Genomic DNA, 415,227 nt, shown 5'->3' with positions numbered 1-415,227 from the left:
ACATGCATAGTATATATGCATTTATATAAGACATGCATAGTATATATTATAAACAGTTTCGTGATTGTTCCAGTTTTCCCTACCACAAGCACTGTGAGAGAGTTTTTGTCATTACACAGCCTTGAAACCATAGTATTGTCTTTTCAATTTTAGCCTTTCATAGCATTTCATTATGATTATAATTTTTCATTTCCCTGATGACTAAAGAAATTGAGCATCTTCTCATATGGTTATTGGCCATCTGAATATCCAGAGTTTCCCTTTTCTTTAAATTTGTAGAATTTTTATTTTTTATATATCCTGGATATGAGGGTTTTTGTTAGATATGTGTATTGCATATATCTCATACACCACTTTTAAGTTACGAAGAGAAAGTACGAAATATCTTTGACTTTTAATTTTTTTTGAGTGAAATTTGCTTTTTTGCTTCATTCTGAGAAGTTAAAGTATTTCAAGTAATATTTAGCATTTAAATTTTTTTTATTTGTATATTTTCACTTACTGAAAATTTACTTGTATAATTGAAGGAATACCCATATGTTTATCCAAATTCTATAATTAATTGTTAATATTTAGCTCTACCTTTTTCTGTAAATTATGTTATTTTACATATCTCTTATAAAGTATTTGATAGTAATTTGTACATATCATGCCCTTTTATCCATAAATACTTGAAGTATGTAGTGTATCTCCTTAGAATAAGGACTTGGTCTTGCAGAGTCACAACTTGATAAAAAATCAGGAAGTTTACATGGACACAATATCATTTTCCTTTTAGAAAATTACTTTTCGCTGTGCTGAGTCTTCATTGGTGCATGCAGGCATTCTCTAGTTGCAGTGAGTGGGGAGCTGCTCCTCATTGCAGTGCGCTGGCTTCTCACTGCAGTGGGTTCTCTTGTTGTGGAGCGTGGGCTTCCGTAGTTGCAGCACACCAGCTCAGTACTCGTGGCTCCCGAGCTCTAAAGCACAGGCTCAGTAGTTGCAGTGCACGGGCTCTAGTTGTTCCACAACGTGGGATTTTCCTGGACCAGGGATTGAACCCATGTCCCCTGCATGGACAGGTGGATTCTTATCCACTACCACCAAGGAAGTCCAACACAATACCATTTTCTAGTCACAGTCCATATCCAGATTTCACCAATTATCCCCCAGAGCAGCCTTTATAACTTAATTTTTTCCTGGCCAGCGATCCAATTTAGGATCACATACTGTGTTTAGTTGGTATGAACCTTTCTTTGTTCTTCATGACCTGCTGGGCACAGTTTTTTTTTTTTTTTTTTTTTAAGATTATTTATTTGTTTATATTTGGCTGGCTGGGTCTTTTATGCTGCGTGGGCTTTCCCTGTTTGCACCGAGTGAGAGCTATGTTCTAGTTGGAGTACACAGGCTTCTCATTGTGGTGGCTTTTCTTATTGAAGCTCCTGGGCTCTAAGGTGCTGGGCTTCGGTATTGCAGAGCGCAGGCTCAGTAGTTGTGGGGCTTAGTTGCTCTGTTGCATGTGGAATCTTCCCAGACCAGGGATTGAACCAGTGTCCGCTGCATTGGCAGGGGGATTCTTTATCACTGGACCACCAGAGAAGTCCGACCTGCACCTTTTAAAAAATATTTTTTTATTTTATTGGAGCATAATTGATTTACAATGTTGTATTAGTTTCAGGTATACAGCAAAGTAATTCAGTTATACATATACATATATTCATTCTGTTTTAGATTCTTTTTTCATATAGGTTGTTGGAATTTTGAGTAGAGTTTCCTGTCCTATACAGTAGGTCATTGTTGGTTATCTTTCTATATAGTGGTATGTAGTGATCTAGACGCTTTTAAAGAAGACAGGCTGGTTATTCTGTAGAAAGGCCTTCCGTTTATGTTTGTCTAATGTTTCTTCATGTTTAGGGCCATTCTGTGAATATATGTCAGAAATATCACAGAAATAATACTGTGAATCTTTAGGGAATTTTATCAGGAGCCATATCATGTCCCTTTAACCATTAGTTATTGTGTTAACCTTGATTACCTTGTTTAATACATGGCAGAATTACTATTTTTCCTTTTGTTATTAAAAATTCATTTATAGGGAAGTACTTTGAGACCATCTAAATATCTTGTTTCACCTCAAACTTTTACCCACTACGATATTTTAGCATTCTTACTCTTTTTTGTTGTTGTTTTTAAGAATTAATCTAAGCATACCTTTTTTTTTACCCATCATTTAAATCAACCTCATAGATATGTTTTCTCAGAATTACTTTTGAAAAGCTAGATGACTTTTTGTTGTTAGTCAGAAATCATCAAAAATGTGTATGGTGTGTGGCAATGATACTTCATTTTAACTAGATTTATTTGGAGTCAAGAGCTTTTCTTTTAAACATAAAATATACAGAGCAATAAGTTTGGATTTGAACACTGTTTATTGTAAGACAGAAATTTTTGAAATGGAAATTTAATTGTAAGTAAAATTACAGTTCATAAGAGTGCTGAATTTTCACTTGTTTTCCACTCCATATTTGTAAGTCTATCATAGAGCTAAGTATGCCTCCATAACTTGATTGTTGTACCAGATATACTAATATGATACTTACTTCTAACTGGCATGAGTCATTGATAAGACTGAGGTTTCTAAATTACATATACTTGGAGGAAAATATTTCATAAGTCATAAATTAAAATATTTTTTTGTTTTTATATTGCAGATTGGTTTTTCAGCAGCAGATGCAGTAACAGGACTGAAATTGGTAGAAGAGGGAGTACCCAAAGAACATTTAGCCTTACTGGCAGTTCCAATGGTTCCTTTGCAAATAATATTGCCTCTGATTATCAGCAGATACACTGCAGGTCCCCAGCCACTAAACATATTTTACAAAGCCATGCCCTACAGGTAAAAATGAAATGAAACCTTACTAAATAAGAGAGGTTAAATGAGGAACAGTCATCAGTATCACTAATGTCTATGTATAGAGTATATATGGTAAAAGGCTTGCAAAGCATCTTAACTTCTGTATCATTTATATGCACTTTTATCTCTTTTAAACTTCCTAACAGGTTTTAGATTCAGGCTTCTTTCATATGGTAGGCACACAGATTTCTGTTTCTGTTATTCTTAACCTAAAATAGAAGTCAACTCCACCTTCTTTCTTATTCTGTAGATTATTGTTTGGATTAGAATATGCTCTACTGGTCTGGTGGACTCCTAAAGTAGAACATCAAGGGGGATTCCCTATATATTACTATGTCGTAGTGCTGCTGAGTTATGCGTTACATCAGGTAAGCTTGCTGTGGTTTTTCCCAGGAAGTAAACTGTCCTGTGTAAAATAAAGATGTTTTTCTACAGTTGCCTTAAAATAATGATAATAAATTTTAAGATTTATGCATGAATCGGATACTGAGGAAATTAGTGAACTTTAAACCTTGTGGATTTAAATATATACACACACACACATATATATATTTATTTGGCTGTCTTGGATCTTAGTTGTGGCACTTGGGATCTTCTCTAGTTGTGGCATGGGCTGCAGAGTGTGCAAGCTCAGCAGTAGTGGCACACAGACTTAGTTGCTCCACGGCATATGGGATCTTAGTTCCCTGAACAAGGACCGAACCTATGTTTTCATGTTCCTGAATGGAGGGTTAATTCTTGCTGCTTAAGCACTTTTTGCCTCTCAAGGATATTTTCCTCTTCAGTTTGTCATGTAAATTTTTAATTATATATAAGAAAATTATTTACATATAATTATATATTCATACTACCTTTGAATATTTGAGTGCTTCCATGTATAATACATATATACACACACGATATATTTAGGTATAGTATAAATGTGAAGTTTTGCTTATTACTGTATGCATCCTTCATGCCACCTCACTTGTCATTCTCAATTGAGCCTTCCTTGAATACATGAGATAGAATTAATCTCCTATTTATTTAGGCCGTGATAGCATGATGTATGCGCTTCCTCTGTTTACAGTATTTACTGCATTTAATTGTATTTATTTATTCCTGTTTTCCCAGCTTTAGAATAAATTCTTCTAGGGCACAGAGGGACTGTATCTTATTCATCTCTGTGTTACTGTGACCAGACTTAAAGCCTGGCCTGTAGCAGGGGCTCAATAAATATTTGTTGGTTTGAGTTTAATAAGAGTCAATTAATTTTCAGATTTATGCTTTTAATGTTCTTAATTTAGACCATATCTTTCTAAAGTTTAGTTGTCCTGAAGATGTTTTGTGTTTTCCTTGTAGGTTACATTGTACAGCATGTATGTTTCCATAATGGCTTTCAATGCGAAGGTTAGTGATCCACTTATTGGCGGAACATATATGACCCTTTTAAATACCGTGTCCAACCTGGGAGGAAACTGGCCTTCTACGGTAGCTCTTTGGCTGGTAGATCCCCTCACAGTAAAAGAGTGTGTAGGAGCATCAAACCAGAATTGCCGAACACCTGATGCTGTTGAGGTAAGTTAAGTTGCAGTTTTAGATAATAGTAAGTGAATATTAAGATACTAATTTCCTCATTTTGCCTCTAGAGGTACTTCATCTTTTAAAAATCATATCTGCCCAGAGTCTCTAATGGTTTTTTTCTTTCCCATCATAACTGAGGGTATAACACTCAAATCAGTAAAAGTAGCTCACTTGGAGTTGCTTCTCAGCAGGGAAGGAACATCTCCTCTACCTTGTGTATTATTGTCCTATACAATAGGAATTTAATATCAGTACATGATTAATAGCTAAGTTTTATAGTAATAGAAGGGAAATTCCATTGGCTTTCATGGTACAAATGGAGCTAAAACTGAGTGGTTAGTAGTTGGTTGGTAAATTATTTCAAAGTAACATTAACCCACTTCTAGAGTAAACTCATTGGAAATTTCTGCACACTTCCAAATATGAAAAGCTGTATCTTGAAAATGAATATTGTTTACAGCAAGAGCTGAAAATTGTTTTTAATACTGTTAGTAGCACTAGACAGATTAAGATACATTAACTTCGGAGAAGGAAATGGCAACCCACTGCAGTATTCTTGCCTGGGAAATCCCATGGGCAGAGGGGCCTGGCAGGCTACCATCTGTGGGTCCAAGAGTTGGACACAACTTAGCAACTGAACAACAGCAACAAAATTTTACTTAACATTGTGACATGAGCATGACCCTGTATCCTTAAATACTTCTTGAGTGCATACCTTTTTTCTTTTTATAGTTGTTTTATTTAAATTAGGGTCCATATAAGTTCCCTTTACTGTGTTTTATTATTTTGCCTGTTACATCTCTTTAATTCTATAACAGTTCCCTGTCCCCCTCTTTTTCGGGGGTAGTAATAAAAAAATATATCTAACATTTAAAAAAAGATACATTAACTAGTTTTGTCACTTGAATGAAATGTTTGAGCACAAAAATGTTTTGATTAATCCTTTAAATCACAAAGTAGAAATGTATAAAGTGCTGAATACTTCCATTTTGAAATTGTGGAGTATTTATTATAATTTTATTTTTACAGCTTTGCAAAAAACTTGGTGGCTCGTGTGTTACTGCACTGGATGGTTATTATGTGGAATCTGTTATTTGTGTTTTGATTGGATTTGGTTGGTGGTTCTTTCTTGGTCCAAAACTTAAAAAATTACAGGATGAAGGACCATCTTCATGGAAATGCAAAAGAGACAAGTAATGCATTCACTACTGGACATTCTAGGAAGGTAACTCTAATTTAGTTTTAACTCAGAGAGTTATGATAATCAGTGTACAGGAGTATAAAATGTTATTTTAAACAGGAAATTAATATAAAATGCCAAATGGTTAAAAATATAGAAACCTCTCTGTATATTTAAATATACTTTTTCCTTACCTTGTCAATGTATTTAAAGTTTACTTAAGTTCAGGGAATTGGTACTAAAATAACTTTTCTGGTCTTGTTATTTGATTTATAGATTTTTTTAATTTACTGACCAAAGCATGTTTTAAGCTGCAGTGCAGTAGTCATGGGTGATAACCATGCAGTCAAGTATTGTTATCAGTACCTATCATTGAGCTATGTTAAAATTTTTGGTAAAATATGATAAGTGGAACATAGCTTGATATTCATGTACTATCCACAACTAGTCTGGCCTTGTCAGTTAAATCTTATTTTGAATTGCAAATTGGTTAAATTTTATGTGGAATTTGCTGAGATGAGAATGTAAACTACTGAAATACCATTTTAGTTGTTATTTTCTGACTGTAACCACATTGTGCTAATGAATCTGTGTTAAAGACTATTTTAAATGTATTTCCTGCTTTTGTAAACATTAAAGATTTATAAGAAGATTATTCAAACTATTTTTTATAAAATGAAAGCTATGACTTCTAATTTATTGATTCCCCTTCTCCTCCCCCTTTTTGGAAGCTATCTTGATTCCTTTTTAACTCTTATCCTAAAGCATACATATGTTTTTTGTCATAAGTACTTCATGGCACATGGACAGCTCACAAGGGCATCGAATTAATGTTGTATGTATGTTTGTGGCAAAGTTTTGAAAATAAAAATTAAATGTTTTTCTTCAAGTAGTTTGTTTTTGTTATTGATAGGAAAAAAAAACAGTAAAACTTACTGATTAAGTAAAATTTAAATTAATAATACTGTAGTTTTAAAAACTAATGTTTTGAAGAGAGAAACAAAGACATTTTATGCCTTTGAGAGGTTATGTATTGGAAAAGGTTACTTAATTAAGCATTTTACCAATGAGAAAAGATGTCACAATTGCTTTATACCTAATCAGGTACTATTTTTCCACTTATTAAAGCACAGCCTTCTGTTTGTAAACTGTAGTTTCCAATGGAGAATTGCTTTCCCAGGAGAATTAAGGTTTTGAGTACTTTCTAAATTTCCAGCATGTTATGTGTACCTGGTGATAAGGTTCTGTGCGTGTTTTTTGTTGTATGGTACTTTGACTCTTTAGAGAGTACATAAATGTTTCAAAAGTTTGAGAAATGGAGATAGTAAGTTGACTCTTATTTAATAACTATTATCTTTGTGGGAAAATGCATACTAATGTTTGATTTTGTTAATTTAATGACATAGATTGAGTTTTAGGGTGGGATTTTTGTAAGTAATGGAGGAGAATATGGTTGGGAGAAAATGGCATCTGAAGCATCTGAAGAAACATAGAGGCATTGGCTTCTAGAACTCATGCATTGCCATTGGAAAGCCTGTGTTGGGCATTGATGTCAGATCCTGAAGAATCACCTGAAAAATCATCCTAGAAATACACCAAATGATAGACTACAATACTTTATCTCATGGGTTTTCCATTGTCATGTATTATAATCAAAATATTTACTTGAATAAAGAAAACCCACTTAATCCTCATGTGAAATTAATTTTGATTTTTAACTTTTGGATTAAGACACATCCCCATAATTACCTTTATTTTTTCCCCATATTGTTACAAATTATACGTAAATGTACTTAAGTTTATAGATTGTTAGGACTTAAAGATTTAAAGTGTATTTTAAGCCTTAGCTATACGGTGAAAGCCATTCTTTGCATTTGCTCAATAAATGAATTCATGCTTTGAGTTAGTCATTTGGGTATTTGGATACATGCTTGTAATATATGTTAGAAATGACTTGTTAATATCAATGTTTATACACTGATCACTGATGGCATCTTTCAAATGATCGACCTGAATGTGAGGATCTGTTTGTTGTAAATCTACTAGAAAATACTGCCTATTTTGGGGTGTGTTTTTCTTCATATTAATAGATATATACTAATAGATTAATATATTAATAGATCCTGATAAACTCTATCATCAAGTATGAACATTAACTCCTCCAGTTAATGAATTATGTATTTCAGTTCAGTTCAGTTGCTCAGGTGTGTCCGACTCTTTGCGACCTTGTGGACTGCAGCACTCCAGGCTTCCGTATCACCAACTCGCAGAGCTTACTCAAACTCCTATCTTGAATTGGTGATGCCATCCAACCATCTTATCCTCTGTCGTCCCCTTCTCCTCCCACCTTCAGTGTTTCCCAGCATCAGGGTCTTTTCTTGTGAGTCAGTTCTTCACATCAGGTGGCCAAAGTATTGGAGTTTCAGCTTCAGCATTAATCCTTCCAATGAATTATATATTTACTGGCTAATATTGGATATCAATATCAGTATCAGTTCAGTTGCTCAGTCGTGTCTAACTCTTTGCAACCCCATGAACTGCAGTATATCAGGCATCCCTATCCATCACTAACTCCCGGAGTCCACCCAAACCCATGTCCATTGAGTCAGTGATGCTATCCAACCATCTCATCCTCTGTCGTCCCCTTCTTCTCCTGCCGCCAATCTTTCCCAGCAACAGGGTCTTTTCAAATGAGTCATCTCTTCACATCAGGTGGCCAAAGTATTGGAGCTTCAGCTCCAACAACAGTCCTTCCAGTGAACACCCAGGACTTATCTCCTTTAGGATGGACTGGTTGGATCTCCTTGCTCTCTGAGGGACTCTCAAGAGTCTTCTCCAACACCACAGTTCAAAAGCATCAGTTCTTCGGCGCTCAGCTTTCTTTATAGTCCAACTCTCATATCCATACATGACCACTGGAAAAACCACAGCTGTGACTAGATGAACCTTTGTTGACAGAGTAATGTCTCTGCTTTTTAATATGCTATCTAGGTCATAACTTTCCTTCCAAGGAGTAAGCGTCTTTTAATTTCTTGGCTGCAATCATCATCTGCAGTGATTTTGGAGCCTGCAAAAATAAAGTCAGCCACTGTTTCCACTGTTTCCCCATCTATTTGCCATGAAGTGATGGGACCAGATGCCATGATCTTTGTTTTCTGAATGTTGAGCTTTAAGCCAACTTTTTCACTTTCTTCTTTCACTTGGATATAAATGTATATCCATGTATATAAATGTATAATGTATATAAATGTATATAAATGTATAAATGTATATATGTATATAGATACATACTATATACACATCCATTTGCACATTGGTTGCAACATGTTTGAATCAAAGATAAGTTAAAAAGTTATTATAAGATTAGCTAAGACTAAAACTAGAAACTTCCTCCTTTGTAAATATTTTAATTTTACCTCATTAATCATAAGAATTTGTTTAATACCTAAAACAGATTTCTCTATTTAAAAAAATATTAAACCTTTGAGAGAACTCCCTGGTGGTCCAGTAGTTAGGTCTCCACACTTTCCCTACTGAGGCCCTGAGCACAATCCATGGTCAGGGACTAAGATTCTGCCAGCTGCTCAGCTATCAAAAAAAAAGTTAAACTTTTGAGAGCCAAGCCTGTTGTTTGATTTCATCCTTTTATGACAAGGGTTTTTATCCTAAATAGATGACAGTGGGATCTTGAAACTCCGTACTGCTTTCAAAACTCTGGATATGTAATTTTTAATTTTTCTAGAGAGAATTCTTATTAAAATTGTAAATGGTCTGTTATCCAAAAAAATGTTAAAACCATGGCCTTATTGAATATGGGCTATACTATGAATCTTAAACAAATATTTGAGATAATAGTTGTAAAACTAATTGTGTAAAGCATTCTGAAAGTGAAAGAAAGTGAAAGTGAAGTCACTCAGTCGTGTCCGGCTCTTTGCAACCCCGTGGACTGTAGCCCACCAGGTTCCTCTGTCCATGGGATTTCCCAAGCAAGAATACTGGAGTGGGTTGCCATTTCCTTCTCCAGGGGATTTTCCCGACCCAGGGATCAAACCTGGGTCTCTCACATTGCGGGCAGACGCTTTACCGTCTGAGCTACCAGGGAATCCCAAAGCATTCTGAAGATATTGTTAATAGAAAAATCTGTGATGAAAATGTCAGCTACAAATTGGCACTTACCAAGAGCATTGCCAGTGACGAAACAACAAGGGCATATTTGCCATCTGCCTGTGCAGAGGTTGAACCTCCTGCTGCTATAGCCATTGACCTTCAACAACCCCTGAGGGAGTTCAGGGTGCAATGAGGCACTGTGTGCTCCAGGGAATCTGACGAGAGGGGTCTTTAAATAGTTGGATGTTTTTAGGGACAGATTTTATGATCTCAATCCTTTCATCTCCCCATAACTAGAGAAGCGGTAAATCCCTTCAGGGTGTCAACAGATCCTCATAACTGAAAAACATTTTGTAAAATGAGTGTTTAATGGTATTGAACTCCCCCTTCACCATAACCTTATAGATTGACCTCCCGCCACGGCGGCTTTGGAGTAGTCTCTCAGATTTATCTGAGATGCTGCCTCCTGAGCCGCAGTCCTCATTTTGCCCCAAATAAAACTCAACTCTCAAGTTGAGTATCTTTTTTCGATGCACAAAAACTAGAAAGTCTTGCATAGTAGTGAACTGCAATCTTGACAGGATTAGAGCAGACCAGATATTACTGGTAGAAGAAGGACATAAGAGTGGATGGCATTCCACAAAAGACATGTGGAATTAATCATGTAATCCTTTTTTTCCCATAAACAAACAATTTTTCCTTGTTAACAGAAATCCCAAAGAATTATGTTATTTTATATTAAATCGTTGAGATCTTTTAATATAAGACTAGAATTGTCTTTGTGTTTTCGGGGATCATGTCTTTTCACATATTTGAAAAAATGAGTAATATATGTCAGACCTTGATAAAAAAAGATAAACCAACGTGTTGAACATTCTATGCAGATTTCCAAAATGTGTTTCAGTTCAGTTCAATCGCTCAGTCGTGCCCGACTCTGCGACTCCATGGACTGCCTGGTTACCCTGTACTTCACCAACTCCTAGAGCTTGTTCAGACTTATGTCCATGAGTCAGTGATGCCATCTAGCCGTCTCATTCTCTGTTGTCCCCTCTCCTTCTCTCTTCCATCTTTCCCAGCATCAGGGTCTTTTCCAGTGAGTCAGTTCTTTGTATCAGGTGGCCAGAGTATTGGAGTTTCAGCTTCAAAATCAGTCCTACCAATGAACACTCAGGACTGATCTCCTTTAGGATGGACTGGTTGGATCTCCTTGCTATCCGAGGGACTCTCAAGAATCTTCTTCAACACCACAGTTCAAAAACATCAGTTTTTCAGTGCTCAGCTTACTTTATAGTCCAACTCTCACATCCATACATGACTACTGGAAAAACCATAGCCTTGACTAGACAGACCTTTGTTGGCAAAGTTATGTCTCTACTTTTTAATATGCTGTCTAGGTTGGTCATAGCTTTTCTACCAAGCAGTAAGCATCTTTTAATTTCGTGTCTGCAGACACCATCTGCAGTGATTTTGGAGCCCAAGAAAATAAAGTCTGACGCTGTTTCCCTTGTTTCCCCATCTATTGGCCATGAAGTGATGCAACCGGATGCCATGATCTTTGTTTTTTGAATGTTGAGTTTTAAGCCAACTTTTTCACTCTCCTCCTTCACTTTCATCAAGAGGCTCTTCAGTTCAGTTCAATTCAGTCACTCAGTTGTGTCTGATTCTTTGCGACCCCATGAATTGCAGGACACCAGGCTCCCTGTCCATCACCATCTCCGGAGTTCACTCAGACTCACGTCCATTGATTCAGTGATGCCATCCAGCCATCTCATCCTCTGTCGTCCCTTTCTCCTCCTGCCCCCAATCCCTCCCAGCATCAGAGTCTTTTCCAATGAGTCAACTCTTCACATGAGGTGGCCAAACTACCGGAGTTTCAGCTTTAGCATCATTCCTTCCAAAGAAATCCCAGGGTTGATCTCCTTCAGAATGGACTGGTTGGATCTCCTTGCAGTCCAAAGGACACTCAAGAGTCTTCTCCAACACCACAGTTCAAAAGCATCAATTCTTCGGTGCTCAGCCTTCTTCACAGTCCAACTCTCACATCCATACATGACCACAGGAAAAACCATAGCCTTGACTAGATGGACCTTAGTCGACAAAGTAATGTCTCTGCTTTTGAATATGCTATCTAGGTTGATCATAACTTTTTTCCAAGGAGTAAGCGTCTTTTAATTTCATGGCTGCAGTCACCATCTGCAGTGATTTGGGAGCCCCAAAAGGTTTCCACTGTTTCCGCATCTGTTTCCCATGAAGTGATGGGACTGGATGCCATGATCTTCGTTTTCTAAATGTTGAGCTTTAAGCCAACTTTTTCACTCTCCTCATTCACTTTCATCAAGAGGCTTTTTAGTTCCTCTTCACGTTCTGCCATAAGGGTGGTGTCATCTGCATATCTGAGGTTATTGATATTTCTCCCGGCAGTCTTGATTCCAGCTTGTGCTTCTTCCAGTCCAGCATTTCTCATGATATACTCTGCATATAAGTTAAATAAGCAGGGTGACAATATACAGCCTTAACATACTCCTTTTCCTATTTGGAACCAGTCTGTTGTTCCATGTCCAGTTCTAACTGCTGCTTCCTGACCTGCATACAGATTTCTCAAGAGGCAGGTCAGGTGGTCTGGTATTCCCATCTCTTGAAGACTTTTCCACAGTTTATTGTGATCCACACAGTCAAAGGCTTTGGCATAGTCAATAAAGCAGAAATAGATGTTTTTCTGGAACTATCTTGCTTTTTCCATGATCCAGCGGATGTTGGCAATTTATCTCTGGTTCCTCTAGCTTTTTACCAGCTTGAACATCTGGAAGTTCACAGTTCACTTATTGCTGAAGCCTGGCTTGGAGAATTTTGAGCATTACTTTACTAGCGTGTGAGATGAGTGCAATTGTGTGGTAGTTTGAGTGTTCTTTTGCATTGCCTTTCTTTGAGATTGGAATGAAAACTGACCTTTTCCAGTCCTGTGGCCACTACTGAGTTTTCCAAATTTGCTGGCATATTGAGTGCAGCACTTCCACAGCATCATCTTTCAGGATTTGAAATAGCTCAACTGGAATCCCATCACCTCCACTAGCTTCGTTCCTAGTGATGCTTTCTAAGGCCCACTTGACTCTGCATTCCAGAATGGCTCTAGGTGAGTGATCACACCTTTGTGATTATCCGGGTCATGAACATCTTTTTTGTATAGTTCTTCATGTACTCACCTCTTCTTAATATCTTCTGCTTCTGTTAGGTCCATACCATTTCTGTCCTTTATCTAGCCCATCTTTGCATGAAATGTTCCCTTGGTATCTCTAATTTTCTTGAAGAGATCTCTAGTCTTTCCCATTCTGTTGTTTTCCTCTATTTCTTTTCATTGATCGCTAAGGCAGGCTTTCTTATCTCTCCTTGCTATTCTTTGGAACTCTGAATTCAGATGATTATATCTTTCCTTTTCTCCTTTGCTTTTCACTTCTTTTCACAGCTATTTGTAAGGCCTCCTCAGACAGCCATTTTGCTTTTTTGCATTTCTTTTCCATGGGGATGGTCTTGATCCCTGTCTCCTGTACAATGTCACAAACCTCTGTCCATAGTTCATCAGGCACTCTACCAGATCTAGTCCCTTAAATCTATTTCTCACTTCCACTGTATAGTCATAAGGGATTTGATTTAGGTCATACCTGAATGGTCTAATGGTTTTCCCCAGTTTCTGCAATTTAAGTCTGAATTTGACAATAAGGAGTTCATGATCTGAGCCATAGTCAACTCCTGGTATTGTTTTTGCTGACTCTATAGAGCTTCTCCATCTTTGGCTGCAAAGAATATAATCAATCTGATTTCGGTGTTGACCATCTGGTGATGTCCATGTGTAGAGTCTTCTCTTGTGTTGTTGGAAGAGGGTCTTTGCTATAACCAGTGCTTTCTCTTGGCAAAATTCTATTAGTCTTTGTCGTGCTTCATTCGGTACTCCAAGGCCAAATTTGCCTGTTACCAGCTGTTTCTTCGAAGGCAGTGGCATCCCACTCCAGTACTCTTGCCTGGAAAATCCCATGGATTGAGGAGCCTGGAAGGCTGCAGTCCATGTGGTTGCTGAGGGTCGGACATGACTGAGGGACTTAACTTTCACTTTTCACTTTCATGCATTGGAGAAGGAAATGGCAACCCACTCCAGTGTTCTTGCCTGGAGAATCCCAGGGACGGGGGAGACTGGTGGGCTGCCGTCTGTGGGGTCACACAGAGTGACACGACTGAAGTGACTTAGCAGCAGTAGCAGCCAGTTATTTCTTGACTTCCTACTTTTGCATTCCAGTCCCCTATAATGAAAAGGACATCTTTTTTGGGTGTTAGTTCTAAAAGGTCTTGTAGGTCTTCATAGAACCGTTCAACTTCAGCTTCTTCAGCGTTACTGGTTGGGGCATAGGTTTGGATTACCGTGATATTGGTTTGCCTTGGAGATGAACAGAGATCATTCTGTCATTTTTGAGATTGCATCCAAGTACTGCATTTCAGACTCTTTTGTTGACCATGATGGCTACTCCATTTCTTCTGAGGGATTCCTGCCCGCAGTAGTAGATATAATGGTCATCTGAGTTAAATTCACCCATTCCAGTCCATTTTAGTTCGCTGATTCTTAGAATGTCGACGTTCACTCTTGCCATCTCCTGTGTAACCACTTCCAATTTGCCTTAATTCATGGACCTGACATTCCAGGTTCCTATGCAATATTGCTCTTTACAGCATCGAGCCTTGCTTCTATCACCAGTCCTATCCACAATTGGGTGTTGTTTTTGCTTTGGTTCCATCCCGTCATTCTTTCTGGGATTATTTCTCCACTGATCTCCAGTAGCATATTGGAGGGGTGGCCATGAGGAGATACCCGTCATCCAAGGTAAGGAGCAGCGGCTGCGCTTTGCTGGAGCAGCCATGAAGAGATAACCCACGTCCAAGGAGAGAAACCCAAGTAAGACGATAGGTGTTGCGAGAGGGCATCAGAGGGCAGACACACTGAAACCATAATCACAGAAAACTAGCAATCTGATCGCACGGACCACAGCCTTGTCTAACTCAATGAAACTAAGCCATGCCATGTGGGGCCACCCAAGACAGATGGGTCATGGTGGAGAGGTCTGACAGAATGTGGTCCACTGGAGAAGGGAATGGCAAACCACCTCAGTATTCTTGCCTTGAGAACTCCATGAACAATATGAAAAGGCAAAAAAGGTAGGACTCTTAAAAATGAACTCCCCAGGTCAGTAGGTGCCCAATATGCAACTGGAGATCAGTGGAGAAATAACTCCAGAAAGAATGAAGGGATGGAACCAAAGCTATCCTTTTAGGGCCCCAAATTAATATTTTGACATTCCTCTATAGTACTAAGCCTGTTATATGTCGGCTTTTATAACTGTTATCAATCTGGCTCTTATCAGTCACTCCACAGGTGAGAATTGAGAATTGGATATGGGCAACCTGTGTGGTTATTAAAAGTAATAATTAAGTCCTACTCCAGAAACTTTGTGTGTACATTCAGTACAATGTGGATAAATATAACTTAACAGACATGTAAGTTTCTTGAAATTGAAATTTACAAGTTTCAATTGAAATTGAATTCTGCTTAATTCACATTTTTTGGTTATATTATGGTCAGAGGCCTGGGGTTATGAAAACCTGTGTCTTAGAAGCAAGGGTTCAGTCTCAAGTGATTAGACGTTTCCTTTTATGTTTTCTTCTAGCCTAAATTGGGCAAATTATCTAATTTGATTTAAGGTTATAATATATATATTTTAAAAAAGCCCAGTCCTTTGGAGGAAAGGAAATTGTAAATTTATAAAAGTATTTCAGTAGTGAAATATGAGTTGAGGCAAAAATTGTAAGGTTTATGTGATAGAAATTAGACCCTGTAAGTTGGAAAATGAAAACTACTACAAAAGCAGAAACAACTGACTGTGAGTTGAAAAAAAAAAAAAAAAAAAAAAAAAGAAGCTGATGCTGAGCAGGGCCTTGGGGGCCTCCTGGGCACAGAGGCCTTTTTGTCCCTCATTTCTTAGAGGCAAGAGTCCATCCTCCATGACCTTCTCTCCATTCCAAATGGCAGAACAGTTGCTAATGCCAATCAAAGGAGGGATAGCAAGGAAACCACCTGAGGCAAGATTCAGTTCAGTTCAGTTCAGTTCAGTCACTCAGTCGTGTCTGACTCTTTGCAACCCCATGAATCGCAGCACGCCAGGCTTCCCTGTCCATCACCAACTCCCGGAGTTCACTCAGACTCAAGTCCATTGAGTCAGTGATGCCATCCAGCCATCTCATCCTCTGTTGACCCCTTCTCCTCCTGCCCTCAATCCCTCCCAGCATCAAAGTCTTTTCCAATGAGTCAACTCTTTGCATGAGGTGGCCAAAGTACTGGAGTTTCAGCTTTAGCATCATTCCTTCCAAAGAAATCCCAGGGCTGATCTCCTTCAGCATGGACTGGTTGGATCTCCTTGCAGTCCAAGGGACTCTCAAGAGTCTTCTCCAACACCACAGTTCAAAAGCATCAATTCTTCGGCGCTCAGCCTTCTTCACTGTCCAACTCTCACATCCATATATGACTACTGGAAAAACCATAGCCTTGCCTAGATGGACCTTTGTTGGCAAAGGAATGTCTCTGCTTTTGAATATGCTATCTAGGTTGGTCATAACTTTTTTTCCAAGGAGTAAGCATCTTTTAATTTCATGGCTGCAGTCACCATCTGCAGTGATTTTGGAGACCAAAAAAATAAAAGTCTGACACTGTTTCCACTGTTTCCCCATCTATTTCCCATGAAGAGTTGGGACCGGATGCCATGATCTTTGTTTTCTGAATGTTGAGCTTTAAGCCAACTTTTTTGCTCTCCTTTTTCACTTTCATCAGGAGGCTTTTTAGTTCCTCTTCACTTTCTGCCATAAGAGTGGTGTCATTTGCATATCTGAGATTATTGATATTTCTCCTGGCAATCTTGATTCCAGCTTGTGTTTCTTCCAGTCCAGCGTTTCTCATGGTGTACTCTGCATAGAAGTTAAATAAGCAGGGTGACAATATACAGCCTTGACGTACTCCTTTTCCTCTTTGGAACCAGTCTGTTGTTCCATGTCCAGTTCTAACTGCTGCTTCCTGACCTGCATACAGATTTCTCAAGAGGCAGGTCAGGTGGTCTGGTATTCCCATCTCTTGAAGACTTTTCCACAGTTTATTGTGATCCACACAGTCAAAGGCTTTGGCATAGTCAATAAAGCAGAAATAGGTGTTTTTCTGGAATTCTCTTGCTTTTTCCATGATCCAGCAGATGTTGGCTATTTGATCTCTGGTTCCTCTGCCTTTTCTAAAACCAGCTTGAACATCAGAAGTTCACGGTTCACATATTGCTGAAGCCTAGCTTGGAGAATTTTGATACTAGCATGTGGGAGATGAGTGCAATTGTGCGGTAGTTTGAGCATTCTTTGGCATCACCTTTCTTTGGGATTGGAATGAAAACTGACCTTTTCCAGTCCTGTGGCCACTGCTGAGTTTTCCAAATTTGCTGGCATACTGAGTGCAGCACTTTCATAGTATCATCTTTCAGGATTTGAAATAGCGAGACAAGATTAAAGGACCAGATTAGGAGACCACCTAGGACCTTGCACACACCTTAATGTTGACAGCAAACTGCCCACCCTTTTAAAACTTTGCAGAAGAAAAAATACAAGACTTACTGCCTTGATCGTTAGCACATACTCCTACCTGACTGTTTTGGTGGCACTAGTGGTAAAGAATCCAGTGCAGGAGACATAAGAAATCTGGGAAGATTCCTTGTAGGAGGAGCTGGTAATCCACTCCAGTATTCTTCGCTAGAGAATCTCATGAACAGAGCCTGGCAGGCTACGGTCCATAGGGTGGCAAAGATCAGACAGGACTGAAGTGACTTAGCATGCCACCCCTGACTATTTAACATTTCCCTGCTCAGCAGAGAGGGGGGCACAGTTCTGGAGCCACTAGCGTACTGTGTTCCTCCTTTGCCCAGCAGAGTAATAAAGCCCCTTTTTCCTTCTCCTCCATAACCATCTCTGTATTTCTGTTTGGCGTTGGTACATAGCCAAGATTTTGGCAGCAAATTGAAGCGATTTCAGAATTGCACTTTTAACTTTTTTTGTACAATTTTGTTTACTAGGCTTCTGATAAAAGAAAAAATAAGAGTTTAAAAAAATTTTATTTTATATTGTCGTGTAGTTGATTTACAGTGTTGTGTTAGTTTCAGGTGTACAGCAAAGTGATATACTAAGTAGAGTTCCCTGTGCTACTTCATAGGTCCTTGTTGATTATTTATTTTATGTATAGTAGTTTGTAGATATTAATCTCAACCTCCTATCTTATCCCTCCCTGCCACCTGCCTTTCCTCTTTGATAACTGTAAGTTTATTTTCTAAGTTTGTGAGCCTGTGTCTGTTTTTGTAAACAAATTCATCACTATAATTTTTAAAGATTCCACATGTAAGTGATAGACTTGTTTTTCTTTGTCTGACTTAATATATCTCTAGGTCCATCCCTGTTGCTGCAAATGGCATCATTTCACTCTTTTTAATGGCTGAGTAATGTTCCATTGTATATGTGTACCGCATCTTCTTTACCCATTCATCTGTCGATGGACAGTTAGGTTGCTTCCATGTCTTGGCTACTGTAAGTAGTGCTGCAGTGATCACTGGGGTGGATGTATCTTTTTGAAGTATGTTTTTTTCTGGACATATGCCCAGGAATGCGATTACTTGATTGTATGGTAATTCTGTTTTTAGCTTTTTTAAGGAAACTCCATACCATTCTCGATAGTGACTGGACCAGTTTACATTCCCACCAACATGTAGAAAAGTTCCCTTTTCTCCACACCAAAAGTGGAGTGGTTTTTAAAAATTCATTTCTCTTTCAGTCCTCAAAATTTTTTAAAATTGCCAATCAGATACTGCCTACACTGAGACTGACTTATACATGGATCATTAGGTATATACCGTCAGAGAATACAAAAGCTAAGATTTTACAGACTATAAGCATTGGTTTATTGTGTTACTTTTTCTTTTTTTTTTTTTTTGCCAAGTTCTAGTAATGAAATTGGAGGAGAGATCGGTTAAAGGCCTTCATGATAGACAGTCTAAACTAGACTAGTAGCATTGGAAAAGAGGAAATGGATTCCAGAGACTATGAGGGTGAATTGCAAGGACAGTTGGATGCCATTGGAAGCAAGGACATGAGATTTTGAGTTTAGATGATATAGGAAATGTGGATGGGGGAGCAGCTTTGAAAGAGAAGGCAGTTTTAGTCAGAAGATGATTGTATGAGTGTAAATAAGCACTTGTTTTGAATTTTTCTCCTAAGGAATTGAGACTTGAACATTCTCTTGAGAAAAAAGGGCGGAAGTTTGTAGGACAAAGTTCTGGAGAAGTCAGGATGAAGATAACGTAGTACTCTTTTTAAAAATTAACATTTATTACTGTAAAGAAATCTAATGGTACATCTTCATCATTCCAGTCCCAATAAAAATAAGAAAAGTTAAGAGTTGGAATTTTGTTATTAAAGCTCGTACTCCTCATGGTGAATATCAGAAGTATTTTTTGAAGGGCTCACCATCTATTAGCCTAGGATTGGGCTATAGCCTTCTGATGGTTCTTACTCTCAGTTCTATTATATCTATATTTGTCACTACAGATATTATAGAGTTCTTCCAAAAGGCAATCAGAACTTATGGGGGGGAGGGGGAGAAATCACTAACACTTTTCTTTAGAATAGTTGCTTCCCTTAAAGTAATAAAATCCATAATTTTCATGATCTTGTTGCATTTTCCAACAGTCTCTGTTCATTGCATAATTTACATACCAGCCACAGTAGGAGAATTCCTGGTTTTTAGAACACTGTATACTCACTCTTCAAGGCAAGCCCCAATGTATTCTTCCTCTAAAATTAGCAGTGGGCTTTCATTCACTCCCTTTTCCCCAGGACCTCAGCTCATTTAATCTCCATAAAAATATATAATCTTAAAAGGTAGGTATCATTGTAATTCCTATTTTATACAACAGCAAATGGAGACATGGAGAAGGTAAGTGATTCATTCTAGGTGAGACTGCTAGGAAATGGCAGAGTCAGATTCCAACTGTGGTAATCCAGCTGAATTTACACTCTTAAATAATTTACGTGCCAAAGCTGTGCTACCAATACAAGCTCACCCAGCCCACCTCACAGCTTAACATTATTCTATGCTGAACTTTCGGAGAAGGCAGTGGCACCCCACTCCAGTACTCTTGCCTGGAGAATCCCATGGATGGAGGAGCCTGGTGGGCTGCAGTCTGTGGAGTCGCTAAGAGTCAGACACGATTGAACGACTTCACTTTCATTTTTCACTTTCATGCATTGGAGAAGGAAACAGCAACCCACTCCAGTGTTCTTGCCTGGAGAATCCCAGGGACAGAGGAGCTTGGTGGGCTGCCATCTACGGGATCGCACAGAGTCGGACATGACTGAAGCGACTTAGTAGCAGCAGCAGCATGCTGAACTTTGCCTCTCAGATGATAACTCAATTCCTCATGAAAGAGAGCTCCTCATTCTTGAGCCAATATTCCATTTTCCTTTTTATATTTTTTGGTTCATGCCATTTCTTATTCTTTAAATAGTTTTCCTCTTAAAAGTGACCTTTAATGAGGATAATTATTTGACAGGGATAAGAGTTGTAGCCAGATGAGACATATCATTCTCTGAACTTGGAGAAAAGAATATGAGACAAAATTTAGAATCTGTCAGAGTTGGGACAGAAGTTGAACTTTTTCCAGGTATTTTGGTATCGTTGACTAAAAAAGATGCACAAGTTGAGAGTTGGGAGTTAAGTTTTATTTGGGGTAAAATGAGACTGCAGCCTGGGAGATAGCACCTCAGATAGCTGCTCCAAATAGGCAGTCAGGAAAGGTCAAAATGTAAGATTTCAGTGAAGGGGGAGTTCAGTGCAATCAAATACTTTACCAAAGATTTTCTGCTAGTCACAAGGAGCTGATGTCACCATCAAGGCTTTTAGTGATTTTCCAGATATGAAAGGCTTCCCTGGTGGCTCAGATAGTAAAGAATCTGCCTGCAATGTGAGAGACCCGGGTTCGATCCCTGAGTTGGGAAGATCCCCTGGAGAAGGAAATGGCAACCGACTCCAGTATTCTTGCCTGGGGAATTCCATGGACAGAGGAGCCTGACAGGCTACAGTCCATGGAATTGCAAACAACTGGACACAACTGCGTGACTAACATATAAGGAGATGCAAGGATTAGGATCATGAAATCAGTTCCTGAAAATATCTAGCTATCTAAAGACCTGTTAGAGATACCATGGGAATATTTCATGCAAAAATGGGCACAATAAAGGACAGAAATGGTATGGACCTAACAAGCAGAAGAATAGAAGGTGGCAGGAATACACAGAAGAACTATATGAAAAAGGTCTTACTGACCCAGATAACAGCAATGGTGTGAACATTCACCTAAAACCAGACATTCTGGAGTGTGAAATAAAGTGGGCCTTAGAAAGCATCACAACAAGCAAAGCTAGTGGAGGTGATGGAATTCCAGCTGAGCTATTTCAAATCCTAAAAGATGATGCTGTGAAAGTGCTGCACTCAGTATGCCAGCAAATTTGGAAAACTCAGCAGTGGCCACAGGACTGGGAAAGGTCAGTTTTCATTCCAATCCCAAAGAAAGACAATGCCAAAGAATGTTCAAACTACCTCACAGTTGCACTCATTTCACCTGCTAGCAAAGTAATGCTCAGAATTCTCCAGGCTAGGCTTCAACAGTACATGAACGAAGAACTTCCAGATGTTCAAGCTGGATTTAGGAAAGGCAGAGGAACCAGAGATCAAATTGTCAACATCTGTTGGATCATCAAAAAAGCAAGAGGGTTCCAGAAAAACATTTACTTCTGCTTTATTGACTTTGCCAAGGCCTTTGACTGTGTGGATCACAACAAACTGGAAAATTCTGAAAGAGACGGGAATACCAGAAAAATAGTCTGTCACTGTTTCCCCAGCTATTTGCCATGAAGTGATGAGACCAGATGCCATGATCTTTGTTTTCTGAATGTTGAGTTTTTTAAGCCACCTTTTTCACTCCTCTTTTACCTTCATCGAGAGACTGTTCACCTCCTCTTCACTTTCTGCCATAAGGGTGTGTCATCTGCATATCTGAGGTTATTGGTATTTCTCCCGGCAGTCTTGATTCCAGCTAGTGATTCATCCAGCCCAGCATTTCACATGCTATACCCTGCATACGAGTTAAATAAGCAGGGTAACAATACACAGCTTTGATGTACTCTTTTCCCAGTTTGGAACCAGTCCGTTCTGTGTCCGGTTCTAACTGTTGCTTCTTGACCTGCAAACAGATTTCTCAGGAGGCAGGTAAGGTGGTCTAGTATTCCCATCTCTTTCTACATTTTTCCATAGTTTGTTGTGATCTACACAGTCAACATTCAGAAAACTAAGATCATGGCATCTGGTCCAGTCACTTCATGGCAAGTAGATGGGGAAACAGTGGAAACAGTGGCACACTTCATTTTGGGGGGCTCCAAAATCACTGCAGATGGTGACTGCAGCCACGAAATTAACAGATGTATGCTCCTTGGAAGAAAAGTTATGACCAACCCAGACAGCTTATTAAAAAGCAGAGATATTACTTTGCCAGCAAAGGTCTGTCTAGTCAAAACTATGTTTTTTTCCAGTAGTCATGTATGGATGTGACAATTGGACCATAAAAAATGCTGAGCACCGAAGAATTGATGCTTTTGAACTGTGTTGTTGGAGAAGACTCTTGAGAGTCCCTTGGATAGCAAGGAGATCCAACCAGTCCATCCTAAAGGAAATCAGTCCTGAATATTCATTGGAAGGACTGATGCTGAAACTCCAATACTTTGGCCACCTGATGCAAAGAGCTGACTCATTTGAAAAGACTCTGATGCTGGGAAAAATTGAAGGCAGGAGGAGAAGTGGACGACAGAGGATGAGATGGTTGGGTGGCATCACGGACTCAATGGACATGAGTCTAAGTAAACTCTGGGGGTTGGTGACGGACAGGGAGGCCTGGCCTGTTGAAGTCCAGTTGTTGGACACAACTGAGCTACTGAAGTGAACTGAACACAGTCAAAGGCTTTGGCATAGTCAGTAAAGCAGAAGTAAATGTTTTTCTGTAACTCTTGCTTTTTTTATGATCCAATGCATGTTGGCAATTTGATCTCTGGTTCCTCTGCCTTTTCTAATTCCTGAAGGGACAGCTGTTTAACTGTCTATTTTCCACTTAACATAGTAGCATGTAAGAATAATAAGTGACTTCAATTTGAAATTATGTCCCTGTTCTTTTTGTTTGTTGCAATTCATGTATATATAGGTGTAACACATGTGCACACACAGAGTATTTGGATGTGTGTAATTTTGGACAACAAGCTCTTGTGGTTTAATTTGCATTTCCCTAATGACTAGTGATGTTTAGCATCTGTATTTCTTCCAAGTAGTATCCAGAAAACATACTCAGATTGTAGATTCTCTGCTTTTGTGTAGTAACTCCATTCTAACATTTCAGTCCTTTTTTGAATTCATTCTTCTGCACTCTGCCGAGGCAGTTTAGCATCTCTGCTTCTTTTACTAGAGGCTGCTTTAAAGATAAGTGTCCTTGCTTTGAAGATCCATCCCACTTGTGTCATAGAATTGGCTCTAGGATCTTCCCTGGTGGCTCAGAGGTAAAAATTTTCATGCCAATGTAGGCCCTATGGATTAGATCCCTGGTCCAGGAAGATCCCATATGCCGAGGAGCAATTAAGCCCATGTATCACAATTACAGCTGGTGCTCAAGAGCCCGGGGAGCCAAAACTGCTGAACCCATGTACCACAGCTCCTGATTGCCCGTGCTCTGCAGCAGGAGAAATCAGCACAATGAGAGGCCCTCGCACCGCAATTGGAGAGTGGCTCCTGCTCTTTGCAACTAGAGGAAAAGTCTGCATTGCAATGAAGACCTGCTGCTGCTGCTGCTGCTAAGTCGCTTCAGTCGTATCTGACTCTCTGCTACCCCAGAGACGGCAGCCTACCAGGCTCCCCTGTCCCTGGGATTCTCCAGGCAAGAACACTGGAGTGGGTTGCCATTTCCTTCTCCAATGCATGGGAGTGAAAAGTGAAAATGAAGTCGCTCAGTCGTGTCTGACTCCTAGAGACCCCATGGACTGCAGCCTACCAGGCTCCTCCATCCATGGGATTTTCCAGGCAAGAGTACTGGAGTGGGGTGCCATTGCCTTCTCTGGCAATGAAGACCTAGCACAGCTAAAAATATATCTAAGAAAAATAATAATAACCTGGCTCTAGATTTCTTTCCCAGGAAGCTCATTAACCTTATATTCTGCTTTCCTGGTTCCACACCTGTAAGATTCACTCTCACAAGTGTTTTCCCTTCCCCTACTGGTACACTAAAGCCTAAGTTATCTAATTTTCTCTGTGAATAACATCTTTCCACCCTGAGGAGGTTTGGTATATTTCCACTCAGATTGTGCTCAGATTGGCCTTGTTATTGACCTGGAGGCATTGAGTGGAGGCTGTGCAGATCCCAGGGACTTGCTGTAGCAAGTAAGCTATAGATGCAAGGATACAGAGACTATATTAGGTATAAACTGTGAGGCAGATGATAAGGTTACTTAATTTCCTGTGTTTGTATAGCAATACAAGTTTATGCTTGCTGTCCCAGCAAAATTTATTTTTTTATAATTTTATTTATTTTTGACTGCGCTGGATCTTCTTTGTTGCATGCAGGCTTTCTCTAGTTGTGGCAAGTGGGAGCTACACTCTAGCTGCGTGCATGGGCTTCTCTTGTTGTGATCATGGGCTCTAGGTGCTTGGCCTTCAGTAGTTGTGGCTCCTGGGCTCTAGAGCACAGGCTCACTAGTTGTGGCACACGGGCTTAGTTGCGCCTTGAGATGTGGGATCTTTCGAGACTAAGGATCGAACCTGTGTCTCTTCATTGGCAGGTGGATTCTTTAGGACTGAGCCACTGAGGAAGCTGCTGGCAAAATTATTCCTAGAAATTTGTTTTAATACTGAAAAATGTCATGGTTTTGATTGTAAATTGTATGGTCATCCTAGTGATAGAAAAGAGGGTAAGGAAGTTAATTTCATGATGAGAAGGAAAGTGTAAATGGAAGAAGAGAAAACCAAGGTCAGGTCAGTATAGAAGTACTAGCAAAGTCACAAACCCCTGATGATGTGATTCTTAAAACTTCACTGGGGCTATTTTCCAGTGTCTGAGATTCCTAGTATGATAATTTTGTGAGGTTCCTTTCCCTCTCATTTCTACCTCAAACATTTACACTGGGAAGACTGTTTCTCTTATTCGAAGTAGAGAAAGTAAATCTCTTCTTAAACAAGAAGTCAATAAAATAAGTATGGTCCTACCCCAAAGGCTAAACTTGGGGCTATATATTAATATAATAAAAATTTCATCTGTATATAGTTTGCAGTGATCTGCCAGAAATTCCTTCCATAGACGTGATTGCCAGATTAATGCCCAGAAGTGAAAGTAAACAGTGCAAGTAAATTTAATAAGAGCTAAGGACTGCAGTGATAACCCCAGGAGGCAGACACTTCAGAGTTTTACTATCTCATTTTCTAAATTGAGCTTATTACATGATGGAGTGGGATGGCAGAACACTGTTCTATAAATAGGAAAATACTATAAGAATATTTAATTCTTGAACTTGACGTAATATAAAGATTACAAGTGACGTTGCAGAAACGTATTCATACAGTGTCCTTGTCGAGTTGGTTGTAGCCTTTAATTCTTATTTATTTTAAAATAATTTTATTTAGTTATTTATTGACTGTACTGGGTCTTCATTTCTGCACGGGCTTTTTTCTAGTGGTGGCGAGCGAGGGCTGCTCTAGCTGTGGTTCGAGGACTTCTAATTGAGGTAGCCTCTCATGTGGAGCATGGGCTCTAAAGTGTTCTGCCTTCAGGAGTTTCAGCACAACGTCTCAGTAGCTGTGGCTCCCGGTCCCTAGAGCACAGGCTGACTAGCTGAGGCCCACGGGCTTAGTTGCTGTGCCGCATGTGCGGTCTTCAAGGACCAAGGATCAAACCTGTGTCTCCTGCACTGGAGGCAGGTTCTTTACCATGGAGCCATCAAGGAAGCCCTGATTCTTATTTTGACTCTTACTTTGATTCAGCAAAGTTACTATCTTTTCTTCAAAATGTACACTGTGGAAAGAATAGAAATATCTTGACATGTCTTTTCCTTTAGAGGATCATAATTTACTGAGCAAAAAAGGGCTATGAAAAAATTGAGCAGACAGTAATTTTGTTTACAGGAGAATGCTCTGGAGAGGAGGTTTTATCTTTTATATGCTTCCCACTTCCCCTTCGGAGGGCGAATGCTATGCCAAGAGCCCCAGGCATAGCAAAGCAACTCTGGCTTTTTTCTTAAGCTTAAGTGGCCATGTTTTTAACCACTAAACTTTGTCATACAGACTCCAGCTGATTGTGCTAGAGAAGTGAGCCTCTGACTGAAAGCCACTTTATAGAGCAGCTATCAGTCTATTAGGTGGCTTGGCCTGAAAACTTTTCTTGATAGGAATGATAATGCTTGGACCAATTACAGTTGGAGGTTATGTGGGAGAGGTACTAAGTGTGTGTTATATTGTTAAGAGAAATACACAGTGAGACAGAAACTGAGTTACTAGGGATAGGTTAAACATTCATAGAGACTAATGAACTTCTGATCCTGAGAAGAGAACCATGTTGGTGGCTGACTCAGTAGAGCTGTATAAGTTCTTCAACAACTTTTTGGTTCCCAAACTACATCCCAAACATAAGACCTAGCTAGACTGCAGTTACTGATCACTGCCTAATAACTGAATTGAGGTTCCAGGGTTCCTAATTTCTACAAGTATTATTATACTATTCATACTCCTTCCTCCTACCCTATTTTTTAAAAAATCAAGTTATAATTTCCCTGTAGTAAAGTGCACAGTTCAGTCACTATTCTACAAAAACTTTGCTCCAATATAATTCTGTTCCTTCTCCCCTCCTTTGTGCTATTTTTTTGTCATAGAAATATCTTTATATATTATAGGCCCTCAATACAGTTTGTATTACTGCTTTATCCAGTTGTATTTTGAATCATACAGGAGAAGGAAAGAATTAGAAACAAAAATATATTTGTACAGTATCTTATATTTATCTATGTAATTACCTTTCAGTTCAGTTCTGTTCAGTTCAGTTGCTCAGTCGTGTCCGACTCTTTGCGACCCCATGAATCGCAGCACACCAGGCCTCCCTGTCCATCACCAACTCCTGGAGTTCACTCAGACTCACATCCATTGAGTCAGTGATGCCATCCAGCCATCTCATCCTCTGTCATCCCCTTCTCCTCCTGCCCCCAATCCCTCCCAGCATCAGAGTCCTTTCCAATGAGTCAACTCTTCGCATGAGGTGGCCAAAGTACTGGAGTTTCAGCTTTAGCATCATTCCTTCCAAAGAAATCCCAGGGCTGATCTCCTTCAGAATGGACTGGTTGGATCTCCTTGTAGTCCAAGGGACCCTCAAGAGTCTTCTCCAACACCACAGTTCAAAAGCATCAATTCTTCGGTGCTCAGCCTTCTTCACAGTCCAACTGTCACATCCATACATTACTGGTCTTTAATTCTTCAAGTTACTAGTTCTGCACTCCCTAATGACTGTAGTACTGAATTGGTCTGAAAGAGAATGGGAGGGAATGGAAGGAAGGAAGATGAGGACAAAATAGAAGTGGAGAGAAGAGAGGTAGAGATTTGGCTGTGCAGAAAATGGAAGAGATTCTCTCTTATGCAGTTAATACTTGGAAGATTCTTCTCTGTATCAAGAAATACACTAAGCACTGGCTATTCAGTTGTAGACACACACTAGTAAATAGATATAGGCCCTGACCTGCAGGCTAATGGGGAAGGAAGAGAAGAAAAAGGGAAGTCTTACCAGTGCATCAAATTACACATTAAATTTTATCTTGTGGATGATATGGGCCCATCTGAGGTAGTGTTTAGAAAAGACCTCTTTGTGGATATGATATTTAAACTGAGACCTGAAGGATAAGAAGCCAGCTTGGTGGTAGTGATGGGCCAGGGAGGTGAAGAGGGAAGAGGGATCAGTACATTCTAGACAGAGGAGCAGTATTTGCAGAGGCTCTAAGACAGGGATGAACTTGATGTGTGTGAAGACAGATGGTCAGAGAGGGGAGACTCCGTGCTCCCAATGCAGGGGGCCGTGGTTCAATTTCTGATCAGGGAACTAGATCCCACATGCCACAACAAAGATCAAAGCTCCTTTGTGCCGCAACTAAGACCCTGAACAGCTAAATAAATAAATATTAAAAGGCAGCTAGGAAGCTGACTGTGCTTGAGGCACAGTGAGTGAAGTGGGGAGTAAGAAAAAATAGGCAGGGCCTTGATTATGTAGCACCTTGTATGTGATCCCAAGGAGTTCTGACATTACTTGAAGCATAAGGGAAAGGCATTAAAGCAGAGGTAATAAACTGAAGGTCTGTAGTCTCTGTCTCAAGACATATCTTGTACCCAGCGCAGTGCATTGCCAACACTTATTCTTTAAATTTATTTATTTATTTATTTTTTATGGCTGCACTGGGTGGTTGTTACTGCTCTTGGGCTTTTCGCTAGTTGTGGTGAGCATGAGCTCCTCTCTAGTTGAGGAGTGCAGGCTTCTCATTTGATGCCTTCCCTTGTTGCAGAGCACAGGCTCTAGGGCGCTCACAGGCTCAGTAGTTGCGGTGCATGGGCTTAGCTTCCCCAAGGCACGTGGAATTTTCCTGGACCAGAGATTGAACCCATATCCCCTGCATTGGCAGGCAGATTCTTAACCATTGGACCACCAGGGAAGCCTGCCAACACTTAATTTTAATTTCAAAGTAGGGTGATTTCGTATAAATGGTTAGATTTGCAGCTCCTCTTTAAAAAAATAAAATAAAATTTGAAGACCTCCCTATACCAAACCCCAAGTGTTTGCTGAAGGTTCAGTATCATCCAATGTTGGAGTTTTGCTGACAAGTATAATAAAGTAGTCAGAGGGGGATTGGAGTTGAGCCTATCTTTAAGAAAATGATTATAATGCTAAATCATATAGTCTAAGCTGGATAAGATGGGAACTGAGGTCTCGAGGGGGCTGATGAATAGGACATGGTGCTTCAGTGGATTGCTCAAAGAATTATTGCTTTAAGAAGTAGTTTCACAAGTTAACCAGAAGAACAGGAGGTTGTATGGGAGAGTGAGGTGTTAAAGGCTATGATGGCGGGCATGGTAATTTCTGGTGAAAATAAGATCCAGGGTATAATTATGGGAGTGGATGACTGACATAGGATAGAAGGAAAAGTCATCAGGCATGAGACAGTCAGCCACCTGAGAGATCAGGATAATGACAGGAATTGAGATGAAGAGAAAGACTTTAAATTAGATGCTGAAGTTTTCAGTGAATAGGAGAACGTGACAAGGAATCAGAGGATGACAGCCTTGATCACTCCTGACAGTCGTGAAGGGGGGTGGGAGGCTGATAGTTTAGGTAGCAAGGAAGTTAGGAGCCCCTTTCTGATCCTGAGGCACACAGGTGCTTTAGTTATCTCAGGCCACTAAGACAAATTACCATAAACCGGGTGATGTAGTCAACAGACATTTATCACAATTTCCGAGGGGGCAAAGTCCAAGATCAAGATGCTGCCAGATATGATTCCTGATGAGGGCCCTCTTCCTGGCTGGCAGACTGCCACCTTCTCTGTGTGCTCACATGGCAGGGAGAGAGGGAACTCTGTCCTGTCTTTTCTTCCTCTTCCTATAAAGACATTAATCCCATCAGAATTCCACTTTCATGACCTTATCTAAACCTAATTACCTCCCAAAGATCTCATCTCCTAATACCATTGTATTGAGGGTTAGAATTTCAACAAAGAATTTTGGGGAGACGCAAACAGTCCATAACAATGAGTGTGTTAGGAAAATGGGATGAGTGAATTTAAAATCAGAAACCAAGGCTAGAAAATGGGATATTTTTATGAGTTCAGTTCAGTTCAGTTGCTCAGTCCTGTCCGACTCTTTGCGACCTCATGAATTGCAGCACGCCAGGCCTCCCTGTCCATCACCAACTCCCGGAGTTCACTCAAACTCACGTCCATCGAGTCAGTGATGCCATCCAGCCATCTCATCCTCTGTCATCCCCTTCTCCTCCTGCCCCCAATCCCTCCCAGCATCACAGTCTTTTCCAATGAGTCAACTCTTCGCATGAGGTGGCCAAAGTACTGGAGCTTCAGCTTTAGCATCATTCCTTCCAAAGAAATCCCAGGGCTGATCTCCTTCAGAATGGACTGGTTGGATCTCCTTGCAGTCCAAGGGGCTCTCATCGAGAGTCTTCTCCAACACCACAGTTCAAAAGCATCAATTCTTTGGCGCTAAGCCTTCTTCACAGTCCAACTCTCACATCCATACATGACCACTGGAAAAACCATAGCCTTGACTAGACAGACCTTTGTTGGCAAAGGAATGTCTCTGCTTTTGAATATGCTGCCTAGGTTGGTCATAACTTTTTTTCCAAGGAGTAAGCGTCTTTTAATTTCATGGCTGCAGTCACCATCTGCAGTGATTTTGGAGCCCCCAAAAATAAAGTCTGACACTGTTTCCACTGTTTCCCCATCTACTGATCTTCGTGAGGTTTGTGAGTGGTCCGACTCAATTTGTTTTCCTTTTACTTTGGATTCTAGGAACATTCACTTTAATATCTAGTTATTTTTTAAAAAACATGTAATTGCACCTCATTAATATCCAACTTCCCCCAAACTTCTATTGTAGACACAGTCTTTGTGTCTATGATATTGTGGGAAATTGAGGGATGGGCAGAGAATCTAAGTATGCTTTTCTGTTCCTACTGCTACTGGCATAAGCAACATATCCAGTGAGTTCTTAGAGGTCATCAGCAGCAAAATAAGCAAGGTTCCTTTGTGGAGCTACTCCAGAAGAATGTTAAATTTTGGTTAATCTGCAGAAATCCTGGGGCATGCACTATACTTCTCACACCAATGGTTAGTGGGATGATGCTAAAATATTACTGAAAAGACATTTTCAGAAATCTAGAGAAGTTAGAGACACCCAGGTGACTGATATCTGGGATACAGAAAAAAGACTTTGGGGTGGAAACTAGGAAGAATGGACTCGTTATCTTCAACTAGGACAGCTAGAGCGGGAGCAGAAAGGAGGTAAGAGGACATTTAGAAAAGCAAAGGAAGCAGAATTAGGCACATAATTGCCCATTGTCTTTCTTTTTTTTCATTTATTAAATAAAGCTATTCAAAATCTAATATGCAGAGCTTCTGTTTTTACATGACAGAGTGATTAAAGATTTTGGTGTAGTGTATCTTTTTTTTTCCCCTATTATCATTTGTATTTTTCATTCACTGGAAATGTATAGGGATTTAGGTGATTTAGCTGATTGTCTTTGTGGGAGAGTCAGTATTGTGGTTAAGTGCACAGACTGAGCTAGCTGGCTGAGTTGAATCCCAGCACTACAGCTCAGCTCACCACTTCTTGGCTTGGTGACCTTGGCTGCTGGCTTAACACTTTCTAAGTTCTTCCTCTTTAAAACTGGGGTTAATAATAGTGCCTGTCTCAAAAAGTTGCTATGAGGATCAAAAGAGTTAATATATGAAATAAAGTATTTAGGACAGGGCCTGGCACATAGTAAGCAAGATCTAAGTGTTAGCCATTGTATTTACTATTGGCTACAGTATTCAGACAATATATTCCTTGCAGGCAATCCTTATAATATGTGTTATTAGGGAATACTCTAGTTAATGATATATATGCATAAGTTAAAAAAACCTGTCCAATATGGTAGCCACTAGCTAGTTGTGACCATTTAAACAAATTAAAATTAATAAAATTAAAAATTCAGTTCCTCTGTTGCACTAGCTACATCTCAAGCACACAATAGCCACATGTGGCTATTTATGAAATTGGATGGTGCGATACAGAACATTTCTGTCATTGCAAAATGTGCTGTTAGAGCTGGTAGATAGTGAAACCTCCCTCCCATTCCCACAACCCCTCCACCCAGGGGCCATCCCTGTTACAGATTTCTTGCACAACTTTTCATGGCTCAGACACAACTTTTTTACACAAATATAATTTGCACTGTCCTGTGACTTTTTTGTATTTGTAAAATACATTAACTGTACTGATTTTTTACGGCTATATAATTGACATGGCATTTCTTAGTTGTAAGTGTACACTGTAATGCTTTAATATATTCATACTATATTGCAAAACGATTACCACAGTAAGTTTAGTATGTCAGCTCCCTACATTTAATCATAGATTTAGAGCATCTGATATTCAGCTTAGGAAGCAACTGTGACAACTTGGAAACACAATTCAAATATAAGGAATACACATTTTAATGTGTTCGGGAGCAGGTGTAAGAATGGTCTACTTCCATTCTCTTTCTTGTGACTGCTCTGAGTTAAGGGAGTTGAACTGATCATCTTCCATCAGCATGCCCTGTAATCCTGCAGCTCGCATCCGCTAACGACAGAGATCTCTTGCGCTGTGGGAAAACCTCGTGTAAATACTGGAGGATCACTGTAAAGACGTCTCCTAACGGGTCGGGAGAACCGCCCCCGGACATTTCTTGCTTGCTGAGAACCCGACCCGGAGGTCGGCTCGCGCGGCGCCCCCTCTAGCCGCAGGAGCTTGGATCTCGCCGTCCGCCCGCCCGCGGAGAGCGGCGCCCCCTGTCGTCCGGTCGAGGAGGCGGCGCCCGCTCCCCGGAGGCCGGGAACATGGCGGGGCAGCCCGCGGCCCCGGCCACACCGCCGCCCAACCGGGACGGAGCAGCGCCCAACGTGGTGGCGCGGATCTCGCAGTGGGCCGACGACCACCTGCGCCTCGTCCAGGTACTGCGGGCCGGGCGGTGGTGGGCGCGGGCCGCGCAGCGCCAGGCTGACGGAGACGCGTCCTGGGGGAGGCCCGGGCAGCGGCGGAGGGCCGCCGGGTCGGGGCAGCGTGTGCGGGGCGGCGGGTGCGCGAGGCCTGGCGGGGCTGCGCGGCCTGGCGGGGCTGCCTCGGCCCCATCACTGCCTTGACTGTGCTGAGCCCTGGGATGCTTCCGAGGGGAAGCTGCAGCCCAGCGCCGGGCGCCCGCGGGGCCATTGGAGCGGTTGGGGAGGGGCGGGCAGTTTGAAAAAGGAGGGGCATCGCAGGCGACCAGGGGAGAGAAGATTGTGACCAAGCCTTGGTGGTGATTTCTTTCTTTGTAACAAAGAATCAAAGGAGCTGCCTGCTTCGTGGATGGTGTAGAAATTGCTGAAATGGAGGAGTTGGGATAAATGATTTGTTGGGGAAATCTACAGAGCTTTTTGCAAGGTGAAATTGAAGATGCCTATTAGACTTCTGATGGAGATATGTGAACTTGAAGGTGGTCATTCGACTTCCCAACGTAGCTTAGGTGTTCTAGGCAACTGGATGCAGGAGACGTGTCTTGAAGGGAGATCAGAACGGGAATCTGGGAGTGGGCTGCATAGTACCTTAAGTATTTAAAGTGTAAATAAACCTTATAGTATTTAAGTATTATTATAGAAAACTTATAGTATTCAAAGCTTGGATGACGTTTTCGAGCGAGTCAGAAAAGCTCCTGAAAAAGCTCTAGGACTGAGACCTGAGGGCCTCTCTAACATTTAGAATTTGGAGAGTGAAAAGGACATCAGCAAAGACTCGGAGGGAACAGACAGAGGGGAAGAGGAATATCAGGAAAACCAAGTGTGCTAGAAGCCAAGTGAAGAGAATGTTTTCAGATGGAAGAATTCTGCTGGGAAGTTGAGTAGGCTCATTAGGTTTGCAAATACTTTGCAACCGAAGTGCCAGGACCATGTCTATTTTCATTCACCAGGACTGCAGCTCAGTGCTGAGACTGCAGCTCACTCACCTTCTGCTCAGTCCTGAGAACAGTGCCTGCCACTTAGTGCTACATAAATATGTTTAACATTAATAAATTGTATACATATATGTGTGTGTATGTGTGCACAGAAACACGGATATTAACTGACAAGGCCTTGGTTCTTCTAATTAAGCAGGAAGAGATGCATTGGTTAATTTCAAATAAAAAAATAACCTCATCAGGATTGGGAGAGGAAACAGTATTTAAATTAGTGCATGGATGTTTTATTCCAAATAACCCAATAACAGAAGGTACTGTTGTATATATTTTCATCTCTTACATGCTTAGTTGTATTTATTGAAGGAAAACACGTTAGATTACCACTGTTGGTGAGGGAGTTGCAGGATCCTTATTAATTAAACTCCTTTAGATCAATTTCAGTTTAAATGAAACACTTTAAAAACATTGCTATGATTTCCCTGACTGTTTGCCGCATCTGTTTCCCAAGTGCTGTGTTTTATGGTATCGGTAATAAAGTTTTCTACTAAATACTTTAATTCCACCTGCAGACTTAGGGTTATGGAGTTCCTATGGGCCTTGCACAAAAAGTATTAATATTAGACTGATTCATTCAAGGGACTCATGGTTAAAGCAATACAATCAATAGAAAACCGTACAGTATTATATATATAATTACTGTGTGTACCAGATTGTCTGGGAGAAAAAGGGGAAGATTAATGAGCTGGTGGGCGGTTGGTTTTTTGGAAGAAGTGGGCCTTTAGTTGAAGGATATGCCTTATTTGAGAAGTTAGGTATAAGGGGTGACTTTTTTTCCTGCCTTCTATTTAGTACTTTCAGTATTGTGAATAATAATTAGAATTAATCATAAAATCTCTTTCTAAAGAACATCAGCACTGTAATGGCCATAGCTGGAGTAATGTTACTTCTAAGAAGTGTTCGACTGGTAAGTTAAAAAATTAAGACATTATGATAAGCACAAGACGGTTAATTTCTCTCACTTCAGGTGATTTTTATCTCAACATGGGTGTCATTTTGTTGTTCATATTAGAAGCTTTTAAATAACATTTTAGAACAGTGAACATACTTTAAGATGTTGGTTTAAAAGTAACACATCCACAGGGTTTTATGGAAAGAATTGCACAACCTGTCTTTCCATAATGACTTTTCTTCATGCTTGAAATAAATAATCACTAAATTTGCATTTCAGAGGTTGAAGAATATCTCAAAAATGTTTTCTGTAGTGGTTTTAGGTTTAAATTGAAATTGAATTATGTCCCTTTGAACTAAATAATTTATGCTTATTTAGTGTGTTGTTTTGCCCTTTCAAAAGTATTTTAATAACAGACATTTTGGAAATTTATTTGATAATTCAGGATTTACAAGTACCTTTTAATATACCTGATTGTTGTCATAGGATGTCATTTCAGTGTCATGTTATGAACTGGAATAGATGTATTGCTTCTGTATATATTTATTTCCTATACTTATCTCTATATTTTGTATTATCATTGACTACACCTTGTTACCATACTACATTTTTTCCAACTGTTGCATTTACACCCAGACTCCAATTTTAGAACTCTTGTCTTTTTTTCCTTCTTTTTTTTTTAATGCCATGAACTCACTTTTTTAAAGCTGAAATGTAATTGTCCTACAGCGCTGCCTAGGCTTAAGGTGTCCAGTATAATGATTTGACTTATACACCTCAGGAAATGATTACCACAGTAAGTTCAATGAACATCCATCATCTCATATAGATACAAAACTAAATAAATAGAAAACAATTTTCTTCCTTGTGATGAGAACTCTTAGGATTTACTTTCATGTATAACATACAGTATTGTTGATTATATTATTCACGTTGTACATTGCTGCTACTGCTGCTAAGTCGCTTCAGTCGTGTCCGACTCTGTGCGACCCCATAGACGGCAGCCCACCAGGCTCCGCCATCCCTGGGATTCTCTAGGCAAGAATACTGGAGTGGGTTGCCATTTCCTTCTCCAATAATTGTTAATTATATTACTCATGTTGTACATTACACCCCTAGTATTTATCTTATAACTGGAAGTTTGTACCTTCCAAGTTCTCCCTCCTTCCATCTCCTACCTCTCATAACTGCAAATCTGATCTGTTTTTTTATGAGTTTGTTTTTGAAGTAAAATTGACCTATAACACTGTGTTACTTCTTGTTACACAACATAGTGATTTGATGTTTGTATACATTTCAAAATGATCACACGTCTGTCACTCTACAGAGATCCTGCATAATTACTGACTGTATTCCCCATGCTGTACGCTTCCTACCTGTGACTCACTTATTTTATAACTAGTCCCATAAAGACTTTGTCATGTACTTGCTAAGAGCAGGAATACTTTCCTTCATAATCACATTAATATTTTTACATCTAATAAATTTAACATTTTTGTAGTAATTTCTGAAACCCAGTTAACATTCATATTTATCTCCTGAACATATCCTTTGTAGCTGTTTTTTCTCCCAGTCTGAGTTTCATTCAGGGATCGTGCACTGTATTTAGTTGTCATGTCTTGTTGGTCTCCTTCAATCTAGACTTTTACGCCCACTTTCATTTTCGTCTCTCATGACACTGTGATTTTGAAGAGGCCGCGTTAGTCTTAGAGAATCTCCCACAGCCTGGATTTGTGTTTCCTCCTTAGATTTAGTGTGAACAAGAAGGTGATGGAGTATGCTGCTTCCTGTTACGCTGCGTCAGGAGACTGACAGTGTCTGTCTGTCCTAGAACATTATCACATCTAACATAATTAATAACCTCTTAGCATCATCTAATATCCAGACAATATTAAGAATTCTTTGATTGTCTCAATGGTGTCTTTTTTTTAAAAAAAAATAGGTGATCTGTTTATAGCAGGGTTCGAGTGGTCCATATATTATATTTGTTTGTTATATCTGTCTCATTTATTTTATAAGTCTATACCCCCACTCCCTTTTTTCCCCCGTAAGCCATTTATTTTTTAGAATAACCAAGTCATTTATCCCATTATTAATGTTCCACATTCTGTATTTGTCTGCTATAATGTTTTTCTTATTTGGAAAAAAAATTTTTTTAATGTTTAGACCAACTTTACTGTCTTAGGAAGTTGGTTACTAATTTATCCTTCTGCCTGTTATGAGGCTGTCACCCAGCCATGCTTATGAATTAAGCTTGTTTCTATAGTACTGTTAATATGAAAGACACAGGTATAAAATGTTGAGTAACTCCAAGGTGTTAGGTATTTAAATGAATTCCTAATGTTGGCCTTTTTGGAGGGGCGTTTTTCTCCTATGAAATTGAAAAATATGGGAAAAAAACTTGTTGATTAGTAGTCTTAACTTAAATTGCCTCAATTTTGGCTAGGTTCTCCCAGCAGTTACTGCTGTTGCTGTTTAGTTGCTAAATTGTGTCCAACTGTTGGCGACCCCATGGACTATAGCCTGCAAGGCTCCTGTGTCTGTGGCATTTCCCAGGCAAGAATATTGGAGTGGGTTGCTATTTCTTTCTCCATCTCCCAGAGTAACTGTATGAATAAATAGTACATTTATAGAATGAGACAGTAATTTAACCAGTAAGATAGTAAGTTTAACCAAATTTTGTAGTGCCAGACTCAGCTGTATACTCACTGCTTCTTGATAAATTGTGTCACATTTTAAGGATGTAAGCTTTTTTAAAAGTGAGGAATCTGTTTAATGTTCTCTATATAGTAGTCTCAAATAGTAATCATCTCAATGATTAAAGGTTTCTAAATCATGTGCTTATAAACACTTCTGTTAAGTCTTTTTAAAATATTAATGTAAAATTAAGAACCAAATTAAAAATGTTCAGTGGTTATTATATCTTCTTTGAAATGTTTAGAGAATATAACATGCTTAATTTTAAAATGAAAATAGTAATAAAATCTTATACTTTTCTCCTTGTAAATCAACAGACATCAAAATTCACATGTTCTTCAGATATTCCAGTAGAATTTATAAGAAAGAATGTTAAACTACGAGGACGACTACGCCGAATAACTGAGAATGGTTTAGAGATTGAACATATTCCCATTACTTTACCTGTTATATCTTCATGGAGAAGTAAGTAAGGCACAAAAATAATAGCACTAAATAACTCAAGTTCCTTTATTAGAAGTTATTTTTAAAAAGCACAAAAAGTCATTTTAATTTTTAATAACTTTCCATTGTCTATGAGAGAATGTCTAAACTCTTGACTTACACAAGCAAAGTATTTATTTATTTATTTATTTTAATGGGAGGCTAATTACTTTAAAATATTGTAGTGGTTTTTGCCATATATTCACATGAATCAGCCATGGGTGTACATGTGTTCCCCATCCTGAACCTCCCTCCCCATCCCATCCCTCAGGGTCATCCCAGTGCACCAGCCCTGAGCACTCTGTCTCATGTATTGGACCTGGACTGGTGATCTGTTCATATGATAATATATTTGTTTCAATGCTATTATCTCAAATCATCCCACCCTTGCTTATTCCCACAGATTCTAAAAGTCTGTTCTGTACATCTGTGTCTCTTTTACTGTCTCACATATAGGGTCATTGTTACCATCTTTCTAAATTCAATACAGTATTCAATACAGTATTGAATTGGTATATTGGTGTTTTTCTTTCTGACTTACTTCGCTCTGTATAATAGGCTCCAGTTTCATCCACCTTGTCAGAACTGATTCAAATGCATTCTTTTTAATAGCTGAGTAATATTCCATGAAATTAAAAGATGCTTGCTCCTTGGAAGGAAAGTTATAACCAACCTTGAGAGCATATTAAAGAGTAGAGACATTACTTTGCCAACAAAGGTGCATCTAGTCAAGGCTACGGTTTTTCCAGTAGTCATTATGGATGTGAGAGCTGGACTATAAAGAAAGCTGAGCGCCGAAGAATTGATGCTTTTGAACTGTGGTGTTGGAGAAGACTCTTGAGAGTCCCTTGGACTGCAAGGAGATCCAACCAGTCCATTCTGAAGGAGGTCAGCCCTGGGTGTTCATTGGAGGGACTGATGTTGAAGCTGAAACTCCAATACTTTGACCACCTGATGTGGAGAGCTGACTTATTTGAAAAGACCCTGATGTTGGGAAAGATTGAGGGCAGGAGGAGAAGGGATCGACAGAGGATGAGATGGCTGGATGGCATCACTGACACAATGGACGTGGGTTTGGGTGGATTCCGGGAGTTGGTGATGGACAGGGAGGCCTGGTGTGCTGCGATTCATGGGGTCTCAAAGAGTCAGACACGACTGAGCAACTGAACTGAACTGAATATTCCATTGTGTATATGTACCACAGCTTTCTTATCCATTCGTCTGCCGGTGGACATCTAGGTTGCTTCCATGTCCTGGCTATTGTAAACAGTGCTGCAATGAACATTGGGGTACAAGTGTTTCTTTCAATTCTGGTTTCCTCGGTGTGTATGCCCAGCAGTGGGATTGCTGGGTTGTATGACAGTTCTATTTCCAGTGTTTTAAGGAATCTCCACACTGTTCTCCATAGTGGCTGTACTAATTTTCATTCCTACCAACAGTGTAAGAGGGTTCCTTTTTCTCCACACCCTCCCCAGCATTTATTGTTTGTAGACTTTTTGATAGCAGCCATCCTGACAGGTGTGAGATGGTACCTCATTGTGGTTTTGATTTGCATTTCTCTGATAATGAGTGATGTTGAGCATCTTTTCATGTCTTTGTTAGCCATCTGTATGTCTTCTTTGGAGAAATGTCTGTTTAGTTCTTTGGCCCATTTTTTGATAAAGTCAGTTATTTTTCTGGAATTGAGCTGCAGGAGTTGCTAGAATTTTGCTAAGGATTTTTGCATCTATGTTCATCAGTGATATTGGCCTGTAGTTTTCTTTTTTGTGTGGATTTTTGACGTTAATTCTTTGTTAGTTGCTTCATTTTGTTATTATTTTCTCCCATTCTGAAGGCTGTCTTTTTACCTTGCTTATGGTTTCCTTCGTTGTGCAAAAGCTTTTAAATTTAATTAAGTCCCATTTGTTTATTTTTGCTTTTATTTCCATTACTCTGGGAGGTGGGAGCATCCTGCTGTGATTTATGTCGGAGAGTGTTTTGCCTATGTTCTCCTCTAGGAGTTTTATAGTTTCTGGTCTTACATTTAGGTCTTTAATCCATTTTGAGTTTATTTTTGTGTATGGTGTTAGAAAGTGTTCTAGGTTCATTCTTTTACCAGTGGTTGACCAGTTTTCCCAGCACCACTTCTTAAAGAGATTGTCTTTTCTCCATTGTATATTCTTGCCTTCTTTGTCAAAGATAAGGTGTCCATAGGTTTGTGGATTTATCTCTGGGCTTTCTATTTTGTTCCATTGATCTATGTTTCTGTCTTTGTGCCGGTGCCATACTGTCTTGATGTCTGTAGCTTTGTAGTATAGCCTGAAGTCAACCAGGTTGATTCCTCCAGTTCCATTCTTCTTTCTCAAGATTGCTTTGGCTATTCCAGGTTTTTTTTTTTGTATTTCCATACAAATTGTGAAATTATTTGTTCTAGTTCTCTGAAAAACACTTTTGGTAGCTTGATAGGGATTGCACTGAATCTATAGATTGCTTTTGGTAGTATACTAATTTTCACTATATTGATTCTTCTCATCCATGAACATGGTATATTTCTCCATCTATATGTGTCATCTTTGGTTTCTTTCAGCAGTGTTTTATATTTTTCTAAATATAGGTCTTTTGTGTCTTTAGGTAGATTTATTCCTAAGTATTTTATTCTTTTCATTGCAATGGTGAATGGAATTGTTTCCTTAATTTCTCATTCTGTTTTCTCATTGTTACTGTATAGGAATGCAAGGGATTTCTGTGTGTTAATTTTATATCCTGCAACTTTACTATATTCATTGAATAGCTCTAGTAATTTTCTGGTGGAGTCTTTAGGGTTTTCTATGTAGAGGATCATGTCACCTGAAAACAGTGAGAGTTTTACTTCTTCTTTTCCAATCTGGATTCCTTTTATTTCTTTTTCTTCTCTGATTGCTGTGGCTAAAACTTCCAAAACTATGTTGAATAGTAGTGGTGAGAGTGGGCATCCTTGTCTTGTTCTTGACTTTAGGGGAAATGCTTTCAGTTTGTCGCCATTGAGGATAATGTTTGCTGTAGGTTTATTATATATGGCTTTTATTATGTTGAGGTATGTTCCTTCTATGCCTGCTTTCTGGAGGGTTTTTATCATAAATGGATGTTGAATTTTGTCAAAGGCTTTCTCTACATCTATTGAGATAGTCATATGGTTTTTATCTTTCAATTTGTTAATGTGGTGTATCACATTGATTTGTGAGTATTGAAGAATCCTTGCATCCCTGGGATAAAGCCCACTTGGTTATGATGTATGAACTTTTTAATATGTTGTTGGATTCTCTTTGCTAGAATTTTGCTAAGGATTTTTGCATCTATGTTCATCAGTGATATTGGCCTGTAGTTTTCTTTTTTTTGTGGCTTCTTTGTCTGGTTTTGGTATTAGGGTGATGGTGGCCTTATAGAATGAGTTTGGAAGTTTACCTTCCTCTGCAATTTTCTGCAAGAGTTTGAGTAGGATAGGTGTTAGCTCTTCTCTAAATTTTTGGTAGAATTCAGCTGTGAAGCCATCTGGTCCTGGGCTTTTGTTTGTTGGAAGATTTCTGATTACAGTTTGGATTTCTGTGCCTGTGTTGGGTCTGTTAAGATTTTCTATTTCTTCCTGGTTCAGTTTTGGAAAGTTATACTTTTCTAAGAATTTGTCCATTTCTTCCAAGTTGTCCATTTTATTGGCATATAGTTGCTGATAGTAGTCTCTTATGATCCTTTGTATTTCTGTGTTGTCTGTTGTGATTTCTCCATTTTCATTTCTAAGTTTGTAGATTTGATTATTCTCCATTTATTTATTTATTTTTAATTTAAATTTATTTAGTCTGGCTAATGGTTTATCTATCTTATTCATCTTCGCGAAGAACCAGCTTTTAGCTTTGTTGATTTTGGCTATGGTCTCCTTTGTTTATTTTGCATTTATTTCTCTCCTAATTTTTATGATTTCTTTCCTTTCCCTAACCCTGGAGTGCTTCATTTCTTCTTTTTCTAGTTGCTTTAGGTGTAGAGTTAGGTTATTTATTTGATTTTTCTCCTATTTCTTGAGGTAGGCTTGTATTGCTGTGAACCTTCACCTTAGCACTGCTTTTACTAAATCCCATAGGTTTTGGATTGTTGTGTTTTCATTTGCATTCATTTCTATGCATATTTTGATTTGTTTTTTTATTTCTTCTGTGATTTGTTGGTTATTCAGAAGTGTGTTATTTAGCCTCCATATGTTTGTGTTTTTAATAGTTTTTTTCCTGTTCAGTTCAGTCACTCAGTCGTGTCCGACTCTTAGCGACCCCATGAATTGCAGCACACCAGGCTTCCCTGCCCATCACCAACTCCTGTATTTCAACCAAACTCACGTCCATTGGGTTGGTCATGCCATCCAGCCATTTCATCCTCTGTCATCCCCTTCTTCTACTGCCCCCAATCCCTCCCAGCATCAAAGTCTTTTCCAATGAGTCAACTCTTCACATGAGGTGGCCAAAGTACTGGAGTTTCAGCTTTAGCATCAATCCTTCCAAAGAACACCCAGGACTGATCTCCTTTAGAATGGACTGACTGTATCTCCTTGCAGTCCAAGGGACTCTCAAGAGTCTTCTCCAACACCACAGTTCAAAAGCATCAATTCTTCGGCACTCAGCTTTCTTCACAGTCCAACTCTCACATCCATACATGACCACTGGAAAAACCATAGCCTTGAGTAGATGGACTTTTGCGTGATCAGAAAAGATTTTTGAGATGATTTCAATTTTTTTGAATTTACCAAGGCTAGATTTATGGCCCAGGATGTGATCTATCCTGGAGAATGTTCCGTGTGCACTTGAGAAGAAGGTGAAATTCATTGTTTTAGGGTGAATTGTACTGTAGATATCAATTAGGTCTAACTGGTCCATTATATCATTTAAAGTTTGTGTTTCCTTGCTAATTTACTGTTTAGTTGATCTATCCGTAGGTGTGAGTGGGGTATTAAAGTCTCCCACTATTATTGTGTTGCTGTTAATTTCCCCTTTCATACTTGTTAGCATTTGCCTTACATTCTGTGGTGCTCCTATGTTGGGTGATATGTTTTTATAATTGTTATATCTTCTTCTTGGATTGATCCTTTGATCATTATGTAGTGTCCTTCTTTGTCTCTTTTCACATGCTTTATTTCAAAGTCTATTTTATCTGATATGAGTATTGCTATTCCTGCTTTCTTTTGGTTTCCATTTGCATGAAGTATCTTTTTCCAGCCCTTCACTTTCAGTCTGTATGTGTCCTTTGTTTTGAGGTGGGTCTCTTGTAGACAATATATATAAAAGGCCTTGTTTTTGTATCCATTCAGCCAGTCTTTGTCTTTTGGTTGGGGCATTCAACCCATTACACTTAAGGTAATTATTGATAAGTATGATCCCGTTGTCATTTACTTTGTTGTTTGGGGTTTGAGATTATAAACCTTTTCTCTGTTTCTTGTCTAGAGAAGATCCTTTAGCATTTATTGAAGAGCTGGTTTGGTGGTGCTGAATTCTCTGAGCTTTTGTTTGTCTGTAAAGCTTTTGATTTCTCCTTCATATTTGAATGAGATCCTTGCTGGGTACAGTAATCTGGGTTGAGTATGGAGGCTTTTGGATGAGCTGTTGTCGATTAATGTTCCCTGGAGTCAGGAGTTTTCTGGTGTTCTCAAGTTTTGGATTTAAACCTCCTGCCTCTGGCTTTCAGTCTTATTCTTACAATAGCCTCAAGACTTCTCCATCCATACAGCACTGATGATAAAACATCTAGGTTAATGCTGAAAAGATTCTCCACAACAAAAAAATGAAAAATTGTCCTAAGGGCTATGAAGAAAAGGATCAGGGTGTAGGATGAGCATTACTGGAGCTTGTATGAAGAGGGAATCCACATATATGGTGGTCAGAGAAGGCCTCATTAGAGGCCTGGAGAATGGGAAGGAGCTGGCTAGGAAGAATATGCGTGGGGATGAGCCCGGCTCTTTTGGTAAGGCACATGAAGGCTCATGTGGCTGGAGCAGAGGGAAGAAGGGGACAAGAGACACCAAAGAGGTTGGAGAATTGGGCAGAGTCCAGAGCTTGCTGCTGCAATTCCCTTTTCTCCCTGCTTCTCAGCAAAGACCACAGCCACACAGACCTTCCTGCTGCTTCCATGTGTTCTCATGCCCTGGGCATAGATCTTTTCCAAGTGCCTGAGCGTCTGTGGATTCTTTTTGTTTTTCTCTTTTTCTTTACTATGTGGCATGTGTCATCTTAGTTCCTCAACCAGGGATTGAACCTATAACCCCTCCACTGCAAGCATGGAGTCTTAACCACTGGACCACCAGGGAAGTCCCAATCTGTGGATTCTTTAGGATCTGGCTCAAATGTCAGCTCTTTTGTGAAGCTCTCCTTAACTGCCAAGCAGATCTGGCCTCTTTCTTTCCTACGCCCCAAGCAATTTATACATGCTGCAATTACAGTACTAAAACACATTTTCCTGTAATTATGTATCTAGGTTTATATCCATCTATTGAACTATGAGCCCCTAGTGGGCAGGGAACTTTTTTTTTTTTTTTTAAATTTATTTATTTTAGGGAACTTTTCTTATCCAATTATTCACAGTCCCTAGAAAAATAATTTTTAGCCAACAGAGACTTGGCAAAATTGTCAAATGATTTAATTGAGTCATATTTAAAGATCTCCTTAATATTATTTTAATGTTTCAAAGAAAGTTCTTATTTCTTTATCCTGAGATGAATGAATATCACTCTTCAATTGACGTATGGCTATAAAGGAATAAGATTGATTTTTTTTCCCCTCAAGCACACCTGACATGATTGATTTTATTTCTTAACAAATCAAGCAGGACTTACACAATTTGAATGACTGTTGTTCCCTAAAGAAAGATTACTTGGGATGTTTATTTGTCGGCCATTTCAGTTCTAAGCATGGTTTATACTTCTCAGTTGTTGTAATAATGCAATAGTAATTTAAATCTCTCCTGTCAGAAATAGTGATGATTTTTTAGTGCTTAGACAGCAAGGCCATCACTTGTGATTGTCCAGGTGGTACATTGCACAGCTCCAGGGTTGGTATTCACTGGGTATCTGTCCTGAAAGGTGTACAATGCCACAGCACTCTAATTGCTATATATACATATTATTATTAGTGTATTATTAGTATATACATCAAATAATAATGTTTATCAATTTGGTACAATCAAAATTTTAAAGCTAAAAGGAAACTTACTTCCCCTACCTATTTTAATATTTTCTATAGAAGTTAAAGGCCATGTATGCAGCCATCTCCCTAACAGTTGATGGAACTAAAGATAGAAAATAGATTCTTTGCTACCCAGTCCACAACTTTGTGTATAGAGTTGCAAAAATTAAAGAAACAGACACACCGACAGATGCTAACCAGTACAAATGTAATGATAGTGTTAATACTTTTTGTAACTGACATAAATTGTTCATCTAAAAAAATATTTATTTATTTGGCTACGTCAAGTCTTAGTTGCAGCATGTGGACTCTAGTTGAGGCATGCAGGCTTAGTTTGTCCCATTTGGTCATGTGGGATCTTAGTTCCCTGACCAGGGATCGAACCCATGTCCCCTGCATTGCAAGGCAGGTTCTTACCAGACAAGTCCCCAAATTGTGTGTGTTAAAGAGATGAAATTGCATTTACATTGGTTAAACCTGTTTACCTATAAAACAGTTACAGAATCTAGAAGTTGCTTTCCAAGCACTATTTTGAATGACATAATAAGATGTTAGAGCATAATCTTGTTCATTTAAGAATAGCTATTAATTGAAAGCTCCTTATGTTCCTTTTACTGTTTTTACTACCTGGTCTATAGGATAGAGATGGATTTCTGATTTTATTATAAGGAGGGCTAAGATTCAGGCCCCCCAAATTGAGGCCATTCTAACCAAATGGTTCGGCTCAGATAACTACATCAGAGTAGAGTCTGTGTGGTGTAGTCAAACGTGTTTGGTGTAGAGACCTTGTGTTCTGTTTCCAGTTCAGCCAATGGTTTCCACCACTATCAAACAAGAGAATCATAACATTTCCAAGACTCCTTCCTCATGACTATTCTGTGATATCCTTGCCTTCCATGATCTTATCTTTGAGGTATATAATGAGGCAAACACACACAGAGCTGAAAATTTTTATGAAGTGAAACTCTTAGAACACTTCATTTCTTCAGTAGATCGTTACTGAACACTTGCTCCTTTGCTGTAGTTTCAGTATGCAGTGGCAAACAATGGATGTGAGCCTACAGTAGTCAGGAAACCTGCAGTCTAGTGGTATTATTTCAAAGCTTCTCCTATTCCTAAAGGTAAAAAAATAATCTTTTTGATATATGTGATATACCTATCTCATGAAATTGTCCACTGTCATGAATCTAATTATAATATTTATTTATTCAGTCATTTATTATTTCTGTTGTGAGGTTGTGGAATCTGAGTTCCCAGACCAGAGGCTGAACCCAGGCTTCCATAATGAAAGTACAGAATCCTAGCCACTAAACCCCCAGGGAACTTCCTGATTTTTAATATTCTATAAATCTTGGGGATGAATCAGTTGTTTGGGGATCAAGTACTATCTTTCTAAAAACCTTAGGAATATTACGTTGTGAAGTTTCCTACCCATCTGATAGAACATAAATGTAACAAAGTCCTTAGTGGTGGTTTACGTCAGTATTCACTTTATGTCTGCAGTTTTCTCCAGGTGCTGATGGTCTTTCCCTTACTTGACATGCTCACTTCCTGTGCCTGTGCCTCTCTCTGTTCATTCTGCAAAACCCAAGCCGTACACTTTTCATGGAGTGCTGTTGGGCTCCTCCACTGGAGCCCGTTTTGCTGTACCCTTATAATCCTTGGCATTGTGTCATCCTTATCCAGTATGAATTAGGCTTTTTAAAAGTATATATGTAAAAGATTTACTGAAGAGCTGGAAAGACAGGGATTCACACAAAGCTAAAATTAGAAATTATAAATATTAAAAGTAACCTCCTTTTTCAAGAAAACATCAACTGTTTGGGCAAAAATATTTGATGGATATAACTTACCTTATTCAGTAGATTAGCTTCTGGAAAATTTATGTTTACATTGGTATTGACCATATCATATTTTAAATGCTTAATGGGGACTTTGCTAATTTTAAAGGAATCCCATGACCTTTGTTGAAGTGAAGAATTAGGACATTAATACTCAAGGTTGATAGTGTTGATTAGTTTCATGATTTTGGCCCTAAAGATTTGGTCTTAAAAACTAGAGGATATTTTATTGAAAGACAGTTGGTGTTGATGGTAGCATTAAAGGACTGAAGAGAGGCCTCAGAATCTTTAGACTTTAGGTACCAGTGATTTGATATCATCTAAGAATGGGTAAACAGTGGAAACAGTGTCAGACTTTATTTTTGGGGGGCTCTAAAATCACTGCAGATGGTGACTGCAGCCATGAAATTAAAAGACGCTTACTCCTTGGAAGAAAAGTTATGACCAACCTAGATAGCATATTGAAAAGCAGAGACATTACTTTGACAACAAAGAGTCCGTCTAGTCAAGGCTGTGGTTTTTCCAGTGGTCATGTATGGATGTGAGAGTTGGACTGTGAAGAAAGCTGAGTGCTGAAGAATTGATGCTTTTGAACTGTGGTGTTGGAGAAGACTCTTGAGAGTCCCTTGGACTGCAGGGAGATCCAACCAGTCCATTCTAAAGGAGATCAGCCCTGGGATTTCTTTGGAGGGAATGATGCTGAAGCTGAAACTTCAGTACCTTGGCCACCTCATATGAAGAGTTTACTCATTGGAAAAGACTCTGATTCTGGGAGGGATAGAGGGCAGGAGGAGAAGGGGACGGCAGAGGATGAGATGGCTGGATGGCATCACTGACTTGATGGACGTGAGTTTGAGTGAACTCCGGGAGCTGGTGATGGACAGGGAGGCCTGGTGTGCTGCGATTCATGGGGTCGCAAAGAGTCGGACACGACTGAGTGACTGAACTGAACTGAATCTTTATTATGTGTGTTCTCCCTTAATCTAATTTGTGAATATACTGTATCACAGAGTTTTCTAAGGACATAATCCTCCTACTTATACCTTTTGAAACTTCTCTAACTGAAACTCTTGGACAAGTTTCAGGAAACCCAAGCCTTAAAGAAAATGGTTTTCTATCATCAAATAATATCATGAGAAACTTCTAGGATATCTTTCTGAACTCAAGTGATACTTTTTCCCTAGCAATTAAATGGGCAAACTTTATACTTTCAACTATCAATACTTCTATAAGAGTTTAATATATGTTAAATGTATAATTTCTTTTTAAAAAAAGCATTAATTTTTTTTTTTTTTGCCAGCCATTTTCCCTTTTTGGAAAGTTGTAAACTTTTTCTAAAATAAGATCTTATTTTTAAAGTTTAATTGGTAAAAATTTTATCCAGAGTTTGCACAAACAAACTTTCTTAATGCTATGTTGTTGTTCAGTCATGTCTGACTCTGTGACCCTAATGGACTGTAGTACGCCAGGCTCCTCTCAGTTCAGTTCAGTTCAGTTGCTCAGTCATGTCTGGCTCTTCGCGACCCCTGAAGTCCAGGCTTCAGTCTGTCAGGCTCCTCTGTCCTCCACTAGCTCCCAGAATTTGCTCAAATTCATGTTCATTGAGTCAGTGCTGCTATCTAACCATCTCATCCTCTGCTGACCCATTCTGTTGCCCTCAATCTTTCCCAACATCAGGGTCTTTTCCACTGAGTCGGCTTTTCTTATCAGGTGGCCAAAGTATTGGAGCTTCAGCTTCAGCATCAGTCCTTCCAATGAATATTCAGGGTTGATTTCCTTTAGGATTGACTGGTTTGATCTCCTTGCTATCCAAGAGACTCTTCTCCAGTGCTACAATTTGAAAGCACTCAGCACTTCAGCACTCAGCTGTCTTTATGGTCCAACTCTCACATACATACATGACTACTAGAAAAACCATAGCTTTGACTACATAGACCTTATTACTTGGAATATAAATTGATAAAATCCTATCTGGAAGTCAGTTTTATAAACTGTATAAAAATAATGTTGATATTAATATTTATTGAGTTGGGAAAACAGCCTCAGTAAATTAAGTGAAAAAGCAGTTTATACGGTTTTATTGATAGTAGGAGCCTATATTACCCACTTGTGTGCTTGCCTGGAGAACCCAGGGATAGGGGAGTCTGGTCGGCTTCTGTCTATGGGGTCGCACAGAGTCAGACACAACTGAAGTGACTTAGCAGCAGCAGGAGCCTAGATTATTGAACGACATGACTTGTAGCATTATGTGTATGTGTACATAGAAATAAATCTGGACTTTTTTTTAAAAAAGGTAAATTGGTTAAACCCCACATCCTATTCTGGATCTTACTGAAGTGAGTTTTTAAAATTATTCCATCTATTACCTACTTGTATTGTTTTAAAAGACAAGTTGACTATAGAAATAAATGGGTCTACATCTAGAGAGTCTGGGTATTTATAAGTAACATATCCAGTTATGTTTTGGAGCACAAATGACTTTGGAATTTGCTTTGCAATTGTGGTATTAAAGGTAAATTCTTTTCTACCTAACCTTTTTAGAAGAGCCATGCGGTGTTTTGCTGATTAAGTTGGCTGGAGTAGAACTTACTGAAACTGGGAAGGGGTGGTTACAAAAGGAGCTAAAACCTTCCCAAGTACTATGGTTCCAACTTCTTGGAAAGGAGAATTCAGCACTCTTTTGCTACCTTTTAGTGAATAAGGTAAGTAGTGTAAAGAAATAACTAGCAATATTTTATTCTTATTATTTATGCATAAGTGAAAAGTGAAACTGTTAGTCATTCAGTCGTGTCTCTTTGTGACCCCATGGACTGTAGCCCAATATATAAACACATCATTAATTAGAACCTTGATTATATAATGAAACTGGTTTTCTTTTGTCTTGTGTAACTACTACTGCTAGTGATTATGTTTAAGGAACCATGTTTCATATATAAATTTTTCCATAACATTTATTATAGAAAATGTTTATATGTTTATTACAGAAAAATAGAAAATTAAGAAAAAGTAAAAAACTTCAAATTATTAATGACTGGCTATTGCTTATTTAAGGGGTATCATATATTTATTTATGGACAAGTGTATTATATCACACTTGTTATAAACCACTTGTTGAGTGTGGTGTCAACTGGTAATTGCAAAGAGCAAGAATGTTTTCTGAAGGTAAATATTGCTCATTCTAGTCCAATACCTTGTAGAAAAGTATGACTTAACATGTAAGTATTTGAGCTCTAAAAGCATTGAGCATATTTAATATTACTGGACATATTTAAATGGAACCTATTTAAGTACTATTTACTTTAAAAAAAAATACTATTTATGATCAGTAGTTAGTCATTGCTTCCGAATTTCCTTACTTTTGTGATTGACCATAGCCATTCTGTAACTGGGAATGCCACAGAGCCTCACTGCTGTTGCTCTGTTGCTGTCTTGAGTTCTTCGATGTGCCTTCCTCCAAACTTCTTTTGGTGGATGATTACTGAAAAAAGGACATGGAAAAATGAAACGTAAACATGAAAGAATTAAGAATTGTTTTTTTTTATTAACATTATTATGACAGCATTAAGGGTAGTTTTTCTTTTAAAGTTCTTTATTATACTACAAGTGAGAATAATCTGAAGAAAAATAATAATCTCACATTAAAGTGATTAGAATGGTAACCATTTTAATTATTAAAAGCTCTCTGAATTAATAGAACACCTAATGAAATCCATTAATTTTTGCATGTCCAGGTCATATTCAGTTCTTTCAAAATAAGAATTATCCAACCTTGATTGGTTGAAGCATCTGTATTTAACTAAGTTGATAATACAAAATTATATAAAAGATCCCAAAGGCCTTATTCAAATATTAACTTCTCTTTTAAATTGAGGAGTATGTATTATTTATCCTTGAACCCCGCTATGGAATCATTTTATTCCCATATAAAGGTGAGACTCTGAGTAACCAAGTGGAAGAGCTGGTATTGAAGTCCAGCTCCTTGGGGCTCCTGAGCCCGAACTTTACCTTTTCTGTCTTTACCTTATACCAGACTATACTTTATGCATATTTCAGTATTTACTTCTCCTGTTGAACTTTTCTGTAGTGTGGGGTTGAATTTTAATTATTCTCATTTTGGTTCAGCTCATTAAATTTAAAAGATTGAGACAAATACGATATACCCTTTAAAACTGTATTTATTAGCTGCTTATCATCATGTACCAAAAGTTACTGCATTTAAAGGAACAAAAGTTTCCTTTATTCTTTTAGATAATCTTAGAAAATGTTTCCTACTTTAAACCTTTAGTTTTCACATTAAAAAATTTTAACTGTGAATTACTTGTCTAATGAAGCTATAAAATTACTAACACCTGTTAAAATTAATCTTGTTAAATTAAAATCCCAGAGGGACTGTGGAAATAGCTAAGCAGAATCTCTTTTACAGTGTAAATTAGTAAAGGGAAAAAAGTTCCCATTTATATGGTTTCACTAGGCAGTGAGGTATAACTAAAATTTCTTGAAGTTTGAAGATTCAAGGGCCAGGGCTATTTTTATGTTCATTATTTTATGGGCCATCTTTTAAAAACATTCTTACATGCCAGGCCTTGCTAAACACTGAAATTCTGAACATAATTTAACAGTTCTGTGATGCTTCAGTCCATTTTGCATTTGTCTACTTTTTAGTTTTGTTAATTTCTTTTGCTGTGGCCTCCTGTCATTTTCCCTAACTGGTGTGTGCTCCATTCTCTATTCAAACATCAACCAAAAAATCAAAAATCTCTTTTCATACTTTATTGCTTCTACAGACTTTTGAGTTAGGTGACCAGTGAGCCTGTGGAGAGCTATGTGTTTGTTATAAAAGAGTCAGTTGTCTTTGAGCAAAGGTCTCATCTAGTAATGAAATTCTTGGATTTAACATTAGCTGTTTTAAGCTCTTAAGGACCCCTTTGCATATATATGTATATGTATGTGTGTGTGTGTAAATATATATATATATATACCTACATATATATGTATGTTTGATCCCTACCAGGGATCAAACCTATGCCCCCTGCAGTGGAAGTACGGATTCTTAACCTTTGTACCACCATGGAAGTCCCATCATTTATATTTTTGACTTTTCTCTGGAGGACTCAAATTGCAGATTGACTGATTTTGAAGTAAATAAGGTATTATGGGTATATTAGTAATTTTATTAAATAATTGGTTTGTGTTATTTTTTATTCAAGGGTAGATTTTTTAGTGTGAGTCTGAATGAAGAAATCCTGAGAAGAGGTCTTGGCAAAACTGTTCTTGTTAAGGGGTTAAGTCATGATTCTAAAATCTATTGGAGAATTCACAGAAATTTACTTAAAGCTGAATTAACAGCCTTAAAAAAAGGAGAAGGAATATGGAAGGAAGACTCTGAAAAAGAAAGTTATTTGGAAAAACTGAAAGGCTCCTGGAGAGAAATATGGAAAAAAGACAGTTATTTTAAAAAAAATGGATCAGATTTCAACTTGAAAAAAGAAAGTTATTATGACAGATTTAAAAGGTCTTATGAAACATGGAAAGAGAAAATGAAGAACTACTCCTTAATACTGAAGTTCAGAGAACTTATGAGTCGCATACACTTTCATAGAAAAGAATGAAATATTCCAAGAGGTCTGGAGGTGACCAACTCCAAAAAGAATAAAACGTGTAATTATAATGGATATTTTTCATTGAGTTGAAATGGGAAATTTCCCCAGAAGATCAAAGTTGCATTCTAATGGTATTTAAATATTTAAGAGATGATTCTTTGTACATGTAATATCAGAGTAATGTAAGTAAATTGTGGTTAATATAGTATGGTTTTAAGAAGAATGAAATACTCCATAAAAGTTACAGGTTGGGCTTCCCTGCTGGCTCAGTGATAAAGAATCCACCTATCAACGCAGAAGACAACTAAGCCTGTCCAGCACAACTACTGAGCCTGTACTCTAAAGCCCAGGAGCTGCAACTACTGAATCCCTGCGCCCTAGAGCCTGTGCTCCACAACAGGAGAAGCTACCACAATGAGAATCCCACGAACTACAAATAGAGAAAAGCCTGAGCAGCAATGATGACCCAATGGAGTCCAAAAAAAAAATTTTTGTCAGGTTGAAGAAGGTATACATATAATGATAGTATATGAAGAGAAAGTGTAACTATTGGCTGTTGTATTATTTTAGTCATTTGGGGCAGCCATATTTAGCTTTTGTTGAAAGACATATTTGTTTATTTTGCCAGTTTTATCAACTTTGATTACTTATAATAAAGGAACTCTTTAGGCAGCATGTCTGAGGCTGCTCTTTCTTCTCCACTGCTCTCTAATTGCTTGTGAATTTGGGGCAGAGCCACAAGAGAAGCTCACTTAGACCATTTCTAGTAATAAAGAGTGGCTTATTTCCACCTGTTGTTAGATGAGGGGGCCAATCCTGAGAACAAAAGCACAAATGTGCTGAGGATGGCGGCACAGAGACGGGAAGGAACAAGGATGCCTTCTGACATTGTTGAGACCCCGAGGACTTGAATTCTCTTGCCTCCCAATTTCTCATTATGCAAGGTAATACATTTCTTTATTTTTTAGAGTCAGTTTGAGTGGCTTTGAGGATGTGACATACAAAAATATGTACTTGCTGCTAAAATCACCTGACATTATAAGCTTCTTTCAAAACACCAGCAATAATCCCCTCACAGGGTCTCCAGAAGTTTTTCCTAATGGGTTGCAAAGTAACTGACCAAAGTCAGAGGAGTCATCTGGTCCTCTTCATGCTGACTCCTATCAGAATCAGTGGTTTAGAATGGGAAGTTTACTGCTGCAACCTGATTAAAGCAGGAAACTGCTGCTTCCAGATAAAACATAGCAAAGTAGCATTTTTCTGGTGGTCCAGTGGTTAAGAATCTGCCCGCCAATGTGGGGAACGTGGGTTCCATCTCTGGTCTGGGAAGATTTCCCATGCTGAGGGGCAGCTAAGCCCCTGTGCCAGAACTGCTGAACTTGTGCTCTACAGCCCTGGAGCTGCAACTACTGAAGCCTGCACCCAAAACAAGAGAAGAGCCCTCCCACAGCAGTGAAGACCCAGCACAGCCAAAATGAATAAATAAATACAGTTTTTTAAAAAATAAATGTAACCTAAAAAAAATACAGCAAAGTAGATTTCCCAACATTTTCTAATTAACCAACATTAATTTTTAGTGAGGTCTCAAATCTTACAAAGTTCTTTTTGTGTGTGTGACTTTATTTCATCATCTTTGGGGTAGATTAGGAAGTTCTGTGGTAGATTTTGTTCCCTGGCTCTAACGCCTCAATAGCTTTCTATTTTGTTTTAAGGGGATGTGTTATTTTTGTTTACAGAGATGTTTAAATTTTTATTTACAGAGATGTTAAACTAGTTTTGTGGCAAGCTCCTGAGCCCTTTTCCCCGCTCAGTTTGCCTCCAAGTGATGTCAGATCTCATTACAGTTATCACTGGAATTAGTTCTGATGACCTCTGCCAGCTCAGCCAGTGAACTGTTATCTTTCCAGTTGAACTGTTTGAAGGCGGGGCTGATGAAGCCCTTCCTGGGGACTGTGTAACCTGGTCTAATCTGTTCCTTAAAGAGATAGTTCAGTTCAGTCCCTCATCCGACTCTTTGTGACCTCATGAATGCAGCATGTCAGGCCTCCCTGTCCATCACCAACTCCCAGATTCACTCAGATTCACGTCCATCGAGTCAGTGATGCCATCCAGCTGTCTCATCCTCTGTCGCCCCCTTCTTCTCCTGCTCCCAATCCCTCCCAGCATCAGAGTCTTTTCCAATGAGTCAGCTTTTCACATGAGGTGGCCAAAGTACTGGAGTTTCAGCTTTAGCATCATTCCTTCCAAAGAAATCCCAGGGTTGATCTCCTTCAGAATGGACTGGTTGGATCTCCTTGCAGTCCAAAGGACTCTCAAGAGTCTTCTCCAACACCACAGTTCAAAAGCATCAATTCTTCGGCACTCAGCCTTCTTCACAATTCAACTCTCACATCCATACATGAACACAGGAAAAACCATAGCCTTGACTAGATGGACCTTTGTTGGCAAAGTAATGTCTCTGCTTTTGAATATACTATCAAGGTTGGTTATAACTTTTCTTCCAAGGAGTAAGCGTCTTTTAATTTCATGGCTGCAGTCACCAGCTGCAGTGATTTTGGAGACCAAGAAAATAAAAGTCTGACACTGTTTCCACTGTTTCCCCATCTATTTCCCATGAAGAGATGGAACCGGATGCCATGATCTTCGTTTTCTGAATGTTGAGCTTTAAGCCAACTTTTTCACTCTCCTCTTTCATTTTCATCAAGAGGCTTTTTAGTTCCTCTTCACTTTCTGCCATAAGGGTGGTGTCATCTACATATCTGAGGTTATTGATATTTCTCCCGGCAATCTTGGTTCCAGCTTGTGCTTCTTCCAGTCCAGCGTTTCTCATGATGTACTCTGTGTATAAGTTAAATAAGCAGGATGACAATATACAGCCTTGACGTACTCCTTTTCCTCTTTGGAACCAGTCTGTTGTTCCATGTCCAGTTCTAACTGTTGCTTCTTGGCCTGCATACAGATTTCTCAAGAGGCAGGTTAGGTGGTCTGGTATTCCCATCTCTCTCAGAATTTTCCACAGTTTATTGTGATCCACACAGTCAAAGGCTTTGGCATAGTCAATAAAGCAGAAATAGATGTTTTTCTGGAACTCTCTGGCTTTTTCCATGATCCAGCAGATGTTGGCAATTTGATCTCTGGTTCCTCTGCCTTTTCTAAAACCAACTTGAACATCAGGGAGTTCACGGTTCACGTATTGCTGAAGCCTGGCTTGGAGAATTTTGAGCATTACTTTACTAGTGTGTGAGATGAGTGCAATTGTGTGGTAGTTTGAGCATTCTTTGGCATTGCCTTTCTTTGGGATTAGAATGAAAACTGACCTTTTCCAGTCCTGTGGCCACTGCTGAGTTTTCCAAATTTGCTGACATATTGAGTGCAGCACTTCCACAGCATCATCTTTCAGGATTTGAAAAAGCTCCACTGGAATTCCATCACCTCCACTAGCTTTGTTCGTAGTGATGCTTTCTAAGGCCCACTTGACTTCACTTTCCAGGATGTCTGGCTCTAGATGAGTGATCACGCCATCATGATTATCTGGGTCATGAAGATCTTTTTTGTACAGTTCTTCTGTGTATTCTTGCCATCTCTTCTTAATATCTTCTGCTTCTGTTAGGTCCATACCATTTCTGTCCTTTATCGAGCCCATCTTTGCATGAAATGTTCCCTTGGTATCTCTAATTTTCTTGAAGAAATCTCTAGTCTTTCCCATTCTGTTGTTTTCCTCTATTTCTTTGCTTTGATCACTGAAGAAGGCTTTCTTATTTCTCCTTGCTCTTCTTTGGAACTCTGCATTCAGATGGTTATATCTTTCCTTTTCTCCTTGGCTTTTCGCTTCTCTTCTTTTCACAGCTATTTGTAAGGCCTCCCCAGACAGCCATTTTGCTTTTTTGCATTTCTTTTCCATGGGGATGGTCTTGATCCCTGTCTCCTGTACAATTTCACAAACCTCATTCCATAGTTCATCAGGCACTCTATCTCTCAGATCTAGGCCCTTAAATCTATTTCTCACTTCCACTGTATAGTCATAAGGGATTTGATATAGGTCATACCTGAATGGTCTAGTGGTTTTCCCTACTTTCTTCAATTTAAGTCTGAATTTTGCAAGAAGGAGTTCATGATCTGAGCCACAGTCAGCTCCTGGTCTTGTTTTTGTTGACTATATAGAGCTTTTCCATCTTTGGCTGCAAAGAATAGAATCAATCTGATTTCGGTGTTGACCATCTGGTGATGTCCACGTGTAGAGTCTTCTCTTGTGTTGTTGGAAGAGGGTGTTTGCTATGACCAGTGCGTTCTCTTGGCAAAACTGCATTAGTCTTTGCCCTGCTCCATTCTGCATTCCAAGGCCAAATTTGCCTGTTACTCCAGGTGTTTCTTGACATCCTACTTTTGCATTCCAGTCCCCTATAATGAAAAGGACATCTTTTTGGGTGTTAGTTCTAAAAGGTCTTGTAGGTCTTCATCGAACTGTTCAGCTTCTTCAGCGTTACTGGTTGGGGCATAGACTTGGATTACTGTGTTATTGAATGGTTTGCCTTGGAGATGAACAGAGATCATTCTGTCATTTTTGAGATTGCATCCAAGTACTGCATTTCAGACTCTTTTGTTGACCATGATGGCTACTCCATTTCTTCAGAGGGATTCCTGCCCTCAGTAGTAGATATAATGGTCATCTGAGTTAAATTCACCCATTCCAGTCCATTTTAGTTCGCTGATTCCTAGAATGTTGAAGTTCATTCTTGCCATCTTTTGTTTGACCACTTCCAATTTTCCTTGATTCATGGACCTGACATTCCAGGTTCCTATGCAATATTGCTCTTTACAGCATCGGACCTTGCTTCTATCACCAGTCACATCCACAGCTGGGTATTGTTTTTTGTGTTGGCTCCATCCCTTCATTCTTTCTAGAGTTATTTCTCCACTGATCTCCAGTAGTGTGTTGGGTACCTACTGACCTGGGGAGTTCCTCTTTCAGTATCCTATCATTTTGCCTTTTCATACTGTTCATGGGGTTCTCAAGGCAAGAATACTGAAGTGGTTTGCCATTCCCTTCTCCAGTGGACCACATTCTGTCAGACCTCTCCACCATGACCCACTCATCTTGGGTTGCCCCGCAGGCATGGCTTGGTTTCATTGAGTTAGACAAGGCTGTGGTTCTGGTGTGATTAGAGTCACTAGTTTTCTGTGAGTATGGTTTCAGTGTGTCTGCCTTGTGATGCCCTCTTGCAACACCTACCATCTTACTTGGGTTTCTCTTATCTTGGGCCTGGGGTATCTCTTCACGGCTGCTCCAGCAAATTGCAGCTGCTGCTCCTTATCTTGGGTGTGGGGTATCTCTTCACAGCTGCTCCAGCAAAGCACAGCCACTGCTCCTTACCTTGGATGAGGGGTATCTCCTCACCACCACCCTTCCTGACCTTCAACGTGGGATGGCTCCTAGGGAACACTAATTACACCAGCTTGTTTGGTCCAAGCTAGATTGTTTGGACTGGATAACTGCAGAGAGGCTAGATCTTTGTCATTGGGGATGGTTATAACAGGACTATCTAAAATTGTGAAAAAGTCCATTTAGGTTAAATTTCTGACCAAAGTCCAGGTCTTTACCTTAGTCTCTCAGTCGTGTCCGACTCTTTGTGACCCCATGGACTATAGCCTACCAGGCTCCTCCATCCATTGGATTTTCCAGGCAATAGTACTGGAGTGGATTGCCATTTCCTTCTCCATTGGATCTTCCCAACCCAGGGATCAAACCTGGGTCTCCCACGTTGTAGACAGACGCTTAACTGTCTGAGCCACCAGGGAAGTAATAGAGGATTTACTACTAATTTTTAAAATAGTTAGTTAGTTTTTGATTGTGCTGAGTCTTCGTTGCTGCGTTTGGGCTTTCTATAGTTGCAGAAAGCGTGGGCCACTCTCTAGTTGTGGTGCGAGAGCTTCTCACGGCCGTGCTTCCCTTGTCGTGCACACAGGCTCTGGAGCATGTGGGCTTTTGATACTTGGGGCATGTGGACTCAGTGGTTGTAGCTCCTGGGTTCTAGAGCACAGGCTCAGTACTTGTGGCACACAGACTTAGTTGTTCCTTGGCATGTGAGATCTTCCTGGACCAGGGATCGAACCTTTGTCTCCTGCATTGGCAGGTGGATTCTTTACCTCTGAACCACCAGGGAAGCCCAAGGATTTACTACTTCTTGGTCTCTTGCCTTCAAAATGACAGGGTCCATGACCACCTTTCCCCTTGGCTTTCTTTTTTTGGTATTTTGGGTATTTAGGTTCCTTTACTTTTTAAATATATTTCTATGACATGAATTCAGTTCTTACAGTATTTCTAAAGGATTGGATTTTTATGGTCCTTTTCTATCTATTTTGTCTTAGATTCACATTTCCTTTTGGGGGTTTATTTATTTTTCATTTTTCAATCATACTTTCTAAAAAATATTTATTTATTTATTTGGCTGCATCAGGTCATAGTCGCAGTGCACAGGTTTAGTGGCTCTGTGGCATGTGGCATATGGGATCTTAGTTCCCCAGCCAGGGATTGAACCTGCATTGTGGATTCTTAAACACTAGACCACCAGGGAAGTCCCCATATTTTTTATATATGAAATGCTGGTAGCATTACTAGCTTTATCATAATTAACAGTAAACAAAACTTGAGAAAAGAGTGAAAGCTAGTCCCATATATATCATTCAGCACTGGTCATTTTTGGCAGCTAAAAGTATATTCCACCAACATCCAGAGGAAGAAAACAGATATCCAAGGGCTCCTTACACGTGGCTTTCTGTTGTGGTGCTAGTTTTCTGTTAGTTCCATCCATGAGACAGACAAGTTCTGGCTCTTCTCTAGCACATTGGGTCACAGTTACTGTTCAGTGAGGGGTCTGTAGGGCTTTCTGTCGTTGTCCCCAGGCTTGGGAGATTCTTAGCTCTTCTTTTCCCACTTGCTTGACTCCCAGTGCAATCTAGTTCACAGCCTTTAACTGCCGGATTCCTACCATCTAGGATGGGAAGTGCCCTCTCTATAGCTGAAGGAAAGAAGCATCCTTACCTCCAAACACAAAGGGATGCCAAGAGGAATCCTAACAAACAGGCCTGCTAAATTTCCCCCAGTCGATGTACTACAATTACCTCACTCCTTTCCTATCATATTCCTCCACAACTACATACTTTTCCATCAAGCCTACCATAAAGTACGCAGGTCTATTTCTTTGGGTCTTTATTTCCTTATGAAGTCTCTTGTGTCACATAAAACTTGTATTAAATAAATTTGTGTGCTTTTCTCTTGTAAATCTTTGTCAGTTTAATTTTCAACCCCAGCCTCAGAAAGTCAAGGAAAACTTCTCCCTCCTCGCACCACAAAGAGCCGGAAAAGCCATCTCTACCCCAGCTATCACAGCAGCAGGTGCACCTCCTTGGTGTGTCTGCCATCTCTTTTAATGGTGACTGAAGCAATAATCGTTCTGTTGGTGCCCTGAACTTTTGAAATGCTGTTTCTTGGCTTCTTGAAATATGCCCTGTTCCAGGGAAGAAGGAGGATAGGAGGTCAAGTGAACCTATGCTTTTGCTGCTTTTTCAAACTCCTTCAGCTTAAAATATTCAGTATACTAAGGTGCCATACACTGGGTGTGTGTGTGTGTGTGTGTGTGTGTGTGTGTGTCTGTATGCTCAGTCATGGCTGATTCTTTGTGACCCCATGGACTATAGCCTGCCAGGCTTCTCTGTCCATGGGATTTCCCAGGCAAGAATACTGGACTGGGTTGCCATTTCCTTCTCCAGGGGATCTTCCCGACCCAGGGATCGAACCTGTGTTTGTTGCATCTTCTGCACTGGCAGGCAAATTCTTTACCGCTGTAGCACCTGGGAAGCCCATATTTTGGGGGTAGCATGTCTTGAACCCCAGCAGTGGTTTGGAACTTTTCTAATGTTACCAAGGTAGCTGTTTCAAGAAAGGCAAACCACAGGAAGAAAGTAATGCAAATTTATGAGAAGAGAAGACAGAAGAAAATAAAATGCCCAGGATTAAAAATTAAAATGTCAATAGATATCTAAAAATAAAATAGTAAAAAAAACTTAAGACACGAACCATATTTCTATTCCAAAATGGTTCTTGAGCTCACTCATTTACCGTCTTTTCAAATTATGTCAAAATATCAAACAAAGAATGGAGAAAAATGGTATAAAAGTTGGAAAACTATATTAATAAGGCCTTTAATTAGCTAGATATTTTGAAGTTTTGCAAACTAGGATGAAAAGAGTTTGACTGAGATAATGATGATTCTAGGGTTCATTATTCCTCGGGAAAGAAGGTGAGTTCCCTCTAGGAAGTAAGTCCCTGCACCAGTTTGGGATCTCTGAGTGATGTGAATTCCTTTTGCTCAGGTCTTGAGGTGGGCTTCCCACGTGGCTCAGCTGGTTAAGAATCCACATGCAATGTGGGAAACCTGGGTTAGATCCCTGAGTTGGGAAGATTCCCCTGGAGAAGGAAATGGTTACCCACTCCAGTATTCTAGCCTGGAGAATTCCATGGACCGTATAGTCCATGGGGTCGCAGAGTTAGACACGATTGAGCGACTTTCACTGAGGAAGTTCCTCATGATCTGGAAGCCTAAGGCCACATGTCAGTTCATCCAGTTTAATGTATAGCATAGAGGGAAAATAGGATGTCAATAGTTTCTAGAATATGTTCCAACCTGCTGGACAGGGATAACAATGCCTCCCAGTCTTGGCAGCGTGCACATTTCTTAGTCAATCTGGGTGCCCAGTTCTGCTCTCTGGAAGATTACCTTTACCTTTCATAGCCTCTTCAAAGGGGGAGGATCTACCCTTTGAGGGCTGGGCAACTTCAGAAGCTCTGGGTTCATGGTCAAAGGGTTGAGCAATCACATGCATTTTTTTTTCTCCCACAGGTTTAAATCTTTATGATTTTGAGATCTATCAATGTACTGAAAACTACTGCTTTTCCTTATTTTCATTTAAAAGAAAATTATTTATTTGGCTGCTCTGGGTCTTAGTTGCGACCTGCGGGATCTAGTTCCCTGACCAAGGGTTGAACCTAGTCTTCCTGCATTGGGAGTGCAGAGTCTTAACCACTGGAAGGCTAGGGAAGTCCCTTCTTTTCACTTTTAAAGAACATTGTGGAACCACGTTTTTCAGCTGCAGGTCATGAACTGTAATTAGTGAGATGGACATCAATTTAATGTGTTGTTGCTGCTGCTGCTGCTGCTGCTACTAAGTCGCTTCAGTTGTGTCCCACTCTGTGTGACCCCATAGACGGCAGCCCACCAGGCTCCCCCATCCCTGGGATTCTCCACGCAAGAACATTGGAGTGGGTTGCCATTTCCTTCTCCAGTGCATGAAAATGAAAAGTGAAAGTGAAGCCACTCAGTCGTGTCCGCCTCTTTGCGACCCCGTGAACTGCAGCCCACTAGGCTTCTCCATCCATGGGGTTTTCCAGGCAAGGGTACTGGAGTGGGGTGCCATCACCTTCTCTGTAATGTTTTGTTACTAGCAATTAAAAAAAAGATAAAGAAAAAAACAGAACAGAATATATAAGTGCATGGCACATGGCAAAAATAAGTGTTGTGTTTTTTGAAAAAAATTTTTTTACAAATATGTTTGAATGTGTGTACTGGCTTGGAATGCAAAAATATATGGATTACTAAAAGCCACGAGAGAAGCTCTTGTTCTCCAACAAGCTCTTCTGAAGAATCCTAATCTGTAGATTTATATAACTAAGTTAGGACTACAACTAATTCAGGCAGAAGTGAGATTTTTAGAAACTGAGGTACTGGAATCATTACTTCTATTTTCTGTTCTGTTATTAAAATAGCTTGTAGAGACTTTATCCATGAAATTAAGTCATTAGCGCCCTCTTCTGTTCTTCAACACCACTGTTGCTTCTGCTAAGTCACTTCAGTCGTCTCCGACTCTGTGTGACCCCATAGACGGCAAGCCCACCAGGCTCCCCTGTCCCCGGGATTCTCCAGGCAAGAACACTGGAGTGGGTTGCCATTTCCTTCTCCAATGCATGAAAGTGAAAAGTGAAAGGGAAGTTGCTCAGTCGTGTCCGACTCTTCGCAACCCCATGGACTGCAGCCTGCCAGGCTCCTCTGTCCATGGGATTTTCCAGGCAAGAGTACTGGAGTGGGGTGCCATCGCCTTCTCCGACAACACCACTACACATATCTATTTCAAAGAATCCCTGGTGGCTCAGATGGTAAAGAATCTGCCTGTGATGCGGGAGACTCAGGTTTGATCCCTGGGTAGGGAAGATCTCCTGGAGAAGGGAATGGCTACTCACTCCAGCATTTTTGCCTGGAAAATTTCATGGACAGAGGAGCCTGCTGGGTTACGGTCCATGGGATCACAAAAAGTTGGACACGGCTGGACGACTAACACTTTTGCACATACTTATTTTAGCACTTGGCACATTGTATTAATATGTAGGCGATCTACTGGGTCTTCTTTCACGTCTGAAGTATAGGCATCCTGTTACTCTACTACTACTGAGTCACTTCAGTTGTGTCCAACTCTGTGCGACCCCATAGACAGCAGCCCACCAGGCTCCCCCATCTCTGGGATTCTCCAGGCAAGAACACCAGAGTGGGTTGCCGTTTCCTCCTCCAAGGCATGAAAGTGAAAAGTCAAAGTGAAGTCGCTCAGTCGTGTCTGACTCTTAGCGACCCCATGGACCGCAGCCCACCAGGCTCCTCTGTCCATGGGATTTTCCAGGCAAGAGTACTGGAGTGGGGTGCCATCGCCTTCTCCATCCTGTTTCTCTAACCATCCCTTATACATTTTAGATCATTTCTGCTCCTTCCACTGCATTTAGCTTAGTTGCTTGCTTATTGGGAACTCTATAAATATTCATTTAAAATAAAGGAACCAAATAAGGAATGAAGTGGACCATTACAGCATTGCCTTCTCATTTTGACCAAAATTTTATTTTTCCAGTCTAATTTCCCCTTGTACCTCTCATGATCTTACACCAAGAAAATTGATTTGCCTTAAATAGTCTGAAGGAAAATTTTTTAAGCTATTCAAATTTGAACATGATATTTTGAACAGATCAAGCCCCCAAGTACATATTTAGTTTAAATATGCAAGTAAATGAAACAAAAACTAACATATGGTTTTTAAAACACAGTTTTTCCTTTCACTATGTTTGTGTGGGAAAACCTAACCATTTGTTGTCTGGTTTAAAAAAAACAACTGTTACTAATAGAGATTGCATGCTTCATTAGGATTCCAAGTAGTCCTGGAAATAGAATTTTCCTCATGGTGTAAATTGCCTTCCCAGCCCCCAGCTTTCAAAGTTTTGGAATTTGTATTGTCTTACTAGTTTCTTCATTTTTCACTCTGCAGTATGATTTGCCCATGTGCCTAAACTTTTGTTCAATGACTATAAAAATAATTCCTGTATTAGATGACTGGTCAGCAATTAGATTTTGATTATATTATGGGATTCTGCAGGAATTTGTACTAGTATGGGAGGGGGAAATCCCAGTATATTCCCTAAGGGAAATATGTAATGTCAAAGTTTCAATATTATTTCTTAGGCTGTAGGAAGTACTTCAGTTATATGTCTGTCCTGCCCATCAGGCTCTGGCCATCTTGAAAGCTGTAGATATTGGCTCTGTGGGAGGTCTTTCTGGAAACAAAACACGTAGAAGCTGAGTTGTGAAGCTTTTAGGAGGAAGGAGAGGGGACTCTCCTTCTCTGACACTATTGTTTCCTCCAAAATACTTCATTCTGTTCCCCAATTCCCAATAACAACACAAGTTGGGAAGAAACAGAAGATGGGGAAAGTTCACATTAATTAGCATGCTTTCTTCCGTTTACAAAGTATTCATTCTATGCTGGGAACTGAAACTTGAGATGTGTAACTGGTTATAAGAAAATCTTAGTTGAATTGAAGGACTTAGGCAGGCATAACTCAGTTATTTTACCTTCATCCAGCATTCACAGGATAAATCTCTTTCCTGAGGTATTAAAATAGGGAACCTAGAGTTTAGAATTCGGATATCTAGTCCCCACTCATTCTTGAACTTGACAATTTAACCTATATTTTTTCCTTATTTGTAAGGTGAAAATTGCATTTGCTTGTAATATTTTTGACATTTCCATATAAAAGGGGATACAATTATATAGGCTTGTTATAGAAAAAGCATATGAATAGCCTATTTAAAAATGTTATTTATTGTCTATTGGTAAGGAGTTTGGGGGCTTCCCTCATGGTTCAGACAGTAAAGAATCTGCCTGCAATGCAGGAGATCTGGGTTCTATCCCTGGGTTGGGAAGATCCCCTGGAGAAGGGAATGGCAACCCATTCTAGTACTCTTGCCTGGAGAATTCCATTGACAGAGGAGCTTGGCAGGTTACAGTCCATGGGGTTGCAAAGACTTGGACATAACTGAGCGACTGAACAATAACAACAAGAAGGAGTTTACCCTTAAAACATTTTTTTCTTTTGTAGGCAAAATTTGTTTCAGTGTGTAGTTTCTTAGTATTTAAAAGCTTGAAATGGGTTGCCAATAATAACAGTAAACATAACTGACATTTTTGAGAGCTAATTTTGTACTAGACACTTTGCTAAGAGCTTCACATGTATTGGTCTTCTGTTTAGTTATTTTGGAGGCATGCATTTCTTTCATTAACTGACATTGTAGAACTGCAGAAATGTGTTTATTATCAATGTAAGTATTCCAGTGAATTTTCCACATTCCTGAATAGATAAAAGATTACCAAAATAGTAATAATTGTTGAACCTGGATAATACAATACCTAGAGTGTCCTTATACTAATCTACTTTTGGGTACGTATAAAATTTTCCAAAGTAAAAAGTGAAAAACAAACTGAAACCCATAATACAATCCCATCATCCAAGATCATCCATCCTGCTTATGTTCCTTTTTTTTCCATCTCCTGCTCCACATGACAGTTGGCCACATATGTGGATACGTGTCTCTCAAGCTGGGGAGGGAAAAACCAGTGAGACTTACCCTGGTCTACCCACTCCCCCCTACGCCATCCTTCTTGATGGACTTAGCAAGTTTCTCTTCTCATTTTTCTCCCTCTCATACGGGTATGAATCTGTACAAAACATATGCTGTCTTTCTTTGGTGGCACATTCAGGAGAGGGTACTTAGGGGACACCTGCTCTTTTCATCTGCCAGATTCTCCTCCTACCCTTATTTGGGAAGAGCAACCCCTTTCCTATGGTGAGCAAATCCTCCCCCAAGTTCTGGTGGGGCTGTTCCTCATAATATTCCACCCAGCCCTGGGGAGGCATGGGTATCTTCAGGAGTGGGACACATATATATTCTGTTGATGACCAAAATAATTGATCTATATAGATGGACACATGACTTGAAGCAGATCAGTTAGAATACTTTCAATCTTGTTTACAGATGGTAAAAGCAGGAAGGACTCCCTTCCTACCTACCGCCCCCCCCCCAACCCTCCAGGGTGTTAGCTGAGATGGTTGAAGCCTGGAGCTGTCTCTAGCCATGCTCCATCCCCACCAGCCTATAGAGGATGCTCATGTGTAGTAGGAGAGAATACAATCAAAACTTTGGAAAAAAGCAGAGAAAGAGTAGGAACAAAAGTGAGAATGAGCGTAATGATGACTGAACTCCAGGATCCAGTCATTACTGCAGCCCTTATCCTTTCTCCTGTCTTAAGTTAGGAGTCAGCACATTGCCTTTTGCCCTCAAGCTAATTTGAGTTGGGATTTTTATCTAAAAGTCTTCATCATTACAGGGAGCAGATCTGTGACAGCTACTGCTCTGTATTTCAGGAGTACTATCTATATTCCAGCTAAGACTTCAGCAATGCCTGGTACATGGCAAGTGCTTCAGACATAAGTGTTGAAAGATCAGTAGGTCCTCCTTGATAATTGTTAAGCTCCTCGGTCATCCTCTTGATTTCTTGGTGCATGTATTAGAGAGAATGTTCATCTCCTTCACTCTCTTGTTTCATGCTGGTAACTTAAAGATTTGATTTGAGTCTCTCAAACACAGCTATTTTTGCAACTGAAAGCATGATTTTTTTGCACAGCTAGAGAAAGCTATTTCCAACCCAGATTTCTAGTTCAGTTTTCTAAGAACTCCGTAAGATTTGCAGCACAGCGGGCCCACCGCCAGGCACATCAATCATCTCCCGTTTATCGGGTACCTTTTACAGGATTTTCTGTGATCCTGGTGTCAGTGAGCTCTATGTATCAAGGCAGAGGTGATATGGAGGAGTCTGGCAGCTATTTAGAAGGGAGGCCAGGCAGTGCCGTGCCAGTATAATTAATGAGAGTCATCGCTCTGAAAGCCAGAGGAGAGTGGGGGTTGGGAAGGATGTCTTTCACCATCAATGGCATTTAAGAAAAATCGGTGCTTTCATAGCCCTTTTACTGCTGTGAGGAGGTTAAGTCAAAGGACTGCTGTAAAGGGCTTTCTGTAACTCCCTGCGAGGATGGAGGTCCCTCTGTATGGGGAAGCAGGGAGAATTCAACCCCAGATTTTTCAGCAAGGCTGATTTCAACCTTGAATTGAGCTCCCAGCAGGAGTTCCTTATGCTTGGAAATCCTTACTAAAAGATTATAGCTTACGTGACCAAGAGACCAGTCAAAAAATGTACTTTATTACCATTTAGGACTTACGTTTCACCTGCTCAAAGAAGTGTTAACCTAGGTCCCATTTTCTCCAATTCCCTTGTAACCAGTGAAGGAAGAATGGGATGTTATTTGGTTTGTTTTCCTATGGACTGTTCGGTAACCATGGAAGGGTTTGTGTAACCTAGAGGGGCTGTTTACTACCCACTGTCTAATCCCTTTGTTATTGTTCTCCTTGATTGTCACAAGCAGGGGAAAATAGTTCTGTCCTGCTTCTAAAAATTTAGTATAACAACCACATTTTCTTGGTTTTAGTTAGTAATTTTTCTCTGATTAATGGTGAAAGAAAGACTCAGAGGGAAAAGCTACATTAAAAGATTTATGGATATATACACTTAAGACCATGATGAAGTATGATTCACACCAACTTCAGAATGATTGCCTTTGAGGAGAAAGGGAGGGAGAAGGGCCATGAGATGGGGTTTTAGCTGTATCTGGAATGCTTTATTTAAAAAATGAAGGGATGAAGGAATGAGAGTATGATTTGGGTTGTTTGCCTTGTTTTTGGTAAGTTTGAAATATTGTATAATTTAAAAAAGTAGTGTTCTCAAAATTATGGTAATTGATTAAAACTATCAAAATAAAGGATGCATAGCAAACATGTGCCCTTGTTATGAACATTTTTATGCATTTATTTCACCATTTGTCTTTTTCCTATCTGAAAAATTGCAGATGCAAACACAGTAGGTTGGGAGGACATGGATAACTTCTAGGGTTGTGTGAGGGGTTGTCTTGAATATCTTTCTCCCCGTTTCTTTTTCTTGGGGGAGGGTGCTTCCTAATCACCAGGGAGATTAACAGTCAAACAACTCTTCAAAAAGTAACCCGGGGGGGGGGAGGACCTGCTTAATTTCTCCTAAGCTGAGAATTTGCAGCTGGGCCAGAAAATTTGGGACAGTGTCTTTCTATGGAGCCAAAGGACCTTCTATATCTTTCCCCAAACTGATTTCTTCTTGTTACTCCCGGCAGGGAAAAAAATCCAAGTAACTATTCAGGTGGCTTTTTCCTTTTTTCTGAGAGTCCAGGATCGCCTTCTGGGATAAAGTTTCTTCTTGCCCATGGTGCTTTGCTGTGACATTGTAATTGCCTCTGTTGAATTGAATAATACAAATGGGTTGTTTCTATGGTATCGGCTAAGTGGGATGAAAAGGCGAAACCCTAGATCTTGCGCTGGGAGGTCACGGTGCTACCACCCCCTCCCACACTAACTGTCCGTCAAAGCTGACCGGCAGCCAGGTTCCCCGTTCTCCGAGCTCTGGCGCTCATTTGTAACTTCCTGAGCAAATTCACGCTTGACAAAGAAAATGACTTTAGTTTATGTTGTCACTAAGCCCAGAAAATCCCTGCCAACCCCCAGCTGCCAGCTTTCCTAGGACCTTCTTATTGGTGGAGAATTTTAAACTGAAGGTGAGTGAGGAGCCGCGTCTCCCAGTCCCTCCCAGCCAGGCTTTGAACTAACAATAGGGCAGGTTGAATGAAGGCTGATAAATGCAAATCCCGGAATGCCGACGCCGGATCACCACGCGACCGCCTCGGTGCGCGCTCCAGCAGCCGCAGCGACCTAGTCACTCGGGATGCTCAGTAGATTGCATAGTTTTAGCACCGCTGGAGTGCCTACTGCTTCCCGCCGCAGGCCTGTGCTCTCATTCACCGCTTGTGGGCCGCTCGAGTTCCCCTGCCACTAAATTGATCTGATTGAATAACTGGCATGTTAACTCAGGAGAAGCACCTGGGAGAGGGGGCAGGGAAATAAAAGTGGGCTTAACTACCCTCTCTCGCTCAGTTTTAGCTCCATTTTGCTCAAAACAGGTTTTCTTGGTTGTAACAGCATAAGAGATGCTGTTTTCTTAGAATGGTAAAACAACAACAACAACAACAACAAAACAAGAGGAGAGATAAGATGAGCAGGTGGGAATTTTCCTTAAGATGTACTTCTGGCAGTTTTTACTTCGGTGCAAACTGCCCATAGTTTCTGCTCCCTTCCTTCCCAGCTTCATTTCGCCAGACTCCTTTACTGTCCCACCGCGGACGTTCTTGAGTATCTCAGCCCCGAACTGAGTATCGAGGGGTTTCCCTAGGTTTGGGACCCTTTGAAACTTGAGGGAGAAAACAAAACAACAAAAAGAGTTCATCTCCAGTGCTCCTGACCCTTGCCTGCCGGGGAACCCCTCAAGGAGGTGTAAGCCTTGGGGTCCCGGCCTAGCGCTCGGACCCTCGCACCCAGTCGCTGGGTCCTCTGGCGGCGGCGCCAGCTCCAGTCCGCTCTCTGCGGCTCCAGTTCCTGATTTCCGCGGGAGCTGCGGGACTGGCAGGGAGGGGGCTCCGGAGTGAGTGTGAGGATTTGAATGAGAAAGCAGGTTGTGGCGGCGGCGACCCATTCTGTCCTGCCCGTCTCTGGGGATCTACAGGCTAGTGTGCAGACGTGTCCTTTTGGGGGGCTTTTCTACTCCTCCACAGGGTTTTGGAGTTGGAGTCACAGGGACCAATAACTCATCAAGCCAGCACTTCGGAGGACTCAGGAATCCATCTCTCGAGCACCCAAAGTTGAGCAGGTCAGTGCTCTGGGAGGGAGTCGGGGTGGCGGACGCGAAAGAAGAGGACTGGTACTGCGGTCCAGGTGTGCAAGTGAGCAGGTGGCTCGAGTTCCCCTCTCTGCAGTTCCGGCCGGGACACGCTCTTTAGGACAGTGAGGTGTGGTGCGAGTGGGGATCCCTCAAACCCCCTGGCGGAGAACTGGACCACAACTGGTCTTGGGGTCCCGTAATTTAGAAGGATGGGTGTGTGAGCCCGCGCCAGGATTTAACTCTCAGGTCTCTTGTGGTGGTGAGTGGGGGTTTATGCATGGTGAGGGGTGAAGCACCGCTCACTGCAGGGTGCTTCACCTCTAGGCGGGCCGCCTGTCTGACCCGCAGTCGTCGCAAAGAGCAGGTCCGCTTTTCCCAGCAAGGGGAGTGCGGTGTCCATTACATTTGGAGTCTCACGAGCTCTTCCTGCGCCCAGTGACCCCACTCAGGACCCTTTGAGAGAAGACCGGGTGCTCTCAATGCTGGGAGGATTTACTCCATTGCCCTTTCCTGGAATAAACCCGGGGCACCCGAGCGGCGCGGGGCAGGGCACTGGAGGCTAGTCCCGGACACACAGCCGCGCACTCTGCGCTTGCGCGGGGTTCCCATAGCGACGGCGCCGCGAGTCCGCAAAGCCACCCCCCGTGCCCCAAGCCCTGCTCCCTGTTGAGCGTCTGCGGCGCTCTCTCCCTCTCCCCCAGACTTTTTCTTTGTTATTTGTAACTCGGAATAAGTTTATGATCTCATTTTGACGTTAGGACTTCAGCATTAGAACAATAACCAGGTAAAATTTTAAAGGCCCCCCCTCCCACGTCCTAGGGCAATACCGCTTTGATCATCGACGGAAGAAGAGCTGAGAAATTGCTTATTGGGACGGTGTTTTGAGATTCCCCCCCTTTCTTTTAGCCCATGAAAATGGACCCGAATAAAATATTCTTACTAGTTAAGCAGTTAAAAAAAAAAAATCGGTCAGGTGTTCTTGCGCGTTACGGGGACAGACCTGTGCCGCTTTTCCGCAGGTGTAGAGGCGGGCGTGTACAAACTAGCAGCACCTGTGTCCTCCTTTTGGCTTGTTTATGAGAACTAAAGGCGATCCGAAATGGACCAACGTAAAATGGCAATGAAAAGAAACAAAGGCTTTCCCAGAAGAGATTGTTTTTCCAGTTGCTCAGGCGTTTTGATCACTTCTGGGGTTAATCATCTGCAGGGAATGTTTCAAGAAACTTTGACACGAACCAGTCAGATCCCTCAAGCTTTCTGTTGAGAGTCGCTTTTTCTTAAAATTGAGTCTTGACAACTCCATTGCCCTTTAAGAGTTTCACTTGTTTACGTATAGGTTAGCATTTGGCAAGGGTACACATCTTAAGGGTTATGTAGAAGGAGCTGTAGCTTCTTGTAGTATACATCTTAAGTTACATCAGTATTTGGCAGCGTGATTGGTATACTTAGTTGCTATTAAATAAACATTGGTAAGAATTAACTGCTAATAAAAGTATAAAATGGAATTACTCTTTCTGGGATAAAGTGCGGCATAAAAAATACCGTAAGTGTAGTAATACATGAGCACTGTCTTGCTATATCCTATTTTTAAGTAATTTGCCTTCAAGAATAGCAAATGTTTATTAGTGGCAGTATTCAGACAATATCCTTCCACCATCAGCAAATGAAGTCAACGGTAATATGACTTTTCAGATGATTAACACATAACATGCTGTTAAAGTTCTCTTTCGCATCCCTTTCATTATGAATGCCGAGACATTATGCAATCCATCTGGCTCAAACGTTTAGAAGTGTCCAATTAAGTTTTTTATCGTTAAAAATATAAAAACTCTTAATTTTCAGGTTCAGATACTTTGTGACCCTATTTGGTGGCTTGTAACTGCCTCCAATTCCCTAATTCTCAGTGACATGTGTTTCTGCTGGTTCCAGGAGGTAAACTGCAGTTTAGCAGATCATGGGATAATGAGACTGGGAGTGCTTGGGGGAAGGCTGGGGAGAGGCCATGGGATGAGACAAAGGGAGGGAAGGTTGATGGGCAGAGCCAGGATTTATAGCTGCACCAGATTATTCATAAAAGCTGTCACAGTCATTGCTTCTGTTTGATACATTTCCCCACATCATCAACATCAATTAAACTTATTTTTAGAATCAGTCTTCTAAATAATTATAAAGACAGTTACAGAAATAGAATATGATAAAGGTGGTTTATATTAGGGTGCTATAATATACTAGGAAAACTCTTAAATCCTTCCTATTTAATTTTTCATTTAGTCAACAGTATTTATTGAAAACCAGTTATATATAAGATATACAACAAAGTGATATATAAGATAAGTAAACCTAGATTTCTGTTCTCAATGAACTAAGAATTGTGACTTCTGAAATAATTTTAATCCTGTTTCAGGTTTTCAGGGAAAAGATGCTATCTGTGGCACTCTTAAGGAGAGCGCTTAAATAAGTGCCAAGCAATCAGACATCTAGATTCCGAAACAAAGGCTTAAACTTTGATTAAAAATATCCTGAACCTTGTTTCTGAGCATTTTAGATGAGTCATATATACAGTAAGAAACACTATGTGCATCTATCTTTTTACATTTTTGTAATACAGTCTCAACCATAAAACCTGCAGTCTTGGCAAGTGCAGCTCTTGAGTTTGGGAGGAAAAAAGAAACCCTGTAATTCTCAGGTTTCTTAGATGAAGATAAGGTGAGTGATTCAGTAGCCCTTTGTTCTGGCTCTGTGTTTCATGACATAATTAACCTCCTGCAGCTCCCTTCTAAGAATAGTTCTGGTCTGCATGCTTGAAGGATCATGACTATTATTTGTCTGAAAAAAAAAGATATAAAATTATGGTAGAAGTTTAAAAGGAATACAATACGGCATGTGAACATTTTAACTTTTGAACTGGAATAATTTCTCTCTAGGCATTTTTCATGCATTTAGACTCCACTGAAATCCATTATAGTCATGACAAACCTCTGGCATAATAATTACCAAGGTTGACAAGCGTTTCCTCTGGTCACTCTTGGGACACAGAAGATGAGGGAGACTGTAGTCTCCTTTTCTTCATCCTCATGAGTCTGCTCAACATTAGCAGCTCAGAGAAGCTTGCTGAAGAGCATCGCCATTTGGTTATTGGTCTTTGTTACAGAAAATCAGACTCAGCTGTGAATTGTGGCCCAAGTGGTGCAGAACTCATTTCTTTGAACAATGCCTCCTCGGCCTGGGAAGCGTGTTCTCTCTCCTCACTAGTAGGGGCTTATTCCAGGCTGGCTTTGCTCACAAGGAAAATCATTTAGACACAGTTCAGTGGACACTCACATTTCTTTGATACCCGTGACCATTTTTGTTTAAGGAGAAATCCAGGACTGCTGTGGTAGGGTGTGCCGAATTAGAAGTGCATTTTAAGAAGCCATGAAGAAGTTTACACAGCTTTGTGTTGTTATCCTCATGGTCTCTGTCTTCTGTGCTTCAAAGTAAAAGAGCGCAGGATGGACACAGAAGGGACAGCTAAGAAAACATTCGTGGCAAAGTTAAAGTCTCATCAAGTTCTGCATTTTCGATGCGTTAAACCAAATGCTTGTGCCTCGTGATCTGTCATATTACCGAGCAGAAAAATACGTCTACTGTTTTTATTATATGACTTGGGAAGGCAGAGCCCACAGTTGCCAAAGGATTTCTTAAAGTCCTACAGCTAATAAATGAAAAAACTGAGGTGAAAATGTTATGCTTACTGATGATGCTGCTGTTTCTAGGAAATCTAGGGAGGGCAGGTATGAAATCCTTTCTCTGGACTTTGGTGTTTGTAACCATATAAACTTGTAGTTATGAAGCGGTCAAACATCAAGAGTGTTTTATGATTTAGTCTAATTTCACTGAGTGGAATTGACAGTGGGCACCTTCTGATTTAAATATTTGGTTATAAGCAAATGTATGTCATGAGAATGTGTATGGTTCATGTGTATAAACAAGAAAGAGATCTTTTGTAGTATGTATTTTGGCCTGAAGAATTCTGCCATGATGAACACAATGTAAGGCAGAGCAGCGTTTCTGGTTATTATCCAATAAATATCTTAAGGAGTTCTAGAAGAAAAGGAGGAAATGAACATTGATATAGTCCAATCATGTGCCTGTTCATTTACTTTAGTTCAACTTTAAAATTCATAAAGAGATTCAGGAATTATTATCCCATACTCCTTAATGAAACAGTGAGACTTGGAGATTAGTTTCTTGCCCCAAATCTAAGTGAGTATGAAAGTGTCTTGGAATTAGAACCCAGGTCTGTCTGCCTCCATGTTCTGTTATGTCATGTTGTCATTCAGAAAAGCAAGGCTAAATTATGAAAAATACTGAGTTTTCATTCAAACTCAGCATGCCATCCAAAATACAGACATTTAGAAGTTTCTCTGATAAGCTTTCTGGTGAGTGGAGACGCTGCATTCCCTGTATGGTGTTTAGGAGGTTATAAATCCAGGTCTGTTTCCAGAAAAACATTCAAGGCTTTGTTTATAAACTGTGTTTGCTATTTGTTTAGAAGTGAGTGGTGTTTAGATTCTCTTGTGCAAATGCTCTTCCACATCAAAGTGGCCCACTTATCACTTTGAGATTGTTGTCAAATTATGCTGGGTCTAAGAGGACCCCTCATGATTTTAATGTGTGTTTTCTGGCATCCCAAGACTTAGATGTTGATTTTTATCTTGTGTAAGCTTTGCTCACTTATTTTTCTTGAAATAATGACTTACAGCTGGATGGAATCAGATGGCATGTTTCCGTAATGTTTTTAAATTGGAGACCTGAATCACCTCGGACAGTTGCTGAAAATTTCTAAACTTTGACCAAAAGCTGGAGTTTTGATACTCCTGAAACTACTCTGGCCATGGTGTTGAGACTATACTCAGCTGGTTTCAGATTCACAGTGTTTTTGAGAGGTACCCAGGAAGAAACTGAGGCTCAGGGATGTCCACCTCAAACAGTTGGGAATTGAACCTTGACTTGCCAGCAGATGCCTGGTCTAGTGACCTAATTAGCACACCTCGCCTTAAATGCACCCCTTTCTCTCCTGGGCCTTCTTTTTCTCCCTGTTATCTCTGGCTCCAGGGGAGAAGAAAAGGTTGAGGATTTCGGAAGCCTAGATGCCGGACTTCACTTTGGAATTCAGCCCAGCCTCGCTTCAGGCAATGCAAAGGACCCTGGGGTGTGTTCTGTGTTTCCCTCTGTTTCTCTCTGTCTTACCCTCCTAGAGGCCTCTTTTCTCTGTGGCTCCATCTTCAGAATCTAGCAAGGGGCTTAAGAACCTGTCCAACCATTCATGTGCCCATGCATTAGCTATTCTGTTGCCACTGGAAGGCAGAAAGATCTAGTTTGGTGCTCTCACTTGTGAGTTACTGATTAACTGAACTAAGGCAATCATGGTTTCTCTTTCATCTGCCTTCGCTCTGCCTTCGCTTCCTTGTTGCTAGCGCACAAGAACCAAACATTTGAATTCAGCTTCCTACTTCCCTCTTCTTTCCCTCTTCAGTTTAATTAAAGGAGCCACTGGATCTTGAAACAGGTCTCTGTGGAGCACTAGTGGAACCTCTGGTGGGAACTTTGAAGACCTATTTGTTTTTTCCAGGGGTCAAAATCCTGGACCAGAAGTTAAGTGAGTGGATTTGCTGTTTGATTGCATGTAATTTAGTTCTCTAGACTTTCTATTTCTTTTTGCCAAACAACTCTTTCTTAACTTTGAGTGATATGGGATTGAAAAGAATTTTTTTTTTAAATGATTTCTTTATTAAAAAAAGGAGTTAGGGTTATGAAAAGATCCTTTGATTTTTATTTCAATTCAGACTGTTGGTTCCAGACAACCATTTGTGTAAAAAGAAAGAAAGGGAGGGATGGGAAAAGAAAGTTTTCTTCTATGCATATAGAATACCTCTGGAAGGGTACACTAGAAATTAATCATGTTGGTTGCTGGGAGACATACCAGAGGTAAACTCTTCACCGTATACCTTCTTATGCCCTTGGATTTTGAAACTTAATGAGTAAAATTAAAGTAAAAAAAAACAAACAAACTTGGGTTTCAGTATTAAAGAAACCAGTAACTATCTCCTGGGACCTATGTGATAGAAGTAGGAAACTGGGAAGCGATATTAAAGAAAAGAAATTATTTTTTTAGCTATCTTTTTAAGGCTCACCAGAGTTCACATTTAGTAATTTCTTTTGTATTTAGTAATTTTTAAAAGCAGCGTTTTTCAACACGATTTAAATAACAAAGCTTGGGGAGTTGTTTTTTTTTTTTTTAATTTTCATAGTTTTCTTCCCTCTCATAAAGCATCAGCTATTGGCTGCTCCCAGACTGAGTGGGCCAATGAGAATCTGTTCTTTTCCTGAGTCACTAAACCTGTCTTCTGCTGGCAGTGTGTTTATGGAATGAAGCCCAGAAAGCCCTCTCCCCAACCCATTCAGCCCCCTGCCCTGTTTTTTTCCCCCATGGAGAAATCCCTGTAATGTGATTATTTTATTTTCCTAATCAGTGTCTAACTGCAAATGTTAGAGGAATCTTTTCTTCTCAAATTGAAAAGGGGGGGGGGAAGCTTATACAACTGTTTTATTCTGAACCACAGCTTTTCTTTTTGAAATAGGTTGTGAATTGGAAGTAGTTTTCTGTTTACTGGGTAAATCTTGAAAGTACAATCTTGGAAGAGAGAGAACACAAAACTGTGTACCAACTTCTTTTTCACTCGTCCAGAGAGAAGTGTGAAATGTATTATTTAGTGTCCAAGTTTCAATCAAAAGCAAAAAACTCAAGTCAGGGTCAGTTCTCAACTTTTTGAAAATTCCTCATTGAAAACTGAAGTTAATAAGGCATTCTTTCATCACAGAATTCTTATTACTCTGTTACTTTTGTTAGAAAAGAATAACTGAATAGATAGTACTTTCTCATGTTTAAATTTTTTAAACCTAAAAGGGCATTTAGTGAAAATTCTCTAACCTCTGTCCTTCAGCCATCCAGTTATTTCTTTAATAGACCAATAGTTATTAGTTTCTTCTGTATTTTTTAAAAATATATAAGCAAATGCATATGGATGCTTTTGGCCTTCTTTCAAAAATCAAATGGTAATGCACCATCCATAAGAATCTGCTTTTTTTTTTTTTTACTGTAATAATATATATTGTATGTCATTCCATATCAGCATATAGGGCTTCTTAATTTTTTTTCTTTTTACTTAATTTTAATTACCTTTTTGGCCACACCATATAACATGTGAGATCTTAGTTTCTCCAACCAGGGGTGGAACCCACACACCTGGTGTTGAGAGTGTGGAATCTTAACCGCTGGACCACCAGGGAAGTCCCCTTTTTTATTAATAGCATACTTTAAAATAGCAGTTTTAGGGTCACAGCAAAATTGAAAGGAAGGTATAGACTTTCCCATGTATTCCCTACCCCCACCTAGTACATAGACTCCCCATTACCAACATCCCCTACCAGAGTGGGACATCTGTTATGATTGATGACACCCCGCTCCAGTACTCTTGCCTGGAAAATCCCATGGACGGAGGAGCCTGGTGGACTGTAGTCCATGGGGTCACTAAGAGTCGGACACGACTGAGGGACTTCACTTTCACTTTTCACTTTCACGCATTGGAGAAGGAAATGGCAACCCACTCCAGTGTCCTTGCCTGGAGAATCCCAGGGACGGGGGAGCCTGGTGGGCTGCCGTCTGTGGGGTCACACAGAGTCGGACACGACTGATTTGACTTAGCAGCAGCAGTATGATTGATGAACCTACATTGAGACATCATAGTCATCTAGAGTACATGGTTTACATTATAGTTAGCTCTTGGTGTTGTGCATTCTGTGGGTTTGGACAAATGTGTAATGACCTGTATCCATCACTGTGATATCATACACTGTGTTTTCACTGCCCTCTAAGTTTCGTGCTCTGCCTGTTCAGCTCTCTCACCCTTCAGCCCCTACCAGTCACTGATCTTTTCATTGTCTTGCTAGTTTTGCCTTTATCAGAATGTCCTATAGTTGATATCACAGTATGTAACCTTTTCAGATTGGCCTTTTTTCACTTAGTAATGTGAAAGGATTCCTCCAAGGCTTGATAGCTCATTTCTTTTTACTGCCAAATAATATTCCATTGTCTGCATGTATCAGTTTATCCATCCATCTGTTGCAGAATATCTTGATTACAAGTTTTGGCAATTATGAATAAAGTTGCTCTACGCACTCATGTGCAGGTTTTTGTGTGGACATAAGTTGTCAACTCCTTTGAGAGTTGACAATACCAAAGAGCACAATTGCTGGATTGTATGTAAGAATATGTTTTGTAAGAAACTGCCAAACTGTCTTCCAGGGTGGCTGTACCATTTTTCATTCCCACCAGCAGTGAAGGCAGCCTTCTCTGTTGCTCCACATGCTCACCAACATTTGATGTGTTAGCTGGATTTTGGCCATTCTCGTAGGGGTGTGGTGGTATCTCATTGTTTTAATTTGCATTTCCTGATGACATATGATGAAAAGAATATCTTTTCATATGCTTCTTTGCCATCTCTGTATCTTTGGTGAGGTGTCTAGGTTTCTGGTCCGTTTTTTAATTCCATTTGTATGTGTGTGTGTGTTTTAAGCATTCTGTGTATATTTTGAATAAATCTTTTATTAAATGTCTTACAAATATTCTCTCCCCATCTGTGGCTTGTCTTCTAGTTCATTTGGGATTGTTTTAAATTTTAATGAAGATATGCTTATCAGTTCTTTGTTTGGTGTATCATCCCTTTGGTGTTGTATCTAAAAAATCACCACCATGCCCAAGGTCATATAGATTTTTTCCCCCTATGTTATCTATCTAGTATTTGTGTTTTAAATTTAGGTTTGTGATTCATTTTGAGTTAAATTCTGTGAAGGGTATGGTTAAATTCTTTTTTTTTTTTTTTTTTTTTGCATAGGGGTGTTCAGTTGTTCCAGCACCATTTGTGGAAAACTGTTGTTCCAGCACCATTTGTTGAAAATTGTTTCATGGTATTGCCTTTGTTTGTAAAGATTGTTGAGTTCCATTTATGTGGGTCTGTTTCTGGGCTATCTGTTCTGTTCCACTGATTTATTCATTTACTCTTCCTTCAATACCACAGTCTTGATTACTGTAGATTTAGAGTAAGTCTTGAGTTGGATTGTTTTAGTCTTCCAACTTTGTTGAATATTGTGTTGGCTATTCTGGATATTTTTTTAATGGCTACATATTTTCCAGTGTATGGATATATTAAATTTAACCAGATTAATGCACAACTAGTTGTTTCTGAACTTTTGAAAACAATGATGTAGTAAATAACCCTGTACTTACTCTACATGCTCAAGTATGGCTATAGAATATATTTTTGGAAGTGGGATTGCTAAGCCAAAGGTATTATACACATTTGTAACTTTGAATAATGTCAAATCAACTTTGATGAAATTTGTACAGTTTTTATTCTTATCAGAAATGTATCACATGATGATTTTTCCACATGTTCACCAACACAGTTTGTCATCACACTTTTTGATTTTTGCTAATCTGATCGGTAAAAAATTACCGTCTTGGTATAGATAAAACTTGCTTTTCTCATATTCACTTCTGGGTGACTTTGCAAATTTCCATTTTGAGTAGAGTCTCAGAGTAGAAAGTGTCACTTCATTCTCTCTTTTATAGATGGAAAAAAATCAGTTTTGAAGAAGCAAATGAATAGGTTTCTGATCATTGCCTGATAGAGGATCAGATTCAGCACACTTACTTTTCTTAAATGATAAGCATTTAGTTGCTTTTCACACTTCCTTCCAAGCCTCAATATTTTACTCCTCTCCCCAGGTCTGGGAGAGTTGATATCTTTGACATCTAAGAGCATCTCCAGTCCTGGCAGGATGGTGTCAGCAATGGGCTCGGCTGTGGCACTGCTTGTTACGACTCCCTGGTTTGGAAGCTAACTTGAATTCCTTATTGTCGTTTGTGGCTGCATAGGTTCTTGTGTCCTAGCATTACTGAAGGAAAGAAGTAGTAGTGAGCGTTCAGACTTAAGTGGGTTCAGCTGCTGTTTGTTTGGACACTCAAGAGATCCCTGCTCTTCCCTGAGCATGGATGAGATGCTTAGGAAAAATGGAGAATTCTGAGGGTGGTAGGGAACCAAGCCCTGGCTGCAAGCATATTGTGCCTCACCCTGGTTCCCATGATTTTAGTGTGAACATATTAGATATTCAAGGTGAGGAAACTGTGCAGGAGAATATAATAGGAAAAGACCCACAGGCCAGGGACAACCAGGGGTTAGCTGCTGTGTCTAAAATCTTGTTTGTACTAATTTAAGGAAAAAACACCACACTATAAATTTCATTTGAGGAATTTGTAACACTGTTTGGTTTTATTTCCCTATTTTGTCTTGTTAATGCTTTCTATGACACCTTTTTTCAGGTGGCAACTTTGGACAAGCTATTTATTAGTTAGATTTAAAGAATCAAATACTTATAAACTTGACCAGGAAGTATGTTAGATGCATTTAACTTGGGCTAACTGCATCAGCTTCAGATTTTTTTCCTCAGAGCTTCTTAATAATTAAGAATTCAGCACATGAAAAAGCTGAGTTTTCAAAATTTAAAACATTTGGCTAGATTTTTTGATGTTCTTTTGAGCTTGAAAATTTTTATAATCAAATTAGGTTTACTATCCCATCTTGTTCTTTACTGCTTTGAGGACCTCTCAGTTCAGTTCAGTTCAGTTCAGTCACTCAGTCGTGTCCGACTCTTTGCGACCCCATGAATCGCAGCACACCAGGCCTCTCTGTCCATCACCAGCTCCCGGGGTTCACTCAGACTCACGTCCATTGATTCAGTGATGCCATCCAGCCATCTCATCCTCTGTTGTCCCCTTCTCCTCCTGCCCCTAATCCCTCCCAGCATCAGAGTCTTTTCCAATGAGTCAACTCTTCGCATGAGGTGGCCAAAGTACTGGAGTTGCAGCTTTAGCATCATTCCTTCCAAAGAAATCCCAGGGCTGATCTCCTTCAGAATGGACTGGTTGGATCTCCTTGCAGTACAGGGGACTCTCAAGAATCTTCTCCAACACCACAGTTCAAAAGCATCAGTTCTTCGGCGCTCAGCCGCCTTCACAGTCTAACTCTCACATCCATACATGACCACAGGAAAAACCATAGCCTTGACTAGACGGACCTTAGTCGGCAAAGTAATGTCTCTGCTTTTGAATATACTATCTAGGCTGGTCAAACTTTTCTTCCAAGGAGTAAACATATTTTAATTTCATGGCTGCAATCACCATCTGCAGTGATAACCTTTCCTTTTACAATTTCTGATGTCCTAAGGTCAGGAAGCAACAGTTAGAACCGGACATGGAACAACAGACTGGTTCCAAATAGGAAAAGGAGTACGTCAAGGCTGTATATTGTCACCCTGCTTATTTAACTTCTATGCAGAGTACATCATGAGAAACACTGGACTGGAAGAAACACAAGCTGGAATCAAGATTGCCGGGAGAAATATCAATAACCTCAGATATGCAAATGACACCACCCTTATGGCAGAAAGTGAAGAGGAACTCAAAAGCCTCTTGATGAAAGTGAAAGTGGAGAGTGAAAAAGTTGGCTTAAAGCTCAACATTCAGAAAACAAAGATCATGGCATCTGGTCCCATCACTTCATGGGAAATAGATGGGGAAACAGTGGAAACAGTGTCAGACTTTATTTTTTGTGGGCTCCAAAATCACTGCAGATGGTGACTGCAGCCATGAAATTAAAAGACACTTACTCCTTGGAAGAAAAGTTATGACCAACCTAGATAGCATATTCAAAAGCAGAGACATTACTTTGCTGACTAAGTTCCGTCTGTTCAAGGCAATGGTTTTTCTGTGGTCATGTATGGATGTGAGAATTGGACTGTGAAGAAGGCTGAGCTCCGAAGAATTGATGCTTTTGAACTGTGGTGTTGGAGAAGACTCCTGAGAGTCCCTTGGACTGCAAGGAGATCCAACCAGTCCATTCTGAAGGAGATCAGTCCTGGGATTTCCTTGGAAGGAATGATGCTAAAGCTGAAACTCCAGTACTTTGGCCACCTCATGCGAAGAGTTGACTCATTGGAAAAGACTCTGATGCTGGGAGGGATAGGGGGCAGGAGGAGAAGGGGACGACCGAGGATGAGATGGCTGGATGGCATCACTGACTCGATGGACGTGAGTCTGAGTGAGCTCTGGGTGTTGGTGATGGACAGAGAGGCCTGGTGTGCTGCAATTCATGAGGTCGCAAAGAGTCGGACAGGACTGAGCAACTGAACTGAATATTTGCATTGATATAAGTTCTCTATTGAACATCTAGATGGTTAACATCTCTGCTGGCTTTATAGAAATTAAACTCTAAGTCTTTACCCCCATTTTCTTAGGCTAAAATCTTTGTAAAATTAGTCTTTATGATCACTGATGTCCTATTGCTTAGTCACTAAGTCTTGTCTGACTCTTTTGCAACCCTGTGGACTGTAGCCCACTGGATGCCTCTATCCATGGGATTTTCTAGGCAAGAACACTGGAGTGGGTTGCCATTTCCTTCTCCAGGGGATCTTCCTCACTCAGGAATCAAATGGCGTTTGCTGAATTTTAGGTGGATTCTTTACCACTGAGCCACGAGGAGGGCCCTTTATGATCACTGCTGCTGCTGCTGCTAAGTCACTTCGGTCGTGTCTGACTCTGTGCGACCCCATAGACAGCAGCCCACCAGGCTCCCCTGTCCTGGGATTCTCCAGGCAAGAACACTGGAGTGGGTTGCCATTTCTTTCCCCAGTGCGTGAAAGTGAAGTCGCTCAGTCGTGTCCAACTCTTAGCGACCCCATGGACTGCAGCCCACCAGGCTCCTCTGTCAATGGGATTTTCCAGGCAAGAGTACTGGAGCGGAGTGCCATTGCCTTCTCCATTATGATCACTACTATCCTTTGAAAGAGAGGTGAGATCAATCTCAGGATTTAGATTCTGAATAAGTTACGTTTAAGCATTCTTGATGATATGTTATTTTTGCCAGTATCCTTATATGTACTTTGTTATATCACATTATATTTAAACAGCATGTTAACAATGTACTTTAGTCACTTTTGCTTTGATAACTGAGAGTGGTATTTGGGACATCTACAGTGCCTTCCCACTAAACTACTCTTCCCACTCCCCTCCCTTCTCATCTTTCCTCTTTTAAACCTACTGATCTTTTGACATCTAGCTCTATCCTCCCACCCTACAGGAACTCTTTCCTGACACCTTTGGTTTCTTTTCTTTGAACCATTACAGGATGCTTCATTTGACAAGTATCATGTATTCTGCTTTTTTCTGTGCAAGTTTTGTATAAACTTTTTGGGTTTATCCAGGCATTATTCTCCCATCTTCATCATTAGTTTCTTGAAGACTGGGACACTGTTTAGCCATCTCTCCATCCCCTCAATATATATAGCACCTGTAGTACAACTCAGAGCATACTTGTGGGTTATTTGACTCATAAATTGGTTTGACTGTAGCTTTCTGCACCTTCAGGGGTCCTGAACTCCTGTTTTTGAGCACAGATCAGGGGCCACTTCCCCTACTTACCCTGCTGTGTGGTCAGGAAGGAGAGAAGGTATTAACTGGAGGTTTAATTGCCCAATTAAAGGCAGATCTCTTTTAAAAATTTTTAAAATTTTAAATTTATTTATTTTAATTGGAGGCTAATTACTTTACAATATTGTATTGGTTTTGCCATACATCAACATGAATCCGCCATGGGTGTACACGTGTTCCCCATACTGAACCCCCTCCCACCTCCCTCCCTGTACCATCCCTCTGATTCATCCCAGTGCACCAGCCCCAATAAAGATCTCTTGTTGGAGCTGGACATTATTGCTGAGTGGAAGGGGTAGGGAAAGCAGGCAAAGATGAGAATCCAATACATCCTCTGTGATAAGCTCTCTTTCTCACTGGTGGGTGGGCAAGTGGATAGGAGAAAGGGTGAGATGAACTTGGGAAAGCTGGGAGATCTGCTCTTCTCCGGGGGTTGCCATTTCTGAGACTGAATTTTGGACATCCTTATATATGAAGGAATTAGGAGTAGAGCTATTCTGAAGTCCTTCTCTAGTTTTTAAAAACTATGGAAATCACTGGTTTAGAGATAACCAGTATAAATCAAAGGGGTTTTTTTGATGTTAGACCTGGACAGAAGTAGATGAAATTAGAATTGTGACTAAAAATATGTTTGCTGTTAGTGTGTCATCAGGAACAGTCTTCAAATATGATCAAAGGTGTTAATATTGGGCTGGATTTTGTGACTGGTGGCCACTGAGAGTTGAAATCTAATTACCTAACAGTCATTCCTTTGGGGCTTTTTTTTTAAATGTTTTAATTTTCAGTCTGTACTTTCTGTCTACTTTTAAAATTAAAGAATATACTTTTCAAAAGATTAAAATAAAAAAATAAAAAGATTAAAATATCTCAACCGTGACATGAGCATAAGGAATTAGAAACAATTGCACATTGAGAAGTCTGGATCCTTTTACTGACTGTGCCATACCTAGTAGTTTGTTCTCTCCCTCTCTCTTACTGTCTTTTTCTCTCTTCCTCTTCATTATTTATTAAGTAAAATTACATAGATCTTAAGAGTGTAATCATTGAAGTTTTAATTTAGGCCACATACTAGTGCTGTCACTTAACTCTGGGCAATTACCTAAGGGTAATTACTTAACTTCTCTGTGCTTCAGGTTCTCTATCTGTAAAATGGGGCAGTAATTTTACCTAGCCCTTAGGATCATTGTAAAGATGAAAAATAATACTTGTGAAATATTTATCAATATACTTGGCTCATAGAAAGTGCTCAAAGTATCAGCAGATATTACAAAATAGCAGGTCCTGAGCTAATATGCTTTGGGGTTAGATCAGGTTCTGATTTGGCCATCAGACTGCAAGGTTCTGTGGCTTTGAATGTGAATCTCCAGGGTTGAATTCTGTTTCTAACAATATAATTCATCAGTACTCCTGATGAAACAATTTGAAAATGTTGGGTACAATAGAAAGATTATTTTCTTAAGTGCAATACTCTATAAGAAAGTAATGAGTACTCAGGCCAAATGCTAAGTGAAGAGGGGTCTACTGAGCACTGAAGCTGGCTTTTTGTCTTGAGGACAATTGCCAAACCAGGTTAACCTTAACTTCTCCTTTCATGGCCTGAGGGCACAGGGGACAAGAAATATAGTAAGACATCTGGGAGGGACCCTTTGGTCTTAAACCTAGGACTTCAAAGGCTTCTCACTCTTTGGAAATATGAATGAGAATTTTTAAAAAATTAAAAATTATCTACTTTCTTTTTTGGTCTTCCCAGATGGCTCAGTGTTAAAGAACCCGTCTGCTAATGCAGGAAACGTGGGTTTGATCCCTGGGTCAGAAAGATCCCCTGGAGAAGGAAACGGCAACACACTCCAGTATTCTTGCCTGGGCAATCCCATGGACAGAGGAGCCTAGTGGGCTATAGTTCATGGGGTTGCAAAGAGCTGGACATGACTTAGTGAGTAAACAACAAACCTTTCTAACCCTATGTCTGTAAGGAAAATCACTTATCAATAATTTTGGTTCTGAGCAGATACTGATTACTTGGTCCTGAGAAATTGTGATTCTGAGTCAGCTCTGAAACAGATTTGCATCCAGAATCACAATAACTAAGTGGTCAGAAAAACCTCAAGATGAAAACTTTTAAGGAATTCCTACATTGCAAGTGTCCCTGGTACCAAAGGACCAGTTTCTCCTTTCTTTTGGAGGAATCTATTTTTACCCTAAACTTCAAAGAATCCCCATCAATGAAATTAGAAGGAAAATAGGCATCTCATAGTTTGGGGGGGGGGAATTGCTAAACACAAGGTATGAGATGAGAAACAGAAACTCTAACCAAATTGATTTGAGAAAGGACCAAACAGAACTTGGGGAAAGAAAAGAGGAGACCTCCCCGGTGGCTCAATGGTAAAGAATCTGCCTGCCAATGCAGGAGACACAGATTTGATCCCTAATCTGGGAAGATTCCACATGCTGTGGGGCAACTAATCCTGTGTGCCACAACTACTGAGCCTGTGCTATAGAGCAACTACTGAGCCCACGTGTCACAACTGCTGAAACCCATACACCCTAGAGCCCATGCTCCACAGCTAGAGAAGTCACCGCAGTGAGAAGCCTGCACGCTGCAACTAGAGAATAGCCCTTGCTCGCTGCAACACTGCAACAAGCCTATGCAGCAGTGAAGACCCAGCACAGCCAAAAATAAATAAAATTATTAAAGAGAAAGAACTCAGTGAATGGATTTAACAACAGATTCATCCAATCTGAACAGGGAAATTGTCAGCTGAATGATAGATCTGAAGATAATTTTCTAGTGGCAACAGAGAGGCAAAGCAATGTAAAACCCAAAAGAAAGGTTAGTCAATGTGGAAGATACTGAATTCAGACTCCAGGTAAGTTTAATTATAATTTCAGAAGCAGAAAGACAATGAGGAGAGGCTACATTTAAACAGGTAATGACTGAGTATTCTCAAGGACCCATAAGAAGCATTACTTTAACATATTCATGAAGTCATCTGAATTCCATTCAGGATAAGGAAAAAGAAATCCACACAGAAATAAAATATAATTAAATTGCAGAACACAAAAGATAAAGAGAAGATCTTAAGCAAGGTCAGAGAGAAGAGGCAGCTTAGTTTTAAAGACATGACAAACTATCCTGACAGTGCGGCAGTAGAAGCCAGAAGACCAGTAGATTTAAATTTTATGCCCCAATAGATGTTAATTATCAGCCTAGGATTCAGTTTTCATTAAAGATATCTTTAAAAAGCAGAGACAAAGACTTTCAGACTTAAAAAAAATCCCTAGAGTTCTAGCTGCTGCTGCTGCTGCTAAGTCGCGTCAGTTGTGTCCGACTCTGTGTGACCCCATAGACAGCAGCCCACCAGGCTCCCCCGTCCCTGGGATTCTCCAGGCAAGGACACTGGAGTGGGTTGCCATTTCCTTCTCCAATGCATGAAGGTGAAGAGAGAAAGTGAAGTCGCTCAGTTGTGTCTGACTCTTAGTGACCCCATGGACTGCAGCCCACCAGGCTCCTCCGTCCATGGGATTCTCCAGGCAAGAGTACTGGAGTGGGGTGCCATTGCCTTCTCTGAGAGTTCTAGCAGATCCTCACAAAAAGTATACATTTCAGGCAGAAGAAAATTATTACCAGATGGAAGGTCTCAGAAACAAGAAGTGAAAAACAAAGAAAAGGAAAATTTTAAGTAAAACACACATTGACTATATGTAAGGTGATAATGATGTCTTTAGTGGAAACTAGATAAAGGAAGTGACTTAAGCTGAAGAAACAAAAGGAGTCATTGTTTTCCAAAGCTTCTGTATAGTTTGGGAGGAGGTTAAAGATAGATTAAATTTGTACTTTGATAGATCAAGTGTACGTGTTAAAATTTCTAAGGCAACCACTAAAATTTAGTAAAAGAATGAATAACTTTCTAACTAAAGGGGAAATTGAAATGAGAAAACTATTAAATATAAAGGCAAGAAAGTTGAGAGAAGACATATAGAATAGGCAAGACAAGTAGCAAACACAAAATAAGTAAAATGAAGTAAAATGAAATGTATTAGCAGCTATAAAGAAATCAAAGATTATTAGACTAGATGACAATTTAGCTATTTGCTATTTATAAAAGACGTGTCTAAAACATAAGGGTACAGAAAGGTAAACAGGTAATTATAAAGTCAAAGTTGGCAATTCTGACATCTGATGAAACAGACTGTCAAAAAAAGCATTTTTAGAGATAAGAATGTGATATTGGTTCAAAAGTTTGAACTCATCAGAAAAAACTTTTCTGCATCTCATAATGTCTCAATGTACATTATGCATGTTATAGAAAAACTGAGAGAACTGCAATGGGAAACACATATATTCCCAGTGATATTGTAATGTACTTCATCAGTACTTGATAAAGAGGGGAAAAGATCAGCTACCACATACAATATTTGAGCTATACAGTTAGTAAGTTTGAGCTGATAGACATGTGGAGGCATTGCATCTCAAAACCACAGAATGCACATTTTCAAGCACACGAAGAACACTTATTAAAAAGTGACCTCAAACTTGGTCATCAAGCAAGCCTTAACAGTGAACAACGATTGGTTTCATCTAGACCAGATCTGTGACCACAATGTAGTTAAGCTAGAAACTGATAATAAACAATGACTATGAATAATTATAGGAATATATTTCAAAATGACCCTTGGATCAAAGAAATTGCAATGGAAATCAGAACCTATTTTTAACTGGATGATGACAAAAATATAATGGGTCAAGACTTGGGGTAGGGGTAAGCAGCTAAAGCATAAAATGTTAAAATTAGAAAAAAAGAAAGTCTGAAAATAAGCTAGACACTGAAGAGTTAAAAAAGATGCAAAATAGAGAAAACAGATGGAAGGAAATAATAATTCCGTTATTCAGTGGAGAGGATCAAGAATGATACAATTCGGTTCTTGGTAAAATCTAGTAATGTTGATTAACTGAACTGGTGAGATCAATTTCAAAAGGAAAGAGAGGCACAGTATTCCTAAGCAATATTAGGAGTGGAAAAGCAGATGTTGTAGATATTAAAAAATATTATGAACTACATGATGCTGAAACATTTGAAAGCTTAGAGGAAATGAATGTATTTTTAGACAAATATAACTTACCAAAACTAGAAAAAATAGGCTGAATAGTTAATTTTTAAATTAAATAAGCCATTCATCAAATATTTCTCCAGCCATGAAGAGATAACCCACACCAAGGTAAGAGAAAACCAAGTAAGATGGTAGGTGTTGCAAGAGGGCATCACAAGGCAGACACACTGAAACCATACTCACAGAAAACTAGTCAATCCAATCACGCTAGGACCACAGCCTTGTCTAACTCAATGAAACTAAGCCATGCCTGCGGGGCAACCCAGGGCGGGCAGGTCATGGTAGAGAGGTTTGACAGAATGTGGTCCACTGGAGAAGGGAATGGCAAACCACTTCAGTATTCTTGCCTTGAGAACCCCATGAACAATACGAAAAGGCAAAATGATAGGATACTGAAAGAGGAACTCCCCAGGTCAGTAGGGGCCCAATATGCTACTGGAGATCAGTGGAGAAATAACTCTAGAAAGAATGAAGGGATGGAGTCAAAGCAAAAACAATACCCAGCTGTGGGTGTGACTGGTGATAGAAGCAAGGTCTGATGCTGTAAAGAGCAATATTACATAGGAACCTGGAATGTCAGGTCCATGAATCAAGGAAAATTGGAAGTGGTCAAACAAAAGATGGCAAGAATGAACTTCAACATTCTAGGAATCAGCGGACTAAAATGGACTGGAATGGGTGAATTTAACTCAGATGACCATTATATCTACTACTGAGGGCAGGAATCCCTCTGAAGAAATGGAGTAGCCATCATGGTCAACAAGAGAGTCCGAAATGTGGTACTTGGATGCAATCTCAAAAACAACAGAATGATCTCTGTTCATCTCCAAGGCAAACCATTCAATATCACAGTAATCCAAGTCTATGCCCCAACCAGTAACGCTGAAGAAGCTGAAGTTGAACAGTTCTATGAAGACCTACAAGACCTTTTAGAACTAACACCTAAAAAAGATGTCCTTTTCATTATAGGGGACTGGAATGCAAAAGTAGGAAGTCAAGAAACACCTGGAGTAACAGGCAAATTTGGCCATGGAATGTGGAATGAAGCAGGGCAAAGACTAATAGAGTTTTGCCAAGAAAATGCACTGGTCATAGCAAACACCCTCTTCCAACAACACAAGAGAAGACTCTACACGTGGACATCACCAGATGGTCAACACCGAAATCAGATTGATTCTATTCTTTGCAGCCAAACATGGAAAAGCTCTATAGAGTCAACAAAAACCAGACCAGGAGCTGACTGTGGCTCAGATCATGAACTCCTTCTTGCAAAATTCAGACTTAAATTGAAGAAAGTAGGGAAAACTGCTAGACCATTCAGGTGTGACCTAAATCAAATCCCTTAAGATTATACAGTGGAAGTGAGAAATAGATTTAAGGGCCTAGATCTGATAGAGTGCCTGGTGAACTATGGAATGAGGTTCGTGACATTGTATAGGAGACAGGGATCAAGACCATCTCCATGGAAAAGAAATGAAAAAAAGCAAAATAGCTGTCTGAGGAGGCCTTACAAATAGCTGTGAAAAGAAGAGAAGCGAAAAGCAAAGGAGAAAAGGAAAGATATAAGCATCTGAATGCAGAGTTCCAAAGAATAGCAAGAAGAGATAAGAAAGCCTTCTTCACTGATCAATGCAAAGAAAGAGAGGAAAACAACAGAATGGGAAAGACTAGAGATCTCTTCAAGAAGATTAGAGATACCAAGGGAACATTTCATACAAAGATGGGCTCGATAAAGGACAGAAATGGTATGGACCTAACAGAAGCAGAAGATATTAAGAAGAGGTGGCAAGAAAAAAGAAGAACTGTACAAAAAAGATCTTCACGACCCAGATAATCACGATGGTGTGATCACTCATCTAGAGCCAGACATCCTGGAATGTGAAGTCAAGTGGGCCTTAGAAAGCATCACTACTAACAAAGCTAGTGGAGGTGATGGAATTCCAGTGGAGCTATTTCAAATCCTGAAAGATGATGCTGTCAAAGTGCTGCACTCAGTATGCCAGCAAATTTGGAAAACTCAGCAGTGGCCACAGGACTGGAAAAGGTCAGTTTTCATTCCAATCCCAAAGAAAGGCAATGCCAAAGAACTACTGCACAATTGCACTCATCTCACATGCTAGTAAAGTAATGCTCAAAATTCTCCAAGCCAGGCTTCAGCAATATGTGAACCGTGAACTTCCTGATGTTCCAGCTGGTTTTAGAAAAGGCAGAGGAACCAGAGATCAAATTGCCAACATCTGCTGGATCATGGAAAAAGCAAGAGAATTCCAGAAAAACATCTATTTCTGTTTTATTGACTATGCTAAAGCCTTTGACTGTGTGGATCACAATAAACTGTGGAAAATTCTGAGAGAGATGGGAATACCAGACCACCTGACCTGCCTATTGAGAAATCTGTATGCAGGTCAGGAAGCAACAGTTAGAACTGGATATGGAACAACAAACTGGTTCCAAATAGGAAAAGGAGTACATCAAGGCTGTATATTGTCACCCTGCTTATTGAACTTCTATGCAGAGTACATCATGAGAAACGCTGGACTGGAAGAAACACAAGCTGGAATCAAGATTGCCGGGAGAAATATCAATAACCTCAGATATGCAGATGACACCACTCTTATGGCAGAAAGTGAAGAGGAACTAAAAAGCCTCTTGATGAAAGAGAAAGAGGAGAGTGAAAAAGTTGGCTTAAAGCTCAACATTCAGAAAATGAAGATCATGGCATCTGGTCCCATCACTTCATGGAAAATAGATGAGGAAACCGTGGAAACAGTGTCAGACTTTATTTTTGTGGGCTCCAAAATCACTGCAGATGGTGACTGCAGCCATGAAATTAAAAGACACTTACTCCTTGGAAGAAAAGTTATGACCAACCTAGATAGCATATTCAAAAGCAGAGACATTACTTTGCTGACTAAGTTCCGTCTGTTCAAGGCAATGGTTTTTCTGTGGTCATGTATGGATGTGAGAATTGGACTGTGAAGAAGGCTGAGCTCCGAAGAATTGATGCTTTTGAACTGTGGTGTTGGAGAAGACTCTTGAGAGTCCCTTGGACTGCAAGGAGATCCAACCAGTCCATGCTGAAGGAGATCAGCCCTGGGATTTCTTTGGAAGGAATGATGCTAAAGCTGAAACTCCAGTACTTTGGCCACCTCATGTGAAGAGTTGAGTCATTGGAAAAGACTCTGATGCTGGGAGGGATAGGGGGCAGGAGGAGAAGGGGACGACCGAGGATGAGATGGCTGGATGGCATCACTGACTTGATGGACGTGAATCTGAGTGAACTCTGGGAGTTGGTGATGGACAGGGAGGCCTGGCGTGCTGCAATTCATGGGGTCTCAAAAAGTTGGACACGACTGAGCGACTGAATTGAACTGAACTGATCTGATGATCAAGTTCTACCAAGCACTCAAATAATTTCAAACTTGCATAAACCGTTCCAGGGAATAGAAATGCATTTTTCAAGCTATATTAACCTCAATGTAAAAATTTGTCAAGAACAAGAGTAGAAATGGAAATTATAGTACAAACTTACTTAGAAATATACATGTAACAATCATAAAACCTGAGCAGGTGAAATCCAGCAATGTGTTAAAAAAAGTAATAAATGGTAAACAATTTGGCTTTATCTTGGAATTACGGAGTTGATATAATATTGGAAAATTCATATTAACAGATTAATGGAGACTTCCCTGATGGCTCAGATGGTAAATAATATGCCTGCAACGCAGGAGACACAGGGTTGATCCCTGTGTTGGGAATTTCCCCTGTAGAAGAGAATGGCTATGCACTCCAGTATTCTTACCTGGAGGATTCCATGGACAGAGGAGCCTGTTGTGCTACAGTCCATGGGGTTGCAAAGAGTCGGACACGAAACATGATATTAAATAGATAGAAAATGTCTTAAAATGTTTCATATCAATTTATGCAAAAACTGTTCAGAAAATCAGAATAGAGGGAGTTTTCTTAACATAATAAAGAATATTTACAAATAACATATGGCAAACATTACACTTAATGGTAAAATATTAAATGTACCTTGTTTCTTGTTAAGATCCATTATTGTATGCAATATTGCTTTTGATGGCTTTATATCATACTGTATCTAATTTTTTTACATAGCATCATGAGCATTTTCCAAGCTCCCTTACAAAGTTTTTTGCAAACAGAATTGTTAATATCTATCCTATATTGACGCTACCCTAATAGCTGGCTATTTAGTGTTCTATCTTTCCTGCATCATGAAAAATGATGCAATGAATATTTTCTCATGTATACATTTTTGTCTGTATTTTTAGTGACTTCTTTTTGATATATTTCCAGCAGCTGAATTACTGAACCAAAAGGTATGAACTCTTTGAAGCACTGGATACATATTATATACTTGAAACCAGTCCTTTCAAATGAAGCATGGCCATGTCTTTGGAGAGTGATTGTATCTCACTGCTCAACTTGGCTCACAGCATTTGCGGCTCCTGATTGCTTTAAAGAAAAGAAAACAGAGGGAGAACTTGGGGTTTAGTGATGTCCCCTGTGAGCCTTACAAAATGAACAAAGTACTCTTTTATTTCTTTCCCTGTGTGTACATAGCTGGGAGGGGGCTAGCTATGGAATTAGGCTGTTTGCAGAGCCCTGTGACAACCAGTTTGGCGGGGCTTGGAAACCCGTGGAAAGCGGGGGACGGCGCTTACGAGGGGGGAGGGGAGGACAGTGAGATGCCCTTTGTGGAGTGGGGCCGCTTTGGCCTCGTCCCTCTGAGCCAGGCGTCTGAGCTGCTTTAGAACCTCTTAGTCTAGGTCTGGCCAGGGGACAGGAGCTGTGGCCCCTCCCACTCCATCCCTGCACTATTTAATTCTTTTGATTTTTTATTTATTTACTTTTTTGGTCTCAAAATTAGTGGAGAAATGAGAGAAGCAGCACCTGTCTCTGAAATCGTAGCTTTGAACTGGACTGAGTTTGAATTCTCAACCTTTAGGGAGACCTTGGTGTGGAAATTCCCAAAAGTGTTGTGTCAGAGGCTCTGAGGTGCAGGACCCAGTTTGGGGACCTTTTCCCTGCTGCCTTCCTGTTTCTCAGGGCTTCTCGTTTCATGAATATTACTGTCAGAGCCGATTAATTATGTCTTTTGTCCCTCAGCAAGGCTTAAGGAGAAGGAAATCATTCCTCCATATGAGTTAAAGGCTATACTAATGGGAATTAACTCTGTGGTTTCTCAGGGCTATTTTAATTTATAATTAAAGCTGTATGGCTGGGGATATTAGTGGGGGTTGGGAGTTGCCGACAGCTCTTATTAAGTAGAATATTAAGTCTGGAAGCTCGGAGGGAGCATCTCACTCATCACCACCCCTGTTTTGTTCCATAGATGAGGCAGCCTGAGCTCAGGGGAGTGAAGATTTACCTGACACTGTTTAGTCAGAGGATCAACTGGGTTGGAACCCTGGCCTCTTGACAGCCAGTCAGACATTTTCCCATTGTTTCTCATGTCTTACTACCTCTCATGAACTAGTTCCTCCTTTTCCAACAACAGGGTGTGTTTACACATTTTAATTTCTGGCTGTAGCCTTCTTCCCTGTTGTGAGCAATTTGGAAAACACATGAGCCCCTCAGACAGTTTTCACAATGCTTTCTGGCTCAAAAATTTGGCCTTGGTGTTTCTGAACTTGGTCCAAGTAGCTCACTCAGATTTCATTGCAGTGAAACCTCCCACTATTTGATTCTCAAAGGACTGATACTTTGCACTGATCCCCTCCAATCTGTATACTCAAAAGGCTCCTGGATGGAGGGACAAGGTAGGTATTTTTTTAGTAAGTAATGTTTCATTTAGTCATCTCCTCCCTTTCTCCTGGCTCTTCTCCTTCACTGGCTGGCCCATAGTAGAGTTGGATTGAATGGTGGAGGTGGGAAGAATTAATCTTATTAATCATGAGTAATACAACTCTAGGCTTTTTCATAGGGAAGCAGAGATCGGGGAGGAAACACAGCTGGATACAGTGTAACCTTGCGATTAGGTCAGTGGCTTTGGGAGTCAGAAGGCATGTATTTGCAACCTATTGTTTCCTATTAAGCTCTTTGAACTCATGCTTAATAATATATGACTTACAGGGCTGCCATAAAGATCATTTTTTAAAAAGATAAGATATAAATGGAATATTGTATAAACCATAAAATGATTTACAAATAATATATTTTTAAGAAAGAAAGGATATAAAAGAATGGGATTAGAAGTGTTGGTTTTTATGAAAGAGGGGTGCCAGAGGAGAATGGGCTGTGATGTAGCAGTCACAGGAGATGAAGAGGTGGAGATAGTCAGTATATAGTAAACAAATCCCTGTACTTAAAATATAAGTATACATAGAAACGTAAATATATTCCCTTTCCCTAAAGTTCTCTTTTAACGTTCTCCTCTTCCTTCTTTTCCTTTGGCACAGTGTTAGAACTCTGTTTACCATAGATGAACTTGAATGGTTTGCTTTTTATTAAGCCATTTAGTGGCTTGAACATGTTTGTTGAGTTCCATAAAACTCATGTTAAAGCAGTAGTATAGATTTGCCTCACATGTAAAAATAGGTAAGGAAATTCTAAAGAAAAGATTTCAGGGTGTGCTCTGCTTAAATACACTTCAAGGGGATTGACGGAATCCTTTACTACCGGAAAAAAGAACTTGAATACAGCATATCCTTAGGGAAAGCCCAAGTAAATACGGAGTCATATTTTTGAAACTTAGAGGACCAGCTAAAAAAACTTGCGAAGGTCGCCACCACCACCCCTCCCCCGCCCCCTGCCTGTGATTCAATTGTTAGAGGTGAAACCAGAATAGTGAGCTCATGACTGCCAGCCAGGTGTCTCTTGATACTTTGCTTTGCTGACATATTTCATCAGTCAGAACTCTTTGGATGCAAGTGACAGAAAACCAATGTGGCTTAAATAAAAGTAAACATAACATAGAAAAGAATGTACTGGCTCATTTACCTAAAAAGTACAGGAAGAGATCTGACTTCAGGTGTGCCTTAAATGATATCAGTAGCACCAAGTTTCTCTTCATTCCTCTTGGTTGGATCCCGTCTCATAGGGTTTTTTTTTTTTTTTTTTACCCTTGTAGTGGCAAGGAGTTCTAGGTTTCCAGGCTTCACAACTTCATAACCTCACAACTTTGAGTCCAGCAGACAAAGTTTCTCTTCAACAGTTCAAACAGACTTCCATGACTGACTCTCAGTGGTCCAAGGAGTTCTAGGTTTCCAGGCTTCACAACTTCTTAACCTCACAACTTTGAGTCCAACAGACAAGAAAGTTTCTCTTCAACAGTTCAAACAGACTTCCGTGACTGACTCTCAGTGGTCCAGATTGGGTGATGAGCACCTCCTGCTTTATGGCCTGAGGGAGGTGGTATTCTGAGTTGCCAGGCTTAGCCAGGCCCCCACCTGACTTGAGATGGAGCTGATACCAGCTGCATCTCATGGACAGAACTTGGGAGAAGGCGTTTCTTAGAGGACGTCAGAGGAAGCAGAGGGGCAACCAGTGGATGGCTGTCATGTGAGCTTTTTCTTAGGGCCTTTCTTTAAAATGAATGGGTGTTGGTGTGAAAACTTTCTCTCTCTCTCTCTCTCTTTTTTTTTTTGTGGAGTTTTAAAAGCATTGACAGATGCTTCATAATCAAAATAGTTTCTACTTTTCTTAATGAAAAATGTCCTTGAATTTCTAATGTTTCCTTGGGCTTCCTTGCTGGCTTCAACATTAAAAGAAGTCTGCCTGCAGTGCAGGAGACACAGGGTTGATCCCTGGGTTGGGAAGATCCCCTGAAGAAGGGAATGGCTACCCATCTAGGATTCTTGCCTGGAAAATTATCATGGACAGAGGAGCCTGATGGGCTACAGTCCATGAGGTTGCAAAAGAGTTGGATATGACTGAATGACTAATATTTACATACCTTCTTGGTGGTGTTCTGCTTTCATAATTTTATGTTTGGCCTGTAGTTTGACACTGGCAACTTTGGTCATGTACCTACACAGAAGATGTCAAAAATAAAAGTATTAATAGAATGATTATAAAAGTTACTAATCACTTAGAAAATGAATTTAGGAACATTTTAACTTATTAGATACTTTTAATCCATCTCATGAATCCTGTGATTGTGGGTTCAGTCTGTCTGCCCTCTGATGCCCTCTCAGCACCTACCGTCTTACTTGGGTTTCTCTTACCTTGGACGTGGGGTAGCTCTTCACGGCCGCCACTCCTGACCTTGGACGTGGGGTAGTTCCTCTCAGCCGCTACACCTAATCACAGACAACTAGCCAATCTGATCACGTGGACCACAGCCTTGTCTAACTCAGTGCAACTAAGCTATGTCATGTGGGGCCACCCAAGATGGATAGGTCATGGTGGAGAGGTCTGACAGAATGTGGTCCACTGGAGAAGGGAATGAATGGCAAACCACTTGAGTATTCTTGCCTTGAGAACCCCATGAACAGTATGAAGAGGCAAAAAGATAGAACACTGAAAGAGGAACTCCCCAGGTCGATAGGTGCCCAATATGCTACTGGAGATCAGTGGAGAAATAACTCCAGAAAGAATGAAGCAATGGCGCCAAGGCAAAAACAACACCCAGTTGTGGATGTGACTGCTAATAGTAGCAAGGTCTGAAGCTGTAAAGAGCAATATTACATAGGAACCTGGAATGTTAGGTCCATGAATCAAGGCAAATTGGAAGTGGTCAAACAGGAGATGACAAGAGTGAATGTCGACTTTCTAGGAATCAGCGACATTCTAGGAATACAGAACTAAAATGGACTGGAATGGATGAATTTAACTCAGCTGACCATTATATCTACTACTGTGGGCAGGAATCCATTAAAGAAATGGAGTGAGTAGCCATCATAGTCAACAAACGAATCCAAAATGCGGTACTTGGATGCAATCTCAAAAACAACAGAATGATCTCTGTTCCTTTCCAAGGCAAATCATTCAATCTCATGGTAATCCAAGTCTATGCCCTGACCAGTAATGGTGAAGAAGCTGAAGTTGAACGGTTCTATGAAGACCACCATGACCTTCTGGAACTAACACCCCCAAAGATATCCTTTTCATTATAGGGGACTGCAGTCCAAAAGTGGGAAGTCAAGAAACACCTGGAGTAACAAGGGAATTTGGCCTTGGAGTACAGAATGAAGCAGGGCAAAAGCTAATAGAGTTTTGCCAAGAGAATGCACTGGTCATAGCAAACACCCTCTTCCAACAACAGAAGAGAAGAATCTACACAGGAACGTCACCAGATGGCCAACACTGAAATCAGATTGATTATATTCTTTGCAGCCAAAGATGGAGAAGCTGTATACAGTCAGGAAAAACAAGACCAGGAGCTGACTGTGGCTCAGATCACGAACTCCTTATTGCCAAGTCAGTTCAGTTCAGTCACTCAGTTGTGTCCGACTCTTTGCGACCCCATGAATTGCAGCACGCCAGGCCTCCCTGTCCATCACCAACTCCCGGAGTTCACTCAAACTCACGTCCATCGAGTCAGTGATGCCATCCAGCCATCTCATCCTCTGTCATCCCCTTCTCCTCCTGCCCCCAATTCCTCCCAGCATCAGTCTTTTCCAATGAGTAAACTCTTCACATGAGGTGGCCCAAGTACTGGAGTTTCAGCTATAGCATCATTCCTTCCAATGAAAACCCAGGACTGATCTCCTTTAGAATGGACTGGTTGGATCTCCTTGCAGTCCAAGGGACTCTCAAGAGCCTTTTCCAACACCACAGTTCAAAAGCATCAATTCTACAGTGCTCAGCTTTCTTCACAGTCCAACTCTCACATCCATACATGACCATTAGAAAAACCATAGCCTTGACTAGACAGACTTTTGTTGGTAAAGTAATGTCTCTGCTTTTGAATATGCTGTCTAGGTTGGTCATAACTTTCCTTCCATGCAAAGAAATAGAGGAAAACAATAGAATGGGAAATACTAGAGATCTCTTCAAGAAAATTAGAGATACCAAGGGAACATTTCATGCTAAGATGGGCTCAAAAAGAACAGAAATGGTATGGACCTAACAGAAGCAGAAGATATTAAGAGGTGGCAAGAATACACAGAAGAACTGCACAAAAAAGATCTTCACGACCAAGACAATCATGATGGTGTGATCACTCACCTAGAGCCAGACATCCTGGAATGTGAAGTCAAATGGGCCTTAGAAAGCATCACTACAAATAAAGCTAGCAGAGGTTTGGGATTCCAGTTGAGCTACTTCAAATCCTGAAAGATGATGCTGTCAAAGTGCTGCACTCAATATGCCAGCAAATTTGGAAAACTCAGCAGTGGCCACAGGACTGGAAAAGGTCAGTTTTCATTCCAATTCCAAAGAAAGGCAATGCCAAAGAATGCTTAAACTACCGCACAATTGCACTCATCTCACATGCTAGTAAAGTAATGCTCAAAATTCTCCAAGCCAGGCTTCAGCAATACATGAACCACGAACTTGCTGATGTTCAAGCTGGTTTCAGAAAGGCAGAGGAACCAGAGATCAAATCACCAACATCTGCTGGATCATGGAAAAAGCAAGAGAGTTCCAGAAAAACATCTATTTCTGCTTTATTGACTATGCTAAAGCCTTTGACTGTGTGGATCACAATAAACTGTGGAAAATTCAGAAAGAGATGGAAATACTAGACCACCTGACCTGCCTATTGAGAAACCTATATGCAGGTCAGGAAGCAACAGTTAGAACTAGACATGGAACAATAGACTGGTTCCAAATAGGAAAAGGAATACATCAAGGCTGTATATTGTCACCTTGCTTATTGAACTTCTATGCAGAGTACATCATGAGAAACACTGGGCTGGAGGAAGCACAAGCTGGAATCAAGATTGGCGGGAGAAATATCAATAACCTCAGATATGCAGATGACACCACCCTTATGGCAGAAACTGAAGAGGAACTAAAGAGCCTCTTGATGAAAGTGAAAAAGGAGAGTGAAAAAGTTGGCTTAAAGCTCAACATTCAGAAAACTAAGATCATGGCATCTGGTCCCATCACTTCATGGGAAATAGATGGGGAAACAGTGTCAGACTTTATTTTTTTGGGCTTCAAAATCACTGCAGCTGGTGACTGCAGCCATGAAATTAAAAGACGCTTACGACTTGGAAGGTAAGTTATGACCAACCTAGACGGCATATTCAAAAGCAGAGACATTACTTTGTCAACAAAGGTCTGTCTAGTCAAGGCTATGGTTTTTTCATTGGTCATGTATGGATGTGAGAGTTGGACTATAAAGAAAGCTGAGCGCTGAAGAATTGATGCTTTTGAACTGTGGTGTTGGAGAAGACTCTTGAGAGTCCCTCGGAGAGTAAGGAGATCCAACCAGTCTGTCCTAAAGGAGATCAATCCTGAGTGTTCATTGGAAAGACTGATGTCGAAGCTGAAACTCCAATACTTTGGCCATCTATTATGAAGAGCTGGGTCATTTGAAAGACTTTGATGCTGGGAGGTATTGGTGGCAGGAGGAGAAGGGGATGACAGAGGATGAGGTGATTGAATGGCATCACTGAGTCAATGAAAATTAATTTGGGTGAACTCCGGGAGTTGGTGATGGACAGGGAGGCCTCGCGTGCCTGCGATTCATGGGGTCGGGAAGAATCAGACATGACTGAGCAATTGTACTGAACCTGAATCCTGTCTGCATGCTTACTTGGCTTCTTTTATTTCTTGTTGCTGCTTTAGAGTTTTTGGAGTTGAGAGATTCTGAGTAGAGTTGATTACAATTTCTTATTCAAATCACATATGTAATTCTGTAGAAATATGTTTATTCATATGGCTAGAATGTCACAATATATTAGTAAGTTATCAAGTGAAAAAATGCTTCAAAAAATAGAATTTAGTTTTTGTTTTTTTTTAAAAAAAGGACCACAGTGTCCATGGCAGTTGTCTTTGGCTGATAAGTGATACCACTATATAAGTTCATTTTGGGGTTTTCTACTTGCTTTAAGCACTAAAAATGGATAAAAATAAATTGTTAAAGATAAATACATACATATAAACATTTTCTGTGACTTTCCCATCCACTAAAAAAAATTTAGATAAACCGTGTTTCAAAGGCAGAATTTGAAACTAGTTTTAATGAGTTGTTTCCTTAGGTGATAGTCCTTAGTCACTGCCAATTAATAATTTTTTAATAAGGATTGGTGATTTAAATGTTCTATAGAGTTCCAAATGTAATGTATATTAAATAGCAAATATTAGATCAATGAAAGTATATTTTAGTGGCAATTTTCACCCATTATGTTCACACAAATGGGATCACAGAACCCTCAAAAGACTCCTGCTTTGGGACTGCTGAGCCTGGAGTTCCTGCTAGCTTTCTTGAGGAGCTAGCAATGCGGTCTTGCAAGTTACACCTACTTTCTGAGCTACACCTACTTTCCTTCTGGCTACACTGCATGAGATTTGGCTGAGCTGGTTTCTGAGGTCCCTTTCAGTTACTTCTTCCTCAGTGAGCACCCGGCCTCTGGCTCAGCTAATTCTGGTTGTGGTCAAGGTTGGCATTGTTGCATAGCAGTTGTTCCCCCTGCCTCTGCCCTACTGACTCCATTCATTACCTCCGCCTCCATTACCTCTCAATTTTGAAATCATTTGCTCTGACTCTGGAAGCCAGAGCGGGCACTTCCTTCAGTCTCAGACGGGAGGGAATTCAGGAAGTGGGGCGTATGACGAAGGCGTCACTCGTGTTTACTGAGGGCCTGTAGTGTGTGCACAACTCAGAGGCAGCTTACTGTCTGTTCTGCAGCAGCAAACAGATGCCAGGGGAGGTAAGACATGCCAGTAATTAACCAAAATAGGGGACACACACCCTGGTGACCATAGTGTTCAATTACTTATCTTTGTGTTCTTGTTTAATCATTTTAACTGAGTCCCCTCCTCTTAAAAACACCTACCCAGCAGAGCTCGTCATCCAAACATACAACTTTAAGTCCCACTGCTACTCAACCACCCTAGCAGCAGAAGTGAGTCACTCACTCCAAGGTCCTCATCTCTGCCTTCATCTGATTAAAAGGAAGGGCCAAATGAGGGTCAGGTATGTGTATGTTTTAACTATGTACAAATGCGCCTTATTTTTTTCATCTTCCCATCCCACTAATCTTTCTTGGATTAAAAATGTACAGAGAGAGCAAAATAAAGACTGAAATAAAAAATAAAAAAGAATAAAAGAATAAAATAAAAAAAAGAATAAAAACCCAAATCATAAGATCAAGTTAGTAAGGAAAAATTAGCATGAATACAGACAGAGCTCTCCTTAATTCTGGATAACCTAAAATATTTCTAATATAAATCATGAATATACTTTTGTAGGAAGTAGTTACTATTGGTATTACTGAAAAGTATTTCTAGTTTGTAAAAAAAAAAAAGGTATTCTTATTAAAAATATAGTATATACATATATGCAAAATTGAATACATGGATATATATAGAAATGAATATGCTGTGCTTAGTTGCTCAGTCGTGTCCAAAACTTTGTGATCCCCTGAACTGTGTCATGCCAGGCTTCTCTGTCCATGGGGATTCTCCAGGTAAGAATACTGGAGTGGGTTGCCTTGCCCTCCTCCAGTGGACCTTCCCAACTCAGGGATCAAACCCAGGTCACCCTCATAGCAGGTGGATTCTTTACCATCTGAACCACCAGGGAAGCCCCGAAATGAATATATGTATAAATAAATAAATGCATAAAAAGACTGGAATGACGCACACCAAGCCAAAGTTATCATTCCAGGAAAGGGACATGAAATGAGGCAAGTGGGGATTTTTGGATGAAAATATTTTTGATGTATTTCAGTACTGAGTTTAAAAAAAATTGGTGAGTATATCTGACTATATAACTAGAATACTTAAAAATCCTTGTAGTATGGCGTATTGGGTGAGGAGGGGGCAGGGAGGGTTGTCTCCATAATCATTTGTTTTCTGTCCTATTTTACAGGTGGTTGCATGGGTAATTTTATCTTGGTGGGATGGGACTCATCTTCAGCCTGCGGGAGTGGGAGAAGCAGCCAGGTTTAGCCAAGTGTCTGTGTGATTAGTCCGTCAGTTGTGCCCGGCTCTTTGTGACCCTTTGGACTGTAGCCGGCCAAGCTCCTCTGTCCATGGGATTTTTCAGGCAAGAATACTGGAGTGGGTTGCCATTTTTCTCCTCCAGGGGATCTTCCCAACCCAGGAATTGAACTCTTGTCTCCTGTGTCTCCTGCATTACAGGCAGATTCTTTACCCACTGAGTCTCTGCAGAAGTCAGGTGGGGGTGGGGTAAGAGGAGTGGGGAGTTAGGAGGAGAAAATAATTTGCCCTGACTCTGGAAGCCAGAGCGAGCACTTACTCCTGGAGCCAGAGACAAGGTAGGTGAGGTTGTGGTTAGGGGAGGGAGGAAGAATGAACGTCAGGGAGCCAAGGAGAAGTGCTGGCAAGAGCTTTAGGACCCTCTACTAGTTGTGGTTCCATTAATGAATAGGCACAGGTCTGGTCGTTTATTTTCATCAGCACTTACTGACTGCCTTTACAAAAGTCTAGATTGCTTTAATAGGACAGATGACAAATTGTTACCCACCTGTGGGTTTTCTTTCGTGCCAGCCTTGCTTGGTTTCCCCTGGCTTATTTTGTGATCAGAAAAGGAGTTGGAATTCTGAAAAGTTGCTTTCGCCAAATGCTGGAAACAAAGGGAACCTTGTTATGCACATCAGCTTTTGAAGGCGTTTAATTCATCAGCTCAGATCTCTGCCTTTCAAGTCCTTGCTCTGGTTAGCACTCTGTTTCTCTGTCTGTGGAGGGGCAAACCTTCTGGAGAAGCCAGACCCACTGCTTGTGTACTCGGCTCTGATTATACAAGTAAGCTCAGTCTGGTCAGAGGCAGGCCCTAGTGGTCTTAAGTGGCACCCATAGTGAGTCCAGAAGAGGGAGACGAGCTTTGTTACTACGTTTGCCTGACCCCTGGCTACATGGACACGTTACAGTTTCTACGATCTCCATGGACGGATCATAAATGTCGTCCTCCAGAGTGGTGGTGACTTAAAAAGTCGGGAACTGGGAATGACCGTCCCCCTTCTGTTATCACCTTCCCTCCTGCAGTTGAGCTTTCCTGAAAAGCGACCAGCACGGGCTGGTTTGAGTCCTGGCTGAGTGGGTGAGGCCTGGAGCACAGAAACCAGTCTTGAAACTTGTTCCCTGGAGGTGGATTGGTTTTCACCCAGGACAGCGGTAACTTTGAGCCCTGTAAGGTGCTATTAGAAAAAGCTCCAGCGGTGGTGTGTTAAAGGACCTTCTGCAGGCTGGGAAAACTTTGGGGGAATTTCTTGGGGCCTGGGGGGTACCAGCTCCCCGTGTGGAGGAGGCTGGAGCCCTGTGTGCTGTCCCCGAAGCCCTGGGGACTGAAAGCATCGGGCGGCCAGTGTGGGCAGGTGGCTGCCGCTTTCTTCATTTTTTGTCTCCTTCTGTTTCCCTTGACAGGGCAATTTGGTTTTGATGCTGTGCCAGCAGTCTTCTGACAATGAGTTACTGGAACTTGGAGAAAAGGAACTGGGTGCGGTACCGCAGGCATTTTCTGGTGGACAACAGTCCGTTTCATGGTGAGTTGCCTTCTCTGCTCCTGTAGTTGGATCTTTTGTTTCTCACAGCACTTTTATTCCAGCACTCCGGATGCAAATGTGGTATAATTATTGGGTTGAACCGAGAGCTTGAGTTAACTTGCTGATGAAAAATTACCCAAGAAGCCCCACAGGACTCCTTGGCCACAATTGGAATCGGCATGCCTCGCCTCAACAACCATAACTGCGTCGTCACTTTCTACGTTGAACGTTAGTTTATGTCAGGGCCTTTCCTCCTCTTCCATGCTATCAACTCCAGTCATATTCCTTCCTCTCTGATGTTTGAAATTTGAGGGGCTAGACCCACAGGTAGTATTCAGTTAATATTGGTGGATCATCAATCAGCCTGGTGTGTGTGTTCCATCAGGTACCGTACAAAACAGAACAGGTCATGGCACGTAACCGTAACAGGGTGGATGAGTGCAGCTGTAAATCAGGATGGTCAACATTAGTCATTTTCATGTAACAGGGTGGACAAGTGCTGCTGTAAATCAGAATGGTCAACATTAGTCATTTTCATGTAACAGGGTGGACGAGTACGGCTGTAAATCAGAATGGTCAACATTAGTCATTTTCATGACAAACTAAGATGAATTGCCATTACCCTGCTGCTGTATTTGTCTTACGATAGACAGTTAGGGGTAAGCTCTGTCAACCCTGATATCAGGATTCCTTTGGGTGAAATTGACTCAAGAGTCGGACGCGTGTGTTGGTGGGATTTTGGGAGTGATCTCCATCAAGAGCTAGTGGAACTGTAGTGAAAAGAGAGATTTCATGAGTAGAGTGCTGCTGAACAGAATCCTTAACCTAACCTGCCTTCTACTTTGTCAGTTTGGTTTTTCTTCCTCAAGTTAGTGCAGACATAATGTTTTTTTATTGCTTTAGATTAACTTTAAGATAAACTTAACTCTACTTTGTCAAAGCATGCTTTGCCATGTTTTTTTTCACGTTCATTTTCACCTTGCTATGGAACTTTGCTAGATAGCTGCTAAGTCACTTCAGTTGTGTTTGACTCTGTGCGACCCCATAGATGGCAGCCCACGAGGCTCCCCCGTCCCTGGGATTCTCCAGGCTAGAACACTGGAGTGGGTTGCCATTTCCTTCTCCAATGCATGAAAGTGAAAAGTCAAAGTGAAGTTGTTCAGTCGTGTCCAATCCTTAGCGACCCCATGGACTGCAGCCTACAGGCTCCTCCGCCCACGGGATTTTCCAGGCAGGAGTACTGGAGTGGGGTGCCATCGCCTTGGATGCCATCATTTACAGGTCAAGAAAGGGAGGAAGAGAGGAAAAGACCAGCCCAAGTTGGCATAACCAGTTATTAGCAAAGTCAGAGCTAAAATTTTAGCCTCTACCCAAGGCTGACTCTCAGCATGGTATCAGTGAAGACCTCTTAGCAAAGGAGATGAAAATATTGTAACTTAACACTTTGGCACTGAGTTGTTTTGTTTTCCTGTGAGCCTCATCTAAGGACCCTGTTCCTAGCTTCATCTCTCACACAGTGTTTGCTGTTAAAAATTTACAAATTTGTTTGTTGTTACAAAGTGTGGTGTTTTCTGTTACAAATTTACTTGTAATAAAAAAAATGATAATCAAGGAAACACAGGAATTAGAAAAATTGTATTCTTTTTCCAAGTTTTGTGCCAGTTTTGAAAAAGTTCAGGTTTTATTCATTTGTTGTTTTAGAATACCTTTGTCTAGACATCTAAAGGCTATAACAACTTAAAAACAATTTTCTATGTATTTTTATAGTTGTGTTACCAATTAGTGAATTACCGTATTGCTGGTAGTTATGCTGATGGCTTGAGAAACATAGTCCTACAGAATCCTTTTAACACCTTTGCCATAGTTATTATTCATCCCACTTTATGGATGGGGAAAGAGGTTTGTGGACCGTTGCAAAGTGGTGATCTAAAATCAAATTCCTATCTGCTTAACTCCAGAACCCCACTGTTTTCTTCCAGGCTCCATCTCCATTTTAATAGAGCAATTAACACTCTGAGAGGTTGAAGTTCTATTCAGCAGTGTTTGCTCCGCTATTAACTAACCGTATCTGATCTTGACCAAGTTATATAATCCTTCAGATCTCAGTTTTCTCCTCTGTGAAATGAGTGTGCCGTTCTCCATAATTTTTTAGGTTCTTTCCAGTTCTAGGTTCCAAGATTCCATTGAAGTATTTCTGAGGATTACACTTGTATGTGTTTCGTGAGCTGTCTTGTCTCTAAACGTGAGATACACAAGGGGGCAGCAGAATACTTAAAATATGAGTTGGTTCCTTCTTACATTGACGAATTACTCTTGAGAGGATTTAGAGATAGCAAATCTTCTCAAGATTAAAAGGATTAAAACCAATTAGAATTATGTTTTGCTTCATTTATAGTAAAGGAGTAGCCTTAAGTATTTCTGATAGTATAAAGTATCATTTTGGATCTCTGTGCCAAAGGCTGTGTAATTCAGGAAAGTATGATGCTTCTGCTCTTGCTGTACATTTACCTCTGCAGAAAAGAATGCCTGTGAAGACAGAAGTTTATTTAACTTAATGGAGAATTGTGAGGATTCTTAGTATATTTTAAGCCAAGGGAGCACTAGTGATATTATTTTTATAGAGAATGTCTGAACATTTCTGAGAAAAGACAGGGGACAGGACGTGTTGAGTTAGAAAGGTCAGATTTCTTTTAGAGGAGCTTCTCCAGGTCTGCTGGTAACTCTCCTTACAAAACCAAGGCAAACAAAAAGAAACAAAACCCCATTCATTATAAACAGAAAAGAACCATATCCTCTGCAAGATAATAGACTTTTAGAATATGCATACTTTAGTATTCCCAGGAGAAAAGAGCCACTTTAAAATGAGGACTAGGTGGGCTGCCCTGGTGGCTCAGTGATAAAAACTCCACCTTGAATGATGGAGATCTGGGTTGGGAAGACCTCCTGGAGGAGGGCATGGCAACCCACTCCAGTATTCTTGCTAGGAAAATCCCATGGACAGAGAAGCCTAGCAGGCTATGGTTCATGGGGTTGCAAAGAATGGGATATGACTAAAGCCACTCAGTTCAGTTCAGTAGTTCAGTCGTGTCCAACTCTTTGCGACTCCATGGACTGCGGCATGCCAAGGCTTCCCTGTCCATCACCAACTCCTGGAGCTTACTCAGACTCGTATCTATCCGATTAGTGATGCCATCCAACCATCTTATTCTCTGGCATCCCCTTCTCCTCCTGCCCTCAATCTTTCCCAGCATCATGGTCTTTTCCAGTGAGTCAGTTCTTCGCATCAGGCCTTCCAGTGAATATTCAGGACTGATTTCCTTTAGGATTGACTGGTTTGATCTCCTTGCTGTCCAAGGGACTCTCAAGAGTCTTCTCCAACACCACAGTTCAAAAACGTCAGTTCTTTGGCACTCAGCTTTCTTTATGGTTCAACTCTCACATCCATACATGACTACTGCAAAAACCATAGCTTTGACAAGACGGACCTTTGCTGGCAAAGTAATGTCTCTGCTTTTTAATATGCTGTCTAGGTTTGTCATAGCTTTTCTTCCAAGGAGCAAACGTCTTTTAATTTCATGGCTGCAGTCACCATCTCTGATTTTGGAGCCCAAGAAAATAAGGTCTGTCACTGTTTCCATTGTTTTCCCATCTATTTGCCATGAAATGATGGGACTGGATGCCATGATCTTCATTGTTTGAATGTTGAATTTTAAGCCAACTCTTTCACTCTCCTCTTTCACTTTCATCAAGAGGCTCCTCAGTTCCTCTTCACTTTCTGCCATAAGGGTGGTGTCATCTGCATATCTGAGGTTATTGATATTTCTCCCGACAATCTTGATTCTAACTTGAGTTTCATCCAGCCTGGCATTTTGCATGATGTACTCTGCATATAAGTTAAATAAGCAGGGTGACAATATACAGCCTTGACGTACTCCTTTCTCAATTTGGAACCAGTCCATTGTTCCATGTCTGGTTCTAACTGTTGCTTCTTGACCTGCATACAGATTTCTCAGGAGGCAGGTTAGGTAGTCTGGTATTCCCATCTCTTTCACATTTTCCAAAGTTTGCTGTGATCCATACAGTCAAAGGCTTTGGCATAGTCAATAAAACAGAGGTAGATGTTTTCCCGGAACTCTCTAAGGCCACTGAGCACCTGCAAGCTCTCATATAGCTTTGGTTCATTTCAGTTCAGTTGCTCAGTCGTGTCTGACTCTTTGCGACCCCATGAATCGCAGTACGCCAGGCCTCCCTGTCCATCACCAACTCCCGGAGTTCACTCAGATTCACGTCCATCAAGTCAGTGATGCCATCCAGCCATCTCATCCTCTGTCATCCCCTTCTCCTCCTGCCCCCTATCTCTCCCAGCATCAGAGTCTTTTCCAATGAGTCAACTCTTCGCATGAGGTGGGCAGAGTACTGGAGTTTCAGCTTTAGCATCATTCCTTCCAAAGAACACCCAGGGCTGATCTCCTTCAGAATGGACTGGTTGGATCTCCTTGCAGTCCAAGGGACTCTCAAGAGTCTTCTCCAACACCACAGTTCAAAAGCATCAATTCTTCGGAGCTCAGCCTTCTTCACAGTCCAACTCTCACATCTATACATGACCACAGGAAAAACCGTAGCCTTGACTAGACGGACCTTAGTCGGCAAAGTAATGTCTCTGCTTTTGAATATGACATCTAGGTTGGTCACATAGCTTACAGGTGGGTTATAGAGGTCAATAAAGGTAAAAATAAAAATGTAACATTTGTATACTGTTTCACAGTTCATAAAGTGCATTCATAGCCTCCTTTTCTGAATATAGAGGAAATGAGTTCTCATTGGAACAATGTAGAAAATTACCCACAATCCCACAAACCAAAGAGTAACACTAACCTTCAGTTTCTGTCCAGTCTTTTATCTTTTCTCATTTTTGCAACAATCCTGATCTAGGAATAGAATATTTGGAACAGGTAGGAAATGGTGGGTGCTGGCTAACAGTAATGAGCTGGTTGAATTGACTTGATTCTGTGTCAGTGAGGAGAAGACCTCTGGTAGGAATTATGATGAGGTTTTTTTTTTTTTTTTTTTTAATTTCCCACTTGTCTGTCCTTTGCCCCGATTTTTAGTGAATCTATTGAATCCAAAGGGATTATAAGCCTATCAAAGAAGCCAGTTGCTAGAGGCTTTTTCTAGTTGGATTTTGTTTCTAATTTGTTTGATATAGAGAAAAAACTTGGGCAAAGAATAATTTATGTAGTATGAACCTTGCTTTAATGGCTTATATTTTCATAAATTGTTCTCATTTGAAAATGACCTGTATCCTCAGCTCTTTCTCTTGGCTGTTGTGAATTGCTTCATTTTTTTCTGACTTGAGACACAGATTCTTAAACCAATTGTCAGTATATTTGCTATTTAACATATATAATTTCTAATGCACATAAGCTTTTTCAAACATTTGAGTTTCTCCAAGTCACCTTGGAGGTGACTTAATTTTTATTTATAGCATTGTCTGTTATAATTGTGATATTGGAAAAGCAACATAAGTAGGATTCTTATTTGACTGTAAAATTTGTAGTTACCTTTGCACTGGCAAAAAGCAGCATGTCCCTTTGGGTGGAGGGGGTGAGGGGTTGGGGGTGTGTGTGTGTGTGTGTTCCTAAGTCCTTCCTGACCATAGAGAGACCAGTAGCAAGGACTGACAGGACAAATGTCATTTTTAAGACAAATGTCATTTTTAGGACAAATGTCATTTATTCACAGAAGAAGAGTGGAGAGGTTTACCTCACAGGAATTCCATCCTGTCAGATCCTGTCTAGTAAATATGCAAGGAGAATGAAGTTATACAGAAGTGAATCAGGGTTCTTATTTAGGCCAGTTTATTAGCAAGTTATGACTTAAGCAGCCTGCCTGCTTTAGGGGTTTGGGGCATTACTACCTTTTTTCTTTTTTTATTAGAGTGTCATTGCTTAACTGAGTCAAAGCCTAGCTTTTCCAGCCAATGACTGTTATAAACACTCTCTTCTGGGTCCAGAAAAATACCAGTGCATAGAGAATACCTATTAATGCAATGATAGTCAAGATATTGTGGGCATCATTAGGATCAAAAGTATTATTTCTTGGAGAGGAACACTGCTACTGCTACTGCTAAGTTGCTTCAGTCGTGTCCGACTCTGTGCGACCCCAGAGACGGCAGCCCACCAGGCTCCCCCGTCCCTGGGATTCTCCAGGCAAGAACACTGGAGTGGGTTGCCATTTCCTTCTCCAATGCATGAAAGTGAAAAGTGAAAGTGAAGTCGTTCAGTCGTGTCTGGCTCTTCACGACCCCATGGACTGCAGCCCACCAGGCTCCTCCGCCCATGGGATTTTCCAGGCAAGAGTACTGGAATGGGGTGCCATTGTCTTCTCCAGGAGAGGAACACTACATGGAAAAAATTTCGAAGACAAATTGAGACAGAGTTAACAAAGGCCTTAAAGGAGAGAATGTATAATATATATAAATGTTGTAAAATTTAATAGAACTAATTTTGGAAGCAGCTTTGCCCAGTGGATTCCTCTTTAGCCCCATACTCAAGCAGAAAGCATGGAGGACAGGTCTGTGATGTTAAGGGCATCTTGCAAATAGCCAGAGGCAGTGAGGGCTCAGCAAAGAGATAGATGCCTCTTGCAGGGATCACCCTCCCACTGGGTTGCTGTGAACTTCGTGCTTTGGACCAAGTTTCCATGTCAGCAAATGCTGGTATTTAGGACAAATGACCTCTAAACGTCTTCCTAAGTGTTAAAATGTCAAGAAATGCTTGTTTCCCCACCTCCCCTCCTCAGGCCACTTTTAAATAGAGGCTGTTTGAGGAATTTCCTATGAATTAACTGACCATCATCGACTCAAGAGACATGAGTTTCAGCAAACTCCAGGAGATGGTGGGGGACAGGGAAACCTGGCGTGCTGCAGTCCATGGGGTTGCAAAGAGTTGAACATGACTGAACAGCAGCAATCAACCAAATTGGTTTATGTACTTTTTCCTCGCTTGAGACAAGTTAGAGTTTGCCATGCAGGCCTTAACAAAAGTAGACACTTGTGTGTAGTTAGACATAAACTTTATTGTGAGCTGGTGAGGCAGACTTACTTTATAACCTTTGGTCACATGATGTTCTTCCTTCATCTCTTGGAGACAGAGAAAATTCTCAAAACCTCAGTGAAGTGCTTTTTATATCAAAATTCAAAATTCATTATTGTTACACCTCTTCCCCCCCCCTTTTTTCTTTTTTTCTTCATGATGGGCATTCCATTTATAACTTGTTTATTGAGCATTCTCGATTTATTGTAGCATATACACAAAGTTGTTTTATTTTTCACCAATTACTAAAATAGCTTCCCTGGTGGCTCAGATAGTAAAGAACCTGCCTGCAATGCAGGAGACCTGGGTTTGATCCCTGGGTTGGGAAGATCCCCTGGAGAAAGGAATGACAACCCACTCCAGTATTCTTGCCTGGGAAATCCCATGGGTGGAGGAGCCGGATGGGCTACTGACTGTGGAATCACAACGAGCTGGACACGACTGAGCGACTAACACTAACATACACAACATTGTTTTATTTTTCACCAATTACTACTTTGAAAAATAATCTTTGCAACATCTTAGGCAAATTGTATTAATCCTTTTTGGCTACTTTTGGTTATTGAGGTGCTGGGTGCTCATGCGTGCTTAGTTGCTCCCGACTCTATGACCCTATAGACTGTAGCCTACCAGGCTCCTCTGTCCGTGAGTTTCTCCAGGCAAGAATACTGGAGTGGGTTCCATTTCCTACTCCAGGGGATTTTCCTGACCCAGGGATTGAACCCAAGTCTCCTGGGTCTCCTGCATGGGCAGGTGGGTTCTTTACCACTGTGCCGCCTGGGAAGCCTAGTTGAGGTCTAGTCAAGTTTGAAATGTTAAAGTCAAACTCATTTAAATCCTGTCTCCTGCCTTACCCTTGGCTCGGGGCTGAGGGTGGGCATTCTTCTGGCCCTGCTGTAGTTCTTCCGCTTGAAGAAGAATTCAAAATCCTCAGATTTTGGTACTAGGAAGAGAGATGGGGGAAGCAAAGGCCTTTGAGCCACACCCCAGCCCCTGTTTTTTTCTCATTGGTGGTGAGATGATCAAGACTCTGGTTCCATCATCTGTGAATACTTGGTTTCACCCTGACCCCTCTGTCACCTAGGACTCTGCAAAGAGGACCTGCTGTCTCCCTTCAGGCCCACCCAATGTCCATTTCTAATTCCCTCTAGCTGAGGCCTGGCTTCCCTTGCCCTGAGGACTCTTGATGAGGGGCGCGGGTGACTGCCTGGTCCCTGCCCCTTTTCTTATTTCCATGTTTCTGCATGTGGATTTCTGTGGGCCCTGGAGTATGGGCTGGGTATGAAGTTGCTCCTGTCCTTCTCCCAGACCTGCTGACCTCTGTCTCTGTCTCTTCTCACACTGTTATGGGCACTACCCCCACAAGCCTTAGGATGCCTCTCTGAATTATCTGAATTATTCTTTCATAGAGACATTACTTTGCCAACAAAGGTCCGTCTAGTCAAATCTATAGTTTTTCCAGTAGTCATGTATGGATGTGAGAGTTGGACTATAAAAAAAGCTGAGTACCGAAGAATTGATGACTTTGAACTGTGGTTTTGGACTGCAAGGAGATCAAACCACATCCTAAAGGAAATCAGTCCTAAAAATTCATTGGAAGGCCTGATGCTGAAGCTGAAACTCACTCCAATACTTTGGCCGCCTGATGCGAAGAACTGACTCACTGGAAGAGACCCTGATGCTGAGAAAGATTGAGGGCAGGACGAGAGGGGATGCCAGAGAATGAGATGGTTGGATGGCATCACTAACTGGATGGATATGAGTTTGAGCAAGCTCCCGGAGTTGGTGATGGACAGGGAAGCCTGGCGTGCTGCAGCCCATGGGGTAGCAAGGAGTTGGACACAACTGAGTGACTTAACTGAACTGAAATGAGCTCTTCCCCAGCTTGTTTCTGGGAATGACTGGTGCTCTGATTTTAATTCTCAGGGTACTGCCTGTGCTATTCCATGTGCCTTTTGCCTGGAAAATCCCATGGATAGAGGAACCTGGAAGGTTGCAGTCCATGGGGTCGCTGAGAGTCTGACACGACTGAACGACTTCACTTTAATGCATTGCAGAAGGAGATGGCAACCCACTCTAATGTTCTTGCCTGGAGAATCCCAGGGACAGGGGAACCTGGAGGGCTCCCGTCTCTGGGATTGCACAGAGTCGGACACAACTGAAACGACTTAGCAGCAGCAGCAGCAGCAGCAGGCTGTACACGTAATAGGGACTCAGGTCATGTGATTTTGAATAGATGGAATCCCACCCTCCTTACCCCTGGCAGTTCTCCTTGGTCCTCTCTAGAGCCATGTCAGGCCAGTCTGTGTCCACTAACATTTTGGATTCAAGTGATGTCCTTTCCCCAAAGGTACTGGTGGTCTTTATTGTGCTTGCTTCTTGCAAGATTGTGTATCTGGACTAATCAGAACCAAACAACGATCAGATTTATAAAAATCCATGGTGAGATGTCTCAGCCTCTTTTCCCCATTGGGAATCTGATTCAGTGGGCTTCTTGGCGGGTCGGGGGGTGGGGGGGTGTGACTGAACCCACTGTGTTCTCTTTTGTCATGCTTTCTGTGTCAAGGTCATTCACATTCTGTAATGATGGAAGGCATGAAAAGACCCAGGTGGAGTGTGTACGAAAATGGCAAATTGAAGATCTGGACACCTTGGGAAGCCCTGGTAGATGAGAAGTGAACAGTGTTCAGTCTTTGACGCTTTAGTTGTTGTCTGCCATGAGCCTGTTGGGTTAAATGATATCCTTGGCTGGCCTTTCCCGATAATCTCTCAAATTCTCTCAAACCTCTGGTCACTGGGAGTCCAGCCAAGCAGGCAGACTACTGATTGTTTTATTCCTTTATGCTTGGGAATACCAGTTTTCCACTTACTAAGTTAGAAAGACATATCTAATAAACAGTCAACTTTAACTTCTGATTTGCAGACTTCTCACGTTTTAAATGGTTACTTATGAGAATTATGTCCCCTTAGACCTGTGTTACAAATTTGAGCCTTTGTTCTTTCAGTTGCATTTCCATAATTATAATTAATTTTCCTTTGCTCTCTCATCTTCCCCAATATCTTTCCTACTCTGTGCCTAATGTATGCGCAGAGATTGATGTCTTTCCACAAAGACCTCAAACTCTTTCAGGGTTCTTGCCGGGCAGCATAATTATTTAATTTAGTTATGCAAAAGATCCATATTTTTTTTCTTTGACCAAAGTAATAATTATTGTGATTGTATTGATAATCACAAACAAAGATTGAAAATTCCAGTTTGGTCCTTTACTCTGTGTACATGAAAAGTCATCCAATTGACTGGTGATAGTTTATATGTTTTTTAGGGCTCGTTCCTTGAAGCAGGTATGTTTGGGGTTATTATAAGTGCAAACTGTTGATTTCAAAGGGATATTCAGATTTTTTAAAAATTGGAAGCCCATAGCCTAGTGTATTTTTCACGCACTCTTGTAGCTTTTCCCATCTCTACATCCATAGCTCCCATCAGTGTGTCCCTGGCTTAGACGGCTCCTCTTCTGCACCATGCTCAGATGTCTGTCTTCCTACCTGATGGCTCCACTGATGCCTGCTGGTCCTCACACTCAGTATGTCTGGAGCAAAACTGCCTCTTCCCACGGGTACCTGACTGCCTTGCCAGTCTTCTCTTGCTTCCCCTCCTTCTTTGTACCACAGCTATGCTGACTTTTGCATTCCTTGCCTACAAAATTAACTCCTTCTTTGCTTGGCTGGCTGCCACCCATCCTTCAGAGCCCAGATTAAGGGTCCTCTCCAGAAATGTTTATACTGACTTCCCAGACCAGATCACTTCCTCTTTTATGCTACCCTATCACCCCGTATTGCAGTGTTGTGATAACCAGTTTAATTTCTGTCCTCCTTGTATTCTAACTCCTAGGGTAGCAGAGACTGTTGTGACTTGTATCTCCAGTACACATAGAGTGGCATTGTGTGTGCATGCTTGGGTGCTAAGTCACTTCAGTCGTGTCTGACTCTTTGTGACCCTATGGACTGTAGCCTGCTAGGCTCCTCTGTCCATGGGATTCTCCAGGCAAGAATACTGGGGTGGGTTACTGTGCATTCCTCCAGGGGATCTTCCCAACCCAGAATGAATCCTCATCTCCTGCATTGCAGGATTCTTTACCGCTGAGGTGTTTAATAAAATGTTGCTGAATGAATTTACTCGTTTTAATAGGGGAGATAAGAACCACCTGTTTCATTATTTTTTGCACTCTTAAGTTTGGCCTATAATCTTTGTTCCGTGGAATGCATCAGTTCTCCCGCTGCATGCTCTCTTCTCCCCTTCAGCCATGCTTTTGGCTTGGAGAACAAAAGAATCCACTTAATACACCTAAATCATTCCTTCCTGGGACTGGGAAGGAAAAGGCCAGTCTGCTGAGAATCCTAGTATGCTCTAGAAAAGATGATTGCAAATGTGTAATGCCTCAAAGTGGAAAAGGATGAATCCATTTCTTCAAAAGAATTTCTTAGATGTTTTGAATTCATTTAATAATACCCTCCGGAATTTCCCTGTTGGTTATATATACTGTGACAGAAGTTGGTGGACAGCCAAATGGACAGCGATTTAATCTCTCCTTGGCTTCCCAGTTGGCAAAGTGGTAAAGAATCTGCATGCAATACAGGAGACTAGGGTTCAATTCCTGTGTCAGGAAGATCTCCTTACAACCCACCAGAATCTAATTGGTTGTCCCCACTGGAATTATGTGCAGAGTTCTGAAAATTCCCCTAGGCGCACTCCTGTGGGAAGGAAATGGCAACCCACTCCAGTATTCTTGCCTGGAAAATTCCATGGACAGAGGAATCTGGTGGGCTACCGTCCATGGGGTAGCAAAGAGTTGGCCACGACTGAGCACATCAGCACAGTACAACTATGAAAACAGGTTTTGTTCATGTAAAAATAACAGTTAAAAGCTGTTTAATTGCAGTGTTTTGCATACTATTAAAATTCTCTGCTGCTTGGGTCTGGAAAGTCTTCAGACACAGAAGTGAGTGTTATCTGTGGGCTAATTCTTACCCCAGAGAGCAGAGAATAGATCTGCACCAAAACCAAAGCACCAGTTTCCTCAGTAAGGGAGGAGGAAAGGAGGCCTGGGGGTGCGTGGTGAGAATAATCAAGCACGACAGAGCTTCTTTAAAAGTTAAAGAGATGCACTTTTATTTCAGATTTACAAATAAGAAAATGATGAGCATCTAGGCCTTTCATCTGAGAATCTCAGGCAACATGAGAGTACGATTCTGACGTCTAGATAGCAAAGTTATCCCGAGAATAATACCTACTTGGGTAGAATAAACGTAGAATCTGTGAAAACATTTTTTTTTTGTCAAATTTTGTCTTGTCCATATTCCTTTCTTAGTCAGAATGTGTGACTGACATATAACAGTGATTTCAGAACTTCTTGTATTTAAATGTAGAAGATAGTGACTTATTCCCAATTAAAAAGGAGAACAGTGAACTCATTTATTATTTAGTGTGCTGTTTTATTCCTTGGCAACTTGAAATTGAATATCAATGCATATCCACACTGACCGTTTTTTGAAATTATACCAGGGTCAGAATTTCAAGGTATTGTGCTTTCAAGCCAGTAGAAGCTTATCTCTAGAGACATGTATTAATTAATTCTTTAAGTCAACGGTTCCCAGCCTTGGTTGCATGTTGGAATCACCTGGGGATATGAAAAAAAAAAACCAGCAAAAACTGTGGGTCCCAGCCCAGAGGTTCTGATTAATTGTTCCGGGTTATGGCCTGGGCCTGGGGGACTTTTCAGAACTCTGCACATAATTCCAGTGGGGGCAACCAATTAGATTATGGTGGGTTGTAAACCCCAGACTGAAGGTGGCAAATACATATTCTCTCACCGGAACTATAGAATTCATGAATTTGATCATGATAATTTTCTGTGATGATAGCCTGTTTTATACTGACTCTTGAAGGTATGGAAAGAGGGGACGTCTCATAAGATTATGGATTCAAGTGTGTGTTTGAATATAGAAGCAGAAAATATAAAAGTCATGTATGCTTGGCATTTTGTGGTTTTCTATTAATTTTTATTCACAATTTTTTTTTTTTGATAGCAATACTGGTTCACTGTTGAAAAGCTGGAGAGTACAGGAGAGACTAAAGAAATAGGAAGAAGTAGTCTATAATCTCAGTATGTGTTTTAAGTCTGTACTTTCTTAAAGTGATTTAAAAACCAAACGGTGATTCTCCACTCTAGTTACACATTAGAATCTGCTGAGGTGCTTAAAAGATACTGGTGGTTGGGTTCTACCCAATCCTAGTGAAATCATCTCTGGGAGTTGGATGAATCCTCCATCTTCATCCTTTCATTCCTTCTATCTGCATCTTTCTGTCTGTTTAACTTTGGGTGATTTTGATGCATTGTGAGGGGTGATACTCACTGGGCTAAAATTGTTTGTTTTTTTCCTAAAAAAAAAAAAAATTAATTTATTTATTTTTGGCTGTGCTGTTTGTTCCTGGGAGGGCTTTTCTCTTCATTGCACTGGTGGGGGTTACTCTCTAGTTGTGGTGCCTGGGCTCCCCATTGTGGTGGCCTCTGTTGTTGCAGAGCATGGGGTCTAGGCACACTAGCTTCAGTACTTGTGGCTCCCAGTCTCTAGAGCATAGGCACGATAGTTGTGGTGCATGGGCTTAGCTGCTTCGAGGCATGTGGGATCTTCCCAGACCAGAGATAGAACCTGTGTCTCCTGCATGAGCTGGCAGTTTACCAGTGAGCGACCAAGGAAGCCTTAAGATTGCTGATTTACTAAAATATTGATCTAATCAATAAACTAAATTTACTGATTGAGAACAGTAAGTAATTATTTGCTAGTCTGAGCAAAAGTGATGCATGAAACTCTTTTATGCAGAGGAGTGGGAGGGGCAAGTGATATGCTCACCTTCATATGGTCGTTTTTTCCTAACAGATTTATTTCATATTCCTTCTAATATTGTGCTTTCTTAGTGCCCTTTTAGTGTGACTTGTCTTAACTTTACAGCTGAGATATTTGTTGCATGATACACATATATTCCCTTTAGTGTTAGTTGACCTCACAAGGTTATCCATAGCCTCTTGATGGTGAACAGAAATACTTAGGGAAGATTCTTAACAACAGGAAGCAGAATGTATAAATGTTTTGCTTTGATTAATCTATAACGAGGACTGCACAGTTCACAACCGGTTAAAGGATGGATACAGAAATAAATGTGGAGCACAGGAACTGGGAGAACAGTACCGTCGTTTGGAGTACAGCAGATTAATCTTGAGTATTATTAGAACTGTGTTTAGAGATTGAGAGAGGTGCAAACATTTTGTTGTTAGAAGGCAAACTTTTTAGTCCCTGTAGACATTTGTTCTGCCTCACTTCACATGTGAGAAAGCTAATTCTCCAGGTCCCTGTGTTGTTGCTAGAAGTTCAGAGTTGTGAAGGAGAATAAATCTTGTCTTCTCAGATCATTCTTTGCACATTGGCGTCATATGGGGGGACACAAAGAGGATATTAAGATTTAAGTTTAGATCTTGTCAGGAGGAATTGGTGGATTCTATATTCCACTATTCTAGAGGTATTTCTATATCAAGAAATGTTAGGGCTGATGCTGAATCAAGGTTGTCATTAGGACTGGCAATGCTGGTTGCTTTACTAGCATTTTCTTTTTAAAAAAACTTTATTGAAGTATAGTTGATTTATAATGTTGTATTAATTTCTGCAATACAGCAGAATGGCTCCAGTTACACATATATATTCTTTTTCATACTCTTTTCCATTATGGTTATCACAGGATATTGAATATAGTTTCCTGTACTATACAGTAGGACTTTGTTGTTTATCCATCCTATATATAATAATTTCCAACCAGCATTATCTCTTTTAAGTTTTTCAACAGGACAGTTTTAGAGATGAAACTAAGAGAGGTGAACATTGTGTCAAAAACCACATTGTTAGATTATGGCGTTCAAACCCAGGTTTGTCAGCCTAAAATCCAGTTTTTCTACTATAATGACACAATTACATATTCAGTTCAGTTCAGCTCAGTCTCAGTCATGTCCAACTCTTTGCCACCCCATGAATCGCAGCACGCTAGGCCTCCCTGCCCATAATGATGTATTAACACATAGTTTTTTCTTCTAAAGCAGTTGAGGGTTGGGGACAGGTGGCATAGATTTGAATGTTTTAAAAGAACTTCAAACCTTTTAGAAGTCACTTGAGGATTTCACAGAAACACCATGGTGAGCTGCCCTTGGGCTGAGAAGGGTCTTAGGGAACCGGGGTGGGGGTTGAGAGGAGGCATCTACTAGAGTGGTCCCTCGGAGCTTGTCAGAAATGCTGACTCACAGCCCTGCCTGAGCCTGCTGAATGGGAATCTGCGTTTTCCCCCAGATCTACGGGTGGTTTGAGTGCACAGTAAAGAGGGGTGGCACTGCTCTGAGAGATGTCCTGGGCTTGTCCTCACGAGTGAGAGATTAGTCCTTATTCTTCTAGGAACAGGTTAGAAGAATGGGGTTAGAGGAAGAGAACGACCTCTACCAACCAACACACTGAGAGGATGGAAACTTGTGTGTGTAGTTAAGGATATAAGAAATACCCCATACAGCATGCATGGTACAGCAGAGCTAGAAAGGATTTGAGAAGCCATCTCATGGGGAATTCTAAGCAGAACCTGTAACTGGTCTTCAGGATGCTGTAAAATCTCTGAAAACATTATTCCAGACACTCTGTGTTTATATGCATATACATTTGTTCATCGCCCTCCTATGAACAAAGTCCTTGGCTTTCATATTTCAAAGTGATCTGTTACTCCTTGCCCCTTCTGAACACTGTAAACCTTTGACTAAAACCACTCTCCTTCAGAGATGAGAAAGCATATTCATATTCAACCATCCAGTAGAAGGGTTAATTCTAAAAGCCAGCATTCTGCCAATCCAGCTCAGCTGGGCTTTATGATCTGAACTGAGCATTATGAAACTCTAAGTGGATTTTCTGTGAGATAAATCTTGCAAACCTTTGTATTTTCTGATTATTGGAAATGGTTAGATCTTTTTAATAGCATTGGAATATTGTGACATGAAATCAGTTTTACCTGAAAGCATGTTAAAATCTCTGTGTGTTGGCCAGGTGAGTATGAAGTGTTCATTGCAGGGCTGCTGGAGGAGGGCCTGAGCATCGTGCATTGCCCTGGTTCCTCCATCACTGAGGGCAGCCAGGCTCTGTGAGACAGGCCTCTCCTCATCTGGTGACATCCAATTGACATTTTTGTGTCTTCATGGCTAATAAATGGTTAGTAACTCTCTGTGGGGAGCCAGGTGCTGAACTTTACAAATAGTCATATAATCCATGTAGCATTTAGATCAAGTAATGATTTCACTATCTGGTAATTTACTATGTGGTAAAGTGTTGACTCCATGAATCCAAAGGACATTTAGAACATTTTTCATTTCTAGGGATAAAAATTTTCAAACTACCATTTTGTAAAACCGCAGATGAATAGCCTCTAGTTGTGGAAGTTAACTCTTTAAAGTGGTCCCTCTTTAGTACTTCCCTGGTGGCCCCGTGGTTAAGACTTCACCTTCCATTTCAGGGAGTGCTGGCTTGATTCCTGGCAGGGGAGCTAAGATCCTACTTTCCTCAGGGTCAAAGAACCCAAACATAAAACAGAAGCAATATTGTAACAAATCGATAAAGACTTTAAAATAGTACACATAAAAAAATCTCAAAAAAAAAAAAAAAAGGTCCCTCTTTGCATCTACCAAGAAATAGTAAGAGTGTCCAGGTCTTTGTGAATTATGTTACTGGATGGTTGTTTTTCAAGGACAAATACTCAGTCTCAATATCTCAACTTGTAGCCTGTGAGTACAGCCATCTTTTATGGATGTATGTTCCTATGTTAGCTCCTGAGAACCCATCTGGGAAATAATATTCTTATATGTCCCTTACTTTTAGCACTTTGAATCTCATAATTATATTTTTTGATCCCCTGTCCCTTCCCATTTCTCCTAAATTATATAAATCAGTGTGGATGTTTAATATCTGGCAACCGTAGGTACCATGCTTCTGATACTAGTAATATAAAAATTTTTCTTGGCTAGATAACAAGTCTACATAAATCATGGTACTAAGTTATTTCTAAATTAGATTAATTTATATAAAGTGATAAAATGTTATTGCTTTCCTATTTTATCATCTTTAGTATTCATGAAGGAGCAGTTCTTTCCTCTTTTCTCCAAGGTCTTTAACAAAATTAGCCTTTGTAACCATTTTTGTGCTAGTTGACTGTGAATGAGGAGGACTGATGAAGCAGAAAATTAAAATACTTTTGATGTTGTAATTTTAATACTAATCATTAATCTACACTTCAAAGTTATTTTTCTCATTGATAAATTTATTGCTTTTAAAAATGTATTTCTATCTTTATAATGTTTTTTTCTAGCTACCTTGCCCAGTTAGATTTTTGAAATTCTTGCAATTTGTATAACTTGTCAAGGAGTGAGAATTTTGGCAACTAAAATCACCTTGATCATTTGCAGAAGACTTAATTATATATGCTCTCAGGCATTTCCCTGTCTGTGTGTACAGATTTTTGTTATGAAACATAGGATATCTTGGATGTATTTTCACCTTTAAGAGAGCATGGATTCGTTATGAGTTCTTCCGAGAGCGGTTAACTTCATTCCTATTTTTGAAGTAAAAAGCCCCAGAATTTTCGTATAGAATTTTCAGGGTTGGAAAAGACTTCAAGAAATTATTTAGTGTAGTCAGTTGTGAGATTCTTTCCAGAATGAAAGCTCTAGAGAGCAGGGAACATGACTTGAGGGCCTGGCATATGGGAGACATCCAGTAATTACTTGGTGAATGAGTTAGTGACCTCCCACATCTTATCAGTGAGGACCCTGAGGCCTGGGAAGGTTAAATGGTGGGCCCAAGGTGGGTCTAAGTAAACTCTTAGTAAGCCAGTAAGCAGTGAAAACCAATGCCCTGGGCAGTGTAGTGTGGTATACACCATGTCACACCTCGTGCCTGTGGTCTCATTCTAAATAGAGGCAGTTCGCTGATTCCCAAGTGCCGCTGTAAACTGTCAGTCATTTGTCCTTGCTCCAAGCCCTCATTCCCCCATGGGATATTGCCCCTTTCTCCTTCCTGCCTTAAATATTTATTGACCTGGGTTCTGTGCTAGAGATTTAGCAGTGAACAAAGAAGAAATGTGCTGCCATCTAAACAGAGCTTCAGTCTTACCTCTCTTTGCTGTTATTCTCGTTCCCCCAAAGCTCACATGGGACCTTTACTTTTCCTTTGGAAATAATTTATTCTCATAGAAAAGTTGTGGAGAAGGCAATGGCACCCCACTCCAGTACTCTACAGTACTCTTGCCTGGGAAATCCCATGGACGGAGGAGCCTGGTAGGCTGCAGTCCATGGGGTCGCTACGAGTCGGACCTGACTGAGCGACTTCACTTTCACTTTTCACTTTCATGCATTGGAGAAGGAAATGGCAACCCACTCCAGTATTCTTGCCTGGAGAATTCCAGGGATGGTGGAGCCTGGTGGGCTGCCGTCTATGGGGTCGCACAGAGTTGGACACGACTGAAGTGACTTAGCAGCAGCAGCAGCAGCATAGAAAAGTTGCAAGAATAAAAGTGCAACAAAGAGCCTCCATATATCCTTTACCTAGATTTATTTACTGTTAAATTTTACCCTGTTTGCTTCATCATTGTATGCTTGCACATCCCCTCTCTCAAGCAGGGTATAATTATCAACCTAAGTAAATTTAACATTAAGGCCATTTAACTTCTTTCTAAGGTTCTTTATTTTTGAAGAATTTTTTTTTCAACCGTTATCTACAGGGAAACAGATGTGGGAGACGGAGAATAACAAACATGTAGAAAATGTTATAGCATCATAAAACCTTCCAAGCTTCACACGCATGTGATCTGTGCCTTAGAAAGGCCCTGTGCTTAGTTTAAAGCTCTGCTATGACTGTCTTGAAATCCTTTATTTTTGGGGAAAAGCCCCATATTTTCATTTCATACTGAACTTGTAGATTATGTAGCTGGTTGTGCTTAGAGTCCTTCTGTACTGGTCTAGGATCATTTGCATTTGTTCTTGTAGGTCCTGTTGGAGATGAGGGAACTGAGGCTTAGAGGGGCTCAAAATAACTTGGCTCAGATTGCTGAACCACCTGTTGGAACCCAGATTTGACCTCAGGTCTTTTTTTTTCAGTATTTAGTTTTATTTATTTGGCTGTGTCAGACCTTAGTTGTGGCATGTGGGATCTAGTTCCTTGACTAGGGATTGAACCCTGCATTGGGAGTGCAGTCTTTAGCCACTGGACCACCAGGGAAGTTCTTTTTGATCCCATATCCAGTGGTTGTCACATCGCTTCCAGCTACTCCATGCCTGCAACTCTCCCTGTATGGTGATATTTCTAGCTTTGGACTTGACCTGTCCTTTCTGTTTTTCTCCTTAAGTATTCTACTTTCTTTTTGGTACCACTGGCTCGCTCTTTCATGCTAAGTTCCTGGGGTAAAGTGTTAACTAGAAGGCCATTTGGGAAACTTAAATAAGTTGTTAATTTTGTCTCAAAGGAACTGCCTATGAGTAGTTTCTATATTAATCTTCTACCATATTTGTATGAAAAAGGCTGCCTGTGGTCACTTCCTCTTTCACCCTTACTGTGTATCACAATTCTGGCAACTGGTTTCCTTCAAGTTTCCAGCTTTTGGAGTCCCTCTTCGTGGCTCAGATGGTAAAGAATATGCCTGCAATACAGGAGACTCAGTTCTATCTCTGGTTTGGGAAGATCCCCTGCAGAGGGGAATGGCAACCCACTATAGTATTTCTGCCTGGAGAATTCCATGGACAGAGGAGCCTGGCAGGCTACAGTCCATGGGGTTGCAAAGAGTTGGACATGACTGAGAGACTAAGCACACACACTGTCATCCTTTATGGGCCAGGTCCTGCTTTATTCCCAGTCTGTCTGGGAGTTGGAGAGCTGTTTGGAACCTGAGTTCCTATGTTCAGGTGGCTCTTCCTGCTCAGACCTTCTTGGTGTCGTTAGGCCTGATCCATTCTAGGCCCAGGGATATATCAGTGGACAAGGCAGACACCATTCCTGCTCTCAAGGAGCCTGCATTATATAAGTTCCTATCCATGCTGTGTCCTATCTACCTGTCAGGATGGTTATTAGCCAGAAAAATAACATTAGTATCATGGTGAGGAAAACAAGCTAAGTAAAAAGGCTAAAGAAGTGAAGTTATATGACTTGGGGAAGGGAGACAGCAAAATACGTGTGAAAAATGAGTTACTGAAGTGGAGACAACATTCACTTTCTATCTCATCAAGAAGGAGACAAAGGAGTCGAGGTTCATTTCTGTGGCATCATCTAGGTTAGGAATTTAGACTGTTGAGATAGCACTGTGTGTTGTAACATAATTGTTACCAGAGGAGCCAGTGCCATCTCTTACTCTGGTTTTCTTCCAGAAAGAAGGGTGATGTCTCTCTGCTGATAGGTGATATCACATTGTGTTATGAAAATGCCCTCCCCAGCCATTACAGGGTGAGATTTTCAGGGGAGTGCATCTCCTTTCTTGTCCTTCAAGGGGTTTAATGCCCATCTGGCTCTTCCAGAGACTAGCTTCCTGTTCTGTGGAGAGTCTGATCAGTTGCACAAAGGCTGATGGCCCTGAAGCCAGCGTGCTATGCTGAAGGAGCCTTGGCTCTGGCCCCTCCTGAGCCAGGCCTTGGCTTGGGTTGGCCGGTGAGAGACTTTCCAGACATGTGGCTGCTCTCTCTCATGCCTGAGCTTTTGTGGCTACTGACTATGTATTCTGGGCATCTGAGTTGCTCTCAACTCTTTGTGCTGAGAAGAACTTTGTATAGAAGGAGGTGGTTTCTTTTTTTTTTTGCTGATCACATTCTTCTTGTGACAGTGGTCAGTATTTTTTTTTAAGGGTTTGATCTTTTATAAAAACATTTTTATTGGAGTATAGTTGCTTTACAATATTGTGTTAGTGTCTACAGCAAAGTGTACCAGTTATACCTATACATATTTGTTGTTGTTTAGTAGCTAAGGGCCTCTGACTCTTTTTTTAACCCCATGGACTGTAGCCCACCAGGCTCCTCTGTCCATGGGATTCTCCAGGGAAGAATACTGAAGTGGGCTGCCATTTTCTTCTCCAGGGGATCTTTCCGACCCAGGAATCGAACCCGCGTCTTCGGCATTAGCAAGTGGATTCTTTACCACTGAGCCACCAGGGAAGGCCACATATACATATATTCCCTCTTTTTTGGATTTTCTTTCCATTTGGGTCACCAGAGAGCATTGAGTACAGTTTCCCTGTGGTGTATAGTAGGTTCTCATTAGTTATCTATTCTACACATGGTCGTGTATATATGTCAATCCCAATCTTCCAATTCACCCCACCTCCCCTTCCCCCCTGGGTAACTATAAGTTCTCTACATCTATGATTCTATTTCTACTTTATAGATAAATTCATCTCCCCCATTTTTCTAGATTCCACATATAAGCGATATTATACAGTATTTGTTTTTCTCTTTCTGACTTACTTCACTCTGTATGACAGTCTTTAGGTCCATCCACATCTCGACAAATGACCCAGTTTTGTTGAAGGAGGTTGTTTCTTAATCTAAAATCTCCTTCCCCCGCTTTCCCTGCTCCTCTCTCCTCAGAGTTGTCTTTATGTCTGCCTTCCTCATGGGACCAGTCTGCATATGTAGAGTTCAGAGGTTCAGTATCACCGTGTAACGCAGCTGCATGATGGCCACGTGTGCCTCCCATTTGAACACACATATTGTAATCCTTCTTGAACTGGCTGTAAGCCAAGCCAGGCCTGGAAGATAATATTACCTTTTATTAGACCCAAAGATGTCAGGTTGAAGCATGGCAATATTTCCTTTTTTAAAATATCAGATATGCACGAGCATGGTCATCATATAAGAAAACAGTCCTAGGTTAGTTGGAGAGTGTGAGCACCTAGCGTTTCTTCTTCTAGACTTTTATACTCCAGGTGTCCAGCTCTTCCCCACCAAGGGAGAAGGTAAAGGCGCTTCTCTGTTCAAGGTACAAATTCTTTGTGAGTGCTATGGGGGGGTGTTGAATATGTCACTGTTTCAATCTTGAGAATTTAATTAGCGCGTCAGCCTGCAGGGTAGATATTTGTTTTAATATATGTCACTGTCAACAACCATTAGCGATTCCCATGTGCCTACCTATCTCTGGTTATGTTAATGTTATAATTAGCACTGATCAGAACTGATGGTTGATATCTAAACAGTTGATGCTGATTTATAAAGTCTAGGTACCTTTATTTATGTCTGGATATGAGTTCATGAAACCCAAATGTCAGTTGAATTTTCACACTTCCTGAGTCTCTACCTAAAGCAGTTCAAGTGCTGTACACACAATCACCGGCTGCCTTCTTACAGGGCCTGGGAATAAATCCTGCCCATGAGGTCTCAGTTGTTTTCATGGATAGCTCAAGCTCAAATTGAGCTTTGAGCCTACCAGGGATTTTATCCTGAATCATATTGACACTGTCATCAAACTGACAGTGATGTACTTATAAATTTTTATACTAACCTATAAAATTTGAAGTGACATGACCCATAAAGAGTCAAGTCTCTCTCTCTCTCAAAAAAAAAGAGAATTTTCTTTTAAAGCTGAGTCATTAAGAGGAGATCAATAAATCATCAAGGAAGCATCATTTCAAAGAACTGTTGGCTAAAGGGTGGCTTCTTTCTATCCTGTGAAACAAAGCAAAATTAAATATGGGTAATACTGTGTTTTGGAATTCAGATGTTTAAAAATGTGTAACAATTGCTTCTGACTGAGGTATGTCAGGATTTTACTGTAGGGCAAGTCCAAATTGGTTTGTTTGAAAAGCATGTGTGATCTATAGGACATGTTCTATATCATTCTCTCCAATGATGAATAAACAGCTATGTTAATTAAGCCCGATGTCTAAAACCCTTGTTTTGCCATTTTCAGTATTAGTTTAATAGGCACTGAATGGAAACCTCCGGGTCTTTCTCTACTCTTAGCTTAAATTTTTGTTGTATACTGTGTTTGCAGTTTAAGTTTTTGGTTACACTGTGTTGTCTAGCAGCTAAGGATTGCTGGCAATCATCTGTTAAGCACATACCCATGGTGTACAGGAAAAGCTGCTGCTGCTGCTAAGTCGCTTCAGTCATGTCCAACTCTGTGCAACCCCATAGACGGCAGCCCACCAGGCTCCACCGTCCCTGGGATTCTCCAGGCAAGAACACTGGAATGGGTTGCCATTTCCTCTCCAATGCATGAAAGTGAAAAGTGAAAGTGAAGTCACTCAGTCGTGTCCAACTCTTAGTGACCCCATGGACTGCAGCCTACCAGGCTCCTCTGTCCATGGGATTTTCCAACAAGAGTACCGGAGTGGGGTGCCATTGCCTTCTCCGTGCAGGAAGAGCACAATGTTGTTATTGAGCCTATAGGTACTTTGTGTACACCTTCATCTCTGGAGTGCCTTAACTCCTCCCTTGAAAAATGAACTCATGGTAGCATTTCATTTTGTTTGGTGGGACTGGAGGCAAAAGTTCTAGCAATTTTTTCATCTTAGTCCTGACAGCGTTTTCCAAGCCTTTACATAAAGGCGAGTCCCTCAAATGCATGGTGATGAGTAGGCCACAGGCATGTACTGTGCTGGTTTGTTTGAATTGATTTATGATCTCTACTCTTTTAATCCATTTAACTCCAAATTTGCAGTGACTGCATAAGCTTTAATCTAGTGAGTTGAATCCATTGTAAATATAAACTGAGAGCAGGTTTTTCAGTGCCATCCCCTAGATTAATAGACACTCAGAGGCTAAAGTCTCTACCCTTCAGTTGGCTAACGTTTTTTTTTTTTTAAAGTCTCTGTGATTCACGTAAGCCAAGTAATGGGATGGTACTGCTTCTACTTCAAAGCCAGACACTGCTCAGGACACTAGTTGAGTACAGAAGGCCCTGAGTAGTCAGGATTTTGATGAAGTACTGGTACCCAGTGTCCCCAGGATGACTGGGAACAACAGTCTGGGGCCAAGCCAGGGGGCTCAGACAGGATAATGCTGGAGTGGGAGGTATCCTCTGGTTTGTGGAAGCAAATGTGTTTGTTCATCCTGGGAACAGCTCCATAAGACATCTGCTTGGGAGTTTCCCCATGTCTAGCTCTTTTGGTTTGTATGTATGTGTAGAATTCTTGTTTTGAGGTTTCATGTCTTTGTGTGTTTACATATATGACTTTGCCATATGATTTATATTGAGGATTTTAGGTTTCCTGTGTAGTTGAATGCACAGTGAAATTTCCTTAAAGGAATTAGGCTCCAGTAGCTCTATTGCTGTTCCATGAGGCTTCCAGATGAAAAAACAGACAGCAGGATGTAAATGATATGCTCAAGATCTCCATGCTACCTATCTGGAGAATACTGGCTCTAGAGACAGACTGTGGGCATTCAAAGCCTATGTCTATCACTCATCTGTGGAGCCAGCTCAGGAAAGTTGCTTCTCTCTGCCTCTGTCTCCCTGTCTGAAGCTAGAGAAAGGATAATACCAAATTCACTCCTAGGGACATTGTGAGGCTCAAATAAGACACTGCTAGGAGCAGTGTCTGAAAGGTAGTAAGTGCTTCAGAAATGTTAGTAATCCTCAAAGTTCTCCATTGTTTAACACACCAGTGGGAAAGGATTATCTCCCCCCAGTTGAGTGCTACTAAATTGACTGCACTTTAAAAAATGTTATTTTTTTGTCTCAATAAAAGAAAGAAATGCTGGCTCTAAAAAAATCATAGTTAAATTTTAGAAGAAAATAGCACCTAGAAATCTTTTTTTCAATTAATTAATTAATTTTAATTGGAGGCTAATTACTTTACGATATTGTAGTGGTTGTTGCCATACATTGACATGAATCAACCATAGGTATACATGTGTCCCTAATCCTGAACCCCGCCTCCCACCTCCCTTCCCATCTCATGCCTCAGGGTCATCCCAGTGCACTGGCCCTGAGCGCCCTGTCTCATGCATTGAATAACACCTGGAAATCTTACTGTTAGTCTTTTCCACATATTTTTTCTGGTCTTTTATTCTGTATTTCTATACACAAGAATCTTAATCTATAATTAAACTCAGATATCTGGGTCCTTTTACCACATAGATTGTCAAGCATTCTCTAGGTAATAGCAGTGTCTTAAAAGTATTGTTAATGGCTAGATAGTATTCCAAAGCATGAATATATATTTAATCATTCCCCTGTTGATAGGCAGAGCGTCCCTGGTGGCTCAGATGGTAAAGCGCCTGCCTGCAATGCAGGAGACCTGGGTTTGATCTCTGGATTAGGAAGATCCTCTGGAGAAGGCAATGGCAACCCACTCTAGTACTTCTTGCTTGGAAAATCCCATGGATGGAGGAGCCTGGTAGCTGCAGTCCATGGGGTCGTGAAGAGTTGAACATGACTGAGTGACTTCACTTTTCCCTTTCATGCATTAGAGAAGGAAATGGCAACCCACTCAAGTGTTCTTGCCTGGAGAATCCCAGGGACGGCAGGGCCTGGTGGGCTGCTGTCTATGGGGTCACACAGAGTCGGACACGACTGAAGTGACTTGGCAGCAGTAGCAGCAGCAGTGATGCTTTAAGATTGCTTTATAGCTATAATGATTGTTTATTGGCTGTACTGGATCTTTGTTGCTGTGTGGGCTCTCCTCCAGTTGTGGAGAGTAGGGGCTGTTCTCCAGCTGAGGTGTGCGGCCTTCTCACTGGGATGGCTTCTTTTGTTGTGGAGCACGGGCTCTAGGGCACTTGGGCTGTGGTGCACGGGCCTAGTTGCTCCGTGGCCTGTGGGATCTTCCCAGACCAGGGATCGAACCTGTGTCTCCTGCATTGTTGTTGTTCAGTCACTAAATCGTGTCCGACTCTTTGCGACCCCATGAACTGCAGCACGCCAGGCCTCCCTGTCCATCACCAACTCCCGGAGTTCACTCAAACTCACCTCCATCGAGTCGGTGATGCCATCCAGCCATCTCATTCTCTGTCTGGCAGGTAGATTCTTTACCAGTGAGCAACCAGGTAAGCTCTATAATGAATATTGGCTAAATAAGTACAAACATTTTTAGGAATCTTGCTGCATCTTGCCTGGTGACTAACTTCATCAGCAGTGTGTGACAGAAACCCCCTTTTCACCAGGTTACCTAGGTGCTTTGAGGGAAGGGCTAGAGGACAGGGTCTGTGGCAGGTCCAGGCTGGTCACCACCTGGAGCTCTTACACTGTGAAGCCACTTCTGCTCTCCATTTACTTTAGTGCTACTTTGCATCTTGAAGAAAATTGAATAGGCTTTAAAAATTGAATGGTAATTTGGGATTATTTTGGGCTTCTCTGGTGGCTCAGATAGCAAGAATCTGCCTGCAATGCAGGAGACCCAAGTATGATCCCTGGGTTGGAAAGATCCCCTGGTGGAGGGCATGGCAACCCACTCGAGTATTCTTGCCTGGAGAATCTTATGGACAGGGGAGCCTAGCGGGCTCCCTTTTGTTGACTGTACTGGCTTGACTACTGTAGCAGTGTTACTAGAACTGTTTCATTCAACAAATGCTTAAATGGTATCTAAGTCCATGGGGTCGCAAAGAGTCAGACATGACCGAACGACTGACACTTTTCATTTTGGATTTTATAGGCTATTTTTCTTTTTAATGATCTCTGTGTTCTTATGCCAGAGGCCCATACAACTCTGGCATTGTGTGGGAATATTCTCTAGCTGGGAAAAGCAAGATATTCTGGTGGTAGGTCTGAAATCTTGCAGGTGGTTGCCATGATCTGAAGCCTGGAGCTGGTGGGAAGGGCCTGGGTCTAGAGTTGGCTTGGGTTTGAATTTTTGTTCTAACACATCTTGTCCAACCTGTATATGTTTCCAGGGTCTTACTGTATCTCCCTGCAGAAGCTTCATGTAGATTTAGAGAAGGGCATGTTTGTGTCATGGTCTTTGGTGAACAATAGTTTTTATAATCATTGACTCATGAAGCGACGTGGCTCCCATGTTTGTGTCGGAGCTTTTCTAGTTGGACTTGGGAGTCGCAGGGCAAATACTTGCCATGCTTTTGCCCAGAGTTGGTCTAGATTCAGAGTTATATGAACTTGTGAGACTGTGGTATGAGGAGAGTATACCATCTGCATGTGACTCGATTAAATGACATTAGACTAAACCAGTGATTGGAGTGGCCACTTAACTTGTTAACTGTTGAATATGTATTTGTTTAGGCATGGGGACTTGGCCCTTGGCCTCTACTAGCTCATCTACTTCATAGAAACGCCCTGTGAGCTGGGTACTATAGTCATCAGAAGAGAATATTTAGGCTCAGAGGCTTAGAGAGGCCCTCTCAGTGGGATGATCAGACTCTAACAGATAAAATACAGGAAATATTTCATGGGACATACTTATACTAAAAAGTTATTTGTTGTTTATCTGAAATTCAGATTTAACTGGTCATGCCCATAACTTCCCCAGGGTCACACTGTGAGTAGAGGAGAAAGCTTGGACTTCCCTCCACCTGAATTTGGAGCCTGGGCATTAACCTGTTTCTCTGTGATGTTTCTTTAAGAAATCAAAACTCAGATGTGAAGGATGAGGAAAATGCCATCAGATGGGGCTTCAGATCTGTCACTCCTTGTAAATTCAGAAGCTGAACACAGAGATACTTTTCTTTTTGACCAGATTTGTTAGAGATAATTCTATATTCGGTTGAATGATTTTGTACACTGTTGATACTACGTATAAAATAGAAAGCTAGTGAGAATCTGGCTTCGTAGGTGGCACAGTAGTAAAGAATCCATGTGCCGTTGCAGAAGGTGCAAGAGACTTGGGTCTGATCCCTGGGTTGGGAAGATCTGGGATAGGAAATGGCAACTCTCTCCAGTATTCTTGCCTGAAAAATTCCACAGAACAGTCTGATAGGCTGTAGCCCATGGGTTGCATAGAGTCAGGTGTGACTGAGTGCAACACACACACGAGGAGAACCTTCTGTGTAGCACAGGGAACGTTACTCAGTGCTCTGTGGTGGCCTAAATGGGAAGGAAATCCGAAAAAGAGCAAATATATGTATATGTGTAGCTGATTCACTTTGCTGTACAGCAGAAACTAATACAACTGTGTAAAGCAACTACAATAAAAATTAAGTAAACAGGAGAAAGCTAATGAGAATTTATAACATACTTACTATATGCCAAGTATTGTGCTAGAACTAATCTGAAATAACCCTGATCTTTTCAAATGAGGGTTTGAGTTAAGAAGTTAGAGATTCTAAATCTGTCTGATTGTTGAGGCTGTCCATCAGAGGAAGCACCACTTCCCACCCCCAAGGTGTGTTATCCTAGACGTGACATCATCTGTGACCTTCTGCTAGGAAAATACTGGGGGAACTAATCAGGGGTGATGTATTATTCACCCTGCTGACCTTAGAACAGGTGTTTGTTTTATGATTTTTTGAATGGGCAAATAACAGAAGGTTATTTGCTGTTGCTGAAATATTTAATATTTAATAAGGAGTGGATATTTCTGGGCTCTCAAATCCATTAGTGTTCCTTGGTGATCAAATGTTTACTCATGGGCCATGACTGCTTTTTAAAAGTCCATCTACCTGCCTTGTAAAACCTCTGAGCACTCACATTGTGACTGTCTTGGCTCTTGAGGATGCCCCAGAGCCATTCAGGATAAACCCAGGGCCCTGCCCTTTGCTGTGGTGTTAGGCTCCATATTTAACATATACCCAAGCTTCTCTAGGGAAAAGCCTACAGAGCTTTGAGTGTGAGAGGGGCAGAGAACTTGTGGGGAGGAAAAGATTCCTTGTGGATGAGGAGGGTGAGGAACAGTTGGCTCCCTCCCCTCTCCTAACCCACCCTTCTCTTGGCATCACAAAAATGCCATGGGAGATCTTGTAAGGAAGAAAAGAAGAAAGGTTTTCCAAGCCTGCCTTGGGACCACTTTGGTATCCATTTCTTTCCTGGATGGAGTAGAAAATTGACCTGAAGATGCCTTTTGCTTTTCGGATAGCTTTGGTTCTAGGGAGCTAAAGGAATTAGAAATCCATCACATGGCACCAATTTTGTGTTATGTATGGAACCATCACTGTCTTTTTGTATAAGATTATCTAGGAGTATTGTGCATGTGTGTGTGCTAAGTTGCTTTAGTCATGTACGACTCTTAACAACCCTGCCCATGGGATTCTCCAGGCAAGAATGCTGGAGTGGGTTGCCATGCCCTTCTCCAGGGAATCTTCCCGACCCTGGGATTGAACCTGGGTCTCCTGCATTGGCAGCTGGGTTCTTTACCACTGGCACCACCTGGGAAGCCCATCTAGGAGAATTAGTCATTTGAATTATTTGACAGAAGTATTTCTGAGATATCTCAAATTTTGGGGTGGCATTGTGTGTTCAAAGTGCTGGCTAGTTGATATTAAACAATGAAATCCAGTGGTTTACTGGTTGAATGTGAAGGATTTCAAAGACTAATAACAGTAGCATAACAATGATAATATAAAACAGTTGTGAGTCTAAGCATTTTTATGTATGAACATTTTGTAATTAATATTCTATTAATATGTTTATTGAACAAATAAGGAAACCAAGGAGCAGAGAATTTAAGTAACTTGCCCAAGGTCACACAGCTAATTGGTGGCAGAGTCAGGATTTGAGAAGATCATGGCATCTGGTCCCATCACTTCATGGGAAATAGATGGGGAAACAGTGGAAACAGTGTCAGACTTTATTTTGGGGGGCTCCAAAATCACTGCAGATGGTGATTGCAGCCATGAAATTAAAATACGCTTACTCCTTGGAAGAGAAGTTATGAGCAGCCTAGATAGCATATTCAAAAGCAGAGACATTACTTTGCCAACTAAGGTCTGTCTAGTCAAGGCTATAGTTTTTCCTGTGGTCATGTATGGATGTGAGAGTTGGACTGTGAAGAAGGCTGAGCACCGAAGAATTGATGCTTTTGAACTGTGGTGTTGGAGAAGACTCTTGAGAGTCCCTTGGACTGCAAGGAGATCCAACCAATCTATGCTGTAGGAGATCAGCCCTGGGATTTCTTTGGAGGGAATGATGCTAAAGCTGAAACTCCAGTACTTTGGCCACCTCAAGCGAAGAGTTGACTCATTGGAAAAGACTTTGATGCTGGGATGATTGGGGGCAGGAGGAGAAGGGGACGACAGAGGATGAGATGGCTGGATGGCATCACTGACTCGATGGACGTGAGTCTGAGTGAACTCTGGGAGTTGGTGATGGACAGGGAGGCCTGGCGTGCTGCGATTCATGGGGTTGCAAAGAGTCGGACACGACTGAGTGGCTGAGCTGAACTGAAACCTATACTCTTAAACTCTTAACTGCTGTTGTGTATAGTTGTGTATAAATATGTGTCAGATAAAATCTTGCTGGAAGGATATTTGAATCCTGTGTACCCCACACACACCTTTGAAATTCAAATTTCTCAAGAGTATTTAAGAATAAATAGTGTGGGCTTCCCTGGTGGCTCAGATGTAAAGAGTCTGCCTGCAATGTGAGGGAACTGGGTTTGATGCCTGGGTTGGGAAGATCCCCTGGAGTGGAGATCCTTCTCACTCCAGTATCCTTGCCTGGAGAATTCCACAGACAGAGGAGCCTGGTGGGTCGCAAAGAGTCAGACACAACTGAGTGACAGACACTTTCACTTTTAGTGGGGTTTGCAAATTGGCTGAAAGATATGCCAGTTGGGAAACAGGTGACCAGGTACTGGGATAGAGAGTGACATCTTAGAGGAAGGGGGTGACCAGGGTATTCGGATAGAGAGTGGCATCTTAGAGGAGGGGGGTGACTAGGTCCTGGGGTAGAGAGTAGCATCTTAGAGGAGGGAGGGGTAGGTTAGCAATCTGGCTGGGTGGTCCTGATGGGAATGGAGTTAGGGACTGACACTGGCATGGGAGATGCTGGGAATCTCAGGGACCACATCTGAAGCTGGGGAGAAGAAAATGATAAGAGGGGTTGTTATTCGATAGAGAATTCTGAAAGTAAGGGGGTTAATCCTCAGGATGGAGAGACCTAGTTGCAAGTTTAAACACAAGACTGCAGTAACCTGTTTTTGAAACATCTACCTGTCAGTCTACCTATCTCTGTGAAGAAGTTGATTAAAACATGCAAATGATGCTTTTGTATACTTGAGGGAAAATTGTCCTCTGATAACATGCTGTTTCATTCACTAAAAACTGGCCTTTTCAGACCCATTCATGCTACTTACCTTACCCATCGGGATATGCTTTTTACCTGAGAAGTACCCTCATTGCCCCAGTATTTTGTAACTGTAGCCTCATTCAAAGTTGGAAGCATTCCAATTTCTTCTGTGAAATCAGGACAAAAATCAAGGAAAAGCTTCAACACCGTCAGTACATATGTGCTTAACCTGAGCTGCACAAACACAGTGTGTGGTGTAGAGGACCACACGTAGCTTATTGCCAGTGGATTGCTTTTTTTTTTTTTTTTTTGCCTCAAATGGAGTGATGTTTGCTTCTGAGTGTGTGTGTCTGTGTGTGTGCTTCTGTGTGTCTCTGTGTGTTTGCATTCATTTTCTGCATTCAGCCTGCGTCACTACCATGGTAATCAGTGTTTCTCAATGGCCTCTGTAGGTGAGGAGGGTTTCTTTGATGCTTAAAGACCTACACTTCCCAGACATTAAATGTGCATAATGCCTTGAGGGCTTTAAGCGCTGCACTAAGCATGCATATCTCATACCCACAGCGCCTGCATTCCCACAATAGCAGCAGCCCTGAGCAGATGCTTGCAGTGTTCTTATCTGGCTGTGCTTTTCACTTTGGGACAAAGTTCTCTACTCACATCTCATGGATTTATTTTTCCACCTTGTAAAGCCTGAATTGTGAAGATCCCCTCATATCATTAAGGGCTGCATGAGTCAAGTTCTTGGGACTGCTAAGGATTTCTTTGCCTTTTTTTTTCCTCTTTCCTTTTTGGAGATGTGTATCAGGAAAAGGCTTTGCCTTTAGAGAGAAATTTCACTGCTCTTGCCAATAATGTGTAACAGTATTAAATTTAATGGCAGACCTTGAAGTGTATAAAAACTTAAGTCCAGAAAAAGGTAAGTCATACATTTTAAGCGTAATAGTCCTAGTAAAAGATGCTGTACATGTCTTATTTTATTTCATGTTTAAAGATTCATTTGAACTCTTGACAACATATTTGAGATATTATATTTCAATGTGGGATGAAAAGGTAGTATTTTTGAGAAGTCTTTTCTTGACACTGTATACTTTTATAATGGTAGAATTTGCATGCTGACAAATTGGAAGTGTATCATTATAATAAAGTGGTCAATGACAAAATTGTTTGTATTCTTTGGTTATAAGTCAAGGAAACAGACATACTTAAAAATCTCATTTGTTTGATACTTACAAACAATTGGTTTTAATTTAAACATTGTGTAGGCTTCTTCAGTGTGAATAATGATGTATAAAGCTCTATTTTAACTTCCTACAATAATCTGAACAGAATCATTCCCAATTTGTATAAAGAAAGTCATGAGTAGTAAAAATAATTAGCTTTCAGAATGAAATGGCATAAGTATTCAGCATGGGTAAAATGGAGGCAGAATCCATGTATCATGTTTTCAGAGCCTATTTGTCAGCTCCCTGGCTGAAAGAAACATCTTAAAGTACGAGTTAGGAGATCAGGAATTTGAAATACATGGAGATTGTTTTTGAATTATCAGAAATGTCCCTGCCTGGTCAGACAGAATAAATGACATGTCAGGAAATGTCTTCTAAACTTATCTTGAAACTGAAATTTATCTGTCATTTAAGATTATTCATGTGCGGCTACTCAAATATAACTTTATTATGTGGATGCTCCATCTGAGAGCCTGTCTAGAGGCTGTTGCTAGTTGATGGTATCAACTTCAGTGTGCCATGTTCCCAGGGATGCTTGCTTCTTATTCAGAATATGAATTAAACTGTGGCTGAGGTTTTTCTGAGTGGAACTGACTTTTCTAAGACTTAAGAAAGAGCTTTTACACAGAAAAAGGGAATGATTTGGTTTACTCAGTATGCAGTTTATCAGAAGGGCTTTTCATTGAGAGTTTTATCTTTTAATATGTTTAGAAACTTTCATATGCAGAATGTGGGAGTCAGTTGAATGGCATGGATATTGTCAGAACTGTCTTACTTTATACATCATGAAAGTAAGGAGGAAAATGACTTCTATTACTTTTATCACATGAAGTAATCTTTAAGATGAAAGTTAAGCATTAATTCTTAAACATAATGGAAATGTGAATGAATTTTTCTAGTCAGATAAGCTTTTAAAATTGACACATGTAAGGTGTCTGTTTGAAAGTAGATGTAGTCACATATAGATGGTCTTACTAGATATTTTTCTTAATGAGCATATACTTCATATTTTACTTAATAGATTTTCAATTATTCATTTTAATGATTTATTTTACTGAGTGAAAAATTTTCTTTATTGACTGTCTGTCTTGGTATTAAAATAATCTTAGTGGGTAGCAAGACTTTTTAAGAATAAATCTTTTGAATTTCATATCACTATTAAGTGCAACCTTTTAAATTATATAGATCAACTCCATTTCCGAGTGTGTGGAAATTAATAGACTCTGAATTCTCATGAAATCTGAGTTGCATTATTAAACAGTAATGTTAGTGGAAGTGATCTCAACTTATGGGAATACAAAATTGAAAAATATTCATTCAGAGCCAGGAAGACCAAAGAGCAGAAACCTGAGTTTTGATGGTATATCTTTAGTCTAAAAATGTCTATTAAGTGTAAAACTCACATTTGTTCCTACATTGTGCATATCCTCAGGGAATTATTATTATTGTTATCCTTTGCCTCATAATTTAATACCAGGTTCTATAAACCTCCAAACTAGAAGGCATCTTATTGATTCTTGAAATAGTGCTGAATATGTAAGGGACTTGATTTGCTGCATAAAGACAGAAGTCAGAGCAAGCTTTGGGCATGTAAGGCAAGTGTTTTATAGTATTATGTCTAGGAATTCCAATATCCTCTTTAGTAATAAGAGAGAATACTGCTTTCTTGCTTACTTCACAAAATTGTTATAAGAATTATGGGTATAATGTCTCTGAAAGCATTTGAAAGATGGAAAATGATCACAGGTATGGAAAATGAGATAGTTTTGGACATAAGGACAATGCATATTTTGTCTACTTTAGTTGAAAAGCATTTGTATTTGTTCTGGAGTGCAAATCGAAAGCACTTTGACCTAGAACCTTGGTACCATCTGCTACTAATTTTCCCCTTGGCTTGGTGTAACCTACATGCCTGCAGTGTTCATGTATGAATGCCTTATGGAAGGGCTGATGTCAAAGTAGGAGTGAGTCCTAGATTCCTAGAGCAGGAAGAAATTATAGCAATCTTTCTCTTTTTTAAAGAGAAAAAAATAGATTGTGCAGCTTTTTCTAAGACATGGAGCAGAACTGTGTCTAGAATTGGACCCTCCAATTCACAGACGATAATGGCTAGACCCACTCTTTTTAAATACACAAATTTTTGCTTTTAGCAAATGCTAAACACTTAGATATTTATGATCTCTCTCATCTTGTGTCATTTGAATTCTTTGTGTAAGGCCATTTTTAAGGAGGGGAAAATTGAGAGTTTCTTGGGTAATTCTTAACTACTAATAAAGAATAACCAAATATACCAAATATATACTTTATATACAAGGTGTTGATTGTGGATATGAAAGTGAATAAAAGTATTAATCTGTTTTCCAGTAACTCATGATCTAGTGCAAAGACACGCTCATATCACTATAACTAGCTACACAATAGAGAAACATTCCAGTGGTACCTTGAGCTTGGAGAATTCAGCAAAGTATTTCTGGAGGTGACATTTGAACTGAGCCTTGAAGGATAAGAAGGATTATATCAGGTGAATAGGCAAGGATTGAACATGAAGTAGGCACGGGCCAATAAAGACCTCATAATCCAAGTTAAGAAATGTAGGCATTATCCAAGAAAAGAAAAAAGCGATGATTATAAGCTAGCGAGAGATTAATCTGATTTGAATTTCAGATCTCTCTGACAACAGTTTAGAGAAAGCTGGGAGGGATGAGACTAGAGCGAAAGAGACCAGAAGGCTGTTGCAGTAAACAGGTGAGAATACGGTGGACCCTACTCAGGTTTCTTAGCTTAGCTGTTCTTTTAGGAGAACTCTCTGGACTCTGATGTCCACACTGGTGCCTTTGCTCTGGTCGTAGGTGCCCTGGAACTCACACGGCTTCTCCCTCTGCATATGCTGTGTATCTAGTCACTGTCTTGTAGTTGAGCTAAATTAGCTACAAGTAGGTACTTGCCTTATATGAAATCTAACATTTCTGCTCTTGCTGAGTTTACAATCTCTAGTCCATTAGACAGAATTGTGCCTAATGAAATCTCTGCTCTTCTTTTACAGAGAACAAAAAACTGTTTCCCCAAGAATCTCAGAGAACCCCAACTCCACATTTTTTAGGTTGCAAGATATTTGTTTCAGTGTTGCCATGTTGCTTGCATAATCAGTCAAGCTAAAATCAGAGTAGGGAGGTCTTTGGTCATTTCTTGGTACTTAATTTTGTTTTTGGAGAAAAGGGCTATTTCCTTATTTAATGAAGAATTGATGTTCATGATGCTATATACTTTATTGTGATCCACAGATCTGTCAATGTTTCTTGAACTATCTGTTAGGGCAAGTTCTCCATCATTATTCAGATTAAAAAAATGTTGACTCGTAATGTATTTTTCTATTCCCGATAAAGATTAGATGTAGGCTGTCTAGTTCCAAGAGTAATTTTGTTGGGATTTTTTTAAAAGTGGAATTGCATTGCATTTATAAATTAACTGAGCAGAACCATCACTATTAAGACATTGAGTCCCTCCCTTTCAGGAACACAGTAGAAGGCACCGTATTTAGGTCTTTTATGTCAATGAAGATTTAAGGTTTTCTTCATGCAGATTGTCCATGTTTCTTGTTAGGTTTATTCTTGTGGTTTTAGTTAGTATCGTGAATAGATCTTTTTCAGTTACATTATTTTGTTTTTGAAAACAGTTAAAATTTAAACACAATAGTATAGAAGAATTAGTACAAAAAGTGTCGTTCCCTCTTCACCCTCTTTACCTCTTTCTGTTTAACTCCTTTACTATTTTTAGTAGAGTTTTAGTATTAGTTTCATATCTCTAAATTATGTACTGTATTACTACTTACAGATTTTCATTTTTTGATATTGTCTATTGATTTTATTCTACGGTAGATAAGGAATTAACTTACTTTTACCACCCCCATCTCTGAGTTACTCCATTGCTTACCTTTGTGATGTTAGCAATTACATAGACTTTTGTGTTTCCTGCTCTGCCAGATAGAAATACTCCACTCAGTGATCATAGCATTCCCTTTTACCAATCCTTTCTCTTGGTTATCCCTCCTAACTTTTCTCACATAAAGTAATTTTTCCATTCTTTTTCTGTATTTATACTCAGTCCATGCTTTGATAATAGGTTGATTTAAAAAGTTTATTGGGGAAACGGTAGAAACAGTGGCAGACTTTATTTTGGGGGGGCTCCAAAATCACTGCAGATAGTGACTCCAGCCATTAAATTAAAAGATGCTTGCTCCTTGGAAGAAAAGCTATGACCAATCTAGACAGCATATTAAAAAGCAGAGACATTACTTTGCTAACAAAGGTTCGTCTAGTCAAGGCTATGGTTTTTCCAGTAGTCATGTATGGATGTAAGAACTGGACAATAAAGAATGCTGAGTGCCGAAGAATTGATGCTTTTGAACTGTGGTGTTGGAGAAGACTCTTGAGAGTTCCTTGGACTGCAAAGAGATCCAACCAGTCCATCCTAAAGGAAATCAGTCCTGAATATTCACTGGAAGGACTAATGTTGAAGCTGAAACGCCAATACTTTGGCTACCTGATGCGAAGAGCTGACTCATTTGAAAAGACCCTGATACTGGGAAAGATTGAGGGCAGGAGGAGAAGGGGACAACAGAGAATGAGATGGTTGGATGGTATCACTGACTCAATGGATATGAGTTTGGGTAAACTCCGGGAGTTGGTGACAGACAGGGAGGCCTGTCGTGTTATAGTCCATGGGGTTGCAAAGAGTTGGACACAACTGAGTGACTGGACTTAACTGAAAAAAGTTTATTATCAGTAACAAAGTTTGTAAACTCTAGTTACATATATTTACATTATTTTGACTATATAAATGCTCACCAGAGAGAGGTAATTGCTTAAGTTTAAGGGGACTAATTCAGAGGATGAGCTCCCTAGGTGGCGTGGTGGTAAAGAACTTGCCTGCCAGAGTAGGAGACAGAGGAGATGCAGGTGTGGGCCCTGAGTCAGGAAGATCCCCTGTGGGGAGGGCATGACAACCCACTCCAGTATTCTTGCCTGGAGAATTCCATGGACAGAGGGGTATGGTGGTCTACAGTCACAAAGAGTCAGACATGACTGAAGCAACTGAACATACACATCTCAGAGAATGGTACCTGAGGAAAAGGACAGATTCTAGAGATTTCTGTGTCTTTTTTGATGATGGCGTCAAATTTATTAGAGAAAATTGAATGGCTGATAATTTGACAACTAGCTATCTTGATCATAACTCAGGTGAGTATAGGTATCTCCATTTTGGGGGTGAGGAATTTGAGGTTCAGATAGAGGAACATAACTTGCCCTAGGTCACACTGTAATGAGTAGAGCTGATGTTTGAATCCTGTTGGCTGACTTCGGAGCCTGACTTGCAGTCACGTTCTGTCTTACTGGTGATATTATTGTCCTGGAGGTGCTGAGATGCTGCGTAAAAGAGTCGATTTATATCTCTACGAACATTTCAGTTTAACTTGGCTTTCTTCAGATGTCTTCCCCCAGCCATCAGTTTGATCAGACATTCCCTTGAGTAAATGGACCTTCAAATGGGTACTTCCTGAGTAAGAGACAAGGAGAACAATGTGGGGTAGATTACATGGGGTTGGTATAGGGAGGTAGTGGGGTAAGAGTGAGGGCTTCCCAGGGGGCTCAGTGGTAAAGAATCTGCCTGCCAAGCAGGAGATGGGCGTTTGATCCCTGGGTTGGGAAGATCCCCTGGAGAAGGGAATGGCTACCCCTCTAGTATTCTTGCTTGGGAAATCCCATGGACAGAGGAGCCTGGTGGGCTACAGTCCATGGGATCGCAAAGAGTTGGACATGAGTTAGTGACTAAGCAGCAGCAGGGGTAAGAATGGTTAGGGTGGGAGCAAATTACATAAGGTTTTTGATATCCCCATGAGGAGTTTGGGTTGGATTTAATGAAGAAGGGGAGAGGGATGGTAAGATTTGGAGTGAGTGATTGATATAAAAACAGTATCTTAGGAAAAAGGGATGGTATTTTAGTTAAAAATAGGGTATCTAGAGAGAAAAAGAAGTGCTGCAAAGGATGGATTCAACAGGCAAAGGTAAAGAGGCCTTCAAACTGCTTGAGAAATTGGTTCAGGCATATCGAGGCCATGAACCCTAGTCATTGAGGGTTTGACAAATGATCTGTTACTGTCTCTAATTACTTGTCAACAAAACAGAAGCTACCATAAGTGAGCTAGAGTTACTTCAGCAGTCTCTTTGAAGAAAGGTGAATGATTGTTTCTATTGATCTGTTTAAAGAATAAGTCACGGTGGTTGATGTGTGTAACATAAGGTTTTCGTCTAATCCAGTGACCTGTTGCTTCTCACTTTTCTTTAAAATCGTTGTCAGTGTTGTCTGTCTTTTTCCCCAAGGAGGGTATAAAAAGATAAAGTTTGAGAAAATATGCAAGCAGGAGTCTGAGGCATGTCCCCCTCAAATGTACAAATTCAGGAGAAGAGTTAAAAGGGACGATGTAAAAGACAGCTCCAAAGGATGATTTTGTTACTTTCTCTTTTATAGTTGCTCATTGCATATTCTCCTCTCCTGTCTTAGCTTTTCATCATTTGCGCTCTTCTTTATTCTTCGTTTTGAATGTCCGAAGTTATGCTCAATGACTTTAAAAAAGCGAGCAGTGTCGATTTACATTAAGTACCAAGTGAAACCGCGCCTTGCCTTTCTCACTCCTCAGATGTAACTGTGCTTGGCAGTTTGGCATCTGGGTTGCAGGCTTGCGTCCTTCCTGGAGTGTGTGCCATGTGTGTGCACGCATATACAGGAAAGGGTCACATCCACAGGGACGGTCTCCTAGGGAAGTAAATGTTTATTTACTTTTAGTCAACAAGGAGGATGAAAATATAAATTGCATGGACCATTCTGAAAATCACCTTCCCATCTCTACTTGTTGTGTCCCAGTGTAAACATGAGATAGGGCCTCAGCTATTACTTATTCAGCTAGTATTACTTAGTTACTAAGCCAGTACTTAGTAACGAAATTACTCTCATACAGTGAGTATTCTCTCGATATACAGGTTTTATGGTCAATTTAGATGATTTCATCCTTATTCTCTCACTTTTATACTTTTTATTTACTCATTTCTCAGGTTTGTATCAATTATTTGAAAAATGAAAAGTTCAGAAAATTAGGAAAATGAAAGAAGGCAGGCATAAGGAGCATAATTAATAGTAATATACAAATTTTGTTGGTGTGGGGGGAGGGAGAGAATGATGTTCCATATTTCTTTTTTTTTTTTTTGATCTAATAATGATTTTATTTTTTTTTAATTTAAATTTTATTTTTTTACTTTACAATACTGTATTGGTTTTGCCATACATTGACATGAATCCTCCATATTTCTTATTTACCATTTAATTTTCACCTTATTTAAAAATTTTGGTTGACAGGTCTTTTTATCTGATCATGGTCTGTAGTCATTCTGAACTTCGGTTCATTTTCTTTCAGTATTTACTTACCTTTTTTCTGTCTCAAATTTATGCCTATTTTCCCCTGAAGAAGTGGTAGATGGATACAAGACAGGCACAAAGGAAAAAAGGAAGAATACAATGAATGTAGAACAAAGCCACCCCATCCTTCTTAGGCTTGCATTTCTTTTTCTACTCTGGGCACTTACTCTTGGTGATTGTGATCTCTCCTCCACAGCATGTTACTTTTGCTTTTTTAAACATCCCTGTCCTAGTATTCTCATTTTCTTTTTATTTTTTCCATAGAAAAAAATTTAGAATGTATTTGATTTATAAAGTCACATGCAAGTGAAGATAAGGATCAATGGTTGGTATTACTCTGACTCAAACGTGCATCAGCTGGAATGTCTCGGAGCAGTAACCTACGCTGTGTGTGAGGCTAGGAGATCTTTCTAAGACGTTTTCTGTGATTTCTCTCATTCTAAGCTCAGAAGTATTGTTAAGAATAGACAAAGCAGGACAAACATTGGCAGACTGGAAGAAGCCATGAGGATCTTGGAGAGCAGTGAATGAAAGCTCTAAAGTTATCAACTGTTAGTACAAGCAGTGTCAGCCGGCTGTGACTGAGATTCTCCTGTAATTCGCTGGGTGGATGTGGCCCTTATTTGAAAAGAGAGTTCAGTTTCGGTCACTGCATTTAAAAAGGGTGAAAACTGGCATATCATAATGAATACTAACAATGGAAAATGGATTCCTTTAGGAGCAGGTAAAGATTAAAGGGCTGAACATACTGTTTCTTGGTTGAAAAATTCAATTTTGTAATTCTGTCGTTTCTAGCTATTTATCATTTTATACCTTTAAATTCCTTCATTTGACTGATGTGTTTTTTCTTCTTTCTGTAATCTTACTTAAGGTTTTAAACTTAAATTATTGTATATTGCAGTGTGGTTGATTTACAACGTTGTACTAGTTTCAGGTGTAGAGCAAAGTGATTGAGTGAGAAATATACATACATCCATTCTTTTGCAGATTCTGTTCTCATATAGATCATTACAGAATGTTGAGTAGTTTCCTTTGCTGTACAGTAGGTCCTTGTTGAGTGTGTGTGTATGTATGCTGAGTAGGATATATGTGTAAATGTGTGCTTTTTATGCCATTGTTTTGTGCTACTACTTTTATTCCTCTGGACACAATTCCAAGTTTGCACTTTCTTCAGTGTCTGATTTATGCATTACATAACTTATTTTCTTTGTTCTTTTATTCATATTTCTGAGACCGTCCCACATTTTCACATATAGGCTGCTCTCTTTTTAACTTTATCATGTCTTTGTTTCTTTGTACTCCTCAGTGAAACATGAGGGACACTGGTGGCAGGGAGAGCACTGGAAGTTCTAATCCAGGATTTTTCCAGTGCTGTGGAATACTGGGGGAGAACGTGGGATTTGAAACAAAATAGCAGCAAAAACCCAAAAGTTCTTTTTAAAAAAAAAAAAATAATTATTTGTTTCTTTATATGTATTTTGCTGTTCTGGGTGTTAGTTGCAGCATGCAGGATTTAGTGTCCTGACCAGAGATTGAACCTCAGCCCCTCTCATTGGGAGCTTGGAGTCTTAGCCACTGGACTACCAGGAAGTCCCCCAAAGAACCAGAAGTTCTGGTAGAAGTTTACCTTTTCAGGTAATCACCTAGGTCAATTTCTCTGGCACCCTTTTTCTCATTTAACAAATATGAATTCCGTGCATTTTGAAGAGTTGCGAGGATTAAATGAGAAGATGAGTGTCATAAGTTTTGCCCAGTGGTTGGTACCTAGGCCTTCAGTGTAAGTTGCATCCCTCCCCCAGTATTAATAATTCATGTGTGTTCATTGCAGTACCTGTGTTCAGCACACACCCCTCATCTGTGTCCCTTCCTTCCTTTTTCTTAGTGTTAACAACCTGTATCAGTTTCTTTTTTTAAATTAATTTTTATTGGAGTATAGTTGACTTACAATGTTGTGCTAGTTTCTGCTGTACAGCAAAGTGACTCAGTTGCAAATATACATATATCCACTTTCTTTAAGATTATTTTCCCATATAGGTCAGAGTACTGAGTAGAGTTCCTTGTGCTATACAGTAAGTCCTTATTAGTCATCTATTTTATATATAGACTCGATGGACATGAATCTGAGTGAACTCCGGGAGTTGGTGATGGACAGGCAGGCCTGGTGTGCTGCGATTCAGGGGTTGCAAAGAGTCGGACACGACTGAGCGACTGAATTGAACTGAACAGTGTATATATGTCAATCCCAATCTCCCAATTTATCCCTCCTCTCCCCCTTTCTCCCTTGGTAACCGTGTTTGTTTTCTACATCTATAATTCTATTTCTGTTTTATAAATTATTTTATAAATCATTTGTACCATTTTTTAAAGATTCCACATATGTTGTTGTCCAGTTGCTAAGTTGTGTCTTGACTCTTTGCAACCCTATGGACTGCAGCGTACCAGGCTCCTTTGTCCTCCATTATTTCCAGGAGGGTGCTCAAATTCATGTCCATTGAGTCAGTGATGTTATCTAACCATCTCATCCTCTGCTGCCCCCTTCTCCTTTTGACTTCAGTCTTTCCCAGCATCAGGGTCTTTTCCAGTGAGCTGGTTCTTCGCAGATCCCACATGTAAGCAATATCATATAATATTTGTTTTTCCCTGTCTGATTTACTTCACTCAGTATGACAATCTCCGAGTCCTTCCATGTCACTGCAAATGGCGTTATTTTGTTCTTTTAAATGGCAGACTAATATTTTGTTGTGTGTATGCACCACATTTTTATCCATTCATCCGTTGATGGACATTTAGTTTGCTTTCATGTCCCGGCTGTCCCCAGTAGTGCTACAAGGAACATTGGGGTGCACGTATCTTTTGAAATTATGGTTTTCTTGAGATATATGCTAAGGAATAGAATTGCTGGATCATATGGTAGCTCTATTTTTAATTTCTTAGGGAACTTCCATACTGTTCTCCATAGTGGCTGAACCAATTCAGATTTTCGTCAACAATGTAGAAGGGTTCTCTTCTCTCCGCACCCTCTCCAGTATTTACCTCTCAGCACCTATCCAGTATTTAATATTTAAATAACATATTTATATTTTTTTATGCTGGCCATTCTGACTGATGTGAGGTAACACCTTTTTGTAATTTCGATTTGTATTTCTCTAATAATTAGTGATGTTGAACATCTTTTCATGTGCTTTTTGGCCATCTGTATATCTTCTTTGGAGAATTGTCTGTTTAGATCTTCCACCTATTTAGATTGGTTTTTTTTTTTTTTTTTTGGTAGTGAGCTGCATGCAAAAGCTTTTAGTTTAGTTAGGTCCCATTTGTTTATTTTTGTTTATCAGTTTCTATTTGTATTTTCCCTCACGTTTGTGGTATTTACCCTTTTTGTTTGTTTAGTCACTAAGTCATATCTGACTGTTTTATGACCCCATGGACTGTAGCCCATCAGGTTCCTCTGTCCATGGGATTTCCCTGACAAGAAGACTGCGGTGGGTTGCCATTTCCTTCTCCAGGGGAGTCTTCCTGACCCATGGATCAAACCAACAGCACTACAAGTACATTCTTCACTGCTGAGCCATCAGGAAAGTGCACAAACTTACCTTTTTACTGAACTACTATGTAACCAAACTCCCAAATAGGTCAAACATTGATAAAAGTGTAAAAGACAAACCTAAGGAAGCAATAAGTTAAATGCATTCTAGTTGCTTTATGTAGCAAAACAGCTTATTATTTAGAAGCATATTACCCATTCAGTTCTGATAGTCATGGCTCACCTACAGTATGCAGATTACTTGAGAGTATCCTCTAAAAAGAATTAATATTTGATCATCTTTGCTGATTTTTTTCATGCTAAGTCTTTCAAATTCAAAATTTGCTCTGCTTCTAGTCACTTAGACCAATTGTGTAAATTAAGCAGACTGTCAGCTTAAAGGTAACTTCTCAACGTTATGTCCTTAGTATCTCCTACAGATGAAACAGGATTTTTTTTTTAATGCAAGGAAGAGGACTAAAAAAATTATTTAGCTGTGTTCTCAAAAAGTAAATGAGAGGGTTTTTTATTTTTCTAACCTGATTGGCGAAGAATTTTAAGAAAAGATCCAGGTCAGCCCAGGTAGGAAACTGGTCACTTTTATACATGGCTAGTGGGAAACTGAGTTAGTATTTTGGGAGGGCATCTTGCCAGTGGACAAACCTTTTAGCTTATCAGCTTTACTTCCAGGAACTAGTCCTGAAAAACAACTTGCATATTTGCATAAAGATGTATCTATCAATAGGAATGTTTGTTGCAGTAAATTTTTGTAACAGCAAGAAAAGGGGAACAACTTAAATGTACACTAGGGGATAACTAGTTTTCTTTTTTGAAAAATAACATCTATATCGTGGGGGCAATGCAGCTACTCACAACGATGTGAATATAGTTTGATATGAGAAGATCCCCATGGTTATATTCAATGGAAAATAGTATATTTTCGTTTTTCTTAAGGCCTAGTCAAGGCTATGGTTTTCCAGTGGTCATGTATGGATGTGAGAGTTGGACTGTGAAGAAAGCTGAGCGCCAAAGAGTTGATGCTTTTGAACTGTGGTGTTGGAAAAGACTCTTGAGAGTCCCTTGGACTGCAAGGAGATCCAACCAGTCCATTCCAGAGAAGATCAGCCCTGGGATTTCTTTGGAGGGAATGATGGTGAAGTTGAAACTCCAGTACTTTGGCCGCCTCATGCGAAGAGGTGACTCATTGGAGAAGACTCTGATGCTGGGAGGGATTGGGGGCAGGAGGAGAAGGGGACGACAGAGGATAAGATGGCTGGATGGCATCACTGGCACGATGGACATGAGTCTGAGTGAACTCCAGGAGTTGGTGATGGACAGGGAGGCCTGGCGTGCTGCGATTCATGGGGTCCCAAAGAGTCGGACATGACTGAGCGACTGAACTGAACTGAAATATATGTGCATAAAAAGGCAAAATAAGATCAGAAGTTTATGTGTCAGAACTATAATACTAGTTATTTTCAACTATAGGATTCAGTGCAGTTCAGTCGCTCAGTCATGTCTGGCTCTTTGTGACCCCATGGACTGCAGACTGCCAGGCTTCCCTGTCCATCACCAACTCCGGGAGCTTGCTCAAACTCACATCCACTGAGTCAGTGATGCCATCAAACCATCTCATCCTCTGTCATCCCCTTCTCCTCCCACCTTCAATCTTTCCCAGCATCTGGGTCTTTTCCAGTGAGTCAGTTCTTTGCATCAGGTGGCCAAAGTATTGGAGCTTCAGCTTCAGCATCAGTCCTTCCAATGAATATTCAGGACTGATTGTCTTTAGGATGGACTGGTTTGATCTCCTAACAATCCAAGGGACTCTCAAGAATCTTCTCCAACACCACTATTCGAAAGCATCAATTCTTCGGTGCTCAGCTTTATGGTCCAACTCTCACATCCATACATGACTACTGGAGAAACCATAGCTCTGACTTGACGGGCCTTTGTCGGTAAAGTAATGTCTCTGCTTTTTAATATGCTATCTAGGTTGGTCATAGCTTTTCTTCCAAGGAGCAAGCTTCTTTTAATTTCATGGCTTCTGTCACCATCTGCAGTGATTTTGGAGCCCAAAAAATAAAGTCTCTCACTCTTTCTGTTGTTTCCCTATCTATTTGCCATGAAGTTATGGGACTGGATGCCAAGATCTTTGTTTTTTGAATCTTGAATTTTAAGGCAGCTTTTCCATTCTCCTCTTTCACCTTCATTAGGACGCTCTTTAGTTCCTCTTCACTTTCTGCTATTAGGGTGGTGTTGTCTGCATATCTGAGATAATTGATATTTCTCCCAGCAACCTTGATTCCAACTTGAACTTCATCCAGCCTGGCATTTCACATGATGTACTCTGCCTATAAGTTGAATAAGCAGGGTGGTGACAATATACAGCCTTGACGTACTCCTTTCCCTATTGGGAACCAGTCTGTTGTTCCATGTCTGGTTCTAACCATTGCTCTTTGACCTGCATACAGGTTTCTCAGGACACAGGTAAGGTGGTCTGGTATTCCCATCTCTTTCAGAATTTTCCACAGTTTGTTGTGATCCACACAGTCAATGGCATTAGTGTAGTCAATGAAACAGAAGTAGATGTTTTTCTGGAATTCTCTTGCTTTTTCTATGACCCAACTGATGTTGGCAATTTGATCTCTTATACCTCTGCCTTTTTTTTTTTTTTTCTAAATCCAGCTTGAACATCCAGAAGTTCTTGGTTTACATACTGTTGAAGCCTGGCTTGGAGCATTTTGAGCATTACCTTGCTAGCATGTGAGATGAGTGCAGTTGTGCAGTAGTTTGAACATTCTTTGACATTGCCACTCTTGAATGTACCCTTTCCTTATTTTGATATATCTCTTGTCTGAAATCTAGCTGGTAAACACATCCTTTACATCTTTTCTATAGCTGAGTGCAAACAACACCAAATCTGGACACAGGCTGTGTTAGTTAAGGGAGTTGCTGTAACACATGAAGCTCTGCATCTCAGTGGCTTAATGCAAGTTTCTTGCAGTTTTCACAGTCTAATAATGCACATCTTTAGGTTGGGTGACTTTCTTCCAGGCTGTGCTTCATGGACTCAGGCTCTTTCAATCTTGTGGCTCTGCTTTTGTCAACACGTGACTTGCAAGGTTACCCTAGGGATTTCTCCTTTCCAGCCAGCTGAAAGGGGTGAAGAAAATAGAGAATCATGTTTAAGAGTTTTTTATGAGGAAATTTTAAGGGGCAAGGCCCAAAGTCTACTGACCAGAACCCAAGCACATGGCTATGCCCAAAGGCAGAGGAACCTGGGAAATATAGTCTGGTATATGCCCTGGAGGATGAGGAAACTTTGGTGAACACATGGTAATTTCTGCCTATTACACAGAAGCTCATATCTTACCTCCACTCTTAGTTGTATAATGACTTAAAGTTCTTTAATTGAGCTTTAGTTTTCTCATTTATAAAATGAAGATACTAAAACCTATCCACTGTAAAGGGTTGGTGTGAAGATTAAACTTTCAGTCATATATGAAATAGCTTCATTATTTATGAAATGTTTTATGGATACAAGGGGGAAGTTTTCATTAACACAGATATCCTTGTTTTGTATTTTGAAAAACAAATGTATCTGACGTGGGTTAGATTAGGAATAGCAAACTACATCTTGTAGGTTAAACCTAGTTAACTGCCTTTCTTGGTAAATAAGGTGGCTCAGATGGTAAAGCATCTGTCTACAATGCGGGAGACCTGGGTTCGATCCCTGGGTCGGGAAGATCCGCTGGAGAAGGAAATGGCAATCCACTCCAGTGCTATTGCCTGGAAAATCCCATGGACAGAGGAGCCTGATAGGTTACAGTCCATGGGGTCGTAAAGAGTCGGACATGACTGAGCGACTTCACTTTCACTTTCAAAGCTTTATTGGAACATGACCATGTTCAATAGTGTATATAATTTTCTAAGGTTGCTTTTGCACTACATGCCAAGTTGAGTGATTGCCATACAGACTATGTGGCCTGCAAAGCCTAAAACATTTACTATACGGCTGTTTATGAAACCTTGGCTGGCCTGTGGACTAGAGGGGAGTGTCTGAGCTCTTGTTCATTTGCTATTCAGCGTAGCGTCTGAGAGGTAGCAGATGCTCAGCGAATCTTTACTGACGGGCTGAAAATCCCTTTTTAGAGCCCTGTAGCTGAGAAATTATGCAGCTGGAAGGCAATTTCAGGAGGAAAGATGCCTCTCAGTCAGAGTGGATGAGTACCGTAGGCTCCTTTGCACTCTTTGAATAGCCAAATAGCCAAGATAATCAGGCACCCTGACTGCAGGCCCCGCTGAATGCTCTCTCCGGTGCAGCCTCGGCTAGGTTCTTTTCCGAACAGGAGCAAATGCCCCCTCTAGTCATTATAATCGGTTCAATCATCAAACTGTTTATGGTGCATCACTGTTAATCTCATAATCATTGGCAAATACTAAGTGAATGATTATTGCAGGGAGTAAAAGGCAAGAGTAAGGGATAGATGACTGAGGAATGCTTTAATTTCACAAGTGCACAATCTTGTGAATGTTTGCTTCTCCTTGTTATGCAGCCTGACTTTTGCAAGTTTGAAGGCATGACAGCCTGAAGAAGAGTAGCGCAAGTTTGATTTAAACTCTTCTCATGATTGGCTCGGAGAAGGCAATGGCAACCCACTCCATCGTTCTTGCCTGGAGAATCCCCGGGACAGCGGAGCCTGGTGGGCTGCTGTCTATGGGGGTTGCACAGAGTTGGACACGACTGAAGTGACTTAGCAGCAGCATGATTGAGTAATTAAGAGTATATATCAGCCAATCAGTACACATTCAGCACATGGAAATATTAAGCTGGATATTAGAGGAGAAGTTCATTGAGCTAATATTTATTGACTGCCTAGTAGCTGTTATGCACACACATTGGACTAGGTGCCAAGAAATAGGATAAATAAGCCATAGTCCCTGCTTGAGGAACACAGCTTAGTGGGAGAAGATATAAAAAGAATTGGCAGATCCCTCCTTACCTTTGAGAGATAAGGACGGTAAAGAATCTGCCTGCAGTATGGGAGACACGGGTTTGATCCCTGGGTGGGAAGGATCCCTTGGAGAACGGAATGGCTACCTACTTCAGTATTCTTGCCTGGAGAATTCCATGGACAGAGGAGCTTAACAGGCTACAGTCCAAGGGGTTACAAAGAGTTGTACATGACTGAGTGACTAATATTTTCACTTTTTTTCCCTGGGAGATAATATTTTTATAGACATGAATACCTGGAGCAGCAGTCTCTTTGACTAGAATAATCAGGAGGTTGAAATCTTTGGATTATGGAAAGTGAGGGAGAGGGGCAGAAAAGGAAACAGGAAAGTATAAGGTTTCATCTGTTGGTGTTAGAACTAGGTCAAGATTTACTTCTCTAGGCATATTCTTAGTTACCCAAATCTAACCAAAGGCACTTGTCTAAATTAATTAAATCACACATTACAAAAGAGGTGTTTTTACAGCTATGTTTAGTACATACATTTTTTGTAGCTTTCTCTCTTTTTTGTTTTGCACAGTTGTATTTTAAAATATAATCTTTGTAGAACTTAACTGTTAAAAACTACTAGGATATGTTACTCCTAAGAAATTTGCCAAGAAAGGATAGAGTCTTATGTCGCTTGGAACCCTGGAATCTACAATAGTGTCCTACATGGTGTAGTGGGGTGTGCATGTGCTTACTTGTGTCTGATTCTTTGTGACCCCATGGACTGTAACCCTCCAGGGTCCTCTGTCCATGGAATTCTCCAGGCAAGAATACTGGAGTGGGTTGCCTACTCCAGGGGTTCTTCCCAGCTTAGGGATCTAATCGACATCTCTTTTGTCTCCTGCATTGGCAGGCGGATTCTTTACCACTGTGCCCCCTGAGAAACCCTGATATGTGTTGGGGCCTGATAGTTGTTTACTGATAAGATATTAGGAAGTTTAATAATCCTTTTAAAAAGAAATACATAATCACAGAGGCAAAGATCAACCAGTGAATAATTCAGAGTTCTCATTGGGACTGGGGATATTTGTTTGCAATGCATTTTGTGTTCTCTCTGATCTCTTACTTTCTAGTCTCAGTCTTTTGGTTAAAATATATACATGGTAGTTCCTCTAATTACTGTGAATGTCCCCATGATAAGCTTGTACAAAGCAGTAACTTCAAAACGTTTTGTTGAACTATGTGGGTGGTGGGCCCCCAGCCAGGATATGGAGATGATAGCTCCAATTTGGGTCAGTTGTTGGGCTTTCCGTATTGATTCTGCTGACCTACCAAGGGGACAATACTCCCCTGTTCCTCAATATGCCTGTTTTCCACTTGGCATTATATTTGAAAGCCTCAGGTGGGTAGGGATTTGGGCTATATGGAATGTTCTGCAGAGCACAGCAGACCTTTGTTATTTGGTAAATTTCATATGAAATTCAATTACCTGTGAAGTCACCCTAGGGGAGCCACTCATCCTAAGTTACATAGGAAAAGCAAAATTGTCAATTCATTTTCCAACTAGGAATTTCTTTTCAAAAGGGGCATGTTGATTTTCTTTTAATAATGTTAAATCAAAAAGCACAAGAGATGAAGCAAAACTCATGAGACTGATATGGGTAAATGAGTAGAAGAATTATTTGATGCCCTTCTACTCACCACCCCACCATTCCTGCAGTAGTTGAAGTAATTTATCTAAAGTTCAGGTGCAGCTGTAGTTAGATCACTTCTAATATTAAGATATTGAGGATGGAGTATGTTTCCAGGGGCAGAAACAGTGCTGTTTTCCTTTGTGAATCCCTATATTCTTTAGTATAGGGATCATGCACATACTGGGTTTCCAAAGTTTACTAACTGTTGAAATCTTATTCTGCAAGACCAACTGTAGCTGGCTGGAAATAGCCTTGGAGTTGCTCTGCTGCTGCAATCCCAATTTCACCTGCCTTCAGCTTCTGTAGCATTCTTAAGAATTTCAGAATTTGTTCTGAGATCCAGCTTAGAAGAGGCTGGTAAAAGTGGCTGTTGATTTCTGCAAAGAATACAGTTCCTCTGAAGAAGGTGTGCACAGGTGGCCAAGGGCTCTGCACTATTAGAAAGTCTTTAATTGTGTTCAACCTGTTAGACACTGAAAACTGCCACACAGAGGCAACAGTGTCTTTATAGTCTAGGTGTGGATGACTTGACTAAAGATCCTTCCTTTCTAGAAGACATCTGGCTCCCCCATTCATGGGTATTGGTAACAAGTTTGAAGGTAGAAATGCTTTCCATGTGAAGAGAAATCACATAGTAGGCACTTGATATACTAGTGTCAGATGAAGTGGAGAGCCTCATTCTCTGATGATTGACTAATGTTGGAAGAAGATTAAGGGTGAGTGAACATCTCATCTCTGTTGGGTGGTCAGGAGCAATAAAGTATTCTGCAGTTTTGAGTTAGGGAAGTCTCCTTGGTTGTTGAGACATACCCCTTATCCTGATGGACTAGAAACTTAACTGTCCCATGCTGCGTCCTTCAGCTCCATTGCTTCTTGATGCTTCAAAGAAGGTGGGGAGGCTTGGTTTCCAGTGACTGGTAGGTTGTAATGGACTCTTGTTATTGTTGTTGTTCAGTCACTAAGTTGTGTACAAGTCTTTGTGACCTCATGGACTACAGCACACCAGGATTCCCTGTTCTTCACCGTCTCCCAGAGTTTGCTCAGACTCATATCCATTGAGGTGGTGATGCCTTCCAACCATCGCATCCTCTGTCACCCTCTTCTCCTGTTTTCAATCCTTCCCAGCATCAGGATCTTTTCCAATGAGTTGGCTCTTTGCATCAAGGGGGCAAAGTATTGGAGCTTCAGCTTCAGCATTGGTCCTTCCAATGAATATTCAGGATTGATTTCCTTTAGGATTGAATGGTTTGATCTCCTTGCTGTCCAAGGGACTCTCAAGAGTAATGGGCTCTACCCATCTCCAGATGGTGGTGATAGGATAGTTAGAGAGATAGTTTGGGTTCATCTTTGTGAGTGTGGTACTATTACTTTGACAAGTAGATAAGTTAGTTCTATGGTCTGCTGGGTAATTATATTTTTTAAGTAAGATTAACTTCTTAATTACTCCTGAAGGAGAAGCTGTAATAGCAAACTGTGATTGTTTTTGGCAGGCAGCCAGGGAAAAAGAACATAATTGAATGTGTGACTACTTCTTTCCAAATATGAAAGGCATACTTCTCAGTAGGTTTATTTAACCATTAGATAAAAACAGACTTAAAAATGAATAGAGATTAACTATGGAAACAGACTTCTTTAAAAGCAAATTTTATTTTTTAAGCAATAGTCTACTAAATGAATTGTCTTATACTGTACTAATAAAACTTGAGTAAAAATGAAAAATTATGTGAAATATCTTAGATTTTTCTCAAAAGTATAGTTTTAGAAGAATTGATGCTTTTGAACTGTGGTGTTGGAGAAGACTCTTGAGAGTCTCTTGGACAGCAAGGAGTTCCAACCAGTCCATCCTAAAGGAAATCATTCCTAAATATTCATTGGAAGGACTGATGCTGAAGCTGAAGCTCCAATACTTTGGCCACCTGATGTGAAGAACTGACTCATTTGAAACGACCCTGGTGCTGGGAAAGATTGAAGGTGGGAGGAGAAGGGGATGACAGAGGATAAGATGGTTGGATGGCATTACCAACTCGATGGACATGAGTTTGAGTAAGCTCTGGGAGTTGCTCATTGACAGGGAAGTCTGGTGTGTTGCAGTCCATGGGGTCACAAAGAGTCGGACACAACTGAGTGACTGAACTGAACGTGAACTGAGAGACTGAATTGAATCTGTAGACCTTTTTGGGTAATATAGCTATTTAATAATACAAATTATTCTAATCCATGAATATGGGATATCTTTCCATTTGTTTGTTTATTTTTCAGTTTATTTCATCAAGATTTTATAGTATTCAATGTACAGAGTTTTCACTTAAATGGCAATCCACTCCAGCACTCTTGCCTGGAAAATCTCATGGACAGAGGAGCCTGATAGGCTACAGTCCGTGGGGTCGCAAAGAGTGGGACACAACTGAGCGCCTTCACTTTCACTTCGTTAAATTATTCCTGAATATTTTATTGTTTTTAATGATATTGTGAATGGAATTGTTATTAAAATTTCTTTCTCAAAAGTTTTTTCCTGGTGTATAGAAGCACGATTAATTTCTATATGTTGATTTTGTATCCTGCAACTTTACTTAACTAATTGTTTAGTTCTAACCACTTTTTGGTGGCGTCTTTAGGACTTTTTTATGTGTGAGGTCATGTCCTCTGCAAACAGATAGTTTTAGTTCTTCCTTTCTGATTTGGATGTCTTTTATTTCTTGTATGATTGTGCTCACTAGGGTCTATAGAGCTTTTCTGAATAGGGGTAGTGAGAGTGTACATTCTTGTCTTTTTCATGGTCTTAGAATAAAAGCTTTCAATATTTCACCATTGAGTTATGATGTTGGCTGTAGGTTTGTCATATATGGCCTCTATTGTGTTGAGATTCCTTGTATACGCAATTTGTTGAGCTTTTTTTTTTTTAATCATGAAAGGATCTTGTATTTTATGGATTGCTTTTTCTCTATCTATTGGAATGATCATATTATTTTTTTATTATTCATTCTATTAAATGTGGTGTATTACATTTGTGTATGTTAAATCATCCTTGCACTCCATGGATAAATCCCTCTTGATTGTGGTGTATGATCCTTATACTATGCTGTTGAATTTGGTTTCTTAATATTTTGTTGAGAGTTTTTGTGTTTATATTTATTAGGGATATTGGTCTATAGTTTTATTTTTTATAGTGTCTAGCTTTAATATCAGGGTAATGCTGGCCTTTTAAAATGAATTTGAAAGTGTTTCCTAAGAAGGACTTTCTGACCTTCCTCTGAAGCAGGTTAATAAAAATTTTATGTACGAGGCGCCCATATAACCAGAGGAAAAGAGTTGCTTTATTTCTAAAGACAAAGGGGCACAGAAGGATATTGGAACAAGCAGGCTTTGCTAGGTTTCTCCAATTAAATGAATTTACCTCATACTTTGTCCTGTCTTCATATTGCTCCATGACTTTCCATTCTTCACAAGACCTAGCATTAAAAACACTCGGTTTTAACCATTTCTTTTTTTTAATTTTTATTTTATTTTACTTTACAATACTGTATTGGTTTTGCCATACATTGACATGAATCCGCCACTGGTGTACATGAGTTCCCAATCCTGAACCCCCTCCTACCTCCCACCCCATATCATCTCTCTGGATCATCCCTGTGCACCAGCCCCAAGCATCCTATATCCTGTATCTAACATAGACTGGTGATTCATTTCTTACATGATAGTATACATGTTTCAATGCCATTCTCCCAAATCATCCCACCCTCTCCCTCAGAGTCCAAAAGTCCATTCTATACATCTGTGTCTCTTTTGCTGTCTTGCATACATGGTTATTGTTACCATCTTTCTAAATTCCATTTATATTTGTTAGTATACTGTATTGGTGTTTTCCTTTCTGGCTTACTTCACTCTGTATAGTCAGCTCCAGTTTCATCCACCTCATTAGAACTGATTCAAATGTATTCTTTTTAATGGCTGAGTAATACTCCATTGTGTATATGTGCCACTGCTTTCTTATCCATTCATCTGCTGATGGACATCTAGGTTGTTTCCATGTCCTGGCTATTACAAACAGTGCTGCAATGAACATTGGGGTACACATGTCTCTTTCAATTCGGGTTTCCTCGGTGTGTATGCCCAGCTGTGGGATTGCTGGGTCATATGGCAGTTCTATTTGCAATTTTTTAAGGAATCTCCACACTGTTCTCCATAGTGGCTGTGCTAGTTTGCATTCCCACCAACAGTGTAAGAGGGTTCCCTTTTCTCCACACCCTCTCCAGCATTTATTGCTTGTAGACTTTTGGATTGCAGCCATTCTGACTGGTATGAAATGGTACCTCATTGTGGTCTTGATTTGCATTTCTTGTTTTAACCATTTCTTTGAGTCTTCATTTGCTTATGAAGTCTCCTGTGTCATGTAAAATTTACATTAAATAAATGTATATGTTTTTGTCTTGCTAATCTGTCTTTTGATATTGAGTTCCAAGCTGAGAATTTACATAGGTAGAAGAAAAAGATAGTTTTCCTCTTTTATGCTAAAGTCTTGAAAACTATTGTTTCATATATTTTGTTCACTTTCTTTTTTAAGGTAGTTTACTCCATCGTGGTCAGAAGCAGAATTCCTTTTTTCTGAGCTTCAGCTTGTTTATTTCCTTTTGCACTAAGAATCAATTTATTTATCTGCAGAAACACTGAAAAAAGGAGATTTTTAAAATTTTTGCTTATGTATGGGATTTTCTTTCCCATTTTTATCTTCTAACTGATTACTGTATGACTATATGCAGGTTATGCTATTTTATTTCTTAATCTAATAAGTTTCTGTTTTATTAAGTTATTTAAAATTTTCTCTTTGATTGCCTTGGTTTTATAGGTGTGTTGTTGTTTAGTTGCTAAGTCATGTCCAACTCTTTGCAACCTCATGGGCTATAGCATGCCAGGCTTCCCTGTCCTTCACTATCTCCTGGAGTTTGCTCAAATTCATGTCCAACTGCTGCATAATCTACAAATAGAAAGGAAATACAATTATATCTAATTTTCATGTTTTCAGTTGCTTTTCTCTTATCTGATTATGTTGGCTAATGCCTCTTATAATATAATAGTACATAAAGATAATGAACATCCTTGCCTCGTTTCAGACATTAGTCAAATGATTCCAGTGTTTCCCTATTAAATAAGATGCTGACTTTAGGACTGAGGGACACACACATATCCATAATTTCTGAGGTTTTTTTTTTTTTTTTTCTTTTTTGAAATTGGGAATGGTATTGAATTCTATTGGAGGGTCCTTTTAGTGTTTCTAGAGATAATCGTATAGTTTTTCTCCTGAAATCTGTTAAGATGGTGAATTACATTAATGAACGTGTAATATCTAAAAGTGAACCATTTCATGAAGCTATCACAATATTGTTAATTGACTATACTCCAAAATAAATTGGAAAAAAAAAAAAAAGAACCAGTCTTGCATTCCTAGGAAGGAATTCCACTTGTTAAAACAATTTATATTTTTTGTTATTCACTTTCTATATATGATTTTACATCCATATTCATAAGTGAGGTTTATTGGGGTTTTTTTTGCAGTTTTTTTTTTAAAGTTAAATTTAGGTATCAGTATTATATCTTCTTCTTAAAATGAAGTTATTCTTCTTCAAGCAATTTATTCTTCTTTTCGTTTGCTCTTTTGATTAACATAGGAGCAATTTTATTAACATAGGAATTATCCATTCCTTGAAGGTTTGATAGAATTTCCCCCATAAAAACACGTCTCTGTGATGTTTTATTGGCAATAGTTTTTTGAAAATTTATTTATTTTTTAATTGAAGGATAATTGCTTTACAGAATTTTGTTGTTTACTGTCAAACCTCAACATGAATCAGCCATAGGTATACATATATCCCCTCCCTTTTAAACCTCCCTATCTTCTCCCTCCCCATCCCACCCTTCTTGGTTGATATAGAGCCCCTGTTTGAGTTTCCTGAGACATACAGCAAATTCCTCTTGGCTACCTATTTTACATATGGTAATATAAGTTTCCATGTTACTCTCTCCATACATCTCACCCTCAGCAATAGTTTATTTGGGGGAATAATTCTATTTCTTTTATGAAAATTGATGTTTACTATCTGTATCGGGGTCAATATGCAGAAGGTACATTTTTGAAGAAAATTATCACTTTTATCCAGGTTTTCAGATTTATTTGCTTAGAGTTGGTAAAAGATTGTTTTTTTTGGCATTTTAAACATAACCTCTGTTTCAATATTCTTTTCCTTTTATAGTTTTTTTGTTTATTTATGGTTTCTCGTTTTTCTTTTTGTTGAGTGGGTTTTGGTCTATTTTGTTGTCATTTTCTACCATGGCAACTGCATTCTTAAATTTATTTAGTAATCTTACTGAAAATTTTTTTCTTTCCTTTCTCCTCCCTTAGGGTTTGCTAGCCTCTCAGATGGTTCCTTTTCTTTCTGAGAGAGATTTTTGGCTGTTTCCCACCACCTCTAGGCCCCTACTGCTACCCTTTTCTTTTTTTCATGCAATTGACATCTGATTCTGGGACTGGCTGTGCTATATGCTGTGCCATGTATTTGATCACTTACATGTAGATTGAAATTTCTATTATCTTCTCTGACTCCTATCTCTGCTCTGGGATTGGGTTATACATGGTATTATTTGCTCTTCTTTGGATGTGTGGATAGATTCCTTCATCTGCAGAGATTCTGAAAGTACAAGAATGATCCAAGTATCAGAGAGAAAAAGCTACTAAACAGGAATGTTTTAGATATAAGGCTCTAAGAAGGCCTTTATAGTGAGGTGACACTCCTCAAAAAAAGGAGTTGAACTCTATTGGTCGGTCCTTTTAGGGTGTTTGTTTTGTTTTGTTTTTTTTCACACAAGAAGGTGACACTTTAGCAGAATCCTGAATAAGGTGAGAAAGTGACCATCTAAGAGCCAAAGGAATATTAGGACTTGGAGTCAGAGAAGTAGCTGTGGGTCAGACCATGGAGTTTAGATTTTACCCTAAGAGTAACTGGAAGCAATTGGAGGATGTTAAGGGAGAAGTAACAGAGTTCTCTTTAGAGGGACCTTTTGGACTGTACCTCAGAAGATGAATTGAATGAGTTGAGAGAAACTGGGAGACTAATTACAATGTTATTGTATGAGATGATGGTGTCTAAACTGGAGTGATAACTGGACATGTTGTATAAGAAGTGATCAGACTCAGAATATGTTTTAAAGTTTTACTGGATGGGACTTCCTGATTGAGTGGGTATGGGATGTGCAAGAGAACTATCCAGGATAAATAGGGTGAAGGTGATGCCATTTTCTGAGATGGAAAGTCTTGACTGAAGAGCATATAATGGTGGTGGTGGTGGGTGTCAGTAACTCTTCTCTAGACATGTTAAGATTGAGATGTTTGTTAGACCTCTAGGTGGAGATTTTGATAGGTGAGAGGTTGTAGCTTTGTAGATAAATACATTTTTGAAATTGTCAGCAAACTTAAAACCACAGTCACTTTCCAAGCACTGCCAGGAATGAGTGAAAGAAGGGCACAGACTGACCCCTGGGTTTCTCTAGATTTAGAGCTCAGAGAAAGGCGTAACCAAACAACAGACCCCAAGGAGGACTGGCCAGTATGAGATGAAAGATGTTAGGGGAATATGGTTGTGCAGGAACCATGGTGGGGCAGCCTTTCAAGGGGGAGGTGTGGTCAGTGGGTCAGATGCCACTGTGGAGGTGAGTACAATGAATAGTAAGAAACAGCCATTGGGTTTGGCAACATGGAGGTCATGAGCATGCTTGATTAGCATGATTTCCATGGAGAGGTAGAAAAGTCTGGTTGGAACAGTTAAGAAAAAAGTAAGAGAGAAAGAAGTGGAGAGAGAGACAGATGACTGTTTTTTTGAGGAGATTTTTTTTTTTTAACTAAAAATATATAGAGATATGGAGTGGTCACCAGAGAGGAGTGTGAGCTCAGGGGGTGGAATATTTAAGGGACACTTAATGGTACATTTGAAAACTATTACGCGTTATCTGGTACAGAGAAAACAATTGATGCAGGAGCGAGAGGAAGCAGTGTGTGTGGACATTAGATAACGATGGTGGGTGAAATGGGTAATTCCTTTACCTATTTCTTGCATTGGTGAAATTAGGAGCAGAGATACCAGCTGAGAGTGGGAAAGGTGTGGGAGATTTCAAGAGAACAGTTATACAGAAGTCATTTTGGAGTGTGATAGAGTGAACTGAGCAAGGAAGTGAGGGCCCATTTGAAAACTGAGAGTGTTACTTTAAAAATGGACCTTGTTCCTGTATTTCATTCTTGCCAGTCAAGTGCAAGCGCAGAAGTGGAGATAGGGGCTCACCAGGGCAAGGGATAGCGGGGTGAAGGAATTCCGTGTGGATGCAGGACTGTCTAACCAACGCTGGGTAAAGAGGGCCATGAGGAAGACTGTGGACACCTTACAGACAAAAGCTGAAAACTAACGATGGGGTCAAAGAATTGGGATAACAGAGGAAAGGAGGAAACAAAATGAAACAGGACTGTGATGACAGTCTAAGTGGGAATCTCGAAATGGAGGTTTTAGGAATGAAACAGTGGTAATTGTGTAATTAGAAGCCTAGGGTGGGACTATTGAAATGGGAGGCCGAGGTGGTGAAGGACAAGATTTTTGCAAGTGAGGAAGTCCAGGAACAGAAATGCCAGTTTGGGGGGTGTGTTCCAATTTTAAGTCAGTGCCAGCAGGAATGACGACAGAAGTAGAGGTGGAGCTGGATGCAGACATTGTCAACAGAGGAAGTGCCCGAACAGGTGGTATACGTGGCTGCAGCCAGATGATGCGGCAGGTGCTGTAAGGGGAGGTATGTGCTTCGGTTTTAAGTGTGAGAGGGGGCATGGTCTGAAAGCAGCAGTGAGAAGTAAACGGGATCAAGTACTTAAAGAGACCTTCCTGTGTATAATAAGCACTCTACAAATGGCTGATAGTGTCTAGTCCTAAATGTTTGGTGAATACATGATCTTGAAAATGTAGTGCTGTGTATAGAGTGGGCTCAGAAAATGTGAGTGTGTTCAACAGGGTCCCAAACCAAAAACAAAACAGAACTCTCCGTTTGCTAATCTGAAGGGAGATTTTGGCCTCCCGGAATTTTGAGTGTGGATTTGTCTTACTGACCGTGCAGAACTCTGGGAGCTGATAGTCTGTGTCTAGCCATCTAGGCCCGCTTGGCTTCTTTGTGTGCATTGGGTGAATGATGCTGTGCAGATGTAGATTATTAGCAAGCTATAAAATGATGTCATGGAACAAGTTTAATGTGGGGCCTTTTAAACGTTCTAGCTGTTTGAAGGACGGAGCAGCATGAGTGATTAAAGCTCACTGGCTCTCGTGGCCTCAACGCTCCTGGAATGCTTGGAAAAATGAGATCATAGGGTTTGATGTAAAGTCAAATAAATGTGAACATCCCACTTGGACTTTGCTCTGTCTTCCTGCTCGTTTAGAATGATTCGATCATTATGTTTGCAAGAAAGTCAAATTAATAAGCTTGTTCTACTTGGTTAACTGCGTGGATCCATAGGCTCTGAGACATAACTCACATATTTTTAGAGATTCCTGAAGAGAGGAAAGCTTAGGAAGTTGAGCCTTGAAAAATGGAGGCCAACAGATACTCAGATTTCCTTTTAGTTTATCTTAACTAAGAATTGATCATTTCCGAGGACTGATTTAGAAATAGCAGCACTTCAGAGAAGATAATTGGAACAATTTAATCCGCCTGTCTATAAAAGTGGAGGAAGAAAGCAGAGATTTCTTGTTAATGTTTCATGTGAGATCAACAGGTAAGTAATTTCACACTGAAACAGAAAGTGACCCAGCAGTAAAGAGAAATAAGAACAGAGTATATTTACTTGCTGAAGGACATTAAACTCCAGAGGTTCTTTTCATATTTATTCTTACTAGATTAAAAAGTTGGTATATGCTTATCACTGGAAATTTTAGTGATACTGAAGTATATGAAATAAAAGGAAAAGTCATTTTTTGAGCTAGGCTACTTTGCTGCCTGCTGGCTATTCCAGCCTTTGTAGGTTTTCACAGTTGACCGTTTTGTGTACACCTGTGCACATGAGAACGTACTTCATCTTAACAATAAGATGTATGATCCTATACATTGTTTCACTGGTTTTGTTTTACTTCCTTCTCCTCCCCCTCCCCCCACACATACATATATGTTCATGTGGTTGATAACACATCTACCTCATTCTGTGTAACAACTGTGTTTTCAATAATGGGGGCTGTACCATACTTTAAGAAACTAGTTTCCTGGTGATGGATGTTTAACTTTTTTGTTCTTACAAATAGAGCTATGACAAACATTCATTTACACATGCCTTTGTACCCTTGTGCAATGTGTAAACTCTAAGCTTTGAAGTGTCAGGTTTAAAGAACAGGAAAATTTTTAGATGTGGCTAGATTTCCTCAGTTAGAAAGTGCCTGCTTACCCAGTACTTGATACCAGCCAGCAGTGGAATATCATTGTTTTAATGTACATTTCTGGAATTATTAGCATTGTTGAGCATCATTTCATGTTTCTTTGTAATTTCCTCTTCTATATATTGTCTGTCCAGTAACCATTTTTGTATTGGTTTATCTTTTTCTTTTTTAAAATATATTTTATTTAAAATTTATTTTCAATTGAAGGATAATTGCCTTACAATATTGTGTTGGTCTCTGCCACTCATCAACCTGAATCAGCCACGGTATACATATTTCCCCTCCCTCTTGGACCTCCCTTTCCACCCCTTAGGTTGTCACAGAGCCCCAATTTGAGTTCCCCGAGTCTCATGCAGCTAACTCCCACTGGCTATTTTACATATGGTAGTGTATATGTTTTTCTTATTGACTTTCTCATTGAATGAGGCAAATGCAATATCTGTCACATATGTTGAGAATATATTTACCATTTTCTTTTAAATTCTGACTTCAATGTGTTTTGCCATATCTTCTGTAGTTTAAAAGAAACACTCTAGTTTGTTGACTTAGGGGATTCCCTGGTGGCTCAGATGGTAAAGAATCTGCCTGTAATGCAGGAGACCTGGGTTTGATCCCTGGGTTGGGAAGATCCCCTGGAGAAGAAAATGACAATCCACTCCAGTGGTCTTGCCTGGGAAATCCCATGGATAGAAGAGTCTGCCAGGCTACAGTCTGTGGAGTTGCAAAGTATTGGACACGACTGCATAACAAACACACACACACACACTTCAGAGACGGGAGGCTAATTCCAAGCTCCCTAAAGTAGCATTTAATGTGTGAGGGCCCTAGCCTCCTGGCCATAGCAGCCCCCACTGCAGGCTTGCCAGCTTATCTCCTCTGGCAGCCTCTCTGAGATAACCGAAGCCCACCAAGTGCTTGTCTGGGGCACTATTAGATTATTGTATCACTTACAAGCAATGTGCTTTAGTGGCAAGAGGGTGGGTTTGGATTCAGACTCTTGGTTTGGGTTTTTTTTTTTTTAGCTATTGTACCTAATTATGTGATCTTTGAGCTTCACTTTTGAAACAAAGATTAAGCCTGTCATGTCTCACAAGACTGTTATGAGGGTCACATGATATATCCAAAATAAATTGGTTTAAGTTAAGGGCTCTGTGTAAATTTTTATTAGTCATGTGACAGGTTTTTTTTTTTTTTTGGCTAGTAAACAACTGTTTGAGGGGGACCCTCGGAAGCTGTAAAAGTGTGACTCTTCCCTCTCCCGTGCCTCCTTATCCCTGTGTCACACAGTCTTTGATTTCATTGATTTTGCTTCCTGATAGACTTTAGAATTGTTCTCTTTGTCCCCATTCCCATACAGTCATCCTAGTCCAGATCAAATCTGGGTTAAAGGTGGCTCAGCAGGGTAGCCCTGTGATACAGGAGTGATATGACTAGAAACACAAGATGGAGAAAACGGGTTGGACAATATTATGGGGGTAAGAGGTGAGACTTCCGTCTCCACACCCCCCCTCCTCCCGTAGCAGGGCTGCCCTGTACTGTTGCACAGAATGTGCACTGTGCTATACACAGTCTGCATAGCCACGCACCACATGTGCCAGGGCTACCCAAGGGCATGTGCTCGTCAGATGGTCTCCGTCCTCCCTGTAAGGAGGACAAGGCCTGCTCAGTGGCAGGTTTATTCTGTTGATCAGGGTATTATTTGGGGGCTCTGGAAGACAGGCTTCTTTGCGTCGCTTTCCTCAAGCAGTTGCAGACATGTCTCTAAATCAGCTTTGGACAAATATGTGAAGACTGCCGGTTGAAGAAGACCCCAAAGTATGAGCCCCCAGAGCTCAGCTCTGCCCTTGTGTAAGTTACCCCTTGTGTAGCTCTGTTTGTCCTCTCAGCCTCACTCTTTTCCTCCCAAACTGTCCTGATCTTTAGAGAAGAGGAACCTCATCATGTCATCTCCCTACTTAAAAGCCTTTAGTGGATTTCCGTTGCTCTTATTATGAAAACCGAGATCCTTAGTGTGACCTAAGAGTCCCTATGAGGTCACCCCTGCTTCCCTTCCCACCATGTTGTCCGAGGGCTCTGCCCACGTCCATACCTGCACGATTCCCGCCTGCCTGTTCCCTGCTGCTCTGTCTGAGCTCAGATGAAAAGCCATCTCCATAGAGAAGCCTTCCCGCCAGTCCAGGCTCCATCAGGTCCTCTGTTGTTGGCTTTCTCTTTATACCCTGCTCTTTTCATAGCACTTATGACAAATATTTGTTGTCTAATTTGCTGTGTATTGTCAATCACTCTTGCTGAATTCTGTCTGTCGTTTTCATTATTGTATTTTTAGTACCTCACAATACATCTTGTGCACAGTGGACACTGTTTATTTGTTGACAGATAGAATGGATGAATAACTGAGGCACTCTGGGAAATTGACATGTGACCAGGACTTTTTCCCTATTGGAAGCTGACGTTCCCCAGGGAACGGGGGCCTTTGCAAAGGACGAGTCTCCTTTTTCTGGGAAGGCTAGCAAGACCAGAGACCTGTAAACTTACCTAGGCTGTAAGTGGTCCCACCTGCTCTTAAGTTGCCTTTGAGTGACTCCTCTTCCTTTCAAGGTTGCCAGCATCTTATAATGATGGTTCCTCTGCCTCTTCTTTGTTTTTAATCTGACTTGGTGAATGTAAGAGGGATGCAGTTAGATATCAGGGAATCTCCAAGACCACCACCCTTGCTCCTTAGAGTTAAATTCCTGAGCTGTGACCCTCTGTATAAAGTCTCCTGAGCCAGTATAGTAGAGCTGTCCTCTACTCCTAAGACTGGGGGACTTTTAGATGACTGTATTACTGATTTGTTATGCCTTTTCTGTCATTTGACCCAAGAGTAAAATTTTCAAACTTTCTCTTTGAGAACATGTACAAATTCTTCTTTTACTGCCTTTGTGTAAACTTGGTAGATTGAATACACAAACTGCTCCTTCCAAGAACCTTGCCAAAATTCCTCTACTACATATAGTGAGGATGGTCAGTATTAAGGAAATGAAAGAGATCAGGTTAAGTGCCCAGGTTTTAAGACTCTACCTCTGACTTAGGCTCAGAAATTCTTAGTACTTGACTAGCTATTCTGCTGCTACTGCTGCTAAACAGATACTTAAAACTACTTGCTTAGTGAATAAAAGAATTTTTATTCTTCAGACAATCATCTCTTATCTCAGGAGTTTACATTTTTTTTTCTTTTTTCTTTTTTTTTAAAGGCATTCAAAGTTCTCATTAAATCTTAGAGTGCGGGCAAGGGATGAATTAAAGTGTCCATAGGCATCGCTTTAACAGAAGCCTTTGGATTCAGTATTTTTTCCCCTAAATCTTTTTTCTCTCAGATCTCCTAAATTGGCCACTTTATTGATATGTAAAGAAAATGCAATTTCCTGTTAATTGTGTCCTTTGATCTATCTAAAAGATTCTGCAAGTTTGGGAGAAAGCTGTTTAGGAAATGTGCCTTGGTTGATAGTGCTTTCCCCAGGAACATTCTCTTTAGAGTACTTTTGCATGAAGCTGTCAAGCATCTTTCATCCTGGGACTGTTAAAGTGCGAGCGGGGAGTTATTTAAATTGTTAGGAGCACAAATGCTTGTTGTTATGCTGAATGGAAGAGCACATTCATTTTCCTTATTGACTCAGGTTAAGAATACATGCATTTTGTATTAGCTCAGCTTTTATATCTTCAGCCTGCTGAACAGGAAAAGCAAATGGGGTTGGCCATGCATGATACTGCATTTATATAAAATTGTTTCACTCTCTGGAAAGAGTTGTAAATCAAGAATGAAGGTGATGATTAATTTTGCACAGCTGCAGGAGCGTCTTGGTTCCATATCGGTATTTGTTCTGGTGTTGCATTCTAATTGTCAGATATGAATCACTAAGGTGAGGCCATATCCAAGAGGTGGGGAGTTGGACTTGATTTCTCAGTGATAGGAGTGACAAAGAATTTATGGCTATGTCTTAAACCACCATAGATATGTATTGTAATGTCCCCTGTACATCATTGCTTCATTGACCTGTTTTATGAAAAGCCAGCCCAGCAAAATCGGGTTAAAGACTACTAGAGGCAAGATGTGTTCAGGGTTTACATTTTCAGAGTTAGTGGCATGTCAAAGGTGAACTTGGGGCAGGAGGCAGGCTACGTGGGAAATGAGGCTGTCTGCTTAGGAGGCTGCTCCAGGAAGGCCTTGATTTAGGATCTCTGCTTTGGCCTGTGTTTCCTGAATTGTGGCCTTTACCCTCTGGGTAATGAGGTCATGGGGTCGCAAAGAGTTGGACATGACAGAAATGAACACTTTCACCCTCTGGGTCATTTGGGGGAGTGTCAGGGCAAAAGGGGGCTTTTCTGAGAAGGCTTGTTTTACTCAAGGATTCTGTGAAACTTTAATTAGGGAGCTGAGGATACAATTTCACGTGCTTTTAATAAAGATAAAACAAAGGTCTTTGAAGGATTTGAGCATGGGAGTGAGGTGGTTAGAGCTGCACATAGAATTGGTCACTATTGGCAGGACTGAGGAAGGGGTCGGAGAAGGCAATGGCACCCCACTCCAGTACTCTTGCCTGGAAAATGCAATGGATGAAGGAGCCTGGTAGGCTGCAGTCCATGGGGTCGCTAAGAGTCGGACACGACCGAGCGACTTCACTTTCACTTTTCACTTTCCTGCATTGGAGAAGGAAATGGCAACCCACTCCAGTGTTCTTGCCTGGAGAATCCCAGGGACGGGGGAGCCTGGTGGGCTGCCGTCTATGGGGTCACACAGAGTCGGACACGACTGAAGCGACTTAGCAGCAGCAGCAGAGGAAGGGGTGGGTGAGGTAGGACCAGGACACTGGCTAGCTTCCAGGATATCATTCAGAAAGTATGGTGTGACAGCCAGGGTTAGAGATGAAGGACTGAGCAGTGAGGGGACCGAGGAGGGAGAGAGGAGGAGTGTGGTGTAGGAGAGTGGAGGAATCAGTAGTGACCAGGTGTCTGGCTTGGGCCAGTGGGTGGTTGGTGATGCCACCCACTCCTGAGACTGAAATCAGGAGGGGAAACAATGTGTAGGAAGGCATGTTAACCATTTCCTTTTTGTTTTCTGTATTTTAATGCTTCACAGCTGGGACCTTACTGACCCTGGGGGACCATCCCTCCCAGTTCAGTTCAGTTCAGTCGCTCAGTCGTGTCCGACTCTTTGCAACCCCATGAATCGCAGCATGCCAGGCCTCCCTGTTCATCACCATCTCCTGGAGTTCACTCAGACTCATGTCCATCGACTCTGTGATGCCATCCAGCCATCTCATCCTCGGTCGTCCCTTTCTCCTCCTGCCCCCAATCCCTCCCAGCATCAGAGTCTTTTCCAATGAGTCAACTCTTCACATGAGGTGGCCCAAGTACTGGAGTTTCACCTTCAGCATCATTCCTTCCAAAGAAATCCCAGGGTTGATCTCCTTCAGAATGGACTGGTTGGATCTCCTTGCAGTCCAAGGGACTCTCAAGAGTCTTCTCCAACACCACAGTTCAAAAGCATCAATTCTTCGGCGCTCAGCCTTCTTCACAGTCCAACTCTCACATCCATACATGACTACTGGAAAAACCATAGCCTTGACTAGACGGACCTTAGTCGGCAAAGTAATGTCTCTGCTTTTGAATATGCTATCCAGGTTGCTCATAACTTTTCTTCCAAGGAGTAAGCGTCTTTTAATTTCATGGCTGAAGTCACCATCTGCAGTGATTTTGGAGCCCCCCAAAATAAAGTCTGACACTGTTTCCACTGTTTCCCCATCTATTTCCCATGAAGTGATGGGACCGGATGCCATGATCTTCGTTTTCTGAATGTTGAGCTTTAAGCCAACTTTTTCGCTCTCCTCTTTCACTTTCATCAAGAGGCTTTTTAGTTCCTCTTCACTTTCTGCCATAAGGGTGGTGTCATCTGCATATCTGAGGTTATTGATATTTCTCCCAGCAATCTTGATTCCAGCTTGTGTTTCTTCCAGTCCAGCGTTTCTCATGATGTACTCTGCATATAAGTTAAATAAGCAGCTAACCCTCCCAGGGTTAGCTAATTCCTAGAGACAAAATCTCATGTGTGGGCAGTACAGACCAACCAGTTGTCACCCCAACCACCTCCTTTATCAGTCTCTTCTATCCACTATTCACCTGCCTTAATTACTCAACACACAGACACCAGATAACTATGGATAGCCCCTAAACCTCACAGTCTGCTAAATTACTTACATTCATCTACCGTGCCTGACCTGATCCTTCCTGTGAAACCACAGTAAAGGCTCTTGCCTTCATTTCACCATTACCCAACTCCCACCCCATCCCTCTGCCTCCTGACTGACCCTGCCTTATCCTTCCTCTGTGCCCCCTGCCCTACATGGCCTCCTGTTTCTAGGGAGCTGAATGTGTGCAAAACTTATTCCTGTATGACAATATTTCCATATCTATGTGTCTTACCATACATACTAAAATTTTAAAACAAATTCCAGGAACTCTTAAGACCATGGGACTGATGGGGAGTTTGGTGTTATAACCTGTTGAGTTTAAAGTGGTCTGGGGTATTAGAATACTTAGATATGGATATCTAGGAGCTGTTAGACATAGGAATTTTGGGCTTTAGGAAAGAGGTCCCAATATTTCCTCTCCATTATATCTCCTAGGGTTGCTGTGGGATATAGGTGAGATTCATGTAGGAAGAGGCCTTTGAAAATTATGAAGTGCGATGTCAATAAAAAGTACTCTTATTTTATCACTTGCTTTTAGAGTTTGGGGCTATATACCTTGCTAAGAATAAATGGAATTTTGCCTTATCCCTTTTTTGGCCAATCTCTATTCAGACAGAAGCTTTCATAGGAGTTCCCTTTGCAGGATGTTGCTGCCACCATACTGGCTTGGGGTTGATTTTTTTTTTTTTTAAAGAGAAGTCTGACAAAAATAGAAATATAGATCAATGGAATAGGATAGAAACCCCAAAATAAACCCATGCACCTATGGGCAATTAATCTATGACAAAGGAGACAAGACTCACAATGTCAGAAAGACAGTCTGTTCAACAAATGGTGCTGGGAAAACTGGAAAGCTACATGTAAAAAAAATGAAATTAGATCATTCTTTAATACCATACACAAAAATAAGCCCAAAATGTGAGACCAAACACTATAAAACTTCTTGGGGAAAACACAGGCAGGATACTCTCTGACATAAATCACAGCAGTATGTTTTTTGATCTGTACCTAAGAATAATGGAATAAAAACAAAAATAAACAAATGGGCCTACTAACTCAAAAGCTTTTGCACAGCAAAGGAAACAATAAACAAAGTGAAAAGACAGCCCACAGATTGGGAAAATATATTTGCAAATGATGTGACCAATAAGGGATTAGTCTCCAAAATCTACAAACAGCTCATGACGCTAACAGCATCAAAACAAACAGCCCACTCAAAAAATGGGCAGAAGACCTAAATAGACATTTCTCCAAAGAAGACATACAGATGGCCAATAGACATGTGAAAAGGTGCTCAACACTGTTGCTCATTAGAGAAAAGCAAAGCAAAACTACAATGAGGTATCATCTTATACCAGCCAGAATGGATATCATCAAAAAATCCATAAACAATAAATGCTGGTGAGGGCATGGAGAGAAAAGAACATTCTTAAACTGTTGGTGGGAATGTAAATTGGTATAGCCACTATGGAGAACAGTATGGAGGTTCCTTGAAAAACTGAAAATACAGCTACCGTATAATTCTGCAATCCCACTCCTAGGCATATATCCAGAGAAAAACATAATCTGAAAGGATACATGGACCCCTATGTTCATTGCAACACTGTTTACAATAGCCGAGATGTGGAAGCAACCTAAATGTCCATCAACAGAGGAATGGATAAAGAAGATGTGGTACATATATACACTGGAATATTACCTAGCCATCAAAAAGAATGAAATAACACCATTTGCAGCAACATGGATGGACCTAGAGTTTGTCATACTGAGTGAAGGAAGTCAGACAGAAAAGGAGGAATATTGACATCCTTATGACATCCTTCATAAGTAGAATCTAAAAAGAAATGATACAAATGAACTTACAAAACAGACTTACAGACTTAGAGAAGAAACTTATTGTTGGGGGAGAAGGATGGGGAGAAGGGATAGTTAGGGATGGATACACACTCTTATATTAAAAATGTATAACCAACAAGGATTTACTGTATTGCTCATGAACTTTGCTCAATATTGTGTGGCAGCCTGGATGGGAGGGGAGTTTGGGTGAGAATGGATACATGGATATCTATGGCTGAATCCTTTTGCTGTTCACCTGAAATTATTACAACATTGTTAACTGGCTATACCCCAACACATAATAAAAAGTTTAAAAAAAGAGCAGCTGTCCTAGCAACAGAAGAGGGGAATATCTGAAAGTGAATGCAGTTGGTACTTGAACAATATGGGTTTAAGTCTATGTGAATCGACTTATACAAAGGTTTTTTCAATAAACGCTACAAATGATCCTCAGTTAGTTGATTCTGTGGCTGCAGAACCACAGATACAGAAGGTCAGCCAACGATGGTACTTGAGCATCTGCAGATTTTGGTGTCCACTGAGGGCCAACTATATTTTCCTTTATTCTGATCTAAGGATAGTAATTGAAGGTATAAAATAAGAATAAAGTAAATATGATTTAGCATAAAGTCAAGATTTGCATTTCCTTTCTTGGAAATAGTTTTCCTTCTCCTTCAAAAAACTGTTTCTTTTATATCTACTTTTTGGAATTAGTACTTTTAGATTGATTTAATTCACCCCAAGGTTTTCTTAAACTGGAGATTAAATCGCTCTGGGCCCCAGAGATCACAGAGAGTGATTAGAGAGGTCACAGAGACTCTGGGGAGTGGGGCCGTGTAACTCCCCACTTCACATCCCTTCCTCTTTCCATAGCTTTGTGTTTGTTACCTTCTGTGCTACAGGGTACTACCTCTGTGATTATACCTGTCTGTTTACATCACTGCCTCCATCCCAGGGATTCTAGTTTTAACTTGGAATTCAAAACAAAATGGAATGGAAACCAATTCAGGATGTGATCTCAAGTATCTTTTCTGAGCCTGATAACATTCAAGGACTGGACAGGCTCCTTCTTGTACAGCAGGCCACTGGTCAGACAGAACTAGACAACAAAGAGAGAAGAGAATGAAAATCACTCAACTAAATAAACCTTAGTAGCTGACTACACTGTTCCTTCCTTCTGCAGTCACACATTTAATTGTTCACGTATTCAGCAACCACTTACTGAACATGCCAGGTTCTGTGGCATTTGTTGTTGTTCAGTCGCTAAGTTGTGTCTGACTGTTTGTGACCCCATGCGAAGCCCAGAAGCACACCAGGCTTCCCTGTCCTTCACCGTCTCCCAGTTTACTCAAACTCATGTCTGTGGCATATATTGGGGAAATTCAATGATGAGCTATGTCAGACAGATCCCTAATCTCATAGAGCTTATGTTGGTAGGTCTAATAAAATGATAATGCAGAAATACAGTCAGCCCTCAGTACCAGTGGAGTTTGAGTTAGGATTGGTTGAGCCTGCAGATGTGGGACCCACAGATATGGAGGGCTGACTGCACTGCACTATATAAGGGGGACTTGAGCATCCATGGATTTTGGTATCCATCGGGGTCCTGAAACCAGTTCCCTGTGAGTACTGAGTATAACTAATGAAGTAATTTTGAGCAGTTCAAGGTTAATTTCATGAGCACTAGATTACAATACCAGGGTGTTCTGGAGGATTAATGTCAATAGACAAACATTTTATTGTCCATTGCCAATAACAAATTACCCCCAAGTGAATGACCGCTTATTACCCTTCATGGTTTCTTTGAGTCTGGAATTTAGGAATATCTGGTTCTGGCTTGAGGTGTCTCATGAGAATACAGTCATCCGAAGGTTTGACTGAGATGGGATGATACACATTCAGGGTGTTTTCCTTGTGTGATTCTCAAGTTCTTGCTGAGGGAGACCTCACTTTCTTTTCATGTGGGCATCTCCCCTGGGCTGCTTGAGTTGCTTTGTGATGTTGGTACTGGTTAACCCCAGAGTGGAATAATCCATGAAACTAAGTTGGAAGCTGCCAGGCCTTTTATGACCTAGCTTTGGAAATCACAGGTCCCTTTTGCCATATGCTATAGACTGCCTAGTTTAGTGTGGGAAGAGATCACACAACAATATCAGGAGTCATGGTTACTTTGACTGTCTGGCAGGGTAAGCTCCTGTAAGCTGACTCCCATTAAGGCCAGGTATATAACATGAAACTTAAAAAAACAGCACCTTAAAAAAGAATTGATTGTTTTACATGTAAAAATCTTGAGGGGAGGCAGTGTAGAGTTATGGCAACACTGTGCCCTTCCAGGTTTCAGGTTTTTTCTAAGCTTCCCTACATTGTTAGGACTTTTGTAAGATTACACTGCGTGATACAAGGGAGAAGAAGTGGGAAGAGAAGGGAGAAGGGAAAGACCTAGGTTTCTTGTTCAAGAAAGTCTTCTAATTATGACTGCCATAGTTCAAGCTGTCATAATTTATATTCAGATAGCAGGAAGGATCAAGAACAAAAGGGTACCTGTTAACTGAATTTGTCCCCTGTTAGAATACTTTTCATGGAAATCCACTTAGGAACTTGCACTTATATTACATTGGCCAGAAACTAGTAATATGACTGCACAACACTATTTTATATAAGATACTTTAGCATCCATGAGTTTTGGTATCCTGTATGTGCAAAGGAGGCTGGGAAATGTTTTTAAGCCAAGCACATGGCTAAAGTGTGCCTGAATAAGCAATGGGCAGTATCTGCCTGAAGTTGAAAAGAAATCTCATGCTCTTTTGCTTCTTGGGTAGATTGATTGTGGACTATCAAACCCACTTGTTTTCAGTAACAAACAATTTGCAAATGTGTTTCTGATTTCTTGGGCCATTATTTTTAGGAAAATCCCTGACAAAATAAAGCCAAAATGTATATTTTCATGAATGAGGTGATTTCTAGGGCCTCAATGTTTCTAGGACTCTCACATTTTACCAGGAGAGTTTGTTTTCCTAACATGCCCAGGGTGTGTTAGTCCCTCAGTCATGTCCAACTCTTTGCAACACCATGGACTATATAACCCTCCAGGCTCCTCTGTCCATGGAGTTCTCCAGGCAAGATTACTGGAATGGGTTGCCATTCTCTTCTTCAGGAGATCTTCCTGACCCAGGGGTTGAACTTGAGTCTCCCTCATTACAGGCAGAGTCTTTACCATCTGAGACACCAGGGAGGCCCAAATACAAACTCCAGAAAGGAAAGATGTTTCTGCCCAGTTTCGAACTGGGGACCTTTCTTGTGTAAGGCGAGCATGATAACCTTGGATGCTGGTGGTGGTGGTGGTGCTCAGTCATGCCCGACTCTTTGCAACCTCATGGATAGCAGCATGCCAGGCATCACTGTCTTCACCATTTCTCAGAGTTTGCTCAAACTCATGTCCATTGAATCGGTGATGCCATCCAACCATCTCGTTTCTGTCATCCCGCATTCTTCTCCTGCCTTCAATCTTTCCCAGCGACAGGGTCTTTTCTAATGAATTGTCTGTACACATCAGGTGGTCAAAGTATTGGAGCTTCAGCATCAGTCCTGCCAATGAACTTTCAGGACTGATTTTCTTTAGGCTTGACTGGTTTGATCTCCTTGCATTCCAAGGGACTCTCAAGAGTCTTTGACTACAGTTCAAAAACATCAATTTTTGGTGCTCAGCTTTCTTTATGGTTCAACTCTCACATCCATACATGACTACTTGAAAAACCATAGTTGGGACTATATGGTACTTTGTCCGCAAAGTAATGTCTCTGCTTTTTAATTTGCTGTTTAGGTTGGTCATAGCTTTTCTTCCAAGGAGGAAGTGTCTTTTAATTTCATGGCTGCAGTCACCATCTGCAGTGATTTTAGAGCCCAAGAAAATAGTCTGTCACTGTTTCCTTTGTTTCCCCATCTATTTGCCATGAAGTGGTGGGACTGGATGCCATGATCTTCATTTATTGAATGTTGAATTTTAAGCCAACTTTTTAAAAATATAAATTTATTTAATTGGAGGTTAATTACTTTACAATATTGTATTGGTTTTGCCATACATCAACATGAATCTGCCACAGGTATACACGTGTTCCCCATCCTGAACCCCCCTCCCTCCTCCCTCCCCATACCATCCCTCTGGGTCATCTTAGTGCACCAGCCCCAAGCATCCAGCTTTTTCACTCTCCTCTTTCACCTTCATCAAGAGGCTCTTCAGTTCCTCTTTACTTTCTGCCGTAAGGGTGGTGTCATCTGCATATCTGAGGTTATTGATATTTGCGCAAGCAATCTTGATTCCAGTTTGTGCTTCATCCAGCTTGTCATTTCACATGATGTTCTCTGCATATAAGTCAAATAAGCAGAGTGACAATATACAGCCTTGACATACTCCTTTCCCAATTTTGAACCAGTCTGTTGTTCCATGTCTGGTTCCAACTGTTACTTCTTGATCTGCATATAGATTTCTCAGGAGGAGGGTATGGTGGTCTGGTATTCCCATCTTTTCCAGAATTTTCCATGGTTTGTTGTGCTCTACACGGTCAAAGGCATTAGTGTAGTAAATGAAGCAGAAGTAGATGTTTTTCTGGAATTTTCTTGCTTTTTCTATGATCCAATGGATCTTGGCAATTTATCTCTGGTTCCTCTGCCTTTTCTAAATCTAGCTTGAACATCTAGAAGTTTTCAGTTCACGTATAGTTGAATCCTAGCTTGGAGAATTTTGAGCATTGCTTTGCTAGCATGTGCAATGAATGCAACTGTGTGGTAGTCTGAGCATTCTTTGGCATTGCCCTTCTTTGGGACTGGAATGAAAACTGACCTTATCCAGTCCTGTGGCCACTGCTGAGTTTTCCAAATTTGCTGGCATATCGAGGGCAGCACTTTCACAGCATCATCTTTTAGGGTTTGAAATAGCTCAGCTGGAATTCCATCACTTCCACTAGCTTTGTTCATAGTGATGCTTCCTAAGGCCCACTTGACTTCACACTCCAAGATGTCTGGCTCTAGGTGAGTGATGACACCATTGTGGTTATTAGGGTCATTAAGATCTGTTTTGTATAGCTCTTCTGTGTATTCCTGTCACCTCTTCTTAATATCTTCTGCTCCTGTTAGGTGCATACTGTTTCTGTCCTTTATTGTCCATAATTTATTCTGCCCATCTTTGCATGAAGTGTTCCCTTGGTGTCTCTAATTTTCTTGAAGAGATCTCTAGTCTTTCCCATTCTATTGTTTTCCTCTATTTCTTTGCCTTGTTCACTTAGGAAGGACTTCTTTTCTCTCCTTGATATCTTTGGAACGCTGCACTCAGATAGGTATATCTTTCTTTTTCTCCTTTGCCTTTAGCTTCTCTTCTTTTCTCAGCTATTTGTAATGTTTCCTCAGACAACCATTTTGCCTTCTTGCATTTCTTTTTCTTGGGGATGGTTCTGATCTCCACATCCTACACAGTGTTATGAACCTCCATCCATAGTTCTTTAGGCACTCTGTCTATAACATCTAACCCCTTGAATCTATCTCTCACTTCTACTGTATAGTCGTGAGGGATTTGATTTAAGTCATAACTGAAAGGCCTAGTGGTTTTCTCTACTTTCTTCAATTTAAGTCTGAATTTGGCAATAAGGAGTTCATGATCTGAGCCACAGTCAGCTTCCAGTCTTGTTTTTGCTGACTGTATAGAATTTCTCCATCTTTGGCTGCAAAGAATATAATCAGTGTGATTTCAGTGTTGACCATCTGGTGATGTCCATGTGTATGTAGAGTTGTCTCTTGTGTTCTTGGAAGAGGGTGTTTGCTATCACTAGTGCCTGAATTCTCTTGGCAAAACTGTTAGCTTTTGCCCTGCTCATTTTGTACTCTGTGGCCAAGCTTGTCTGTTTATCCAGGTAACTCTCGACTCCCTACTTTTGCATTTTTGTCCCCTGTGATGAAAAAGACATCTTTTTTTTTGGTGTTAGTTCTAGAAAGTCTTATACTTCATAGAACTGTTCAACTTCAGCTTCTTTGGCATTAGTGGTTGGGACATAGACTTGGATTATTGTGATATTGAATGGTTTGCCTTGGAAAGGAACAGACATCATTCTGTCGTTTTTGAGATTTCATCCAAGTACGGCACATTGGACTCTTTTGTTGACTATGAGGGCTACTCCATTTCTTCCGAGGGATTCAGAAGTAGTAGATATAATGGTCATTTGAACTAAATTCACCCATTCCGGTCCATTTTAGTACACTGATTCCTAAAATGTCAATATTCACTCTTGCCATTTCCTGTTTTACCACTTCCGGTACACCTTGATTTATGGACCTAACATTCCAGGTTCCTATGCAATATTGTTCTTTACAGCATCGGACTTGTCTTCCATCACCAAACACATCCACAACTGGCCGTTGTTTCCACTTTGGTTCAGCGTCTTCGTTCCTTCTAGAGCTATTTTTCCTATTGGAGCTCTTCCCCAGTAGCATTTTGGGCACCTACAGACCTGGGGAGTTCATCTTTCAGTGTCATACCTTTTTGCCTTTTCATACTGTTCATGAGGTTCTCAAGGCAAGAATACCGAAGTGGTTTGCCATTCCCTTCTCCAGTGGACCACGTTTTGTCAGGCTCTCCAGCATGACCCGTCTGTCTTGGGTGGCCCTACAAGGCATGGCTCATAGTTTCATTGAGTTAGACAGGCTGTGGTCCATGTGATCAGTTTGGTTAGTTTTCTGTGATTGTAGTTTTCATTCTGTCTACCCTCTGATGGATGATGATAAGACGTGTGGAAGCTTCCTGATGGGAGTTACTGGGTGTGGGGAATATTGGTTTTGCTCTGGTGGGCAAGACCTAACCACTACACTACAGAAACTTTGAAATGCTCATAGAAATTAAATGCTATAGATAAAGGCCCATATATGAATAGCTTTTCATGCAAATTTTTTGCCATTGTTCATTCAAGTGCCTGGCATCATCCAAAACGGACGTAAAATACTTCTGCATTCTGTCTGTATTTTGTAATTGGGTTAGCAAATTATCTTTTTTTTTTTTGCCTGTTTGCCTAAAGCCTTATCTCCCTAAACCAGAAAATAGGACTGTTTGGTCTTTTTTTCTACATTTAGTTCTAGTTCCCTGCTTATTTAAAAAGCTAAACATAAATTTAATGTCTACAAGAGATAAGGGAAAAGTCTAAATTTTCTACTAGATAGCATGGCAGGCAGTTATTTAGAATAAATAGGTTAATCACAAAGGATAAGAAGAGCTTTTTAGATTAGTGATGCTTAAACCACAGTCCCATAAAACAAAAATTTTGGTGAGCTAAATTTCAAGTTAGTTAACATTTGGTTACTGGAGTTTTCCCCAACCTCCACTACACAAACTAGATGAATCTTGTTAGTGGAAGGATATTCTTGTGCATGAAAAAAAATTGGGGGAATTTCATCTGTTTCCACATGAATACAGACCATTGATAAATAATGGTCTAACTTGTTATTCTGAAATGAACAGGAATACTAATGGGGACGATCCAAATAGTTGACCATACTTGATTGATTTCTTTGACATTTTGGCTGTTTGCTGTGTGATTGTCACTGGTATGTGTGATGGAGTTAAGTGTATGGGTATCCTTGAAAAGCCTGGGTCATGTCTTCAGAAGAACTCTGTGACCTGCTATTGACCTCCTGGCTTTGGGGGAGATCCTTACTTGGGAAATGCACTTCACCTCTGGGTGCCCTAGGAATGTTACATTGAATGTAATTTTAATACATAAAGTCTTGAGGTTGCCACTTGTTTATACATTTGTCTCTTTAAAATTGGCTATTTAAAACTGGCTATAGAAACTACTGCCAAGTGGAGTCCCTTAGGCTTTTTTCAGTGAAAGTGATGGTGGAGACAGTGTGGAAAAGTCTGCAATTTATCCTGACTATTTTTTCTTTCTGCTGTCATACTAAAGAATTCAGTGCCTTTTTTTTTTTTTAAAACCCAAGGCAGTATGTGAGTCTTGGAAAGTAGCTCAGTGTGGGTGCTGTAATCCTACCCCACCACTTCTTGGTTGTGTGGCCTCGGGGAAATTACTTGGTTTATTTATGCCTCATATCCTCTGCTGTAATATAGGAATAATGATAGTACTACTCATAGGGTTATTTTGATTATTAAGTGACTGGAAGCCATGCCAAGCTCTGTGAATAGTGCCCTGTGAGTACATGTTAACTGCTCAATAAAGTTTAGCTGTTCTTTTTTATTATTATTGTATTAATATTTTCACTATTCTTAGAACTGGAAAGAACTACTCTTGACCCATTTTTAAATATACCACCCTTGAGTAGCTGGCCTTTGAATTAGTGGTTTTATTAAATTTTTGGCTGATAGTGTTTAATAACTTTTCTGCCAAAATAAAACAGATTTTGGGGGAAGGTTTAGTATGAATTTTCTGTTAGCAGGATTTAGGTGCCCTAAACTTCAGATTTGATGAAGATCGCCCCTGCCCCAAATTTTGACCTCGGAATGGATCAAGTATAGTTAGGGAGTATTTGGGCTTATTAAAAGGTAGAAACATAAGTCAGTATAACATATCTGACCATTTAACTCTAAACAAAATTCTACAATGACAAGTTATGGAAAACATTGACTTGAATCCTCAATATTTTTAATTAAGGATAAATGTTAGTGGCAGTGAAAAAATCTTAAATATTTGTTTTTGTGATTTACTTTTTAGGATGAAAATCAATTTTTAAAATATGTTCCATGAGCTGCACCTGCTGTAGGTCTTGAATTGTAGAAAAAGTGAGGTGAAGGTGAAGTCGCTCAGTCGTGTCCGACTCTTTGTGACCCCACGGACTGTAGCCTGTCAGGCTCCTCCATCCATGGGATTTTCCAGGCAAGAGTGCTGGAGTGGATTGCCATTTCCTTCTCCAGGGGACCTTCCCAACCCAGGAATCGAACCCGGGTCTCCCGCACTGCAGGCAGACACTTTACTGTGGGAGCCATTTATTGCAGAGCCATGATGGTCCCCATTTGAGTATCCCCGCTGTGTTCTCCCTCTCTCTAAGCCATCTTAACAATTGTATATTTAGAAGCATACAAAGCCCCCAATCTTAAGGGATTTAGGAACAACCTGTGAAATTAGTAAGAGTATCTGCCACCAAGTATTACATATATGAATATATGTGTTGAAATTACTTTGAGAGACTTAGGAAAGAGAAGAACAACATCATTCAGGAAGAAATAGTGACTGCTAAAAGCAGTAGAGTGATATTCTTCCTGGGCGATTCCAAAATACAGCGCTATTAAATAATGGAGACTCTGGTGACTTAATCTCTAATCCTAATGATTTAATTACACACTCATAAAGATTTAGACTAACATTCTAATAACTCATTGTGCTGGGGTGACAAAGAACTAGTTTTGTGTTTAGAGAGAGCTTACATAAAACATGTTCCTTTGAAAAGAAGTGGCCTATCTGTTTAAATTATGCCAGCAGGCAGCATTGCACATTAGCAACAGATACTTCCTTGGTACCATGCACTGTTAAACTATCACAAAACCGTCTTCACTGCAGTCTTGCTCCACTGGAACCCATTCTCAGGGTGGTGTTTGTAAAGATGATTCCCAAATATGAGTCACTCTGCTTAGAGCCCTTAGGTGGCTCCCAGAGCCCTCAAAGGAAGTCCAGCCCATCACTGCATCCTTTTCTTTTTAATTCTTATTCTACCCACCATTTTATTACATAGACATCTTGGCTACTGGGGATTCCCTGGTAGCTCAGATGGTAAAGAGTTTGCCTTGTAATGCAGGAGACCTGGGTTCGATCCCTGGGTCAGGAAGATCCCCTGGAGAAGGAAATGGCAACCCACTCCAGTATTCTTGCCTGGAAAATCTCACGGATGAAGGAGCCTAGCAGGTCCATGGGGTCGTGAAAAGTCAGACACGACTGAGCAACTTCACTCACTTGACTACTGAGTCAGCTCAAGGAACCTCACTGATGGCTAGGTGTCATAGGACACTGGAGCTAGGAGTACAGGCAGTCCTGGAGGTCCAATTCTTATCTCTGTGGCTTTCCCTACTCCCTGTCTCATTCTCACAAAATGGCCATCTCACAACTCCTAGTTTAGGTCTTCACTGCAAGTGTTCAGCAGAGATGGAGACTAGTTTCATGGGCCCTACAGCAAGTTCCTGGGAAAGTGAATCTAATGGATGAAAGGAAGATGGGCTCACTGGTGCACTGAGTCTGGGGGATGGTCCCAGGTGTAGTAGTGGCTGTGAAAACAGGCTGCCATTTTACAGGTTGGGAGTGTTCAAAGGGTTCCTGGATAAAAACACAGGGAGCTCTTTGAGATATCCACCTTTGATTCCCTTCTCCAATTATCCTCAGATGTCTCAAATAGACTTGGGCTTTGTCTTTGGTATCGAGGACTGTGATTGCCTTGTATGTAGTTTATTTATGGGAAGCCTAATGCCACCAAGAAGTTGTCTTTTCAACCAGGTGATATATCTTGTGTTTTTGAAAATGTATTCATTTTAATAAATATTTATTAGTTATCTAGATTATTTAAATTGCTATAATATAGAGTTGCATGGAGTATAATTGTGTCTAGTTTAAAGGCTATTTTTTGAGGAAATTAATGGTATATATTTAAGCTGCATTTACTTGCATGTCCAGGGTTATAATCCTTTATTCATTAATGTTTTCTCCCAGATCTTGTTCCAGTGTTGTGGTAGGCAGTCAGACTCTTTAATCATTTGCCTGTACAGATGCCTCTGATATATGGGAAGTTTTTAAAAACTCATTCTGGTATGTGTAAGAGAAAAGACATGTTGGAAAAACAGAAAATTTCCAACAGCTTTATTGCAGGACATTATGAGTTTGAGATTAACTCAATAACAAGAGACTTTGTATAATCTGAGAAGCTGGAGGATTTAAGATTATGAACATGGCAACTTGACCAAATCATTTCTAGAGCTGGAGGTAGTTCACAGTTCAAGACTTCACAAATAAATACTCACACTCAGAGAGAAAAATCAGAAACATCATTGCCTAAGTCCAAGATGAAGTCACAGTCCTACTGGTGGCAGGACTTGTCCATGGTTAAAGATACAAACCTGTATTTTTAAAGTTCAATATGGAAACTGTTGAGGGGTTATATCATGGGACTATTTCTTAGAATGACAGTGGATGAAAAGTAGGAAACCCTTACAAAGACACGTGTTGGTGAACTTATTTGTTAAATATTTGAAATTGCCTTCTCCTGCAGTGAGAGAGGGAGTGTCCTTACTCTTGTGTTCTTAAAATTGAATACCTAAAAAATTATTTGGAGAGCTGTGCCAGGATCACCAGTGGGAAATAAATAAGGAGAAGAAAGTGTAACCCACTAACATGGCACCAGTAGATGTGCTAAAGCTGAGAATGATCTTTACTCTCAGGCTTCAGTCTGAGAATCAGTCTAGAATTCTTTATTTTTTTCCTTCCTTTTTTTTTCTTTTGGCTGCACTTTGTGGCATGCGGGATTTTAAGTTCCCCAACCGGGAATGGAACCCGTGGCCCCTGCAGCAGTAGTATGGAGTCCCAGCCACTGGACTGCCAGGGAAGTTCCAGATTAGAATTCTTAACTCTTGTCCCTTGGTTAGTGCTCTCAAAGATGTTGGGGAGCTTTTCCTACGAAGATGGTATGTTAATAATTTCATAAAGATACCATTCAAGAGTCCAATTTGAAAACATTTTGAGGTGGAATGTTTTCTCAGCAGTTGGTGATTTTAAAGTTTACTTTAAATGTACTGCATAACCATATTCAAGTAGCTGGAAAGGAAAATGTACTATTGATATGTACTAATTATGGCAAAGGTAGTCTCCTAACCTTCAGCATTAACTATAGGTCTGTCCTTCATGGAGTGGTGCAAGAATAAATTAATGTGACTTCTGTTTGAGAAAAATAAATATAAGATGATATATTTATAAAACATTTTCCATAGGAGAGGAGCTAATTGAATGTAGGTGATTTTCTCGTTTGAAGGAAGGAGCAATAGGAGTGATATGAACTTTGAAGCCAGTCCTTACTGACGGTGGCATTTTGCTTATCCTAAGGACTTTTTTTCATCTTGTGTTAGGATGGGCCATAACAGGTTTTTCCAGTAATACTGACCTGCTCAAATTCATACACAGCTCTCTTCTGCTCCCTTTTTACTTGATGTATCCAGGGGCTGGCCAAAGTTAAAGGTCTCATCTCTTCTAGAACTGACTAGCCAACAAAGTAATGGACCTCTGACCTCGAGCTCAACAGTCCTAGCCAGTGTTATTTTTTTAATTCCATTTTTACATTCAAGTATATTTTACAATGTTCAGGTCACAAATTTAGCTCTCAAAGTCTTAGACCTTAATCAGCTTTAGAGGAAAAAGCTGCTGAGACTTGCTATGGCAATTGAAGGTAAAATTTAACTTGTTCTAGGTGTAACACTTAAAGTAAAGTTAGACATGTTGCACAGGTCAATCTCTCTCTGTTGAATGACTATTTTGGTTATTATTATTTTTTTCAGGCCATCATAGACTCAAAATTTCATAGAATACAATGAAAATCAATTATTAAAAATGAAAACCAAGGCATAAAAAAGACAAGTTCCAAATTTTCATTAGGCTTGACAGATATAAAATCTGCCAAATGTTATAAAAGTGCTAAATTCTTTCTGTTTGCACTTATCTCATTTTGGACCCATCACAACCAGTTTACAGACCAGTGTGGGTCCTGGGATTACTTTGAGACATTGAATCTAATTATTTAGTTGAAGTTGAAAAGATTACATCATGGCTAGATGTCCCTGTTTAGGAAATCTCCCAGAATTGTATCCTGACTTAAATTTGTTATATCAATATTGTTGCCTAAAACAACTTCCTTTTTTTTCCGAGAGAGCCTCAATCAGATCAATCTATCCTATTTAAGTGAAATCTGAGCATCTGCCCAGTCTGGGTGAATCTTGATCAGATTGGTTACTCCAGTTTCCTCTGAATAATTGGTTGTAGGCAGGGACATATGACACAATTCTGGCCAATTAGATGTGAAGAAAATCAGGGCACTTTGGAGAAATTTTTCTTTCCTATTCAAATGATAGGGTAAAATAATAGGAGGGCATAATGCCTGGAGCTGCTATTATACATTTGGTAACCTATCAGTTTAGGGAGAAACTTGGATTTTATAGTGAATTATTAAACTGCTAAATGAACTAAACATGTTAGTACCTTTCACAATTACTATGCAGGATTTTTAAAAAATCTTCTTTATTATTTAAGCAATTTGTAGTTGGTCCTTCTCTAGTTTGCAGCCCAAAGCATCTACACAGAGTAATTTAGGAGTAGTTCAATGCATAGATTTTAATAATGAGTTAATTTTTAAGGAAAAACAAAAATTGATTAATGTTTAAAAAATCAGTTTTCCAAGTAGTGCTCTGCCCCTGGGCCTGTTTTCCCATTAGGTGGAAACTCCTAGACTTGCAGGTAAAAAAGTCCCAATGACTAAACAGACCTCTGTCAGATTTGCTCTGAAGTCCAACATTTCAGTGTTGGCACATGTCATAAAAACAAGAGGCACTACAGCTGATGTTTTTGTTTGGTGATATAGGGCATTTCTAATACTTGGGGTCAGATAGGTTAAAAATCAGGGAGAAGGCAGTGGCACCCCAATCCAGGATTCTTGCCTGGAAAATCCCATGGATGGAGGAGCCTGGTGGGCTAGTCCATGAGGTCACTAAGAGTCCGACACGACTGAGCGACTTCACTTTCACTTTTCACTTTCATGCATTGGAGAAGGAAATGGCAACCCACTCCAGTGTTCTTGCCTGGAGAATCCCAGGGATGGGGGGGCCTGGTAGGCTGCTGTCTATGGCGGTCGCACAGAGTTGGACACGACTGAAGCGACTTAGCAGCAGCAGCAGCAGGTTAAAAATCAAGTCTTCATCTTTTGTTTGGAGTGTGAAGGAAAGCACACAGTGTAAGTGGTGCTCTCAGAGTAGGCTGTAGGATCTGGATTATCAATAACTGCTGGAAGCTCTGACTGAAGGCTTGCACATTCCTTTCTTTCCCCCACCCCTGGCCCCGGGCACTCTGCTCTCAGCCTTTAAAGTTTACTGAAATGCCCAGATGGAGGAAGATAGAAGCTTTGCAGCTGGAGAAATACCTTGTGGTGCAAAAAGAACCATTACCAGGCATTTTGGGAGTTGGAGTGTTTGAGAAGTGGTAATAGAGCTGGGAAATTTTAATTTTTAAAATTATGAAATAAATGGCACTGTAAAATCTGACATTATGTGGCAGGCATTAGTCCAAGCACTTATTCATTTAATCCTTGCAAGAAGCCCACAAAACAGATACCATTATTTTTACTCTGTTACAACAAAGGAAGGGATTCCAGAGGTTAGGTCATTTAGAGACGTACAGCCTCTACCATCCATGCTGTTACCGTTCAACCACACTCTCTCCATACGGAATATTTCAGCCGTACAGATAAAGACAGAGAACTGTTTAAGACGCCCCCAGGTATCCAGTGCTCCGCTTTGTCCTTTAGAGAGATTTGACACTATGGATATGGTTGGTCCTTGAGCGTTTCTCCCTGCTCCTACCCCTCCCTCTCTTTCTGTGATCTTTCTTTCTCTGGCATGAAGTTTGGTTCAGTTTTTGGTTAGAGGGGCTGAGTCTACTTTCTCCTACCTCCTGGGTCCTGCTTACTTAATTAAGCAGCAGTTCTGAAGGCGACTGGAAGTCATTTTCTTGAGCCTTCTTTCTGTAGCCCAGAGCGCCATCCTAGACAGGGGGCCCAGCTCTGGACCACAGAGGGTAATCTTTTAGCTTTCATTTAGTCCTCATTTCTCTGCCGGTGTTCAGTAACATCCCACTTCCTGCTGTTGGTCCTGATGACCTGCTGCCCCAACATTTCAGCCCCTCTCACCACTGTGAGCCTTATAGGAAAACAGGGACGATATTAATACCTTTTACAGTGCAGTCCTGACGGGCCTATTGCTCATTTGCCAGTCATCAGTAGGTGGCGCAAACGAGCACCGTTTTCCCTCTACATACAGCGCAGGCGCACCATCCTCGCATTACACACCGCATGTTTCTAGATTAGAGGGGAGATTGGCCAGCCTCTTTGATTTACTATGCATCCGTTTTTTGGTCAAGAATGTCCCATTTTCTCTGAGCTGTTTTTATTCCAAGAAATTAGGTTGATCCTTTCGGGAGGTTGGTGAGATTGGTTTAACAGCTAATTTGATATTGAAAGTTTTCCCGCAACCCTACGGTGATACTTATCAAGCTGTAGTGTTGTCGGTCTGCTTAAGGCTTACTACTGATACCTTAGGCAATTCACAGGAATTTGGAGAAGTCATGGCTTTCAGCCTATAACCCCCTAAATTTACGTTTGCCTTAAGTTAAAAAAAATAAAGTCAGGAATGCACCAGCATGGAGACTTTGCTGTAATTTGTCTTTTGATTTATTATTTATAGGGTGTTTACTGGCAGGTATATGGGCTTCCCAAGTGGCTCAGTGGTAAAGAATTCTCCTGCCAGTGCAGGAGATGCAGATTTGATCCCTGAGCTGGGAAGATCCCCTGGAGAAGGAAATGGCAACCCACTCAAGTATTCTTGCCTGGGAAATCCCATGGATAGAGGAGCTTGGTAGGCTATAGTCCATGGAGTCTCAAGAGTCGAACACTGAATAGCAACTAAACAACAACGACAAATGGAGAACATAGCACTAGTAAAACATAAAAATTCTTGACTTCATGGAACTTACATTCTAGTGGGAGAGACAGACAATAAGAAAACAGGAAGATTATCACATTTAAAATATGTAGCCTCTTAGGTCATTTACGTTTTTGGACTCTGACACATTTGAGAAGGTTGGCATCCAGACAGAAGGAAACTCTTGGTATCACCACCAAACCCCTCTCAACCCTTGAGTTATGTTTTTCACGTTCTACCATTTCTTGCCCTTTCTTTCCTCTAGACCAGTCAGTAGAACTGACCACTGTTTAAAAAAAAACAAAACAAAACAGGGAGTTACTTATGAGCTCTTCACACTCAAGGGAGGGGAGACAAAGAGTCATAAAAAATATTTTATGGTAGCTTGTTGTGCTCACTGGCAGTGTTAACACTAGAAGTGAAAGTGACTTTTCTTTTCCAGGAAAGAATTTTGATGCGTTGTCTTAGGGGCTTAAGGCAAAGAGGTCTGCCTAGAAAGGAGCTTTATATTAAGATCAAACTTTACATTAAAATTCAAATGGGGGCTGCTTCCATGAGGATTCTTAATATTACTATTATAGGTCATCCTCTGACTGTCCTTTTCCATTTACATAAGATTCCCATAAATCAGATAAAACTTTAAGAAAGTCTTCCTTTCCCTCCTTGCTTCCTCTCTCGATTTCTCCCTCCCTCCTTTCCTGTCTTTCTCACTTTAACTAAATTGCATCAGGGGAGTTTATTTTTCTTTTTGTAAGATCTTCCTTTAAGCAGAATCCTTAAAAATCTTTTGTGATCAAGCATTTTAAAGTGCCTACATGGGCATGGCTTTATAGAGACACAGTTAGATTGAATTCAGTCTAGTCATCTCAGAATACAGATGAAAAGCAGAAAATTGTATTATAAAACTGCAGCTTGGACTGGGAACTATCTAGTCACCAGTGATACACACTGCTTTATGGCTGGTTTGTTCATGGGTATGATGATGGCCTTAGAAGGTAATAGATACTTGATTTAGTTGCCCTGAATAATTCTGAATTCTGGACTAGGCCATGGTAGTTGATTTAAAGGAGATCTGACTTTTTTTGTTTGGATAGAGATACAAGGAGGAGTGTGTGCTTCCAGTGGGTTTGAATATGATACTTTATGAATACAAATTAGCTGGTTTCATGGGGTTTCCACTTGTAGCTTTTTCATAACTGGTATGTTTATGCCACCGAAAATAGCTCTTTCAACAAAGAAATTGTCATTTGCTAAGATGGCCCTTGGAAGTCACATCCACCATCTGATAGAGTTGATGATTGCTGTGAAACTACTGAAACCTGCTTTCGATGAGTAAACCTGGCTAGAGTGGCCTTTAAACCTCAAACCCCCAATTTCAAGAACAAAAGGAAGGGTGCACTGGTCGGAAATATGATTCCAGTTAAATGGACCTTGTTGATTATTTTTATGTGGTTGAATAGAATATTGAAAGAAGAGTCCTTCTGGTTATTTTGTTTACCTGGAATGCACTTGTTCAGGTGGTCAGTAGTAGTGGTGGTTCCTAAATACTGACAGATGCTTTTGCATTATTCTTCAAAAGAGTTTTCTATCATTAGAATCACACTGCTTTCACAGTGTTGCAAATGTTTTCTGAGATTTAAAGAAGATGTGGGCCTAGTTGGTGCTTTTTTAGCTTTCAGATCTGGATTGTGGGGATAAACTGATGTTTGAATTGCCCTTGTTCTGCTAGAGGAAAAGGATTTCTGATTACAGCACTTATTAGCAGTGGGAGTGCTGAGTCAGTTGCAAAAATTTTAAATAGCATACAGACTGGGACGTGATTGTCCTGTGAAGAGATCTTTAGGGAAGCAGCCTTACAGGATGAGGGTCTACAGGCTGTTGAATTCCATACTGAATGTTGTTTCCTAGGGTAGGGTGAACAGGTGTCCTGGGGAGGCTTGTGTATATCCTGGGTGTTGACTTACGCTGCTGCCTCAATGCTTTTTTGTGGACTGAAGTCCTGTTGCTTCTGGCGCATGTATTATGTTTAAACATAGCCTTCCTTGAATTTGGCAATGATCTTAGCTTGACTGTACCATAATCTCAGTGTGAGGTGGATGCAGTCATTTATGTGGAAGGGCACCATCCCATTTTTAAGGCTTGTGATTTGTTTGTTGAGTTATTTGGTCTACTACTATGCATTTCTGAATTTACCAAAATTACTCGAATTGTTTTCTATCTTATGATTTGCTATGGCTCTAAGTCAGGCAAATATGACTTAAATATGCCTCAGAAAGTTTTTAGTAATAAATTGTGGATCAAGTTTGAGGGTTGGGATAAATGACTTCTAGGAATAAGGCAGATATTTTTCTCTTCAAAATTAAAAATTAGAAGTAGTTTTTGTGGTAACTGAAAAAGAATATTTTAAAATCTGAAAACTTTCTCCATTATATTAAGGCATTTTAGTATTTGTCTTTTAAGTTTTAAATCTTTTTTTCAATTCTTATTCCATATGGGCAAATAGCATAATAGATATTAAAACAGAAAGTTATTTTTTAATTTGAAAAATACTGTTTAACTGGGGAAAAAAAAGGAAAATCCAGAAGAAAATGAAGACGATTATGAATCATCCATAATTCAGAAACAACTATAGTTGGCATTTTGGTAGTTTTCTAGTTTTTTCTTTTTTCCCTATGATGTGCAATTTACAAATGTAAGGTTGAAGCCTCACTTTTATGTGATTCACTGGAGTGCAGGAGTCAGAAAAAAGCAAGCGTAGATGGTAGATACCAAAGGAGGGGATGAATCACAGAAGAACTGAAAGGGCTTCTAAGAATGCTGCCTCATCTATCATACAGTGAAACCTCACGGACAACTCATGAACAGCTTTAAGAAGCTTACTTATATGAACTTGGAGTTCTGAGAGAATAAAAACTTTGATTAGATGAGTTTTTTGGCCAGCTTGGTGACTCCACTATACTCTGAAAGGTCTAATAAAATCACTTTCAATCATACTGTTCATTATTAGCTTAAATGACAACATATTGATTGCCATTTAACAGTTGTCATTTCTCACCATTCATATTGACTCTTACTCAAACCTTAGTTTTAAATGCTAAAAAAAAATCACTGTTCCTGAGATAAATATCAATACAAATCAATCCCCAGCTTTTATTCATAAAGTTTTTTTTTTTTTTTAATGGCAACAGTTAAGAATTGGATCTCTCTTAGATCTATTCATCGGGAACCACAAAAATCATTAATCCAATGAACAAAAACGTGTGGTGTCACCACTGTGTGCCAGGCACTGTTCTAGGTGCAGGGAACCATGAGTGAATAAAACATTTCTATGTTCATGAAGAGAAACATTTCTATTTTCATTTAGAGGGAAATGACAGAAAATAAAATCAATGGTTGCTGGTGGCTCAGACGGTAAAGTGTCTGCCTACAATGTGGGAGGTCTGAGTTCAGTTCTTGGGTTGGGAAGATCTCCCAGAGAAGGAAATGGCAACTCACTCCAGTATTCTTGCCTGGAAAGTCCCATGGATGGCTAGGCTACAGTCCATGGTCCATGGGGTCCCAAAGAGTCGGACCCGACTGAGCAACTTCACTTTCACTTTCAGGAGGCCTCTCCAGATTGGGTGATTAGTATCTGCTCTTCTGGATTACTTAATCCCAGCCTGAACTGCAAGAAGGAGTCAGTCTTGGAAAAGTCTGGAGAGAAAGCATTTGAGACAGAAGGAACAATGAGTCAGAATGAACTGAGGAACCGTGTGGAGCCCATGATCATAGGAAGAGGGGTAGGAGAGGTAGGCAAGAGGGGGATCATGTAGGCTACAGCAAGGAGTTTGGGATTAATTATACTTATTGTGAGAGGTCATTGGATTGTTCTGAGAAGTCTACTTGACCTTAAAAAGTACCACACTAATAACACAAAAGCAACCCAATCACAAAGTGAACAGAAGACCTAAATAGACATTTCTTTGAAGAAGATATACTGATGGCCAGTAGACATGTGAAAAACAAATGCTTAACATTGCTGCTAAGTCATGTCAGTCGTGTCCGGCTCTGTGCAACACCATAGATGGCAGCCCACCAGGCTCCACCGACCCTGGTATTCTCCAGGCAAGAACACTGGAGTGGGTTGCCATTTCCTTCTCCGATGCATGAGAGTGAAAAGTGAAAGTGAAGTCACTCAGTCGTGTCTTGACTCTTAGTGACCCCATGGACTGCAGCCTGGGCTCCTCCATCCATGGTATTTTCCAGGCAAGAGTACTGGAGTGGGGTGCCATTGCCTTCTCCGTCAACATTGCTACTTATTAGAGAAATGCAAATCAAAACTACAATGAGTTGCCACCTCATACTGGTCAGAATGGCCATCACTACAAATAGTAAATGCTGGAGAACATGGAGAAAAGTAAACCCTTCTACACTATTCATGAGAATGTAAATTGCCACAGCTACTATGGAGAACAGTATGAAAGTTCCTTAAAAAACTAAAAATAGAGCTGCCATATAATCTTGCAAGGGCTTCCCTGGTGGCTCGGTGGTAAAGAACTTGCCCGACAGTGCAGGAGATGTGAGTTCGATTCCTGGGTTAGGAAGATCCTCGGGAGAAGGAAATGGCAACCCACTCCAGTATCCTTGCCTGAGAAATTCCATGGACAGAGGAGCCTGGCAGGCTACAGTCCACAGGGTCACAAGTTGGGCATGATTCTAAACAATAACACCAACATGATATTGGAATCCTACTTCTGGGCATGTATCTGGAGAAAATTCTAATTCAAAAAGATACATCCACCTCAGTGTTCAAAGCAGCACTATTTACAATCACCAAGACATGCAGGCAAGCTAAATGTCCATCAGGAGATGAATGGATAGAGAAGATGTGATATATATGTGCAATGAAATACTGTTGTTGTTCAGTCACTCAGTCATATCTGACTCTTTACAACCTATTAGATTGCAGCACGCTAGGCTTCCCTGTCCTTCACTATCCCAGAGTTTGCTCAAACTCATGTCCATTGAGTCAGTGATGCCATCCAACCATCTCATCCTTTGTCACCCCCTTCTCCTCCTGCCTTTAGTCTTTCCTAGCATCAGGGTCTTTCCCACCGAGTCTGTTCTTCACATCAGGTGGCCAAATATTGGAACTTCAGCTTCCGCATTAGTCATCCAATGAATATTCAGGGTTGATTCCCTTTAGGATTGACTGGTTTGATCTCCTTGCAGTCCAAGGGACTCTCAAGAGTCTTCTCCAACATCACAATTCAAAAGCATCAGTTCTTTGGTGCTCAGACTTCTTTATGGTCCAGTTCTCACAGCCATAAATGACTGCTGGAAAAACCATAGCTTTGACTATACAGACCTTTGTTGGCAAAGTGATGTCTTTGCTTTTTAATACACTGTCTAGTTTGTCATAGCTTTCCTTCCAAGGAGCAGGCATCTTTTAATTTCATGGCTGCAGTGACCATCTGCAGAGATTTTGGAGCCCAAGAAAATAAAATAAGTCACGGTTTCTACTTTTTCCCTTTCTATTTTGCCATGAAGTGACGAGACTGGATGCCATAATCTTAGTTTTTTTGAATGTTGAGGTTTTAAGCCAGCTTTCACTCTCCGCTTTCACCCTCATCAAGACGCTCTTTAGTTCCTCTTCATTTTCTGGCATTAGAGTCGTATCGTCTCAGTTCATGTGCTGCAGAAGCTGAGCTTAATGTATTTTGAGCATTGCCTTACTAGCATGTGAATTGAGTGCAATTGTACAGTAGTTTGAACATTCTTTGGTATTGTCCTTCTTTGGGATTGGAATGAAAACTGAGCTTTTCCAGTCCTATGGCCATTGCTGAGTGAGTTCTCCAGATTTGTGGCATATTGGGTGCAGCACTTTTAACAGCTTCATCTTTTAGAGTTTGAAATAGGTCATCTGGGATTCCATCACCTACACTAGCTTTGTTTTTAGTAATGATTCCTAAGGCCCACTTGACTTCACTCTTCAGGAGATCTGGCTCTAGGTGAGTGGCCACACCATCATGGTTATCTGGGTCATTAAGACCTTTCTTATATAGTTCTTCTGTGTATTCTTGCCACTTCTTCTTAATCTCTTCTGCTTCTGTTATGTTTCAGTAATGAAATATTACTGTCATAAAAAAAGAATAAAATAATGCCCCTCGCAGCAACATGGATGGACCTAGAGATTATCCTACTAAGTGAAGTAAGTCAGGCCGACATAGACAAATACTGTAGGATATCACTTATATGTGCAGTCTAAAATATGACACGGGGGCTTCCCTGGTGGCTCAGTGCTAAAGAATCTGCCTGCCAATGCAGGAGACATGGATTCGATCCCTGGCCTGGGATGCTCCCACATGCTGTGAAGCAGCTAAGCCCATGCACCGTAACTACTGAGCCTGTGCTCTAGAGCCGGGAGGTGCAACTGCTGAAGCCTGTGTGCCTAGAGCCTGTGCTCTGCAACAAGAGCAGCCACAGCGAGAAGCCAGTGTACTGTCAACTGGAGAGTAGTCCCCACTCACCGCAACTAGAGAAAAAGTTTGTGCAGCAACGAAGATTTAGCATAGCCGAAAATAAATAATAAAATTATTTTAAAAGTATAATATAAGTAAACTTACATACAAAACAGAAACAGACTCATAGACATAGAAAACAAGCTTATTACCAAAGAGGAAAAGGGGTAGGGGAGGGATAAATTAGGAGTTTGGCAGATACAAATTACTATAATAAAATAACAACAAACCCCTATTGAAAAAGAAAAAATACCACAGTAACTATGACGTGGAGAACTTTTATGAGGGGAAGCAGAGAAGTCAACTGGAATGCTTAGACATCCAAGAGAGATGATGGTTGGTTTGAATCACAAGGTTGCTATACTGATGGAGAAAAACAGTGAATTTGGGTTGTGCTTTGGATGAAGAGTCGAGGCTTTCTGAAGGATGGAGAAAGGAAACAGGGATGTTTTGGGTTTAAACATTTAGGAGATGGGGGCCCATTTACTGATATGGAGAGGCTAGAGCAAGAGCAGGTGTAAGATTCATGTGATGTTTAAGATTCTGAGATATCACAGTACTGCCGTCTGGCAGTTGTACATAAAACTGGGACTGAAGGCCGAGGATGATACAGGAAATTTACATTTGGAGTCATCTGTGTGTGGATGGGAATCAGTACCCTGGGATTAGGCCACATGACTTAGGGTGACATAGAAACTCAAGTCCCTTCAATATTTGGAAGCATCTGTATTTTCCTGTCAGAATTTTCAGCGATTGAGAGTCTGCTGACAGTACCCTGAGCTGCTGCTTTTTCTGAGCTCTGATATCGTTTAGGAAGAAGGAAAGAAACTAATGTTTGTTCAAGGTGTGACATATGCTGAGAATTGAACATGACACCTTTACTTTATTTCACTGAATCTTTACTATGATTCTTGTCTTTAACATGTGAGGCGACTGGCTCAGAGTCAGCGAAGCTGGCCAGGAGACAGTGTGACTGAGAAATGAACCCAGGATTTCAGTGCAGGTCTTTGGGCTTGTTTTTCTTTTTTTTTTTCTTCTTATTTACTCATGTTTGCAGTTGGCAAAGTTGCAAAGGAGTGGCAATATTCACTTTTGGAAATTGCATGTGATTTAAAAATAAATATAACATGTCGCATGTTAAAATTTTTTTTTTCAAAGCAGTGCTTGCTCATGGCAAAGAAGAAAATTCTTTAACAATACAAAAAACTCTAAGGTGGGAATTGAAGTACCCTTGTCTCTTCCTGTTTAAGTACCATTTCTTTTCCACAAATTATAGAAAATTTCTAAGTCTATATAACATATTTTTCTGTATGTTACAAAACTCAAGTAGAATTGTCATGCTACAAATATTGCTTTGTAACTTTTTATTCACTTAATAATGTATCTTGGACAGCTTTCTGTTTTGGCAGATCTGTGATATTGTTTTTAATGACATCATAATGTTTTATGGTTAGCTCATTTATTTAATCAGGCCTCATAGACATTTAGATGATTTCTGGTTTGTTTTTTAAACAATTGCAAACAAGGTGGTAGTGATCAACCATATAATTTCTATTTCTTGCTTTATTATGCTGGTGTTTATCCAGAATAAATCCCTGGTACAGTAATTGCAAGGTCAAAATGAATATTTATTTATTTATTTCAAAATGAATATTTATTTTAAATTTAGATAAATATTGCTAAGTTGATTCAAATAATATTACCTAATTTATAATCTTACTATTAGCCCCACAACTTCATCCTCAATATCTTTTTTTCACATTAAAATTTGTGCTTATCAGGTGAAATACTATTTCACTTTTGACTTTAAGATTTTAGCCATGGGTACTGTTGAGCATTTTTCTATTTATTAGTCATTTCTTCTGTGAATTGTCTATTCTTATCCTTTTGCTGATTGATTTGCAGGGACCCTTTCAAATCATGGATATTAATCCTTTCTGTTATGTCTCTTTACAAAAGTTTTCTAATTTTTTTGCTTATTTTGAATGATGTTTATGGTTTATATAGATATTTTTACATGTGGTTACATTGCTTCACCATCAAAATTTTTGCTTCCAGTTTCTCCTTTTTTCCCTGCCACCATTGTGTTTAATATTTCCTACTCTCTCAATCCATCCTGACACTCTCCCTGCCCTCCCTGATGTTTTTTCTGTCCCTTGTCAATTTCTGTGTGCTTCCCAAGATTTATTCCAGCAGTCAGAGGGTGATCATGGACACTTCTCAGCCCTGGTTATTCTTGCTTGGTGGACACCCTTGTACTGCTGAAGAAGTGTGCAAATGTTTGTGTCCACATGAATGCACCTATGTGTTAGTGTGTGTAGTTATTTCTGAATGCAGAGGGACTCAAGGAATCTTGTAATCAGATAGTTTGGGTTTTAATGCTGGCCTTCCTTTTTTTTCTGGGATTGGCTATTTAGAAAACTTTGTAGCACATCTGCTCCAATTATATATGCAAATTTTGCTTAAAAGAAGTTTTTGGGTTTTTTCATTTTTCTCCCATTTTTAGATTTTTCTACTTAAAGAATGAGTTTAAGATCTATAGTGCAGTGATTTGAAATATGGACTAATCAAAATGCCACTTATTTGTGACAGTTACTCAACAATGTTTACATGGTATTTTTAAAAAGGGAAGCTTTTGATACCAGGAGCAGAATTTGAATGGGGACAGACAATTGTTGAAAAATCGACTTGCGTGGATACTCCTAGGCTTTTTCTTTACCGCAGGGAGATCTATTTTTATGTTGTTGTTTTTTTTTTTAGCATGGATATTTTCCCCCCACAAAACCACCTGTCACAGAAATAAGGTGCCTGCTTTAAATGCTATACAACTCGATTTCCAACTGGCTGTGGCTGGAAGGTGCCAAGCCTGCTTCAGATCACCAGGCAGTTTCTCTGAGCCCCTCACCCCTCCGGAGATGGAGACTTTGACCCGAAAGCAGCAAAGACTTGGGGGCGGGGAAGTGCTTTGTTTTCTAGAGAAAAATGTGATCTCTTCCTCCATTGTCCTTTCTTTGACTTGTAGCCAGAAAGCCTTACAGGCTCACAGAAGTCGGACTTCTAGGGACAAAATTAGGACAGTTTGCATGAAATCAGTTGCTCTCTCTTGACTTTTTTTTTTTTTTTTTCCTGTTTTTGGCAAAAAATAGCTGCCTCCATAAACCAGTAGTTGGTGAGAGATATAGAGGCTTAAGTGTAAGAATTTGGAAACTGGTGTGGGTTTATGAATTTGTTAGCATACAAAGCAGACTTTCCTTTAAAATGAAATTAAAACAAAACACAGGAGGTAGGTGGCAAGTGTGTATGGTGACTTTAAGAAATGAATGAGACGCTAACAACCTCTACAAATACTTCCTCTAAGTCAGTGTGTATAGCCCACTGTGTAAGTTTCCTGTCAAGGTATCTTTTTAAAGAGGCAACTCTGGATGGGATGTAGGTGAGATCAGATAAAATACAGATGGTCATAAGGCTCCAAATTTAAAAAGTACCTCTTCCCCACTTAGCAGCTAATTACAAGTTAGGAAGAGGGCGTCTCTGGTGGCGCCGAGGTGAAGAATCTGCCTTCAGTGCAGAAGATATGGGAGATGTGGGTTCCATTCCTGTGTCAGGAAGATCCCCTGGAAGAGGAAATGGCAACTCACTCAAGTGTTCTTGCCTAGGAAATCTCATGGACAGAGGAGCCTGGCAGGCTGTAGTCCATGGGGTCTCAAAAGAGTCAGACACAACCAAGCGACTAACATACAAGTTAGAGTGGATCTGAAATTGTCCTGAGCAGCCCCCAAGGGGACAAATGTCATGGAGACATAGTCAGTAATGGTTAGTTGAAAGTCAGAATTTCATATCTTTAAACTCAAACTCTTGCTTTAACTGGGATATTTCATATTTTATCAGTAGGGGATGAGACCTTGTGCTGATATCCTAATATACAACTAAGCCAGCAAGCCTTTGTGTCTTTCACTTACGTGACTGAATTAAGTGCTGTGCCTGCGAAACAGATTGACTTCCACTGACCACATGCTCAACAGGTCTGGTGAGAGGTAATGCTGCCTGGAGCTGTGGTTTCCAAACTTAAATGGGACTCAGAATTACCTGGGAGAGCTTTTAAAATACAGATTCTCAGCAACAAGGATTTCTGGAGACGTGTGTAGCAGTTTGTACAAAGAAAGCCAAGTTTGAGGACCCGTTGCTGCCTTAAGAGAAGCAGGATATGTCTGAGGACCACACTTGACTTCTGACCCCTAACAGCTGTGTACATTTTGACCTATGCATGCATGCATGCTCAGTCGCTTCAGTCGTGTCTGACTCTTTGCAACCCCTGTAGCCTGCCAGGCTCCTCTGTCCATGGGGATTCTCCAGGCAAGAACACTGGAGTGGGTTGCCACGCACTCCTCCAAGGGGATCTTGCCGACCCAGGGATGGAAAGCATGTCTCCTGCATCTACTGTGCTGCAGAGGGTTCTTTACTGATGAGCCAGTGGGGAAGCCCACATTTTAATTTAACCATCAGTCAAATAACAAGCTAGCATTTCGAAGTTAATGTGTAATATAGTCAACTTTTTATTTAACATGCCCAGTAGAGATGCTTTTGTGCTTTGACATGAGTGTTCTTGTAGAACTAAGAGAAAATATTTTACTGTCTTTAGGGAACGTTAAGCCTCACTTAAGTCCCCTTGTCCAGTGTCACCAAGGAAACACCAAGACTAGGAGTAAGCAATAAATGAAACTGGCTTCCCAGTTACTAAGAACAGATGTGCGTGTGTTAGTCATTCAGTCGTGTCCAACTCTTTGCAACCCCACAAACTGTGGCCCGCCGGTCTTCTCTGTCCATGGAATTCTCCAGGCAAGAATACTGGAGTGGATTGCCATTCCCTTCTCCAGAGGATCTTCTTGACCCAAGGATCAAACCCTGGTCTCCTGCATCGCAGGCAGATTCTTTACTCTTTGAGCTACAGGAAAGTCCTACTAAGAACAAATACCAAGGTCTAAATTTTTACTGTGGTAAACAGAGTATTTATAAAGTAATCACAGCTACTGTTTGCATATTCTAAGTAAAAAGAAAAAAAAGTACATGGTCTAGAACAAGAAAAATTTTAAAACTGTATCAAGTGTTCTTACAAATAGCTGTGAAAAGAAGATAAGTGAAAGGCAAGGGAGAAAAGGAAAGATATACCCATTTGAATGCAGAGTTCCAAATAATAGCAAGGAGAGATAAGAAAGCCTTCCTCAGTGATCAATGCAAAGAAATAAAGGAAAACAATAGAAAGGGAAAGGCTAGAGATCTCTTCAAGAAAATTAGAGACACCAAGGGAACATTTCATGCAAAGATGGGCTCGATAAAGGACTGAAATGGTATGCACCTAACAGAAGCAGAGGATATTAAGAAGAGGTGGCAAGAATACACACAAGTGAAGTGAAGTGAAATCGCTCAGTCGTGTCCAACTCTTTGCAACCCCATGGACTGTAGCCTACTAGGCTCCTCCCTCCATGGGATTCTCCAGGAGAATGGAGTGGGTTGCCATTTCCTTCTCCAGGGGATCTTCCCGACCCAGGGATCGAACCCGAGTCTCCCGCATTCCAGGCAGATGCTTTAACCTCTGAGCCACCAGGGAACACAGAAGAACTGTACAAAAAAGATCTTTACCACCCAGATAATCATGATGGTGTGATCACTCACCTAGAGCCAGACATCCTGGAATGTGAAGTCAAGTGGGCCTTAGAAAGCATCACTATGAACAAAGCAAGTGGAGGTGATGGAATTCCAGTGGAGCTCTTTCAAATCCTGAAAGATGATGCTGTGAAAGTGCTGCACTCAACATGCCAGCAAATTTGGAAAACTCAGCAGTGGCCACAGGACTGGAAAAGGTCAGTTTGCATTCCAATCCCAAAGAAAGGCAGTGCCAAAGAATGCTCAAACTACTGCACAATTGCACTCATCTCACACCCTAGTAAAGTAATGCTCAAAATTCTCCAAGCCAGGCTTCAGCAATACGTGAACTGTGAACTTCCAGATGTTCAAGCTGGTTTTAGAAAAGGCAGAGGAACCAGAGATCAAATTGCCAACATCCACTGAATCATCGAAAAAGCAAGGGAGTTCCAGAAAAACATCTATTTGTGCTTTATTGACTATGCCAAAGCCTTTGCCTGTGTGGATCATAATAAACTGTGGAAAATTCTGAAAGAGATGGGAATACCAGACCACCTGACCTGCCTCTTGAGAAACCTGTATGCAGGTCAGGAAACAACAGTTAGAACTGGACATGGAACAACAGACTAATTCCAAATAGAAAAAGGAGTATGTCAAGGCTGTATATTGTCACCCTGCTTATTTAACTTCTATGCAGAGTACATCATGAGAAATGCTGGGCTGAAGGAAGCACAAGCTGGAATCAAGATTGCCAGGAGAAATATCAATAACCTCAGATATGCAGATGACACCACCCTTATGGCAGAAAGTGAAGAAGAACTAAAGAACCTCTTGATGAAAGTGAAATAGGAGAGTGAAAAAGTTGGCTTAAAGCTCAACATTCAGAAAACGAAGATCATGGCATCTGGTCCCATTACTTCATGGCAAATAGATGGGGAAACAGTGGAAACAGTGGTTGACTTTATTTTTCTGGGCTCCAAAGTCAGGCAATGGCACTCCACTCCAGTACTCTTGCCTGGAAAATCCCATGGACGGAGGAGCCTGGTAGGCTGTGGTCCATGGGGTCGCTAAGAGTCGGACAGGACCGAGCGACTTCACTTTCACTTTTCACTTTCATTCATTGGAGAAGGAAATGGCAACCCACTCCGGTGTTCTTGCCTGGAGAATCCCAGGGATGGGGGAGCCTGGTGGGTTGACGTCTGTGGGGACACAGAGTTGGACACGACTGAAGTGACTTAGCAGTAGCAGCAGCAAAGTTACTGCAGATGGTGATTGCAGCCATGAAATCAAAGATGCTTACTCCTTGGAAGGAAAGTTATGACCAACCTAGACAGCATATTAAAAAGCAGAGACGGGGATGATCCAGAGAGATGATATGGGGTGGGAGGTGTGAGGGGGGTTCATGTTTGGGAACTCATGTACAGTCGTGGCGGATTCATGTCAATGTATGGCAAAACCAATACAGTATTGAAAAGTAAAATAAAGTAAAAATAAAAATTAAAAAAAGCATCAACAAAAAAAAGAAATAAAAAGCAGAGACATTACTTTGTCAACAAAGGTCCCATCTACTCAAGGCTATGGTTTTTCCAGTGGTCATGTATGGGTGTGAGAATTGGACTACAAAGAAAGCTGAACACCGAAGAATTGATAGTTCTGAACTGTGGTGTTGAAGAAGACTTTTGAGCGTCCCTTGGACTGCAAGGAGATCCAACTAGTCCATTCTAAAGGAGGTCAGTCCTGGGTGTTCATTGGTAGGAGTGATTTTGAAGCTGAAACTCCAATACTTTGGCCAGCTGATGTGAAGAGCTGACGCATTTGAAAAGACCCTGATGCTGGGAAAGATTGAGGGCGGTAGGAGAAGGGGATGACCATGGATGAGATGATTGGATGGCATCACCGACTCAATGGACATGGGTTTGGATGAACTCTGGGAGTTGGTGATGGACAGGGAGGCCTGGCGTGCTGTGGTTCATGGGGTTGCAAAGAGTCAGACATGACTGAGCAACTGAACTGAACTGGTTAGGTTTTTCAGGGGTCAGGCTTGAACTCTGTGTCTTCTGGTGTTCACTTGATCCATGCCACATCCTCCACCTTCATTCCTTATTGTCCTTATTTTATTGTTATTTTTATATACTACTGACTAGAGTTGTCATTCCTATGTGCTAGATAAAGTTTCCAAAAGCTAGACAGTATTTATAGATTTCTAGTATTTGCTAGAAAGGGTCTAAGGAACCAGAACATAGAGTCCTTGCTTTTATAGATCATAAAACTGGAGGCAAAGCTGTTGGAAAGACTTAGCAGTGATGAGCCAGTTTGTGGTCTAGGTGGGACTTGAAGGCAGACAGTCCATATGATGAAAGAGAATGAGAGTTGTTCTAGGGCCCAGAGCACCTGATTTCAAGCCTGGCTCTGTCATATCCTAGCTTTATGACCTCAGACAGGGTCTTCATTTCTCTTACTCTATAATAAAAGACAATTAATTATCTCTACCTACTTCACAGAAATATTAAGAGGAATAAGTCACATAATGTATGTCAGTACTCTTAACTCTGGATACACAGTAGAATCCTTGGGAAGTTTAAGCAAATCACCAAACAAAACAGATACTCAGTCCAGTCCCATCCTGAGAAATGCTGATTTAACTGATATGTGGTGGGGCTTTGTGATCAGCACTTTTAAGAAGGTCCCCAGGTGCTTTTAATGTGCTACCAGGGTGGAGAACCATGAAAGAGCCTTGCTGGATACCAGTGATCTTTATAAATTCAGGTCAATATTTACTGTGGCTTGGGAATTTTGCTCCCAGATATTCAGTACAATGTCATATCACTAAATAAATGACAGAACCGTATCCATAGTCTTTTATATATATACATATGTGTTACGATAAGCCATATTGTTGAATAGTGACAACAATGTCATTTCTGATCTTATGTTGACATAGAAAACTGTTTACATAGTAGTTGGAACTAAATTTAGAATTTTAAAACTAATTCATATCCCTCTTCCCCATGGGATAACATTGAAACAAAATGAACAAAGCTATATTGTTATGAATTCTTATTTGTATTTCATTTGTTTCCCAGGGCTAACAATTATAGACTATAAAATAGGTCTTATTGAAAAGGCAAGTATCATGTGAAAGGCTTTAATAAAATAGAAACAAGGTTCTGACATTTGAAAAATTGCTGATTAATTCATTTCATCCTTTCTTTGACCTAAATCCTCCCATATGTATTTATCAGCTTTGCAAACAGATTGACTTTGTACATTTAGAGTTTGCAAACAAGTCCCAGAATGTTACTGCTAACCAATTAGTTTCTAAAAGCCTTTCAAATAATCTTATCATCTCCACAGGAGTGATTTAGGCAATGAAAAAAAAAAGTTTGTTCTTCACTGAGAAGAATCATGACTTAATAAGAGTGGAGCTCGCCACAGCCGTTCGTAAGCATACTTATTCATCAGCTGATATTATTTGAGTTTAAGGCCTGATTACTGGAAAGGAAGAGCATTTCCAGTTGAAGCCATTCTCTGTGAGAGCAGTTATATTTTGTATAGAGATCACTTTTGAAAATTCATATCTGTAGTAGGAGATCCGGATGTTAATCAGCTTTTTTTTCTTTCCTCTTTAAAGTTACTCTAATAGGCTTTTGGACTGAATGAGGCTTTCAGCTTATCAAAAGATAAAATAATATTTGTGAAAGCCAGATCAGCTGTTTGTAGACTCATGGAGCTTAGAGGAAAATGCATTTTGAGGGAAGCAGGATAATCAGTGATACTCAGTGACCCTCTGAAGTCCGCACAGCTAGTTAGTGACAGAACCCAAACCAGAGCTCTTTTTGCCAGCCCTCCTTCTGCCCCTAAACCCAGACCAACTATGTCATCCAGCTCAGCAGCAGGGTGTCTCAGGACTCACTGTGTACCAGGTCCTCAAATATATCTTGGGTCTGTACTTCTGCTCTGATGATTTTAGGAAATCTCCCTTTTCCTTCCTTTGACAGAAGCATTACCTGCACCTTTTCCACGTAGAAATGAAATTGTTTTCAGAAACGAATCCCTTTCAGCCACACTGCTTTACTCTGATCTGTGGAAGCTGGCAAGAAATCAATTCACATTTTTTGTGTAGTTTTTGGCTGAAAAGATTCTATTGTAGAGGATCTGATACTTTTTTGTTGTTGTAGGCCCGCTGATGCAGTTTGTTGATCAGTGTCCCAGAATAGATGTGTTTACAAAAGAGAGCAAGTGATATTTTTGTATGTCCTCAACACAGACATGGCCATGAGACTGTGTGAGAGACTGTCTCAAGGTGACCTTTAGAGCAGAGAATGAGCAGGGCTCCTTGTTCTGCTCAGTACTGTTGGAGGGGATTTTGCTTCTTGGCCTTTCAGAGAACAGAGCTAGGAAATACATACAGCTCCACGCACACACAGACATACAAATAGGTACACAAATACCTGTGTCTCTGTGTATATGCTTTTGTTTACATTTTTGTATTTGTTTTGTTTTGCACTCCTCTCATTCTTATTAAGTTTGAACATGTAGGATCCTATAAGAGGTGTCACACCTTTCTTTACCCTCATCACTCAATTCTCTTCCACCCTTATAGGTAACCACCTTCACTGTTTTCTGGGTTATCCTTCCTGTATTTCTTTTTGTGATGATGAACAATATTTATATATTTAAAAATTCATATACTTTTTTATTACACAAGAGTAGCGTACTATTAATTATATATGCTTGTTTATACTTTGCCTTTTTCACTTATAATTTTAATGTATATAAATTATATCTCAAAGCTATTAAAAAGTCACCATCAGGTGGCATGTATGGCATTCCTAACACAATATGATTTTCTCTGATTTGGCCTTGGCTTAAAGATTTAAACCCATTTGGATGCCGTGTAGACTAAGTGGAAAGGTTGGGAATATCCCCTCAAATGACTCTATTATGATTCTTTAAATCGAAAGTGTATTTTTTAACAGCATTTTCTGCTTGAGGGACTTAGTGAACTGATAACCCCTAAAGAAATTTACTTAATATTTTAAACTGACTGTGGCAGAAATGATTGATTTAATCCCTCTAAAGAGTTGAATTCTAAAGGACCTTATAGACCACTTTGCTACGCCTTTTATTTTACAGATGAGACTCAGAGAGCTTTAAAACTCTATGTAATAAAGTTAGAAATGCAGTCCTCGACTCATCTGTTCTACTCTTTAAATATTTATACTATTCTGTTAGGCAGTGATTAAAATGATAATTATTAAGACTCTGTAGAAATATGGAAAGCTGTTTATAATACAAATGAAAAAAAGAGCAGCATGCCAAATGGCTTAAATATCATGATTGTAACCAATATGACAAATTTTTGTTCATATTGAGGTCTGGAACACAAACAAAAACGGTATATGTGTTATGTAATGGGTTAAAGGGCATTTCTCCCTTAATGTTCTTGAACATTGCGGCATTGTATCCAACTAAACTTCTTTTCTAAAAATATTAAGGCTACCACAGGGAGAATGTGAAATCAAAGAGATTGTTGGTAGCTGCCTGAATCTGTCACCTGTATTTGCACTTTGCCCGGATACTTTCCAGCACTGGAAACGTGTGATGAGGTTCTATTATCCTATGCCTCTGACACTCTTCCATTATTTACCCGCCCCTGGAATTTTGCCTTTATTCCCTTGTTTCTCAACCTGTTTTATGGAATCTACTGACCCAGCACAGCTGGCGAATGACTTTTATAGCAGGCAGTAACTACTGTTACCTATCTCAACTGAATGCAGAATATAAAGAAATTATGCTGACCCTTAAGTAATTTAGGGCTTCCCTGGCAGCTCAGATGGTCAAGAATCTGCCTGCAATGTAGGAGACCTGAGTTTGATTCCTGGGTCAGGAAGATCCCCTGGAGGAGGGCATGATGACCCACTCTAATACTCTTGCCTGCAGAATTCCATGGACAGGGGAACCTGGAAGGCTAAATACAGCCCATGGGGTTGCAAATAGTCAGACATGACTGAGCGACTAATACTTAAGTAATTTAGATAACACTGGAATAATATTTTGTTATTATTATTATAAGATGGGTTATCTAATAATTATTAGGGTTAATTAATGGCTTATCTAATTATTATCTAATAATCACCCATTATCTAAGATGGGTGATTATTACCCAGTGGGATGAGTCCCAAAGATTGAGGGTGCTCCTTCTCTGGTTAGCTGTACAACTCCAAAGGACCGTCTACTATAAGGTTTGAAGAATGGAGCAATAGGTTTAGACGACTTCAATCTGGTTAAAAAACAATTTCAGAAATCAGAACACTCATTCGTGGATTTGCCTATCACATGGCTCTGATGCCTGAAAAGTGGCCAGAAAGAAAAGAAAGTACTGTGCCATGATGAGCCTGCCTCAGGTCTTTGTGGGTTTGGACCCTGCCCTCTGTAAGAATTCTATTTCTGGTCAGAGTTGCCACATCAGCTTAAACTTCATCTAAATGCAAGTTCACTAGACTTGTTGTTTTCAAGTTGACTCTGACCATGTGATTTTTTTGTGTGCTAGAGAACATCACAGGGAAAGCATAGAGCAGCTACATAAACAATTTAAGCAGCACGTTGTTTCAGACCCTAGCTCTGCCAAGAACTTTTGGATCATATATACTAGTTCACGGCAGTGGATAATGCTAGGGTTTCAGCCCATGACTGAGCTAGTGCAATAAACATGAAGCTAGTGAATATTTAATAAACTGTTCAACACACTCCCTCTCTAAGGGGTTGGATCTCATTTTCTAAAATGTTCGGGTTTCTTTGGATGATGCTTGCTAAGTGGCACATGGTGTTAGCTCAACTAATTGATTAAACTTTTATGTCACTGTGCATTTCCTGTTAAAAAGTTGAGAATATTATATCCATAATGGTTTTATTTCAGGGAAAAGAAATGGGACTGTGAAAAGTCCAAGGATAGAAGAGGCAGAGTGAATAGGGCAGAGGGTACTGTGTCTGATATATAGACAGTCCTTCCTACAGGTCTACAGTCCTTGCGTTAGGTCTTTGGTGATACAGTTAAATCAACTTTCTGTTCTGGCATAAACAGTTCATTTTATTCTCCTTTCCCAAGCAGACATCTTCCTGAATTATATCTTTTTTGCCCCCTCTCCTTTCCTTAGAAATATCTAGTGAATCTGTTATTGCCATTGTATTTAAATCTTAGGTCAGGCATTCCTACCTCTATGCATCTAGTCTTATCTGACCCCCAAAATCAAATATCCTGTTATAATTGCCTTTTAGGACACTGCACCAAAGACAGCAAGCCGTCCTTCCCTATCCTCTGATTACACCTATGCTCTTTCCTGTCCTCAAGGCTCCACTGACACTGTTTTATTACCACATTCTCCCTACCCCCACACACTGTATTCTCTTTTTGCTATGGACTCCCGTGTATTTTTGTCATGGCATTTATTTTTTGAAATATCAATAGTAAAACTGTGATAATAGTTACCATTTATAGTGTTTATTTTGTGCTAGGCACTGCTTTCGGTATTTTGCATGAATTAACTCATTCAGCCTTCAACAACATTTCAAGGGGTAAGTGGCATTATTCCCATTTTATAGACAAAAACCTGGAGACATGTTCAATTGCTGAACAAGTCATGTTCAACTCTTTTGTGACCCCATGAACTGCAGCCCCTGCCAGGCTCTTCTGTCTTGCACTGTCTCCTGGAGTTTGCTCAAGTTCATGTTCACTGAATCTGTGATGCTATCTAACCATCTCATCTTCTGCTGCTCGCTTCTTCTGCCTTCAATCTTTCCGGTCATCCATTTTTTTCCAATGAGTCGGTTCTTCACATCAGGTGGCCAAAGTATTGGAGCTTCAGCATGAGCCCTTCCAATGATATTCAGGGTTGATTTCCTTTAGGATTGACTGGTTTGATCTCCTTGCAGTCCAAGGGACTCTCAAGAGTCTTCTCTAGCACCACAAAAAAATTGAAAGCATCAGTTCTTCAGTGCTCAGCCTTCTTTGTGGTCCAACTCTCGCATCTGAACATGACTACTGGAAAAACCATAGCTTTGACTAGACAGACCTTTGTCCTCAAAGGGATGTCTTTGCTTTTTAATATGCTGTCTAGGTTTGTCGTAGCTTTCCTTCCAAAAAGCAAGTGTCTTTTAATTTCATGGCTGCAGTTACCATCTGCAGTGATTTTTGGAGCCCAAGAAAAGAAAATCTGTCACTGCGTCCACCTTTTCCCCATCTATTTGCCATGAAGTGATGGGATTGGATGCCATGATCTTAGTTTTTTAAATGTTGAGTTTTAAGCCAGCTTTTTCACTCTCCTCTTTTACCTTCAACAAGAGGCTCTTTAGTTCCTTTTCACTTTGTGCCATTAGGGTGGTGTCATCTGCATATCTGAGGTTGTTGATATTTGTCCTGGCAATCTTCATTCTAGCTTGTGATTCATCTAGCCCAGCATTTCGCATGATGTACTCTGCATACAATTTAAATAAGCAGGTTGATAACACAGCCTTAACATACTCCCTTCCCAATTTGGAACCAATCAGTTGTTTGGTGTCTGGTTCTAACTATTGCTTCTGGATCTGCATATAGGTTTCTCAGGAGACAGGTAAGGTGGTCTGGTATTCCTATCCCTTTCAGAATTTTCCACAGTTTGTTGTGATCCACACAAAGGCTTTAGCATAGTTGATGAAGCAGAAGTAGATGTTTTTTGAGAATTCTCTTGCTTTTTTCTGTGATCCAGCGGATGTTGGCAATTTGATCTCTGGTTCCTCAGCTTCTTTGAAACTCAGCTAACACATCCAGAAGTTCTTGTTTCATGTACTGCTGAAGCTTAGGTTGAAGGATTTTGAGTATAACCTCACTAGCATGTGAAATAAACATCATTGTACAGTAGTTGGAACATTCTTTGGTATTGCCCTTCTTTGGGATTGGAATGAAAACTGACTCTTTCCAGTCCTGGGGCCACTGGTGTGTTTTCCAAATTTGCTGGCATACTGAGTGCAGCACTTTCACAGCATCATCTTTTAAGATTTGAAATAGCTCAGCTGGAATTCCATCACCTCCACTAGCTTTGTTCATAGTAATGCTTCCTAAGGTCCACTTGACTTCACACTCCAGGATGTCCAGCTGTAGGTGGGTTACCACACCATTGTGATTATCCAGGTCATCAAGACCTTTCTTGTACAGTTCTTCTCTGTATTCTTGCCACCTCTTCTTAATATCTTCTGCTTCTTATGGGTCCTTATTGTTTCTGTCCTTTATTGTGCCCATCCTTGCATCAAATGTTCCCTTGGTATCTCTAATTTTCTTGAAGAGATCTCTAGGTCTTTCCCATTCTATTATTTTCCTCTATTTCTTTGTGTTGTTCATGTAAGAAGGCCTTCTTATCTCTTGTTGCTATTCTCTGGAACTCTGCTTTAAGTTGGATATATCTTTCCCTTTCTCCCTTGCCTTTCACTTCTCTTCTTTTCTCACCTATTTGTAAGGCATCCTCAGACAACCACTTTGCCTTGTTGCATTTCTTTTTCTTGAGGATGGTTTTGGTCACCACCTCCTGTGCAAAGTTCTAAACCTTCATCCATAGTTCTTCAGGCACTCTGTCTACCAGATCTCATCCCTTGAATCTATTCACCATCTCTACTATATAATCATAAGGATTTGATTTAGGTTATACCTGAATGGTCTAGTGCTTTTCCCTACTTCAATTTAAGTCTGAATTGTAAAGAGGAGCTCGTGATTTGAGCCACAGTCAGCTCCAGGTCTTGTTTTTACTTATTGTATAGAGCTTCTCTATCTTTGCCTACAAAGAATATTATCAATCTGATTTCAGTACTAACCATCTTGTGATGGCCATGTGTAGAGTTGTCTCTTATGTTGTTGGAAGAGGGTGTTTGCTATGACAAACACTCTTGACAAAACTCTGTTAGCCTTTTCCCTGCTTCATTTTGTACTCCAAGGCTGAACTTACGTGTTATTCCCAGTATCTCTTTGACTTCCTACTTTTGCATTCCAATCTCCTATGCTGAAAAGGACTTTTTTTGGGGGGGCATTCTAGAAGGTGTTGTTGGTCTTCATAGAAATGGTCAATTTCAGCTTCTTCAGCACTAGTGGTTGGGGCATAGACTTGGATTACTGTGATGTTGAATGGTTTGCCTTGGAAACAAACAGATCATTCTCTCATTTTTGAGATTGCACCCAAGTACTGCATTTCGAACTCTTTTTTTGACTATGAAGTCTACTCCATTTCTTTTAAGAATAGTAAATATAATCACATGTGAACTAGATTTGCCCATTCCTGTCCATTTTAGTTTACTGATTCCCAAGATGTTGATATTCACTCTTGTCATCTCCTGCTTGACCACATCCTATTTACCTTGATTCATGGACCTAACATTCTAGGTTCCTATGCGATATTGTTCTTTACAACATTGGACTAGACTTTCACCACCAGACACACCCATAACTGAGAGTCATTCCTGCTTTGGCCCAGCCTCTTCATTCTTTCTGGAGCTATTAGTAATTGCCCTCTGCTGTTTTCCATTAGCATACTGGACACCTTCTGACATGGAGGACCCATCTTCTGTCATGGTATCTTTTGTTTTTCCATACTGTCCATGGGGTTCTCTGTGGCAAGAATGCTGGAGGGTTGCCATTAACTCTTCCAGTGGACCACCGTTTGTCAGAACTTTCCACTATGACTCTTCCATCTTGGGTGGCCCTGCACAGCATGGCTCATAGCTTCATTGAGTTACCCTTGCCCCTTTGCCATGACAAGGCTGCAATTCATGGAGGGGCATGGAGGCATTGAGGGATAAAATAATGAACCTAAGCTCATACAAGCAAGTGGAAGATTTGGAATTCTGTCCCAGGCTGTCTGGATTCAAATTGTGTTCTTAACCACAGTTCTAAACTACTATTTGTAAGTTATCTTTTTAGAGGTTTCATTCTTTTAAAATTTAACTCTTTAAGTCAAAGTTTCCTTGTTCTCTGCTTTACCTCATTATATAACCCTGTGCCTGGAGCAGGGAGTGACTCTGTGAATATTTCTTGATGTGACCTGATGTCAGAGGTCAAAGAAATTCTAATAGATTTTTCTGGGTGTTTTGACTTGCTTGGTTAGACTTAATGATTTTATCTTGATAAACTGACTGTTTTCTGTTCTCCCTCTAACTGTTGGTATGAGATGATCAGGGTGACTGTCAATAATTTAAATCCATGACATTTATTACCTAAATGAATGGTGCTAAGTGGTGGGTAAATTTACTAATGTGTGTGAAATCAAATCTCAAATTTTGTTCTGTGCTTCAAAGTAAACATTTTAAATTTACATGTTTTTTTCTTAAGCAGTATTTTATTACTTGCATATTTGATATGTCAGATCAAAGGAGTAAGAGCAACCTGTACTTCACCTTTCTTACAATATCAAGTCTAGAAATATATTTAATTTTGCACAGTTTTTTCTTGATTTCTTTGGGGGAAGAAAAGGCTCTTCATGGAGGAAATGGTCAAAGTTGGTTATGTTAAAGTTACTTTGAGAACTCTGTGCATACTGTGTTAAGCTCTGGGATCAAATTCTTTCCTGTTTAATATAATGACAAGTTAGCCAAAGAAGCTGAAGTCTAACATTGGAGTTTTGTTCACCACATTTCTTTTATCTAACAGCATGCTGCTTGATAAGGTAGGTGCTCAGAGCTAGTTGTTTCTGGTTCCCTAATGGTTACATCTGTGCTGGTGTGTTAGTGAAACAGAAGCAGTTTCTGGCTGATGCAGTGAGAAAAGGGCATTTGGAAGAGTATTGTATAACTTGGAGAATCAAGGGGAAAAACTGAATAATTTGCCAGCTTTAGGAAGGGTAACTGTGACAATTGTAACATCTTGAGTGTCCAACCAGGTGCATCTCTGAAGTTTTGGCCTTTGAAATGACTCAGTTCCGTTTTCATTCAGTGCTCTACTCAGGATTTCTCTTTCTTGAAAGGGAGCCAGATTTGCTCTCCACTTAGGCCAGGTACCCATTTCTTGCTTGGGATGGTTCACAGGTCACCATAGGCACATAAGATGGGAAAATAAGTATTTCCAAAGGAAATGTGGGTACTATTAACAAAGAAAAGGAAACGGACATCAGCAAAATATGCTCATTGCCATCATGTTTCATCTCAAAGCAGAGAGTTTAAATGAAAGTATTAACTTGGATAATAAGTGAGTTGGATTTTACCTGAGTTTAATCAACAAGTTATTTCTCTACTTAGAAAATACTGGCAGCCAAATTCCTTAACAAATATTTTATATTTGTGCAAACTTGATTTTTTTTTCTGACCACATTTTAAAATGTTTACTTAGCTGTTTTCAAGCATATACAAAATTATAATATGAACTCATATGCAACTTCAATGATTGTTGAAACATTTTGCTATTCATGTTTTTGTTAATTGCATTTGGAAGCATTAACATAAGATGATTTTATAGTTGGCTGGATAAAAGCTCACGAGATTTAACATAAAGTCTGAAACTTGCTTTATGAATGTATATTCAAGTGTCAAATTATCTATTATTGGTTTTATACCAAAAAGCATGTTGCCAGTTAGAAAAAAAAGATACACTGTTCAATGGTTATGCATTGTTTATCTAGAAGTAGAATTTTATTTCCATCAGTGAGGCTTTTCTCTGCCTTAAGCCTGATAAATCAATTCTTTAACAACTCTGTTTTCAGGTTACCTCTTCTAAATTTGTCTTCTGGCCCTTGGAGGCTTGGGGATGTGAATCAGAGGCTTCATTCACAGTGTCTCTGAACAGCAGGATGCATGTGCACTGCGTGAGAATTGACTGTGCTCCAATCTCGTTTGCAGTTGAAAGATGCATGAGCGTAATGCAGTCTGGGACACAGATGATCAAGCTGAAGCGTGGGACCAAGGGGCTCGTCCGGCTCTTTTACCTGGATGAACACCGGACCCGCCTCCGATGGAGACCCTCTAGGAAGAGTGAGAAGGCAAAAAGTAATGCTAGCTTTTGAATTCTTGACTTGACTTGACCCAGTAACACATGGCTTCTATTGGATGGGTTCTGTGGAAGTTGGTAAAACTTTCATATTTTTTCAAGTTTTCGGGGCCAGTGGTTAGAGAATGTGCAGAGACAGAATAAGTGATGAGCATTTTTGCTTTTGTTAATTCATCAGGAAATTTAAATCCATAAAATGTTTTCTTGTCCACTAGTGCTGTTGAAGGTAATATTTATCCTACATTGAAGACATGTTGTATTTAGTTGGGATATGAAGTTTTATAGCTTGAGGCCTTTTATATTCCTGTAAAAAAGTGAAGGAAGTCATAAATCCAATAGGATTAAACTGTTTTGACATGTTCTGTGCACAGTTAACTGACGAATGGATTGACAAAATTGTTTTAATGATATCAAATAAAATAGCTTTGATCTGCCTCCTCCATAAAGCCTCTCTCCCAATCCTACACTCAGTTTCAAGTCCATGCTGAGTCCCCTGGAGCACCTCTCTCATCTGCTCCTTCCTCCTGTTTTCACATGGACCTGCTTCATCCAGGGTCTCTATTTTTCTGGTGGCCTATGCAAAATCTCCTAACCAAGCTCCATTTGCTAGTTTCTTCTGCCCTGACCAGTGAAGATGCTTTCCTCTTCATGTCACAGATGACCTCCACTAAAGTAGGCTTATGTGATATACAAATTTATTCTCACTTAACAAGAAACCCAGAGACTGGCTGGCTCCAGCTTTGGGACGTTGAGCGTCTAGTTCTCTCTCTCTGAGCACTCTTGGCTCTCTCCCTTCTGCACTGACATTGTAATTGAGGCAGCAGCAACATGGCTTCACAACTGACAGGCTTCAAGAAGATGCAGAGAAGGGACCTTCTCTTCCAGTGCTTCCTTTTCAAGAGGGAAGAGCCCCATTCCACGCCCTTCCCTCAAGCAGAATGCATGTCTCCTTGGTTACCAGTGGGTTATGTTCCCACACCTAAAGCCATTATAGGAGGCCAGAGTGGGGCCACTACAGTGGCTTAGCTACACTGGAACTTGCCCTGCAATGGTCAGAGGCTCATTTCCCCAAGAGTGGAAAGAAAGAAAAATTGGGACTTGCCATTAAGGCAGAGCAGAGGCATGGATGGTGTATATGGGCAATCAGTAAGATTACAACTTTCTGATTCATGCCCTGAAACAGGCAAGTGAACAAACAGAACGTAGTGTTTAATCCAAAGTTATCCTCTCTGCAAGTGTTCCTCTGACCCGAACCTGCAGTGTTGCTCCGCCATCTAAATAATGCTAATCTCTGCTCTGTCACTCCAGCTCCTCGTAATCTATCTTCTACCTGCCTTTCCAGCTTTGTCTCCCATTACTCTCCTTCCTGAGCTTTTCAGTCCAGCATCTCTGGAGTGGGGCTAATGTTTCTGTATCTTTATGCCTCTTTTCCCTGATCGGCCATCTTGTATTCCCCTCCACCTCTCAAGCCCCGCTCTGCCTTCACCCTTACAGCTTTCTCTCTATGAATCCAAAACATTTATTTATGCTATTTGGTTGTCATCAAATGTTTTTTCCCTTCAATTTTAACTGCTGTCATATGCATATTGTAAAACATCAGAGTCGGCTCTAGGTCTTTGTATGTTTTCCTTGCATAAATGTATAAACTATACATTTGATATATTCATATCCCCCTTTTCTACCAGTCTTCTTGCCTGCCGGGCTTATCTGTCTTCCTATCATAAATTTTAACACTTCCTGACCCAGTGCCTGGGAGGGTATTGTCTGAGTGCCCAGGAGGGTAAAGTAGTACATGGAGAAGGTTACTAGCAGGAAATGATAAAGCTTGTATTGCACATTTGGACTTTTCACTTGTCTAGACAATTCACAGACAATTAATTTATCTTTAAATCTTAAGATGATTTTACTTTTCTTAATCTGCACACATATATTCACCTGCCAGGTAACTGCACTTTCCTCACTTTCCTCACAGTACTTATTGACTCCATTTACAAAGTCACCGAGGGTCGGCAGTCTGAGATATTCCACAGACAGGCTGAGGGGAACTTTGATCCCAGCTGCTGCTTCACCATCTACCATGGCAACCACATGGAGTCCCTGGACCTCATCACCTCCAACCCCGAGGAGGCCCGCACCTGGATCACAGGCCTCAAGTACCTCATGGCTGGCATCAGTGATGAAGATTCTCTTGCCAAAAGGCAGAGGACCCACGACCAATATCCTCCCTAGAACTTTAATTCTGCACTCTGTATGTGTCTGTGTGTCTGTATGTGGATTAGACTATACTTTTCCCCATAATTTTGAGGCTTAAACCCACTTTCCTTGCTGTCTTTTTTCTTTACCCTTAGCACCTTTCTGCTCCCTCCTTACCCCCACCCCAAGTAAACGAATGTGTAGAACATGTAGAAACTTAAGCTTATGTGAACTCAGGAGCAAACTTCTTTGGAGGAGACTAGATTTAGCTTCATAATCTGCTAGGTCTCCAAATGCAGCGTAAAGTTTCCTAAGAGAGATGAAGTAACCAGCAAAATGTTTATTTGAGTTAGAGGAAATCCCACTTTGTTGTAGAGTCAGTCTAGTTTAACAAACACCTTTTTTTTTCTTTTTCAAATTCATAAATTTCATCACAAACTTCCTAAGTGGTGCAGTGGTAAAAAATCCGCCTGCCAAGGCGGGAGACACAAGAGATGCAGGTTTGATCCCTGGGTCAGGTAGATCCCTTGGAGAAGGATATGGTCACCCACTCCAGTATTCTTGCCTGGAAAATTCCATGGATAGAGAAGCCTGGTGACTACAGTACATGAGGTCATAAAGAGTCGGTCACGACTGAGTGACCGAGCACATACGTATTACAGAATACTTTTCTGAGTTCCAATTATATACCAGCTGTTAAATTCTTTCCTGCTTTTTCTCTCTTCTTAATTTAGAGTTTGGAATCTGAACTGATTGATCCTTAAGGGGAAGTTATTTTTTACTTATATTTACCCTGTCTAAGGAATGATGCTAAAGCTGAAACTCCATTACTTTGGCCACCTCATGCAAAGAGTTGACTCATTGGAAAAGACTTTGATGCTGGGAGGGATTGGGGACAGGAGGAGAAGGGGACGACAGAGGATGAGATGGCTGGATGGCATCACTGACTCCATGGACGTGAGTCTGAGTGAACTCCGGGAGTTGGTGATGGACAGGGAGGCCTGGCGTACTGTGATTCATGGGGTCGCAAAGAGTCGGACACGACTGAGTGACTGAACTGAACTGAACCCTGTCTAAGTTGTTCAAGAAACTGGAGTTTCTTGATTAAAATTCTGATTCTCATTCTTGATTAAACCCAATCTTTGGTCCTGCAGCACTGACAGGATAAATGATTAATGTGCTTAGTCTGCGGGTACCTCTTCTGCTGGGATCACCTGGACACGTGACATGCATGGCCTTTCTGGCCTCAGTTTCCTTATCTGTAAAGTGAGGGTGTTAGACTCATTGACTGCTTTGGCTCCCTTCTTCACATTTTGAATGGTCTTAAAATACATGTTTCTCCCTCCCCCTGTAGGAATTAGTACTACTTTCCTGCTGTCATTGGAATGTCCACCCTAATTTTTTTCCAGAGTAGTGGTAAATTTGTGCTGCTTGAGCTATAATCTTCACCCAGGGTACTGTTGAAGCAGGGTGGAAATAGTTAGCCCATGAAAGGATGTTGACAGTGCAAAGGTCTAAGCTGATGAGCCATGATGTTTTCATCAATATTCACAGCATGCAGGTAAATCCAACTGGGATTCATAAGTGAACAAAACATATAACAATGAACTTTGTATGCTTTTTTTTTTTTTTTGTTAGTTTGGTTCTTAACTCCTTTACATTTGACAAAAAAACAAATAATGAGTGCTTTCTGGTGCAAGCCACAGAACCATACTAACAGTGCCTCAGACAATAAAGAATATTCATTTTCTCATGAACAAGAGACCTGAGGTAGAGTTAATTCAGTGGCTCAGTAATGTCATTAGAAGAGATCTAGGTTCTGCCATTCTCAGAATTTTGGCTTGGTCCATTAACTGGCTACCCTTTGGTCAAAGAGAACTGCAACAGCTCCGAAAAGAGAAACCCTACCCAGAGGGAGCAAAGTTTCTTCTCATAAACCTCCCCCTCCTTATTTTTTAGAAGTAAAGAAAAACTTCCCAGGAGTTTCACAGAAGACTACCTCTCATCATTGGCCAGAAATGCTATTGTGGGCCCATTTCTAAACCAACTCTGACAAGAGAAATTAACATAATTAGACTTTGATCTCGGGACCCTTTTTGTATTTTTGGAAACTGAAGACTCCAAAGTTTTTATGTGGGCTCCATTTACTGATATTTCTCATATTAGAAATTAAATCTGAGAATTAAAAAAAGAGCTCATTAAAAATTATAATAAACTATTACATATAAACATTTTTATGGAAAATAACTTTTTCAAAGCGAAAGTGAAGTTGCTTAGTCATGTCCAACTCTTTGTGATCCCATGGCCTGTGGCCTATCAGGCTTCTCCGTCCATGGGATTTTCCAGGCAAGAGTGCTGGAGTGGATTGCCATTTCCTTCTCCAGGGGATCTTCCCAACCCAGGAATCGAACCCAGGTCTCCCGCATTGCAGGCACATGCTTTACCATCTGAGCCACCAGGGAAGCCCAGTGCAAAGCAAAACAAGTTAGTAAAAATGGAGATATTGCTTTACTCTTCTGCAAGTCTTTAAGATTTTCTACATGTAAGATTGTATCATCTGTAAACACATAATTTTACTTCTTCCCTTCTGATTTGGATGCCTTTTATTTCTTTTTCTTGCCTAGTTGCTCTGGCTAGAACTTCCAGTACTTTGTTGGGCAGAAGTGGTGAAGGCAGGCATTCTTGTCTTGTTCCTAATCTTACAGGAAAAGCTTTCAGTCTCTAACTATTGCGTGTAATATTTGCTGTGTTTTTTTTCATATGTAACTTTTATTATGTTTGGTAGTTTTCTTCTATTCCTATTTTGTTGAGTGTTTTTATCATGAAAGGGTGTTGAATTTTGTCAAATGCTTTTTCTGCATCAACTGAGATGATTGTGGTTTTTCTCTTCATTAAGTTGATGCAGTGTATTACATTGATCAATTCTCATGTGTTGAATAATCCTTGTATTCAGGAATAAATCCCACTTGGTCATGGTGTATAATCCTATTAAAATGCTGCTGAATTGTATTTGCTAGTGTAGCTGACCCTTGCACAGTGTAGGAGTTGGGGTGCAGACCTCTTGAGCAGCTGAAAATCTGAGTATAACTTTATAGTTGGCCCTCTGTACTGAGGTTCTGTATGTGTGCGTGGATTCAACCAGTTGCCGTGCATGTAGTACTGTAGTACTTATTTATTGAAAAAAAATCCATATATAAGTGAACCCACATAGTTCATATCCGTGGTGTTCAAGGGTCAACTGTATTTTGTTGAGGGTTTTTCCACCAGTGTAAATAAGAGATAATGGTCTGTAGTTTTCTTGTAGTGTGTTTCTCTGCCTTTGGTATCAGGGTAATGCTGTCCTCATAGAATGAGATAGAAAGTGTTTCCTCTACTTTAATTTTTTGGGAAAAATTTGACAATTTGGTGTTTGTTGTTCTTTAAATATGTGATAGAATAAACCAGAGAAACCATCAAGTCTAGAGACTTTCTTTGTTGAGAGATTTTTGACTACTGATTCCATCTCCTTACTAGTTATAGATTTATTCAGATTTTTCTATTTCTTTGTGATTTAGTCTTGGTAGTTTTAATATTTCTAGGAATTTGTCCATTTCATCTAGGTTATCCAATGTTTTGGTGTACAATTGTTTATAATGGTATCTTATAGTCCTTTATGTTTCTGTAGAATTAGTAGTAATGTCCCCACTTTCATTTCTGATTTTAGTACCCTGAGTCTTTTTTTTTTTCTCTTTGTCTGTCTAACTAAAGGTTTGTTGATTTTTATTAATCTTTTTGAAAAAATACTTTTGATTTCACTGATAGTTTTTCTCAGTTGTTTTTCCACTTCATATCTGTTCTTGTCTTTCTTATTTTCTTCTTTCTGCTATCATTTTAAATCTGTTGAGACTTCATTGGTGGCCTAAAATGTAATCTATCCTGAAAATGTCCCATATGCCCTTGAGAAGAATGCATATGCTGTTACTGTTGGGTAGAGTGTCTATACATGTCTGTTAGATCTAGTTGATTTATTGTGTTGTTTAAATTCATTTCCTTAGTTCTGTCTGGTTGTTCTATCCATTATTGTAAGTGCAGTCTCCAAGTATTATTGTAAAACTTTCTCTCTTCCATTTTCTCAGTTTTTGCTTTGATGGTCTGTCATTTGATACATGCATGTTTATAATTATTATATCTTCCTGTTGTATTGAGACTTCTATTAATACATAATGACAGTCTCTTACAGCCTGTTTTGATTTAAAGTCTATTGTTTGATGTTAGTATAGCCACCCCTGCTCTCTTTTGGTTATGATTTGCATTGAATATCTTTTCTCATCCTTTCTTTTTCAACCTGATTGTGTCTTTGGATCGCAAGTGAGTTTCCTGTAGACAGCATATAGTTCAGTCAGGAATTTTAATCTGTCCTGTCCATCTGTCTTTTGGGGAGTTTAATTGATTTACATGGAAATAATTATTGATAAGGATTAATATGTTATTGTGCTATTTGTTTTCTTTATGCCTTATATCTTTTTTTGGTCTATTATTTCTTGACTAATAAGAGACCATCCTCTTTTTGTGTGGGATTCTTTTTTTCTTTTTTGGTTGCAAAATAAATTCCTTCATTTCTTTTTTCTTTTTATGTAAATTTCTTTTTATGTAAATTCTGTAGCTGTCTTCTTTGTGGTTATCTTGAGGATTACATTTAATGTTCTAAAGTTATAATACTCTAGTTTAAATTTATACTACTTTAGGTGAGTAGGTTTTTGAACCTGATTTGTTTGTTCATGTTTACTTGCAGTAGAAAGTTTTCATATTTGAGTTCATTGACAGCTGAAGAATTGCATATTTTGAAAATATGCTATCTGGAAAGTGAGCGTGCCCTAGAATCACACAGAGGAATCATTTTATTAGAAATATGGAATAGTTGCTGTTTATGTCGGTGAGGAAAGAAAAAGAAACAGGAAATTAATGAATAATGAAGAGGAAGCTGGTGTCAAAAATAGGGAAATTTATGTTGAGTCAGGGAACCATTCTCATAGAGATTTGTCAGAATTTGATAGGGGTTTAGATAATGTCTTACTATCAGAATTACATCCCTGATTAGATGTACATTTAATTACATTAATTGGGGAGAACAGAGCTGAGATGTTCATTATTATTACATTTCAATTAGACCTAAAAATTTCAACTGTGAATGAATAATGAGAATAATGAGTCTTAAATGATTGCATGAATAAAATCCATCCAGTGTAAAGGGAAATTCAGGTGATTTCTGCAGTATGGCCATGTTGAATGGAGGTAGATGTGGTACCTGTGTCTATCAGAAGCAACACAGTGTTGTGGTTAATGACTGAGACTGGTGCTGCCCTGTCTGGGCTCCAGCTCCAAGGCTGCCATGTACTGTGTAACCAGGGGAGTTACTTAAACTCTTTTGCTTCAGAGTCTTGAACATGTTGATGAGGATAATGATGGTGCCTACCCTGTCTCACTGTGTGACCATCAAGTGAGTTGGTTATACACAAAGTGCTTTGAATGCTCTCTGGCTCATAGTAAGCATTTTATAAATAGTAGCTGCTGCTGTTATTGCTAGAGAGGGATAAGGATTGGCAGACTTTTTGCTTTTCCTGTTCAGATAGATTGATATCTAAAAACGCAGTGTCCACAGCATACAAAGATGACGATGCTTAGGTACTTAGCCTCACCATATTCCTCCATCAGATCATTCTCCTCTGTGATTCCTCCACCTTACCTCTTGATGCCACTAGGGAAATTATTACCTCTAGAAGACTCCAGGCAGTCCTTTATGGATGTTGTCAATTGAAGCCTTACACCTTCCCTATAAATTTGGAGTTTTGCTTGTTTGGCAAATCTGGCCCTCCCTTCCTGTTACATGGCCGCCTCCTGAGCTAAGAATGGGTTTTCTATGGCTGAAAAAAAAACAAAAGAAGAATAAAATTTTTTGACACGTGAAGTTTTATGAAATTCAGAGTTCAGCATCCTTAAATTTTATTGAAACCCAACCATGCCAATTCATTTATGTATTGCCTGTGGTAGCAGAGTTGGGTATTTGCAGCTGAGACCAAATAGCCTGCAAAACCTAAAATATATACTATGAGGCCCTCTTCAGGAGCCTGTTTACCTACCCCTGAACTAAATTGTACTGTTCAATGCTTTACATGCTCCTTAAGTTTTTTGATTAAAAAATACTAGGCCAGAACTTTTCATTCAGTTTTTACTCTCCTAGTTTTTCTTTGTAAAATTGCTATTTCTTTTCTTAAATTTATCGTGTATTGGCTATGAGTCATTAATTCAGGGCTTTCTTGGGCACTCATGTGTTAATTATGAAGAACAACTTTGGGGTATCAGAATACTTTTACCTGCAGTTATATCTTATATTATACCATGTGTACTGTTACTGAGAGAATGGTGTTTCTTTCATAGAATCTTAGAGTTGGAAGGGGCTTCACGATCATCTAGTTGTGCTCGCTGACATTATAGATGAAGAAATGGAAACCCCAAGAAGTAATATAAGTCATAGGGCCCACTGTCATAGGGCCAGGTCAGAATGAAGTCAGAACTAGTGTATATTACTTGTCTGAGTCTACTTCTGTTTCTGTCTTAACCCTAGATCCCTTAAACTAACAGTCCTGGCCAGCTCGTGTGTTGACACTGAAGGCTTTGCAGACACAGGCTCATCCAAAAGGGTTTGTTTCTGCAGAATATTCATGCTTAGGGTTTGTTTGTCCTTGCTTCTTCCCTGGAGAAGTCTTTAGGTGCTTTGGTAAAGAAGTTTAGCATCAAAGGATGAAAATACTGCTGTCCTTGGGCTCATTTAATCATTTCTTTGAATTCTGACCAAATATTTTGTGGGGCACAGAGCAGTGTTCATGGTCAAAAGAAATAAAGCTCATGCAATGGGCACTGTAGGCCCAGAAAACAGACACAAGATTCAGGTTCTGACTAGTAATTGGCCCAAATGTTTTACTCTTGATTCTTCAGTTATTTTTCCCCCTGGGTCCTGTGTCACCCTTTAACTTCCAGGTATCATATATAATGAGGTTCTACCTGAACTCTATGAGGAACAATTGAATTGGAAAGAACTGGCCTGGTTATTCTCAAATGTTATAAAGGGAACAAGATGTGAAACAGATATTTACAGTGGAAAATCACTTCTGATTAACTTTAGGAGAAATAAGACTATCATATTTTATTTTCTTTCTAAGGTATAATCTCCTATAATCATAATTTGAATTACCTAAAAATATAAATGTTCTGAGTTACTACTAAGAAGTCAGTTAATATTTTGACTTAAATGAAAATCTTTCTGTCTGAGGTCACCTGCTTGATAAATATTTTTCATTGACCTCTTCCTTTGACCTGCTCCCACCTTTGTTCTTTTCCTTTTCATTATCCTTTGAATTTTGAAGCTGAGTTTGGTTTTCTTTACTTTCTTCTTTTTTTAAAAGATTTTTTGATGTTGATCTTTAAAAAAAATTTTGTTGTTGTTGTTGTTGTTCAATAGCTAATTCATGTCTGACTATTTGCAACTATTTGCAGCCATAAACTGCAGCATACCAGGCTTCCCTGTCCTTCACTATCTCCCTGAGTTTGCTCAAACTCATATCCATTGAGTCAGTGATGCCATCCAACCATCTCATCCTTTGTCACCCCTTTCTCCTTTTGCCTTCAGTCTTTCTCAGTGTCAGGATCTTTTCCAATGAGTCAGTTCTTCACATCAAATGGCCAAAGTATGGGAGCTTAAGCATCAGTCCTTCCAATGAATATTCAGGACTGATTTCCTTTAGGATGGACTGGTTGGATCTCCTTGCAGTCCAAGGGACTTCAAGAGTCTTCTGCAACACCACAGTTGAAAAGCATCCATTCTTTGGTGCTCAGCTTTCTTTATAGTCCAACTCTCACATCCATACATGACTACTGGAAAAACCATAGTGGAACATTTTTAAAGTCTTTATTAAAGTTGTTACAATATTTCTTCCGTTGCTTATGTTCTGTTTTTTTGGCCACAAGGCATGTAGGATCCTAGCTCCCTGACCAGGCATCAAACCTTCACCCCTTGCACTGGAAGGTAAAGTCTTAACCATTGGACTGCTAGGGAAGTCCTTGGTTTTTCAAATATACATACCAGTCCTATCTTCTGTAATCTAACCCCTAACAAATGTGAATCATTCATTAAAAAAGTTCTCTGCTAAAAGGTAACTGGGAATTTTAAACTCATCCATTTGTCACTATTTTATTATACTTCCTCACTATGTAAAAAAAAAAATCCAATACTCATTTTTCTGGGGGCCTTTTAAAATCTCAATCCACATGATATAAATCCTTTGCATCTAAACTCATATTCTCAGGCAACTAGTATCTTCAGTTCAGTTCAGTTGCTCAGCCATATCTGACTCTTTGCGACCCCATGAATTGCAGCACGCCAGGCCTGCCTTCCATCACCAACTCCCGAAGTTCACTCAGACTCACGTCCATTGAGTCAATGATGCCATCCAGTCATCTTATCCTCTGTCGTCCCCTTCTCCTCCTGCCCCCAATCCCTCCCAGCATCAGAGTCTTCCAATGAGTCAACTCTTCGCATGAGGTGGCCAAAGTACTGGAGTTTCAGCTTTAGCATCATTCCTTCCAAAGAAATCCCAGGGCTGATCTCCTTCAGAATGGACTGGTTGGATCTCCTTGCAGTCCAAGGGACTCTCAAGAGTCTTCTCCAACACCACAGTTCAAAAGCATCAATTCTTCGGCGCTCAGCCTTCTTCACAGTCCAACTCTCACATCCATACATGACCACAGGAAAAACCATAGCCTTGACTAGACGGACCTAGTATCTTAACTGAACTTTAAAGCAACCTCTAGCATATCAGGTTATAGTTCCTTTTCCTGCCCTTGATTTAGATGTTGGGTCTATTAGCTAAGAACTGTCAAAGCTAGTAATAGGAAGAGGAACAGTGTAGAGACAGCATTCTGTGTAGGAGAAAATAGAGATAGACCAAATTGCAGGAGACATGGGGTTGAGATCTGGTTCTTTTTACTAATTCTTACCAGATTTCTCCCTCTTTTCTAGTTTTATATCCTCATTTGAACAATAAGGAGATTAAACAAAATGGTCTCAATATCTAAATGTAAGAGTGGAACTGAGAAAAGGGAATTGAAAAGATTGTGTAGTATGAGGTATCAGTTCAGTTCAATTGCTCAGTTGTGACCTACTCTAAGACCCCATCAACCGCAGCATGCCCGCCAGGCCTCCCTGTTCATCACCAATTCCCGGAGTTTACCCAAACTCGTGTCCATTGAGTCCGTAATGCCATCCAACCATCTCACCCTCTGTGGTCCCTTTCTCCTTCCGCCTTCAATCTTTGCCAGCATCAGGGTCTTTTCAAATCAGTCAGCTCTTCACATCAGGTGGCCAGAGTATTGGAGTTTCAGTTTTGGCATCAGTCCCTCCAGTGAACATTCAGGACTGATTTCCCTTAGGATGGACTGGTTGTATCTCCTTGCAGTCCCAGGGACTCTCACGAGTCTTCTCCAACACCACAGTTCAAAAGAATCAATTCTTTGGTGCTCAGCTTTCTTTATAGTCCAACTCTCACATTGTACATGACCACTGGAAAAATCATAGGTTTGACTAGATGGACCTTTGTTGACAAAGTAATGTCTCTGCTTTTTAATATGCTGTCTAGGTTGGTCATGACTTTCCTTCCAAGGAGTAAGCGTCTTTTAATTTCATGGCTGCAGTCACCATCTGCAGTGATATTGGAGCCCTAAAAAATAAAAGTCTTTCATCGTTTCCATTATTTCCCTATCTATTTGCCATGAAGTGACAAGACCAGGTCCCATGATCTTAGTTTAATTTTCATTCTCCTCTTTCACTTTCATCAAGAGGCTCTTTAGTTCTTCACTTTCTGCCAAAGGGTGGTGTCATCTGTATATCTGAGGTTATTGATATCTCTCCCAGCAATCTTGATTCCAGCTTGTGCTTCATCCAGTCCAGTATTTCACATGATGTACTTTGCATATAAGTTAAATAAGCAGGGTGACAATATATAGCCTTGACATACTTCTTTCCCAATTTGGAACCAGTCTGTTGTTCCATGTCCAGTTCTAACTGTTGCTTCCTGACCTGCATACAGATTTCTCAAGAGGCAGGTCAGGTGGTCTGGTATTCCCATCCCTTGAAGAATTTTCCACAGTTTGTTGTGATCCACACAGTCAAAGGCTTTGGCATAGTCAGTAAAGCAGAAGTAGATGTTTTCCTGGAACTCTCTTGCTTTTTTGATGATCCAGTGGATGTTGGCAGTTTCATCTCTGGTTCCTCTGACTTTTCTAAATCCAGCTTGAACATCTGGCAGTTCACAGTTCACGTAATGTTGAAGCCTGGCTTGGAGAATTTTGAGCATTACTTTACTAGCATCTGAGATGAGTTCAATTGTTTAGTGTTTAAACATTCTTCAGCATTGCCTTTCTTTCAGTGAAAATTGACATTTTCCAGTCCTGTGGCCAATGCTGAGTTTTCCAAATTTTCTGGCAGCACTTTCACAAATTTGAGTGCAGCACTTTCACAGCATCATCTTTTAGGATTTGAAATAGCTCAGCTGGAATTCTGTCACCTCCACTAGCTTTGTTCGTAGTGATGCTTGCTAAGGCCCACTTGACTTATCATTCCAGGATGTCTGGCTCTAGATGAGTGATCATACCATCATGGTTATCTGGGTCATGAAGATCTTTTTTGTATAGTTCTTCCATGTATTCTTGCCATCTCTTCTTAATATCTTCTGCTTCTGTTAAGTCCATACCATTTCTGTCCTTCATTGTGTCCATCTTTGCATGAAGTGTTCCCTTGGTGTCTCTAATTTTCTTGAAGAGATTTCTAGTCTTTCCCGTTCTATTGTTTTCCTTTATTTCTTTGCACTGATCACTGAGGAAGGCTTTCTTGTCTCTCCTTGCTATTCCTTGGAACTCTGCATTCAAATTTGTATGTCTTTCCTTTTCTCCTTTGCATTTAGCTTCCCTTTTTTGTCAACTATTTGTAAAGCCTCCTCAGACAGCCATTTTGCCTTTTTGCCTTTCTTTTTCTTGGGGATGGTCTTGATCCCTGCCTCCCGTACAGTGTCATGAACCTCTGTGCATAGTTCTTCAGGCACTGTCTATCAGATCTAATCCCTTGAATCTATTTGTCACTTGTGCTGAATAATTGTAAGTGATTTGATTTAGGTCTAGTGGTTTTCCCTACTTTCTTCAGTTTAAGTCTGAATTTGGCAATGAAGAGTTCATGGTCTGAGCCACAGTCTGTTCTTGGTCTTGTTTTTGCTGACTCTCTAAAGCTTCTCCATCTTTGGCTGCAAAGAATATAATCAATCTGATTTTGGTGTTGACCATCTGATGATGTCCATGTGTAGAGTCTTCTCTTGTGTTGTTGGAAGAGGGTGTTTGCTATGATCAGTGCATTCTCTTGGCTAAACTCTGTTAGCTTTTGCCCTGCTTCATTCTGTACTCCAAGGCCAAATTTGCTGTTACTCCAGGTGTTTCTTGACTTCCTACTTTTGCATTCCAGTCGCCTATAATGAAAAGGACTTTTTTGGGGGGTGTTAGTTCTAGAAGGTCTTATAGGTATTCATAGAACTGTTCAACTTCAGCTTCTTCAGCATTACTGGTTGGGGCATAGACTTGGATTACTATGATATTGAATTGTTTGTCTTGGAAATGAACAGAGATCATTCTGTGGTTTTTGAGATTGCATCCAATTACTGCATTTTGGACTCTCTTGTTGACCATGATTGCTACTTCATTTCTTCTAAGGGATTCCTGCCCACAGTAGTAGATATAATGGTCATCGGAGTTAAGTTCACCCATTCCAGTCCATTTTAGTTCACTGATTCCTGGAATGTCAGCATTCACTCTCGCCATCTCCTGTTTGATCACTTCCAATTTGCCTTGATTCATGGACCTAACATTCCAGGTTCCTATGCAGTATTGCTCTTTATAGCATGGACTTTACTTCCATTACCAGTCACACCCAGAACTGGGTGTTGTTTTTGCTTTGACTCCTTCTTTTCATTCTTTCTGGAGTTATTTCTCCACTGTTCTCCAGTAGCATATTGGGCACCTACCAACCTGGGGAGTTAATCTTTCAGTGTCCCATCTTTTTGCCTTTTCATACTGTTCATGGGGTTCTCAAGGCAAGAATACTGAAGTGGTTTGCCATTCCCTTCTCCAGTGGACCACATTTTGTCAGAACTCTCTGCTGTGACCCATCCATCTTTGTTGGCCCTACGTAGCATGGCTCATAGTTTCAATGAATTAGACAAGGCTGTGGTCCGTGTGATCAGTTTGGTTAGTTTTCTGTGATTGTGGTTTTCATTCTATCTTCTCTCTGATGGAGAAGGATAAGAGGCTTATGGAAGCTTCCTGATGGGAGAGACTGACTGAGGGTGAAAATGAGTCTTGTTCTGATGGGTGGGGCCATGCTGCTGCTGCTGCTGCTAAGTCGCTTCAGTCGTGTCCGACTCTGTGTGACCCCATAGTCTGCAGCCCACCAGGCTCCCTCATCCCTGGGATTCTCCAGGCAAGAACACTGAAGTGGGTTGCCATTCCCTTCTCCAATGCATGAAAGTGAAAAGTGAAAATGAAGTCGCTCAGTCGTGTCTGACCCTCAGCGACCCCATGGACTGCAGCCTTCCAGTCTCCTCCATCCATGGTATTTTCCAGGCAAGAGTACTGGAGTGGGGTGCCATTGCCTTCTCTGGTGGCCATGCTCAGTAAGTCTTTAATCCAATTTTCTGTTGATGGGCAGGGCTGTGTTCCCTTCCCTGTTATTTGACCTGAGGCCAAACGATGGTGGAGGTAATGAAGATAATGGTGACCTCCAAAAGGTACCATGCAGGCACTGCTGCATTCAGTGCCCCTAACCCAGCAGCAGGCCACCTCTGACCCATGCCTCCACCGGAGACTCCTGGACACTCATGGACAAGTCTGGGTCAGTCTCTTGTGGGGTCACTGCTCCTTTCTCCTGGGTCCTGGTGCACATAAGGTTTTGTTTGTGCCCTCCAAGAGTCTGTTTCCCCAGTCCTGTGTAAGTTCTGGTTGCTCTATGGTGGGATTGATGGAGACCTTCTCCAAGAGGGCTTGTGCCATACCCAGGTCTATTGTACCCAGAGCCCCTGCCCCTGCAGCAGTCCACTGCTGACCTGTACCTCTGCAGGAGATACTCAGACACAATTCTTTCTCAGTCTCTGTGTGTTCTCTGGGTCCTGGTGTGCCCAAGGTTTTTTTGAGCCCTCTGAGCATCTCTGGTGGGTATGGTGTTTGATTCTAACTGGGATTTTGCCCCTCCTATCATCTTGCTGGGGCTTCTCCTTAGACATATAGGGTTGACCAAAAAGTTCATTTGGATTTTTCCATAAGATGCTACAGAAAAACCTGACCAGACTTTTTTGGCCAACCCAATAAATAAGCTTCCCGGGTGATATGATTTGACCCTCATTTCCCAGTGAAGGGAATCACCTTCATGTGTCCTCCTCTCACCATTCTTAGTGTTATTGTCACTGTTAGTAACTCACTAAGAGCCTGTGGATTGTGGGGTCTCCTCAAAAGAATTTCTTCTCAAGTTTGTTGTTAATGATCAACCTCCTTCTGTGAATCAGTTTTTATTTTGATGACAGTGTAAGTGGCAAGTGTTTCCTTGACCTTTCTGCAAGTGGGTGAAGCAGACCTTTGAGGAAGCTGATAAGAATGGCGATGGCTTATTGAACATTGAAGAGATACACCAATTGATGCACAAACTAAATGTCAATCTGCCCCGAAGAAAAGTCAGACAAATGTTTCAGGTATGTTTTCACAATGGGATTGACCTTATGTAAAATACACTTTGGAGGGTAATGTTATTCTGAGATATTTCAAAAGGCTGTTTTGTCTTGGTGGAAGCTAATATTACCTGCTGTATATTGTTTTGTTTTTCTTTGAAGACAGAGGCATTTTATTTCATCAGAGAAAACTTCCCAAACTTAACATGCATCCACAATTTCACTTCCTAAAATGTGTTATTTTTGCCATTTTCAGAGTGATTATAAGCACTTTACTTGACAGTTTAATAATGGGATAAATAGGATGAAGTCCCTTGGAGAGGATAAGATCTCATCTATCAACCTCATGGTCTGTAATAAGGATCAGAATAAAGACTGAATAGTGTGAAAAATTAGCACTTGTGGAACTCCTCAAGAGCCCTCTATTTTGTTTCAGAGGAGTTGAGGATTTTAGAATCCCTAAGATTTAGAAGTACTGTATCACTCTTGCCATTTAGGGAGCTCTCCAGAAGTTCACTCCACAGCTTGTTGGTATTAGATGAGATGTTCTTTCCCTGTTTGAAAGTCCTGGAGGAAAATTCTTAGACCCAAATTTATCCTGTGTCCCCCAGCTCAGATTGTACTCAGTCTTCCGTCTAAGATGCTGAAGTGAGTTCTGTTAAGATTGGTGCAAAGACAGTGTTCAATTATTAATAATTCCTAGAACATTAATTTTGGAAAGGCTTTTATTTGAAGATAAGTCATATACGTAATTCATGTGTTGTAGTAATTTGCTGAGTAGGTAGTTCATATTTTTTATGTGTAAAATTAAGTAAGAGGGTTATATTTTATGGTTAATGTGTCTTGCTCCCTTTGTTTTCTGGACTCTTGTTATCAGAGGTGGTGAGGGCAGAAACGACATGAGGGGTGATTTGCAACAAGGAATGGAAGATGGGGGCTGGCTTTGATCTGTGAGCTCTTACAGTTACACAGCCTGTGGTCCTGTCCTTGGAAGCTGGAGCTAGTTTGCACTGTGGGAACTTGGTCCCATTGCACTGAAGAGAAAGGAAAGAAGAGCAAGGAATGAGACACACTATGAAAGGAACTAGAGATGGAGAGAGGGACTTTGGAGGTGAACTGAGTGGTCACAGAGTGAACAGCCTGTAAACTACATGGAAAGGTTCGCCACGTTCCTGGCACTCCCCGTGACACCTAACTTTTGTCCTGTTGTGAGCCCCATCTCCCATCTGTTCCTTTTCATAGATGTTCATCATACAGGGAGAGAGAGTCCTGATTAAATCAGAGAGGGCACACTTATAGAGGGGGGCAAAGTCTATACTTACAAAAATAATGATCTGGGAGTACTTTTTGGAAGTAAGAGAAGTAACATTTAATTTTGACTTATTTTTACTTCTGCATTTTTAACCCTCTTCAGATACCTTTTGTCTCTAATGCACACGTACTTTGAGGATAAACCATGAAATGTTTATATTAAAAGTCTTGTGAGTTCAAAGTTAATACTTCAGAGAAGTTTTTTTCCCCAAAAACTTTAAAATTCTTATATATATATATATTTTTTTGTATTGGGGTATAGCCAATTAACAATACGGTAGTAGTTTCAGGTGAACAGCAAAGGGACTCAGCCATACATATACATGTATCCACTTTCCCCCAAACCCTCCTCCCATCCAAGTTGGCATATAATATTGACCAGGGTTCCATGTGCTATGCAGTAGGTTCTTGTTTGTTATCCATTTAAAATATAGCAGTGTGTACATGACTTTCCCAAAGTCCCTAACTATCCTTTCCCCCTAGCAACCATAAGTTCATTTTCTAAATCTATGATTCTCTTTGTTTCGTAAGTTCATTTGTATCATTTCTTTTTAGATTCCACATATAAGGGACATCCTATGATATTTTTCCTTTTCTGTCTGACTTCACGCAGTATGACACTCTCTAGGTCCACCCATGATTCTGCAAATGGCATTATTTCATTCTTTTTAATGGCTGTGTAATATTCCATTGTATATATGTACCACATCTTCTTTATTCAGTCCTCTGTTAATGGATATTCAGGTTGCTTCTATGTCTTAGCTATTGTAAACAGTGCTGCAATGAATGTTGGGATGAATGTATCCTTTTGGATCATGTTTTTCTCTGGATATATGCCCAAGAGTGGGATTGCAAGGTCATATGGTAGCTCAATGTTTAATTTTGTAAGGAACCTCAATACTGCTCTCCATAGCAGCTGCACCAATTTACATTCCCACCTACAGTGTAGGAAGGTTCCCTTCTACTTTGGAGATGTTTTAAGAAAGCATTAAGGTCTCTTTTTGTGACTTTGGATTTAAAGATTGAAAGACTTCTCAAGCAAGGAGTGACTGGAGAAGTAGCTGGGCTTCTAGTGTAAATATAGATTATTTCTACCATAGATTTTGCATGTAGCTCAGGGTGGAGTAATGGGAACAGGAATCTTAGTTTTATTTTAAGGAGCATATTCTTTTTCTTTCCTTTTTTTTTTTTTTTTTTTTTACTGAATTGCTGGTAAAGACATTAAATCCTTCCTGGAATTTTCTTTGCCTTCTTGTTGCAGTGCAAGATTCAACTTATTTTTTAAAAGTAATCTGTTAGGGTATGGATAGCTTCTTTTGCAGTCTTTGAGGCTATTGCTTAAAACCTCAGAGTGGTACTGTTCTTAATGGTTTAGGCATTTCCAAAGAAATCTTGAAAAATGTATCATCTCTCTCTCCAGGGTTATAAATTTTGAAAAAACTACAGCAGAAATATGAACATTAGACATACTTTCTTAGGATGCAAAGACTACAGCCAAGAGCCTGAAACACCAAAATTGTTGGTATTCTGTAGATCAGTCTATCACTGCTTTTAAAATGACAGAAGGAAACAGCAATCAGCCTCAAAAAGAAACTCTGTGTGATGTAAATATCGGTCTAAGTGTTTGTTCATAGTTGACGCAAAGTTAGATGAGTTTAAAAAGATATATTTTTATACACACTTTGACTTTCAAAGCTGTTTAAAACCACTGACTATATGTCGCAAAATCTATGTATTTCAAAATGCCATTCATCCCCTGTCAGTTTTTATTTGGTTTTACAACTGTGTTCACTTAGAATAGAGAACATATAAATGGATTGGTTACTCATTATATATTCCCAGCAGTTTTATGGTTTTATGACAAATCCAGCCAGTCAGAAGGCAGGTACATGGTAAAAGATCGTTGCTCAATAATTACTAAGAGCAAATAATTTCAACTAGAGATAAGTGCAAATGGATTTTTCAGGCAGGGAGGTACCAATGATGCTGCTGGCTATAAGAGCAATAAGCTATCTATGTAGAATTAAGAAATTCTTTTATAGGTAAAAGTTACATTTGATTGAATCACAGATTAGAAGCTGATAAAAGACTAGTATTTTCATCATATATTGAGTGTATTTTCTCTTTTGCTTATGATTAATCTTCTCCAAGATTTCTTTTATTAGTTTTGTCAAAAGACCAGCTTTTGGCTTAATTGCTCACCTTCCATGTTATATCTTCTTGTTTTCTGTTTTGTTTAGCTTTCTTCTTTTGCTTATAATTTATTTCCTTCTATTTTCCTTAGCTTAACTTTTAAATAGCTTTTGGAGTTGAATTGTTAGGTTATCTGATTTTAATTTACCTTGCTTCCTAATAAGTTGAAAACTTCGAGTTCCCCTCTAACTACTGCTTTAGTGTCATCACACAAGTTTTAATATGTGGGGCATGTGTTTCCTTCTGTTTAATTTCCTATTTAGAAATGGTTGTTTCCAGACAAAGTTTTTTAAGCTTTCTTTGTTGCTTTATAAATTTACTGTGGTCAGAAAAATTCATTTTTATAAAGTCGATTCTTTGAAACATTATTGTGGCCTAATGTATAGTCAATTTTTAAATTGATCCATGTGTTCTTGAAAAGAACGTGTTTACCATTTGCAAAGTGGGCATTAGCTGTTTATTGTAAATATTATTTCCCACTGCTGAATTTCCTATTTCAAACTCTTACTGCTTTATTTTTTCTATGCCTCTTTCAGGAAGCTGATACAGATGAGAATCAGGGAACTCTGACTTTTGAAGAATTCTGTGTGTTTTACAAAATGATGTCTTTGAGACGAGACCTTTATCTGTTGCTTTTGAGCTACAGTGACAAGAAAGATCACCTAACTGTGGAAGAACTGGCTCAGTTTTTGAAGGTGGAACAAAAGGTATCATTAGACAGTTGAACTGAATGTTTACTTAAAAATACTTGTGAAAGATACATGGGTTTCTCCTAGGGCTGAGTGTAGGTATATTTTAAATTTAAGTTAGAAGGGTAAATATCACAATTCCAAAAAAATCTTATCTATTGAGGTTTTAAAAATGTGTTCCCAGCAGCTTTAGAGAAATTGAATTAGTAAATTGAACACATACATAATTTTTAACCTTAAATATGCATATTTTTCCACAAAGTGGTGACTACTGTCTTATGTGTTTCCTTTTAGGTACTACAGTAATATTTTCTTTATGTTAGTAATATAGCTAGGTATTTATCAACTATGATATAATTCTTTTAAAAAATTATTTATTTGGCTGTACTAGGACTTAGTTGCAGCATGTGGGATCTAGTTCCCTGACTGGGGATCAAACCTGGGCTCCCTGTATTGGGAGTATGGAGTCTGACTGGACCACCAGGGAAGTCTCCTATGACATAATTCTTTTTTTTTTTAGTTGGAAGATAATTGCTTTACATTGTTGTCTTGGTTTCTGCCATACAACAATGTGAGTCAGCCATAAGTATACATGTCTCCTCCCTTTTGAAGCTCCCTCCCACCCCCAGCCCATCTAGGTTGTCACAGAGCACCAGTTGAGCTTCCTGTGTTACATAGCAACTTCCTAGTATTTTCATCATATATTGAATGTATTTTCTATTTTGCTTATGATTAATCTTCTCCAAGATTTCTTTTATTTCTTTTATGCTATCTGTTTTACATATGGTAATGTACATGTTTCAGTGCTACTCACTCAATTCATCCCACCCTCTCCTTTCCCCAGTGGGCCCACAGGTCTATTCTTTATGTCCCCATCTCTATTCTTGCCCTGCAAATAGGTTCTTCAGTACCATTTTTTCTAGATTCCATATATATGCTTAAATGGACAACATTTGTTTTTCTCTGATTTTCTTCACTCTGAATAATAGGCTCTAGATTCATTCACCTAGAACTGACTCAAATTTATTCCATTTTATGGCCGAGTAATATTCCATTATATATATGTACCACAAATTCTTTATCCATTCATCTGCCCTATGACATAATTCTTAACTAGCAAAATAGTACTTCATTGGTAAATATCTTCCCTCACACCTTGTGCTATGCATCTCTTCCATATGGCTGTGCCTGAGTTGTATACTTTATAATAAACTGGTAATAGTAACTAAAGCACCTTTCTGAGTTCCATAAGTCATTCTTGTAAATCTTAGAAACTGAGTCACAGGAACTGACAAAGACTTTCTCCTTAACTAAACAAACTCTAGGCAGGCTCTTTGGAGCCACTTTTTCTACTGGGTTCCATCCTTTGGCCTTGCCCTTAAGAATCCAGTTGTAGCAATAATTCTTAAGTCTGTTTAACAAGAATCTCTATCCTTGACATCTAGTCACCTTCGATGTCTGATAAAATTCTTCATCTACCACTATGCCCTGGTGATATTTGATCACCTTGGCCTGCATTTCAGGAAGAATCCTATTAGGTTGGGTTAGCCAAAATCCCCACTTCTGTCTGGTATTTCTTCCACTGATCCCTGTTCCTTGGCTGTAAATCTCTACTTGTATTCAAAATTGAATCAGTTCTATACTGAATTCTCTTTTCCCCTTTTTTGCAGTAGTTAACTGATTAAAATCTGTTTTTAGTTTTAACTTACTTCCAGTTCTGATTATTCCTTGACAGAACTCCCAAATTTGTTAATAGGTCAGGTAGAACTGGGGTAGCCTAAGCACCTCATTTGTGGCTGGCATCTGAAATAGGGGCAGCCTATGGGCCTGAGTCTTGTGAGGTCTAATGCTAACTCCAGGTGGTCAATGTCAGAACTGAATTGCATCATTGGAACCCAGTTGGTGTCAGAGAATCAGAGATTCGGTGGTGTCAGAAAAAAGACACTAGACCTGGTAATATTTTACTTTGTTCCATTACCACCATCACATACATTTTAGGCATAACAGATTTATAAATTTCATTGTTGCTTTCTTAAGGATTAAGCCAGACAGTATTAACAAAATGTTTTATCACAATCAGTTATTAAATTAGTTTGATAATTTGACAAAGGCTGAGCTTCTCCATTAACAAAGTTAGCTCTAAGACAAGTAGAAAATGGGAATGGAGTAATAGCAGAATTTTTTTCCCCCCAGAGAATATGCGTTTCTTAATCTCTATTACACTGTTTCTTGCAATTATAGCTACTCCCGCTTTTTCATCAGAAGAACTCTTCCTAGTATAGTAGAGAGACCATTAGACCAGGAGTCTAGAAGGTCTGCATTTCACACCTGGCAAGTTGTTTTTTTTTTTCTTTAAACTTCGAGGATAATTGCTTTACAATATTGTGTTAGTTTCAGTAAGCTTTATTGGTTGGAGAATCTTACACAGGCCAATCAATATTGTTTTTGAGCCTTGGTTTCCTAAGCTGTAAAAAGGGGAGTTAATACCTACCTTCCTTTCTCACAGTGTCAGATTGAAAACTGATAGGGGTGATGAATGTGAAAGCCCTTTGACAGAGATATTTGGAAGCACAACAGTGTGAAAAAAATAAAATGTTTAAAGATATTGACTTCAAATTCATTTGTGCTAGTGGAATTTACCCAATCTAGCTGAAGAGCAGTAGTGGATATCACTTGCTAAGGGGCACGTATTTTTTTCCTCCTTTTGTTATATTGACATTCAATCAGCAAATTTTAGTTGGGCAAAATAGAAGCCACTGTTCTGTGACTTCTGCTCCTGGCAGGTGATTACCCATTTCCAGTTTAATTTTCTAAAGTAGCTTGAAGCTACATGCGGATTTAACACAAAATAAATTTTAAAAAAATTATCATGTATCAAGAGGCATAAACCATAAGGAAAATATTAGTGTTTTGAAACTTTTATATGTGGTCCAATATATCAAACATGATAAAACGAATGTCAGGTTCAAACTCAGAAAATGCAATATACAAAAGAGAGAAATAGTGAATTTCCCTAGCGTAGAAAGTGCTGTACAGACTATTGAGGGGAGAAATGAATACTCAGTAGAAAAATGTGCAAAACATAAAAAATTTTACAATGTCAATAACATTAAAAATGTTCATCCTTCACTAGTAATTAAAAAATGTGAAGTAAAACCAAGAGACCATTTTTCAGCCATCAAATTAATAAAGGTTAAAATATAGTATGAAACATGGTATACATATATTTCTGGTGAAGTTGTGAAATGATACAATCTTTCTATAGGGTAGTTTTATTATTTATCAATTTTTACATAATATATAAAACTTTGACCAATCCATTTTACTTCTAATAATTCATCCTAAGGAAATAGTTGTGCATAGAAAAAAGTTATCAAGTTGTGCATTTCAGGATTTTTTAACAGAGAGAAAAATTGGACATAATCTAAGTGTGCAGCAGGAGAGTCATTAGTCAAGAGTTTTGTAGGGTTTTGGGCTTTGAAATGGGATTTTCACAGTGTAACAAATCTGAGGCAATTTGGTGATCCGTATGGCAGTAATTCATTCATTTCTGATGGCATCAGATTGGTGTAGACCCCAGAGTATTCAAATTTTACAGATTTACTCAGTTGTGAAATGAAATATCACTGCTGGCCACATATGCTGTCCAGGATTATGGGAATTCAAATATTGGCCTGTAGGCCAGACATTTTTATTTCACTGAAGCACTTTGAAAATTGAATTGATGACTTTGACAAGTCCAACTGCTGTTTGATTAGGACTTTCATCCTTGAAATACGATGTGCTCAGAGAAATTTTCACTCTTTTATATCCATGAAGAAGTGCCAGTTAGGGAAGAAGCCAGTTGGCTGGATTTTCCCTTCTGTCACTTCCTTGCATCCACAGATCAATATCACACACATCCATTAGTCTGTGGTTGTAGAGTACAAGAGTTGGTTGAGACCCTTTTCCAGGTTTTCTATTAAAAAAATTTAAATATATATATATGCATATATGTATATTTTAAGTTCTACAGTGTTGTGTTGGTTTCTGCCATACAACAGTGCAGATCAGCCACAATTATAAATACATCCCCTCCCTCCCTAGACTCCCCCACCACCCCCATCCCATCCCTCCAGGTCATCACAGAGCAGCAGACTGGGCTCTTCTGTGCTACTCAGCAACCTCCCAGAAAGGGATAGACCTAACAGAGAAGAAAGGGACCAGCCATCCATCTGATACCTGATCGTGTATAATTGATGCTGCCCTCTTCATTCATCCCACTCTCTCCCTGCCTCACTGTGTCCACAAGTCCACTCTCCACATCTGCATCTCCATTCCTTCCCTGGGGCTGAATGTATTTTGTGTTTGATTCTTTTCAGGGTTTTGGTTTAGGAGTAAGAATCTGATTTCATTCCCTCCACCCTCCTCGACAGCCTTTCTTAGCAAGCCTCTACCTTTTTTCTAATCCTTTTGTTTCTTATGTATTGAAGAGTGAGGAAGAGAAGGCAGGAATATTGAAGCATCTTTATAGTTTGCAGATGCTTCTAGCTCTTAACCAAGAGCAAAGGCACTGCCATAGGTGAGTCAAAAGCAGATTTCTATTTATGTATGGCTTTTTATCTGAAATATGCATGTGGTTGGTTAATTCCAGGGGAGTTTTCAGAACTTTTGTGATCCCGTGCTAGACGGCCCTCTTCTTATTGAACTTTATATGACACAGACCTATATATTATCCCTTTGTTGTGGTACTAACAGTTGCTCATTTTGCTTTTTTCTGTTGAAATATACCCTTGATTCTTCTGATCCAATTGTATAAGTGTCATTTTCCCCCTCTCCCTTCATTACCCTTTACTGAATCCAGACTGGTTTGGTGAGAGTCATGGTATTCTAATATCATCTCTCTTGTGGGAAATAATTATAAATTCTTCTCTGCTAGAACTGTCCCTTTCTGGTGTTAGTGTTCCTTTATCTTTTATTTTTAAAGCATTCTCCTCATCATGGAAAGCATTCCATTAAGAACCTTTCCTAAATCTGTTTCATTTTTCTTAATCATTCGCAATTAAAGCAATTGAGAGACTGTTCAGAGTAATTGTGTCTTGTAATATTTTTTCTCTTGAATACAGTTCCCAAAAGACATTTTCTATGAAATAGCTTTGTGTTTAAATGCTTTGAAATTTGTACCTTAATTTTAGGATGAGTTAGAGTAGCCATTTTGGGGGGATAAACAGTTATCGCAGTTGTCTTTTTCAGTTGGAAACTGAATGACCATTCATCTAGAGATGTTTCTCTAATCCCTTTTGAAATTGCCAAAAAATATAGTAAAAAGACCCCTGCTCCCTGTAAAACCACAAGGACAAAGAGAATAGGAGAGGATTCAGAAACAGCAATATCTTGAAACTTGTCTGATCTAAAGGAGACCTCAGAGCACTGAAACCCAAGCCCACAGAGCAAGAAACCACAAAACACGTTCATTTGCCTCAAGAACCCAAGAAAGCTCAAGAATGAAATTCACACAGTACTCTGAAAACAGGAGAGGAGCCGGGGTTGAAAGCACAAGCGTTGGTTGGAAGTCTGATCCAGATGCTGCTAGGGCTCCAGATCCTCTCCCCTCCCTGTGGTAGCAGAGCAGCTGTCCCTTCTACACCCTGGCGTGAAACTGAAAGTAAGAACCGGAGGAGGGTGGACCAGAAGACTCTGGACTAAGTCATGCCAGGCACACCTGAGCGAGGGCCCTGAAACATAGGAGATGGGTCAGGCGGCTTTCAAAGATGGCTACAGTAGTCCCCATGTCCCTGTATGTGTATTGCTTTACAACATGACTTTGCTTCTCCGCCTGTCAAGAAGTGAAGTCTATTTTTCTGCCCCCTGAACCTGGGCTGACTTTGTGACTTGGTTTGACTAGTGGATTGTGGCAGAATTAATGTACAAGGAATGTAGGCTTCAGAGCCTTGGCAGTTCCCCTTCGTCCCCTGTTGGGGCTGTGAGACTATCATGTGAGGAAGCTGGGTACTTTCTCCGAGGAGGAGAGACCACATAGAGAGGCCCAGCCAACAGCAACCACAGTCATGTTGGTGAAGCCATTTTGGACTATATGACTGTAGTCATGTGACTAGCTGCCTATTTTTACCCAGAAACCCCCAGGTGAAAACAGAATAATTATGTGGCTGGACCCAGTCCCACTTACCATCCTACATAGTTGTAAACAAGTTAGTGGTGGTTGTTTTAAGTCTCTTAAGTTTTGGAAACGGATAATGAGTACAAAGATTATGTGAATATTTATGAGCTGAATGTGAGAACTACAGCCCTCTCCCAATGTTCAGATCTTGGGTTTGTCCCTTCCAAGTAGGACACTGGAAAATTTTCCTTAGAGGAATATTACAAACTTTGGTAGGTTAAATAGTAGCTTGAAAAGATATGTCCAAGTCCTAACTCCCTGTATCTGTAAATGTGACCTTATTTGAAAGTAGGGTCTTTGCAGATGTACTAAAGGGTGTTGCGATTAAATTATCCTAAATTTCATGTGTACTCTAAATCCAGTGATGAGTGTCCTTATAAGCAACAGAAAAGAAGACACAGACACACAGAAAGAAGAAGGTGGCTGTGTGAAGATGGAAGCAGAGACTGTGGTTATGAAGCCTCAAGCCAGGGTTTGCCAGCAGCACCAAAAGCAAGGGAAGAGAAATGGAATGGATTCTCCATCCTGTGTCTCCAGCTCTCGGAGATAAACTCAAGGGGAACCGCCCCCCCCCCCACACAAAGATATTTACATCAGGAATTTCCTAAGAGTCCCACTGGAGAACTCTACAGTGAAGCTTACTAGTCACTAAGCTCTGCTCAAGAACACAGAGCTTTCAACCAATTTTTCCTTGCCTTAGTTTTAAATGGGTTTTTAAATAGTTGATTTAAAAAATGAGCTTTAAATAACCAGGGCTTACCACACGTTTGAGGAAGTCCTCTGCTATAAAGAAAGAGACAAAGGCAAACAAGTAACTCAGGAAACTTAGAGGAAAGAGACAATGCAGGGAAGGAAACTTTAGAAACTGACGTTAATGCATCCGAGTAATTAAAAAAGTTGCCGCCATGAAGAAAGAGCAAGGTGCTATGAAAAAAGAAGACTCAGAGCAAGAGAAGAGCAGGGAACTACATTTGTTAGTTGTCTTAGATAAAGTTGAGAAAATTTCCCCCAAAGGAGAACAAACAGCAAAGAAATAGATAAATGAGAAGAAAATTGTTAGATTAATCCTGAAGGTCCACTATCTGAATGATAGGAGTTACAGAAAATGATGAGCTAGAAGGGAGGATATTTATCAAACAAGTAATAAAAAGATGATTAGCACCAAAAGGTAGGGGTGTCTAAACTGCTGGTGTCCACTGAGTGCCAAGCACAGTGAATATAGAAAGATCCACATAGAGACAAATAACAGTGAAATTTTGCAATGCTAAGGTTAAAGTGAACCCCTAAAAGCTTGCATAAAGGGGAAAAAAAATCCCTTACCAAATTAACAAACAAAAATAGGTCCTGTGGAAAGAATTGGAATCAGAATGGCTTCAGACTTCTCAACAGCAATTCTGGAAACCAAAAAAAAAAAATTAAGCAATGATTTCTGACCTAGAATTTTCTGCCTGGTTAATTTGTCAACGAAATGTGTGCACAGAATGAAAAAAACAGATAACACACAAAAATACATACAAGAAATAAATAATTTACTTCTCAAGTGCTCTTCGATAAGAGTGACACAATGATGTTAGGACAAAAAGCTGAGTGAAGTTCTAGAACTCAACCAGCCTGGAAGAAGGAGGACCTTTATAGAGGAGAAAATGAAATTCATGGATTACCTATTGCCTTGATGTGGAAAATAATACTGAGATACCATTTGAGTCACTGAGAAAAATTTGTGATAGGAACATTGTAAATTAAACAGATGGGTGGGAATTTCAGCAATTAAATCAGAAAAAAATTCTATACGAGCAGAAGCGCAACCAGATTATACAGTAGACTCAGTGTTAACATTTGCATACTCTAGAGAATTATATTAGCAGTTTAATAAAAATTAAAATATAACTCAACTAGGAGGATGGATGGAGAAAGTTTTGCTGGCCCCAAAGAGCTGTCTTTTTTTTTTTTTAATGGTAAAAAGATATAATGTTTAAAGTGTATGAAACAGGAAATAGCATCATATACCTAATAATTAAGAAGATAAAGACTTATTCCACAAGAAATATCTAGAGATGTTGGCATTATTACCTCTGGACAGTGGCTTTATATATATAGAGGGGAAACTCTGCTTTTAGTCATAAACACCTTAGTTTTGACTGGCTTAATTATGAATATGTTACTTTGGTAAAAATAAAGGGGAGAGAGTTTATCCATGTTGAAATTCTTTACAAATTATCTTATGATTTTGTGTTTGGGGAATCATTCCAATCTGGAATTATCAAAGAAGTCAAATGAATGGATTTGAAAGTTACAAAAATTTCAAAAGTTAAGTTAAAATGTGGGAAATTCAATTATACTAAAAAAAAAACACTCACTTTGGAAAGTATTTCAATTTCTCAGTAGAAATATAGAAAAACACCCAGACAATAGATATAACATAAAAGAAAAAGCTTTGGACTTGAATTCAGAAAGTTGAAATTTGAAACTTTGTTCTGCCTTTTAATGATTGTTTGATTGATTGTGATAGGTAACCATTCTTTGTGTCCATTTTCCTACTTACAAGATGAAGATAAAAATACTAAGTTTACAAGAACTATAAAGATTATGGATGTAAGAACTTTTAATAAACTGCACAGCATTGATTACATTATGAACATGTTATCAAGGTTTCCTCAAGTTCTTTTTTACACCATTTGCCTTATATAGAATAAACAATCGTCAGTGTTAAGAGACAGTGAGGGGCTCAGATATTGATAGCAAACAAGACTTTCAAGTGAACTCCATGGGAAAGAGGAAGAAAATGTTCCTATTCCGTCTTATCATTCATGTCAAATAGAACACAAAACGGGGGAAAGGACACTAAAGAGTATTAACGTATGTTGAACCTTCATTCATACGGTAAAATCCCAATATAACTTTCCAAGTGAGGTCTGGAAAACTCAGTTGTGTTAAGTGCAGGATTTTGCTCTTGGGAGGTTAATTAAAAGAAAGCAAGGCTGGAAGAAGGATGGGAACGGATTTGCTTACATTTCCATTCTCATTGTTATGAGGTTTTACTGTATTTCAATGAGTTAATCCTTAATACTTGTATTTTCGATTAGCTCTTATTAATTTTTATATGGTGCTCAGAAAATTGTGGCCTTTCTAGAATGCCTACTGACATTTTCACTAATTTAATGAATACTTTTCAAATATGATGATTTTCATTAGCACATTCTTTGTGTTTTGAGCTAGTAACATGTTCTCATGGGCAATTAACTCCATCCTAGGATGCCAGGATTCTTTTTTCTTGTTGTTTGTTTGAACTTTGTTTTTAGATCTCACAGGCTCCTGGTAGATTGAGGCTAGTGCAAGGCCCTGATGTCTCTGAACAAATGGCCTCATAAACCAAATAATTGCAATGTAAACTCAGTCTTCCAATGGAACATACAATTTTTTAAAATCAATTTCTATTTTGTGAGAAATTATCTTTTAAACTGCATGTGATAAGTCTCTAGCTTATAACAGATGAATCAATGAGCTAGTCAAAAGCCAGACTGGCTCAGTCAAGTTACTCACAGGTAGCATGATATCATGTATTTATGTATTTTGGGGTGATGTCTGCTAAGGAGGCCTCTGCATGCAGTAAAGACTATAAAATTTATGCAAAGAATTCAGCTAGCCTTAGGGGAACAAAGCATTCTGTGCTCTTTCAAACATGCAAAAATGGTTGCATTGTAGAGTTTTTTCTTCCCCTGCAAAAATTTAAATGATATTAAGTAGATGGTTTGAATTTAGAGTTCACTACAACATAAGTATTGAACCTAAGAGGTAATGGAATTTTTGAGAATATCATAGAAATATAAAATACTGACTCCCAACTTATCTTCTATTGTTATTTGTTAGTATATTTAAATATTGTTGTTCAATTGTGGGACTGAATGAATTTTTGATCAAAATATCACATCCTTTGTTACTATTAAAGTGATTATTCTCAGAGTTTCCTTTTCCTAGTCACACAGTAAGCATGTAATGTACTTGCAGCAAAGTGAAAGTGGCTCAGTCATGTCTGACTCTTTGCAACCCCATGGACTATACAGTCCATGGAATTCTCCAGGTCAGAATACTGGAGTGGGTAGCCTTTCCCTTCTCAAGGCGACCTTCCTGACCCAGGAATAGAACCCAGGTCTCCCACATTGCAGGCGGATTCTTTACCAGCTGAGCCACAAGGGAAGCCCCAGAATACTGGAGTGGGTAGCCTATCCCTTCTGTAGGGGACCTTCCCAACCCAGGAATCGAACCGAGGTGTCCTGCATTGCAGGTGGATTCTTTACCAACTAAGCTATCAGGGAGCAAACTTCAGACTAATTCAGTACTATTAGCATATGCATACATTTTTCTTAGAATTATTAATCTATTTAATCCTCACAGCTACCTTATAAGGTAGCCACAGAGAATGGGAGTGACTTATGTAAGAACACACTGTTACATATGTTCTTAAGTAAGGCAGTTAATTTGAATATTAAGAGCACGTGTTATATGTTAATATGAGGCAGTTGATTTGAATATAAGCGCTCTCATTCCAGAGTTCTCACCTACCTTTTTATTTTCTTTTGCTAACCTTTATGTTCTTGAATCACTATGGTAGATTGCTCCCATGAATTGGTGGAAGGATCTGTAGATATATACACACAGGTGGATTTACCTAGAACATTATGCTTTGGCAGGGAGTCATTTTCTTTTTACATACAATTTATGATTAGCCAACTTCAGTGTTTGTATGGAAGGCATTACTTTTGCTAGCTACTGGCTTATAGTGAGTGGATTTTCAGTCATGTATTTGCACTGATTATTGACTTGGTTTTATTAATCTTATTGCTTCATGGAGAACATTGGTCTAATAGTTGAAGGACTATTTTCACTGATTAAATCTGAAAGATGCAGAGGAATACTGAGTTCATAATCATTTTCCAAAGATTAAGTAATTATGACACAAGTAACCCCAAACACTGCTCATTTCACCATTTTGCATTGTATCAAGAATACTTTAAAAATCCATGTGCCTTTTTAGCATGGAGGAAAATATCTCATGAAATTGCAGGTTCTCTACTATTGTTCTGTTTTGTTTAGATGACAAATGTGACAACAGACTATTGTATTGACATCATAAGGAAATTTGAAGTTTCTGAAGAAAATAAGGCGAAAAATGTCCTTGGCATAGAAGGTAAAATAATTAATATTCTTAATTTCTCATTTCTCCATTCAGTATTGTTAAGTTACCTTCTAGCAAAATTTTTAGGAAAAGAAACCGGGAGATATCCTTGGAATTACAGATGATTCAAACAAAATCCACAACACACACATAATTTCCTACAAATCAGATGTCATGATTTTGGTGTTTCTCCTGCTTTTGCAATGACAATAGCATTTTCCACTCTGAGCAAGTCAGCTTGATGCCACTATGTATAATATATGCCAAGAAATATTTTGACTTTTCTTAAATGCCTAATTTTTAGAAATAATCTCAACCTAAGGAAGGAGAATTTGGTCTTAAAATAAACATGTTTCTTTTAAAATGTTGGCAACTAACTTGTTTTACTTAGTTGGTAGTGGTAGAGAGGTTGTAGGAATTGAAAATTTTGTTAATGACTATCTCATTTTATAGTTGAAGAAAGTGAGGCTTAAAGAAATTAAGTAATTTGCCCACAGTTCTATACTCAGAATCTAGCTCCTAGGTTTTTACATATGAATGAAATGGTATGTATATAGCTGCATGTATTTGTAAGTTCCATGTATTTAAAATATATAGGGAAATGAACTGTAGTCTGCTACCCAAAAGAGAACAGGTCTTAGGCAGAACAGATAATCTTAATTAAAAAAAAAATCACTGGAACCCCCCACTGCCCACAAGAGCATCCGAAGCCATGTTTTATCTCACCAGTTTTGATTGTTGGCCTCCTATTCCCCAAACAGGCTCAGTGTGGACAAGGGGGTTTTGATACTGTATGTTTACTTCCGGGGACAGAAGCTAGTTAAAATGAAGAGAAATGATTTAATGCTTATAATTAAAAGCTATTTTAAAAACAATGAAAAAAGATAAACTACTTTGGACCTTTCTTTACCAATCAATGAATCACTTCCTTGGTGTAGGGCCTTAAGAGATGGAATTAAACATACTTTCTAAGTTATGTCCATAACCATGAAGATAAGCATAAAGAAATTCTCCAGAGTTTCCCAGGATATCTACTGCTGGTTTTACCACAGGATTTTTGAAGAGCTGAAGTGATTTACCCTAGTGATCACTGGCATCCCACTCCAGTACTCTTGCCTGGAAAATCCCATGGACAGAGGAGCCTGGTGGGCTGCAGTCCACGGGGTCGCTGACGGTCGGACACGACTGAGCGACTTCACTTTCACTTTTCACTTTCATGCATTGGAGAAGGAAATGGCAACCCACTCCAGTGTTTTTGCCTGGAGAATCCTAGGGACGGGGAGCCTGTTGGGCTGCTGTCTATGGGGTCACACAGAGTCGGACACGACTGAAGCGACTTAGCAGCAGCAGTGATCATTTAAGTACTTGTAGGACATTTACGTATTTGTTGATGTATTAATGAATGCCTCTCCTACCCAGACACTTATGTTTTTGAAAAACTGTAGAAAACCTGATAGAGTTTTCTACATAATCTTACAGCACTTTATCACTTTTATCAAATGTGCTGGCCTTTAGCAGCATCTTCCCAAACCAGCTTCATAGTCAAATAATCATACCCTGATTTTAGGCTATGCCTAATTCCTGACCTTTACTTCCACTATGACACAGACAATACTGTTTTTCAAATCAGCTTAACAACCTATCAGATTGCTGTTGATCAGTATATCACTTTGGATAAATATGGCTTTAACACTGCATCAGCCACCCGGTAGGTCACACTGCATACTCACAGCTGGAGCTCAGAAGTTACTGAATAGCTTTGCAATAAGCCGCTCACTCCCCCAATCAAAATTCTTAAAAAGTCTGTTTTTCTTTAAGTTACATTTAAACTGCTACTCCCCAAAGTCACACTGCAGTTTTTGACACTATTTGACCTCGGCAATCCCCCTATTGCCTCAGTATTCCCTGCAAAGGTTGTCCTGAAGGTAAATAAGATAAGCACTCTGGGCACATTTTGATCTCTTTTGTACTCGTTGGAGTCAGGTAAGTATATAGGCTTTATTTGCTTATTTATTTTGAAGATTTTTTTTTTGATGTGGACCATTTTTTTAATCCTTTGTTGAATTTGTTACAGTACTATTTCTGTTTTATATTTTGGTTTTTTGGCCTTGAGGTCAGTGGGATCTTAATTCCCCAACCAGGGATTGAACCCACACCCTCTGCCCTGGAAGGCAGTCTTAACCACTGGACCGCCAGGGAAGTCCTTGGCTTCGAAGCTATAACACTTCCCTTTCTCTTCCAAAGGCTTCACGAACTTCATGCGTAGTCCTGTTTGTGACATCTTTAACCCCCTGCATCATGAAGTATACCAGGACATGGATCAGCCCCTGTGCAACTACTACATTGCTTCCTCCCACAACACATACCTGACCGGGGACCAGCTCCTGTCTCAGTCCAAAGTGGACATGTACGCACGGGTGCTGCAGGAGGGCTGTCGCTGTGTGGAAGGTGCGTGCCTTGTCCGAGCGCCAATGTGTGTCAATGAATATGTCCTTTAGTCAATAAAGTCTAGTGGAAATAATGGAGACCTAAAAAATGTACTCACGCTAATTAAAATCATTTTCCCACTAATTATAAAGTGGTTCTTCTTCTTTCTTTTTTTTTAAAGAGTGAGCAGGATGGTCACTGCCTGTGATCGTCCTTTCTTTTTAAAAAACATTGATTTATTTGGACATGTGGGATCTTCCAGTTATAGTATGCAGGGTCCTTTTTCAGTTGTGGTGTGCAGAATCTAGTTCCCTGACCAGGGATTGAACCCAGGCCTTCTGCATCGGCAGTGCAGAGTCTTAGCCACTGGACCACCAGGGGAAAGTCCCTCTGTAAAGTCATTCTTAATTCATAATCCTGTTTCCCCCTTACAGTTCAAGCAGGGAGCGAGATATGTACTAGCAATTGGGAGGCACACCTTCAGGTGCTGAAAAATTGTGATGAACGTGGAAGTTTTTCCTAGGAAGTTTTTTGATTAAATGATGGTAAAAATAGTTTAGAATAACTGTTTATTTTTAAGATACTTAATGATGTGCCAATCAGCCAACATTTATTAAATTTCTAGGAGGTTCCTGGGGGTGAGGACACTGATGTGAGACATAGTTTCTGTCTTTAAGTAGCTCACAGTCTAATAGAAGAAGTGGACACTGAAAACAATAATATGGTGTGAGAATTCTACCAGTTGATGCATACGTGGTAGAAAGGGGGTACAGAGAGTGAAGGGGTGAGGTAAAATGAGATAAGAAGTCAGTCAGGGAAAACAGGTGGGTCTGCGAGAAACGGTTTTGAGTACTGTGATAAGGAGCTTCAGGTTTAGCTTTTGGTAATAAGGGTCCAGTGAATTGTTTTAATACCTACAGTGATATGGTCACACTTGCAGTTTAGAAAGATTGCTTGGGCAGCCGTGTAGGAAGATAATTTTTTTAAGTGATATATGTTTGTAGAGGGGTAAGAGAGGTGAAACTGGGCCAAGGAGAATCGTGGGAAAGCTATTGAAACGATTCAAAGGAAGGATTATAGAAGATTAGATTATGAAAGCTTAGACTAAGGGAGAAAGAGGCTTATATGGATATTAAAGAAGGAAATTTGCTGGACATAGCGAGAAAAGAGAAGGAAGTAAGGCATGCAGGGGAGTGCTGGAAGGAGTGATGGAGCCATCACCTACTCTGGGGTTTGAAAGGAAGAGTGGATGAGTTCAGCTTTCCCTGGGTTGGGTTCATAGTAACTCTGTAACGTTTATCTAGACATTCCTATCAGTCAGTTAAATAACAATGTGTGAACTCAATAGAAAGATCCAGACAAGATAAAGATTCCACAATTCTGAGTTTCCTATGTGGTAGTTTATGAGATCACTTACAGAGACCTTCATGTGTAAGTGTAGGTGAAAATGTACAAGACCACTTAGGGGACTGCAGTCTCTCAAATATCTCCCTCCCCAAACCGGCATCAACAATTCCTCCTCTATGGTTCGGTGTGAAGTTTTCACTGTTGCAATAGTCTGACTGGACAGCGAAAGTCAAGCTGCTGTTTCTGGGAGGTTTTGTTGAGAAGAAGTGTATTTATCTGGGAGACTTGGTCAGCTTTGTACGTACTCAGCTTCCGGTTTGAAACTATGGTGGTCACCTTGGCTTTTAATGTGCTGGGAAGAAACAGGGATTCACCATGATTTCATTCCCTTTTGTGGGCTAAGTTCTGGTTAATTGCTTTCCATACATTCTCATTTAGTTCTTACAGCACTAAGGAAGATGGAGTGATCTCCTTAAGAAGAGGGGTAGGGTTGGTGACTCAAGGTCCCGTAGCTGGAAAGGTTGGAAGCTGGTATTTCAACTCAAGCTGTCTGACTGCGCCACTTTGCTTCTCCAGGAAGCCTGTGTGGTCTTTGGAGGAACAAGCACTGAATGACATGACCAGCCCAAGGTGAGGTCAAATGCAGGCCATCTGGTCACATAAGGAAGGCCAGAAAACATAATGCAAAGCACAGAGGGAAGGTTGGCTTTAATAGGAGGTATTTGCTTGGCATCTAAATATCTACATGTTCCTAAAGACTTTAGAACTTGATAACCTGATCTTTTGTGCTCTCCTGACAATTTGTCAGCCTTGTAATATGAAGATCTTAGCTTACACTTCAATCTTGTGTCCGGAGGCACCAATCTATAGATACCCAGCAGTGCTTTATCTACCTTGGTTCCGGATGAAGTTGTTTTTATTGTTAAGCAGCTGCAGCTAGGATTTAAGGAACCTGATTTATAGAATGTAGCAGGTGGTGGATTAAAAACTGCAGGCCCACAGATAATTTTCTGAAGCAGATCTTGTCAAGTATAGTACTTAGAGAAGGAGAGTAATGTTTCTGGACAGTTTCTTCATGGTACTGTGACCTGAAGAATCTCTCCACTTTCAAGCTTCTGTGTTGTTAATATTGTGTTTTCCATCCCTACTAGTTTCGTTGCAGCAATATCCTTGGTCAGGGTGTATATCATGTCGTGAGGAACACTAATCAGTCTTGTTTTTGATAAAGTGGGTTTGTCAACAAATCACGTAGACAACATTTTTCTTTTTTTTTCTTTTTTACATGGCCTTTCACTTCCTTTGATTTTCAGCCCTAGTTGCTTAATAAATATGGATGTTCTGTCCAGGGGATTTTCACTCTCATTATGGAACTGATGTTGCATTGCCATTATAATCGGTTTACAGCTTTCCCTGTTATCTCTGGGAGCACTATCAGGGTGGAACATTTCTAAATTCCACTGTGAAAAGCTGTCTGTTTTTCTGTCTCAGCTGGCCCTCAGATCTGACCAACTCTTTGTCAGGGTGCTTTCGGGGGCCTCTATTGTGTGGTCTGATTGAAAAAATGGGCTTGGCTATTTCGTGGCTAGGAAACTGGCTGGAGGATTTCTACTTTGCCAACGTTCTTGTCACAGCACTAGCTCTTACAAGAGGTCTTCATGGCCATTTGAACTCAGCTACTAATGCTGAGGCTGAAACTCCAATACTTTGGCCACCTCATGTGAAGAGTTGACTCATTGGAAAAGACCCTGATGCTGGGAGGTATTGGGGGCAGGAGGAGAAGGGGACGACAGAAGCTGAGATGGCTGGATGACATCACCGACTTGATGCACATGAGTTTGGGTGAACTCTGGGAGTTGGTGATAGACAGGGAGGCCTGGCATGCTGTGATTCATGGGGTTGCAAAGAGTCGGACATGACTGAGCTACTGAACTGAAATGAACTGAACTATTGGATGCTAGTCATTCACATGCCAGCACCATTTGGGAGTGTTGTTTTCCTCATTTAACAGACAAGTGATAAAATAGACCTAAAGAGTGAATGTTAGGAGACCATCCTCAACTATGCAAATTCTCCTTATTATGAACGTTAGCAAAAGAACACCTTCTTTCGTGTGTTAGCAAAAGAACAGCACATGACTAATGTGGTTACTTATGAAGAGATATTTTTATGGGTATATGATAATCAAGTTAGTGTGGCATTGCCTACTACTTTGCATTATTTTTCAAAAGATAGTAACTCATTTATAAGGAACCCTGTTATGCCCTTTTTCTTCTAAGATGGGATATAAATTGGGGTATATTGTTCAGTTACATACTTTTGAAACATCTGTTTATTTTCTTCATGTCTGTATTCAAACAAAGAATATAAAATACATGGCAAAAGATGGATGAAGCTTCTCTTCTGAGAAGATACCTTCATATATTTGACTTCATTCAGGCCCAAAGGCTTTCCTAGTGGCTTAGTGGTAAAGAATCCACCTGCCCACACTGGAGACAGATTCGATCCCTGGGTTGGGAAGATCTCCCTAGAAGGAAATGGCAACCCACTCCAATATTCTTGCCTGGGAAATCCCATGAACAGAGGAGCCTGGAGGGCTGCAGACCATGGGGTGGCAAAGAGTTGGACACGACTGAGTGACTAATGCTTTTACTTTCAGTTTCTTGTTGGTATTTGAATTTGTGACCTCCTATCATAAGGAAGGGCAACGTCATGAGAGCTGGCAAGGTTATCTATGGGGGATCCTTGTTTAGGATCCTAATTCTTAATTAAGGATTTGACCCTGGATTGGGACTGAAAGGAGCAAAATGAAGGAGGACGTGTCAGTCGACCTTAAATGAAAGAAGCAAAGACATGGAAGTAGGATTGTACGTGAGGAAGCTTGCCTAACTGGAAGAAGTCTGGTAGTTTGGTTGTTGGGAGAAAAAAAATGTTTGACTTGTCAAACAGGAGCTAGGATATTAATTAACTAGTTTTTTAAACAGTTAAGCCTAAAATCCTAGTGCCTTAAAACAAGTGAAGTTTATTTTTTATGTGAAGTCCAAAATATCTGTTCCTAATGAGGGAGTCTTTCAGGTAGTGATTTAGGGGTGCAGGCTCTTTCCCTCAGCATCTGTGCCATCTTCAGCACAACTTGCAAATCACAGCAGAAGAGAGAACATGAATGACTGTGTAAGGCCAGACGTGGAGGTGGTGCACATCACTTCTACCCACACTTCAGCAGCATGTCCTACTGCAAGGGAAGCTGAGAATTGTAGTCCAGCTCTGAACCAGGGCCAAAGAGAAGACAGGCTTAGCTGAATGGAAGTCTCTAGCACCAGAGATAGGGAGGGATCTTGGAGTTAAGCAGGCAGCAGCTTCCATAGACTATTTATTTATAAATTTAACATATATCTGCTGAGTACATAATATGTACAGGATGCTATGTTATGCACTGACTATGCTTTAAAACAAAGTAGTGACATGGAGAAAGCAGTGTTTGGAGAAATTAGTCTGGTAGTGGAGTGTAAAACAAGGGAAGACAAACTCTGAGTCAGGGAGGATGGTGAGGAAGCTTTTTTGTTTCTTCAGCTGGGGGCCAGTGAGTTTGTTCATATACACAACAGTATCAATAGTATCAATAACCATGATTACTATGTGCCGTGTAGGATTATAATCAACTTCACAGGTACTTATTTATAAATCACTCAAACTTATGATTCAAGTCTTGTTCTTAGTTTTCCTTTTATGGATGGGGAAGCAATACTTTAAATTATTAAATCATTTGTCCATGTTCACATAACTCTTAGCAACGCCTAAAGATTTGAACTTCAGAAGTCAATGCTATTTTAGAACTACTGTAGAATTAATAAAATGAAAATAAATCTAATGAAAACATAATGAGTTTAAGTGAACAATAATGAAAAGCCCTGGTTTTGATTTGAGAGGGTCATTGAGACTTCATAAAAGAACAGTAAAGTGAAAGAAGTAAAATTAGAGAAATAATCTGATAAGAAAATCACTATCCTAATAATGAGTGATGTTGAGCATCTTTTCATGTGTTTGTTAGCCATCCGTATGTCTTCTTTGGAGAAATGTCTATTTAGTTCTTTGGCCCATTTTTTGATTGGGTCGTTTATTTTTCTGGAATTGAGCTGCAGGAGTTGCTTGTATATTTTTGAGATTAGTCGTTTGTCAGTTGCTTCATTTGCTATTATTTTCTCCCATTCGGAAGGCTGTCTTTTCACTTTGCTTATGTTTTCCTTTGTTGTGCAGAAGCTTTTAATTTTAATTAGATCCCATTTGTTTATTTTTGCTTTTAAAACTAGTACAGCCACTATGGAGAACAGTGTGGAGATTCCTTAAAAAATTGCAAATAGAAATGCCTTATGACCCAGCAATCCCACTGTTGGGCATACACACAGAGGAAACCAGAATTGAAAGAGACACATGTACACCAATGTTCATTGCAGCACTGTTTATAATAGCCAGGACATGGAAACAACCTAGATGTCCATCAGTAGATGAATGGATAAGAAAGCTGTGGTACATATACACAATGGAGTATTACTCAGCCATTAAAAAGAATACATTTGAATCAGTTCTGATGAGATGGATGAAACTGGAGCCGATTATACAGAGTGAAGTGAGCCAGAAAGAAAAACACCAATACAGTATACTAACACATATATATGGAATTTAGGAAGATGGCAATGATGACCCTGTATGCAGGACAGCAAAAAAGACACAGATGTGTATAGCGGACTTTTGGACTCAGAGGGAGAGGGAGAGGGTGTGATGATTTGGGAGAATGGCATTGAAACATGTATAATATCATGTAAGAATCGAAATGCCAGTCTGTCTGATGCAGGATATGACACGCTTGGGGCTGACGCGCGGGGATGACCCAGAGAGATGTTGTGGGGAGGGGGGTGGGAGGGGGGTTCATGTTTGGGAACGCATGTACACCTGTGGTGGATTCATGTCAATCTATTTCAAAACCAATACAGAATTGTAAAGTAAAAATTAAAAATAAATAAATTAAAAAAAGAAAAAGAAAAAAAATCACTATCCTCAAGCATACTCAGTTGGATTTAGATCAATTTCTTTTTTTTTTGAAAAACTTATTTTATACTAGAGTATAGCTGATTAACAATGTTATGATAGTTTCAGGTTAACAGCGAAGGGGTCCAGCTATACATACCCATATATCCATTCTTCCCTAAACTCCCCTCCCACCCAGGCTGCCATATAACATTGACTGGAGTGCCCTGTGCTATACAGTAGGTCCTTATTGGTTATCCATTTTAAATATAGCAGTGTGTATATGTCCATCCCAAACTCCCTAACCATCCCTGCCCCGGCAACCATAAGTTCATTCTCTGAGTCTCTTGGATTTGGATCAGTTTCTAATGAGAGTTCTTGGTAAATGCTAAGCTGATTGTTATGACCTCCTTTTTAACTGTAAGCATTCACAGTAAATCATTTATAATCTTTAATTCCTTATCCTGATAAATATGCCAGAACACTCATTTTGGTCTGACATCTTTGTCATGATCATCATAGTGTATAATCTCAAACAATAAACTTAATACGTGGCTGATATTTCCAGAAATATTGGGAAATACCAGAAACTTTGAGTTGTTGATGTGATATTCTTTTTCTGGCAGTTGACTGTTGGGATGGCCCGGATGGAGAGCCAGTGGTGCACCATGGTTACACGCTCACTTCAAAGATCCTCTTCAGAGATGTTGTGGAGACCATCAACAAGCATGCCTTTGTGAAGAATGAGTAAGTCACGCACAGTGGGGAATCAGGCTCAGCTGGCCCACGGGACGCTGCCTGCTGTAACTTGGCCATCAAACCACATGCTTCCTTGGAGGCTACATCTCCCTTTCTCCTGCCTCAGTTCTCTCCCTCCTTCCCAAGGAAACACTGAACAAATAACATGGGGACCACATCCATGCTTTCTTGTGCTCTCTTCATTGCTTACCCCATTCTTTCTCAAGATGCTGCCTCCTTGAAGCTTGTTCTTCCACAGAGTGACCTTAAGCCCAAGGTGGACAGTGTCCATAAAGTTTAGAAATACAGATTACTGTACATAATAAACAGCTTATCAGTATTGTTCAGTTCAATTACTCAGTCATGTCCAACTCTGTGACCCCATGGTCTGCAGCACGCCAGGCCTCCCTGTCCATCACTAACTCCCGGAGTTTACTCAAACTCATGTCCATTGAGTCAATGATGCCATCCAACCATCTCATTCTCTGTCGTCCCCTTCTCCTCCTGCCCTCAATCCCTCCCAGCATCAGGGTCTTTTCCAATGAGTCAACTCTTCGCATCAGGTGGTCAGAGTATTGGAATTTCAGCTTTAACATCAGTCCTTCCAATGAACACCCAGGACTGATCTCCTTTAGGATGGACTGGTTGGATTTCCTTGCAGTCCAAGGGACTCTCAAGAGTCTTCTCCAACACCACAATTCAAAAGCATCAATTCTTTGGCACTCAGCTTTCTTTATAGTCCAACTCTCACATCCATACATCAGTATTGTATGCCAAAACAATAAAATAATCATGTCTTGGTTTCCAGACTTGTTGGATGTCCTATATATACTGCAGTGTCTGGAATCTTTATATCACTTGACCCTTCCTTGGCATGGGATGACGGTGAACATTTTCTCCTTAATACTTGCTTTGGTGGGGGGTGTCTTCTGTTAAAACACTCCCTCGTCTATTGCTGCCATTGCTTCTCACTCTCTTTCTTTAGCCTATGGTCTTCTAGTCCATTTTCTGATGTCCATTTACTTCTCTGATGGTCCAGTGGTTAAGCCTCTGCACTTCCAACACAGGGGACGCAGGTTGGCTCCCTGGTTGGGAAACTAAGATCCCACATGCCAACTGCTGTAGTCACAAAACAAAGAAAAAAGTCGTTATTTCCCAACGTGTCTTTGGTCTACTTCTTGGTTATTTGCCAATTATATATCGAGAATGTTCTTCCTAAGTTTCAGAGATATATTGAAAAATTCTTAGTACAGATTCATCTGAGTATCTCATCAGTACCTGAAAACCAACAAATTTCATTGTTTATTCAGACATTTACCTAGCTATTTAATGTTGCCTACTCTAAGCCAGGCACACTGTAGGTGTAAGGAGCCACAGCTCTGAACAAGGATAAAACTCCTGCCAGCACGGGGTCTCCATCCCAAACGGAACTCAGCATCTCATTCTGCCAAGCTTCCTCTTGCTCTAGTTAGGAAGGTAGCACTGCTTACCAGTGATTTTATAGAAACTGGGAGTTACTCTTGATTCAGCCAGTCTTGTCAGTGCTACTTGCTAAATTATCTGTTGACTCCATTGCCTTTTGTTCATTTTCACTTCTCTTTGGTTCGTCCTCCATACTGGAGTAGTATCTTTCTTTCTGAAGATATAAGCTGATGTTGTAATTCTTAAAGTCCTTCAAAGGCTCCCTGTTGTACAGAGTCATGCCTTCCATGCCGGCCTCCTCTTGCTCTTCTATGTCACCTTCCACCATTGCTCCACAGGGACTTCGGCTTCTGCCATCACTGACAGTTTCCAGAGTCCCTAGGGATCACAGCCTCCACCCCTCCCTGCACCAACCCCCTTTCCTGTGCCCTTCTCTCTATCTGATAGTCATCCCCATTATTCCACCCCCCCTAATTCTTGCTCATCCTAGCAGACTGCTTAGGCATTGTCCCTTTGGCAAACTTACCCATACCACAATTTATTTAAATGCTCCTTTACTCTGTCCTTAGCACTCTGAGCATATTTCTGTCATATCATACAGCACTTTCTTGCAATTGTTGGTGACTTGCCTCCTTTTATGTCTTTAGGATCATGAGCTCATTTAAAATATGTGGTTATGTCTTATTCTTAAAAACAAAACAAAACAAAACAAACTTTGCTTTTTTGGCAGGAGAGGAAGTGCTGTTTGTGACTTGTGGGATCTCAGTTCCCTGACCAGGGAGTGAATGAGAAAGGAACGAACCTGGGGCACTGCAGTGAAAGCCCAGAATCCTAACCACTAGGCCCCCAGGAAACTTCCCCTTACTCATTCTGTAGTGCCTGCAATATATCAGATATTCAAGAAGTGACTTCTGCATTAAAAAGAGGCAAATTAAAATTAACGGTTGCATAAAGTTAATTTTATAGACCTTAGTGGCCTTTAAAATTTCTAATGTTTGGTCTTCTCATTAATTAAATATGAAGTTAAAATACTGTTCTGATAAGAGACACTTGCTGAATAGCAGGCTTGGTTTCTGGTGTCTTCTACATGGAAGAATCTTGAGGACTAAATTATGATGGATCGTTTTACCCTGATTGCTCCTCAACTTAGCCAGGTTGCTGAAGGATTTGCCCCTGAAGTAGAGCCTTGAGAAGACCTGCTATCTATGTACTCTGGTGACTTGATCATGCTAACTTCAAGTTTGGAAGACAACTTAGGAAAAAAGGACTTTGACTGGAAATAGTCAAAGTTGTTAACACCTTTTAAAAGTTCAGTCTTTTTCTTAAGTTTCAGTTGCATCTTTATACCAGGGTTTCTCAAGCCTTGGCATTACTGACATTTTGGGCCAGATTATTCTTTGTTATGGGGAACTGTCTTGTGCATTGTAGGACAATGAGTACATTTATGACTGTACCCCCTAAACACCAGTAGTAGTCCCCACTCACAACATTGTGACCACCAAAAATGTCTTCAGATGTTGACAAATGTCCCTTTGGGAGGGGTACCGCACAGCCGCCCCTGCCCCTATTGAGAAACAGTGCTTTATACACCAAGCATCATTAGACACTAATAGACACAGACTTTTTGTAAACAGATTGATAATTTTCAAATTCATTGCTAGAATTCCCTGATGTGATTTCACAGACAACTCAGGGTTGCTAGTTTGTTGTTTTTCTCTCTTTCTAACATACTGGGTGAAACTCATGTGAGGACACAAGAGTAAACAAATTATAGTCAGGCAACCAAACCACCTCAGCCACAAAGGTTCACCTCTTATATTACCTCTGGCATGAGATTTACTAGTGAGGATAGAATGTAATTTCAGAAGGTCACAGCCTGTATTGTAGAGCTTGTGCTTGTTATATAAGCCCAGAAATAAAACTTTTTCTCCACATAGACATATTAGGCAATTTAAATATTGGTTTGTATGTTATGAAAAAAAAATCTATTGCCTATTACTTCAGAAGATATATGATGGGAAACTAGGGGAAAAAATAAGCCTGAATTTGTTTTTCCAAGGAAAAAACAAAGTCAAAAGAGGAGTAAGGTCATGTAATCATTCCTGGTTCCTCAGGCTGTCTGTGATAATAACTTCATTGGGGTCTCACATCTCGGCACAGAAACCTGGGTGCCGGAGGAGAATGCCTGCATTTTTTTTTTCTTTCTAAAAGTAAAGACTAGTATATAATTCTGTACAAATGACTTTGAAATGCCTGATATAGGACACTATAAGACACAAATTCCATTATGTTATTTTATCCTCAATAGTAATTTTCAAGCTGGGTACTAAATATATATTTTTAGGGTAAATATATGCACTTAATGACAGTGGTCTCCTAAATGTTTCTAGAATTTGAATAAGACAAAATTACATTATGAGTTTTCTTTCTTTATGTTTCTTATCTCTCAAAATTTTCTCTTTCATTTTTTCTTGAAAAGAGACATAATGTATGTTCCGTATGTGTGTGCATATATATGTGTGAGGGAGAGAGATGCAAAATATTAGACTAAGTCATCCCATGTGGATTGGTATTGAGTTTACCCATTATGCCTGGTAACGTATATTTGGCCAGAGGTTTTTTTAAAAAAATGTGTCTCTCATTGTTTTCATTTTAGAAGCATTTTAATCATCACCTCTTTAACAAATACTGTCACCAGGCTTGTAAGAACACAATGAACACGGAATGATTTTCAAAAGTCCCTGCGAGTTGCTGTGGTTGATGCCTTTACGATGTGCTGCTGTTTTCTCAGGTTTCCAGTCATACTGTCCATTGAGAATCACTGCAGTGTCCAGCAGCAAAGGAAAATTGCTCAGTACCTGAAAGGTATATTCCAAGACAAACTCGACCTGTCATCTATAGACACAGGAGAGACCAAGCAGCTTCCAAGCCCTCAAAGTTTGAAAGGCAAAATCCTAGTGAAGGTAAGTACCTCAGAAATGAAATAAAAAGCACTCATGACCTACTAAGCCCTTCCTCTCTCAAAGGCTAAAAATGGGTTTATCAAGAGAATAATAAGAGTCAATAACAGTCAAGAGTGAAGGGTTGTCTAGACTTGTGCATGCACCTTGTTCCAATCTATTTATAGTCATACCTTTAGAAAAAGCTTATTACTGACTAAACATGTATTTTGGGGGTTGTTTTTATGAAGCAAGAACATCAATACTGTGAGCCAAATGTTGAATGTTTTAGTGGTGGTTCACACTGGAGAGAAGCCTGTGTATAGGAGACAAGCATTACATGAGAGGAGAGGCTCCTTCTGTCCATATCCAGAAGCATTTCTTTTAGATTCTTCTCTCCCATTTCAAGCTCCAGTAACTGTCTGTCAAAAAAAGTCTTCATGGTTGATCAGCCTGGGTTATGTAAGTGAGAAGAGCTGGCTTCAAAGTGGAGCATAGGCACAGACATAACGCCCCATAGGATTTGTGTGTGTGGAGGAGCAGTAGGCGAATAGAATGACATTTCATGAACAGATCTTCTCAGAGAGTAAACCTACTACCTGAAATGAATATTATTAATACAAGGAATAGCCGGGAAGACAGCTTTCTTGAGATTTCAGATTGCAGATGTGATTCACTTAATCCCAGTTAATTTTGTGTATTTGGACTAAAAACATTTTAGATAGTTGTATTGTTTTGAAACTGAAAACCCAAGGAAAAGCAGTAGAATATTGATATTTAAATAGAGTTATATTTTACTTTAAAATGTGTGTACAAAAACCAAATAGCACAGTGGAGGCTTAGGAAAGTCAGACAGTGTAATTTCATAGCGAGACTAGAACTGGGGTGTTGAGAGGACAGCAAATGGAAAAATTGTATTCATCTTTGAAATTGGTCAAAACCTGTTTTTCTATCAGTTAAATGAGAATTATAGGCTGAATCCATCAAAGAGATGTCATTGGGCATGTGTACGTGTGAAAGCATTTTGAATAAAAGCTCCAATTATATAATGCAAGAAATGATGTTAAGGTCAGTGTTCCTGAAATCTTGCTAAAGTAAACTCTTATGGTGAAAACTGGGCTGGAAAGTTGGGTTAGAAAGCTCAGTGTCACCTTTATAACCTTGTAAATGTTTTCATGTCTTTAGCCGAGCAGTCAGAAGAATAAACACCGAATGAGTCCATTTGGACAGTGGAACCTAAGGAATATTTGATATAAACTCATTGAGTTCCCTTCTACATAACTGGGCTTTGGGTTGTTGGGCACCGAATGTCTGAAGGCTGATGGGCACCAGGATGAATCAAAGCCAAAAGACCTGAGACACTTATTGGAAAGAGTGGCAGTGATGTGGGCTGTGGGTATTTCAAAACAGCTGTGGTCACTTTGCTGGTAGTAACTGTCTCCAAACTTTAAGGAGACTTCCTAGATCTGTGGGGGCAGAAAACTCCCATTTGAAGCAACAACAAGGGAACTGATTTTCCTAAGTTCCTTTAGCATCTGAGCAATCTTTGGCATTGCTTAGATGCTAAGATCCTTTAGCATCTCTGATCTCAAAGGCAGTATTTGAATGACTACTTACTACTTTGGAGATGGACAAGTTGTTCATTATTGTAACTATATACACATGCCTTCCCATATATTTAATACATACCAATACTCTTGCCTGGAGAATCCCTTGGACAGAGAAGCCAGGCAGGCCACAGTCCGTAAGATTGCATAGCGTTGGACATGACTGAATCGACTTTGCATGCATGCAAGTTTGCTTTTGAACAAAAATAGTAACAAACTTAGTAATTTTTCCACAGGCTCACAGCTGAAAGAAACCTTATCTAGCCCAAGCATTTTACTTCTGTAGAGATATCACAGAGTTGTTAACCACTCTCCTGGGGCCATGCTGCTAAACGCTAAGAGGTGGCTGTGGTTCCAGTTTCTAGAAATATTTCCGTATACCATGGAGGAATCAATCTAATTCTTGAGTGTAACTCCTGCATGAAATAGTGTATATGTCAGAGGGGGACTGTTAGGTCATTCTTTGTTTACAACAAGCCACTGTTAAGTTCATAAAATTCTACCTTGCCTGTGTGCTTAGTTGCTCAGTCGTGTCCAGCTCTTTGCAGCCCTTTGGACTGTAGCCCACCAAGCTCCTCTGTCCATTGGATTATCCCAGCAAGAATACCTTAGTTTATTCTATAATTTTCCTTATGAGTAACACTGCTCATGAGAGGCATTAAGAAATAATGTTCTGTTCTGTTGCTTTTCTTCCTATCTGCCTGGAAAACATATCTTTCAAGGACCAGGAGCATGAAAAAAGCTAGCAGAAAATATGGCCCTCCTGTCTTTTAATGAGATAGTAAAAGGAATCAAAACAAGGATGCCTTGTGAATACTCCGAGGTGGCAACTTTCCTTACCCTGCACCCACTGCCACATTTAAGTGAAAGGACTTTGAAGTTTTAGTGCTGCTGCCAGGCCTGCCCATCACTACTGCTCATAGTGGTTACATTTTCCTTTCTTTCTTGTGGTATCAGAACCATGTGCAACACTCCAGAATTGCTATTGCTTATTTGGTATCACCTCACACCCGTCATGGAGAAGGAAATGACAACCCACCCCAGTACTTTTGTCTGGAAAATCCCATGGACAGAGGAGGCTTGTAGGCTGCAGTCCATGGTGTCGCTAAGAGTCAGACATGACTGAGTGACTTTGCTTTCACTTTTCACTGTCATGCATTGGAGAAGGAAATGGCAACCCACTCCAGTGTTCTTGCATGGAGAATCCCAGGGATGGGGGAGCCTTGTGGGCTGCCGTCTATGGGGTCGCACAGAGTTAGACACAACTGAAGCGACTTAGCAGCAGCAGCAGCACACCAGTCAGAATGCCCATCAACAGATAAACGGATAAAGAAATGGTGGTACATATATACAATGGAATATTACTCAGCCATAAAAAGAAACAAATTTGAATTAGTTCTAGTGAGGTGGGTGAACCTAGAGTCTATTATCCACAGTGAAGTTGAGTCAGAAAGAGAAAAACAAATATTGTATATTGACGCATATATATGGAATCTAGAAAAATGGTACTGATGAACCTATTTGCAGGGCTGGAATAGAGACACAGACATAGAGAACAGACTTGTGGGCACAGCCAGGGAAGTAGGGGGGATGAATTGAGAGAGTAGCATTGAACCATCTACATTACCATATGTAAAATAGATAACTAGTTATATAAACCATATGTATAACACAGAGCTTAACCCTGTGGTCTGTGACAACCTAGAAGGGTGGGATGGGGTTGCGGGGGGAGATTCATGAGGAAGGGGGCATATGTATACTTACGGCTGGTTTACTTTGTGGTGTGGCAGAAACCAACATACCATTGTAAAGCAATCATCCTCCAATTAAAAACAGTCGAAAAAGCATTGACTAAGATGGTATTTCAAGAGAGGGAATTGCTGTCACTAGGTTTTAAATGTCTTCTGTACAGCTCCATCTTGGTGTTTGTCATTGTGCTCAAAACAAAGTTGACTGAATAAATTAATTGGTGGTGAATAAATGAAGGAGGTTCATATATCCCTGAATATGTCTGGTCACCACCTAATTGAGTACCTTATTTCTGCTACCGCTAGACATATTATCTTAGCTATTCTAGAATGCTCTTTAAAATGAAGAGATATAAAACTTATTTTATAGGGACCTTCTATCAATAAGACTTAAAGTAATACATAGACATCAATACCTTAATTCCAAGCTACCTTGTTATTAAAGATATACAGGAAGAAGTGAAAATAATATTTTGCTATTCTAAATTAGAATCATAGTAAAAATGTATATATATACTCATATTTATATATCTACATTATATATATTCTTATGGCAAAGAATGTAGTTTTCACTTCACAAATAGCACTTACAAATAAGAACTGTATTACATAGTGGTATGAAGGCAAATTAAATACCAACTTTTTAAACCTATAAACATCCTTTTGTAATTTGAAGAGAATATTTAAGTATTCAAACCCTGAGTTTGGATTCTTAATATAGATTTTGTTTTCATTACACAAATGATTTAACCAGCTTTGAATTTATCACTATGCGAAGCACTCAAGGCCAAGTGCTTGGGTATCAGGGAAGGTACAGGAAAACTGGGAGGGAGGAGTTCTCTGAAAATCTGACTATGCTGTTGGCCCTGCGGAAGAAGATGGATGAGGGAAAAGAAGAAGGATGAAGGAGAAGTGGATGAGGGAAAGATCCAGGTGCCGAAGGTGGGCCAGCCATGGTATGAAAAGCAGAAATACTAGAAGTCCCTGGAACCTGAGTTTAGAAAAGACAGCCTGGTTAGTTGTTTGGGAAGATATTTAGAAATGTATTATTAATTTTGGCTGCCAAGCATTTGCACATCTTTCTATGTTTAAAGAATTTCCCCCATCTTTATGTGTTTAGGAATCCCCTCATAGAACTAAAGTTATTAGACATTTTGCTTTTCCTGTCTTCCATTCATTAGAAGGAAGCACTAGGTCCAGCCCACAATCAAGGAGAAGGAATTCTAGAAGGGCATGAAAAACCAAGAGGTAGGAGCCATTGTGGGTATTTTAGAGGCTGCCTACCACTGTGACCTTGGCCACTTAGCCACAGAACCTGATTCTGTCTCCCCAGACCCCCAAGATTTGGGGAGGGATTCATTTTCCTATTAATTTTCCTTTCTGCTTGCAAGTATGATTCTTTACCGATACAGATGGTTAGCTTCCCTAGCAGCTCTTAACAGGCCGCTGGGCCATGCCTTCTGGTATTTACTTTTTCTTTTTCTGAATATAAATTTGGAAATGTAGGAAAGGAGAAAATAGCTATCATCTGTAGTGGTGTTACCCAGAGATTTGTACTCTTAATAATGGACCATATTTTTTGCCAGGGTTTTTCCTTGAGTTTTTATACATCACTGAGATCATAATGAGCATATAATTCTATAACTTGGGTTTTCTACCCTTTTGCCATAGGAATTCCCCCTCGTTTTCCAAAAGCCCCTGATTCCTGAAGTATGTTAGTGATTGGTTGTGAGGGGTGTGCTCCAGCTGGGCAGGCATATCATTGCACTGTGCTGTCATAAAAACTGGCCTGCTGTGTGCAGAGGGGATCCCCAGCAGGAGGGAAGGGCACTTGGAATCTGCTCAGGAGAACAAACTGCTCTAAGGACATGCGGTGGGGTGATGCCTATTATGGCAAGTCATATATTCTCAAACAGAAGCCTGGTCTGACTTTCATTTGTTAATATAGTAAGTACCCCTACTTGTTGTTTTTCAGTTGCTATCGCATCCAACTCTTTGTAACCCCATGGACTGCAGCACCCCAGGCTTCCCTGCCCTTCACTGTCTCCTGGAGTTTGCTCAAACTCACGTCCATTGAGTCGATTATGCCATCCAACCATCCCATCCTCTATAGTGCCTTTCTCTTTCTGCCCTCAATCTTTCTCAGTTTCAGGGTCCTCTCCAGTGAGTCAGGTGGCCACAGTATTGGAACTTCAGCGTCACTCCCTCCAGTGAATATTCAGGGTTGATTTCTTTTCAGATTGACTGGTTTGATCTCCTTGCTGTCCAAGGGACTCTCAAGAGTCTTCCCCAGCACCACAGCTCAAAAGCATCAATTGTTTGGTGCTCAGCCTTCTTTGGAAGTAATAAAAATGCCTTTTCTTTAAAGTCTTTCCCCTTTTGTTTTGTCCCTAATTCAAGCAATCTGCCTTCAAGTTAGTCTGAAGTAAGGAATAACACATTTTATTTTCATTTTTAAAAATTATTTTTAATTGTGGTAAAATACAGCATAAGACTTACCTACCATCTTAACCATCTGTAAGTATACAGTTCAGTAGTGTTAAGTACTTTCACATTGCCTTGTACAGAAAGCGCTTTCCTTGCAAACTGAAACTTCATAGTCATTAAACAGCTCCTCGTCCTCCCAGCTCCTGGAGACCACTGCTTTACTTCTTGTTTCTATGAATTTGGCTACTCTGGGTACTTTATATAAGTGGAATCATATAATACTCTGTTGTGACTGGCTTAATTCCTTTAGCCTAATATCCTCAGGGTTCATCCATGTTGTAGCAAGAGTCAGAATTTCCTCACTTTTAAAAAGCTGAGTAATATTTCAATGTATGTGTACCACATTTTGTTTATCCTTTCATCTGTTAGTAGACACTGGGTTATTTCCACTTTTTGGCTATTGTGAATTTTCATTTTTATTTTGCATTTTATTTTTTAACTGAAGTATAGTTAATTTACAACATTATACTAGCTTCAAGTATATAACATAGTGATTCAATATTTTTATAGATTAGACTCAATTTAAAGTTGCTATAAAATAATGACTATTTCCCTGTGCTGTACAATATGTCCTTGTAGCTTATTTTACACATAGTATTTTGTACCTCTTAATCCTCATACCCCTATCTTGCTGAATTTTCATTTTTTTAAAATTTATTTATGGCTGCACTGGATCTTTGTTGCTTTCTCTAGTTGTGGTGAGTGGGGACCACTCTTCACTGGGGTCTGTGGGCTTCTTATCACGGTGGCTTCTGGTGTTGCAGAGCACGGGCTCTAGGTGTGAGGCCTCAGTAGCTGCCCTGAAGCATGTGGGATCTGCCCAGATCAGGGATTGAACCTGTGTTCCCTGCCTTAGCAGGCAGATTCTGAACCACAGGCCCACCAGGAAAGTCCCTGTATTTTCATTTTTAAATTGGGTGTTTTGTTTCATTTCAGGGCAAGAAGTTGCCTTACCACCTTGGAGATGATGCCGAAGAAGGAGAAGTTTCTGATGAAGACAGTGCAGATGAAATTGAAGATGAGTGCAAGTTTAAGCTCCATTATGTAAGTTACAGGCTTGGCCATAATTTTTACCCTCGATGTGCTATAGTAAAAACTGCTGCTGTGCTGGAATATTCACAAATATGGTGGCTGTAGTGTAGAAAGGATATGTATTGAAAATCACGTGTGTTGGCACACAGGACACCCAAATATTTACTGAGTGACTGAGTCAAGGATTGTTGTGTCTTAGAGTTGGAAGGAATCTTAGTGATTAACCCATCTGACCCTCTCTCCAGGGACCAATTCCCTCCTATTACAACTTGGTCAAAACTCAAGTTGCAGTTGGAAATGTCACGGTCTGGTGAAATAAACTGACTTTAGCACTGTCACCCTGCCTCCGGCTTATAGCTCCACCATGCTGCCATTCAAAGCTGGCTCTCAGAACCCAGCTGCAAGAGGATCTGCTTCTCTAGAATGCTCATCCCCTCCCTGAGAGAATGCACCTTGGACCAGAAGATCTCCAAGTTCTTCCAGACAATGAGACTCTTGGCTAAAACTTTAATTTGCCACATGTTAGACAAAATGGCAAAGAGCAGTTTGTCACCTGCATGTTGCTTCAGACTTCTGTCCTAGAACAAGGAACTCTGTTTTTAAACAGAGCAGCGCCATTTAGCCAGGTACTCCAATGGAAATGCAAACCTGGGAGAAATGTAAGGCTTAAAGACCTCCCTATCCCCCATCCCTTCTTGACCTCCCTCACCTTCTGTAGCTCATGTGATTTCCAGGATCATGTGATGATCTGAGAGTAGCACCTGCTCACGTTTATTTGTTGTAGAGTTTACAATTTCCTTTCTACAGAAAAGTAGTATTTCTTTAGATGTCAGAACTATAATCCTACCTCCTAAAAAAGAAAATATTACACAAAATCTTCTAATTTACAATATTGCCCTGAATTCAATTACTACATCACTAAAAACAGTCTTCTTTCTTCGAGATAATAATAATGGCAGTGGCTCCTATAGGTATTAAAGAGAGCTGGTATTATTTTCAAAGAGGGGAAGAGCTTAATGACAACTGACGTCTCAGTAGATAGTTCTTTCTTGGCTTTCATGCATTTTAGAAGGGATGACATGGACAAGATTCAGCCTTGAAATGAAAAGAAAAAGTTACCATCTGTATTAATCTATTGCCTTTTAACAGTTTGTATTAGCTCAATTAAATACCATGAATAAGGCTATGGTTACAGGAAATTAATCTAAATAGATTTACATAAGTGAAAATACAGTTAATATTTTAGTTTCTTTGTTTTTGCTCTTATAGCTACTTGCCATTTTGGTAATTACTTGTGATTATAGGTAATTTAGTTCTTTTTCTAAGCTTTATTTTATAAACCAGATATTTGTCTCTGAATTTCAGTATCTTTGCCTCTTGTTTCCGCTTGTTTTCTTGGTTGCCAGCCTCGGAGTAGTCCACAGTTTGGAAGCAATAAACAGAGTGTTTATTTTTATTTATTTATTTGACTACACCGGGTCTTTGTTATGGCTCTTGGGATTTTCCATCTTCATTTTGGCATGTTAACTCCTAGGTGCGGCATGTGGAATCTAGTTCCCTGACCAGTGATCAAACCCTAGCTTCCTGTGTTGGGAGCGCAGAGTCTTAGCCACTGGACTACCAGGGAAGTCCCAAGGAAGGAAGAGTCTTGGCCAAGTTATGTGTTTAGGGAATGTAGTTTTTAGTGAAAATGAGTGGTGGAAATTTAGCTACTATTCAGTTCAGTTCAGTCACTCAGTTGTGTCCGACTCTCTGCGACCCTGTGAATTGCAGCACGCCAGGCCTCCCTATTCATCACCAACTCCCAGAGTTCACCCAAACTCTTGTCCATCGAGTCGGTGATGCCATCCAGCCATCTCATCCTCTGTCGTCCCCTTCTCCTCCTTCCCCCAATCCCTCCCAGCATCAGAGTCTTTTCCAATGAGTCAACTCTTCGCATGAGGTGGCCAAAGTATTGGAGTTTCAGCTTTAGCATCATTCCTTCCAAAGAAATCCCAGGGCTGATCTCCTTTAGAATGGACTGGTTGGATCTCCTTGCAGTCCAAGGGACTCTCAAGAGTCTTTTCCAACACCACAGTTCAAAAGCATCAATTCTTTGGCACTCAGCTTTCTTCACAATCCAACTCTCACATCCATACATGACCACTGGACTTACTATTACAATAGTATTTATTGCTCTGAGGAAACACGTTATTCTAGTTTCTAAATCCACCCAATAGTATAAAATTTCTTCTAATGTTAGTGAGCCTTCTAACTTTCTAAGTTAAATATCTATAATTACAAAAGAGAATTAGCTAAGATGTTATGGAAGCAAATCAATTATTTCACTTGTGAAATTGTCCATCTGGGTTCATCTCAAGCTTCATAATCTCTTGGTTGATGTCTAGGCACCCATATAGGTAGACAGTTTAGAACATGATTCCATAAAGATAGACATGATCTTTCACTTGGATTCTTTGATTTGGGCCTAAAGTGAATGTGAAGAGCACCTTACCTATAACATTTTACAGGTGTCTCTTTGTTAGACTTTAGGAGAGAAAATATATGCAGAAACCAACATTCTAGCAGAAATAGATAAGATTTTTACTCATCCTTTTCAGATCTGTTTTCTCTATTTTTGAACTCTTCTGAGAAAAGGCAGTACTGTATTTAGAAAGCCAAAGCATTATCCTGCAATCAGTCAGTTTCTAGTTTAGCTGTCAGCAGAGGGCTCAGATGCCTTATCTGAGTGTTGAATGTAAATTGCCTGATCTAAACCGAGTGATCAGATTTCTACAAAAGCGTATGTACTGTGCAAAGCTGGTATGAAACCGATAATTACCTTAGAGGAAGTTCTTAACCTCAGTTTGGAGTTAACAGAATGTGGTTAAATTTATAAGTTATATCTGAATTATTGCAACAGATAAAAATTTTTAGCGTAGCATTCAGGGATTCTGGAATGCTGTCGTGGGGCTTATGCAAGATTCATTTGCACACTCAACAGATTTTTATGGAGGTGCAGCCAGTGTGCTGTAGTTGTTGGGGCACATATTAATGAACAAAGCAGAACCATCTTTGCCTTTGTGGAGTCTGTACCTTGGTGGGAGAAGGGAAGACAGACAAGAAACAAAGCAAATAAGTAGCATGTGTACTAGGCAAGTGATAAGTAATAAGGGGGAAAGGGAGAGAAGAAATGTGTAAATGGTCTATGGAAGGTTTGGATGTGAGGCCAGGAAAGGTCTCACAGAGAAGGTAACACATGGGCAAAGACTTGAAGGAAGTGAAGTTAGCCATATTGATATCTGAGGAATGTTCCAAGCAGAGGGCACAGCAGATGCAAAGGTCAGAGGCAGGATTTGCAGCTCGCCCAGCTTCATCTTGGGGTCAGAAGCAAAGTGGAAGGCAGGACCCTCATGCTGGCCCTCTTTCTCCTTAGTCTACTGTCTAAGGAATTCAAACCCACACCCACACTGAAAACTTTTACTCTTTTAATAAATGTTTTCTGTTGTTGAATTAATTGAATCATTTAGGCATTTGCCCTATTATTTTGAGGCTTCAGCCATAGAGAAAATCTGGCTTATGATGTAATAAGCCATAGATAAAGCTGATGTGTTCAATGACCCAGGAAGCACACAGATCAAAGACTCAGGGGACAATTTCCTTTCAGCCACAGAGCAGTAATCTAACAGATGTAATTCAGTGAGGCCAGCTCACCATTATTCATCTTTTTGGGGTCCTCTAATGTCAGTGTGCCTTACAGACTTTCTAGCCCATATTTCAACCTTACAGATTGTTTTACTCTTCTGCTGAGTTATTTGATACCTTTTTTCCCCCTGCACTCTCTGAAGCTGAGTTCAACCAGTTTCTTAAGCACAAATATCAAACTGTCACCTACGTAAAGCTCATCCTGTGAACACCAAGCTTTCCAACAAGTTTAAATGAGCCTTTGTAGAGTAACATGCAACCACTTTTTGTGTCATATTAATACCCCCAAATCATATTCACTCTGTGTATGTCTCACAGTAAACACTTTAATAGTCTGCTCCCTTCCTACCACCTCAGATTGAGCTTCTTTCATAAGTTATTCATTGTATGATTTGAGCCATTTTGAGGATTAAGAATCTTGTTGGTTGAAGACTTGTCAGCACTCAGGGAAGGGATGAATTCCCTCATGATATTGTGAGATCCCTGTTACTCAGTAAATGCCCACGTGCCAGGCCTGCTGTTGCATCCTGGTGACAAAGGGTGAGGAGTGGAAGGTGAGCTGAAAATTCCAGTTATTTTCTAATATATGATACAATTTCTTCCTCCTTGCCCTGCCAGAGAGTTAAGGTAATGAACATTTAAGGTCTAGTGTACATTATGTGTTATCTATATGTATATGTAGGTATTTCTCTTATATTTAAAAGGTATTATCTTCTGAAAATTACTATTACTGAGAACTCAACTATTCCTTGTCTTCTTTAATTTTTATTGAAGCACAGTTGATTTACAATGTTGTGTTAGTTTCTGCTGTGCAGCAAGTGAATCAGTTATACATATATCCACTGTTTTTTATATTCTTTTCCCCTATAGATGGGTAGAGTTTTAAGTAGAGTTCCCTGTGCTATACAATAGGTTTTAATTAGTTATCTGTTTTATATATAGTAGTGTGTATATGTCAATCCCAGTCTCCAAGTTGATCTCTTTCCTCCTTGTTCCCCCTTGGTAACCTTGTTTACCACAATTATTCCTTGTTGGTAATTCATCTTCCCTTTCTATTCTAAATGTTCTGTGACTTCACTATTAAATGGCTGAGAGTCAGTTTATTGTTTTTAGCACTCAGTATTCACTTCTTACTAGAGAACCTATGTTTTCTTTCATTCTAGAGAAATCTCAGCCATTTTTTCTTTGAATATCGTTTTTATGCCATTTCTTCATTTCTCTTTTTCTGGCAGTACAGTTAGATTTAGGTTAGAGTCTTAGTTTATTCTCTGTCTTAATTATCTGTCAATTATTTAATGTTTTCTTTGTCTCTGCTGATTTGGGGTACTAGCTATAGTATTATTTTCCAGTTCATTACTTATCTCTTTGGCTATGCCTGATCTAGAGTTTACTCCAGCTATTCTTTTCATTTCAATGACTATGTACTTGATTTATAAAATTTTTTTATTGTTTTTTCATAGACACTAGTTTTTATTTTACTCTTTGGCTTCTTAGTTTCTTATTCTTTTTATGAGACTATTCCTTTATATCTTTGAGCATATGAACATATTTCATTCAAAGTGAGTGAGTTTCCTTTTCATGTGTTGGTATTTTTGGCACTTCATCTTAGCATTAGTCTTCCACATGAATTTTAGAATTTGGAGTTGAAGGTTCAGTTTTCAGTGGAATTTTTCTTCCCCTTCCATTATCCTCCTCTGTCTATTTAACCTGCTTCTCTAGTGGTATGGAGATTGCTTCCAGTTGAACTCTAAGCACCACTCCACCTGGCACAAACACATATAAACACAGCCTACCTGTGTCCCAAGTTCCTAACTAGACCTTACATTGATCGATTGATTGGAGTTCCCTGCCACTGGAGATGTTGAAGATATTTCCCGTTCAGTCACCAAACAAGTGAATGTTTTGGTTGTCTTCTTAGTCTTAACTCTTTTGATATTCAATTTCGAATCTTCCTCACAGTAATTTTTTTATTGCTTCCTATTATAAGTGAGGGGCTTCCCGGGTGGTGCCAGTGGTGAAGAATCTGCCTGCCATTACAGGAGACATAAGGGACACCAGTCCAATCCCTGGATTGCAAAGACCCCCTGGAGGAGGGCATGGCAACCCACTCCAGTATTCTTGCCTGGAGAGTCCCCATGGACAGAGGGCCCTGGAGGGCTACAGTCCATAGGGTCGCAAAGAGCTGGACACGACTGAAGCAACTGAGCATGCATAAGCCCATAAGTAAGGCTTCCGTTCCAGCTTTCTTCACCACTTGGTTTCACATTGTGAGGCCTGCTCTAATCTCCCAAAGCATGTGGAGCACCTTTAGTTTCTATTGTACTATAAGAGCTAAATTCTTTGTCACCTTTGCCCTCTGTGAATATGGAGCTCACACATTTATGATCTGCAGTGATCTTGTGTATTTTATTTTGACAAACTTATGACTTTTCTCTTTGTTTTTCTGTCATTGGAGCAGGGAAGATATCAAAGCATGAAGGTACATTGTTGTATATAAACCCACATGTATGTACAGATGTATGAACCCAGACGTATTCATTTTGAACAGTATTTTTTGTTTTTCTTAAAGTATCTAAAGAGGGGTTGCTCTAAAAATATTTTATTATTTATTTATGTACTTATTTTTAAATATAAATATATTTATTTTAATTGGAGGTTAATTACTTCACAATATTGTATTGGTTTTGCCATACATCAACATGAATCCACCACAGGTATACACATGTTCCCCATCCTGAACCCCCCTCCCACCTCCCTCCCTGTACCATCCCTCTGGGTCATCCCAGTGCACCAACCCCATGCATCCAGTATCATGCATCAAACCTGGACTGGCGATTCGTTTCATATATGATATTATACATGTTTCAATGCCATTCTCCCAAATCATCGCACCCTCTCCCTCTCCCACAGAGTCCAAAAAACTGTTCTATACATCTGTGTCTCTTTTGCTGTCTCACATACAGGGTTATTGTTACCATCTTTCTAAATTCCATATATATGCATTAGTATACTGTATTGGTGTTTTTCTTTCTGGCTTACTTCACTCTGTATAATAGGCTCCAGTTTCATCCACCTCATTAGAACTGATTCAAATCTATTCTTTTTAATGGCTGAGTAATACTCCATTGTGTATATGTACCACAGCTTTCTTATCCATTCATCTGCTGATGGACATCTAGGTTGCTTCCATGTCCTGGCTATTATAAACAGTGCTGTGATGAACATTGGGGTACACGTGTCTCTTTCAATTCTGGTTTCCTCGGTGTGTATGCCTAGCAGTGGGATTGCTGGGTCATAAGGCAGTTCTATTTCCAATTTTTTAAGGAATCTCCACACTGTTCTCCATAATGGCTGTACTAGTTTGCATTCCCACCAACAGTGTAAGAGGGTTCCCCTTTCTCCACACCCTCTCCAGCATTTAATAATAGTTTAAAATGTATGCTTAATAGCTCCGAAGAAACATTACCTTTTGCTATTTGCCTGCCATTGTACTGTTATTTTTTTTATACCTAAGCTAAAATCAGCTTTTAAGTGTGAACAATTTGTTGAAAGCTTATTAGTACCAGCACTATGCTAATGTATATGCACTTATACAATTTCTTTATTCAGATATAGGTCAATGGAACTATAGGATAGAAAGTCTGGAGATAAACCACACATCTATAATTTCTGGCAAAGAAAGCAAGAATATACAATGGAGAAAAGATAGTCTCTTTAATAAGCGGTGGTTGGAAAGCTAGACAGCTATAAAAACATGTAAAAGAATGAAATTAGAATATTCCCTAATACCATACACAAAAATAAACTCAAAATGGATTAAGTACCTAAATGTAAGATTGGATACTATAGAACTTTTAGAGGAAATCATAGGAAGAACACTCTCTCACAGAAGTCGCAGCAATATCTTTTTTGATCCACCTCTTTGAGTAATGAAAATAAAAGCAAAAATAAACAATGGGACCTAACTAGACTTAAAAGCTTTTGCGCAGCAAAGAAAGTCATAAACAAAACAAAAAGACAACCCACAGAACAGGAGAAGGTATTTGCAAATAAGTTGACTGACAAGGGATTAATCGCCAAAATATACAAACAGCTCATGTAGCTCAATGTTAAAAAAACAAACAACCCAATTAAAAAGTGGACAGAATATCTAAAGAGACATTTCTCCAAAGAAGACATACAGATGGCTAAGAGTCACACGAAAAGATGCTCAACATCACTGACTATTAGAGAAATGCAGATCAAAACTACAATGAAGTGTCACTTCACACCAGTCAGAATGACCATCATAAAAAAAAAAAATAACCCTACAAACAATAAATGGTAGAGAGGGTGTGGATAAAGGGGACCTTTCCTACACTGTTGGTGGGAATGTAAATTGGTGCAGTTCAGTTCAGTCGCTCAATCATGTCTGACTGTTTGCGACCCTATGGACTGCAGCACTCCAGGCTTCCCTGTCCTTCACCAACTCCTTGAGTTTACTCAAACTCATGTCCATTGAGTTGGTGATGCCATCCAACAGTCTCATCCTCTGTCGTCCCCTTCTCCTCTTGCCCTCAATTTTTCCTAGCATCAAGGTCTTTTCAAATGAGTCAGTTCTTCACATCAGGTGGCCAAAGTATTGAAGTTTCAGCTTCAACACCAGTCCTGCCAATGAATATTTAGGACTGATTTCCTTTAGAATGGACTGGTTGGATCTCCTTGCAGTCCAAGGGACTCTCAAGCGTCTTCTCCAACACCACAGTTCAACAGCATCAATTCTTCAGCACTCAGCTTTCTTTATAGTCCAACTCTCACATCCATACATGACTACTGGAAGAACCATAGCTTTGACTAGATGGACCTTTGTTGGCAAAGTAATGTCTCTGCTTTTTAATATGCTGTCTAGGTTAGTCATAACTTTCCTTGCAAGGAGTAAGCGTCTTTTAATTTCATGGCTGCAATCACCATCTGCAGTGATTTTGGAGCCCCAAAATAAAGTCTCTCACTGTTTCCCCCTCTATTTGCCTTGAAGTGATGGGACCAGATGCCATGATCTTAGCCCTCTGAATGTTGAACTTAAGCCAACATTGTCACTCTCCTCTTTCACTTTCATCAAGAGGCCTTTTAGTTCTTTTTCGCTTTCTGCCATAAGGGTGGTGTCATCTGCATATCTCAGGTTATTGATATTTCTTTCAGCAATCTTGGTTCCAGCTTGTGCTTCATCCAGCCCAGCATTTCTCATGATGTACTCTGCATAGAAGTTAAATAAGCAAGGTGACAATATACAGCCTTGACGTACTCCTTTTCCTATTTGGAACCAGTCTGTTGTTCCAGGTCCAGTTCTAACTGTTGCTTCCTGACCTGCATACAGATTTCTCAAGAGGCAGGTCAGGTGGTCTGGTATTCCCATCTCTTTCAGAATTTTCCACAGTTTGCTGTGATCCACACAGTCAAAGGCTTTGGCATAGTCAATAAAGCAGAAATAGATGTTTTTCTGGAACTCTCTTGTTATTTTGATAATCCAACAGATATTGGCAATTTGATCTCTGGTTCCTCTGCCTTTCTAAAACCAGCTTGAACATCTCAAGTTCACAGGTCATATACTGTAAATTGGTGCAGCCATTATGCAAAACAGTACAGAGGTTCCTTCAATAAAAAATTAGAGGTACCATATGATTTAGTTATACATAAATCTATGTTTTTCAGATTTTTTTTCACTTGTAGGTTACACACCGAGTGTTGAGTAGAGTTCTCTAAGATGTATAGTCCTTGTTGATTATCTGTTTTATATATAGTAGTGTGTATCTGTTAATCCCAGCCTCCTAATTTATCCCTCCCCCAGGACACCTTTCCCTTTTGGTAACCACAAGTTTATTTTCTGTCTGTGAGTGCCTTTCTGTTTTCTAAATAAATTTGGAAACAGAACTTATTTAGACCTGGAGTGCCAGAAAAGTCCCAGGACCTTGTTCTATATCTACACATATCAGTTTGAATCTGCTAATCCCAAACTAAATAAATTCATTTGTATCCTTTTTTTAGATTCCCATATGATATCAATCAATCGGCTCTGTATTATAAGAGCCTACTGTCTCAGTCAGTCAATTGGCACATGTGATATCATATGATATTCATCTTTCTCTGTTTGATTTACTTAGCATGGTAATCTTAGTTCCCTGTGCTATAGAGTAGAACTTGGGTTTTTCTTTCTTAAATTTTTTGGCCATGTTGTGCAGCATGCAGGATCCTAGTTCCCTGACTGAAGATCAGATCCATGCCCTCTGCAGTGGAAGCATGGAATCTTGACCACTGGACTGCGAGGGAAATCCCAGGGTCTTGTTGTTTGTTCATTCTATATATATCAACTTGTACCTGCTGATTACAAACTCCCAATCCTTCCCTCCTGTTCCCACCAAAACAAAAATTTGTTTGCTAATTCCAAACTCCCCTCCTCCTCCCCCTTAGCAACCACCTGTCTGTTCTCTCTGTTCCTGATCCTGTTTCACAGACAGGTTCATTTGTGTCATAATTTAGATATGACAATACGTGATATCATATGGCATTCATCTTGTTACATTGCTTAGTATCAGTTCAGTTCAGTCGCTCAGTCGTGTCTGACTCTTTGCGACCCCATGAATCGCAGCATGCCAGGCCTCCCTGTCCATCACCAACTCCCGGAGTTCACTCAGATTCACGTCCATTGAGTCAGTCATGCCATCCAGCCATCTCATCCTCTGCCGCCCCCTTCTCCTCCTGCCCCTAATCCCTCTCAGCATCACAGTCTTTTCCAGTGAGTCAACTCTTCACATGAGGTGGCCAAAGTACTGGAGTTTCAGCTTTAGCATCATTCCTTCCAAAGAAATCTCAGGACTGATCTTCAGAATGGACTGGTTGGATATCCTTGCAGTCCAAGGGACTCTTAAGAGTCTTCTCCAACATCACAGTTCAAAAGCATCAATTGTTCGGCGCTCAGCCTTCTTCACAGTCCAACTCTCACATCCATACATGACCACTGGAAAAACCATAGCCTTGACTAGACGGACCTTAGTCAGCAAAGTAATGTCTCTGCTTTTGAATATGCTATCTAGGTTGGTCATAACTTTTCTTCCAAGGAGTAAGCGTCTTTTAATTTCATGGCTGCGGTCACCATCTGCGGTGATTTTCGAGCCCCCCAAAATAAAGTCTGACACTGTTTCCACTGTTTCCCCATCTATTTGCCATGAAGTGATGGGACCGGATGCCATGATCTTCATTTTCTGAATGTTGAGCTTTAAGCCAACTTTTTCACTCTCCGCTTTCACTTTCATCAAGAGGCTTAGTATAATAACCTCTAATTGCATCCATGTTGCTGCAAATGGTATTTTTTTTTATAGCTGAGTAGTATTTCATTGTAGATATGTACCACATCTTCTTTCTCTGTTCCTTTGTTGATGGACATTTAGGTTACTTCCAGGTCTTGGCTATTGTGAATACTGCTGTTATTAACATAAGGTGCATGTATCTTTTCAATTATAGTGTTGTCTGGATATATGCCCAGGAGTGGGATTGCTGGATCATATGGTAATTCTATTTTTAGTTTTCTGAGGAACCTCCATACTATTTTCCAAAGTGCTTCTGCCCATTTTTTGATAGGGTTTTTTTGGTAGTGAGCTACACGAACTATTTGTGTATATTGGAGATTAATCTCTTGTTGGTTGTATTGTTTGCAAATATTTTTTCCCATTCTGAAACTAATATAATATTTTAAATCAACTATACTTCAATTTTAAAAAGAGGAATAGTGACTTCTCCCAGTTGGAAATATAAGCTACTCTCATCCTCTGCATAATTTTGACTTACTATGTACTGCTGCTGCTGCTGCTGCTGTCGCTTCAGTCGTGTCCAACTCTGTGTGACCCCATAGACGGCAGCTCACCAGGCTCCCCCGTTCCTGGGATTCCCCAGGCAAGAACACTGGAGTCGGTTGCCATTTCCTTCTCCAATGCATGAAAGTGAAAGTGAAGTCACTCAGTCGTGTCTGACTCTTCGTGATCCCATGGACTGCAGCCTACCAGGCTCCTCCATCCATGGAATTTTCCAGGCAAGAGTACTGGAGTGGGGTGCCATTGCCTACTATGTATGAAAGGAATGAAATTACTGTTTAACTGAAGGAAAAAAAAGGAAAATGATTATCATGATGGCTGAGTTAAGTTCATACTCAGTAAAAAACTCAGAACAGTGCCTGGCAAATAATTTATACTCAATAAATGTTAGCTAAAATCAGTAACAAGAATAGCAGCTGTGGCATGATTATCGCTAATGTAAGTCCTGAGCAGAAGGTGTTTCAATGGGAGCTAAAGGAGCAGGCAGGAGAGGACAGGAGTAATTGCAGAGCCTTGGATAGCTAAGAGCCTGCTGCTCTTCAGCCTGGCTTGGAGAGCTCTAAGGCTGTCACAAAGGGCAGCTAATGTATTATCCTTCCTGCGGCTCTAGTCCAGAAGGGGGAAAAGACATTTGGGGATGGTGAGGTATTCCAGTGTTTTTGCTTTTTGTTTTTAAAGTCAAGGCCTTCAACTTTGGCTGCACATTGGAATGACGGGGGAGCTTTCAAAAATCCTACTGCACTGGTCCCAGCCCAGAGATTCTGTGTCATCCGTCTGGGCTGTGGTCCCTGGTGATTGAGTGTGCAGCCCAGGTGAGCACCAGTGTCTGAGAGAGTCTCTCTTTGCGGGGCAGCCCTCTACCCCACTCCCTCCTGCTTCTGGCTGCTCCCCACCCTAGAAATGGTCAGCCCTCTTTTTTTCCAGTCACTTTTCATATCACCCTGGAGATGAAACAAGAATGTGTTTTGTGTTTGACTTTTTTATTTTTGGTCAATATTCCTAGGTCATATTTACTTCCGGAGAAGGTAATGGCACCCCACTCCAGTACTCTTGCCTGGAAAATCCCATGGACAGAGGAGCCTGGTAGGCTGCAGTCCATGGGGTCCCTAAAAGTCAGACACGACTGAGCAACTTCACTTTCACTTTTCACTTTCCTGCATTGGAGAAAGAAATGGCAACCCACTCCAGTGTTCTTGCCTGGAGAATCCCAGGGATGGGGGAGCCTGGTGGGCTGCTGTCTATGGGGTCGCACAGAGTCGGACACGACTGAAGCAACTTAGCAGCAGCAGCAGCAGCAGATATTTACTTCTCAGAAATGGCAATTAGGAAGCCCGACGGGGGCTCAGGTGGAAACTACCCCAGACCATATTGAAGGGCTGCCCTCCCCTCTCCCTATTCCTCTGCAGCATCCTCTCTCCCTTGTGGGCTCAGGGAACAAAAGAGCAAGAGGCATGACTTTCTTCTCTGGTCCCTGCAGCAGCTGCAGGGTGGCTGACAAGTCACCAGGTCAAGTGTCCTTCTCAGCTTTCCTTCAGTAGTGCTGTTGAATTTCGGGGTCAAATGATAATACACTAGTGAAACCTCAGCCACACATTTATTTATTCTCAGTGTTGTAAATCACAGGGAAGGAAAAGATCAACAGGCAGAAACATCATTCCTTCAGCTGCTCCAAATATTGTGAGGATGTGAAATGAATAATTATAGCCTTTGTATTAAGTATTCATTATTTCACCAGCCCCAGTCGGCCCAGCTTTGTATTTTTAGCCTTGTTTGCTGCTGGTGAAAGTGTTTGGGCATAACTGCCACAGTTCATCTCCTCATTGTCTCCAACTCCTCACATAGCCCTGAGCCAGGGAAGGAAGCTGATGCTTATTGGGGGGTGTTTGTGCAACATTGGGCACACTCATGCTCTTACACACGTTCTCCTTTGGACCTTCCAACACATGTATTCCCTGCAGACTCTGGGTCACTTGATGAAACATATTGGTACTTTGAGACCTGGACTTCCTTTCTCAGATTCATTTCTGACCTTAAGTGAAACCTACTGTTTTTCTCCAGTAGGTTTGTGATGATCTATTTCCCAGGTGTCACATAGGAATAAAGAGGATCTAAAATATGAGCTTGTTCATGATTAATTTCACTCAGAAATTTATCTTTTTTTGTAACAGTGGAACTTATCTTTTTCTGCAGCACCATGTAATGAAATACACACAGAATTTTGAATTGGAAGTCTTAGGCTCCAACTCACACACTTCATGTGTATTTGGACAAGTCATTGAATCTTTCTGCCTCTGTACTCTTATGAGTAAAACTGGACTAGACCCACACAACCTTAACGGGTCTTACACAGCTCAAAGGAAGCATTGTCATATGACCATGCTTTGTGAGCCACAATGCAATGTATAAAGTCTTAGTTGCTTTATCAGTGTCCTCAGTATTCTTTTCTCCATGTTCAAGTGGTTACTAGATCTCACTGATACTGTTTTCTCTAGGCTTTTGCTCACTTTGGAATGATTTGTGGCCACCAAAAGATTTGTCTAAGTCCTACTCTCTGATACCTATGACTATGACCTTAATTGAAAAAAGAGTCTTTGTAGATGTAACTAGGTTAAGAATCTAGAAATGAGATCATTCTGGATTAACTCAGTGAGTCTTAAATTCAGTGACAAATTTCTGTTTTTTGTGGGAGCAGCCACCTTTTATTAATGTTAGGAGTGGGGACACACAGAAGGCCATGTGAAGACAGAGAAAGAGGCTAGAGTTCTGCTGCCACGAGCCAAGGAAAGCTTGGCATCACCATAAAATGGAAGAAGCATGGAAGGATTTTCCCCTTAGAGCCTGTGAGAGGCTGAATGTAGCCCTGACAGCAGCTTGCTTTCATAGTTCTGGCCTCTGACACTGTGAGAAAATAAACATCTCTTGCCTTTAAGCTACCAGGTATGTGGTAATTTATTACAGCAGCCACAGGAACCTAATACACTCCTCCTTTTTATTTTTTGCATCTTTAAAAAAAATTTTATTGGAGGATAAATGCTTTACAACATTGTGCTGGCTTCTTCCATATATCATCATGAATCAGCCACGGGCACACACATCTTTTAAGACCTGGCTCTAGTGTCCTCTGCCCCTGGAAGTGTCTGCTGCATTCCCAAGGCCGGGAGCAGTGCCCCTCCTCCACACACTCATGAAACATCTGTCACCCTACTTGCACCTGTTATGTAATTATCCAGTGATGTGTCTGTCTCCTCGGTGACACTGAGAGTTCTATGACAGTGGGATTGTGCCTTATCAATGCCTTCATCTTGCATGTAACAGCTCAGTATGTGTTTGTTTTATGCAAAATGCTCTCAGACTCTGTCATCTTTATTAAATCCCCTACCAGCACATTGGCCTGAATGCTCGTAGTGGGAACTGATGTGCCTGGCTTTTCACCTATAGGTATCCTTCATCTTTCTGCACACGCTGCCTGGTTAATATTATTTCTACAATGTGATCCAGACACTTGTCTACTCAGAGTCTCTCAGCAACTCCATACCTCTTGACCACTGGCTTTCAGGTGTCTCCACAGCCTGGCCCCAAAGTACTTTTTCGGTTTTATCCACCATTGCCCTCCTTCATGGGGACTTCCCTGTAGCTCAGTTGGTAAAGAATCCGCCTGCAATGCAGGAGACTCTGGTTGGATTCCTGGGTCGGAAAGATCCTCTGGAGAAGGGATAGGCTACTCACTCCAGTATTCTTGGGCTTCCCTGGTTGCTTAGCCTGGGAAGAATCTGCCTGCAATGCGGGAGACCTGGGTTCAGTCCCTGGGTTGGGAAGATCCCCTGGAGAAGGGAATGGCTATCCACTCTGGTATTCTGGCCTGGAGAATTCCATGGATGTATAGTCCATGGGGTCTCAAAGAGTCGGACGCGAATGAGCAACTTTCACTTCACACCCTCCTTCATGAACTGCTGCTCCATGAAAACAAAGCTGTTCCTGTGTTCATAAAACACACTTTGCTAATATAAAATTTTTACTAGAATGATGGGTGATAGGAAAGCCCATCTCTTCATCACTGTTGAAGTTTTAGTTGCCATACAGAGTCCCCCACTAAGCCCCCCTTTCTATGAGGTCTTTGTGGTCACTCAGGCAGAAATGCCATGTTCCTTCTCAGAACCACTGTTGTGTGGTCATTTGCGCTTTTTGCAGGCAACTGTGCAGACCAGGGTAGGTTATTTGAGGACATGCCTTTGTTAGCCTAATGGGGTCTTTGCTGATGTCAAGGGCTAGCTGTTTTCCATCTCTACATCTCCTGAAGAACCTGAGGGCCTCATTCACTGGATATATTAAAGATATTCATACATGTGATGTTAATACAGGGAAATTCAATAACCTCTCCTGATGTAGCCTTCCCCCACCCCAATTTCCCTTTGTTATTTATATTGCTTTGCCCTTACAAGAGTTTGTGAAAATGAATGTTATTACTGAAAAACTGCCTGTTCTGTATTTTAACTATAATAACTTCTTAGTAACAAATTTGCAAGCAGAAAAATGGTCTTAAACTTTTAATGAGGACTAAGGGAATTGTTTTGGCGGAAGAGTGTTCCTTCTCTTTGGATGGGTTGGCCTCTAACAAGTGGTTGAAGGGTTCACAGAAGAATGTTGGACACTGGGAGAGGGATTAGGAGCTGAGAAGGAGAGGAGACGTGAACAGAGCTTGGGTCATTGGTTTCAGGTAGAACAAGGGACCAAAAAGCTGTGCTGCTAAGCAGACTTCTAGGAAATCTGGGTCCCTTGATCATCTAAAAATTGAACAAGTTATCATCTGGACACAAGTAGATCTTTTTTATCCAAAACAGTTGAAGTTAGTTGTCATCTTAAAGTAATTACAGTGCCTAGTCATGGCGTAGGTCAATAATGAGTTCCCTCCAGTTACACAGTGGTGCAGAGATAGGAAAGACATTTTTTCTCAGAATAATCCTTGCTTCCAGAGATTTCTACAGCACTCTTTTCCCCTCAGTGAAGGAAGTGATTTAAGTAGCATATTCTTGCTCAAATTTACCTGTGTATTGGGTTGGCCGAAATGTTTGTTCAGGTTTTTCCAGAACATCATATGGAAAAATCCAAACAAGCTTTTCAGTCAACCAAATAGATATAGAAAACGTAGTCTCCAAAAGACCTGAATTTGAATCCTGCCTCAGGTACTTACTAGCTTTGTAACCTGGAGCAACTTATTTAATTTCTCTAAGCGTCACATTCTACATCTCTGAAATGGAAATGATGATAACACTATAAGGTTGCTGAAAGTTGAATGCAGTCATAGTCATCATTATTTTATGGGATTGGTGGAGGGCTGGCAGGAGATGGACAAAACTGGTACAATAAGCTTAACTCCTTACAGGTAATTGAGAGAGAAATTATAGCAGCAATGCTGGTTTGAGTGAGGGGTGCATTCTAAGTGACTCTGTGTTTCTTAAGAGACATGATTTCCATTGCTTAATTCTTTGCAGAATAATGGGACCACTGAGCATCAGGTGGAATCTTTCATAAGGAAAAAACTGGAGTCGCTGTTAAAAGAATCTCAAATTCGAGACAAGGAAGATCCTGATAGTTTCACAGTGAGGGCACTCCTGAAGGCCACGCATGAAGGCTTAAATGCACACCTGAAGCAGGTATACAATTCCCTCCTGTGCTTGTCCTCGACAGGAAAAAGAAAGCACCTCATGCTTTGTTTCTGATCATCTGTCTCTTTTTGGAATGCTTCTCCAGTTTCTTCCATTTCTGCCCTTATATTGGTGGAAAACGAAAGTCTCCTCCTGCAAAATGATGTTAGAAATAGTGAATAATAGCTTAAAGGGCATGGGTTGGGGCGGACCTGCTTCACTGGGATCCTTGGGACAAAGCCCCATGTCCCTGCAGTTACCCTCCTGGCAAATGCTCAGGTGAGGTTGAGGGCTCATTCAGGTGGCCTCCATGCCCTGTTGATCATACCTCCCAAATGTGTGTCTGTCCACCTCTCTTCTCTATGGCATGTCCTCATTCAGTCCAATGTCAACTCTCACTTAGACTTCTCTTGCCCTCTTTCAATCTAACCTCCTCTCTGATATCAGCAAGAGATTTTAAAAATGCAAATCTGATCATGTCACTCCACTATTCAGAATTTTTCAGTGGCTTTCTGTTATGCTTGGAATAAATGAGAGACTCTTTAAACTGGGCTTTCAAGGACCCACATAATTGCATTCTCACCTACCTCTCCAGTCTCATATCTCCCCGTTTCCCCTGTTACACCACCATCCACAATTGTCACACCAGCCACAATCATCTAACTGCCTTGGTCTTCCTCAATTTCCATTTTCTCTACTTGAAACACTCCATTCCCACATCTACTCTAGCTAACTTCTACTTAGGCTTTTAAATTCCAGCATCTATGTGGTCTTCTGAATGAGTCTTGCCTTGACAGCTAGATTACGTTAGTTATCCCTTTTATATTGTTGATGGTAGTCTGTTGTATCTTCTTTTTAAAGAAGTTTATTTGCAATTACTTGTTCAATATCTATCTTCTCAACTAGACTATAAGATCTCATGAAGCCAGGAACCATGCCAGTCTTGATAACCATTATTTTTCTGACTTGTCTAGTGCCTGGGACTTGTTATGACCTTCATGCATAGTTGTTGAATGAATGAATGGTTTAGGCTCTGGGTGAGATTTTTATTCTGCCTTCTGATAAAGTACAAATGGGCAAGGGAGAGAGATGGTGGGTTTATTGATGTTATCATGGCAGGACATTGAGGGCATTTATTCTGGCTCAAAGGAGATCCATGTGGTCTCTGGCTTAGTTGATAGCAGCCTCCCCGGCTACTGCTGTCTGTCCTCCAGGGCTCAGCATGCCCCAGCAGAGGGAAGATCATTACCCATGGATCTGAGTGACCACTCAGCATTGGTGGTTACTTTCTAGACCCTACAGAAGTCCAGCCATTCAAACACCTTGCCGATTCTCAGGTCTGTTTTGCTTCCAAACATAGAAAACCTCATTCAAATTGGCTTAAATAATGAAGAACGATGTTGGGTTAGGTAAGTGGCAAGTTCATTTGCAGAATGGCCTTCAAGGTGGGCTTAATTCAGAGGCTAAGCAGGGTCATCAAAAACATGTCTTTCTGTTCTAGCTACCATGTAATTAGCATCATCCCCTGTCTGGTTTCCCCTCTCCTGGTGGTTGCAGGGTGACTGCCAGCAGGCCCCTGAACTACATGTTTCTTGGTCCAAGCTCAGAGAGAGTGAGACAGTGAATGTGCCTCATCCAACAAACCAGAATTTGTACTGACTTCTGGATGAGCAGCTTAGCTCATGTGATGACCCCTGAGCTGATCCCTGTGACCTTGTGTATGTGTTCTCCTTGGAACAGTAAATCAGCATGGGCATAGGATAGCATAGGCTTGCTGATGCCAGTGATCGCTTATCCTTGGAACTGGCACTTCTGAAACTCCATGCTGGATGGGCAGAGTGAATTGTTGGGGGACAAACAGAATGTCAATTACAGCATCATTGCCCTACAGTTTATCATACAGTTTTGCGTTTTCTTAAACATTTCTGTAAATAGCTGTAAAGCCTCACTCCTTCCTCCCTGGCCTCCAGCCTCTACTTTCAACCACACACATGTCTGTCAAATCACATTGGGTTTGCCCAGCTTGATTTTTCTGCTTCTTGTTCCTGGTGAACTCTCTTTGGCTAATCTGGACCAATCACTTCCCCTTATGCTTTTGGAGAAGTCTTTGCTCCATCCTAGATCATCCCAACTGGAAGGGCAATAGCAGATCTTAGAGATTTTTGAAGAGACAAAACAGGTTCATCTTTCTTTTATGGAAGAGATCCTAATGGTAATTTCCTCATCAAGTAAGATGGCAGTGGACTTCAGATTTCAGATATGTGGTAGGACAAAGCTTATCCTCCTTTTTCTTGTTTCTTACTCTCCCTTAAATTTGGGTGACTGCAAGAATGCATTAGACTTGCATAAAGTAAATGGGAGCCTGTGACTTAAACTGACTACAAAGTGTTATGATTTTTTAACCCTGCTGTTGTGTTAGTTTTTCAAATATGGTTTTGACTCAGTGGGCAAGCAAAGACAGGTTGAGAGAAGTCCATCTGTGTCAGATACATATGCATACATGAAGCCAAGCCTGAGAACGTGCTGTGGGGCTCAGGAGACACTCACTTCGGCTCCCTCCCCCCAGATCAGCACCCAGCAGTACAGTAGTGTGTGCTACTCTGCCGCCTTTTCCCTGGAGATCCCTGACATAAAATAACAATGAAATCTCATCCTTTCCACTGGAAGAACTTAGTATATACAAGAAGGAAGGATGCCTACCTTAAGTCCTTGCATCCACCCCTTTTTTACATCCCAGTTCCGATCATCTGGGTAGCCTTAATTTGTCCTTAAATAGACTTTTCCAGCTCTCCCAAGCTCCCACTCACTCCATTCTCTCATCTATACAACTACTACAATAGTGATATTTCAGAAATACGTGTCTGACCATGTGATTTTTCTATCGTAAACCATTCAAATGTTGTTCATAGCTTGGAGGATAAAGTTCACATTGCACGCTATAGCCCCAAAGATGAGCCAACCCCCACTCTGACTGGTCAACTAATGCATGTGTATAATCTAAACACACACCCCCCACTTAGTTTCCTGGAAGGTACCATGTTTACAGCATTTGGCCTTTGCATTCACACTTTCCTTGGCCACAGCACCCTTCTTTTTCACGACACATAGACAATGTCTACCTATCTGTGGCTTCAGCTTTTGTAACATGTCCCCTTAGAAGTCCTTCTTAATCCGCCTTCTCTGTCATGAGGCAGCATGCTGGACCTTTCCCACCATAGTCTTGTTCAAGTGTGTTATGATCATTTGTGTCCATCATTAAAGTGCAAGCCCAGGGAGGAACAGGGTCTGCACCTCTCTTGCTAGCTGTCTCCCTTGTATACATGTCAAGTTCTTATCATGATGTCTGATCCATTAATTCAATTAACGGTGTGGTGTTGATGCTCAAGGAGAGGTCAAGTTGGGGAGAGATATTTGTATATATTTCTACATAAAGAGGGAATATAGAGTAGGGGAGAAGTAGCAAGTCAGACAGGAGACTTAGAACTATACAGAATCCCTGTTTTATCATCAACTGGCTTTGCAACTTTGGGCATGTTATCTAACTTTGCTATACTTTAGTTTTTATTATCTGTAAAAACTGGGATTTTAATTACAGTTGTCTCTACGCATGGTTGTATATATTAGAATTACAGAATATATGTAATATACTTGGTATAGCCCTTGGGGCATAGTAGTGAGTGAGTGAAGTAGCTCAGTCGTGTCCGACTCTTTGCAACCCCATAGGCTGTAGCCTACCAGGCTCCTCGGTCCATGGGATTTTCCAAGCAATAGTCCTGGAGTGGATTGCCATTTCCTTCTCCAGGGGATCTTCCCAACCCAGGGATCAAACCCGGGTCTCCCACATTGTAGACAGACGCTTTACCGTCTGAGCCACCAAGGAAATAGGTGCCTGTTAAATACATGACCTTATACCTCAACCTGCCTGGGACAGCCCCACTTCATACCTGTTGTCCCAGTGTCATTACTAAAAGTGCCCCATTTTACTCTTCAGAGTCCTGTTTTGGACAATAGATGACATGTTCCCCTACTGAGGGATGAGCTACTAGAACTAGAAAGGAACTCAGAGGTTAATTGGTGTATTCCTTCCCCCAACTCATAGATAAGAGAACTGAGGTCAAGAGAGTGAGTTTTGCCAAAGCCCCTGTGACTACTTGGTGGCAGAATTGAATCTTCTAACTTGGAGAGCAGAGTTACTTCTATGCCACATGTGAACTACTTTCTTAATTCCAGTGTTTTGGAAGAGTTAATGATCAGCTTTAATAGATCTTCAAAGGCAGTCAATACATATAAACCAGCCAATACATATAAACCTGTAAAACTGCTACCCACCCTTCTCCAGCATTTTCTGAACTGCCTCTTTCCCCAACCCAGCCTCCCGCTTCTGAATTGCATCTTTAATTAGTTTCTCTAGATATATGTAGATGCTCTCCCTGGCCTTTTGATTTGGGATGGTTTTGCTCACCCACACTCTTCCTTTTTATGAGATGATCTCTGTTCAGCTGGAAGTCCTGGGAGGGCAGGGAGGGCCTATAGGTTTCCCCCTAGCTCATGTGAATCACCTAATACATATTTTTAGGGATGGTAATTGGATAAGAGCCTAAACCCTTTTAGCAGGGTGGCTTTCTGTCCCCTGGAGTAGAGACCTCTAGCCTGTGCATGTCCCCCTCTCTGAAGACAGACACAGCACCTGCGGGGAAGTGGAGGGCAGAGCAGGAAGAAATGAGCAGCAGTTGCTTGCTGTCCACCTGGAGGCATAAGGAGAGAGGGGCCCCACTCCCTTCCACCAGAATTGAGGACAAAACAAAAACAAAGAAGATAAACAATCATATTATGCTTTATTTACTCAGCATCCAGATGCAAAGGAAAGTGGAAAGAAGGCACATGGACGATCCCTCATGACCAACTTCGGAAAACATAAGGTAAATGAATTAAGTAAGAGTGATAATTTGCATAGTTCAGTTAATCTAAAGAGTCGAGAAGGTAACAGGAGATCATGACCTTGGAATAACTGTAGATTCCTTAAATAGGACCCCAGAAAAGGAAAAGATTGATAGTGAAACTACTTTAAAATTTAAGAACTTCTGTTCATCAGAAGTATGAGAGCAAATAGCATACTGGGAAATAATATTTTCACTACACATATCACACAAAGGACTTATATCCTGAATATATTAAAAAATCTCTACAAATCAATAGAAAGCACTCTAATTTTTTTAAAAAAAATGAGCAAAAGACTTAATTGTGCTTCACAATAGAAGATATCCAAGTGACTGATATGGAAAAGCCCTGATCAGTCCTGGGAAATGTAAATTAGAATGACGTTGAGATTCTGCATACATCCTCCACACTAACACCCTCACAGTATCTACTCAACCACTCTATGAACCATGAGTGGCTTATCAGCTCTATTGTTAGGTGTGTGTCATGAGACTGAAGCAATGCTATTTATAGGGGCCTTATTTGTAATAGTACAGTTCAAATGTCTATCAACGATAGAATGAATTAAAATGATGGTATATTTGTATAAGAAAATATCATCAATGAGAATGACAAAACTACAACTACATGCAATAGTGTGATCTTTGTAAATATGACATTGAGCAAAAGAAGCCAGACCCAGAAGAGTGCATATAGTTTAAGTCCATCTATATGAACCTCAAAAATAGGCACACACACACAAAAAAATCTATGGGGTTAACGTCAGGATAGTAGTTACTTCTGGGGAGAAGGTGATGACCAAGTGGGAGAATCTGAAGATTTTGGGGCAGATAATATTCCATTTCCTCATTTGGGTGGTTTCACGTGTGGAAAGTTATCATGCTGTACACTTACAGTTCTTGTACTTTTCTAAGTGTATGTGATATGTCAATAAAAAGGTAAAGCAGTTATTAAGTGATGGATTTTATAACATGAGGTTTCCCAAGGCCATTTCTTGTACTTTAAAGAATGTTGTATCTAGAATTTCCTGCCCATCAGTAAGATAGTTTATTAAAAGTTTGGACAAAATAGTCATAATAAACTGAAAACAATAAAAATGTTCTCCCATATAGACTGCCTAAGTAAACTATGATTCATTAACACAATGGACAATTATGAGCCATTGAAAAATGATCTCTCTAAAAAGTTCAACATGCAAAACCTTAAAAAAGTAAGATGAAAACTGATTATATGGTATGCTAATGATGATGTGTCAAAACTTTATATAAAGAAAATATATCATCGTTTCTCCAAATACCTGTCATTGATCATTATTACTTACTTCTTCTTTTTGCATTTTATATTTTAAAATGAACCTGAGAAATAGATTTATTATATTTGAAACTCTTCAAATTAGTAACTGTATATGGAATTGAAGAATATTTCGTTTCTTGATTACAACTACTCGTTTAAATTAAAATTATTTTCCAAAGTAAAGCTTTTAGGGAGTGCTTCAGCTACTACAGAATCAGACTTTATTATGTCTTAAGTCATAAGAATGAATGTCCTCAAGACTTTATAAATTATTTTTTAAAAAGTTAATAGTATTTTAAACTGAAAGTTTATACAAAGTTTATACAACTTTCCATGCCATCTTATTTAATCACCACAAAAATAATAATCCTTTAAGATAGATGTTTTTTTTCTGCCCTTTAGAAAAAGTACAATAGGAAACTTGAGAGATTAACTGATTTATCAGCATGGTGAGAGGCCAGTCTGAAACATGAGCTCATCAGATGCTTGGGTTCCCATTCCAGGTACACTGTGGTCCTCAAGGCATAACCAAGACCTGAGAAGGTTCCAGACTAAATTGGCACCTTGCTGTCAGTACAGTAGAGTGCATTTATGCCAATAGTGTAGCTTGCTTTTTTGTTGATTATGAATGAGAAAATCTGGAAGGCAATTTGGTCCCATGGTAATGTGAGGATGGAGTCCCTTTCCTTTTCTAAGACATGTTCCCCAGATGTCCAAGGTACTTGTCTAAAAGTTTTACCTTTGTTTGTAGAAGCTGAGATTTGGTGACATGGTTTTCTACAGTTACTAGGGTCCCTCCCCATTATTTGTGTTGTTGAGATATGTGTTGCCAAATATTGGATTTATTTCCAATGTTGTGGGGATGAAACTGCATCATTGCTAAGGTTTTGGGTCTAACAGCTAATCTGTCCAAAGACATCAGGTTAGTTCTACAATCTTTCAGCCTGAATGCCATAGGTAATAATCTTCATTCTGCTCTAGAAATTAAAATGGGTCAAAATCTCAAAAGAACAGTTTGAATTAGATGAGTTTTTGAGTCCATACTGAAGAAAAGCAGGAATGGCAGTTATTCATTTGAAAAATTACTGCTTGTCTTTTTTTTTTTTTTTTTAATGAAATCTGCCTTTTATAAGTAATTCAAAAGGAACAGTGAGCTTTCTATATGAGGACAATTTATCCCTTATAATCATTTAAATAAATATTACAACTTGACCCTACCCTTCATAGAAACCTTTAATGCGTGACTAATAGTCTAAGATCTATGTTTTATGTGCCTTAGAAGTCAGTTTTACAGCATGAAACCATCAGTTTTGCCTTGATTATTTTAAGATAATTTTGGCCAAAGACACTCTTGTTATTAGGCTTCCCAAGTGGGTCAGTGGTACCGAAACTGCCTGCCAACACAGGAGCCACAGGAAATGCAGATTTTATCTCTAGATTGGGAAGATGCACTGGAGTAGGAAATGGCCACCACTCCAGCTTTCTTGCCTGGGAAATCCCATGGACAGAAGAACCTGGCAGGCTACAATCCATAGCGTCCCAAATGAGTCAGACATGGCTTAGTGACTAAACAGCAAATGCTTGTTGCTAAGGCAAGCTGCAATGTTTGGTCAATTATTTTCCTCCAAGTTACTGTCCTTGTGTGTCTGTGTGTATTTTAAAGTTCATTTCATTTTCTGTATATTGTAGAGGTACCTGATGCAATGAATTTGTGTTAAGTTTGCTCTGATTTTTCTGGCAGAAAACCACAAAATCACGGTCTAAATCTTATAGTACTGATGATGAGGAGGATGCACAGCAGAATCCTGGCAAGGAAACTGGCCAGCTGTACCGGTAAGAAAACTCCCCATGTTTCTTACTCAGGCTCCCAGGACCTCTCTATCCCCATCAGCTTGGCTGGCTGGTTGTATGTATCTAGAAAATCAGATCACAAGGTAAAGGGCTCAGTGCAGTGGGACATGTGACAGGATATGAGATGATAATATATGTAGGGGCTTTTACAGCCTGGTGTACAGTGGGCTCTTAATAAATGCTGGCTGTAACAGGCAAAAATCCCTTAGAAGAAATGGAGTAGCAAAAAGTCTGAAATGCAGTACTTGGATGCAATCTCAAAAATGACAGAATGAACTCTGTTCATTTCCAAAGCAAACCATTCAATATCACAATAATCCAAGTCTATGCCCTGACCAGTAATGCTGAAGAAGCTGAAGTTGAACGGTTCTATGAAGACCTACAAGACCTTCTAGACAAGACCTACAAGACCTTCTAGACAAGACCTACAAGACCTTCTAACACCAAAATAAGAAAAAAGATGTCCTTTTCATTTTAGGGGACTGGAATGCAAAAGTAGGAAGTCAAGAAACACCTGGAGTAAGGCAAATTTGGCCTTGGAGTACAGAATGAAGCAGGTCAAAGGCTAACAGAGTTTTGCCAAGAGAACGCACTCGTCATAGCAAATACCCTCTTCCAACAACACAAGAGAAGACTCTACACATGGACATCACCAGATGGTCAACACTGAAATCAGATTGACTATATTCTTTGCAGCCAGAGATGGAGAAGCTCTATACAGTCAGCAAAAACAAGACTGGGAGCTCACTGTGGCTCCGATCATGATCTCCTTATTGCCAAATTCAGACTTAAATTGAAGAAAGTAGGGAAAACCGCTAGACCATGCAGGTATGCCCTAAATCAAATCCCAAATGATTATACAGTAGAAGTGAGAAATAGATTTAAGGAACTAGATCTGGTAGAGTGCTGGATGAATTATGGACAGAGGTTCATGGCATTGTACAGGAGAAAGGGAGCAAGACCATCCCCGTGGAAAAGAAATGCAAAAAAGCAAAATGGCTGTCTGAGGAGGCCTTACAAATAGCTGTGAAAAGAAGAGAATCAAAAAGCAAAGGAGGAAAGGAAAGATATACCCATTTGAATGCAGAGTTCCAAAGAATAGCAAGGAGAGATAAGAAAGCCTTTCTAGTGATCAGTGCAAAGGAATAGAGGAAAATAATAGAGTGGGAAAGACTAGAGATCTCTTCAAGAAAATTAGAGATACCAAGGGAACATTTCATGCAAAGATGAGCTCAATAAAGGACAGAAATGGTATGAACCTAACAGAAGAAGATTTAAGAAGAGGTGGCAAGAATACACAGAAGAACTGTACAAAAAAGATCTTAATGACCCAGATAATTCACGATGGTATGATCGCTCACCTAGAGCCAGACATCCTAGAATGTGAAGTCAAGTGGGCCTTAGGAAGCATCACTACGAACAAAGCTAGTGGAGGTGATGGAATTCCAGTTGAGCTATTTCAAATCCTGAAAGATGATGCTGTGAAAGAGTTGCAGTCAATATGCCAGCAAATTTGGAAAACTCAGCAGTGGCCACAGGACTGGATTTCATTCCAATTCCAAAGAAAAGCAATGCCAAAGAATGCTCAAACTACCGCACAATTGCACTCATCTCACACGCTAGCAGAGTAATGCTCAAAATTCTCCAAGCCAGGTTTAAACATTATGTGAACTGTGAACTTCCAGATGTTGAAGCTGAATTTAGCAAAGGCAGAGGAACCGGAGATCAAATATCCACTGGATCATCGAAAAAGCAAGAGTTCCAGAAAACCATCTACTTCTGCTTTATGAACTAGGCCAAAGCCTTTGACTGTGTGGATCACAATAAACTGTGGAAAATTCTGAAAGAGATAGGAATACCAGACCATCTGACCTGCCTCTTGAGAAATCTGTATGCAGGTCAGGAAGCAACAGTTAGAACTGGACATGGAACAACAGACTAATTCCAAATAGGAAAAGGAATACATCAAGGCTGTATAGTGTCATCCTGCTTATTTAACTTATATGCAGAGTACATCATGAGAAACGCTAGGCTGGATGAAGCACAAGCTGGCATCAAAATTGCCAGGAGAAATATCAATGACCTCAGATATGCAGATGACATCACCCTTCTGGCAGAAAGTGAAGAGGAACTAAAGAGCCTCTTGACGAAAGTGAAAGAGGAGAGTGAAAAAGTTGGCTTAAAGCTCAACATTCAGAAAACATAGATCATGGCATCCGGTCCTATCACTTCATGGCAAATAGAAAGGGAAACAGTGGCAGACTTTACTTTTTGGACTCCAAAATCAGTGCAGATGTTGACTGCAGCCATGAAATTAAAAGACACTTACTCCTTGGAAGAAAAGTTATGACTAACCTAGACAACATATTAAAAAGCAGAGATGTTATTTTGCCAACAAAGGTCCATCTAGTCAAAGCTATGGTTTTTCCAGTGGTCATGTATGGATGTGAGAGTTGGACTATAAAGAAAGCTGAGCTCCGAAGAATTGAAGCTTTTGAACTGTGGTGTTGGAGAAGACTCTTGAGAGTCCCTTGGACAGCAAGGAGATCCAACCAGTCCATCCGAAGGGAAATCAGTCCTGAATATTCATCGGAAGGATTGATGTTGAAGCTGAAACTCCCATACTTTGGCCACCTCATGCGAAGAACTGACTTATTTGAAAAGACCCTGATGCTGGGAAAGATTGAAGGTGGGAGGAGAAGGGGATGACAGAGGATCAGATTGTTGGATGGCATCACTGACTCAATGGGCATGAGTTTGAGTAAAATTCAGCAGTTGGTGATGGACAAGGACACCTGGCTTGCTGCAGTCCATGGGTCACAAAGAGTTGGACACGACTGAGCAACTGAAATGATCTGAACTGTAACATCTGTCAGTTAAAAGGTATTTTCAGAGGAGAAGGGCCACATGAACTAGCACAGAGGAGCTTTACAGGAGATTGAAGTAGAAGACAGATGATAAGCACATGAGAAGAGCCGGGAATCTGAAATCAGCCAGACTTCAAACTCTTGTTCCTCCAACTTTTACATGGGGCTATGTAGGCTCCTCATTTGTATCTATTTCATAGGGTCACTTTAAGGATTAAAGGACTTCAACTGTTTAGCCTGATGAGCCCTACCTCAATTAACTAAGTGCTCAAAAATATCAGCTGCTGCTTTATTATTTGTTGTTGAGTCACTAAGTCATGTCTGACTCTTGTGACCCCATGGACTGTAGCCTACTGGGCTCCTCTGTCCATGGGGTGCTCCAGGCAAGAATAATGGGGTGAGCTGCCATTTCCTCCTCCAGGGGGTCTTCCTGATCCTGGGATCAAACCCATGTTTCCTGCATTGGCAGGGGGATTCTTTACCACTGACCACCAGGGAGGCCTGCTATTTAATTACCAGTAGAATTTGGGATGAGTAAAATGATCATAATTTTAGAACCCAAATTGTGATACATGATTTGATATAGGATTCTCTGGAAGTTTATATATACAGTAAGTCTCACAAAAGAATATAAATGATATGCTTCATAGATAGATAGACAGATATACAAACATGTGCACATCCACACACACACCGTGGCTTTATTGAAAGACTAAAACAAAATTGGAGGCATAGAGGTCCTGTAGGTAAGAATCAGTGTTGAATTCAATTTTGTATTTGAGCCTCACTTCAACAAAATGTCCATATATAAGATAGTAGCTAATTAGTAAGGGCAAAGATGTGTATGGTCCTTACCCTTAGGGTACAGAAAATCCAATATGTATAAATAGTTACACTAAAGGATATATAGAGAATAGAGTCACTTTCCAGGAGACCTCTGCTGTGAATGTTCTCACATATAAGTTTGACAAAGGCTCGACTCTGAATCATCTTCCAATATAGGGATCAAACCTGCATCTCTTATGTCTCCTATTTTGGCAGGTGGGTTCTTTACTGCTAGTGCCACCTGGGAAGCCCAATAGCCAGGGAAGCTATCACATAAAGTCATGTTCCATGCTTCACTTAGATCAATTAGAAATTTGCCCGTCATAGCTACCAAGGCCCAAGCAGCTATGATTGTAGCCTTTTGGGACTTCAATAAACGAACTCAATTTTTAGATAAGGATTAAAAAAAGCAAACTGTATGTAGAAATTCTCTGTAATATGGAGTGTCTTGGGGGCTTTACTTGTCATTTCTAGGCATGGCTTCCCTCACATTCATTTATAATCATTTGCTTTCACAAAACCAGAATTTTCACCTATGGCTACAGAATTTCCTAATCACATGGTAAAGGAGGAACATGGACTCTTTCTTCCCATTGATTTTTATTCCTGTTTGTGTTCATGTCTTCTTTCTCAAATGAGTTATTGACACATTTTGACCTTAATTCTTTTGTTGAATGTTTATAAATATCATTATGATAAGAATCTTTGTCTGATTTGTTTACTATTTTATCTCCATTAGGTGCTCAGTAAATATTAACAGAGTGAATAAATCTATATTATCACTATCTAATTCCAGAACATTCTCACCACACCAAAAAGAAACTCTACCATTAGCAGAGATTTCCCATCCCTCTTTCCCCCAGCCCCTGATACCAACTAATCTACTTATTTTTGGCTGCACCGTGTGGCATATGGGGATCTTAGTTCTGAGACCAGGGATCAAACTTGTGCCTCCTGTGCTGGGAGTGTAGAGTCTTACCACTGGACCACCAGGAAAGTCCCCCAACTTATCTGCTTTTTGTCTCTATAAATTTGCCTTTTCTGGACATTACCTATAAGTGGAATTCTACCATATTTGGCCCATTTTTGTCTGATTTCTTAGTATAATATTTCCAAGATTCATCCATGTTGTAGAATGTATCAGTACTTCATCATTTTTATTGTTAAATAATATTCCATTGTACGAATATATTGCACTTTATTTGTTCATTAGCTGAAGGATATTTAGGTTGTTTTTATGTTCTAGCTATTATAGATAATACTGCTTTGAACATTCATTTCTAAGTTTTTCTGTAAATATAGGTTTTAATTTCTCTTGGGTATTAGTTAAAAGTGGAATTGCTGAGTCACATGGTAACTGTTTCATTTTTTGGACTGCCAAGCTATATTGGCAAAGCAATTGAGCCATTTAAAATTCTAGAGTAGTGTGTGAACATTCCAATTTCTCCTCATCCTTGCCAACACACGTTCTTACCTGCCCTTTGGGTTATAGCCAACCTAGTAGACATGAAGTGGTATCTCATTTTTGTTTGGTTTGCATCTTCTTATTGGCCATTTGTGTATATTTGGCGAGGACTGAAGTTTTTAATGATTATATGTTTTCTGGGAGGAGAAAAGTGCTTCTGTAAAGGGAATGTGGTATTCTGTGGAGAATTTGACTGAGGCAAAGAGCAAGTGGTAGAATTTGTAAAGCTGTGGAGGAAAAGAAATGCTAGGAGTGGTTTATAGGGTCTATACTGTATAGATATATAGAAAGAGTAAGTGATGTTTGTCTTTAAAAAGTTGAATATATTAATAGAAAACGCATAAAGAAGAAAATCAGAATCGCTATAAATATACCTCTAGAAGATAATGACTATGGAAAGTTTGGTGTGTTTCTTGTTAGATGTATTATTGTTCAGTCACTAATTCGTGTCTGACTGTTTGTGACCCCATGGACTACCATACACCAGGCTTTCCTGTCCTTCACTATCTCCTGGAGTTTGCTCAAACTCATGTCCATTGTGTTGGTGATGCCATCCAACCATTTCATCCTCTGTTGCCCGCTTCTCCTCCTGCCATCAATCTTTCCCAGCATCATGGTCTTTTCCAATGAGTCAGCTTTTTGCAGCAGGTGGCCAGAGTATTGGGGCTTCAGCTTCAGCATCAGTCCTTCCAATGCGTATTCAGGGTTCATTCCCTTTAGGATTGACTGGTTTGATCTCCTTGCAGTCCAAGGGACTCTTAGATGTATAATATGCTTTTTAGTCTAGCCAGGTTCTCCTTCTGCCAAAGTAGGGTGATTCCCTGGTAAACTCTGGTATTACTCCACAGTTGGGTAATGGTAGGAATCCAGCCCTTCATAACAGAACTCATAAATTCAGGAGAAGAGACTGTGGATAAAATCTGGCTGAACAGTGAATAAAGCCACATGAGTAGAGTGTTGTGGTGGAGACAGTGCTGAATTAAAAATCACATTTAGGTTCTAATCCTGGCTCCATCAGAACAGGTAGGGAAGGTGGAGTAACCAAAAGCCCAAACTTCTTCTAGCTCTAAAACGTCATGAGTCCTGGGTGTGTTTTACAGGTTGGGCCGCCGAAGGAAAACCATGAAGCTGTGTCGAGAGCTCTCTGATTTGGTTGTGTACACAAACTCTGTGGCAGCCCAGGACATTGTGGATGATGGTAAGGCCTGAGTGTTTTCACTTCTGAATAAACACTCCTGACCTTTCTTTGTCAATTGTTAATTAAACTTTTGTTAATCGAATCATCAGCACACATTTCTGGAACTGCGTAGAATCCAACTTGAGCCTGAGCGTCAGGAAACTGATTGCTGGAACAATGCTTAGCTCACAGAGAGCGCTCTATTGATCACTTTGTTTGCCTAACTGGCTAGAGGTCAGAGACATTTCCTGCAGGGCAGAGGAGGACTTCATTATTAAAAAGGCAGATGGATCAGAGCAAGGTCTTCCCTGTGTTTAAACTATGGACACTTGACCTAGTTTGATGGTCAGATCACAGATGGCCATTCCAAGTGTGAAAGACTAGAAGAAAGAGGAAATTAATTGGCAAAAATAACATCCTGAAATGCCCCATATTTTCTCATTGAGAGTTTTGACCTTGATGAAAATAATTTAACCCACAGATTGCAATTTTAACAAAAAGAGCAGAAATTTCAAAAGCAATGGCTCTTTCACAGTTTTTTACCCATCGATTGCCATATGTGGAACTGAGAAATCCTAGTCACAGCTCTTCTTACCCTGACTTCCTGCTGGCTGCACTTTCTCCTTAGCCTCTTCGCTCCTCACTTGTGTTTTGTCCAGTTATTGAGTGCTTATGAAGATACACTATGATCATGTGGGTTTTCAGTATAATTGTAGTTTCACTGGAAGTGAAAATTACATCAGTCTCCCATTCTCATGTCTCAGTGACGCTAAAACAACACTGTGCTGAGTCTCATGTCTTCACAATCTCCAGGATTCTTCCTCAGATCTTTCTTTTTTCTTCCCCTATTCTACAAGTGTAAATTCTTTTATCTGAAGATTTTCTTCCCTTTGGTGTTGAATCCTTCTTCAGATGATGACAATTATTAAGAAAAATTGAACTTCATGTGTGAGAATATGAGACCCTGTAGACTTCTGAGAAAGTGAACCTTCTTTTTTTCCAGATTCTTTTCCATTACAAGTTATTATAAGATGTTGAATTTAGTCCCTTGTGCCACACAGGAGGGCCTTGTTTATTTTATGTATTTTGTTCTTGTTTTTGTTCAGTTTCTTAGTCATGTCTGACTCTGTGACACCATGGACTGTAACACACCAGGCTTCCCTGTCCTTCACCATCTCCTGGAACTTGCTCAAACTCATGTCCATCGAGTTGGTGATGCCATCCAACCATCTCATCCTCTGTCATCCCCTTCTCCTCCTGCCTTCAATGTTTCCCAGCATCAGGGTCTTTTCTAATGAGTCAGCTCTTGCTTCAGGTGGCCAAAGTACTGAACCTTCAGCATCAGTCCTTTCAATGAATATTTATGACTGATTTCTTTTAGGATTGACTGGTTGGATCTCCTTGCAGTCTAAGGGACTCTCAAGAGTCTTCTCCAACACCACAGTTCAAAAGCATCAATTCTTTGGTATTCAGCCTTCTTTATGGTCCAACTCTCACATCCATACATGACTACTGGAAAAACCATAGCTTTGACTATATGGATCTTTGTTGGCAAAGTAATGTTTCCACTTTTTAATATGCTGTGTAGGTTTGTCATAGCTTTTCTTCCAAGATACTTCCCTAGTGGCTCAGACAGTAAGGAATCTGCCTGCAATACAGGGGACCTGGGTTTGATCCCTGGGTTGGGAAGATCCCCTGGAGGAGGGCATGGCAACCCACTCCAGTATTCTTGCCTGGAAAATTCCATGGACAGAGGAGACTAGCGGGCTACAGTCTATGAGGGTCATAAAGAATTGGACTTGACTGAGTGACTAACACTTTCACTTTCTTCCAAGGAACAAGCATCTTTTAATTTCATAGTTGCAGTCACCATCTGCAGTGATTTTGGAGCCCAAGAAAGTAAACCCTGTCACTGTTTCCATTAGTAGTTGTATGTATTAATCCCGAACTCCTAATGTATCCCTCCTCTTTCCTCTTTTGTAACCGTAGTTTTGTTTTCTGTGTTTGTGAGTCTATTTCTATTGTGTAAATGGGTTCATTTGTGTCATACTTCAGATCCCACATGCAAATCATATCATGTAGTATTTGTCTTTGTCTCACTTACTTTACTTAGTATGATAATCTTTAGGTTTATCCATATTGCTGCAAAAGGCATTATTTCTTTATTATGGCTGAGTTTTCTGTTTGTGTGTATGTGTGTGTGTGTATGGATGTATGTATGTACACACACACACACCACATCTTCTTTATCCATTCATCTGTGGATGGACATTTAAGTTGCTCCCATGCCTTAACTATTGTAAATAGTGCTGCTATGAACATCAAGATATATGTGTCTTTTTTAAATTTATTTTTTATTTTACTTTACAATTCTGTAGGGGTTTTGCCAAATTAGAGTGTTTTTGTTATCTGGATATATGCCTAGTAGTGGGATTGCTGGATCATATGGTAGTTCTCTGTTTAGTTTTTTAAGGAACCTCCACACTTTTTAATATAGTGGCTGCTACAATTTGCATTCCCAGCAATAGTGTAGAAGTTTCCATTTTCTCCACACTGTCTCCAGCATTTATTATTTGTAGACTTTTTGATGATGACCATTCTGACCAGTATGAGGTGATACCTGAATGTCATATTCTTATAACGGCCAGGTAGTGGTGGTGTAGTTGCTCAGTCATGTCTGACTCTTTGTGACCCCGTGGACTGTAGCCTGCCAGGCTCCTCTGTCCATGGGATTCTCCAGGCAAGAATACTGGAGTGGGTTGCCAGTCCCTTCTCCAGGGAATCTTCCCAACCCAAGAATCAAACCCAGGTCTCCTGCATTGCAGGCGGATTTTTTACTGACTGAGCTACAAGGGAAGCCAATAACTACCTGCAGCTAGAAAATGAACTAGGGGAGTATTTTAATGGAGTTAGAGGCATATTTGGTTCATAGAAATATAATTTCTACTGCCTGCCTCAGGAAATCATAATCCCATTAGCTTAATGGAAAATAATATTGAGGATTGTTTAGTTCTTGAACATCACCTATTTTTGTCTTGTGTGTGTGTATCTATACCACAAAATAAGTAATAGATAATGAATGCATGGCTTATCCTAATGCAAAACAACTCAGCTCTATTAATATACTAATTGACATGTTCCTAATTAGCAAGGTCATCTTATTGATGATGTGGTGTGCCTAATTTATGTAGAGAGAGGAAAGAGTGTACTAATTTTAGTGCTGTTACATCTGAAGGTGGTTTGTCACAAAGACTATATTTTCTTTTATTATGTTCCAAGTATTCCTCATCAACACCTACAAGTATGATCATTTTTAGTATGCTTGAGATATGTAACCTTGCTAAAAAGTTATGTCAATAAGATATATATGATAAGGAGTCTGTATGCAGGAAATCATCAAATTAAACACTGTAATTCTCTAGTTTCTTCGCCTCTCACTTGTATTTATGACTGTTTCAAGTTCCAACTCTAGAATGTAGTTGCTGATCAATTTGGCCAGTATTTAATATCTAAGACTGTACAACCCCGAGGACCACAGGGTCCCTGGGAGGCTGTGCACAAATTAATTTGTACAGTCTGGATATAGTTCAGGCCCAGTAAAACAGTAATTCAACTCTGGTTCATGGGCCGTCCTTCAGTCTGGGTTCAGAGTACACACTGGAATGAAAATGAGACTCTGGGGAAGTTTAGGCTGGTCTCTTTCAACAGGTCCATATGAGATTGGGTAGTCATTTTGGGGATGAGGTATGGATATTTACTGAAGAATTAGGAGTGGTGGGGCATTCTAGATGTGTGGCACAAAAAGATAGAATTGGGAGAAAGGGGTAGGATATTAAATATTTGGAGGTTTACTCCATCGTGACCCCCTAACTTGTAGCATCGTTGGCCCTAGATTATCCCTTTCTGATGATGCTCCAAGCAGAAACTTTAATATCGGCTTCCTGTTTTTTGTTTTTTTTTTTTAACCTCCCATTTTTTCCCATTATTTATAAAGTTGGCTAGTTGGATATTCTTTATAATATTCTTTTGAATTCTTTTTCCATTATTATTCCTTTCTCCCAAACAGATTTTGACTGGCTTCAAGATTCTATTCAAATCAACTTTAAAACCCAATTTTCCTGTTTTGGAATTACTCTTTTCCCTTTATTTTCTTAAGCCTCAAATGCAGTCACTTAATGTGTTTCACACGTGTGCTTTCTAAATGATGCCTTCCATGATTGTCTCCCTTTTATCAGGAATGAGTTGCATAAATAGTTTTATTTATCCATAGGTGTCCGGCTCTCTGGTAAAGCTATTCTGTTTGAATCAGGCACCTAGAAAATGTTCCCTCTCTGCCCTCTTCCTACTAGCCAGATCAACATGAAGTAAGGAGATAAGAGAATTCTCTTGAGAGAATATGGGATTCAAAAATAGACAGTTATCTGAACAAGATGCAAAGCTCTGATTTGAAATGGTAAAAGAGTCCTGGGAGTGGGATTTTATAGATCTTTCTTGCTCAGGAGCTGAGCCTCTTCTGGTTGAATTCGCTCTTTTGCTCTGCCTTTTATTATTGGTGTAATCGGACTCAGGATCTTGCATGAGTGGTGTTTTCTTTGCTGCAGTTCTCACTTTTCTGTTTTTTTTTTTTTTTTTTTATGTTAAAAACCGTGTTAGGAACCACAGGAAATGTGTTATCCTTTAGTGAAACAAGAGCACATCAAGTGGTTCAGCAGAAATCAGAGCAGTTCATGATTTACAACCAAAAGCAGCTCACGAGGATTTATCCCTCCGCCTACCGCATCGATTCCAGTAACTTCAACCCTCTGCCCTACTGGAACGCAGGTTGCCAGCTAGGTGTGTATACCTCTGGGAGGAGCAGTTCTCCGTGGGTCTGAGTCTAGGCTGCTATGTTACCTAATTCTCTTAAACTTTGAACTTGCACAGTGGCACTGAACTACCAGTCTGAAGGGCGAATGATGCAGTTAAATCGAGCCAAATTCAAGACAAACGGCAATTGCGGCTACGTTCTCAAACCCCAGCAGATGTGCAAAGGTTTGTATTAATTTCACAGTCGTATCTCTGAATGCAAGAGACATTTACTGAAGGAGCACTCAGGAAAGCAGAGTGCCTCAGTGTTTTGCAACATGATTTTTAAAAACGAGAAAAATTAAGTATTGAATGCAAATAAAAAAATAGTTTATTTTTAATCGAAGGTTAATTGCAGTATTTTGTTGGTTTCCACCCATACATCAACATGGATCAGCCATAGGTATATATATGTCCCCTCCCTCACACCTCCCACCTCATCCCAGCCCTCTAGGATGTCACAGAGCCCAGGTTTGTGTTCCCTGAGTTATACAGCAAATTCCTGTTGGTTATCCCATTTTACATACATTAGTGCATATGTTTCCGTGATCCTGTTTCTGTTCGTCCCACCCGCTCCTTCCTGCCCCCTCTACCCTGTCCATAAGTCTGTTTTCTACGTCTGCATCTCCACTGCTGCCATACAAATAGATTCATCAGTACCATCTTTCTAGATTCCATGTATATGTGTTAATATACAGTATATTTGTTTTTCTCTTTCTGACTTACTTCACTCTGTATAATAGGCTCTAGGTTCATCCACCTCATTAGCACTGACTGAAATGTGTTCCTTTTTAATGGCTGAGTAATATTCCACTGTATATATGTACCACATATTCTTTACCCATTCATCTGTCCATGGGCATCTAGGTTGCTTCCATGTCCTGGCTGTTGTAAATAGTGCTGCAGTGAACATTGGGATACATGTGTCTTTTTCAGTTATGGTTTTTTCAGTGTTTATACCCAGTATTGGGATTGTTGGGTCATATGGTAATTTTATTCCTAGTTATTTAAGGAATCACCATACTGTCTTCCATAGTGGCTGTATCAACTTGGAATGTAAATAACTCTTGTCACCACTGTTTAATAATTTGGTAGCCTTCCCTGGTAGGCTGGTGTTTGGCCTTCCCCTGTAGCTCAGCTGATAAGGAATCTGCCTCAAAGCAGGAGACCCCAGCTCGATTCTTGGGTCAGAAAGATCCCCTGGAGAAGGGATAGGCTACCCGCTCTAGTATCCATGGGCTTCCCTGGTGGCTCAGATGGTGAAGAATCTGCCTGCAATGCGGGAGACCTGGATTCGATCCCTGGGTTGGGTAGATCCCCTGGAGGAGGGCATGGCTACCCACTCCAGTATTCTTGCCTGAAGAATCCCCATGGACAGAGGAGCCTGGCAGGCTACAGTCCATGGGGTTACAAAGAGTCGGACATGACTGAGTGACTAAACCACCCATGCAGTATATTTAATTCTTTAAATTCCAGGCTTTTCTGTCCCTGGGGATTCTCCAGGCAAGAATACTGGAGTGGGTTTCCATTCCCTTCTTCAGCATGTGTGCATATGTACGGGTAATTTCCATGCTACCAACCTTAGATTTTAACCTCTATTTGTCTTAGGTACTTTCAACCCTTTCTCAGGTGATCCACTTCCTGCCAACCCCAAAAAACAGCTCATTCTGAAAGTGATCAGTGGACAACAACTCCCCAAACCTCCAGATTCCATGTTTGGAGACCGAGGAGAGGTAAGCCATGTATGACCAAGTGGTTAGTTATGTGATTATCTTATTGTGTTTACATTTCATCTGAGGGTGCTGTGGATGTATGCGTGTGTGTGTTTGTAAATGAGCCCTGACCTCAGCTTCTCAGATATTAACTGACTTACTGGCAGAGTACATACAGTTCCTTCTGGACTGCAGTTCATCATCTATTTTGGAGGCATGAGTGCAATACAATTCAATTCACAATCCAGGAAGGACACTGGCAATGGTAAATTGAGATGCAAGGAGCAATTTTGTTATTAATAGAAACATTGAACAAGAGAATGTCTTACCCTCTCTGCATTTTTCATCTGCTGTGACCCTCATGTCTGCTACACATTGGCCACCTGCCCCCTGGTCACAGGCCACTCTTCCCTTGCTGCACTTCTGTTGCATGATTTTACAAGGTCTCCCTCTGTGACCACAGCCTTCGCTCTTTCCAGAGCTGTCATTCCATGATTCCCAGTATACCAGCTCTTGGCCTTCTTGGCTTCTGTTTCCTCTCTATCGGTCAGCCCCTCCTCTGTTCATGTCCTTCCTCTCAGGAGTTGTCCATCACTTCAGGCTATCTGCCACTCCCACCTATTAAACTATCCTTTCTGGATCTTAAATGTCGATGGGGAAACCACATAGCTCTGAGTGGTCCCACCATCAACTCTGTCTCTAATCTCTGCTAAGTTCTGCAGTGCCGTCCCAGCTCCTCCTGATCAGCCCTCCATCACATTTCCCGCGGCAGATATTGTCAACCTCTTCTTTCCTCATGCGTGTATTCTCATCACTTTCTCATCTTTAGCAGATGGCTCCATGTCCTGCCTCTTAGGAAGTAGAGCTTCAGGTGGGGCCATGTCTTACCTGTCATCTGTAATGCCTCTGGCCTAGTCTCAGCCACCATCAGCTCTTGGCACTTCTGCTGCAGTAGGTTCTCAGCTCACTGGTCTCCCCACTTCCATTCTGTTCTCTCAGCAGCAAGAATAGTTATGTTGGTAGTATCAGAAAGTTTCTCCTTACTTCTTCTTTCCCTTTTTTCTTTGTTGTCTGCAGAAGGGAAGACTCACTTCCTATATTTCCCCTAAGCTTTTTGCTTTGAAAAATTTCAGTCCTTAGAAAAACTGCAGGAATAGCAGAATGAACACCGTATCTTCAGCATCTAGATTCACCAATTAACTTACTAAATTTTGTTACTTCCGCTCTATCTTCCTTTCGTGTGTAAATGAGTATATGGTAAATATACATATACAGTTATGCACTTGAAAGGGAGACGTAAAGCAAATATAACAAAGTTTAATTATATGTAAAAAATTAAATATATTAAGCTCTTAGAAAAAAAAAAAACAGTCTTCTCCAACACCACAGTCCAACTCTCACATCCATACATGACTATTGGAAAAACCATTGCTTTGACTAGATGGACCTTTGTTGGCAAGTAATGTCTCTGCTTTTTAACATGCTATCTATGTTGGTCATAGCTTTTCTTCCAAGGAGCAAGTGTCTTTTAATTTCATGGCTGCAGTCACCATCTCCACTGATTTTGGAGCACAAAAAATAAAGTCTGTCACTGTTTCCATTGTTTCCCCATCTATTTCCCATGAAATGATGGGACCAGATGCCATTATCTTAGTTTTCTGAATGTTGAATTTTAAGCCAACTTTTTCACTCTCCTCTTTCACTTCCATCAAGAGCCTCTTTAGTTCTTCTTCGCTTTCTGCCATAAGGGTTGTGTCATCTGCGTATTTGAGGTTATTGATATTTCTCCCGGCAGACTTGGTTCTAGCTTGTGCTTCATCCAGTCCAGCATTTCTCATGATGTACTTTGCATATAAGTTAAATAAGCAGGATGACAATATACAGCCTTGACGTACTCCTTTCCCGATTATTGGAACCAGTCTGTTGTTCCATGCCCAGTTCTAACTTTTGCTTCTGGGTCTGCATACAGATTTCTCAGGAAGCAGGTAAGGTGATCTGGTATTCCCATCTCTTGAAGCATTTTCCACAGTTTATTGTGATCCACACAGTCAAAGCTTTGGCATAGTCCTAAAAGCAGAAGTAGATGTTTTTCTGGAACTCTTTTGCTTTTTTGATGATCCAACAGATGTTGGCAATTTGATCTCTGGTTCCTCTGCCTTTTCTAAATCCAGCTTGAACATCTAGAAGTTCACGATTCACGTACTGTTGAAGCCTGGTTTGGGGAATTTTGAGCATTACTTTGCTAGCATGTGAGATGAATGCAATTGTGCATGATTACAATCAGAATAAACATATTTGTCAGAAATGCTACATGGGCAGTGTGTTTCCTTCTCAGTGCATCATATCAGGGGCCACGTTATGTCAGTTTATCCCAGGACTGATAATGTTACTTGGCTAAGGGGGTTTCTTCTAGATGTTTTTCATTTCATGGTTATCTCTTTATCTTTGTAATATATAGTTTGTGGTATTAAAGTAATCTTTTAAATGTAAGAGTATCTTTATTTTATAGTTAAAAACCAACCTCTGTATCATGGCTCATGAGGTTCTCTGTCAGGAGATTTTAACTCTTTCTTGAGCCACAGAAAAAGATGTTATCAGATGAGGCCTTTGGGCACTTTCTCAGTGTTTTTAAATGCATACAATAAACAGATAAAGTGACACTTTAGGAAGCTGCTGCTGCTGCTAAGTCCCTTTAGTCGTGTCTGACTCTGTGTGACCCCATAGATGGCAGCCCACTAGGCTCCCCCATCCCTGGGATTCTCCAGGCAAGAACACTGGAGTGGGTTGCCATTTCCTTCTCCAATGCATGAAAGTGAAAAGTGAAAGTGAAGTCTCTCAGTCGTGTCCGACTCGTAGTGACCTGATTGACTGCAGCCTACCAGGCTCCTCCATCCATGGAATTTTCCAGGCAAGAGCAGTGGAGTGGGTTGCTATTGCCTTCTCCGTTAGGAAGCTAATTATATTTAAATTCACTTATCAATATATTAGAAACAAGTTGTGACATACAAAAATGTGTGCAATAAATAGCAGGATCTAGAGAGGGGTTGAATAACTATTAGACAAGTGTGGGTGACACACAGATTTCTGTCACGACCGTAATGTGACTTAAACACCTGTGATTTCTGTCAGACACAAAGTTATAGTACTAATATTCTACTATTTGTGCTTTATGGAAAATGAAAATGAAAATACAGTTTTCCTCTCATCTTGGCTCGTTGAATTTTCAGCCTGTGATCTCTCACATTATTCATTATCTCTGAGAGTGAAATAACTTTTCTTGCTCCCAATCCGAAAATTGTCATCTTTAATTTTCACCTTTTCTTTGCTCTCCACATCTACTCAGTTACTATCTCCTGGACATTCTGCCTCCCAAATCTCTCCCTATTCTTGCTGCTACTGTTCAGCTCCACTCTCCTGGCATGTCACCTGGATTACAGCTTGATGAAGCAGACACTGTTTTCTCAGGTTTACAGATGAGGAAACTGAAGCACAGATGTTACACAATTTGCTCAAGTCCAGCAGTGTTGAAGCTGGAAATTGTCCTTCAAGCCTGTAGTGGCTGCTGCTATTTTTTTTCCTAATAGGAGGATGATTGCTTTACAACATTGTGTTGGTTTCTGCTGTACAAAAATGTGATTCAGCTATAAGTATACGTGTATCTCCCTCTCGAGCCTGCCTCCCACCCGCCCCCATTCCATGTCTCTAGGTTATCACAGAGCACCAAGCCGAACTCCCTGTGTTATACAGCTGCTTCCCACTAGCTCTGTATTTTACACATGATAGTGGATATATCTCAGTGCTACTCTCTGTGACATCTTAAATTCCTTAATTTAGATTTAATTAAATTAAACCTCTTAAATTCCTTAAAAACAGGTCGTATTTATTCAGTTCAGTTCAGTTCAGTCGCTCAGTCGTCTCCTTGAACTGAACTGAACTGATGGGACCAGATGCCATGATCTTATTTTTCTGGATATTGAGCTTTAGGCTAACTTTTTCACTCTCCTCTTTCACTTTCATCAAGAGGCTTTTTAATTCCTCTTCACTTTCTGCCATAAGGGTGGTGTCATCTGCATATCTGAGGTTATTGATATTTCTCCCGGCAATCTTGATTCCAGCTTGTGCTTCATCCAGTCCAGCGTTTCTCATGATGTACTCTGCATATAAGTTAAATAAGCAGGGTGACAATATACAGCCTTGACGTACTCTTTTCCCTGTTTGGAACCAGTCTGTTGTTCCATGTCCAGTTCTAACTGTTGCTTCCTGACCTGAATATAAGTTTTTCAAGAGGCAGGTCAGGTGGTCTGGTATTTCCATCTCTTTCAGAATTTTCCACAGTTTGTTGTGATCCACACAGTCAAAGGCTTTGGCATAGTCAATGAAGCAGAAGTAGATGGTTTTCTGGAACTCTCTTGCTTTTTCCATGATCCAGTGGATGTTGGCAATTTGTTCTCTGGTTCCTCTGCCTTTTCTAAAACCACCTTGAACATCTGGAAGTTCATGGTTCACATATTGCTGAAGCCTGGCTTGGAGAATTTTGAGCATTACTAGTGTGTGAGATGAGTGTAATTGTGCAGTAGTTTGAGCATTCTTTGGCATTGCCTTTCTTTGGGATTGGAATGAAAACTGACCTTTTCCAGTCCTGTGGCCACTGCTGAGTTTTCCAAATTTACTGGCATACTGAGTGTAGCACTTTCACAGCATCATCTTTCAGGATTTGAAATAGCTCAACTGGAATTCCATCACCTCTACTAGCTTTGTTCGTAGTGATGCTTTCTAAGGCCCACTTGACATCACATTCCAGGATGTCTGGCTCTAGGTGAGTGATCACACCATCATGATTATCTGGGTCATGAAGATCTTTTTTGTACAGTTCTTCTGTGTATTCTTGTCGCTTCTTAATATCTTCTGCTTCCATTAAGTCCATACCATTTCTGTCCTTTATTGAGCCCATCTTTGCATGAAATGTTCCCTTGGTATCCTAATTTTCTTGAAGAGATCCCTAGTCTTTCCCATTCTGTTGCTTTCCTCTATTTCTTTGCATTGATCGCTGAGGAAGGCTTTCTTATCTCTCCTTGCTATTCTTTGGAACTCTGAATTCAGATGTTTATATCTTTCCTTTTCTCCTTTGCTTTTTGCTTGTCTTCTTTTCACAGCTATTTGTAAGGCCTCTTCAGACAGCTGTTTTGCTTTTTTGCATTTCTTTTTCTTGAGGATGATCTTGATCCCTGTCTCCTAATGGAGTAGCCATCGTGGTCAACGAAAGAGTCTGAAATGCAGTACTTGAATGATCTTATTTATTAGCTGCCCCCAAATCCAAGACCTCCAGTGGTACAGTTTTACCATATGGTTCTATACTAAGGAAAAACTTCTGTTTGCAAAGAATTAATTCAAAATGTGTAAACTTTAGCTGACTTATTTAGTAAACCAAAAATATGTCTATCCACCTGTCTCAAAGTGTTTTTCCATCAGACCTCTATCTTATATTCCTTGACACTCCCCTTCCCAAACTGTATTCTTCTTACTCTCCAAACTCCTAAAACAGTATTTTCCCAGACTTAGTTACTCCCTCCTTTCTGGGTCCTTTAGGATTTTATTCCTTCATTGCTCCTTATCCAGTACTGGAATGACAAAAGAGAGCTTACAAATGGCCAACAAAGGAAGATTCCTCCCCCAAAGGACAGGAATGTGGGGGAGGTAAAGGTTGTTTTGGCCGTGCTACCCGGCATGTGGGATCTTAGTTCCCTGCAGTGGAACCACTGGACCACAAGGGAATTCCCTCATATTTTTCACCTTTTTAAATACTTTAAACTTTGCATCATAGTACTCAATTGATTTAACTATGTTAAATTGCACAAGTCAAGTGTGGATAACTTGATTAATTATTATGTACCCAGATCAAGATAGAACATATCCAGCACCCCCAGAAGGCTTCTGTACACCTTCCCAGTCAATATCTACTCCTAAGCCTCCACTCCTTCCATCAAATACCAGCCTAATCATAATAGATTGATTTAGTCTGTGCTTAAACATTAGGTAAATAGACTCTGACATATATGTAAATAGACTCTTATATATACATCAGTTCAGTTCAGTTGCTCAGTCGTGTCTGACTCTTTGCGACCCCATGAACCACAGCACGCCAGGCCTCGCTATCCATCACCAACTATCAGAGTCTACCCAAACCCATGTCCACTGAGTTGGTGAGGCCATCCAACCATCTTATCCTCTGTCGTCCCCTTCTCCTCCTGCCCTCAGTCTTTCCCAACATCAGGGTCTTTTCAAATGAGTCAGCTCTTCGCATGAGGGGGCCAAAGTATTGGAGTTTCAGCTTCAAAATCAGTCCTTCCAATGAACACCCAGGACTAATCTCCTTTAGGATGGACTGGTTGGATCTCATTGCAGTCCAAGGGACTCTCAAGAGTCTTCTCCAATACCACAATTCAAAGCATCAATTCTTTGGCACTCAGCTTTCTTTATAATCCAACTCTCACATCCATACATGACCACTGGAAAAACCATAGCCTTGACTAGACGGACCTTAGTCAGCAAAGTAATGTCTCTGGTTTTGAATATGCCATCTAGGTTGGTCATAACTTTCCTTCCAAGGAGTAAGTGTCTTTAAATTTCATGGTTGCAGTCACCATTTGCTGTGATTTTGGAGCCCCCAAAAATAAAGTCAGCCACTGTTTCCCCATCTATTTCCCATGAAGTGATGGGACCAGATGCCATGATCTTCGTTTTCTGAATGTTGAGCTTTAGGCCAACTTTTTCACTCTCCTCTTTCACTTTCATCAAGAGGCTCTTTAGTTCTTTTTCACTTATATATTTAAATATATATATACCCTTTTATGACTTGTTCCACATTTTGGTTATGTAGAGAACTTTGTTATCTTCTCATTGTTGTGTAATTTTATTAAATGAATATTCCACCATTTATCCATCTAACTCATTATGGACATTTAGTTTGTTTCCAGTGTGTGGCTATTATGAATTCAGCTGCTCTGAGCATTTTTGCATAGACAGAAGCTCTCATTTCTGTTGGGTACATAACCTCAACTAGAGTCATAGATTCATTGGATAAAGTTTGTGTAGCATTAGTAGATATTGGTAAATAACAATGTAATCTTTTTTCTTTCATGCCTCATATCTGACTCTGTTGCACCTGATACAATTTCTCTTTCTTAGTAAGGACCTAAGTGGATTGCTGTTGATATATGACATTTTGGCTAATATTCTTCAATTAACATATGTGTAGAAATGTGTCAGTGGTAATAACTAATGCTTTTAATCTTTTTATAGATCATCGATCCTTTTGTTGAAGTTGAAATTATTGGATTGCCGGTAGATTGTTCTAAAGATCAAACTCGTGTGGTAGATGACAATGGTAAGATCTCTGTTCACTTTTAATAAAGATGCTTTAGAGGTAGAATTTGCACCAAAAAGGAAAAACGTGTCTGTGTGGGCTTCCCTGGTGGCTCAGACGATAAAGAATCTGCCTGCAATGTGGGAGACCTGGGTTCAATCCCTGCATTGGGAAGACCGCCTAGAGAAGGGGTAGAAAGAGAAAGTCTAGAGGTTCATTGGAGAGACTGAAGCTGAAGCTGAAACTCCAATACTTTGGCCACCTCATGTGAAGAGTTGACTCATTGGAAAGACCCTGATTCTGGGAGGGATTGGGGGCAGGAGGAGAAGGGGATGACAGAAGATGAGATGGTCGGATGGCATCACCGACTCAATAGACATGAGCTTGAGTAAACTCCGGGAGTTGGTGATGGACAGGGAGGCCTGGTGTGCTGCGATTCATGGGGTCGCAAAGAGTTGGACACCACTGAACAACTGAACTGAACTGAAACAGGCTTTCAGAGGAGTTTAAAGAAAGGGATTTGAGGGTTCAAGAGTAGCAGAAACTTGTTACTTAGGAAATAACATGCTTAAAGTAAGTAAGGTTCCCATACTGCATTTTCCTACCTGTGCTCAATGAATTGTTTTAGTCTCAGAAGTAATTGAGATGTCATCACTAAATCAACAAAAAGTATGTTTTCTCTTGTTCAGGAGGGACATCTCAATGATTTTCATTCCTTAATTATTTCATTAACTAAGGTATTAGGGTTAAGTGGCTGATGCCTCCTTAAAACATATGTTTAATATCACTAATTTTCAATTTTAGAAAAAAACAAACTTACAGAGTACTTGAATTTTTATCTATTTGATTAATTTATCTGAGAGAATTTTACCAACAAATAAATGTTTTTGGCTTATAGACTTATATGCTTTTCCTATTTATTTTCAGTACCTATGAAAATATATCATCTTTCTTGTATTAAGGTCTTGCTTCATGAGATGCCACTGGGAATCAACAGTGCCTCATCTCACTTGGCTCTGTCACTAGTTGTATGACATTAGACACATTATTTTCTCTGAATATCTGTTTTCTCAACTATAACATAAGCATTATATTTCCTGTGTTAAAAATGAGCATGGGTACTTGTATATTTTTTTAAGAGTTACATATTTTTGAGAGTAAGTAATATATATTTTTTCATTAATTAGGGAAAGAACCTCTGCCCTACCACCCTTAGAGGATTGCCATAAGAATTAAATAGGATAGTATATGTACAGTGGGTCTTCCTTGGTGGCTTAGCGGTAAAGAATCTGCCTGCAGTGCAGGAGACACGGGTTCAGTCTCTGGGTTGGGAAGATCCCGTGGAGAAGGAGATGGCAACTACTCCAGTATTCTTGTCTGGGAAATCCCATGGACAGAGGAGCCTGTGGGCTACAGCCTACAGGGTCATGAAAGAGTTGGACACAAGTGAAAAATTAAACAGTGACAACAACATTTGTACAATAACACTGAAACCTTACAGAATGCTTGCTGGTGATGATAACAGCCAACGTTTTGGCGGGTGAGAAGCATCACTTAATTGGGGTGAGGTAGGGGTGGGGGAGAGGAATCATTCTTTATTGTTTTCGCTAAAACATTATTCTTAGCTCACTACTATAGATACTTTTTGAGCTTACTGTAACATTTTAAATATTGCCTAGAAGAGCCTTCTCTACAATGCAGTTTTGCTTCAAGGATTATTAGAATTGATGTAATAATTTACAGGCAATTTTCTTACCAATTATTTTCTAGCAATGGGGGTAAGTTCCAAGGCTTTATTTCAGTAAGGCATCCTGGGGTGGCTCTGTTGTCTTCACCAGTTTAATAACCATTGCAAGCAATTTTCACTGTCTGCTTTGCAGATGTTGCTGCTAAATCATTTTTAGCCAACCCCTTTTGCTTTTTCAATTTGTCTTTTCCTATTTCTCTCAGGATTTAACCCTGTATGGGAAGAAACCCTGACATTTACAGTACACATGCCAGAAATAGCTTTGGTCCGGTTCCTCGTGTGGGATCATGATCCAATTGGACGAGACTTTGTTGGGCAAAGAACTGTGACCTTCAGCAGCTTGGTGCCTGGTAATTCTGGCTGAACTTTTCTCTCTAGACCATTCCTTGTTCTTTGGAAGATGTGATATGCAATATACATGACACATGGCATATATGATATATAAAGTATGTGTTATATGATAACGTGAGTGTTACTATAACTATTGTCAAGTCAGGTATTTAATTCTATTTCACCCATGGAAAAGTCAAACATGAGTTCAACTAAAAGGTAACTACTTCTCCTCTTTTATCAGGCTACCGGCATGTCTACTTGGAAGGACTGACAGAAGCATCTATATTTGTCCACATAACAATCAATGAAATCTATGGAAAGGTGAGAATGACCACAGGGCTTAAAGTCACATGCAACAATAATATGGTCCCTAACAAAGTTTTTAATTCATTGCATAAAAGGAACACAAACCTCGACAAAATTCTTTGACAGGAAGCTCTAGGAAGGCCAGCCCACGCCGTGCTCCATGTGCTCTCCTGCCCTGAGGTCCCATTCATGCGCTCCTTCCTCTGTTTAGGGGTGTGTACATGTCCCCTCCACCCAGTGGCCCTTGTGGGCTTAACAGAACTGAGAAAACTATTACTCTCTCAGGCAATCATTTGACTAAAACAGTAAAGCTGGAGTTACATGTTTGAATTTTATTATAATCCTTAAAAAAGACTCAGCTGGCTGCAGTTGGAAATGTAGTCTCAGATGTTTGAATTACCTGTACTAACTGGGCTGTGATCCCAGCCAGTTCTAGGCAGGATGCATTCATTCAAGTGTCATGTATTTAACTGGAAACCTAAAAATCATGAATGAATTAAAAGCCACCCACTGAACTTAAAAGGAAGAGACCATACCAGTGTCTTCTGGCTCTCTCCCAATGACAGTTTCTTCACTGCGGAGCTCACTTGAGGTTTACATATCAATAGGCTCTCGTCTGGTAATGCCAAGTCACTGGGGATTTAGTGACTGGAACAACTTTCAGGACTAGGTGTGATTTGGAGGGGCTCGGGCCCAGGAGTGTCCAGTGCTCTTTATCAGAAGGTCAGCATAGTCTGGGGCTCCTCCTCCAAAGGTTTATACATTCTCTGTGCTTCTGCTTCCTTATCTGTACCTACTTCATAAATACTTTAAGAAGCTGCCTGGCACATAGTAAATGCTCAGAAATGTCAGCTAATATTAATATTAAAAAGACGACAATCTGACTGGTAGGGAATGGACCAATTTGCCCTGGAAATAGGAAGTATGTGTTTATTCTCACATTCGTCAGTTGGGAGGGGTGAGGATCCTAATTTCTAAGAGTGGTAAAGTTTTATGTTTTGTGTTCAGTCCTAGATTGTGCTGCTTGCTGAGATCTCTCCTCTGGCCTAAACATACACAAATGTAAATTATCCAAAAGTGATTCTTGAATTTCTTAGGAATCCCAGGTGACCTACGCAGCATCTCTAGCATTTCACATGCTTGAAGGAAATAATAAAATTCAGAATTTGTTTAAAACTTGAGCCAGAAATAACAGGAAAGAGACTGTGTCCTGTAGGGCTTGTGTTCTCTCTCCTAAGTAAATGTCCATGTGTAGCATAAGTCATTTATTCCCTTCAAGGTGTGTTTGGGTTGAGATGCACAAACCACAATGTGGTGGTAGTGAACTGAGCAATGAATGACACCTGCAACTAAGAATTCAAAGTGGGAGAAAGGGTTTACAGAGCATACGTGTTGTATCATCTTCTGGTTTTATTTGTGCAACCTTCTTGAATGAGGCCCAATTGTGTTTTGTTGTGCTTTTCTCCCCCCTTGCAGTGGAGCCCTTTAATACTCAACCCCAGTTACACTATATTGCACTTTCTAGGAGCTACAAAGGTAGTTTCTCAGCATGGTGTTTGGTTCTGGCTGGCGCGTTTCTATCAGTGGTCATGGCGGCATGCTCTCTCACATTGCTCCATCGTCCTGCTTACCACTTTGAAACTTGCATCTGTTGCTTTAAGGCGGCTCAAGTTCATAACAGTCTGTTCACTGTGGAAACTCTTCCTACCACCTTGTCCTACCTTCTTTGGGCAGGAAACTCGTGGGCAAGCTTGATTGTGAAAATGGGAGGCTGCCTTCCTCCCACAGTCAGGTTGACGAGACATGCATGACGTAGTGCAAGCGTGCTGTGTGCTGCCGTTTTCTTGGTTTGAATATTCTTCAGTGGCTGTGAGATTTCGTTTTCTATCCATTTTTCATGCAGCTGTTACTTGAGACGCAAGCGGTTGACACAGTGGTATTTGCTTAACTTCTGCTTGGTCCTTTTGTGTCTTCAGAACAGACAGCTCCAAGGTTTGAAGGGGCTGTTCAATAAGAATCCCAGACACAATTCTTCAGAAAACACTTGCCATTACATTCGGAAGCGATCGATTGGAGATAAGATTCTGCGACGCACAGCCAGCGCTCCGGCCAAAGGCAGAAAAAAGAGCAAAATGGGCTTCCAAGAAATGGTAGAGATGAAGGATTCTGTTTCTGAGGTTGCAAGAGATCAAGATGGGGTCCTGAGAAGGACCACGCGGAGTCTGCAAGCGCGCCCTGTCTCTATGCCTGTTGACAGAAGTCTTCTTGGGGCTCTGTCGCTGCCTGTATCTGAAACTGCAAAAGACACTGAAGGAAAGGAAAACTCTCAGGGTAAGATGCTTTAAGTTTCTCTGAGAATACACCATTTTAAGACACATTTTGGTGTCCCTAATTACCACGATCACATGGTTGGCATTTTGTAGTCAAAGTAAAATATTCTGAAAAATAGGTAATTACATTACAGTGTTACCTTTTAGACCAGATTTTAAACTTTGGCGAGAGGGTGCTGGAAGAGCAATTTCCTAGTCACCTACAGCCTCAAAATAACATTGGCATCTGAAGTTGACAGTGAGGGGCCAGAGGTGATGGTGGAGAGTGTATGGGTCTGTGAGGTACAACAGAGGGGCAGTGAAACCAGCAAAATATGAGCAGAGAGCATGGTTTTCTTAGTGGGTACCATAGTTACTGATTTTCTGAGAAGGAATAGAATTATATTGACTTTTCTGAGGTGTAGTTTAGTTGTATTTCTTTCTCACTATGCAACGTTTCCACAATTGGAAATGTTTATGGAGAAAGAGGAAATGCCAGCTGTTAAAGTAAGCCACTTTCTTCACTTGAGAAATCTCTGCTTCCTCAAGAGGGAGCTTAGTTGATGTTTTCCTGTGGCCTGTTTCCCTTCCCTGGATGTGGGCAGGGAAGGAAGCATGATTGTAGCTCCTGTCCAGTTGTAAACGCCTCAGGCACAGGGGCCAGGTGTTACCTATCTTTTCCTCTAATTTGAGCATAATAGTTCACTCATATCGAGAACTTGATAACGAGTGGTATCTGTTTTACACGGTACCGAAGAGCTCTGTCCTTGTATCAGTGACTCCTCCCTCACCCTATTTTAGATAATTCAAGTGCCAAAACTGTATGCCTTTGATGTCTCTGCAATGTATAAGTTTTAATTAAATCAGAATCACCTCATACAGTAGAAGGTGATCCTTGTTTCTTTTAGCAAAATTCTTTCATCATGCAGCCTAATTTCAGTCATCTCTTTTCTCATGAATACCACTTTGTATTGATTTTTGTTGTCAGATATGATAGGAGGACAAATCAATTTTTCAATGGCTTCTTTGAAGGAGAAAAGGGGAGTTTAATGTTTGAAATGTTGCCAAGAGTAGTATTGGAGAAGAGATGAAATACATGCTTTAAAATTTATTTTAAAACTCCACTTTGGGGGAAGTAAACTATAAATAAACATAAACTCCATTTGGGGAGGGAAATAAAGCAAAAAATGGTAATGATTAATCCTGTTAAAACCACAATTAAGATGCTAATACTGTTTAGGTGAGTTAGAAAGCAATAGTTGATATTTCTTTCCTGGATTTAAAAAACAGGAACTTTATATAAGTTATTCATATATAGAGAGCATAATATATTTAGTAATATATAAATATAAAACTTCTAAATATAGAGCAATACATAACCATGCAATGATTCAAGTTACCATGTAGAAGAAAAATTAAGTGGAAAAAATTCAGAATACAGAATTGTATACATAATTTTATAAAAGCTTACAGTGTCTATCTGAGTGGTAACATCATATAATATTTATATTTTTCCTTATAATTTTTGGGTTAATCAAGTTTTTATGATGATTTTTTTAGTTAGGAAAATAGTTAATAAGTTAAGCATATTCTTTTTCAATTTTCATAACTGAAAGCATAAAATGCTATTAAAATAATGTAATTAATAATATTAGCACACCTCATATTGTCTTAACACTATACTAAACAGGGGGGTACCCTGAATTAATTTAAATTGTGTATTTTTTTAAAGTTTTCCTTCTTGTGCCTAAGATCTTGCTGCCTCTTTTAGGGGACAATGAAATATGAAATTTATGTATTTAAACTCCAAAAAATATGATCAATGGGAAATTAGATATTAGCAATGGCATAGAATTGATGACCAAGTCTTTATTTTTACATTTTAAAGTCAACAGATATTGATATTCTAATGCATTTATTGCACTTCCAATTTGTTTTAGAAATTAATTGGTCAAATTTTAGTCTTTTGCCAAAATGTTTTTCAAAATGATTTGTGGGTTTTTTTGTTTGTTTTTTACTAGCACATGTATGACTTTGAAAGTTTACAGTATCTTGCTTACAGGTACCACAATACTTTGTTTAACAGAGCTGTCTTGTTCTGTTTTTATTGCCATGCTTCTGTGTAGTACAAATCTGAATAGGAAACAACTTAAGGTAATCTTCACTGTAAAAGTATGGTAACTCATTGACATTTTTTTTTTAACAATGAATATTACATCCTTAGCTGATGTAATAGCTATTCAAAGGGAAGCTCCAGTGAAACTATATAAATATATTTTACCATTTATCCATCACACAGACACTTTGTTGCAAATCTATGCAATCCATGATTCTGTCACAATGTAACAGATTTACATTTTCCATTTGTCTGTCTGAAGGCAAACATGAGTGTTTGCAGGTCCTACATAAAGTGATATATGTCACTTAAAATATTGTTTGTTTCATTCAGCAGAAGATAAGGATGCCAGAATAGATGGGAAGGCAAGTGTAAAAGACCAGCATTTTCCAAATTTCAACAAAAAGTTATCCTCTTCCTCCAGCGCTCTCATCCACAAAGACATCAGCCAAGGGAACTCTGCTGTTTCTACTACCAACTTGTCAATCACAGAACAGTTAGTGCCAGGTCCAAAGGGTGGAAGGACCAAATCAAACGTGTTAAGTGATTGCTGGCAACATCAATGCCTCAGCAGGTCCCTCTCTCCAAGGCAGCATTTGGCTTGTGATCCTGCAGTTAGCCCATCAAAAGATCTATGTGGTGTGAAAACCAAGGAAAATGGGAATGCTGGGGGCTTCGTGGTAGGGAAAAGCACGTTGTCAGGAAGCATCCTTTCTCAAAGCAATCTGGAGATTAAGAAGCTGGAAGGTAACTGGGATAAGGGCAGAGCTGCAACATCCTTTTCTCTGTCAGACGTCTCTACACTCTGTTCTGATGCACCCGACTTACATTCCACAGCAATTCTCCAGGAGAGTGAAATTTCCCACCTTATTGACAATGTCACTTTAACAAATGAGAATGAGCCTGGCAGTTCCATCTCGGCACTGATTGGCCAGTTCGATGAGACCAGTGACCAGGCTCACCCTACAGTTGTTTCTCATCTTCAGAGCCCTAGTGTGATGTCGGGCCATCCTCCTGTGCCCACCATGGACCTACAAATGCCCTTCAAGCCTGGCTTTTCCAATGGAAAACCCAAGTCATCCTTCCTGTGCTCATCTCCTGAGCAGACTGCATTCTCCGGACACGAGACCTGTGAATGTTCAACACACACAGCTGTTGGTGAGACTGTCTGCACTCCTGTCTCTAAAACTAAACCAGACAATGACCTTTCTGGGAAGGCCATGACTGGGGCCGTAGAGAACAACCTGCCTCGGTCCTCTAGGTCTTCTCACTGCTGGTTACCAGAAAGTTCCACCCATGGAAAAGACTGGGAAATCCTGAAGAACCCCAGCCCTGCCACTTCCACTGACTTGACACTGGAAGGTGTAACAGCTGCTCCTACTCTCAGTTTAAATTCTGGGGAGAGCAGTCTCGTAGAAATGGATGGAGACTCAGAAAATCTGTCCCTAACAACCTATGAATATAGGAGTGAGGGCACAAGTCACCTCACTTCTCCTTTAAAAGTGAAATACAGTCCAGATGCAGTGGACCATTTTCAAAGAGGCTTGAGAAATGGCTACTGTAAAGAGACTCTCCACCCTTCTGTCTCTGAAATATTCAACAGTACTCAAGATGTCAAAAATCAAAATATTTCTCATCTAGCCTATCAGGGTGCTGGGTTTATGCATAACCACTTCTCAAATTCAGATGCAAAAACGAACCAGACCTCCGGGCCCCTGCCTTGTGCTCATGACTTGCATGCCCCTGCCCCGGAGCAGTCCACACACTCTGCTCTGAAGCTGTCCAGTCCTTGCAAATCCAAAAGTCTGGGGGACTTAACGTCAGAGGACATCGCCTGTAATTTCGAAAGCAAGTACCAGTGTATTAGTAAGAGCTTCGTTACCACTGGCATCAGAGACAAGAAGGGTATGACTGTAAAAACAAAGTCGTTAGAGCCTATGGATGCCCTGACCGAGCAGCTGCGGAAACTTGTGTCCTTTGACCAGGAAGATGGCTGCCAAGTGCTGTACTCCAAGCAAGATGCCAATCAATTCCCCAGGGCCTTGGTCAGAAAGTTGTCATCCAGAAGTCAGAGCAGAGTGCGCAATATTGCCAGTCGTGCCAAGGAGAAGCAGGAAGCCAACAGGCAGAAGAGTGTGAACCCCAGCACTGTGGGAGGAGTGGTTCTTCGAAGCAAGCCGTGTGCGCCGGCACCCACAGGGAACCGGCACTCCACCGGCTCCTACATCGCGGGCTACCTGCGGAGCGCCAAGGGCGGCAGCACGGAGGGCCGCGGGATACCCGAGGGCGCATGTGCAGCCCTGCGCTCCGGCCACGCCGACAGGTTCTGTTCACATCATTCTGTTCTGCAGACCGAACCCAGCAGTGATGATAAACCAGAAATTTATTTTCTTTTGAGACTGTGAATTACATAAAGCTGCATTTTCGCTGTTAATAAGATATTCTGTAGAATGTCTGAGTTTTCAGGAAATATGGTCCTTGGCTTTGAGATGATTTTCAGATGTATTTTTAAACTCGTATTACAGCCTCCTTTTGACTCCATGTGTTCTTTTTGCATTTGTATATAGACCCGGGTGACATTTCCTGTGTACCTCTGATCTTCCCTCCCTGAGGTGTGAACTCTGTTGGTATGATATAGGTGCATGCCTAGATGTGAAACTTCTCAGCAGTTTGGGTTCTGTGTTTCACCAAGACGCTCTTTACTCTGTGCTCTCAGCTCACGGTCACAAATGTAGTCATTTTTACTCTCTGCTAAGAGATTTTTACAAAGGACAAAGGGATGAATTCTTTATTTTAAAGCCATTACCATCTTTCCTAGTTTTCCTTCTTTATTGAGAAGCTCAGATGCATTTTTATAACTCAGTTAAAAGAAGATTTAAAAAGTTACCTACCTTACCTTTCAAGATTTCTCTACCCCACCCAGAAGGAGAGTTCAGAGGAGATGCGTAGCCGCCCTCCCCCACCACCATACCCTCTCATTTTAGAGCCGGGTGTGAGGAACTGAGGAATAAAGCAAACTTCTGTATATAAGGACAAAATTGTTTGTTTTACATAAATTTTGTTACATATTTTTGCTAATGGCTTTGTATGTAACAAGAACACAGTTGCCAAGCTATTTGTTGTATTTTTTAATTTTCTGATTAAATTATAGGCTGCAAATAATGGCTTTCAGGATGAAGGACTTCCAGCAGATGCTAACAATGACAGTAGCACAAATTGAAAACTTCCCAAAGCTTTCAAGAAAAAAATATTTTCTCATGCTAAAACCCAAGTGAATATAGATAATTAGAAGAAACCTTTTCCCTTCAGGGAGCCAAGTAACTCTATTTTAGTACCAACATACATTATTTTCACTGTGAATCCATTTTTTATTGCATGTTCAGACGTCCCTCTTTGCTTTTTTGTAATGTTAACTGCAATGATGTTCTTCTTGGGATTCATGAAAATATAATTAAAGGAGATTTTTAAACACTTGGTGATTTTTTTTTTTTTCCAAACTGTAGTTCATGTGATGACTGTTGAGTAGGGAACCCAGAGCTCTTGGAAATATTTGCCTTTTCATCTCTTTGCAGTAGAAGAGATCACTTCTATGGGGACAGTTTTAAGCAGCATTTTATGTCCTTGAGTGTTTTCACTCTGCTTTCAAGACCGTATTTGCAAGGTGACTTGAGAAGAAATGGAAATGGAATGAGTTGCTTTGCATTTGGTGATGATGTTGCAAGTTTAAAAATCCTTCCCAAATCCTGCCCATGGCAGGAGAGGAGTTGGTAAGCCTCAATGCCGGCAAGAGGCTGTGTTTGACAAATTAGACCACCTGGAGCTTTGCTGTGTGGGGGGAGACTGGAGAGGAAAGCAGTTGGGTCCTGCTTTCTCTCATCAGCCTGCTGCTGCAGAACCTGGATCCTGTGCTTCACTACCTCGATGGTGGTGATCCCAGCCCGGTGCCCACCCAACTCCTGTTCACCTTCAGTTCCTGCCGCCACCTCTTGGCATTGCAGCTGCTTCTTACTCCTAAGCCAGGACTCCATGGAGTCCCTGCTTCTGGAATCGCGTACAGGATCTGAGCCTACCACCATGGCCACTGCTCATTAGTCCATTGCGCAAGCAGTGAATCTAGCAAGGAGAGAAACTGATCGACACTTGGAAAATAGGCCATTCTGTCTCCCTGGTTATTGAAAGTCTCTTTGTGGCTATGCCTATTCTTTCAGAGTCATTCCTGAGAGACTGTAATGTGGCCGTGATCACAAACTGTCTTTGACTTGAGTTCAGGATCTCTCTTTTTCCATCAGTTGGTTATCTGGAATAGGTGTGGCTGAGAGAGTGGCATTGATGCAACAGAGGCAGGTGATATAGAGATCAAGGCCAACAGTCATATTTTTTGCATCTTCTTCAGTACTTGAGTTGGAGAAGGCCATGGCACCCCACTCCAGTACTCTTACCTGGAAAATCCCATGGATGGAGGAGCCTGGTAGGCTGCAGTCCATGGAGTTGCTAGAGTCGGTCACGACTGAGCGACTTCACTTTCACTTTTCACTTTCATGCATTGGAGAAGGAAATGGCAACCCACTCCAGTGTTTTTGCCTGGAGAATCCCAGGGATGGGGGAACCTGGTGGGCTGCTGTCTATGGGGTCGCACAGAGTCGGACCCAACTGAAGTGACTTAGCAGCAGCAGCAGCAGCATCAGTACTTGAGTCTTCCTCTGCTGTTTCTTTCATGTAATAGGTCATTTTTGTCCACTCAGTCCTTTCCTGGGAGTTTCTGTTAACACTGAGCTCATGATGGGCAGCTCCAGCTGCACAGTTACTTGATGTGCCATTGTTAGGCTCTCCCGCTTTACTTCAGAGGGTATGGCCCTTCCTATTCCAGACCACTGGACCTCTAAAAATTTTGCTGATGTCGCAGGCCCCTTGATCATCAAGGACTTGCTGCCTTCCCTCTGACACATTTGCGTTTTAATAGGACATTTAAATTACTTGACCTGTTCTCCTTATTAGGTCCAATTAGTAAAATGTCAGTCAGTGTAGAAGCCTGGCACAATGCACTGAAGAAAAGCGAGATGATGGAGATCAGCACAGACTAGACCCCAACAGACAGCAGGAAATTGATCCAGACCTAGAGCGAGACAGTGAAGACTTACTGTTGTCCTTGCAACATGAAGGTGAACTGCTTTTGATCCTCTTTTGACGAAAGTCAGACATAAAGCATTCAGCAAAACAGTAGTCCCAAATGAAGTGCCCGAGGTTGAGGTGATTTCCTCCCATAAAATTCCTATCTAGTGTAGAAGCTGTAATTGGAATAGTATTTTAAATTTATAGTAGTCCACAGGCACCCACCATGATCAACGTGGTTTTGGAGGGAAGGCCTGGTAGGTGAAATGAGCAGATGTATTATGGGAATCACCATCACTGAATCTTTTAAGTCTTTTGGTCCTGATTTCTGCAATTTGTCCTGGCAGATATGGCTCTGGATTTTACTATCTTGGCCTGGATGGAAGGTGGATTGTACCTTTTTAAATCATAATATTCCTTAATTCATAGGTCAGGAAACCAAGGGCCAACTTCTAAATGTATCTATCCCATTAGGCATTCAGAGACTAGAGACAGAGCAACAGAGTGGGTCCTTGGAACTACTGGATCCATGGCAAGATGAACCCCAACACCATTTACAATCTGGTGTCTATAAGTCTCCCTTTTAATTGGAAGACCATGATGGTGGTGTGGGTTCTCGAATATTGTCAGCTGTGATCTCATTCTAACCATCCTCAAGATGTCTATGACTTCCCTGGTTGTCCAGTGGTTAAGAATCTGCACTTCCATTGCAGCAGGCACTGGTTTAATCTTTAACTGGGGAACGAAGGTCCTGCATGCTGCAGCAAAAAAGGAAAAAAAAGATTTCTGGGAATTCCCTTTTCTGGAGTGCACAGTTACTCTGGCAAGTTTGAGGAAAGGTTGGAGAGAAACTTGCCATGTTCTGGTGGCATTGTGGGAACCCAACATTCCCTTTAATCATGGGCTCTAGCTCTGTGAACTGACTTAGATCTAGTAACTGAAGATTGCCGTTTTCCATCAGTGTCTGACAGCAGGATTATGATCATCAGTTTTCAATTTTTTTGATTGTATAAATCAAACAAAAGACTAGTCAGCGGTCTTCAAACTTTAGCATACACCCAAATTACCTAGAGGATTCATTCAAACATAGATTGTTGGCCCATATCCCCAGAATTTCTCCATTAGTAGATCTGGAGTGGGGCTTGAGAATTTTCATTTCAAAGAAGTTCCTGGGTGATGCTAAAGCTGCAGATCTTAGGACCACTAAGAGCACTGTAACTAGTACTCTTAGATGGTGATTTGACTGTGTTACCTTTGGAAAAATCATCATCAGTTAGAGGTAATAATCACTTTGGGCCAAGGCAATTTGCCATTCTGGCCAACTACTTAGTATGGTAATTATATGCCTATATCCTGGCTTCTGCCTTTCCAGAATCCCATTATCTCCTTTGATATAGAGCCCAGTGCTCTGCCAGGATCTTCCACCCCCAATCTGACCTGAAGAAGACAACCAACAGTGAGTTTCTCAGTGATGTTTGCTTTCCCAAACAGGTGGCATGTTCTCTTCTAGAGAATACACTCAGGTGGTGGGTTTGCATGTCTTCATTCTAATATTCTCTTTTTCCTGAGCCTTCTGATTCCTTTTTCACTACTCTACCAAGTAAGTTCCCACAAACTCACCTCAACTTACTGAGCCATTGTGAATCCAGGCTTAATGGAGTCATCTTAGCTAACTATTAGGACTAGTAGACATTAAATTTTACTAGGGCATTATTAAGACTTGCTGGACTTTGAATTCCAACTTATGAATGAGTTGCCCATTTCAACAAAACTCTCCTGTTCAGTGGTACGTTCCGGGTCCACTTGAGGGTCCAACATCCTCAAAATCTACCGCCACAGATTTTTCTCTGGTTCTTGCTTGATGTGTTCATGATATGGTATTACTCCCTGCCTTAAAAGCATCTATGGCTTTCACAAAATGCCTTAAAATGACAGTTACTGGCCAGAACCTATCTAGGATTTCTGTGCCATCATAAGTAGCCAACCACTAAGCCATGAAATTAAAAGATGCTTACTCCTTGGAAGAAAAGTTATGACCAACCTGATAGCATATTCAAAAGCAGAGACATTACTTTGCCGACTAAGGTCTGTCTAGTCAAGGCTATGGTTTTTCCTGTGGTCATGTATGGATGTGAGAGTTGGGCTGTGAAGAAGGCTGAGTGCCGAAGAATTGATGCTTTTGAACTGTGGTGTTGGAGAAGACTCTTGAGAGTCCCTTGGACTGCAAGGAGATCCAACCAGTCCATTCTGAAGGAGATCAAACCTGGGATTTCTTTGGAAGGAATGATGCTAAAGCTGAAACTCCAGTACTTTGGCCACCTCATGCAAAGAGTTGACTCATTGGAAAAGACTCTGATGCTGGGAGGGATTGGGGGCAGGAGGATAAGGGGACAACAGAGGATGAGATGGCTGGATGGCATCACGGACTGGATGGACGTGAGTCTGAATGAACTCTGGGAGTTGGTGATGGACAGGGAGGCCTGGTGTGCTGCGATTCATGGGGTTGCAAAGAGTCGGACACGACTGAGTGACTGAACTGAACTGATCAGAAGTGCTAAAACTGTCATTGCTGCTGCTGCTGCTGCTAAGTCGCTTCAGTTGTGTCTGACTCTGTGCAACCCCATAGACGGCAGCCTAGCAGGCTCCCCTGTCCCTGGGATTCTCCAGGCAAGAACAATGGAGTGGGTTGCCATTTCCTTCTCCAAAGCATGAAAGTGAAAAGTGAAAGTGAAGTCTCTCAATAGTGTCCGACCCTCAGCGACCCCATGGACTGCAGCCTTCCAGGCTCCTCTGTCCATGGGATTTTCCAGGCAGGAGTACTGGAATGGGTATCGTTACTCCCAATTTATTCAGTTAGTAGAGCTACTTGATATCCCCAATCTTACCCTAAGCCTCCACTCATCCCAATCAACCCCAAGTGAGAGCATTAGTAATTCACATGCCACAGCATGCCACCTGCTATTACTACCCTACTTCCGGTACAGTTGTCTCAGGCTGGGGTCCTTAGAGAAGACTGTCAGAGGGGATGGCTTTTGTGCTACTGTTTTATCGAGGCCCAGTCCTAGGGAAGTTAGAGTGAGAAGAAAAGGAAAGAGAGGTGAGGAAGTAGGGAAAGAAACTATGAAGAGGAGGATAGCAGGCTGGCTGTGATGTCAGAACCAACATAGCTGGTTGCTTTACCTTGTGAGACAAGTCCAAAGAGGCCAGCTAAAATGACTGCCCTTCACAACAGTCCAGGAGGGGAAGGAAAGGCTGCTGTCTGCTGACTGTTTTCTGATTCTTGTCTTTGTTTGCTGAATTCTACCTCCTTGGGGTGTTAACTTTCTCACCTCTCCAGCCATGTTACCCAGCCTCTGCCAGCTTCCCTGACGAAGCCCGAGCTCTGTGGGTCTCCTCTGGCAAGTGTTCAGATGTAGTCATCTCTACCTGTCAGTAGGAGCTGTATGTGGAAACTTCCTGGTTCATGGTGGTGGCAGTAGCCATAGTAGTTGGGATGTAAAACTGTGAGTCAGGTGTGATCTGTGGCTGGGGTTGTGGGGCTGGGATGCAAGGAAGACAGCCATGGTGGGGTGTTGGCAAGGCCAAGCAGCGTTCATGTATAAATTGGCTTTTGCTCAGCCAGTTAGTATAGGTGTCTGGTCATTTGAACACCTATTTGAATCACCTACGTGATTGTGTGCTAAGTTGCTTCAGTCATGTCTGACTCTTTGTGACCCTATGGACTATAGCCCACCAGGCTACTCTGTCCATGGGATTCTCCAGGCAAGAATACTAGAGTGGGTTGCCATGTCCTCCTCATCAAACGTCTACTGATAAGCAATTTCAATACTGAGACCTAGAAATTAAAAAGAAAAAAGGATTTAGCCAAATTCCTTGACCTTATGAGGTTTACAAAATATTCTGTGAAACAGACAAAAAAGTAGATAAAGGAACACAGTGGGCTAAATGGAGTGATACATTGCAAACATGGGGGTAAGCAAGGTGCACAGAAAGGGGCAGCTAGTTTGGTTTGCGAGGACAGGTCAGAGAAAATTTCTTGGAGGCAGGACCAATTTGAAAGACACACAACCAGTATCTCAGGTTCTAACACTCAGAAGTGCTCATGCTTGGGCTTTAATGCTGTATGGTCCCCTTTTGAAATTCTTAATCCTATAGCTTTCTCTTTGATATGTGTGTTTTGTTTGAAGGGCAATGGGGCACATGCCCAGGGCTTGGAACCCCAGCTCAGTGCAGTCCCACCTGCTGCCTCCCTGTCTCCCCAGGAGGGGTTCTCAGCAGCCCGCCTTCGGCCTCTGGAGTTAGGGAGCAGTGAGCCTGGCAGGGAGAGGCCTGCACACTGCTGTCACCCTCCATCCCCAGCAGAGACCAGGCATGGGAGCAAGGAGTATCAAGGCTGGGCTTGTGTTCCACTGTGTCTGGGGCAAGACGGCATTTGTTCCCAGCCTGTGTTGGCAGTTCCGTAGTGTTCTTGTCTAGGCAGCTCATGGGGGCCTCTCTTTTACCCTCAATGAGGTTCCAAATATGTCCTGTGCAGAGGCTCCAGTTCCTTGGCTTGGGGTGGCCAAATGTGTGATGAGTGACTGAATAACCCACTTTTTCATTTTGCACTGGGCTCAGAAAATTATGTGATCAGCCTGCTTGAGGGTGATGATGCTGGAACTGATTCTTGAAGGATAAATGGAAATTTTCCTGATATAAAGGGCAAGGAAGGGCTGAAAGAGTCTCCTAAAAAGAGGGAACAGCATGAACAAGTGTGTGAAGCATAAAATTGTACCACACATAGATATATAGAATTGCAAATGCTGCTGCTTCTTTTTTTTTTTTTTTTCCTGTTTTTGAACATCTTGGTGGATGGTGTTCCATCCCCTGAGATGGGAAGGTGAAGACATGCATGGGTGAGGGGAGAGCTCCCTCTTGGCCACTTTAATTTGAGATTCCTATTAGATGGAGATGTCGAGGTGACAGTGTCTGGAGTGACAGGCAGAGCTCAGGGTATGGGTTTGGGAATCTGGCACAGGTGACTGAAAGCCATGGGATGGGTGAGGTTGCCCAGGTAGAGAAAGTAGATAGAGCGGAGAAGGGGATCGGGGATACCCTTATTTTAGATGATGGGAAAAAGAGGAGGACCCAGAAAAGGAGATGAGGAGCACCCGATACAGGAGGAAGAAACTTGGGAGAATGTCATGGAGATGAGGATGAACGTGTTTTAAGAAGGAGGTCTGTACCTAGTTTGAAAATTTTAAGTAAATACTGGACGGTCAAGATACTTCACATAAAAATGTAGGTTTTCAGTCTTTCACGAACATTCGGCAAGTCTGAAATCACAGGACTCACAGTCTCCTTGCTAAAAACCAGCTACCGGCCGCTGGAGCCGGAGCTCATCAGTGCGCATGCGCTGTGCATCTTCGCATTCTCCCACCCACTGCCTCTTGTCTCCCTGACTATCAGGATTTGTCAGTCTGCGTTTATCATCATGCTTACATTACTGAAAGTCCCAAAGGAGAGGGACTGTCTCTCCATCAAAGCCAGGAAAACAAAAGATAGCCCCAAAGAGCTGTGTGTTTTAAAAGCAAAGTTGGAGAGAGCATATTTCTGTGAGGAAGTGATGAATAGTCTATGTGTTTTAATAAGAAAATAAAGCCTCTTCAAAAGAAACAGCTCTGTTTTACTCTATTATAATCTACTACCTCCATGTCTTCTCTGCAGGCTTTTGAGTTGACCCTATTTTAAATTCATTTGCAAATTCTGTTTCCAGAAAAAAATATTTCTCAAATGTTTCATCATGTCATTTTTTCATATTTAATTAACCTCAGTGAGTCCTGTTGGTGTCCATATTGTCTGAACACAGAATATATGAACTGACTGAGGATGTTTTTCAAACCTAAATTCACACTTAGCATTTTTCCATTGTCTTTTGCTGGCTCTCCTCCCAGCTGCCAATTTGGAGCCTAGAGTTATGTGTGACAAGGCCTGACATCACCAGTGCAAATCCTACCCCATAGATCATTTTCTAATCAACAAGGCAGTGTCTGTATGGCAGGAGTTCACCCTGGTCCCTTCAAGAGCCCTGGCTGATACGGAGCTATGGGGAGCCTCAGTGCTGGGATGAGGGTTGCGGGCTTTACATCCTATGGTCTGAACCTTCTTGTCACCCTTTCCCCCATTTCATCTCTTCATCTTGCCACACATGCCCTAGGGCATCACCTCCTGGTGACAGGAAGATTCCAATCCTGAGCTCTGATCATATTAAGGCATAAAATTGTTGTAAATTAGAAGTTTCATCTTCCAGGAGAAGGGAAAACCAGTCTGTTCAGTCAAGTCTTTTGCAAATTCACTGCAGTGGTTAAAAGTTTGTGATTAAAAACTTTATCTCTGGGCCAAACTGCTTGCATTCAAATTTCATTTTTGCCCCATGTGCATTTTACCATTATCTGTAAAATGGGAATAATAGTAGACTAATCTCATATGTTGTGAGGATTATGTGAATTGACATGTAAAGTCCTTGATTAATAGTGGTTGGTATTTGGTAAATGTTCAAATTTTTGCTGCTGTACTATAATTATCATCATGCTAATTGTTACCTTATGGCATACTGTTTGATCTTTCCACTTAGTTATTACATAACCACTGAGTTGATCAGTTTCTTTCTCCCTGAAGTACAATCCATTTTTTTGATAGGGGTGGGGCAGAATTTTCTTATACACAATTCTATATATCATCCTTTCCTACTGACAGAGACAGTGAGAAATTTCTCTTTATAATTTATAGACACATGCATGCGTAGTAGAAGGAATAGAATATATTCGCCTATGCTGCTGCTAAGTCGCTTCAGTCGTGTCCGACTCTGTGCGACCCCATAGACGGCAGCCCACCAGACTCCACCGCCCCTGGGATTCTCCAGGCAAGAACACTGGAGTGGGTTGCCACTATAAATATATACAATTTCTAAACAGAAATAGTCAAGGAGGGAGATCACTCAGATGTCAAAATTCTTCACTTGTGTCCAATCTCATTTTTCTTAAATCTTCCAAACCCCTCTTCAATCAGTTATCTACTCTGAATTCCTTTCCATTCATGTGTTAAATAAGTGGTCATTTTGCCTTGTTCCTCATGCTGTTTCATGATTTTTTTTTTTACATTGTTTCATTTCCATTTTGCTTTTCACAGTGATACCACAGAGAGTTCTGAACACAGTATGATTTCAGAGAGCCTAATCAATATCCTGATTTTTTTTTCCCAATCACTCCCTCAGTATATTCTCTATCTCCAGTTGCTATTTCAATGCATGTTTGTATAATTCACTTTAAATTATGCTTTGAACTTATTTCTTATTTTGGAAATTTTCATTTTGAGATTAGATAAGACATAAAATTGTTGTAAAAATAGCACGAAGAATTCCTGTATACACTTCACCCAGCTTCCCCAAATGTTAACGTCTTACATAACCATAGGATAACGATCAGAAACAGGAAGTTAATATTGATATGGTATACTATAGCTAACCTATAGTCTTATTCAAATTTTATTAGCTATCCCACAAATGACCTTTTTCGGGGACCAGATTCCAATCAGTGATCCCACATTGCATTCAGTTGCCATGTCTTCTTGGTCTCCCCCATCTGTGAAGTTCCTTAGCCTTTGTCTGTCTTTCATGGCCTTGACACTTTTGAAGAGTACTGGCCAGTGATTTTGTAGAATGTTCTCTGCTTTGGTCTGTTTGATATTTTCAGACATACTTTTTCTCTGTGAGTTCTCACGTTCAGATATGTAAGGTTAATGTAATTAAACAAGGTTTCTCTATGACTTTAGCATTATAGATTTCTTTACCTAGAAACCTCTTAAGAACTTTTTATTCTTAAAAATGTCTCGAAAGGTTCTGCTCCCTATAATGGGAACTGAATAGTCACCCGTGTGTGCTAAGTTGCTTGGTCATGTCCAACTCTGTGTGAACCTAAGGACTGTAGCTCATCCTTTGTCCATGGGATTCTCCAGGCAAGAACAATGGAGTGGGTTGCCATGCCCTCCTCCAGGGGACCTTCTCGATCTAGGGATTCAACCAGAGTCTCTTAAGTCTCCTACATTGGCAGGCAGGTTCTTTACCACTAGTGCCACCTGGAAGTCTGAATAGCCACCCAGGTAGAAACAAAACAGCAACAAACCACAATGATATCTCCCTACGAAGTTATTTTTCTCTTCCAGATAAATAACTATTTTGAAAATTGTGTTGAAATATTAGAAAGACTTTCTCACAAGCTAGAGATGCTAGTTCAAGTAAAATGTGAAGAAACTGAAAACATTGACATGAGGTTAAAGAGTCTGCCTGCAATGCGGGAGACCTGGGTTCGATCCCTGGGTCAGGAAGATCCCCTGGAGAAGGAAATGGCAACCCACTCCAGTACTATTGCCTGGAGAATCCCATGGACAGAGGAGCCTGGTGGGCTACAGTGCACGGGGTCGCAAAGAGTCGGACACGACTGAGCGACTTCACACACACATGATCTGACTTTATGAATAACATACAGCATTTAGTGGTCTTATATTTTCTATAACTCATTCATTTTTACTATGAAATCTTTATAGCCAAAAGAAGTCTAATATACATATTCATTGATTTCTTTGAATGCAAGGTCACAGAATGCAATTCTAGCTGCTCATCCCAACATGAATCTATTGAAAGGATATTGTTTAACTCATAAAACCAGGGGAAACAACTAAGATATTGGCTCAGAAAAGACAGTTGTCAGAAGGCCTGCAGGAATCTTAAAGAAGGGACTAATGAGTAGACCTTTTGAACAGTCTCTGCCTTCTTGAAGGTGCTTATTGTGTGATTCTATTTAGGTTTAAATATAAAAGACAGAGCAAGTAATGCACCTTTACTGATGATCCCAGAAAGATTGGGTCCACATGGGGAGGGATAGTGTCTGTTTTGGTTCCCAGAGAGTCTGAGAGAAGAGTTCAAGAGCAAGCACTTCATTTGGGATCTGCCCCCAAGGAGGTTTACTCTAGTGGAGAAGAAAGAATCAGGGTCTTTTCCAGTGAGCTGGCTTGTTGTATCAGGTGGCCAAAGTATTAGAACTTCAGCTTCAGCATCAGTCCTTCCAGTGAATATTTAGGACTGATTTCTTGTAGGGTTGACTGGTTTGATTTCCTTGCTATCCCAGGGACTCTCAAGAGTCTTCTCTAGCACTACAGGTCAAAAACATCAATTCTTTGGTGCTCAGCTTTCCTTATGGTCCAACTCTCACATCCATACATGACTACTGGAAAAACCATCAGTCAGTTCAGTTGCTCAATCGTGTCTGACTCTTTGCAACCCCATGAACTGCTGCATGCCAGGCCTCCCTGTCCAAACCCAAACCAGAGTCTACCCAAACCCATGTCCATCGAGTTGGTGATACCATCCAACCATCTCATCCTCTGTCATCCCCTTCTCCTCCTGCCCTCAATCTTTCCCAGCATCAGGGTCTTTTCAAATGAGTCAGCTCTTTGCATGAGGTGGCCAAAGTATTGGAGTTTCAGCTTCAACCTCAGTCCTTCCAATGGACACCAAGGACTTATCTCCTTTAGGATGGACTGGTTGGATCTCCTTGCAATCCAAGGGACTCTCAAGATTCTTCTCCAACACCACAGTTCAAAAGCATCAATTCTGTGCTCAGCTTTCTTTATAATCCAACTCTCACATCCATACATGACTACTAGAAAAACCACAGCCTTGACTAGACGGACCTTTGTTGACAAAGTAATGCTTTTGAATATGCTGTCTAGTTTGGTCATAACTTACTTACTCCAAGGAGTAAGTGTCTTTTAATTTCATGGCTGCAATCACCATCTGCAGTGATTTGGGAGCCCACAAAAATAAAGTACACCACTGTTTCCCCATCTATTTCCCATGAAGTGATGGGACTGGATGCCATGATCTTAGTTTTCTGAATGTTGAGCTTTAAGCCAACTTTTCACTCTTCTCTTTCACTTTCATTAAGAGGCTCTTTAGTTCTTTTTCACTTTCTGTTATAAGGGTGGTGAAATCTGCATATCTGAGGTTATTGATATTTCTCCCAGCAATCTTGATTGCAGCTTGTGCTTTCTCCAGCCCAGCATTTCTCATAATGTACTCTGCATAGAAGTTAAATAAGCAGGGTGACAATATACAGCCTTGACGTACTCCTTGTCCTATTTGGAACCAGTCTGTTGTTCCATGTCCAGCTCTAACTGTTGCTTCCTGACCTGCATACAGGTTTCTCAAGAGGCAGGTCAAGTGGTCTGGTATTCCCATCTCTTTCAGAATTTTCCACAGTTTATTGTGATCCATACAGTCAAAGGCTTTGGCAGTCAACAAAGCAAAATTAGATGTTTTTCTGAAACTCTCCTGTTTTTTCGATGATCCAGTGGATGTTGGCAATTTGATCTCTGGTTCCTCTGCCTTTTCTAAAACCAGCTTGAACATCTGAAAGTTCACAGTTCACGTATTGCTGAAGCTTGGCTTGGAGAATTTTGAGCGTTACTTTACTAGCTTTGACTATATGGACCTTTGTTGTTAAAGTGATATCTCTGTTTTTTAATACATGGTCTAGGGTTTGTTATAGATTTCCTTCCAAGGAGCAAATGTCCCCTAAGTTCATGACTACAGTCACCATCTGCAGTGATTTCAGAGCCTAAGAAAATAAAGTTTAGAACATTAACTCTTGGTTAATTCTGGCTTCTCCTCTGCACGTATCCAACACATTATTACAATTAGACAGAAGTTTTCAGGCAAGGAGTCATAGGAGTTTGAAGTGAGCAGCTTTCTGTGAGTAGAAGCAAGTGCTGAGAAGACACAGCCAGGGAATGAATACATCTGCTGGAGTGGTTTTCTTAAGCAAAATTGAGATGTTGTTACTAGAAGGTGGAGACTAGAGTCTGAGCAGGAGAAAATGGTAAATATTCATTTCCCAACCAGTACAATCCTCTCATTTTACAGAAAGAGTTGTCTGCAGGTCAAATTGTTGTATATGTTGTATCAGTTAGGATACTTTCAGCTACAAGTATGAGCATATCAAAATACAAAATACAGGTGGCTAAAAGAATAAAGATTGTGTCTATTATTATAGTGCAGTAACAATTGTTCATCAGTAGCTTTACACAACAGAAGTTTATTTCTTACACATGCAAAATCAGCTGAGGGTTCAGGCAGCTGTCCACAGCAGCTGACTTTTTTAGGCATTGGCTCATCATTCCAGGCCGCTTGAATCTTTGGCAGCTCCGCAAATGTACATGTTGCCATGATTACCACTGTAGCAAAGAGTGGCTGGAGTCTGTCACTGAACACAAAACACGACGCTCCGGTCACACGTCATTTCAAGTCACAGAGCCATGCTTTGGTGGAGGAGAGTGCCATGCCGCTGGGGTCCAGAGGTAGAGAAGATGACGACATTTGCAACCAGAGCTAACAGGTGCTCCCAAGGGTTTATTTTTCTCTTCATTAGAAAATCTGGAGGTAGGTAGTGTCATGGTTGTTTTCAGAGACTTGGCAATCGTTGAAGACTCTGGCACTTCCTGTCTTCCCAATTTGGCATCCCTGATTTTCAGGGACATTGTTTTGTCACAAATGACTAGAGCAGCTCCAGAATGTCACATCCTCTCACATCAATATCCAAAGGCAGGAAGAGAAAGGTGAGATCTCTTTGCTTCTTTATCAGGTAGAGTGGAGCCTCTCTCTCTCTCAATTCCCCTCTCATTCCAATCAAAGAAGAAGAAAACTCTCTTTATAACAGATTTCCCATTGTACCACACCAGAACTGGCTCATGTGGCCTCCTATAGCTGCAGGTGAGCCTGACAAAGTAAACGTTTGAAGTTTTCAGCCTTTCTCACGAGAAGCAGGCTCTGCCAGTGTAGAAAATGGGGTAGGGGCATAGCTGTTGGGTTCAACATCAATGGGATAAGACACAAGACAGCAAGGTTTTCAATGTCCAAGAACAACGGTATCAAATATTTGCCCCAGATCACCATGCTGTTGAAACACATCTTCCTGAATTCCTACCTGGTGGAGCTTGGAATTACAGTCATTGATGGTAGGGTTGTATTCAGTCACAACTTTCTATTTCTTAGAAAATTGAGTCTTTCCTGAGATCCAATATCAAGCAACCTTCTGGGAACAAGTCTGTTTGGCTGATCAGATGAGAAATAATGGCTCTTGCTTGATAATTCAGAGTAATTTAAAAGAAGCTTCCTTTATAGAGATTTTTTGGAACTCATAATCAAAATAGTAGACTACAAATGAGTAGAAAACTAGGACTTGATTGCAAAAAATGTTCCCTCCTGAAAGACAAACCACAACTTGGCTTATTTTTCTAAGAATCAGCTCTCTGACTCTAGGCAGATAGATGAATAGCGCTAAATAAACAGTTACTGTTTATTTCAGAATCATACACATCTGGGACTTTAATAAGGGTTTGTGTTTTTTTTAGGGTTTTTTTCTTTTTAAGGAAGACACAGTAGCAGAGACTTCTGTTACAAATAAAAATTGTCTAACAGCTTCCAGTTAACTTGCTATGACAGCAAAAGAAAAAGGTTGCAATGCCATTAAAAGCTAAAACTTAAAAACAATCATAATAAGCTAGGAAGAAATTCACTAAGTCTAAAACAAATGGAGCCGGACTGAGGAAAAGAAATCTTATTTGGTCTTTTATCCTGGAAACAGAGAGCATAAAAACAGTAGGAAGATACTTTGCTACTGCTACTGCTAAGTCGCTTCAGTCATGTCCGACTCTCTGTGACCCCATAGGTGGCAGCCCACCAGCCTCCGCCATCCCTGGGATTCTCCAGGCAAGAACACTGGAGTGGGTTGCCATTTCCTTCTCCAATTCATGAAAGTGAAAAGTGAAAGTGAAGTTGCTCAGTCGTGTCCGACTCTTAGCGACCCCATGGACTGCAGCCCACCAGGCTCCTCTGTCCTTGGGATTTTCCAGGCAAGAGTACTGGAGTGGGGTGCCATTGCGGCATTCGGGAGTCAGAGTCTACATCAACCAAAAACGAACACTGGCTTCTTTAAGAAGACTGTTTCTGAGCTCTCACCTCTGCCGCCCTACCCTGCACACTGAGAATGCAACACAGCAGTGTGAAAGCTACCCTTCCCAGAATGCAGTGCACCACGGGGATTTCACAGATCAAGCACTGTGAGAATGGAACTGGGTAGGAACCCCTGGCGGCAGTGTGTTGCTGGGATTGTAGAGCTCCTTGCTTTCTTCCACCCTGGGTATCATGCACAGGATGGAGTCTGTTCATGGGTCACTGGGGTTTTGGGGACTTCAGTTTATGGGAGACTCCCCTTTTCTGTGCTCAGTATGCTGAATAACCCTAACCCAGTTTCAGAGTGCTATGGAAACACCGTTAGTGAGCATTGCTTGCTGTAAATGCAATATCTGATGCATAACATTTACGGAATACCTACTATGTGCCCCTCATGATTTTAAACACTCTCTATGGATCAATAAGTAATCCTCACAATAACCGCATGAAGTAGGTGCTGCGATTATTGTTGTTTTTCATATGAAGCAACTAAAGCATAAGAAAAAGGGGCTTCCCTGATAGCTTGGTTGGTAAAGAATCTACCTGCAATGCAGGGGATCCTGGTTTGATTCCTGGGTGGGGAAGATCTGCTGGAGAAGGGATAGGCTACCCACTCCAATATTCTTGGGTTTCCTTTGTAGCTCAGCTGGTAAAGAATCTGCCTGCAATGTGGGAGACCTGGGTTCAATCCCTGGGTTGGGTAGATCCTCTGGAGAAGGGAAAGGCTTACTTTTTTTTTTTTTTCTCTCTACATATTTTTCCTTTACATATAAAGAAACTACATTTCCATTGTGTTTTACATATAAAGAAACTAAAGCTTAGAGAGGTTAAATTGCTTGCTCAACTTTTCAGTAAGTGGCCAAAGTGGGATTTGAACCTAGAGACTCTAGCTTCCAATTCCAGACTCTTAATTTCCTTTAGTTAAAACCATGGTTTTTCCAGTAGTCATATGCTGATATGAGAGTTGAACCGTAAAGAAGGCTAAGAGCCAAAGAATTGATACTTTCAAACTGTGGTGCTGAGAGTCCCTTGGACTGCAAGAAGAATCAAACCAGTCAGTCCTAAAGAAAATCAGCTCTGAATATTCATGGGAAGGACTGATGCTGAAGCTAAAGCTCCAGTACTCTGGCCACCTGCAAAGAGCTGACTCACTGAAAAAGACCCTGATGCTGGAGAAGATGGAAGGCAGGAGGAGAGGGTGGCAGAGGTTGAGATGGTTAGGTAGCATTACTGACTCAATGGACATGAATTTGAGCAAATTCTATGAGAAAGCAAAGGGCAGAGGAGCCTATCATGCTTCAGTCCAGGAGATCACGGAGTCAGACTGAATAACAACAAATGCTGTCCTTGAAATATATGTTCTTCTCTGGTGATAGAGAAGTTGTTTGTATTGGTGTGTGTATTTGTACAGGAATAACCAAATATACACAAACATATGTTCATCAACTGATCAAGATGATGACAGAGAAAATCACCAGCTAATAAAATGGTACAAGGCAGGGTGGGAATACACTATAAGTGAAATCTGTCTTTTAAGCCAGGGACCCCGAAACACAGAGAAAATTGATGAGGAGCCCCTGGTGGAGAGATAGATGGCAAGATCGGTATTCATTGCAGCTGGGAGATTAAGCTCCTGGCTGTGACTGCATTGTGAGACTACACTCAGTTAATGCCATTAAAATCCTCAACAAGCTACCTCAAGAAGAAATAACTTTCTGGGACTGCTTCTAACTCAGAATTCAATAAGAGGCATCTCTATTTGCCTCCTACACCTCATCTGCAAAGAAGTGTAGGAATCTTGCTCTGTTTTGTTCTATAGGCTGTACATTCTCTATCTCTCTGTGCCTGCCAAGACCAGGAGGTAGGTGATAGAATTTCTCCCACCTTTCTCTTGTCTCCTTTTATGTTCTTTGGAGGTAAACGGGCACGTGGGGTGGGAAAGAGACAAGTATCCTTTCAAATATGCCTATCTTTATGTTTGTTTTCAGATCTTAAGTAACTGTTGATAGTAACAGCAATAGAAAGAAATAAATTCATACATGTTAAAACTCTGGAAGGATAGAAATTGGTTATCTTAAAACTTCCAAACTTATGAAAGAAAAAAATGCAGGGAAAAAAATACAGCAAATTACCAAACAAAACCATGAAAGAACAATATCAAGGGAAAATAAGATTGCAGAGGTAAGTCTGAAGTAGTTATGTATTTATGATAAATCTGAGTGACTCTGAGACTGGGTTAAAATCTAAGAGCAATGTGTACATGAGCTGTCTAAGATGAAATGATTTCTAAAGACTGAAAAATCAAGAAATGAAAAATGTATCCCAGGCAAATAGTGTGAAGGGCACATTCCCTCTCTCTGCCTGTTGCACCTGACTGTAGGGGACCCAGTAGAAAACAGCAGAGACACTCAAAGAAATGCCAGAGCCATCAGCAGTTGCAATTTGTAACCTGGGGTTTGTGAACCTGATTGGAAAAAAACTGCATATTTTTCACTAATCTCTCAGTTCAACTAAGTTACTCAGTCGTGTCCGACTCTTTGTGACCCCATGAATCGCAGCACGCCAGGCCTCCCTGTCCATCACCAACTCCCGGAGTTCACTCAAACTCATGTCCATCAAATCAGTGATGCCATCCAGCCATCTCATCCTTTGTCACCCCCTTCTCCTGCCCCTAATCCCTCCCAGCATCAGAGTCTTTTCCAATGAGTCAACTCTTCGCATGAGGTGGCCAAAGTACTGGAGCTTCAGCTTTAGCATCATTCCCTCCAAAGAAATCCCAGGGCTGATCTCCTTCAGAATGGACTGGTTGGATCTCCTTGCAGTCCAAGAGCCTCTCAAGTGTCTTCTCCAACACCACAGTTCAAAAGCATCAATTCTTCGGCGCTCAGCTTTCTTCACAGTCCAACTCTCACATCCATACATCACCACTGGAAAAACCATAGCCTTGACTAGACTAATCTCTAACAGAAATTTAATATTACTTTCAAAATATTACAGTAATTTTCAAAATATCACTTTTGAAATGTTTGTCGTAGGCAATAAACATAGTAATTAGAAGTAATTTCTTGTCCCTTAGAACTCAAATGTATACCACCACCCTTTTTTCCTCAGCCAGAAATCTTCAGGAGTGCAGTAGATGGAAACAGAACAAAAAAGTAAGCAAGCAAGCAAATAAGTAAGCAAGCAAGTAAGCAAATAAAAACACTTCCTCATAGGAACAACAGAAACTAAAAGGGAAAAATTGATTCCAAATCAACTAAAAATATAAAATGCTTATTTAACCTCTCCTCTATAAGAAAGCTGAAACATTTTGCTGAAGGGCATAAAAAACTTGATTAGAAGGATAAAGCGGTTGAAGGAAAGGCCCAATTTTGTGAAACTGTCAATTTCCCTTCCTATTGTGTAAATCTAAAATATAGTGTAGTCCTGATCACATAACAATGGGAATTTTAAACGGAAATTGCAGAATGACCTTAAGGAAGAATCTATGTATAGGAGGGGTTTATTTTTGGGTTTTTTAATTTTGCTGTTTTTTTTTTTTATTTTACTTTACAATTCTGTATTGGTTTTGCCATACATTGACATGAATCCACCACGGGTTGTTTTGTTTTTTTAGTTAAAAAGAGTGATGAATAGGGTCAAATCTATGTTGATATGTTGAAAGTATTCTTTATCCTTATTTAGTAAATCATGGACAAATTGGTCAACTTGCTGTGTGTGGGGGTGGGGTGTGGGGCATAGAGGAAGAGGTAGTTTCCAACTTACATTTTAAATCTAAATAAATTCCTGGTGGATTAAAGGTATAAATATAAAAAACCATGAAAGTTGCAAAACAAAATATAGGTGAATATTTATAAAGATTCAAGGTAGATAGTCAATGCTCAGATAGACACCAAAGGTAGAAAACAGTAAGGTACAATAAAATATATTTTCTGTCGTGAAAACAAAAATCTTCAGGACATTAAAAACACTTCAAAGGTATAAAGACAAATGATTAAAGTGAGAGAAAAGAAAAAGATTTTAGTAACATTTATGAAAGACAGAGGATTAATATCTTTAATACAGACACGCTAGTGAGAACAAGGGAGAATACCCTACCCAGGGATCAAACCCAGGTCTACCTGCATGGCTGGCAAATGCTTTATCATCTGAGCTACCAGAGAAGCCCTGTAAGGGGAAACAGTCCCTGAATTGGTCATATATTTTTCAACTTACAATCAAAGAAATTCAAAACAAAACATGAGCTACATTTTCCTTACTATGTTGACAAAAAAGATCTGTATTTTTAACATCATAGCCATTATGAGGTATGGTGACCCAAGGATGAAAGAGCAGATAAAACCAAGGAGGCTATTGGAATGTAGGAACAGAAAAACCAGACCCTTATCGTCTTTCCCTCCCCCATGTTGTAACTATTAATGGAACAGTATAACCTATCTCCCCTCCTACCCCATAGGGAGAAGGTATTCGCCCTACTCTTCCCCAGCCCAGAATACATGCCTTATCCAATCAGTAAATGACCTGCAAGACCCTGATCCCACTCCTTGTACCCTGGGTATAAAGTGGACTCAGGACCGGTGTTCAGCCTCAGTTCTCCCCTGAGCCGGCCTGCTGTCCCGACAGTGTCGCCCATTCTTATAAACTTTATTTCCCTCTCCTTCTGTCTCATGTCTGGAAATTCTTTTCCAACCCGCACACAGACATGAGGGGAAGAAGATTTTCATTTAATGTGGGTAGACACATACATGGGCTCCCCAGGTGATGTGAGTAGTAAAGAATCTTCCTGCCAGTGCAGGAGGTGCAGCTTTGATAGGGAAGATCCCCTGGAAAAGGGAATGGCAACTGTGGAAAGCGATTGAAAAAACTCATCCAAAATTATTAATGATAAAAAATATTCAGATCACTTAGCTAAGTTAAGAAAAAGTCATTTATAAAATTATTTACACAGAAAGAACATTTTTATATTTGAATTTTATAGTCAATTACACATAATCGAATATAGGACATTTTACAATTAACACAAATTACTCTTTAATGAGAAAAGCAAACAATTTAAGAAGTAGTAGATCTGTAATTATAAACCGCTGTACTTAATGTTGTTTTCTCCCCATGAAAATTTTAAATATCACTGAATTTCCATTACTCATTTAAATCCTGTACATAAATTTCTTTTATTTGCAGACCATCATGTGAGAGGTATAATGAGAAATGATTTACTGCAATCTTATGAATATCTCTATCCTCCTATCACTAAGATTTACCAAGAAGGAAAAAAAAGGAGGAGGAGAAAAGATGTATAGTTTATTTTATTTTTTTAATATGTTATCTAGCTAAAACCTAATGAAATGTATCTCCAATGTTATGTGTGTTATAGTGTGATATTGTTATATAAAATTGCGGAAGGGCAATGAGACCTTTTTTTTTGCAACTTGAAAGAATATGATTCCTCATTTTGTCTGTTCCATTCTATTTCTCTTGTGTTGGTATTTCCCTCATACCTTCATTAAGAATGAAGTTCTAGGTCAAGTTCAGTTCAGTTCAGTCACTCAGTTGTGCCCGACTCTTTGCAACCCCATGAATCACAGCATGCCAAGCCTCCCTGTCCATCAGCAACTCCCAGAGTTTACCCAAATTCACGTCCATCGAGTCAGTGATGCCATCCAGCCATCTCATCCTCTGTCGTCCCCTTCTCCTCCTGCCCCCAACCCCTCCCAGCATCAGAGTCTTTTCCAATGAGTCAATTCTTCACACGAGGTGGCCAAAGTATTAGTTTCAGCTTCAGCATCAGTCCTTCCAATGAGCACCAGGGACTGATCTCCTTTAGGATGGACTGGTTGGATCTCCTTGCAGTTCAAGGGACTCTCAAGAGTCTTCTCCAACACCACAGTTCAAAAGCATCAATTCTTTGGTGCTCAGCTCTCTTCACAGTCTAACTCTCAAATCCATACATGACCACTGGAAAAATCATAGCCTTGACTAGATGGACCTTTGTTGGCAAAGTAATGTCTCTGCTTTTGAATATGCTATCTAGGTTGGTCATAACTTTCCTTCCAAGGAGTAAGAGTCTTTTAATTTCATGGCTGCAGTCATCATCTGCAGTGATTTTAGAGTCCAAAAAAAAAAAGTTTGACACTGTTTCCCTATCTATTTCCCATGAAGTGATGGGGCCAGTTCACCTGGATGTATCGAGGATTCTCTGTCCTGTTTTATTATCTCGCCTTACAAGGAATGAGAGAAAGCTTTAAGTTAGCTTATGTGTGACATGCATCATTTAGAGATAGCAGATTGAATCTGTATGAAGCAGTCATTTTTGACAGCAAGCATATGTGGGTGTCCAGTATTGCTAATTGTTAGTTTACTAAGAATTATATAAGCTGACGGGTCAACGAGAAATAAACCCTCATTACTGTGACTTAGAAGGAACCTAGTCAATGGGGAAGTAAGCTGTTTTTCATATGGCAGTTCCAGGGGATATGGCTTTTGATGGTTAGTTTTATGTGTCAACTTGACTAGGTAACAGATACCTGGTTAAACATAATTTCTGGGTGTGTCAATGAGGGTGTTTCTGAAATAGATTCACATTTGAATTGGCCTGAGTAAAGCAGATGTCCGTCCCCAGTGTGGATGTGTGTCATCCAACTGGTTGAGGGCCTGAGTAGAACAGAGAGGTAGAGGAAGGTTGAATTTGCTCTCTGCTTCACTTCTTGCACTGGGGGACCAATTACCCTAGGCATTCCTACTTCCCAAGCCTTCAGACTCAACAGAGAATCTGCAGCTCTCAAGGCTTTAAACTCCACCACCAGTTTTCCTGGGTCTCTAACTTGCAGATGTCAGATCATGAGAATTCTCAGTCTCATTAATAATTCAACACCTTATAAAATATCTTCTTCTATATGTATCTCCTACTGTTCTGTTCCTCTGGAAAAGTCTGGCCAGTAGGTGGACCAGTGAGAAACACACCCCAATTTCCAATAACAGATTTGAGGAAAAACACTAGAAGAGTGTTTTTGAACCTAATGAACTGGCTCATTTAGAAAATACTCCAAGATTTGATTTCACTTCCCACTAAATCAGAAACGGAAGTGGTAACTGAGAGTCATTTGCGCCACGATCTAAAAAGAGATGTCTTCTGCTGCTGGCCATTCCATCTGAAACCGGATCTACCTATCAAGTCACAAATCTAGGTGATGGAATTGTTTATAAAACTTGTAAATACTAATGTATTATCCATAATTTTCCAGAATAAACGTACTGCAAATTAGTTCACAAATTCCAAACCATGGAGATGCTAATAATTGTGTCCATTGGGTTAACCCAGGCAAAATAGGAGATGCTGGGGAACCTGGAGGTAGAGAAGCAAGGAGCGGAAATGGGGGTTGCTCTTGAGGAACAAGGTGAACAGGACTCTCAGTTTCTCAGACTTGTATTTGATATGCCAGACACACTTGTGCCTCCTTTGAGTTCAGAAGAATCAGCCTCCTTTGTTTAACTACCTCAGATGTTCAGACTGAATAGTGTTGCAAGTAGATGAATAGGCTGGGGGATCACTGAGGACACACTTTTGAGAATAGATACTAAGTCCAATAAAAGTTAGAAGGATATTAACTATGTGTGCTCCAGAGTGATATTAGAACTGATAAGCTGTCTCAGTTATTGAGTATGACACATTGTCTTGGATATTTCCTTTTTTCCTTCCCACCCCCGGGTTTCTACAATTGGCATGATTAAAGTACCTGAGGCTCAGATGACCTAACCCTTCCGGAAACTTTGAGTCATTACATTCTTCAGGGTCTTCACCTAAATATTAAAGGAGAAAATTAAGCTCATATTGCTGCCCAGGACTGATTCTTCTCATTGAGCTTTTATTTGATGGAATCTTCAAAATTCTTTAGGAGTTTATATGGGAAAAGGAAAGTATTTAGACCTTTATGAATAGATATTTTATTTCTAAGATAGGGGATTTTAGGGGAAAAATAAGATTTAGGTTTTATCAAAACTTGAAAAGCTGATGGAAATTCCCTGGAAGTCCCATGGTTAAGACTTGGTGCTTTTACTGCTGAAGCCCAGGTTCAATCCCTGGTCAGGGAACTAAGATCCTGCAAGTGATGTGGCCAACTTGAAAGCTGAAGGCAAAAAATGACTTTAGTTTCTAAAACAGATCCTGGGTTTGGGGGGCAGGTGTGATTCTGAAATTTCAACTCTGTGTAAAACTAATATGCTTTCTAAAAACCTATTTCCTGTCTGACTTAATTTGTCTTATGGTACTGTTTGTTCAAAGGACAGTGGAAGGATTTTTTTGTTTTATTTTGTTTTGTTAAGTAGGTGAAATTTTTCACATTTCATTGAGCCCAGCTAAAATGGGTAAATAGTTGAATGATAATTTCTTGGTCTTGCTTGAGTATGGAAGCAAGTAACTGCTCAGGTAACACAAAACAGAAAATTGGCAAGTGGACAATTCATTTTCTGTACAGTTTTATTGACTCTGCTGACTTGTTCAGCACATACTGTTAAAGTTAATAAATTTCAAAAAAGATTTTTATAGTTACAAACAATATTATGAGCAAAACTAACTGAAAAACACCAAGAGCATTTGAATAATAGCCCATTTAAAAGTTGAGTTTTAAGGTGCCCCAAAGACATATCTGTATTAAAGATAGAAATTTGGAATAAAAAATGTTCATCGTTTTTATGTAATTGGAGAGATCTATGAATCAGCGGGTGGGAATACAGTTTCCTTGCTGTTCATTTAGCAACAAAACAAGAACTTGGCAGAGTTCTTTTCTAATTACCACTGGAGGCTGTCTTGTACCAGGGAGATGCTTTATTCCAGGGATTCTTGAACAGAGTCAATGAGTGGGCAGTGTTGTGGGTTGGATCGTGTGATTTCTCCTCCCCAGAAAGATATCCAGGGCTGTCACAGAGGTCATCAAATTAAAATGAGGTCATTAGGGTGAGTCCTAATCCAATACGACTGGTGTCCTCACAAAAGGGGGACATTTGGACCCAGAGACAGACACGCATAGAGGACAAGCAATGTGAACAGACACAGGGAGATGGCCATCTGCAGGCCAAGGGGAGGGGCCTGGAACAGCTCCTTAGCTCACAGTCCTCAGAAGGGACCAACCCTGCTGACGCCTTGATTTTGGATTTTGTAACCTCTAGAATACTACGGGATAATACATTTCTGTTGCTTAAGTCACCCGGTTTGTGTCACAGTAGTCCTAGCAAACTAATACGGGTGGTTAGCATACAAGATGATACACAAGATGTGTGTGTGTGTGAGCGGAAGGACTTCTCCTTTCCCTTCCTCTTCCCAGCACAGGACGTATAAAGCACTAGGATAATGGAAGGAGGAAGACTCTTTAAGGAAAGTATAATACCGAACAATAGGGCGAAAATGGATCAAAGTACCATGCTGCAGATTCTGAATGCTTTAGACGCTGGGAAAGGAGCCACTGTTCTCATTCTTATGTTGGAGGAGTGGTTGTATTGGAGACTCCCAATTGAGAAGACAAGGAACGCCCTGGAGAGGTGCCCTTGCGCTGCGGTGAATTTTTGTCAGGTCAGGCTCCTCACCACTGCCTCTGTGGGAATGGGGTGGGCAAAATCCTCAGTGAGAAGCCTCAGTGCTGTGGGCAGTGGAGGAATGGGGGAAGTGAGGCCTGCAGTAGCTTTTCCAGGACCAGGAAGGCTCTGCTTCAGCAATGGCGGGTCATGTAAAGTCACTGAGCCCCCCAGAGGTGGGTGATATGTGATGACCTTCTAGGGCTCAGGGTGATGTGTGATGACTTGGGGAGGAGAGAAGCACTGAGGGTTCTTAGGGCAGTGCTTCTGCCTCTGATAGTAGGAATGGGGTGACAAAATGAGACCACTGGGTTTGCTACATTCAAGAAAATACTTTCCCCTAAAGGCAGCATATCTAGAAATTATTTAATCACCAAAACCTTAGAATTAATTCACATTGTCTTTTTTTTTGAGGGCTAGGCATCTGAATCCTTGGTGATACATTGGTGGCAATGGATTGTTTACTCATTCCCTCCACCCCCAGGCACATACCATACAGGTTCAGAAGAAAATCTTAGCAATTTAAAGATTTCTCCCTTGAGTTCCTTCTAATCAAGCATTTGGAGAGCTGTTTACCGCCCAAAGTATTTCAGTTGTTTGGGATTAAAAAGTCTAGGAGTGGTCCATTGTCACCCATAGTGGCATCGACAACCCAGGATACTTAGTAGATGGGTACTAAACAGTATTTGAACTCAATATTCAGTCTGACAAAAGGCCAGCTAGGATACCACCATGTTTATAGAGTTTGCTTCAAAGTTGCACCAAACCAGGGCTCAGGTTGCTCTCCTTTTCAGCTGGGAGCTGGCAGAGAGAGTGTCTGCTGCTTCCCAAGAGGCTGACTTGCCTCTCATGAAGAAGTGAGTGGTTTCTACTACTAAGCTAGGACGAGTCCTCTCTGGTCTCTGTAGGGCTATGGAGAGATATACGGTGAGAGGGTGACATTTAAATTGAGGGCATGAGCTCAGAATCCCTCCTCTCAGATGCATGGGGAGATTTCTACCATTCCTAAACAGGGAAGAAGTATACCGCTTGTAAAGAACTTAATTTGGAGCCAGCAGTGTCCAGATGGCACACTGGAAACAGAGTGACTTAGGATGTGTGTGGGTGTGGCAGAAGGAGTGGGGGAGCATTGTGTAAGCTCTTGGTTCTGGGACCAAACGGTGTAGGCAAAGTATGTATGGAGAGACCTCAGGACCTTTTCACCCAGAAGTGGGGACAGGAAGGGATACTGACCTCTGTAAGGACTGAGGTTTCTGTGGAGGGGGGCATAGTTGGATGGGTCTGTTTTCTCTTTCTCCCGTTATCATTGGTGGAGAAACACATAAGAACACATTGAAGATGCCCAGAGGATTTCTGAGCATTTAAAGTACCGGGAAGCTTTGTGGCTCTTTCCCTCTATCCCTTGTCTCTTCTCCCTCCCAAAATGCCCTACCCAAGAACCATCTACATGGCATTGGGTGGGGTGGAGGAAGGATTACCTGCACATTAAAAGAGAATATTCTAAAGTAAAGAGAAATCTTTTCAGTGTCCAAGGAGCCTTGGAGAAGTTAAAACTGGAATAGGAGAGGATATTTCTCTCCTGTCTCTAAGGTGGTGGCTAGTGGGTGAGCATCTTAAGGGTTAAGAACTAAGGTCCCACTCCGGTAAAAAGTGAAATCTGAGGAAATAAACTGTTTTATATATTCTTTGGGGCTCTATGTGTCTGATAGGTTAATAGTAAGACAATTTAGATCTAAACTTTACTACTCCACTCTTTCCACAAGAAGCCAAAAATACTGGGGTTTCAGGAATATACGTGATTTTTTTCCTAGGCAGTGGACATAGAGATGAAAAACTGGGTATAATTTAATAACTAGTACTGGAGTTCTTTTATTATTCCTTGCCAGCCTGTAATAACTGGGGAGTTGGGAGGATGAAGGAGTGATGACCACTGTGGTAGGATGTGAACCTACTATGTGCCAGGTTCATGGACACCAAATAGCTTACTTACCCTCGCAAAACTATAGGAGGTGGATATTATTGTCTTCATTATCCAGATGAAGGACTTGCATTTCAACACAGTTAAATGGTTTGGCCAAGGTTGAGAGTGATTTGACCATGATAAAGAGCTTGTGTACAAATCCCTGCTCTTGAAGCCCTGTCCAGATTCTGTTCATCTTGTCACACTGTCTTCTAGAATGTATATGAGTGTGTGCCTATATGGAGAAGGAAATGGCAACCCACTCCAGTGTTCTTGCCTGGAGAATCCCAGGGATGGGGGAGCCTGGTGGGCTGCCGTCTATGGGGTCGCACAGAGTTGGACACGACTGAAGCGACTTAGCAGCAGCAGCAGCAGTGTGCCTATAAAGTCTTTTTTTTTTTTTTTCAGTAGAATGGTGCTACTTCTATGGCTAAAGACTAGATGTCTTTTTCCCTTAGGTCTTCACCTTAGCAGCTTTAGGATAAGCAGTTATGACTGATCCTACCTCTGCCTTGAGGACCCAAATAAGACTTAAAGCTGGCCTTGTCTTGTTGAATTACGTTTTGACTGCTTTTAGCAAGTGAGTCACTTTCAAAATGCATTATTCCTCTGAATGTATTCATAGGTGGACCACTGAGTAAATTCAGTGGGAGGTTAAAAGGATTTGAGGGCCTTTACCAGAAATACCGATTTAAATACACGTTTTCCCAAGTGACATTTGTAAATTATCAATATAATATTTTATTCAATCCCTTTCTTCTTAGTCATGCAAAATATTCTGGAAATAACTTATCTCATTGCATCAAAGAGCAAAGAAAGTGCTCTAGAGGTGATGGTACCAGGTCTGTTTCAGTGAGGGTGGTGTTGGGGAGAATGAACTAACCTTTAGTGAAATTGAAATCCAAATTACTACAGATGATGGAGTTGATATTGTGCCATTTAGTTTGTTTTGATGATTGCACTTTTCAACATCTCCAGCAGTCAACAGTGGTAAACAAAACCTTTGAAAATGTTACTTCACAGAGGTCTTACAGTGATAGAAAAACTCCCTGAGTCTAGCCATTCTTGTCTTTGATAAGGAGAGCAGAGTTTCATTTGCTTATCCATTTTGTGCTGTATCTATAAACATATTTAACAAGTTGATTCTCAGTAATTTTTCTTCTTTCTTAATGTAAACACTGATGACTTATATAGGTGGAGATATTGACATTCCTCTGAATTTGGATGGGCCTCTGAATCTACTGTATCTTGCAAAGCTGTGCTTAGTTGTAACACTGTGTTGGAAATGCACAAGGAAGCTTTTCTCATTTAAGCTTAATATGCTTTATTTAGTGGCAGAAAGCTAAGAATGCAGTAGATGGTATCTGAGAACCATGAACCCATAAAATGTCTCTAAGAATTCTAAAACAAATTATTTTAATATATAATCTGTTGGAGGAGGAGTTTGTTGTTACTCAGTTGTTCTTTGCAACCCCATGGACTGCAGCCCACCAGGCTTCTCTGTCCATGGAGTTCTCTAAGCAAGGATACTGGAGTGGGTTGCCATGCCCTCCTCCAGGAGATGATTAATGTTAATATCCAATGGGCTCTACAGCTCACTAACAAGAAACTCTGAGAGGGAGAGTCAGTGAAAAGAGAACTGGACTATAGTTACTCACATTTTTCTCTATGTAACCATTTCTGCCCATGTCCCAGCCCCCTGACAACTCTAGTTTTGTGGATAAAATCTATATTCTCTTTAGAATCTAATGCATTTTTCTATCTTCAGTCTTGCAGCTGACAGTGGCAGCAGATAACATGCAGGACGCCCTTGTTAGGGCAGTTGAAAGGGCCAGAAAGTTCCCGCTCGTAGAATGTTTCCTAAATGTTGCCAAGCTGTACAGTTCCTTAGCATATGGCTTTCTTCTCTGGGGTCTCCAGGCCTTTGGTTATACTTAAAGTCATTTTAACTTCCATGATTTTGCCTCACTGCCCCACTGCTGTTGTAAAGTATTTTCCCTGAGCGGGGGTAATTACCTCAATGAATATGAAACACTTCTGTGGCAGCCTCCTCATGTTTATTTGCCTGGAATGAACCTAGTTCTATTCAGAATATCTATAACCTCAAAATGCAGGGTTTACATTCTCTCATGTCTGAGGTTTATAAGTGTTCATATATTAGAAAGGCTCTTCTTCCAGAAGATTTTAAATGATATTTGGATGTGCTAATGTTACATTTTTAAAAGCATAGATTCTTGGCTTTTAGTTGCTTATAATAAATGCTGAGAAGTGTTCCAAGTTGAAGATGTCTGCTAATTCTCAGACAATGCTCCATTTTTCTTCTTCTAGATACTAGGTTTTTTTCCTCACAATTCCAAGAAAGCAACATAGGTGTGATTTTTTTCCCCTAACTGTCCCTAGTATAACTCTAGAGTGCACTAAAAAAGATTTTAGCCCTCTGCCCATCTCCATCCACATTATTTGTTGGTTACAGCACTCCGCCTTTAAAAAGAAAGAAATATCATCATCTGCAACAATATAGATGGACCGAGAAGACATTTTATGTATATACCACATAGTCCTTATCAGTTTATCTGTCAATGAACATTTGATTTGTTTCTATATCTCATTGTTGTTCAGTCACTCAGTCGTGTCCAACTCTGCGACCCCATGGACTGCAGCACGCCAGGCTTCCCTGTCCTTCACCATCTCCTGGAGCTTGCTCAAACTCATGTCCATTGAGTTGGTGATGCCATCCAACCATCTCATCCTCTGTCATCCCCTTATCTTCCTGCCTTTAATCTTTCCCAGAATCAGGGAAAGGTTTGGGGGATTTTTTTTTTTTTTTTTTTAGGGTTTTTTCTAATGAGTTGGCTCTTTGCATCAGGTGGCCAAAGTATTGGAGCTTCAGCTTCAACATCAGTCCTTCCAATGAATATTCAGGGCTGATTTCCTTTATAATTGACTGGTTTGATCTCCTTGCTGTCCAAGGGACTCTCAAGAGTTTCCTCCAACACCACAGTTTGAAAGCATTGATTCTTCCTAGGTTCAATCCTTGAGTCAGGAAGATTCCCTGGAGAAGAGAATGGCAAACTGCTCTAGTATTCTTGCCTGGAGAATCCCATGGATGGAGGATCCTGGTGGGTTACAGTCCATGGGATTGCAAAGAGTTGGACATGACTGATTGGCTAACACACGTGCTATTCTAAATAGACTGGAAAAGAGAATCTTGCCTTTCCAACTATCCCCTAGTCGAAGCCAAAGGAGGCAGCATAGTTCTTTAAGGACTCCTCAAGCAGCTAGAGTGGACAGGATGGCCTTTTCTATCTGAAGTCTTCCAGGAATCTCCATGCCATTGGTGTTAGTCAGGAGTAGGTAGGTAACACTGCAATAACTAATAACCCTCAGTCACGATGCCACATACATTCATTTATTGCTCATGCCACATGAGGAAGGCAGGTCAATGAAGGGCTTTACAGCACACCATAGAAAGGTGACTCAGACTAAGAGAGGTCTCACTATTCCCAGAGCTGTCCTAAGGAAATACATGACCTTCTCAGTCTCTGCAACAGGAGAAGAGAGTACTAGAGTGACTTTCACTTGGCAATTAAATGCTTTGACCCAGAAGTAACTTGCCACTTCAGTTCATAGCCCATGGCCCGAACTAAGTACATAACCCTGCCTAGCTGCAACCCTGTGTACCTGGAGGAAACATGAGCAGGACTTGAATAAGCACTCAGGGTCTTTATGACAGCACCAATAGCAAGGGGAGCAACACGGATCAATGAATGCCTGACAAAGGCATTGGACTGGGTGGCCGAATGGACACTCTACACATGCCCTCACCCGGTGCCAATTTCCCCCATGTGACGCTTTCATATTGCTGAAAAGGGAGACCCACAAGAGTCTCATATCCAAATAAGGGAGCAGAGCCACTAGTATTGACTGGAAGCCATTTGAGAGATCTGGCTCCTTTAGTAGATGCCTGAGGATAAAAGATGATTAGAAAAAAAGCATGGTTTACATAAACAGTGGAAGCCAGCTAAGGACACAGTGCCCCATTTTCACTCATACAGTGGCCTACATAAGTCACCTCACTATCCACACGCATAGAATTTAGGTGCGATTTTAGGCAGAAAGGCAGAGATCCTGAATTTATTTGAGAATATCCTAGAAGTGACTAGCCTTGCATTATTCAGGATTAAGTTTCAGCTATAAGTGGGATGAGAGTTCAAGATCAATGTTATATTATTTTGAGTAAAATCATACCTTCAACCATGGTATGTAAGTATCATGACTTGTACATGATGATGAGTTACTAAGATAACTGAGTGACAGAAAGACATACCTTTCAGGTGGGGAACAGGATGGGAAAAGTGAAAAAAAATGGAAGAGACATCAGTGCCCAACCCTGACACACAGGCAGAAAACAGGTGTTCCTAGGAGTAAGAAAGAAGGATTTGACCAAGTAGGAATTATATTTAGCCTCCTCCAATTTTAAATTAACCTGTTTTGCCTCAGTGCTTTCTTAGGATAAGAACTGGGGCCTGATGAAAGGAAGAAGTTATTTCTGTTTGCAGATGACATGACCATATATAGAGAGAATCCTAAAGACTCCAGCAAAAAACTACTAGGACTAATAAGCAAATTCAGTAAAGTTTCAGGCTCCAGAATCAACATACAAAAATCAGTTTTGTCTCTATACACTAATAACAAATTATCTGAGAGATAAACTAAGAAAGCTGTCTTTAAAACAGTATTAAAAATAATAAAGTACTTAGAAATTTAACCACATAATGAAAGATCTGTGCACCAAAAACTATGAAACATTAATAAAAGAAATTGAAGAAGACACAGCTATGGAAAGATATCCTGTGTTCATGGATTGGAAAAAGTATGTTAAAATGTCCACTACCCAAAGTGACCTACAGATTCAATGCAATCCTTATCGAAATTCCAAAGGCGTTTTTCAAGGAAATAGAACCAAAACCCTAAAATTCACATGGAACCACGAAAGACCCAAATAGCTCAAGCCATCTTGAAAAAGAAGAACAAACCTAGAGGTATCACAGTTCCTGATTTCAAATCACATTGCAAAGCTATCAAAACAGTATCATACAAGTATGAAAACAGGCACTTAGATCAGTGTAACAGAGTAAAATCCATGCATATAAAGTCAACTAATCTTTGACAGACTGACAAGAGTACATAATGGGGAAAGACAGTCTCTTCAATAAACTGGATGACCACATGCAAGTGAATAAAATTGGACCCATATCCAAGCATGCCCTGGATCCAGCAGAAGATTTTAAGCCATGGTTGTGAATTTGGGCTTGATTATATGGCCACATATCAAATTGCCAACATCCACTGGATCATGGAAAAAGCAAGAGAGTTCTAGAAAAACATCTATTTCTGCTTTATTGACTAGGCCAAAGCCTTTGACTGTGTGGATCACAACAAACTGTGGAAAATTCTGAAAGAGATGGGAATACCAGACCACCTGACCTGCCTCTTGAGAAACCTATATGCAGGTCAGGAAGCAACAGTTAGAACTGGACATGGAACAACAGACTGATTCCAAATAGAAAAAGGAGTATGTCAAGGCTGTATATTGTCACCCTGCTTATTTAACTTCTATGCAGAGTACATCATGAGAAATGCTGGACTGGAAGAAACACAAGCTGGAATCAAGATTCCCAGGAGAAATATCAATAACCTCAGATATGCAGATGACACCACCCTTCTGGCAGAAAGTGAAGAGGAGTTAAAAAGCCTCTTGATGAAAGTGAAAGAGGAGAGTGAAAAAATTGGCTTAGAGCTCAACATTCAGAAAACGAAGATCATGGCATCTGGTCCCATCACTTCATGGGAAATAGATTGGGAAACAGTGGAAACAGTGTCAGACTTTATTTTGGGGGGCTCCAAAATCAGTACAGATGGTGACTGCAGCCATGAAATTAAAAGACGCTTACTCCTTGGAAGGAAAGTTATGACCAACCTAGACAGCATATTAAAAAGCAAAGACATTACTTTGCCGACTAAGGTCCGTCTAGTCAAGGCTATGGTTTTTCCAGTGGTCATGTATGGATGTGAGAGTTGGACTGTGAAAAAAACTGAGCACCGAAGAATTGATGCTTTTGAACTGTGGTGTTGAAGAAGACTCCTGAGAGTCCCTTGGACTGCAAGGAGATCCAACCAGTCCATTCTAAAGGAGATCAGTCCTGGGTGTTTATTGGAACGACTGATGCTAAAGCTGAAACTCCAGTACTTTGGCCATCTCATGGGAAGAGTTGACTCATTGGAAAAGACCCTGATGCTGGGAGGGATTGTGGGCAGGAGGAGAAGGGGGCGGCAGAGGATGAGATGGCTGGATGGCATCATGGACTCGATGGCCGTGAGTTTGAGTGAACTCCAGGAGTTGGTGATGGACAGGGAGGCCTGGCGTACTGCGATTCATGGGGTCGCAAAGAGTCGGACACGACTGAGCGACTGAACTGAACTGATATGGCCACAAGATTACAATGTTTTCAGCAAGGGGAACATGATTCATATTCTCAAATACCCTAGCTTCTGTGAGGAGACTGCGCTAAGAGAAAGACTGAAGAGCAGGTAGCAGGTAGGCGGCCCGCAGGAGAGATGCTACAGGCCCACCCCACATGGTCCCCATGAAGACAGGCCAGGTGGGAACTTCTCCAGCTGGTCACTAGCCCTCAGAACCATCCTGCCAGGAAAGTGCTGGCACCCCCAGCTGAGTGGCTTCTGTTCATGCATCAGAATGCCACAGCTGTCTGACTCCCAAGCCCAGCCTTGTCTGATGTGTTGCCAGCCTCCTACTGCCCTGGAGACTCCCTGCCCCACATCCATTTCCCTGCTTCTGATGAGAGCCTGAGATACCACTGTTACTGCCAGTAGAAAGAAATTCTCTTTTTTTCCTTTCTTAGAACATAAGTTCTCATTCTAGGCTACCTGCGCCCATTCAGCTAGCAGATAACTATCAGGCAATGTCCCCCAGATCTTCACCAGGCTTAGCTGTGACACCTATTTCTTCTGCCGCCTTCCTTCAGTCACCCAAAAAGGGTTAACAGAGATCTGGTGGTCTGTCTCAGGGTTTACTCAGCACTGTCTATGTCTAATAATGACGACTGAGGTCCATGGATGACAAGCACACAGCCAGTGCACTGAGCCTTAAATAGTCCCAGAAGGGACTTCCCTGGTGGTCCAGTGGTTAAGAATCTGCCTGCCAATGCAGGGGATAGTTTCAATCCCTGGTCTGGAACGATCCCACATGCCACAGAGCAACTAACCCTATGTTTCTCAACTACTGAGCCTGCACTCTAGGGTCTGCGAACCACAGCTACTGAGCCCAAGTGCCCTAGAACCCATGTTCTGCAACAAGAGAAGCCACCTCAATGAGAAGCCCGAGCACTGCAGCTAGAGAGTAGCCCCTGCTCACGGCAACTAGAAAAAGCCTGCAGGCAGTAACGAAGACCCAGAGAAGCCAAAAATAAAATAAAATTTTTAAAAGTGCTGCATTATAACTGAATCACTTTGCTGAACACTTGAGTTCAGTTCAGTCACTCAATCGTGTCCGACTGTTTGTGACCCCATGAATCATAGCACGCCAGGCCTCCCTGTTGATCACCATCTCCCGGAGTTCACTCAGACTCACGTCCATCGAGTCCGTGATGCCATCCAGCCATCTCATCCTCGGTAGTCCCCTTCTTCTCCTGCCCACAATCCCTCCCAGCATCAGAGTCTTTTCCAATGAGTCAACTCTTCGCATGAGGTGGCCAAAGTATTGGAGTTTCAGCTTTAGCATCATTCCTTCCAAAGAAATCCCAGGGCTGATCTCCTTCACAATGGCCTGGTTGGGTCTCCTTGCAGTCCAAGGGACTCTCAAGAGTCTTCTCCAACACCACAGTTCAAAAGCATCAATCCTTCGGCACTCAGCCTTCTTCACAGTCCAACTCTCACATCCATACATGACCACTGGAAAAACCATAGCCTTGACTAGACGGACCTTAGTCGGCAAAGTAATGTCTCTGCTTTTGAATATACTATCTAGGTTGCTCATAACTTTTCTTCCAAGGAGTAAGCGTCTTTTAATTTCATGGCTGCAGTCACCATCTGCAGTGATTTTGGAGCCCAAAAAATAAAGTCTGACACTGTTTCCACTCTTCCCCCATCTATTTCCCATGAAGTGATGGGACCGGATGCCATGATATTCATTTTCTGAATGTTGAGCTTTAAGCCAACGTTTTCGCTCTCCTCTTTCACTTTCATCAGGAGGCTTTTTAGCTCCTCTTCACTTTCTGTCATAAAGGTGGTATCATTTGCATATCTGAGGTTATTGATATTTCTCCTGGCAATCTTGATTCCAGCTTGCGTTTCTTCCAGTCCAGCGTTTCTCATAATGTACTCTGCATAGAAGTTTAATAAGCAGGGTGACAATATACAGCCTTGACATACTCCTTTTCCTATTTGGAACCAGTCTGTTGTTCCACGTCCAGTTCTAACTGTTGCTTCCTGACCTGCATACAGATTTCTCAAGAGGCAGGTTAGGTGGTCTGGTATTCCCATCTCAGAATTTTCCACAGTTTATTGTGATCCACACAGTCAAAGGCTTTGGCCTAGTCAATAAAGCAGAAATAGATGTTTTTCTGGAACTCTCTTGCTTTTTTGATGATCCAGCAGATGTTGGCAATTTGATCTCTGGTTCCTCTGCCTTTTCTAAAACCAGCTTGAACATCAGGGAGTTCATGGTTCATGTATTGCTGAAGCCTGGCTTGGAGAATTTTGAGCATTACTTTACTAGCATGTGAGATGCCACCACAAAATTGTTAATTGACTATGCTCCAATATAAAATGTAGGAAAATTTCAGAAGTCCCCGAAGATTCTTTTCTCCAAACACCAGCTGACAAAACTAAAGGTTTCATGCTCAGCCACCTCTGAAACCTCTCACTGGGAATAAAGATTATCCCTATAACAGGCTTACTTTATGATTGTGAGAAATACACTAACACATGGTCTCTTAAAAGCCCATGTCCCTTTCATTATGCTTTTAAGAGAGTCAGAAATACTGGTCCTAGAAGGTATTCATTCTAAAGAATTCCTTGGGTTTAAGGCCAGGTATAGTAGTCTGCTCTATCTGCTATAATAAAAACCATAGACCAAGTGACATAAGCAACAGACATTTATTTCCCACAGTTCTGGAGGCTGGAAAGTTCAATATCCAGGTACCATCTGACTCTATTCCTGGTGAAAGCCCTCTTCCTGGCTTTCAGATGGTCACTGTCTTGTGTCTCTTTCTTATAAAGCCACTAATCCCATTGTGAGGACTCCACTCTCATGACCCTATCAACCCTAATTACCTCCCAAGTGTTCCTTATCCAAATACCACCATACTGAGCTTCATGGTATGAATTTTTCAGGGGGACACAATTCAGTCCATGGCACCATGTGATACTACAGTTTTGAAGCTGCTGTGCTGTGCTCAGTCCTACCCGACTCTTTGTGACCCCTGGGACTGTAGCCCATGGAATTCTCCAGGCAAGAATACTGGAACGGGTTGTCGTTTCCTTCTCCAGGGGGTCTTCCCAACCCAGGGAGTGAACCCACATCTTCTATACTGGCAGGGAGATCCTTTACCACTGCGCCACCTGGGAACCCACAGACTTGGAGAGCTTTCTCAATTTATATTATTCCTTGATTCTTATTTGTTTCCACATTCCCAATACCCAGGGTGACTAGTAGTGTCAGTGAGGCTATGCTGGGTTCATTTAGTTGGGCTTCAATAAGACACAGGATTTCAGAGCTTCTCAAATCAAGTACCTCAATCAATTCAGAGACCAGGGGAAATATCAGAGGCCCACAATAGGTTAATTGACCCATTGCATATTCCATGTGGCTGAAACTCCATGAGCTCTCTGCTGAGAGGTGTGAGGAATCTCAGGGAAATTTAGGTTTCTTGTGTGTTGCTTCACACTTCTCAAATAATGAAATGGATGTAAGAACTCAGTCTTCAGACCTCATTATTGAAACTGGTGGTGAGTCGGGTGGAGCAGACTGGACTTCCTGCCTGTCTACAAAGGCGTGCAGGGGGCAATGCCTGAGTTCCAGCCCTGCTTCTGCATCAAATTGACTGTGGACCTTGACAAGTCACTTCACTTTCCCGAGGCTGCTTCTCGATTTGCAAGCAGGGATGATAAGACATCCTCTGAACACCTGAGCAGAATGCTTAGAAGGGCCAATACCAAGTCAGTAGTTTAAGACTATGGTGCTGTTATGGTCACATCTGATATTCATCCTCTAGAAATTGTTTAAGGTCGTGGTTTCCCAGAATCACTCTACAATCAGCATTCCAGAGCTGGTAAGGAGAAGTAATCAATCTTTTCTGCTGGTTTTGTGTACGTGGTTGTTCCCAACATTTGTTTAAGATCCTCAGTATGATGAACAGGAAGAAGATATGTCCCTAAAACCTGAGCTCTCCTCCAAGCACAGGCGCTTGTCTCAAATGTCACTTAGGAGACTGTTGTAAAGGAACTTTATTTTGCTTTTTTCTCTTCAGAGCAAAAGGCTCTTAAAGGATTGACTCTTTAATGGTAACAAAACAAGCTGCTGTTTAGCTCCTTAGGTTAGGGTACTTGGCAGGCATGAAGAGAAGGAAAGTTATTAATTTAGACTTTTCCCCTTCCTCTGACTCTAGCTGTCTTGTCTCTCAACCAAATACATCTAAGTAATCTGTGCACCAAAATTGAGGTAATCAGTTCTAGAAAGGGGAACTTTAACAGGTAGGCAGATACAACCAATTTAGAAAATCTAACTGGTATAGAAGGCAAATCGTGTGTACAAACAGAAGAGTAAAGCTCTGATATGAAACCCGAGATGTCAGCCAAACCTGTAGACAGCTTGCCTGGCTCAGTGGGTGTGGTGTGGTATGGCAGTCTGTGTTGGAAGGAAGGGAAAGGGTGATGAAGGTCCTGCTCTGGGTAGCCAGAGCATCTAGTTCAAAAGCAAAAAAATACAAATCTTAAGAAAAGGACTAAGACAGTCATCAAGCTGTTTAAAGTTTCAGGAGGAAATTCCACTAACAGCTGAGTCATCTCAGGAGTCCAGACTCAGTTTCCAGCCCAGCTCAGGGCCTTCCTGAACACTAGACAGTCATCATGGGCTGGGGTCTCCCTAAAATTAACACACTGAAGACCTAATCCCCAGTACCTTAGAATGTGGCCACATTTGGAGATAAGTCTTTCAAAGAGTTAATTATGGCTAAATGAAGTCACAAGGATGAGGTTCTAATCCAATAGAACTGATGTCCTTATAATAAGAGGAGAAGAGGCCAGGGATGCACACACAGGGAAAGTCCACTCAAGGACAGAGCGAGGAGGCACTCTCTATAAGCCAAGGAGAGAAGCCTCAGGAGAACCCTCCAGAACTGTGAGAAATAAATGTTGTTATTTAAACCATCCAGTCTATGCTATTTTGTGATAGCAAGTCTAGCAGACTAATGCGTGTATGTGTGGGCTTCCCTGGTGGCTCAGACGATAAAGAATCTGCCTGCAATGAAGGAAATCCAAGTTCAGTCTCTTGGTTGGGAAGGTCCCTTGGAGAAGAGAATGGATAGCCACTCCAGGCTTCTTGCCTAGAAAATTCCATGGACAGAGAAGCCTAGCGGACCACAGTTCTACATACAGATACTACATACTACATATGTATATATGCTGCTGCTGCTGCTGCTAAGTTGCTTCAGTCGTGTCCGACTCTGTGCGACCCCATAGACAGCAGCCCACCAGGCTCTCCTGTCCCTGGGATTCTCTAGGCAAGAACACTGGAGTGGGCTGCCATTTCCTTCTCAAATGCATGAAAGTGAAAAGTGAAAGGGAAGTTGCTCAGTCCTGTGCGACTCCTAGCGACCCCGTGGACTGCAGCCCACCAGGCCCCTCCGTCCATGGGATTTTCCAGGCAAGAGTACTGGAGTGCATTGCCATTGCTGTAGTGGGGACTAATTACAATCCATATACTACATACTGGGCTTCCCAAGTGGTGCCAGTGGTAAAGAATCCATCTGCCAATGCAGGAGATGCCGGTTCAGTCTATGGGTTGGGAAGATCCCCTAGAGAAGAAAATGACAACCTGCTCCAGTACTCTTGCCTGGAGAACTCCATGGACAGAGGAGCTTGGCGAGTTATAGTCCATGGGGTCACAAAGAGTCAGACACGACTGAGCTCTGAGCACACATACTACATACATATATATGGTGGGGACTAATTGCAATCCAGAAAACCATTACTACTTTATTTTTTAGGGTTCAATTTACAAGTAATTTCAGAATCTGAACCCCCATATTTTCTTTACCCCAGAGAGGGAACAATCGAATGATAGTCAAGGTATGGAGAAAGGGAGACAAGACTATATCTGGCCCTTAGGTCTTATGGCATCCTTTGTCCATATTGGTCCTTCAGGTGGGGATCTCTATAAGACTCCAATGGTCCCATTGGCCTCGGTACACCGTTACATATTTTTTCTTTTCTGGAGTCACACCATCTCCCCTCAACATTGACAGAAAGCAAGATCTGGGACCCTTATGCAGGGTACAGGGGACATTCTCTCTAGTTTAACCAGATATTCACCTTCACAACCAACTTTTTTTTGTCTGACTACAATTTCACTGACTGGGGTAAAATCAGAAGATGGGCCTGATTCCCTGAGAAATGGGCTACCATCCTTCCATACTCTACTCATAGCTACAGGCTGGAGTGGTCTAGCTTGCTATCAACAACAAGCCGGGAGCGCTGGCATCACCTGGGAGCCTGTTAGAGCTGCAATCTCAGGTCTCAACCTAGAATCAGAAGCCACATCTTCACCATACCCCCAGGAGAGTTTTAAATCCATATGAAACTTAGAGAAGCAGCAGCATTGCCCAATGACTCTCCAAGTTTAGTGGCACCAGAGTCACCTGGAGGGCTTGGTGAAGGCCACGTGCCTTGGCTGCACCCCAGACTCTGACTGTATATCTGGGGTGGCCTGAGGATTTGCGTTTGTAGCAATCTTCCAGGTAATGGAAGATTGTATGATGCTGCCAGTTTGTGGATCATGATTTGAGTAGAATTAATATAGACCTGCAGCAGTCCCCAACCTTTTTGACACCAGGGACTGGTTTCGTGGAAAACAATTTTTCCACAGATAATGGGGAGGGGGCGGTAGTTTGGGGATGATTCAAGAGTATTACGTTTATTACGCACTTTATTTCTATTATTATTATTACATCAGCTCTTCAGATCATCAGGCATTAGATCCCAGAGGGGGGGGACCCCTGGGTACCGAGTATATAAAGATACATTAGTGTTGTATAAGTTAAGAGACCTCAAGTCACTTTTTCTATTTCATTATTAGTTGAGGCAGGCCTGTCATAACATTTGTAGAGTTTGGGGCAAGAATACAAAAGGACATCCATGTACCATTTATATGAATATTTAACAGTTATAAATCAGGCTGAAAGAAAATGGATTTAAAAATATTCTGTCCTGTATCTTGACAAATATATTTGCATGATGATGCAGAAGATCAGATTCAAAGGTAGAATTCTCAGGAGTTCTTAGGATCCTCAGAATTACATGCCTATTCTTGCTCCAGCCTGCCCCTTTCTTTTCCCAGTCCCACCTCCTTCCTCAACCTGGGAAAAGACTCAAGAAGTGGGTTCAGGGCCCTTGGACAAGGAATCATAGCATCTCAGGAATTCAAAGGAATAGGTTCAGAAGGGTGACATAGGCTCCAGGTGGCATATAATGTACCTCATGGACTCTGTGCTCATGGGGAGGAGTGAGGCCAGAGAAGGACCAATATGCACAAAACAGAAACACAGAACAGGACTCAACATGGTCAAATCTAAGTGCAATACAGACTGGAGGGCTTGAGGCAGCCTATGGTTTTCTGATAATATTCTTCAGTTCAGTCGCTCAGTTGTGTCTGACTCTTTGCGACCCCATGGACTGCAGCACACCAGGCTTCCCTGTCCATCACCAACTCTCAGAGCTTGCCCAAACTCATGTCCATCGAGTCGGTGGTACTATCCAACATCTGATCCTCTGTTGTTCCCTTCTCCTCCTGCCATCAATCTCCTCCCACCTTTAATCTCCTCCCTTCAATCTTTCCCAGCATCAGGGTCTTTGCTAATGAGTTGCCTCTTCACATCAGGTAACCAAATTATTGGAACTTCAGCTTCAGCAGGAGTCCTTCCAATGAATAGTCAAGACTGATTTCCTTTAGGGTTGACTGGTTTGATCTCCTTGCAGTCCAAGGGACTCTCAAGAGTATTCTCCAACACCACAGTTCAAAAGCATCAATTCTTTGGCTCTCAGCTTTCTTTACAGTTCAACTCTCATATCCATACATGACTACTGGAAAAACCATAGCTTTGACTAGATAATATTAGAGTTATAAAATTATTTAGCACCACCCAGGAAGTCTGCCTGCTACATGGGAGACCTGGGTTCCAACCCTGGTTTGGCAAGAGCCCCTGGAGAAGGGCATGGCAACCTACTCCAGTATTCTTGCCTGAAGAATCCAAAGGACACAAGAGCCTGGCAGGCTACAGTCTATGGGGTCACAAAGAGTTGAACACGACTGAGTGACTAACACATTCACTTTCACTTCCAGGAAGTCTGCAGTGTTTCCTAGGTGGCACAGTGGTCAAGAATCTGCCTGTCAAAGCAGGAGACATGGGAGATAACCTACATTTAATCCCTGGGTCAGGAAGATCCCCTGGAGAAGAAAATGGCAACTCACTCCAATATTCTTGCCTGGGAAATTCCAGGGACAGAGAAGTCTGGTGGGCTACAGTCCATAGGGTTGCAAAGAGTTAGACATGACTGAGCGAGTGATCACGTGTATGTGCACACATATACACACACAGGAAGTCTGCAAGATAAAAATGTAAGAGTTGACCTACTAATTTCTGTGACCTTCAGTTTGGTGCCCAGAGCAGCAGCATTGTTATAGACTGAATGCATGTGTCCCTCCAAAATTCGTATGTTGAGTTGCTATGAACAGAATATTGGTAGAGTGGACAGTAAAGGCCATGCTGGTGGTGGACAGAAATGAGGAAAGGATTATTAGGAAAGGGGCAAAAGGTGATCCTTGTTACAAAGTGGCAAAGAATTAGGCTCAACTATGTGCTAGTGTTTTGTGGAAGACAGAATTTGTGAACAATGAAATTGAATATTTAGCTAAGGAGATTTCTAAGCAGGATGTTGAAGGAGGGACTTGGTTCCTCCTGACCACTTTTAGTAAAATGTGAAGGCAGAGAAGAATCGAGGAAGGAATTGTTAAGCAAAAAGGAACCAGAACTTGGAGATTTTAAGAATCTAACCACATTGTGAAAAGTGAGAACGCTTGTTCTGAAAAGGACACTGAACAATCATTTGATAAAGAGATTATGTTGCAACTCAGGGACTCACCAGTCATCTCTGAAGAAGTTAGGGATAGAGATAGGATTATACCAGCAGAAACACTGCCAGCTGGAACTAAAAGGGAGAAGGGAAAAAGTGTGTGAAAGAAGATGGTCAGACTTCTGGAATTCTACAGGACTGGACAACAGGAACAGAGCTGTCCAGCTGCAAGCATGTTTTAATCTTCAAGAAAAGGAAAGAATGACCCTGAAGGTACCTGAAGTTCATGAGGCTACTACCCTCACCATAGGCCCAAGGCCAAGGCTGCATCTTCTTGGCTTCAAAGGGTAGGGCACTTTCAGAAAGCTGTGGGTCTGATGCCCTGTGAAGTCATACGGGTGACTGCCCCACTGAGCCATGCTGGTGACACTGCCAGCCCAGTCAACCTAGAAGGCAGAGCATCAAACCAGAGAGGATATTCTTGGGACTTGTAAGCTTGTCTTGCTAAGTTTTCAATTTGCTTGGGGTCCACCATATTTTTCTTTTCAATTTCTCCCTTTTGGAATGGAAATGTCTATCCCATGCCTATTCCACTATTGTATTTTGGAAACACATAGTTTGTCTGGTTTCACAGATTCGCTTGTAGAGGAGTTTTGCCTCAGACTGAATCATATCTCAAGTCTCACCTGAGTTCAGTGATACTTAAACGAGACTTCGAACTTTAGACTTTAGAGCTGATGCTGGAATGAGTTAAGATGTTTGGGAACAATTGAGATGTTATTTCCCTAAGTTGAAGATGCTATTAAAATTTGTTCCTTCATAGAAAGACAAGGGCACACCTTCCAGATCCCCTTTTGGGGAAGAGAGGAAACTCAAGAAACTGGTTGTTCAAGGTTCTACACAAGTGGGACCCTGACAGTGGTTTTCATCGTCTTCCTTGCTTCCAACCTACACAGGGAAAGGGGTAGGGCTGATGAAGGTCAGAGGTGATCATCATGAGCCACTGTGATGATCAAACAGAGGTTAAATCTCTCTGGGGGGAAAAAAAAGCTGTATACATATTTGATAGTTTCCAAGCACTGTCTGGCACCCCACTCCTGTACTCTTGCCTGGAAAATCCCATGGACGGAGGAGCTTGGTGGGCTGCAGTCCATGGGGTCCCTAAAAGTCAGACACGACTGAGCTACTTCACTTTCACTTTTCACTTTCATGCATTGGAGAAGGAAATGGCAACCCAGTCCAGTGTTCTTTCCTGGAGAATCCCAGGGATGGGGGAGCCTGGTGGGCTGCCGTCTATGGGGTCGCACAGAGTCGGACACGACTGAAGTGACTTAGCAGCAGCAGCAGCAAGCACAGTCAAACAGCTAAAAATCCCCCTGAATCCAGTATTCCACCCAGAGTTCTTACTTCTTGGAAGAGCTAATTTGGTCTCCTAGAAAAGACAGATGACCAATGGCCTTCAAGAAACCTGCTAGTTGAAGAAGGGGATGGGTATTGTCATATTTTTCTCTTTCCCTTCAGAAGTGGCACTCCACCAGATTCAGGGCATTCCACCTTCTTGAGTATCTACCTAAGGAAGTCCCAACATAGGAAGTTTTAACCTTTTTTTCTAAAACCATAGAGTTTGTCTGGCCAGTCAATTGAAGGAAGTCTAGTTGACCACTGGCTAAAAGAGGGGCCAGAGAGCTCTGTGGCAGAACTTCAGGAAAGAGAAATCTTACTTATTTTTCCCTGAATTGGAAGGGCAATGCCTGGCTATTAGGAAAACAAGCACATCCCTGGTGCTGGAATTGTAGCCGTTGCCATGGCACCCAGCCAGCCAAAGCTTCAGACGCTGTGGAGGGCTCCACAGAGACTAGGTCCTCAGAGCTGACAGCAACAGTAAGATGCAGCTGCTAATTATGTATTAAAGCAACAAGAAAACCCCCTCTGACATGCCGCAGTTGGCGTCATGTCCTGAGGTAAGCTTTTGGCAAGAACAGAGCTGCCATTGATAAATTCCCCTCGTTTGCCCTTTAAAAATGTACAATGCCGGGTCATGTCTAGGGAAGCCAAACATTGAAAAGATATACCTCTGCTGGTCCCTGCAGTTTATGCTGTAATTCTGCCCCTTATTACGTCTGGCACATTAGGGCATCTTTTCTTTTCATGGTGTGATCTTGGCATCCATTTATCCAATTCCTTTGTTTAACAGATGAGGAAATATATGTTCAAAGATGTATATTCCTTTGTCCAAACTGTATAACTAATAAACAGTGGAGCCAGGATCAGAACCCAGGTATGTCTGATTCCAAATGAAACCCATGCATTTCCTCAATCTTCATTGCTTTTCTGGACTGGTAGAAACTTTATTTTGTCCTATATCAATTAGGAATGATTCGTAAATATATTTAATTATTTATTAATTTATTTAGCTGGCCAGGTCTTAGTTGCAGCACGTGGGATCTTCAGTCTTCATCGCGGCACATGGGATCTTTAGCTGTGACATGGGGACTCTTAGTTTTGGTGTGTGGGATCTAGTTCCCTGATTGGGGACTGAACCTGGGAGTGTGGAATCTAAGCTACTAGACCACTAGGGAAGTCCCTCAATTAGGAATGACTTTGACTGCAAGAAACCACAACCAAAAAAACACAAAACAAATTAAGAATATCTAAAACCACACAGAAATGAAATCTGAACACAGGTAGTTCCACAGCTGCCTTACAAGAATCAAAACCCCCAAGTCCACGTCTCTGCAATTCTCATGCCTTCATCACATACCCACAAGAGGGTCATTACAGATGCTGGAATCAGGGCCACATGAGTGTGTCCAAGCCCCGATCAGTGGACAGCTTTATAGAAAGAGGAAAATGGGAACTATTGCAATGGTCTCTTCTTTCCTCAGGGAGGAAAATCCATCTCAGTATCCCCTCAGTAGATGTTTAAGTTTCACTGGATGAAACCAGATTATATGGACAGCTATAGATGCAAGGGAGGCTGGGATAGGGAGGATTTGGTTTTGCACAACTGCTCTAGTGGGAAGTAGTTAACAGAAGTACACTGAAGCAGCAGTTAAGTTGCCAAACACAGATGTCTGCTGCAGGTCCTCTCAGGCTCCAGGGAAGCTGGCTCAGTGGCAGTTCCCTCGCTCAGCGCTCTTGATCTTTTTCTAGCACCTCTCTCTCTATGAGCCTCCTAACTGATGTTCCCTGTCCAGAATTTATCCATTGAGTGGAAGGATTTGGCTGAGTTCCAAGTTGTCTTACTCATACCCTCAAACCTTTTCTGTCACAGGATCTAACTAACCATCTACACATTAAAAACACCAGCATTTAGAGAACTGTTGTTTAGATTTTCTGTTCTGTGCTAAGAGGAAAATATTTTCAGCAAAAATACATCAGAAAAGCATACTGTCTTTCTCTTCCCTGCACCACCGTTCTCGCCATTCTTAGCCCCAGAGGGACTTCAGACAGATTCTCCAAATGATCTCAGTCCCAGATGAGCTCGAAATGTACCTTATATGAAGGAAGAATACACACACACATTCCCTAAAATCAAGAGTAAGAGTAAGACAAAATCCTTACAGACTTACAAATTGACTACGTGGAAAACTTACAGGTTTTCTTTTTTGTTTCTTTTTAATATAATCACTTCAGTCTGGTTGCTGGGTTTCAAATGTACTGATTTAAAATTCTTTCCTATGGGACAGTTTATGCTTGTCACTTGAGAAAGTCCATGCCTGTCTGAGACCTGGGTTCGATCCCTGGGTTCGGAAGATCCCCTGGAGGAGGGCATGGCAACCTACTCCAGTGTTCTTGCCTGGAGAATCCCCATGGACAGAAGTGCCTGGTGAGCTACAGTCCATTGGGTCACAAAGAATCGGACACAACTGAGCAACTAAGCACAGTGCATCTGATTCAAAGGTGTAGACTCATAACTTCATCTTGAAAGGCAGAGAACAATATTTGCATTTACTTTTTATCCATAAACTAAGGGCAGGAATGAAACATTCATAAGAATACACAGCAACAACACACCCCCCACCATCACTACAAGCATTGTAAACTCCAGGAGTCACTCCACATATTATATGTAAATGCAGCAGCCCCCTTTCCCCCAGAGCTTTGCAGGTGGAGTCCTAACAGTAGCTGCTCCATGAAACGGCAAACCAATTAGCCTGAGAGCAAATCTCCCCAAGGTCTGTGCTCACAGTGATGAGCCAGTCCTTTTGGCTCTTAGCAGAGCATGTGTAAGATAGTTACACACAGAGATTATTATCCTGTTCAGAGTCCAGGCTGATTGCACCTCAAGAGGTACAGCTGCTCCTTTGGTCTTTGTATATGAAGAAGAGCTCTTGTTTTTAAATGACAAAAGGAAACAGCTCCCCGGTGTTCCAAACCCCCATCTCCTCAGACAGAATAAAGACAAAGCACAGAATAAGGGAATGAAGGTTAGGCAAGGGACAGAGGCCAGTGCCAGGAAGAGACTGAACAGAACTGGGAGCGCACAAGCTATTAATTCTTCGAGAGGAAGCATGCAGGTGCTTTTTCAATCAGAGAGCATGCCAATTTTGGGGAAGCCTGCATAGAGTGTGTTGGAACAAAGAAGAGAAATTCCAGCAGTTCAATTAGTCCATAGGGAATCAGATTAGCAGAAAAGAGCAGTCATGAAAGTTTTATTATGCTTTTCATTCATTCAACAAAAATGTATTGTCAAGTATAGTTTTTTGCCAGACACTGAGATGGGGATTCACCAGCGGAGGCACCCATGGTCCTTGTCACCAGGAAACTGACAGTCGAATGGGTAAGGAAAACATTTAACAAATGATTATACAAATATGTGTACGATTTGAATTGTGACAAGTGGCAAAATTCAAGATACACTACCCAAAATATGGCACCTTGGCAAATTAAATATCTCAAGCTGAAGGAATTTGAGAAATGGTGTATATAAGAAGGGCTTTCTGACTTCCCCCTGAGGTAGATCATTAAACCCTACTGTGAGAGGTGCCCTTCCTATACCCAGACTTGAAAGGAACATCCTTACCTATCTCTGAAGATGGAGAGACGGAGCAAAATCTGAACTAACAAGCCTTGCTGGGCTTCCTACAATTTAATACACTTAGCTCACCTTTGTCCTGTTATATCTTTCTACGACTTTCCACTCTCCATCAAACCTAGCATAAAACACTCAGATCTAAATGTTTCTTTGGGTCTTCCCTTTCTTATGAAGGTTCCTGTGTCACATAAAACTTAAATAAATGTATACGCTTTTCTTCTCTTACTGTTTGTCAGTTTAATTTTCAGACATGGTCAGAGACCCTAAGGGGGTCAAGGGAAATTTTTTCCTCTCCTACATGAGCATTTCGAAGGAAAAATACAGGGTACCAGAAGAGTGAAGAAGAAAGGAACATACCCAGACTGGGCAGAGTACACCCAGGAAAGCGATGTTTAAGTCCATGAAGGATGAGCAGGGTTTAGCCAGTGAAGAAGACAATGTTGGAGGCAGAGGGAACAGAGCGTGGGAGCGTGTGGAAGAAGCTGGCACATTTGAGGAGAGGAAAGAGGCCAGGGTGAGCCAGGAGCACAGCACTGAGCTGAGAGCTCAGATAGGCTATAACGCAACAGGGACTGTTAGAGACCACCCCTCTTCCAGAATCCTCTCTTCAGCTGTGATCATATCAAGTCCACTACAAAGGTATCCCCCCTGGTCAGCTCATCAAATACCAGGCAGGAAGCCAAGTCTTGCTTTGAGAACACAGTCCCCTGCTCTGAATCATCAGCGGAGTATGAATGCCCTAAAGTACTTTAGAGCTATTAGCAGGGTAAGGGGCAGGTCAGGGCAGGCCAGTAGCCATTCAATCTCTGATGTTTGGGGTGCTGTGTTGGGTTCCTGGGGCCTCCCTTGTGTCACATATGGCAACTGCCAATGATATCAGGTGGCGCTTCTCAGGTGGCACTAGTGGTAAAGAACCCACCTGCCAATACAAGAGACATGGGTTTGACCCCTGGGTCAGGAAGATCCCTTGGAGGAGGAAATGGCAACCCACTCCAGTATTTTTGCCTGGAGAATCCCATGGACAGAGGAACTTGGCAGGCTACAATCTGTGGGGTAGCAAAAGGTCAGACACGACTAAGCGACTTATCAGGTGGGGGAACTGGCCTCAAACCAAAGCAGTAGACCCTCTGCAAAGAGCTCCATCTCCTTCCTGCCTCTTCCTACTGCAGACTAGCAACAGCCCAAGGCAGCCTGGTTCCTGGCTTCAAGAGCTCTTCACCTTCATTTCCCAGTATTTGAAAAAGGAAGTCATTTCCATAATGTGAGATTTCAGAATTCTCATTGTTTCAGTCCCCTGTTACCTCAGGTATCAGCAATCCCTCCCCAGTAGACAGGAGAAGAGAGGAGAGCTGGACAAGTGGAAGGAGGCTGTCATCCAGGGCTCCTCACAGGCACAGGCTTGACATTCAAGGAGCCAAAAAGAATTTGCCTACCCTAACTTGCTGCTGCTAAGTCGCTACAGTCGTGTACGACTCTGTGCGACCCCATAGATGGCAGCCCATCAGGCTCCTCCGTCCCTGGGATACTCCAGGCAAGAACACTGGAGTGGGTTGCCATTTCCTTCTCCAATGCATGAAAGTGAAAAGTGAAAGCGAAGTCACTCAGTCGTATCCAACTGTTAGCGACCCCATGGACTGCAACCTACCAGGCTCCTCCATCCATGGAATTTTCCAGGCAAAAGTACTGGAGTGGGGTGCCATTGCCTTCTCCGACCCTAACTTGCACTAAAGTGCTAATGTGGAACCACTCGGAACTCTTCAGATCTGTACATCCTGGAGAAAGGCTGCTCCAGAACTCTCCAGAACAGCCTTGGGTAAAATAGCAAAGTGGAAGGCTTAACTGTAGTCTTACTTAAAACACACACACACACACACACACACACACACAACAAAAACCACAAAAATACTAAACTAAAAGAACTGAGTATTGAGAGGTGAAATGTTCAAACAGACAGTAAGTAAGTAAAGTCACTCAGTCGTGTCCGACTCTTTGTGACCCCATGTACTGCAGCCCACCAGGCTCCTCAGTCCATGGGATTCTCCAGGCAAGAATACTGGAGTGGGTTGCCATTTCCTTCTCCAGGGGATCTTCCCAACCTAGGGATGGAACCTGGGTCTCCCGCTTTGGAGGCAGACGCTTTGACCTCTGAGCCACCAGGGAAGCCCTTTTCAAACAGACAGTGGCCAGACAATATATAAAATAGAACTCTGACCCACAACCTGAAACATCCAGGCCAGGAAAACAACTCTTTACCTACATTAGCCATGTCAGGAAGTCCACAGCTATCTAAATCAGGCTTATCAGAAGTCAGACAGCTCTCTAGTAAAATCCAGGAATCCAATCAACCCCTGTAACAATAGGCAAAAAAGGCCAGGACTTGGTTAGTAATTGACATCTTCTCATATTTGTCCCTACTTCCAACTTAGGACCAATTGGAGGAAAGCCTGCCAGGCACCCCTAATCAATCCCGATGATACTACCTGTAACATATCTGACAACTTCCTTTTTTTCCACTACAAAGCCTTCTCATTCTTTTGCCAGCCTTTGAGCCTCTGCCTGAAAGTAAGTGACAGTGGATAACTCCTTTGCTAGAGCAAGCCCTGAATAAGTGGCCTTTGCTTGCTCTCATTTGGTTGGCCGGCCTTTGTGTCCACACTAGAGTTCCATCTTTTGCTGGGTACCTGATGCCTATCTGATCATCATCTCCAGACCTCATTCTCTTCCTCTATAAAATAGGGTTCATATTGCTGTTGCTGCTGCTGCTAAGTCGCTTCAGTCATGTCCGACTCTGTGCGACCCCATAGATGGCAGCCCTTCAAGTTCCCCGTCCCTGGGATTCTCCAGGCAAAAACACTGGAGTGGGTTGCCATTTCCTTCTCCAATGCATGAAAGTGGAAAGTGAAAAGTGAAAGTGAAGTCGCTCAGTCATGTCTGACTCCTAGCGACCCCATGGACTGCAGCCTACCAGGCTCCTCCATCCATGGGATTTTCCAGGCAAGAGTACTGGAGTGGGTTGCCATTGCCTTCTCCGTCATATTGCTAACCTCTGCTTTTTCATAGTATTAGGAAAGTAATGCTCAAAATTCTCCAAGCCAGGCTTCAGCAATACGTGAACTGTGAACTTCTAGGTGTTCAAGCTGGTTTTAGAAAACACAGAGGAACCAGAGATCAAATTGCCAACATCTGCTGGATCATGGAAAAAGCAAGAGAGTTCCAGAAAAACATCTATTTCTGCTTTATTGACTATGCCAAAGCCTTTGACTGTGTGGATCACAATAAACTATGGAAAATTCTGAAAGAGATGGGAATACCAGACCACCTGACCTGCCTCTTGAGAAACCTATATGCAGGTCAGGAAGCAACAGTTAGAACTAGACATGGAACAACAGACTGGTTCCAAATAGGAAAAGGAGTATGTCAAGGCTGTATATTGTCACTCTGCTTATTTAACTTCTATGCAGAGTACATCATGAGAAACACTGGACTGGAAGAAGCACAAGCTGGAATCAAGATTGCTGGAAGAAATATCAATAGCCTCAGATATGCAAATGACACCACCCTTCTGGCAGAAAGTGAAGAGGAGCTAAAACGCCTCTTGATGAAAGTGAAAGAGGAGAGTGAAAAAGTGGCTTAAAGCTCAACATTCAGAAAACGAAGATCATGGCATCTGGTCCCATCACTTCATGGGAAATAGATGGGGAAACAGTGGAAACAGTGTCAGACTTTATTTTTTTGGGCTCCAAAATCACTGCAGATGGTGACTGCAGCCATGAAATTAAAAGACGCTTACTCCTTGGAAGGAAAGTTATGACCCACCTAGACAGCATATTGAAAAGCAGAGACATTACTTTGCCAACAAAGGTCCGTCTAGTCAAGGCTATGGTTTTTCCATTGGTCATGTATGGATGTGAGTGTTGGATGAAGAAAGCTGAGCACCGAGGAATTGATGCTTTTGAACTGTGGTGTTGGAGAAGACTCTTGAGAGTCCCTTGGACTGCAAGGAGATCCAACTAGTCCATACTAAAGGAGATCAGACCTGGGATTTCTTTGGAAGGAATGATGCTAAAGCTGAAACTCCAATACTTTGGCCACCTCATGCGAAGAGTTGACTCATTGGAAAAGACTCTGATGCTGGGAGCGATTGGTGGCAGGAGGAAAAGGGGACGACAGACGATGAGATGGCTGGACGGCATCACAGACTCGATGGACGTGAGTTTGAGTGAACTCTGGGAGTTGGTGATGGACAGGGAGGCCTGGCGTGCTGTGATTCATGGGGTCACAAAGAGTCGGACACGACTGAGCGACTGAACTGAACTGAACTGAGGAAGAAGAAATAAGTGCTTTGGAAATGAAAGCACTGAAGCAACAAAGTTACTACTTTGGGCATCAGTGCTGCCCTTCCATCACCTTCCTCTGCTCTGCCTCTTCCTCTTCTCATGTTCTCATCTCTTAGTCTTAGTTCAGTACTTCAGTTTTAGTATGTGATACATGCAAGAATCCATGTCAACGTCTATCAATTTAAAATGTCAGGAGTAGAGACATGTAGTGTTTTTCTCTACTGCAATGCCTCTTTTAGCCCTTCTTAGCATCCTTCCTTATCTCTCTCTGGCCCTCCATCCCCTCCACTTTGATATTTCTTCCCCAAGGTATGTCTTTTGAATTGTAAATTTCTCTTTCTCCTTCCTTCCTTTCCTCATTGTTGAGATTTCTGTTCTCTGATGCTAGATTCAGGATTTGTTGATACCTTTCTCTTTTTTGAAGTATATTTGATTTACAATGTTTTAGGTGTACAGCAAAAATTATATATATATATACATTTGTGTATACATATATACATATATACACACACACACATATATACTGGGGAAGGAAATGGCAAACCACTCTAGTTTTCTTGCCTAGAGAATCCCATGGAAAGAGGAACCTGGCAGGCTACAATCCATGGGGTCGGAAAGAGTTGGACACAACTGAGCAACTAACACACAGACACATATACATGTATATATTCTTTCTCAGATTCTTTTTCATTACAGGTTTTTATAAGGTATTGAATATAGTTCCCTGGGCTATACAGTAGGTCCTTGTTGTTTATCTGTTTTATAATAGTAGCGTTTATCTGGTAATTCCAAACTCCTAATTTATCCCTCCCCTATCTTTTCCCTTTTGTAACCATAAGTTTGTTTTCTATGTCTGTGAATTTATTTCTGCTTTGGAAAGTAATAATTTTTAAAATTATAAAGTCCTGCAAGTTTTCCCTATTTGAGGACAAATATCTATCTGGTGGATCTGAAAGTATTTAAAAAGAAATACAGTTTCATTACTCCCAAGGATGAAAGATAATGCTGGTTGAGAAGGGAATAAGAAAGCCTTGTACTTGAACAGATCAGCGTTGTAATTAGCCTATTCATTGTTTAAATGCAAATTCAGGCTCATAAACTGATGAGCATTCCCTTGTTTGTACTCTTAATTCCATTAGCAAATCTTATTCTTTGAGATGCAGAAAATCCCATTATAGAGTAATATTCATCACAAAAATTAATCCCAGGGTCTCCCATAATCACAGCTATTAATCTCTAGAACTGGTCCATTGCTGTGTTCACATGATTACAAGTTTCCACACATAATAACTTCATACCAGAGATGCTGTCACAAAAAATGGCTGGCCTTACTCATGAGCTCAGAGTGGTGACTCCCCAGGGCACTGTTCTCAAACTTGAGGGTGACTCTGCACTGCTGCCTCTCCCCCTCACCTTCCTGACTTTCTGAGTCAGTAGATCTGGTGTGTGCAAGACATGAGCATTTCTAAGAAGCTCCCAGACTACAGTGGCCACACATCAGAGCTGCTGCCTTAGGTGCCTGAGAGATTGGGACAGATGTGAGACCAGCCAGACCCACTCTGCTCCACTGATGCATGCTTCCAAGTTACGCTCTCTCCCCCCGAGACTAAGCCTCCTGTCCTTAGAAATCAAAAGGTAACCAAGGACGTCAGTTCATACTAAGACACAAATGATTGGAGGGAGAACAGTGACAACGGGCAACTGAGATGGCAGGGCCAGAGGGCAGAGGTGAGGCCCTCCGAGCACAGAACAAAACTGGGTCCATGCTGTCTGTCTGGTTCCAACTGGTCTTCTCAATAAGATCCTCTCCCCACAAGGACATGGCTGCTTCTATGTCTTCTGGTTGTGAGTGAAATGATGAAAGGAGAGCTGCAAGTCAGGGCAAGATTAAATGATTCTGGCTTCTTGGAGCATTCTTACAGTTCTGCCTGTAGTTATTTCACTGTGAGATTTTAGAATCCAAGAGGATGAAAGTCACATTTGATGGCTGATGTGTTTGGTTTAGACATAAAAGAAACTGGACAGATTTGTATTGATTCTCGTGACTTGGAGCTGTAAGAAGGCTTTGATTTTTAGGTATTACTTCATTGTGTGTACTGAGCATGATAAAGCAGTAGATCCAGAAGGAATTGGGTTCCCATTGCTCTGAGTGTCTGAGGCTTACATAAGACAAGGCAATACACTACTGTTGCTAATGGAATAACCTGGAGTAGAAGGGTGTGTTTAATGGGGGATGATGAACAGGCTTGGAGTAAACTGAGGAGCCCTGGAAGAAGGCTAAGTGCAGGCAGGATACCTACCCATCCGTCACTTATGCATTTTTTGCCCATAGGTGATAGGCTGAGGCCATCTTGATTTCACTGACTTTTCCAGCAAGAAAACCAACCAATCAAAATATAGTACGTGAGGTCAGAGACGAGTCTTATCCAGGGTGGAACTGCAGGGTCATGGCTGCTACCACAGGGCACTTTCTCAATGTTGGGGACTGTTTAACAGTTTTCAACATAATGTTGTATAGACACAGTAGTTGGTAAGACAGTGATGAAAGAAATATGAAAGCAAGGCTTCCTTCATAGTTTCATTCTACTCCTGTAACTCCTGGATTCATCTGTGGGTTGGTTAATAGTGGACTAAGAATACCTGCTATAAAAATCACAGATTGTAGGTTGATTATGGAGGGAGGCCACGGTAGTTGTGAAAAGAGCATATTTCTAAGTAAAATAGTAAGAATCTAACTGCTTCTGTGAAGAATCTTATTGAAAATAGTAGGCAAACAGATCCTAAGGGGTCAAATCCATATTGGTTTTGGCTTGATGTTCCTGTGAATACGTTTAATTGTGATCTTCAGATTATGATAATTACTGAAACGGAAGTGAATGCTGTCTTAACTACTAGTGACCTTTCAAATTATTTCTCTCTTGGATTTATGTCAAAAGTACCTCATTTGATGTCAGTTATGCCATTAGTACTAGAAAAGTAGGCTTCTCATCAACACATTTTTTCATAATAGAACAGTTATATGACATCAACCAAAGGTCAGTATCAGACAGCAGCTTCAAACCAAAAGCACCAATTAAATGTGAAGTAAAATTGTAGTTGATTTGGAAAGCATATGATTAGGAGTGCTATATCAATAATCACATATGATCCATGACATCCCATTTCTCTGAGCAATGCTGAGACAGAGATGCTGTCCATTCTTAGTTACTGCTGGAACTGGGATGTGAACATACGAAAATATTTTCGATTCTTCTTCAACCAAAAATTTCTTCCACTTACTGACGTCTATCAGGTGGCACACTGTGCCTTTCAAGAGGTGAGAAGTAACTGTACATCTCAGTGGCCAACAAAGGAGACTTCAAGACTACAGCAAACCTTTGTGTGAACTCACCACAGTTCTTCCCCAGAAGCTTCTATTCTGAAATGTTAAAAGGTAGCTGAAAGGGAGAAAGGGTGAATTTTTTTCCCAGAAAGCCTCCTCCTCTCTCTCTCCCTGGTCTCTCTTTCCATGCCTACTTCAATTTTAATTATTAGATAAAATCATCTCACCCCATTCACAATAAAACTAAAGGACAATTCACTCAAAAAGTACTAATAATGACAGACATTGTCAGAGAAAAAATAAATAGTATAATGATTTTTTTTCCTTGCTTTTGGCAAGAATTCATCTTTAAAGAAAAAAAAATGAGCATGTGCTTTGCAAAGTCCAAGTGATTCATCTTTTTCCTCCAAGGTGAGGTGACCCACACTGTTTCATCATTTCAGACTAGCAGTCATATGAGGTTTCAAAATGAAATGTGATTGCTCAAAGGTAAAAACCAAGCATACCACAGGGAAAAGTCATAATATTCAAATTTTTCATTTCTCTGTTTTGCATTTCCCTGCCCTCCCTGCTTACATCTCTTTCTACCTTGCCAGAATAAGACTTAAAAAAAAAAAAATCAAGCATTCAGATGAGGAACTGTCTGCCTCGATTTAACTGTATACGGAAGAAGTCCAGTAAGAAAAGCCTCAAATATTCCTTTGATCTCCCTGAACATCTCAGGATCTTGACTCATTTCCCTAGGAAAGATCAGAACCTAAGTCTTACATTCTAAATAATTGTAATCCCAACACTGGGAAGGATAATGGCAAATTTGCCTACCCTAAGTGGTATGGATTCCTCAAAACATTCCCACTAAGATACTGGATTTTCCAGCTTTCTTGCACAATGTAGAACTTTACAAATACTTCTTTGTCTCTCTCTTTTTATTCCTAGGTAACACTTTAAGACTTGCTTTAGATTTTGCCTCTAAGCTTCTCTCCCTCTTCCTCTGAGATGGGTACTCCTCTTTTCTGCTCTCATAGAAAGTTATGCATCATGGATAAAGTATCTGAAGGCCAAGATTTGAACTCTGGTTTTTCCATTTATTAGTTTATAACTTAGAGGAGGAAAAAAGGAAAAAGAAGGTATATTCTCTGGGAATCTGAGCTTTCTTATCTGTAAAACCCAGTGAAATAAATTAAAGCAAACACAAATAAATGGAATAATATCTCATGTTCACAGCTTGGAAGAACTACTATTGTTAAAATGCCCATACTATCCAAAATGATCTACAGATTCAATACAACTCATAAAAATCAGTTTTATTTACAGACATAGAAAGAAAATTCTAAAATGCATATGTAACCACAGAAGACCCCATCTAGCCAAAACAGTCTTGAGCAAAAAGAACAAATATGGAGGCACCATTCTTCCTGATTTCAAAATATGTCACAAAGCTACAATAATCAAAACAGCACAAAAACAGTGACTCAAAGCAGACGCATAGACCAATGGAACAGAATAGAGAGCCCAGAGATAAATCAATGCATATACGGTTAACTGATTTTTGACAAGTGTGACAAGAATACACAATAGGGGAAAGAATAGTCTCTTCAATAAGTGGTTTTGAAAAAGTGGATATCTACATCTAAAAGATTGAAATTGGATTCTTATCTTACACCACATACAAAAATTAACTCAAAATGGATTAAAGACTTCAACTTAAGATCTGAGACTGTAAAACTCTTAGAAGAAAACAGAGAGGAAAGTCTTGACATTGGTCTCAGCAACAATTTCTTGGATATGACACCAAAAGCATAGGCATCAAAAGGAAAAATAGACAAGTGGAATTATATCAAACTAAAAAGACTTTTTACAGCAAAGAAAACCATAAACAAGATGAAAAGTCAATCTAAAGAATGGAAGAAACTATTTGCAAACCTTATATGTGATAAGGGGTTAATTTCCAAACTACATAAGGAACTCCAACAACTCAATAGCAAAAAATCCCCACACAACCCTAATTTTAAAATGGCCAAAGGACTTGAGAACACACATTTCTCCAAAGAAGACATACAAGTATCCAATAGATACATGAAAAGTTACTCAACATTACTAATCATCAGGCAAACATAAATAAAAACCAGGAAATATCCCCACACACCAGTTAGAATGGCTATTAAAAACAAAAAGGAAAATAAAAAATAAGTGTTGGCAAGGTTGTGGAGAAAGGAAACTCTGATAAACCATTGGTGAAAATGTAAATTGGTATAGGTACTAAGGAAAAAAGTATTGAGGTTCTTCAAAACAGTAAATAAAGAACTAACATATAGTCAAGTATATGAAATGATATTCATTTCTGAGTATATATCCAAAAATATCGAAACCAAGATCTCAAGAAGATATCTGCACTTCTGTTCATTGCAGTATTATTCACAAGATGGACACAATAAAGGACAGAAACAGTATAGATCTAACAGAAACAGAAAAATATTTAGATGAGGTGGCAAGAATACACAGAACTACACAAAAAAGATCTTAAAGACCCAGATAACCAAGAAAGTGTGACCACTCACATAGAGCCAGCCACTTTTTTTCTTAGTACCTATACCAATTTACATTCTTATCAACGGTTTATCAAAGTTTCCTTCCTCCACAACCTTGTCAACAATTATCTTAGAGCCAGATAGTGTGACTTCTTAGACTGCAAAGTTAAGTGGGCCTTAGGAAGCATCACTACAAACAAAGCTAGTGGAGGTGATGGAATTCCAGTAGAGCGATTTCAAGTCTTAAAGGATGATGCTGTGAAAGTGCTGCACTCAATATGCCAGCAAATTTGGAAAACTCAGCAGTGGCCACAGGACTGGAAAAGGTCAGTTTTCATTCCAATCCCAAAGAAAGGCAATGCCAAAGAATGCTCAAACCACTGCACAATTAGACTCATTTCACATGTTAGCAAAGTAATGCTCAAAATTCTCCAAGCTAGGCTCCAACAGTATGTGAACCAAGAACTTCCAGATGTTCAAGCTGGATTTAGAAAAGGCAGAGGAATCAGAGATCAAATTGCCAATATCTGCTGAATCATCAAAAAAGCAAGAGAATTCCAGAAAAACATCGACTTCTGCTTCATTGACTATGCTAAAGCCTTTGACTGTGTGATCACAACAAACTGTGGAAAATTGTTAAAGAGATGGGAATATCAGACCACCTTACCTGCTTCCTGAGAAATCTGTATGCAGGTCCAGAAGCAACAGTTAGAACCAGACATGGAACAACAGACTGGTTCCACATTGAGAAAGGAGTACATTAAGGCTGTATATTGTCACCATGCTTATTTAACTTATATGCAGAGCACATCATGTGAAATTCCGGGCTGGATGAACCAGAAGCTGGAGTCAAAATTGTTGGGAGAAATATGAATAACCTCAGATATGCAGTGGACATCACCCTTATGGCAGAAAGTGAAAAGGAACTAAAGAGACTCTTGATGAAAGTGAAAGAGGAAGTAAAAAAGTTGGCTTAAAGCTCAACATTCAGAAAACGAAGATCATGGCATCTGGTCCCATCACTTCATGGCAAACAGATGGGGAAACAATGAAAACAGTGACAGACTATTTTCTTGGGCTCCAAAATCACTGCAGGTGGTGACTGCAGCCAGTTAAATTAAAAGACGCTTACTTCTTAGAAGAAAAGCTATGACCCACCTAGACAGCATATTAAAAAGCAAAGACATCACTTTGCCAACAAAGGTCTGTATAATCAAAGCTATGGTTTTTCCAGTGAGGGTTTGGCCATAAAGAAGGCTGAGTACCTTTCCTCATTAGAGGCAGATTCTTTACCATCTGAGCCACCAGGGAAGCCCAGAATAGATATGAACTGATGCTAATTCATTAGTACAGAGAAATCTCAATTAACCTGAGCATTCAAGTAATCAGGGAGAAAACAAAGAAAAAGTTAGGAAGAAATGATACTATGAATGGGGGTTCCATAACTATACAATACCAGGGCCTCAACTGGAATGAAGAAAACAAAATCTTCCTAGCACATAATGATTTCAAGAAATACCTACTGATGAAGCAAAAGAGTTCTTATACTAAGAGTTTTTTTAAAAAAGACATTATAGGGACTTCCCTGGTGGTCCAGTGGCCAAGACTCTGAGCTCCCAGTGCAAGGGGCCCAAGTTCAATCCCTGGTCAGGGAGCTAGATCCCACATACTACAACTAAGACCCAGAGCAGCCAAATAAATAAATTAAAAAAGACATTATAGACATAGTGGATTTAAAAAATATACTTGATAGAGACTTCCCTGGCGGCCCACTAGTTAAGACACTTTTCTTCCACTGCAGGGGGCACAGCTTCCATCCCTGGATGGGGAACGAAGAGTCTACATGCTGTGTGAGGCCAAAAAATAGAAAAAAATTATATAAATAGATTAAAACTAAATAAAAATATACTTGATAGAAAAGCTTACTTGAATTAAAAGTACCATTGATAACTAGAAGAAATGTTTTATAATGTATCCAAGAATGTTATATATCTTTAGATCATTCTAAAATAGAATGAAGTTAGCCTTTAATTTCAGTTTGAGAGTCCAATGTAGGGAAAATGAGAGAAAGGGATGCATCTGAATATTTTGAATAGGGATTTATTTTAGTGGATTATTTAATATTAAGAAACAATAGTCTCAGTCCAGCACACTAATCCTCATAGGATGTTCTCCTTTTTCTTTGATTTCATTCATGACTTTTTTTGCTGTAAAGCAATTTAACAAAATGAATGTTTTTATTCTTAATACCACTTTAGACTATTGAGTTACTGATATAGAAATCACACTGTTTTTGTGGCACCAACCATTCAGATCAATAAAAAAAGAAAGAGAGACAAGCCTGTTATTGTAATTCAGTATTTTACTTCTTTGCAGTGTACATAGAGTTTCTGAACCTGTCACTTGGGTCATAGTAATAATTCTTGCCCTAGTATCAGTCATTTTCCTCTTTGATATGTTCATCCTCAAATAACTTCTGAAAATGACACAGAAATTTGTGGTACTTAAATGCCTTCTTGTTCAGAAGAAAGTAACTCTTATGAAAATAGTCAAGTTGATGAAAAGACCAAAGGAAATATTAGGCGTGGCCGCTTTATTTGTTTATGTATTTATTCTTGGTTGCCTGGGTCTTTGCCGCTGCAGGCAGGCTTTCTCTAATTGCAGCGAGCAGGGACAGCTCTTCATTGTGATGCACGGTCTTCTCCTTACGGTGGCTTCTCTTTGTGCAGAGCACAGGCTCTAGCATGGGTGGGCTTCAGTAGTTGTAGCACATAGGCTCAATAATTGTGGTGCTCAGGCTTAGTTTCTCCACAGCATGGACTCTTCCTGGACCAGGGATTGAACCTGTGTCCCCTGCACTGGCAGACAGATTCTTATCTACTGTACCATGAGGGAAGTCCTAGGAGTGACCTCTTGATCTTGCCATTTGAGGTAAGAACAGGGTACCTGTCATCGTTCAGTTTCACCAAATGAGCTTTCCTCTTTGTCCCTCTGTCATTGCCTCACTTCACTGTCAATATTTATAGGAATGAATTTTGGGGGAAATGATTCTATCTTAGCTTACAAACTAACCAACTGAAACGCAAAACTTCCTGCACATGGAATAAAGTATATTAACTCCTCAGTAAGAATGTTACTCTGCGTGGGTGATGATGAGTTTTGACATGGGTATAGTTACCGTTCTCTGTAAGTCAGCAAAGAATGCTAAGGCTCCACCAGCCAGGGTCAAGGCTGGGCAGACCAAAGGATGCCTTTCAAGGACATTAGAGTCACATCAGAAAAAGCCACAGCCCACCGCCTGCCTAATTAGGTTGCCCATGGACATTCCATTTAGCATATTGAATCCCTATTATGAAAAAACAGCCGTGTTTGATGTGTGTCTGCATTAGCAGGAGAGGTCAATTGGGGTCGAGAAGAAAATCCTGTGGGTTTATAAATACTTTGGTGTCATCTAGTCCTGTACTCTTGATGTTCTGCTGAGGAAGCAGAGGTCCTCAGAGGTTAATTGACCTCCCACAAGGTCACCCTGCTGCCAGGATGGGCAAAGCTGGGGCTCTCACACATGCCTCCTGAATTTCAGTTCAACTCTATTTCCACTCCATCACCTGTCTCCCCAGATGTCTGCCTTTTGCTTACTTTGCACAGTAAACAGATGCTTGCTCCCACCCTCTCATTTAATGGAATTTGCCATGCTGTAGTCTTTGCAAGAATGAACTTGTCTCTCTCCAATCTTCTCCCAAATGGTAAGCATGCTGATACTCAGCTCTCAAGAAGGGTTCATGAGAGCATAATGGCTACACTTTATGTCAGTCAGTTACAGGCTATAAATATGCCCTCCCAGGGCACAGACCTGGTGCACAGCATACTATTGGTTTTCCAGGCACTGAGATGAAGTAGGGAATGGTGTGTGCTTGGATGAGGCCAGAAGGGTAGCAAGCAGGGAGCTGAGAGTGACAGTGGGCTCTGGAAAATATCTCTTCATCCTCCCAACTATTTCAAAGAAAATAATTCAAAGTTAAAAGAAAATAGTCACTGACTATTTTATTACTTTTGAATATTCCCATCAAAACTTATGCTTAAGAAGTTTTTTCAAAAGCTCAGCTAAGTGAGAGTATTTCCAAAGTGGTGGTTCAAGAATGTTTTCAGGTATACCTGTGAGGCTCTGTTGAAAATGTACTAATAGGATAGATTGTGGGACTTTTATTGTTGATTCACATCGATAAACATCCAAAAGAAACAGATGGCAAAAGTACTGCTATACATGCAAAATTTTAGAGTCTAAAGACATAAATATATATCATATAAATGTATATATATATGTGTATATGTATATATGTAAAAGAGTATGGAGAAAAAGACCAGAATGTGACACTTGATTTACCTATTCCAAATGAGGAATCAGTAAAAAACATGCATCTTTATCATAAAAAATGACTTCAAATTAGAGGCAAAAATGATAACCCTGAAAAGCCATGTATTAAAGGCGTAACAAATAATGCCCCACAAACAAACCCTGATCAAAAAGAGGGTTGTGATTTGAATGAATGAAGTATAAAAAAAATTCTGTATGGAAATATTTATACATAGCAATGGAAGAAAACAATTAAAATGTTCACCAGTGTGTGACTTCAAAGATTGAAACAGATTGAGCCAAAATTTTAAGAACTTGCTTTTGGCCTGATCAAAATGTAAGTCAGATCTCTTCCTTTCTATAACTGAAGTAATTTACTACTTTCTAGTGGATTATTCTGATTTATTAATATGGGAGTACAAAAGACAACACAAGAAACCTTTGTTTTTCCATTCTTTTATATCCTAGTTGATAAAGAATGCCAAATATTCTGGAAAAAGGAACTGTATTCATTAATTTATAAGAAGACACTTGTGTCTTTTGTTTTACTAAGATGAATATATTTATAATTTTCCGTTTTTATTCTTTATTGATTAATCAAATTTAGAAAGCAATCATGTATAATGCATGCTAATTTATTCATTTTTGCCTCATTAAGAAAAATAAAGTAATTATATAAGGTGTAATATCTAATGGAATTGTGGAGCTGTCTGAGAAAATTCATTTCAAAGATGATGTTCTGAAGTTTGGCATATTTCTAATTTCAGTGCTGCATTTTAATATAATATTGTATTATCTAAAAGTGAAGTGAAGTGTCTGGGACATTGGATGTGGTTCTTTGTCAAATGGGAAAATAATGTGACGTCTGCTCTGAGGATGACTTGGAGCCCAGAGGGGTAGTGCCATATCTCAGAACAGAATGGCTCGAGGAGGTAGAAGTGGCTGAGCCTCTTTATGCCAGAGGCAGGAGTGGAAATAAAGGGGCTCTGCTGGCAGGGGCAACTGGTATGGAGAAAATATGGGAAGCATGCATAGAGTAGCCTGGGGGAGTTTTCTTGTTGTATTCCACATTTCCCTGAGTGGACATTGCCTTCAACAAAACCACTGTGAGGAGGGACAATGGCAGGCCAGCCCCCTAGCTGAAAGCTTCAGGACAGTGTCAAGCACTGCGGTCTGGCTGTCAGGGAGAGTGCGTGAAAGTGCAGCTGTGAGCTGGACTCTGAATGTCCTCTCCTTTCCTTGCTCTCCACTCAAGAACTGGATTATCTATCACTGACGCAGCACTGAGAAAGAGCAGTGCCTGTAAGTTCTTTTAGAGACAGCATCACTTGATGAGTGCTTTGGGAAGAGGTAGATGAAATGGGTAATAACTGAGCCTAGACTGACAAAAAAAAGGAGAGTAAAATTAGGAAAAAAAAAAATTGAAGACAAAGGAAACTTGTCTAATGACCTAGAGAAGAGTGTTTTAGTAGCAACATTAGACACAAAGTATTCAAGGAAGGAAACTTCAAAAAATGAACAGTGAGTGTAAAATAAAGATACTCTTGGTCATGCAAGGTCTCAAAAGTGTCCACTTTGACAACATGGTTGAAAGAATTATATGTTCTGAAAGAATAAAAATAAACTGACTACTCCAAGATAAATAAGTAAAGTATATTATCTCAAAAAGCAGTGTCATGGACACATTTATTCACATGAAAAAAAATCTACACATTCAGAACGAAAGCTGAAGGGAATATTGCACTGCATCCATAGATGACATTGTATGCACACACACACACGTAGGTGCTCACAAATGCCCAGTACTCACAACTGTGTGCAGTCCCCTTCTCTACTGAATCTGTGCTGGCCTGTGTAAGAAATAGAATATTCCAGAAGGTACACTGTGTGACTTCTGAAGGTAGGTCAGAAGAAGCCTGGAAGCTTCTGGTCTGATCTCTTGGAATGCTTACTTGGGTGAAAATAAGCAGCCATGTAGGGAGTTTTAATAACCTGAGAAGGCATGTGGAGACTGTCGAAACTAGCAGCATGGAGAAGCCAGATGGGAGCAAGTCCTCAGGTATTTCAGTCATGTCAGTTGAGGCACCAGACATGTGATGAAAGGCACGGTCTTGGATGTCTAGCCCAGTTGAGTCTTCAGACCATTCCAGTCCCAGCCATCCATCATCTGACTGCAGTAATGACATTACAGACCCCAACTGAGAACTTTTCAAAAGATCTGGTTATCCTACAAACTAAGAAGATATAGTAGTGAATGTTGTTGTAAGCCATGAAATTTTGTTTTTTTTTTTTATTATTATAAAACAATAGATAACTGAAACAATTGAATAGTAGATTGATTACAAAAATCATCCTGATTATGTTTCTCTCCCAGTGTCTGTGCCCTTTGCAATGTGAATTTGTAGTTCATTTAATCAAGAAGTGGGCTTCCTAGGTGGTTCAGTAGGTAAAGAATTCACCTGCAGTTAGAAGGTGCAGGAGATCCAGTTTCAATCCCTGAGTCAGGAAAATCCCCTAGAGTAATGGCAACTCACTGCAGTATTCTTGCCTGGAGAATCTCATGGACAGAGGAGCCTTTTGGGCTACAGTCTATGGGGTCGCAAAAAGTCAGACACAACTGAAATGACTGAGCACACACACCATCAAGAGGCAAAGTCTATTTCCCCATCCTTTGAGTCTGCATTGGTTTTGTGACTTGCTTTGGCCATTAGAATTTTGTTACATTAGAATGTAGCAAAAAGTGATACTGTGCTCAGTTCAGTTCAGTCACTCAGTCCTGTCCAACTCTTTGCGACACCATGAATCGCAGCATGCCAGGCCTCCTTGTCCATCACCAACTCCCGGAGTCTACTCAAACTCATGTCCATCGAGTTGATGATGCCATCTCATCCTCTGTCATCCCCTTCTCCTCCTGCCCTCAGTCCCTCCCAGATTCAGGGTCTTTCCCAATGAGTCAACTCTTCACATGAGGTGGCCCAAGTATTGGAGTTTCAGCCTCAGCATCAGTCCTTCAGATGAACACTCAGGACTGATCTCCTTTAGGATGGACTGGTTGGATCTCCTTGCAGTCCAAGGGACTCTCAAGAGTCTTCTCCAACACCACAGTTCAAAAGCATCAATTCTTTGGCACTCAGCTTTCTTCACAGTCCAACTCTCACATCCATACATGACCACTGGAAAAACCATAGCCTTGACTAGATGGACCTTTGTTGGCAAAGTAATGTCTCTGCTTTTGAATATGCTATCTAGGTTGTTCATAACTTTCCTTCGAAGGAGTAAGCGTCTTTTAATTTCATGGCTGCAATCACCATCTGCAATGATTTTGGAGCCCCCCAAAATAAAGTCTGACACTGTTTCCACTGTTTCCCCATCTATTTCCCATGAAGTGATGGGACCAGATGCCATGATCTTAGTTTTCTAAATGTTGAGCTTTACCAACTTTTTCACTTTCCTCTTTCACTTTCATCAGTTCAGTTCAGTTCAGTTCAGTTCAGTTCAGTCGCTCAGTTGTGTTCGACTCTTTGCAACTCCATGAATCGCAGCACGCCAGGCCTCCCTGTCCATCACCAATTCCCGGAGTCTACTCAAACTCATGTCCGTCGAGTCGGTGATGCCATCCAGCCATCTCATCCTCTGACATCCCCTTCTTCTCCCGCCCCTAATCCCTCCCAGCATCAGAGTCTTTTCCAATGAGTCAACTCTTCGCACAAGGTGGCCAAAGTACTGTAGTTTCAGCTTCAGCATCATTCCTTCCAAAGAAATCCCAGGGTTGATCTCCTTCAGAATGGACTGGTTGGGTCTCCTTGCAGTCCAAGGGACTCTCAAGAGTCTTCTCCAACACCACAGTTCAAAAGCATCATTTCTTTGGCACTCAGCTTTCTTCACAGTCCAACTCTCACATCCATACATGACCACTGGAAAAACCATAGCCTTGACTAGACGGACCTTTGTTGGCAAAGTAGTCTCTGCTTTTGAATATGCTATCTAGGTTGGTCATAACTTTCCTTTTTTTTTTTTTTTGGTCATAACTTTCCTTCCCTCACTTTCATCAAGAGGCTTTTTATTTCCTCTTTACTTTCTGCCGTAAGGGTGGTGTCATCTGCATATCTGAGGTTAATTCTGAGCCAATCTGTGCTGTCTTTTGGAACTCTGCTACTATACTGAAGAAGATATATACTGCATATCAACAAGGGCTTGATATCTACGATATACAATGAACAAATCAATCAATAAAAATGGTCAACAAAATCCACAGAAAGAAATGTAAATGGGTATCATGTATGTAAAGAGATGTCCAATTTCAGGGGTACAGAAGTGCAAATGGGAACAATAATAAGACCCACTTTACAACCATCAGATTGTCCAAAGTGAGAAAGTTGGATAAAACCAAATGTGGGCAAACAGAAATTCTTGTGTATCCCTCCTGTCAATTCTGTGCTGTGGCAGGGTGGAGATTTGAGATGTAGCTCAGAGGGACTGAACCTCTCCCACCAATAAAGCCAAGTTCAAATCTGGTTTTCAAGTTTCTTTCCAAAAGTCCTGCATCCTAGTAAATTGTTTATGAGATGGGAATAATTTGATAGTGAAAATATTAGAAATGTTAGGTTAGTGCTCACTACCATGACATGGTGTCTTAGTTGTAGATGCTGTAACAAAGTACCACAGACTGGTGGGCTTCTAAACTACAGACATTCCTCAGAGTTTAGGAGGCTGGAAGTCCAAGATCATGGCCGGCATGTCAGGTTCTGGTGAGGTTCTTCTGGAGGTTGGTTGCAGAGTGCTGTCTTCCTGTTATATCCTTACAGAACACAGAGCAGAGGGAGGAGGGGGTGCTTTCTCTTAACTCTATAAAGGCACTAGTTCCACTTATGAGGCTGCACTCTATTATCTCATATAATTCTAGTTATCCCTGAAAGATTCTACTTCCCATTAGCATTGCATTATGTGGTAGGGTTTCAAGACCCGGATATGGGGAGGGTTACTAGCAGTCAGTCCATAACATGTTACATAATCTCATTGGCAATACATCACTGGGCAATTTGAGAGCATACCAACCCTCTCTTTCCAAAAGAAGAGCTCTTTAAGGAACAAAAGGCACCAAATGCACACCTCTCTCCAGGACCCTCACAGAATTTCATGTGGCCATCCTCTTATTGTATGTGTGTGCACTCAGTCATGTGCGACTCTCTGCGACCCTATGGACTGTAGCCTGCCAGGCTCCTCTGTGCATGGAATTCTCCAGGCAAGAATACTGGCGTGGGTAGCCATTCCCTTCTCCAGGGGATCTTCCCAACCCAGGGATGGAACCCACATCTCCTGTGTCTCCTTGCATCTCTTGCATCTCCTGCATTGGAAGGCAGATTCTTTACCACTGAGCCACCTGGGAAGCGCCATCCTTTTATTAGTCTCATGATGTTAGAGTGGTTCTTCTTCCTATCAGAGCATCATACCCAGAGCCTCTGCATGCAGGGTGAAGCCCCGCCTCCCCCCCCACCCCTCATCAGCCTTGGCCCACAGCATTGCATAGAACTTGGGATCCAGTTATAAATTAGTCCCTAAGGGGCATGAGAATATCTCAGTAATTTGTTCTGACAAAAGCTAGATTAAACATTTCTAGGTCATTTGGTGCTCAGTGTGGCTCAATTAGACATACCCGAACCCACAGGCATCTGGCTTGTTGTATTTTTGGAGAGCAAACCAGTTTGAGATAGAAAGTCACCAAGGCAACTTCATGTGGCTGGGAGGCAGGAAGCCATAAACCCTCCTTATCCCAGGCTTTGGGACAGACACCCTTTAGGTACCATTTGCTGCCATCAGCTTGTTAGGTTCTGTTAATGGGTATATGCATTCTAAAAGAACATGGATTTGCTTATTTATTTTCTTTTTCATATAGACTTCAAAGTGCCATTATTAATATAAGCACAGCTATCAAAGATGTCAGATCTCATTTTTTAAGATTTTAAATCTCACATTTGGATTGTCTCTGCTATTTTATATTCAGAAGCTTTGTGTTGTTCATCCCACAGCATGTGATATTGGATTCCTTAGGATTTCATATATTCCAGCAACTTGTAATGGTTTGTGTAAACATCATACCTGGCTTGCATTAAATAAAAGAGTTTAGTCATTTTAAATGCAGAGTAGTCCCCATTGGATCTCTATCTTTTAAAATTGATTTTGCTTTTAAGCTAGTGGCTTCATTATTTTTCTTTTAAAACTCAACTTATTTAGAACCATTTCCCCCTGTGACATTAGTTTCAAACTAGCTTTTGTCTTGTGTAATTTTCCTGAAGAATTTTTGGTCATAATGGGGGTGGCTGAGCAAATCTGACAAGCTAGATACATTTTCCCCAATTTACTTCATTTGAACAGCTTGGTATTTGCTTAGTATTCCATGGTATAAGTACGAGGACTTCCCTGATGGCTCAGTTGGTAAAGAATCTACCTGCAAAGCAGGAGACCCAAGTTCAGTTCCTGGGTTGGGAAAATCTCCTGGAGAAGGAAATGACCACCTATTCCAGTATTCTTGCCTGGGGAATCCCATGGACAGAGGAGCCTGGCAGTCTACAGCCCATGGTGTTGCAAGAGTCAGACACAACTTAGTGACAGACAGACCATAGTATAAAACAACAGAAGGATTTTACAAATTGTTTTCAGGTTTAAATTACCTAATAAAGTTCTATACATTTTTTTTTTTTACAGGTTTAATGGGTTTGATAATTTTACCCTTTCACTCCTATTTGCGCAAAACAAAACAAAAACCAGTGGTTAGATGCTACAAAGTGGGTGGTAGTGACTTAACCATATGCATGTTGCCAGGCCTGAGGACCTCTTCCATCCTTGTCAAGGGGAATGCTAACCTTCTCTCCTTTCATGCAACACCTATACATATTTTTAAAGGGGATTAAAACCACCAACAGCAACAGTGGCAGCTCCTAAACATCAAGTTAGGATTCTTGTTGAAAAGTAAAGATGTGGACTAAACCCATCCAGTGTCTGATTGCACATCAGATGATAAAGATCAGCTTCCCCTCTGAGGGAATGCTAAAACTATTCTCACTGCATCTCCTTTCCTTCCTTTTGAACATTTGCATGGCATATTATTTCAGTGCTATACTAAAAAGCCTCTTGATGAAAGTGAAAGTGGAGAGTGAAAAAGTTGGCTTAAAGCTCAACATTCAGAAAATGAAGATCATGGCATCCGGTCCCATCACTTCATGGGAAATAGATGGGGAAACAGTGGTAACAGTGTCAGACTTTATTTTTTTGGGCTCCAAAATCACTGCAGACAGTGATTGCAGCCATGAAATTAAAAGATGCTTACTCCTTCGAAGGAAAGTTATGACCAACCTAGATAGTATACTGAAAAGCAGAGACATTACTTTGCCAACAAAGGTCCGTCTAGTCAAGGCTATGGTTTTTCCTGTGGTTGTGTATGGATGTGAGAGTTGGACTGTGAAGAAAGCAGAGCGCCGAAGAATTGATGCTTTTGAACTGTGGTGTTGGAGAAGACTCTTGAGAGTCCCTTGGACTGCAAGGAGATCCAACCAGTCCATTCTGAAGGAGATCAGTCCTGGGTGTTCTTTGGAAGGAATGATACTGAAGCTGAAACTCCAGTACTTTGGCTACCTCATGCGAAGAGTTGACTCATTGGAAAAGACTCTGATGCTGGGACGGACTGGGGGCAGGAGGAGAAGAGGACGACAGAGGATGAGATGGCTGGATGGCAACATTGACTCGATGGATGTGAGTCTGAGTGAACTTCAGGAGTTGGTGATGGACAGGGAGGCCATGATGTGCTGCGATTCATGGGGTCGCAAAGAGTCAGACACGACTGAGCGACTGAACTGATATAGGGAGCCAGCTACATAATAAGCACTTGTGTAATGCTCTGAGGTTTCTGGGAAGCTTAGCAGTTACTTGTCCAGTCAACCATTGAATAAAGTGTCATAGGACTTTTCCCAGGTTAGAGGATGTCTCTAGAGGGTTAGCAGTTATTGATATTGTTTTCCTTGCAATGAGATGGACAGTTTAGGACTCTTTAAGTCAAAGGGTTTTGTCTACCCATTTTTTGCTATCAAATACAGTGCTAGGAAATAATCTTATTTTTCTACCTTGCTTCGAGTTTTCTGTCAAAAGTGACATTTAAAGATATGAATAGCTCTGGAACTCAAGGTGGCAGAGCTTGGTGATGGGATATAGTAGAAAGGTTTTGCTCATAGCTCTCTTGTCTTTGGCAGAAATGCAGTAGATATTTCAGTAGAGAACAGTAGTAATGGGAAGATGGTCTGGTTCTTTTCTTGGACTTTATTCAGAGCAGAAATCTTGGGTCCACTGTGTCTGTCAATGATAATTCTCTTAATTCACCCAAGATGATGGGAGATGAGAGTCTTTCTGTCCTCTAGAAGAACCATAGGAAGCAAGTTAGCACAATCTTCTAACAAAGAAGCTTTTTTAAAAAAGTATATGTTTATTTATTTATGGCTCTGCTGTGTCTTCATTGCTACATGTGGGCTTTCTCTAGTTGCAGCAGGCGGGGGCTGCTCTTCCAGTTGTGGTGTGCAGCTTCTCATTGTGGTGTCTTCTCTTGTGCAGCACAGGCTCTGGGCTTGCAGGCTTTAGTGATTGTGACCTGTGGGCTCAGGAGTTGTGGCACGTGGGCTCTAGAGGGCAGGCTCAGTAGTTGTGGTACACAAGCTTAGTTGCCTCATGATGTGTGGAATCTTCCTAGACCAGAGATTGAATCTGTCCCCTGCATTGGCACGTGGATTCTTAACCACTGGACCACCGGGGAAGTTCTGATGAAGAGCTTTGAGCAAAGTTTGTGTGCAGGTGTTATATTTTCTCCTGTTGCAGTATATTCATCTTCTGCAAAGGAGGCACATAGATCTTCTTGTAAATAGCTTACAAGCAATAGTTATGGTCTTATTAACTTCCTTTTGTTCCTCAAGGAAAAGAAAATAATTCCATAGTTACTTTAGATTGTCCCAAGAGTTTTGAAGGTCTCTTCTAACATCTCTCTGATTTTGGTTCATTTTTTGAACCAAACATGGTTCTTTGATTTTATTAGTTGGAAACCAATGTCTGAGACAGTGTTCTTTGATGCATAAAATATCCTATTTGATCTCTTAAGCTAAAAAAGATGGATGATTGTCTGCCTTGATGACAGTGTAAGAATACTAAGACCATAATCCCAAATCCAATAAATGCTTAGAATTTCTATGCAGGAGTATTTTCATCCTGGCAGTCTGGAGATGACCATTTACAGATTTCAGATTAATCACAAGTTTGTATACGTATTTGACTTGTTTTGCTTTCACTTAGTTTGCAACTTTAGGATTCTTGTTCTTTCTTTTTTATTTTGCAAATGTGAAAATATAAAGGTTTGTGATAAATCTGTAAGTAACAGTAGGGAGCTGAAAGATGTTGTCTATTGTCTGCTGTTGGTAGGATACGGAGAGGGGCAAACTTTATTTAAGATGAGAAAAGAAACAACAAAAGACCAAAAAGTAGTAATATGACTATGCTGGGCAGAATGGAGATGGGGCAGTGTAAGTGAGCTCATTTGTGAGAAGACTAGTTAATACAGAAAATTAGTAAATCAAGAAAAGTATCAAAAGTGTATTGTTTAGAGATATCAAAGTAACCATCAGAAGAACTATAAACAATATTGGGAGAAAGTGGTTCCTCCTGAGGAGTGAGACTGTTTATCATGAAATCTGTGCTATTCAATATTTTTTACATACATGCATCTATTACTTTGATGAAAAATTTAAAAATTAACCTTGTGTATGTTTCAACTTTCCAAAGCTACATAAAGATACAATTAAGTCTCCACATCTCCTTCACACTTCCTCTCTGCTGAAGTGACTGATGTGTTTTTCAGATATTTACAAGTAAGTATGCTGGTATGTCATGTATATATTTCCGTTCCATATAGGATTCTTTTTCTTGTGTTATCTTTTCTTATTACAGCAAATACATTTTCTAATTAAGGTCTGATCTAAATTGGAGTCTAAAACCTGAGGCAAGTTTTAATTCACTTCAGTATACTGGATTTGAGGCAGATGTTATGGCCCTGAACACTGTTTATGATTCTTGAGCAGCACCATTTTCTTTCTGTAAATTAGGTACTACCTTAATTATAGACTCTTGGATATCATTGTTTTTTGCATTTGCAAGGTACTGACTGTAACATAACTCAGCTTTATCTATCTATTTATATCTGTTTATCTATCTTATTGAAGTATAGTTGACATACTATTATCAGTTACATGTGAAAAAAGTGAAAGTGTTAGTTTCCTCAGTTATGTCTGATTCCTTGTGACCCCATAGACTGTAGCCCACCAGGGTCCTCCATCCATGGAATTCTCCAGGCAGGAATACTGGAATGGGTAGCATTCCCTTCTCCAGGGAATCTTCGGGACCTAGGGATTGAACCTGGGTCTTCTGCACTGCAGGTAGATATTTTTTACCATCTAAGCCACCAGGGAGGCCCTGTGTGCAATTTTAATGTCGTACACTATTTATATTATAAAATAATGGTTATATTCCCTGTGTTGGACAACATATCCTCATGGCTTGCCTATTTTAGAGGACAATTTGTTCCTCTTAACCCTTCACCCCTATCGCTCAGCTTATTTAAATTAACACACATGGTTTCTTAATCCTTCTAAGGTTTTTCAGTAATTAACACTTCAATTATTTTGTCCTTATTTAGTGCCTAATATATAACCTTGGTCATTTAAATATAAAAAAACTCACTGGAAGGTCAGGTCCCTGCAGCTACTAGAATCAAGCATTTAAATCACAGTTGCAATATGTCCTTGGGTTCTGTATCCCTCCACATTCTAGGGCAACATGAATTTCTCAAGGGGTCAAGGTAGGCCTTTGTCACGTCCCTGACAGATGATCAGCTTTCTTCTTCCTAAACATCCACGGAAATAAGAAGCTCACTACCTCCTAAGGCCAAGGGACTCGATGCTGAAAAATGTAAAAAGTGGGTATAGGGATTGAGAGGTTGAGTGTACTCGAAGGACAGGAAATCATACTTAAGGATTGGAATCTTAAATTTGAGTCCTTGAATTATTGGGGATATAGGATATAGGATCTGGGCTACACCTATATGGATGATTGAAGTGGATCAAGCCTAATAAGGTAACTGAAGGGCAGGAAGTTGTGGAGACAGGAGCCCTTCTGTTGGATAAGTGGATCCTGTTGTCCAAGATGATGGCAGAGGTGGTTGGGTAGAATGGTATCAGTCAGTGAATATTGGAAAGAAACCTAGAGGTCACTAATTGCCATCTACAAAGAAAGAGAGGAAAAATATCTGCAGTTACCACTTCAGGTGCTATTAGGATGATTTCCTATTTCTCAGTCATATATCTTTCATAAATCAGATTTATTACTGTGATTTTCTTTCCTGAATGCCATTCTCCAATACATATACTAGGGCCTGGAGGCTTTTCCAAGAACAGCAACTATTAGGAAAAAGTCATGGTGTGTATTTCCACATAGAAACTGGCAGCAAAAGATTGCACAGTGAGGGTGATGCACTCAGAAGTTCTATACACTCAGCCCCCGGAAAAAGAAAACCAAACAACAAAAACACCCTTGTCCTACAGAGAAATAGACTTCGTTTCACCAAAAAATGAACATGAATATTTTTTGGAGATTGCACCATTTTAGAAAAAAAAATCATGAAACAATGGAAAAACCAAGCTATGCTTTGTTGTGCATATAATTTGAAAATGTTTGTTAATTACATGATCCATTCCCAACGATGGGCTTATGTCCATGGTGTCCAGACTATGATAGTTTCCAAATCTTGGACCAAGTCTGATAAGAATGGTGTTGATTTTGTTGTCATCTTTAAAGTTCCATCTTCTGCAAAACTGGGGCTTGGTGTGCTTTCCTTAACATTTTATTCAAATGCCAGGGTGCTCTCTCTTTATGGGGAAAACTGACGTGTTTTAAACATAGACAAATAGAAATTCTTAAACTGTGGAATGTTGAGACCAGGGTATCTGTGTCTGCCTGAGGTTGAATTCCCAAGCCATCTGACTATCCCTGACCTAAGTTTGATTTTGGTGAGAATTGTGTATTTCAAAAGAGGCGGTAATGCTCCCTCATATTCCAGTGCTCCCCTACTTTGCTGAGCCTCTTTGAAGTGAGGTTGAAAACCGTGTCTCTGGTTTTGGCTAACAGATAGTGAATAGAAGAGAGATGTGCTTCTTTTCATCAGAGGCATTTCAGAGGCAGTGTGAGCTCTTTACCTTTTCTCTTCACAATCCTGAAATCATGATGGAGGGAGCCTGTATCTCTAAGTCACCATGTGGGAGATAAGTTACCTTGGAGAACTGCTTGTCTGTGTTGGCTTTAAATAACTGGAGAAATAAATTGCTGTCATGTTAAGCCACTGAGATTTGGAGGTTTGTAATACTTTGTTAGAACAGTCCAGCTTAATCTGATTAATAAACCTCCTAGCCAGAAGACTCTTCTGTGGGAGCTGAAAGCTCAGGAGGGGTATGATTTGAACCTCTTCATGTCTCTTTTAATCTCTGGTTTCCTTTTAGTCCAACCCATCAGAAGATATGCTGGCTACTAAAGATGTGCTTAGGAAATTGGATAGTTTTCACTAAAATGAAATTTGGGGCTTTATATATTAGTTTCAGTTATCGACGTGATCTTATTACTCGGATGCAAAATTGACTATGAGAAAAGTGAGAAATTTAATTTTTGAGGAGGGTGCAGAGAAATGGAATAGATAATTATATTGAAGCTATGTGACTAAAGCATTGAATAGACTTCTTTTGCCTGTAAAAATGGTCAGTCTTTTTATTTTTGGTTAAAAATCTGAAACATTTAGCAGAGATTCTTACCTATCCTCTATTCTCCTCCTCTTTGTGGTAAGAAGGAATTTCATCAGTCATTTGCATTTTCCCCAGGGAAATAAGGACTCTGTTTCTTTTCCTGAGGATTTGGGCCATAGGCAAGCATTTCACCCTGTCTTCATTGTCCTTTCTAACATCCATCACAGCACTCTGCTGATTCCCTGCATTCATCTGTTATAATCTTTTTTCCCTTCTTAAATATTGAAGTATTCAATATAATTGACTTACAATATTACATTAATTTCAGGTGTACAGCATAGAGATTGGATATTTTTATATATTGCAAAATGGTCAGCAGCATGAGTCTAGCTACCACCTGTCACAAAGTTTTTACAATATTATTGATTATATTTCCTAAGCTGTACATTACAACCCCATGACTTATTTATTTTGTAACTGAAAATCTGTATCTCTTAATCTCCCTTCAGCTGTTTCACTGAACCTCCCCGCCCTCTTTCCTCTGGCAACTGCCAAGTTGTTCTCTGTGTTTATACATTTGCCTCCATTTTGTTATGTTTGTTCAGTTGCTTAGTTTTTTAGATTCTACATGTAAGTGAAACCAGGCAGTATTTGTCCTTCTCTGTCTGATTTATTTTACTTAGTATTTACCCTTTAGGCCCATCCATGTTGTCACAAATGGCAAGATTTCATTATTTCTTATGGTTAATAACATTCCATTATTAACCACATTTTCCTTATCTATTCATTTATTAATAGACACGTTGTGACCATATATTGGTCATTGTATATGTTACAGTGAGCATTGGGGTGCATATATCTTATCAAATTAGTGTTTTTATTTTTTGTTGAAAAAAATTACCCAGACGTGAAACTACTGGATTGTATGATAATAATTCTATTTTTAAATTTTGGGGGGAAATCTCCCAAACAATCTATGCTGTTTTCTATAGTGGCTGCACCAATTTAATACCATCCCACCAACAGTCCATGAGGGTTTCCTTTTCTCCACATCATCGCTAGCAGTTGTTATTATTTTGTCTTCTTGATAATAACCATTCTTACAGATGTGAGGTGATATCCCACTGTAGTTTTGATTTGCATTTCCCTTATGATTAGTAATGCTAAACATCTTTTCAAGTGTCTTTTTGTTCAGGTTGTTTATTTTTGATGTTAAGTTATGCAAGTTCTTTGTATATTTCAGGTATTAACCCCTTATCTGATATGTGATTTGCAAATATCTTCTCTCATTCAGGAGGCTGCCTTGTCATTTTGTTGATAGTTTCCTTCAATATGCAAACGCTCTTTAGTCTGAAGTAGTCCCATTTCTTTAGTTTTGCTTTGGTTTTCCTTGCCTGAGGAGATAACATGAAAAAAAAAAGTTTCTAAGAATGATGTCAATGACCTATGTTTCTTCTAAAAAGTCTTATGGTTTCAGGACTTACATTTAATTTTTAATCATCCAGGATACAAGCCTGAGTAATGAGGCTCCAGAATTTGTGCTCCTTACACAGGAAAGGTCATGGATGGAAGGGGTCTGTCTCTCATGCATTCTCATAATTGAGATGATTTTTTAATTTTCTCTTTAAAATATTGCTGCCAAAGCACAGTCATTTTTTGCTTTAGACATTTTCAATAACAAACAGCTCACTACCTTGTAAAGTAGACCACCCATCTTCTGAAAAATTCAGATTTTTGAACAGCTTCTCTAATTACTGAAATAAAAGCTTTACTCCCCCATTTCTATTTCTTTCCCTTGGCACAGGAAACAGCTCTAATCCTTCCTCCACTTGACAGTCCTCTGACACAGGACACCGTCTACCATGAGCCTCCTGGGTTCTCTCTTCTTCTGATGGTACACCCCTAGCTTCCTCATGGTTGCCCATTTAAGACATGGTTTCACATGTATTTGTCCTGGCCTCCGATACCTCTTCTGAAGGTACTCTATGTGTTTCAGTGTTCGTCTTTCAACTCAAAGCTCTTCTTGAATTAAGCCTCTCAACTGAACCACACAAATCATAGTAACCTGTCCACTCCCCTTTTGGCTTAGATTGTGGTATCTGAATATATTTCTTTTATTTGCTAATATGATGCCTTAGTTAGGTTCTTTTAGGTTTCAGGAAGCAAAGACAAAACTCAAGTTCAGGAGATAAAGAGTTGTGGTAAGGCTAGGTGAGGCAATGGGGAGCTGTGGGGCACACTGAGGCCACTGCAGCAACTCTGGGCACTGCAGGAATTTCAGGAGGTTTCCTCCGGGAGCTGAGCCTGTCCCTGCATCCCCTCTCTGCAGCCCGGTCACTACGGTGACTCAGCGAGTCTCTGGTGTGCACCTCTTCCTCCTGCCTTCTGGCTGCTTGATGCTTTCTTCTCTCCTGCCCTTGGCTCCTACTGCTTTGGGGCTTCTTCCTACTGCTTCTCTTTGTAGTTTTTCAGGTTCACATTAAGACATTTTAGACCAGAACATGTGTAGGCTGCCCTCCCTCTCCTGATCCGAATTTCAAAGTAAATGCCATACAGAGTTTCATAAGATAAATATAAATAAATCTAGGAAAAGTTCTGATTTTTTCCTCCATGATGATGAATTTTTTTATAAAATAAAAGAGCAGTTATTTTTAAAATAATTTTTTGATACTCTGGTGGTTAGATATGAACTTGGTTTGCATATTTGGTAAACAGAATGTTTTTTATCCCCCCTACCAACTGCTATTTCTTGCTTCTTACTATTTTTTAATAATGTTGAGGTCTCAAAAGGTCTAAGCAATGAGATCTGACAGCTTAATTAGGTCACAATTGTGCCTGTTGGGCAGGGTCCCTGAGCCAGGCTGCTCTTGAGTCAGGCAGGCCTTCATGGTCCAGCCAGCTATAATCACAGTTGCAGGGCTACCTGGTACTAATTAACAAATTGGGTGGGTATGGTTGGAATTCCAGAGCAGGTGATGGGCCTGACAGAGTGCCTGGCTGTTCATCCATTTACTATACACACCACTGGAGGACTTGCTTACTGCCACATGCTACACCATGATCAATTCTTCACTAGTGATACACTCAGCAAAGTTCAAGCTGTTGCATGTCGCCAACCTTTCCAGGGACACTGGTCTTCACAGACTAGGGCCAGGCCACCAGCCTCTCCACCTACATGGACACTTTCACCCTCCTTTCATTTCCACCTGAGTTTGGAGGGCAGACCAGCTGGGAACTTTGGAGGGTGCTAGGATTGTTACGACTTTATGTTGGTTGAAGATTTCAGTGATATTGGATTAGAGGTATCTATTAAAAAAAATTTTTTTTTCTTCTCTTTAATTTACAATATTGTGTTGGCTTCTACCATACAACAACATAAGTCAGAAAAAAAAAAAAGAAATAGAAAAACAAATTTCGTAGATGTGTCTATTTTTGCTCTAATCTTGCCATTGTTCTTCCAAGGAGGTGAGATCCGTGTGTAGAAATGGTCCATGAATTGTCCATGTGAACACAGACATTGAACCACAGGCAGACCCCGGAGAGCCATCTGCTGGGCCCTCATCTTCCCTTGATGCTCCCTTATGCTTATCTGGAGGTCCCTTTGGTGGGCACATTTGAACTCTCCTGATTGCTTCTACTTGGCCCTGGAGGTTTCCCTTCTCCTTGCAGTCTGCCTGTGACAACTGATGTTTATTGTGGGACAGCCTGTCAAGCTGCCCAATGGCAAAGACCTTGTTTCCTGAGGTGCAAGGTTGGGGAGGTTGCTGGTAGTTTGGGGAGAGAATGTGGATTGTTTTTATTTTCCTGCCTGGGAGTAATTATACAGAAGAGTGATGTCCTGGGCATGTTCTCCCACCAGCAGCAGCTGTCACTGCTCACGGGGGAAGAAGTGCAGGCTCTCCTCCCCTCCCCACTTCCCTTTCCCCTGTAAGCCCAAGGCAATAAAATCAAATCAAGCATTACTCTTTTTACATTGAAAATGCTCTTGAATTTGAATTATGGATTTAAGTGGCTCCTAAACAGAGTCCCCAAGGGGCTCCAAGTGCTGCCAGATTGCAGGGGAGCCAGCAGGGGAGCGGCCTCAGCTGTCTCTGACGGAGATGATGGCTTCCTCCGTGGGGGGAAACTTCTCCTTCCTCTGTGGGGGGAACCAGTCACTCTCACCTCCAACTCAAGGTTTTTCTCACCTTTCTGAAATTGTATTTTGTATTTGGTCAGATTCCCTGCCCAGGGGGCATTCAGAGATCTTCTTCCACCTTTTGCACAGCTGGGTTCATTTCCAGGTCACATACAGGCCCCTGATGTTGAGCCAGGTTATTCTCTTGGGCTTTGAAGACCTTTGATATGGGTTTGGGGAAGACTGGAAAAGCTACTGGTCTATAAAAGTTTTTGAGGAAGTGGGAGAGATGGGGAAGAAGTGCACAGGGAAAAGAGAGAATCTGTCAGAAATTAGATGCAATTTCCTCCCCAGGGTGGGGCTTCCCAGGTGGCTCTTGTGGTAAAGAATCCGCCTGTCAATGGAGGACACAGAAGCGATGTGGGTTTGATCCCTGGGTCGGGAAGATCCCCTGGAGAAGGGCATGGCAACCCACTCCAGTACTCTTGCCTGGTGAATCCCATGGAGAGAGGAGCCTGGTGGGCTATAGTCCACAGGGTCACAAAGAGTTGGACATGGCTGAGCACACGGTGCACACCTCAGGGTAGCCGAGGCTCTCTGGAACTGGACGTGGGGTTCAATTCTGCCACCTATTTCCAGACTCTGAATTAACTCGCAATTCTCTTTCAAGATCCTCTCAGTCTTGCAGTGGTTCAGAACATCTTGCTTTCCTTCAGTGTCCACTGGATATCTATCTGTTCATCAAGTCACCCATGTTCCCACCAAAGGTGGATCTTCTACCTCAAACTGATGCTCTGCTGCCTGCTGCATAAGAAAGGATACAGGATCAAGGGTGTGCTTGTCTGATGGGGAAACGTGCCGGAGTAACCTTCTCACAGAGGTTTCTCCTTGGTTGCAATGAGCATTTCTTCTCCTGACACATCCTGTCCTCCAACTTGTATGTTGTGCCAGCAGTGGGTATGATTTTGGAGCTATTCCTTTATAGTATTCTAGCAAAATGATTGTGGAGTGTGCTGTCTGTGCCTAAGAACTTTATTGCAGCCTGCCTTGCAGTGTTTAGAAGAACAAATACATTAAATGGATAAACACTTTGGGGAAAAAACATAGGAGCTGTTACCTAGAATGAGGTTCCCATACATAGCTGAGCTCCAGAATCCCCTCAGGGGATTTTATTATTTTCAAAAATTTAAATTTATTGGTTTTTGACTGCACTGGGTCTTCATTGCTGCACGTGGGCTTTCTCTAGTTGCAGAGAGTGGGGACTACTCTCTAGTTGTGGCATGCTGGCTTCCCATTGTGTTGCTTTCTCTTGGCGTAGAGCATAGCCTCTAGGGTAAGAGGGCTTCAGCAGTTGTGGCTCTTGGGCTTAGTTGCTCTGCAGCATATAGTATCTTCCTGGACCAGGGATTAAACCTGTGTCCCTTGCATTGGCAAGCAGATTCTTAACCAATGGATCACCAGAGAAGTCCTCCTCAGGAACCTTTAGAGATTCAGCATCCCTGGGTTCCACCCCAAACCTATTGAGTCTGAATCTCCAGGTATGAGGCCTGGGAATTTCTGTTTCAAAAATTCCCCAGATGATTTCGATGTTCGCTTGGCTTTGAGAACTCTCGGTAGGGGGTGTGACAGTCACAGTCAAGAGGCGACAACTAAGCTCATAGATAAATGACAAGTGCTAGGTGAACCCCTGAACAAAGTTCTCTGGAAGCTCACTCCATGCCAGAGGAGCGAGGAGAGGTAAGGAAAGGGAGTGATATAGAGTGAATTCTTGAAAGATGAATAGTTTTCCAAGAAAGATATAGGTGCAAGGCGATCTCAGGCACTGGAAATGCCTCTCACCAAAGTGTGGAGGTGTTGAGGAAATGTGGGGAGTTGAGTATGGAAGGAGAATGGGGTACCCTTGGCAAACACAAAGAATGAGTCTGGTATTGGGGCCCACAAGCTGTAGTGCGTGGTTCAGAGGAAAGTCTATGGCTCGAGTTTGGCATTTCTATACAGTGCCCCTGGGTTGATGTTCAAGAGAAAATGTGAAATGGTTTGAGATCCAGGAAAGCTGTCTGGCTCAAGACCTAATTTTGGAAGCCAAAGCATGGAGTTAAGCTGCTAGGCATCTGTGCTTCTGGGTGCTGCTATGAGAGCTGCTACATAGACTCTGGGGGTATCCTGGGAAACTCAGGCCTCTAAAACTCTGGAGGGCACCCAGCACTTTCTATGGACATAGTTTCAGAGGATTCTCATGTCTAGACAGAGTCCTCTTGAGGTTGACTCTGCAGTGGGTGCGGGTGGTAGGGTGAGGTGCCTGCCAGGCTCTTCTGTCCATGGGATTCTCCAGGCAAGAATACTGGAGTAGGGTGCCATTTCCTTCTCCAGGGCATCTTCCCCACCCAGGAATCGAACCCATGTCTCCAACATCTCCTGCCTTGGCAGATGGGTTCTTTACCTGTAGAGCCACTGGGGCTTCTTTCGAAATATGATCCTCTGCTATCTTCAGCTGCCCATGATCACAAATGTGGTTGCCAGGCTATTGACGGAACCCCTCTGACCACCATCCCTTCTTCCAACAAAGAACTGATACCAGAGCACAGGGTCTTCTCATTCATGGGTTTACTTGACAAACACTTATTGAGCATCTGCTCTGAGCCAAGCATTGGGTTTGGCTTGGTGGACATGAAGTTGAATAAGACACAATATGCAGGCATATGTCTGCTTCTGCCACAGATGTTATTTTTAAAGGTCTGTGTCCCCTCCTGTATGTTTTGTCTCTGAGCAGAGGAGGGTCAATAGCCTGCCATTTCTTACCAAAAAATGTGCTACGGGTTGAATAAACTCCAATGAACAAAGAAAACCTGAAGAATTTATTTTTAACTTATTTTATTCTTCAACAAAGAGTTTTAATATTGCATCTAGGGTATAAGTCATTCCCCTAGGAGAGCTCTATTTGAGAAAAATTGGTTGAATACAGTTCCTAGTTTTGAATTATCTTTTTGGATAACAAAAAGTTTTGGTGAACAATGATGATAATAATATGAAGAAATAGATGCTCTGGAAGATGCCATGTGTTAAAAGAGGGAACAAAAATCTCAGACATTTTTAATGCTATGTCCGGTCTCTATACAAAAACCTGTCAGCTTCATGCTGTTTTTTAGTCAATTTCACAGTGGGGAACATAGAAAGGCTGATGGCTTAAGAGAAACAAGTTCAAAGTTGGCAACACAATTGCTGAAACATTTTCTCCAAAGGAGAGCTTTTCATTTGTAGCTAAATATATGGAAATAAAAACCAAATGGAAGTGTAGGCGCACATATGGGGACGGGGTAGAGGGCCAGGCGATGTTTGTGGGAACTAAAGCCTCCAGGGAGAGTTAAGGAAAATGGGGAACTTTAGGCACCCAAACTGACTGTAAGTGTGTGGAGTGTAGGCTTTGCTGTCTTTCTAGTCTGAGAAAAGGGCATCACCCAGAGTCAGCACCTGATCCGCACCACAGCTCTGTCACTACTCAGTACCCATGGTAGGTCTCAGTAAATATTTATGGAGTGAATAATTTGTTTTTTATTAATATTAACATTAACAAGTGCTCTACGCAATGATGGTTCTGGCAGTATTATCATTCTCCCAGAGTTCAGCTATTAGCAGCAAACCCAAGAGAAACTTAATTGAATTACTCTTCATTTCCATGTCAGATTTTTTAAAGGGAAGGGGACTATTTAAGTTGTAGGAACCAACACTTGACCCTCCTGACCACCAAGTACCCTGGGCTTCGCCAAAGGAATGTCACTAAAGGAAGGCTAAGAAGGGAACTTGCTGCACACAGTCTGTCTTGTACACTGAGGAAAAGCAGCTGTTTGGATCTGACAAAGGAGGCCACATTAAATCTGGTGTGGCTGGTGAATGGCAAAGGGGACATAAAAGCAGCGGTGTGTGAGGACAAGATGTCTGTGGAGGTGTCATTTTTCTTGAGAGAAAAGGAAGCAGGAGGTGTTAACAGTGTTGATAAATGAAAGCAGGACTCTTTCCTGTCTACTGAATGCCTCAAAAGTCCCTCCTCTGGGAGTCCCTTTCTCTTTTTAAAAAATGTATCTTATTGAGGTATAGTTGATGTACAGTGTTGTTATTTCTGCTGTACAGCAAAGTGATTCAGTTATGTATAAATATATACATATATATTTTTTCATATTCTTGTCCATTATGTTTATCACAGGATACTGAAGATAGTTCCCTGTGCTATCTAGTAGGACCTAGTTTAACCACTCTATATATAATAGTTTGCATCCACTAATCCCAAACTCCTAATCTGTCCCTCCCCCCAACCCTGTTTGCCCTTGGCAACCACAAATGTGATCTCGTCTATGAGTCTGTTTCCATTTTGTAGATAAATTCATTTGTGTCATATTTTAGATTCCACATATGTGATATCATATGGTATTTGTCTTTCTCTTTCTGAATTGCTTAGTATTAGGATCTCTAGGTCTATCTATGTTGCTACAAATTGCATTGTTTCCTTCTCTTTATGACTGAGTAGTATTCCATTGCATATATGTACCATGTCTTCTTTACCCATTCATCTGCCAATTTAGATTGCTTCAGTGTCTTGGCTGCTGTGAATAGTGTTTCTGGGAGCATAGGGGTGAGTGTATTTTTTGAATTAGAGTTCTTTGGATACATGCCCAGGAGTGGGACTGCTAGATCATCAGGGAGCTCTGCTTTTAGCTTTGGAGGAACCTCCACACTGTTATCCATGGGCTGCCTTAAGTTGCTTCAGTTGTGTCAGACTCTTTGCGATCCTGTGGACTGTAGCCTGCCAGGTTCCCCTGTCCATGGGATTCTCTAGGCAAGAGTACTGGAGTGAGTTGCCATGCTCTCCTCCAGGGGATCTTCTGGACCCACAGATCGAACCTGCAGCTCCTGTGGCTCCTGCATTGCAGGCAGATTCTTTACTACTGAGCCACCGGGAAAGCCCACTCTTATCCATAGTAGGTGCAAAAACTCACATTCCCACCAACAGTGTAGGAGGGCTCTCTTCTCTCCACATCTCCTGAGAGTCTCTTTCTGATCCATATAATAAATAAGATGCATAGTGTTTCTATCAACCAGCATGTGTGCTCTTTAAAAGTCTACTGAAATATGTTCGAAATATGTCCTCTTCAGTGACATCAGTAAAAATTCTAAAGGGAAAAGTGAGTCCATAATCAACTCACAAACCGGTTGGTTTTGTTTACCATGTTCCTTTGCTGCTCTGTTCGGTATATGTGCATCAGGGACAGCTCCTGACAGGCCCAGCTGGTCACTTGGATTACATGTGGCACAGATGGTACCGCACTCTCGCCACACACCTTTCCTCACTGTGTGTTACATGCCTGACATCCCCAGGGCTCTTCCCAGAGGCCAGATGCTTTTGGCTGCCATGTGGCCCACACTTTTCTGGTCCTGCGGGAGCCTTTCAACTTACCAGCCCCAGACTTTTCCAAGCCCTTCTTTTACATAACAAGGCTGTTCATTCAAAAGGTTGCATGTTGGGGGGGCGGTGAGTGAGGTGTGGGGTGTAGTAACTCCTTATTCCTAGCATATGCATGGGAAATTCTATCAAATCTTCCTATATTTTGATCTATTTCAGGCAACACCATTTTATTGCTTTATGCATGCCTGCTAAGTTGCTTTTGTGTCCAACTTTGTGTCCCCATGGACTGTAGCCCATCAGGCTCCTCTGTCTATGGGGATTCTCCAGATAAGAATACTGGAGTGGGTGGCTACACCCTCCTCCAGGTTATTGATTTATATGATTTCAGAAATCAATCTATAGTATCCTAAAGCACATATATCTTGCTTTGTTTAGTAACTTTCCTATTTGGGGATTGTTATACTACTTCCCAAATAATGCTGAAATAAACATTTGTAAATAATGCCGAAATAAACATTTGTAAATGTTTATTTTGGCATTATTAAAATTCATTGGACATGAATTTGCGCAAACTCCAGGAGACAGCGAAAGACAGGGAAGCCTGGGGTGCTACAGTCCATGGAGTCACAAAGAGTCAGACGTGACTGAGCGAGTGAACAACAACAACAAGCATTTGTAATCTACTGTTCTTTCTTTTGGATTATTTTCATATTTAATTAACTTTAATTCTTGAGGTTAAATCCCAAGTCCAATCATAAATCAAGGAACTTAAATTTACTTTGGCTTGTACCAAGACGCCGGTCACTGGGACCTGTCTGCAACTTATAGTCCTGAGACAGAGAATCGTAGTGGGTCTCTTGACAGATTCCCATTCTGTGGAGTGGGGAGTGCTGTTTCCCATGTTGATCGGTATGTGTGTTTATGTGTGTGTGTCAGGCCAGAGAAGTGAACTGCCCCTGATGTGGGTCTTCTTTCTGGAGCTTTTCATTGAGAGTCTGTGAAAACAGATGTGAGCATGGAGAATTGATGTGACTGAAAAAATAAGGCAGCCTGTGATTTATGTTAGCAACTTTTAGCCTTTAGGTGTGTAGTCTCTGTGGATGGGTTGGATACCTTTCTGCCTGTGCTGTCAATGGTTTAAATAAATTGTGTGGGGGGGCAATATCTACTTTCCCTCTAGACGTAGTGCTGAGTGAAATCGTTTGCCTGGGTAGCCTGTCCCTTCACCAGTGGATCTTCCCGACTCAGGACATTTGCTTTAATATCATGTTAAATCAGCTGGGCAAGGCCTGGGCAGAGAAATCTCCTAGTCGATTCCCTGAGTGCACACAGTGTGAGCTCAGCTGGTGATGCTGGGTCCTGAGGCCTGTGGAAGGTGGTGGAGCAGCAGGCACTCCTCAGCTGAGAATAGTGGTGCAGAGAAAGCCAGAGAGAAGGGGAAGTGTTGGCAGAGATGGGAAGCCATTGCCCAGGAAGCTACAGAGCCACAGCTAACCCTGGTGACCATGTGGCCGAAAACTCAGACAATCCCTTTTGTTCCACCTGAGGGAGGTGAGTCATCAGAGAGCACCAAGCAAAAAACCTCTCTACACACAAAGGATTCACCTTCTGTCTCCCCCCACCCCTGCTTTCTCTATCCTCTGGTGTTTAGAAATAAATGAGTATAATGAAATCTAGGCTTCCCAGTGGCACAGTGGTAAAGAATCCACCTGGCAGCACAGGAGATGCGGGTTCGACCCTCTGGGTTGGGAAGATCCCTTGGAGGAGGGCATGGCAACCCACTCCACTATTCTTGCCTGGAGAATCCCATGGACATAGGTGCCTAGGGGTCGCAAAAAGTCAGACACGACTGAACACACACATACACACACAAAAAAAACTAAAGCCACGTTAAAGCTAGTTAACAGATTATATATATGGAAAGTATTCAAGTAAACATTATAGGTAAACGTCCATGGTAAACATCATCTTTTACACAGGGTATTAAAAACAAAGCAAACAAATAAAATTTCACACCTTGTTAGTTTATCTTGTTAATCACAAATTGCAGGTTCTCTCGCTATGGATCTATAGATTCATGGCAGTGAAGTGAAAGCCTCCTGCAACAGTCTGCTAGGGCTGCCACGACAGAGCACTGCAGATGGGTTGAGTTCAGTAACAGACATGTGTCTTCTCATAGGTCTAGAAGCTACAAGTTGAAGATCAAAATGTCAACAAGGTTTGAGGGCTCTCTTCTCAGCTTGTAGATAGTCGTCTTTACTCTGTTCTCACCTGGTACTTCTGTGTGTGTGTGTGTGTGTATGTGTGTCCTAATCTCTTCTTAAGCAGATTGTTATGCAGTCAGATTGGATTTGTTGTTGTTTAGTTGCCCAGTCCAGCCTGCCAGGCTCCTCTGTCCATGGGATTTCCCTTGCAAGAATACTGGAGGGGTTGCCATTTCCTTCTTCAGGGATCTTTCCCACCCAGGAATTGTCCCCGAATTTCCTGCATTGGCAGGCAGATCCTTTACCAATGAGCCACCTGGGAAGCCCAGATTGGATTAGGTCCCACCATAATGACCTTCAGTTCAGTTCAGTTCAGTCACTCAGTCGTGTCCGACTCTTTGCGACCCCATGAATCGCAGCACACCAGGCCTCCCTGTCCATCACCAACTCCCGGAGTTCACTCAGACTCACGTCCATCGAGTCCGTGATGCCATCCAGCCATCTCATCCTCTGTTGTCTCCTTCTTCTCCTGCCCTCAATCCCTCCCAGCATCAGAGTCTTTTCCAATGAGTCAACTCTTCGCATGAGGTGGCCAAAGTACCGGAGTTTCAGCTTTGGCATCATTCCTTCCAAAGAAATCCTACAGCTGATCTCCTTCAGAATGGACTGGTTGGATCTCCTTGCAGTCCAAGGGACTCTCAAGAGTCTTCTCCAACACCACAGTTCAAAAGCATCAATTCTTCAGCGCTCTGCCTTCTTCACAGTCCAACTCTCACATCCATACATGACCACAGGAAAAACCATAGCCTTGACTAGATGGACCTTAGTCGGCAAAGTAACGTCTCTGCTTTTGAATATGCTGTCTAGGTTGCTCATAACTTTTCTTCCAAGGAGTAAGCGTCTTTTAATTTCATGGCTGCAGTCACCATCTGCAGTGATTTTGGAGCCCCCAAAAATAAAGTCTGACACTGTTTCCACTGTTTCCCCATCCCCATGAAGTGATGGGACAAGATGCCATGATCTTCGTTTTCTGAATGTTGAGCTTTAAGCCAACTTTTTCACTTCTCCTCTTTCACTTTCATCAAGAGGCTTTTTAGTTCCTCTTCACTTTCTGCCATAAGGGTGGTGTCATCTACATATCTGAGGTTATTGATATTTCTCCTGGCAATCTTGATTCCAGCTTGTGTTTCTTCCAGTCCAGTGTTTCTCATGATGTACTCTGCATAGAAGTTAAATAAGCAGGGTGACAATATACAGCCTTGACGTACTCCTTTTCCTATTTGGAACCAGTCTGTTGTTCCATGTCCAGTTCTAACTGTTGCTTCCTGACCTGCGTACAGATTTCTCAAGAGGAAGGTCAGGTGGTCTGGTATTCCCATCTCCTCCAGAATTTTCCAGTTTATTGTGATCCACACAGTCAAGGCTTTGGCATAGTCAATAAAGCAGAAATAGATGTTTTTCTGGAACTCTCTTGCTTTTTCCATGATCCAGCGGATGTTGGCAATTTGATCTCTGATTCCTCTGCTTTTTCTAAAACCAGCTTGAACATCAGGAAGTTCACGGTTCACATATTGCTGAAGCCTGGCTTGGAGAATTTTGAGCATTACTTTACTAGCATGTGAGATGAGTGTAATGGTGAGGTAGTTTGAGCATTCTTTGGCATTGCCTTTCTTTGGAATTGGAAAGAAAACTGACCTTTTCCAGTCTTGTGGCCCCTGCTGAGTTTTCCAAATCTGCTGGCATATTGAGTGCAGCACTTTCACAGCATCATCTTTCAGGATTTGAAACAGCTCAACTGGAATTCCATCACCTCCACTAGCTTTGTTCGTAGTGATGTTTCTAAGGCCTATTTGACTCCACATTCCAAGATGTCTGGCTCTAGATTAGTGATCACACCATCATGATTATCTGGGTCGTGAAGATCTTTTTTGTACAGTTCTTCTTTGTATTTTTTCCACCTCTTCTTAATATCTTCTGCTTCTGTTAGGTCCATACCATTTCTGTCCTTTGTCGAGCCCATCTTTGCATGAAATGTTCCCTTGGTATCTCTAATTTTCTTGAAGAGATCTCTAGTCTTTCCCATTCTGTTGTTTTACTCTATTTCTTTGCATTGATCACTGAAGAAGGCTTTCTTATCTCTTCTTGCTATTCTCTGGAACTCTGCATTCAGGTGCTTATATCTTTCCTTTTCTCCTTTGCTTTTCACCTTTCTTCTTTTCACAGCTATTTGTAAGGCCTCCCCAGACAGCCATTTTGCTTTTTTGCATTTCTTTTCCATGGGGATGGTCTTGATCCCTGTCTCTGTACAATGTCACGAACCTCATTCCATAGTTCATCAGGCACTCTATCTATCAGATCTAGGCCCTTAAATCTATTTCTCACTTCCACTGTATAATCATAAGGGATTAATAATGACCTTATATAACTTTAATTATCCCTTTAAAGTCCCTGTCTCCAAATACAGCCACATTCTGAGGTAATGGTATTAGTTAATATGATTTTTGTTAGTATGAATTTTCACGGAATAGAATTTAGCCCATCTCATTTCTTCATAAGAATTTTAAGGAACATTCTTAAAATTGTACAAATTTTCCTGGAGTAGTAGAGAGGAAAATTATTGTATTTCAGGGGGAAAAAATCTAGTTTGTGATAAAAGCACTGAACTAGTAACCAAAGTGAATACTAATAACTGCTTCTTGGGTAAAGGCGAATCAGGTTTTGTCACTAAGAAAGGCAGATTTGTAAAATTTTCTTAGACCTTGGAAAATACTGAAATAGCATTTTAATGTGAGGATGAGAAAAGTCTTCTAAAACCCTAACCTCCATGGCCTGCCTCACTTGTGCTCACCGAAGTCTCTGGATCATGTTTCTGTTCATATTTTGCACATTCTCATCCAAAGCCTAGTGTGAATGGCCTTTATAATACATTTACTCATTAGGTGTTCCACCTGTGAATTCTCATACAAGGAAAAAAATAATCATTTTTACTTACCAACACATTACTTCTCTATATAAATTTTAGGGATGCAGGAATGCACTTCCACTAAGAGAGATTAATGTGTATAATATTAGGTGCAAGAGTGTCCTGGTGGTGGACATTGTGCTATTTCTTCTACAGAAAGAAGAGATAAGGACGATGTAAGTAATAAAGGGAGGAGATGGAGGAAGGAAAAGGAAGTTCAAGCTTTCCTTTCACCTCAGTAGAGAGACAAGAACCACCAGATCCTAGAATTTTTGTTCTAATTAAACCCCGAAAAGATGTAGACATGGGTATGGAGTTGGTAGAGCTTGAAAAAGAAGGTTGAGGTAGGAGAGGGGAGACAGCATATTGTCTGTGTTCTTGCTAAAAATCGACCTCTTCTGCAAAACCTGCCTTGAAAATTCCAACTGACATTCATTTAAGCAAATTGTTATAAACTATCCTTTTCACATTCACATTTTTAAAGTTATCATTAATTTTAACTTCCCTGTGAAAAGTGATTCAGCTTCTCCCCTTGAGTCCCATAGTAGACCTTTCAAAGTTCTGGGCACATACTTGGTAGGAACTTAAAATTTTTTAAATATCCTCTTTAGCCATAGAAATTATTCCTATCAATCAGACCACTAGGACAGATGGAAAAAAGAATGAATTGACATACTTTCTGAATGCTACAATTGGAGTTCTTAGGGAAAAAAAACCACCTCTGGGCCTCAGCGACCCTGCTAAAAAGACTGAAATTCTCTTACTCAGTAAACATGTTTGTTGAGCACCTACTACATGCTAGGCATTGTGCTAGCTGATATGGTTCAGTTCAGTTCAGTCACTCAGGCGTGTCCAACTCTTTCCAACCCCATGAACCACAGCATGCTAGGCCTCCCTGTCCATCACCAACTCCCGGAGTTTACCCAAACTCAAGTCCATTGAGTCGTTAATGGCATCTAACCATCTCATCCTCTGTCATCCCCTTCTCCTCCTGCCCTCAATCTTTCCCAGCATCAGGGTCTTTCCAAATGAGTCAGCTCTTTGCATCAGGTGGCCAAGATACCGGAGTTTCAACTTTAACATCAGTCCTTCCAATGAACACCCAGGAATAATTTCCCTTAGGATGGACTGAAAGATACCTGACTCTACACACAGGAGGCTCACATTTTGGTGGAAGAGATGCTCAAACATCTTAATATCATATAATGTGAATGATATTGTAACAGAGATATACAGAGTGATGTATATCCAGAAAAGAAAGTAACTAACCCAGAGTAACTAAGTAGCTAACCCAGTTAGCTACTAACAGGTTAGCAGGCAGAACTGGTGACACTTGAGCTGGGACTTGAAGGGGATGTGGGAGTTTACCAGGCAGAGAACAGAGGGGAAAATGTGACAGGCAGGTGATAACAAAATGACATATGCGGAGAAGCATAAAGTGCACCTGATCAGTACACATTATCATAGTGGAAAATGGAAGCCACTTAAATGCTGGGCATGGCAGGGAAGAGCCCAGGTGTATCACTAAATAGTCACACCATGAACTTTTACATGATGTGTACAGAGAGATTTTAACATCATGGGGAGGTACTTAGACTATAGAGTTAAAAGAAAAGTAAGGGAATGTAGTTGTCTCTATGGAATGAGCTCATCTTTCTTTTAAAAAATATAAAAGTCTAGAAGAAAAATGTACATATTTTTTTTTGCTCCACTATATTTTTTGAACTCAACTTTTTATGAGTTTGTATTATTTTAATAGAAAAATGTGATGTCAGAAAATTCAAGAAAGTGTAGAGCAGACTCTGGGCCTCCCTGGTGGCTCAGACGGTGATGAATCCATCTGCAATGTGGGAGACCTGGGTTCGATCCCCGGGGTTGGGAAGATCCCCTGGAGAAGGGAACGGCTACCCACTCCAGTATTCTGACCTGGAGAATCTCATGGATAGAGGAGTCTGGGCTACAGTCCATGGGGTCGCAAAGAGTTGGACACAACTGAGTGACTTTCACTTCACTTCAGGGCAGGTTGCAGAATGAAGACTGAGGGAGGGAATGAAATAATGCCATTTGCAGTAACATGGATCGACCTAGAGACTGTCATACTGAGTGAAGTCAGTCAGACAAATAGGATATTGTTTATATGTGGAATCTAAAAAGTGGCACAAATGAACTTATTCACAAAACAGAGTCACAGAGGTAGAAAACAAACTATGGTCACCAGGGAGGAAAAGGGAGAAGAGGAATAAATTGGAAACTGGGATTGACATATATACACTACTATATATAAAATATGCTCTTGTGTCTGTGTTAATCACTCAGTCATGTCCTACCCCATGGATTGTAGCCTGGCAGGCTCCTTCTATCTATGGAATTCTCCAGGTAAGAATACTGGAGTAAGTAGCCATTCCCTTCTCTAGGGGATCTTCCCAATTCAGGGATCAAACCCAAGTCTCCAGCATTGCAGGCAGATTCTTCACCATCTGAGCAACTCAATGGACAGGAGTTTGAGCAAACTCTGGGAGATAGTGAAGGTCAGGGAAGCCTGGCATGCTGCAGTCCATGGGGTTGCAAAGAGTCGGACATGACTGAATGACTGAACAAGCACAATATAAAATAGATAAGAAATAAGGACCTACTGTATAGCATAAGGAACTCTACTCGATACTTTGTAATTGAGTCCCATTGAGTGGATATATGTATATGTATAACTGATTCACTTTGTCATAACCTGAAACTGGCCCAACATTGTAAATCAACTACAGTGCAATAAAAATTATTCAAAAAAAAGACTGTGGGAGGGCAATGATTCAGGCGGGCCATGCTGCTGTGGCCACTTACTTATCCTGTGGGTAACAGGGAATTACAATAACTCCAGTCTCATACTGAACACTGAAGAGCTGAGTTAAAATAGAAAAAATGACTCATAAAGGGCAAAACATTAAGCTTTTCTCACACATTAATTCTTTCCCTTGAGTTACAATGGATTTGCGTGCTACTAGGTGTGTAAAGACTGTGGGCCTGGTTTTCTGTGACTTCTTTTGCCTCTTGATAAGCCCTACCTAGCAATTCTTTCCTCTAGAGTTGGAGTAAATTGCCGCTGCTTCTATTGAACACTAGAAGAGGTGCTTGGCCTGTATTTACGTAAATTACATATGTATTTCTGTTTTGTCTTCCTAACTGTGTGTAACTCAGATTGCTATAATGGCTTTTCTGGCAAAAAGCTATGTACTAATGGACAGGGATTTAGGATTTCTAGGTTTTGAAGGAAACAGGGGGACAACGGGTTTGAGATGCTTTTTGCCGTTATGGAGTGCTTTCCTGGAATATCCTGGGAACCAGAGACCTTCCTTCAGTGTTGGGGTTGAAAGACCACTAGTAAAGATGGAGGGACCCTAAGCTCATACATGGGTTATCTGTTTCTCTAGTTTTTTTTTTTTCCCCCTAGGGTTGCACTGAAAATTGTAACAGAGTCATATTGTTATGATATGACATCAGTATGTCCAACTTGCTAGATTTTATTCAGGTCAGTGCCCCACCCCCCCAAAAAAAAATCAAGAATGACAAATTCTGACTTTGTTTACACAGCGCCGTTCACTTGAGGCCGGGTTAGTTGCGTCGGTCTTGGAGGAGAGAGGCTGCTGCAGCACCTTCTCGCTTCCACCCTTTGGATAGCAGTACTATGGAGATGATCCCGCACGGCTCCTCGCTTCCGCCTTCTGTCCCCCGAGTCAGTGGGAGCAGACAGCCCTCAGAGAAAAGTCTCAAGACATAGCAGAGAGAGGGGTCTGCAATTGTGCTGATGGTTTACAGAGTGTGCTAGGGGCTTCAGATACCCCAGCAGTGGGTTTCCCTGGGATGAATGTGTGGCTACACAGAGCACATTACTGCCAGGAGACAGACTCTGGTTAAGATCAGACTGCTAGGAAAATACTTCACTAATACCCACTACAGCCCAATTAAGGTTGCAAGTGTCCAAAAAAAAAAAAAAAAAAAAAAAAAAACCCTTCTGTTATCAGAATTGAATGAATAAAAAGCCTAGGCTCAAAAGTTTAAGGAACTTAATCAGTCTCCTCTCCTCGCTGGTCAGGGGCAGGACTGGGGCTAAAACTCAGCTCCCCACGTCTCCCTTTGTGGTGGTTGTTGTTAGTCAGCCATGTCTGACTCTGCGACCCCATGGACTGCAGCACGCCAGGCTTCCCTGTCCTTCACTATCTCCCTGAGTTTGCTCAAACAACCATCTTGCCCTCTGTCATCCCCTTCTCTCGCTTTTAATCTTTCCCGGCATCAGGGTCTTCTCTAATGAGTTGGCTCTTCACATCAGGTGGCCAAAGTATTAGAGCTTCAGCATTGGTCCTTTCGATGAATATTCAGGGTTGATTTCCTGAATTGACTGGTTTAATTCCTTGCAGTCCTAGGTACTCTCAAGAGTCTCAAGTCTCCCTAGACTATTCTAAAGGTGCTACTGAAGCTTACCTCCATTATTTCTATTAGGAACATGATATCATCCTCATCTTTTTCTCTTTTAAGACAGTGGCATTAATATGTTTGAAATGTTTTTTCCCGTTTGGATTCCAAAAAAGCTGGTGATGCCCTTTTTTTGGAGACGCTAGCTGCTGCACACTGATTGAGCAGGCTAAAGCTGAAATGTGAAAAGTGCTTTTCCCCAGACAGTTAGAATACATAATGAAGATGGAAATTTCCAAGACCTGAATCCCAAACCCAGGCTCATCTCCCCTCTCTCCTTGAAATATAAAAGTAAACCAGCAAGGTTTTAAAAATTGGACTCAAATAAATATTCATCATTTTTCTTCCTCTATTCTGGGTCCTATGGAGTAACACATGGTACTCTTTGCATTGGCACTCACGTATTTAAGTGTGTAAGTGAGAAAGGGTGTGTGACAGCATATGTGACTGCATGAATGTATGTGTGAATGTGTGTATGATTACGAGTGTGTGTAAGTGTAAGTACATGTGAGTGAATGAATATGTGTGTAAATGCATATGTATGAATGCTGCTGCTGCTGCTAAGTCATTTCAGTCGTGTCCGACTCTGTGCGACCCCATAGATGGCAGCCCACCAGGCTCAGCCGTCCCTGGGATTCTCCAGGCAAGAACACTGGAGTGGGGTGCCATTTCCTTCTCCAGTGCA

General features: G+C 40.6%; 3 protein-coding genes and 1 non-coding gene across 6 annotated transcripts in view; 3 read left to right on the top strand and 1 right to left on the bottom strand.

Annotated features, from left to right (window-relative positions):
- Positions 1–6,525, top strand: part of SLC33A1 (solute carrier family 33 member 1) — a 22,890-nt gene extending 16,365 nt beyond the window's left edge. Inside the window, exons 3-6 of one of the 2 annotated variants that reach the window (XM_040247376.1) lie at positions 2,691–2,875; positions 3,144–3,261; positions 4,235–4,450; positions 5,486–6,525. In XM_040247376.1, coding sequence (XP_040103310.1) covers positions 2,691–2,875; positions 3,144–3,261; positions 4,235–4,450; positions 5,486–5,653 — 687 coding nt within the window. In that variant the 3' untranslated portion in view covers positions 5,654–6,525. The remainder of the gene's footprint in view (positions 1–2,690; positions 2,876–3,143; positions 3,262–4,234; positions 4,451–5,485) is intronic. The other variant, XM_040247385.1, reaches the window with a different exon arrangement.
- Positions 6,526–32,498: 25,973 nt separating this feature from the next.
- CUNH3orf33 (chromosome unknown C3orf33 homolog) lies at positions 32,499–53,060 on the top strand. Of its 2 annotated transcripts, none has more exons than XM_040247355.1 (5): positions 32,499–32,669; positions 34,554–34,613; positions 37,613–37,760; positions 49,327–49,487; positions 51,993–53,060. In XM_040247355.1, the coding sequence occupies exons 1-5, from the start codon at positions 32,556–32,558 to the stop codon at positions 52,392–52,394; spliced, it is 885 nt and encodes a 294-aa protein (XP_040103289.1). In that variant the 5' UTR covers positions 32,499–32,555; the 3' UTR covers positions 52,395–53,060. The 2 variants fall into 2 exon arrangements, with proteins under 2 accessions (XP_040103289.1, XP_040103296.1); XM_040247362.1 differs by lacking the exon at positions 32,499–32,669 and adding an exon at positions 32,946–33,138.
- Positions 53,061–69,383: 16,323 nt separating this feature from the next.
- On the top strand, positions 69,384–321,439 carry PLCH1 (phospholipase C eta 1). The gene is made up of 23 exons (XM_040247343.1): positions 69,384–69,590; positions 103,768–103,886; positions 213,238–213,384; positions 215,358–215,600; positions 229,259–229,389; positions 233,406–233,576; positions 244,807–244,900; positions 247,133–247,336; positions 254,308–254,428; positions 258,633–258,804; positions 265,559–265,666; positions 282,669–282,830; positions 287,669–287,740; positions 290,794–290,885; positions 297,161–297,258; positions 301,891–302,070; positions 302,161–302,268; positions 303,691–303,815; positions 311,094–311,178; positions 313,108–313,254; positions 313,479–313,558; positions 315,520–315,874; positions 318,302–321,439. Exons 2-23 carry the CDS (start codon positions 103,808–103,810, stop codon positions 320,371–320,373), a joined length of 5,046 nt encoding a protein of 1,681 aa, XP_040103277.1. The 5' UTR covers positions 69,384–69,590; positions 103,768–103,807; the 3' UTR covers positions 320,374–321,439.
- Positions 321,440–389,347: 67,908 nt separating this feature from the next.
- LOC120860021 lies at positions 389,348–389,473 on the bottom strand. The gene has a single exon (XR_005720219.1). It is a non-coding gene; the product is annotated as a U6atac minor spliceosomal RNA (small nuclear RNA).
- Positions 389,474–415,227: the final 25,754 nt, after the last annotated feature.

The sequence above is a fragment of the Oryx dammah genome, unplaced genomic scaffold (genome assembly GCF_014754425.2).
Source record: "Oryx dammah isolate SB20612 unplaced genomic scaffold, SCBI_Odam_1.1 HiC_scaffold_2, whole genome shotgun sequence".
Classification (NCBI taxonomy): Eukaryota; Metazoa; Chordata; class Mammalia; order Artiodactyla; family Bovidae; genus Oryx; species Oryx dammah.
This window is presented reverse-complemented; position numbering and strand designations above follow the sequence as displayed.

Bases quoted from the DNA above. Each gene is read 5' to 3' on its own strand.
- CUNH3orf33 (XM_040247355.1), top strand. From the start codon at position 32,556: ATGGCGGGGCAGCCCGCGGCCCCGGCCACACCGCCGCCCAACCGGGAC. The intron at 32,670-34,553 runs GTACTGCGGGCC...CTCTTTCTAAAG, and splicing joins ACCACCTGCGCCTCGTCCAG to AACATCAGCACTGTAATGGC. The intron at 49,488-51,992 runs GTAAGTAGTGTA...TTTTTATTCAAG, and splicing joins GCTACCTTTTAGTGAATAAG to GGTAGATTTTTTAGTGTGAG.
- PLCH1 (XM_040247343.1), top strand. From the start codon at position 103,808: ATGAGTTACTGGAACTTGGAGAAAAGGAACTGGGTGCGGTACCGCAGG. The intron at 302,269-303,690 runs GTTTGTATTAAT...TATTTGTCTTAG, and splicing joins ACCCCAGCAGATGTGCAAAG to GTACTTTCAACCCTTTCTCA. The intron at 315,875-318,301 runs GTAAGATGCTTT...TGTTTCATTCAG, and splicing joins AGGAAAGGAAAACTCTCAGG to CAGAAGATAAGGATGCCAGA.